The 576,716-nt window shown below is 44.9% G+C and overlaps 5 protein-coding genes across 8 annotated transcripts; 2 read left to right on the forward strand and 3 right to left on the reverse strand.

Moving 5' to 3' along the window:
• Positions 1-107,385: 107,385 nt before the first annotated feature.
• Positions 107,386-411,353, forward strand: CACNA1D (calcium voltage-gated channel subunit alpha1 D). Of its 3 annotated transcripts, XM_047094455.1 has the most exons (49): positions 107,386-107,452; positions 109,381-109,690; positions 113,395-113,500; positions 254,538-254,677; positions 263,463-263,605; positions 267,767-267,919; positions 268,444-268,640; positions 275,576-275,679; positions 306,587-306,756; positions 322,620-322,707; positions 322,986-323,045; positions 324,058-324,084; positions 327,440-327,600; positions 328,382-328,607; positions 328,735-328,942; positions 331,883-332,003; positions 335,503-335,617; positions 335,999-336,068; positions 336,928-336,994; positions 337,735-337,882; positions 340,497-340,626; positions 343,907-343,966; positions 346,594-346,700; positions 348,274-348,361; positions 349,378-349,485; positions 349,572-349,624; positions 351,082-351,228; positions 352,686-352,887; positions 354,957-355,115; positions 356,440-356,550; positions 362,926-363,009; positions 370,779-370,823; positions 371,226-371,354; positions 373,592-373,657; positions 375,372-375,463; positions 376,846-377,005; positions 377,813-377,940; positions 378,079-378,175; positions 380,552-380,654; positions 381,988-382,089; positions 387,024-387,154; positions 400,072-400,188; positions 400,876-401,243; positions 401,936-401,962; positions 403,120-403,269; positions 403,596-403,759; positions 406,406-406,527; positions 408,326-408,646; positions 409,132-411,353. In XM_047094455.1, exons 1-49 carry the CDS (start codon positions 107,386-107,388, stop codon positions 409,423-409,425), a joined length of 6,546 nt encoding a protein of 2,181 aa, XP_046950411.1. In that variant the 3' UTR covers positions 409,426-411,353. The 3 variants fall into 3 exon arrangements, with proteins under 3 accessions (XP_046950411.1, XP_046950414.1, XP_046950415.1); XM_047094458.1 differs by lacking the exons at positions 275,576-275,679; positions 322,986-323,045 and adding an exon at positions 274,927-275,030; XM_047094459.1 differs by lacking the exons at positions 275,576-275,679; positions 322,986-323,045; positions 370,779-370,823; positions 401,936-401,962 and adding an exon at positions 274,927-275,030.
• An 833-nt stretch (positions 411,354-412,186) lies between these two features.
• CHDH (choline dehydrogenase) lies at positions 412,187-448,056 on the reverse strand. Of its 2 annotated transcripts, XM_047096707.1 has the most exons (9): positions 447,975-448,056; positions 420,994-421,752; positions 420,238-420,389; positions 419,245-419,374; positions 418,140-418,274; positions 416,774-416,916; positions 416,178-416,280; positions 415,003-415,461; positions 412,187-414,341 (listed from the first exon to the last, which is right to left on the reverse strand). In XM_047096707.1, the coding sequence occupies exons 2-8, from the start codon at positions 421,694-421,696 to the stop codon at positions 415,043-415,045; spliced, it is 1,785 nt and encodes a 594-aa protein (XP_046952663.1). In that variant the 5' UTR covers positions 421,697-421,752; positions 447,975-448,056; the 3' UTR covers positions 412,187-414,341; positions 415,003-415,042. The 2 variants fall into 2 exon arrangements, with proteins under 2 accessions (XP_046952663.1, XP_046952662.1); XM_047096706.1 differs by having other exon boundaries at positions 412,187-415,461.
• A 4,820-nt stretch (positions 448,057-452,876) lies between these two features.
• Positions 452,877-467,461, forward strand: IL17RB (interleukin 17 receptor B). Its single transcript, XM_047096116.1, has 11 exons — positions 452,877-452,936; positions 454,949-454,973; positions 455,717-455,857; positions 457,732-457,859; positions 458,312-458,438; positions 460,317-460,364; positions 461,979-462,121; positions 462,500-462,568; positions 463,606-463,705; positions 464,363-464,461; positions 465,619-467,461. Exons 1-11 carry the CDS (start codon positions 452,877-452,879, stop codon positions 466,164-466,166), a joined length of 1,488 nt encoding a protein of 495 aa, XP_046952072.1. The 3' UTR covers positions 466,167-467,461.
• Positions 467,462-468,873: 1,412 nt separating this feature from the next.
• ACTR8 (actin related protein 8) lies at positions 468,874-484,595 on the reverse strand. The gene is made up of 13 exons (XM_047096115.1): positions 484,367-484,595; positions 481,241-481,411; positions 479,884-479,994; positions 479,123-479,227; positions 478,396-478,569; positions 476,222-476,315; positions 475,872-476,004; positions 474,273-474,426; positions 473,186-473,281; positions 472,032-472,172; positions 470,830-471,094; positions 469,951-470,114; positions 468,874-469,148 (listed from the first exon to the last, which is right to left on the reverse strand). The coding sequence occupies exons 1-13, from the start codon at positions 484,487-484,489 to the stop codon at positions 469,005-469,007; spliced, it is 1,875 nt and encodes a 624-aa protein (XP_046952071.1). The 5' UTR covers positions 484,490-484,595; the 3' UTR covers positions 468,874-469,004.
• A 3,057-nt stretch (positions 484,596-487,652) lies between these two features.
• Positions 487,653-493,826, reverse strand: SELENOK (selenoprotein K). The gene is made up of 4 exons (XM_047096788.1): positions 493,719-493,826; positions 490,122-490,212; positions 488,312-488,395; positions 487,653-487,743 (listed from the first exon to the last, which is right to left on the reverse strand). Exons 1-4 carry the CDS (start codon positions 493,735-493,737, stop codon positions 487,653-487,655), a joined length of 285 nt encoding a protein of 94 aa, XP_046952744.1. The 5' UTR covers positions 493,738-493,826.
• Positions 493,827-576,716: the final 82,890 nt, after the last annotated feature.

Here is a 576,716-nt window from a genome sequence, read left to right on the forward strand (position 1 = left end):
TTTGGTAAACTTGATTACATTTATCCTGAAGGCACAAATATTAGTTAATCCTATCTTTCCCCACTCAATTGCACTCATAACATAAAATAATGTTAAACATAAAATAATGTACACTAAAAAGCACTCTGAATTATGGAAATGCTTTAATTTAATGGAGATTAGCTGTCACAATATGAAAAACCATTCACTCATTTGTATGTTGCCTGCAGCCTTGAATTTAAGGACTATTCCCTGTTCTGGACCTTGAAGGAGATATCAATATTCATTATCTGAGGAGAAGAGCATAAATTACCCTTAGCTATCCAATAAACATTAACCCAAAAGATAATAGAAAAACCCATTTCTCTTGTGCAATAAAATTGTTGCCACTACTGTGATAAAGGAGGTTGAACTAGGTCAGGAGCAGTCCTTTTTACATTGCTCAAGAACACTAGAAGGATTAAAAATTTATGGATTACCTCCTAGAAACAATGATCTGGTACAGAAATGTAATAAAACACCCACTCTCCTGTGTCTTCCTAAGCTGCTCCGTGCCGTTTCATTTTCTGATTGTATTAGCATGACAACTTTCCAAAGCTCTAGAAACTGTCTTTTGAAAAAGATGAAGATTTTCAAACTAAAAGAATTTTTATTGAAAATCCCGAGGCAGATGGTGTGAAAAGGTAATGTTAAAATGTGAACCAAATAGAATCATTTTGTGTATATTTGGTATATTTGTAATTTTGTTTTACTTAGGTCGCTGATAAGTACAAGCAAAAGAACAAAAGTGAAGTAAAAGGATATGGCATTAAAATATTATACTATATTAATGGTCCTTTGGATAAAATTGTGTGAAAAACACGATATAGTTATTTTTATGTGAAATCTTCCTGTACCAAAAGCTGGCAAAATTATTTCTTTAAAGAGCTATAGTTTTGAAAAATTATTCATTAATGTTTCTTTAATCTTTCAGACTCCTCTAAGTCTTTGTGCTTTTTAAGAGCATTTTTAGAGCACACATATTTGTATATTTAATGCTGGAAAATAATCTAGGTGGGACTATTTGGATATAAATGTACTTAGTTTTAAGGGATTTGGGGAGATGGGGCTTTTTATTTGTAAATGTCTAAAATTCATGCATTTCCTAAGTATTGATGGATGCTTTCATATAGGAGGGTTTTTGTTTTCTTTTCCAGTGACTCCTTTCCTATCTTTGCTTTCCACTCATGGCCTTTTATTCTTCAATAATGAAACATAGGAAAACATACACAGTTCCAAACTTTCCATTTATCTGTTTTTGAGCTAAATTGCCTTGAGGTTAAGTAAAGGTAATGGAAATATGATTACTCAGGTGAAACATTACCATATGGGCATTTTCTGCTCTTTACAGATGCCTGCATTTAAAGTAATCTACTAGAAACTGAGGCTTGGGAGGGAAAAATTCCCACCCATAGCTTATACTAATAGCATATATGCGAATAAAACTCTCGAACTCGTTAGTCCACGAGTCCCTGAGGATTGATGTACATCATCTGTAGGGAAGCAGCCAAGAGATCTGTTGAAAGGCACATCATACCAAAGAAATGAACCGTGTAACTTGCAATTGCTAGAAATACATCAGCTGAACCAAACTGACAGGTAATCTTAATGTCATATTTTGGTGTGTCTTCTCAGAATAAGCCAGGAGTCTTTTCTTGGCCCTACAAAGAAGTTGACTGATCTTTAAAGTTTTAATAGCATAGATCTTTCTGATGTGAGCTAGAAAGTTCTTTTTAAAAAGTAACAGGGGCTGGGGGCGCCTGGGTGGCTCAGTTGGTTAAGCATATGACTTCGGCTCAGGTCATGATCTCTCGGTTTGTGAGTTAGAGCCCCATGTCGGTATCTGTGCTGACAGCTCAGAGCCTGGAGCCTGCTTCAGATTCTGTGTCTCGCTCTCTCTCTGCCCCTCCCCTGCTAACGGTCTGTCTCTCTCTATCAATAATAAATAATAAATGTTAAAAAAAAAGTAATAGGGGCTATAAAAAAGGAGCAGTCTTTGGATTTTGTCCTTCAAACTAGAGACTGGTAGTGCAAAATAGGTTTCAGAGGCAAAGTCAATGAGTTTATGTCATTCTTATTCAGTCTGGCAGAGGGTAAATGCTTTAACATTGTGAAACAAAAAAGAACTGACCTTTTATGAAAATGTAGGTTAGGCCCACATCCACCAGACCCACGCATTTCATAGAACTGAGCTGAGCAAAATGAGCTGCTGATTGCACAATCTCATAGTGTGGCCGTGCCTTAGGGTCACCTGTCCTCCAAGATGCAGATGGGGAGAAAAGGGCATTTTAAAAGCTGAGAGAAAAACACAGACATGGCTTTCTTTTGATCTTCTACCCAGCTTTTGAATCTACTTTTATTTAAAACCATCATCATCACTTATATGTATATTAAATACTTTATTTTTTTAAGTTTGTTTTTGAGAGAGAGAGAGAGAGAGCACCAGCCCATGTGCATGCGTGTGGGGGAGGGGCAGAGAGAGAGGGGGACAGAGGATCCAAAGCAGGCTCTATGCTGACAGCAGTGAGCCCGATGCAGGGCTCAAACTCAAGAACCATGAGATCATGACCTGAGCCGGACACACTCAGGCACCCCAAAATGCTTTACTTTTAACTCTAAACCAAAATCATAGCAACAAACCTTTGAGGATTCAGTAGCATCTTTTTCAATAAATATTAGGCAGTTCAATTTTGCATAGAATTAATTGACCAAACAATCTTGACCTAACAGTTCCAAGATAAGAAAATTGGTCAATTACATCTGAACTCTGCCATGATGACAAAGCACCACTCTTCCGGTACTTTGATCTTTTAATACGCTCCCTGATGTAGGGGAGGAAAAGCTTTCCTCAACCATACTAGGGTCCTTAATAGGCTGAGTCTGAAGTTCAAACTGACAAAGATAGCAGGAGAGGAACATACACATTGATTTAATTCAAGTTTTACGTGACCCAAGACTTCCTTCATCATGAGGAAATGAAAATCCAAAGAAATGGTTAAGCTTGAGTGTTTTTTTTTTAAAGTTTATTTATTTATTTTGAAAGCTACAGAGACAGAGCAAGTGGGGGAGGGGGAGAGAGAGAGAAGGAGAGAGAGAATCCCAAGCAGGCTCTGCACTGCCAGCACAGAGCCCTATGCGGGGCTTGAACTCATGAACCGTGGGATCATGACTTGAGCCAAAACCAAGAGTTGGACACCCAATTGACTAAGCCACCAGGGCACCCCAAGCCTCAGTGTTTTTATGCTGGGTTTGCTAATAACGGGAAGTTGCAGAAAGACATGATAGGGCAAAGAGTATGAGCTAAGTGTAAACTGAGGGGAATTCAGCAAGGTCTGTTTAAATTCCTTTCTGTGTCCCTGTGTCTTCTGAAATAAGAAAGCTTCTTTCCTCTGGGTCTAAGGAGGGCATCTCTCATGTGAGGGTCTTATGACCTGCTTCAGGGGAAGGTCAGAGAGTCCTTACTGCTTTCTCAAGTTCCTGGAGCCTGAAATATTCAATGTGCCAAGATGCCATATTTTGGGGTAATGTGTCCTGAACCCCACCACTGCTGTGGAAATATTTATCGCTTTCATTGAACATGCGTACCTATTACCTCTTTTAATCCTCAGCACAAGACAGGGCAAGGACGTTTATCCTTGTTTTATTTTGGGGAGAATGGGTGTTCCGGTAAACTAAGTGACGGAGCCAGTACCCACAACCACGGGGCCCATCCCACGAGGTTGCTCTGCCTCGCTGTCCATGGACTCATCTGGGTTCTCGGCTCCTTGGCATCCAAGAACATCAGGTAGCAAAACTGATAAACAAATGCTAATGTACCAACGGTGGTCTAGTGGACCACTGCCAGGTAATGTGCATTTCGCCTGAGCTATCCTGCTAGAGCTTTTCTGGTGGCTGTTTCAGAAAGTATTAAAGATGGTTTTATGCTAGAAGGATAATGGAACTGGGCTGTGAAACAAGACAGGAGAAACACATAAAAATTCTAGCGTCCATAAAATCTTGTTAGATAGCACAAAAACTTTGGGAACTATTTTTGGAAGGCACTCATGGTGGACTTAACTCTTAATTTTTCTGTCTTGAAGCAGGGCACAGTCTTGCTTCCTTGTCTGTTGCTCCTTCATTGCTGAACAGCTCAGTACATTCACTCTGACAGGACGGGATGTTGGGGCATCTGTCCCTGGCTTCCCTTCCTTCTCTGCAGGTGGGATACCATGATGTTACGGTGCTCCTGCTGTAATAGAGTCAACTCTGGGTCTCAGGGGCTGATGATCCGACCTGTGGAATGTCCAGGGTATTCACTTTTTAAAACCTTTTTAAAAATTGAGATATAATTGGCATATAGCATCCTATTAGTTGCAGATTACAGCATAAGGATTTGATATTTGTATGCGTTGTGAAATGATTACCACCGTCACCACACAGTTATAAACATTTTTGTCTTGTGGTAAGAGCTCTTCAGATCACGGGCGCCTGGGTAGCTCAGTCGACTGAGTGTCTGACATCAGCTGAGGCCATATCTTGTCGTTCTTGAGTTTGATCTCTGTGTCGGGCTCTGTGCTGACAGCTCAGAGCCTGGAGCCTGCTTTGGATTCTGTGTCTCCCTCTCTCTCTCTGGCCCTCCCCCACTTGTGTTCTGTCTCTTTGTCTCTCAAAAATAAATAAACGTTAAAAAATTAAAAAGAAACAGGGGCACCTGGGTGGCTCAGTCGGTTGAGCGTCCGACTTCGGCTCAGGTCATGATTTCACAGTCCATGAGTTCAAGCCCTGCGTCGGGCTCTGTGCTGACAGTTCGGAGCCTGGAGCCTGCTTTGGATTCTGTGTTTCCCTCTCTCTCTGCCCCTCCCCTGCTCATGCTCTGTCTCTCCCTCTGTCTCAAAAATAAATAAAAACATTACAAAATTTAAAAAAATTAAAATGAAATAAAAAAAAGACCTCTTCAGATCGACTCTCTTAGCAACTTCAAAACACCCAATACAGTATTATTAACTAGAGTCACCATGCTGTACTTTACATCCCCATGACTTATGTATTTATTTTTTTAAAATGTTTGTTTATTTTGAGAGAGAGAGAGAGCAAGCCAAAGCATGAGTTGGGGAGAAGAGAGAGAAAGAGAGAGAGAGAGAGAGAGAGAGAGAGAGAGAATCCCAGGCAGGTTCCATGCTGTCATCTTGGAGCCCGAAATGAGGCCCCGACTCACAATCCATGAGGTCATGACCTGAGACGAAACCAGAGTCAGATGCTTAAGTGAATGAGCCACTCAGGTGCCCCTGACTTATTTATTTTATAATCGGAGATTTGTACCTTTTGACCACCTTCACTCATTTCACTCACCCTTTGTCCCCTGCCTCAGGCAACCAGCAATCTGTTCTCTGTATCTGTGAGGCTTTTTGTTTTGTTTTTTAAGATTTTAAGATTTTGTTTTTAAGATGTAAGAGGTCATAGAGTATTTCTCTTTCTCAGTCTGACTTCCCTCACTTAGCATAATGCCCTTAAGGTCCATCCACGTTGTCACCAATGGCAGGATTTCCTTCTTTTTTTGTGTGGCTGATTAATATTCCATTGTATGTATATACCACATCTTCTTTGTCCATTCATCCATCAATAAATACTTAGGTTGCTTCCTTTTCTCTTTTCTTAGCATTTCTCTGCTTATCAGAATTTCCATCAGGTAATTAGGAGCTAAGAAGGGAAGTTAGGGGAGGGAGGGAAATGAGCAACACAGAGCAGTATATGGTTAAGTGCCAAGAAAATAGTACTGACAGCCAGGGCTGAGTCCCAGATGAAGGACGTGCAGAGAAGCCATCATGTTCCACAGAACTGGAATTGAACCTTGGTGATGGGTAAAATTAGGATAGGCTGAGAGGAGAGAAGACACCAATGTTCTCCCCCCGCCCCCTTTTGTTTTGTTACAGAGAAAACCATATGGATTCTCTTTGGGATTACATTCTTGAGTAATATTTCTTGGAGCATTCTTGGAAAGAATGTTCTCCATGTCTCCTATTTGCTGTGATGTGCTGAAGCAGTATCTCACCAATGGCTTTAAGACACCCGATGTCTGAGCATTCTAAAGCAGAAAGTCAAAAAAGAACCCCAGTCTTGGCTCCGCCACCTGATGGCTGGCTCCTCAGGAGAAGTCATTTGACTTCTCTGGATCTGTTTTCTCATCTAAGAAAAAAAAAAGGGGGGGAGAGGCACCTGGGTGGCTTGGTCAGTTGAACATCAGAGTTCTGCTCAGGTCATGACCTCACAGCCTGTGAGTTTGAGCCCCTCGTGGGGCTCTGTGCTGACAGCTGGGGGCTCTGTGCTGACAGCTCAGAGCCCGGAGCCTACTTTGGATTCTGTGTCTCTGGCTCTCTCTGCCCCTCCCCCGCCCACGCTTTGTCTGTTTCTCTCTCTCTCAAAAATAAAATGAACATTAAAAAAAATTTTAAAAAATAGGGTTAATAATACCTACCTCCTAGGCTTGTAGAAATTTGCCTGTATTGAGAAAACGTGGGCAAATTAACTGACATGGTACTTTCCACATGGTAAGGGCTCAATCAATCACAATGTTCTTTTCTTTTCTCACAGTCCATAAATTAGCTTTGTCATTTTATAAGTAGGGGACAATCAGCATAGCCCCTGGCAGCATGTGAAGAATGTGGTACTTCTGCTGAAATGCGTGTCTCTGGAATGTGGGTCAACCTTCTTGGAAACCCAAGCCTGCCCTCTCACTGGTGGCCACCCAAAGACCCTCATCCCTGTCTGGGAAATGGATGGTGGCACCACGGTTCACACTTCCTGGTACATTGCCATCCACAACTCTAAAGAGTCTTGGAACACACACTAGCTGTCAAGAGGATTGAAGTACAGCAGAGTTTAGGACTGAAAAGTGCTGAGGCCAGGCATATATGTTAAAAAGTGAGGACATTCGTTAGCCAAGGACAAGTGCATACTGCTAGGTAATCAGGAGTTTCTCAGTGAGCCAGTCCGGCACAGAGCTACAGTCATTTTTCTTACATATATTTTCCTGGTGGCCGTCCAAAATCCTATAGTAGTATAATCAGATGGAGCAGACATACTGGTTAAACCTGCTCTTTATCAGCAGAAAGAGAGGGAGAAATAGCCTATGTGCTCTGTTTAATTGATTGAAACTTCTTACTGGAAAAGCAGCCACTGTGAGGGGGAGAATCTGGTTTTGGTGCCTCTTGTAAGACTAGGAATTAAAGAAAGGGGGAGGTTGCATTATCACAGCCCTCGGTCCTCCCGGCAAGCTGAATAATATCCCTTTAAAAGCCAAACATAATTTCAGAATGAATCAGGTACACACCTATGAGTCTTGTGTCCTGATGCTCCAAGGTTTCTGTTGAATTAACAATAGTAAAAGCAACAACACAAACGGCAAAGTTTTCCATTCAGAGAAATGGATCTAAGGCAAAAACTCCCCCGAGCCCCACAAAGTACAATCACCTGTTTTAACCTGTGCTACAACCACAGGGAGGGAGGGGCTTCCGTGGCTCTGTGGGATTGCTTCTGCTGGGCACCCAGTCTGCAGCACAGCAAGATCACCACCTTCTCGTCTGCAGGGGCCTCTGTTCCCTCTTACCTGCTCAGACACCCAGCAAGTCTGTAGAGGAGGGTTGGATTTGTCTTGAAGAAAGTGTTTTTTCTCTGGGAGATGAGGTGTTAGGGACAGGGCATCAGGAGAAGCTCTTAGAGGTAAGAAAATGTTATTTTTTTAAAAAAAGATTTTTATTTTTTTAAAGTACTCTCTACACCCAACATGGGGCTTGAACTCACAACCCCAAGATGGAGCATTCCATGCTCCACCGATTGAACCAGCCAAGTGCCTCGAAAATGATGATATTATTACTACCCTCTTTTCCTCGCCTTATCATTAAACAGTGAAAAAAGGGATCACTTTTAAAAATATTTGAAAATAGGCTTCTAATGTTTTAGGCAGATGACCAAACTCTTGTTCAGAATGGCTTTTGGACCAGAGAGTTGGATAGTCACCTGGTAGAAAAGAGAGATTAAAGGTAGTTTTAACAATGTGAAGAAAAAAATCAATACAATCTTTTATTGTTATTTAATGACAGTGCTATATGCAGACTCCATTTCGATGGGGATCACAGTCAGTGGGGAGCCCAGTGTGGGGCTCGATCCCACGACTCTGGCGATCATGAGCCAAAATCAAGAGTTGGATGCTCAACCGACTGAGCCACCCAGGTGCCCCTGAATAGAGGATTTGAAAGGTCGTAGAAGAAAGAATTTTCTTTAGGGAGCGTTTTTGCCATTCAAAAGACAAATTTCTCTACCCCTGAGCTTCCTTATATTTCTGAAGTTAATAATTAATTGCCGTTATGAGGAATCGTCTATCCCGTGTATCCCTCTGCTCCATATTCAAAGCCTAGAGTTTGATTTGGTTTGGTTTTGTCCTCAGTGTATTTAAAGACCGAACATCAACGCATCACTGTGTAATCTGGACCAAATCTTAATTTGAATATCTTATTAGTTGAAAACCTTTTTCAGTGGTAATTGAAATTTAATTCTGTCCTTTTTAAAACATTTGAAACAAAATATTTCAGTGTTTTCAGGTTGCCTGTGATAGTTGAGTTTGTACTGAGATATCCCTAAACAAGCAGTCAGGCTGAGAAGATGTGCACATATGCTAAACGTTAGAATGAATTAAAAGCACGTAGTGGCATTGATGAAAATGTTATAGATAGACCTGGGTGTAGCAAAACTGGGAGGTGGTTTTTATCCAGGGGCCTGTGGATGGCCCTTCGAAGTTCTGTGAATGTCCTGGGATTAAAAGCAAGATTTTGTGTGTGCTTTTGTCTCAGGAGAGGATTGATGGCTTTCCTGAAATTCTCCAAAAGTGCCATGTCCCCCAACCTCCCCAGAAGGTTAGGAACCACAAACATTTGAAAATGCTCAGTACATTGGACTCAATTTAAAGCACTGATAAAAAGGAACTTCTTTTTCTACTTGAAAGTCTTGGAATGTTAGGCATAGGATCCTACAACTTAACATTTTTTTAAGAATTTCAAACCCCAATGCCATGGTTATAGAAATTATTTCACCAAAAGATAAACCAGATCTTAAAAAGGGACAGCTGTCTTCAGATGTGATACAGTCTTAACAATTCAAATGAAAAATTTCCTGAGAACTGGTGAATCCATCAGGAGGCTGGAAGCCGGGTGCCCTGGGCGGAAAATGTCTCCTGAGCGCCACTGGGGGGCGCTGTGGCACAGGGAGAGAAAGGAACGCCCGGCCTACTAGTGTTCAGCTTCCAACTCCCGTGAGACCTTGGAGAGGTCATTTAATTTCTCTCCGGGTCTGTTTTGTTATCTGAAGAATGCCATCTGGTCTCTATGTTTCAACGAGACTAAGGTATGACAGACAACAAAGCGCTTTTTAAAAAGTGCACTACAGCCATTAAAAGAAATACATTGGTAAAGGTTGCCAAGATATATTACTAAAAAGTTGAGACACAATTCACACGCCATATTATTCATTCTATTAAAAAGTATACAACGCAGTGGTTTTCAGTTTATTCCCAAAGATGTGCGGTCACCAGCACTATTTAATCCCATAACATTTTCATCACCCCGCAAAAGGAAGCTCACATCCGTTAGTGGTTACTCTCCTCCCCCACCTTCTGGTAACTACTAATCTACCTTCTGAATCTATGGATTTGCCTGCTCTGGACATTTTTGGCATTCCATATATAATATCCATATTCTGGACATCCCATAAATGGAATCCTATAATATGTGGCCTTTGGTGACTGGCTTCTTTTACTTACAATGTTTTAAAAGTTTCCTCCATGGTGCGATCCTCATACTGATTTATCAGGAGCACTTGACATGATGACCATTTTTCTTTTTCTTTTGACTTCTGGAGCAACTTCCTTCTTATGTTCCTTCGGCCACATCTTTCAGCCTCCTTAAATGCTTCTTCCTCCTTATCTTTCAGTCTCTCTTAACGTGGGTAAGCCCCAGGGCTCAGGCATCAGACCTCTTCTCTTCTTTATGCCTCCTCCCCAGGGCCTTCATCCAGTCTTGTGGGTTTACATCCCATACATGCCATCAACTGCTAAGCTGGTATCCCAGCCTGGACTTTCCTCTGAATTCCAGCGCTGTATCCTCATCTCTCCCTGGGTCTCTAGTATACATCGCAAAAGCAATGTGTCACCACACCGCCTGCCTTCCAATGTGTTCCTCCCACTGCCTTCGCTCTGGTTGCTCAGACCCAAAATTTGATAGGCCTGTGCTTGACTTTATTTTTCTCACCTCCACACTGCATCTATGAGCAAATCCTGCTGGCCTTTCCTTCAAAACTCATCCAGAATCCAGCTCCTTCTCATGACCTTCATAGCTAAGCTCTCCTGGTCCAAGCCCTCTTGGCCTCCTGTTGGATAATTGCAGTAAACTCCTGACTGGTGTCCCTGCTACCTCCCTCATAGTATATTATTAGAAGCTCAAGGGATCGTTTTATTTTATTTTTTTTAAAACTTTTTTCTTAATGTTTTGTTTATTTTTGTGAGAGCGAGCAAACATGCACGTGTGAGCGGGGGAGGGGCACAGAGAGAGGGAGACACAGAATCCGAAGCAGCTCCAGGCTCTGAGCTGTCAGCACACAGCCTGATGTGGGGCTCGAACTCACCAGCCATGAGATCATGACCTGAGTCAAAGTCGGACGATTAACCGACTGAGTCACCCAGGCGCCCCACCAGGGATCATTTTAAAGCACAAGTCAGATCATATGTCTCTTCTGTTCAAAATTGTTCAGTGGATCTCTATGTTAATTAGAATAAAAGCCAAATGTTTTACAGTGTCTTACAAGCCCTACATGATGAGCCCTCCCCTTACCCCATCACACTAACCACCTGCTATTCTCCACCTTGATTTCTTGGATTCAGCTGCACTGGATTCCTTGCCATTCTTCATATACAACAAAATGTTTTCATCTCAAGGCTTCTGCACTTTCTGTTTTCTGCCTAGAATGCTCTTCCTCCAGATGTCTCAGTTCCTCATCTGTTAGTTCTGTGTTTACATGTCACCTAATGAATGAAGCCCACTCTGACCACACTATTTAAAATAGCAACTTGCACCCAACTCTCTCTCCACATTCCCTATGCCAATTTCTCTGCTTTTCTTTTTTTCTAAAACACTTGCCTACTGGCACATACATATACATGTAAGCATTTGCAGCCACTCATGCACACATTTTCCACCTATGTACATGTATAGCACACACATGCACACATTTTTGCACATGTGCATACGTGTATGCATACACATACACTTAATTGTTTACGTGTTCGTTTGCCTATCTTCCCCATCAGAATGTAAGCTTTGTGGATACAGCAACTTAATTTTCTTCCTTTCTTTTTTTATATTAAATATAATTTATTGTCAAATTGGTTTCCATACAACACCCAGTGCTCATTCCAACAGGTGCCCTCCTCCATGCCCATCACCCACTTTCCCCTCTCCCCCACCCCCTATCAACCCTCAGTTTGTTCTCAGTATTTAAGAGTCTCTTATGGTTTGCCTCCCTCCTTCTCTACCTTTTTTCCCCCTCTTCCCCTCCCCCATGGTCTTCTGTTAAGTTTCTCAGGATCCACATATGAGTGAAAACATATGGTATCTGTCTTTCTCTGCCTGACTTATTTCACTTAGCATAATACCCTCCAGTTCCATCCATGTTGTTACAAAAGGCCATATTTCATTCTTTCTCATTGCCAAGTAGTATTCCATTGTATATACAAACCACAACTTCGTTATCCATTCATCAGTTGATGGACATTTAGGCTCTTTCCATAATTTGGCTACTGTTACAGCAACTTAATTTTATTCCTTGTTGTACTCCCAGTGCCTAGAATAGTGCTTGGCATATTGTAGGCTCTCAAAATATTTTCATTGAGCAGAATGAATAAACTGTCTATATACTTCATCTTCCTCGCAGAGACATGTGGCAAAAACAGAAACTTCAAAGCATGATTTTGGTTGCCTTCTGCTTGATGTGAAGTGGTAGGGGTCCTCTGTTTCTTTGCCAAACTTAGGCTGGTCGGGGATGACAGAGTCCTTCTGAGCTCTGGGCCAACAGTGATTCCTACTGGACCTTCAAGTAGCACATATCCCCCTGTTGATCTCCTGCAGTCCTTGGGGAGTCAATATTTATGCCCATCCATGAGCCTGGCAGAGAGCCTTCCTGCCCTCAAGATGTGCGATGCTTGGCTTTTGGGTAGAGATGCCAAACAAAGACAGGTAGATTAGTTTTTGGGCTAGGGATTTCTTCCAAAAGCCTAATGTGATAGAAGTGCCATCACAAAGGCTAACACACATAAAGAGCTTGAAAACTGGTTTGAACAATTCTGCTGGCTACAAGTAGAGATGATAAGAAATTCTAAATGTAGTCTCAAACAATTAGACTTTCAGAATTAGAAGGGCATTTCTGGTCCTCACTCCTTCACTCCTTTCCCTCCTGTCCCTCCCTCCCTCCCTCCCTTCCTTCCTTCCTTCCTTCCTTCCTTCCTTCCTTCCTTCCTTCCTTCCTCAAATGGAACACCAAGGGCTAAAGAAATGAAGCAAATACCCAGGGTCACACAGTTAATGGCAGAGTCAGAGCCAAATTCAGGTTTCATGATTCTCAATCTTTGGAATACATAATGCTGCCTTCCCAGTAAACAAAGAAATAGTCAGGAAAATGGTCAATTAAATTATCTTGGAGAAGGTGAACCTTAGCTCTCAAGAAGCTCAGTGCCAGTAGACAAGTAGCTGAAGTATCACCCAAGAGATGGAGAAATGAGCATTTCTTGGTCTATAACCACTCTAAGGTTTCCAGCTTATCTCTCTAATTTTGTAAATTTCTTCCCAGGCAATTTAACTTTAGCTCAAATCATTATTTAGTCATTTGCTTGCATAGAGCATATATTTTTCTATGGGCAAGAGGGAACAGAGAGGGTCCCAAGGAAAATGCATTATTTACTACATTATTTACTACACTATTTACTACAAAAAATGTAATGTACATAACACAATAAAAATAATAACAGCCAACATTTGTTAAGCATATTATGTATAACAGATGGTATTATTCCTCTTCATACATTATCACATCTAATCTTCATAACCTATGAGGTAGGTATACCATCATCTCCATATTACAGAGGCAACCGTTGAGTCTAGAAGAGGTTAGGTAACTGGGATTGAGTTTTTCAGTCTTAAAATATACCATTAATATTGTATCAATGGGCAGTTCTTTTGCCATTCACATACCCTTTGCCTCTCTATGGCTTAGAGGTGTGGGAGTATATCAGTCTATACAAAGTTTCTGTTTTGCTTTTTTTCCCCACATTAGTGGTTTCTGGTAGTAGGACAATATATTGTAGTTATGTAGATTTGGACATACAAATAATTATAGATAATACATGGAATATATATATATATATATACACACACATATATAATTTGGAACACTCATTCTCAATCAGGGCACACAGATTCTCCAAAAGAGCTCCTTTGAATCTAGAATTGGACTCTGGTAACTACATTCTAAACTGTTATGCTATAGAAGATAAAACTAGAATATACTTTGTGTGTTTTCTTTATGTTTTTATAACACTTATAGTAGAAGAGCTTTGGCATGACAGTTGTCTTACCTAAATCAAAATCTCATTTAGTTTTATTTATTTTTAAAAATTTATTTGGAGATAAAGGTAGAGAGTGTGAGTGGGGGAAGGGCAGAGAGAGAGGGAGAGAGAGAGAATCCCAACAGGCTCTGCACTGGCATTGTGGAGCCTGACATGGGGCTCAAATCCATGAACTGCGAGATCATGACCAGAGCTGAAGTCAAATGCTTAACTGACTGAGCCACCCAGGTGCCCCAAAATACCATATAATAAAATGATATTTTACAAAGCTATAAAACTCATAGCAGGAAACATAGTTGTAAACCTATGATGGTGGAACAGGCAATGGTTTCTTTTCTTTTTTCTTTCTTAATTTATTTATTGTTTAAATTACATACAAGTTAGTTAGCATATAGTGCAACAATGATTTCAGGACTAGATTGCTTAATGCCCCTTACCCATTTAGACCATCCCTCCTCCCACAACCCCTCCAGCAACCCTCTGTTTGTTCTCTATATTTAAGAGTCTTTTATGTTTTGTCTCCCTCCCTGTTTTTATATTATTTTTGCTTCTCTTCTCTTATATTCATCTGTTTTGTATCTTAAAGTCCTCATATGAGTGAAGTCATATGACACTTCTCTTTCTCTGACTGACTAATTTCACTTAGCATAACACCCTCCAGTTCCATCCACGTAGCTACAAATGGCAAGATTTCCTTCTTTTTGATTGCTGAGTAATACTTCATTGTATATATATCCCACATCTTCTTTATCCATTCATCTGTCAATGGACATTTGGGCTCTTTCCATACTTTGGCTATTATCAATAGTGCTGCTATAAACATTGGGGTGTATGTGCCCCTTTGAAACAGAACACCTTGGATAAATTCCTAGTAGTGAAATTGCTGGGTCATAGGGTCGTTCTATTTTTAATTTTCTGAGGGACGTCCATACTGTTTTCCAGCATGGCTGCACCAGTTTGCATTCCCACCAGCAGTGCAAAAGAGATCTCTTTCCCTGCATCCTTGCCAGCATCTGTTGTTGCCTGAGTTGTTAATGTTAGCCATTCTGACAGGTGTGAGGTGGTATCTCATTGTGGTTTTGATTTATATTTCCCTGATGATGAGTGATGTGGAGCATTTTTTCATGTGTCTGTTGGCCATCTGGATGTCTTCTTTGGAGAAGTGTCTACTAATGTCTTTTGCCCATTTCTTCACTGGATTATTTGTTTTTTGGGTGTTGAGTTTGATAAATTCTTTATAGATTTTGTATCCTAACCTTTTATCTGATATGTCATTTGCAAATATCTTCTCCCATTCTGTCAGTTGCCTTTTAGTTTTGCTGATTGTTTCCTTCACTGTGATGAGGTCCCAATAATTCATTTTTGCTTTCATTTCCCTTGCCTTCCCTTGTGTTGAGTAAGAAGTTGCTGCAGCCAAGCCGCTCTGGAAAACAGTGTGGAGGTTCCTCAAAAAATTAAAAATAGATCTACCCTATGACCCAGCAATAGCACTGTTAAGAATTTACCCAAGGGATACAGGAATGCTGATGCATAGGGGCACTTGGACCCCAATGTTTATAGCAGCACTTTCAACAATAGCCAAATTATGGAAAGAGCCTAAATGTCCATCAACTGATGAATGGATAACAAAGTTGTGGTTTATATATACAATGGAATACTACTTGGCAATGAGAAAGAATGAAATATGGCCTTTTGTAGCAACGTGGATGGAACTGGAGAGTGTGATGCTAAGTGAAATAAGCCATACAGAGAAAGACAGATACCATATGTTTTCACTCTTACGTGGATCCTGAGAAACTTAACAGAAGACCATGGGGGAGGGGAAGGGGAAAAAAAGTTACAGAGAGGGAAGGAGGTAAACCATAAGAGACTCTTAAAAACTGAGAATAAACTGAGGGTTGATGGGGGGGTGGGAGGGAGGGGAAAGTGGGTGATGGGCATTGAGGAGGGCACCTGTTGGGGTGAGCACTGGGTGTTGTATGAAAACCAATGTGACAATAAATTTCATATTAAAAAAAAAAGTTGCTGCAGCCAAGTTCAAAGAGGCTTTTGCCTGCTTTCTCCTCGAGGACTTTAATGGTTTCCTATCTTACATTTCGGTCTTTCATCCATTTTGAGTTTATTTTTCTTGTGGTGTAAGAAAGTGGTCCAGATTCATTCTTCTGCATGTCGCTGTCCAGTTTTCCCAGCACCAGTTGCTGAAGAGGCTGTCCTTATTCCATTGGATATTCTTTCTTGCTTTGTCAAAGATTAGTTGACCATATGTTTGTGGGTCCATTTCTGGGTTTTCTATTCTGTTCCATTGATCTGAGTGTCTGTTTTTGTGCCAGTACCATACTGTCTTGATGATTACAGCTTTGCAACATGTCTTGAAGTCCGGGAGTGTGATGCCTCCGGCTTTGATTGCTTTGGCTATTTGGGGTCTTTTCTGGTTCCATACAAATTTTAGGATTGTTTGTTCTAGCTCTGTGAAGAATGCTGATGTTATTTTGATAAGGGATTGGGACAATGGTTTCTTAAATATGATACCCAAAGCATAAGTAACCAAAGAAAAATAGATTAAATGAATTTAAAATAAAATTTATTTATTTATTTATTTATTTATTTATTTATTTATTTATTTAGAAAGAGAGAGAGAGAGAGAGAGGGGGAGAGAGAGAATCCCAGGCAGACTTGGCACCATCAGCACAGAGTCTATGTGGGGCTCAAAGTCACAGTGAGATCATGACCTGAGCAGAAACCAAGAGTTGGACGCTTAACCAACTGAGCCACTCAGGCGCCCCCAATAAAATGAACTTTTTAAAAATTAAAAACTTCTATGCATCTAAGGACACTACTGATTAAGTAAGAAGACAATCCACAGAATGAGAGAAAACATTTGCAAATCTTGTATCTGATAAGGGTCTAGTATCTAAGATCTTACAACTCAATAATAAAAAATAATCCAATTTATTTATTTATTCATTTTTAAATGTTTATTTATTTTGAGAGAGAGAGAGCATGAGCAGAGGAGGAGCAGAGAGAGAGGGTGAGAGAATCCCAAGCAGGCTTTGCACTGTCAGCACAGAGCCTGAAGCGAGGCTTGATCCCACGAACGTGGCCTGAGCCGAAATCAAAAGTTGGACGCCTAATTGAGTGAGCCATCCGGGTGCCCCCAAATAATCCAATTTGAAAATAAGCATAGGTTCAGGGACGCTTGTTCTGTCCCTGTCAGCACAGAGCCTGCTTGGGATTCCCTCTCCCTCTTTCTCTGTCTCTCCCCTGCCCTCTCTCTCTCTCTCTCTCTCTCAAAATAAATAAACATTAAAAAAATAAGCAAAGGATCAGAATAGACATTTCTCCAAAGTAGATATACAAATAGCTAATGAAAGCAGGAAAAGATGCTCACCATCTTTACCATGAAGAAAATAAGTCAAAAACACAATGAGATACCACTTCATACCCACCAGGATGACTATAGTAGTAACAACAACAGAACAATGGAAAATGACAAGTGCCTGGTGAGGACATGGAGAAATTGGAACCTTTACCCCCTGCTGGTGGGAACGTAAGATCAGGCAGCCACTTTGGGAAACACACACTGGGAGCTTCTCAAAATGAGAGCTACCACTTGACCCAGCAATTCTGTTCCTAGGTGCATGCCAAAGAGAGCTGAAAACACATGTTTTCATACGAAAACAATCACACGAGTGACCTTGTACATGAATGCTCATAGCCGCATTATTAATAGCCAAAGGGAGGAAACAACCCAAATGTCCATCAACTGATCAGTGGATAAACAAAGTGTGGTGAATGCACATGACATATTATTCAGCCAAAGAAGGAATGACACACATGTGGCAAATTGATGAGCCTGGACAACATGATGCTAAATGAGAGAAGCCAGACGCTGAGGGCCACATAGCGTCTGAGTCCACTTACATGAATTGTCCGGAATAGGCAAGTCCGTAGAGACTGGCAGTAGGTTGGTGGTTGCCAGGAGCTGGGAGGAAGGGGGAGTCGGGAATAACTGCTAACAGATAAGGGGTTTCTTTTTTGCGTAACGGAAAAGCTAGCCGGTTGCATCACGATGATGGATGTACAACTTTGTGAGTATATCACTGAAGCACACATTGTAAAATGATTACAATGGTGGATTTTAGGTTGTGTGAATTTTATCTCAATAAGAAATGACATTTTGCAGGCTTTAAGTGATACGTGTATTTGAATCATCTTATTTAAATTAGGTTTCTGTGCTCTTTCTTGCAAGCAAACTTTGCTTTTTAAAATATTCCGTCGGGTTGATTTTGAGGCCCTGCCAAGTTGGGGTGAGGGCATGGGCTTTTTGAGTTGTATCAGGACCTGTATTATGGTTGTTTTGCCTCCACTCCCCCCCAGTTCATTTTACAGTAGCACTTTCAGAAGTGGGGTGGGGGAGACATACTCATCACTCAAGCTGGGTCTACCTAATGGCAAAACATTTGATGAACAGAATCTAAGAATCAAGCTGGAGAAAGCGGAAGTCAGGATTGCAGTAGCCTTTGGTGGGGAGAGGGGATGATTATGACTCGGAAGGAAACATGAGGGAGGTTTCTGCAGTTCTGGGGATGTTCACGTTTTTGATCGGGACGCCGTTTACACGAGTGTGTTCAATCTGTGAAAATTCATCCGGCGGTGTGCTTCTGATGTGAGCACCATTCTGTGTATGTGTTATATTTGAATAACGAGTAAACAATTCAGTTCGACCTCCAGATATGTGTGTATGACATCAACAAACTGGTGTGGTTAAATGGGGACCGCAGCTCACTGAAGTGGCCTGCTGCTTTGGAGATGACTCCCAGCCACGGCCATTTCATAAGGTCTGTTTCCACGGGCTGGATCTGGTAGGTACCTTCTGAGGTCTGCATCAGGGCCCTGTGTCCAAGGCAGTGAGTGTGTCCTCATCATCTCCTAATGATTGCTTTCAAGAGTAAGGTCATGGCTAACCTGTGGCTCCTTGCACTGGGGCCTGCTGGACCAGGTGCTGCTCTGAGTCAGGCAGGCACGGCCCCCTCCCTGCTAGGTCATCCATGTCAGACACCCAGAAGCTACCTACCATGTCCTTGCTCTTCCCATGTGGACCCAGAAATTTCCTTGTGGGTGCCACTACAAACTGATCTGACAGGCCTTCTAGGGGGCTCAGGCCCACAATCCCATATCCAAACTACTTGGTGCCAGACGTCTTTCAGCATCTGGATTTTAAAACGGCGATACGTTGCATGTACCGTATATTATATAATATGGCCAGCACAGCCTGAGGCAGCTCTCTGTAATCAGACAATGATGAATATTTACAATGAAGTATGATAAAGATTACAAATGGTCTCATGTCAGTTCAGGCCAGGGCGTGCCGTCAAATGAGTTTGCATCAAACTTCAAAAAGTTTTTTTGGTTTTCAGAGTTCCGGGATTTGGAATTGCTCAGGAGAGACCATGGATCTGTATCAGTCAATTTTACTTTGGAGTGAATGAGTCTCAGTTCTTTCTTGACAGAGGTTTTCATGGGCTGAGGTGCTATGAGGGAAAGGTAGGGGGGGAAGTGTGATGGGTGGGGAGGAATTTCACGGTGTGCCTGGGCTGTGCCTCTGGGTCAGTAAATGCAGGTGGAAAAGCAACCAGCAGATAACCTTGGTGAGGTGGGGCAGGGACGCATGGCACAATACTGTTTGGGATTCTACTCTCCTCCATGACACCTGCTAAACTGTCAATGCTTGTTAACATTTCATTGATTCCCGCAGCACAGTGGGGCCTTCCTGGGGCGCTCAACCAGAACCACAAGTATAACAAAATTTCTGGAGACTAATATTTATCTAAATGAAGTTAATTATAGGCATGATAAAGCTCACTTAGACATGTGTTTTGAAGAGATTAGAATTGAATTCCCTGAACGAGAAGCAGGGGAAGCCTTTCCGGGAAAATTGATTTGCCATCATTTCTGCTAGTCATTCAACAGGGTATAAGTTCACTGTGGAAATGACTTCTAAATGTCTCTTTTTAGGACTGTTTATGGGGGCAGGAAGGGAAAAACAGACAAATCTCACCTCACATTGGGAAGGTGTCTCCCACAACCCCAGACATGTTAATCTTGGTGTGAACTGTTGAAAAGGAGCATTGAAGAGAGCGATGGTGAGGGATTGTTCATATGTGTCTACAGGCTGGAAGATGGTAGCCAATGGTGAGGGTGGTTTGTAAGCTGATTCTAATTGTGATACATTTCACTAAAATGTAACATTTTTAGGGTTATAGGACAACTTTAGAGATCTCTTCCTGTCACTCTCTTACCACCTCTGTCATCTGCCTATCAGTATATTTCATTTTGATCCATTTAATAGACATTTGTCTAATAAGTGCTTTTTGTGGTCCTGGAGATGCCACAAGTGTGTAGTAGGTGCTAGGAAAATAAAGCTGTTAGGACCTGGTCTTTGCCCTCTAAAGCTTATTGCCTGGCAAGGCAGACAAATACATTCGATAGTCGTGTATGTGCAGTGGGGTAAGTTGAGTCCCGTGAGAAGCATTTGTAGAGTGTCACGTGGCCCTGAGGAGGGGGATCTAAATCAACCTGTGCTAGTGGTGCTCAGAGAAAACTTCTTCTAGGAAAGGAAACTTTGCACGAACCTTTTCCTTGATGCTTACCAGTAGAAAAAGGTTAAGTAAAATGCACAGATTGTGAATAGTTCACTGAATTTTCACAGATGCATGCATCCATGTAACTACCACCCAATTAAGATACAAGTCATTTTCCTCACCATAGAAATTTTCTTTGTGCTTCATTCCAGCCTGTACCCCACCCCCATCCACCTCTGCAGAGGCAATCAGATGAATTGTCTTTGGTCTAGGCATTGACAATAGAAAGGGGAGGAGGAAGGGGAATTCTATGGGGGGGAGGAAACAGTGTGCAAAGGCATGGACATGTGAGGAATTGTGACATATGGAAGGGACCTTCAGTCCTCTGGCATTGTATCAGCTGGGTGAGGGCATGTCGTCTCTGTTGGGTGGAAGTTTGACAGAGATGAAGCTAGGAGCCAGTTCATCAAGGGATGGGGAGCGAAGCAGTGTGATTTTCATCTTATTAAACAAAGGGGCATGGAAGGGTTTGGGGCAGGGTAGTGGTAGTGGTACTAAGACCAGTGTACTTTTTTCCCCCTAATTACAAAAGTAATTTTTTTCCTTTTTTTTTTTTTTTTTTGAGACAGTGCATGAACAGGGGCAGGGGTGGGGCAGAGGGAGAGGGAGAGAAAATCCTAAACAGGCTTCACACTCAGATCAGAGCCCAGCTCGGGGCTCAATCCCACAACTGTGAGATTATGACCTGAGCCAAATCAAGAGTTGGACGCTTAATGGACTGAGCCATCTAGGCGACCCACCAATTTTTTTTATTGTGGTAAAATCAATACAACATAAAATTTACCATCTTAACCATTTTTAAGTGTACCATTCAGTGGTATTAAATACATTTATATTATTGTGCAACTTCACCACCATCCATTTCCAGAACTCTTTTTATATTGTAAAGCTGAAACTCTACCCATTAAAAAATAACTCCCCATTTCTCTCTACCCTCAGTCCCTGGAAACTATCATCCTACTTTCCACCTATGAATTCGATTATTTATTTATTTATTTATTTATTTATTTATTTATTATTAATTATTATTTTTTACTTTATTTTTAAAATATAACTTATTGTCAAATTAGTTTCTATACAATACCCAGTGCTCATCCCACCAAATGTCCTCCTCCATGCCCATCACCCACTTTCCCCTCTCCCCCACCCCCCCATCAGCCCTCAGTTTGTTCTCAGTCCTTAAGAGTCTCTTATGGTTTGCCTCCCTCCCTCTCTGTAGCTTTTGTTTTTTTCCTTCCCCTCCGCCATGGTCTTCTGTTAAGTTTCTCAAGATCCACATGTGAGTGAAAACAGATGGTATCTGTCTTTCTCTGCCTGACTTATTTCACTCAGCATAATACCCTCCAGTTCCATCCATGTTGCTGCAAATGGCCCGATTTCATTTTTTCTCATTGCTAAGTAGTATTCCATTGTATGTATAAACCACATCTTCTTTATCCATTCATCAGTTGATTGATTATTAATTATTATTATTTTTTTAAAATGTTTATTTTTAAGAGAAAGAGAGAGACAGAGCATGAGTGGGGGAGTGGCAGAAAGAGAGAGAGACACACAGAATGCAAAGCAGGCTCCAGGCTCTGAGCTATTAGCACAGAGCCCAATGTGGGGCTCAAACTCACAAACTATGAGGCCATGACCAGAGCTGAAGTTGGATGGTTAACCAAGTGAGCCACCTGGGTGTCCTACTTTATTTATTTTATTTTTTAGTGTTTATTTATTTATTTTGAGAGAGAGAGAGACGGTGAAAGCATGTGAAAGCAGGGGAGGGGCAGAGAGAGTGGGAGAGAGAGAATACCAAGCAGGCTCTGCACTGTCAGCACAGAGCCCCACAACATGGGGCTTGAACTCATGAATCATGAGCTGAAATCAAGAGTTGGACACATAATAGACTGAGCCACCCAGGTGTCCTCCCCCTTTTTTTATGGTAGTCATCCTACTGGGTATGAGGTGATATCTCATTGTAGTTTTGATTTGTATTTCCCTGATAATTGAGACCTTAATTTTATTTTTAATTTTATTTTAATTTTATTTACTTATTTTTGAGAGAGAGAGAGAGAGAGAGCCAGCACAAGTGGGGGAGGGACAGAGAGAAAGAGGGAGAGAGAGAGAATTGCAAGCAGGCTTCGTGCTACCAGCACAGAGCCCGATGCAGGGCTCAAACCCACGAAACCATGAGATCCTGACCTGAGCTGAAACCAAGAGTTGGATGCTTAGCCAACTGAGCCACCTAGGCACCTTAAGACCTTAATTTTAAAGAGATCACTCTGGCAGCAGTGAGGTTGGAAGAATGGATGAAAAATATAGTGGAGGAAGAGAGACCCTGATAAACATGGCTATCCAGAAGTAATGGAGGCCTGAGTCAGGATGGTGGGTGGTGAAAATGGAGAAAAGGAAGTGGGATGGGAGGGGAATTGAGGAGATGAACTCCCCATGACTTGGTGATTAGATGGAGGTTGAAGGAAAGAGAAGGATTTACAAACCAAGGTGCCTACAAAGCAGAACTGGCATGATGTTTTCTTCAGCAACACCAGATTTTGTACCCCTCCCCCAATATTTCAAGATTTTGCATATTCAAAGTTACCAGCTAGCTGGTGGAGAACACCTAGAACTCAGAACCCAGGCTGCCAGATCGGGTGGGGAGGTGTTTTTTCTACCATATTTTGAGGGCCCCTTAAATGTCTCAGAAATGGGCCAATTGTTATGCTTACGCGAATCAGTCTTGGGCTCCTTTCCTCAAGGAGTGACTAGTATTTTCAGTTTATGACTTTTTAAAAACAGCTTTATAAAGGTATGATTCACACGCTCTGTAATTCATCCCTTTTAAGTGTGTAATTCAGTGGTTTTAGTATATTCATAGGTTGTGCAAGTACCACCATAGTCAATATTAGAATATTTTTATCACCCAAAAAAGAAACCCAGTACTCATTAGCATTACTACCCAATACTGCGCTCCCCCCTCCCCCCAACACTAGGCAACCACTAATCTGTTTCTACAGATTTGCCTATTCTGGACCATTTACAGGAGTGGAATTATACAATATGTAGTCTTTTATAATAGGCTTCTTTCTTTTAGTGTGTTTTCAAGGTTTCTCCATGCTGTAGTATGTGTTAGTACCTTACTTCTTTTTATTATTGAATAATATTCCCTCATATGGATATGTCAGATTTTGTTTATCCATTCATCAGTTGATGGACATTGGGGTTGTTTCCACTTTTTGGCTAGTAGGGGCAATGCTGCCACAAACAGCCAGGTACAAATCAATCTATGATTTTAAATGGGAATAGCTACCTCATTGGATTATTGCAAAAATAAAGTGAGACAGGGCATGCCTAGCACCAAGTACAGTGCTTGATATACAAGTGCAAGATAAATGGTGGTTCCATGTGATGAGGATGGTGATAATGAAGACAGATAATGAAGATCTCCTAAATCTCTTTTAGGAGAGAGAGGTGTTTTTTAAAATTGAAATATAATTGGCATATAACATTATATTAGTTTCAGGTGTACAGCATAATGATTTGATATTTGTATACATTATGAAATGGTCACCACAATAAGTTTAATTGGCATCCATCACCACACAGAGTTACGAACCAGTTTTTTCTTGTGATGACAACTTTTAAGACCTACTCTTTTAGCAGGGTTTGACCATGTAATACAGTGTTCTTAACTGTAGTTACCATGCTGGACATTCCTAGAGGTGATTATTGATGGATGCCAAGCACTTCTTTCTTTCCTTTTGTCCTATTCCCCAGCTTATGTCCATCTTTCCCTTTTAAGTTTCTCCTTTAAAAAAATTTTTTTAAATGTTTATTTATTTTTTGAGAGACAGCAAGAGTGAGCAGGGGAGGGGCAGAGAGGAAGGAAGACACAGACTCTGAAGCAGGCTTCAGGCTCTGAGTTGTCAGCACAGAGCTCAATGTGGGGCTTGAACCCGTTAACCGTGAGATCATGGCCTGAGCTGAGGTCGGATGCTTAGCCGACTGAGCCACCCAGGCGCCCCTTAAGTTTCTCCTTCTTTTCTTTTGTTGTTCTTTCTTCTTCCTCTTCAAGTTATAGTTTAACATTACTGACGATTTCCTTATGTATTGCTTAGTACCTGGTAGTCTGAGCACAGGGCTGTGGGCTTTGTAACACTTTGGGAATGACCTTGACCAAGTCTTGGGTGCAAGTAGGGCAATGCATGGGAAATTATTGCTGTGAAAGTCTAAAGGGATTTTTATGGACCTGAGAGGCTCTATTTAGGTGGCCAGACCTACTGCAAGGTTTTCAGAATTATCCAAGTTTTATAATTCCTTTTTTATATGCAAAAGCTTGGAGATTTTTGTCCTCAATTGAAGGAGTGCTTGGGTGTTTCTATACTTCCTATGCCAGGTACTTATTTTTCATAGGAATTTACCTTAATATTAAATAGATTATTTTTATCAATCCAAAGAAAATGGCAAATTACCATGGAAACAACCTGCATTTCAAAGTTCAAGTGGTTGAAACATTTTGAGGGCAAAGTTCTATTTTGTTGATAGATTGTTAAATTCATTCCTCTGTAAAATATAGTACTCTGTCCTTTTATGTGAAGAGAGACAAATATCTAATTAAATAAATATTACTTGGCATCAAACAATTGATCAAATATTTCAGCGAAGACAGTTTTAGGCTCAGCGTTGGTGGTGGACGGTGTCTGCATTTGAAACTCCCTTTCATATTAATGCAATATGTCATTGATCTCTCTCTTTGCTACATACAGAGGAACAGAGATGATTCTTTTCTGTAGGACCTCAAAGGCAGAAGCTGAACTGACATGGCAGAGGAAAGGAACTCGGATTCATTAGGCTTTTTTGAAAGCATGTTATGTGGGTATACTTTTTCTGACTAAATTGATGGTTTATTTGCTTTTGAAGTATGAAAGAGACCAACAGTTACCTGAAAGAAACCCCAACCCCGGGAGCAAGGCTGGCCTGCCTTTGGGAGTTCTTAGTACTTTGTGGACTGCTTGGTTTTGTGAACTGCTTCTCCAAAGAAAACACTGAATGCAAATTTGTTTTAAAAATTAAGTTGTTTTGGGGAGTGTGGGTGGCTCAGTCAGTTAAACGTCTGACTTTGGCTCAGGTTATCAGCTCACAGTTTCTGGGTTTGAGCCCCACATTGGGCTCTGTCAGCTCTCTGTGCTGACAGCTCAGAGCCTAGAGCCTGCTTCAGATTCTATGTCTCCCTCTCTCTCTGCCACTCCCTGGCTTATGCTCTCTCTCTCTCTCTCAGAAGTAAATAAACATTAAAAAAATTAAAAATTAAGTTGTTTTTCATGCTCTAAGAAGTGAACTTGTATGAGTAAACACTCTGGAACTACTGTCATTGTGTCAACATCAGGAATGGAGCAGTAGACGACGAAAGCATGCCTTTCAGGTCCTTCTGACCTTCTGGAAAAGATCTAGATGAGTAATATACTATCTCAGAAGAGCTAAAAGGCAATAAGAAAATGATAAAAGATTAAAACCACAGAATTCAAGAAAGGACTAGAATTCAAAGGAGAAAAATAATTTTAGAAAAGGAGGCCAAACCAGGAGGAATGCTACAGCAGACATAATAGAAGGTTTAACGAATTATAATTTAAAAACCAAAAAGAAAAGAAGAAAGAAAAAAGACTTGAGAGAAGTGACAAATGCAGATGGTAAATAAGGTCTGAAATATGGATAATAGGAGCCACTGGAGAAGAGCCAAGAAATGGAATGGAACATGTGTTAGAACTGAAAATCAAGATAAGTTTCCTGAAATATTTTCTGGAATGTTTTGTACTACAGATTGGAAGAGCACACCATGTGCTGAAGAATACTGACCCAGATCTACCAATAGCAGCACTTACTCTAGAACAATCGCTGGACTTTAAAGAACAATAAAATTCTTCTTGGGGCAGTTAGGCACAAGTAGCATGTGACTCATGAAGGAAAGAAAATCAGATTATTACCAGAGTTTTGACAGCAAAGCTTTATTCCAGAAGAAAATGGAATAATATATTTAAGATACTCGAGGAAAGAAAATGTGAGTGAAGGGGTTCTGAAAATTACATGTTTATTTATTTATTTTGAGAGCGAGAAAGAGAGAGAAAGAGAGAGTCAGAGGGAGAATCCCAAGCAGGATCCTCACTGTCAGCACAGAGCCTGATGCAAGGCTCAATCCCATGAACCGTGAGATCATGACCCGAGCTGAAATCAAGAGCCAGCTGCCTAACTGAGTCACCCAGGACCCCGGAATGAAAGGTTTTATATCCAGTAAGATTGACACAAACTTGATCAATAAGCAGGAACTCGGGGAATACTGTTTTCATGCGCCCTCATTAGAGTATCTGCTGGTGATCAAGTCCACTGCATAGGTTAGGGAGACACTGACACAAGACTGATGGTGAGATACACGTTTACTTGTAGAGCTAAGGCTTAATGAGGGTTAAAAGAGGGAGATTATAATATGTAAAGGTAATATGATCTATCAACATAGATCTAGTAAAACATTGAAAAAGAGGAGAGAATGAGGTCTAAGAAAAATTTTTTAAACTATTTTCTCTAATCATAAGTGGGAGTGACATTATTTTTATGATTCTGAGACTCTACAGTTATTATAGGCTAGAGTAAATAATGGGATATTCTGTTCAATCATCCTCTGGGTCCTTGAGAAGTAGGGTTCTTAGTATGGAAGAAAGGAAATACAATCCCCCAGGAGCAAGGAGCAGCTCTAGTACCCAGGGGATGGTCTTGAAATACTCTGTTTCATTAAAAGAAACTAGGGCTTCTTGGAGAAATGGCTGATTCTAGGTCTGGAGTAGGAAATGTACAGATGAACCGGAGCATCTCGGCCTACCATGTGGCAGAGAGGCTTTCAAAGACTACCGAGTACGACAAAAGGCTCAGCAGCCATTTTGAAAGAGGCTTCCACAGGTCAAGGGTGAAACAATTTGAACCTCAATGAGGATAATGCTTAAATATGTGTAAACCCATTGATTCATAATAATATACAAAAAGAACACTAATTGGCCACCTTCTGAAGATGACAGATTACCAATTTATTGCGGTGAAAACTGTGAATAAAAACAAAGAATTGACCGTTTGTCTGGCCTGTCCTTTATCAACTGTGCAACTAAGTAACCAAATGGTAGATGAGGGGAAACATCTTTTTGTAAAATCATTCCATCCCACCAATGAAAAAAAATGTGATAAAATTAAACTACCACCATCCCATCTATCTCAAATGAATAAGCAAACCTGGGCACTGAGCACAAACAGCTGCCAGCAGTAAAAAGAGAGAAAAGCAGACACTTTGTACCTCCTGCTGAAAGAACACACCACCGCTTCGTCTTGTCAAAAGGATGGACTCTGAGCATCATCCATCCTCTGGGTCCAGAGGCCAATTTGCAGGGAATACAGAGGATAGAGGAACACGCTGAACCGCACCACGAGTACGCGGCCATTGGCGTCCAGATTGGAGGAAACTCCACAGGTGAAACAGTGTAGGTCTTTCAACAGATATGGTGTAAGGAGGAGAATGGGACAGAGTGGGGTATACTGAGTTAAAAAGGGGAGCAGGAGTGCTCGGGTGGCTCAGTCGGTTAAGTGTCCAACTCTTGATTTTGGCTCTGGTCATGATCTTGGCAGTTTGTGAGATAGAGCCCCTGCTTGGGATTCTCTCTTCCTCCTCTCTCTGCCCCTCCCCTGCTCACACACACACACACACACACACTCTCTCTCTCTCTCTCTCACTCAAAGTAAATAAATAAACTTAAAAAAAAACTTAAAAAAATAAAAAAGGGAGCAAACTAAACTACTGTGCACACTTGGGTGATAAAACCATAATGTAGCACAAGAAGGTGATTAGAACTTTAGAGGCAGAGATGGAGGCTGTGATTAGGGGCACATGGAAGGTAGTTCACCAAGGGTTCTATTGTTAATACATTACTACACTGGCTTTATCGCATATGTGGCTGTCTATCCACCCCTCCTTCCATCCATCAGTCCATCTAATTTTCGGATGCATTTCAAAGCACATTTTAGACATTTGTAAACTTCTCTTTCAGTACTTCAGTACTTCAATATCCTTAACTAGAGTTCAATATTTACTTAGTGTTTTTTGATGTAAAATTTACATAAAATGAAATTCACAAATTTGAGTTTTGACAAAGGCACCTACACCCCTGTAACTCAAACTCCCATCAAGATGTACATTTCATGGGGATCAAGATGTACAAAATTCTAGTTATAAAATAAGTAAGTCATGGGGATGCAAAGTACAGCATAAGTAAGATCATCGATGATATTGTAACAATGTTGTATGGTGACAAATGGTAACTGTCCATTTATCACAGTACATTTATCACGGTGAGCACGGCATAATGTATGGAATTATTGAATCACTATATTGTGCACCTGAAACTAATATAACATTGTATGTCAGGTATGCTTCAATAATAAAAAAATTTTAAAGATATACCTTATCATCGTCCCCCAAAATTCCCCTCATGTTCCCTCCAGTTCTCTAAATATGAATGTATTCTCAAGTGATCAAATTCAAGAATGAAATTGATTTTCTTTAGAGGGAAATGAAAAAAAAATGGCATGTTTTACTTCCTCTCTCAATCCCCTGACATTGCCAATTTTTGTAGATCTACTCCAGGAACCTCACTTTGGATGGTTAGTAATCGTAGTACTGAAAGGCAGCATGGAATGGTGGTTAAGGTTCTGGAACCAGACTGCCTGAAATCCCAGCTCTTTCCCTTATAAGTGTGACATTGCTTACTTAACTTTTCTGCCTCAGTTTCCTCCTTTGACAGATGGGGATAGTAATATCTTCATCAAAGTCTGGTAGTGAAGATTAAGTGAGGTAATATACGTAAAGCACTTACAACAGTACCTGGCACATAGTAAACAAGATATAAGTGCTTGCTATTTATGTTATTAAATTACCATTTGCTTTGTGTGTTATTTCTTTCAAGAACTATTTGAGGATTGCTTTCAGATTTAAAATTACATTACCAAAAATTATATTAACGACAACTCTCCAGACTTAACTAGATTTGAAGGTCAATTGGAGACATCCAATGCCTTAACTCTGGGTCATCCATGTAATTTGGAACAATTTGCTCTAGAATCCTCTGGAGACCATCCGTCTTGTATGGATTCTATGTGGTTTTTGGGGAAGCCATGTACCTTCTCTCTTTAGTTTCCTCTTCTATGAGATGTAAGGAATATTATAGATTCACACAGGAGATTCATCAGACTCATCATAGGAACTGCTTGGTTATAAATTAGATTAGTCATGTGAAAACCTGTGGAAGTCTCAAGGAAATCAATACTCTACAAATGCCTCTGGTTGTTGGTATTTATCATTCTCCAAGTGAGCCAGTCCTTTTTATGACACAGGCTTACCACGGGGTCAGTCTGCAGAAGATCCATTATCAGTATCTCCTTTTTCTTTCTTCCTTGAGTCATCCTCTCCCCAAATGCCCCCCCGGCTCCACCACCACCTTCCAGCCACTTTTCCTGTACAACATGGTCAGCAGCCATGACGACAGCTCCAGCCTACCCAAGACTCTTACAGAGGCTGGATCTATCTTTTCTCTGTGAGAGAGTAGGAAGACTTGTATCATTTTTTTCCCCAAAATACTTAGCTTTGCAGCTATGGAATTTAGTGTAGTCATTTGGAATTCTCTTAGATTTTTTACCTTGTGAATTTTTACTCCTATGTGATCAAAACCTCTGAGGTTTACTGACAGAATGTGCAGTAGATACTTCATTCCATCGTGATGGATTTTTTGGATGATGTTAAAAAACTCATTTTCTGCCTTTCAAGGCTCCTTAATTTTTCCTTTCTTTCAGTTAAGAAACACATCACAACTGTCAATATCTATTGTCTTATTAATAAATCAGATTAAATTTTGACTTTTATTTTATATTTCATATGGTCTTTGCTTAGGTCATGTTAAAAATTTCAAAGATTCAGTAGAATCTTATATATCCTATTACATTAAAAAAATTTAAATATCCAATATATGAATTAATGCCTAATAACAAAATATGAATTCATAGTAATTCTAACAAACTGGAAGGGAACATGCCATTAAAGAAGGGACTCTAAAAACACAGCTGGGATGGTCCTGAGTCTACAGAGGTTCAAGTATGTCATTTCTGCAGAACAGTTAGACTTTTCCCTTCCTTTCTGGTGTTCCTCTTCTAATAGTCTGTCTTATGTCTCTACTGTGTTCCTTATTACTATCTCTACCTATGAGTTACTCCAGCCTGTAGTCTCATGGCTGGCCACACTTATATGAGAGAAAAGCAGTTGGATTGTCAATTATGCCTCTTTATCTTCTGCTCACATGGGCTCCCACACCACAGATGCACATGTTTCTTGCAACTGAGAGTACCTTATCCTCAAAGATAGACAGAAAACTCATCTGACCCACACCCACTAGCTCTCATCTGGTCTGTGAATTCCTGGGCACTTATGTTCTCATGGTCACCTCTAGAATAACTTATTGTTCTTTGAAACTAAAGATTTCACTCAGGTCTCACTGTCGTTCAGATGTTCTTCTTTCTCTCCTTGACGCTTGCCTAGACATGGAACACAATGTTTTTCTTTGCGAATCCCAAAAATCCCTTCTGCATAAGGCGCAGATTTATAACTGCATGGCAAAGAATTTAAAAAAGTAGTTATCAGAGACTCCTGTCCTTCATCAATGTATCTCCATGGGTGTCACCTCCCTGCTGTCCCACTGCTCTATCTTGTCTGCCACTTCTCTTTTCTTACATCTCCACTCAGGCTCATCACCAAGTTTCTCTTTATGTCTTGGGCAGAAGAGTTTAGTTATCTCTTGGTCTCCCAGTTTTCTTCTAAGTCATGACCAAGGCCTCACTATGGGGCACCTAAATCAATGTGTACTGGTACATAAAAGTCCAGGGCTCTGGACAGAATTATGCCACTTCCATTGGGTCAGAAGTGATTACAGTCAAAAGTAGTAGTAGTGTTTGTTTTTTCCCTCTATCACTTACTATGTCACCTAGAAGTTGATTAAGATCATGTTGGAATTTTGCTAGGAATTAATCTGTTCTTAGCTGATTCTCTTTCTTCAATTCTAAAGTAAAGCACTACAGAAGGCCTTGATTCTAACTTATGGCAATCAGAATGGGTGAGATGAAAACACTAGATTGACTTCATGTAGTTATTGCTTTTTGTTATACAGTGTGTCTCTGTTGATATTCCTGCATATAACTTAATCACTTCTTTATATAATTGAGAGGTGATAGCTTGACTTGATAATACAAATTTATTAAAGTTGAGTTTGGTTGCTGGTTCTGGAACAAGATGGAGTGGATGCACTTTTCCCTGGTCCTTTTCCTTAAATACAACTACACACACTGTGAATTATTGAACAGACAGTGATAAAGGGACTCTGAAGGCTAGAAAGTAGAAGCACACTGGTAGAAAAATTTAGGATATGAGGAAGAACATGGTGAGTTTTCTGAGTTCTCTTTTTGTCTCTATCATACCCCTGGCCCAGTGCTAGAGAGGCCTGCAATCTGGAACCAGCAATATGGTGAAAGACTTAGACTCACCTATTCAAGAAGTGAGTGAACTCCAAATAAGACAAAAAAAGAAATCCACATCAACTTCTTTTTAAAAAAAAAAATGTTTATTTATTTTTGACAGGGTTGGGGGAGGGGCAGATAGAAGGGGAGACAGAGGATCCAAAGTGGGCTCTGCACTGACAGCACACAGCCTGATGCAGGGCTCAAAGTCATGAACTATGAGATCATGACCTGAGCTGAAGTGGGATGCCCAGCCAACTGACCCACCCAGGCACCCCTCTACACCAGCTTCTGAAATCTACCCACTTTTGAAAACTAGAAGAGAAAAAAGATCTTTATTTTTATTTATTTTTTTGTAGAGAGAGAGAAAGCATAAGTGGGAGAGGGGCAGAGAGAGAGAGAGAGAGAGAGAGAGAGAGAGAGAGAGAATCCTAAAGTAGGCTCCATGCTCAGTGTGGAGCCTGATGGTAGGCTTGATCCTACAACCCTGGGATCATGACCTGAGCTGAAATCAAGAGTTGGACGCTCAACCAACTGAGCCACCCGGGCTCTCCTAGAAAGATCTTTAAAGCAGCCAAAGAGAATTGACATAGTTATCTGTAAAAGAACACCAACTTAAATAACAGCAGATTTCTCCTCTGAAACCAAGGGGTCCAGGGGGAAGTGATGCAGCATTTCTCGAATGCTGAGAGAAAGGAATTGCCAGCCCCAAATCCTGTATTGAGACAGATTACCCTTCAAGAATGAAGGGGAAATAAAGACATTCTCAATCAAAGAAAAAGTAAGAGAATTTGTTGCTAGCAGACCTATCATTAAAGAACGGATAAAGAAAACTCTAGACGGACACACACATACACACACTAACAGAAGAAAGCTGGGACCTTCAGAAAGGATAGAAGAACAACAGAATAAGTAAAAACACATGTGAACATAATAGAATACACTGTAACACCATCTGAAGTGGTGCCCAACATATGTAGAGGAGATAATATTGTAAAATGGGGGTAGCAAAGCAACCTAAATGGAAACAAGTTTTCTACACTTCATTTTTCACTTGGAAATGTCAGCACAAGGAGGCTGTGATAAGTTCCACATATCTGTATGGCAACGCCTACGGTAACCAACACAAAACTATAAAACAGTATATTAGAAAATATCATAAAACAAATAAAAATGGAACTCTAAATAAATGTACCCAAAGAATTAAATATATATCCCAAAGAACTGAAAGCAAGGACTCAGATACTCACACACCAGTGCTCATAGCATCAGTCACAGTAGCCAAAAGGTGGGAACAGCCCAGATGTCCACCAATGGACCAGGTGTCCATTGTGTATACACACAATGGAACATTAATCACCCTTAAAAAGGAAGGAAATTCTGACACGTGCTACCAAATGGATGAACCACGAAGACATTATGCTGAGTGAAATAAGCCAGACACAAAAGAACAAATACTGTATGATTCACCTCCTAGGCGGTACTTAGAATGGTCAGATTCATAGAGAGGAGAACAAGTGCTTCCCAGCGGATGGCAGGCAGGGTCATTAGGAGTTGCAGCTTCATGGTTAGAGAGTTTTTGTTTGGCATGAGGAAAGGGTTTTGGAAGTAGATAGTGGTAGTGGTTGCACAAGATTGTGAACGTACTTAATGGTCCTGAATCCTACACTTAAAATGATTAAAATGGCTAATTCTATGTTGTTTACACATTTTACTACAATGAAAGGAATGTGGTTAAGAACATGCAGCTCCTGGAACCCACCGGCAAGGACTGGTAAGAGGGAAGAGACAGGTGGCTTATCGCTATCCCCTAGGGGCCAGTACTAGAGAAGCTGTGCTCCAGCTAGGTCTGCTGAACAGCCCGTGTTTGGTGGAGTCTTAAGCTATGAAGACAAGGCATGGCAAGAAAAGCTACCTTCTGAATGGTGAGGATCTTTATGAAGAACCTCAGTTCTCAGCCACAAAGTCAGCTAAACTTGGTGTAAGCCGGTGAGTGGGGACAGATTTGCATCATGTATTTTCCCTCTGGTGTTTTTCACAATACACATCTGATGATCAGCTGTGGAATGTTAAAGTAGATGTGCTGATCTGGAGAAGAGAGAGAGAGAGCTCAGGGTTTTCAGCCAGGGTTACTGGAAACCCTCATGGTGACCTTGTCTGATTTCACTCCTTTTGTTCTCATTCATTCATTACATCTACGTCCCTGAGCCACCTGCCATCTCAGGAGAGTGAAATTCTTAGGCTTCACTGCACCGTAGGGTCAGTGTGTCGCAGTCTAAGTGACTGGGGATGCTGGAGAAGTGGGCTAACATGTGGAGCGAAAGTTCCTTCCCAACACCAAGATTCCCAGGGCCCCTTGGGTTGCACAAAGAAGCTTGTTTTGATGGGGTTTTGGCTGAGTTATCTCTGAAGTTTGGCTGTTGAAAGATTCATTTGGCCTTAGCCTAATAAAACAACCAAGAGAACATTAATATATTACAGGAAAGATAAATACCCTGTCTTTAAGAACAAGATCCTACATATAAGCATTTGGGGCACATTTTGCATATGGTTATGCCGACCTATTAAATGTACCAATTAAGTTCATTGACACTACTTTCTGTTTTAATATATTCAGGTGTGTTGAATCCCATGCAATTTATATCTGAGGAATCATCTGATACTGTGCATTGCTAGCTGGCAGATCATTTATTCGTTAAGCATTGAATCAATTAGTATGCATGAGGTCCTTTGCTGTATATATTTTTAAATTTTAATTAATTAATTAAAATTGTTTAGTGGTTATTTATTTTTGAGAGAGAGAGAGAGAGACAGTGTGTGAGTGGGGGAGGGTCAGAGAGAGAGACACACACACACACAGAATACAAAGCAGGCTCTTGGCTCTGAGCTGTCAGCACAGAACCTGACATGGGGCTTCAACTCACAAACCCTGAGATCATGACCTGAGCCAAAGTTGGCCTCTTAACTGACTGAGCCACCCAGGAGCCCCTAATTTTTATTTTTTTAAATTTATTGTTTCCTCTGCTATATTTTGGATCTGGATGTAAAGCCCTCTCCCTATCATCCTCACTGCCATCAGTATGCCAGAAGCAGGGGACTAACTCCCGCAGCCGTGGCAGGATGCCTTACACCGCACAAAGCTGCTGGGGTCTAGCAAAAGCTGGGGTTGCTCTGCTGACTTCTCAGGAATTTAGAGGACAAGGTGACCAAGTGTTGGTATTTGGTGTATGGTGTTCTTTTTCCTATTAATCGTTATCAATAAGGGGTTTGTTAATTTTGCATTTTCTCCTAAACATCCCTTGAGAGAAGATGGGCTTTACCTCCCCCCAGAAAGTGGAACCGGAGATACAGGCATGATTGGCCTGCTCAAATTATGTAGGGAGTCATTGCAGTATTGGGACCCCAGGTGTCAGGAACGGAAAGAGTCTCATCCACCCTCCCTCGTCCTCACTGTCTCCTCTCCTTTGAGAATTTCCTTCACCTCCTGGGTCAGTCCTGATCTCTCCCACCTCTTCCCTACAGAAGCCACTCTCCAGGCTGTTCTCTCTCACACCTTATATTGGGTTCCATTTCTACAATTAGACTGTAGGCTCCTGGAGCCCCTCAAGCAGAGTACAGCATGCAGGGGGCTTCTATGGTGATGCTTTTGCATCTTTCTGTCATCTCTACTAACCCTTCAAAAGGTATCTGTGTTTTCTGTGTCTCATCTTATACCAGAGAGTGACATTCCCAAAACACATTTGTCCATATTACAGTTACAATTGGCTGTTCTTGTGGCAAAGGCTCCTGTTTATGTTTCCTTATCTGAAGAGACAGTTCTCTTTTTGTGGGGTCTTAAAATACCTAAGGGAAAGACACAGAGTTAAGATATAGCTGGAGGGGGTGCCTGGGTGTTTCAGTCAGTTAAGTGTTCAACTTTGGCCCAGGTCATGATCTCATGGTTCATGGGTTAGAGTCCCGCATCGGGTTTTGCACTGACAGTGTGGAGCCTGCTTGGGATTCTCTCTCCCTCTCTCTCCCTCTCTCCCTGCCCCTCCCCCGCTCACTCACTCTCTCTTAAAATAAAGAAATAAACTTAAATATGTTATAAAAAAAGATATAACTGGAAAACACGGTTTCATTTCTTTTAAAATAATTATTACAAAAATTATGATGCATAACTAAGTGTGTGTATATGTACACACACAAACATGTAAGTTATGAAGTTGAATAATAAAATAATACCAACGAGGCTGATACTCAATAAAACAAAACCAATACTTTTGAAACTACCTCTGAATTTCTTCTTAATTTCATTTCTCTGTTTCCCTATCCTCACCTCAGTGAACCACTAGCTGGAATTTGGTGTTTATCATTTTCTTACTTTTCTTTATAATCTTCATACGTGGCTATACACCACAAAACAATATATTGTTTACTTTTACATTTCTGGACTTCAGATAATTTCTATCATGCAGTATATTTTTTGGTATTTGATTTTTTTTTTTTTACGCCTAGCATATTTTTCAGATTTAAATGTTACTGTGTGTAGCTGTAGTTCATTGATTGTCCCTGCAGTGTAACATTCCATTGTGTGAATATTCTGCAGAGTTTTGACCATTCTTCTGTTGGTTGACTCTTTGGTCGTTTCCAGGTTTTTACTGAGAATGCTGCTGGAACATTCTGATCCATGTCTCTTGGTACAGATGTGCAAGAGTTTTTCTAAGATATCTGACAGTTCTGCTTTGATTTACTCTCAGATCTAATTCTTGACCTTCTGCTGTTCTGCTTTATCCTGCAGGAGGCTGACTCCTTATGTTTCAGACTTTGTGTCAGCTGGGTTGGGCAGATGGGAGGCACTGGGTGGTGGGGGAGATTGGAGGGCACAAGGAAGAGAGAAACCGGATATTTCTCTTCTCTTTCTGTCTTGAGTGGTGTTTCTGGTGCAGTGGCTTGAGCTTCTGGACAGGCCACTGTGGTTCTAGCTTCTGTTAGGCAACTGTGGTCCACATGTTTCTATAACATTGCTTCCTCCCTTTGTCCCTCTTGCCTGGGACTCATCAAACTTTCCTATAAAGATAGTAAATATTTTAGCTTTGAAATCCATACAGTCTCTGTTGGAACTACTCAATTCTGTAAACGGGTATGGCTGTGTTCTAATAAACCTTTACTTCCAAAAACCGGACCACACATATACAGACTGATAATTGTTCTGTCAATTCCTGAGGCTCAGTTTACTTTTCTGGAATTTTATTCTTTCTTTTTTTTCTTTTTCTGGTTGTTGCTATGTTTTGTTTTTCTGCATATCCCTTTGAAGGAGTTAATGTTTTCTGTTTATGTTACAAAATTAGCCTTGGGTAAATATCATCCATTCCCTGAATTTCTTTCTTTTTTCCTCATCTATTTTTTAAATTTTAACTCCAGTATATGAACACGCAGTGTTATATTAGTTTCAGGTGTACAATAGAGTGATTCAACAGTTCCGTATATTAGTTAGTGCTCATCAAGGTAATGCACTCTTAATCCCTTTCACTATTTCACCCATCTCCCCCACCCACCTCCCCTCTGGTAGCCATCTGTTTGTTCTCTATAGTTAAGAGTCTGTTTTTTTGGTTTCTCTTTCTCTTTTACTTTCTTTTCCCTTTGTTTATTTGTTTTGTTTCTTAAATTCCACATAAGAGTGAAATCATATGGTATTTTTCTTTCTCTGATTAACTTACTTCATTTAGCATTATACTCTTTAGCTCTATCCATGTTGTTGCTAACGGCAAGATTTCATTCTTTTTTAAGGGCTGAGTAATATTCCATTGTATAGATATACCACATCTTCTTTGTCCATTCATTCATCAATGGACACGGGCTGCTTATGTAATTTGGTTATTGTAAATAATGCTGCAATAAACATAGGGTGCAGGTATCCCTCTGAATTACTGTTTTTGTATTTTTTGGGTGAATACCCAGTAGCACAATTACTGGATCATAGGGTAGTTCTATTTTTTTTTTGAGGAACCTCCATATTTTCCACAGTGGCTGCACCAGTTTTCATTCCCACCAACAGTGCATGAGTGCTCCTTTCTCTCCACATCCTTGTCAATACTTGTTGTTTCTTGAATTTTTGATTTTAGCCATTCTGAGAGATGTGAGGTGAGATCTCATTGTGTTTTTGATCTGCATTTTCCTGATGATCAGTGACATTGAGCATCTCTTATTCTTTTCATTTTTAAGATTAGATAATTTTTATTGATCTGTCTTCAAGTTTGCTAACACTTTCTTCTATCAAGCCCATCTAGTGAAATTCAGTTACTGTTCTCTTCTCAATTCTTGAATTTCCATTTAGTTTTAAAAATTGTTTTCTTGCTGACATTCTCTGTCCGCTCACTCAGTGGGACCATGTGTTCTGTTAACTCCTGGAACATACTTATAGCTGCTTAAAGTTGTCTGCTAAATCCAACATCTATGCTACTTCAGGGTCACATTTTCCTATTCCTTTGCATGTCTAATAGTTTTGAATTGTATACTGGAAATTGTTCCTGATATATTTTAGAGAAGCTGGATTTTGTTATCTTTATCTGAAGGGTAATGATTTTTATTCTAGCAGGCAGTTCAACTACTTGCAGGTCACCTTGAATTTATGCAGAATTAGTTTTATGCTTTGTTAGGATGGATCTGTGCAAAGCCCATATCTGTGGCAAGCCCACCCACACCCCCTCAAACTTGGCATGACTCAAACTCCAAAACTATGTCTCCCCCGCAGACCTTGTCAAGGCTGCTGAGCGATCTTTTTCTTATTACTGTTTACATATTCTGGGTACAAATCCTTTGTTCCTCAGATGTGTTGCAGATACAGCCTCTCAGACTATGGCTTGCCTTTTCATTTCCTTTATGATATCTTGGTGGGTAGATTACCAATTAACTAGTTAAATTAGTTATTAATTTTAATGCAGTAAAAATGTTCAAATTTTTAAAAAATGTTAGCACTTTCCTCCTCTTCTTTAAAAAATCTTTTTCTATCCCAATGTCATAAAGATAATTATTTTCTGAAAATGTGTTTGCCCTTCCCAGTTAAGTCTTCGAGGAATTGATTTTTATACTTGGTGTAAAATAGAAATCCAATTTAATTTTTCTGTGTAGATAACCCATTGTCTTAGCACCATTATATCCCATTTTCCCCCTATGTGATCTACAATGTCACTTTTGAGATATAGTACATTTCTATACATGCATGTCAGGTTGTCCTTATTCTGTTCTACTGCTTACTTTGTCTATCTGTGTACCAATAAACATGACCTTAATTACTATAATTTTCCAAGTCTTGACACCTGGTGAGAAAGTCTTCTCATATTATTTTCTTTCAGGGGTGTTTGGCTATGTTTTGACCTTTGCATTTCTATATATATACTTTAGAATCAGCTTGTCGTATTCCTATTTATTGGGGACCTATCATGTTTTCAACTAAAGAAAAGTGGTTTAAGAATATGTAATATGGCCTTCATTTATAACTAGCTTACATGCAAATTGCAGAGAGGATGAATATACATGAAATTGTGAATAGTGTAAGGCGGTACGGAAAGTGCAGGATTGCATGAAACGTATCAGTAGATAGGAGGAACCTTGAACAGAGTCAGATGACGAAGGTGGAAGAGATTAGAGACATCTCAGACGAAGTGATAGGCCTTGAAAGGAGAGATGAAGAGGAGAAGGAGAGGCATGTTCAGAGGTGATAGAAATAAAACTTACCTGAGTGTTAATGTATCCGTTTACAAAGTACTTTCACATATACATATAGTATCTCACTCGGTCCTCAAAGAATACTATCAGGCAGGACAGGTAATATTCTTATTTTAGGGGACATATGGGGAACGTGATTTGCCTGAGAATTCAGTTTGCAAATGCAAGGCCAGACTTCAAACCAGATCTTCTGCTTCTAGGCCAGTGTTCTCTCCATGTTGTATCCCCTTGTCACTCCATTTATAAGAATGGTTTCTCAAGAAAGCCAGGAGACCTGGAATTGGGGGTCTGTGTTATGCATGTGTCTTCTCCCTTACTTAGAACATGTCAGGAAGCAGGACATGTTTGATCTGAGACCCTGTGTAAGGCTTTTAGCCTACCTGGGGCCCTGCGGAGGAGATTGGGGGGAGGGAACACAGTAAGAGGGGCAGATAAGAATCACAGTCTCAAAAAGATCTTGCATACCTCTTAGGAAATTAAATTTAATATAGGATCAGTTACATTAACACAGTGGCTCTATTATAACAGGCTTGTTGTTTTTCCTTAAAAAGAATGTCACAAAGTAATTACATATTTTTATCAGGCAAAATTTGGGGTTACTATAATTTGCTCTGAGCTTACATCTGGCACCATATCATTTTGAATGCAGAAGTTTCCAATGCAAAATCGCTGAAGCTGGCAAGGTTTCTACAGATGTCCCCCAGTTTTTGAAAGTTCACATTATGTCATTTCACTCTTATGAAAGACATACATCAGTACCTGTTTTCACCAACCAAAGAAACCAAAGAGGATTTTTGCTTTTATGAAAAAAGGCAGAAAGCAAAAATAGCGTTCAGCGTTGGGTTGCAGCAAGCCCTTAGAAAGGCAATGTGCACCCGTGCAGTGAGCGGCCCGCCGAGCTCCTCCTTCTCAGGGAACCACACTCAGCATCTCAGCATCAGGCTACCAGAGCTTTGAACCGTGTCTGTGAGCATCTGTGCTTTATCTTGATTTATTTTGTGCATCTCTTAGCAAGATGTGTCCCAAGGTATCAGAAAAATCGAAGAGAGGTTATATTTTTGGGTCTGGGAATGCTCAAAATTTTTCCATATAAATTAATAATCATTGCTTCTTTTTTTCCCCTGACATGTTGGCTTACAAGAGGTTTCATAAAAATGCTCTACTTTCAGATAGTGGGGGAAACATGTACTCATTTCCAGGAATTTCCCTTCATCTTTCCCCAAACCATCAATTTTCAAGTCCCATCTGGTATTCAGAGCCCTCTTGAAGACCCTCCTTCACTTCTAAGTCACACTAGTGCTCAAGAATGAATGTGAACTGATTCATGCTGGGTAAACTGGTTTATGATAAGTTATTTTGAGATCTTTCAGGAGCACCTTCATCTAGCTGAAGCAAAGCTATAAGCTGAAGAGATAAAGGTGTGCAGTGATGGGCTTTCTAGCAGTCACCACTGTTGGGAGAGCGGTGGGTGGCACAATCAGAGAGAAAATGTTTGTGTTAGTCCATTAGTTGTATCTGAAGTCACACCAAATTAGCAAGTATTTATTGAGTGCCTACGAAATGCAAATCAGCAGACTTTTACTGAATACTACAAAATGTCTCATTATGGGAAATGTGGCTTGATCTCAGGAGATTTAGGGTCTATTGGAGACGATGTAAATTGGGAATTCTTAATTTGGGGTTCAGATATTTCATGAGCTATCTGAAGTTTATGCAGTATTTTGTGCATATGTGTATATGTGTGCACTTATTTTGCACACTCACACACACATGCATTTTTAGGGACCATTCATCAGAATCACAAAAGGGGCCTATAGCTCCCCACAAATGGTTAAAAATAACCAGCATTGTTCTCTATTCTGTCCACATATGGATCCAGGACTATGGTAGGAGTCGACTCATTGCCTTCTCAAACAGGGGTGTCACGGTCAGGATTTGGAATGACAGTCCAAGGGGCCCTCCAGCTTTGCCATTGCTGCAGGTTAGGTCGGGAAGCTGCGGACTCTGTGACTGAGATTACCATTCAGGACATTTAATAGGGGGTGATTTGGGGATTAACATGTGTAAAAGGGAAGGGGAGAAAGCAGGACTGGGTAGAGGGAGAAGCTGAGCTTTGATGGTGGCTCAGAGGACACCGCAGGGGGTACATGGGGAGCTCTGAAGCTGGTGCCCTTCACTGGGGCTTAGCCTTTACCCCTTACTCTGATCAGCCATTGGCTGTGGACTTTGACAATAAGGAAGTATGGCCTGAGCTCATGCATGAGCAGGGGAAGGGGCAGAGAGAGGGAGAGAGAGAGAATCCCAAGCAGGCTCCATGCTGTCAGCAGGAGGCTGTCACGGGGCTTGATCTCACGAACCATGAGATCATGACCTGAGCCGAAATCAAGAGCCGGATGCTTAGCTGACTGAGCCACCCAGGCAACCCTGGAGAGCATGTGTCTTAACAAGTCCTCCAGCAGACTAGCCAATTGTCCCTCTGGTCCGGCTGGCATAATAGTCATCTCTGTAGAGAATCAGCATGGTATTCTGTGGGGTTTGCAGCCAGACCATCAGGTCTTTTCAGAGGGTGGGAGAGTTATGTAGCTCTGGGGCAAGGCTATGAATGTATGCTGTATACAAGTTCATACTTGTATACTATAAGCTCATACTATTGTTTGTTCTAAGTGAGTGTGAGCTGTTTTTGACCTTCTTTTCTGAGACAGCTAGAAAAGAATGCAGTGTCCAAGTTGGACCACATACCCGAGGTCCTTTTCATCTGCTCTACCAAAGATAGCACATCTGGCCCAATAGTGGGGATACTACTTGGTTGAATTTGCAATAGTCTACTTCCATCTTCCAGGATTTGTGTGATTTTTTTGAAGGAGCCAGTCAGGTGGATTAAATGAAGACATGATGGGGACCACCCTTTCTGCATCCTGTAGCCCTTTAAGGGTGGCATCCATTTTTGCCATTTCCCCTGGATATAATTTATTTGGATTTACTATCTTGGCTTGTTTGTAAGCCAAGGGTTGGGAATCAGTTTTGGACGTTTAAATCCCCGCCCCCCCCAACTGTGACAGCTCTTACCCCGCTGATGTGGATCAGAGAACTGATTGCTATGTGGATTGCAGACACAGAGGGCTTTCTGTGAATGGGGCCAGGGCCAGAACTCCAGTTGTTACCTAAGTCCATTAGGACCCCACTGTAATGGGGAGCCTTGGTGTTTTTGGTCTCTGGAAATTAATGTAAAAAATTTGGCCCTTGTGTCCACCAGTCCTTTTGGGTGGTCCCCTTTTCCTCAGTATATGCGTAATGGCTTCCGGACCATTTGGGAAGGAAATGGAGGGAAACATTTCCAGGAATACTTACTGTGGTCTTACAGGATCCTTCCATTTGAGGGTCTGGCTTCTTCTTCAGGGAATTATTCCTGTGTCTAGAAACTGGCTTAGCAGCATCATTTACTATTGTCAAATTATGGAAGCATCCCAAGTGTCCATTGACTCATTAATGGATAAAGAAGAAGTGGTATATATTTACAATGGAATATTACTCAGCCATCAAAAAGAACGAAATCTTGCCATTTGCAATGATGTGGATGGAGCCAGAGAGTATTATGCTAAGTGGAATAAGTCAGGCAGAGAAAGAAAATATCATATAATTTCACTCATATGTGAAATTTAAGAAACAAAACTAATGCACAAAGGGGAAAAAAAGAGAGAGAGAGTGGGAAACCAAGAAACACTCTTAACTGTAGAGAACAAACTGATGGTTACAAGATGAGAGGTGGGTGGGGGGATGGGTTAAGTAGGTGATGGGGATTAAGGAGTGCACTCGTGATGAGCACTGACCAGTGCTTGTATGGAAGTGTTGAATCACTATATTGTACACCAGATATTAATATTACACTGTATGTTAACTAACTGGAATTTAAATAAAAACTTAAATAAAATAACACAAAATTAAAAAAAAAACTGGCTTAGGTTCAGAAACTAGGCAAGGGACCTTAACATTTTTGGGGAACAATGGCCCTCAACCTCCTCATTGTGTAGACTTGATTTCTTTTGATTTTACAGTCTGAGCAATACTCTTGTTGGCATCCCATTTATTTGTCCCCAGGGAATCTTGTGTTCTAGAATCACCTCCACAACTCGGTGTCCTGGGCCTGTGGGCTGCCCTCACAACCCCACCACTCACTGTATGCTTGTGTCCACCTGCCTTCTGGCAGGTAAACATTGCCGCCCAGCCTTTTTTTTGCAGCAGCAAGGTGGGGTTCCAGGGTTGGGTCCCATGATCCTCATCCTCACTGCTATCAGTAAATTCAGTATTGCAATGACATCTCTACTGTGGTCCCTGTGCCAAGAAGGCAGCCACAGTTGAACTTCTTTGCTCTGGTAAGTGGTATGTCCTCTGGTGGGTTTTCTGCCCTTGCATGGTATATCCACTGTGGATATACCCCCCCCCCCCAACCAGCTGTTTCATCCTTATTCTGTTATCTGCCACCGTAGTTCTGGAATTTCTACTTCACTTAGTGTGGCCCTTTGCCCTTTCTATGCTTCTAGGAATCATCCTAGTAAAGCACGTGCACCGTCTCCCGGGATCCTTGCCAGGGTGTTATATCACGTATCCCGGGAGAACACTCCCAAAGCGATAAACCCTCCATTATTGAACCTTATGTTCTGCCTTCCTTGGTGGAGCATTCTCAGGATCCAGGCCATGTGTACCCTCCTCACTCCTGTGGCCACAAATGTCTCGCCTCTCCCTTGTGGTGTGGTCTCCTGTGGCCCCGCCAGCGTGCCTCCACTTAAGGCCATAGCCATCCAATTTCATTATCCTTATTGTCACTATGTTGCCTATATTTCTCCAGTTCCTGGTACATTACACCAGCCAGTGCTGTTCTTTCCACCAGTGTACCACCCCAGTCCACCACAGTTAAGAATTTTAACAATTACGTTGCTACCTTGTGCCACCTAGTGCCACACAGTCCCACCAGTGATGGGATCCTCACTGTCAACTGTGTGATCCAGCTCCCAAATCCTGACCTACTGTCAGCTTTCTCAGACTACATCTGGTGCCAGTTGGAGATTAGCATACTTATTAGGAATTGCTCTTAGGATCCTGTGGACCCTGTGGAAGTGAAGGGAAATTGAGCTGAGATGCAGTCTGGGTAGCAGCCTCAGCTGACCCTGGAGGGAGTTCAGAAGCTGGGGTGGCATGACCCTTTAAGATTGTCCCAAGTTGGGGCAAGAGGGCTGAGTCTTTAAACCCCCATATCAAAGAGTCATTGGATTCAGGATACTTTGGTAAGGGGCCTTGACCTTGGCAATGTGGCTGTGTGAGCTGAGGTGATTTGTGTAGAGGCTGACAGCTGAGGGCTTTTTGCTGGTGGCCCACCTAGGAGCTGGGAGAGACTTTTATCCCAAAAGCAATATCTGTGTGGAGCGTCACAGCTTCCAGTACAGTCAGTAGTTAGGATTTAAAAAATCTTGAATGTGACATCCCCTGATCTCATCTGCCTTTGTTGATGAAATTATCTTAGTAGTGATTTCTTAGTGATTATCTTAGTAGTAAAGAGTAAGCCATAAATTTAAAGACTAAATGCTCTTTAGGGTGAGGCAAGCTCATAGGGAAGTGAGAACAACAGGGTTTGACTTTGTGACCTTGAGCAAACTCCTTCATCTTTGAGCCTCCTTTCTCTGGACTAGAACGCCAATCCCTGCTTACTTTCTGTTGGTTGAGAATCTTATTAGCCATGAGACAGTATATTTGAATGAGGTACCTCTGATTTTAAAGCTTCAGCCAACCGAATACGGTTTCCTGTGCACTGTTACAAGTGATAAGTGAATGGAAGGATCCCTCTTTTCCAAAAGAGTTTCCCTACACAAAAAGCTCATGTCACTGGAAGTCTTTTCAGGGTTCTACAGTCTTGGGAAAGGAGGCATACTAGGTTGTTGTCACTCATTCACACCCTAGGACATGGAGGAGCCTCCAGATGTGAAGAGAGGGGTAGGGGCCCCAGGAGGGAGCAAGGTGTGTGTTGAAAATATGCTGCCCAGCTCTGGCTGTCTACCGATGTTTGCCTCACTGGCTAGGCTAACTAGGCTGGGCTGGCTGCTGCTCACTGGATTGCTCTGCTGGGAGCTTGGAGCTCTCCTACGGCAACATAGGAGCGTGCCTATTTTTCTAGTTAGATTCCAAGTCATCGAGTGTTTCACTCAAGTCCTACTGAGTTGCACAGAAATCCGAGTTCCTCCGTGGTCTCTGGATCCTAAGCGCTGCCAGCCGTGTGAGCAAGGAACCGTGCAGGTACCGGCACCGTCCGCAGTCTACTGAGTAGAAATTGAGTGGCTAAAGAGAACTGATAAAAGGCAATTTCCACATCTACCTCATTCATCATTTCTAGTGTTTTAGATTATAGCGAGTGCCCTCCATTCAATCACTCCTCATCTCCTGGCAGGAGGTAATAATGACACCTATTCTGGGCAGAGTGGATAATGATAAAATCCTCTGTGCCCACAAAGTGCCTTTCACCACGTTGCTCTGTGCTCACAGAGCTCAGCTAAAATGCAGCCTATGTTCGATCCAGTCTGCAGAGAAGCAGGCTCAGAGATGGCACGAGACATGCAAAGAGATGTCTGTGGGGAGGGAGCTGGAGGAGGCAGGCATCCACGTGCAGGTCTGACAACTGAGGAAGGAGGCAGGGAAGGAAGCAGGGCTGCGTGAGGAGTCTTGGAAGGACCTCATCACCATGCTTGGTCATGGACTGGGGCTGAGGGTCAACTGCACTCACATAGCAGGAGATCTGAGCTGTGTGTTTCCATGGCCACTGGCATCCACTCCTTGCCCTGCACAAATCTCTCCTCTTTACAGCTCAGGGAGCAGCTTCTTCATAGTCCCTGCCCATCTCTCTTCCTGAGGGCAGGGGAGGGGGGCTAGGAGAGGTTAATGGGATGAACAACACATTGCGGTTGGTCCCAGGTTCCCGGGGGCTCCCCTCCCCCTCCCCCGCCATGCATTCCAAGTTCCCCTCACCCTCAGCCATCACTTTGGCAGGTCACAGTGACTTATTGGTATTGGGTCCCAAACCTCCGTCTCCAGGGTCTGAGCCCTTGGTAATCATACCCTTCTCAGGCTGGAGTTGCTATGCCTATCTGTTTATCTGTTTACAGTTACAAGGGGATGAGGGAGTACCAGCAGGCAGTGCCCCGGGGCCCCTGAGGAAAGAGCTACCAGCCCCTCCAGATCCTTTGCATATTCTCACCTCAGGCTACTTGCCTGCATGTATGACTGGGACCCTGTGGGGGAAGACCTCTTTGCTGGCATTCAAGGCCAACTCTGAATGTGGCTGCTATGCAGCTGCTGTCCATTTTCAGCTCATATCCACAAACAGCTTATGTCCAACATTGAAAAAAATTGACATGTAATTCACATCCCATGTGGATTTGTAAATTGTTCGTAAGCCACACTTGGGCCTTCTCCTGCTCTTTCTTCTTTCTCTCCTGGGCCATAGGTGCAAGCCTGGAGGGGGTCCCGGCACAGTTGTGGTGGGTGGTCTGGGGTCTAGGCTACCTGCTCATGTGGCTGGCTTGTGCTCTCTGGTCCTGCTCAGGCTCAGTCATGATGTGCCATTTCTGTCTCCTGATGGACTGTTGCTGGGCAAGTCCCACTTCAGGGCTTGGCAGGTCCTGCTAACCAGCTCGTTATGGACAGCTGTATGCTCTCTCGATTACCTCAGGGCCAAGCATTGTGTCTCTATCGGGGCCCCATCAGGGACTGTTTTCTGAAAGGCATAAAAACACTCCATCGCAGATGGCATGGCCTTGTTCCAGAATCCCAGGGGCCTGCGTTGTGATTCTCCTGCTGGGGCTTGCCAGAGGCTCCACAGTGCATCTTGTTTTCTACCGCTAACACCCCCAACTTGACAGGGTCTTACAGAGACTAAGGCCCACGTAGCAGGACAGGTCTGCTATATATGCTGCATAGACCTTTGCTGCTTTGGGCTCCATCCAAAGCTGGCAGCCTTCCATGTTACCTGGTGTGGGCTAGAGCAGGATTCCTGGGTGTGGGATGTGTTGCTTCCAGAACCCAGAGACGTCTACCCGGCACTGTATTTCTTCTTTGTGGTACGGACTGCAAGATACAGCAAGCTGCATGTTTCATTTGGAAGGGATATTCTGGCATGCCCCTGACTGTTGGACCTCTAAAAACTTCAATGAGGTGGCAGGTCCCTGACGCTTCGTAGGGTTTATCTCCCACCCCCTGCCACACATGTGCTTTATCAAGACATCAGCCATACTAGCTAGCTACCTTTTGCTTGTCCTGTCTTTAATGGAATGGATCTGTGTGGTGTTCTGTGCAATGTCCAGGAAGCCGGACTATATCATGACAGAGGGCAGGAGAATTATCATAACCCTAAGGCAATATTGCTAATGAAATTATCATTGGTCCCATGTGAATGCAGAATGAAAAAGAATGCATTTGCAAATCAAGTATATATCCTGTACTTGAGGCCTTATTCATCTACTCTAGCATTAATACTATGCCCAGCACAGCAGCTACAATTGGGACTACTATTCGGCTGAGCTTGTAGTCTGTAGGCATCTCTAGGATCTACTCGGTTTCTGCAGGGGCCAGACTGGTAAATTAAATGGAAACATGGTAAGTCTTATATTCTGTTGGTTTTTAATGATGGCACTAATCTCCATCTCCCCCAAGTAATATTGTTTTTGATTTACTCTCTTGGCTTGTGGGGGTTCAGTTTCAGAGTTTCCCCTTGGTCTTTTCCACTATGATAGCTCTTAGCCCACAGGCCAAGGATCCAATGTGGAGGTTCCTCCAACTGCCAAGTATATCAATTCAAATTATACATTCAGAGACTGGGGAAATGATTACTGGGTGAATCCATGGACCCATTGGACCCACTGTGAGTCAGACTATAACCAGGACTCTATTTATTACCTGGTGCCCCCAGGAGAGGGGTGTTACAATGATGCTTTGGGTCTCTAGGTATCAATATTAACTCAGATTCTGTGTCAAATAGTTCTCAAAAAGTCTGGGAGTTTCCTTATCTCCACTCAGTAATAATATGAGTAACTGGCCATAGGTTCTTTGGAGAACTGGGGAATCATTATAGTATGCACTATAGTGCACATACATATAGCTATGCCATTATGAGTCTGATTGCCCTGTGCACCTCACCTCTTTTAGGCAGTGGGTTCCAGATCTAGAACTTGCCTTGAGTCTTGGAACTGAGAAGGGAAAGTGACTTTTTTTTTAATATTTATTTTTTAGAGAGAGAGAGAGAGAGAGATAAAGAGAGAGAGAGAGAGAGGAAGCGTGAGCTGAGGAGGAGCAGAGAGAGAGGGAGACACAGAATCTGAAGCAGGTTCCAGGCTCTGAGTTGTCAGCACAGAGCCTGATGCGGGGCTCAAACCCACAAACTGTGAGAGCGTGACCTGAGCCAAAGTCAGAGGCTTAACCGACTAAGCCACCCAGGTGCCCCAGGGAAAGTGACTTTTAAAGAGGTAACCACTTTCAGCCTCTTGTTCCTACATTTTTGCTTTTTTTTTTCTTATAGATGTTGAATTAAGTAATACTCTTGCTTATCTATTTTACCCCTATGAACTCTGTGCCCTATTAACCATCTCCAAATGCTATGTGTGCCAGGCCCCCTTGACTGCCTCCCAGGCCTCTGTTACTTTGGGCCCCATCTTCCCATGGGTATTAGTGAAACCAGCTCTGTGATTGCTGTTTCTATCATGAGCTTGGCTGAAGAGGAGAGCTGCCACTCAACTTCTTAGTGATGCCAGGTGGATGGGGACTCCTCAAGCCAAAGATGCCTGATGGAGGAGTCTGCATCTTGCTGGGATGAGCCTGCCTTACTTCCCCTGCTGTGCTCAGTCATCGGTGGGGAGCAGCCAGCAGAAGCCTGGCACAAATGTGGTGGCAAATCTAGAGCAGGAGCAGCTGGGGCCATCAGTTGCTTATGCTCTCTGCAGCAGGGGACATGAGCTGGGTTTTCCAGGGGGCAGTGCAGCCTCACTCAGGGACACATCAGGAGTGGAGAAGGCCTCTATCTAGCTCATAACATGGTAAAAGGAAGGAACAATTGTACAAAGGTTACTAGGCACAGTTTCTGTTTTTTTTTTTTTTTTTTTTTTTTTTAAACAGGGGCAGAGGGGTGGGGACAGAGGATCTGAAGCAGGCTCTGTGCTGACAGCACAGAGCCCAATGCGGGGCTCAAACTCACAAACGTGAGATCATGACCTGAGCCAAAGGTAGACGCTTAACCAACTGAGCCACCCAGGCATCCCCAATTCTGTTTTTTTTCTCCCCCTAAAATACTTCAGGAAACTTCACCTTCAAATACTAATTCTTCTCTGTGCCCAACACTGTCTAACTTCAGAACATCTTCATCACCCCAAAAAGAAACTCTGTACCCATTAGCAGTCACTCCACATTCTTCCCTCTCACCTGGTTCCCAGCAACCACAAATCTACTTTCTGTCTCTATGGATTTGTCCATTCTGAATATTTTATGTAAATGGAATCATACAATATATGGTCTTTTGTGTCTGGCTTCTTTCCCTGAGCATATTTTCAAGATTCATCTATGTCGTTGTATCAGCACTTCATTTCTTTTAATGGTTACATGATAGTCTTTTGTATGGATGTACCAGTTTGGTTTATCCATTTACAGGTTGGTAGACAATGTGGGTTGTTTCCACTTTTTGGCAATCATGAGTAACTCTGTTCTGAATATTTGGGTACATGTTTTTGTGTGAATGGATGTTTCAGTTCTCTTGGGTATAAGTGGATGGCTAGGTTGGAGATAACTCTGTTTAATTTTCTGAAGAACTGCCAAGCTGTTTTCCAAAGTTTTTATAGGCATTTTGGAAGACACAAAAGAGAAGATAATCCCTCATTCCAAAAAGCCTACAATTTACAGTAGATGGGGAGAGGAGATTAACGTTCATACGTTGAAAGTATAATTATAATATAGCTTATGAAAAAGAACCAAACCACATAACTCTAAATTAACAGTGGATCTACGGTCATGTACCCTTAAAGCCGGAAGAAAGGAGAGGGGCAGGGAATGATGAATGTGTGCTAAAATAGTTAGAGCTATGCCCCCAAAGCCTATATTTCTACATCCTCTTCAACAAGACAGGATGGGATTATGGAGATAAAGGAGTGGCAACTGCTTGACCCTCTGGAAAGCCTGCCCTGTGTCAGAGAGGTCCTCTGCTTTCTTTGTTTACAGTATGTTACATTTTTAAGATAAGAATCTGGTATGGTGGACATAGTTTGAAACTATGTTTTAGATATTTTCTCCAAAAGTGAACATAAATTTGAGTAGAACTATTCCCATTCTCTGATCTGGTCTCCCTTGTGACATTTGTTGTCTGTCTTGTTGGGGTTACAGTTACGATCCGTGGCCAGCAGCAGTGGGAAAGCAACCAGTTCCCAGAGGAAATGAACCCTGAACTCTGCACTCAGGGCCACAGAAAGAAGCATCTTGGGGGCATTTTCTATTTCGGGCTAAAACAATATTGCAGCATGAATAATCGTCCACACTTCTTCCTTCAGGCGACTTCTTAATGGATGGAGTCAACTACTTTCCATTTTCCATCCATTTGTCTTGCAGAGACCATATGTGTGATAGGATGGAAGTTATTCCCACTCAATTATTCTGAGATACTTCCTAAGTAAAACTGACATCACCTTTGGTCCGTCTCACTTCGATGTTTGTGGGCAATCTTCTACTCTCTGAACTTGGTAATTCTGCTCTCAGCGACCAGAGCTGGCCACCCTTCTTGGAGAAATCAGCCACCCACACAGCCCTTGAAGACCGCTCACCGCACACTCATCTGAAATTGCTCACCCAGTTTGTCCTTCACAGAGAGATTTGTTTTGAGCTTTAAACACCCTCCTTTCTGAGTTTCCTCACCTTATTACAAGGCTGACATTCATTCTGAATATTAAGTAAGGAAATCTAGGGAGCGGGAGAGAAGGAAGATTTTCTGTTTGTGCGCCACAGAGCATGTTCTGTTTCCCATTTTGAAGGAGTTGAGACTTGATAATGGACCAGTTCCTTCCACTTGTTCAAATTCTCATTTTTTAGTATTACAACTCCCCCCCCCCTCCTGCAATTGCATGGTGAATCTGTCTTTATTTTCTCCATGACTAAACACTGCATTTTCCAGCACTTAACAAGTCATTGTTCTGAAAAATTGGTTTCAGATCAGACCCTGCTTCCTAATGAGGCAATGACTTAGTTGGCAATACATTTTTTTCCCTGGACTATAAACAGCAGCAGACATGAAAAAAAGCACAAAAGATGGATGAGAAATAACATTATGCAATTCCCCCTCTCCTGAAGGGTCTGTGAGTAAGAAAAGATTATGGAAAGCTCAGATGTTTGATTGAAATTCTATTATTCAGCAAATGCTAATTAAACAATTACTGTATGACTAGCCCTGGACATTGTTTGCTGAAGACCCAAGGAAAGGAGAGCTGCTACAATCCAATCTGGGAGGCAAGATTTTAATCTTGTTATTTCTGTGCTTCTTTCCTATTTCCTATCTCATTAACGCTGAACTCTTCTCTTTCTTGGACATCTTCTGTAATCTGTGATTCACCTGCTCTTATAATTTTACCTCCCATTTTCTTTCCCAAAAGGAGCTCCTAATATCTGTCTAGTCTTAAAATTTTTTTAAAAAAATGTTTATTTTTGAGAGAGAGAGAGAGAGACAGACAGACAAGACAGAGTGTGAGCGGGGGAGGGTCAGAGAGAGAGGGAGACACAGAATCCAAAGCAGGCTCCTGGCTCTGAGCTGTCAGCACAGAGCCCGACACAGGGCCCAAACCCACAAACAGCAAGATCATGACCTGAGCCGAAGTTGGATGCTTAACCAACTGAGCCGCCCAGGCGCCCCTGTCTAGTCTTCTGATGGGCCATTTTCATTGGCTTTCGCTCGTTCCTTTCCATCTCCCTTATTCCAAACCCCAAACTTTCCATATTTCAGAGTCTGATTCAGGTTCTACTTCTTTGGAGGCTTCCCCAGTCACTATAGCATTTACTGATCATTTTACTCTATTTTCTCAACACTATAGCATGGATCTATGGGAAATACTTTGGTGCTCGCTTATAAATTATTTTGCATTGTTCAATAGTTCCAAGTGCCCAATGAAAATTTCTTTGAGTTGAGAAATTATCTTATGTTGTTTTCCTCTCTCAGAACACTTAACATTCATCTATCACATCCACAATATTTTTTCTGTATCAGGCCTAGTTCAAGGTACTGAAGATACAGTAAGATGAGACAAAGTTCGTGCCCACATGGATCTTGCACTCTAGTGGGGAAGACAGACAATAAATAGACCAAATAGGTGATCTAACACCAGGTAGTGGTAATTGATGAGCACAGTGTTGAAGACATGTAAGTTCTGAATAAATTACTCATGTGGGGAACAAATGTGGACCCATGGGAGAATAGCATATAAACAATCTGGTGCAAATTCTTTGTATTTGTGAAGGATCTGTGGTATCATCTTGGGCATTTAACTTTGCTCAGTTTCTTCATCTCTAACATATCTATCATATTACTTTCCTCCAAACCTAGCTATTGGGGAGCTGAATCAGGTCATGTCTATAGGTTGTACTGATTCTTGAAGATAGCCACCATGCTCATGTTCTACAACATGTACACACATAACCACACTGAACATAATATTACTATCCCCTTCCACACTCCAGTGATCATACTTAGTCACCTGCATAATTCACTGGTCTACCGGGTGTTGAAAACCCTGCCTCTGATAACTATTGTCCATTTTGATTCATATTGGATTGAAAGGACTTTAGAATCCACCTCGTTCACTCCCGCACATTGTAGGTGGGGAAATTGAGCCCAAAATGTATACGTGTCATGCTCCCAAAACCATCTAGTAATTTAACGACAGAATCAGGACTAAGAAACTGAGCTTCAGCTACTTTCATCCTGCCTCCACCCTACTGTGATTTCATCATCTAATCTGAAACAGATCTTCCTTGACCCATACAGGCTGCAAGGCCAGTGTTAGGGACTATTGTATTTCCTGATGTGAGACTATTTTTCCACCAAATAGTGTGCTCTGAAAGCCCACCATATTCAAGGGTCTATTCCTACTGTGTACTGTACTCCCTAGCACATGGATGTATCCAGCAAATGTTGGATGAATGAAGGTATTAGTGAATAATTTAAGTATGTCTTATTTTTGCGAGAAATACATTTCTAAAAAGTGATATGCAAAATGAACTTCAGCAAATAGAATATGACTTTATTCTTGATTCCTATTTGGAGAAGAAAGATGACTATCCTTATTTTTTTTAAACTGTTTATTTATTTTTGAGAGAGAGAGCATGAGCAGAAGAGGGGTAGAGAGAGAAAGGGGGACACATGGTCCTAAGAGGGCTCCCTGCTGACAGCAGTGAGCTCAGTGAGGGGCTTGAACGCACGAACTGAACTGTGAGATCATAACCTGAGCCAAAGTTGGATGCTCAACTGACTGAGCCACCCAGGCACCCCAATATTGAATTTTCTTAAAGCTAGCTCCACCTTTGGTGTGCACACATATGTGTGCGTGTGTGTGTGTGTGTGTGTGTGTGTGTGTGTTCGCATATTGAAAACTCAAGCTCGGGTTGGAGTGGCCGAGAGTGAGGAAGAGGGAAGAAGTAGAAGCCACATCTCAGAATAGGTGGTGTCAGTGTAAAAGGCTGACAAGGGAGAGAGAGGGCTAGGAGGTAGTCTGAGTCACACTGGAGAGAGCCTTGCGTGCCAGAACGGGGAGAGAGGAGACTGCATTGATTTTGGTAAGTCTTTGAAGATTTTTAACAGCTTATAATAACTTCAATCTGCCCTCCACTGGTCTTTCTGGCCTCATTTTGTGCCCATTCCTACTCACAGGCACATACCCACCAAAATAATGATCTACCTGCAGGTTACCAAACTCTCCCTGTTCTAATGGCACCTGTATCTTCCTTTTCTCTCCCATCCCTTTATTTACAATGAACTCTAACTTGTTCTTGAGGTTTCTCCTATCATTTGTTCTAGAAGTCTTTCCTGTCCCCTACTAATGAAGTTGGGCACAGGTCCTGTGTGTCTCTGGCCCCCATGGTTACCTTGTCATTCCACCTACCACTCTGAACTATAATACTTGCTGAATTTTCTGTGTTCATGTCCAGTATCCATGTCCGTGTCCATGTCCAGTAAGCTCCTTTAAGGGGGACTGTGACATGCTTGCCACTGTATTCCCATTGCCTGGTACATATGGTGTAAGTATTTGATGCATGAATGAAAGAGAATGAGCAAATCAATGCATGGATGGAAACGTATTTGCTGATGACTCTAAGGACATTCCTGGCAAGGCAAATGAAGAAAAGACAAAAGTTAGACAGTTTCTATGGTAATCTGGGTAAAAAAGAATGAGTCATAAACTAGTAGCAGAAAGAGTACAAAATGGGGACATAAATTTCAGAGGAGATCTACCAACTGATTGAGTGTACAAAGTAAGGAACCAGAAATGGTTTAAATGCCCTTGAGGTTTGGAGCTTATAAGAATAGTGGCACCCTGAGTGGAACGATAGAAATCAGAAGAAGAAAGGGCTGGTTTGGGGTGGTAGTGGTGGAAAGATATGAGTTTGGTTGTAGACATGCTACTTGGGATACTACAGAATACCAGAGCCATGCATGTTCGTATTACTTACTAAAGCTAATTTTATAGCTAATTTTCCCGATTCATGAAAATGTATCAGAATTAAGCTACTCATGACTGAATGGCAGATCTGGCCTCTTTATCCTCATCATTAATCCTTGGATTGTTTGAAAGACCCCACCTTTCCTTTTCAGTTTGGATTTCTAGGTTACTTGGGAAAATCACCTGGTTTTCACACTTCCATCCAGGCAAGGTCCTGTACACCCAGGAAATTAATGTCTTGAGCTTGACTCAAAGTAGTTGGAATTAAGCCCATTTACATGAGAGCCCTGTCAAGTTTCATGACAATGGCAACTCTCCTAGGACAGTCCCTATGACTAGTGATAGTTCCTCCCTTCCTGCAACCTGGGTCAGACATGGGCTGAGACTCTGCATAGGTGGAATGCACTAGTCACAGCACTGCCACTGCCAGGTCAGATGGCAAATGAAATGTCCTCTCTGGTAGGATTCCTCTCAGGATTGGCATTTAGCAAAAAAGAATGCCACTGAGGAAGTTTGTCTTTGGCTTTTTTTGTCACTGTTTTTCTCCATGTCCTTTCGTAATAGATCTTTCCTGCTTTGATAGTCTTCCCAGTGTCTGGAAGCTTCTCTAAACTTCGGGTCTCTTGAAAAGAATAAGGTCATACCATTCAAACTTAGGTGTTAACGTTGGACTATAACATTTTATCTCCCTTCTCTGTGACATTCCTATCTTAATAGGGGTCAGATTCTTAGTAATGTCTGATGATGTTGGAAAGTTGGTTGGTCTAATGGTATGGCCCCCGAAGGTACAGAGGGGTCCTGGGTTCTGGTCCTAGTACTGTTATTGACAGTACTCTGTAGCCTGGACCAATTGAATGGATAGAGCCTCAGTTTCTTTATTTACAAAATGAGGCAGTTAAACATCATCAGTGGTTTTCAGCCATAGCAACCGTATCAGTGTTTCCTTTTGTTGGTAGCTCCCCTTTTACTATTCTGAAATGAAATCCAGAGATGAGTTACTTATACACATAATTTAAAAATCAATACAGTGCCTTTACTGTAATAGAGAAAGACATAAAAGGAAAGTATTTCTATAAAACAATATGAATTTCAATATGTAAATGCTCAGGCCCACCCACACCAGAAGACATATTAGTTAGATGTTTGCAGCTATATGTAGAATCATAAATGTGACAGTTGAACATGCTATAGCTAGGAGTGTGTGGTCCTGGCCCTCGTATGTCATTTTTATTGGCTATCAAATACACCTAGTGGTATTGCTGTCAGTGATGTGATTTTCTGAAATGGTGAACATTTCTTGGTAAAGTTCCAAACAAAATAAACTATGATCTTCCCTTCTTGGTTGCTTATGTTAAAAAAAAAAAAAAAATTGGTGTGTATTTAAAAGGGGAAAAATACCATGTACTTATATGTAGAAAGGAATTTTGTTCCAGGCTCAGATAATTAAATACATATTTTTTACTTATGTAATTGACCGGCTGGACGTTGGGAAGTCAAAGGGGGAAGTGAGACAATGCTCTGCGGAGGGAGGGACTTTTCCACATCGCAGGCTGTTGAATGTCCCTCACCACCACCACCCACCAAACGCTAGTGGGTTCCCTCCAAATTATTAGAATAACAAAAACACCCACCACAATTTTCAAAACAAACTCTAGTGGGGAGAGGCATGAGTGGATGCAGTGGGCAGCGCTGCCTCCCCTAAGAATTACTGAACCGGATGATATTCTGTGTCGGGTTGACCAGGGCCGGGCCCAGTTATTGTGGGACACAAAACTTATTCATTACTGGGGAGGGGGAGCCCCTTCTTTAAACAAAGACTCAAAATTCCGAATACAAAATTAGGTAGGAACATGGATTTATTTACAATGAGAAAAAAAAATGATCACAAAGTACAGGCATTTTTCATGCTGGTAAGTACCACAAACATCTCAAACCTCTAGTATTTTTTAAATTAATAACTGCCTGACATGCCTCTATAATACTTTTTTCCCTACGTTTTTGGCACTATACCCTGAATATCATTTGCTGTAGATGCAAGGAAGGATGGTTCAATCTTTCCTTTAACATAATTGATCATATTTTGTTTCTATTAGTGACCATTTAGAAAAGCTTCTTTTGGCTTCACAGATTTTTGTTTGGTTATCATGTAAATTTTTAGGGTTGTTATCAAATTTGGGAAAACTTCTCATTTCTTTTATATCTAAGCTGTAAGAGAAACACATTTTTTTTTGTACAGTACCAATCATAAGCACTGTTTAAATTGACAAATACTCATTAACCAGTTTGTCACTGATATTCTGTTAGTAGCTTAATATTCATTTATATTATCTTCATTAAAGTCAGCATTTCATGTCAAGTCAGCAAGAAATTTAAGGGCAAGGATTCCAATAAATTCTATTTTCTGTGATTCTCTCCAAAAAGGAAAATAGTGGTGTTTTTATATTTGCATTGGTCTTATTATCAAGTATATTTCTTTTAGAAGAGGGCTTCCCTTGGGGCGCCTGGGTGGCGCAGTTGGTTACGCGTCCGACTTCAGCCAGGTCACGATCTCGCGGTCCGTGAGTTCGAGCCCCGCGTCGGGCTCTGGGCTGATGGCTCAGAGCCTGGAGCCTGTTTCCGATTCTGTGTCTCCCTCTCTCTCTGCCCCTCCCCCGTTCATGCTCTGTCTCTCCCTGTCCCAAAAATAAATAAAAAACGTTGAAAAAAAAATTTTTAAAAAAAAGAAGAGGGCTTCCCTTTTGACTTGGCATTGATGAAAACTTTACCCTTCGTTCACAACTTTACATGTTCAGCGATGGGAAGAATTTTCCATAGACAGGCATCTAGTGATGCACATTTATTTATTTTTATTTTTATGTTTAACTTTGTTTATTTGTTTTGAGAGAGAGCAAGGGAGGGGCAGAGAGAGAGAGGGAGAGAGAGAATCCCAAGCAGGCTATGTGCTGCAAGCACAGAGCCTGATGTTGTGGGACTCGAACCTATGAACCGTGAAATGATGACCAGGGCTGAGATCAAGAGTCAGATGCTTAACTGACTGAGCTACCCAGGTGCCCCTAGTGATGTGTATTTTGAACCATGTTTCCCCTCTATCTTTCATATGTTTCTGGTGCTGTAGCACATGCTCATATCATGCCATGCCCTTAGCTCTGCTCCTTCATGCCATGATAGATACCAGGTAAGTCAGCAGAGTGGATGATAACATTCCTAGAAGTCTTTCCTAGCTTGGAGGTGAAAGCAAAAATTTACCTCTCTTCAGAAATTATTCTGAGCCACACAAATATTTCCCAGCAACACAAAACTAAATGTATCTACAATTCAGCTTTCCCCTATCCAGATTCCCAAAATGACTCATTGTCTAATGGTACTCATCTCTGGAAGAAGTGTGATAGAAAGGAAGTCAGAGCATAAAGAGAAAATTCTTAACAACTATGGTTGAAATATTTTACTTCTGCACATGGTCTGTGAAAAAATATATTTTTAATATTAAAAAATTATAATTTTATTAAAAAATTTTTACACGAGAGAGAGAGCACGAGCAGGGGAGGGGCAGAGAGAGGGAGGCACAGAATCCAAAGCAGGCTCCAGGCTCTAAGCTGTCAGTAGACATCCCTGTACAGGGCTCCAATTCAGGAACTGTGAGATCATGATCTGAGCCAAAGTCAGATGCTTAACTGACTGAGCCACCCAGGCACCACTATTTAAATTTTTTTTTTAAGTTTATTTATTTATTTTGAGAGAGACAGAGATAGCACGAGTGGGGGAGGGGCAAAGAGCTAGGGAGAGAGAGAGAGAATATCCCAAGCAGTCTCCACGCTAATAGTGCAGAGCCTGACGTGGGGCTTGACTCATGGAACCATGAGATCATGACCTGAGCTGAAACCAGGAATTGGATGCTTAACTGACTGAGCCACCCAGGTGCCTCCTTTTTTTCTTTTTTCTTTAAAATTAAAAAAAATATTTTAAGTTTTAATATATTTCACATGAATGTATATTTGTGTGTGTTGGAAATGTGCAGGTATATATACCTTGACACATTGCTTATAGCCACTCCCAGGGCTTTGAAAAAGGCCTGTGCAAACAAGCTTCATTAGCTTCTTGACAATCTGACTCTGCCCAACTCCCTCTGATTCTTTGAATTAATCAGTAATTTTGAGGATGAGAGGAGCTGGGCAGTCTCACTTTCTATAACACATAGCATTTCCTCTATTTGTGATTAGACAGGATTTTCTTCTCTAATTACATAGCCTGTTGCATTTTTTTTTTCCTGTGACATTGCCAAATTCTGGGTGATAAACCACTTAAATTTTTTGAAACTAATTCTGACTGCTGGCGAAAGAATAAATTAACATATTTAACAATTCAAGGAAGACAAATAGCAAAAACCAGTGGTCCCACGGCTTCTCCTAGTCCCAGAGGCAACCACCTTTACGTTTTTAAGCCATTTTTTCAAGTTTTCTTTATATTAGAAAAGCAATATTTACATGTCATGATGTCTTGGGTCATCGTTTTTGTCTTGGGTCATTGTTTTAGACATTATTTATTGTCCTCATTCTAACATATGCAAAGTTTAGCTTCGGTTTCACGGTTTCTTTCCTGCAAACATCCCCCCTCCCCCACCCCCAAGCCTTCCACCCTTCCTTCTCAATTAGCATTGTCCTTCCCAGGACTGCAGAGCGGGGTGGTTTTCCTGTACCTTCTTCTTTTTGCCACAATCCTGATGGGTCCTTTTTCCTTATATCATCCTCTGTTCCAGCCCCCAATTCCTGGCTCTCCGATCTTTCTTTTTTCTTGGTATATGCCTTTATTTTGGTGAAATACATTTGCCAGTAGCTTCTTGAAAAAGAGTATAGATGAGACAAAAATCTTTAGAAACTACAAACATTACGAGTGCATATTTTCCACTTCTGTGGAATTCTGGATAAAAAATAATTTCCTTGCACATCAGAATTCTGAAGGCATCGTTCCAGTGCTTTTCAGCTCCAGTGTTGCTACTGATAAGTCTGATACCACTGAATTTCCACTCCTTTGTAGGTAACCAGTTTCTTCTCACTGGATGTTTTAGTATCTTTTGTTTAACCCTACTGCTCTGAAAATATATGATAATTTGCCTTGCCTGTGTCAGTTTTCAGTCATTGTGTTGGACACTTGGTCTATGGGCCCTTTTAGTCTGGAAGATTGTGCCCTTTAGGTCTTGGAAATTTCCCGGCTTTTTTTGTTTCTTTGTTTGTTGATATATATTTTTTTGGTTGATAATTTCCTTCCTACTCCTTTGTTGTTGTTATTATTATTCTCTGTCTGGAGTTATTATTCAGAAATTGGACCTTCTGGGGGTACCTGGCTGGCTCATTTGGATGACCATGTGACTCTTGATCTCAGGATTGTGAGTTAGAGCCCAGCGTTGGATGTGAAGATTACTTAAATAAACAAAACAAAACAAAAAGAAATTGGACCTCTTGGATTGTTCCTACTTTCCTTTTTTTTTTCATTATTACAGTCTATTTCTTGGCCTTTTTTGTTTTACTTCTAATTTTAGGGAGATTTTCCTAGATTTCAAAATTTTTATGTATTTTTAACATAAAAAGGTTTTTTTTCATTCTTTTTTTAAATTTAATTTTTAATTTTTTTAAATTTACATCCAAATTAGTTAGCATATAGCGCAACAATGATTTCAGGGGTGGATTCCTTAGTGCCCCTTACCCATTTAGCCCATACCCCCTCCCACAACCCCTCCAGCAACCCTCAGTTTGTTCTCCATATTTATGAGTCTCTTCTGTTTTGTTCCCCTCCCTGTTTTTACATTATTTTTGTTTCCCTTCCCAATGTTCATCTGTTTTGTCTCTTAAAGTCCTCATATGAGTGAAGTCATATGATTTTTGTCTTTCTCTGACTGACTAATTTCACTTGGCATAATACCCTCCAGTTCCATCCATGTAGTTGCAAATGGCAAGATTTCATTCTTTTTGATTGCCAAGTAATACTCCGTTGTATATATATACCACATCTTCTTTATCCATTCATCCATCGAGGGACATTTGGGCTCTTTCCATACTTTGGCTATTGTTGATAGGGCTGCTATAAACATGGGGGTGCATGTGTCCCTTCAAAACAGCACACCTGTATCCCGTGGATAAATGCCTAATAGTGCCATTGCTGGGTCATAGGGTGTTCTATTTTTAGTTTTTTGAGGAACCTCCATACTATTTTCCAGAGTGGCTGCATCAGCGTGCATTCCCATTTTTCATTCTTGAAGTATGACTTTAAAGCTTTTATATATAGTATTATTATTTCAAGGATGAAATATTTTTTCTTGTTTCTCTGAGATTCTTAATGAGTTTTTTCCTGCTCCCTGGATTGTAGCTGTTTTCTCCGAGTTTTTGTTTGCTTTATTTTCTCCTATCATATTAGAAATATTTCTAATATTTCTCAAATGTCTGATGACCCTAGGCTGTCTATTCATATTTAAGGATGAGGTCTAAAGAGCTGTTTGTGTATCTCAAAATATATCTAGAATCCTACCACTTCTCACCATTGGCACCTGTACCATCTTGTTCCAAACCACCATCATGTCTTGCCTGGATTGTTGCAAGTGTCTCCTAATTGGTCTCCCTGCTTCCATACCAATGCCTTATAGACTATTCCCAACAGAGGGCTGGAGTGATCTTTTAAAAATGTAAGTCATATTATGTCACTTCTTCTCCAAATGCTCTAATTGATGGCTCTCTGTCTTATTTCAGATAAAAATCAAAGTCCTTATGATGATATATTAGTTTTCTATGCTGTGTAACAAGTTGCCATAAATTTAGTGGCTTAAAATAATACACATTTATTATTTCACAGCTTCTGTGGTTCAGAAGTCCAGGCCTGACTTAGCTGGTTCCTCTGCTTTGGGTCTTACCAGGCTGCAGTCAAGGTATTGGCCAGGGTTATGTTCTCATCTAGAGGCTCGACTAGGGAAGCACCTGTTTTCTAACTTGCGCAGTTGTTCCTTGCAGTGGTAGGATTCATAGCAGCTTGCCTCCTCAAGCCGGGAAGGAGAGAGAGAGAGAGACAGAGACAGAAACAGAGAGAGACAGAGACTAAGGTGAGTCTTTTAGCAAGACAGCCTCACATAATGCAACATAACCGTGAGAGAGACATTCTCTCATCTTTGCTGTAATCTTTTGGTTAGAATCAAGTCACAGATCTTGTCCACACTCAGAAGTAGGGAGTTACAAGAGGTGAAGGTGGGGTGCCAACTTGACTCTGTGTTGCAAATGCTCTATATGGCCTGGCTCTCTGTTCCCTCTCTGACCTTATTTCCTACAGTTGTCATTCTTATTTACTCTGTGATAGCCACAGGAATGTTGGGGCTTTTGAATTTTCTCTTCCCTCTGCCTAGAACCTCTCTACTCCCAAGTATCCATCTGTATGACCCACTTTCTCACCTTCATGTCTGTGTTCAGGTGTCACCTTCTCAGTGGATCCTTCTCTGATCACCTTGTTTAGAAGTACTGGCATTTCCAAGTCCCCTTTCCTGCTTTAGTTTTCTCCATACACTATGTCATTTACTTATTTGTTGTGTTTACTATCTGTTTTTCCATACTAGAATGGAGGCTCTATGAAGACAGAGATTTCTGTTTTGTTTACTTTGGAATTCCTTGTACCTAAAACATAGTAGTCACTTCATAAATATTTATTAAATGAATGAATGTGATGTGCAAGTCTGATGGGCTCAACCCATCAGGGACAAATGGATGGGTGGTTGGCTGGCTTTTTTGGGGGGACTCTCAAATATCAGCATCTGTAGGTCTTTGTTCATGGATCACCCAACTTCTCCAAGAAAGGATCACCCAATACCTGCCCAAGAATTGTGAGAATCCTGGCTGCCATTATTTTGTAGCTATGCAGGGGGAGGGGCTGAGGTTCTTATATTCATTTGCAAGTTATTTCTTTACCTCCCAATTTTTAGTTCTGCTCCTTCCAAAAACCCTCTCCTCTTTAAGCCGAATATCCTCTAGACTGTAGGAAGGGGAATCAATTGAATATACAAGGTGGCGGTTAGGATCTTGGGGTTTATCTGCTGCCTGTGGCTCACCTCTGCTTTCTATCTGGTGCTTAACATTTCCTGAATTCTTCTAGAATTCATGTGGGTGAATTAGCTTCTCTTTCACTAGCATCATTTTTTTGTATGCCCTCAGGTTTGACCTTTTTCTGTTCTGTTAAGTCATTCAACCTTCCTCCATCCACTTTCTGACTTTATATGGAGTTTCTCTTTCGTTTCTTTTCTTCCTTGTTTTGGAGAGTTTTGAGAGAAGAAGGCCATCTTGATCCTGAAAAATCCCCGAAAACATTTTCATCCAGATGTTTAACATCTCCTTGGGGATAGGCTTAACATCTAAAAATATTGATGGCAAATGGAAACTCTTATCAGACGCTGCTTGATTTTGTACTAAAGGTGAACACCAGGAAAAGAATCCCAGATAAAACAAGTGTGAAACGGGATTGGAGGAGGAGGTGAGAAGTCCCATCTACAGTCAACACTTCAGGTGACTGATACCTTTTGATCCTGTAATTGTCATTCTAGAACTCTGCCTTAAAGGTATAATCAGAAACTCAAGCAAAAATAGAGGTACCATCATGTTCATCACATGGTAGTCATATGATCAAACTCAGAAAAACCACAACAAAATAAAATATGGCACATTCATTGGAATGCTATGCAGACATTAAAAGAGGTCTTCTTGAAGGTACTTTAAAAAGTAAAAACAATCAGATTTTTAGGACTGTTTAATAACATGAGAAAGAACTCACAATATATTAAAGGATAAAAATAAGATGAGTGTATACTATTTTTATTGTAAGAAATTAAAAAAAATTTTTTTTTCAACGTTTATTTATTTTTGGGACAGAGAGAGAGACAGAGCATGAACGGGGGAGGGCCAGAGAGAGAGGGAGACACAGAATGGGAAACAGGCTCCAGGCTCCGAGCCATCAGCCCAGAGCCCGACGCGGGGCTCGAACTCACGGACCGCGAGATCGTGACCTGGCTGAAGTCGGACGCTTAACCGACTGCGCCACCCAGGCGCCCCTATTGTAAGAAATTTTAAAAGGCACAACTCAATTAGAAGCCATTCAATTTATTTTAAGCCATTTAAAAAGATTCTTAAGGTGCACAAAATGAGTGTTATATGCACCAGAAAGTACCAAGTTATGGTTTATAAATGAGCTCTAAAGAAAGCACCTGTTTCCTTCCGTAGGTACCTATTGTTTCTATTGGTAGATATGAAAGGGAATGAAACAGTTACTCTCTTTCAGTTACCCCCATTACCTTTCCTTCAGACCGTTTGGTAAACTTATAAGCCTCCACTTTCCAGCTTTCCGAAATAATCTTTGTATGTACTTTAAAAGAATGGCCTTTCCCAATAGTCTGCCAAGCTTTTAAAAAAAGAACTATTCTTGACCAAGTTTGGAAAAACGTGTAAGTGCTCACTGCACATAAAATCAGTGCGCTCATTTCATAGGGAAATTCTCCAGGAGGACAAATTTAGGTATGCAGATAACATGTACTCTAATGTTAATTGTTAACACTAGAGGAGTTTAGTGGAGGGAAACATTATTGACTTAATGACGATGCCAGTTCCTGGGCCTAAACGCTACATGAAGTAGATGTTGGGAAATGTCATGGTTTAAGAAATAATCACAATGAACTTCTGGGCTCAGTCAGCATTCATCCATCCAATTCACAGGCATAGTGACTAGGAAAGTTCTAGAAAGGACTTGTAGCCCTTGGGGGAAGCAAGAGCTCGAATGGCAAGCAGAAGTTACATTGGGGTGGGGCGCCTGGATGGCTCAGTTTGTTAAATGACCGACTTTGGCTCAGGTCATGATCTCATGGTTGGTGGGTTTTGGCTCAGGTCATGATCTCATGGTTGGTGGGTTCGAGCCCTCCACCGGGCTCACTGCTGTCAGCATGGAACCCACTTTGGATCCTTTGTCCCCCTCTCTCTGCCCCTCCCAGCTCATGCTCTTTCTCTCTCTCAAAATAAAATAAAACATTAAAAAAAAAGAGAAGTTACATTAGGGTACGTTTTTTGTCCCTGTCTGCTTTCCTTTCTCCCCGCCCCCCTTCCTGCCTCCACCTCCATTAGGAATGGGGAGAAGTGCTATCTGTTTGCTTTGCTGTTCTAGCTGCAGGGGAGCTTTTCAAACACCCACGGGCTGGCACTGACTACACAGTTGTGAACGTCCACCCTCCATCTCTCATATACATTTACAGAGAACTTTACTGTGCAAGGCATTAGGTGAGACATCAAGCTCCAAGGAGCTTATGCTCAGGCTCATGATTCTAGGTAGTTCAGTGGGTATATTCCGTGTACAGTGGAGGTTGGCAGGGAGAGAGATCATTATGGGTAGGTACCTCAAGGAATGGCTTCTGCTCTGTGCATTTGGCTTTTTGGAATAGGGGGATTTCCCTCTTTTGTTAGCTTGAATTGTATTGTTACAGTTGTGCTTTTGCATACGCTTATGGAGCTGTGCCTACTGGACCTACGCCCAGCAAACAGACTTCCCTGCCCAAGGAAAATGCAGGTTGACTCCTGCAAACTTAAAGAGGCAAAACCTCCCTGTGTCTGTCAGAACAGGAAGATTTTGTTTGGTAGAATTGCTAGACACGGGCAGGTGAAAAAATTAGGAAGCTGCACTAATAAACCACAGGTTGAGAGTCTCATTTTTTTTTTTTAGCTATTTCAAACACTTGAAGTGATTTTATTGAGGAGATTTTATTCATCAGAGTAAAATACCTGCCTCAGTCATATTAGAGCTTCCCTATTCCAGACCTTCTCATTCTCTGACTTGCCTTTGGAGGATCTGGCATCTCTCTCACATCCTTGGATCCATGTGGCAGAGGTGGTGGTGTTTCAGGTTACCTGAAAGGGGAGGGTTAGGATGGCCATAGCATTTCCATAGTTCCATGGTTGAATCTTGTTCACTGGTCTCTAAATGTAAAGCTGATCATCCTAGAATGTTACCGCAGTATTCACACTTGTAGAGATGAATTCGGTATTAGCTCGGTCGGTCTTGAAACTTCCCAAGGAGATTTAGTTACTGCAAGGCACTTAAAACAACACTAAGCACACAGTAAGAGGTTAATGTATAGTGATTCCTCAATGGAGAAGTCTTTTGGAAGCAATGCTGTCATGTTTTAAAAGAATTCACATATTTTGGGTAAAGCAGTGGTTTTTTGGAACAACTTGTTTGTGCAGCTTCATGGGACCAAAAAGCTACAGCTGCCAGTAAAGAGAGGCTACCGTACCCTACAAGGAGAAAGAAGGGAAATTTAGATACACTTGAGATTCCAACTTAACCCTGTGAAGTTTATTCTGTCCACCGGAGGCTCATTGCTTTCTCTCGGCTTTTGGATCTTGCAGCCTCTCTATACAATTTATGACTGCATTCATCCGCACAACAGCTATAGCCACGTTTTGGTACCTGCTTTGTGCCAGGCACTATCCTAGGTGCTAGCTGAGCAGAACAGACAGTGATTCCTGTCCTCCTGGATGTTACCAAGGAGGGGGAAAGACAGACAATAGACAAGTAACAAGAATAAACTGTTCATTGAGGATTCTCAATTTATTTGGATATAGACTTGAAACAGCTTTATTTTTTTCCCAGTGACTGCTTTCAACCTTGTTCACCAATTTTCCATTTCTTAGCGAATGTTTGGCATATTCTACAGCTTTCTAGTCAAGTTGAGTGGTTAAAATACGGTCCAGGCCAACTCAGGATTCAACCTGACTTCTGATTCAGAGTAAAGCCTTCCCCCCATGACACGCTGCACTTCTGTTTACCCCAACTGGGAAGAAGTTCTCAGAGATTCTTGGCTTGTCTCTTTTCCTGAGAAAACCTATTAGGGCAAAGTTAGTGGGATGAAATATCTCTCTACTGCAGCTGGTCTCAAGGCTGCAATTGTATCCTTCCTCTGTACCCGTTCTAAATTACCCTCGCACTTGGCTAGCACAGCTGCTAGCTTACCTCATGTGGGGAGGGCCGAACCCTTGGTCATTCCTGAAATATCTGGGATCCAAGTCTGCTGTGTTATTCATGTATCATCAAATTGGGCAGGGGAATATCAAGAGATGTGCAAATGGGCCACCTGGGTGTCAAGCACACTCTTCCCTGTCCCTCTTGTCTACTTGTGGTCCTACCCCCTGCTGAGGAGCAAGATTGATGACCTCTGCTGGTATGGTGACACCTTTCCTTTCCTGCTGGTCTTTTAGACAAGGAGCTCAAAGTGACTAGGTGGCAGCTGCAGCTAAAATGTCCCCTGGTAGAGGTGTTACTTCTATGGGAAACAAGATCTCTAGACCCACAAAGTCTGAAGTTGCAGGCAAAGGAACACAAGTTCCCTCACTGGGGGTGATAGCAAGTGGGGACACTCTTACTTTTACCCCTTGGCTCTAGACCCATGCATTCTTCCTCTTGGGGACACAGCACAATATAATGGTCATTGCTCTAGGTGTAAACCTGTTTATACCCTGTGGGTATCGTTTCTAAGCTGCCACCTCAAATGAACCTTCAACATGCTATTCTACTACACTGCCACAGTGGCAGCTTCTAGAGAGATGAGCAATATGGTAGGACCAGTGGGTACCATGGTTCTGTGCCACACAGCTTTACCAATTTTGTTGTAAAATGAGTCCCTTGGTCTAATGTACTGTTGTACAGGGTCTTGTGTTGGTAGACTGGATGCTCTGCAAGCCCTTGGATAATGGTGCTGGCCAAGGCCTTGAGGGCATGAAAGACAAAGGTAAACTCTCAAATCCCAGCAGATGAAATGGTGCCCCTTCCAGGAAGAAGGAAGGGGCCTAATGCAATCAACTTGCCACCAGGTAGCTGGTTAGTCTCAGGAATGATGCATCATTAGGCACTCAGATATTTGGCAGCAGCAGTGGCAAGATCAGCATGGGTGAACGAGAGCCCAGGCTGTTGGACCCCTGTGTATCCTGCATCCATGAATCATCGCTACTCCATTCATGAGCCCGTGGCATCAGCTGTATGGTAGCTAATGACAAAGGATGGCTGATGTCAACTGGCTCCGTCATTTCCTTCCATGCCCTTGACCAACCAGTCAAGCCATTCACTTCTGCCCATAAGTCTATGTATATTCCTACTTCAGGCTACTTCTCTTTCCACAAAAGTGGATGACCAGGTGCAATGTACATGGCTGCTGTCTTTCACAGTCACCCCAGAGTGCAGCAGTGGCCTATTTTTGGCTTATACTTACATATTGAGTCACTCTGTCTGTGAAACATTCTGACTTTTTGCTCTTCTGTCAGCTGTTCCACCAGGACCTCCCAGGTGGCCATAGGTGGGGGTTAAAGGAGACATACAATAGTAGTGGAGGACATGGGAGTCTGGGTTACCTGCTTCATGCGTTTTTTTTTTTGTGCCTTCTGTCCCTCCTCGTATTCAATCCTCAATGTACTACTTCAGTCTTAAGAGGTATCATTGTTGGGCCCAAACTAGCTTATGACTTGGTGGGACTGACAGAAACAAATTCACGGTGGGCAACCTTGGCCATATAGTCACCTGATGTCCCATCACCAGACATTCCCTGTCTCTCACCTCCCAGCAGCACACCAGAAGTTTAAAAAATGATATATAGTTCTCTGCTGTAGACATCACGGCCTGACTCCAGAACCCTTGGGCTTTATGTTGTGATTCTCCTATGGGAGTTTACCATAAACTCCTCATGGCATTTGCCCCCCATCTTCCTCCCTCAATGTGCCTCTAGAATCACAGGTTCTGCCAGGTTGGATGGTCCAAGTTACAAGCCTGAATGTGTCGCTGCTTGGACTTGCTACAGAGTCTTTTCCTACTCTAGACCACTTAAAACATGCAGTCCTCCAATGCCCCTGAGTACATGAGTCTGGACAGTATTCCCAGATGTGAGATGTGCTGCTTCCAGAGTCCAGGGGCAGATGTGATAAAGGAAGGTGCCCAAATACATCCAGGCAGGAGGTTTTGGCAGGGCAGTACAAGAATAGAAAGGAGAGGCAAGAGTGTCAAGAGGATTTGTAAGGAGGTGATTATAAAGATGTAACAAAGAACATAGGAGGGCAGTGGAGGGAGAGAGAGGTTGATGGATGTGAGAAGGTGTGTTGTGGCTTAAAGTGGTGTTAAGAACTCTTGTGGTTGGGTTACTGGAGCAAGTAGACCAAAAGAATAGGAGGTTGGAGTTTGACTTGGAAAAGCAGAAGGTGTGTGTGTGTGTGTGTGTGTGTGTGCGCGCGCGTGTGCGTGCATGTGCATGTGTGTGTGTGATGACAGTATGACAGTAGGTAGGTGCAATGGAGCGGAGAAAGATTCACTCAAAGCCAGAAGATGCAGAGGCCAAGTCCCTCCTCTGTTTTGGTCATTGTTAATTTCACTGTGGCATGTGTTTTTACAACCACACTTCAAGTTCTTATGTTTGGCACCTGACACAGTGCTGGCCCATCGTAGGGACTCAATACGTACACAACAAGACCAGCTTTAAGACCTCATGTTACACATACAAGGAAAAATGTGAGGTTCCCTCCAGACCAAAGACCTAGGGCTGTTTAAACCAAGCATACACTGCTGAGTTTACCTGTTAGCGGATGTGGGGTTGCGATGATGTTTGATATTGCATTTGGCACAGTGCCTGGTGAACAGGAGATAGGACCAGCACACAGAATCAGTACAGAGGTTCTGTTAGGTATTATTTCCAAACCTATTTCCTTCCTTGTGTACAATTGTCTGGTTCATTATTTAAAATTTTTTTTGTTAATTTATTTTTTATTTGAGAGAGAGAGAGAGAGCGAGCATGAGTGGGGGAGAGGGGCAGAGGGAGGAAGAGAGAGACTCTCAAGCAGGCTCCATGCTCAGCACCAAACCCGATGTGGGGCTTGATCCCACAATCCTGGGACTGTGACCTGAGCCCAAATCAATAGTCAGATGCTCAACCAACTGAGCCACCCAGGCACCCCTGTCTGGTTCATTATTTTTAATGTCAAGGAGAGCCTGCTTAGGTTTTTTTTTCCCTTATGTTACAAACTTGTGTTACTTTTTCTTTTTTCTAAAGAAAATTGAGGATGACTTTAATTCTAGGGACACTAAGAAGCTTCTTCAGCTGTGGTGTGTTTCTGTTGGAGGGGGGCACATTTTCCTTAAAGTGGTTGGCTAATGCTGAAAATTCCTTTCACTAATGTGGTGTCTTTCTTCCATTAAAGAAAAGGCTTAAAATGCAAACTCCTGGGCGAAAGATAACATAATACCTTAAATACATATTCAGGTGCACACGACCTAGGCTAGAGTCTTTTCTGAGCCAAAGGGGAGGAGGGTCAGAAGACAATGATGGTGCAGGAGTGGAGAGAAATTGCTCTCAGGAGACAGAAAGGGGCAGGCGGGGTGCAGGAGGTGAGCTTTTTGTCCCATGCTGGTTCTGCCGCCTGTGAGCCTCTGGGTTGCAGGGTTTAGTGGGGGAATATCTGAAGTCATGCTAGTGTTCTCAGTAACATTTCGAGACTGGCAGAAATATTTATCTCCTTAATGTGGGCTGTGCTCTCTTTCTCTCCCTCTTCTAGGATTTCATCTGGCTCGTCAAACTTACATTTCCTCACAAGTGTGAGAATTCTACGTCCGTCTAGTTTTCCTCTCTGTGTCCCAATCCAGTCTTTCAACTACTTCCTATCGCCCATGTATGCAGAAAGGAATCAGTTTACACAGGGACTAAGCAGTGATCAAATTAAAATGCCCCCAATGTTTAGGGGTGCCTGGGTGGCTCAGTCAGTTGAGCGTCCAACTTCGTCTCAGGTTATGATCTCACAGCTCGTGAGTTTGAGCCCCGCGTCGGGCTCTGTGCTGACAGCTCCGAGCCTGGAGCCTGCTTTGGATTCTGTTCCTCTTTCTCTGCCCCAACCCACTCGCATTCTGTCTCTGTCTCTGTCTCTCTCAAAAATAAGTAAACATTAAAAAAAAGGCCCCGATGTTTAGAAAAGCTGAATTCTGAGCTTTAAAACAAGTAGAATCTTTTTAGAAACTTTCCAGGCTGAAGTCAACTGAGATTCTGAAGATCTGAGTCTTATTTCTAGTTAGACCATTAAATAGCTGTATGACCTTGGATAAGCAATTTTACCTTTTTGGGGGCCTCAGTTTCCTCACCAAACAGGAGAAAGACTCCATGAATGCAACTAATGTATGTAAAAATGCTTGGTGAGCTCTAAAAAAAGCCATAAGGTTGCTAGATGGCATTTCTAATGTTGCCATCTGACTCTTGGTAAATATCTCACGGTTCACAATTGCTGGGGGAATTTGGTCTGGCTTTGGTGTCTTTGTCCACTTGGTTTTTGCACCTGTTTTCGGTGGTTGAAGGCAATATTAGAATCACTGATGAGAGCTGTGTGTGTGTATGTGTGTGTGTGTGTGTATGTGTGTGTGTGTGTGTGTTTCTGGCCAAACTATTCTTCTGAAAGCTAATTCCCAGGCTTGAAAGTTAGGCTGAGTCTGATTTCCACTCCACTTTTCTCTCCCAGAAGTGGTGTTGATGTTTCTGGCTTTTTACTTCTCTTCTCCTTTGAGACCTCTTCAGTTCGAGAACTCATTTAATGCTCCCTTCTCCAGCTGGGAGTGTCCCCGAGTTCCGTTTTTCCTCCAAGATCTGTGAGGAGACTGCTTGCTCATTCCTGAATATTCTTTTCCTTGTATTTTCAGGATCGAGTACACTACTTGACTTCCATTCTGTAGTTGTCTTTTTTTTGGTCTGTTTTCTGAACATCGCTGCTGCATCAAGAATCCCCTCTGCCTTTAGTAAGATCATGAACGTTGGGCACTGTGGTTCTTCCAGTGCATGTTATTTATAACCCAACTCCTCTACTGTAGCTCAGGCACCCTTGATGCTTTGAAGACTTAAGAGTTACCCTTTCCCCTTTCTTTCCATTTTTCACCCAATGGCTCTGGCTTGACCAAGGAGTCTGGCAGCAGGCATAGGATCAGACCAATCTGTGTTTTGGATGGCTTGAATTTATCTACCAACCTTGGAGTCACAGAAGTGAATTTTCATCCCCATCTGCCTTCTATTTTCTGTGGGACTTCAGGGGGTTTGGTTCACATCTCTGAGTCTGCTGATTCCTTATCTGTACAATGGGTATAATAATTTCTTGCCTGCTTCAGTTATGAGGAGGAAATGAAATAAGCTTTGTGATCTGTAAAGTACTCTATACATGTAAGTGACCTTTGTCATGATTATTCTTTTAAAAATTTTATTTATTTATTTTTAGAGAGAGAGAGGGAGACAGAGAGAGCAGGGGAGGAACAGGGAGAGAGGAGAGAGAATCCTAACCAGGCTCTGCACTGTCAGGGAGAGCCCGATGCAGGGCTTGACCTAACAAACTGCGTGATCACGACCTGAGACCAAATCAAGAGTCTGATGCTTAACTGACTGAGCCACCCGGGTGTCCCCTTTGTCATGATCATCATTCTTGTGGCTGATTTTCTAGGAGTTTACCATCCATAGTATCAGTGTTGGGGCTCTGAGACTTGCTGGCTCGCTGGCAGCAGGAAGGGGTATGTGGGAATGGTGGAGAGTGGGCACAGTGACAGAATGGGGCTGCGGTACCTGAGGTTCCAAAGGATGTGAGTGAGTGTGTTCATGAATATGACTCGGACACAAGGTCCCATCTGTAGTCCCAAGATAAGGGCCTCCTTAGCAACACCTTTTCTAATCTTCCTCCTCCTGAGAGGAGCTGGTGGTCAGCTTCTCTTCCTATAGCATTGCCTACCCATGCCACTTAGCTGATTATGTCCTGGTAATCTGTGCTATTTCCTTTTTCAGTTTCTATATTCTTTCTCTCCTACCAAATTACAAGTGTTTCAAAGCCTGGAGCCATGTGTGTGCATGTCTGTCATCCCATAGCGATAGCACATCACAGTGATTTATACACGGTAGGCACCCAAAATGTGTGGTATTTATGTGAAGCTGGGCCATGTTTTTCTTTGTTGAAGATTGGAGGGAAGAAAGTCTTCTGTTATTCTAGAAAATGTTTTATTTTTAACAAAGTCATAAATGAACATACATTAAAAAGTTGAAAAGTGGTACAGGCTTATAAAAACAGTAGTCCCTGCCAACCACACATTCTAATCTGTTCCCCAGAAATAACCACTTCTTAACTGCTTAACTGTTTTCCCTTCTCGGGCATTATCCTCCATATTTATAAGTATTTTATGTGTATACACTATCTCATGGTTTGTCAGTTTTGTACATTATCTACCAACTTTAAAAACTGGTAGCTGAAAACTTTTATCCCTCTTTCACTCCCCTCTCCTCATCCCATAATCCAATAGTTATATCTCAAATTTTGGTTAACTCTATTGTCAGTGTTCCAGTGATCTATTGCTGCGTGACAAATAATCACAAAACTCAGTGGCTTAAAACAACTACAGTAATTTTACTTTCCCCCACAGCTCTGGTCGGGAATTGGGAAGGGTTGACTTGCTGGTTCTTGCTCCATGTGTCTCATACAATCGCGGTCAGCCAGTGGATGGAGGTAGAATAGCAGGAGCTGGCCAAAATGTCCTATCGTTGGAATCATGTGATATGTAACCTTTTTAGATTGGCTTCTGTCACTTAGTAATATGCATGTAAGCTTCCCCCACATCTTTTCATGGCTTGACAGCTCCTTTATTTTTAGTGCTGAATAATATTCCGTTGTGTGGGTGGCCCACGGTTTATCCATTCACCTACTGAAGGGCATCTTGGTTGCTTCCAAGTTTTGGTGATTATAAATAAAGCTGCTATAAATATCTGTGTGCAGGTTTTTGTGTGAACATAAAATTTTCAGTTCTTTTGGGTAAATACAATGGAGTGTGATTGCTGGAATGTATAGTTGGAGTATGTTTCATTTTGAAAGAAGCCGCCAAATGACCTCCCAAAGTGGCCATACTATTTTGCATTCTTAACAGCAACAAATAAATGAAAATTCCTATTGTTCCACATCCTTGCCTGTATTTGGTGTCATCAATGTTCCAGATTTTGGCCATCATAATAGGTATGTAGTGGTATCTTCACTGTTGTTTTTATTTGCATTTCCCTGATGGCATATGAGAGAGAGCATTTTTTAATATGTCTTTGTCATCTGTATATCTCCTTTGATGAGGTGTCTGTTAGGGTCTTTGGCCCACTTTTTAATTTTATTTTTCATTTATTTTTTGGGGTAGAGTTTGGTCTACTTTTTAATCAGGTTCTTTGTTTTCTTGTTTTTGAGTTTTAAGAGTTCTTTCTATATTTTAGATAACAATCTTTCATGAGATGTATCTTTGGCAAATATTTTCTCCCAGGTCGTGGCTTATCTTCTCATTCACCTGATAGTGTCTCTCACAGAGCAGAATTTTAAAATTTTGATGGAGTCCAGTTCATCACTTATTTATTTCATAGCTCATGCATTTGGTGTTGAATCAAAAAATTAATTGCCATGCCCAAGTTAATCTAAGTTTTTCCTATGTTATCTTCTGGGATTTTTATATTTTTTGCATTTTTACATTTAGGTCTCTGATCCACTTTGAGTTACGTTTTGTGAAGGGTGTAAGGTCCGTGTGTAGCTTCATTTTTTTTTACATGGGGATGTCCTGTTGTTCCAGCACCATTTGTTGAAGAAACTATCTTTGTTCCCTTGGATTGCCTTTGTTCCTTTGTCAAAGATCAGTTAACTATATTTATATGGGTCTATTTTTGGGCTCTTTATTTTGTTCCGTTGATCTATTTGCTTGTTCTTTCACCAATACCATACTTTCCTGATTATGTAGCTTTTTAGTAAGTCTTGATTTCAGATAGTGTCGGACTTCTGACTTTGCTTTTCTCCTTCAATATTGTCTGTTCTGGGTCTTTTGGTTTTCTGTATAAATTTTAGAATGTTTTGGCATTCACAAATAGCTTGCAGGAATTTTGATTGAGATTTCACTGAATCTACAGATCAAGTTGGGAAGAATGGACATCTTGACAATATTGAGTCTTCCTATCATGAATATGAAATATTTTTACATTTATTTAGTTCTTTGATTTTATTCATTAGAGTTTTGTAGTTTTTTTCACATAGATCTTGTACATATTTTGTTAGAGTTATAGCATAGCTAACTATTTTATTTTGAAGGGTATGACGTAAATGGTGTTCTATTTTCAAATGCAAATTCCACTTATTTATTGCTGCTTTATAGGAAAGTGATTAAATTTTGTATATTAATTTGTATCTGAAATCTTGCTATAATTGCTTATTCCAGTAGTTTTTTTTTTTCTGATTCTTTTGGATTTTCTACATAGACAGTAATGTCACCTGTGAACAAAGACAGTGTTATTTCTTCCTTCTCAATCTTTATACCTTTTATTTCTTTTTCTTGTCTTATTGTATTAGCTAAGACTTCCAGTACAGTGTTGAAAAGAAATGATAAGAGGAGACATCCTTGCCTTGTTCCTGATCTTAGTGGGAAAGCTTCTAGTTTCTCGCCATTAAGTATGTTAGCTGTCGGTTTTTTTGTAGGAGTTCTTTATCAAGTAGAGGAAGTTCTCCTCTATTTCTAGTTTACTGAGAGCCTTTTAAAAAATCATGAATGGGTGTTGGATTTTGCCAAATGCCTTTTTTTTGGCATTTATTGATATTATCAAGTGATATTTATCTTTTAGTCTGTTAATGTAATGGATTACATTAATTGATTTTCAAACATTGAACCAGGCTTGCATTCATGGGATAAATTCCACTTGGTTATAGAGTATAATTCTCATATATATTGTTGAATTCAGTTTACTAATATTTTGTTTAGGATTTTTGCTTATATTTTCATGAGAGATACTGATCTGTGGTCTTCCTTTCTTCTAATGTCTTTGTCTGGTTTTGGTATTAGGATAATGCTGGCAACGTAGAATACGTTAGGAAGGATTCCCTATGCTTCTATCCTCTGAAAGAGACTGTGGAGAATTGATATAACTTCTTCCTTAAATGTTTGGTGGAATTCATCAGTGAACCCATCTGGGGCTGGTTCTTTCTATTTTTGAAGATTTTTAATTATTGATTCAGTTTTTAAAATAGATATAAGCCTATTCAGACAGCTTACTTCTTCTTTCAAGGGTTTTGGCAGATTGTGTCTTTCAAGAAAGTGGCCTATTTCATCTTGGTTATCAAATCTGTGGGCACAGAGTTGTTCATATTATTCTTTTATTATCTTTTTAATGTTCATGGGATCTGTAGTAATGTCCCTGGTTTCATTCTAATGTTAGCTATTTGTGTCCTCTCTCTTTTTCTTAATTAGCCAGAATAGAGGCTTATCAATTTTACTGATCTTTTCTAAGAAGTAGCTTTTGATTTTGATTTTGTTGATTTTCTTTATTGGCTTCTTCTTTTCCATTTCATTGATTCCTGCTCTTCTTTTTATTGTTTACTTCTGCTTAATTTGAATTTACTTTTGGTTTTTCTTTTTTAAGTAATTCTACACAAGACACAGGACTCAAACTCATGACCCTGAGATCAACAGTCGCATGCTCTACAAACTGAGCCAGCCAGGTGCCCCTAAATTTCTCCCCTCTTTTTCTAGTTTCTTAAGGTGGAAGCTTAGGTGACTGACTTTAGATCTTTCTTCTTTTCTAATATATACATTCAGTGCTATGAATTTCCCTCAACTACTGTTTTCACTTTACCTGACAAATTTGGTAAGTTGTGTTTTTACTTTCATTTAGTTAAAATATTTAAAAATTTAATTCATGTGTAATTTAGAATTATGTTGTTTACTCTTCAAGTGTTTTGGGATATTCCATCTATTTTTCTGCTATTTATTTCTGGTTTAATTCCATTGTGGCTTGAGAGCAGACTTTGTGTAATTTCTTTATGCTTAAATTTGAGATGTGTTTTATGGCCCAGAATGTGGTTTATCTTGGTAAATGGTCCGTGTGGCCTTGAGAAGAATGTGTGTTCTGATGTTGTTGTATGAAGTAGACTGTAGATGTCCATTGTATTAGTTGATTGATGGTGTTGAGTCCAGTTTTGTCCTTACTGATTTTTGACCTGCTGGACCTTTCCATTTCTGAGAGAGGGATGTTGAACTCCAACTATAGTAAGTGGATTTATATATTTATACTTGCAGTTCTACCAATTTTTGCCTCATGTATTTATGCTCTGTTGTTAGGCACATACATATTAAGGCACATATTCATTAAGGCACATACACATTAAGGATTATCATTATATAATGCTCTTCTTTATTTATTTATTAAAAATTTTTTTTTTCAACGTTTATTTATTTTTGGGACAGAGAGAGACAGAGCATGAACAGGGGAGGGGCAGAGAGAGAGGGAGACACAGAATCGGAAACAGGCTCCAGGCTCTGAGCCATCAGCCCAGAGCCCGATGTGGGGCTCGAACTCACGGACCGCGAGATCGTGACCCGACCGCGAGATCGTGACCTGGCTGAAGTCGGACGCTTAACCGACTGCGACACCCAGGCGCCCCTATAATGCTCTTCTTTAACCCTGATATCTTTCCTTGCTCTGAAGTCTTCTCTGTCTGGAATTACTCTAGATTAAAAAAAATTTTTTTTTTTAATGTTTATTTTTTTTCTGAGACAGAGAGAGACAGAGCATGAGTGGGGGAGGGGCAGAGGGAAAGAGAGACACAGAATCCGAAGCGGGCTCCAGGCTCTGAGCTGTCAGTACAGAGCCCGACGCGGGACCCGAACTCACAAACTGTGAGATCATGACCTGAGCTGAAGTCGGTTGCTCAACCGACTGAGCCACCCAGGCGGCCCTAGATTTTTTTTTGATAAGTATAAATGTGGTGTATTTTTTTCCCATACATTTACTTTTTTTTTTTTTTTTTTAATGAAGAAGGTTCTTAAACCCCAGGGGATGTGAGAGCTCCAAGAACTAGGAGTACACCTGGCTCCCTAAATTAATGAATGGAGACAAAGCCTCCTGGTAACCAGAATGTCTGCACTCAACTGTTAGATGAGTGATAAATAAACTTTTTTTTTATATGAAATTTATTGTCACATTGGTTTCCATACAACACCCAGTGCTCATCCCAACAGGTGCCCTCCTCAATACCCATCACCCACCCTCCCCGCCCTGCCACCCCCCCATCAACCCTCAGCTTGTTCTCAGTTTTTAGGAGTCTCTTACGGTTTGGCTCCCTCCCTCTCTAACTTTTTTTTTCTTCCCCTCCCCCATGGTCTTCTGTTAAGTTTCTCAGGATCCACATAAGAGTGAAAACATATGGTATCTGTCTTTCTCTGTATGACTTATTTAACTTAGCATAACACTCTCTAGTTCCATCCATGTTGCCACAAAATGCCATATTTCATTCTTTCTCATTGCCACGTAGTATTCCTTTGTGTATATAAATCACAATTTCTTTACCTATAGAATAGAGATTCTAGAATTGGACCCACAAAAGTATGGCCAACTAATCTTTAACAAAGCAGGAAAGAATATCCAATGGAAAAAAGATAGTCTCTTTAACAAATGGTGCTGGGAGAACTGGACAGCAACATGCAGAAGGATGAAACTAGACCACTTTCTTACACCATTCACAAAAATAAACTCAAAATGGATAAAGGACTTGAATGTGAGACAGGAAACTATCAAAACCCTAGAGGAGAAAGCAGGAAAAGACCTCTCTGACCTCAGCCGCAGCAGTTTCTTACTTGACACATCCCCAAAGGCAAGGGAATTAAAAGCAAAAATGAACTATTGGGACCTCATGAAGATAAAAATCTTCTGCACTCCCAAGGAAACAATCAACACAACTAAAAGGCAACCAACGGAATGGGAAAAGATATTTGCAAATTGACATATCGGACAAAAGGCTAGTGTCCAAAATCTATAAAGAGCTCACCAAACTCCACACCGGAAAAACAAATAATCCAGTGAAGAAATGGGCACAGAACATGAATAGACACTTCTCTAAAGAAGACATCCAGATGGCCAACAAGCACATGAAAAGATGTTCAACGTCGCTCCTCATCAGGGAAATACAAATCAAAACCACACTCAGATATCACCTCACGCCAGTCAGAGTGGCTAAAATGAACAAATCAGGAGACTATAGATGCTGGTGAGGATGTGGAGAAACGGGAACCCTCTTGCACTGTTGGTGGGAATGCAAACTGGTGCAGCTACTCTGGAAAACAGTGTGGAGGTTCCTCAAAAAATTAAAAATAGATCTACCCTATGACCCAGCAATAGCACTGCTAGGAATTTACCCAAGGGATACAGGAGTGCTGATGCATAGGGGCACTTGGACCCCAATGTTTATAGCAGCACTTTCAACAATAGCCAAATTATGGAAAGAGCCTAAATGCCCATCAACTGATGAATGGATAGAGAAATAAACTTTTAATTCATTATGTCACCGACATTTTGAAGTTTATTACTAGTTAGCATTACCTAAATAATGAATTTATCATTCATTGCTAATATTGCTTATTTACCTATTCTCCTTTGTGTGTGTTTGTTGACCAACCATGTCAGAGATTTGTCTATTTTATTAATATTTTTAAAAAAAATCTGTGTTTGGTACTATTCTCTACCATTTCCTTGTTTCCTACTTCATTAATCTCATTAATTAATTACTGCCACCAATATTTCTTTCCGTCCATTTGGGTTTGGTCTTTTGTTCTTTTCATAAGTTCTTGAAGTGCTTGGGAAGATCATAATTCTTAACATTTGTTATATTTTAATATATACATTCAGACCTATAAATCATCCTTTAAGTATTAATTTAGTTGCATTTTATGAGTAATTATAATTATTTAATAATGTTCATTGATTTTTTTTTTTCAACGTTTATTTATTTTTGGGACAGAGAGAGACAGAGCATGAACGGGGGAGGGGCAGAGAGAGAAGGAGACACAGAATCGGAAACAGGCTCCAGGCTCTGAGCCATCAGCCCAGAGCCCGACGCGGGGCTCGAACTCACGGACCGCGAGATCGTGACCTGGCTGAAGTCGGACACTTAACCGACTGCGCCACCCAGGCGCCCCTAATGTTCATTGATTTTTAAAGCCATGAATTAGTCATATATATGTTTTATTATATTCTAATATACGAGCTTTGGAGGCCCAGTTTCATTATTGCTTTATGTTTGTACTATTTTATTTATTTTATTTTATTTTATTTTATTTTATTTTATTTTATTTTATTTTATTTTATTTTTAACGTTTATTTATTTTTGAGACAGAGAGAGACAGAGCATGAATGGGGGAGGGGCAGAGAGAGAGGGAAACACAGAATTGGAAGCAGGCTCCAGGCTCTGAGCCACCAGCCCAGAGCCCGACTCAGGGCTCGAATTCATGGACCGCGAGATCGTGACCTGAGCTGAAGTCGGACGCTTAACCGACTGAGCCACCCAGGCGTCCCATGTTTGTACTATTTTATATTATGAGAAAGTCCATCTGTTTACTTTTTTCCCTCTAGGGCATTCATTGTTTTTTTATTATTTTATTTTATTGAGGTATAATTGACATACAATATTATATTACTTTTAGGTCTACGACATAGTGATTTGATATTTGTATGCATTGCAAATGATCACTGCAGTAAGTCTGGACACCATCTGTCACCATACAAAGTTAATACAATATTAGTGACTCTATTTACCATGATGTAAATTACGTCCCCATGATGGATTTATTTTATAACTGGAAGGTTTTTTTGATCCCCTTCACCCATTTCCCACTCCTCCAACCTCCCTCCGCTCTGTCAACTACCAATCTGTTTTTTGTATCTGTGAATCTGGATTTTGTTTTGTTTTTTATATTTGACATATAAGTGGAATTATGCAGTATTTTTCTTTCTGATTTATTTTACTTAGCATAATACCCTCAAGGTACATCCATGTTGTCACAAATGGCAAGATTTCATTCCTTCTTATGGTCAAGTCATATTTCATTGCATATGTATACTACACATTCTGTATCCATTTCATCCATTGATAGACACTTGGGTTGCTTCTATATCTTGGCTATTGTGAATAATGCAGCAATGAATTTAGGAGTTCATATGCATATTTTCAAATTAGTGTTTTTTCCTTCAAAAAGATAGATACCCAGTAATGGAATTGCTGGATCACATAGTGATTCTGTTTATAATTTTTTGAGGAACTTCCATATTGTTTTCCACAGTGGATGCTCCAATTTACATTCCCACCAACAGTGCACGAAAGGATTGCTTTTTCTCCACATCCTTGTCAACACTTGTTATTTATTGTCTTTTTGATAGTCATCATTCTAACATGTGAGATTTGATGTCTCAGTGTGGTTTTGATTTGCATTTCCATGATGAGTAATGATGTTGAACATCTTTTCATGTGTCTGTTGGCCATCTGTATGTCTTTTTTGCAAAAAGGTCTATTCAGATTCTCTGCCCATTTTTTTAAATTGGATTATTTATTTGCCTTTTTTGTTATTGACTTGTATGAGTTCTTTATTTTGAATATTAACCTTTTGTCAGATAAGTGATTTGCAAATATCTTCTATTCAGTAGGTTGCCTTTCATTTTATTGCTGGCTTCCTTTGCTGTGCAGAAGCTTTTTAGTTCGATGTAGTCTCATTTATTTATTTTTGCTCTTTTGCCCTTGCCTTTGGAGTCAGATAAAAAAAAAACATTGCTAAGACAGATGCCAAGGAGCTTAACTACCTATGTTTTCTTCTAGGAGTTTTATGATTTGGGGTCTTACATTCAAGTCTTTAATCCATTTCAAATTAATTTTTGTATATGGTGAAATAGTGGCCCAGTTTCATTCTTTCCAGTTTTCTCAGTAGCTTTCCAGTTTTCTCAGTACCATTTATTGGTAGCTTTCCAGTTTTCTCAGTACCATTTATTGAGGAGATTGTTTATTTCTCTGTTGTATATTCTTGCCTCCATTGTTATAAATTAATTGATCATATACGTGTGGGTTTTTTCTGGGCTCTCTATTCTGTTCCATTGATTCTGTTTTTATGCTAATACCATAATGTTTTGATTACTACAGTTTTGTAACATAGTTTGAGACCAGGGAGCATGATAGCTCTAGCTTTGTTGTTCTTTCTCAAGATTCTTTGGCTATTCAGAGTCTTTTGTGGTTCCAAACAGATTTTAGAATTATTTGTTCTAGTTATGTGAGAAGTGCAATTGGAACTTTGATAGGGATTGCAGTGAATCTGTAGGTTACTTTTGGGTAGTATGGACATTTAAACAATATATTAAGTCTTCCAATTCTTGAGCATGGAATATATTCCTATTTGTGTTTTCTTTAATTTCTCTCATCAATGTCTTCCAGTTTTCAGTGTACAAGTGTTTCATCTCCTTGGCTATATTTATCCCCAAATATTTTATTCTTTTTGATGTGATTGTAAATTGGATTGTTTTTTTTTAATTTCTCTTTCTGATAGTTCATTATTAACAAATAGAAATGCAACAGATTTTTGTATATTAATTTTGTATCCTGTAACTTTATTTTATTTATTTATTTATCTACTACCTTTACTACATATTTGCCTTTTCCATTGAGATTTTTACTTTTGTATGTTTTCTTGTTATTAATTAGTGCCATTTCTTTTCAGTCTGAAGAAGTCTCTTTAACATTTCTTATAAGGCTGGTTTAGTGGTGGTGTATTCCTTTAGCTGTTGTTTGTCTAGAAAACTCTTTATCTGTCTTTCAATTCTGAATGATTACCTTGTTGGGCAGAATATTCTTGGCTGGACTTTTTTTTCCTTTCAAAACTTTGAATATGTCATGCTACTCCCTTCTGGCCTGCAGAGTCTCTGTTGAAAAATCTGCTGATAGCTTTATGGGGTTTCCCTTGTACATAACACTTTGCTTTCTCTTGCTCCTTTTAAGATTCTCTCTTGATCCTTAACTTTGACATTTTAATTATAATTGTGTCTTGATATGGATCTCTTTGGTTTCATCTTACTTGGAACTCTCTGAGCTTTCTAGACCTGGATGTCTTTTTCTTTCCTGTGGTAAGGACATTTTCAGCCATTATTTCTTCTTTATTTGTGTCTTTATTTCTTCTTCACTCCTGATGGGTAACTTCATAGAGTATGGAATTCTAGGTTGGTGGTTTTTCTCTCTCAACACTTTAAATATTTCACACCACTCTTTTCTTGTTTGCATGATTTCTGAGAAGCCAGATGTAATTAAATGTAATTCTTTTCTTCTCTGTAGGTGAGGTATTTTTTTCATTTGGCTTTTTTCAGGATTTTTTCTTTAGCTTTGATTTTTTGTAGTTTGAATATGATATGCTTTCATATAAGTTGTTTGTTTGTTTTTGAACTTAACATGCTTGTTATTCTCTGAACTTCCTGGATTTGTGGGTTGACAACTGACATTAATTTGGGGGTAATTCTCAGGCATTATTGTTTCTAATATTTTTTCTGTTCCTTTATCACTTCTCCTTCTGGTATTACCCCTACGTGTACATTTTACATTTTGTAGTTAATTCACAATTCTTGGATACTCTGTTTTCTTTTTTTAATTTTTTTTCCCTTTGCTTTTCAGTTTTGGCAGTTTCTCAAGCTCAGAAATTCTTTCCTTAGCTGTTTCTACTCTACTAATAAGCCCATCAAAGGCATTCTTCATTTCTGTTAAAGTGTTTTTTTTTCCGTCTAGTATTTCTTTTTGCTTTTTTCTTAGAACTTATATCTCTCTGCTTACATTGCCCATCTGTTCTTGCATGCTGCCTATTTTATTCATTAGAGCCCTTAGCATATTAATAATAGTGGTTTTACTATGATAATTCCAATATCCCTGCCATACCCAAGTCTGGTTTGATGCTTGCTCTATCTCTTGAAACTGTTCTTTTTGCCTTTTAGTATGTCTTATAATTTTTTCTTGATAGCTGGACATGATGAACTATGTAAAAGGAACTTCAGTAAATAGACCTTTAGTAATGTGGTGGTGAGATGTGGGGAAGGGAAGTATTTTATACTCTTATGATTAGGTCTCAGTCTTTTAGTGAGACTGTGCCTCTAGACTGTGAACTTCCTAAGTGCTTCTCTCTTCACTCCCTTAGGTGGGACAGGATGGCTGTCCTGTGAGCCACAGTTGGATATTTTTCTTATCCCAGGTAGTTAGGTTTTTATAAAATTCCAGAAGGTTAGGCTTTTGGTAGAAATGTTTCTCTTCTGGGAAGACCTTTTTTTTTTTTTTTTTTTTTTTTTTAAATTTTTTTTTTTCAACGTTTATTTATTTTTGGGACAGAGAGAGACAGAGCATGAACGGGCGAGGGGCAGAGAGAGAGGGAGACACAGAATCGGAAACAGGCTCCAGGCTCTGAGCCATCAGCCCAGAGCCCGACGCGGGGCTCGAACTCACAGACCGCAAGATCGTGACCTGGCTGAAGCCGGACGCTCAACCGACTGCGCCACCCAGGCGCCCCTGGGAAGACCTTTTTAAGAGCAGAATTCTGTGGTCTATTTCAGAATGGTTCCCTTTTCTCTCCCACTTCCAGAAGCAAAAGGGGATTTTTCTCTGATATTCACTGGAGGACCTGGTAGAGCTCCTGGAGATAAAGTTTACGTAAGTGTGGAGTTCCTAGGATGCCTGTGTTGCCCTGGAGTTCTTATATCTTAGATTTGTCCACACTGAGACTCCAGCAACCTGTCAGTACAGTTCAGAGTTTCCTACCACAGTACCTGCTTCCCAAGGAGGTTTCTTTTTTTTTTTTTTTTAATTTTTTTTTTCAACGTTTATTTATTTTTGGGACAGAGAGAGACAGAGCATGAACGGGCGAGGGGCAGAGAGAGAGGGAGACACAGAATCGGAAACAGGCTCCAGGCTCTGAGCCATCAGCCCAGAGCCTGACGCAGGGCTCGAACTCACGGAACGTGAGATCGTGACCTGGCTGATGTCAGACGCTTAACCAACTGCGCCACCCAGGCGCCCCCAAGGAGGTTTCTTTTTGTGGATTTCTGCTCCATAAAAACAGCATTGCATGAAAGTTGTGGTTAATTCATATCTTTGCCAACACTTGTTGTTGACAGTCTTTTTAACCTTTGTTGAATTGTAGGAATTCTTCATTTTGGATACAAGCTCTTTTTCAGTTATGCTTTGTCAGTATTTTTTCCTAATTCATGGCTTGCCTATTCATTTTCTTAATGACGTTTTTTTTTTGTGAACAAAAGTTTTTAATTTAATTAAGCCTAATCTGTCACTTTTTTCTTTTTATGAATATTGCTTTCTATGTCCTAAGAAATCTCTGCCTAACTCCAGTTTGCAAAGATATAATCTTTTTTTTTATTTCTAAAATATTTACAGTTTTATATAAACTTTTTATATTTTGGTTTCTTATCCATATTGAATCATTCTTTTTTTTTTTTTTTTTGTATAGTATGAGGTTGGGGATTAAGGTTCTTTTAAAAATCTTACATAGATATATAGTTCTAGTACCATGTGTTGAAAAGAACTTTCCTTTCCAATTGAATTGCTTTGGCAATTTTGTTTTGAGAGAGAGACAGAGACAGAAAGAGAGAGAACATGAGCAGGGGAGGGGCAGGGAGAGATAGAGAGAGAGAGAGAATCCCAAGCAGGCCTCATGCTGAGCATGAAGCCTGACACTCAGTGTGCAGCCAGATGTGGGGCTCGAGCTCATGACTGTGAGGTCATGACCTGAGCTGAAATCAAGAGTCAGACATTTAACCAACTGAACCACCCAGGCACCCAACTTTGGCAAATTTATCAAAAGTCAGTTGACTATATAAGCATGGGTCAGTTTCTGCACTTTCTTCCCCCTTTACCATGGACCTATTTATCTATTCTTATGTCAATATCTCATTGTCTTGATTTCTCTAGCTTTATGATAGGTCTTGAAGTCAGGTAGAGTAAGTCCTCCAAATTGTGAGTTTTTAAAAACTATTTTTGTTTTGAGCAATCCGCAGCCCTGACACTTCCATATAAATTTTGGAATCAGCTTGTCAATTTCAAAATAATAACAATAATAATTATTATTCGGATTGTATTGCACTGAATAGGTAGATCAATCTGGGGAGAATTGACATAATTCAGTTTATCTTGGTAATGTTTTTTTAGCCTCTTATAGACAACATATAGTTGAATCATGCTTTCTTATCTAGTCTAAAAAACCTATTTCTTTTAATCATTATATTTACTTAATCCACATTTAAAATAATTATTGATATGTTTGGATATACATCTCTTATTTCATTTGTTTTCTATTTGTCTGATATGATTTTTGTCCCTCAGTTTCTACTTTCTTTCCATTTTTAAGAGTTGACTTAATAGCTTTTAATATGCCATTTTAATTCCTTTAAGTTATATGTCTGTATATTTTTAGCAGTTGCTCTAGGGATTATGATGCACAATTTAAATTTATCTCAGTCAGCTTACAATTAATACTGTACTACTTTACTTCACAAAATATAGGAAACTTGTGGGGCATCTGGGTAGCTCAGTCAGTTAAGCTTCCGACTTCAGCTCAGGTCATGATCTCATGGTTTGTGAGCCTGAGCCCCACGTCGGGCTCTGCATTGATAGTGCGGAGTGTGCTTGTGATTCTTTCTCTCTCTCTCTCTCTCTCTCTCTCTGCCCTCCCCTGCTTGCATGTGCTCTCTCTCTCTCTCAAAATAAAGAAATAAACTTTAAAAAATATAGGAAACCTGTGAGAGTATAGACCACTTATCTCTCTCTCTCTCTTTTTTTTTTTTTGCTATTAGTTTCATGTATTTTCACTTATGTGTACTATAAGCCCTACAATATAGTTTTATAATATAGATTTTAAATACTTCTGTATCTTTAAAACAAATAAAGTAAAGAAGAGAGAAAGTATAGTAATCTGCCTTTACCTGCATATTTGCAGTTTCTGAAAACTGGTAATTTAGGGTCCATCTAGTGTCTGAGAAACTCCTCCTTAGCCCAAATAACTTTATTTTGCATTTCTTCTAGTGAAGTTGCAATTCTCTGTTTTCATTTATCTGAAAATGACTTAATTTCACCTTCCTTTTTGAAGTAAATAGAAATCTGACTTGAATGGGTTTTTTTCTTTTAACACCTTAAAGACACTCTTTCATGGTTTCTGTACCTAATTTTTCTTTTTTTTTTTAATGTTTACTTTTGAAACAGAGAGAGAGAGAGACAGAGAGAGAGAGAGAGAGAGAGAGAGAGAGAGAGAGAGAGAGAGAGAGAATGAGCTGGGGAGAGGTAGAGAGAGAGGGAGACACAGAATCCGAAGTAGGTTCCAGGCTCTGAGCTGTCAGCACAGAGCCCGATGTGGGGCTCAAACCCATGAACCATGAGATCATGACCTGAGATGAAGTCAAAAGTTTAACCGACTGAGCCATCCAGGCGCCCTCTTAATTTTTCTGATCAGAGGTCTTCTGTCACTTATTTTGTTGTTCTTCAGTCTATATGTAATATGTTGTTTTTCTTTGGCAGCTTTTGAGGTTTTATTTTTGGCTCTCTACAGTTTGATCAAAATGTACATAGGTGTGGTTTTTCTTGGTATTTATCTTGCTTGCAACTTTCTGAGCTTCAGCCATTGTTTCTTCAAACATTATTATTTAAAAAAATTTTTTTTAAGTGTTTATTAATTTTGAGAGAGAGAGAAAGAGAGAACATGAGCTGGGGAGGAGCAGAGAGGGAGAGAGGGAGAGAGAGAATCCCAAGCAGGCTCCATGCTGTCAGCACAGAGCCTGACACAGGGTTTAGTCTCACAAGCCATCAGATCATGACCTGAGCCAAAACCAAGAGCCAGACACTTAACTGACTGAACCACCAGGCACCCCTTCAAATGTTATTTATGTCCTATTCTTGCTTCAGTGTTTGGCAGTTATGTTAGATTATTTCATGTGCAACCATGAGACTCTGAGCTTCTGTTTTTCTTTAATCTTTTATGTCTCTCTATTTTGGATTGAATGAGTTACTGGCAATCAGTCTTACAGTTCATGGACTCTTTCTTCTGCATCTCCAATTTTTTTCTTAAGCCCATCTAGTGAATTTTAAAATTTTTCATATTTTAGTTCTAGACTTTTTATTTTTTACAGTTTCAATTTCTTTGCTGAGAGCCTGCTTCATTTCATTCATTATATCTATGTTTTTATGTAAGTCACTGGATATATTTATAATGAAATATACTAATTCCAACATCTGTGTTTTGAATTAGTTTCTATGAATTCCTTTTTCATCCCCTTGATTATGCATCACATAGTTTTGTTTGTTTTTTTTTTTAATTTAATACCTTTTCTTTTTAAAATTTTTTTTAACGTTTATTTATTTTTGAGACAGAGAGAGACAGAGCATGAACGGGGGAGGGGCAGAGAGAGAGGGAGACACAGAATCGGAAACAGGCTCCAGGCTCTGAGCCATCAGCCCAGAGCCTGACGCGGGGCTCGAACTCACGGACCGCGAGATCGTGACCTGGCTGAAGTCGGACGCTCAACCGACTGCGCCACCCAGGCACCCCTAATACCTTTTGATTGTATGTAGGACATTGTGAACGGTAATTTTTTCAGACTCTGGGTTCAGTTTTGTCATCCAAAAAGTGTCGATTTTGTTCTTGAAATAAGTTAACTTACTGGGACTTGGGCTCCAAAACTCTGTCTCCCCTGAGGTGGGCAATGGCTGAAATTTCCCCTTCTTATCGCTCAGACTTTTCTTTGGTCTCCCAGAGTCTCCCTCATGAAACGATAGTACAGTAGTCAACAGAGGATTTGTGTAGAATGTAGACTCAGATTTTGGGGATCCCACCCTCTGTGGAGCCCTCTTTTCTGGGATTTCCCTTATATCTTTCCAACCTCTCTGGTAGCCTGAAGTCTGTCTCTAACATGTCAAGGCAGCAAGACCACAGCTTTGTGCCAGCCCACGCTGCACAGATAAGGGACTGCCCTCAGGCAAAAAGCCACAAACATGAAGTCTCACCCAGTGCAGCTCCCATCTTTCAAGGGTTAACTTCCCTCCAGTTTCTGTCTCCTTTAGGTCAATATCCAATCCTTTCAGAGTTAAAATTTTTTTGTCTTGATTTTATAATTGTCATTTGTAAGCGGGACATTTTGATCAAGCTGCTCTACTGGACCCAGACTGGAATCAGCCATAGCTCCCTACAGTACCTGGTACCCTGATTCCTATGACTTTCTGTGTTTTGAGGGGTGTTGAATTAGTTTGCTTCCTGTTGGAATCTCTCCCTGGAGGTATTCAATTTTTACCTTATTCTTCTCTAAGTCATTAACCTTTCTTCATGTGTTTACTCTTCTCATGTACTGTGATTCAGGATTACAAACGTCTTTACATTTCATCCATGATGGATTTTTTTCCTTATTATTTTTAGAATTAATTTCTGGAAAGGAAATGGGGGTGGAAGTGACTTTATTCTGTGCTCTTGAAACCTAAAGTCTCTTGAGTTATTCTTAAGCATATTTAGGTTGTAAATTTTGGGGCTAGGATAGTGTCTCTTGCATTTTCTCGACACCATGGACTTATAAGAGATACATTCACAAAATGCATGTTGAAATCCAGGTGCTTTGCGCACACAAAGCTCTCTGAAAAGTGTCCGTGTTTCTGGCTGTTTTGGCTCAGTTGCTGTCTAAGAAACAAACTTCAATATTCCTGTCTTCTCTGAACCACTGCTCTTGGCCTCCACTTACCCAGTTTTCTTCCAGGGCTATAGCTATACCCTGTGCCTTCTCAGTGATGTGTAGATCATATTGATAAAAAAGTGAAAATCTTTTCACAGGCAAAGCCAACAGGATGAATGCTGTCCATGGTTTCAGGAAAAGTATTGTCCCCCAAGCCTTTAAAAATGGTGTGTGTGTGTGTGTGTGTGTGTGTGTGTGTGTGTGTATGTTGGAGGGGGGGCAGTCTAAAGTTCAGTGTTAGAAAAATGTTTATTCCCATGGTTTTCTCCTAAGGTCTTCCTGAGAAAAATAATGTAAAAGAATCACTTCACATTTCCAGTGGCAGATCCGATCTGCCAGAGCCCTATTCATCTTGAAGATGAATCTAGGAATCTGGGTTCATGGCCACGCTATGCATTCTGTCTCAGAGTAACATCGGTGGGTCCTCCTCCTTAGCCACTAGCTTTCTCATGGACTGATAAACTCCTCGGTGCCTAGAAACAGTGCAGCACACAGACATGCTCGGCCGCCCTGGAAATGTCTGTGTTTCTGTATCAAATCTCTGTCAATCCAAGGATGAAGGGTGTATGTGGGAACCTCCATTTTTAATTAGCCTTTAGGGCACAGCCTGCTCTCCCTGCACTGTCACAACAAAGGCAGATTTGTTTCTTTGGGAAATAGTATTAAGATGCAGAATTGAAATTGTATACATGTCATGTATGAAATGGCTTTTATCTACTTTTTCATCAGTGACAACTGATCTCCGGTTCTGGCTCAGCCATTTACCAGTTGTATAACCTTGGGAAAACTCAGGTCTCAGCTGAATTAATCTAGTATCCTCCTTTATAAACTGTGGTGATCATGTTTTCCCTGACCACCTACCTCAGACACTTTGTGAGGCTTACAGGATAGCTTGAGCATGGAAAAATGTTATTAAAAATATAAAAATAAATTATTGAGGGGCACCTGGATGGCTCAGTCAGTTGTGTCCAACTTCAGCTCAGGTCATGTTCTCACAGTTCGTGGGTTCGAGCCCCATGTTGGGCTCTATGCTGATAGCTGGGAGCCTGGATCCTGCTTTGGATTCTGTGTCTCCCTCTCTCTCTGCCCCTCGCCTGCTTGTGCTCTCTCTTTCTCAAAAATGAATAAATAAACATTAAAAAATAAGTTATTGATATGACAGCTTAGAGAAGTTTTTCTTATGAGGAGGGATAAGTTAAAATTTTTTTTTTAACATTTATTCACCTTTGAGAGACAAAGAGAGACAGAACGTGAGTGGAGGAGGGGCAGAGAGAGGGAGACACAGAATCCGAAACAGGCTCCAGGCTCCGAGCTGTCAGCACAGAGCCTGACACGGGGGTTGAACCATGAACCATGTGATCATGACCTGAGCCAAAGTCGGATGCTTAACCAACGGAGTCACCCAGGCACCCAGAGGAGGGATAAGTTAAAAAGGGAAACCTTGGTTGCCTTCTGAGAGAGTCAAATTCTGGAAGTAAAACCAGAATAGGACAATGGGGCACTGAGCCTGCAGAAGGCAGGCTGCCACTGTCACTGCCACACATCCCCTCCTTTCCTCAGCCCTCCCTGCCCCCAGGTGGAGACAGCAATCGACACTGGGCAGGACACCCCTCCTCCGTGCTGCTAGGCCGCCTCTGCTGCTGGGCCTTGTCAGAGGGCTGACAATCAGCTCCCTGCTGCTTTCTCATCTTTTAAAATCCAATTAAACATCTCTGGCCACAGCGTGACAATTGTCTGGGCTCCACACAGGAGAACTTCACCTGAGGTGGCATTAGGAAGCCAACAGAGAAAAGAAAAACTTCTTTATCCTGGAAAGATCAGGCCCACAGTTCCTGAAAGGGTAGAACTATCGTGAGGTCTGGACCCATGTTCAGACTGAGAAGTTGCCTGGCTCAATTCCGAACTTCAAGATGTCAAAGGTCAGGGGCACCTGGGTGGCTCAGTCGGTTAAGTGTCTGGCTCTTGGTTTCCACTCAGGTCGTGATCTCCCAGTTCATGGGTTCAAGCCCTGCGTCGGGCTCTGTGCTGCTAGCACAGAGCCTACTTGGGATCCTCTCTCCCTCTCTCTCTACCCCTCCCCATCTGTCTCTCTCAAAATAAATAAATAAACTTAAAAAAAGATATCAAAGGTCAAGTAGCAGAGTTAATCTCATCCACATGGGTCCCTGTACCCAGAAGCGATCTGCTGCTTTCAGCATCAGCCATGGCATAAGGTATGTGTGAGAAATAGGCTTGAGCAGGATGTCCCAGTAGGGAGGGCTGCTGGAACCTTCAGATAGGCCAGGTCACAGGAGACTGTGAAGCTAGGAGTCAGTCGTACTGGACTGTAGGGCCTGACCTCTAACAGGGTGGGAGGATTCTGCAATGGGCAAAGGTGTCCTACCCTGTGGAGTGCCATCTTATAACATCTTGCCATTACCGATGCTTCCTGACTTTATCCAGCCCAGCTACTCAGTGTATTGGCACGGTTTTTGCTGAATACCATGGTGGCTTCCCCCAGACACATAGGAGGGTGGATGCTGTATCTGGAAGGGTCAAAGCTTCTTGTTCCTGGGGCGCCTGGGTGGCTCAGTCCATTAAGCATCCGACTTTGGCTCAGGTCATGATCTCACGGTTTGTGGGTTCAAGCCCCGCGTCGGGCTCTGTGCTGACAGCTCGGAGCCTGGAGCCTGGAGCCTGGAGCCTGCTTCAGATTCTGTGTCTCCCTCTCTCTCTCTGTTTCTCCCCCACTTGTGCTCTGTCTCAGTCTCTCTCTAAAGGCCTGGAGCCTGCTTCAAAAGCTTCTTGTTCTGAAAGATGTGCTTTGTGGTCACCAGCCCAACCAAACTGGGAATCCGGACTCCGGTCCTCAATCTGCTACTAACCAACTGGACATGGGAGGAAGCTGTTCTTTTCTTGCGGCCTCGGCTTCCTTATTAATAAAATGACAGGGAAAGGGGGAGCTGGACCAGTGATCTCTAAATCTCCTCTGGGCTTCGCTGTCATGAGGAATAGTTTCAGCCGATGCCATGTTGCATGTCCGGAGAACTATTCTGTGGGGCCGAGTTTCTGAGGAGGTTTTAAAGATAAAGTAAGTGATTTTCATAGAACGAGAGCACTGATGTAATGTAGCCACCTTTAGCAGATGGGCATTCACCTGGTGGGGCATTTTTCAGAAAGGGAAAGTGATTTGCCAGCAGCTACAATGCGTCAACAACGCTGCCCGGGTTCCATATCTCCCCCCATCCATGTCCCTCCCCGCTCTCGGCTGCGGAGCTCATGATGCGATGGGAGGGTCACCACACTTGCCCTAGTTGTGGAGACGGAGGGTAAAGGATGAATAAACCGTGGAGCGGTTGGGGAAGACTAAATGGCAGAAGAGAGCCTAGGCTGGAAATTGGCAGAGGAGAGAGATTTAACAAGGCAGGGAGAAGGGAGTGAGGCTTTCTGAGGAAACCAGAAGGCGAGGCTGGCCGGTGTGCCTGGGGCCGGGTGGGGGGCAGTCGGGAGCAGGCCTGGTGAGAGCAGGAAGCCCAGGAAATGAGGAAGGGCTTGCGCCCCCCATTGCCCCCAGGCAATGCCAATGCTCCTACGCCTGCTGGGCCTTGAGACCCAAAGTGTGGCCTGGGACCTAGGAGCTTGCTCGTTGCCTGGGGGCTTGTTTGAAGCATAGCATCTGAGGCCCATCCCAGCCCTACTGAACCCAAATATTCATTTTAACACGACCCTAGGGAGATTCCTATGTACCTTAACATTTGATACTTTATTATTTTTTAATTTTTCTTTTTAAATTATATTTTAATTATAAATATAATTTAAAATAATATAAAATAATTATATATTTTAATTATAAATTAATTATAATTTAATTTTTGAGAGAGAGAGAGAAAGAATGCAAATGGGGGAGGGGCAGAGAGGCTCTGAGCTGTCAGCACAGAGCCCGATGTGGGGATTGAACCCACGAACCATGAGATCATGACCTGAGCCGAAGTCGGACACTTAACCGATTGAGCCACCCAGGCACCCTATGCACCTTAATGTTTGAAAAGTACTGTCACTTAGGACAATGGTTGTCAGTCATATTGATGACTGGGCCCCACCTCAGACCCCCCCAAGCCAGAATTTTCTGAGGACGGGGCTTGGACATTGGGGATTTTAAGAAGCTCTAATCTGTAGCCAGGGCTGAGAAATGCTGTTTCCATGGCTGTAAGGCAAGAAAGAAATGTTGGATTGGAGAATAGCACATTGAAGGATTTAAGAAGGATCAGTTAGGCAGCAGTGTGAAGAATGAACTCAGGAAGCAGGCATCAGTGACGGCGAACCAAACACGCAAAACGAAGGGGAAGACAACTTCACCAGGTTGAGTCTTGGTGATCGAGAAAATGGTTCTGCTCGAAGTTGCTGTGGGGAGTTGGTTTGGAGAGGATAATGAGCGCTTAGTTTGGTTTAAGACATTTCTGCTTAGATTGGATGCTGACTACGCCTGGCAGCATTAGGTGGTGTGGCATTGGAGCGTAGGGTTAAAGGGCAGGACTGGACAGCATGGATTTGTAACCCACGATCACAGAGAGGGGAGCCTGAGTCACACAAATGGTCCAAGGTGACCGGATAACAAAATAAAGCCTTTGTTGTGCACATGTTGGGATGGTAGGCTTGGGAGGAATTTTAGAAAATTTTAGGCCAGATTTCTTTTTTTTTTTTTAATTTTTTAATGTTTATTTATTTTTGAAAGAGAGACAGACAGAGAGAGAGAGAGAGAGAGCGAGAGAGAGAGCACGAGCGGGGGAGGGACAGAGAAAGAGGGAGACACAGAATCTGAAGCAGGCTCCAGACTCTGAGCTATCAGCACAGAGCCCAACATGGGGCTCGAACCCACAAACCACGAGATCATGACCTGAGCTGAAGTCCAATGCTTAACTGACTAAGCCACCCAGGTGCCCTGAGGCCAGACTTCTATGTGTGAACCAAGTGTCCTGACCTCAGTGATAGGGCAAGGAATATCCTTCCAGCTTGACCTCAGCAACCCCCCTGCTAGGCTCAGGGAGGGACACTGCCTGGGGCCACCTTGCAGGGCCCATGGAGTTAGAGCCTAGCCTGTGTGAAGTTCCCCTGCCAACTCTGTGACTCAGCTACACACTTCCACAGTGATATTTTCAGAGTACAATTATGTGTAGCAGAACCTCTTTTCCATGGCTGACAGAGTTGCCCATCTGTGGAGTCGTTAAGCTCTGTGCTCTGAAAGCAGGGAGGAGGTACACAGCGGGAGCATATCGGGACATGCTCAGATGCTGGAGGCCTGGGATTCGCGCCCTGCACCGGGGCTCCGGGGCCCTGGCCTCCCTCTCCCGGAGGGACTACGGGGAGCTGAGCAGGAGCACACGGGTCGTCTTGGCAGTAGGGTGCGAACCAGACTGCAAACACACACCGAGACAAAAGAAGCAGGCTCGGAGCCTGGAGATTGGGGCTCGACTCTAGGTCAGCTCTGCTCCCGTACCTCCATACCACCGGTAGGTAGGCTTGCCCATTTCTTCCTCAGTAAAATGAGGAGTTTTCTGTTCCTCACTGGGCTGCAGTGAGCAGACACAACGGTGCAGGCGAGCAATATAACAAACACACTGGCAGAGAAGGAGGACGAGGACCAAAGGCAATGGGGCTGCCCATTTCCATGATCGTTTGGGAGGTTTTCTATCTTTCCAAGGGCACCAAAAAGTAAGAACCAGCCCAGTGTGGTTCTGGCCCTGTGCTGGTCTACTCATTCTTCCTCCTTCAGCCCGAGACTCCCCAAGTTAGCCCTTAAAGTGGTCTCCACACCTCCACTCCATACCTGGTTCTGTGAGCACACTTGGCCTTTGCTAACTGTGAAGCTAGCAAACTTGCCTGTAGTGACCCGATCACCGTCTTTAGGGTATGCTTCCCCAAGTGGGGTGGGCATCCCACTTCCTGAGAACGAGACACTCAACTTCTCCTCCTTCTCTCTCCCTTACCTGAGCGGTAAAGGGCTCCCTGTGATGTTTCCAGCGATAGTGGCTTCTCGGTGTTGGACTAAAGCTTCAGGCTGTAATGATGGGATTTCTGGCACCAGTGCGGTGGGTGGAAATGTGCAGGATTAGATTCTTCTGGTATCCTTGAAACTGTAGTGCACTGGCTTCTATCAAGCTGTTGGGCTGGCCTGGTGGTAGAATATTTCCCAGCCCTCAAAGACATCATAAATTGTACGATCCACATCATCAGGGCTCTGGGATTCCCTGAAATGGGCCCAACTGCGTGAGTTTGCCAGGATTTTGTGGGAACCCAGAGGAGCACAGAGGAGAATGAGCTGGTGTGCTCCTCACATGAGAAGTACCACTGCGACACAGGGGTATTCGCATTTATCACACTGGCAGAATCTCCCCGGAACCAGAGAAAGCTTCAGCCAGAAGAAATCTCACGAAAGCCAGTTCATCTGTATGGCGCGGTGTTTTTTCAAGCATCAGTGTGAATCAGAATCACTTGGAGGACTTGTTAAAACACGGAGCGCCGGGCCCCACGTCAGACTCTGTGATTCAGTAGGTCTGGGGTGGGCTGAAGAGTTTGCATTTCTAACAAGTTCTTGGGCGCAGCCACCGAGGCGCAGGCTGCTGCTGCTGTTTCGGGAAGTGCATCGGGGAAGCCGTGGGTCCCATGCTTTGTATTTCCCACACCAGTCTCCCGTGGCCCTCTGCCACCTTGTGTGAGGTAGGTCCTTCCCAGATGGAGAAGCAAGTTCAGGAGGTCTGTGGTTGCTGAAGGTCACCCCACTGGCGCCGAGCAGAGCTGGGATTCCGAGCCTGTCACTCTTCTTGCCCTTTCTCTGGTTCTAACGCGTACCATTGCCAAGTTGTAGGAGGTCAGCGAAGTGTGGTCCGAACGAGAACCTCAACCTTCCAACTCCTTCTGTAGGATTCTTTTCATTCCCTTTGCCTTCAGCAGTCTACAGCGAGCTATAATAATTGGGGTATTCTGGAGATTTAGGGAGAAATATTTGGAGAGGGAAAGTGAAAGGGCTGGGGGTGGGGTGAGGAGGGGAAGAACCTTCCAAGAAGGAAGGTCTCTAAGGGATGAGAGGAGCCCAGTCAGGCAGGGTCTGGGAAAGGAAGCCAAGGAGAAGCCTTGGGAAGGGAAGGGAGGGGAGGGGAGGGGAGGGGACGGGACGGGACAGGACGGGACGGGACTGGACGGGACGGGACGGGATGGGAAGGGAAGGGAAGGGAAGGGGAGCAAGCTGTGGGTAGAAAGTTAAGAAACCGAAAGGCCTTTCATACCACTTACACATTGAGCTTCATGGGAAAAGATGTCCAATGTTCTGTCTGTTAGCTCCTTGGTTTTACTCTGCCACATCAAAGGTCTGGTCTGTTTCTGATGTGGTGTGTTTGCAAAAACCCTCCCATCTGCCCTGGCATTCTTTGTTATTTACCATTAGCCTAGTGTCAGTATTTGAAAAAGTATGGAGCGCTTGCTATGTTTCCCTTTCAGCCCCATGTGTTTCTTGTATTTATCAAAATGGAACACTAACAAATATTTATTTGGTTTTATAAGACATGTTGACAATAAAGACTACCATGTGTGACTCCCTGCCGTGGTGGTTATTTTGCTCAATACGTGATTGACTAAGATGTCTTCAGTGTATTATAAACACACATTAAAAATAGCAACCTAAAAAAAAAAGATAAAACTGGCAAAGGGGAAGGTCCATATTTTTGGATGTGATACAGTGCCAACCTGGTTATTAGAACACGAAGCAGATAATCCTTAGTGAGTTATCTAAGTTTGTATAATGAGTCTTCTTCAAATAAGTATTTTTGGCTCCTGCAATGTTCCTCTTCATTTATAAAAGTTTCTCAAATTGGAACCTTTTAAAAAGGGGCATATTTTTTTCCTGTGCGTATGTTCTAATAACCTAGGATATTTAAAGATCTGGCCAAATTTTTAAAAAATGTTTATTTATTTCTTTTGAGAGAGAGAGAGAGAGAGAGCACGCACAGGAGCAGGGGAGGGGCAGAGAAAGAGAATCCCAAGCAGGCTCTGTACTGTCAGTGGGGCTCGAGCCCACGGACCATGAGATCATGACCTGAGCTGAAATCAAGAGTCGGACACTTAACCTACTGAGCCACCCAGGCACCCATAAAAGATCTGGCTATTTTATCAAATTTTCAAAAGCAAGGTCCAATTTCAATTTTTAAAGGAATTAAAAGTTTTAAAAATTTATTTATTTTTGAGAGAGCACAAGCAGGGGAGGGACAGAGAGAGAGGGAGAGACAGAATCTGAAGCAGGCTCCAGGCTCAGAGATGTCAGCACAGAGCCTGATGCGGGGCTGGAAATCACAAACTGCGAGATCAAGACCTGAGCTGAAGTCAGATGCTTAACCGACTGAGCCACCCAGGTGCCCCTTAAAGAAATTAAAAAAAAAATTATTTTAGAGAGAGGGAGGGAGAGTGTGCATGGGCAGGGGAGAGGGAGAAAATCCCAAGCAGGCTCCATGTTGCCAGCACAGAGCCTGACAGGGGACTGCGTCCCACAACCCTGGGATCACGACGTCAGCTGAAATCAAGAGTCGGTTTCTCAACCGACTGAGTCACCCAGGCACCCCCAATTCCAAATTTTAGCAACTGTTTATGACTGTGATCATGAAACTAAGCAGAGGTTACTGCGTTTTTATATTGCCTTTTTGTCAAACAAAAAGAAATTATTCCTAAATTGGCCGAGTATTCTCCACTTTGTTAATTGTAGGGGACTTAAGGGGGTGCAAATCACTCAAGATTTGTGCTGCTTGTTTCTAAAGGTTTTACGGGTAAAATTGATAACCCGAAGATTCTTAATATTTTTATTATTTGATACTCAAGATTCACCAAAAACATTGATTTGAAAGTTGAAGAGACTTGTCAGTACCAAGGATTCATGACTTAGATTTTTTTCTTAAAGTAAGGAACGAAATAGGTCAACTGTATACATCTTGCCAGGTCTGACAGTTGCTGGTGCCATTTAAATTTCAGTTTTTGTTTTGTGAATGGAATACTTAAACAACTGCTCTGAAGAAACAGAAAGGAAACTATAATGTTCGAACTATAAAATTTCTGACGTTTATTGACTCTGAATCTCCCGACTTCCTGTCCTCATAAATTTGCTCTTGTGGTTGATTAGATGCAGACTTGTGTTATTTTTCCATCACAGTGTGTGAACAGACCAGTTTTATTTCCAGTGGTTAGCTAATGCTTTTAACCGGGAGGTGGCTGTGCAGTGCTGTTGACTAAACCCAATGTTGTGTGTGTGTGTGTGTGTGTGTGTGTGTGTGTGTGTGTGCGCGCGCATTCACTTCCACATTCAGCACGGGCCATGGGGCTGCACTTCAGTGTGTGTATGTAAATACGTATTTTACTATTATCTCCATCCTTCTACTTTATCTGGTTTGGGGTTATGAATAGGGACTGTTAAATCTTACATACTAAAGCATGTATGAGTAATTAAAATTTAGCAAAAATACATAGATTATTAAAAAAAACCCAATTGTGTTCTGTTATTTTGGGACTATATTGAATGACAGGATGCTGTTAAGGAAAAGGACAGCCACTATGGTGGATTGATAGTAATGGGGTAAGTCAAGGCATAAAGGTAAGAACTAAGACCAAGTAGAGGAACGGTGGACTCCTGATAGTATACTTAAATGGTGTCCTCCCTCCCTCCCTTCCTTTCTCTCTCTGTAACTGCATGTACTTGAATTCATATAAGGCATATGATTCAACTTGATGGTATGTGTCAGAGGCTCTACAACAGTGTTTTAAATCTTTGCAATAAATCAATAAGACAGGTGATATTACCCCAGGAGGGTAAATGGCTTCCCCAAATAACATAGCTAGTGGTCAGCAAGGCCAGGATTTGAGCCCCTTATCAATCTGACTCCAAAATCTAGGCTGTCCAATACATCATATTAGAATGGCAAGAACCTTTAGAGATCATGTTTTATAACCCAATTTACTTCACAGATGGGAAACTTAAGACTTGCCCCCTTCACTGCTTCCTTCAGTCAGTGTGGATAATGGGGTGTTGACTGTGTACATTAGACTCCTCCAGGATTTCCCAACTGGGGAAATGGAGAGGATTTAGTGCATCAGAGAATCGTAGATAAGATTTAAGAATTGGGTCAAGGGGGATGGGAATGAACCAGTTAGAGGAACAGGAATTACTTAGTTTGATGTGAAATGTAAATCCTGCTCTTCAAGTGAAGAGTTAGTTGATGAAGGATAAAGACCAGCTGGCCTCTACTTTCCATCTGGCGAAAGCAAGAAGTAAGGTCTTTAAATCGTGTGGGGTGGGGGCTAAGTCTGTTGTAATCAAGAAGTCCTGATAGTGGGAGGAGGAGTGGTGTTGGAAGGAGGGTGGCTAGGTAGGCTAGAATGATGAGTTGCTTTTGGTATGGTTTTTCTGTTTTCCTTGCCCAGGCTTAGAATAACATTGCCTCTCTCGATAACTACACTTAAGAAGGAACATCAGAGGGGCGCCTGGGTGGCTCAATCAGTTAAACGTCCGAGTATCGATTTTGGCTCAGGTTATGATCTCGGTTCCTGAGATGGAGCCCCGTGTTGTCAGTGCAGAGCCTGCCTGAGAGTCTCTCTCTCTCTCTCTCTCTCTCTCTCTCTGCCCCTCCCCTGCTCTCTCTCTCTCTCTCTCAAAATAAACTTAAAGAAAAAGAAAAAAAAAGTAACATCAGAGCTTCCTGCACCAAGGAATCTTTCCACCTTCTGATCTATCTTTAGAGCTATTTTCATGAAGCACAACTGATATTCCTTCTCTGCTCCCAAATGGCCCCACAGTAGCTGTTTGTAAGGAGTGGTCTATGGATGCCTAGACGTAAGGTTGTAGGGTTACCTTACAAATATGGGATACCCCATTCAGTTTGAATTTTAAATAAACAAAAAATAATTTCTTGGTATCAATATGTCCTGCAAAACATTTGAGGATCTTGTATCTTGTCTAGTAATTCCAGCTGCGGGAGCTTAAGACCCTTGCAAGGGGTCTTTGAGGTCAGATCTATTTTCATAGTAACGCTAAGACTTATTTGCCTCTTCTGTGTGTTGATATTTGCACCAATGGTACAAATCCAGGAGTAGTTAAAACTGCTGGTGTTTTAATACGAATCAAGGCAGTGACATCAACGTATACCGGTGGACATTGCATTATGCACAGTGTCTATATTTGCCTATTTTACTTAAGAATCTCCTCAACGAAGCAGGTACAAATTATTAGTTTTATTAAATCTTAACCCTTCTGTAGATGTCTTCTTAATATTCTGGGTGACAAATTAGGACAGATGCATAAAACCTACTGCTGCATACAATGGTCGTCTTAGGTTGTGAAGGTTTGAGGTGGGAGCAGAGCGGGTTGCTTTTTCACGGAACACCATTTTTACTGACAAATTTTGGTTATTTATACCTAAGTTTTTGGCAGATATTTTCTTGAAAATGAAGTGAGCCAGTCACCTCAAAGAAAAAACTTGACAGTGTTTGTGCCAATTATAAAATTTGAGCTTTCAAGTGAAAACTAGAACTTTGAAAAACTTCTATCTACCACTGAGAGCTTGACAGCTTCCCAATATTTAAAGACTTTCTGATGAGATTGGTGGTGATAACAATGAATGTGGGGTTTTTTATACTGTATAATGAAATGTGTCAACATTTGGAAAGTCTCTGGGGCTCAGTAGAGCCAATATTTTCCAAATGACCAATGCATGATGTTACCAAATTATGCACGAGTAACAAGATCCATTCAAAGTACAACATAAACTGATAGATTTTAATAGTATGAGAAGTTTCACTGATCTGGTTTCAAATTCCACATTTCAACTAACCTTTAAAAGTCAAGTTTAATGTCATAGCCAAGAGGAATATCTATAATTATCTGAAAGGGCTATTAAAACAGTTCTCCCTTTTCCAACCAGAGACCTGTATGAGGCTGGATATTTTTCATATACTTCAACCCAACATCCTATCCCTACAGATTGAATGTATGAGAATCTAGGTGTCTTTTCAGCCAGACAGGGAAGAGATTTGCAGGAATGTAAAACAATACTATGCTTCCCACTATTTGGTTTTGGGAAATACAGTTACTTTTCTTTTCAAAAATGTTAACATGTTAAAGTGTGAAAAAATGGTAACGTTATTTAAAAGGGAACCATAAGTGATTTTTAAGTGTTCTCCATTTGAATTTTGAATATGGTAAATACCAACAGACAAAATTGACACAGCAAAAGCTCTTTAGGGCCTACCGTAATTTTTAAGAGTGTAAAGTTGTCCCGAGACCAAAGATCTTGAGAACCACTGGGCTACAGGACGACACCTGGACTGGTGAACCAGATATTAGGGACATTCTGCAATCCCACTCTGTCCTGTCTTTGCAACCTCACTTATCATCACCATCTCCGAAGTACCCCCAGGAACCAGCCTAACCACCTTACTGATTTGTGCACATGTTCTGGATTCTTCTGCCTGGCCTTTTTGGTTCCTTTACCGGGAACACACGTCCTGACCTTCATCTGGTGGTTGTTGTGTCCCAGCTCTTATCTTAGCATGAAGGCCTCAGGATGGAGAGACTCATTGAGACCCAACTTCAGTTTGTTTAAAGGTGTATTCTGCATCTAGTCTTTAGAATCTGTTTGTTTATTTTCCTTAATTAGAATTCCTAGAGTGCCAAGGACCCAATTTTCCCCTCCGTTCATATATATATGTATATGTATATGTATATATATATATGAACGGAGGGGAAAATTATATACAATACTATCTATCTGTTATACTATCTAAGGGCCAAGTGTCCTGCCATAAACGTATTGGATTTTTGTAAATATTAGCTGACAATGTCTAGTGCTATCTGTGGGCTTTTATGATCCAGGACAGACGAATCAGTGTATTTAGTGCCTGCTGTGAGCAGAACACTTGGCAGTGGAGGGAGGGGGTTAAGGAGGTGATCCTTGCTTAAGGACCTGCGCCGTGGTTGGAGACACAGGATTTATAGCCAAGAAGTAATTAAACAGGACACGAGAAGGTATGTAACCAAAGGGATAACCGGGTGCTGTTAGGCCTTTAGGGACAGGGAGGTGGAAGCAGAGGTGGGTGCATCTGTGCTTGCAGTGGCTGGAGAAATCAAAGAAGGCTTCTGGGAGGAGGCAGGGACTTCCTGGGGACTTGTTAAGTAGGGAAAGTTTAGCTAGAGGTCAGCAAGGCAGGATTTCAGGTCAGCGAATAAACAGGAGCCAGAGCAGAGAGTCAGAAATGAGCACAGCATGTCCACGGCCTAATGAGACTGCTGACCATGGTGAAGGTGAACGGTGTGAGGTGATAAGGTTGAAAGCTGGTCAGAGGATTTTAGCTTGGCCGTAGAAGGAAGGAGGAACCAGATTTTTTTTTTTTTTTTTTTTTGGTTAAGGAAGTGACATGGCGTTTTTTGAGCACAGGATGGATTATTGTGGAGGTGGGGCATCTAGTTAGGGATCCAGGGGTGTGAGGGGGGGGAGGCTCTGGACTGGGGTACCAGCAAAGTTTTTTGAAAGAAAGCACATGCAGGGAACCACTTCCAGAATGTCCGCTGGGTGCCTTTAAATGGGAGTGTTTTATGTATAAGGGCATGGGGATTAAAGCCCCACAATAGTATGTTTGTGACATAATTGGGTCTTAGCACATGTGGGTGATCTGGAGCTGAAATTTTTTATTCTAGCCTTTCCTGGGGTCTTACTGTCTCAGAGACCAAATAATCGTGTGGTTTTGGGCAAGCGCTTTAACTCCTCAGTGTCTTGGTCCTGTCATCTGTAAAATGAGGGTGTCAGTGGGCCCTGTCTCCTAGGCTTGTTATGAGAATTACATAAATTCATATGTGTAAAATAGCTATACTAGTGTCTGGGATAGGAGGCCTTTCACAAAATACTAGCCACTATTTATTTATTCCGTAATTCACATTAGTATGGGAATATAAATATTTAAATTACCTGTGGGCCAAAGCATTCAGAGCTGTGCTGAATAAAGCCCCCCCCCCCCGCCAAAAAAAACAAAAAACAAAAAACAAAAAACAAAACTCACTGGAGACATTGGCAAGATGGGGCTCAGAAGCTGGGATGGGATAATGTTAAAAATGCAAATTCCATAAACTCCTTAATATCTAAAGTGTAAAACCTGGAGACCCAAGTCACAATATAATCACGTCACTTCTCAGCTTAAACACCACTGGCTCCCACTGCAGAGAAGATAAATCTGGTTTTCTTAACAAGCCAGCAAGCCTTCTTCGACTGGCTTTGCTTCCTCCCAGCCTCCTTCCTCCCCCAGCCTCCGAGGACTGTGCTTCAATCCACTGCACTCCTGCTTATTTTCAAACACATCCCATCCTGGGCTTCAGGCTCCCCTGCCTTCACTCTTCCCCCAAAGCTCATTCCTCTTACCCCACTTATGCCCAATAAAATTAGTCACCTGTTTTTTAATAGGCTTTATTTTTTTTAGAGCAGTTCTAGGTTTACAGAAGAATTGCAGAGAAAGTACAGAGTTCCCATATACTGCCTCCCCCAACTGTTTCTCCTATTAGTAACATCTTGGATGAGTGTGGTACATTTGTTACCATTGAGAGCCAATGTTGACACATTATTATTCACTAAAGTCCATCATTTACATTAGCGTTTTCTCTTTGTGTTGTACATTCTATGGGTTCTGACAAAGGCATAATGTCCTACATTCATTACAGTAGCATACAGAATAGCTTCAATGCCCTAAAATTGCCCTGTGCTCCATCAGCTCACCCCTCCCCCTTCCCCCTCATCAGTTTTTGAGAATCAGAATGCCATCTCTTCAGTGAAAAATGAAAACGTCTCAAATTACTCCATTATAATGAATCTCTTTGATGCTTGGGTAGCATTTTCTTCATACCTGTTACAGCTCCTATGTTCCACGTGGTGTTACAGATGTACACGCACTTTTCTTCCTTCACTAGATTGTATCTCCATGAGGGAGAGGATGTAGTGTGGATTTGTCCCAACAACACCTAGCCTGGACCTTGTTCTTTAAAAAAAAATTTTTTTTAAACATTTATTCATTTTTGAGAGACAGGGACACACTGCAACCAGTGGAGGAGCAGAGAGAGACACAGAATCTGAAGCAGGCTCCGAGCTGTCAGCACAGAGCCGGATGTGCGGCTCGAACCCCCCGAACCATGAGATCATGACCTGAGCCGAAGTTGGAGGCTTAACCAACTGAGCCACCGAGGCGCCCCAGCCTATAGCTTGTTCTTAACAGGTGCCTTGTGAGTGCTGGCTGCACTGAATCGTGAGGAAAGGTCAGGGTGGGATTTTGCAGAGTTAGGTCTCTAGAGGCAAGGCTTTAGGCCTAGAAGTCTCAAAGTGACAGATTAACATGTGAATTTTATATTTGTGTCAGCACTCGGGGGTCTGTGGCTGGAAAGTTCTTTGAAGGCAACTGTCTTCTGTCCCTTCAGATTTGGGCTCAGAAGCAGCCTTCCATGAGGTGACCCAGGCCGGCTTTATCTTACTACTAGGCCACAGGGCTCTTCCCCTGTCTCTATACGTCTCCCAAAAGAAAAACAAAACAAAACAAAACAACAACAGCACAAGAGGAAAAAAGAACAAGGGGCCTGATTGTTTTTATCCTTCCAGTCCCCATGCCTGTCTCAGGAAGGCCTCTGGAAAGCCTTCTGTTTGGTCCCCACTTTCCCTCCCCAGGGGGCCCCAACAATTGAAGATGCCCAGCATGCTTTCTTTGGCCAAGGAGCACCTTCCCATAAACGCTTCTTATTTCTCAAGTCACGCTGAGATTTTTGCTTTATTTTTGCTTTAAAGACACTGTTCTCAAACGTTCTAAAACGCCGTAGGAACATGCAGATCGGAACAAAAGCAAATAAATCGAATCTTGTGAAGTAAAGCAGAAGCCCTTCTTCCAAACAGCCAGCACAACGTTAAATGAGAACTATCAGTCATCCACTAGATACAGTATTTCCCCCTCTAGACAGGAGCTGCCGTTTGCAGAAACCCCCACCCCACACACTAGACAGTGAAGGTACCAGGAAACGAACTACTTTTCTCAGCTACCACACGGGAGTCAGCAGTTTAGCGCACTACCTACTCCTTTAAGCAACACTCGCTGTTCGAAAGACCTTGGCCTTTACTTCCTAGTACCTACCCGCACACACTCGTGGGGGGAGGAGGGAGAGAGAGAAAGAGAAAGCTCTCCCCACCCCCCCCAACCCCCGCCAGCGTCTTTGAGCCAACAGCGGCGCCAGACCCAGCGCCGGGCAGAGGTTGGAGGGGGCACGCTCTGGAAACCCGGTTAGATCTCAAGGTGCCGTTACCTGGGGGCAGTGAATGATCTCCAGACAGCAGGGCTCCACCATCCCCCCGCAACCAGAAAAAGCCAGAGGAAAGGGGGAGGGACGCCTGCCCTGCCGCAGAGCGTGGAGAGAGCCTGGCAGAGCCCCTCCGCACCGAGCAACGACCGCCCGCTTGCACCTGTGCTCCCAGGGGGCGGGGCCTCCTCCAGGTGTGCGGAGGGGAAGGACGCCGGGAGCTAAGGCGGGCGCGGCAGCCTAAGCGTCGCACTCCCCAGCGCCCTCCTCCGTGTCACCCCGAAGAAATGCAGGGGAGGTGCGGTTAATCCGCACCCCGCGTCCGCGGGCTCCGCAGGCCCCGCCCGCCTCGGTCGGGGGAGAGCGGGGAGCACACCGCGGCGCGCAGGGGGTTAAGCGGCAGCCGGCGGCCAGAGCGCGCTTAACCCTTGGGCGCCCGCGGGTCCTCCGAGCCAGGCGGGGTGGCGGCACCCCGAGTCCCACGCGGCGGCCACCCCGGGAGCGCGGGCAGAGCGGGGACAGCCCCGGGCCGGGCCCGGCCCCTGGGGCGCGGCACGGCCCGTGGGAGGCTCGGCGGGCGGGGGGGAGGGAGGGGACGGCGGCGGCGGGCGCGCAGCGTCGCCAGGGCGAAGCCGGCGTGCGGCGCGGCGCGGCGGGCGCGGAGCGAGCGAGCGAGCGAGCGCCTCCGTCCCCGGATGTGAGCTCCGGGCGCCCGCGGTCCCGAGCCAGCGGCGGCGCGGGCGGCGGCGGCGGCGGGCACCGGGCACCGCGGCGGGCGGGCGGGCGGGCATGGGGGGCGCTCCGAGCGGCCCCGGCGGCCGGGCCGGCATCTGCGCGGCGTCCCTCCGCTAGAGGAGGGGACCAAGCCAATTCTCCTTTGCAGCAAAAAAATTACATGTATATATTATTAAGATAATATATACATCTGATCTTATTTTTTAAAAAAAAGTTTATTTTGCTCCATTTTTGAAAAAGAGGGAGCGTGGGTGGCGAGCGGTTTTTACAAATTATTCTTATTTTCTGCTATCTGTCCCCGTCCCTCCCCACCCCCTGCTGAAGCCACAATAAGGGCAGGGACCGCGGCTCCAACCTATTGGTAACCCCTTTACCCGTCCCTCCCCCCCGCCCCGACGCCCAGCACCGTGCCCTGCACACAGTAGGCGCTCAATAAATGTTCGTGGATGATGATGATGATGATGATGAAAAACATGCACCATCAACGGCAGCAGCAAGCGGACCACGCGAACGGTGAGCAGCTAGAGCCTGGGCACCCGCTGCCAAATCTAATCCTTGTCATGGTCCTCCTCTTCCCACCCCCTCTTCCTTCCCACCCCCTCCCGTCTCTGATGCGCTGGGTGGGTTGAGGGGGCTGGAGAGGATGCTTCTAGCTCGGTGTCATCTACATGGAAAGGGGAGATGCGTGACAGCCACTCCGTTCTCCCCTTCAGGCCTTGAATGTCAGAGTTAATTCTGCATTTGTGGGGTGGGGGCGGCCGTGGAGTCCTCGGAGTACTGTGCCGCCGGAGGGGTGGCGAACGAGGTGATTCGGGTTCAGTGTCCTCGGGCTCAACTTTCCTCCAACGCTCCCGAGCGATGGAAGGGGGGGTGGCTGTTAGACCTCAGCCCGAGCCCCCTTTCCAGCCTCTTCTCGCCTTCCGTTCCTTCCCCGCCCCCTGGTCTCCAGTGGCATCCGGAAAATTCTAGGATTGCCCGGTTTCCCTCTTCGCGACGGTGGGTGAAGCACACCCCGCCCCTGGAGAGGGAGGCCGGGTCTCGGAATCTCGGCCAGGGGGTCGGGTGGAGCGTATTCCCGCTCCCAGCGTCTGTGTGCACACGTCGGTAACCTAGCAATGCCCGGGGAGTCGCTGCCGCTGTGGGGCTCCCCTCCCCAGCCCGGCCTGGGCACCACGTGCAGCCAGCCGCCACGCCAGCCCGGCTGGGTCCACGGAGGCTGGACCTGCTTCTGGCCAGCCCTCCTACCTCCTCCTTGGAGGCCAGGGCGCCCCCCACGACTTCAGTGGGCTCACAGCCTTCCCGAGAGAGCGCTTCCCATGGGAAGGCTGGGAACAACTCCTCCCCTGCTCGGGACTGTCTGCCGCACGCCCCCCTCCCCCGCGGTGCCCCCCTTCTCAGGCTGCTGGGCAGGCAGACCTGTGCTTCCTTTGACTCTGTCTTGTTCTTTGATTAGCAAGAATTGGTTTTGCAAACGCCCATCTCTCTACCTTGCCACCACTCTCACTTTGACTTCTGTGTCAGTAAAGAGGTTGTGACTCAAGGTAGGCACGTGCCTGGGAGACCTGCCTGGGTAGTGGTCTGACCCCAAATCAGAGGGGCCCTTGCACATGGGGTCCTCTGGAGGTTCTGCGTGTCCGCGGCTGTCAGCCTGCACTGAGATGATTTCCTGCTTGGGCCTCTAGGGCCCCTGGCATAATCCAGTCTGTCTTTCCTAGGTGTAGGGGTGCAAGCTGCCTGCCTTGACTGTTTCTCTGGATGCTGGCTTGGCTGCTGCGGCTGCAATTTAAAATGCAAAAAAGGCCTAAAGATGTTTTCTGTTTTCGGAAGCCTGTGGAGGAAATGAGTCCCAAGCATCATGAATTTTCATTTGCAGGAAGTGTCAGTGCATAATCTAGATATTTGTTATGGGGCTTTTGGTATTGCCCTGGTGCCAGTGGAGGATTTTTCCCCCCTGTGCTGAAAAAAAAATGCATTTGTGGCTGTGGAAAGATGTTAGAGTAACACCCTGAAAATGATTAAGACTATTGAGTTATTGGGACTGCCCCCCCCTTCTTTTGGTAATGGTGGTAGTTACTTTGGAGAAAAGCTGTTGTACGTATCTGTTAACTCATTAGAGATACATGGGTCTTAAAAGTCAGAAAGGGTGGAATAAGTGTGGGATGACTTCAGTCTGAAGCAAGGCACGAGCGGAGGCCTTGTGAAGACCTGGAGAGAGGCATTCACCCCATTGCAGCAGTGGGTCCTGTGCCACCGATACTCTGCACAGAGCGCGTGGATTTCTCTTCCTGCTCCTGAAAAATAGGACATGAGGTTCAAAATGGAGACATGGGGACGATCCCCCTCCCCTCTTACTGATGAGAGACAACCATTGCTTTTTTCTCACACTAGGTTCTCACCGGTTTTTTTGTTTGTTTAATTTTTCTTTTTCTCTTTCTTCCCAGAGGCAAACTATGCAAGAGGCACCAGACTCCCTCTTTCTGGTGAAGGACCAACTTCTCAGCCGAATAGCTCCAAGCAAACTGTCCTGTCTTGGCAAGCTGCAATCGATGCTGCTAGACAGGCCAAGGCTGCCCAAACTATGAGCACCTCCGCACCCCCACCTGTAGGATCTCTCTCCCAAAGAAAACGTCAGCAATACGCCAAGAGCAAAAAACAGGGTAACTCGTCCAACAGCCGACCTGCCCGTGCCCTTTTCTGTTTATCACTCAATAACCCCATCCGAAGAGCCTGCATTAGTATAGTGGAATGGAAGTATCCTTTTTTTGGGGGAAGTCTTTCTCATTTTCTCTTTTACCATCTGTTCTTCAAAGGGATTTGCGTTCTGAAATGGCACTTACAAAGTTGTAGCAGTCTGGAATGGGAGCAACAGAAAAGCTGTACGGAAAGGGTTTCATCGTGTATACCTTCCTGTCTCCTCAGGGTGCGAGGGGCTGCTCTGAGGGTATATTTAGCTGTGTGTGTGCGTGTGTGTGTGAGTGTTCATTAAATACGAAATGGACCTTTGGTCACTTGACGCGAGATGTTTGGTTTAAACCCACCATTGTTTTTGGGGGCAGTGACATACACTGAACCTATTGCAGATAAGGTATGCTGACTTAAAATGAAAAGACTGCATGAGACTCTGCTGGAAAGAAATACATTTTGGACCTTGAGTGGCACCTTCTCGTTCTGGTGTTTGGGATTTGTTTCTGGCACTCCGGCTAATACTAAGGTTGCTTCTAGCTCTGACATCTGGTGGTTCTGAGTGTTCAGGTAGCTACAAATATGAACGCTTGCTTCATAGGGAGGGAGCAGCGTGCTCATCAATGCTATGACTTCCCGGAATTTCCTTTTGACAGGTTCCAAAAAAGCATGTGAAACGTGAGCACGAGGGAGCGTATGGAGGGAGAGGCTGGGGTGCGCCTCTTCTTCCTGAGCCCTTCTGAGTTAGAGAGCAGTCTGTCAGTGGGGGAATTTGCAGTTGCTGCCTTTATAAAACATTCTGTCTGGGTCCTTGGACTGGAGTTACATTTCTGGGTGTCTCCTTTGTATTTTTAAAACTGAACTCCAGATGCCCCAGGATGGTTGTTACGTCCCAGATCTTGGAAAACCAGGGTTCTCGGCCTGCTCATCCCCTTCCCCAAATCTGGAGGCCAATCCCCAGTTCCTGCCACCCTTCAGAAAAGGTTGACTGAGGCCTCCTTTCTGAGCAAATGGCTTTCTAATTAGTCAGATGATTCATTGGTCTGGGTAAAACAAAGCATTTCCTTTTCCCAGAAGTGTATTTGGGGCTGACAGGAGCCTCAGAGCAGCTCCTGACCATAGGAAAGAGTGTGAATGTGGGGCTTCGCCCACCACGCCCAGAGTGGACGGGCTAAAAAGGGAGGGTGTTGGCCAGCAGCTGGAAGGTGGCGCTGAAACCCCCTTATAATCTGAGTACCTAGCTAGGCAGCGATTTGCATGCCTTCTGTCTTAGCTGGCTATTTTCTGTGCTTACGGCTGCAAGTTAAAATGAGGTAACTTTGTTTAGAAAGGTTTTGGAGAGGGCAGCCAAATGCAAGGGTAGGATTTGAGGGGTTTTCGTGTGTTTTTCCTTTTTAGAACAGATGTCTCTTCTCTAGAGGGAGTTACGGTGTCTCTCGCATAGCTGGGGTTGCGTGGATGTGTTTTCTCTTTAAGTTCTTTTCTGGTCTGAGAATGAACACCAGTGTCAGCTGGGAGCCAGCTAGGTGCATAGGGGGTGCCTCAGTGGCATCGCTGGAGTCGGAGGCATGCTTATACTCTGGCAGAAAGGTCTCCTCCTCCTGAGGTTGGCTTGACATGACTCTGAGTAAGCGGAGACCTGTCTGGGGTCATTAATTTCACGTGGAGTGAAGTAGGAGGCCTGACGCCGTTTCTCTTCGTGCACAGTAATTTGTATATAGGGATTTATGTGTACGGAGTGAATTCCTGGATCATGTTGCTGATTCCCTTTCCCGCATTGCCAGACACATGTGTACAGGAACTAGGGGATGTGGCTGCCAATGCAGGGAGAAGCCTGCCTGCAAACGGGACAGCCTGGAGAACAGATCTTTAAACAACGTGTGATCTGTTTGTCTTTCCAAGTGACGGGTTCCTTCTAGTTCAGGGAGCAGGTTGTAGAAATCCTCCTAAAGCCAGTGAAGCCAGGCCCAGTCAGACAAGATGTGTGACAGCTTTGTTTGTTTTTACACCCAGGCGAGGAAGGGTGTCCTGCATCTTAGGGGAACGAGGAGAGTTTGCCTTATCGGAAGGAATTTTTAGGAGCGGACCCATCTATTCTCTGTTGCTCTGTTCTGCGTGGCTTGTAAAAGTCTTGTGGCAGTGAGATAGTATCCACCAACACCTGGAAACTGAAACCTGACCACCATAAAGAAAAAGCATTACGTCTGGCCTTCCTGAACAGCATTGGTATCTCTCAGATTGCCTGGTCCGTCATTTAAGTGTTGGGAACTAAAACGGAAGGGCGGGGTACGGGGGACGGAGAGGCCATGGGTATGTTTCTATGTAGAATAACAGTGGGGCGGTTGGCTTTTAAAATTTCAGCAGGAACTGCGAAAAGGAAAAACCGAAAAGGAGATTCTGAAGTCTTTTGAAGGGGAACTGTCTCAAAGTTAGATTCCCTAGATAAGAGATTTTGTAATACTAGATGAGTTGAAAGAGTAAATATGAATGAAAGCTAATTGGCTTTAAAAATAAACCCATCAAAATTAGTAAGAGAATAATGTCGTTCATGCCCTTATTTCAGTGAGTGTCGAAGCTCTTCAGAGGGCTGAGTTCTCATGAGACTCAGGGTATCCCCAGAGAGGTAGGTGCCTTTGTTTTCCCGGCAGTTTTGGATTTCCCGGAAGGATATCGGGATGCACGGAGAAGGGCCTGTTCATATCCTCAAAGCTTGAATATTTCAAGGTGTTTAGTTAAACCAGTGGCTTTGCCTTTTGTGGGTGAGGTTATGGGAGAAGCACTGTTATAAAATCAAGCCCCCCGCCCCCCGCCCAGGTTGCAGATTATGTTGGTGTTCAGAAACCTTGTATTCGGAAAGGCTGAAAACCAAAAGAAGATAAATAGTCCTTTTGGCAGAAGTCGAATCTTGCACTGCCAGTTTCGACAATGTCTCTTAATGACACCAGAATGTTTAAGCAAGTGTCTGTTGAAAGCTGATTTCAAAGTGATTCTTCCAGACAGACCCCCGAGATTTAGAGTTGTTCAGTTGTACTTTGCAAGTGTCTGGTGCTGATTTCTTATGGCTTTTTATTTAATTTGTTTATAAATTGAATGCAGTAACAGCTCATTATAAACTGAGCTCCAGTCCAGCTGTAATCTGAAACAGTGATAGGCATTGATTAGTAAAGGAAGCAGAGGGAGAGCTGGAGCCTGGCTTGCCGGTTACAGTGTCTGAGGTATTGGAACATGCCGTGAGACAGTCACAGGTAGAATGTAGAAAGTCCTGGTGACTTGGCCTGCCCCAGTCCAGACAGGAGATCGACCCAGCCAAGAATAGCCCCCGAGAAAATGGCTTTAACACATGGAGGCAAGGATTTGTGGGAGAGATTTGTCTCATGAGGACTACTCTTTGTGTCTACAACAGCCAGGAATTTAGTGTTCTAAGGCCTTTGTCACTCTTAAAACTTTAAGAAGCAGAAACGTGGTTCAGAGCCTGCCCTAATTGGATGTGTGTTTAGGTTTCAATATAAAATGCACGGCAAAGAATGAACGCAATGTGATCCTTGCAGAAGAAGGAAAGGACACGGAAAAGTCATTCGATAGCGAGATTTGCCAGAGGACCACGGATGATTACATCTACTGGGGACCAAGCAGGTCTCGACAGTTCGTCGAGAAGGGATTTGTGTGTATAATTTTCATTTCAAAAGTGATTCAAGAGTGGTATGATCGGGAATGTGATGAGAGAGATGGTTTACGTTTGCATAAGACATATATACCTTAACAAAATTTTTCAGACCATTTGACATATTTATATTATTGGCTATTTTTGCCAATTGTGTGGCCTTAGCTATTTACATCCCATTCCCTGAAGATGATTCTAATTCAACAAATCATAACTTGGTAAGTGTCCTTAGAGTTCCTGCTTGTCCTGATGTGTGGTTATCATTTGCCTCTGTACTTAAACTGGCAGCTAGCTTTCTGGGTGGCTGAAGTTTACAGCTATGCATGGGATGTTTCCTGGAGCTTTCCAACAGGGGGTTTGTTTGTTTGCTTTTCTCTCTGACCTGTATTCTCAAATTTATACTGAATGAAAGTGTACAAAGTCCTGAATCTTGTATGAAGAGATGTGGAACTTTTTCACGGAAGGTTCCGGTTTGTAGCAGATTTTAAAATAACTTTTCTTTCCACATAGACTTTTGCCGTCTACCATTCTTTTTATGATAATAAGAGCTGCTTTTTTTTTTTTTTAAATCAAGTGTTATTGGGGAGTGATGGGCATTTTGTTTGGTCAGTTTTTCTGGTAAGTAGAGAATTACCGTGGACTTTGCCCGTGAACTCTTCATTTTTAGAGCAGCAGCGTACAAGAAAACGAATACAGCTATGTGGAACCTAATTTGGAGAATACAGTGTAGTATTCTACTAGGAGCGGCCTATGAAATGCCCCAAGATAAGATGATTCTTTGGTTAAATAAATCGGGATACTTTCACATAACTTTATTGCCCTCTTAAAGATTTATAGCGCACATTAGCTCTGTAAGAGCTCCGGGAAGGTCTGTAGTTAAAAAACCAGTTTCATTTTGTTTAACTCAGCGAGTCCCTAAAAGTAATTGGTCATGGATTCTTCAAACAGTTTTTTGGCAGAACGTATCACCGAACCAGTGTTTCATGGAACTTCCTTTGGGAAAGGTTGGTATAGTTAAAAAAACAAAAACAAAAAGAAAGAAAGAAGAAAGAAAAAAAGCCCTAAAGAGCACCAGAGTTGGGACTAGGAGCGTGATTGTCCCACGGAGCTGGCAGCTCGCTGTGTTCTGGGGCACTTCCCCAAATCCTCTCTGCGTGGCCAGTCAGCCACTTGTCTAGGGGGTTGGGTGAGAAGATCCCTGGGATCGTGTTTACCTCTGATATTCCGTAATCTTTTCTCGATGATTCAGAAGGCCCGTCAGGATTTTTTTCTCCAGCTGTAGCATCCTCCTTGGCAGAGGCTGCCCAGAGAGGCAGGTGGGGCCGGGGCCAGCACTGGGTCACAGGGAGCTCCCTCTATTGTTTTGCTTTCTCCTCTCTTAAGATTCATTTTGTTCTGATTTTTCTCACGTTGAAGCTGTATCTTAGTAGGGCTGGCTGTTTGTAACCGAGTGTTGTAAAGGCAAAACGAGTGTGGGGAGGGCTCTGCTGGGTTCTGAAGATCCTGAAATTATGCTCTTGTGATTTTTAGCCTCAACGGTCTATATACAGGATTTCACGTCACACGTAACATGTTGTGGCGTATGTCCCATGATAACGTGATGTCTGTTCACGGTCAGGCTTTTATGGTCTGATTTCTAGAGAGTGCAATAAACTTGTGGACACTGCTCCTGAAGTCCTCAACAGGACTGGATGCATGTATACACCCTTACCATCAGTGTGTATTTATACTATGGTGATTTGTGTGCTTTGGGATATTTTAAACAGCTTCTGATTTGGTTGTAGGCATGTGACATTAGATGATCATTTGAAAGGAAAAGAAGTGGCAAAAAGCCCCCATCAATGGGGATGGATCATCATAGTCTAGGCCACAGATGGTGTCAGCCTTGTTACCAAATTTAACAACGTGGATGGTGACCCAGTTTGTTGCTTTTTGTAGCTCAAGAGAACATGATTAAACAAACTTAGAAAATAAATACCTTTCAGAAAGGCAGATTAATTCAGATCAATGGAATAATTAATGTAGCTGCGTGTGTAAGCCAATTAATATTCTGATTTTTCCCAGGGAAATTCAGGGCACTGATACCTGCTGTAAGACCAGTTGGATTTCTCAGCTAATGAGTAAGGGAATAAACTATAAGAAATGGGTAAATCTGTTTTCTTCTCCCTTGCAGTCCCTCCCTAGCGGATCCTTTCTCGACAGTTCTTAAGCAGTGGTATTTTTAGGGGCGGGGGGAGAGGCGGGGTATTAGTTTGGCAGACCTTTCTAAAAACCAACATGTATTCCTTTGACCTCTTACTGCTCTGAAACTCATAGCATTCGAGTTTCTGTCTTGTTTCACTTGGATGGTCACATGGCCAGATGAGTTTATTCTCTGCTTGACTCTTTAAATATTTCCTTTCTCACTGTGGGAAGGGAAGATCTTTGTGGATTTCCCCCTGACTCTTTGCAAGGTCCCATGCCATGTCGTGCTCCTGCCAGGGAGCTGTTTTTTTTTGTTTTTTTTTTGTTTTTTTTTAATACATTTGACCCAATTTGTACCAAAGTGATTGCTCTATTTTTGGGATCGGTTTAGAGGCAGCTGAACGAAGCTTATTTTTCATCTGTAGTAAATACCTTTCAGTTAACGTGAATGGCAAAGCAAAGGGCAGAGACCGATACGGGTTGCAGAACTGCACGTGTCAGGGTGCTGGCGAATTGCTTTGCTTCGTAGCTCTGTGGGAAATGTGTATGTTGAACTCTTAGAGCCAGCTTGGTACAAGCTGTTTCTGCCTGTTACAGGTCATTTGTAGTGACGTGATTACTTCTGTTGGGTAGGAAGTGTGGCCATCCTCACTGGTCTGATAGGTATTTTGTCTGGGTTGCATGCAACTTAGCCAGCTTTGGAGATCTAGAAACTACCTTGGGGGCAGCAAGTTTTCCCAGGGTTAGATTTTTTTTTTTTTTAATATAAACAATCTCAAGTTTCTATGCAGCTTTCATTTGTGGACTTGCAGGGACTGGTGGAGGCTGGAGCCATGGAAACGGTACAACTGAGTTCCCACAGTGAGACCCTTCTTGGCTCAGTGGGTAGCGCGAACTCCTCGCTTCCACTTATTGAAAGTGTATATCATTTGTTTAATTTCTTCTTAGCCCGGGTGGGGGGGTGGAGGGGAGAGCTCTGCTTCATGGGGTGTCAGAGCGAGGCTGCTCACAGTATTGTACTTCAGTGTGTTGAAGGATGCTCTATCTAGTTTCCCAAACTTCAGTTTTTCATATGCAAACTGATGCAGTTGAAGTTTTCTGCCTGTGCAGCGGGGTCCCCAGCCCCAGGTGGTGCCCAGCTCTCTGTAGTGCTGAGCTGCCCCAAATTAGAGCTGTCCCAAATGGGGGTGCTTGTCTGCCAATTAGGACCTTCCCTCATGTCTGCTAATGACGCCACCCACGAAGGGCAGGGCCTCTGGCCCAGGCCTCTCTATCCCTTTATCAGGCACAGCGGCGGATAAAGGGTGTTGAATAAGTTGCTTGTTCTACTCAACAGGCAGTTTTACCAAGGCTTTGCCCCTTTCCCGCCTCCTTTCTCATCTTGTTGTTGAGTTGAGGCCCCTTTGTTTTTCTTTAGCCAGTTGATATTTTGCATCTACAGAACCCCTCGTGTCTTCCTCTCCTCCCCATCCACACCCGGGTTGCTGCGGCCAGGTCCTCCTGGGCCGTCTGAGCTTTTTGAGTTCCTCTTTGTAGCTGAACCCCCCCTCCCCCCTGCATTTGTCCACCTACAGTTCCTAAACACTCCTCTTGTGAGCTTGCCCGCCTCCTGGGCTTTTCTCCATCTGCAGTGCCTCTTCTCCCCTGGCCCCTCCTCCTCCTCCTCCTTCTTCTTCTGCTTCTTCTGCTTCTCCTCCTTCTCCTTCTTCTCCTTCTTCCTTCTCCTTCTTCTTCTTCCTTCTTTTTTAAAAATTTTTGAGAGAGAGAGGGAGAGCACAAGTAGGGGAGGGACAGAGAGAGAGGGAGACACAGAATTGGAAGCAGGCTCCAGGCTCTGAGCTGTCAGCACAGAGCCCGACTCCGGGCTTGAACTCACGAACCGGGAGATCATGACCTGAGCCGAAGTCAGATGCTTAACCAACTGAACCACCCAGGCGCCGTCCCCCCCCCCCCAGGTTTTTTTTAATGTTTATTTATTTTTGAGAGAGAGTACGAGTGGGGGAGGGTCAGAGAGAGAGGGAGACACAGAATCTGAAGCAGGCTTCAGGCTCTGAGCTGTCAGCACAGAGCCTGATGCTGGGCTCGAACCCGTGAATTGTGAGATCATGACCCAAACCAAAGATGCTTAACCAACTGAGCCACCTAGGTGCCCCCCCCCCCCCCGCCAGCCCCTTCTTCACGTGTCACCGCCCTTGTAGCTTTTCAGGAATAATCTCAAACTACTCACTTCCACGAAGGATTTTCTGACCCTGATCCAAAGTAACACTTTTTTTTCATTAACAATTTTTTTAATGTTTATTTATTTATTTATTTTTTTGAGAGAAAGACAGACTGTGAGTGGGAGAGGGGTAAAGAGAGAGGGGGGCACAGAACCTAAAACAGATGCCAGGCTCTGAGCTGTCAGCACAGAGCCTGAGGTGGGGCTTGAACTCATGAGTGGTGAGATCATGACCTGTGCTGAAGTCAGAGGCTTAACCTGCTGAGCCACCCTGGTGTCCCCAAAGTAACACTCTTATTTGAACCTGTCTGGTGGAAACTCACATATAAAATACCCTATATTTTAGCTCTTTATATTCCCATCTTTATGTTATCAAGCATTTTCAGAATATAATTCATAAGGAGTGTAGCTCAGTGGTCAAGGATTTGACTGCAGAACACAACTCATAGTGAATCATTCTGGAATCCCCCACAGTGCCTGGCCCTCTGGTACAAAGTAGCTGTTGAGTAAACACGTGTTGTTGATGTGATTGCCAGGAGAAGCACCAAACCCATTCTTTCCTCTGAGCTTTATTCAGGATTTCCTGTGTGGCAGGTCCCTCTGTGGACTCCTTGGAGGAGGTCCTTGGCTGGGAGTGGGTGGGAAGTTATAAGCGCGTATTCTTAAAAAGGTTAGAGTCTTGTGACTCTGCTTCTCGAGCACCTCTGGCTGATGGAGCCCTGGGAGCTGGGTTTCAGAGCTGAGCCGTCTAGAATGTTTTGTGCTCAGAGTAGCGGAGTGGTGGGTCTCTGAGCAGCAGTGCTGGCTGTGGGCTCTTGGCAGTGGGACCATTGTGAGATGCCTTACAATGGCCAGGAATGTCGTGGGATGGTGTCCTTTGATTGTGTTCTCTCTTCCGTGGCTGAGATCCCAATGCACGGTGTTTCCTGGGCTGAAAAAGTGAGCACATTGGGTCTGTGTGGTCATATAGTTTAGCATCTCACTGTTTTTGCATATAGTGAGAATTTCCAAAACACAGTTTCATAACTTGGTTCCTTGGGGTTAGCCTGTAAGGTGGGTTTTAGTTCAGAATGTTATCCGCACCAGGTCTTTGCTCCGCAAAGAGTTCTGTTTGAACTGTGCGCTCTTATTTCTGCACAGCTAGATTCTGTCTGTTCTGGGACAGCTCCCGTGCTGCCTTCTCAGCTCAGCCTCCTCTGAGCCTCATTCGCTCCTGCCTCCCACCCCACCTGCCAGAGTGTAAGTACTTGCTTTCTCTTTGCCCTCCCATAAGCACAGTAAGTCCTCCTCTTTACAGACATTAGGTCCTTTTTATAACAATCCCTCCTCGCTTTATAACTGTTATGGGGAGTGGTTTGTGTTTCGTGGTTCTGCACATGCGTTGTGGGGTCTGATGGCCTGGTTCTTTGGCTGATTAGCTGAGTTACTTTGGATGAAATCAGCATATGAGTTCCTAGAGACGGAGGCTGGAGTCTGATCGGTCTCTATGGTGTTGCAAACGTAACCCCGTGCCCGGCGCACAGTAGGCGCATCAGGAAATGTATGTGGAATGAGCCAATAAATACACAAATGGCCATACAAGGGCTTCATGGTAAGTCCTTACGGATCAGTCGTTAATTTTCAACAATTGGCTAATGATTAATGTTTGCCCGAGAGGCTGACTTTCGTTGTCCAGTGTTAATGAGAATCCCGGGAAACACCTGTCAGAGTTTGCCTTTAATTTCAGGATGGTGTCTTTCTTGGCAAATTTAACTCTTTACATCTAAGGCAGGAGAGAAGGAAGACAGACACTTGTTGATACTTTTTGAATCGTAAGCTGGCTTCTGTGTTCAGTGTTGTACGTGTGCCCAGTGTGTGCACCGTGTGCACGCGGGTGGAGCATGAGCATCACAGTTCATAGAAAGACGGGTGGAGGGAAAGCAGCAAAATGACCAGAGGAGACAGACTTGTGTGGTAACACTGTACCCAACACTGGTTTCCTAGTCATAAAATGTGAACTGGTTTATGTGCTACACAAATCATCATATGTCTTTTCTAGTCTTACCTTGTGACAAAGAACACGTTACGTGGCCCCATCTTTTACTGAGCGGACTTTGGTTGGGTATTGACAGGTTTTCAGAGACCAAGTCCAGCTCTTTTTTTTTTTTTTTTTTTTATTTTTTTTTTTTATTTTTTTTTAAACTTTTTTTTTTTCAATGTTTATTTATTTTTGGGACAGAGAGAGACAGAGCATGAACGGGGGAGGGGCAGAGAGAGAAGGAGACACAGAATCGGAAACAGGCTCCAGGCTCTGAGCCATCAGCCCAGAGCCTGACGCGGGGCTCGAACTCACGGACTGCGAGATCGTGACCTGGTTGAAGTCGGACGCTTAACCGACTGCGCCACCCAGGCGCCCCCCAAGTCCAGCTCTTAAAGAGTTCAAGTTTGCTACTAGTCAAGTTTCTTAAGAAGGATTCCAAAGGGTCCTCAGTCCTTTGGCTGGTTTGTTACAAAAGCAAATCTCATTGTTTTATAGTCCTACCTTAAGCACCGGAATTTCCTTGCTCAGACCCTTTAAAAATGAGCTTGGCTTAGAGTGAAGATATTTGGATATATTGATGTGTTAGCCAGCACTTGTTGGATTATGGGTTGCAGAGACACAACTCAAATTGGCTTAGTTGGAAAAAAAAAGTGTGTGTGTGTGTGCGCGCCATTTATGAACTTAGCTAACTAAAAAATCCAAGGGGTAGAAGTCCTATCAGAGGCAGCTGGAAGAAGGGGCTTAAAAGAGGGTATCGGGGCACCTGGGTTGGTTGGCTCAGCATCTGACTCTCAACTTCAGCTCAGGTCATGATCTCACGGTCATAAGATTGAACCCTGTATTGGGCTCCATGCTGAGCATGGAGCCTGCTTGGGATTCTCTCTCTCCCTCTCTTTCTGCACCTCCCCTGCTCATGCTCTCTTCTTCTCTCTCTCTCTCTCTCTCTCTCCCTTTCTCTAAATAAATACATATAAAAAAGAGGCTATCAGGATGCCAGCCTGCACCCTGGCCCTCGGGTGTCTGTGGCAGGGTCTGGCTGGCCTGCAGTGGGTCTGTCTCACACACCATCTCAAGTGTGCATCCCTCTTAGCCCATCTGGGGGAGGGTCTGTGGGGAGATGCATTCTTTCCTTAACCTCAGCTCAAGTTCAGTATTTTAAAAATGATTGTGTGAGAAACAAGAGACCCCTGTGGCAGATTTGTGGATAGTTTCTTTTTTTAACCTTCCCCATCAGTATTTAATTTTTAACTATCTGCAAAATGTGAGAAGTTCTGAAATCAGAGGGGACAATTTGCCCAGCAGTAGAGATACTTATGTCTCATTAGATATTGGTGGTGGTGGCGGCGGGGCTCTAGAACAGACCTCCAACAGCTCCTCCCCTAACAAAGTTCCTAAAGAAATTATAGATGTTCTGAAATTCTAGTGGTTGAGCTATAGGGAAGGACATCAGGGGGCATTACTGTTGCTCAGATGATGTGCCAAGGGAAGGGCTGGCGGTGGGTGTCCTTGTCCTGGGGGTGGGAGATTGGCAGGTCACCCAGGAATAGACGGTAGCGTCCCTGCTTCTTCCTCCTACTGTGCTCAGACGCCTGGGGCTCTCTGCCAGCAACAGCACAGGCTATGTCTCCCAAGTCCTGTTCTGCCCATATGATCAGAGTAGGGAAAGAGGCAGAAGGTGTCTTCCCTTTTTAATTCAAGTGGGATTGGAGTTCTTGCTGCTACGGTTCTTGCGGACAGTAAAACGGTGTGGCTGGGGAGCACAGCCAGCCGTGGCTGGTGGGGTGGGGGACACAGTGAGCAAAGCTGAAGATGGGGCTGAAGGGGGAATTGCCTGAGGTGACTAGTCCTGTGTGTGTGTGTGTGTGTGTGTGTGTGTGTGTGTGGTGGGGTGGCGGGCAGAGATGTGGGTGGGTGAAAGGATGGATGGGTGGTTTTGACACACACCTTGAAGGATGAAGCCTTCTGGTGATTTTTGCTAAGCAGGGCCCCAGACATTGCCCAGTGCTGGGGAAAATGACTTTCTTCTCCTGAGCCTCCAAGCAATTCTTTCTGCCAATTTTTTATCCTGCTCCCTATTGGCCGAGTGGTAATTCTAGAAATCAGAGGACATCTGTTGAGATTATTGAAAGAGTGACCTTGAGGGGCAGGCTGGAGGGAAATGGGAGGCTGACCTGAGGGAGGGAAGGCAGGTTGCAGGCTGCTCAGGGGGAACGTGGCTGGCAGGTGGACCCAGCCTGGGAAGGAGGGACACGGCAGCCTGGGGCCTCCAAGCCGGTGAGGTGAGAGGCTCCCACCTTTCCTTGCCTCCTTTTTCTGTGTCCATGGGGAAGTCTAGCACAATGTGCTCACAGATAATTTTGTAGAGCTGGAAGGACTCTTATTTATAAGACAGGGAGTTGAGGCACCATTATTCAAAGGATATTTTATTGAGACTTGCTATGTGGGGCAGACCAGGCTTTCCTGTCCTTGACTTATAGCCCAAGATGCTCTGGCTTGCTGTGCCCAGGAAAACCCACAACCTGGGGTCAGAGAACAACCCTCTTTGTTTTCCACATTTTGTGTTCTCACAACAGATCATCATTTAACATTTGCACGAATGCATTCTTCTGGACAGTGGAAACAATATAAAGTGACAGTCTCTTTTTACCTGTCCAGCTCGTTCTAATCAGTCATCAGTTTGGTGTGGCCCTTTCAGAATTGTTTTTCATTGTGTACGTATATGTGTGTAACCTGTGCATTTTGCACAGCAGGTGTCTATATAGTTTGGGTATTTTATTTTTATTTTTTTAACATTCTTTTTTTAAAAGTTTGTTTATTTATTTTGAGAGAGACAGAGACGGCGCAAGTGGGGGAGGGGTAGAGAGAACTAGAGAGAGAGAGAGAGACAGAATCCCAAGCAGCCTCTGCACTGTCAGCATGGAGCCTGACGTGGGGCTCAAACTTGTGTGCTGTGACATCATGACCTGAGTTGAAACCAAGTCAGACGCTCAACCGACTGAGCCACCCAGGCACCCCCATACATACTCATGTATTTTAAAGTTTACACGAGTGGGAACAGAATGCATGCATCATATAGCTTCTTTTTTTCCGCTTAACATATCATACAGATCTTTCCATATCTGTACACGGAGAGCTAACAACTTGCATTGGGGTAAAATATGCCCTGTACGAATGTGCCGTGGTTTACTTATTCTCTTTCTGATGAGCATTTAGGCTAGTTTCTAAAGTTTTGCTATTTCACACAGTACTGCACTGAATATCCTTGAACGTGCTTCTTTGTTCATACAAGGAAACATCTCTCTGGGATAAGTACTTAGAAATCAACTCTCTGGGTGGGAGGATAGTGCATTTTTAATTTCTGCACTTACTGGCACATCACTGTCCACTAAGCCTGTATCCATTCAGACTCCTACCCCCACATCTCCTGGAAATGATCTGCTGTCACTCACCTCTGATGACTGACCTCCTTTGTTTTCATCTTAGGCTATGGGAAGAGAAATTTTGGGAATAGGGTTCAGCCTTCCTCCTGGATGTTTGGCAGGCATCCAGAGCCTCTGGTTAGAGCAGAAAGTCCACAGACCCCGAGCACTAGATTCCTAATCTCTTTTGAACCGCAGATCCAGATGAAAGGCCCCAATGCTTATCATTCTTCTCCCCACTTTGAGTAGTACTTTGCCATACACTTGATTATTGTAGTTGTTTCTGGTGAAATATTCATTCTAGGTAGCTAATAGGTAACTAAGTTTCTTAGTTTTGGAGTATTTGCTACAGTTTCAAGGTGAACACTGCCTTTACGTTCCTTTCATTTGGGGAGGAAAAATATCTAACCTGGTATATTTCTAATGTCCCATGTTCTTTGATTATTATTTTATTTTCGTGCATAGGACAGTCTCACTGTTATTATGGTATTTATGATAGGGTTTATGCCCCCCTACTTCTAAAAGCTCTGAGATAGCTTAGGAAACAGGAGTGGGTGAAGGAAGGGGCAATGTGGAATGAAAACAAAGTCGACCTGCCCCAGGGGCTCGAGGCGAATGGATTGCTAACACCTGGGCACTGATTTGGCCTTCAGGATTTCCAGCAGTGATGGCCAAAGGAGGCACATCCTAAGTTACAATGCTTTTATCCTCTCAACAATGGGAAGCGGCTGCATTCATTCAGAGATGCACTTTTTAGGAGCCGAACCCAAGGAGGAATCTGCAGCGTGGGTCCTTGTACAAAGTGCATTGTCAGGCGTGGTGAGCCATATCGTCGCTGTGCTTTTGTCAGAGTCAGAAACGCCCTGCGAGCAGATGGTCTCTGGCTTCGTAGTTTCCAAAGGGTTCACGCGCAACCTTGAACTGTGGCATAATGAAGGAACTTCTGTGTTCTGAGAGCTTCGCTTTTTGATTATATAAATCATGATAGAAGTAAAGATGGGAAGATGAAAAAGAGTAGTTTAACACAGCTATCATTAAATCATGCATAAAGTACTTTTTTGAGCGTTTATTATGTGTAACATGGAGTCCATTAAACACATTCGCTTACTGTCCTAACTTGTGTAAGTCAGAATATAAAAGGACGCTATGAATTTATGCAGAGAACCCCTCCAAAACTCTCATTCTTGAAGAGATGTGGTTTTATTATTTCACTCTAATGTGGACTAAGGCAGTGACCAACAGATTTTTTTTTTAATTTTTTTAACTTTTTTTTTTTATTTTTGAGACAGAGAGAGAGCATGAACGGGGGAGGGGCAGAGAGAGAGGGAGACACAGAATCGGAAGCAGGCTCCAGGCTCTGAGCCGTCAGCCCAGAGCCTGACGTGGGGCTCGAACTCACGGACCGCGAGATCGTGACCTGAGCTGAAGTCGGACGCTTAACCGACTGAGCCACCCAGGCGCCCCCCAATAGATTTTTTAAAAAGACATCCTTGAATGTCCTTCTGTAAATAGATAACAATGGAGTATGTTGACTTTATATTTAAATGACTCCTTTTGAATTGTACAAAAACAGCCAGTAATTACCCCCTTTAGAACTTTATCTCACGATATTGCAAAAATGAACTTCTCTTTGGGCTTTCACAAATTCTGAATTATTGAACTATAAATTAATGTTGAATCAATCTTTTTAGAGGCTTTATCGGGAGGGAAAGAAATGAGAACATCTACAGTTCTGAATTCGAATTCGAATTCAAGAAGTAGTGGCACCCGGCAAGAATTTGGTAAAAGAGGGGTGGTGAAGAGGTCTTTCTCTAGAACGACACGTGGAGTGGAACTAGTGTGGTCAGGGACGAGAAGGCGCTGGCCAGCTGCGGAAGCTCACCTCGTCATGGAAACCATGTGGTGCAGCGGGAGGTGAGATGGCCGATTCTCATTTACCCGGAGTGGTGCTGGATGTGAATCACAGACCGGCTGAGCTTGGGACAGAAAGGGCCCTGGAGCCCTTCGGACGGATGTGTTCCTTTTCATACTCAGCAGTTGACTTGCCCAGGGTCCCATAGTAAGGAAGGAACCAACTGAGGACCCAAGCCAGTCTCCTGTCCCCCGGTCTGTTTCTTCCCACGCCTTCCCACAGCTGTGAGTCCGGGTTGAAGCCAGGCACTTCCCCTCTGACAGGGCAGTGTCTGAGAATACCAGGGGCAGTCGGAACAGCTGGGACATCAGATGACCAAAGAATGTCTGTTCGCAGTATGCTGGGGATTCAGTTGACTTTTAATTCTCTCCTCAATTTTTTTCTTTATCTTACCAAAGAGAGTTTTGATCACTCCTCCTTGCCCTGTTTTACTTTAGAAATTATTCTCTTACTTTCTTCATGCATCCCAACATGCGGCAATCATTTGACCATAGATAGCCCCATTATCTTATGGAGTCAGGGCGCTGGCAGGGGGAGGGCAGCAGAGCATCGGCAGAGCTGGAGGATAGATGCAGTGGTCTCTCCGCTGTTACCTTGATCGGGTGCGGGTAGCATACACTGCCTTATTTTTTATTTTTTTTTAATGTTTATTTATTTTTGAGAGACAGAGCATGAGTCAGGGAGGGGCAGAGAGAGAGGGAGATGCAGAATCTGAAGCAGGCTCCAGGCTCTGAGCTGACAGCAGAGAGCCTGACGTGGGGCTCAAACCCACGAACCTCGAGATCATGACCTGAGCTCAAGTCGGACACTTAACCAACTGAGCCACCTAGGCACCCCGCATACACTGCCTTTTGATAGTAACTGGAGGCACGGAGATAATTGTCTTTCTTACTGGCTCATGGTTGACATCTGAGCTAGGTGGACCTTATATCTATAATTGCCCTAATTCTCATTTAATCCTTGCCATAAACTCCCAAGCAATTCTCATTTTACGTGAGGAGAAAAGGCTGAGTGGGTCAATTGTTTACACCAGGCCATAAGGCCTAGGAATGGGCAGGGCCAGGATTCGCACCAGGCTTTCTGACCCCAGGCTCCTCCACTGGGCTGTGAGGGGAAGTTGAGGCTCATGACTGATGTCCTCTTAATGCTGAGCAGGGGAGGGTGAGGCCAAGGGGAGAAGCAGCATCAGAATATCCAGGTGGGTCCTCAGGGAAGTTTTCACATTCATGGTGTTGGTTGGGGTTTGGAGCCTAGGTGTGGGGGCTGGCATAGAAGCTCCCCTGGCATAGAAGTTTCCATGCCTCCTCCTTCCTACCACCCGGAGACATTTCCAGGTGGGGGTTGTGGCTGGAGAGGATCTGGATGGAGGTTTTTACCAACCTACAGCCCTCTGCCAACCTTCTGAATTATCCAGTTAAAGTGGGAATGAGTAGAGAGGTTGAAATTGGGTATTTTTTTTTTAATTTTTTTTTCAACGTTTATTTTATTTTTGGGACAGAGAGAGACAGAGCATAAACGGGGGAGGGGCAGAGAGAGAGGGAGACACAGAATCGGAAACAGGCTCCAGGCTCTGAGCCATCAGCCCAGAGCCCGACGCGGGGCTCGAACTCACGGACCGCGAGATCGTGACCTGGCTGAAGTCGGACGCTTAACCAACTGCGCCACCCAGGCGCCCCTGAAATTGGGTATTAAATAGATTTTATTGCATTTTAATTCTTGAAAAGTTGTTTCCTGCAAGTGGAAAGTGCAGGAACTTTTGTGGTGTGGGTAGGAGGTTTGTGCTGAGCACTGGCCAGTTGTAGGATGAAACAGTTAGGGTTATGGGTCCTGGAGTCAAACTGGGTTCAGTCCCCAGCTTTGCTGTGCACTGTCTGTGATCGATCGGCAAGCTGCTTTTTCTTGCCGAGTCTGTTCCTCTTTTGGAAAAGAGGAAATACAGCAGTTAAGGGGGTTAGCCCAGGCCCTGGCTCCTGGAAAACACGGAGTCATTGGGGGTTGTCACTACTATTGTGAGCCACGGCAACGTGTCCTTAAGCTTCAGCACAGTGGTGTGAGGTAGGGGTGGCTGTCCTCAGCCTTAGAGACCAGGGAAGAAACTGGGGCCTAGGAAGACCGGCCCACTAACTCCCAACCTGATGAGGGAGTGGCAGAATGGGATTGGGCGAGCCACACCAGAGATGCTTCCTGACGATGTACTGTGTTGGGGGTTTGCTCTCCAAAGCCATTCTATGGAAGATGTATTCACCAGACTGACCCAGTCTAAGGTGGTAGTGGGCCTGGCAGGTGTTGGGGTGGCCCTGGTGAGGAAGTGCCTGAAAGTTATCCTCTCCGTTGTAGGAGGAAGAGCTAGACCAGGACCGTAGCCTGCCTTTGCTCAGACAACAGTAGAGGGTTTCTCCTTTCCCTGGGAACACCAAGGAAAGAAAGGATTTAATGGTCAGGATCTGATTCTGCCACAGCTGGGAAGGCTGAAGGCTGCCTCTACACAGTGAGTCATCTTGAGACAGGGTAGAAGAATCCAGAGCTCAACACCCTCCCACGAGGCTTGGGGGTGTCTGCACAGACTACTTTCTTAGCTAACTAGGAATCCGCTTACCAGCTGTGTCTTGTTCCTGCTCGGCCCAGGTGGGACACCCCTGACCATCTCTTGATTAAATGATACTTAGAAGGGGAAAGGAAACAAAAGCTCCAAGGAGCAAAACGGGTGTGGAGAGTTCTGGCCTGACTGCCGTGGCTCCCACAGGAAAAAGGGGTGATGTCTGGAGCTGGAGTATCAACCACCACTAGCGCCCCAGGGGAGCGCCCATCAGGGCGTCTAATTTCATTCTCCGGCTGCCTTGTGTGTATTGCTCGCTGGGGCAGGGAGGGCGGGAGATCCGGCCCTGGAAGTGGCAGAGGTGGGACGCAGACATCTCCAGCCTTTTCCCAAGCCGTGTTCTTGGACCTCAGGAGTCCCTGCTCCTCCCTCCAGTGGGAGACTGAGGCCTACAGATGGGCCGGAACTTGCCAGAACTAAGGCTTCCTAGAACCCAGGCTGTCCCTGGCTTTTTGCCATGTGGTTCCTGGCCTCAGTTTCCTCACCTGTGAGATGGGAGTGGTGAGGCGACACATGCATCACGTTGTTGAGAGGATGAAAAGTGATTTTTGTAAGGGAACCATCTGAAACTCGGGAGCCGCACCATTAACTTCCTTCTACCTCAGGCCTCACTTGTTCAGGTGTTTGGGGCACGTCCTTGTCTGACTGCTCCCCTTCCTGTCTTCAGCCTGTGTTCTGTCTTTAGGAGAGCAGAGACTGGAGGAAACCGAGCTGGATTCGGGCCCCGGGTTTGCTGCTCACTAGCTTTGTGACTGAACACATTCTCTTCCCTTCCTTGGCCTTGGTTTCCTCATCTGTAGGATGAGCATGGAGTCTTTGTGAGGAGTCAAGAAAATAACATGTGGGTGAGCTGCATTTTATCAAAAGACGCTGTTTACTTTGTCAGGAATGCTCTCAAGGATCGTCTCTTCCTTCCCAGGGAATTTTGGGGGTCAGCAATGTCTGAGCGTTGGGGGGACCTTCAAATTCCCCTGCTGGAGTGCTGTGGGGTGTTTTAAATCGCAGTTACAAGCTGGGCCCGCTAAGTCCCTGTGTTCTCTTGTGAGTATTGCATTTCTCGGCCCTAGATTTTTTTCCCCCATGCGGCCCAGGGCAGGAGGGCGGGAGGAGGGGCATGCCCTTGCCTGTTCTTCAGGAAGGGTCTGGTCACTGCTTCTAGCTCCGGGCTTGCTGGCAGCGGAGGGAGAGATGCATGGGGGCCTGCTCGTGGCGGCGGAGCGCGTGGCCGCTGCTGAGCTTGCCCACGTGCTGAGGTCAGCGTTTTCAGCAGCAGGGAGCTCAGCGTTCGGTCTCCAGCAATCAGAAGCTGGGAGAGCAAGTGTGGCTTGTGGGTTCTGGGGTTGGTATTCGTGGCCACACTGACGTTTCAGATGAGACCGTGGGGCCTGTGCCTTGAACCTTGCCCCCTTTGATTTCTGGCACCCAGCCCAGCATTTTACACCTGTTTTGTCTGTCTTCACAACCAGTCAGGCGGCAGCTATCGGCACTTCCGTGGTGCACGTGAGGCAAATGAAGCTCAGAGGGGTTAACCGAATGACTCTCTGATGAGGTAATGAGCCCCCGAGATTATCAACAGGTTGTGTGGCCGCTCTGCACTGTTTCAGGACCGTGCCCTGCCGGGTGTACGAGGCATGTCACGGAAAGGACGCTGGACTTGGAGGCAAGTGACGTGGCCTTGAGTTTATGCTCTGTACCCTCACTTCTGTGTGACTCTGCTTTCCTCCCTAGTCGTGAAGTAGGGACCAGTGGGATGTGTGTGCGAGTGTTTTATAGTCTAGAAAGCAGTGTGCACATGTCAGGCATTATCCTTCTTGTCTGCTGAGTGACTCCAAGGACAGGATCCGGCTTCACCTTTCTTCGGATGCCGTTAGAAAGCGGTGCCAGGCTGAGTCCCAGTGATGCCAGTGCCACATGTGGGCCCCACACAGGAGAAAAGTCACCCCCTCCAGCACAGCCACAGTGAGGGTGCTGGGGTGCTGATGTGCAGGCAGAGACAAAACCAATCAGATCCAAGCTTGAGGCAACCCACCCCCACCCCTCACGATTTCCAGAAACCAGCTGTCATTTGAAGTCCTGACTATTCCTCGAGTTCCTTGAGAGCTGTGGAATTCACCGTGCTTGGGCAATGCAAACTACAAGTGATTTTGCCTATTAAAGGATAGGCTTGTGACCCAGCCAGCCCTGTAGGCAAGCAAATGCTATTTCTTGGTTCTAAGTGTGAACAGAGCATAGTTAGTATCACCTCCTCACTCCGTTCCTAGATCTGTCTTCCTTTTGTCTGTGATGAAAAGCGGAAATGCTGAGTATAGTCCCAGCCTGCAGCTGGGTGGTTATCGAGGCTAGAGGTTCTGCTGCGTGGGCCCTGACTCGTTGCATTTTGCGGGCGGGGGCGCTAAAGCTGCGGCACTGAGATCAGCTGGTGTGTTCCTTGTAGAAGTTCAAGACTACCCCCTGGGCTGGAAGCAACCCGGTCCTCTGAGCCACAAACTTGCTTGTGTTTAATCTTGTGCTGTTCTCTTCTAACAAGAGTGTGAACTTCTTGTGGGCAGGGACCCAGCCTTCCCTTTGTCTTAAATACTCCACCTCCTGGCACGGGCGGTTTGGTAAATGATTGAATATTTAATGAAGCAAAACTGTGTCTACATCAGGCACCCTGAGGTTACTTTAATTGCTTTGACTATTTTCTTAACATAGGCCTGATGGTGTCTCCTTCCAAGCTGGGAGCAGAATGAGGGAACGTGCACGTGTGCCCAATTGACCCCCTTTGGTCTACTGCTTAATGAAAATAGCAGAACTTAAGCATCCAAAACGCAGTGTCCCCTTCAAAGTGGTTATTCTCGGGCCTGCACCCTCTTCCCAGTGATGCTGGGATGCTTGTCTCCAGAACTACTTTCAGAGTCAGTTTCTACTTTTCATTTTGCTTTGCTTCTGGCTAAAATTGGGGTGATCAAGGTTGATCACTGACCTTATTCACGGCCTTTTCTTAAGGGTTGTTTGTAGGAAAATCACATCTACCCTCAAAGAACCACATTTTCTTATCCTCGAGGATCTTGAGAGGAATGTCATGGGCTTCGAAGACGGTCTGACAATGGCATTCTGGGAATGTTCTGAGGAATGGCAATGTTACCAAAATTAGGTGTCCAGCTTCCCAAACTTACTACTCTGAAGGGGGTGGCACTTATTTACACGATTCTGGTGAGCTTATTAAACAGAACGCCCTCAACGCTTCCCAGTCCCACTTCTTAAGTCTGCAGTCTCTCCATCTCCTGGGCTTTCTTTGCATGCCAAGAATTCTTCCACCTAGGCTGTGCTTTTTAGCCCCTGGCCCCAGGAAAATGGTCAAGTGAGATGTTTCATCCCCCCCCCCCAAAATAGCCTGGTTCTGAAAGCCCTCCTCCCGTCCCTGGCAAGGCACATTTTCACGTTCCTCCAGAGTCCAGAGACTCTGTCGTGGGGTTGTGGGGAGTGATGATACATGCCTGACCCTTGCCAGGGCTTCAGGGTCCTTGGGAACAGATGTAATCGTACCGTTCATAGCTGTCATTCGGATGCTTTAGACGGGCAGACAGAATTCTGTCCCCAGGAGGGCTCCTTGGGCTTGACTAAGAAGAATACGTAAGTTTCTGCCTTTCTTTCTTCTTGCCTTTAAAAAAATGTACTTTTGATGCCAGTTAAGTTAAACCTTTTAATCTTAGCAACAGCAAAGAGCTCCACCTTTGCCGCATGTGAAGCTGTGTGAGACAACAAAGCCGGCTTTAAAAATAGTCTCCTTGGGGCGCCTGGGTGGCTCAGTCGGTTGGGCTGCCGACTTCGGCTCAGGTCAAGATCTCGCGGTCCGTGAGTTCAAGCCCCGCGTCGGGCTCTGTGCTGACTGCTCAGAGCCTGGAGCCGTTTCAGATTCTGTGTCTCCCTCTCTCTGACCCTCCCCCGTTCATGCTCTGTCTCTCTCTGTCTCAAAAATAAATAAACGTTAAAAAAAAATTAAAAAAAAAATAGTCTCCTTGTTTGTAAGTGGAGCATCTTTGACTTAAGTCAGTGTTCTGTAGCTGGGTTCCCATGATCACCACTGGTCACTGGCCTGTGGCCCTGGCACCTGGGGGCAATAAATAATAGAACTGGTCTCCAATTCTGGGATGATGGCATGTACATTCTTTATAATTCACATACCATACAATTCACCATTTTAAATTCTGCAATTCAGGGGATTTTACTGTGTCCACGTGGTGTAACCGCCATCAAAATAAATTTTAGAACATTCATCAGCCCATAAAGAAACCCCCTATTCATTAGCTGTCCCTTTCTATTTTCCTCCAACCCTCACTTCCCCGGCCCTAGACAACCACTAATCTACTCTCTGTATGGATTTTCCTAGTCCAGACATTTTATGTGAATTATATAATATGATCTATGAAAATTTAGCATGTTTTCAGGATTCATCCATGCTCTAGTACGTATCAGTACTTCATTCATTTTTATGGCTGAATAATATTCCACTGTAGGGATCAGTTACATTTCATTTATCCCTTCATCACTGGTGGACATTTGGGTTGTTTACATTTTTGGGCTATTATGAAAAATGCTGCTGTGAACATTTGCGTACAGGTGTTTGTGTGAACTTCTTTTAATTCTCTCGGGTATATTCCTAGGAGTGGAATGTTCTGGGTCATACAGTACCTTTAATATCATTTTGAGGGACTGTCAAACTTTTCCAAAGCAGCTGTACCATTTTATACTCCCACCAGCAGTATATGAGGGTTCCTGTTTCTCCTTGCTAATACTTGTTATCGTCTGTCTTTTGGGTTTTAGCCTTTCTAGTGGATGTGAAATAGTAGATCCTTGTGGATTTGCATTTCCCTAATGACTAATGATATTAAGCACCTTTTCATGTGCTTATTAATCATTTGTATACATTCTTCGGATAAATGTCTGTTTAGACCCTTTGCCCCTTAAAAAAATATGGCAATCTTGTTATTGTAGAGAATGCTTATTTTTTAAAATTACATTTGATCTGGAATCTATAACCATTCATTTAATGGTAAAATATCAAAATTCAGATAACCGAAGTCATGCCATTAGGCAAAAACTGGCAAATCTTAGAAGCCTTTAGACAGATCTTCTCTCCCACTTAGGAGAAAGAGCTCATCCTAACAATCTCTGATCTGTGTTCTGTTTTGAATGAAACACATATCTAGGACATACTTTGGTAGGTCGAAACAAAACTTAAAATTCCAGGGTCTTAGGATTTACATGGTATTTGTCCAATTAGAATCTCTTTTAATTGCACACATTCCCAGTTAACCTACATTTATAAAAAGCCACAAAAAATCAGAGAACATAAATTCTGAACGTAAGACTTGAGAAGGAAGTAAGAATTTTTATTATTTTTTAATTCTGAAGACTTACCCTGTAACTCCATGGTGAAGATGAACATCATGGAAAGACTATGACTTTGAAATCGTACTGGACAAGGTTTTAATTCCATTTCCTTCATTTACTAGCAGTGTGATCTTGAGCCTCAGACTCCTTATCTATAAAATGTACTTTGCAATAAAGATAAGTCTTTTAAATAAAGTTTCTGGCACCTAGTAGTTGCTCATTTAATGGTAACTATTAACATGCATGCTTTTTGTTGATGAATTACACTTTTATGGATATATAGGTAGGTTATTAATTTTTTTAGGTTCTTCTATATTTTATCATATTATTTAGAAATAGCATGCACTATTATTCTTGAGTTGTATGAGAGTTCTTTGGATATTCTGGATACCGGTCCCTTATCAGATATAGGATTTGCAAGCATTCATTTCCTTTCTGTGGGTTGTCTCTTCGTTTACTTGATGGTGTCATTTGAGCACAAAAGTTCTTAATTTTGATGAAGTGGCATGCACATTCTTAGAATCTTTGAACTGAGAGCATCTTTGAGGTTGCCTTTTCCAACCCCTTTGTCCTAGTGATGGGAGGCTGTGTGGCTCTGAGAGAAGGGGTCTTCCTCAAGGTCACAGGCCAAGTTTCATCTCCTGATTTTCACCTCTGTGCATCCTCTATTTCTACCCCTACTGTTTCTGAAGGTAGGAAGTTTAGGTCAAGTGTGTTAGATGTGTGAGGTAAGAGAGTGGGTAGTTCTTCTCGCCCTTGAAGCACATGGACTCCAAACTTTGCTTATAGATTGGACTGACCCTAAGGTGCATTTGTGTGCCCCCTCCCACAGCTTTATTGAAATATAATTGACACAGTTCATTTATTTTTGTCCTGTCAGAAATTTGGTCCTGTCTCTCAGACGGTGCGCAGCATGAGAGAATTGCTTAGAGCAGTGGTATCTTGAACATGTCGGTCACGTGTGGCAATAAGAATGTACATTCATTAAAATTAAAATTAAAATTAAGTTCTTCAGTCATGCAAGCTGCATTTTCCGTTGTTCAGAATCCACATACGGCTACCATATTAGATAACGTACACAGGGAGAATTTCTATCATTGCAGCAGGTACTGTAGGGCAGCACTGGTCTGGAGACACCTGTATCCCCTGCCCACTGGCATTCTGTCCAGGCCCCCGACCCAGGTTGGCATCCTGGACTTGCAGCCTTGATATGTCTTCTGTGTGTTCCTCGTCCACCTGCCACTCAGACTTCCTATTTCTGTGGTTGCTTCTGGGCTTCTTGGTGAGCCCCCTGTTCGGATCAGATGGTTGTGGGCCCTGCTGGCAGAGACCCTTCTTTTCTGTAGTTTCTGGACTTGGTTGCCAGGAAAGAGACTGGGGCCTTCCCTCACCTCAGCCAGTAGATGTGACTTGCAGAAACAGAGCTGAAAGGTGTTTAAAGGAGTATGTGCCTCCTTGGAAAGGCTAACTCCTTAAAAATTTTTTTTAATGTTTACTTTTGAGAGAGAGAGGGAGGGAGGGGCAGAGAGAGAGAGAGACACACAGAATCCAAGGTAGGCTCCAGGCTCTGAGCTGTCAGCACAGAGGAAAGGCTAACTCCTAAGAATGAATGAATGAATTGATCTACTCTTGGGCAAGGGGAAGAGGATGAAGAACTTTTGGCTGCATTGGTTGGTGGCCTTTCAGATGCATATGTCTCTGGAGAGGTAGTTGATCTCAAGAATTTTCAAGATTGCAAGGTGATGTGGAGGTGGGAGGCAGGACGGGTTGGAACCCTGGTGTCCTGAGACAGTAACAAGGCAGATTCTGGCTTAGTCCTGCTTAGTGCTCTTGTGGGAGTACGTGTAACCTTGAGGACCATCTGAGCTGCTGATCCCAAGGTCACTAGGGTTGCACAAATAATCTCAAAGGAAGTGCTATCTGTGAAAGCCTGGAACACCTTACAGTTGTACCAAACTGGAATATTAGACCAGAAGTGAGCATAGGAAATACCTCAGAGAAGAAAGGGATTCACCCAGGCTCACAACAAGTTAGTGGTGGCAAAGCAGAGATTAGAATCCAGGTCCTGTGGCACCTTGCCTCATGCATGTTCTATGTGCCTTATTGTATGTCTTCATGGACACAAGTGACAGGTACTTCACATGCAAAGAAACCAAACAACTTTGAGGCATTGCCTGGGCTTAGACAAGAATTCATCTAACCCATTATGCACTAGGTCTTGCCGTAAGCCCTCCTTGGCCACTCTCATCACTAGAAAGTATTTAGAAATTTTTCAGTTAAGGTGGTGTCACCCAGGTTCTTATTCCTTCTCTCCAGCCAGTCTCTAGGGTCTGTTATCTGCAGGAACATCTGTCGTTGATCTTAAAGTGTTGGAAACAGACTTGTTATGGAGATCAGCCTTGTCTCCCAGACTGAAGAGTCTTGAGGGTAAGAGCCACATGGTCCCTGTTACCACTTGGGGACAGGCCCAGCATGTTCATTTAGTGAGTATCTGGGGACTTCTGTCTTTCAGGAAAACTCCCCTTTTGATGGGTTTTGATGGGAGGTATGAGGCCCCTTCTCCTAATGATCCTGAATATTTGTCCACTCTGATTTGGAAATAGTGACCAGAAGAAATGGAATCGTTTTTCTGTCTGTTGCAGGAAGAGTTGCCCATTTTGCCTCTGAACTTTATAAGAGCTGAAGAACTTTTACATTTGTGCTGAGAAAGTAAGGGTTACTTTTTGCTGAATTGGGCAGTGGGTGGACCTATCCCAACAGGACATCCTGGGAAGGAGTCCCAGAGCAATGAGGGGCAGGCAGGGAATTGTGGAAGGAATTCCATGCCATAAACAGAATATCTCACTTAATAGTGGAACTTTTCTGCCTTCTCCTCCAGAGGTGGAAGACCGTTCTTTCCAAAGACAAGCTTAATGACTACTGTGCCAGCATGCACAACTGCAAGATAAATTTATGCACCAGCCTAGCACTAGACGTGCAATTTATAAAAGATCTGACGAAAATCTTAAAAACAGGTTGAGGTGTCTTAGGCTCAGGCTGGTGCCCTTTCAGTTGAGTTATTAGGGACAGGGCTCTAGGGACAAGATCATGGGACAGAGATGTGACCCAGGCTTGAGCACCTGTCTGCCTGGCCTTTGGAGCCCCTTTTTGGGTTCATTGAAATGAATTTCTTTGTGCAGCTTTTACCAGGACCGGAGCTTCTCTGGTTGGAGCAGAGTAAGTTTTCAGGCTGAATTACTTGGACCATTGCCTGTGTTTTCTTTTTCACATAGCCTGCGGGTATTTGGCCTTCTCAGCCAAGGAAAATGGAAATGGTTCTAAACACTCACTTGAGCCATGAATTTCAACCGTGTATTAATTTGCTGCTTATTCCTTGCTTTTTGTGTCTTGTGAGAAGCAATGAGAGGACACGAGGGCAGGCCTCAAGGGTCCTTTGGAGGTGCTGCAGCAACTTGGAGCTGGGGGGAGAGGCCAGGGACAGAGGAACTGTGCTCTCCCTCCGTGTTCCCCACAGAGCAGCACCCCGCCCGCCTGTGTGTGCGTGCACCTGTGTGTGTGTGCGTGTGAGGTTGCGTTTAAGATTTCATTTGGAGAGGAAAGTTTCCAAAACTCCTTATGTAGGCAGTCCAGGGAAGATTGCTCTGTGCCTTACCCTCACTTCAGTCTGCGGGGACCCCGGGCTGAAAACTTAGGGCTCAACTCTTGTTCCTTCCTCTTCCATGAGCTGCGGGATAGATTCTGTACTGAGGTCTCGATTTTTGCCTCTTACTCATGGCTATTGCTTCGCTTTTCAGGGGCCACAGAAGAAGAAACCTGGTATCCTCAGTGAGCACAGGCTCTGTAAGAAGTGATTTCTATGTATTACAGATATCTTAAAGTATTCAGCATTACCCCCATTTTTTTTATACATCTAAAAGGGTGAGATCAGGGTATGAATTCATTCCTGTCTTCTTTTAAAACTGTTTTCCTATGGAGGAGAAGATCCAGGGATGCAGAGTAGGTAGTAGGCCATATAACACATGGTGGTTTGTGGGTGGGGATAGGAACACAGTGGGAATAAACTAGAACTGATGAATAAGTGGTCAGGATAGGGCTTTGCCCTGTATTTGTTTGTTGTTGTTGTTGTTGTTTTCTGGTTTTTGTTATTTTCTGCTTTGACTGTCAGTTTTGCTCTGTAAAGCCTGGAGGTGACCTATTTAATGCCTGTATTTGGAGTCCTCAGAATGTCTGAGGATCAGCCTAACTCGCTGAACGTTAACAAAGGGAGTGAGGTGTCAGTCCCTGACCACAAGGCGCTCACAGTTCTGGAGGGAGTAGATGACCCTTTAGTAAGCCTTAGCATGTGTTAGGACTCCTTTGGTCATTAGTAATAAGCCCAAACCCAGCACAGACTGGGTTAAATCCAGGAGGAATTTATTGGCTCATATAACTGACCAGTCCAGAGATAAATCTGGAGTTAGTTCATGAGCCCAAATGATGTCCTCAGGATCTAGTTCTCTCTCCCCATCCTGCCTCCACTTCCTGTGTGTTGACACCATTCTTTGAGATGCCTCCCCCTATGATTGCAGAATGGCTGTCCGTATTTCCTAGGTCTGCATATGTCCACCTTCCTTCCAGTAAGAGAGAATGTCAGGGTCTTTGTCCCAGCCATATCAGTCTTGTTTCATCCCATTGGCTCAGGCTGCATCATGCGCACATCCTGAATCTGTCACATGGCCAGGGGCATGTGTAGCACTGAATGGCTTGAGCCCTGGTCCTGTGCTTCACCTCTGAACCCAGTGGAGCCAACTCTACCCTAAAACCCTGGGCTAAGAATGGAGAGAGAGTGCTGATTGTTGGGGAAAGGTATCAGGCTTTGAACTCTGGTCTGTGCCATTGACGAGGCAGGACAAACTTGGGGCTATATTCCCACCTGACATACCCTTGAGTCAGAATTGATTCTGTAGTACAGCATCTTGTTACCCTGTGGTTTTAGCTGGGTCATATATTTAGGCACCAAATCTTGTCTCTGCTGAGAACATTGCTCTGGCCCAGGATGGAGTTGGAAACTTATTTCAGGTGAGCATTGGGGCCTTGGCTCCAATATTAGTTAACTTATAATCTTCTAACTTAGATGGTAATGAATATTTGAAATTCTCCAACACATAAGGGTGAATAAGCACAGTTGGTGCAGTGGCATTTCCCCCCACCCCCACCCCCAATTAGCCACATTGTTCAGATAAACATGTTTTAATCTCTCTGGGGTTTATATAGCAGAGTGGGGCTTGGTGCAGACTTTAGATTTTGGAGAAAGATCCCAGTGTACATCTTGACTTCGTAACTGAAGATTCCTCATTTGTAAAATGATAACTCGTAGATGTGTGAGAAGTGAAGTGATGGGAATAAAAACACAGTGCCTGGTGGGGCACCTGGGTGGCTTAGTCAGCTGAGTGTCTGACTTCAGCTCAGGTTGTGATCTCGTGGTTCATGGGTTCAAGCCCTGCGTCAGGCTCTGTGCTGATAGCCCAAAACCTGGAGCCTGCTTTGGATTCTGTGTCTCCCTCTCTCTCTGCCCCTCTCCTGCTCACACTCTCTTTCTCTCTCTCAAAAATAAATAAAAAATAATTAAAAAGCCCCACAGTGCCTGGGACATGGTAAATAGTCCATAAGAAGTGGCTATTATTTCCTAATTTTTCAAATGAGCAGGGGTGTACTGCCAGATAATGTCTTTGAAGTTCAGTGTTTCCATCCTGTAAACCTATGAAAATCTTCCCACCCCCATTCAGAATTTGGGGTGAGATGCTAGGAAGCCCTCAAAGCCCTTACAGAGTATAGCGCTTTACAGTTCACAGCGCACTTCCGTGTTCTTTCTCACTTGATCCTGTGAATAGCCTCTCATGAAACAAAGCAGGAATCACAGTTTCTTTATATCTCGGGAAACTTAGTCCTTTGAGAGGTTGAATGACTTCTCCGAGGGCGTAGTGGCTGCAAAGTTGTGCGGCAAGCCCTGTGGCCAGCATCTTCTCAGACACCCCATATCCATGGCATTCTGCTTCTCCAGGGAGTGTTTGTCTTTCTAATATAATTCATTGAATTTGTTGAATATCTACCATGGTTTCAGATGGATCTCACTGGAGAGCCACATGGTATAGTTCCTTGACATAAACCTTGGGTTCATTTATTGAAAAATGTCTTTTTGTTTTTGTCTTTGTTCATTGGCCTGATTTATCAGGGTTGTATCACAAACCTCTCCTGTCTTTAGAGCAAATTAGCTCAGTTTGTGTTGTATGAAGTAACACAAATCAAGTGTATCACATTTCAAAGTTATAGTTGGAAGATTCCTAATTAGAACCTGAAAAGCTTGCCTTAACTGAGGTCCAAGTCATTTATCTTGGTGAAGGTAAGGATTTCTCAGGGAGGTTGGACTCCTGTGAAAGATAGCTAAACCCTAAATTCTTAATCCATTAACACTTAGCTCATTTCTTCCTAGCCATGCCTCTCAAAGCATTGTGCACTATTACTATTTAAACTATTGGATAATCATTACGATGGCATTAACTATTTGAGAGAAATTGAGTGTGTGCCTAGTAGCCAATAGACTATTGTTAGAGGCTTATCCAAAAGACACAATAGTATTAATAATGTTCTATTTCAAGACCTTTGAAAATGTAGGCCAGATTAGTCAACTGCATTGAGCACAATAAGTGTCTGTTACTGTCTCATTTTGTGAGCAAAATGGTCACAAGAATCAGCAAAAGCAGGATCATCTGAGGCAGGTTTATCTGTTGTTAGGGGGTTTTAGGGTGAGTCATATCTAGTTGACTGAGGGTTGAGACTAAAACCAGATTGATGGTCTCTTGTTACACCAGGAATGAGTGTTCTGTGAAGACCCACAAGGTCTTGACTCACATTGCTAGTCTAAAGTGCATGGATGCCTCTGGGAAGACATCTGCAGTAGAATACACCAGCATCTGAGACCAAAGCACAGATTAATAACAGATGTCTTGAGATATGCCTAAAATGATGATGAGGTGCATAAAATGCACAAATCTGAAGTGCACAATTCATTAAATTTATATATATGTATACACTCATGTAACACCACCCAGATCAAGGTGTAGAACATTTCCATCACTCCAGAGGGTTCCTTCCTGCCCTTGCCGACCCCTTCTTCCCCAATTCCCCCTCCTCCCCTAGGAAATAACTATTTTGACTTCTACCAGCATCAGTTAAGGTTTGACTATTCATGAGCTTCATTCTAAATGGAATCATCCAGTATGTACTGTTGTATGTCTGGCTTCTTTCAATGTCAAAAGGATAGGTATTGGCAGTTAAGTTTGGCTTGAGAACTCACCTAAGTAAAAAGGGTTTGGGAAACCTTTGATTTATACTGGTGGGCAGCACACATTCTGAGATAAGAGATGCCCTGGAAACATGATGAAACGAAATCGTATAAAAGCCAAGGAAAGTCTACATTGCCTGAGAAAGGACTTCCATGAAATTGGAAGCTTCTGGAACTGCGTATTTTTTCTTTACCTGGCGGAGAGGGTGTTCCTTCCCTGCCACCTCCCTACTCCCACATCTTCCACATAGACACTGGACAGTCCTGGTTGCTTATGTATAACATCATGTGTAGTAGATGACGTTTGAATGAATGCATGACGGGGTTAATGAATATGTTAGCTGTATCAACTATCTCTTCCTACCTTGGAATGATTCCCTCATATTAAATGTGAATAGTTGGAAAAAACCTTGTAGAAAGAGACCTTATTTCTTTTTTTTTTTTTAATTTATCACTTGTATTCCTTGTCTTATTAGTCCTGTCTCTTCTTTGATATTTGTCATTTCCTGATTTTTTTCTTTTTGTCTGAGTAAATCCTGAAGAATCAGTGTCTGTAGTCCTTTACCTTGGAGAAGCTAGAGTTTTAGCTATATTTGGAAGTATTTTTCAATAATGCTAGGTGTAATCTAAGCAACAACTGTTTTTCTTTTCCCTTTCCAAATGTCTTAGAACATTCTGGAAGTGTTCTCAAATATACATAGACCATACTAAATAATACTAAAAACTACACAGGAAGACTCAAGTTTGAATTACAGAATATTTGAAGATGGGGCGCCTGGGTGGCTCAGTTGGTTAAGCATCTGACTCTATTTTTTTTAATTTTTTAAAAATGTTTATTTATTTTTGAAGGAGAGAGAGAAAGAGTGTGGGGGGGGCAGAGAGAGAGGGAGACACAGAATCTGAAGCAGGGTTCAGGCTCTGAGCTGTCAGCACAAAGCCCGACGTGGGGCTCGAACCCACGAACCCATGAAACTACGAGATCATGACCTGAGCCGAAGTTGGACGCTCAACCGACTGAGCCACCCGGACATCCCTAGCGTCTGACTCTTAATTTTGACTCAGGTCATGATCTTATGGTTCATGGGATTGAGTGCTGCATTGGGCTCTGCACTGACAGCATGGAGCCTCCTTGGTATTCTCTCTCTCCCTCTCTCTGTCCCTCCCTCACTTGCATATACATGCTCTCTCTCAAACTAAAACAAAAGAATATTTGAAGAAATCTAGTTTTATTACTTTAAAGTTTATTTATTTATATTGCTAAAGTGAAAGCAAGAGAGGTGGGGAGGGACACAGAGAGGGAGAGAAAGTTCCAAGTTGCTGTCAGAATTCTGCACTCTCAGTGCAGACCCCCCTGCGGAGCTTGAGCTTAGAAACTAGGAGATCATGACCTGAGCTGAGATCAAGGGTCGATGAACGGCTTAACCAACTGAGCCACCCAGGTGCCCCTAGTTTTATTACTTTTAATTTTGAAGTTAAAATTTTTGATGTTTTAAAAAAGAATATGGTCCATACTTTCTCATCCTAACAAATGTCACAAAGATATTGTTTTCTTTAGAAGCTTGATAATTTAGTTCGTGCACTTAAAAGGTCTGTGGTCCCATGTAAAATTTTTTTTCCCTATGGTTTGAGGGTAGGGGTCAAAGTTCATTGCCCTTTCCCCCATTGGATATCTAGTTCTTCCAGCAACATCGGTTGGAAACACTTTCCTGTCTCCATTGAATTGCTTTGATATCTTTGTTGAAAATCAATGGACAGTATTAAATACACCCTATTTCTAGACTTTTTCTCTTTCATTGATCTATTTACCTTTTATGTCATTACTACACTGTTTTGATTACCAAAGCTTTGTTGTTGTAAGTCTTAAGATGAGATAGTATAAGTTGTCAGATTTTTGCTTGCCATGCTTCCTCCAAGATTGTATTGGCTATTATAGATACTTTTCATTTTAATATAGATTTTAGAATCAACCTGCCAATTTCTGCAAAACAGCCTTATGGGATTTTGATTAAGAGGACAGTGAATGTATGGGTCAATTTGGGGAGAAGAACATTTTAACAATATTAAGTCTTTTAATCACTGAATATAGTGTATCTCTTTATTTCGATCTCCTCTAATTTCTTTCAGCAATTTATCAGTGTAGAAGCCTCATCATATTTTATTAAATTTATCCCTAAAACTTAATGTTTTTTGATGCTATTGTAAATGGAATTAGGAAAACTCTTCCAGGTATTTACTGCTATTATATTGATTTTTACATATTGGCCTTGTATGTCACCTTGTCCAAGTTACTTATTCCAGTTTTTTTTTTGAAGATTCTTGAGGATTTTATATGAATATAAACATTCTGTGAATAAAGACTTCTTTCTTTCCAATGTTTAAGTTGTATGTATATATGTATTTTCTTACCTTATTGCATTGGCTAGGATCTTCAGCCAATGGAAGTGGTGAAATGGAAGTGGTGAAAGTGGACATTCTTGTCTTATTCTTGAACTCACAGGGAAAGTGTTTAGTTTCTCATCATTGAGTACCATGTTAATTGTAGGTTTTGCATAGATGTCCTTATTGGTTGAGAAAATTTCCTTCTGTTTCTAGTTTGAGAGTTTTTGTTACAAAGGTTGTTGAATTTCATCAAACACTTTTTCTGCATGTATTGAGGCTATCATATGGCTTTTCTTTTATTCCATTAATGTGGTAAATTCTATTGAATTTTGAATGTGAAACCAAATGTTATTCTTAGGATAAACCCCACTTGGTCCTGCTATATTATCCCTTTTATATAATGCTGCGTTTAATTTTCTAATGTTTTCTTAAGGATTTTCGCATGCCTTTTCTTGAGGGGTATTGGGTGTGTAATTTTTTGTAATGCCTCTGGTTTTGGTATCAGGGTTGTGCTGGCCTCACAAAACGAATAGTCTGGAATGAGTTACTTTGTCATGACCAGCAGCAAAGTTCCTGTTTTCTTTTAAGTGCATAAAGTAATAGCTGTTAGGTAAAAGAGGTGAAATTGTTTTCCTGACCAGCTAAGAATTTCTGCTTGTTAACATATGAAACATCTATGGAAGAGTATATTTGTTTGTATGAAGTAATGCATCAAAGATGCTGGAGAATATTTTATCTTGAGTGGGATAAATTCCTACTCTCCCATACTCTAAATTGCATTTGTATTTTATTAGTGAAATATCTTTTATCACTGAAGGAATGAATTATCTGATTGTTATTCCTTTGTAATTTATGGTATATTCAACTAATAAGGTTTTATTGTATGTCAATATTTGGGTCTTCCCCCCCCCCCCCATCCTCTTTTGGTTGTATTTCTCCCAAATAAAAGTTTATATTCATAAGTCAGCTAGTGTTTTTACCTGTTGAGTTATTTTGCATAAAGTTGGTCACATGTGCTCAGATGAAATAAACTTTTCCATCTGTACTGGGGGCATTGTAGGTTGCTACTGCTGCTAAGGTCTCTGTTTTGGGCGTCTTCTGTTCAAAAGGAAGGATTATAAATTCAGTCCAACTCAGTGTAGAATGGAGTTAGATGACATCTTTTTTTTTTTATGAAAATAATTTTGGTAAAGTAGAAATCTTGTGTTAAGTAAGCAGTGAATGAGAGAGAATTGGGAGCAACCATCCTTGTTCCCATAATGATGGTGCATCCAGGAAAAGTACAGGGAAAACAGGAATCATGGAAGAGTTCTGGGCGTCATGATGCTTCAGGAAGCATGCCAACTCTGCACCTCTGTCTTCAGATGATGTGTTTAGACATCCTACATGACATGTTCAGCAGTATTTACTGTGCTTCTCTCTAGCCCCTCAAAGCTAGAGACCAGCACCTCTGGGGGAGTCATGTCCCCATGTGATTTAGAAGGATCTTCTCCCCTATTTCCTTCCCAAGAGTCCAGGGAAGATGAGTTCTAACTCCCCTATCAGCAGGGACCCACAACATTTCCTAGAGCGTCTGGTGACCTCTGATCGACAGATGTCCACTGTCCCTGGTTCCTGGATGGTAGGCTGAGTCGCGTGATGCCTGTGGAGGGGTGCGCACATTCTCGGATGCCACAGGCCTGACCTTGGTACTGTCCCCTGTTGCAGATTCACTTGTTCCTCTGGGGGATCCTTACCCCACAGGGTATTGGGATTGGAGACCATTCCTGTGTTTGCGAAGGATATTTCCCTAGCATGAAATGTCCCTCCTTGCTCTCATTCCTGAAGGCTTATTTCAAGTCCAGCCTCCTTCAGGAAGCCTTCCCCAACTTCTCAAGCCCCCATTTTCCTTCTCTTTAGGATTTATTCTGTGTGTGTGTTTGCTTAACATAGTCTTAAGGATAATTCATGTTGAACTGAATTAAGAAGACAAGGTTTACATCAACAGATACAGACTAGATCTGATTTTTTAAAAAGCAACACAGAGTAGAGGCATTTTATTTTTTTACTTGACGGTCTCAGGTTTTAGTTATTTGGAAATAGTGAAAAAAATTTCTGTACTACATAATGGGAAATGAAATGTTTGCAAGACCCAGAAAATTTAGGTTGTACAGAGTATCATAGCATATAATTTATACTAAAAGAAACAAAGTTAAATTGTCTCAGGTCTTGATGTCTCTGGCTCAATCTCCTGGATCTTGCCTTATTTCCTTTAGTCTCAGACTATATGGTGAGATTTTTCTATAGAGGTCCCTTCTTGTCATTAATGAATCTTTCCACTATACCCACTCCATCTGAATTTTTGTTATTTATCCCTTTTGATTTCTGTACCTTAGGTCTCTTCTTATTGAGGCTCCTCTGCCAGTTGCTTTTAGGGTAGTGGTGTCAGAGACATCCCAGGACCAGATCCCAGGCTGTGTCCTCTTGAGCAAGCCAGTCTCACTGGGTTTTCCTTCTGTCCCTTTTTAAAAGAAGAACTACAAATCTTACCTTGCAAGGTGAGATGAAATGTTTGCAAAACCCAGAAAATTTAAGTTGTACAGAGTATCATAGCATATAGTTTATACTAAAAGAAACAAAGTTAAATTATCTCAGGTCTTGATGTCTCTGGCTGGGTTTAACATGATGGTTTTAACATGAGAGGATGCATGTCCCATGCCTGGTGCCTGACAGGGGCTCTGATGGCAGCTAATTGGGTCTCTGTTTGCTCTATACCAGGGCTCCATTGGTCCTTGCACATCACAGACACTCAGTAAGTGCTCTCCCAATTGACACTACAAGTGGGGTGACCTTAATAGTTGATAGCCAAAGGGAGGTGAGGGTCATTAAGTTCAGATTGGCTAAAATTTTGCAAAGGCATGTTTCATGCTGGTTACCCAACTGCAGGTGTGAAGCTTACAAAATAGTCCGATGGTGACAAAAGCCGTTGGTATAACACCTAGGAAGTAGTTAGGACCACAGGAAGACTGTGGATGCTTTACTCTTTGTCCTGTGTAGTGATGGGGGTGATAAGTAATTAAGGGAGAGAGAGAACAAGGGGAGGACAGAGGATACTTTCTAAGGAGGCAGGATTTCAACTACAAAATTGTCATTTATGGAGTCCCTGCTCCGTTCCAGGCACTGTCCCCAATAATCACAACCATATCATAGGGCGGAGGAGTAAACTGAGGCTTCAAGAGGCTGTATTGAGGTGGGGGAGTACAATTTGGAGATAAATGGAAAGTGGGCATTCAGGGTAAGGGAAAAGAATGAAGAGATAGATAAGGACCAATTTTAAGTGCTTTTTGGTAACACCAGAATTTTATCACCTGTCTTTTCAGGGTAAGCGACACTGGATAGAGTTTGAGATTATGCTATTGTTGAATTGACTTTTGCATGTGTGTTGCTTTTATGGTTTTGATCGCTATTTTTGAAAAGCCTTTACATTTATTGGGTTTTCTTAATTTTGAGGCAGATCACTTTTATAGCCAGGAGGAATTGGAGAGATAGATGGTGGGTGTCCTGAACAGAGGCAGCAAACTTAGCTTCGGGTCCCTTTCCCGCATGACCTGGCTGTGTGACTTTGTGTGTGACATGCCACATCATTGGAGTGGAGGTACTGATGCGCAGTGTCAGGCTCAGGAGTCTGGCCCTGTGGCCTTTTCTCTGGGGCCGTTGAGTGAACTCCTAGCTTTGTGAGGATGGTTTTGTTCAGGGGGCATTGACGACCACCACACAGCTGGTCAGCGAGGACAGCTGAGATGGAGCCTGAGAACTTGGCACTCGGACCCGGACTCTTTACTGGGTCAAACTTCTTTGATGTCTTAGCCATGCCCCTCTTGAGACATCTCTGTATGAGTTGCGAATGTATCTGCACTCCCCATCATGTTTTTCTTTTCGTCTTGGCTTCAAAGAAGCCCAGAGCTAAATTTATTGCTTGATTATAGTTGCTGGGTTGGCCAGGGTTTTAAATATGTATTTTTTTTAACTTTATGTGACTTTTTTTTTATTTTGATCATCTTGTTTCTGTGTCCTTTCTTGCATATCACCTTAAATCATTTTGAGAAGTAGGTCAGTTGTACATTGAAAAATCATTTCTGGGGGAGAAGGGCCATTAGACAAATGGAAAACATATTTGGGTGACTTTGGTCAATGTTTGGGATAGATCTTGTGTTTAAGCTCCTTTTTATGTTATTCACTATCAAATGGTCTAGACAGCACATCTTACTGTCCTCTCATGTGAGGTAAACATCAGAGGGAAGTTGTTCTTCACAAACATTGTTTTCCTGATGAAAGTACTCTGACCTTGTAGGCAGACCTGGGAGACCCTGAGGTTGTGGGGACCACACCCCTGGCTCTTCCTGGTCAGGGCTTGCCGTTGCTCACCTGGGGTCCGAAGGCCACTGCGTGGATGTGGGGTGGGTGTGGGGTGGTATATGGGGGGTGGGGCTTTGGGCTAATCTTTGAATATGGAAGGAAAAGACATTGGGCATAGTTACTAAGTATACTGCCCCTGCCCTTCTTTCTCTAGCTTGGCTTTTAGAAGTAGCTTTTATTTACTCGACAAACAATTATTTGACATCAGCTCTAGGCTGGGTTCTGGGCACTGAAGTGGGTGCTGTATTTTTCAGCACTTAGTGATGACAGCAGAGTCGTTAATAGTCACAAGCATGATGGAATCCTCACAGAGGCCACACATTTTGGAGGAATACTCTTTAAAAATTTTTTTATGTTTATTTATTTTAGAGAGAGAGAGAACACACTAGCACGAGCAGGGGAGAGGCAGAGAGAGAGGGAGACACAGAATCTGAAGCAGGCTCCAGGCTCTGCACTGTCAGCACAGAGCCTGACGTGGGGCTTGAACTCATAAACCTTGAGGTCATGACCTGAGCCAAAGTCAGACGCTTAACTGACTGAGCCATCCAGGTGCCCCAGGGATACTCTTTTTTTTTTTTTTTTTTTTTAAATATAGTTTATTGTCAACTTGGCTAACATACAGTGTGCTCTTGGTTTTGGGGGTAGATTCCCATGATTTCTCACTTACATACAACACCCAGTGCTCATCCCAACAAGTGTCCTCCTCAATGCCCGTCACCCATTTCCCCCTCTTCCCCACCCCTCATCAACCCTCAGTTTGTTCTGTGTATTTAAGAATCTCTTACGGTTTGCCTCCCTCCCTCTCTGTTTGTAACTATTTTTTCCCCTTCCCTTCCCCCATGGCCTTCTGTTAAGTTTCTCAAGATCCGCATATGAGTGAAACCATATGACATCTGTCCTTTTCTGACTGACTTATTTCACTCAGCATAATACCCTCCAGTTCCATCCATGTTGCTGCAAATGGCAGATTTCATTCTTTCTCATTGCCAAGTAGTACTCCATTGTATATATAAACCACATCTTCTTTATCCATTCACCAGTTGATGGACATTTAGGCTCTTTCCATAATGTGGCTATTTTTTTTTTTATTTAAAAAATTTTTTTTTCAACGTTTATTTATTTTTGGGACAGAGAGAGACAGAGCATGAACGGGGGAGGGGCAGAGAGAGAGGGAGACACAGAATCCGAAACAGGCTCCAGGCTCCGAGCCATCAGCCCAGAGCCTGACGCGGGGCTCGAACTCACGCACCGCGAGATCGTGACCTGGCTGAAGTCGGACGCTTAACCGACTGCGCCACCCAGGCGCCCCTCCATAATGTGGCTATTGTTGAAAGCACTGCTATAAATAGTAGTGCTATTGGGGTACATGTGACCCTATGCATCAGCACTCCTGTATCCTTTGGATAAATGCCCCAGGAATACTCTTGAAAAGACTCCTGGTGGCAGATGTGTGCAGCTCTAGTAGAGGAACTGAGGCCGCGGTAGACACTGAGGACATCGGTTACCCTGGGGCAACGGACTGAGGAGAACTCCCCTTTCCAGGCTGTGTTCATTGTGTGTCAGGTTCTATTTGGACACCTCTTCACTGTGATGCCGGGTATCTGGGTTTACCAGGAAAGTGCCTCAGATCCCTCAGCCTTTGGTGTGTGGCCCTCAGAGATGCCAGAGGTATTTCCAGAAATGACATGGGGTGGGAGGGCAGAGTATGTAGGCTGGCTGGGCTTACTGCCCGCTCCCCCCACTCCCCACCCCCCCCACCCCCGCCCCGCAGTGGCTCTTCCTTTCCGTAATTCAACTGATTGCTTTTCTTTCCAAATTGCTGGCTTAAGCTTTATCTTATCTAATTTTATCTCCTCCAGCGTGGCACTTCCAGAGCATCACTGGGGCCTGTGCTCATTCTGTCCCTTGCACTTCTGTGCTCCCTCCTATCCCGAGGGGATAGGGACTGGATTTGCATAATCTCTACATTTTCTGGCACCGGGAGGTGGCTGCAGTTTGGGAGTGCTTTTCAACCTCTGGAACCTCTCCTTTCTGTGTCCCCCTTGTCATTGTGTTTCACTGACATCTTTTGCTTCCTCCAGCACCTGCTTCCTCTTTCCCCATCACTCTCAGCCCCCTTGTTTCTTCTGACCTGTGTCCTTCCCACCACCCGCCCCCCTGTCCTGCCCTTTTGCTTGCTGGCTGCCTTTCCTTACCTTCTGTCACATTTACATGCTCACTATTTCTTTTTACTCCAAGCATCTGTTCATCTAAATCGTGAACTGCAGTTGGTATAATTAAATATGTAATATGTTTATTTTAATATCAATATGTCTCTTCATGCACATATTAGTAAGAGCCTTGGCTGTCAGCAGCGGGCTGGATGGCTGTTTGCAAACGGCTACTGCTGGCAGCTCCCCCTCTGGACGCTTACTACGACCCTCATCGGTTCTGTGTGTGTGTGTGTGTGTGTGTGTGTGTGTGTGTCTGTCTCTTCGCTCTGTGTGCGTCTCTGTGTTTTTGTCTTTCTCTCAGACACACATAACTCAAATAGGCCAGCATATTTCCCTCCCCATACATCTCTGTTTGGAAGCACACACAGACTGGGTGAGTGAGGAGGAACCAAAAGGGTTCAGTCAAGATGCTGCATGCTAGAACCAGGAGAGAACTAGAATTTCATGCCCGTGTCTTTATTACCCTTCTGCGAGGCCCGCTAATACGGCAGCACCGTGATCGAGGAGAACATGGAGCCTGGGCACCATCCCCGGAGTATATTGCTGATGCAAAGGAAGGAGGGCAGGAGCAATCCTAGCCTAGTCTCCCTGGCCTGTGGTCCCAAGTGATCCCCTTCCCCACAAATGGGTGGTAGGGAAACCAGCCCATCTGTGAGGCATCTGAGTGCAGCGACAGAAAATAGCAGATGCTGCGTTAGAATAGATTATGTGGTATTTGATTGTCACTTCTGTTTAAAGGTAAATAAAAATCTATCCTTGGCTTAGAATTCTTGCCTCCCGGCCTGTGGGTGAATACGGACTGACAGGCATTACCTCCCATGTAGAAAAGGCTTGCATGCAGGGCTATAAATTAAGGCTCTGCATTGGCTCTATCTTCTTAATGTTTTCTGCGGAGTGGAATTAGAACATGTTGTTTCTTCTGAGGTTATAAAAAGCAAACAAGGATCCCCTTCCTCCCAGGCTAGCGGAAAGTAAATGAATACTTGAAATCGTGTTTTATCAGCCATAAAAGTTAGATAAAAGCTGGGGCAGATGTACGAGAAGATTGTGATGTATCTGGGACCATGGATTTCTATTCCTTTTCTGGAAGAGAAAAACTGCATTTAGACGTAGATAATTTGGTTAAATTCTGTAGGCCATAGAGCACAAAGAATACTGGATTAAGTCTCTAGGGTTTTAGGTTTTAGTGCAGTGAGAAGCAAGTCGCTTCACCTCCCTGGGCTCTGGTTTCCTTGGCTCTTCAAGGGGAATACAAATTGCTGCCTCACAGGTGGCAGTGACAATTAAGGGAAAAATTTATGCCAAGCAGAGACTATGCATTCAATAAATATTAGTAATTGATAAGCCTTTTGATAAGCCTATGGAAGGCCTGGGGAGTCCTTTTTCTTGCCTTTGTTTTTTGGTTTTATTTTGTTATGATATTTGTAGCACATGCTGTTGGTGCTTCTGTGGACACTGGTGCTTTTAAGGTCTTAACTATACTGTTGTCATGAAACTTTGAAAGGATTCATGGCTTCAAAAGAGGCTGCAAGGTTTTGAATTTCCTTTTTTCTTTGCAAAAGATTTTGAAGCTTAAGTCATGTAATTAATAACAGGGAAGGTTAAGAGTCAAAGATTTTTCTCTTACTCTGGTCATTTTTTTAAGCCAAACTTGGCATGGGTTGAAGCAAATCTGTGTCTTCTTGACCATTCACTTTTTTTTTTTTAACTGAGAAAATAGATTCTATCTCTAATGAAGTAATTGCAAACAGTCCTGTTAACATATGGTACTGATTTTTCACAGAAGCATTGTTGAAATGCATGGGAACTACCAGGTTAAAAGTCATAAAAATAGCCAACACTCCATACAGTCCTGATGGTATCTCCTGACTCGAGGGTCCAAGTGGCATGAGAAATGTCTGGTGAAGGGGTCAGCAAACCATGGCTCTTGGGCCATACCCAGCCTGCTGTCTGTTTTTGCGTGGCCTGTGAACTAAGGATGGTATTTCACATTAAAAAACAGTTAAGGGATTCCTGGGTGGCTCAGTCAGTTGAGCATCTGACTTTGGCCCAGGTCATGATCTCACAGTTTGTGGGTTCAAGCCCGTGTTGGGCTCGCTGCTGTCAGTGCAGAGCCCCCTTCAGATCTCCTGTCCCCTGCTCTCTCTACCCCTCCTCCACTCCTGCCCTCTCTCTCAAAAGTAAATGAAACATCACACAAAAAATTTTTTAAATGGTTAAAAAAGAATCAAAAGAATAATAGTGTTTCGTGACATGTAGAAATTATATAAAATTCACATTTGTGTCCATAAGTAAGCTTTTATTGGAGCACAGCCACACCCATGTGTTTACATATTGTTGAGGGCTGTTTCTGTACTATAATGGCAAAATTGAGTAGTTGCCTAAAAGACTTACTTACTGGCTGGAATTTTACAGAAAGAGATTGCCAATCCTGGGTCTAGATGGTGAGGGATTTTAGTTCTAATACGTACGCACTAATTGATACAGGCTTTTTTTTTTTTTAATTTACCTTCTAACTGTGGGTTTTTTTTTTAACTTTTACTTTTTTTGATAAAGAAAAAGAAGATCAAACATGGCCCATTAATGCCACTACTCAGACTACCTTTTTCAACATTTTTGTTGGTAAAAACAAACTTTTGCTCTTGGCAAATTATTTTTCAAATGGATTAATAAAGGTATAAAATAAAAGTCTTTCTCCACATTTTCCCTACCCCAATTCTTCCACCCAAAGGAAACACTGTTAATAATTTAACATTCCAAGTATTTGGGGGAGGGTGCTATTCCAGAAGATCTATGTATGTTTTCTTTTTAAGAAAGCTTCTCAGGGTGCCTGGGTGGCACAGTCATTTGAGAGTCTGACTCTTGATTTTGGCTCAGGTCATGATCCCAGGGTTGTGGGACTGAGCCCTGCATTGGGCTCTGTGCTGAGTATGGAGCCTGCTTGAGATCCTCTCTCTCTCCCTCCCTCTCTGCCCCTCCTTAACTCACATGCTCTAACTTGCATGCTCTCTCTCTCAAAAAAATAAAATAAAACTCACAGCATGCTTAATTTAGTGTAAAATACTTCCTAGTCAAGTATTTAACCTTTTATTATGAAGTTTCAAATGTTACATCATAGGACAAGAAAGTGCAATGAACCCCATGAACCCATCATTCAGCTCCCCTCTAACATTTCAAACACTGGTCAAATCTTGTTTCATTTATGGAATTCACTTCCCATATTATTTTGAAGTAAATCCCAGGTACCTTATTTCATCTGTAAATATGTATTTCTATACATATCTCTAAGATATAATGACTCTTTTAAAAAATATAACCATTAACATTAACATGAATAAAAACCCCAAAACAAACAGTAATACCTTAATGTAAGTTTGAACACTGGGTATTAGTTTTTTGGGTTTTTTTTTTCACTCTGCTCTCCATTATCTTTTAAATAATTTATTCTTTGTTTGAATCAGGATCTGGATAAGATTCACACAGTGTGATTGATGGCTGTCCTTTATGTAAATTTTAACTTGTACATTCCTTCTAGACCTCTTTTTTTTTTTTTTTTTTTTTTTCCTGCTTGGCACTTACTATCCAAAGAAAGGAAGTTATGTCATAGGTCCTGTGTCTCATCCCCATGGTTTTAACATGTCCCTCTGTCCTCTGATTTGGTAGTTGGATCTAATGGCTCGATCACATTCAAGATTCATCTTGTTTCTTTTTACTTTTAGCTAGGCTACTTCATAGATGGTGTTAAATCCTTCCAATAGGAGGCACTTGATACCTGGTTATCTCTTTCGTGATGTTAGCACTGGTCGGTGTTTACTCTGCACATCCAGTCATTCATTATGGGTCATAAAATGGTGCACTACTCTAATTCTGCCCCTCCTTTGCCATTTATCAGCAGAAATATTTGATTTTTCTTATATTTACCAGTTCTGAAAGTATTTGGTGTCTTAGCATCCTTTAACAATTACTGGTTTGTTTTTTGTTTTTGTTTGCTTATGTAATTAAAAAACACTATGACTTTAAACATTTAATGTGTTCCATTGAAGTTTTTTATGCTCAAAGTATCCCTGTTTTGGCCAGTGTTCGCTTTTTCAAGTTGGTCCCTGAGTCCTTTTGACGTGAGCCCAGGAGTCTCTGAGAGCTTTCTTTGTATGTGGTGTGACAAGATGTTTTGTATTCATCCTGTACATGTCTTGCCCCAGATCTAGAATTGGCCATTTCTCCAAGGAGTCAGTCCTGTTTCTTTTTAGTGGGGAAATTGTATTTCAAGACCACAATTGAGGTTCAAAAGGGACACATCCATGAGCAGGTTTTATAGTAAAAAACACCCATAGAAAGTACATGATGTACAACACTTATGGAACCAACACCTCAGTTGAGAAGTAGAACGTGGCAGAAGCTCAGAAGTACTCTAGTGGGCCCTCAGGGACCATTCTCTCTTTCTTCCCCTCAGTGTAACCACTGTGTTGATTTTTATGCTCTTCTTTTTAATTTATTGTTTATGTGCACATCACTGAGCAAATAAAGCTTGGTTCTGTCTGCTTTTGCATTTTTATACAAATGGATCATGCTGCATGAATTCTTTGATATCTCCTCCCATTCAACAGTATAAGATTTACTTGGTTTTATTTTCTTTGCAGTATGATATTCCGTTGGGTGAACGAATAGACCACACTTTATCCATTCTACTACTGATGTACATTTGAGTTGTCTCCAATTTTGAGCAAATATTTGAAAATGCTAAGACTATCCTCTTTTCCGTTTTCTGGTGTGCATGTGCAATCATTTCTGAAAGGTCTGTACATAGAAGTGCAATTGTGGGGCCCCAAGGTGTGTGTATCTTTTTCCCCCGGAGAGTTGGACTGACTGTTGCTCTCACCGGCAGAGCCTGAGTGTTCCTGTTGCCTCACGTCCTTGCCCACATCTGGAATAGTCAGACTTTTAACATTTTTGCCGGTCTGTTGATTTCACATGGTATCTCATGGTGACTTATGTTCCCTATTTCCCTGATTACCAGTGAGGTTAAACATCTTTTTATATGTTCAGTCGACTATTTGGATTTCTCCCTTTGTGAAGTCTCTGTTCACTGAGTTGTTTTTTCTTATTGATTTATAGGCATTTTATATGTATTGGATACAGATTCTCATTGGCCCATTCTGTGGCTTTTCACTTTATGGCACCTTTTGATTAACACAAGTTCTTGTGCCTTTTAGGTCTTGTTTTAGGGAGTCTCCCTGAGCCCTGAGGTAGGTTAGGACGTATAATACAGATGCCAAATATTCTGTTTCATGGGAGAGTCTGCACTTGTGTTAAGTATGCGTCCCTAAGGGACAGGGAGGCAAGCAAATGCGTAAGTGTGCTATCAGACGAGCACAGAGAAGCCTCTTCTGATGGCTGCAGTGTTCTTTTTGACGACTAACTTGAGTGTGCTTGGGTTCCTGAGTAATCCTCCCCAAAGAAGGAACTCTTACCGGTCTTTCGGATCTTTGATTTTATTCAAATTGAAATGCATTTCCCCCCTCATGTTTTAGTGATTCTTCGAGTATAGCTATTTTTCCTCAGATATCTCCTGAGCACCTGTGTTGCTGGGAATAGTAGATGCTGTGGGGGAAGGTGGAGGGTTGATGATGAGCTTACTCAGACAGATTACCATTACACAGAGGAGTTTAGGTAGTACACTATTTTTGTAATGGGCTTTGACCATGAATTGCGTTTTACTTTCTTCAGGACATCGTTTACATCCAAGCAGCTGGGCCAGTCACAAAATACCACATAGTGCATAATTCCCTTGTAGGAAAGTCCAGAATAGGGAAATGTATAGAGACAGTATATGAGTGGTTGCTTAGGGCTGGGGTGGGAGGCTGGGGAGATGGGGGTTGGAGGTGGGGACGGGGGCGTGACCTCTAAAGGGTACAAGGCTTCTTTTTGAAGTGATGAAACTGACTGTGGCAGGGGTTGCACAGAGCTGTGAATATACTAAAAACCATTGAATTGTACACTTTAAGCGGGTGAATTGTACGGTATATGAATTACCTCAATGAAGTTGGTAAAAAATGTGAAAAATAAACTTAATGCAGCTGTTTTTCCTCACCTGGCTCTGTGAGGTTTTCCGTGTGAGTTCCATGGTTACCTAAAAGAATGGATGGTACAGAATTCCCAGGCCTGAAGGAAGGGTCTTAAAACAGATGCCTGTTTGATGTCCATAAAATAGCCAGCTTCCTTGCCAACAGATAGGAAAGTAACTGTGTGATTCCTTTCTTCACTCCATGAGCCAGTGCTGTTCATATGCTTTTTATTTTTTATCTCATTTTATTTTTTAATTCAAGTATAATGAACATACAGTATTATATTAGTTTCAGGTATGCAATATAATGATTCAACAATTGAATACATTACTCAGGTCTCATCCCAGTAAGTGTACTCTTAATCCCTTCTCTTATTTCACCCATCTGCCCCCCCTCCCCGCCACCTTCCCCTCTGGAAACCACAAGTTCTCCATCGCTAGAGTCTGGTGTTTTTGTTTTTGTCTTTGTCTTTGTTTTTGTTTGTTTGTTCTGTTTGGAGGCCCTTTAAAGAAGGGGTCAACAGTATTCTTGTTGCAGGGCAAAAAACCCAAACCAAACTCTCCCCACAAACCACCTCCCCATCTCAAGCTCATTTAACTCAAAGCTCTGTAACTTCTCTGAATTTATCACTAGTAAGGATTTTAAATGCTACCATCCCTCACCCCCTGTTTCTCAGTAAACCTTTTCTGATGCCCAGGGTGAGGACAGGGGTAAAGGACTTCTGTGCCTATAGTTGAGTTGGCAGTCCTCATTCCCCAAATGTGCAGGATTCAGGGCTCTCTCTTTGGGTAGGTAAAGTGTATACACCCAGGAATCCATGTGTATTTATTGAGTTCCTAATGCCTGTCTGTCCTTATGTAAGAACGCTGCGGTTACCTGGGAAATATAGTGTCTGCCTGAGACAAACCTGTGAATAATAACTATACTAATAATAGCTAACATTTATTGATTGTTTATTATGTGCTACGCTTGCACATTTTCAAGTTGTTATAAAAGCGGGAGAAAAGTCTGATAGGTTCTCCCAACTGAGATGATGGAGGCATGCATCATTTCACAGGTGAGGAGGCGGGGATTTAGAGAGCTTAGGTATCTTGCCCGAGGTCACATGGTTGAGAAGTGGTTGATTCACACCCATATCTGTCAGTACTTTCTCTTCTCAGGAGAGAGGAGGCAAGGGATTGGTAATGTTTTTATTATACAAATAATACAAATTAAAGGACAAGGAAAAGCACAAAGTAGAAAAAAAAAGTCACCCATAACTCTACCACGTGGGCATGCCCATCTTTACCATTTCTGTGTATTTTCCTTCTAATCTGTTTTTATGCTTTCTAATTTATTTTTATATCCACCCAACCTCTGTCAGTCCATCGTCGAAGGCTGTTGCTAATTCATTAAAGGACCTTGGGACGAACAAGTCATAAATCAGTCTGTTTCATGGGCTGGGGACCGGTGGGCAGGGGAAGACCCTGACCTGACAAATTCATATCATGCTGCAGCCAGAAAAGGTCTTACTTGTCCCAGAGTGTCCCCCCCCGCCAGTCTTTCTCTACTCCCCCGACTGTTGGACTGTGTCTCCTGTGAGACATTTGAAGAAAAATGTCTACAAAGGGGCACATTCCGCAGCCTGTACAATTACCTTAGGGAGAAGGGCAGGGCTAACAGTAGCTGCTTTGAGATTGCCGGGGTGCGTGAGGTGGGGGTGCAGGACAGGATCTGTCTGGAGACTTCCTAAGACAGATGGGACTGTGGCTGGCTCTCGGCCAGTTAAAAACCTGCAAATCTGGGAGAGAAAGTTCCATGTACTATGAAAAGGTCGTGAGAACCTCCAGTCCTGGGAGGATCTAGGCGAGGGAAAAAAATCAGATGGGACTTAACCCGATGAGTCACCGGTCATTTGCCTGGTGATTGGTGGGGGTCACCTGCAGCTGTGCCCGTTTCCAGTGCAAGGCGGCAGGGTGGGGGGGGCAGAGAGGGCAGGTTAGAGCTTCCTTTCTGAATTAATAGCTGTGAGGGTTGGAGTAGCTGATGGAGCCGTTTGAGGGTAGCAGGGTGTAATTATGGTGAAAGGCTCAGATGTGCCCACGTAGCACCGTTGTCATCTCAGCAGTTGTGCTTTCGAATGTGTGACCTGGCAGAATGCTTAGCCTCTCATTTGTAGAATGTGGGCCCCGCCCCCAGCACCTGCCTCACGGGCTCCCAGGTTCATGGGAGGGCAAAGTGACATAAGGCACAAAAAGCGGGTAGCCCAGTGCCTGGCACAGTGTAAGAGCTCAATAAAGATGAGCTAATGGTTCATAATTCCAGAGAAGGGGGAGAGATGGATATTAAGGTTGGAAAATGTGGATTTCTCCCCTTTGTATTGATGAAGAAAGCCATGCCATGAGACCGTAGGCAACTCACTTTAGTGTTTTCGGCCTCAGTTTCCTCAACAATAAGATGATGGGTGGTTCTAAATGATCTTAGATTCTACCAATGATTATAACTCCATGAGTCTGTAGTACTTTTTTGCTTTTGTTTTCACCCTTCATAGTTACAAATTATTTTTTTTCTGGTGTTAAGTTTTAAGATCTTCTCTCTTAGCAACTTTCAGATAAGGGATACCATTTTATTAACTTTAGTTGTCATGCTATACATTATATCCCTAGGACTTGTTTTTTTTTTAATAACTGGAAATTTTTGCCTTTTGACCTTCCCTGGATTTGCCCACCCCCACCCCATGTACAACTGTGTAGTTTTAAACTGTATCTTGTTGTAGGGGCGCCTGGGTGGCGCAGTCGGTTAAGCGTCCGACTTCAGCCAGGTCACGATCTCGCAGTCCGTGAGTTCGAGCCCCGCGTCGGGCTCTGGGCTGATGGCTCAGAGCCTGGAGCCTGTTTCCGATTCTGTGTCTCCCTCTCTCTCTGCCCCTCCCCCGTTCATGCTCTGTCTCTCTCTGTCCCAAAAATAAATAAATGTTGAAAAAAAAATTTTTAAACTGTATCTTGTTGAATACAAAGTATTTCTCAGAGTGTTTCCTTGTTTGAGCCTCCCCATGTCATTGATGGGGTGATGGCTGTTCTGGCCATTTTCTTCAGACATTGCTTTCCCAAGAACTCAGAGTTTCTCTCCAACATTTATTTTCTAGAAAGTTAAGGCTGGGTTCCCTTTAAAATGAACATGTGAAATATGGATGCACCTTGACTGGGCTTTTGGCCTCCTCTTGAAACTGAGACGGAGAGGGGTTCTTGGAGAGGCTGGGTGAGGATTTCGGGAGAAGTGATTCCTAGGGGAGCTTCAGGCTAGGATTATCATAGTAGAGCAGTAGTTTGTAGGCTTTTGATGGCTCAGAGGCCATGCTGGTGTGCTTTAGAGATGAAAACAAAGTATCTTGGGGTCCAAGGATAAACATAGAGACTAAGACTGACCTCAAAAATCCTTGGTTATCATCAGGTAAAAATTCAATTTGTTTGGAGCAATTAGCCAAATCTGGACACTTTATTCTTATTCTAAAAGCAGTTGGGGTTCAGGGCACAGGATAAAGCAGCACTGGGGCAAAGGGCAGGGAGGAGGCACCCTGGCAACAGTGGAAAGGCCAGATTGTTTCTATTGTGTGAGGTGATGGAATTCTTTTTTCCGCATGCCCTCTTTGGTTTGTCGCTCTCCATTTCACATGCCCACTTGTAAGGCAATTACAGGAGCAGTGTGAATCAGTGCCTCTAGAGTGGATGCCTGATGTACACAGGCCTTCAGCTTACAAGGGGTGCAGTGTGGAAGGATGGGGAAGAGACAGATTCCTTCTTAGAGGAGTGACCGTGGCCACAAGGGGTCATGACTACTGCATCCTGGGCTGCTTTAGTCGGTCCTGCCAGCTTCTGAATTGGTTGCATTTCCTGTCTGTGCGAAGACAGTGGCTGCAGTGGTGGCCGAGAGCTTGTCATTTAGATGTTACCGCTGCTCAACCATGAAAGGTCAGCTTTGGGCTGCTCCCTCCAGTGCTGTGAGGGAGATGTGGATGCTGGGGGAACTGGCCACTGGACTTGGAGTCTGGCTGATTCGAGGAGCCCCCAGAGGAGTGCTTGGGCCCTCACCTCAATGGGTCGGAATTTGAGGTGAGGGTTCCCCCAAACCAAACTGTATGTACCCTCATGTGTAGGCACTGAGTATGTAGCTATTTAGTGGTCAGGGTGCAGATTAATCTCCATCCTTGGTTTTGTTATTTTAGAAACCCTTTGGCTTAGGCTTCTGGTGACTGACTGCTCACGACCATGATTTAGCCTTTGAAAGGCCACGAGAGCCAGGATTTGGCTGGCAGGCATGAGAAACCAATTCCCAAGTGTTCATGCTGCTCTTAGGATGGGACGTTTCTTCATTTATTTTTGCCCCTTGTCTTCTGCTCCAAGCCAACCCCTCCCCCATGTCTGTAATGTTGGTGGTTTTGCACATAGGGCTCACCTTGCTAGCCCAGCCTCATCAGCATCACCGTTACTAAGTATAGTGCATTGTACAAAGCTGCGGCCAAGGAAATGCATGGAAAACAGCCAGCAAGTAGCTGACTCTTCTGAGTTAAGTTTCTTTATGTTTACGATGCGGATGATAATACTAGTATACAACATGGTTATGAAGAAACATGTGCCAAAGTTATTCAAATGATAAAACATTTACAAACATAAGATGGCATTTGTCCCATATGTAAAGTGGGACTTCTTGTGGAAAAGTTGTTTGTAGTAAAATCACAGTATTACATACTGTACTTATATAGTACTTAAACATTTGCCCAAAGGGCTTCTATTTTGTTATTCCTTTTTAATCCCATCAACAATTTTGTGCAAAGAAGAGGCAGGAATTGTTACTCTTCCCCCACCATTTTTTTTAAAGTTGATTTATTTATTTGAAGAGAGTGAGAGGGCACATGTGAACGGGGGAGGGGCAGAGAGAGAGGGAAAGAGAGAATCCTAAGTAGGCTCCACGCTGTCAGTGCTCAGCCTGATGCGGGGCTCAAACCCACGAACCGTGAGATCATGAGCTGAACCAAAATTAAGAGTCAGACCCTCAACCGACTGAGCCACCCAGGCGCCCCGCCTCCCCCACCATTTTACTAATGAGGGAAGCTGAGACGCCCCAATGTTGAGTACTTGTCCAGGGTCATTTACTGAATAAACACCAAGATCAATAGGACGACTGGGCGTCGTGAGTCCGGCCCAGCCCAGCACTATCTTCATCACTGTGTGCTGAGTACAAAGCACTCGGGCTTCTGGAGCCTGGCCCTGACCGCTTGCCGGCCTCTACCGGCTGGTCCGCATTCTCTGGCTGAGTAGCTCCCGACTGAGGCGGCCCGGCAGCCAGGCGCTCTGCTGGGTGCTAGAAATGCCATCGACAAGGGAGATGTGGCGCTCTCTCTCTTGGAACCTAGTTTAGTAGTAGGGGAGGCAGACTTTGACAGTTACTGGGAGTCGGTCTTCTCTCTTCGTCCTATGAACATGCCAGGGCCAGGGGTGGAGAGAGACCTGGTTCCTTCCACCTTGGGTTTTGTTTCACTTTCTCCTTCTGGGGAGTCCCAAGAGGGCTCCTTAGCTGGGTGCCTCAGTGGGGGTTCTGACTGCCTCTCCTCGAGACTTTGTGTGCTTGGGGGTTGGAGATCATGGAGGTTGTGTTAGTGTGGGCTTGGGAGGGCTTTGAAGATGAAAAGACACAGGGAGGTTCCTGCAAAGAGGCATATCTGGGTGTTTTTTTTTTTATCATAAGTTTTAGGTCTGTAGCTTTATAATTTGATGTCTGTGTTCACTACAGACTGATCACCACTGCAAGTCTAGTTATCATCCATCACCATGCATCTTAAAGATGATGGCAGTGGGGGCACCTGGGGGGCTCAGTCGGTTGGGCGTCCGACTTCGGCTCAGGTCGTGATCTCACTGTTGTGAGTTCGAGCCCCGCGTCGGGCTCTGTGCTGACAGCTCGGAGCCTGGAGCCTGTTTCAGATTCTGTGTCTCCCTCTCTCTGTGCCCCTCCCCCACTCGTGCTGTCTGTCTGTCTGTCTCTCTCAAAAATAAATAAACATTAAAAAAATTTTAAAGATGATGACAGTGGTCCCTAAAGGGGGTAGTGTCTGTCCTTCTGGCTGTCATGACCCATGGTGGGACCTTGGCAGCTTTCACTGAGACCCCTCATCCTACTTGTGAAATTTTCATACTGGTCTGCTTGCTCTGAGTAGAGCTGGAAATGACAATAAAGTTCTGCCTTTGTCTCTCTAACATCCTCTCCTTACCAGAGCTTTCCCCTAAGGGAGTAGTAAAATGGGACCACTTCCTTAGCACTGCTGGGCAGCCTTTCCAGCATGAGTAAGAGGTGGAGTTTCAGAAAAGAGGAGCATCAGGCTGAGGGAAATTATCCCAGGTTTCACAGCTAGGTGGGTGGAAGGGAGGTCTGGGCTCATCAAACACAGAAAGTTTTTTCCCTTCAATCAGAGAATAGAGGTAATTTGCAGATTTCTCTGTGGTTTGGTGTCCTGCTTCCTCTCTAGGTCCTTTGATTCATTCTGCCTCGGGGCTGGTCTTTGCTCTTCCTCCTTGTACGTTCTCTCCTGAAAGGTGGTTTGGCAGAATCGTTAGAAGGAATCATGTTAAATACACTAGCTTTGTGGCTTAGTTGATGATGCACAAAGTAACTGAAGAAGACTCTACACCTTGGCTGTGTTCCTTCACAGATTGTATGTATCCTTCCAGCGAGCTGGATTTGTTCCGGAGTGCTGTAACGGAATTTTCTCCATTGTAAGCAATGAAGCTTTTCTTTATTTTTGAAAATCCATTTTGGAAGGAAATTCTCTGAAATGTATTACATATTACACATACAGTGCCTTCCTAAGCAGACCACTCGGAACCTACCATGATGTTTTGTCTATCACACAGGGTCGCCTGTTAGGAACATCCAAGGTTCTGCTCTGCTGGAGGAAAGATGCCTTCTGCTCATATGCCCCTACAGTAAATGGCTCCACTCTCGTACTTTGCTGAATCTTGTACCTTTCCCCCCCCACCCCCGAGGTGTTAGGTGTTTCCTTTACTTGCAGTTTCTCTCCCCTTCTAATCTGTGTGTTCAGAAACAAGAGAGCAGTTGGGGCGCCTGGGTGGCTCAGTTGGTTAGGCTTCCGACTTTGGCTCAGGTCATGATCTCACTGTCTGTGGGTTCGAGCCCCGCATTGGGCTCTGTGCTGACAGCTCAGAGCCTGGAGCCTGCTTCGGATTCTGTGTCTCCCTCTCTCTCTACCCCTGCCCTACTCCCACTCTGTTCTCTGTCTCTCAAAAATGAATAAACGTTAAAACAAGAGAGCAATTCATTTTGAAATACACAAGCAACATTTGCCATGTAGTGGGTTCTTACTATAGGCACTGCAATTGTGCTTTACATGAATGTTTCCAGCTGTAGGGGATGGATAATACCATCCTCATTTTACAGAAGAAGGAACTGGGCAGCCAAGAAGGCAACCACATATCCTTGCCTGAAATACAGGAAATTAATTCAACAGGCATCCATTGGAGGCCTCTGTTGTACTTGTGGAGCATCATTAATTAAAAATAATTGGTGGTGGGGGGTGTTGAACAGTAACAGTAAAAGAGTTTGAATAATAGAATATTCTTAAATAAATAGTCTGGTTATTTACAGGGCTTCATAAATCTTTGTGCTGTTTGAGAACACTTACAGGGCTTTGAGAATGCTAGAAACAGTCCGTAAATTAAACTAAAATGCAAACACAGGCTCCTTATTGCTGCTTGGAGTTCAGCTCTGCAGACCAGAGGACAGCTGAGTACAGTAGTCATTTTTTTGTTTGTCACATGTACTGATGTCACAATACTTTGTGTTCATTTATGCAGCCCAATTGCCCCAAACTTGGATGTGTTTTCATTTAAATACACTTAACATCGCTTCTGATGGAAATGGCAACTACATATTTGAATATACATGTGCATAGGTCCTTGAAACCCTGTGAACTCAACTGTAGAATGAACTCAACTGTAAGTGATTTGTCAGTGGACTTAGGCTCCAGTTTTACCCCTATTGTCAACTTTTTTGTGGGTCCCTGAGCAGAAATGATTAGTTTCACCAGGCCTCTAGCTCCTTAAATTTAAAATGAGGAGGTAAGGACATCTGACAGAATTTCTAGTCTGGAACATTCTATGGAGATTCTGTATTCTATCTCAAATGATCATGACTGGAGATACAGTCTACAGGTGCTTGATCTAAAGAGGGCTATAATAAGCGGTGGTGTTTAAATGTGAACCACTAGCTTAGAAAATTATTTACAAGTTCTTTTAAGGGTATTCTACTTTCCCTTAGAGTCTTATGTATTTAGAAAAATTTCTTCCTGTTCTCCATTGACTTTTCCAGTGTTTTCTTTGTAGGTAGCACAGAAATGGTTTGTAGATCTCTTTCTGACAAATTTATCATATATTCTAAATTGATAGATTTTCTGTTAATGATGGTTTTATACTGTCTGTTCACGTTGGCCTTTTAACTTAGAGTAAATTAGAATGGGAGAAAAGTCTTCATCCCTTCAACTACTCAAAGGATTGTTTTTTCCCTGAGCAGTTCTGCATGTCTGTATGTGATGGAAATAGAATAAAGGGCATTAGAGTGGAGATGTCAGATGGGTACACCGAAGGGTGACAGCAGCCAGGTCATCATCTGAAACACCTGCCGAGCTGCTGGGAGGAGAGGTGGCAAGTGGTGTTGACCTGGATGGCCCCTCAGGAGAAAGAGTCAGCTCTCCCTGGCCCCAGGGAAGGGCCTCCTGGAGGAGACAGGGTGGAGGGGCAGAGCCTGGGATGGCCTTTCAGGGCTGCTGGTGAGACCAGGTGGCAGCAGCAGAGTGGCTGGCCTTCAAGGTCCCTTTCTGCACCTGGGGCTTTTGTCCTGAGCTGGTGTGCTACAGCACCTGACCAGGCGGCACAGAGAAGTGGGCCAGACCTCCTCTGTGTTTCTAATGTTCCCTGATGACCAAGATGTGCAAGGGCGCCGAGTGATGTGTGATTGACCCTGGAGCCATGGCGCAGGGCTGAGAGCTGATTCCCGTTGCCCCCCGCCCCCAGTCCGGGTCTCCCCCTCAGCAGTCTCCATGACACCAGGGTTGGGTCAGTCCCCTAGTCTGCGTTCCTTGAGTCTCCGTGAGCCATCAGGTTTTCCTCTATAATCGGGTCAGGCAACCATGTGACCTGCTCACTGCCAATTTCTTTTTTGAAAAGATGTTTATTTCATGGATCATTGTGAAGATTCTCCGTGGATAGGCAACATGGTTTTAGAAGGTTGGATAATTTTTCATTGGCTCTCTGAGATTAGTGGTCTTTTGTTTTTCCTTGTGGTCAGTCATTGCAGACTTTTGAAGAGTTGCTCTCTTGTTGTCTTTATTTTATTGCTTCTTGTCTGAGTAGAACCACTGGAGAAGGACCCAGACCCATATGAGTCCAACCTGCCTGAGAGGTGGCGTGAGAGAATGCTCGAGGGGAAAATACAGATTTTTGAGTTAGAGATTTTAGTAAGGGAAGGGGAGAGGGAGAGACCAAGGCCTCAAAGTGTTTTTTACTTAAATGAGCAATTATATCCTTGACTTAGGGATAGAAATTTGTTTGGAAATTTGTTTTGTCAGCTCCCTCTGAAATAAATAAAATTACAGTGATGATATCATTCCTGTTTAAGATGTTTGAATAGGTATTAAGGCAAAGTGATTAGGGCCTAATTGGTTGCCAAAATTTCTTTAAAGCTATGTTGTTTTGGGGGGGATTTCTATGCCAAAAAACATCTTAAACTGATGAACATATAGTTCTCCTTCCTTATTTTGGCCAGTGTTTAATTAGATGACTGTTTCCATAGTTGAGGAATACATTTGCATTGGGTCTAAGCCCCAGGGTGCCAGATTTCCATCCCAGAAACAAATGTTCTCCCTTAGTTTAGTGCTGATGTACACTTAAATAGCACAGGAGCAGTGCTTTTCCTTGGCCAAGGTCGCATGGCGACTTTCCAGGGGGTTGATTGGTTTCAGAATTGGGCAGGTTTAAGGTCAAGTACCCCGAAGGAGCTGTGACTCTGTCAAGCTCCCCATAAATGCAGCCCTCTGAGGAAGGGTCCAGAGTCCCAAGCCTCTGTTACCCCAGGGGGGTAGTGGGCGCAGAAGCGCGTTGCTGCCCAGTACGACCTGACCTCTTCCTCATACCCACTCCACCACGGCCACCGTGCATGAATCGCCAGCTCCCACGTTTATGCACTTGTTCATGCGAGGTGCTTGCAAATGGACCGTGAGGTATTTACTATCTGCCACTTACTGTGGTAGATTCTGGGAAGAATAAACCATAATTTTCCTAAAGCCACACTTTGAGGCTTACGGTGATAACCTTCTGAGGACCTTTGCCGACCCTCGTCAGGTACCTTTGCTGGGTCTCTCCTTACCCACAGCGTGTAGGCTGGGCCCCTTCATGAACATTTCGTTCATTCCCGGCAGGCTGGTCCTCCCCACCCCCCGACCCACCCCTGCATGTTGGCTGGGCTGCTGCTTCTCACTGTGTGGCAGCTGATAGAGCAGCCCTGCACGTGGCTTCCGTGGTGGCTGCGTGAATTCTCCCTGACACCCTGCCTGCCTTATCTGGAATAGTTGTTCTCCTCCAGGGGCTACAGGTGGAGTGCTGGGAATTGTCTTCAGTCATCTCTTCTGCACACCTGAGGGTGTGGAGGCGGGATGTGGGGTCTTGGCTGGCAAGGGGAAGCAAGGACACAGGCAAGGGCTCTTGCCAGGGGTCCGGTTCCCGCTCATTCTTCTGGTATCCCCTTACTGACCTGCCAGAGCCCACTCTTCCGTCCAGGAGTCATCCCACTCCCCAGGGCATCTCAGTACCCTGGAAGATGGCAATTTCTTCTCTTTCGCCCACATCCCTCAGTGTTGTGTGTGAGGTTCTATGCCTGACAGTTTTATTTCACTTTGCACATAGTGGGCTTACCTCTTCCACCTGTGCCTCTCCAGCCTGGAACCCCCACCCAAGAAGCATAGGGGGTTTTGTTGGTTGTCCTTCTTTGCCTCCCCAAGGAGTAGGGTGGGGTCAGGGGCTCTGCCACACTGCTCCTTCCGCCAGATTCTTTTCCTGTTCTTGACAGATAAGTGTAAGGTTTATTTCCTTTTCTTGTTTGGTTGCACCTGGTGTGCGTGTTTATACGTGTATACACACATGGATACGGACGTTTTTCTTAATTGTGTATATTTTGTTTGACTTTGTAGTATAAAGACACCATGTTACCACTTCACTCTCTTCTGAATTTGGAACTGCCATGATACACTTGAAAAGGATTTACTATTCGTATGAATTTTCTTCCTTCCTAAACTATAAACTTCTTCAGGTCAGGTCAGGAACTATATTTTATTCTTCTGTGTGTACCTCTACCTGCTGAGTGCTTAATAAACACAGGGCAGATGATTCCATGCTGAACCTATAGGGGAGCGGCTAATTTCAAGTCCTGTTAACAAGTCCCAGGCACACTAAACAATTACTTGCAGAAACAAATCAAGCCTCCTGCACACACATTAAAACAGGGAGACGAAGGACCAATATAAGGCAACAATTTTCACTTACGAAACAAAAGTTTAATGTTTTATGTTAACGTATTCTAGTTGACATGGTGATTCAGAGTGGTGATTCAGAATGGCCTTGGTACCAATTAGTGGAGCAGGTTAGTAAAGTTTTTAATACATTCCTAGTTTCTGTGACTTGACTAATTAGGCTGGGCTTATGTTCAACACGATCCCTGCCTCTCTGTTATCAAGTTACACAAAAATGTGGTGATGCCGTTGCTACAGCAGCTTGTCTGTGTGCTTCACCGGCTGGCTGCAGAGTCCCCAGGGGTACCACGGCTCTCCTGTTCCCCCTTGCATTTTGAGAACAAGTTCCTCCCGTTCACCAAGGGTGTGCACTGGTAGTGGTTAAGTGGAGATACTACTAACATGGCTGCTGCTGCTACCATTGCCCCACTCCTGCCGCTAATGGGGGCTAGGAGTGATGGATGAGCACTCTTACATTGGGCCCTATTCTGAGGAGTCTGTGCGTATTGTCCCATTCATGCATTATAGAATCCAGTGAGGCAGTTGCCATGATTAGTCCTAGTTTATGGGCGGGTCAGCGAGTTTAAGTGACGTGCTGAGATCACACAGCTTGAAAGAGTGGGGTGAACGAGGGAGATAACAAGACTTTTTTCCTTTAAGGCTACATTCAGCAAACTGAAAAGTAATCAGAGCCTACTCACAGGAGAAAGACCCTCCCCCAGGATGGGGCACAGGCTAAACATTACTGTTTTGTTTGTGAGTATAACCCAGGGGTCTGGGGCTGGGGGGAGCAGTCAAGGAGGATCATCAGCTGAAAGTTACCTATGGTTCAGTTAGAGAGTAGTGCGGGTACCAGAATTATGATCCAAAGTACAGCTCTGAAATGTTACCCACACAGTAATGACAAAACACACACACAGACCAGAGAGGAAGAAACACTACTGAGTCCAAAATTCTTCTATGTGTTCATATGTATGTGTGAGCATCTTCAGACTATTCACAACCTAGAGACCCTAAGGACTTGACCATGTATCTCTAAAACAGAGTAATTCATGAGTGTTTGTGATTTCCAGCATTTCTACAAGGAATACTGTATAATTATAAAAGAATAGTTCTGCTAAAAAATTGTAATGAGAACTGTTCTTAAAGCGATTGAAACAGTGTAACACTAGATTAGGATCTTTTTCCAGCTATATCACAAGTCACTAGAGCACACAACGCACATAAGCTGTATGATTCTCTAATACTTAACTCTGTGCGGTCAACATATTTTATCCCTTGGCACTTAGCCACTGCATTGGAAGAGGAGGTAAAAATTAGGACTCCTAAAATTGTGTTCAAAGTTTCTTCTACAGACCGTGACAAGCCTTTGTGACGCCATACAACTTTTTGTTACCTACAAACTGGTGTCAAAGTTGAAAATTATGGCACAAAACACAGTAGTATAAATACTTTTTCAGAGTGTCTTAAGCTATGTGTGTGTATGTATGTTTTTAAAATTGGAACTTGCAGTATCACAGCATAGAAAAAAAGATACATAATCTAATAAAAACTGTTTACAAAAAAGGACAGAAATTGTGAGCTAGTAAACCACTTTTTACAAGGACTAAATTCACTGCTCTTACCAATCACATGCCATTCCTTTAAGTCCTGCTGTATTTAGCCTCACCCCAGCCTAGCACATGGGGGGATTTTTCCTACTCCCCAGGCACTATGATGTGTATGGGCCTTTCCACCAAACGTCACTTCTCTGTGAACTTGCCCTGACGAGTTCACGAGACTCCTTGCCTGGTTCCACGACCTTTCAGCCCACAACAGAACGGCGATTGGATTGAACGTGCACTTAGAATTCTTTCCTGTTTCCTGGGTCTGTTGCAAATGCATTCATCAGCCCTCCTCAGTTACACTGGAGTGTCCTTAAGGTTAAGATTAGTGCTTCTGTGTTCCTTCTCTCACTGCATGAGGTTCTAACACTTTGGTGGCTGACATTTTCTTCCTTTGTTGCCACTCAGGGTCCAGCTCACAGTCTTACACCTAGGAAGCAATCAAATATGTCATTGATTAGTGATTCCTAAAGTGATGAAGGTTCTAGGACCCTGCATTCTGTTGAGTTAGAGCACTGTTTGCATTCTGGTTCTGAATGGGAAAGCGTTCTGTTGGGATGGGGAGGCAGTAGACTCCCTGTGACTCTCATTGATTTAATCACACACCACGACTCCTCTTTTAAATTTGCATTAATCGTATTGGAAAGTATATAGGATTATGTGAAGTTTTAAAGAACATACATTGAAATGCAATCAAGGTGAAAAATGACAATGGCTCTGGAGCACAATTTGGTTTCCTGTAGCCTGTGACTCGCTGTGTCTGGGGAGTGTATCTGACATACCCAAACGATGGGGTAGAAACTGAGAAAGACTTATCAAGCATTTAGTGTCAGGGACGTGTGAGATGAGTCAATACCGGAATCTCCAGCTATGTTTTTTATGGCCCCATATTTTACAAAACCATGGAAGATATTGAACATTTGGACAAGGATCTCAGTCACAGTGATAGAACAGGATGCAGGGTTGGGGCTCTGCTGATGGAGTTCATTTGGAAAGTGGCGGCAGAGGGTGGATCTCCTGCCCTTTCCCCTACTGCTTTCTGGATGCTTTTTCAATTTTCTGTTGAGGTACTTCCCAGGGAATAGAGAAATAAGTGGACAAAAGGCAAGTATAAAAGAGGGATTTATGACTTTCTGTACCTAAAGCTCAGAGCCCTTTCATTTAATGCTATATTGACTCATCTCTTTTTTCTCTTTAAATCATTCTCAATGATGCCCCATTTCTCACTTCCCCCTCTTTCTTATCAGTTGCAGGTGATCTATTGGGAAGGTAGAATCTTTAAACCGTGTGTGGCTCTTAGCAGTCAGAGTGCCTGCCTGCATTTTATCAAGGGTTCCTTTCTTGCCCGTGGGAATTCTGCCCTACCTGGATGGTCCCTGCCCAGATTCTTCTTTTATTTGTCTTTAAAAATTGCCTACAGTAAATACTTTTTATTTTTGATGTACGGTTCCGTGAGCTTGAACACATACATAAATCCTCACACCCACCAACTGCATCACGACGCAGAACAGCTCGATCACCTCCCCAAACTTTTTCATCCTGCCTTATTGTAGTTCTGTTCTCCCTTCACCCCTAACCCTTGGCAACCACTGATCTGTACTCCATTCCTATAGAATGTCATAAAAATAGATCGCTCAGTATAATGCCTTTGAGATTCGTATGTGTTCAATACTGTGCATCAGTAGTTAGTTCTTTTTTATTGCTGACGAGGATTACGTTGATGGATTGCCACAGTTGACTTATCCATTTAGCTGTAGAAAGAAATTTGGGTTATTTCCATTTTGGGGCGATTATGAATGGAGCTGCTGTAAACATACAGATTTTTATGCAGATGTAAGTGTTCATATATGTAGTGTAAATACCCAGGAGTGGAATGGCTGGATCATCTGGAAGGGTCTGTTTAATGTTATGAGAAACTGTCAAGCTGTTTTCCAGAGTGGCTGTACCATGTTGCGTATGCTCACCAGAAACATATGAAAGTTCTGATTGTTTCACATCCTTGCCAACACTTAATAGTGTCTGTATTTTTTTTTTTTTTACTTCATTCTTTCTAATAGGTGTATAGTGGTCTCCCATTTTGGTTTTAATTTTCCTGTCTCTAATAGGTAAGATACATGTAAATGTATCTGTTGTTCCTGATCATAGGGGAAAACATTCAGTCTTCCAGCACTAAGTATGATGTTAGCTATGGGTTTCTGTGATGACCTTTATCAGGTTGAGAAAGTTCCCTCCTATTCCTCATTTGTTGAGGGTTTTTATCATGAGAGGTGGTATGGATTTTGTCAAATTGCTTGTATGCTTCTATTAAGGTGGTCATGTGGTTTCTGTCCTTTATGTCATTAAGGTGTTGTATTGCATTGACTATTTTTTTCAGTATGGTAAGCCAGCCTTGCATTCTTGGGATAAATCTCACTTGGTTATAGTGTATGATCATTTTTATATATTTATATGCTGAATGCTGTTGCTAGTATTTTGTTAAGGATGTTTATGTATATATTAAGGGATGTTGGTATATTATTTTCTTGTGATGTCTTTGTCTGGTTTGGTATTCGGGTACTGGCCCCATGGTATTCCCATTAATGTGTGTGCGTGTGTGTCTGTGTGTTTCTGTGTAGGGTTGGTGTCAATCCTTCTTTAAACATTTGGTGGAATTTACCAGTTGGGCCAGTTGGTTGAGCCAGATGGGGCTTGGCTTTCCTTTGTGGGAAGTTCTTTGATTACTGATCCCATTTCTTTGCTTATCATAGACCTGTTCAGATTTTCCATTTCTTCTTAAGTTTTAGGAATTTGGTATTTTCCTAAGAACTTGTCCATTTCGTGTAGATCGTCTAATTTGTGGGTAGCATTTCCTTGACAATAAGGGCTCCTGCAAATGAATTCTTAGTTTTTATTCCTCTGAGAATGTCATTTCTCCTTTATTTCTAAGCATGCTTATTGCTGGATATGAAGTTTAGGTTGACAGTTTGTTTTGCTCACCACTTTATAGTCTTTAAAATTTTTTTATATGTTTATTTTTGAGAGAGAGAGAGAGAGCAAGAGTGTGGGAGGGGTGAGAGAGAGGGAGACACAGAATCCAAAGCAGCCTCCAGGCTCTGAGCTGTCAGCACAGTTGTGGGGCTCAAACCCACAAACCGTGAGATCATGACCTGAGCTGAAGTCCAACGCTTAAACAGCTGAGCCACTCAGGCGCCCCTCACTCACCACTTTATAAATGTTGTTCCCCTTCATCCTGACCTCTATGGTTTCTTCTGAGAAATCCATAGTCATTGAAGCAATTATTCCCTATATCTTCGATGTTGTTTTTCTGTGGCTGTTGTAGAGATTTGTTTCTGTGCTGGTATTTTCAGCAATATGTGGATAAATGTGGATTTCTTTGAGATTGTCCAGTTTGGGTTTGTGAGTTTCTTGAAACGGTCGATTAGGTCTTCTGCCAAATATGGGAGTTTCCAGCCAGTATTTCTTCAAATATTTTTCCTACATAACACCCTTCTCTTCTGGGATGCCAACAACATGAATGTTGGATCTTTCGGTATTGTCCTGCAGGTCTCTGAGACTGTATTTACTTTTACAATACCTTTTCTTTGTGTTTTACATTGGATACTCTCTATTGACCCCTCTTCAACTTCACTATTTCCTCTATCACTTCTATTTTGCTACTGAATCTATTCATTGACATTTTAACTTCCGTGTTTTTCAATGCTAAAACTTCCATTTGGTTCTTTGTTTTTTTGTTTTGTTTTGTTTTGTTTGGCTGAAATTTTCTATCCTTTCATTCATTTTAATAGGGTTCAGCCTTACTTCTTGGAGCATGGTTGTAACAGCTATTTTAAATTATTTCTTAGATAATTCTAGTACCTGTGTTATCTCAAGGGTGGTGTCTGTCGATTGTTGTTGTTCTTGCAAATTGAGAGTTTCCTGGATTTTCATATGCTTGAGTAATTTTAGATTGAATTCTGGATATTTTGGATATTGTGTTTCTCTGAGTTTGTTTATATCTTATGCAGTTTGCTTGTTTATTTTTTTTCCTTTAAGCAGATGATTGGCCCGGTTGCAGGTTCTGGCTTGCCTTCTATGTTTCCAACATCAGTTTGGCTTTTAGAAACTTTGCCATGTCATTTGGATCTGGCATGTGTGTGTGTGTGATCCATTGTCCAGTGTGGGACCTGGGCAGTGATCTCTTTCAGAGTGCAAATCTCAAAGCCATTGCCATGCGGTTTTGGATCAGATCTGCAATGAACAGTTTGGAGATGAGCCCAAATGTAATAGACCACTTTGTGGTGCCACTCTCTTCAGCTTCCTTCCCTCTGCAGTCCCTCTGACAATCTCTGATTCACTGAAGTCCTCTTTTGCTGTCCTCCAGCCAGAAATCCAGGACTTTGGTTCCCTTGCTATGCTGGGTACTTCCTGTGACTGTCCAGAGCCAAGCAGTGGAAGACCAGAGAGGAGCAGCGGTGATGAGGATTCACCTTCTTGTTCTTAGAACTACACTCCTCTTCTTAGAATCATTCTTTTTTTCTCAGAGTTTTAGATGCTCACCTCTGCCCTTTGCTCTGTGGCACTGTGTGATTGCCTGGAGTGGAGGTGAAAGGGATCAGAAAAAGCAAAAACAATTCAGGGGATTTCTCTGAACATAAGGAGTTCCTTTTTTTTGCTCCCTAGTCTAGAAAAGTGAGTGTTTCTCTTCCGGTCTTTGTGTCCATACCTAGTGAGCACTTCTGGGCCTTTGAATCCAGGCTGGGTGATACCAGAGGGAAGAAAACAACAATGGAAAACTCACTGCTGGTTTGTGGTGCTGTGAGTCCTAGTTTCCTTCCCCAGCCTATCTGCTACCTTATGCTTTTCAGAGTCTTCAGATACTCCATGTTTCCTGTCCAGCTTTTACATTTGCATTCAGAGAGAGACACAAGGTGAGTGTTCTTACTCCATCTTCCTGGAACCAGAGCCCCCATATTAGACTAAACATCGTTTTTATGAACGAAACCCTGCAGATGGTGGGATTTACTAAGTCTGGTTTTCTGAGACCCGGGGATGTGTTCCTAACGTGTATCTTAGACTTCTCAAATAGTGCTTATGATTAAATAAGTTTGCATTTCCTTTCATTTAAAGGAGAGTTTGGCATACTGTTTCTATGAAGGGCCAAATAGTAAACCTTTGTCCTGTGGCCACATAATCTTTGTCACACCTTCTTAACTTGTTCTGTTGCAGTGCAAAAGCAATCATAAACAATACATAAACTAATGAGGATGGCTGTGTTCCAGTAAAACTTTATTGACTCTGGGGACACTTGGGTGGCCCAGCTCATTGAGTGTCTGACTCTTTTTTTTTTTTATTTTTTTTTCAATGTTTATTTATTTTTTTGGGGACAGAGAGAGACAGAGCATGAACGGGGGAGGGGCAGAGAGAGAGGGAGACACAGAATCGGAAACAGGCTCCAGGCTCTGAGCCATCAGCCCAGAGCCCGACGCGGGGCTCGAACTCACGGACTGCGAGATCGTGACCTGGCTGAAGTCGGACGCTTAACCGACTGTGCCACCCAGGCGCCCCTGAGTGTCTGACTCTTGATCACTGCTCAGGTATTGATCTTGGGGTTGTGAGTTCAAGCCCTGTTTTGGGCTCCGTGCTGATCATGAAGCCTACTTTAAAAAGCCCCAAACTTTATTGACTGTGAAATTTAAATTTCTTATATTTTTCATGTGTCGTGGAATATATTATTATTATTATTATTATTATTATTATTTTAATTTTTAAAATTTTTTTATTTATTTTTGAGAGAGAGTGAGTATGAGCAGGGAAGGGGCAGAGAGAGAGGGAGACACAGAACCTGAAGCCACTCCAGGCTCTGAGCTATCAGCATAGAGTCCACCTCGGGGCTCAAACTCACAAACTGTGAGATCATGACCTGAGCCGAAGTCGGAGGCTTAACCGGCTGAGCCACCCAGGTGCACCATTATTTATTATTTTTTAAAAACCATTTTGTAGTTGGCGGGCCAGTTTTAGCCTGTGGGACTAAGATTGCTGACCCCGGGCTTTTGACGTGGATGGCTGTAGGGCCTTAACCAACAATCTTTCTTTTTTTAAAAAAAAAATTTTTTTTTTCAACGTTTATTTATTTTTGGGACAGAGAGAGACAGAGCATGAACGAGGGAGGGGCAGAGAGAGAGATTGAGACACAGAATCAGAAACAGGCTCCAGGCTCTGAGCCATCAGCCCAGAGCCTGACGCGGGGCTCGAACTCACGGACCGCGAGATCGTGACCTGGCTGAAGTCGGACGCTTAACCGACTGCGCCACCCAGGCGCCCCCCAACAATCTTTCTTGATCATAAGGCTTATTTTCTACTTGTTATGGAGAAACAAAGGCACAAAAGCATCAGAGATTCCAGAAATCCTATGGAGGGTTTGTAGATGAAGGCTGTAAACTTATATTTCTTAGATTGTGTGGAGAGAGAAGGCTGTTTACATGTTTTATCTGAGTTTATCCCCATATTACTTACTCTGTAAACACTTTCATCCTTATTGTATGGATAGAAACACTGAGGCACAGAGACAGCTACTAGCATGTCCCAAATCATGACTAAATGGGAGTTTGTATCCAGGCCTGTCCAGCGCCAGAGCTGTTGCTCTTTGCACTCTTGAACAGTGCAGATCTCTGTTCTCCATTTTGACTTGTCTCTGTGCCAAAAAAGGCCTTGTCGGTAACGTATAGGTCATCGAAAGACCTGGTGTGCAAGACCCCTGTGCTCTGGTCTGGACCCATTCATGAATTATTGCATGAATCAGGGCAAGTCTCTTCATTTCTCTTGGTCCTAGTTTTTCTGCTTCTATAATAGAGGTTGGACTGGCCAGTGTCTATTCCTCTGTCATTGTGGGTTTGTGGGTTTTGGCAGTAGAGGAAGAGACGATGGTGCCCTTCATCTCTGGAGGGGCTGGGGAGACTTGTAGAGAATAAGCCTGGTCTGGGGACTACACTGAGATGACTGTTGATGTAGAGCTCTCTAGCTTCAAAGGGAATCGAGTACACATATCCCTTCTTTTTGACCTTCAGTGTTTCACCAGTGTACTCCTAGATTATGCCTTGACTTATTGTTGGCCACATAAGTTCCATTTTCTTTGACCTCTTATCAGTGAAAGTCCACAATAATGCTAAAGAAACCAGGGCCCTTGGAGCCACACCTACTGAGATTGTTTGTAAGAATCAAGGCAATGTTGGCACATACACCCCTTGACAAGAAGAGCCTTGCATTGTTGTTGGTCTTTTTGCATGATTTCCTAAAATACCTGGCAAAGAATGCTGTGTCTCTGTTTACTGCCAGCGATTACAAAAAGGGGTTTTGACTGAGTACCACCTCAAAGTCCTTCAAGGGTCTACTGACCACTCACTGTTATGTCTACTATCTGTAAGCATTCTTTTTGTTCTTAGTCTTTTTCTTGTATAATTGATGTTCTTTAAAATTGTTAATGTGTAACAGGGCTTATGTTTCAGTTTGTTTTTGGTTCTGTTTTCTGCAAGCTCCTTTTCTTATTTTGGAGTTGCTACCAGTGTGCGCAGTAATTACAAAGAAGAAACATTGAGTGGAACACCCCATTGCCCAGCTGACAACATTGCTTGAATGCTGGTGGTTCTATCCCTATACAATTTTTTACTATGTGTTAATGCTATCTGACAAAATGCCCTGATTCCTAGTGCCAAAGGTTCACTTAATGTATATACCTCAAAACCCATGCATTTGTGCTCCTTTTTTTTTTTTTTTTTTTTTTTTTTTTTTAGTGGTTCTTGAAATAAAATAGCGCATCCTCTGCAAGTCCATCTATATGGTTCCTTGGGCATTCCGTCTTTGCTCAGATTGTTGAAGGATGGTGGTTTGTCTCATGGTTTTTGTATTGGAGTCTAACACATGTTCTAACATGATAGAGGCAATGCATTATTCTGTAGCCATGGTTTTCTCCAGAAAACAATTAGGAATTGTATTTCAGATCTTAAATAAAATTGGTTTCTAAATTAAAAAAAAAAAACAATCCCCCAAAACATGGGCCTTGATGCAATACTGGTTTACCCTGTTTGATATCTGGTCTGCCAGTAAAGCACATTTTGAAGACTTTATGGGGTAGTATGGAAGTGCTCATTGCTTTCTTTGTTCATTCTAGTATTAAAAAAAAATCACTTTGACATTGCATGTCTTAATTGTATAGTTGATTTAATGTTCTTTCGAACCCAGATATGATCTAGCCACTTTGATTTGACCACTGCTTCATTTACCCAAGGCTGAATGGAAGACCATGGGAAACTCTAGTGGGAGTCTGGAAGAGAAAGTCAAGGATATAGCATGACTGCTGAGCCTATTGTAGAATTTGCCTGTTTAGAGATGGAGGAGATCATGTTCTTCTCGTTTTTTATTTGAGTTGATACTAAACAATATCTTAAAAATATTTTGGGAGTTCAACTCAAGATATAGTGAAAAGCCACAGACCTATGCTTCCCATGAAATAAATCACCATCACCTTTCACTCCCGTGTGCCCTTCCTCATCCCCTTCTCTCTATGCAGAGGAGACCATGATCCAGAATTGCTGCCTATCCTTCTTTGCTTTTCTTTATAGTTCTACCGCTTAAGTTTTAATTCCTCAGCAGCATATCTTTAGTTTTGCACATTTTGGAAGGTTAGGTATATGGAATGATATTGAATATATTTTGTAACTGGCAGTTTTCTCTCAATTATATTTCAGAAGCTTATCTGTAATTCACTCGTCTTCCTTGTATATTGGAATATACCACCATCTATTTATACATTTACTGTTGGATGTTTGGAAGGTTTCCATTTTTTTCTAGTTCAAATGATGCTACTGTGAGTGGTCTTCTGGATGTCTCTTGGTGCCCATGTGCAAGGGATAGTATGGGGTTGTGAGGTCATAGGGTGTGTGTATCTTCATCTTCACTGGATGATACCCAGTTGTTTTCCAAGGGGTTGTACAAATTTATATTTCCCTCCGATAATGTCTGAGGGCAGTTTGCTTTCATATCCTTGTGAACACTTGATATCACATTTTTTAATTTTTCCAATCTAATGGTTCCAAAATGATGCATCATTGTGGTTTATCATTGTGCATTTTTCTGAGATTGTCTTTTTATAGAACCATTTAGCTATCTTCTTTCACGAAGTGTCTGTAGACAGTCTCATGACCATTTTCCAATCGGATCATCTTTTCCTTATTCCCACTAGTCCTTTTGTTTTAAAAATTTTTAACATTTGCTCATTTTTAAATATAATTTATTGTCAAATTGGTTTCCATACAACACATCACATTCCATACAATACCACACAACAGTGCTCATCCCAACAAGTACCCTCCTCAATGCCTATCACCCACTTTTCCCCCTCCCCCACCCCCATCATCCTTCAGTTTGTTCTCAGTATTTAAGAATCTCTTATGGTTTGCCTTCATCCCTCTCTGTAACTCTTTTCCCCCTTTCCCCTCCCCCATGATCTTCTGTTAAGTTTATCAAGATCCACGTATGAGTGAAAATATATGGTATCTGTCTTTCTCTGCCTGACTTATTTCACTTAGCATAGTACCCTCCAGTTCCATCCACATTGCTGCAAATAGCCAGATTTATTAATTTTTGAGAGACAGAGAGAGACAGAGCATGAGTGGGGGAGGGGCGAGAGAGCTGTCAGCACAGAGCCCAACGGAGGGTTTGAACTCCTGGACCGCGTGATCATGACCTGAGCTGAAGTCGGACGTTTAATCGACTGAGCCACCCAGGCACCTGTCCCCCACTAGTCCTTTATATGTCCTGGATATTAATTTTTTTTATCCATTACATGTTATACACATATTTTTCCCAGTTTGTGGCTCACCCTTTTGATTTCTTTGTGAGGTCTCTTGATGAACAGAGTTCTTAATATTCATGGAGCTGACTTTATCCATTTTTTCCTTTGTGAATTTCTTTTTTTTTTTTATTTGACAAGTCCTACTGGAGCACTTTCTATGTGCTAGACACTTTTCTAAGCACCTTACACATATTTACTCAATTAACCCTCATGATGATGTTAGAGGTAAGTACTGTTATCTCATTGTATAGGTAGGGAACTGAGGTACAGAATGGTCAAGTGGCTTGCCTGGGTCACCCAGCTAGTAGGTTGTGGAGCCAGGATTTGAATGCAGGCAGTTTGAGAAACTCTTGTTTAAGAAATCCCTTCCAGGGCACCTGGATGGCTTAGTCAGTTAAGTAAGTGTCTGACTTCAGTTCAGGTCATGATCTCAGTTCGTGGCTTCAAGCCCCGCATCAGGCTCTGTGCTGACAGCTCAGAGCCTGCAGCCTGCTTTGGATTCTGTGTCTCCCTCTCTCTTTCTGCCCCTCCCCTGCTTGCACTCTTTTTTTCTCTCAAAAATAAACAAATTAAAAAAAAAAAAAGAAATCCTTTCCTACCACAATCTCCTGCAGACGATTCTCTTACATTGTTCCCTGAAACTTAGGAATACAGTCCATTTTTTTTCCCATGTGGATAATCATTTGTTCCAGCCCAGACCCACTCCTCTACAACACAAGCTCCACCACAAATCACATTTCCTTGTGTGCCCAGATCTGTTCGTGGGTTCTCAGTTTAGCTTCAGTGGTGGATTCGTGCATCCGCGCCACACTGTGTTAATTACCGTGATTTCTCTGAGAAGTCGTCCTTCCACCGTGTTCTAATCCGTCAAGGGTGTCTTGGAAAGTTTCTCACTCTTTGTGCGCAAAACAGCAGGGGAGTTTCTCACTGTAACACTATATTCACATACTGGGCTTTTGGAAATGATTCGTCATTGCTCTTGTGTTCGCTTGTTTGCTGAAAGTTAAGCAGCCCCAATTTCATTTGATTCGCTCAGTCTCCGTTGATCCTCAGGCAGACGTCTCCTCCAGTGCGTATCATGGCGGCCTCTGGAAGGCTTTGAGATCTTGTGAGATGGAGGGGAAGGGGAAGGCAAGCAAGGGCAGTGCGGTGGGTTAACTCTCTCTTCTGTTTAAGTGCACTTACGCTGGCAGTTTCAGAGTGCATGCTGAGGAACTTCAAGAGGCATGTAGAGCCTGCTGTAGTAGGATTCCCGTAGTTGAAAACCGAGATATTACATCTTACGATTAAGCTGCCTTATTTGACAAGAAAGAGGGGATGGCGTCCAACTGGTCTGAAGTGGCCAATGTACAGTTTGGTGCTTATGTTGTCTTGATTCTGTTGAAGGAATTGAGCTCGAATGCCTAGCATCTGCGTGGGGAATGTTTCTGCCCCCCAAGTAGTTTATCAGAGTGCTAGAAATAGAACGTGTGTTACCTATTCAGGCACCCCCTGCTCTTTCCTGGGGCCCTTCTCTCTGCGGGAAGGATTACTGACACTGCAAATGGCAGTCACCCTTCAGGTAACACTGGTGCTCTATGTCCTAGCCCTCCCCAACCTGCCTGGCCAAAGCGAAGCAGGCTCTGTGAAAATGATGATTGCTCTTTCTTTCTGACAGAGGGGCTGAGAATTTCCACTTCTCTAAGGGAAGTCTGACAGTGTGAAGGCTTCCGGGCCTTCAGGTCATAGCAAGGTCTTACCAGGGACCAGAGAAATCAGTCCTCTGCCAGTTTTCCCTTCATGCCTTACTCACGCCCCTTCCACTCTGCTCCGGCCACCGTGGCTTCCCTGCTGCTCAGAGTGCCAGGCACACTTTCACCTCAGGCTTTGACCCTCTCCTTCCTTCTGCCTGGAATGAGCTTCCCCAGATCAGTTCACTCCTACTCGCCCGGGGCTTTGCCCGGATGCCATCTTCTCAGAGAGGGCTTCCCTGACCACTTTTAAAACACCATCTATACCCCCACCCCTGTGTTTTGCCTTCTCTGCCTCATTGCCCATGTGGCCCCTGACATGCTGTATTGGCTGCTCCCCTGGCCCCTGACCACACACTGGGAGGTTAGCTTGTGGAGGACAGGGACTTTTCCGCCGCTGTATCTTCAGTGCCTAGAACAGTGCCCGCCACGCAGAGACCGCTTGATTGCTATTGGCTGTGAACGAAGCTGCTTGCTGGAGAGAGGTGGGCAGAGGGGACTTCCGGAGCAGACTTGTACCCCACCGCCGGCCTTCAGGCCCCTTCCCGAGTTCTCCGGAAGCATCTTGCTTGCCTCCATCAGAAACATGCACCGTTTAGAAACATGCACCTCTTTCCACGGGTGTTGCTTTCAATACATGCTAAGCTCCTTGAGGTCAGAATTGGATATTTTTCCCCTTCCTTTAGGGCTGAGGCCCGAGCCTTGCACGCTACCTTAATCATGGTAGGCTCTCTGTCAATAGGGTCTTCATAGTGGCTGTCTACCCCAGGGAGAAGAGCAGTAAATTAGGCAACACTGTAATTTCTTATGAAAACTTCTGGCTGAAGTAGCATTTCCACTCAATTCCTGGAGGTACTTTCCTTGCGTATTGTGTAAGCAAATCCCATTGACTACAATCTTGATGAGAGAAGGGCCAGTCTGTCTTATTCACTGTGGCATCTGTAGTGCCTCACACAATGCCTGACACATGGTACCCATGCTTGGTAAATGTTTACTAAGAATGCATTGCAGAAGTTACCGTTTGCTGACATGGAATTTATTAACAATGTCAAAACTCCTCTTTAAAATCACCAAAATTATTTACACTCTCCATACAGGATTTATAGGGAACAACAGTTTCTTTATTTTTTTTTTATTTTTATTTATTTTTTTTAAATTTTTTTTTCAACGTTTATTATTTATTTTTGGGACAGAGAGAGACAGAGCATGAACGGGGAAGGGGCAGAGAGAGAGGGAGACACAGAATTGGAAACAGGCTCCAGGCTCTGAGCCATCAGCCCAGAGCCTGATGCGGGGCTCGAACTCACGGACCGTGAGATCGTGACCTGGCTGAAGTCGGACGCTCAACTGACTGCGCCACCCAGGCGCCCCTATTTTTTAAAAAATTAAAAAAAAAAGTTTATGTTTGAGAGAGAGAGAGAACACAGCAGGGGAGGGACAGAGAGAGATAAAGAGATGCAGAATCTGAAGTAGACTCCAGGCTCTGAGCCGTCAGCAGTGGAGCTCGAACTCATGAACCACAAGATTGTGATCTGAGCCAAAGTCATATGCTTAACCGACTGAGCCACCCAGGTGCCCCAGGAACAACAATTTCTTATTGTGAAAGAGCCTCTGTTGCCCCCCTGACCTCCTGTGATGTTGAACAAGAAGGCCTAGACAGACGTGCACCCCCTTCTCTATTCAGGGTGTTCTCAAATGTTCAGAGTCTCCTCTGAGTAATCTGTTGCTTTTACTTCCTTTAATGGTGCCCTTGTGACATTGAACAACTCACCTACCTTCCAAAATAGAGCTATATTCCTGCTTCCTCCTCACCAGAGAGTTTAGGCCTCAAGTGTTTGATTAATGAGGAATGAGAACCTACAGTTTCAGGATTAAAGAACTCAAGGGCAGACAGCACCACCACTGATGGAAAACTATTCATAAGAAACCAATAAAGTCAAATATCTATAGTTCAGAACACCCTCACCTAATAATAGCTGCTTGTGATAAAGAGCAGCCGGTGAGCTAACCTGCATGGAGTCACAGACACATCTTCTGTCCGTTGCCTGGGGTGCGGCTGGACCGTGCTTAGGCAGAAGCAAGTGCCAGAACTTTGGCCAATTTTGCCAGTCAGGGTTGTACCAGGAATTCCTAGAGAACGAGGAGTTGCAGTGTCTGGTTTCTTTCTGACTGGAAGGGGGCTGGCCTGGGCAGAGCACTGGGCTAGGAGTCAGAGGACCTAGCCTTGTGGCCAGTGTAAGTGATTTAACCCACTCAAGCCTCAGTGTCCTCCCTGAACACAGGCAGAAACATCATGGGGTGATGTTTGCATCGAGCGTGGGAATGTGAATCTTTGTCTACATTTGTGGCCAGTGAAGTTCTGTGACAGTAAGGTGGTAGGGTAGTGTCGTATACTTTCGTGCCAAGACCCCAGGCTCGTGCACCCGCCCCAGACAGCTAAGTCTTTTATTTATTGATTTTTGCATTTTTCTCTTTTTGTATTGACACAATGTTACATTCGTTTCAGGTGTACAGGGTAGTGATTCCACCTCCCTATACACTATGCTGTGCTCCCCACAGTGTAGCTGCCATCTGTCATCACACAACACTATGACACTACCACTGACTGTATTCCCCATGCTGTGCCTCTATTTCCATGACTTATTCATTCCATAACTGGAAACCTGTGTCTCCCACTCTCCTTCACCTCCCTCCTCTCTGGCAGCCATCAGTTCTCTGTATTTGTGGGTCTGTTTCTGCTTTTTGTTTGTTTTATATCCATATGTAAGTGGAATTCTATGGCATTTGTCTTTCTCTGTCTGACTTATTTCACTTAGCATGACACCATCCAGGTCCATCCAGTGTTTTCACAAAGGGCAAGACCTAATCATTTTTTATGAATGAGTAATATTCCAGTGTGTGCGTGTGCATGTGTGTGTGTGTGTACACACACACATCTTTATCTGTCCATCTTTATCTGGTGGACACTTAGGTTGCTTCTGTATCTTGGCTGTTGCAAACAATACTGCAGTAAACATAGGGGTGCAAATATCTTTTTGAACTCGTGGTTTCATTTTCTTTGGGTAAGTACCCAGTAGAGCCGTTACTGGATCATATGGTAATTCTATTTCTGAGTTTTTGAGGACCCTCCATCCATACTGTTTTCCACAGTGGCTGCATCTGTTTGCATTCCCACCAGCAGTGCATGGTGGTCTTTAAAAGGACCACTGACCCCAAGTGAGAACTTAATGCCGCTGCTACTGATAGTATGTTTAATCTGGTCCACTGTCTCTCATTTCTTGATGCCAATTCCATATATTCTCCTCTCTCCTTAAACCTCCCATACTTCCTTCTCCTCCTCACTCCGTGCTGAAGGCCTTACCACCCATTTTCTTGAGAAAATTGAAGGTATCAGGAAATGTCTGGTACCTGCAGCCATCTGCCTGCATCGTCCGCAGATGCTGCTGCTTCCCTGTTGCTATGGAGGAACCATCCACGCCCCTGGCCAAGGCCAGGACTGCCGCTCGCACTCTGGATCATGTCCAGCCTTGCCTCCTCAAGTACACGGCACTGCGTCTCTCCTGCTTTGCCACTTTATTCCTCCGTGCGAGACCTTTGCCACCACTGCACAAACATGCGACCTGCCCTCCATGTAGGTGCAAATCCTTTACCGATCCCTTTTCAGTCCTCTGCTGCTACACCATTTTCCTCTTTTCCTCTATAGCTAAACTTTTCAAATTACTTTCCATATTCCCTGTTGAGTATTTCTCTTCTCCTGTTCCTTTTTGGACTACACTTTGGCTACCACTAGTCCACACTGCTCCCCTCAACATCACGACTGCTGTTTTTGTTGCTAAACCCAGGGGCCAGTTTTCAGCCCTCACCATACTCAATTCATTTGCCACCTGTAACACCCTTCCTCCCTGCTGCCCTGCATTCTTATAGCTTCCAGGACACCGCACTCTCTGGGTTTCCCCTGCCTCACCTGTTACTCCCTCTCTGTCTGCTTTCCTGATTGTTCCTGGACCCCTTCATGTTGGAGCGCTCTGGGATGGGACATGGTAGGTGGACCTCCCCTTATTTGTGGCAGCCCTCGCTCCCTCAGGGATCTTCTTTTTTTAAGAGAGGGAGGGGGATGGAGGGAGGGGGAGAGAGAGAGAGAGAGAGAGAGAGAATCTTAAGCAGGCTCAACACTCAGCACAGATCCTGATGGGGGGCTTGATCCCACAACCCTGGGATCATGACCCAAGCTGAAATCAAGTCAGATGTTCAACCAACTGAGCCACCCAGGTGCCCACCCTCCCTCAGGGATCTTACATAGTCTGTGGTTTCAGCAATATCCAGAAGCTGATGTCCTGCATGCCTCCAGCTCAGGCCTGGCTTCTGCATTCCAAGTTTGTCCCCCTGCCTGCCCTTGAAGGGCCATGTCCCATCCTCCTCACCCTTTGTTTTTTCTAAAACACTTGTCACCAACTTGGTGGCTGTCATCTCTGTGCCCACCACTAGAGTGGATGCTCTGCAAGGGAAGATTTTTGATCGACTGCTGTAGTGACAGCACCTAAGACTATTAGGTCTCAACATTCAGTGCAGACTGTGATAAGCCACCATCCTCATGCACAGTCTCCACTCTCCCTGCATCCAGTGAGGCTCTAGCTCCACATTGAGGGTCTGGGTCTTGGAAATATTCATAATAAATCCATCTGGCACGATGATATCATTGTTTCCATATAGCCCTCTTTAACTGAACTCAGACATTTTAGTATGCACTGTTAAGTATATTCCTTACGAGTGATTTAAGGAGGCCATTTAGAGTAGTGGAAAGATCTTTGACTTTACAGCCAGATACTTCTGAGTTTAAATTCTTGTTCTGCCACTAAATAGCAGAGCCTTCGTCAAAACATAGCAACACCAGGCATTAGTTTTCTCATTTGTGAAGTGAAATGATACTCGTTTCATAAGACAGTTGGGAGGAATTGCTGACTGTATGGAATGCGTCTGACATAATTTGGTTAGTGACAGCCATTATGGTTACTGTCCTTAGCTGCATAGATGATAGTTAGGGTTACTTGCAATTCTAAAACTTTTGAAATAAAAGTTTTTCTGTTTTTCTTTTTAAATGTTGGCAGTTGCTCTTTGGTCAAAAAACATAATTATTTAATAAAACATTGTTTCTGTGGTAAAAATTAGGCTTGATTTACATTGCTTCAACTTACAGAGTCTTTTTCAGGAATTTATTCTGCTACAGAGTTCAAGGTCTGCCTTTCAGTAAAATTTACTTAACCAGAGTGCTTAGGAATGGAATGTTCTGGAGGAATTGAATCTCCTAATTAATGAGAAAGGAACTCATTTTGTGGGGGAGGCTCTTCCTAAAATGCCTTTATATGTACACTGAGCATAATTCCAAGTGTACAGAGAATGCTCAATAAATACTTGGTTAATTGTCTTGAACTTAGAGACATTAATTTCTATACTGATTGTCCTTGAGCAGTGAGCTATAGAAAGTATAAGTGATGGTCCTAAAAACAAGCTTAACATAGGCTTAAAAATATCTTAAAGGAGGTCTTTGGTTTTGATCCCTAAATGTCAACAGTAGCCACTTTCAGGATAACTATTTATTGATTGTACGTATTTGGATAAGAAGGGTTGCAGGTGACTCCAGTTCAAAGGGAGCTGAGTGAAGTTGAGGCCATGCACACCAACATACCCCTCCATGGGTATACACGTGCACACATGGACTCTCACACCGTTAAATGGTAACTCGAGAACAAAATATCAAGTGCAAGATACAGTCCAGTGCATGTCACTGAGCAATGTGTGGTAGGTACCAAGTGAACAGGATAGATTTAAGGACCGTGATTTCAAAGAAGGTGTGATTAGCAAAGGCTAACCGTGATCAGAGATGGCTTCCTGGGAAAAGTGAGATTAGAGCTGGGCACTGAATTGCCTCTCCTGCTGCAGTTTGCCGGGGTGGCCCAGACAGGGCCGAGTAGGTGGTGCTCAGCTCAGGCCAGTCCACAGCCACCCCTGGAGGACTGGGGCAAGTCTGGTGATCTCCACACAGCTTTTCATGTGAGCACAGCTTATGATTCGCTAAGTCATAGCCTCGTTTGCCACTTGTGATTTTGGGTACTTTGTGGACTTTGGGTCAAGATGGGGCCTCTCAAGCTGGGAGAGGAGGGGAGGGGAGATTTAGGAACAAGTTTATTGTGGGAAAGTGTTTTGTTTTTTAATGTTTATTCATTTTTGAGAAAGAAAGGCAGAGTGTGAGTGGGGTAGGGGCAGAGAGAGAGAGGGGGACACAGAATCTGAAGCAGGTTCCAGGCTCTGAGCTGTCAGCACAGAGCCCGGCATGGGGCTCAAACTCATGAACCATGAGATCATGACCTGATCCGAAGTCGGATGCTTAACCCACTGAGCCACCCAGGCACCCCTGTGGGAAAGTGTTTGAACCATTAGTTTCCTGTGTGTGTCTGGCTCTTGCTTTGGAGATGGATCCATGAGGGCCACCTTTGGCTGTGGGCTTCTCTCTGGTGATGTGGTGGATGATTCTGGGGAAGAAGGCAAAGGAGATTCAGGCTTTAGACAGAAGCAAACATGTGGAACCTTTCACAGATACTTTCCCCATCCGCTGAAATCCAAGCACATAGTTTATGCCTGTGGCAGGGATGGGAGCAGTGGGGTTGCTGGAGAGAGTTGTATATAAATCGATTCACTTGCTCAGCGCTCTGGATTGTTTACTAGGAAATCATGACTGTGGATAGTTGGTTGTACTGACTAGAGGTGTGTGGCCAAGAGCCCACACTCTTACACAGGCTTCTCTGTGAGTCATGAGGGGCTCTCTGTCAGCAAAGAGGCCAGGATGCAGGTGGGGAGGCTGGAAAAAAGAGGGGCTATGATTGTCATAGGGGGACAGCCACACGTCTCCAGAGGAACCACACTGCAGATGTGTGCTTAGCTTAAACACGAACGCTAAATGAGAAAACAATATTGTCTTTTTAGGACCTCCCCAATTTAAATGTCTCTCTCTATAAGACCATGGGCTTTATGGCACAGGCTTACCTGAGAGCATAACCCGTGTGACAATGATCGTGAATTCCGAGCTGTTTTGCTTTCACTGGGCAGTACGGATCATAGCTGGTCCTGGGTCTGCTTGATAAACACTCTCTAAATAATAGGGGGTGGTGGTTGGGGAACATATGACCCTGGATGACTGCGGCTAATAAAATTCCCTGGAAATGCCTCAGGCATCACCCTGGCTTTACAAATGAGAAAGCTACTTCTCAGCCTGTGGACTGATGTGTTTCATATCTGTTTGCTATCGAGACCTAAATTTATATAGCGACCCCTGACCTATCAGTAACCTTGACTTGAATGTTTCAAAGGCACCTCAAGCTCAACACATCCAGTGGAATTCAGATCACCTCCATTCAGCCTGGCCGCCCTCAGCCTTCCCTGTCCCAGCAGATGGGATCCTCTTGCCCCAGGTGCTGAGCCCACAAGTCTGAGGGTCTCTCGGACCCTTCTCATCCCTGATCCTACCATCACATCACCAGCCGTCTTGTCCTCTCTGCCTCTGGGTTTATTCTGACCCTCTCCATGTCTCTCCCGCCACCTCCCTAACCTAAACTGCCATCATCTTCTGCATTTCCGTTCCCTTCCGCACACAATGGCCAGGTGGCCTTTTCAAAACAAGCCTGAGCATATTCTCCTTTACCCAGGCACCCGTTCATAGACCCTTCTGCTGTGAATTGAGCATGGGTTTCACATCGGGGTTTGTGAGACTCTGTGTGATCTCTGCCTTCCTCCCACATGCCTGTCTCCTCCCTCCTTTGCCTGTGATGTTTCAGCCACATGAGCATCACTTGGGGGTCTTTCAGATAATAAGCTCTGAGGGCCACAGAGCTTTCAAACCTGTTCCTTTCACCTGGAAACTCCTTTGTATCTACTAGTTCCTACCTTACATGTCCCTTCCTTTTGTCCTTCACTAATTCTTCTACCTACAAAGTCCTGCCATAGTTTTCTCTATCATTGTACCCAGTTTCTTTTCTTGATAGCATATCTATAATTGTTTATTTGTTAATTTGGTTATTTCCTAGACCAATAGGGAAGGCCTATGTTTGTTTTGCTCACCATATAAATCCCCCTCTGTCTCCAGCTCATCTCCTATTACTCTGTCTTTCCTTCATCCCACGCCAGCCACACTTGTCTCCTTGCCATTCCTCAAACATACCTGGTTTGCTTATGCCCCAGGGCCTTTGTACTTGCTGGGCTGTCTGTCCAGAAAGTTTTGTTTTGTTTTGTTTGCTTGTTTTTTACTCCGTTATCTGCATGGCTGACTCTTGTTTTCTTTAGATCTTAACTCACAGTCACCTGTTTGGTGAAGACTTCTCTGGCCCCTATGTCTAAAATTGCACCTGCCCCCTAACACTTCACACTGCCTTTCTCTGCTTTATTTTTCTCCCTTGTACTTAACACCAACTACCATATGGCACATCTTTCTTATTTATCTTACTTTTTGTGTGTGTCTCCCCCACTGGAGCGAATACCCCATGAGTTTCTGTTCTTTCTGTTCTGTTTTCTCTTCTTCCAGTGCTGTATGCCCAGTATCTTGAATGTTGGTTGAATGAATGAACACTTGCATGAATAATGTATGCTTAGTGAATGGCACAGAGTGGGCACTCGACACACTTTTTTATTGTGGTGAAATATACATAACATGTACCATTTTAACCATTTTTGAGTGTACAGTTCAGTGGCATTAAATATGTTCACATTGTTGTGCAACCATCCCCACCATCTGCTCTTTATTTTCTGAACTGAACGTATCCAAGAATAAGTGAGTAACTGAATGAATGAATAGCAGGTTTACAATAAAGGTCTCTTGACTTGGGGCCCAGTGTTCTTCCCACTGCATCGTGCTAGGAGGAGGGAGGGTGAGAAGAGGCATCTGAGTGGCCTCTCAGATGGCCTGGCAGCTGCAGCAAAGATGCTCAAGGATGTGGCACATGTTTTGTGTGGTCTTGGTTGTAAACGATGAGGGTCCCCTCTCTCCACCATGCATACCCATGTGCCTTCTCTTCTGCATCTGAGGATTTGACTCTAATGTTTTGAGCTTTGTGGGATGGTGTGAAAAGAGATGTTCATTTGCCTTTGAACCTTTCTTACTGGACCCACGCGATGGGGTGACCCCTACCTGTCCCCCTTGGTGCTGTTCTCACTAACCCGTTAGGAGATTATTCCACTGATGGCAAGGCAGTGTTGATTTTAAATTCTAAAGGAAACCAGATTACAGGGAACACAAAATGTTAAGTGTGGGTCAAAATCATCGAGTATGAGAATCTCCCTGATGGATAGAAAGGGAGGGGTTATTTCGAGCCCATAATAGTTTCTTCCCACAACCTTGTTGAATTCTATAGAACCCACATTTTTGTGCACTTTGCCATTTTAAGCACTTCCTGCTGAAATCCACATGACAGGTTCCTGTTCCTCTCTGTTACACATCCTGCCCTGGATCTCTCAGTAATGTTGCAGTGGTGTCGTTTCTTCATGTCCCCGCTCAGGTCTTAAGACAGAAACATGGGGCAGGCACATCTGAGGGTGTGGGGTCTTCTCTGTTGAATTGCCCACTGCACCTACCATGTGCCAGATGCTGTGTTGGCTTGGGGGAGCTCAGGGAGCACCTGAGCATAGGCTAGGCCCCCAAGGAACTTATAGCACCATCCTGCAGGTACAGCTGTCCCTACCCGACTACTTGATGGTGTTACAAATGCCAACCTGTTCCGTGCACGAGAAGGCTGTGAAAGCTCTGAGGAGAGAAGTTTGCTGTGTGGGATTGGGGTGCAGGTGGAGGTCAGGGGAGAGTTCACAAAGGTATCTGTGTAGGCATGAGGTCTGTAATGTGGCAGAGGGGGGAGCAGGAGGCAGAAGAGTCAGAATGTGGGGTAGGATTATGGTTTGGGTCAGCTTCCTGTTTTGTCTTGTCAGTGACAGACAGGAAATGGATCTAGTTGGATTATCTTCATTTCTGTTTTCAAGCTCTCATCATTTGTGGTTTGACCTGTTTCCTACCTTCACTAGACATACTCGTACCTGTCAGGGAATTCCTGAATTTCCACAGTCTTGCAGGGCCCAGGGTCAGTCATCATTTTGCTGGCACCGGATGGCATTCAGTGTTACCTAAGCTCATGGGACTACCCAACCGGTAGAAATATAGTGGTGTCCTTTTAGGTTATTACATGTTACTTCATGAGAGAAAGATGCCTACCAATTGGTTTAATCTACTTTCATAGATTTAAAAAAATTTTTTAATATTTTTATTTTATTTTTGAGAGAGAGAGAGAGAGAGAGCGAGCAGGGGAGAGGCGGAGAGAGGGAGATACAGAATCCAAAGCAGGCTCCAGGCTCTGAGCTGTCAGCACAGAGCCCGATGCGGGGCTCAAACTCATAGACCGTGAGATCATGACCTGAGCCAAAGTTGGAAGCTTAACCAACTGAGCTACCCAGGCACCCCTACTTTGATAGATTTTTAACTAGTTATGTCCATGAATATCACCAGTCCATTCTCTTCATTTGTGTTAAAGGGTGCTAGGCACTTCTAGTCACTCATGTGACAAGACCTGGTGTTAGATTTTTAATCGCGGTATTGATACTACTTTACCTCCACAGCAGAGTGCACACCTTTATCTCCTGATCAGCAGAAGTCCTTAAGAGAACCTTCAAATGTTGCTGGAAAGGGGAAGAATATGCTTTATCTGGCAATGTTTTTCTTGTTCTCAAAATTAAGTGTATAAATAGCTAAATGGATGAAAAAGTTTGTTGTTTTTCCAAAGCTATCTGTCAGGTTTTAGTTGAGAGGACATTTTTGTGTCTCATGGGCAACTTCCTTGCCACCCACTGAAACATAATGAAGCTGATTGATGGTCCTTATGGAACCTTTCCTTTATTCTGCTGGATGTCTTGGTTTTGGGCCAGATACATGCCGGTGGAGAGATATGCTACTGTCTTTCAGATGGAAAATATTATGTTTTGTTTCCATCATTGTGGCCCAAGGAGTTGGATGCCACTGACACTTGTTACACTGTAAGAATGACCAGAGGGTCCTAAATTTTGACCTGTAGGTCCCTCTGCTTTCTTAAAATGGTGACCAATGAGCATTTTCCGGTGAGTGTATTCTCTTAAATGTTAAATGGATTCAAATAAAACGTGGTCTGTGGATGTGATGATTCTTAGTGAACTCTTCAGTGTGCAGAAATACTAAAGGCAACATCGTGCTCAGAGAATCCTTGCTTTCTGTAATGATTTCCTATAAGAATGTAAGGATCTCCATTCTCCATCAGACTAATGGTTTTCCCCGTCCAGCACTCTGATGCCAAGAGTGGGATTATGGGGGGGGAGGGTCGTTCCAGTGGGAGGGCTTGGTGCCCCTTCTTGCCATCACTTTAACAGCCTGGCTGTGTGGTTCAAATATGGAGAACTTCCATTAATAACCTATCATGGAGCCATTACTCCTATTATTCTTGGATTTGCCTAAATTGCATTCACAGCAGTTTTTATTTTTGGCCTGTACCATCTGGTGGAACATGGCAGCCAGTCCGAGCACAAGCCAATGGGAATGTACTTGTGTCACCAGTGAAGGAGGAAAGTCTGTCTTCCATTCAGTGTTCATGCTTCTTCATGTGATTCAGTCAGTAGAACTGACAGACGCACTGTTTGCCTGTGTGTGTGGGATCTTTTTCAGGGCACGTTACTTCAACTCATGTGGCCAGTGTAGTTCTTATGGCCAGTTCCTCTGCTTCCTCTTGCCGTGGGGCTCTCAGAGCTGCATGGCCTCTACTTGGTAACCCCAGTCTCTGGTGGGACACAGACATCAGAGGGCCCACCATTTCCTGGCTGTGAGGCCTGTGTGCTTTACCGGACCTGAGGCTCAACCTCTGCCTCTGTAAGATGGGATTGATGCGTACCTTCTTGTGGACTTGGACTCCATTGAGACTCCCTCAGTTGCAAGTGACAGAAACCCAGTTCAAAGTATGCAGAATGGAGGGGTTGCAAGCTCATGTAGCCAGAAAGCCAGGCGTGCGGCTGGATCCCAGCTCTGGTGGATGGTGCCGGTGAGGGGCTGTTTCTTTATCTCTCAGCAGTGTTAGTCTCTGCTTGGCTTTCTCTTCTCCTGTGATGGCAAGATGGCCATTGGTAGCCTCCAATTCATATCTTACCAACCTGGCAACACAGCCAAAGGGGCATTTTTTTTCCACTAGAAAAATTAGAGAAATTCCCTGGTGGTCTCTGAGTTCTTGGCTTGGAGCACCGTCTGTTCCTGTCCTTTTCACCGTGGCCAGGGGCACAGAGTTTCCTGGCCCTGCAGTGGCCAGAGGATGGAGCCCCTGGTCCCCAACCACGGGAGGAAGAGGTTCCCCATAGAGAAGGAGGTTCCCACCAGGAGAGTTGGGGTGGGAGTTGGGGGAGTGGACGGCCACAGCAGTGGCTACCCCAGTGGCGGGAGGTCTGAGGCAATGCAGACACAGAAGCTTGTGCAGTGCCCAGGAGACCGAATCCCCCATGGATGCAACCCTTCTCCCCTGTTCTTCCTTTTACTTCTGAGGAAATGCAGCTGCTTTCTATTGGTTCTAAAGCACATTTTTAAACATAGTAAGGTGCTCCTATCTTTAAGAGTTTTATAAACCTTGAATTTTACTTATGCTGAACCTTGAAATGTTTTGAGGAGATCTATTTTGAAGATGGGGGCATGGCAGAGGGAAATGTTATTTAATCTGTTTTTGTTATTCAGTAAAAAATTACTCATGGAGAATCTGCCATAGTAATCTCAGACACTTAGAAGTTCTGAGAGGATGGAAAAGAACAAGGAAAAGTCCCTTTCTTGGGGTGTCTGCAGCCCAGCCGATGTGGGCAGTCGGTCAAGTGTTCAGATAGCATGTGGTAGAAGGTAGAATACAGGTGAGGCTGTTAGGGAGGAGAGGAAGCCCTGAGGAGCACAGAATGGAGCAGGACCCCATCTAGCCGGAAGAACACAGGAGAGCTGATGGGGCGATGGTGTCTGAGCCGAGCCTTGAACGTGGGGTGTAGCTTTGTAGGCATGGGCTGTAAGGAGCAAGAGGGGGTGGCCCAGAAGGAGAGGTAAGGGAGAGGGAGACAACCCATTCATTCTTGGGGCTCACTTTACACCAGGCTCTGTGCTTGGCACTGGGCATTCAAAGACCAATCATCGATCTTTGCTCTAGTAGTGGGAGAATATCACAAAGAGTCACAGATGCCCAGGTAGAAGTCTGTATGGGGTCTGGCGAGGGCATGGGGGAGGGGATTGTCCACTCTCATTCCTGATGGGGAAGAGCATACTCAAAGGCATAGAGGTGGGATGGTGAAAGATGACTCCATGAAATGACCAGCTCTGTGTTTCTGGAGCTGGAGGTTCACCAGGAGGAGATAAGGTGGAGCCAGGCAGTAGAGGGCCCTGAATGCCCGATTCACAAGTTTGGTCGTGATTCTTGAGACACTAGCTCTCCAGGGTAGGTTTCAGGGACATGTGACCTACGCAGCTGCATCAGGCCCCACGCTTTGCTGATGTTCTGCTGTAGTCTTGAAATCCTTAGTGCTTTTCAAACAAAGAGCCATGCATTTTCATTTTTGCACTGGGCTCTGCAAATTACATAGCCTGCAGGGGGTGATGTGATAGCAGTCTGAGCTGTGCTTTAGGACACGTCCAGCTGGAGTGAGGGAGAGCCAGAGCAGAGGAGAAGTAGTAATTGGGAAGCTGTTTGCATAGCTTTGAGAAAGGGATATTAATGGCCCAGGTGAGGGCAGGTAAAGGGAGGATGGAGAGGGAAAGGGCGCATCTGACACCTGTCACCAGGCCTGAGAAGCAGACTGAATGTGAAGGCAGGGGGAGGGAGGAGCCAGAGTTAGCCTCGGCTCTGGACTTGGGGTCTTCTTGTGCAAAGCGCTACCTTCTGAGCCAGGGGACTTTTGGTGGATAAGGCTGGTTTTCCAAACCAAAATTTAGAAGACTGTCCTAATATTTTTACTCTCGACAGTAAGCGAAAGCTGACATTGGCAGCCTCCTTCAATGAATGTAAAATAACCAGAAAAGACATTCTGAGGCATTCTGGAATCCAACAGATGGACCAAGCAATCATGTTAAAAACAGTAAATCACAACTTGAACTTCAGTTAATCATAATCACATTTCTCTTTCCTTATTTAATTTTGAAGCATTTTCCTAAGTAGTTTCCTTTTTTGGTTTCTTTTACTTAAAAGACCTTGTTATTATAGGGCACCCCAGTTAAGGATGCCTGATACATGACATCCAAACCGAAAAACCTTATTTGGGAAATGACATCCTTTCTGAGGTTTCGGAAGTGGTTATTTTGTCTCCTGCAAAGATTCATGGAGGAATTTATTTCCTCTGGTTAACTTAGCACAGAAATTAAAAAAAACACAACTGTGTATTTACCTAGTGATCTTTAAAAGACACCCTTTAGGGAAATCAAGGTTGCCCTGAACTTAGGGTGACAGCATGCAGGGCTTTGAGAATCCGGGTGGGAAGGGCATGTGGTTTTGACCTGTTGGGTCTGGTCTTTTGGCTCCGGACCGTTTCCTGTCTGGTGCAGACACAGACAAGGCACTTCTGTTGCAAGGACATGAGGTCAAGGCATTGCCGTCCAGGCCCCAGATGCTGTGCTAGGGCGTCTTGGAATCGAGGAGGCAGCTCAGGGCCAGAGGCACCCAGGAGAGACTTGTGAAAAGATGGAGGGGCATCACTGCGGTCGTGTGGACAGGTGGGCATGCCGTCTATGTTTTTATCAAAAATGGGCTCCAGCGAGTACAAAGACCCTCCCCCCACCCCACCCTACATCTCTTCCTGCCCTCGTGGTGTTGCACTACACCTGGCCATCCACAATGGCTTTCTCTGACTTGTGCATCTTTTCTACAGAAGGAGTAATTTGGGGCCATCCAGATGTGTCATTCTCTAAAACTGGAGATTATGTCTGCTGCTCTTTTTTAAGGGGATTGTGGAAGAACACCTGATGTCTTGAGGGAGACCCATGAAGTTGTCGAGGTGAAAACAAAGTGTTCCCTTGCTTTTCCCTTTTGCAATGATTGTGATGTATTTGATTTCATTTGGATACTCCTGTTGCACTGATGGTGAGTGTTGCTCCATCGGGGCTCAGCCCTTGTTAGTTATTAGGAGCATCTCCTGGAACAGTGAATAGAGAAAGTGCTTGTAGACACTTGGTCAGCTCCTTGGAGCTCCTTGCTCTCTGCACAGTAGGCACTGGTGGTTGGCTGAATCAATAAATGTGCTGTTGAATTAATCCTATTTTCCCTGTCTGAAGAAAGGGACATTCACCATCTGTAGAGTGTGAATTTTGAATTCTAGGTGCAGGGACAGCTTTGTGCTAAAGCATCCTTGGAGACTCACTTGGCTCTTTTTGGCACCAAGAGCTGTGAAGGCAGAGGACGTTTCTATTTTGCTCAGCATTTATTCCCCAGTGCCTAGCGCAAGGCTTGACACATAGCAGATACTTAATAAATATTTGAGTGAATCGGTAAATAAATAGATATGCCTGTTTTTCTTACATATTAGAAGCTCATCTCTAAGAGTCATGTGCCAATGTCTCCAAGTTCCTTGGGACCTGAAGACCTCCCCTACCCCTGTCCCCTCCCTGCAGCACTCAACACAGTGAATGGCACATAGTGGTCATTTGGTATTTGTTGAGGGAATGAAATAAGTGGCAGTAGGCAAAGAAAAATGCCCTGACTGGGAGTTAGAATGTCTGGACTCCGGGCTGCCTAGTCTGGAGACCTTGCTTAAGTAGGCTGGTATCCTGCTCTGTAAAATGGGGTTCAGCTACCAGTTGCTGCTCTGCTTATCTCGGGGCTATTTTGCAGTTCAGAAGAACTAATGGTTGCCCTGGTCATCCACAATGGCTTTCTCCAACTTGTGCAAAAGTTAAGTCTGTTAGCCTGGGGAACTTGTCACCAAAACACGATGGAATCCAATTATAGTGGATGTGTGGCTGATGCGGTTACACCTGCTTCTCAGGCCTTTCTGAGAACTGGTGGCTTTATGTTATGTCAATAAATAGATAAATAAGTGAGATATGCTATCAGTGTAGAAAATTTGGAAATCATAGAAAAGCAGAAATATGAAAACAATAATTACCCTAAAGAAGTAGGCCAAAGATAATCACTATTAACCTTGTGGAATATTTCACAGCCTTTCCTCGGCAGGTATACACACACATCATACACACACACGACATGATTCCGGTCATCTAACAGATCTAACAGTTATCTTTGTATCACCTTGTTTTCTGAAGTAAATGCTGTCTTAGTTCGGGCTGATAGGACATATATCGGAGCCAGGGTGGCTTAAACAACATTTATTTCTCCTAGTTCTGGAGGCTGTGAAGTCCAAGATCAAGATGCCAGCAGATTGGGTGTCTGGTGAGAGCCTGCATCCTGCTGTGTAGGCAGATGCCTTCTTGATGTGTTTCATCTGGTGGGGGAGGGGGAGAGGGAGGGGGAGAGAGAGAGAGAGAGAGAGACAGATTGAGATTGAGATTGAGATCATCTCTTCGTATTTTCTTGTAAGGGCACTAACCCCATTCACAAGAGCCTCACCCTCATGACCAACTCACCTCCCAAAGGCCCATCTGTAAATACTATTGCAGTGGGTATCAGGGCTTCAACATTGGAATTTCTGGAGGACACAAACATTCAGTCCATAGCAGCTGCCAATAGCAAGAAAAGGAAGAGCCTTGTCTTACCATTTCTTCAGTAACTTGCTCAGGGCCCAGTCTGGTGCAAGACAGAGTCGGAACTTGCTAAATACTTAATGGACTTCTAAAACTTCAGGGCTGGGAAGATTCCTTGCTATAATCGAACATCCTCATTTTAAATACAGGGAGAAACTAAGGTTCAGGAAGAAAAACAGGCCCAGGGCCCCAGGGCTGGACGGTAGCAGAGCTGAGCCTCCAGACCTTGCCTGCTTTCTTCTGGCCCGCTCACCTCCACTCCCTGCTAATGATTCTGGCCCGCTCACCTCCACTCCCTGCTAATGATTCTGGCCCGCTCACCTCCACTCCCTGCTAATGATTCTGACCTGCTCACCTCCACTCCCTGCTAATGAGTTGAAGTGCAGATGCCAGGAAGTCTATTGGGCATAGAAGTCAGTGCTTGGCTAGTTTCACCTACGTCTCCAGGTTTGTGGGTCCTACTCTGTCTCAGGGTAGCTCTGGGTGTCTCAGAGCAGCTGTCTCCAGTAGAGCCTTCTGACTGTTCTCACAACATTATGCTGACTTGTGTGTCGGTCAACATCTGGAGCTCCCTCTTGGTTATCACTGTCTGTGTTGTGTGCAGACTCCCCATGCTTGACTTAACATGTGAGTCTTGGTGGGAATACGTTCTCTTGTGCTTTTCCCTTAAATATCCTAACATTTTTCTTGCCTTGTCTTGTCTCTCAAGCCCAGTGGGAAGGGTCCTGCTTTCTATAGGCATCCCTTCCCTCATTCTCTCACAGGCATGCGATTCTGTCCCCTCCCTTTCTGGAGCTGTATGACTGAGCCATCTTTCATTCACCAGCCAACCTTTCATGTTTGAGGTCCCCAGTGAGGGCAGCCTGTGGAAGATTCTGCATCTGGGAGCCCCCTAGCTTTCAGGACCTGAGTCTGAAAAGAGAGGGGACATGCATACGGGAAAATTATAGTTCAATTTATAAAGTGGCCAGGGAGCCAAGAGAAGGGTAGAGAAAGTGCTCTGGGTCCTCAGTGGCAGGAGACCTTCCTCATGTTTACCAGAGGTAGGGAGATGGGCAGGCAAGGCTTTTACTTTTTCATTTTTATTTTTTTTAAGTTTATTTTTGAGAGAGAGTGCAAGCAGGGAAGGGGCAGAGAACGAAAGAGAGAGAAGGCATCCCAGGTAGGCTCTGTGCTGTCGGCACAGAGCCGGCTGTGGGGCTCAGACTTAAGGACTGAGATCACGACCTGAGCTGAAATCAAGAGCTGGATGTTTAACTAACTGAGTCACCTAGGTGTCCGAGGCAGGCAAGGCTTTTAAAGAAGGGACATTTGAGCTTGACTTGGAAAGGATGGTCAGGGCTTGAGCACTTGGAGGCTGCAGGGGAAGAATTCCAGCCAGAGAAAAGAGTATGAGGTGGGTAGTATCAGGGGTGAGTCCCCAGCTGGGGGCAGCCAAGAGGGAACTCCAGGAATCCTAGGCTCTGGTACTCAGTAGAAGCAAGTTGAGTCCTTCCCTTTGCAGTCTGTGGCTTGGGGATGCCTGGTCTCTCACTCTGTTCCTGTTCCAATGCTGTTGGTGCAAATACCCTGGCAAGTTAGTGCAACTAGTTTTCCTTTGGGACAGAGCTCTTGCCCCGAAGGTCCGTGGACTCCTAAGGAGCCTTCCAGTGGGTGTCAGCATCTGGGAACTGACCGAAATTACATGCATAATTTTGTATCTGTACTTTTTACCCCTCCAGTTGTTAGAGGTCTCTGTTATCCTTGAAAGGACATGCACCTTATGGTCTAGGAGGAAGGTTGGTGTATGAATGGATGTTGACAACTTAAACACTCAAATCCTGTAAAGTCAATTGGGGAAAGTTTGCATGCCTTCACCCATCTCATGCACGGTCCACCCATCTCTTTAGACTGCATCCCGACAAGCAGGTCTGGGTCTTGTTCTTCTGTCTACCCCCACCCTGCTACCTGGCCTGGAACATGGCCTTGGACACGTATTTGTGATATTTGTTCAGGAAATAAAAAACATCGATGTGGATACCAGTGCACATGTGTGCTGACCTACAATAGAGTAGACTTTTTAGGCCAGTTGGCCACCTGTAGGATCCTGAGGCTGGCCCTGTGGGGAGCAGACATTTCCAGTGCCAGTCTCCCTGTCTGGTCCCTCCCTCGTCAGCTCAGGGACAGGCCTTGGCACATCCTGCTGGTCAGCCGAGGGCTGGGTCCGTCTGCCCAGCACTTGACAAATGCAGTTTGAGCTCTCTTCTCCCAGAAGGGCTCTTAAGCCCCATGATCCACAGGTGTATGGCTAGACCCAAAGGTACCTCCTCACCTGTTGCAGGGTGAGGGCCATGCTTGGGAACCTCATCTCCCCCTCCTTGACTTGAGAATGGCTGGTGCCAGCGCCAGTCCAAGCTTGTCTTTGGCAGTGTGAGGAATCCCATGGCTGCATACCACCAGTTGGGACTCTCCTCAGGGGCTTTCTGCTTGGTGACTGCACGGTTTCTAATCAGGAGCTCTGCCAGGTGGATGGTAGGGCCGCTGGCAGCTGCCTTGGCATTCTGTTAAGTAGGTGTGCAAGTTGTAGCCCATTGGGGAGCTCCAGGGAGTGGGATCGGCAGGGTCATTTGCCCATCTGGCTTAGACTGTGTTACAGCACCGTGGGGGAGATGGAAGCAGAAGAGTGGCCTCCTTCGTGGTTTGTCAGAGTCCTCTTTTTCCTGTTTAGGAAAGCACAAGGAGAGCATTTGATTTCTACCGTGAAGGGTCTTGGCTTCACCTAGAAAGACCACGACTGTGGTGTGTAGTGCTTCAGACTGTGGCGTGTAGAGTGACAAGCCAAGTCTGACCAGTCCCAATCCGAGAGGGATCTGGAAACCCGTGCTGCCCCTCCCGTGCACCCTCCTCTTTCTGCCCCATTCTCATCCATTCAGCAGCTCACTGATTGTCTACCACGTGCTGAGAGGGAGACTGCGAACAGATCCACACCGATCCTGCCTTCAGGGAGCTTTTTATAATGCAAGGTAGCGCCTAAGGTTCTAAGAAATTTTGGGATGAGTGCTGGGGTGGGATGGGGAGGTGGTTGGATTGATGGTCCTGCTTCTTCACAGATGCTCGTGTTTTCTTTCTCTTATCCAAAACCTGCAGAATCTTTACCACTAAAGAATGTTTCCATCTGTAACATCTGATTGCATTTATAGTACTTTTGTTGTGTCCATCATCTGCCTGTTCTTCCATCTGTCCGCCACCCTCGGACAGGCCCTTGGACAGGAATGCAGAAAGAAAGAAGGCTTGGCCCCAGCTGTCAGGGAGCTCATCTCTGATTGCCTTCTCATTGTTCAAATTGCACCGTGGGTTTTGTTCCCCAGCTTAACTGTAAACTCCTTGAAGGTCAAAGACGATCTCTTCTTAGATATTCTTGGCAGAGGGGAAGGTTTGTTGGTCAGTGGATTGCTGGAACTGTAGTCCTGTTGTATTTGCTTAATGAAAGGGTGAACATAATGTCTACAAAGCCTGCCTGCCTTCCTGCTTGCCAGGCTGCATGGATGTCTCCATGAGAGGCTCTTCGTTCTGATTTGGGAATCCAGTGTGGTGGGAGGGACTTGGGGAAAAAATATAATGTCTTAATAGGCAAAGATCCCCAAGGTGTATTTGTGCTCGAGGCTCTCCTGAAGAATGAAAAGCTTCATTCATGCCTTTTCTTTATGCTTCCGCTTCTTAAAAAAAACAACAACAACAACAACAACAAAAAAAAAAAACACAGAAGAAAAAACACAGAAGAAAAAGAAGGGGATGTGTCAATTTAAGCTGCCTAATTCATTTTTAATGTGGGTCAGAATTGTCATCTTCACACGCCTTTGTCTCTTCACACCTAGGCTGCTGCTGACATGCTTGCCTCATCAACAAAGCTTAATTAACAGAGCCGGGAAGGTGACACACAGGGCTGACAATGCCGAGCACGGCTTTCTGCCTGCCCAGAGAGCATTTGGGGTGGCGTCCCTCCCGAGCCAGTCGTCTGCCGTCTGAGGCGGATTTGCACTTGGGGAGCCAGGGTTCTGGGAGTCAGGCTGGGGCATGCATCAACAGTGTGGAGCATAGATTTGCTTCTTAGCAGATGTGGCTGGCCCACTTATGGTCCTAATGCCAGAAGAGTTGTCATTGTCTTAAAAAAAAAAAAAAAAAAAAAAAAGGATTTGACTTAAAAAAAAAATCAGACTCCGGGATAAGGCCAGGTTTGAATCTTAAAGCAGGTTGACCTATTTTCATCACAGCATTATCAAAGCCTGCTTTGTGATTCTACCTTTGAATGTGCTTTTATTGGTGTCACATGAACTGAACACCTGATTCGAGGAGGAGAGCATGCGAAGACCTTGTCTGGGGGAACTCTGTTTCCTGTGGGTCTGGGGGCTGAGCCTTAGCCTGCTCGAGCAGGTCCCCACCTAGGGGAGGGCTGCCCAGGCAAGGACAGCAGATGTCTAGGCTAGCCTGCAGGGTGGCACCTTCCACAGAGGGCGTCTATACTTTCCTGTGTGACCTTGACAGCTGCCTGGGGAGGGAAGCCTGGCAGGCCATATTCTCCTTGCTCCACAGAAGAGGAAACAAGCTTACACAGGCAGGTGGTCGGAGAGCCTAGGTGAGAACATTCAAAGTCACTGAGACCTGTCCTCGCGCTGACCCAGAGGCCCTGCGCTGACCCAGAGGCCCCGCCTCTGAGAGCTTCCTCTTCTTTCCAGATCCTTTGTTCTCTTTCTCATTTGGTTTAAGTAGTTCCAGCTGTGGTTTGGGAACAAAGGAACCCCCAGACTGCATGTAGGATCTGTGTGTAATAGGCCAGAAAGCTCACTCTTCCGGAAAACTTTGGAAAGTGAACTCCCCTGAGCTACCTTGTCACATGGTGAACCCCTTGGTGAGATGAGGGAAAGGTCTCAGTTCCTGGCAGAACAGGAACAACGCTGTGGCCAGTGCATTAGCCAGAGGAATTCATGCGGAGGAAAGAGAGAGGAGGGTTTTCCCACTGACTTTTTCCTGGCCTCTGTTCTGAGTTTCCTTCCCCCTTGGAGGACAAGATGGCTCCTCGTCCCAAGGGTCATACCCTGTGGTTTTATCAGTAGCCTCCTTTTCCACTACTTTGCTTTTCTTGATTGCCTCAGAGACGATTCCTCACTCAATTTATGTGACATGCTACAGTGTCTCCAGTGTTAAGAATGGGTGTCATAAAAAAATACCAAAGCAAACTTAATCCACTTAAGTTTTTTTTTCCAGTCATTGTACTCAACAAAAAATATTCACAAGGACCAGAGACTATTAGTAATATAAAAAGCAACAGTAATAAACCCTTCATGTTTTTGTAAAGAGCTTAAAAATTTTAGACCGTCTTTACTTCTGTTGTCTTACTTGTCATTTCTGGAAACCATTTGGATTAGATAAGCGGATATTTAAATGTTTCCATCTTACAGATGAGAGAATTAAGATCTGGATCAGGAACTTGCCCAAAGTTACTGGCCAGTTTAGTGAACACCTGAACTGAACACCTGAACCCAGATCCTTTAGTTCAGAATAAGACGGGCGTTGTCTTTAACTTCACAAAGCTAATAATGTACTTGGGAAAGACAGTAAACAAATACAGAGACAAGTATTAAGACAGGTATAAGGGGAATATGTTGAGGGACCTACACTGGTCTAGGGAGTCAGGGTGAGCTTTCCTGAGATAGCAGTGGGTAAACGAGACTTGGATGGTGAGTTGACTTTCATTAGATGAAGAGGTAGGAAGACTGTTCAGGGCATGGCATGTTCAGGGAAGCAGCTAGAGCTTCACGTGGCTGGGCAAACAGGAGCAAGGGGTTGAGGACTATAGGATCACATCATGGGGGGGCCTTACAAGCCAGGCCAAGAGATTTGATTTGGTCCTGAGGACTGTGAGGAGCTACTGAAGGGTTTTAAGCAGAGGAGTGCCATGTGTCACAGAAAGACTGACCTGGTGACCGGGGGGATATGTGTTGATGGTGGGGCAAGAATGCACTGGGCAGTCTGGTCATGCAGCTGCTGGAATTGCTCAGGGAGAAATAAGGTTATATGGACTGTGGTGGGCATAGCATGGGTGGACAGAAGGGGACAGTTTGAGGAACGACTGGGGAGTGGACTGAACAGAGTTTGAAACTGTTTGTGGCAGAAGAGGAGGAGAAGTAAAGATGTATTCTGAGGATTTTGGCTTGGATATGGGTAGGGCTGTTTTCTGGGTTTGGGAACCCTGGGGAAAAGGCCAGCTTGGGGAATCAAGAGGTAGGGATCGTGGACTCTGTCTGGGCCATGCTGAATTTGAGATGCCTGAAAATATCCAAGAGGAGACACCCATAGGAACTTAGACAAGTTGGCTGGGGCTTGGAAGAGAAAACTAGACTGGTAGTGTGAATTTTGGATCCACTGACACAAAGTAAGTAGTTGAAATGGATTAGGCCACCAAATGCTGTGTCTTCTCATCTTTACCACACTTGTTGAGAGGATGTTTCACTTAGGGCCTGGGCTAGGATCCAGAGCTTTAAGGGCATTGTTACCACGTCTGGAGTCAGTTTAATAAAGGCTGCTCCTCAGGTCCCAGTAAAGGCCCTCTAACGCCAAAAGAAAATCCAGTAGGCAAGCGGAACCAATGAATGAACTTGGTATTCTGAGTGTTGTTAATTTCATAACTTATGGGTGGTTGAAGGGAAGGCTGGTACATGGTTTCTGGTGACACTTTTTCATGGCTGTGTGTATTCCACCAATTTTAAATCAGTAGGTCCTGTGGTGTACTACACAATTAAATAATTCTGAAAGACCTTCATAGTGTTTGCAAATTGTGGATTCTTTGGATAAGTACCAAGAGGCTGCCTTCTTCGGCAACAGAGTACACACATTTTTATGACTCTTGTTATCGAGGCACTCTATTGTGGGTGTCAACAAGAACTCCGGACTTGCTGGGGCAAGAGCTTCATGGCCTGTCCTTTAACAACTCCCAAAATGTTGCCCTCCCTATGTTCCAAGGGACCCCCTCTGGGGGCCACTCTGAAGACTAGAGGAAGAAGCACTCATTCACTGACTCATTCATCAGTGCTGGCTGTGCACCGTGCACCGTCTGTTGGGAACGTAAACATGACTCAGACCTCGCCCTGCTTACAGCCTGGGGCTGGTAGCCTAATAGCTGGGTAGATGTTACACCGATAATTGCAGCCAAGGATGAGCTCTGCTTTATTTGAGTTCTGTATGAGGTGGGGGGTGGTTTAGAGGAGGGAGATGCTCCTTCTGCACAGAGAAAGGGCTTCACCGAGGTTGTGACAAGAACTTGAATTCGCGGAGATGACTAACAGCCCTGTTCCACTGTCTCTTTGGCAGTCAGAGAACTCTCGCCCAGAGGGCACACAGAGGTCAGCCCCTAGAGCCCCAGTTTACCCACAAACAGGAAAAGGCCCATGTGAGGACCAGAGCCACATGCCTGGCCAGCATTTTTTTTTTTTTTACCATTTAGTTTTTGAGGTTTGAATTCTTAACCAGATTTCTTCTGACCGTAAAGTTATTTAATGCTCCTGAGAAATCATTCGTAAAATTGGAAGTTTTAAGTTACTTATGATTTGAGTAACTAGATACAGTTAGATGTACATACTATATATAAAAAACTAAACCAAATTCTGATATCCTTTGTTGGTGTGGGAATATCTCTTCTAGTAGAGAATGACAGAAAAGATCTTGATTAATATTTTGTTGTGTTCACAGTTTTTGGAGAGCATCTTTCATTTCTCAGCCACTTCATGTACATTTCCATTTTGCATGGTGTCACTGCTAGAATTACCGAAGCTTCTGAATGGTGACAGATGTGTGATTCTTCAGTTCTACAGATCTGTAGGGTTTTCCCTTATGCCGAAATCAGAGTCTTTTTTTTTTTTCAATTTAATTACACCTTTAATGAATACTTTATCAAACGAACTCCATGTCTTGTATTTCATTATTAATGTCGTTTATGAGGCTCTGTCCTCATTAGCATAATTTAGAAGCAAAAAGATTACCGAAGGAGGGATGATACTTTAGGGACGATGGGTGGGAGTTGGGGAAAGACCATCCGTGCGCCTTTCTCAGTGTCAACAAACATGGGTATTTACAGGTGCTGTGGGAGGAGCTGGCTTGGTTGCATGTGCCTTTCACCTGGGGGGACAAATTGAGTGTGTGTGTTCTGTGAGATGAAGTTGTCCTAAATGCGTACTGTTCCTGCAGCATTTTGGCTGCAGCACAGCTGTGAGGTGGCAGAGACAGAGCAGGGCAGTGGAGGCAGGACAGATGTGTGTGTGGGTCAAGGTCGGTCTCATCCTTACTGGGTCACTTGAGTCAAGTGCCCTTCCCCTGACTCACAGTCATTTTGACCTGCCCACTGTCCAGAGAGTCCCCTGGTTCACTGATGACCCTGGCAGCTGGCTTCTCATTTTCCTTTCTGTCTGTCTGGACTAAATTATATGGATGCCCATTCAGCCCACTCTGGTCTCTCGTTTCCAGGGACCTTCTTCTTCTCCCCTTAGTTGGTCGCCCCCTCCCCCACCCCCCTGTACCTTGGGTCTGTAGTCACAGGTAAGTTCCAGCCCCTAAGCCTCTCCCTCGGCACCTACCTTGCCCCTCCTCCCAGCTTGCCTGCCCAGCAGTGCCCTGGGACCTGTTCTCCATCCTCCCTAATCTTTACAGAACTTTGCTTTCTTCCTTGGCTCAGATCCAGACATTTCAAATCATTGTCCTAAATGCCCTTCCTGTTTGTCCCTTCCCGGGAAGTTCCCAGCCCTGGATGAATCCAGCCAGCTCTTCTGGCTTTGGCTGCCTGACCACCACCCCCTTGTTCATGATTGCTGGGCCACACTAGCCTGAGTTGACCTCCTTCCCACTTCAGAGCATCCTCACACACTGTTCCAGCTCCCCGAGTTGTTCTTCCCTGTCTTCATCCACTTCTTCTGGTCCCAACTCTTCATTTGCATCACAGGGGGCCTTCTCTGGCTGCCTGGCTGAGATAGGTTCTCTCCTACCAGGTGCTCACTCAGCACACTGTGCTGGGCTGTTCTGCACTCAGGGTCATCACTTGTTTGTGTGTTCGAGACCTGGCCCAGGCTTCCCAGGGAAGTCCTAACTTCAGATCTTTGTTCTTTCATGCCCATGAAAGATCCCAGAAATCCTATTACTGTGGCATCTGAATGCCATCTCTCAGACTATCTCTGTGACTCCGAAGCAGCTCAGATCTCTTGGCAGCATGAGAGTCCTGATTTTTGGTTTCTCAAATCCCTGTGGTCTTCAGCGATAATCCCTATTGTCTGGAGGTGTGGTAGGTTATTAGTGAGGGGTGTAGGCTCTGGACCAAAGTGCTTGAGCTAAATCCTGACCTCACCACTTCTAGCTAGAGGGCCTTGGGTCAAGTACCTGCCTGGAACCTGAATTTCCGCATGTGGGAAATAACAGTACCCACCCCCTGGTAGTGAGAAGATTAAAATGCACTGATTCAGGTGTGGGGCACATAGAGGGTGTCAGGGTGCAGGTGAGCATCCAGGAAGTGCTGGCTTTGTGAGCTGTTCTTTGCCATGGTGGGGGATGTAAGGCTCTACTGCCTTGTGCTCCACGTGCTTCTCTTACACATAGGCCTCGATAAACATTTGTAGGTAGAGACCAGCACCTGGAGAAGGCACTGGATGCTGGCTTTTGAGCCCACAGTGTAAACAGCTCATTTCCCACATCCCTGGCCCCCACCACTCCGGGTGGCACCTCGCTCTCGACGCTTGCCTCCCTCTCCCACACACGGAACAAGTTCCTCTTCGTGCATTTCCTCCTCTCATTCTGTCCACCTGGGATACTCTCTCTAGGTCTTTTCTTGAACCCAACATCGTGTCCTACCATCCCCTTTATTACCAACTTCACAAACCCTGAGTGTGTGTCTGCTGACCGTTGACCTTGTCGCTTTCTAATTCTCAACTTAGAAACTACCGAAGGCAGGAGTGATGTTTCCTCTTTCCTGGGAACTGCACTAAGCATAGAAAGAACTCTACTCTTCTCAGGCATTCAGGCAAAGCTCACTGACTGAAGGCAGTAACCGGCTGACCTAGTGCTGGTGTTCATGTATGGTATCTGCATATCAGGTGTACCCTGGGATGCTGGTTAAATCCCTTGTCGCTCAGCATATTTTGTCATCAACTTTTGTCATCAACCGGCTGACAGGACCTTGTCCTCCCCGCCTTTTCTTTCCCTGCCTTTCCGGGAACATGTGATCCCTCTCTACACTACGGTGTCCTTGTTCTCATTCAGCAGTTCAGTAGGACTGAGTGCATGCCTACTGTGTGACAGGCAGGGACTCATTTGGGCACCGAGGAGCAGCAGCGAACCAAACAGGCAGGGCTCCCGTTCTTGTGGAGCTATGTTCTGGTGGGAAGAGACAGACGATAGACACCCCCACCCCAACCCCTCCCTAGATGGTGCTTACATTCTGGCCAGGGAGATGAAAGAAGGGGGTAAGGATACTACTGCAGGTTTTGGTGGCCAGGAGAGGCTTCTGTGATGAAGTGATATGTGAGCAGGGATTGAATGGGGTGAGGAAGCAAACTTTACAAATATCCTTACAGATATCCAGGAAACAGTATTTGAGACAGAAGGGACAGCACGTACCAAGGCCCTGAGGAGAGGGGTGTGCAAGTGCTGTCTTGGGAGGATCACGAGGAGGTACCTTCAGGGAGAGTGGAAAGGCTGAACTGGGGAGAGTGGAAGGGGCTGAGACACAGCAAGGGGAGACTAGACAGCACAGGCTCCCAAAGGGCCTTGGATTTTATTCTCAACTAGATGGGGAGCCATTCGAGGGTTTTGAGGAGCAGAGAGACACAATTTATGTAGTGTCACCTTCAATTCTCAAGAGCTTGAGGAAATCGAACTAACAAAGTCATAGGAGGAGGGAAGTTACTTGCATTTTAGCAGAAGGGCACCTTCCTAATTACGGGGAAGGCCCAAAGCAAAAAGGCTATAGTGTAGGTGGGATTAAGTGACTCTAATGCCTCCTGCTTGCTCTCTCCCAGCATGTATAGAAGTGGTAAACACTTTGGAGGAAATATACCCCAAGCCCAGTGTGGTTTCTTCTTGGTTTGTTTTTGGCACCACAAAACTTGTCTTTTACTGGTGAAACCAGAGAACCTTAAATACTTCTCGCGGACATCAACTTTTTTCTTTCAAATTTTAAAATGGTATTGTGGATGTGCAGATTTTAAAAGTTATACACAGTTTGGAAGACACAAACATATGCAAGAATTCAATGGGAGATGTTCTGAGATGTGAATTCAAACCCAGAGAACCATCAAGCAGGCTTCTGTAAAACCCCTTGGCCACTGCACCTGTTGTGGCAATGACAGGGGGCTGCTTGTAGCTCTGCCCAAAGGCTTTGTTCCCCTCTCTCTGCGGATTGTAAAAGTCCCAGGGCCATCCTGTTGGTGTTGAAGTCATGAGCTAGTGAGGGAAGAGAGAGGGAGGGATGGGTGGGGCCCGGAGTGGTGTCTGTCCTTCACCCTTGAGGTGGGACAAGGGCCGTGTGCCAAGGCTATACCAAGCAGCTGGGATTTCTTTCTTCTCAGCCCAGTCTCCCTGCCCCCACCCTCCACAACATGGCAGGTGGACAGAAGGTGGTGCCTCACCTGCCCCTGGACTGAGAAGTGGCCTTGCGTCCTGCCTGCACAGTTGGGTCACCAGCAGAGACGGCTGAAGTCCCAGGCACCTTTGTAAGAGCTTCAGTCAGAAATGATGATGTTTGAATCCATTCTTCAGGGAGCTGCTGCTTTTCTTAGATGGTGTAAAAAAGGAAAGATGGAAGGTAGAATCTTTGAAGTCAAAGGAACGGGAATTAAGTTCAGCGATAGAACCCACCAGGCCATCAGGCACAGTCTGTGTGACTAAGGAGGGTGTGAGGGAGGGAGCAGTCCCCTGCATGCACGTGTGTGTGTGTGTGTGTGTGTGTGTGTGCGTGCTCACACACATGCATGTTTAAAGGCAGAAGAAATGGGATTCCCATGGACAGAAAGGCCCTCACTTCCGAGTATGCAGTCTGGTTCATATTAGTAACCAAACTTAGAGAACAGCTTTAGGCTGTGTGTTGAAAGCATTTGAAATAATCTAGCTGGTCTAGAAGGCAGCTGTCTCAGTCTTACTTGAGGATGGGGACAAAGTCACTGGAATGCTCTTGGCTTCCTGATACTCCAGACAAGAAGCTAGAGCCCAGCTTCCTCAGGCCATGTACTTTCATTAGTTAATTCAACCGCTTCAGCAAGTATTTCTTGAGCACCTACAGGTGGCAGCCACTGTTCCTGGTCCTGGGGCCGTTGGGTGAACAGGCTCCACGTGGAGCTTACGCTCTCTTGGGCGGGGAACAGCCACGCAACAGGTGAGCAGAGAAGGTGACCTCACAGAGCACCCACCTTATGAAGGAGAGAAAGTGAGGCGGTGTGGTAGGCCTGCTGGATGGCTCTGGGGCAGAGTTTCCAAGGCAGGAGGGAAATACAGACCTTGATGCAGAAAGAAGTGTTTTTAAGGAGCAAAAAGGAGGCCAGTTGATGCCTCCTGGTGCAGAGGAGAACAGTGGTTTCCGTGAATCCATCCTTCTCTCATGTTCCTGGGCAACTCCACAGATCTGCATGTAAATGGCAGGCACAGTCATGGGCACCAGGATCCTCTTTTTCTGAGCTGTCTTTCTTCCCTTTTGCCCAAGATGTAAAGATTTCTGAGCAGAGCATGAGTGTCTCGAGACTTGGCCATTCTGCCATTTTCCCCCCAATCACCCAAGTAAGAAAATTCCATCTTCCCGAATCCCCCCCGTTGATCTAGAATTGTGCACTGGCGGCAGTGTTCTCCCTTGCAGCTTTATTATTCCGCTGTGGCTTTCCTACTGATTGTCTTTTCACCATGCGGTCTGTCCCCTGGTTGTCTCTCTTTGTGAAGCTAATTGTTGAGCCATTAAAATGGTTCGTTAGTTCAAACACAACCAGTGCACACAGCTGTTTGATGGGGAGTTTCACCTTGGTGTTTCAGTCTATCTTTGAGTTGGTAGTTGTGATGGTCAGCTCCTCCTTGGACAGTGTGCTGCTGCCCACAGAAGAATGCAAAGGTCCAGCCATGTGAGGACACTGGGCATTTGGAGGGAGTTGAGCTGAGTCCTAAGAATACTTGCATTTGGAAGAGAAAGATAACTCCAGAAAGTAAGCCAGGGGTGAAGGCAATAGCACCTTCCCTCCAATCCCACTCTGGGTCCCTCACCCACATAGAAGCCCCAGATCACAGTGGAGGCCCCTAGGGACCAGGAAGGGCCATCCGTCCATTTGTTCTCCATCTCCAGCTGGTCCCTGAAGCTACTGGCATCCAGAGCTACTTCCCTGATGCTCCCTGACCCAGCTCACCAGAGCCCACTGACTGGGGCCAGAGCCATGGTCATCCCGGGCCCTTGCCTGCCTGCCTACCATCACCCATTCTGTACTGGCCCCAGCTCCTAGTGACATCTGCCTGACTGGACTGTGCTTGTCTAGAATGCAGCTGAACCTATAGAAGGTGCCAGTTGAGAATTCATGGAAAAAAATGTTTTCATGGTTCTTGCCTTCAAGGAGTTTACAGTCTAGTGTGCACAACAACATGAGTAATAAAGGCACATTGTGACTGTGCCCAGAGGGTCGTTCGGACAGAGGGGTCGAGCATGAGGGGATGCAGGTCTGTGTGGTGGAATGGGTTACGAGGTGGTGGCTTCTGTTGTCTCAAAGAACCCAGGCTGGTGTCAGGGTGGACATTCTTGACCTCCTGGGGTTTATTTTCAGTTGTAGAATTCTGGCTTCATTGAAGACACCAGGCTTAGCCACTTGCAGCTTTAAGTGCCACAAGGAGAAGGAGAAAGAGGTGGAGAGCAAAGGCCCATGCACTGCAGAAACGCTCCTTCTGGCCAGTGCCCAGGCAGGCCTCACGACTCTGGGGAAGGCGAGCTGGACCAGGGTCCTGGGTTCCAGTCCCAGATGCCCACAAGCTTGCTCTGTGACCTGGACCTCTGCCCTCAGTGACCCCTGCTCTGTCACTTTACAGTAATATATTCGCATGCACGTGGCAGAGGTTATGGGCATGTGTGCACCTCTGCACGTGGGCCATTGAGTTTGAGGACCAGTAACTCCAGAGTCGGGAGATAATCCACTGGGAGGCAGGAACCCTGAGGGGAGTGGTCTTTGTCATTTACTGTGTCATTTTGGGGAAAATCGAGCAGAATGATGCTCACCTGTGAATAAGCACCAGGGAGTGGTAGAAGGCGCTTAAACCCAGATCCATTGGAATCCAGAGGCCTGATTTGGTCCTTGTCTCAGGCTGGTGGAAGGCTCCGCTCCACTTGGATTATTTGGACTCCCCCCACATTTTCAAGGAGAGTCCTCGCTACTGGCTTTTGCCAAAAAAGTTGCTGTCATTCTGGGTTTCTTTTTTTTTTTTTTTTTTAACTCCTTCCCATCTCTCCAGTAAAAACACCAGAAATCTAGGACCTGTTCTGATGCTGGTGATGAGCCAAGGAAGCAGGTAACCCAGCGGGCTCGTGTAGAAGGTTCTCGGGCCCCCGTTTCTGCCCCCTGCATGGGAGCAGGGAGATGGGACACCAGCATCTTCCCACGGAGGCCTGAGAGTAAGACCATAACTCTGGGGAAAATACTCCATGATTATTTTCCTTCTGCAGCATGGCCTTTTCCAGGCAATTTGATTTTCATCATCGCCCACCATTTAGGAATACATTTTTCTAGGGACCTGTCGTGTCTTCAGAGGGAAACTCTGAAACTGGTCCTCAGAGCTCCGTCCCCCTTTGCTTCACTCCCTGGTCCAATTCTGACTGGAAAGTGGAAGACTAGTGGAAATAGAATGTTTTCATATTAAACATTCACAAGTCATAATCCATAAGTAATTAGTAAGCTTTATTAAGAAGTCTTCACAGGCTTAGACAGTAGATTTCAGAGATTGTTTTTGGAGAGCCTTCTGTGGAAGGGAGTTTGAGGAAAAGCTGGTGGTCCTGTTGTACACAGCTTGGGACTATTTCCCTTTGATTTCTTCTTACAGCTACTTCTACACAAAGCAGAAAGAAAGGCTTCCTTCAGAAGAATTACAGAGGCGACCCCTGGGGCCAGCCGCGGTGAGAGGAATTGAACTTCTAGTTAATTAGCGAAGGCCCAGCATCCCCAGTGGAGAGGGACGTGCCCGGCCTGGGTGCTGAGAGACCGGTCTCCGCACACAAAGCCCTGCAGCTGACAGCCATGTCATCTTGGGGGACCTTTCTGGGCCCCAGGACAGCTGAGAAACCTGATGCCATTTGAAAATGTTCTCGAGGGCTCTAGCAGATTAGCCAGTCATGGAAGTACATACATTTTAGCTGGCCAAATTTGGATGTGGTATCAGTGTGCCTTTAAAAAAAAATACCACAGTTCCTGCTAAACAGGAACGTGTACGTAAATTGGATTTTAAGTAGTTTTCCAATGAAAAGGATCTTCTACTTTTTTCAAATATTTAGGTTCTCCTGAAGGGGCAGCTCTGTCTGCATTTTCTGTCTGCATGCTAGCTTTACATGTGTTAAGGTAAAAAGCATATTCATTGCAGAACGTATAGGAAATGTAAACAAAGGCATGGTAAAAAATAGTATCTTTAAAAAATATGGGCTCATTTAAAACAGACTCTTGAAACGGAACACTGTACTGTGAATGCCTTTTGGCATGTCGTGTGATCTAGATCTGTCCTTGCTGGCTGCTTAATTTCATTAAAATGGTTGTTCCATTTAACACATGTTCTGTTTTGGACATCAAGGTGGGCTTCCTCTTTTCGCTACCATAAACCACATTGCAGCAAATATGTCTGTGGCAAAGTCACCATGTACCTCCACGATTATTTCCTTTAAATCAAATTTTAGATAGGAAACTGCTGTAACAAAGAATATACAGATTACATAATTCTTCGGTCTTTGGTAGGAGTTGCAAAGCATTTGCTTTGTTGTTGATTTCTAAAAGGGAGTAAAAACAGAGAAATTTTGATGTTAAAGTAATTGAGTGTTCAAGAGCCTGGACTCTCAGGTCAGATACAAGTTGCTTCACATCACCAAGCCTGTTTCCTCACTTATATTTAAAAACAATTTTTTTAATGTTTGTTTATTCCTGAGAGAGTGAGAGAGGCAGAGCACAAGCAGGGGAGGGGCATGACCTGAGCCGAAGTCAGATGCTTAACCCACTGAGCCACCCAGTGCCCTCTGTTTCATCGCTTATAAAATGGGCATCCTAATATCCTTCAACCGCATGCAAGCATTAATTAAGTCATGGAAGTAAAACACTAGGCTGCAGATGAACTCTCTGTGTGGAAGTTCTGGTTTGTTCCTGAACCTCCTCTCGATCACCAGAACGGCCTGGACTGCTAGCCAGCCTCCTCTCCAGCCCACCCTGGCTTCCCGGCCGCTACTGTAGACACAGGCAAGCCCACTGCCATCTTGCTGCTCTGTGTCTGTCCTGATTCTGAAAGCCTGCCTTCAGACATTTATATGTTCAGACAAACTAATCAGGCTGAAATTTCTCATGCTTATTTGCAGCTAGATGAAGCAATCCATTTAGCTGCTTTGGAATTACCCAGGCATGGCAGAAATTGGTTTCTCAGCCTTGAGAAATTCTGCAGATACTGAGGTACTGACAGGCACCAGGGCCAGCTTGATGAAATCAGAAACTAAGGGGCCTGTGGTGGCTTTTGGTCAGGACCTCTGTCCTTAGCGACACGGGACAATCCACCTGAGACGTAGCATACTTATCAGCGTTCTTTTGGTTCTCTTGTATCTGAACGTTATTCCTTCTCTCCTCGTCTGAGGAGCTCTGAGCTTCTCCCTGAGAAAGCCTTTGCTTCCAGGTTCATCATTGGTTGATAGAGAGGAGACATTTGCTGGTTCTTTTTCTCCTTTTGCTGACTGAGGGCCCCAGAGCCCCTTAAATAGTTGCTTTGTGTTAAAACCACTATTTGGGCCAACAGGAGAGCTTGAGCTGAGTTTGGGATTCCAGAGTGTGTAACACCCCCTTTTGTCAGTCTTCACAGTCCATGGGATAAGAATACTGCAGGGATACTGGCTTACCAAAAGGACTGGGCCCAGAGATGTGCAGCTAGTAAATGGAAGACCTGGGATTTGAATCCTTGCAGAATATAGTTTTATTGTGGGTGCTTTGTTAAAAACGTTTTTAATGTTTGTTTATTTTTTGAGAGACAGAGTGTGAGCAGGAGAGAGGCAGAGAGAGAGAGAGACATTGAATCCGAAACAGGCTCTGGGCTCTAGGCTTTGCACTGTCAGCACAGAGCCCGACACGGGGCTTGAACTCACAAACTGTGAGATCATGACCTGAGCCGAAGTTGGACACCTAACTGGCAGGCGCTTTTAACCGCTGCACAGTACCACCTTTCATCAGACACCTATTTATCAGAATGTGTTTTGTATCTGTCTACACCGTGGGATTTATCACTCATTCACCATTTACACAACTGTTGCATGGGAGCATTCAAAAAAAAAAAAAAAAAAAAAGGATGCGGTCCCTGTTCTCACAGTAGAAGCAACAAAATGGCTATAAATTAGTACATGAAAATACCTCACCGGTTTGATATATAACTCTAAACCCCAAAATCCCTGAAGAATTTTGTTCTCAGTGATCAAAATCGATGACCCTTCCTTACTACACACATGATTTATGCCCCACCCCCACTCCAGCCATCACTTAGAATCTGTTGATTCTTTTGTTTCTTGGTGGTCCCAGCACGTGGATTGATCTGCTCTGTGATTCCACAGTACCCTGTAAGTTCGTAAGGAGGGAAACCATCTCTGGCTTACATCGCAGAGTGTTCTTCTGTCTCCCCTTTTAAAGGTCACACCCTCTTGTCATGAATATAAAAACTCCGGCCCGGCTGCAGAGATCCGGATACAGCCTTCCAGGGTTTGTGCATGCTCACTGCCACTGCCCTATCCTCCATGAGGATCATTAATGTGCAAAGAGGGCTGTGCTCCTTCTTCGTACATCCCGTCAGCAAAGGTTTGATCAAGCTTTGCTTCCTGTCCTATGCATTAGGGTTTTAAATCTTAGACTATGAAATTCCATTCTAATACTAAATATGCTCCTTTCATCTACACTCACTGCTGTGAGCCTGTCCACTTTACCAAGATGTGGCCCTCTCTGGGGTGCGCCCCCTGGTTAAGAACCACGGGGTTAGTAGCAGGGGAGAAGGCAGAAGACTGATTAAAACAAATGCCAGGATTCTAAAAGTCCTGGGATTTTGGAAATCCTGGGATTCTAAAAATAGCTGGTATGATTTTGAAGAAGGGAATAGAGCCCTGCAAACTTACAGTCACCCCTGCGAATACTGTTCTGTTTCTAGCTCAATCACTGATTTTCCTGACTTCACACAGAAAGCATGAAATTATGTGGCTAATAATAATGAGGACGATGAAGATGAGGGTAGCTACTGTGCAGTGTGTGCTAAGAATTGTGGGAGGAGCTTCTCGCACTCATTTAATCCCTATAGTGACCCCCTGTTATAGGTAATTCACCCTTGTTTAAGATCAGAGGGCCCTGGCTCTATCCCAGCCCTCACCTCCCACAGCTGGTAATAGGGGTTTTACCCCATATTACCTGAGCTCAAAGCCCTGCCCTCCCAACCATGACACCCTGCTGCAGCTTTCAAAGCGCATGCATAGAGTACTGCTACCATTCCCTACCCCTGCTGGATCGCAAAGGTTTTACCAGCTGATTTGTACTGTATTGTTTTGGCTGTTGCAAACCCTTCTGGAATGAGGGTTGGGTGTAGTCTCATTCACTAGCTGAGCAGTTTTGTGGTCAGAGTGGATGACTTTTATTGTCAAAGTAGCAGTTAATAGAAGGTAATACCAGCCTAGAGTTCCTGTTTAGGTGGGTGATGCTTGGAGCCTGGTGCAAGAGCTGAGGCGGAATTCTGAGTCTTACCTGTCATTAAGGGGCTTTGTGACTTGGAGAAGCCCCCTTGCCATCCGTCACTAATTGGTCATGGTTCCCTTTCCTTCCCTTTTCCTTCTTTCCTCTCTTGCTTTTTTTTGGAGCTAAGCCTCACAACGTTACCAGTTAATCAGAGCTGAAATGTAAGCCAGAGCCTGTTTTCTGTTTCTTGACTTTGATGGTCCCTATAGTTCCTTCCATTCCTGGAACTCATCTGATGTCAGACTGGTGCAGCTTTCACAAGCTTTTTCTCCCTAGCTGACCCACTTGTCCCTCTCAGACAGTGAGGTGCAGCTGAGGCACGGGTGAGATCCTAGAGCCCTGAAGGTGGGGAGGACTGAAGGGGAGGCACAGACTTACACACAATGGAACTGTGCTCCGTACCATGATTTTGCACCTGGGGTTTTCTGAGAGGCCATAGCTGCCATGTGGAGCAGACGTACTCTCACCTGAAAACTTGTTCCAGTGCCCCCTCCTTACAGTGGAACTAAAGCTTATGCGGTGGTTGTAACACTGCTGGGGTTTGAATTCCAGCTCTGATATTAACCATAAGACCTTGGATGGCTTTCTTAGCCTCTCTGTGCCTCCGGTTCCTCATCTGTAAAACCAGAGGCAATAACAGACCCACCCCACGGGGCTCCCAGGAGCCTTGGATGACTTTCTCCATTTAAAGTTCTCAGAACAGCCCCTGGGGCGTAGTATGTGCTAGTTGACATGTTGTTGCATCATTTAATTCTCTAAATCAAATGAAAATGCTCCATAAATTGCAAAATACCATTCAAATCCTCTTAGCGACAAAAGGTGAAGAAATGGGACGGTGTCGCCTAAGCTATAGCTGGTAATCCCAACTCATGCAGTAGCAATAAAATTGGCCAGTCGGAGATGATGGAGAGCCCACAGACATGAACGAGCTCCTCAGAGCAGTGATGCCCTAACTTAGCCATGTATTAACATCCCCGGGGAACTCAAAATACACAGCCCATGGTTTTTTCCAGACCAGTGGAATCAGGACTATGCAGGGCATGGGGAAAGGTGGACCCAGGAAGTTGTGATTTTACAAAAAGCTCTCCAGGTGCATTCTGGTGCAGCTGGTCTATGGACCAGTGTTTAGGAACTCCTGGCATGGATGGTCTAATGGAATTCGTTGGTTATATTTAACAGGTTACAGGATTTAGCAGAGGGTCTGACAGCAGGTGTCTACCATTAAATACGTTTTCATTAGGTAACATGGGAGAGGCGACACAGGTTTGTCTGAAAGAAATTCTCGACCTCTAAAGACACCTGAAGCCTGGGGCTGAGAGTCTGGCTCTGTTTCTTTTCAAGGTCAGTTTTTACTGGCTGACTGGTCCCCTTGCCATGGGGTAAAGTGACAGGGGAGACTGCTAACTGGGTGAGGAGTGGGGATGAGTGTAATGAAAAGGGATTTGGAGGCAGGCAGTTTTTGATCCTGGTATGTAGTAGGGACACCAGACTCCCGCGTCTGAATGCGAACATGGAATCACTGTGGGATTTTGCAAAAGTGGAAGCTGCAGGTGAAGGGAGTGGTGCAGGAGATTTAGTGAGCAGGCACTTGGGCAACTGGCCGGCAGATGGGGAACAGAGCTTAAAAAGAGTCATGGCAGACTCCTTAGTCCAGAAGCAGGGAACAAACTGGGGGACATGTGCTAAATAGAAAGAGGGACCAGCATACTATTGAAGAGGAAGAAGAAGATTACACATGGAGGGCTTTTTGAAAGTCACTGAACACTTCATCACCCCCCCCCCACACACACACACCCACACACATACTCTGTACTTATTGTAGCTAAAAAGTCTTTAAAAGCCTTTTAGGAAATCATAAAAGTTAAGTGAGATGCCTGGATGGGCCAGTGATAGTCTTTGGACCAATGTCTGGCAGCCAGTCTGGTTATGTTGGTCTTGGCTACAAGTAGGGATAAATAGCCTTGCTTTGCAGAGCTGCTACAGAGATGGATGGAATGGTAGCTATGAATGGTGGCTTCATCATTGTAAAGTACCATTCACCCATACGGAAACATCATCTATGATATGTACATAGCATGGCCCTTGGTATTGGCAGGAGAGAGCAAGCTCTACTTCTGGATGGAGATGGGGATATTCGCTACCAGGAGGTAGAGCCTCAGATCTAAAGATCTAGAAACATTCACCATCATGTACTTCATGGTCTAAAACATAGGAGTTTGGACTTTCCTAAGATCTCTTGCAGGGCAAAGTATGGAGCTCACTCCTGGTGGTTACAGCTGTAATGGTATGTCTACTGGTTTCTCACTGTGGGCTATAGCTGTTAGATTGCTGGTTATGCCCAGTTGCCAAGCTCTGCTGTGACTCCGTTCCTTTCTCTCCTATGCTATTGCTATACATAAGCAAGGTTGACATCGTTGAAGAGGTAACTCTGAATCCACCTGATTGAAAGAGAACCCAAAACATAATAGATAATTTGGATTTTGATACTATGTTGTTAGCAATAAATGTCATATGATACCCCACATAGTGGTTGTCAAGGTAAGAACCACAACTCCAGGTAGGGAGTTCCTTCCAGACATCAACAGCTACCATGTACTTGAGACCACCATGGAGGGCTCCCATGTATCTGGCACTGTGGGAGTTCTTGGGGAGACAGAGTGGGTAGCACTTTCTGATCCTCAAAGTGCTTCAGTCTTTCCAGGAACACAGTAAATGATCTTGTTCCCAAATGAATGGTGGGCTCCTAGGTTCTATAGAATTTGTTCAGAGAGAGAAGGGATTCAAATTAATTTAAGTCATCTAATTGATCAAGACACTAAAGGATAGGGAGCTAGCTAGCTGGCTGTTGATAATGCAAATTAGAATAATAACTTCCATGTAGAGCATCTGGCATTTTTAACATTTTCTACATGGATCATGAACTCAGATGCCTTCAGGGGCCAGGCAGGTAACAAAATTTGGGGAAGCAAACAAAATTTGGGGGAGGACTGTGACACCTTGAAACATGACAGCCCAGAGTTTAGGACAGAAGCATAGCACGCTGCTTCTGATTTTCAAAGAAAGTTTACAAATATCCTATTTAATGTTCACGGCATCTTATGAGGCAGGACTATTCTCATTTTTCAAAGATAAGAAAAACGTTGATGACAATGAAAGGCAGAGATAGGTGTGGTATGGAGTCTGCAGTGTCTATCTCCAGAGCTGTGTGGTATTTCCCCTGGAGGCTTACCCCCCCCTCCCCCCGCCGGGACCAAGCCATTGTAGAAGAAGGTATTGTACTCTTCTAAACGGTCCCCCTCTCCCCAGAGCTGCCCCAATCATTCTCTGAGCATGGCTCTGGGGAGATGGCTCCTGGGCCTGTTTGTTTCTACTCTTTCCCTGTTTCTTAAATGGACCCAGGAGGAAAAGGCTGGGAGACAGCAGCAAGGCTACACAGAAGTCAGAGAAAGCCATCAACCAAGTCAGTGTTCAGGTCCTTTTGGACCTAATAACAGGCCCCTAGTGCTGAAATCAGCTTTGCTACCACATCTAATTGGCTGATTTGAGATTTCCCAACTGTCTCTTTTTATCTTTTACCCATCTTTGTTATTTTTCACTAAAAGAAAAAGTAAAAGAAATAGAGAGGTCGATCTGGGGTTATTTGAACCCAAAGTGAAGAATCCCCTGCACCAGGGCTAGGATCCCCTGAAAGAGGGAAGAGCTGTCAGTTACAATTATTGTGAGCAGTCTCTCTGGCTCCCGAGACCTTTGGTTACAGCTACCGTGACAGCATGAATTACCTTCAGTTGTGAAGTACATTTAACAGCATTATTGCCCGCACACTCTGGTGGCAGACAGGAGGGAAGACTCGGGAATGACAGATGCCTGGAGTCTGGGTGTGGGGCACAGCATCAGGCCAGGGACCATGGACTTTCTGTGCCATCACCAGAGCTTACGTATGGTTTGGGGTTTGGTTTCCACAAGTGCTTGAGGAAGGAACAGTCACCTACTTTATTTAGGTCTCATTTACATACAATAAAATGTATACCTTAAAGTATACAGATTGAGTCTTGATAAAATGTCTACACTTCTCTAACCACCACCCCAGTGAAGATGTAAACCATTTCTGTTACTGCACAAAGATCCCTATACCCTCTCTTGTCATCAGTCCCCACCCCTAATTCTTGACCCAAGGCAGACACTGATCTGCTTTTTACTATTATAGATTAGATTTGTCTTTCCTAGAGTTTCATAGAAATTACTCTTGTATGTGTATCAAAGTTTTGTCCTTTTCATTGTTGGGTGACTGACATTCCATTGTGAGGATACACCACAATTTGTTTATCCACTTACCTGCTGTTGGACATTTGGGTCCAAACATTGGAAACATTGTTTTGGCTATTACAAATAAATAGCCAACTTTTGGCTATTACAAATAAAGCTGCTGTGACTATTTTTATACTAGCCTTTGTGTGGACATAAATTTGTATTACTCTCAGGAAAAATAGCAAAGACTGGCATTGCTGGATCATATGGTATGGCAGGCAGGAATTTGGCCCCCATAATTTTTCCCCCCTGGTGGTGCACCTGTGAATGCTACCTTATGTGGCAGAAGGGACTTTGCAGATAAAATTAAAGGGGCTCATCAGTGGACTTTAAGATAGGGAGATTATCCTGGGCCAAATGGATGGACCCAGTATGATCCCATGGAAGCATCAGAATAGGAGGGCAGAGAGGCAAGTAGAGCTCTTTAGGAGGAGAGGTCAAAGAGTGGGAACCACCCAGCTGCCATTGCTGACATTGAATGTGGAGAAAGGAGGCCATGAGCCAGATGATGCAGACAGCTTTTAGGAGATGGGAGTGACCCCTGACTGACAGCCATCAAGGAAAGGGGAACCTCCATCTTGTAGCTGTGTATAGCTGAATGCCATCAACAATCCAAATTGAATGAGTCTGGAAGCAAATCCTCGATAAGAACCCAGGCTGGCTTACACTCTGATTTTTGGCATTAAGGGACCCAGAGCAGAGAAACCAGCCATACTTACGGACTTTCTGACATGGCAGAAGTGAGATAATCTGTGTTGTTTTAAGCCACTAAGTTTGTGGTAATTTCTTACATCAGCAACAGAAAACTAGTGTATATGCTAAGTGTATGTTTATAAGAAACTGTCAAACCCTTCCAAATGGGTTATACAATTTTATATCCCCATCAGCAATAACTGTGAGTTGTAGCTGCTCCATATCCTTGACAACACTTGTTATTGTCAGGCTGTCTTTCATTGTAGCCTTTCAGGTGGGAGTGTAGTCATACATCATTATGGCTTTAATTTCTATTTCATTTGTAGATTATCTGTTGTGATATTCATGTCTTCTGTGCATTCTTTATCCAGCTGTCATCTTACTGAGTTGTGAGAGCTTTTCATATATTCTGTATTTAAGTTCTTAAAAAAAAAAAGTTCCTAGATATGTCTTGTGACTATTGGTTCATAGTTTGTGGCTTGCTTTTTCATGTCCTTAATGGTGTCTCTGGAAGGACATTTTTTATTTTGTTGAGGTCAATTGCATTTTTTCTTTGGTTCATTCCTTCTAAGTCCTAAGAAAAATTTTACTTACCCATGATGTAAACATTTTTCTCCCACTTCTTCTTCTAGAAGTTTTTAGTTTTAACTTTTACAAATGTCTATGATCTGTTTTGAGGTAAGAGTTGAAGTTCACTTTTTTACATGAAGATTGAGCTCAGTGCCATTTGTTGAGAAAGGTGTTCTTTCCCTGTTTAATTCCCTTGGCCCCTTTGTCAAATCAGTTAACTGTATATATGTGGGCTTATGTCCAGACTTCTAATTTTCCACCGATAGGTCTATCCTTCTGCAAATACTGCTCTGTCCTGATTACTGTAGCTTTGTATCAGGTCTGGAAAACAGGTAGTGTCAATTATCCAGCTTTCTACCAGGTCTTGTGTATTTCTATCCAGATTTAGTAATCAGCTCATTAACTTCTACAAAAAGCCTTGTTGGGATTTTGATCAGGATTGCATTGAATCTGTATATCAATGTAGGGAGAATTGAGGTGGGAACAGAAAAAGATTAAAGAAACTAATGGTTGAAAACTTTGGAAATTTGACAATAACCCACATATCCAAGAAGCTCTGTGAATCCAAAGGTAGGAAAAGCTCACATTATAATCAATGCCCAAAACTTTACATAAAGAGAAAATCTTAAAAAGACCTATTATGTAAACAAATTCAGAGGAAATTTCTTATCAGAAACAATGCAAGCCAAAGATAATGCAGTAACATCTTTAAAGTGTTACAAACTGTCAATCTAGAATTCTGTATCCAGTGAAAATATCTTCCCAAGTGATGGTAAAAGAGATTATCAGACAAACAAAAAGGGAAGTCTTCATATGGGAGGAAAATGACATCAAGTGGAAACTTGGATCCACACAAAGGAATGAAGAGTCCTGGAAATGGTAAATATGTATTAAATATAAAAGACCTTTTACCTAGGAAAGATCTATAAAGTAAGTGTAGCTGATATGGCAGGAGTAGGGATAAAGTAGAATGATAGAGAATATTCAGTTGTACCAAAAAAGGGAAGAAAATAAAAGGGAGAAGGAATAGATAATATATAGAAAAACAGAAAATAGTAAGAAGACTTCAAATGAAAACCAGAACATATAAATGGTCCACACCCTTCAGTTAAAGGACAGCTGGATCGGAAGTGCATTTGGACTTGAGAGGCTGTCCGTCTGTCACTGGCACAGCCCACTCTTTTGGCTACTCACCTTCTGACCAGTGTGCAGCCTTATCACACTTGAACTCCTGCACAATATAAGGATTGCTTCTATGGAGGAAGATAACTTTGCTCCAGGTGAAGAAATTCTCCCCCATTTGCCTAAATGAGGAAACACAGTCCCAGGAGGCATAGCATTCTTCTCTGGCTATGTTAACTACTCCCTACAGTCCTACAAAATATTGTCACACAAAGACTCAATTGTACTACAGGTTAACTTGCAAAAACTTATACGTAAAGTCCAAATAGGAAGGAGAAAGAAGAAAATGATTGACATAATACAAATAAAAATACACATATGACAGGCAAATAGAAAATATGCAAAACTGCTATAGTCCACATTTCATTTCTAAAATTAGTCGTGTGACCACAATTGCCCTGTTTGCAGCCACAATTTCAGCTGGTTGGGATTTTTTTTTACCTGGTGGAGTGACCTTAACCTACCTTCCTGAAGGTCTGAGTCCTCATTTTCCTGCCCGGTTTTGATTACTGGAGTTTCCTATTAATCTTTATTGTAGAGCATGGAAGAACTAAGAAGTGCCCCAGAAAACCATCTGGTTTCCAGACTGCTTCCTTGGCATCCATTGTATAAAAGCAACCTAGTTTCCCCTTGCTAACCAGAATCAGCTTCTACAGTCAATAGATTAACATCCTCCCCCACTTTGTTCTCCTTGTTGGTCCAGTGGCATGAGGGGACTAAACTGTCCAGGTGGTTATCTCATGTTCAGATCCTGTGAAACCATGGATGCGTACCTTGTGGAACCAGTCCTCTCTTGGGGGACTAGGGTCTCCACACCAGCAGATCCAAGTTGCTGAGATGAGAATCAGACACTCTGCGAGTTGGTTATTAGATGTAATGGTAAGGGGAGCCTCCTTCACTTCCACCCCTTAAATTCCAGATCCCTGCATTCTGGCTATTGGAGAGATTGTGCCATGTGTCAGGTTCTGATTCTGAGCACATGATGCGTCCTGTAAAAGAGAATCCCAGCCTTTCAGGGTATTCTGTTCCACCTGGTACCATAACTGAGTCTTTAGGAAGCCATCCCATCTTTCAGTTGGCCAGCCATCTCCAGGCGACAGGCCACTCATGGACTACTCTTCTTGACCCTGGACTGACACCAGGGTTCCTACAGTTTCTAGATTTCTATTACAGCTGGCTTATTGATGCTCACATTTGCGTAAGTAGTTTGCTTTCTTCCATGAGTGGATGTGCAGCCTTAGGTAAATCCTTCCCTCTCTCTGGATCTTTGAATCTCCATCCGAAGAGCGGGAGGTTTGGACATGATCCTCCTTTTCAAACCTTGCACTTCTAATGTGTTTTTCTCTGCTGACCTTGCAGGGTTGCTGTGAGGTCAGTAGGGACAGTGTGGGTAAGAGTGAACTGTTAACATGCATCCACCACCAAGGCATGATGCATTCTCATTGTTGTCAGTATCCACGTCCAGACCTTGACTTCCATCTGTCTGGAGCTGAAGAAAGGGCATTGCCTTCCACTATCATGTCCTATCTCTACCTGAGGACTCTAGGATCAGTGCTCATATTTGTGGACATGGACTGGGACCTATTGGTGGCACTGAGGGAGGGGCAACCTTGTGGAGAGAAGGTCAGAACAGGAAGGGGTGGAGTCTGAGGGCAATCTCATGGGGAGAAGGTCAGAACAGGAAGGGGCGGAATTTGAGGTTTCCAGTCCATGTCTTCCTGCCTCCCTCTCCTTGTTATCCCTGCACAGAGGTGCATGCCCACCGATGCACATCCCCTCTGTCTCTCTCGCCCCACCCCCCCTTTTCCAAACAGGTACATATGCTCTGGAGTCAACCACACTTAGTGAGGAGACAGCCACTCCAGGCTCTTCCTCCTGCCTGCTCCCTGGCCTGATGCTGCATTTGGCAGTGGCAGCAGGCCTACGAGGAAATACACTATGTTGTCCCTGGTTTTTTTTTTTTTTTTGAGATGAACACCTAAAAATAATCTACTCTATAATTGGTTATCCAATCAACCATGCAAATAAGCACTGTGCCCGAGCCTATAGGAAACGAGGCAGGAGGCCCTGAACTCCAAATCATGCCAGCTCTGCCTTTCCTGGTTTTATTTTATTATTTTTTTTTTTAATTTTTTTTTTTCAACGTTTATTTATTTTTGGGACAGAGAGAGACAGAGCATGAACGGGGGAGGGGCAGAGAGAGAGGGAGACACAGAATCAGAAACAGGCTCCAGGCTCCGAGCCATCAGCCCAGAGCCTGACGCGGGGCTCGAACTCACGGACCGCGAGATCGTGACCTGGCTGAAGTCGGACGCTTAACCGACTGCGCCACCCAGGCGCCCCTGCCTTTCCTGGTTTTAAAAACGTGCTTGGGATCTGAGCCTTGAGGGTCTAGAGCCGAGGATATGCTGGGTGGGTTTCTATGGAGGCAGGCACGTGGCACTGATTTTGTGTCTACCTGGCAGGTTGATGGCAAACGGGGAAGGATTTGGTGTCCTGGGGAGTTTTGGATGTGGTATTACTGAATATAGTTGGGACTATTTGACTTCCTGTGTCTTAAGCGTCTATCCCCGCCTCAGCCCTTGCTTCTGTGTGATGTCTACCCCCCGCACCACTTCCTGCACAGCTGGACTGGCCCATCCTCCCTTCTGCATATCTAAATCCTGACTGGCCCCCCAGGCCCCACACTTAGTGGTGCTGTCAGGACTAGCCCTGCGTTGCCTCCCGGCACTCTGTCCGTAGCAGAAACAGTCCCCTCCCCAGAAACAGTCCCCTCCCCATCCCTGTATGCAGTGCGCATGTGGGCCAAGCTCTCTGGGTGCTCTGTTGTCTCCCCCGATTCTCCCTGAGGCCCTCTGGTCTCAGTGGGGGTGGTGGTGAGTGGGGGGGGGCAGGGAGAGCTAGATCAGAGTTTGGGCTAAGAGCACAGGCTTTGGAGCAACATACCTGCTGCTGCTGTGACCTTGGCTAAGCTACTCTGCCCTTCGAAGCCTCAGTTTCTTCACATACAAAACACTGAGAGGAATATTTCTAGTTTCAGAGTGAGGGCTACTAAACTGATAACTGAGAGTACTTAGCATGTGGCTGGCTCAGAGTCCAGGCTCAATAAATGCTAGGTGGTGGTGGTGGTATAATTTCCTGGTGGAGGGAAGGGATGTGTGGGGAGTCGGCAGCTTAGCCCAAGGGCACAGTCAGTCGTGACTACCTAGCAAGGACTGCAGATGGTTAGCTAACTGGACTGTTCTATGCCAGGTCCATCTGCTAGGTGGTGCTGGAATATTGGCACGGCAGAAGCAAAGGGGGTACTTGCACAAGAGCCCCCTGTGTGCTGGGAGAGGCAGGATGGAGGCTGTCTGCACGTGGCTGGGGAGCACTTGACCCAGAAATGGAACAGAAGCATCGTAAGGAGAGTGCTTTCTGTCATTTTCCCCTTTTGCCCCAGTACCCAGGACAGGGCCAGGTGCAGAGAAGGTGCTTGGTCCTTCTCCGAAGAAGGAACCACCTCAGGCTCTAAGCCACAGCTCTGGCGGTGCCTCTGACCTGGGTAACCCTGAGCGGCTCCTGTGGCCTCCCAGTCCCCCGAGGTCCCCCAGTGCAGGAGGGATTGGGCCTTGTGGCTGCCCGGGCTGCATTTCGGAGTCATCCTGCGGCTGCCCTCCACACAGTGTCTTACCTCAGCTGTGCTTTTGGAGAACTGGATGGAGAGGTGAGAGCGTGAAAGGTCCCACGGGCTGACTGGCAGTGAGGGCGCCAGGTCCTGGCAGTGCTGCAGGGAGTGTGTTGGCTGTCCTTAGATGGCCTGGCCGGCAGCAGCACTCAGCTTGTGGACAGCCTTGATTTGTGCTGACGCTGAAGGACTTCCCTGGCAGCCAGATTTGCTGCTGTTGCTACTCTACAGAGTCAAGAGCGAGTTCTGACAACAGGAGCCACACCTTGCTGTTTCTCTGCTGGTCAGAAGCCTCTAGCGTCTGGTTGGCCACAGGAGAAAACTTCTGAGCAGGGCGGTCAAGGCCCTTGGGGTGCTTTGGCCCCATCAGCGTTTCTTGTGTTACCTTTTTCCCACCCCTAGTGCCAAGGCCCCCCAAACCATGCTGCGGTCACCTCTTCTGTTTGCTGGTCCCCAAACACACCCAGACCCTGATTTTTTCACATAGGCATTCACTGCACCTGTCTCGCCACTGTGCACACCATTGCACTATGGGCTTTTGCCCTTCCCTGCTCAGATGCCTTCTTCCATAAGGGAGCCTCTTCCCCTTGCTCAGAATGAATTCTTTCCTCCCACCAGAGTACCTAGAGTATAACCCGGAGCACCTAGAGTGTACCTGGGTCCGTCTCGCACCTTTCACGTCTGTGAGGTACTGTGCTCTAGTGGTTCAAATGTTGGCCTTGCTGTTGAACAGGCTGGGATTTGAATTCTACCTCCGCCATTCACTAGCCATGTGACCTTGGGTAAGTCATTGAACTGTTTGGCCCATGGTATCATTATTGGTGAGGTGGGGCGAGCAACTGTGAAGTTACAGGGGTTTGTCACATAATGTATTTGTAGCTCTTTGCAGGTAGTGAATAATAGGCCCTCATAAGTCAGCTGCTACCACATCTCTCCTGTTTCACTGGCCAACTCCACCTCCTTCTGTGTGGAAACAGGACGTGTGAAGTATTAGCACGACAGCAGGTCCAGCCAGGATGCAGAAGGCCTGCTCTGTGGCTCCAGTTTCCACTACCTTCCCACCCCCACAGCCCCTGCACCTTGTACAGGGCTGTTTGTGACCCAGTCTTGATAGAAGGAGGGTGAATTGGATTTTGAATTTGCTCATGCTTTATCTCCCTTGGCCCTCAGAAAATTAATGTGCAGAATTGGAATTAACTGTGGGAAATTCTCCATTCTCTCCCTCATTGTTTCTCAGTGAAGATCATAGTGTCAGGTCATTCCCTTGACTCAATTAACTTGGCAAACCTTTTGAAGCATTGGTAATGTGCCTGGACATGAGGTGCTGGAAATGATAACCAGCGTTCTTAGATGGGTGTGCATTTTCCAAGTACCTTCAGTGGTGCTGACTGACTTGGCCCTCTCAGTGCTGGATGTGGCTAAGGGGCCATTGTTTCTGCTACCGTCCTCATTTTACAGAGGATTTGGGGCTCAAGACTTCATCTTCTGGCTCTAATTTGGTATCCTTTCCCTGCTCCACTGGACCTTCTCCTTGTTCGTTGGAGGGTCCTCCAGAGCTTACCTGGCCCACCAGTCTACAACGGAGGGCTCCTTTTGATCCATCTCTCTTCTAAAAATTTTTTACAATGCTTATTTATTTTTGAGGTAGAGTGAGAGACAGAGTGCAGGTGGGGGAGGGGCAGACAGGAGACACAGAATCTGAAGTGGGCTCCAGGCTCTGAGCTGTCAGCACAGAGCCCGATGCGGGGCTCAAACTCACGGACCGTGAGATCATGATCTGAGCTGAAGTCAGACGCTTAACCGACTGAGCCACCCAGGCACCCCTGATCCATCTGTCTTTCAAGTGTGACGAACACTGGGCAGGTGCAGAGGAGGGAGAAGTGGTCCTTCTCTACCAGAAATTTATAAACTCCCTGAAGGGATAGAGCACATGTATCTTTACTGACAAATAGTTGTTGTGTGCTTTATGCCTGGCACTGTGCTAAGAGTTGGTAATATGGTGGCAAACTGGACAGAAAAAATGTATCTTAGACTTCTGGCTGTACAAACAGGCAATTTAACAGGGAAAGAGATAAATAATCAAAATTGTTATAAGTGCTATCAAGAAAATTTATGAAAAATTAAATAGCAGTAGAAATAGAACACAATAAAATGAGAACACACCAAGCAGATTATAGGACCATCATGTATCCATTCTGGAAAGGCCCTGATCCTGCCTCTCTCTCTTTAAAGCAGAGAAATCCAATGGGGGGGGGGCAGGCTCCTCGTGAGCAGGCTTTCCATGGGCAGTGGATACATAGGGGTCTGGGGAAGGGGAGTACCTTTTTTGAAAAGGGTATTGAGATCTTTAATTTCTACCATTTGAACCTGGTTCTGATCCCTCTTTAAAGCAGAAGAAAGCACAAAGGAACAACATTTGTACTTTTGTGGTATGGGAACATTTCTTCCAACTGAGATCTCCCCCTGAGCATTTGTGGTCATACATTTGTGTAAGAACTTGGTTTGCATCCTGCATTTTTGGGATAAGCAGATATACGAGGACTTGCGCAGCAGAGAGGACTAATTCAGGGTGGCTTCTGAAAGATTCCACTGCTGCTGAAACTTTAACATCAGGTGGGGATTGGGAGCAGCAGGAAAGAGGGAGGCGGGCGCAGGTGCAGGCTCTGAGGCCCAAGAAAGAAGGAATGCTCCATCCCACAGGGCTAGCTGTGACTCTGCCATGGGAGGAAGTCCCCAGGACACCAAGGAAGGATCAAGAAGGGTGCTTTGATCCTTTGAGGAAGAGAATATACAGTTGCACACACAGCCTCGGCCTCCAGTTTGAAACTCCATTTTGTCTTCTGCACCGAACCCTCCCTTGGCCCAATAAGTATGTGACAGCTTGGAGGATATACTTTTATTACAAATGAAAACAGTCTTACCTTCAACACCGAGATAGAAGCCTGTGAGTGCAAGCGAAGGAAAAGAACAAAAGACGTCAAGGATGGGAATTTACAGAAGTCAGTATGCACGGGGCTGGGGTGTGGCTCCTGGGACTTCTCTCTTCACGGCCCCTCCTTGAGGCTGAATGTCGGTGGCCCTGTGTTTTGACTACATATCTCCTTCATGTTGTCTTTTCAACATTTCTGTCTCAGGACTAAGCCAGAGAGAGCTCCCAAAGGGATGACAAGTGTGTCCAGAGCCAGCCTTGCTTCTTTTTCCAGCTCTGGCCATACCGGGGACCGGGGGGAGGACTGGGTGCGGGGAGAGCTGGCGGAGATCAGGAAAGCCAAGTGTGCACTGTTCACAAGCTGCCTCAGAAGAGGAGCTAGGGTGAACACAACAGGGTGATAGCACAGTTCAGTGTACTTATGTGGCAAAAATAAAGGAGTGGACATAAGCAAAGGTTTTCCAGGTAGGGCACAGACAGCAATAACTATAAAAGGAAAAAAACATATATAGTAGGACTTCATCAAAATGGAAAACTTGTGCTCATCAAAAGATTGCTATAAAGAAAATAAATAAGCAAAACAAGCCACCATTTGGGAGAAGATAAGTGCAAAACACATACCTGATGAAGGACTTGTATTCAGGATATATAGTGCCTTCATATAACTTAATGATAATAAAAAAGTTCAATTTGGAAAATGGGCAGGAGATATAACAATTCTTTTTTTTTTAATTGTTCAATGTTTATTTATTTTTGAGACATAGAGACAGATTGTGAGCAGAGGAGGGACAGAGAGAGAGGGAGACACAATCCCGAGCAGGCTCCAGGCTCTGAGCTGTCAACACAGAGCCTGACCCAAGGCTCAAACCCATGAACAGCAAGACCATGACCTGAGCCAAAGTTGGATGCTTAATTGACTGAGCCATCCAGGCGCCCCTAACAGTTATTTTTAATACAAATGGTCAAGGGCTAAAGAAAAGAACTTCAACACCATAGTCATGAGTCAGATATGAGTTAAAAGCATAGTGGTGTGCCACTGCACACCCAGCAGAGCAACTAAAATGAAAAAAAAGATGATAACACCAAATGTTGGTGAGGCTGTACAACAACCAGGAACTCTGACACATTGTTGGAAGGACTCTACCATGGAACAAACTCTTTGGAAAAGCCTTGGGTGGTTCTTTAGAAGGCTTCTGACACAGCAATTTTATTCCTGGATATTTACCCAGGAGAACTGAAAACATGTCTCCAAAAAGATTTAAACACAAATGGTTATGGAAGCTTTATCTGTAACAGAAGAGAATCCCAGCAAATCAGTGGGAGAATGACTGGGCTGTGGTGTGTTCATACGATAGAATACTACGCGGCAATAAAAAGGCACAAACGAGCTAGTGATACGTGTAGCATCACTATACGTGAAAGAAACCTTTCATCAAAGAGCAAATGCTGTACGGTCCATTTATACAAGTCCTTGGACAGGCAAAACTAATCCATGGTGAGAGTCAGAATAGTGGTTGCCTCTGGAGAATGTAGGGCGTGGTGTGGGTACAAGGGGATCAGCAGTTTTCGACGAGATGGTAATATTCTGTATCTTGATGGAGAGGCATACATTCGTCAAAACTCACAAATAACACACTTACGATTAATGCATTTCTCCATGTGTAAATTTTACTTGAAAAGACCTGTAAATATCAGTTGGTTAAGTGTCTGACTCTGGATTTCAGCTCAGGTCATGATCTCATGGTTTGTGAGTTTGTGCCCCACATCTGGCTCTGTGCCGATGGCAGGGAGCCTGCTTGGGATTCTCTCTCTTTCCTTCTCTGCCCCTCCCCTGCTCGTACTCTCTCTCTCTCAAAATAAATAATTAAACTTAAAAAAAAATTTTTTCTAAAAAAAAAATAAAAACTCGGTAAATATCAAATTCGGTAATAGTACGGGTGGGTGCTCAAGGGTTTAGGGATGCAGTAGAGGTCAGCACCCTGTTCTGAAGTGTATCTGAAACTGAGGTGCACTGATGGGTGGATCGAGGGGTGACTAGACAAAGCACACATAGCAAAATCTTAATTGTAGAGTTTAGGTAGTGGATATGTGGGTATTCACTGTAAAATTCTTCCAGCTTTTCTGTGTGTTTGAAAATGTTTTTAATGTTAGGATAAATATGCTCGAGTGCAGTAATAGGAGTGAAAAATAATTGTGATTTATTGCTCTTGTTACACAGACTCTTTTGCTGATCTTCTTCAGAATTCCATTAAAATCCACCACAGGAGCCTCTGCAATGTAGCTGATTTATCAGATGCGAAAGAGTCCTTCCGTCCTCTTAGACTCATTTGTATCACCTGGATACCTTTGAGCCACTTTTCCCCCTGCCGCTCTGATTCTCCCCCTACTACCAATGTCATCATCCCAAAGGTGTGTTTCCCTAAGTGCTGAGTGGCTGGAGTAGCTTTGGAAATGTTGCTTTCACTGTTCATTTGGAGAACAAAAAACCCAAACAACTAGAAGAAGATTGGGACATAGCGATGGGGAAAGACTAAATAATTCACTAAATAATAATTCACTAAAGGGGCGCCTGGGTGGTTCAGTTGGTTAAGAGTCCAGCTTCGGCTCAGGTCATGATCCCGCGGTCTGTGGGTTCGAGCCCTACGTTGGGCTTTGTGCTGACAGCTCCGAGCCTGGAGCCTGCTTCGGATTCTGTGTCTCCTTCTCTCTTTGCCCCTCCCACACTCACGCTCTGTCTCTGTCTCTCAATAATAAACATTGAAAAAAAGTTTTTTTAAATAATTCACTAAATAATTGAAAATTGAATTGAAATCTACACAGTGACCAAAACAAAGTTGTAGCTTTTTTGTAAAGATTTAAAGAAAGGATCAACTAGGACATGTCTTTCCCTCTGATGTCTGTCACCCATCTACCATGCAATGGCAGATGTTGGGTACAAGAGCTGAAGTGGCTGTTCTCTCTAGCTTTCAGGGCATTAGGCAACAATACCAGAGATGTTCAAGTTAGCCATATCAGTCAGGCCTTTTTGTGGGAAGGGGAAGTTTTTAAACCACCGTAGATAATCAGAGAGTGAACTGAGGACAGAGATTAGATCAACATTCATTTCTTTTTTGTTTTTCTGGAATGAAGTCAGAGCAACATTGTTCTCATTTTTATTTGCAATGAACCTGATTTTTGAACTGATCTATGTCATAGTAAGCACAAGAAAGGCAAACCAGAAGGAAGGAGATTCAGGACATTGGCTGGTTAGTTCTTGCACAATAAAAGAGAACAACAGAAAGTAAACTGATGGCTGGTCAAGTCAACTCTGGCCCCTTCCTTCCCTAGCCCCTTCCCCTTCTTTCATGCTGAGATTTTCCCACCCAGGTTTCTCGGGGGGTTGAGGTGGGGGCGCGTTACTAGCCCTCTCCCTGCCAGCCCAAGCCACCTGCAGTTACCATCTGCATGGTGTGTTCTCCAGGCCTTTATCTCTCATTACGTGGCACTTCGCTCGGGAAGGACTCCAGTGGAGGCACTCTGCTGTATCCCACAAGCCCTTGAGTGGTATTCCAGTTACTTCGATTATACAACACAGCCCTCAATCCTGGAGCTGAGGCCTTGATGGGAGCAGTCGTTGGAAACAGAATTTCTATGAGGGACAGTGAGTTCCCCAGGTAATAGGCCTGAGACTGGATTTGTCTAGTGGTGCCAGCGAGAATGTGTGGTGCATGCTAGCAGTGGATGATGCCCTGTGGATACATTGAGAACCTCTAAGAAACCCAGAGCATTTTGGTGACAGTGAAAATCATGTCGTGGTATCGGGGCATAAGAAAGCTGATTAATTGCTGTGTGTTTATAAAGGAATGGAGAAGGAAGGGAGGAAAGAGGCTGTCGGTCTGCAAAAGCATGTCACAGGGGCTCGTGTGTTCCTTCCATTGTTTGCAGCCCTGGGTAAGGAGGGCTCAACTTGTCCCTGAGTCCCTGGCCGCCAACAGAACTGAGTACTGTGGACCGCAGTGAGTACAGAGTATGAAGAGGCAAAGACCACATTTCATTCATGTCTGGGTCTGGACATCTTGGCATTCAGAGCGTGCCCTGGAAGGAACCCCGAAGGGCAGTGAGGCCAGCTGGGTCCAAGCATTGATACTGATGTTGGGGAGACAGACCTCAAGGTCTACCCTCCCTTACAGGGCTACCCGGTAATAAATGAGATGATGGCCAGGTCCCTGCTGTGTCTCCTGCGCTTTCCTCTTAGAGGTTTAGGTGTGCTGCTTTGCCAGTTTCTAGCACCCCCACATACACCTCTTATCTCTGGCACTTGTCCTGAAGCCCAATGTTTTATTTTCCTCGTTGCTCTTTAGCTCTAGCCTTCAGCTGCATGAGGGCCATGGCAGCTCTGTTCACCTTCTGGGAAGGTGATTTGGGAGCTCTCTCCTGTATTCCCTGTCTCAGCCAGGTTTGTGCCCTGTTTTCTAACACAGTCCATTTTAGGAGGGCGGGGTGCATTTATTCATTGTGCAGCAAGTGTTAAGTGCCATGTTGAGTCCAGTGTAGACAAAAGGAATTTGCTAAAACTATAGATAATTTTAAACCACCTGCATTGCTATTTGACCTTCAAATCTGTTTATGAGTTTCTTCATATCTATTGAATCTATGAGATTCTTCAAATCTATTATGAGTAATAAGTCATATGGTGGGGCAGCTGATTCGCTAGCAACATGTTGTTGGGGGAGGGGTGGGCTAGTTGTGTATGCAAGGGTTCAGGACACCTGAGGCAGAGAACTTGGGGTCACATGGAGTCACCTGCTCTAGCCCCTGCCTTCAGAGTAGGTGGGGGAGCCAAGTGAGAAAATTCACAGCATGGGTGGGGAGTGAAGGGAAAGGAAGTTTTGTTTCTAGTCCTGCTGCTTTGGGTTTTTCTAGGTTATTGTTATTATTTTTTATATACAATTTATTGTCAAGTTGGCTAACATACAGTATATACAGTGTGTTCTTGGTTTTGGGGGTAGATTCCTGTGATTTATCACTTATATACAACACCCAGTGCTCATTCCTCCTCAATGCCCATCACCTCTTAGAAGTTGGAAACTGACCAATGAGATACCCAGAATTAGTGGGATTCTAGAGCAGAAGGGTCTGGCGCCCACTGTATTCTTCCTTATTAAAAGTGGGGCTTGCCAGAGATGTTTCCAAGTCTGGACTCTCGCTGCTTGGAGTGGTGGGCTTGGGTTGGTCAGTAGTGCCCCATGCCTGCTCCCTCATGGTCAGACGAGTGCAGAGAAGGTGGTGGCTGATGGCCAAGTTCTAGAAATGCCATCCCTAAAAAGTCATTTCCTGGTCTGGAAATAGCTTAGAACTGTGACCTGAGTATTTAGGGACAATGTAAAGTAAGGTCTCGATTGATTTTGACAATCAGACAGAGGGGAGAAGAGGGGCAGCGTGGCAGATGATAGAGGCAATCTGCCTGGAAGGTGGAGAAAGAGATGAGAGGGAAAAGGCTGAATGGTGAGCCAGAGGGCCTGAAGGAGGCTCTTGGGAAAAGTCTTCAAGGAGGGAGGGCCTGAAACCTGACCTGAGGGCCTGAGCCAGTTCCTCTAATTTTTTTTTTTTTCCCTCAAACATGGATGAAGTGACTAGCAGGTGTCGTCATGCAGGGGAAAGTTTCATTGTAGCTACTGTCTGGGTTGGTGACCTTGGAGAAGTCTGTTCCCTGCACTCCTCAGTTTACCCATGTCTATTTCATTGGTTGAAGAATCGCGCATCCCGCAGGAGACGGTTTGATGTTTGCAATCACTGCTTTACCTGGGCTCGTGCATCGCTCCCCTTCCCCCAACCACTGTCCCTCTCCCGTTTCTTCACATGGTCCTGGGCAGACTTAACTTCCCGGTCACTTTCAGTTGTTACCCTTTGGTGTCTTAACCTCAGGGCTCCCCCAGCCCACGGCTGCCTCCCCCGCCAGCCTCCCTACCTCCCCTGCCCCACATCCACTCCAAGTCCTCCATTTATGAGGAAGGGGAGAAGGACAAGCACCTTTTCCCTTAACTGGGCATGATGGAGGGTTTCTTCCCGCTCAGACCTGCGGCCTCTGTAGCTACAATGGGCTGGGTGGCAGACCCTCCCTCTGGCCGGTCTCCAGGTGCAGGTGCTCCCATGGAGTTGGTATGGCATTCCGTTCGTTGTTCTGCGGAAGGTCTGCTGAGGCTTCCCCACCTCAGGGGCGCTGACCTAGGGTGTGTGGCTCTCGCTCCTCCCTCACCCCTGCTGCACAGCCTCTGTCACTGTGGTGACTGACCTCTCGTGGTGACCAGCCCCCTTGGGTGAGGCCCCAGAGCTGGCTCATGCCTAGTAAGAACCCAGTGGGGTTTGCTTGGCTTATGGGAGGCTCACGGGTCCTTGCCAGGCCAGGAGCTGGCGTGATGACTGCCCTGCCACTTTGCTTTTTCCTGTTCAGGGAAGGGGGGGAGGCAGCAGTTTAGGACTGTGGCTGAGGCCGAGGGTCCCCTGGGGGGATAAGATGCTAATTTTTCCTTCTTGCAGGCATGACCATCTTTATGATTCTTCTGAGTCCACATCACATGGGTTTAGGAAGGGGAGGCATCCCCGACACTGTAATCCCCACAAGGCTGACAGCCTGATGCCTCTGTGTCCCCCTCATCGAGCCTCTTCACACGGTAGCCATGGGGGTGGCAGGTGGGTGGAGGGCTGGCTCGGTAAGCCCTGGGAGGGGAACATCCAGTCCTATTTGTTGGTTACTTAGAAAATGAGCCACTTTGTACTTCTTTTTAGTGGGGAGCCCTGTCCCCTAACACCTGAGTAATAAGAAATCTCTCACCCAGCTTTAAAAAAGTACAAAGTGAAGAATTTTATCCTTACCTCCACTTCCTGTTATACTTTATCTGTACACATGTGCAAGTATCAAATGCAGAACCCATGCCCTTTATTTATTTCTTTATTTTTTTAAGTTTATTTATTTTGAGAGACCATGGAGGAGGGGCAGAGAGAGAGGGAGAGAGAGAACCTCAGGCAGGCTCTGTGCTGTCAGCTCAGAGACTGATGCGAGGCTCAAACTCACGAACTGTGAGATCATGACCTGAGCTGAAACCAGGAGTCAGATCTTTAACCAGCTGAGCCACCCAGGTGCCCCACACCCGTGCCCTTTATTTAGGACATTTATCTTTTGGTGGCTTTGGTGTTCTCTCTGTGATGCTGTTATTTGTCAAGTCTGAGGATAATTTCTTGTAGAAGGAAGGATGTTGAGTCTTATTTAAGGCTATTACAATCTCCCCAAACCTTAGAGAGTTAACGTGCTCTGTTCCGGGTCTGCTGTATGCTTAACATCGGTGCTGACAGACCAAATTATAGTGCTCCTTAACCCGATTCTAAAGGATGAATGCCATGGCACTTAAAGTATTTTGCAGAAACTATTATTTTAACTAATTTTCACAGTGGCTATGGTTTTTTTATAGTCTCGTAGGAACTTTGGTTAAATACAGAGTAAAAACTGAAAGCTTCTTTGGGAATAATGGGGAATCAAGTCCTTCAAGGCCTTTCAAAAAGTAATCCCTAAGTAGCGGTTTCTTTAGTGCTTGGGATTCTGAATTGTAGTGTGTACCTCTAAACAAAGCTGAGCACCGTATGTGACTGTGCATGTGTGTGTTTTGAAAAGCCTCAGTGGTCACTGTAATTTTAGTGCCTGTATATTTTCACAGGAAGCAGCAAGGAGGGACTATCAGAACCTGTTTTTAAAAACGTTTGTGTGCGTAGATTTTTGCTAGTATCCCACACCTGCCTTAGCTAGTAAGCAGAATATGTTACACTATTCATCTTAGAAGAAGGATCAGAGCTGGATAATCACTAGTGGCTTCTTTTTCTATCTCTGGCAGAGAAGTGAAAGCTAAGAGCATTCTATCTCATGGGCACTAAGGGTCCAGCATGGGTCACCAAACTTTTTCTGTAATGAGCCAGACAGTGAATATTTTAGGCTATATGGCCCATGCAAAAGCGGCCACAGACAGTACACAAACAAACAAACATGCTGTGCTGTGCTAGAACTATAGTTTCGAGTTGGTCTGTGGGCTGGGATTTGCCAACCGCTAGTCTAGTGAGAGGTACAAGTTTTGAGGTGTCACTGATAGTCTAATGTGGCTCCAAAAGGTGGCACTCCCTGCCTGGTTGCCTTCATGTGGACACAAGTCCACTTCAGTGATCACTGACTAGGATGGAAGGTCAGGCTGTTCTGTTCTTCAGTCTCCCCCAACGCAAGTGAGCCCATCTGCGGAAATGTATGTAGACTCTTGAGAGAAAACCTTATTTCTTTTCTTTACCTCACACGCAGCAGATGCTCAGGAACTAGGTATCGAACTTAGAACAAAATCTAGAATGCAAGAATTCTTGACAATTTAATGGAAGTCACAGTGAAGGTCAGGAGGCAGCAGTCGGCACTGGGGTGATTTGGGGAAATTCTAACCCATCGTGAATTTGCACCAGCGGCTGCCACCCTCCTCTGCCACGTAGGACGCGTAGGTCTTGCTCAAGTGCGTACGTGTTCTTTCTCATGCTGGTTCACAGTGCATCAATCCTGTCCTTTGTCTCACGCCAGCAAGTAATGCTGACACTACCACCACAGGTGCACGCGAGCACTTCCCCCTACTTGAGCAAGAGGTGGTGACCTAGCACTCAACCTTGGGAGGTTGGCAAACCGAAGCCTAGCTACACGGGTGGTGGCGGTGCTCTGCCTGGGCATCACAGGTTATCATAAGAGCAATGTATTTGTTTCATGTATTTGTTTCATTATATATACTTCAATATGACATATTTATTTCTGGTGACTGACAACACGTCTGTACTCTGTGATGCCGTTTCTATTTTTTTTTTTTTTTCAACGTTTTATTTTATTTTTGGGACAGAGAGAGACAGAGCATGAACGGGGGAGGGGCAGAGAGAGAGGGAGACACAGAATCGGAAACAGGCTCCAGGCTCTGAGCCATCAGCCCAGAGCCCGACGCGGGGCTCGAACTCACGGACTGCGAGATCGTGACCTGGCTGAAGTCGGACGCTTAACCGACTGCGCCACCCAGGCGCCCCTGTGATGCCGTTTCTAGAGACCAACTCATGGTGAGCATAGTCACATGCCAGACCTCAGATGGGAGCTGAGGACAAAGTGAACCCTGGCCTCCTCCTGCACCCGCTCTTATATCTGACCTCGAAGTTGGTTATTCTAAGGAGTCCGTTATAAGGAGGAGCCTGGGTGGCTCAGTTGGTTAAGACTGTCTTGATTTCGGCTCAGGTCATGATCTCGCGGTTGGTGGGATCAAGCCCTGTGTCAGGCTCTGCCCTGACAGTGTAGAGTGAGCCCACCTGGGATTCTCTCTCTCTCCCTCTCCCTCTCTCTGCCCCTCCCCTGCTTGCATGCTCTGTCTCTCTCTCAAAATAAATAAACTGAAAAAAAATAAAAGCGTATAAATACATCTTAAAGATTGTTATAACTTAGAATATACAATGGATGTTTACTTGTCAATCTTTCAGAGTATGGCAAAGGCTTTTATTGAGTATTATGCATGTACTGGTAAGAGTGTCCATCTTCTTTCTTGCATAAACTACACCTATAATGTGCCTACAATTTCTAGCCTTATTTAAAAATAGAGTAAGAACTTAGATCTTTGAGAAGACAGCTAGAGCAATGCTAAAAGCTTATGCTTTCCCTTATCTTGTCTGCCATGTTACTCTTGCCCGATTCAACAACAGACCATCAGCAGCATCCTTTCCCAGTACTTCTGGAGGACTTAGCCTGGTTTTTCATAGAAGGAGCAACTCTGTTTACACTCCTGTATCATCACTCTGAGCTGTATTCACTTAAGTTAGGTAGTCCACCTGATATAAACTTGAGAGCAAACATAACAAATTCTTGGTAAGCATGCAATGCAATGGTTGGGAACAAAAACATATACGCTGTCTAGAAATTGACCTAGGAGCCAAGTGAGTTCAGTATGGCATGGGCATTCAGTGTTATTTTACCCAGAAGGGTCAAAGAATGTCTGTTCACCAGTTGCACTGGTTAAAAGGAAATCAATCCAGAGAGCTTTTATTGTAGGAGAAAAGAGGTCACCACCTGCACTGCTAGCCTCCATTTCCAGTCTCCTAATAACAACCATTTCTTGTGTGCCTACTGTGTGCTGGACACTGCACAGGATCTCGGTTAATCCTTTGACAATGCATTCGCTGGCCAGGAAACCAAGGCTCAGGGGGGTGAAGTGCTCGCACCAGGTTAGATAGCTGAACCAAATGGGAACTTTCAACCCCAGCGGTCTGACTCCAAATTCACTGTGCCGCCCTGCTGAGGACTGGGACCCAGGAGTCATCCACGTAGATTTTGCTTTCCTTGTCCTGGCTTATGGATGTCTGGTTGTAAAAGTCAGTAGCAGACTTATGGTGTGCAGGTGATAGAGCCACTCAGCTTTCAGACCCCATCTATTTACCTTTTCTTGGCCGTCATGGGGGCTCATCTTATCTCGTATCTCTCTCTCTCTCTCTCTCTCTCTCTCTCCCTCTCTCCCTCCCTCTCTCTCTCTCTCTCTCTCTCTCTCTCTCTCTGGACTCTTCTCTGTCTGGGCTATTTAAAAAAAAAAGGCAAGACTGGATGTTACAGTTGAACTCTTTGTTCTGGATTTGGATTTTTTTTTTTTAAAGTTTGGCATTTGAGCAGAATCACAAGCTGTAGAAAGTAGCAATTTCCAGACATTTGAGATCTGATTCACCAGCATTACTGTAATTAAAGGAAAACCTGTATTTGTTTGCTCCATTTTACCCTAACTCTCTAGGATGTTTTATAAATAATGGACCTAGATATTTAGAAAATAGCATCCATTTAGCTGTTTAAGCTCTTGTGGTTCTCTATGTTCAGATGTCTCAAAGTGATCCTAGTGATTTGAATTTGCCCGGACTCGAACTTCATCCAGCAGTGACTCTGGGTGGTGAACTATACTGACCTGTCGAGGCACCTTTAAAATAGAGTACAGAAATTAAGCAGTGTGGTAGTTCTCTTAGGAGACATGTTTATGAGGTACAGGGCTCGGTGTAACGATTTCAGCTGGTCACAGAGTGTTAACGAATTTTGAATTGAGGCAGTTATGATTAAGCCTGTTGCCTTTTCTAACACTAATCATTATTAAAATGATGATTGATCTTAGTGATTATGAAACCATTAAAAAGGCCTCTGCCTATGCCCGAATTAACAGGATAGATACAGTTTTCAGCTTTCAGAAAGCCAAACCGAACTTCAGTGGCTGTGATTTCAAGGTGCTTTGTTTATTTATGATCTTTCCTGTGTTTTCTGAGACTCCAATACTATGTTTGATCATAGGGCACGATGGCAGTGGTGGTGGCGGTGGGGTTGGTGCACCTGCTTCAGCCTCAGCATGGTGGCAACATAAGGTGAAGCGACAGCTCAACTTTCCAGAACCCTGCCCTTGATTCCTTGATTGGAAAGAGGTCCTCTGCCCGCCTCATCTCTTTCTATGTGACAGAAATGCTTTGTGAAATTCACAACCACCAGGGTGACAGCAGCTACTTTACTGAGTGCCAACCATGTGCCAGGCACTTCCCACTATCAGTGTTCACCCTGAATTACCTGACATTGCTGGTGTCCCCACTAAGAGGGTGAGGATTCTGCTGCTTGAGAATCTCGGTGCTTTCCCTGGGGCTAAGAACCGGGATTTGAGCGTGCTCTTCATTACCCACAGCCTTGTGCTTCCTTATAAGAGTCTTCTTTGGCGAGGTCACTTCGCCATGTGACTCATCTCATCCAGTGAATGAAGACACAAAAACACACTCTACCCAGCTGCAGAGGGGCTTTGATCTGAGCTGGTCCCCTTTTCTGTACAGCATCTGGATAAGAGGAGCCTCTTCTCTCTGGTGTTTCCTCATAAGTCAAATGTCCCTTGCCTTAACAGCTTTGTTCCAAAGCAGCCCCATGACTGCCTGAGGACACAGGTGACACCCAGCTTCTGTTGACCCTCCTTGACCTACAGACTCCACTCTAGGGCGGGGACCTATGGCCGGGTCTTCAGATGCCCCATGCTTCCTGTCCTGCTTCTTTCTGACCTGTTCCCCCAGGCTTAGGGCCTAGGGGGCTGTCATCCTCCTCCTGTCCCACTCAGGTCTCTTTTATGAGCCATTCCCCAGGTGGGTCTTTATCCCTATTGGTGTCCACTCGTGGGTCCAGATTATTGGCCTCTAGAGCTGGTATTTTTCAGCTTTTTTTTTTAACCTTGGCCAACAGCAATAGATACATTTTACATTGTAGCTCCCAAACACATATGTGTCTCTCATCTGAAACATCAAGTTTGATGAAAACATACTTACTCTTAGTAAATTCTGCTATTTTCTATGCATTCTGTTTTTTTCATTCTATTTTCATTTTTCAAAAATTGCTGGTTGTAAATCCCAAAATTAATTTCCTATACATTTCATTTAAAAAGTCTTCTCTCTATTACAGTACAAATCCCACGAAGACAGGCAAATGTTATTTTACTTCCCTTAATTGGTGCTCAATTTGTATTGTCAGTGGATTCTTCTCTCTGTGCAAATCCTCTGGTGAAATATTTTTCTGTGCTGAGAAACAATTCATTCAAAGGAGAAGGTGACTTGTGTCACTGGTCTGATTTCCTCCTTTCGCATTAACATTTAGAAATCTCAGAGACATACTAATAAAGCTGTCTTCACAGTGTACATCTGTGTAATGGTCTTACTCCTGCTGCTTTTTTTTTTTTAAACGTTTATTTATTTTTTTGAGACAGAGAGAGGCAGAGCATGAACAGGGGAGGGGCAGAGAGAGAGGGAGACACAGAATCCGAAACAGGCTCCAGGCTCTGAGCTGTCAGCACAGAGCCCGACGCGGGGCTCGAACTCACGGACCGTGAGATCATGACCTGAGCCGAAGTCGGACGCTTAACCGACCAAGCCACCCAGGTGCCCCACTCCTGCTTCTTTTCGTTTTCTTTGTTAATTTTTCTTTCTCAGCTTACTCTTTTATCTTAAATATTTAGAATTTCAGCTGATTTTAAAGTAAAAGATCTTGGCATGCCTGGGTGACTCAGTCAGTTAAGCATCCAACTTCGGCTCAGGTCATGATCTCATGGTTTGTGGGTTCAAGCCCCGTGTTGGGCTCTGTGCTGACAGCTCAGAGCCTGGAGCCTGCTTCAGATCCTCTGTCTCCCTCTCTGTCTGCCCCTCTCCTACTTGTGCTCTCTCTCTCTGTGTCTCTCTTTCTCTCTTAAAAATAAATAAACATTAAAAAATTAAAAAAAATAAAGTAGAAAGATCTTCAGCGAGAAAGACTGACGAATCAGGGATACCTCATAGTAGAGAGGAAGTCCCCCGTGATCTCACTCTCAGAGCCTCTTCACTCTTGGCTATCTACACTGTAGACCAGCTTATTAAGAGATTTTTTTTCAGACATCAAGGGGATCCTATTCGTGTTATTCCTGTGCTAATGTATTGTGGACATCCTCCCTTGCCTTGCCATATAGATTTGCTGCCTTTCAAAAAAAAATAGCCACATAGCATTCCTTTCTTACCTGCTTCAAATTTTCATATTCTTGCTGCTTAGAGTTCTTTTTTTGGAGTTTGGCAGGTATTAAACAAAAATTTACTTTTAAAAGAACAGCGGAGTTGTGAGCTAGGTCTGGAGAACTAGCTCTCACCACCTGACCAAATAGACTCCTCTAGTATCTGCTTCTGGAGTCACCCATCTTCCTGGGGATGGACTTGCTTGTAGAAAGCCCAACTGGGTCGTGAGCTTGGTGGGGTGGTGCAGAGCCTTTCCTCCAGCCTCTGGGAGGTGTGAGGTGATGAGGGAGACATTTGACTGGCGGGACCAGATCAATGCCAGTGACACTTCCAGCGTGGAGTGGGTCTGCAGAAAATCCGTTCTGCTTAGTCATTGACTGTGTATTGATTTCCACTTCAAGGCCATGGTTGGGTGGTGCCTGGTTTTTAAGCCACCCATGTCTTTTAAATTAACTTAATTTTACTCTTTAATTCTAAAATAATGGTGAATTATAGGCATGGGGTTATTAATCTTCTGGGTGAATGGGTTACGTACTTTATCTCAATTATAGACTCCATGCTTTATGTATTTTTAAACTTTGATTCATAAATTTATTCTGAAAGAAATGATCTATGTTCTCTGCACATTCACTGGGAAACAGCTGACTGTGAATTAGGGTTGTTCATCGCCAAATGTGGTTTTTATGGCGGAAGGTAACAGCTGAAGAGCTGAGTGCTGCCTGTTCCCCACTGCCCCACAGACATCTGCTGTTTTGCCTTCACAGTTAAGGGAGGGGGGTAACATGGGTGTAGGAAGGTGTAGGAGCAGGTGTAGATGAGGCAGCTTTCTCCCTCAAGGTGGAGCCCGTGCTAACCAGAGCAGGCCCACCTGGAAGAGATGTCTACACTGTGCATGTGTGGACCTGCAAGGTTCTCTGGGAGTTAGACCACTGTCCCAGGGCTAACTTAGTAAGTAGTTAGCACTTGCTCTATGCCAAGCCCTGTGCCTTTCCTGGGTGGCGGCCAGGGCTGTGCAGGGGCACGTTACATAGACACAACAATGAAAGGAGCCAACGTCCATGCAGTGTGCTACATGCAGACCCTGGTTCTTGTGTTTTACACGTGTTGCCTCATGTACACTCAATGAGCATCCTGGGCAGTGTCTGCCCTCACTCCATTTTATGATGAAGAAGCTGTGTTGAGGAGGAAGGTAAAGTCACTTTATAATGTGTAAGTGGCAGAGCCAGAACTTGCACCGGGGCTCTTTGCCTCCCCTGTAGGAGATGAAAGTACTTCCGGGGTGACCGTACACTTCTTATGTGGGAGCAGCCTCACCCCAGGTACCAACACCAACCAATTAGCAGCCGGGACCTCCAAGGCACATTCTTATGATGTCTTGGTTGCCTGGGTGCCCCTAAGATGAGAACGTCCTCTTGTGACTTAGGCAGAACAGCACAGAAGAGCAGGGAAGATTGGGCAGGTTCAGGATGGCGTGAAGGTGGGCGTGGTCAGAACTCCTCACACCAGAGGGCACGATTGCTGCTGCTGTGGCCCATGGCCAGAAGTAACTCGGTGTCTTTGACCCTTGCATGTGGATGGGAGTGGTGATCGCTTCTCTGCTTGTCTTACCCCATAGCTTGGAGGGTCAGCTGAGGTAAGACACTGGAAGGTGTTTCCTCAGTTCCAGGCGTGGCATCACATGTGCATGTTGACAGGGACGCGAGCGAGCATCAGGGGAACAAGACAAGATTCTGTCTGTAACTCAGATGTCAGGGAATTTAACCACATGCAGAATTGAAAAGCTTGTCCTTAGCTGTGTTAATGGAGAAAAGAAATGACTGTCTTCTTGTCAAATGAAAATGTTTGGTTTTAAGCTTATTCAGTTCCTGCCATTTTGAAATGTTTGCTCATTTCTTTGTTCATAGCCAAGGAGATGGACGTGTTGGAGCACTGGCTCATGCCATGCAAACTAACCAATGCTAAGAATGTGGCTTTTCTAGAATGATGGGAGTTTGGCAGCTATGACATGACCCAGTCCCCTTACATCCCAGGGAGGCAGCGGGTTGCTTTGATGAGCCCTACACAGGGCACATATTCTTCCTGCTATCCTCCTTGACCCAAGCTGTCAGAATGGATATAAAGGCCAACACAGGTTGGAAAGAAAGCAAAACTATATCTCCAAGTAGGAGAGGGTGAAAGGGATTCTAGCCTGGGTGGTAGAGCTGCTGTCACTGCACCCTGATGGTGAGACAGGGTGTTGGCCCAGGGACTCAACAATGCAGCCTTGGGATTATGATGACTCTTCTCTTTCTTCTTTGTGGTGGATGCCATCACAGTGTCTGTTGAGGCTCAGTCTTCTTCTTGGGATGGTGGGAGAACCTGCAGAGGTAAATACAGTGGTTCTTGCCCATAGGTACTGACAATCTACAAATAGTACAAGATAACACATCAATGGGTTCTCCTTCCCAACTAGACCAGGACCTGGAAACAGGGCAGTGCCCTGCCCTTCTCTGTTCTATTTCATGGCCTCAAGAGTATATGAAGCTTCCTAGCCTTCCCTGACATGGTGAGCAGGATTGAGGTAAACAGAAGTGCTTTGGGTCACAGAGAAGAGCAGTCACAAAGACCAGAGGTTCTAGTGAGTATGACGTATGTGCAGGATGTTATGGGAACCGATGGATTGGAGCAGAGGAGGAGGAAGGGGATGGGGTAGAGTGGGGGCCCTGTACCCTGTGGGGTAACAGATACCAGATGGTTGTTGGTAGGTAGACCACAGACAGATTGTAGAGGTCCTTGAGGATGCCATATGGAGGAATTTAGGTGTGACACACTCCTATACTTAAAAAAATTTTAATGTTTATTTTTGAGAGAGTGATGGAGCACAAGCAGGGGAGGGGCAGAGAGAGAGGGAGACAGAGGATCTGAAGCAGACTCCAGACTCTGAGCTATCAGCAGAGAGCCAGATTTAGGGCTTGAACTCATGAACTGTGAGATCATGACCTGAGCCAAAGTTAGCCACTTAACTGATGGAGCCAGTCAGGCACTCCTGGATGTGACATAGTCCTATACTTGTAAAGAAGCTTTCCCAAATGCTCTAGACACAATTAGTGGCTCCATGCCCTCTGTTTCTACACAGGAGATCCCCAGTACTCTACTTTGGCTTTGACTGTCATGTGCTATGTCTTGAAATTAAAAAAAAAAAATTTTAATGTTTGTTTATTTTTGAGAGAGAGAGCAAGGGAGGGAGGGACAGAGAGAGAGGGAGACACAGAATCTGAAGCAGGCTCCAGGCTCTGAGCTGTCAGCACAGAGCCCAATGCGGGGCTTGAACTCACGAACCATGAGATCATGACCTGAGCTGAAGTTGGATGCTTAACCGACTGAGCCACCCAGGTGCCCCTGTCTTGAAATTTTTATACATGCCTATGATGTCCTTCTTTAGGACACAAACGTCTTAGCCATCTTTGACTCTGCAGTGCTCAAGAATGTGCCTGGTATAGAGTAGATACCCTATGAATGTTGAATTGAATTGAAATAGGGTGCTAGAACTGCCAAGCATGGTAGGGTGGAGGTGGGCAGAACCTTGGCGTTGGAGCTGGGTGAGGAAACGCATGCCTGCCAACTACAGAATGCACCCACTACCAAGGGGACTCACAGTTCAGGTCCCAGCATGGGCGGGATGGGAAGCAAGGCAAGTCTGAGGCATCAAATTTATAGGAAGGAATGTGTGGAGTGCAGGAAACCAGTTGGAATTGAAGACAGCAACAGAGAATGGATGGGTTTAAAGGAGTAAATTTGGAAGACCCAACCTAGATGAAGTTCCAGAGGCAACGGCTTGCAGGGCTTATGGGTCCTATATATAGAAAATCATCCCTAAGCCTGTGGGTCAAAGGGACTCCTCAAAGGAGTTAAATCTCTTGAGAAATGAGTGCCTGAAGTTTCTCTTAGATGCTTTAACTTTTAGGGAAGCAAAGTGACCCTGTAGGATCACTATGTAGTTAGCTAGGGTATTTTTGTTTGTAATTGACCAAAAACCCAACCCAAACTTGCTCAGTGAATTGGCTTTTATAACTGTGAAAAGCCCAAGGCTGGAGAGGAGAATTTTGGCTTCAGGTTCAACTTGATTCAGGGGCTCTCACAAAGGCATCAGAGCCAGATGCTTGGCCTCTGAGATTCTCTTTCTGTTTGACTCTCTCCCCATTTTTTTGGCTTGGCTTTTCTTGTTGCTTGTGGTTCATCCTGTGTCCTGGTAACTCCAGGCCTCCCGCCTCTCAGAGCCAAGTCTGTGCCAATGACAGAACGTTTTGCCTGGCTGCTGAAGTGAAAATCCCAGGTGTTGCTCTCATTGGACCTGGTTGGTGTGTGCGGTCACATGCCTGTCCCTGAATCAGTAGCCTGGGCCACATGCCAACTGCTGTAGCTCCTGGACTGAGAGTAGAAAAGGAGCACTTCTCAGAGGAAGGACAGGGTGCTGTTATTACCCCAGCAGTTTCCTGGGTGGTAGGAGCCACGTGTAGCTAGGTGTGGCCTCAAAGCAGCAACTGGCACTGCTCTGCCAGTGAGTGAGGAAGCCGCTTCCAGAGAGAATGCCCGGTCAGCCTCCTCCACCCCAGGTGTGATGCTGCTCTCCTCCCACAAACAAGATTTTTTGATGCTGGTCTCTATGGCGGGGTCAGCTAGGCCATCCAGCTGGCTTCCTCCATTTGTTCTCACTGGGCAAGGGTCCTCCCTGTCTGGCTGCTCATGGGTTCACTGGATCTTCAGAGAGTTTCTAGAGCCTTCTGTGAGGATGGCACCTCCCAGCCACTGAGAGAGCTGCCTCGTGTCTGTCTTCATTTCGGAGGGCCTTTGATTGTGGGGTGCGGGGCAATTTGCGGAACTTTTTCCCACCTTCCACTTAATCTGATTGTCACCATAGCCTGGGTGGGTGGAGTGAGGACAGTTGCTCCTGTCTACAGATGAGGAAGCAGAGAAGCCCAGGGGTAGATGACTCAACCAGGGTGACTCAGCTGTAGAGACTGGCATTGGACTCAGGGGACACAAACGTCATCTAAAATTTGTACTTTTAAACCAAAGGTGAAGAAAAATGAAGGCAACCGGTCTATTGCAGCCAGTTTCTTCTTGTAAACGGGGCATTCAACTACCTCCGTTGGAGGCTAGAGGTACATACTTCATTAATACCTGCAGAGGAGAACATTACCTCTGTTTACATCTAAGGGGCCCCGAGCCGAGGCCTGCCTGCTGACCGCTGTCCTGCGGCTCACCCACTGCCCTTTTACTAGAGGTGGAATTGCTTACGGAAACTGTAACCACCTTCCCACAGGCTCCCCACTGTCCTATCCTGCCATGTTCATGGCAGCTTGCGGGAGCGTCCCTTGGCAAGCCTGGCCTGGATGTGCTGCAGTGACCTCAGTGACCCAGCCCCTGGACAGCACAGATGCTGCCTTTGGTTGGCCAATTTCCCTGGGGATATCTGGGCCTTGCAGAACCTTGCTGTGAAGCCAAGGTCCAGATTTTGCTCCTTAGGTGGTAGAGAACTGTAGTTTTAGAGCTGGAAGAGACCGTCTGGTTCAGTCTGCTGGTTCTCCAGGTGAGAGAGAGCCCTGTAGCCTGGCCCACGAGGCCTCGTGTCCCCACCCTCGCCTGTCCCTCATCCCTGTGCTCTCGTCACCCTTGAATGATTAGCCTTTGCATGTGCTCCTTACTCTGACTGGAAGAGCCCGGCCTGGCCTATTAGAGCAGGAAAAACTGCGGTTATGGAGAAGAGCTTTTCCCTAACTTTTAGTTACTGACGTTTCTCCTGGAATAGGGCAAAGCCAAGGGGGCCCTGAGATTATTGCTATGGACTGGATGTTGCTGCCCCCTTCCCTCTGCCCCTCCTCCAAATTCATATGTTGAAATTCTAACTCCCAATGTGATGGTATTAGGAGGTGGGGCCTTTGCGGGGGGGGTGGTTAGGTCGTGAGGGCAGAGCCCCCATGAATGGGATTAGTGCCCTTATAAGAAGAGGTAGAGGGGCACCTGAGTGGTTCAGTTGGTTAAGCATCCAACTTCGGCTCAGGTCATGATTTCACCATTCATGAGTTCTAGCCCTGCACTGGGCTCTGTGCTGATAGCTCAGAGCCTGGAGCCTGCTTCAGATTCTGTGTCTCCCTCTCTCTCTGCCCTCCCCTGTTCACACTCTGTCTCTCTCCTAAAAATAAATAAACATTTTAAAAAAATAAAGAAGGGGTAGAGAGAGATCTCTTTCCACATACACACACAGAGGAAAGGCCAGATGAGGACATAACAGAAAGTCAGCCTTCTGCAAGGTAGGGAGAGAGCTCTCATCAGGCACCAGATTAGCTGGCGCCTTGGTCCCTGACTTCCAGTCTCCAGAACTATGAGGGATCTCTGCTGCTTTTTTAATGTTTGTTTATTTTTGAGAGAGACCAAGACAGCGCGCGAGTCAGGAAAGAACAGAGAGAGAGGGAGATACAGAATCCAAAGCAGGCTCCAGGCTCCGAGTTGTTGATAAACCCAGAGCCCAACGAGGGTCTCGAGCTGCGAGATCATGACCTGAGCTGAAGTTGGTCACTTATCTGACTGATGGACACCCCATGAGGGACCTCTGCTGTTTAAAGCCCCCTGGTATATGATATGTTGTTATGGTAGCCTGAGCAGACTAAAACAATTATGGAACTTCTTAGGGAGGGATGGTGAATAATGTTGGGTCAAAACCTCTCGTTTTGCTCATTTATTCATTTATAAATATTGAGTATTTTTATGACAAGCCTTGGGAATACAATGATGCATGAAATAGAAATAGTCTCTGATCTTATAGAGATTCATTTATTGGAGGGACAAACATTAAAGAGATAACATTAATATTTTGGTTGTGAATAGGGCCATGAAGATGTATAATGGGCCATGACGACATCTAACAGTGGGCCCTCAGTTTGGGGAGGTCAGCAAAGGTTTCTCTGAGAGAGGGTTATTTCAGCCGAGGCTTGGAGTACAAGTAGAGCTTAGCCTGATGAAAAAGTGAGATGGGGGAACCATTCTAGAAAGAGGGAACAGGGCATGGGCCTGAAGTGGTGGCTGAGCCAGGGCTGGCAGAAAACAGATGCTGTGGCTGCGAGCCCTGTGTTCTTTCTGCTGCCCCAGGCTGGGTTTGTTCTAGTCCTGTATTGGTTGTGTACTCACTCTGGAGAGGGGAGTTTCCATACGTGAGGGTGCGCATCCCAGAAGGGGAAGCAGGGTGGCCCCTCGCATGGAGGGCTGGGTTCTCGTGGAAGAGAAGAAAGCTGGAAGAGGAAGCTAGGGAAGGAAGGTTGAGGAATTTACCTGGGGGTGCAGGTCAGGATTGAAAGGGAGGGCCAGATGAGACATCAGGATCAGTTGTTGATTCAGCAGTGTGACCATTTCTTCCAAGCTTGTTCTAGAAAGGGTTAATGGCAACTTAGAGACATAGCTTCATTATTTCCCTTTTTGGTACATATGCTAGGATCACAAAACCTCATGTTTTCCTAGCCCCCTTTAAGTCTGGTTTTCTTGCTCTATTCCTTCTCTTCTTTTTCTTCTCTACTTCCTGTTGAGTACCTTATGTATGATACTCTAGTATGGTGCTGGGTGCTGAGATTACAAAGTCAGTAAGAGATGACCCCTGCCAATAGAGAGCCTGGGACCCACAGAGTGAGAGGAGTGGTGTGCAAAGGAGCAGCAGCTACTATCAGGGTGTCAGCCAAGAGAGCCTTGCCAAAGATTTGGGACCATGTGGATGGATGACCCAAGCAAGGAGTTGACCCTTACCTGCCTCATCAAGCCCTTGTTATCTTCAGATAGCAGGTTGGGAACTCTGTGAAGATACACATCAGGCTTTCTGAGGAGGACCCAGGTGCCCAGGGATGGGTGGGTGAGTGGATGGATGGATGGGCGGGTGGATGTTCATACTACAGTACTAGTGAAAGGGTCCCTGAGAACAGGAAAGGAGAGACCCAGGTGTAATTAAGGATCCTGGCATCTCCCACCCATTGCTAGTTGACAGTTTCAGTTTCTCAAAGTCCTGTGTATGGTTTACTGGTGTAGAGACCCTTCTGCAGGGTGAAGCTTCAGTGTTCAAAGAAGATCTATCAGTTTTCTGAATTAGATTTGGAACCTTTACTTCTGGTGGCTTGTGGTCTCATGGGTGACTTTCATCCATACATAGGGTGGTGTCTGGTTAAGAGGAATTGGTGGTGCTTAGTTTTTTTTTAATTTTTTAAATGTTTGTTTATTTTTGAGAGAGACAGAGTGCGAGTAGGGGAAGGGCAGAGAGAGAGGGAGACACAGAATCCGAAGCAGGCTCTAGGCTCTGAGCTGTCAGCACAGAGCTGGACGTGGGGCTCAAACTCACAAACTGTGAGATCATGACCTGAGCTGAAGTTGGACACTTAACCTACTGAGCCACCCAGGCACCCCTAAATTTTTTTAATTAAAATTTTTTTTTTAATTTTAGAGAGAAAGAGGCACAAACAGGAGAGAGGGTCAGAGAGAAAGTGAGAGAGAGAGAATCTTAAGCAGGCTCCACGCTCAGTGCAGAGCCTGATGTGGGGCTTGATCCCAAGACCCTGGGATCATGACCTGAGCTGAAATGAAAAGTCCAACACTCAACTGACTGAGCCACCCATGCACCCCACTGGTGGTTTTTTAAAAGGAGATTGGGCTGCTTTTGCCCACCCAGGATCCCATGCCAGTGAGAAGAATCCTGCTGGTGGCTGGGTGGCATGTGGCCCTGCCTGGCAAATGAGGAGAGACTGGGATGCAGAAATCATTTTATCTTTCTGTTTAGCCTGAGGCTGTTAGCTTTTATGAAGGAGCCCTGCCCCCAGGATACCTCCTTTCATGTCTAGTTCTGGAGGGTTCCTGCTTGCCTCTTCCTCAGTCATCCCATTCCTCTGTGCTTCCCTCTGTCTGGGCCACAGACTCCGTATCTTCTCTATGCAACATCTGATTGGGTCCCTTCCACTGAGTGTATATTCCCACCTTGCCCAGTTAGGAACCTGATCTTCCTGGTGGACTTGCTTTTCAAATTACCAGCTCAACCTTCTTTTCTCAAATGAACAATTCTTTTGTGATGTAAATAATTACCTCTCCTTCCCATGATTGCTGTTTTGCAAAAGTTTTTTTTTATATTGCATTTGCTTACTGTGGAGGTGTATTTGTTTTATAGGAGTCCTTTTAAATGGCTGGGGATGAGAACGACACTGGCTTCTAACAAACTGGTCTAGTATGCTCTCCAGGCTGTGATGGTTCAGTTGGCATCATGGTAGAGTCTCTGTAATAAAGAATCACATTAAAGCAAAGTTATATTTCCTACAATCAATTCCATCAAGTAATGCACTAAGGATTTTTGGAAAGAGAAACCTAATTCTTTAAAAGGAGAGAGAGGAGGACAAGAGAAGAGGATATAAAAGAACCCTAAACAATTCAGTTATACTAATGACCCTTGTATTATTATAGCAATATTACTTACAAATAAAAGCCAAAGAGGAAAAACAAGCTGTGTTTGCTCGATGTACTCTCTGTTCCCTGCCTTGTTTTTCTGCTCTAAAGTATAGCACTGTGTTGACGTAGGGATGTAACTGCTATGAATATTGATGGCAGCAAAAGCCTTTTTTCTCTGTCTGGCCTAGTAAATAAAGCAGAAGGGATAAAAAGGGAAGAGGAATTGTAAAACCAGCGTGCTGTTTTTAGCTTATCTTGTTCGCGTAGAATTCTAAGTCTTGAAAACATATTGACAATCTACATTTGGTGGTCAGGGTCTAATTTGAGTACAGTGAATTGGTATTTTCAGGGATTTTTGCTTCTGGTTCAAGTAACAGAATTGCTTTCTCCTTTTAGCTCTCATAGCTGTCACTGCCCCCATTGAAGCCTTCCGGGATCTCTCCTCCCTAGCCAGGAGCAAAGTTGGTCCTGGTGTGAGCTCACAGGGAATATGGAGAGTAAAGAAGGGAGTTGCTGGAGGTTTGGAGGCTCACGTGTGTCTGGAGGGCACGACTGTGTGGAAGGAGAAGGGTCCTGGTCAAGGAGGGTTCTGGCGGTCTGGTGAAGGGTATTGGGTACGTGGGATGAGCTAGGCTGAGGATGGGACCAGTTGAGAGTTCTGGGGGCAGCATGGGTATGGAGGTTGGGGTGAGTGAGGTTCTATACATTGAAAACACACTGACTCTGACTAACTCACATCACAAAAGAGTTTATTAGACCTCTCTGATGGTGTTCAAGGATAAAAGGGAGCTCTGGAGGACAGGTTAAGGACAACAGAGACCCGGGAGGGAAGAACTGATGAACTGGCTTTTTGCAAGACCAGTGGGAAGTCAGGAATGAGGGTGAAGGCTGGAGTCCAGCAGTGGTTGGACGGGGGCTCTGGTGGTAAAGAGGGAGGATGTGGGGCGAAACGTGGGGAAGGTCAGGCCAGGTGACAGAGGGGTAGCACTTTGGTAGCAGGGCGGCTTAGCCCACCTAGTAGTGGTCACATACAGCAAAGCAAAGTCCTGGTGAAGGAGGAATGAACTAGTTAGTCCCTTGGCCTTGTCAGAGTGCTCAAGATGTACAACTGCTCTTTCAGTTAGCTGTCTTGGGACATTCTCAGTGTTTATGTTTGAAACCTTCCCTTCCCCACCAGACTAAACCTCTAGGGGACCGTGGTGGAGCCATTTTTCTAATCCTGGCTCCTGGTATGGGGTCTGTTATGTAGAATAGGTGCTCACTGAGTGTTTCCTGAGCCAAATTTATTTGACCTCTTGCACTGGGCATCTTAATAAGTGAATTCCATGACTTCCATTTTCCTAAGGTATTGCTTACTTTCCTCAGGTCCCACAGGGTAGAATTAATATTTGTGGAGGACTTTATGGCCCACGTGGAAGAGTTTTAATTGCTGATGGTTTTTCATTGAGTTATTAAGTAGCCTCTTGCCAGGGAATGCCTCTTATAAAATTAATTGCACACATCCCAGTGGGTTGGTATTTCTATTAAAGCTGAAGCTGCATAAAGAAAACCTTTATAAAAGAGGAAAGGAGTCAACATTTTTAGACCTGCTGATGGATGTGTTCTCTGGACTCACAGAGTTGCATGAATTGGAATGGGAAGGATTCTAAGAGTCACCTAGCCTGAGGGCTGAATCTCAGAGATCTGGGCAGCCAGATGGGAATGGCTGCCGGGGCTGGTAGGAGGGAAGGACACAGAGGCTGAACCCAGGCTCCCTGGGACGGTGTATGGCGACCACTTGGCAGTGTCAGCTGGGAGAGGCCACATGCCAGTATGCAGGCAGGGGATTTGCCATCCTGAATATGCTCCCCTTCTGTGCTGGTGAGGAAGCTTAGGTCCAGAGGAGAGGAGGCACTTGCCAAGGTCACCTTGCTGCTCTGAGACAAAGAGGACCCTGGATTAGAAATTAGGTGTAAACCCAAGAGGAAGAGAGAGGGTCAAAGCAGATGCACCTTCCTTTCGTCCAAAGGACATTCTGTTCAAAGCCACTGTTGAGATCTTTGTTGTACCCTTGTGCTTTTCTGGGCCTAATTTGGCAATCTCAGGAGGAAAACATGCTGCATTTTGCAAATGTGTGCAAATAACAAACATGCCCGTTATGTCCTAGGCAGACTCATTGCACACGCATCAGGGCAGGTGGCAAAATGCAGTCATGCAGCCTGGAATGAAAAGTGTTTTACACTTAGCTGCTTATGAGAAATTCAGTGTTAGAATTAAAACGCTTTCCTGGCACAGGTGCTGTGTTAATGGTGCCATTTCTCATAATAAAACTTTGCTTGGAGAAAATGCTTATGTCTCAGAGATATTGAATCTAATTCCTGTCTCTTTTTCTTCTTCTCTCCACGCCCCACCCTTTTTGTTTCTCTTTACAGGAAAAAGTAGAATATGCCTTCCTGATTATTTTTACAGTCGAGACATTTTTGAAGATTATAGCATATGGATTATTGCTACATCCTAATGCTTATGTTAGGAATGGATGGAATTTACTGGATTTTGTTATAGTAATAGTAGGGTAAGTCCCTTTTATTTTGGGGAAATGTTTGGAAGATGGGAGGCATGGAGCAATGAAAAACACAGTCTTTTGAGGGAACATGGTTGCTCCTCTCTGCCAGCAATTGTGGCCGGAACCTGCCGGGAGTGTTTTGGAGTGATGCTGGTGATGGGTGATGCTGCTATCTGCCTCTGGGAAGAGACCAGTTTGAATCCCCTCATTGTTTTTACTTCCCTTCCAGTAATGTATTAAAGAAGGAAGTTGAAGCTCTTGATTTAAGAGGGTTTCATTTTACAAGGCCTTGGGTCTTCACAAACAGGCCAGCCATGCTAGTGGTTAGACTCAAATGAGTAGAACTCTTATACTTAGCACTCTGTTAGTTAAAAAAAAAACACAAAACACTAAAACAGTAATAAATCCTTCATAGAAGTGAGATACTCTGCTCTTTAACATCCCTTGAGCAAAGCTATTAATTTTTTTTTGCTGACTGGTGGGAAAAACTTTGGCATGCTACCATCCATTTGAAATAACAAAACAAGTGTCTGAATAATATCAGGTATCTGACATGAAATGAAATAAGCTGGAAAATGCAGAGAAAGTAGGCATTATTCTGAAATCCTGTCACAGGAAGAGACACACCAACAGTTTTAGTTAAAGGAGGGTATTAAAAAAACAGTGGCCTGTGTTGTGTTATTCTGATCCTTCCACACCTGGAAATTTTGCCAGCAAGAGGAAAAACTGAATCTGTGTCAGAGGAGTGCTAGGCCTTTGGACCAAATACCCAGATAGGAAAAGAAGATATATCCCTTCATAGAGTCTTCATTATCTAGCAGTAAAGTGGGTTGCTCCTAAAATTATATTTGGTCCTACAGAGAGATCGTTAAATGACCTCTCTGTTTTCATCTCCATAACTTTGTTCAACTGCCTTTTGAAATTGAGCAAAGTAATTTTTCTTATGGGTTGTTTTTTTAAATCATGAATACTTTGGCTTTCCATGGGAGACAGCTGGATATTAGGAGAGTGGGATAAATTTTAAGCCTGCTCTTTCAAACCTAGGAAGTTCAAATGGGATCCAAAATGGTGGCCCAGTGAGATAATTAGACTTAAGGGAAAAAAAATTCAGCTTTTGCAAAAACCACCACAGTACATGGTGCCTACAGTATTACCACAAAGGTAGTGCAGCTAAAGTGAACAAGTAGTAGGTATGTCCGTACCTTCCTGTATTTGGTGAACTCTAATAAGGAATGGCAAGCAGGAGCCTTGCAAGTCTCTTGGTTCTGGAACAATCTCACTGTGCCTCTTCTGACCCAGGACTTTCTGTTCAGCTACAGGATGGAGATGCTTAGCTCCGTTTATTTTATCCCTACCCTACAGTTACCTCAGCTTTCTACCTGGAGATATTTTTCAGACTATAGAAGAGCACAAAGACATGGAACTGAACAGAGGATGGTGGTCTCATTGCATTGAGGAGACAGAGACAAGAATCCAGTAAGGCCAGTGGGGCTGAAATTTGACAGGTGTAGCATGGGAGGAGAAGGGAAAGGGCTTTTCAGGGAAAGAGCTCCATAAATATGCTTTGGAGTCCTCTTGAGCTTTGCCTGAAGTGTAATCTACACTTACAGGGAGTGAGAATCCATGAGGCCAGTCAAATAATGCTATTAGGGAGAAAAAGAAAAGCTGGAGACTATAAGCTGAATAATAACTAGAGCTCACACAGGTCTGGGAGATGTTCAAGTTATGACCAGCAAGAATGGAAGGACCTCAATAGACACCCTGGACTGTCATTAGAGAGCCCAGAATGGCCATTAGTAGCAGGGGTTGGGAAAATATGGCCAACAGGACAAATTCAGCCTGCCACAAATTTTTGTAAATAAAGTTTTATTGTAACATAGTCACACGTGTTTGTTTACACAGTTGAATTGCGTAGTTTAGGTCCACAAAGCCTGAACTATTTACTCTCTGGCCCCTTACAGAACAGTTTTGCCAACCCCTGCTATACAGTAATGGCCACCTGAATTCCTTTCTAATAATGGTTGAGAAGAAGCCTGAAAAGGAGCCAACTGAGGTGCAAAACAAACTGCCTGCGAAAACAAAACTCAAAGCTCTTTAAAAGAAGATGACAAAATATAGATACTTAGCTATTGTCCAGCATTCAGTCAAATATTATAGCCGTATTAAGACATATGACCCATAACGAGGAAATTCCATCTGTAGAAACAGACCTAGAAATGACAAAGATGGTGGAATTAATAGAGAATTGCTTTGCAAGACTTTAAAAATAGCTATTATGAATATGTACATGGACCTAAAGGAATACATGGCCACAATGCGAAATGATGGGACAATATTAGAAAGAAACACATGGGACTTTGAGAGCTGAAAATTTCCCCTGGATTGGCTTAATAGCAAATTAGATACAATAGAAGAAAAACATCAAGGAGCTTGAAGACCTAGCAATAACACAAAGAATGTTGACAGAGAAAAACTGAGCATGCCCTGGATGACCTGTGGGGCAATATCAGGTGGTCTAACATATGTATATTTGGGGTCTCAAAGGAGAGGAGATAGAGGAGAGACAGAAAAAATTTTTAAATGACTCCAAATTTTCTAAATGTGATGAAAAACATAAACTCACAAATTCAAGAAGCTCAACAAAGCTCGAGCAAAGTAAACATGAAGAAAGCTACATCAAAGTATGTCATAATCATAATGAAATTGCTCAAAACCAAGGATAAAGAGAAAATCTGAAAAAGTAATCAGAGAAAAAGACATCCCTAGACTTCTCATCAGCACCATACAAACTGGAAGACAATAGAGAGAGATCTTCAAAGTGCTGGGGAAAATGTCAACCTAGAATTCTTATTCAGTAAAGATATCTTTCCAAATTGAAGTAAAAACAGACTTTTTCAGACAAACCAAAGCTGAGAATTCACCACCAATAAACCCTCATCTCAACAATTACTAAAGGAATTTCTTCACACTGAAGGAAAATGAAACCAGGTAGAAATTATGGATCTATTAAAAAGAAATGAAGAATGCCAGAAAGGGTAAATTCATGGGTAAATAAAAAAAATTTTTTTTCTCATTTTAAAATCTCTTTAAAAGTACTTGATTATTTACGGCACAAGTAGTAACAATGTATTGAGGAGTTTGCAGCATCTATGAAAGTAAAATATGTAACAACAATAGCACAAAGGACAGAAAGAAGGAAAAAGCCATGTACGTTTGAAAAGAGCTTATACAGTTGGTGGTAAATATGATAAAATATTATCTGAACGTAGACTGCATTAAGTTCAAGATGTATATTGTAAACCCTAGAGCACAGGCTGGCAAAATTTAGCCTGTAAGCCAAATATGGTTTATTGCCTTTTTTATTTTTCACATTGACAAAGTATTTTCCTGTGTGCTTTGGAAGATTGTTTTATTGGAAGACAGTCAGACTCACTCATATCTATTTGGCTATTTGGTGTTAGGATGGCAAAGTTGAATAGTTGTGACAGGGACCCTGTGGCCTGAAAATCCTAAAATAGTTGCTATCTGACACTCTACAGATTTTTGCAGACACTTGCCCTAGTGCAGCCACTAGAAAAATAAAAATATATAGTTAATAAGCCTGTGTTGGATATTAAATGGAATTTTTAAAAGTTCAATTAATTAAAAAAAGTCAGGTATGAATTAAATAAGAACAATGGGCAGGGCAAACAGAAAACAAACAGCAAGATAGTAGATTTAAATCCAGCTAAATCCTTATAAGAGTCCAGAGTTTATCAGATTTTATATGTAAAAAACCAGACCCAACTCTATAGTGTCTACAAGAACCCTAACTTATAAAGACACAAATAGTTTGAAATTCAAAGGCCAGAAAAATATATGCCATGTGAAAATTAATCAGAATAAAGGTAGAGTAGCAATATTAGTCCAACAAAGTAGACTTGAGAACAAGGAATATTATCCAGGAAAAAGACATTTCATAGTGATGAAAGAAGATGTAATAACCCTAAGTGTGTGTGTGTGTGTGTATGCCTAATAACAAGGCTTCAAAATACACTAAACAAAAACTGAAAAGAACTTAAGGTGGAATGGACAAATCTGTACATTTTAATACTTCTCTCTTGAAGGGTGCTGATAGAACATCTAGACAGAAAATCACTAGGTATATAGGGATATATGAACAGTACCATCAACAAACTTGACTTAATTGGCATTTTTAGAACATACTACTCAAGACCGGAATGCACATTCTTTTCACATGCATGTACATGGAACATTGACCAAGAAATATTATGGGCCATAAAATAAGTCTTAGTGAATTTAAGAACAGCAAAATCATACAAAATTATGTGCTCTAAATGAATTTAGCAGTGTTTCTGGGTAGAAGTTAGTATTTAAAAACCTATATGCTAGTCATGAACCAATAGAAAATGAAATTTTAAAGACATTATTTACCATAGCATCAAAAAGCATGAAATATTTAGGGGAAAATAGCACATTGCAAATGACTAAACTTTGCTGAGAGAAATGAAAGAATACCTAAATAAATGGAATGTTGTACGGTGTTCATGGATTGGAAGACTCAATTATTGTTAGGATATCAGTTCTTCTCAAACTTTGCTATAGACTGAATCTAAATCCCAGCAAGATTTCTGTAGATTGACAGATTTATTCTAAAACTGATACAGTAATTAGAGAGGCCCTAAACTAGACAAAGAAATGTTTAAGAACTAAGCTGGAACCTGATCTTTAGGCTTGCTATAAAACTCCGGTAGCCAAGACTGATGTTGGCATAAGAAGTAGATATAAAGATCAATGGAATAGACTAGGGAATCTAGAAATAGACCCATATGTATGTGAGCAATTGATTTTAGACAAAGCTGCCTTGATAATTCAATGAGTTGAATTATAAATTGTAGTTAGTTTTCAACAAATGGCAATGGAACAACTATTTATCCACATGAAAAAAAGAAGAATATTTATTCCTACCTAATAACCTACACAAATATTACCTTAAGATGGATCATAAGCCTATATGTGAAAGTTAAAAATATAGAATGTAAAAATATAAAATATAAAATGTAAAAATATAGATTTTTATGACTTAGGGCGGGCAAATTTCTTAGGAACCAAAAAGTACTAGCCAAAAAAGAAATAATTAAAATTTTGGAGTTTATCAAAATTTATAATTTTTCTTGAAAAGATTGTGTGAGGAAAATTAAAAATTAAGCACAGACTGGGAAAAAATATTCACAATACAGATATATGACAAAGGACTTGCATTCAGAATATATAAAGATCTCTTATAACCCATTAGTAGGAAGACAACCCAGTATATAAATGGGCAAAAGATTTGAATAGATCTCCACAAAAGATGTGCAAATGGTCAACAAGCACCTGAAAAGATGTTCTACATCATTAGAATTAGAGAAGTACAAATTAAAACCACAATGACGCACTACGTACCTACCAGCATTACTAAATATAAAAAGACTGACAATACCAAATGTTAGCCAAGATATGGAGCAACTGGAACTCTCATACACTGCTTGTAGAAATGGAAAATGGCGCAGTCACTTTGGAAAATTTTGCCAGTTTCCTCTAATGTTAATCATACACTAACCACACGACCATATTACCAGTATTACTCTTAGGTACTTACCCAAATAAATGAAAACACATGTTCCCAAAGACTTTATTCATAATGGAGAAAAACTGGAAACAAGACAAATATCTCTTAACAGGTGAATGGATACATTCGTTGTAGTACATTTATGTACTACATATGTACCCCATTATGTACATTTATGTACTACATTATGTACATTTATGTACTACATTATGTACATTTATGTACTACAATGGAATATCACCGAACAATGAAAAGAAATGAACTGTGGATAAATGTAACAACTTGGATAAATCTCAAAAATATGGTGAGCAAAAGAAGTTAAAAGAAAAACATATACTATATGATTTCATTTGTAAAAGGTTCTAGAAAAGGGAAAAGACAACCCAAGGTGATAAGCAGCCAATCAGTGGATATCTAAGTTTGAGCTGAGAGGGAGGTGATTGCACAGAGGCATCAAAGAACTGTTGGGGATGGTGGAATTGTCCTGTATCTTGACTGTGGTGTTTGTACTTGGACCTCTGTGTTTGTCAAGAATCCTCTCACTGTGTACTTTAAACAAGTGCATTTTATATATAAATTGATCTGCAATAAAATTAAAAAGTAAAAACTCATCTGGGAAATTAAAGTAGGAATGGACTCATTGGTCTTTCTTAATAAATGCAAAGAACTTTAGAACATCAGATTATTTTTCGTCTAAAATATGCACTAAATTGTAGTCAAAGAGCAGAAGAAAAGTTAAAAAAAGAGAACTTACTATGTCTTCATGCGCATCAAATTTCTACTCCCTAAAGTTTCCAACTACAGGATGTATCTCAATCCAGTGGATTTTCCATTCCAAGCCAACTGTGACCTATTGCTTTTGTCAAGATTCCCACTAAGAGACATTAAGAAAGTAATTGATACTTCTAAAATGTTAACTGTAATGATGTGACCACAAGAGTACTCAATGGGTCTACCAGAGCTGATAGTGTTCCCTGTATAGAAAAGTTTATTCCACCCACCTAAAGCTTCGGTCAACATATATTTCAAGCATTCAGGCTCCTCACTTAAGCTTTGTGAAGAAGGACGTGGGGGCTCATTCTGTTGCTTCTGGGTCAGTTTAGGTATCTCCTTGCCTTTTTCTCCTGTGTTGGGATAAACTTAATAACAGTCTAGGATCAAATACTTTGTCTTCATGTCCTGAGCTCTCTAGGCATGCAGTACTTTTTTTGTTGGGGGTGGAGGGCGTAAGTGGTAAAGGGAGTAGAATCACAGAGTATTAGAATGGGAAAGGCAGGGCTCTGGTTCATTTAATTCCAGTTTTTTCATTTTACAGAGGGGGAAACTGAGGCCCAGAGAAGGAGAGGAGCTTTCCTAGTGCCTGCTAACTCTTAGGAATGGAAGCCAGCCCCAACCCCTTATACTCTTGGCTGTCAGGAAAAGGCAGCCAGCTTCCCTCTCTGACTCAGGTTCCTCTGTAATGGGAGAGAGACACCATTCACCTGTTATGAAGGGCATTGCTGAAGAACGAGGGGTAAAAGGACCATGATGTATGTCCTGTAAAACACTGATATTTGAAAGTGATCTTCAGTCACCACCTGCATAAATTACTTTCCTAACCCTTTGGGATGAAAATTCCTGCGGCTGACACATTTCAGAAGAGTTTGAGGTTTTCTTTCTTCTGTTTTGTTTTTGCAAAGCTATGAACTTGTTTTGGAGGGGAGACTTTTAACTTGAGCCTTGCTGCAGGGGTTTAGAGTAATAAAAAAAAAAACCCTATACTAATGAGAGAAACCAGTTATAAGTTTGGTCTATTTCCCTAGTCATAACTAGGGAGAGCCCATCTGAAGGTTTGAAAAGGTAGAGACTTGATTTATTCCCCCCTAGCGCCACCTCCCTCTCCCCCTGCCTGGGTCACTGCTAATTGCCATAGTGTTGTTAAAACAAATGGCTGGTCTTTAAATGCCCCAGAGTGATATGAGTGTGCCCAATCAGGACTGTAATCGGACCACCCTGTATTTTATGGACTTAGTGTCTTGGCAATCGAGAGGCATGCCAGTGAGGGCAGAGTTTCTACTTTGGCTGCTAATTAAACTTTAGAAACCTTTTCTCTGTTGTTGGGCCAATCATCCCCACAATCTGATTGGCCAGAGTTGATTCTATTTGAAATGGGCAAATTTATATTTATTCTGAAAAACAAGCAATAATTCCAAAGAATAAATGTTTATTTGAAAGAGCAAAAGTAACTGTCAAGTGAGCAGATTGTCTGAAAATAGCTTTATCCTAAAAACCTTTGGAGAGTAGGAAAAAATGTGTTGTGGCTGCCAGATACAATATTATGCACATTTCAAAAGAGAAGATGACGATATTAATACCTTACCTTGGTTTACTGCTTCTGGCCTTTGCACATCTCCTCAGCATCTGCGATTTACATCATTCCTTGAACATCCCTCCCTGGGAGGGTGGAGGTGGGTGTGGGTGTGTCGGTGGCTGTACCAGAAATGGTATAACACATTGATTAAGATTCAGTACTTTGAAGTCAATATTCACCCATTGATTTACTCATCAGATAAGTTTTGAGTGGCTTCTGTGTTAAGAACCGTTCTAGGCACTAGGCTTGAACAGACTAAATGAGCAAATGAACAACACAGATTAAAAGTCCCTGCCCTCATGGGACCCACATCCTAGTGGGGCTGACACACCTGGATTTCATACAATAGTTCTACCCTAGTAGTGTGACCTTGGGCAAGTTACTTGTTCTCATCAAGTTTGTTTCCTCACTTGTGAAATAATAAGAATTACTACTGCATAGCACTTTGTGAAGATTGAGATAATGATGTATAAAGTGCTTGCACCTAGTGAATGTGTATAAATGGTAGCCGCCATGTTTGTTTCCTTGTTACTTCTGTTTGGGCAATTCCACTTGTCATCATTGGATCCATGGTGAGCCCCTCTTCTGTGGGGTCTGACTTGGTCAGGGATGCTCTGTTGGCAGGAAAACAGATGACTCAGTCCTTGTTGCCAGTCTTGTTACATGTAGGGGTTGCTTTCGGGATTCAAATGCTTGCCTTTGCCTTGCTTCCCCTTTATTTAGGCAGCAGCCCCACAGAATTAGCCCTTGTTCAGAAATAACTGCTATTATCATCCTGTTTTGCTTCCCTGGGTGACAGACTCTAACAATTCTTCCTTTCTTCCTTTTTTCAGATTGTTTAGTGTAATTCTGGAACAATTAACCAAAGAAACAGAAGGCGGTAACCACTCCAGTGGCAAGTCAGGAGGCTTCGATGTCAAAGCCCTCCGAGCCTTTCGAGTGTTACGACCACTTCGACTAGTGTCAGGAGTACCCAGTAAGCACGTCTTGTTTCCTAAAGCCAGGCGTTTGTTGACTTGTTTTTCTTCTGGGTGGGGCTCAGGATTCTGGAGCTGAGTGTTGCAAGGTGAGTTGCTGTGTGCCAGCCAGGGGGTCCGCAGATGACCACGGAGGCCTTCACAGTTCACAACACACTTTTGCTTGTGTGGCCATTTTGGACCCCAGTGATAGCCCCAAGAAAGGGCCAGTGGCAACTGTTGTCTTCCTGATATTGCAGGAGAATCTTCTCTCGCACAGACATGGAGTGAGTGGTGACACGGGGCCTTGAGTTCAGGCTTCCTGCTTCCAGTCTGGTTTTCCTCTTCGGACACCTTGCTGCTGCAGCCTCCTCCTGCTCCCAGGCCTGCCCCCTCTGAAAATGGTGGTTTGTGCAGAGGAGGGTGACAGAAGGCTCACAACCAACTGCCTTTCTTCAAAGCGAGCAGCAGCAGGAGGCTGGACTCCCAAAGGGTCTACTCTGCTCTCCACTATTAAGAGTTGTGCCCATCTGGCTCTTGGGAGGGGAGAGGTGGATGCTTCTGGGTCTTCCCTGGGGTTCTGTAGGACTGGCTTGCAGGTTGTTGTGAGGACTGAAAGGGATAATATGGGGAGAGTCCCCAGTTCAAGGTCTGGAGCACAGAGGTGGCCCTCCATGGTGAGAGATGCTGTTTTCTCCACTAGGGTGTGTACCCCTCCATGCCAAGTCCTAGTCTGCTTTTTGCTCTGGACGTCTAGGCCAGGTTGAATGCCACCTGAGTTGGAACGGATGTCTGGTCGGTGCTCTGTCCAGGAGCTGCAGGCTGCTTCTGCTGCTCTGAGAAACACGGAGCGTGCCGCTTCGCTGGGCTCTGCCCCTGCACGGATGCCCCTGCTGGGGACGTGAGGGTAGATGTCCTAGCACCTCTCCAGCGACTGTGGTGGTGAGGTGGCTGCCTGCTCCGACTGGAGGAAGGATCTGAGATGACAGGGTGTGTCTGTTTTTCACGACTCATAAAGCCATCAAAAGAGCACAGATCATGTTTTTGCCTTTCCAGAAGTTCTTCATGAAATTTTTATTAAACCTGTTGGCACTCAGGACACACCAAAAATTCTCTGGAAAAAAAAAAGATTTCCAAATTTAACATTTGAAAATGTAGGAAGTGGTGTTTTATGTGTACTTGTTTTTCCAGATGGTTCATTTATTTTCATTGAAAAAGATCAGCACAAGTCAAAACCACAGAACTGTCTGGAAGCAATTGAGAAAAATAGAAATACCTTGGAAATGACTGGTTCTCTTATGTGTAACACGATGAAATGAAAAGTTCAGTGAGCAAACATGTTCTTTCAGATTTAGTCGTTATAGCTTAATCTGATCTCAGAGTAACCACGACAACCTTTTCCCCCTCAAAGAGCACATGACAGGGCAGCTTGCTTACAGTGTGTGTTGTAAGGATAAGCAGGTGCTGTGGCTTTGCACGTGCACGACTGGCCAGTGAAGCTCTCCGAACTCCTACATCATTGTTGTGGCTTCCTTGCCTAATGAGGTTTTCACTAAATGACTTGTGTTCCCAGATGCTCTTGAGAACAGTTTTAAACTATATTTCTTTCTTTTCTTCTTTGTAATGTGATGGAGTTCTGCATCACACTGTCCCAGAGGTGGACAGGGAGAAATGGGGACCTAAGTCTTGTGTGAGGACTTTTCAGCCCATATTTATTCACTGTGCTAGTGGAGGACATCCATGTCTCTCATCAGCCCCCACTGGGCTTTGGGGAGATGGGTCAGAGGCTCTGGGTCCTGATGTTTCCCATGCTGGTTGGCAACTGGGGCCTCGTGATTTTTTAAGAACTCTGAATTTTTTAGAAATGCCAGGGAAGGTATGACAGTTTACACTTACCTGGGAATTGTCTCATCCCTTCTATAGAGAATTCAGACTGTTCTATAAGACATGATTTTGTGTTTGTTCGTGAATATATATTTATTTGTTGGGAGGTAAATGTGTATTTCAAAAGGGAGTGCCTCAGGCATTCATGGAGTTCTTAACCATCCATGCTCTGATAATATTTGTCAGAATCCTGGACCATCAAGTGGGAAAGAACCCTACAGATCATTTGATCTCTGTGCATCATCTTTTAGACAAAGAAGCCGAGGGCTATGGAGGGGTAGCAACTCGTGCAGATTCTCATAGCCAGTGGGTGGCCAAAAGGGAGCAGACACACTTTCTTCCTGTTCCTGGCTTAGTGTTCTTCCCATTCCATCCCACTCTCTCCTTAACTGGAGTCCCATGAGCTCTACTGTACACACTGATTATGTACAAAGGAGTCCAATGTCAGGAAAGTCTACATGTTCACATGAAGATAAACCTCATTATCTCATAAATTTGGCCAATCTGAAATACAGTAGTTACAATGAACAAACACGTTCATGAAACATACAGCTCACTACCATGGAATTCAGAAGCACTAACTGCCAGATGATTTCGAATGGACCATCCATGTCTTAAAAAAAAAAAAAAAATCCCTCCAAACCCCTGTCCAAGTAGATAAGAGCAGATACTTCTTTTTATCTATTTCTGATAGAAGGTGAAAACATTAAAAATTTATTAATCATTTGTTTTTCTAAAACCATTTGAACATTTAACTATCTGAAGATAATACCTAGGATTTAGGTTGTAATATGGGTCTTGGAAAGATAGGCTCTTCTTGAGTGAAATCTTCTCGGTTTACCCTCCCCATCTCATCCCTCCTGTCTCTCCGTGGACTTCCAATCATGGTTAACTTTTGTTATTATCGCTAATGAATATTTTTCTCTTCACTTGGTGTGTTCTGATTTCTGTCTTACTTGCTTCTAGCGTCTTGGCATCTTACACTCTTTTGTTCTTTGAATATGTGTAGGGAGCTGTGCTCCTGGGCAGGGGTTGGGGGTGGGGTGGGGGGGGAGAACCCAGATGCTAAACACAGTAATTAGGAAGCCTGGCTGCAGTGTGGGTTCTGGTTTCCTGCCCAGCACCCACCCTCAGTCTCCAGCTTCTGCCCACCCCTCCTGACCTGAGTACTGCTCCACAAACCCTCCTTCCACAGCCTGTCTTGTCGTGTGTTGTGGCTCTGAGCATTGCTGTATACAGGGCTTCCTGGTACTCCTGTCGCCCCATCTCTCAGGTCCATGTAGCAGTGGCAGCACACTTCCCTCTTAAGGTTAGGCCCGCCATCAAACATCCTGGGTCTAAGGGGGCTCTTGCCCCTCTCCCTCCCTCCTTCAATCCAGGAGAGCCTCCTTTTTGACATTCTTGTTTTTGTTCAGGCGCACAGGTCTGCCTCAAGACCCTGCCTCCACGGGCACCTTCTCCTCCTCTCAAACTCAGCTGCTAGATTCATCATGATCCTCAGGCTGTCCTGCCTGGAGAGCCCAGCACTCCCCAACAACTAGAGAAGTTGGCCTCACCTCCCGCTGCCTTGTTCCTCTTTCTCAAGAGTCTGCCTTTGCTGATGGAGAAAAGTCTGACCCTGTAACCCAAGTTTAAAACCCAGAGCTACCTAGCTGCAATCTGCTTTTTCTTTCCTGATCTTCTCTCCACTGTTTGACCACCAACCAAGACTCACTGGCCTGGCCCACGTTGCCTGGCTCACCTGCCATGCTTCTGATGCTCTTCCCTCTGTCTGGAGCAGCCCCTCTCCCAGGCCCACCTGTGGAAATCCATCCTCTTCCACCCTTGGGCCCTAGCAAGAGAAGTGCTGCTACCCAGTCCTCTGTCTTATCCCCATTCAGAAGTGATGTCTTTCTTTTTTTTTTCTTAAGTTTATTTATTTACTTTAAAAGAGAGAGAGTGTGAGCAGGGGAGGAGCAGAGAGAGAGGGAGAGAGAAAGTCCCAAGCAGGGTCCATGCTGTCTGTGCAGAGCCCTATGCAGGGCTCAATCTCATGAACTGTGGGGCCAAGACCTGAGCAGAAATCAAGAGGTGGATACTTAACCAACTGAGCCACCCAGGAGCCCCTAATATTAATTTAATGTTAAATATCTCTTTGAATTTTATTACTGTGTGTCATATATGGAGCAGGCACCATTAGGAATTATATATATATATATATATATATATATATATATATATATATATATAAAACCATCCATCCATCCATCTCCTTAAAGAATCTCCCTGGCTCACAAACTTCTTTCTCTCTCTTGCAGGTTTACAAGTTGTCCTGAACTCCATTATAAAAGCCATGGTTCCCCTCCTTCACATAGCCCTTTTGGTATTATTTGTAATCATAATCTATGCTATTATAGGATTGGAACTTTTTATTGGAAAAATGCACAAAACATGTTTTTTTGCTGACTCAGGTGAGTAATGAAAAATGGTAGCTAGCCTAGCTTTAAAAAATTTAATTTTCCTCCCAATAGCTTACATGGTTTGGGGAAAATCTAAAACAAAATGGCGGGGGGGGGGAGCCAAATATACCAGTAAATGTACTGAGCCAGTTCTTAGTGTGAATTGTGTTCAGAATAAATGAGGATTTAATCTCCTTTTCTATCCTGATTTCTTATGTAATGTGTCCTGGCAAACCAGATGAGGTACCCCCAAAACTAGAACATGAGAGGCATCACTAGCATTGTTCTCTGTAGGCTTAAGAAAGGTTCTATAGAGTCAGGACAGAGGAGGGAGCAATGGATTCTGAGTACCTAAGTGTCATATGCCACAGAAGAGGGAGTCTTTGAAGTGGACCTTGAGGGTCAAGTGGGAGTCTGAGACAGCACCGGTGGGAGGCAGGTGTTCTAGGCTCTGACAAGGGCACTCAGCTTCCACCAACTCTGGGCTTCCGGGTGTTGGTGTCTTGAGTGGTGAAGCCTGTGTGCTCTGTTTGCAGATGTCATAGCTGAAGAGGACCCAGCGCCATGTGCGTTCTCAGGGAATGGACGCCAGTGTGCCGCCAATGGCACGGAGTGTAGGAGTGGCTGGGTTGGCCCAAATGGGGGCATCACCAACTTCGATAACTTTGCCTTCGCCATGCTCACCGTGTTTCAGTGCATCACCATGGAGGGCTGGACAGATGTGCTCTACTGGGTAAGTGGCTGGAGGATAGTGTGTGGAGTGTTCTTTCTTTGGATAAGAGTGCTTCATTTGTTAGCACCATTGGAGACTTAGCTGAAAAAGAACCCTGGAAGTCAGTTCTTTGGGAAGGGAAGCAGACCCTCTCCTCACTCAGCGAGACTCATTCTCTTTCCTCCTCAGGTCTTTCATTTCCATTCCAGAAAGCTGCTGTGTAGTATTGGCTGCCTCACTCCCCAGTGCTGTTTGGTGTGCCTGCGAGTCCTTGTTTTGAGGTCACTCCCTAGATCAAGGCTATTGTGATTTAAACTCTTAGAGAGCCAGGGGCTATTGTCCAAGAGGCCCCTGGACTTCCACAGGCTTGGTCTTTTTTTACGTAAAGGTGGGCTGCTCTACCAGATCCTAACAAAAGATAGGGAGTATAACTTGGATCCCTTTCATGCTTCCCATGAACTTAGTGCAGCCTTAAGGCCAAAATGGATTTTCCTTATTTTATACTGTTTCCCTCTTGCCTTTTCAGCATTACCATAAATTAGCCCAGCACAGCCCCTACCTCTCTCTTCCTTTCTCTTTGGAGCTATAGAACTCTGGCAGAGAGGGTTGGAAAGGCACGTCAAACTTCCAGGGCTGGTGGACCCATCCAACCTGCCATGAAAACAGACTGATGCCCTTTCTCTGGCTAAGGTCTTGCTCTCTGTTCCTGACAGAGCCAGAAGGCTTTGCTATAAATGAAGAGCAATAGTATTTTAACTGCTATTTCTCAGAGCTGAGTTTGTTTATTTATTTAGTAGAATTTGAAAAAGCTCACAGAAGTTTAGAAATTATTTTCCATGGCACAGATTGCTGGGAAAAACCAGCTGATGTGCAGATTTTGAGCCTAAACCCAAGTTCAAATGAGATTAATCAGGATTCCAATAATTATTGGTTAAAAGGCAGTTAGTAATAAAGTACTTTCTTGAATGGGCAGTCTTTAGTTAGAAGGCCTACAGATTGAGAATTAGCTTTGGCAGTATCTACATTGTAGATACTCTATAGGGCTTCATATTCCTTTATAACTTCAGAGAACACAACACACAATGGTTTTAAATAGGTTTTGCTTCCCTTCACCAATGAACACCATTCTTACAGGGTTGTAGAAATCTCTATATATTCAATGTTATGCAAAGAAGGTATACTTTTATCTTCTTCTCCAAAGCGTGAGTCTAGTTTAGTAAAAAGTTTTAAGCATCACTAACATGTTGTATCTTCTCTTTTCCCTTCCTTTTTCTTATTGTCCTAGGAAAGAGAGAATGTGCATGTGTGTGTGTGTGCACGTGTGTGTGTGGGCATGCATGTCTATATATTCATAAGATAATGTCTTTCATGAAGAGGAAGAAGGAGGGAAATTATATTGGATGAGCCAAGATCATGGCCAAGGCAAGGGGACCTTCAAATTAGGTAAAGGGTTCATTGTCAGTGTTAACTTCTGAGTTGCAAATCCTAGTTAGATTAGTTGAGATCTCAATCCTGGTTTTGCCTTGAAGTTTCTGATAAATAGAAAACGCTTCATCCAAATAGCCCGAACTCTGATCCTCCCCATCCCTGCAAATGGTACAGGAAACAACATCTTGATTTAAAAAAAAAAATCTGTGACTGTTCTCAGCTCTGTTGTCCTCTCTGTTGTCAGAGTGAATTGTCCAATGTGCCTGATCCAATGTGCCTTGACTAATGCACAATTTCATACCGTATTTTACATTTTTGCACATGGACTCTTGACAGTTTTCCTGTCGTCTAGCAAGTGAAAACTCTTTAAAGTGTGATTAAAGGAGAGAAAACTCCATACACCCCAAAACAAAAGTATCCATTGCTTTTGGAGCGCCTAGGATTGCATAATTATTATCTCTATCATTAATATGACAGAGTTAATAATTTGACAATATAATAATTATATTCTCTGTGAATTACAGGGCATCTTTATTCTGATGGAGGAGCTCAAGTAATTTACCAACATTATCCCAGTCTGTATCCCTTTGTAGAAAGTCTGGATTTTGAAGACCAAGCAGTGGTATACAGAGAGGCCACTGAACATACAGGACCCAGGGTCCTATAGCAAGTGGTTGTTGTTCTTGATCCAGGGGTTTGTAGATCCAGGGGTCTGTAAGGGGCCAGATAGTAAGTATATTTGGCCTTGTGGACCATTATATCCCTGTCACAACCACTCAATTCTGCCTTCTGCCTATGCCACGCAGAAGCAGCTGTAGATAACATGTAAATGAATGGGTGTGGCTCTGTTCCATTAAAATTTTATTTGTGGACACTGAACTTTGAGTTTTATATAACATTCATGAGTCATGAGACAGTCTTTTGATTTTTATCCCCCAACTATTTAAAAATGAAAAATCTATTTTTAGCTCAAGCGTTGTGCAAAAGCACGTGGTGGGCTGGGTTTGGCCCACACGTCATAGTTTGGTGACCCTGCTCTAGACTGGAACCCAGCACTCTTTCCTTGGTATTCCCTACTGTCAGAGGTTTGTGAACCATTGTAGAACACTAGGGGGCAGCTAAGTCATCTCCCATACAGTTCACTAAGGTCTCTGAAACACATCAGGTTTAATTATTCATTGATTATATTAACTCATCAGAGAGATAAGCAAGAGCCAAGGCACTAAGCCTTCTTAATATTGAATGGACCACGGTCAGGTGGAAAATACACAGCTGTGTTCCAGCACAGAACATCCTTGACCAGCACGGTGCCTGGCACAGAGCAGGTGCTCAACAAATGCTAGTTCCTCTTGCCTCTCATTGTACACTCCCATCACCTCCGTGTGGAAAGGCCATGTTTAAATATCGGTTTTTATGAACAACTAGGGTGGAAAGGGAACATCTCGAGAGATAACTAGGGAGATTAGATTATAAATATTGATTGCAAGAAAATTTCTCAATCCTTCAGGTGTTTGTATATAGTGGGCACAATCTTTGCCAGGGATTATTTTGCATCTTGTCAAGTTTATATTCAGGCAGTGTTCTCAAGCTCATTGATGCCTTAATTCTCAAGAATTTCTGGAAAAGGGCTGGCAGGGTCTTGAGAAATTTACAGGTGGGTCCAATATACAGGAAAACATACTTAGAGAACTGTTTGGATGTGTGGGAGTGGGATCATCAATTTCTGGTGGAAAAAAAGTTCTTGTAGAGCTCTTTTATAAAGTGAGTTCCATAAGCATAATTAAGCTGCCATCTGATCCACACGTATTTGTTGTCTACGGAGGCAGCAGGGTGTAGGTCAAGGGAAGAGCATGAAGGCTGGGTAGGGCTGGGTGTATGGCCTTGGGTAGGTCACCAGAACTCTCTGGGCTTTAGTTTTCTTATCTGCAAGATGCACAGTTAGAATACATTCTTTAAAGACATGTCTTTAAAGGTAGGAAATTGAAATAGTGTTTGTTTCAGGAGAGAGCTACTCATGTATTAATCATTTACAGCCTCCTGCCTTAGTGCCAGGCTCTTTCCTCAATGAACACACCTCTGGAGGTGCTGGCTGCCAGACTCGAATGGGAAGTCCACATGGTCACGCTGACAGTCTACTTCCTTCAAGACGCCTGGGAAATTCATCCCTCATTGGCCAAGGGCTTGCCTTTCTGTGCCTCTCTCTTATTCCCTACTCAGAGGAGCCCCAACCAGTATACCAAGTTCCCAGTAGTGTTTTCAACAGTTAGAAAAAAACCAAAAAGCCTTAGGTTGGTCTTTAATTGAAGACATGAATGTACATTTCAGGCTTTGAAATGAGGGGGAAAAAGGAAACTAAATAGAATGTTATTTTCTAGGGGCGCCTGGGTGGCGCAGTCGGTTAAGCGTCCGACTTCAGCCAGGTCACGATCTCCCGGTCCGGGAGTTCGAGCCCCACATCGGGCTCTGGGCTGATGGCTCAGAGCCTGGAGCCTGTTTCTGATTCTGTGTCTCCCTCTCTCTCTGCCCCTCCCCCATTCATGCTCTGTCTCTCTCTGTCCCAAAAATAAATAAACATTGAAAAAAAAAAAAAGAATGTTATTTTCTAGGCACCAGGTGATACTACCTGATGGCTTTGATACAAATCTTTCAAAAATGAATCTAAATTGAAATGCTTCAGCTCATGCTGAGTTTTTCATTGTTGATAAAGACCACACAGACAAAATCCCAAGCAGAGTCTTTATTTTCATTTGGGTATTTTTCAGAATAGCTTACCAGTTCTGACTTGTCCCATGTATATGATAGGGTCTGAGGAATACTAGCCTCTGAAAAGAGACTTGGGTTGAGAAGGTTTTGTTTGGAGAAAGACTGGCCTTTAGATACTCAGTTTCATTTCTCTTCCCACCTTCTGGAGATTTAGACAGTTTTCTGTGGCCTTTGCTGTGGCCTTCTCCCCAGCCCACAGCTGTCACTCCAGATGATATTTCTGATCCAAGCAAATGTGACTCTGTCCAACACCTACACCTAAGAAATTAAAAGCTTCCTTAATTAAAAAAAAAAAAGTGCCCTCCCAAGTGGAGCAGACTGCCGTTCCTAGCATTCCCTGGAACAGCAGACTGGGGCCTGAACGAGGACTGGTAGAGCATTTGACTTGGCCACTGACTTTGCCAGCGCTATGCGGGACTGAGGTCTCCTGTTGGGAGTCCTGGACTTTGCACATCCTTCCCTCACCCCATGGGCATGCCCTCCCCTGTCATCTGCACTGCTCCTGCAGAGAGGAAACAGGCCCAGGGAGGTCTCCATGGAAGGCCCTGACTCCAGGCTGGGCTCTGGCCACTACACTGGACAGCTTGGTTCTTCTCTTCCACACACCAAGTTTTTAAATAAGTTTAGTGGTGGTGTTGCTTTGGAAGAAATACCCTGTGCCTTCCTGCTGAAATTAGTTTATCCAGCTTAATTAGATCAACAATTGCAGCCACGGCCCTGGTTCATTCATTACTCTAATTGCCAGTGTAAGATGTGCAGAGTGATACGAGTTCTATTAAGCACATCAATTTTCATGTGGCCAAACAGGTGTTTCATAAGGGATTTAATGTCCTCTCCCTAGACTTCGGCAACAGATGTTAGGTCATTTTTTTTTTTTTATGTTCTCTTTTCCTGTTTGGCTTCTGCATGAGGCAAACATAGTGAAATACATGCGCCTCATTCTGTAAAGCTAAAATCTGGAGCCAAATAATGTGGAAGAAAGCACATGCTTAAAAGCCTAAGGGGCTTTCACCTGTGAGGCAAGAACGGTCACTCTTCCCAACTACATATAGTTCTACTGGCCAAAGATTCTGGGTGTTCCAGTAAAGTCAGGCAGAGGGGTCATTCATTCTGTCCCTGGACTGGTCCTTAACACCTCCTTCCTCGGAGAAGTGTTTGCCTAATGTAACACTGACCTGTGCTGCTGGCAAGTTCCATCTAGCCGTGAACCTTGAAGCACCTCTTTGCTCCTGCATGAAGGCTGCTCATGACCAAACCTCCCCTGTGACAGTCTGCCCCGGAGGCCAAGACTGACTGTGATGCTTGAGCTTGTTCCAGTAGTAGCAGCACAGGGTTCCTTTGGACCAGCTTTCTCTCACCTGGTGTCAGTCAGCTCACAGCTGGAGCCAGCTCTCCCAGGTGGCTCATCTAGGTCAAGGCTAGATGGGGGGGGGGGGGAGATAAGGGCTTCTTTCCTTCTCCTGGGTCTGTCCTCAGGTGCAGTTGGGAAACATCTCATTCCCAAAAGCACTCTTGAATGTGTGTCAGCTAGTTGACTTCTGAGCACTTTGCATTAATTTGGCCCTGCTTGCACTCACTGATGGCAGATAATCTAGATTTCAGATGGGTTAGGTTTCTTTGGATTGGTTAGCTTCCAATGGAAATGTATTATTTTAGGTGTTTTTTTTTAAAGAACTTACCGAGTTAAATGTTGCAAGTTTGTCTCTATTAAGACTTTTCCACCATTACAAAATGTAAAAGCAAGACGTTCTAACAACTTGGGTAGGGTAGAAAATACTTCCAGATAAGCACGAGCTTTGTCCTCTACCAAGATCTATTTGGAAAGTCCATGATCAAGGCTGTTTCCAGTGAGAAAGAGCCAGATTCTAGCTGATTTCCCTGCCTGTGTCAAAGTGTGCTGTTATTTGCCCCCAAACTTTGATGACTCTTTGTGTGTGTGCGCATGTGTGTGCGTGTGTGTGGGGAATATATAGTGAATGTGACTTGGCTACTGTTGTCTCTTATTCAAATCTAAATGTTTAATTCAATGCATAAAATGCTGTCTCTAATGTGACCCTCGCTCTTTATTAGATTCTCTTATTAACCTGCTCCTATGAGACTATCTTATTTCTTGCAGATGAATGATGCTATGGGATTTGAATTGCCCTGGGTGTATTTTGTCAGTCTCGTCATCTTTGGGTCATTTTTCGTACTAAATCTTGTACTTGGTGTATTGAGCGGGTAAGCTACACCTCTTTCATCTTGAAAGCAGAGTCCTAAGGATGGTTGCCAAGACCACACAGGTTTTGCTAGATGGGGGCGGCCGGGTAGGTGCCAAACACATTCTGTGTCCTCTGGGATGCTTTCTCTTCTGCTGAGGCTTCCCAAACCAGGATGCTTCCTGGAACCTCACCAGCCTTTATGAAAGAAAGCTATGGAATGGTTATTGACCAGAAATTAATCAGCATTGTTGCTTGGGATTTAAATAGATTCCATTGCCTGCCCTTTGTCTGTCCTAAAATGAGATACACTTATAATTGCTTTATTGGTCTGGATCCAAATATGCAGATTAATTGGTACAAAACAGTAGCTAAATGCACTGGTCCTGGCTGACTTTTGGTGGGCCATATTTGTAGATTTCAGCAGCACAACTTGTCCTTACCTGAAAACACAAGATAGAGTGAGTCTTCACTCAAAGCCCTGAGTGGTCTGGTCTGGCAGCTCTTCCTGGGGCTCCGCTCTTTAGTAAATGGATAACTGATAACTGATCTCCTTACATTTTACAGGTAAATGATGCAATAGGATGGGAATGGCCATGGGTGTATTTTGTTAGTCTGATCATCCTTGGCTCATTTTTCGTCCTTAACCTGGTTCTTGGTGTCCTTAGTGGGTAAGCAGTCAGATCCATGTTGCACACTCTGCTGGTGCCACGTGTGGGGCAGCTCTACATGTCCCCCCAGCTGCTCCCCGCAGCTTCTCTGCATGTGTGTGGACTCTGACGTGCCTTCTGTGTGTTGCTTTTGGATTGAACTGTGATTCTCTCTGCCTGTATCTTGTCTGTGAGGTTCTGTGTTTCTGATGCTTGCCAAACATTATTAATTTAATGAAAACAGTTCCCTGAAGCCAGGTGCATTAGTACGTCCATGTGCAGACGTGGATTGCAAGTGAGTAAAAGGAGTCCCAGCCTTGGTCTCCCCCAGGAAAGGCCCTTTGTCTTTCGTGGCTTTATTCCCATTTAATACATAACCTGGCATTTTTGAGTCACCCATGGTGTGGCTTGAATATTTCCAGGGTGTTTCAGATTTTATTGAGTAGGAGGAATAAACCTAGATTCGCACATAAACCCTGAACAATTTCAAAAATCTTACATCCTTCAAGTCATTTATTTGCTTGGTTGTCTGCTACTGTCACTATGAGAACTATCCCTCTAATTCATGATTGGTCTTAACTTGTGAAATCTTTAATGCAGAGTAATGACCAGCTTTTACAAATACACTTCCTATGGGGCTTATAGTCCCTACCACTCGTTCACCATTTTTGAAATTTCAGTTTGCTGCCCCCACTTAGTGGATGACTTCCCATGGAGAGGAGTCTCTGTAGAGAGTGGAGGCTGGCTCTGGAAGGGGATCCTGGTATTCCTGGGCTCTGCCCTGCCCATACTTGGAGATGCTGTCCGAAGCCCCTCGGGTGACTCTGTATCCTCCCCACCCGCAGACACACAGAAAGGGGAGCACCCCTAGAAGGGAGAAGGGGCTCTCTGGGCTCTCCCAGAAGCTGCTTCTGAACATAACCGCTGCTGGGGGCCAGGGGTGCCCATCTCCCCCCGGAAGAGCCTTTGTTACCCACTGCACTCACACATCCTCAGGAAATACTTGAGGTGGTACACTTGATCCCACGTGAGTGTATCCTCACCTGTTTTATCTTCTTCTTCCCAAGCCTGTGTCTCGGGTGGGGGGCAGGGGGTGCGATGCCTTTGTGGAATGCTGAGTCCCTGAGGAATCCTGTGTTGCATCTCTCTGAACACTGCCTTTTCCAGAGCAGGGCTCACAGCTTGTCCTTCACCTCTGCTTCCTTTCCTCGTCTACCCTCTAAACTGCCCTGCCTGTCTTCAGGGGATAATATATGTGGTCAGTTTTACACCATGGATGCACGCTGTGGCGGGAAGACCCCCTCAAGAGATGGCCCGGTGAGGGGAGTGGGGACTGGGTCGGGTTGAGGGTATGACAGCATCATCCACTCCCAGCAAAGCTTCCTTCTGTCTACCGATGAATGGCCCTGCAAGCCCTTGTTTTAAAGTTTGAACACTTTAAAAGTGCTTTCATCCTGATGAGTCTCTGTGGACTCAGGTTAGCATTGGGCTTAGAAGCGTGGAATTTATCCCTGGAGAAACAGCACAGCTCTGGTTTTGCATCAGGAGCAGTCCACACAGGGTTAACAGCAACTCCGTGCTGCAGTCCTTGGCTCCCCACGTCTCCCAAGTTCAACCAAACTGACTGAGGCCATGGAAACGACTAATTTTAACAGTGCCAGTGACATGCCTTATCTCTGAGCTTCCCGGAGCAGGAGCCATCGCCCAGCTGTGATGAAGCAGCTCAAAACGGGGCGGGGGGGGGGGGAAGGAAAAGATGGGAGGAGGGGCTCCTTATTATAATGGTGGGCATTAAATGTTGACCCCTATGGAGGATAAAAACAGTACATGCTCATGGAACAACCAGGTTACTGGGATATATTCTAGGGAAAACAATAAGTAATTTTAAAACATTTTTGTATCGAAGCAAAACTACATCCCTTCTGAAGGAGAATGCAATGACATGTGAATTTTTAAAATCCAAAACTTTCCAGTGATTTCCACAGTCCCTTCATGCTGTTCCCCAGCTCCTAAGGGCCGCACGCTGAGGGGTCTCCAGCATGAGGCCACTCTGGAAGGTAGTGTGGAGAGGTACTCAGTGTAAAGTGAGAACCGAGGCTGCAGGGCAGAGCCTTTAGCCATGCTCGCGAGTTTGCCTAGCATTTCCTGCTGAGCCAGAGGCTAGGCAAGCCAGGTGTCTAAGACACAGAGGCTCTGGGCTCAGGCTTCCGTTGTCTGGTGGGCAGACTGTCGTCAAGCAGCGCAGGATGGCAGAGCTGGAGCAGGGGTGTAGACCAAGGGGCTGTGAAGACTGCATGTCTGTGAACTGGCTCTTGAAAGGCGATAAGGCGTCTGCGGGGGAAGACCGATGATGACGGACATGCTCCCACCTCCCCAACAATTCCCCACTCCTCTGCCCAGCGACTCCCCCTTGACTGGTCCCCAAAGCAACAAAAAATCAAAAGAAGTCATTCGTATGCATTTTCTTGTGAAATTTTTAAAAATTTGCTTCAACCTTAGAGTTCTTCACAATTTTTTTTTTAGGAAACGCTAATGGGATCACAAAACCAGAGGGATGTAAATATTAAAAGCAAGATGACTTTCATTGCATAGCCCCTTAGGGACCACCAGACCAGCACACATGTAATCCTTAAAGCACTGAATTAAAAGCCTCCCATTTTAGAAACTTAAGACCATGCTATTGCCTTCTGGTGAAGGATCGCTAAATGATGCTTGTGTGTCTTTAAGTCTGTTAACTACTTGGAAATACTTGTTTCTGCTACTTGGCTTTTTCTTTTTTCATGTGGCCATGCCATCCTATTGTGTTCGTGAACTGATTTTAATCTGCACACCCGATCTGGTGTTGGTACATTTGTAAAGCGTTCTAAGCTTTGGAAAAATCTTTGGTTTTACAACAGCTCCTTTTCTCAAGGTGAGTATGAAGTTTATGAACTGTACACCCTGTGTCACCAAGCGTGAACACAGATGAAGACTTTGCTCTCTGACGATAGTGTTCTATGGGGGGTTGGGGCAGGGGAGCCAGGAATGTCTCTAGCTCATGTTGCAATTTTACATGAAGTTGTCACTGCGGAGATGGTCCATTATGACCAGGGATTGGAAAGAATGTCTCATGTAAGTCTGTAAGTCAGGCAGATTATGTCTCTTCTCATGATGGTTTTTTTGTTTGTTTGTTTGTTTGTTTGTTTTAGAAGATTGGTGATTTTTTTTTTACTTTTAAAATTGTTCATTTAACTTCTTGTCCTTTTTGAGGTTTTTGTCAGTAAACAGGCAAAATAAGAGGACTATTGGTGTTCCAGTGCTTTGTTTCTTTAGAATCCCTGCCAGATTCTCAGGGGGAGGAATGGTGGTCCCGGGCTGTGGGTTCACCTCTTCCCCTGCAAGACCCACCTGATGCCAGGCATACCTGTGGTACGGCCCCCAAGGTGTGGTTCAGGCCCCCAAGAGGAGATTGGTAGATGAGAAGACCTGGGTTCTGGTCCTGGCATTGTCACACACCAACTCTGGGGACTTTACTTGTAATCCTGAGCTTCCATCTCTTCGTCCCTCAAATATGGATGGTCCCATCCTGCAGCTTTCCCTATAGGGTGACTGGTTTTATATCTGGTAATGAATGTGGAAGTTAAGGATTTTACTCATTGAATGTGTCTTCATCCTAAATCCATGGATCTAAATCCTAGTCCCCTTTCTGGGTGAAGCGGGAATAGACACGGGGGCTCTTTGGAAATTAAAGTGTACCATTTTCTGGATTTCCCATAAAGTGACCAAGAGAAATGAGCTTTGTATACACATTAATTCTGTACTCTGCGCCCCCTCGAACGGAAGCCTTGGAGGTTCTTTGTCAGCTAATTTTGCAGTTCCACATGGTTGTGACTCAAGTTCTCTCTGACAGTGATTTTTTTTTTTCCACAAATTTGGGGGCATGGTATTTCTGTAGCATCGTAGTTAATCAGACTGGCTTTAGAGTTAGATAGCCAAGACTTGATTCTTTGCTCTACCTTTTACCAACTGTGAGATTTGGGGCAAATTACTTATCTATTTGAGCCTCACTTTCCTGGTCTGTGCAATGGAGTTAATAATACCAACCACATTTTGTTGCTTGAGGATTCAGTGAGCTAGAGCATAGCATACTTGCTCTTTGTTACTGTGGTGGCTTGAGTGAGAGTATATAAAATGTGATTTGATGCAAGAAAAATCTAATCAACCCAGCCCTTTTAAACTAATAATAATTGACCAAGATTGGCTTGCTTCAGTGGAAAGTCAAAGTTCTAGAATATTTTTAAGTGTTTTATTGCATACACACGTGTATATATAATGACATAAGCCAATGATTACTGAAGGATATTATTACATAAACCACCTCCTGGGTCTGCTTTAAGGAACAGATTAAAATCATTTTTAACTCGTCTATGAATTCAAAGCTTTGGTTTTGTCAACATCTTAGGGAAAATATTTGAAACACTTTCTTAAACAGGCTTTGTCTGTTAGAATATTCTTTGTAAATTAGGTTTTGTGACCTAAGATTGAATGTAAACCCAGCCCACATCTGTACATTCAAAGTCCTTTATCTCTAAATTAATCTGTGTTCTTTGTGTCCCAATAAGTTTCAGTTTACCAGATCACAGGTATCTTTTTAAATCACTGATCCAATTTTATATTACTAGAGGCCTGTTTATCTTAACTTCAGAAGTTTTGAGGGAATATGGATGAGGATGAGGTGAAACATTGTAGAAAAGCAAGGGCCATTTTCTTTCTTATATATTAAATATAATATATTGTCAAATTGGTTTCCATACAACACCCAGTGCTCATCCCAATAGGTTCCCTCTTCACTGCCCATCACCCACTTTCCCCTCTCCGTTTTCTTTTTTTTTTTTAATATATGATATTTATTGTCAAATTGGTTTCCATACAACACCCAGTGCTCATCCCAACAGGTGCCCTCCTCAATATCCATCACCCACCCTCCCCTCCCTCCCACCCCCCATCAGCCCTCAGTTTGTTCTCAGTTTTTAAGAGTCTCTTATGCTTTGGCTCTCTCCCACTCTAACCTCTTTTTTTTTTTCCTTCCCCTCCCCCATGGTCTTCTGTTAAGTTTCTCAGGATCCACATAAGAGAACACATATGGTATCTGTCTTTCTCTGTATGGCTTATTTCACTTAGCATCACACTCTCCAGTTCCATCCACGTTGCAACAAAGGGCCATATTTCATTCTTTCTCATTGCCACATAGTACTCCATTGTGTATATAAACCACAATTTCTTTATCCATTCATCAGTTGATGGACATTTAGGCTCTTTCCATAATTTGGCTATTGTTGAGAGTGCTGCTATAAACATTTCCCCTCTCCATTTTCAAACCAATGGATCATTCTGAGTTTTACCATTGAGGTCTTTCCATCCCATTCTAGTTCCATCGAATTGCAGGGTCTACACAAAGACTCAGGCATGGCTATTTTACTAAGAAATAGCAGTATAAAGAGACTGGGGAGGGAGAGGTAGTGGTAGTGGTGAAGTATGAACTGTGTTATATCAAGATTTTGCGGAATAGGATCAGGTTTGGGGCACCATCATTTGCACCCTAGTCCATTTGAATTCATACTGTCATGAGCCATGGTAGGTCAGAGATTGCCTCTGATTTCCTCCCCTTGAATGTTGGCTCAGGAGACAAAACATAGCAGGGAGATGATAGTTGTATCACTTGTGAATATTTTCTAAGTGGAGACATAACCTCTTGGAATAGGCATAAATATATAAATTATTCATGACTGGGATTAGATTTTGCTCTCATTCAACACTTCACCAGCATCTGCTGATTGAAAATGAACACTAGAATTTCTTCTATACATACTCCTCTGGTATATCTCATCTTAGAAGAGTAGTTGGGTTGCTTATAGCCTTGAAGGGGTGTTGTTAGGTAATGGGATAACTGGGCTGCCAGTATGATTGGGTGCCACTATATCACAGACCCAAGTTGTACTGAGTTCAAGGATTAATTTCATATCTTGACTGGCAGACTGAGAAGGCACATAGAAGTCTAATCTAGAAATGAAAAATAGGGTACAGGGTTTTTGGTAGATCATACGATTTAAAAAAATAGATTTTTTTGTGTGTAATTAGTGATGATGAGGATCATGCTGCCAGAACTCCAGACAGAGGCATCTTTAATGATCACTTGTAGCAAAATAATGCTCACATAATTTAGCTGGGTTTGTCTTTGGTTTGAGTAGGCTAATATGTGAAAGATGTGTCCACACAGTTGGAGGATGTTTCTTTTCTTGAACATGGAAGTAACCTGAGTGAGGTCAAAGGTTGAGGGAAAGATCCATGGCTCTTTAGTAACTTCACCTGGTTTGGCTTTGGTAGAACAAGGGATTAAACCCCACTTTGGCTTTGAATGGAAGAATGCTAAATTTCCTTTTACTGATGAAGAACCAAGCTCAACACTAATATATACGTTTCAACACTGAACTTTCTTGTTGCAGAGTTAAAAGGCTGTCGGGGGTAGCTGGCAGCAGCATCCTGGTGCTGTTGGTACCATGGTACCTGAAGTGCACAGGCTGGTAGCCACACCTGACATTAACAAGTGAGTGGTAACCTCTCTGGCGCTGGCTCGCAGCTACTGTTTCCATAGAAATGGCTGTTGGGATCGGTGGAAACGAGGTAAGTGAAAGTTTTCGCTGATCCTTGTTTCCATCAAGCTGACGTCTGTTTCCCTGGCAACAGCGGTGGACAGCAGCCAGGCACTAGCAACAGATTCAGTAGAGCTCTCTCGCTTGTCAGCTGTGGCTATCATCTGTTCCTGAGTTCCTTTTTTCATAAGGCATAGCAAAGGCCTCTGAGGACCAGGGGGGCACCTCTGGCCACGTGTGCCCTCCTGGGCACCCATTTTGCCGTTGGAGAGCTCTGTGTGAAGCAGCAGCTGCTCCCGCCACTGTCTTCCCTCCACCACCCTCTGGGTGGTTGATGTACAGCCCAGGAGAAGGGGAGACGTAGTTGCAGGCATCGGTGTTGCAGGGCAGGGCTATTTAGTCTGTTGATTCCAAGTCCTGGGGGGAGAGAATTCATTACAGTACTTTCGTACACAGACCCAGCTCTTCATAAACTTGCTGGTAACTTAATGGTCAAAATTAAAGCCATAATTTTCCTGTGCTCCCCTTTCGATTGGAGGTATTAATAATTGCTATCCCTTTTACAATGAGAGGGATGTTTATGAATTTAATCATTTGACTTCTTGGGAGAAACATATTGATGATTGCTCCTAAGAAGCTACCGTCAACCTTATGTCTTTTTTTTTTTTTTTTTTCATTCCGTGTCATATTCTTGGGCAGGCTGGTAAAACTGCTTACAGAGATCAAGTGTTGGTAGAGCTGGGCAGCTCAGCATGCAAAAACCAGTATGTTCATAGTACAGGGAGCTCTTCTTTATTAAAGTTCAGCCGTTGTTCCTTTCTTGGAGTTTCATTTTAATATTTCAGCAGATGTATCCTGCCTCACGAGTCCGCTTTCCCAGGTCCCACAAAGTGGAGGGGAGCAGTGATTATTGCCCTGGCGTGGGAGATGAGAGCACGTGGGTAGAGGGATGGAGCGAGTTATTGAGCAGTGTCTGGTTTTAAACCCTTAAAGGTGTCATTAAAAAGTTTTCCCTCTGAAACAAAACAAGACTGATATTCAGAGCTGTATCTCTGAGAATCAAATGAAGATATGGGTCCACAGTGTTATAAGAATTTAGACTGTCTAGAAGAGCACAGAAAAATTGTGGGTTTCCTGTCTCTGGAGGGCTTTCTGAATGACTGTGTGCCTCACCAGTCTGGACTAGGAAAATATGCCTGGAGGCAGTATTGAGGGCTGACCCTGTACTGCTTGGTTGGGTTCAACATAACAGACTAATAAGAAGCAGAAAATCCTGCTAGATACTTTTCTTCTCTTTCTGAGATTTGTTAAGAAAAAAAAATGACTTATTTCATGCATACCTCTGGTAGGAGATATATTTGCCAAGCACCTACTAGGCACTGGGTTTCTAACAATGAGACAAAGCAGAGTTTTTGTCTTTATGAAGCTTCTTTTATCTAATGGAGGAGACAAAGATTATAGTTATAAACTTCTGTAAATTCTTTGAAAGAAAGGTAGGTAGTGCTGTGAGTATTGAAAGGGTAGAGCTGACATCTAGGGGCTGAGGCAGAGAAGAATGAATGAGTCGCCATCATATCCGGGCAAGATGGGGAAGGAGGCTGAGGGAGGGCATTCCAGACAAAGGAAAAGTTATGCAAGGCCCTGCAGTAGGAAGGAGCAGAGGATGTTGGAGTAACTGAGCAAACCAGGTGGCAGGCACCCAGGGAACAGGGAGAGGAGGGTGGAAAAAAGAAGACTGATCAGCAAGACCCAGATCAGTAAACGTCGTTCTAGGTCATGTCACAGATTTTGGTCGTTAGCTGAAGGGTAAAGGAACCACTGATGAATTTTAAGCAGGATGTATGTGACTATATGGGTTTTATGAAAATTATTCTGTGTTATGATGTCTTCACCTTACCTTCAAATGCGTCAAAAAAATAAGATGACTTTGTGAATGGGTAGAAGGATGATAAAGTGATAGGTGATAGAGAAAATGTAGGAAATGTTAATTGTGAAATTTAGGTGGTAGGCATACGGATGTTCCCTGCATAATTCTTTCTACTTCTATGAAAATTTGAAAATTTTCGTGACAAAATGGAAAAATTTGCATAGAGAAATCACTCTGGCTGCCACAGTATGAATGGATATGAGGAGACCAATTTCAGACTGTTAAAATCTGCTTCCAGCCACAACATAGTAACAGTTCCAGAGTGGACCTTTTACCATAAACGGCTGTAAAACTGGCCAAGATATATGAAGCAGTTTTTTTTTTCCCCAGACAATAGAAATAGGCAGCACAGGCTTAGGATCCCTAAGAGAAGGGAAACACATGAAGTAAAGCCCCACAATTGTCCTGGCCTTCTGCCTGGAGACACTTTCAGAATTGTGGCACGGAGAGGCAGAGCCCAGCAGAGAACAGCAGTCTATTTGCTAAAGAGGCAAAGAGCAGAGTGCAGGCTGCCGAGACAGCTGGAGTTTTCAGGGCAGAGTACTGGAGAGGGGTGCAGAGAAGGGGCTCCAGAAATCTAACCAGGGATTCTCTTAAATCCTTGATTATAAACTAAGCTGCTGTGTGCCAGGCGAGACTATCGAGGCATGGTGGAGAACAGCTGTTTAGAAAGCTGTGAGCTGCTGGAAACCTCCGATGCTGGGAAACAGAGTTCTGACCAGTTGGACGGGACTGACCTTGATGAATACATTGGACATTCAGTTGAGACTTCAGATAAGCTAGGCCTTGAAAGGGGGGCTACTTTACTACTACAGTAAGAGCTACTCTAGACCTGCCTTAACAGAGCTTAAAAACAAACCTCAAAAGGTTCAGGTTAAGTGGCCAATTAATTAAATGCCTGCCAAAACAAAAGTCAACACCTATTACAGGAAGACACCAAAATCCAGATGTTCTCCCAAATGTTTCTCCACATCATTAACGATCACAGGATATGAAAAGATGCAGGAAAACATCCATAATCAAGGGGGGCGGGGAGTCAGTGGAAACAAATTGAGAGATGACAGCAGTGCTGCAGTTAGGAGTCAAAGACTTCGAAATTGCTACTATAAACCTGTGTAAAGAATGGAAGGAAAGGATGGATATATTAAAGAAACAGATGGCAAATCTTAGCAGAGAAATCGAGGCAATACAATATCTGGAGTAAATAGCAGATGGAACACTGGAAGAGAAAAAAGATCAATGAAGTCTTAGGACAATAATAATCTGATATATGTGGAACTTGAGTCCCAGAAGTAAAGGAGAGATTGGAGAGGAAAACAATTTTTAAAGAAACAATGGCTGAAATGTTGCAATTTTTTTTGAAAACTATAAATTCGAAGTCCAGGATGCTTTATTAACCCTAGGCAGTAGAAACATGAGGAGAAGCACATCTAGACACATCAAATTCAAATTGCTGAGAATAAAAACTAGAGTATTTGAAAAGAAGCCAGAAAGGAAAGGCAATTGTATGCAAGGGGATAGTAAGATCATACACTGATTTATTTTCAAAATAATGTAAGCCATAGAACAATGGAATGGCATCTTGCAAGAGCTGAAAGAAAAAAAAAACAGAATTCTGTATTCAGCAAAACATTCTTCAAAAAGGTTAAGATGAATTAAAGAAATCTTCAGAGAGGATTGGTCACTAGCAAATCTGTACTACAGGAAGTGTTAAAGGAAGTTCCTCAGGCTAAAGAAAATAATACCAGATTAAAAATATATATACATAAAAAAAAGGAATACCAAAAATGGTAAACATGAATAGAGAATTTTCCTCATTTCTAAATTTCTTTAAAAGATGATGAAAATAATAACAGTTCTATGGGGGCTGTAATTGTAAAAAAAAAAAACAAAACCCTATATGACAACAATAGCACAAAAGATAGAATTAAATGGAACTTTACTATTGTAATGTTCTTACATTATATGTGAAGCAATATACTATAAATTCATGCTGGACTGTAGTAAGTTAAGGATGCATATGTGAATCTCTAGAGCAATGGTTTAAAAAATAAAGTGTTATCTTAAAAGCCAGAAGAAGAGATAAAATGGAATCATAAAAAGTAGTCATATTTAGGTATTCAAAATAAGGCAGGAAAGGAACAAAGAACACATGGGATGAACAAAAAACCAATAGCAAGATGGTAGGCATAAATCCAGCCACATCAGCAATTGCATTGAATGCAAATGGACACATTTTAATTAAAAGACAAATTGTTAGACTGCATAAAAATGCAAGATGCTATAAATTTAAAGACACAGATTAAAAACAAAAAAAAATGTGGTAACTATATTAATACCACATAAAAGGAATGTCAATAAAAGGAGTAGTTCCAGAGATAGAGGTGTCTCATAAAGGGATCAATTCATCAAGAAGACATGATGATTCCAAATGTGTTGCCACCTAATAAGCCTTAAAATACATGAAGGAAAAGCTGTAAAAATTAAGTGGAGAAACTGATAAAACTACAAACATTGATGAAAGTTCTTATAATCCCTTTTTGATAATTGATAGAGCAAGGAGATCAAAAACACTAAAAATAGATAATATCTAAACACTATCAACCAAATTGAGATAATTGATAATTATAGAACACTATATCCAGTAACTACAGAATACACACTCTGTTCAAAAGCACAGGGGACATTAACCAAGGTAGACCACATATGGGCAGTAAAAGTATCACTCAATCTCACAAGATTGAAATCTTAGAAGTGTGTTTTTTTCTAACAGCAATAAATGTGAAGTAGAAGTCAATCACAAGCTGTCTAGACGGTTCTCCAAATATTTGGAAATTAAATAACTCTAACTTACAATTCAAGGAGAAGTATTACAATGAATATTATAAAATATTTTAACCTAAATAACGAAAATACAACATGCCAGAATTTACCTTGTCCACCTAAAGAAGTGCTAGGAGGGAAAGTTATAGCTTCAAACCTTATATTACTAAAGAAGAAAGGTTTAAATTCAATGAGCTACATTATTATCTAGAAAAAGAAGAGCAAAAATTTGTCCAACTTAAGTGGAAAATAAATAATAACAGAAGTCAATAAAATAGGAAACACGATACACAATGGAATACTACTTGGCAATGAGAAAGAATGAAATATGGCCTTTTGTAACCATGGAACTGGAGAGTGTTATGCTAAGTGAAATAAGTCATACAGAGAAAGACAGATACCATATGTTTTCACTCTTATGTGGATCCTAAGAAACTTAACAGAAGACCATGGGGGAGGGGAAGGGAAAAACAAAAAAAGAGAGGGAGGGAGCCAAACCATAAGAGACTCTTAAAAACTGAGAATAAACTGAGGGTTCATGGGGGGGTGGGAGGGAGGGGAAAGTGGGTGGTGGGCATTGAGGAGGGCACCTGTTGGGATGAGCACTGGGTGTTGTATGGAAACCATTTGACAATAAATTTCATATTAAAACATTAATTAAAAAAAACAAAGACAGGGACGCCTGGGTGGCTCAGTCGGTTAAGCGTCCGACTTCGGCTCAGGTCATGATCTCGCGGTTTGTGAGTTCGAGCCCCGCGTCGGGCTCTGTGCTGACGGCTCGGAGCCTGGAGCCTGCTTCCGATTCTGTGTCTCCCTCTCTCTCTTCCCCTCCCCTGCTCACACTCTATCTCTCTCTCTCTCTCCTTCAAAAATAAATAAACATTAAAAAATAAAAAAAAAAAAAGACAAAAGTGGACTCTCTGAAAAGCTTACTAAAATCAATAAATCCCTAGCAAGGCTAATCAAAACAGAAAAAGCAAATTATAAATTATCAGTATAAGAAATAAAAGAGGGACATCAACACAGACATTAAAACAATAGCAAGAGAATAGGGTAAAACATAGGAGAAATGGGCACATTCTTTGAAAAACATAGCTTATCAGAACTGATTTGAAATAAAAAGCCAAGGAGCCCTATATTTGCTTTTTAAATGGAATTCAAAATCACAAACCTTCTCTCTCAAAGATAACTAGAGGACTTGATCCCAAAAGTGAATTTTGTTAAACAACTTACAAAGAAATAATGCTACTCCTAGGAAAAACTTTTGTAGATAACTGATTGAGTGAACATTTTCCAAATCATTTTATGAGGCCAGAATAACCTCAATACCAAAACTAAAGAGACCTAATAATAACATCTTTCACTAATAGGACATAAAAATTCTCAAATATAATATTAGCGAATTTAATCTAGCAATAGGAAAGGAACAATACTTCAAGACCAAGTGGGGTTTATACGAAAAATACAAAGTTGGTTCACTGTTGGAAACAATGTAATTTAACATATGAACCAAATGAAGGAGAAAAATTACATGATAATCTCAGTAAATATAGAAAATGACACTGACAGTGTTCTATAACCATAATAAAAACTGGGCAAACTGGGAATATATGTTAACTTCCTCAATCTGAAAAAGAAGGTCATCTACAAAAAAACAAAAAAACTAAAACTAAAACCTCACAAAACTATAACTATCTTTAATGGTGAAAGACCGAATGCTTTTTTCCCTAAGATTAGAAACAAGGTAATCATTCCTCTCTTACTGCTTTTATTCAACATTGTACTGGAAGTACTGGCTAGTGCATTAAGGCAAGAAAAAGAAAAGGCAGAATGATTAGAAAGCAAAAACTCATTTCTATTCACAAAGTGACCAAAGACCTGTTAGAATTAATAAGTGAATGTAGCAAGGTCACAGGATACAAGGTCAGTATACAAAAATTAATTTTATTCCTGTATAGAAGCTGCAAGCATGTGGAAACTGAAATTTGAGAACATATTTATAATAGCATCAACAAATTAGAATACTTAGGAATAAAAATAAAGAAAGATATGGAAGATCCATACACTGAAGATTACAAAACACTGATTAATAAAATTAAAACTGGTCTAAATAAATGACGATGTCTTATCATTGATTGGAAGACACAATATTGTTAATATGTCCATTTTCCTCCAATTTTCTGTGTATTCAATGGCATCTCATTCATAAAAATTAATAGTTTTCTTTTTAGAAACTGACAAGCTGATTCCAAAATTCACATATAATTGCAGATTACCAAATAATAACCAAAACAATCTTGACAAAGAACAAAGTTGAAGGACTTCCACTGCCTGGTTTTAAGACTTACCAAAATGCAAAGTAAATATAGTGTCGTTTTGGTATAAAGATAGATATGTAAAATAATTGAATGGAATAGAAAATCCAGAAATATATAGGGTCAATTGGTTTTTTACAAAGGTGCTAAATAATGCAGTGGAGAAAAGATGATTTTTTAAGTTAAAAAAAAAAAAAAGACACCATGACCCTTAGGTCACACCAGACACAAACACTGACTTGAAATGGACCATAGATCTAATTAAACAGCTAAAAATATAAATTTTCAGATGACTTTTTGTCTTAAGAAACAAGAAATTGAGAGAGTTTCCACACACTGGGGGAAATATTTTCTCTCTGGATGGGTAGATAGATAGATAGATAGATAATCTGAAAGAGCTGTAGCTAGAATATACAAAGAACTCTTAACAGCTACAAATATAACCCAATTAAAGATTGGCAAGAGACTTGAACAAATACTTTGTAAAAGAATATACGAAAACAGCCAATGTGCGTGTAAAGATTTCAGTATCATCAGCCACCTGGGAAGTGCAGGCTAAACTGCAATGAAATACCACTACATATGTAGTAGAATAGCTAAAATAAAAAAGACAATACCAAGTGTTGACAAGAGTATAGAGCATCGTATGTACTCATACATTGTTCATAGAAACATAAAATGGTACAACTACTTTGGAAAAGTTTGTCAGTTTCTCATAAAGTTAAAACAAAAACTTAACTGCATTGACCCAGCAGTCCCATCTGTACAGGTAAAGACCCAAAAGAAATGAAAACCTCTGCCCACAAAATGACTTGTCTGTGAACATTCTTAGAGCTTGGCTCCTTGGAGTTCCAAACTGGAAAAACCCAACTCAACAGGCAAATACACAAATTATGGTGTAATCAGAAATTGGCATACTATTCAGTGGGACAAAGGAGTGGAAATACTAATACGATGTTATTGATGAAGCTCAAAAACATTTTGCTGAGGGAAGAAAGCCAGATGCAAAAGAGAGCATATGGTGCGATTCTATTTATATGAAGTTCTAGAATAAGCAAAATTAATCCATAATACAGAAATTAGATCACTGGTTTTCTGGAGTAGGAGGAAGGATGGTTGGCAAGGAGTGGGAATGAGATAACTGGGTGGTGGTATACACGTTCTGTGTCTTGATTGGAGTGCTTGTACAGTAGGTGTTAATGTTAGCTAAACCACAAACTTAAAACACGTGGATTTTTATTCATAGCTTGTATTTTTATAAAATTGATTTAAAAATACCTTAGAGTAGAATTAAGAGATACTTTGTTTCTGAGGAAGATGCAGTAGCGAGCACCGGATTAACCCTCCTACCTGAAACAACAACAAAACTAAAAACAGAAAGTATGTGAACACTGGACATCAGGCAGTGAAGGACAGGGACTGATCCCTGAGAAACAGGAAGGAAAGTGAATGAGCACAATGACTGCCCCAGCTCACTGGCTTGAAAGAGTTTTGGGACCATGGCATGAGGAGGAGGGACCCGGGTGGAGCCCTGTGATTTCTCGCAGTTGAGAAGACAAAGCTAAGAGTCTGCAGAAACCACGGTGGCTGGAGTATGCAGGACAGAGAATTGGAGAGGAGGACCTGCATAGAATGAGAACCCTGGAGATGAGCAGAAGGCCCCCCTCCACATGCAGCAGAGTTTACTTTTTAGTACCTGTCTGCGAGGAAACTACCTAAGACTAAAGGAAGAACACTGGATTGGATTACAAAGGATGATGTTCAGTGCTAACAGGGCCTGGAACACAGCCTGTTCCCACCAGCCAAACTGGAATAACTCATAATTCATGGGACATTGGGCAGAGTACTCAAAGGATTTGCCCAGTTAGTGAGGAGTAACTAGACCTAGATGGGGAAGGGCTCCAGACTAATCTAGCGAAACAGTAAAGCAAGACATGAAGGATCAGTGTGATCCAAGTAACTGTATCTCAGAACAAAGCACTAGAATATATATAGGAATACAGAATATCTAACACCCAACAAGATAGAACTTACAATGGCTGGTGTTCAATCAAAGGTTACTAGGCATGCAAAGAAGCAGGAAAACATGACCCATAATAAGATTTAATCAATCAGTTGAAACCAACCCAGAACTCACACAGATGCTAGAATTAGCAAAAAGAACATTAAAAAGTCATTATAACTGTACTCCATATGTTCAAAATGTTAAATAGAGACATGGAAGGTACAAAAATGTATAACAATAAAAAAAATCAAGATCCTAAGAATAAGTCTAATGAAAGATGTACAACACCTCTTCTACACAAAACTTTACTGAAGGAAATAAAAGAAGACCTCAATAAATGGAGGGATATATGATCATGGGTGGAAAAGCTCAAATTTATTAAGATGGCAAAAGACAGGTAGTATTAAGAGAAGTTTCTTTCCTTCATAAAGAGAAGAAAGGAAGAGAGGATGGGTCAGATGTAAGTTTGGTTTGATGGTGGGAAGCTGGGAATATTCTTGTGTAATTTCTAGTTTCTCTGAAGCAGAAAGCAGGTTCAACTGCTGATGGTAAGGGGATAGCTGGTAGAGTTGGATGCTTGAAGAGCATGGAGAAGACTCAAATGAGTCATTGCGGGGAACTGAGAGAGAGTGATAGGTTGTGTTGAGGTCTTATGTGAAGCTGGTGATGAGGGACCTGCATTGATGTCAGCCTGTCCTAACCATCCCTTCTCCAGCTAGGGAAGAAAGAGGCATTCGAGCTCATCTAGAGAGAGTTTGCTATCTGTGTATAGTAAAGAGATGGCAGAAAGTTTAGGTTACTGTCAAGAACTTCACCGAATGGATCACTGATGGATCATGAAATCTAAGTTAGATTAGGAGGAAAGGAGAGGCGTAACAGACGGGGAGAAAATGGAAAGGTCAATGGATTGGGCATTTCAGAGAGGTAAAAAAAAAAAAAAGTGCCTATCATGGGAGCAAGGAAGTCAGCTGTTAGGAGAGGAGGTTATGGGCAGAAAGCAGAAAGCAGGAACTTATGATGAAGTTAGGGATGATAAACATTTGAGGTGTGGCAGGGATTGGGTAGCTGAAGCAGCATGGAGGAGATGGCCTTTGGAGATTAATATGTCAAGGAATTGCAAAGCTAGGGGTTGACAGGGTCAACCAAGGGCTACCGGAGTCCCCCAGGAGGATGGTAGAATGGAGAGGAAGGCTGGCAGCCAGGAGCCAAAGTCTTCAGTTCAGGAGGTTGGCCAAAGACAACCCTAAGGAAGGGGAGAAGGCCACGTGCCCACCGGTACTGTCCCTGAAGAGATGGGATTTTTTGTGTAATTGACTTTTACAGCAGAATGAAGAAGTATTGGTCTAAATGTTAAGAGGAACAGAAAAGCAAGCGACTCCACCTTGAGGAGGGATCTGGAAGGACTGCAAGGGAAGCAAAACAGAAAGCTCAAGGGTGACCCAGGTTTCTATCTAAACAAGGAGGACAGTGTCCCTTTGAAAAGGTGGGGGGCATAAGAGCAGGAATTCCAGAGGGCACAGGGAAGGCTTGAAGAGGGAGGGAAGGCCAAGTTAGTGGCAAGGAGGTTCAGAGGAATGTGGGAACAACTGTGCACTGGGTGATAGGGGTAGGGTGTTGGACATGTGCTTTCCTCTTTGGGCAGGCATTTGCTGGTCATCAGCAGAGGGAGCAGAGGCTTGGTGGTGAGGTCTCCTGATGGGGGAGGGTTCTCAGTCTGGGGCAATATCAGCCCTTGTGGTTTGGGCTCACCCAGCCTGAGGTGTGCGCCAGAAGCTTCGGTCTCTCCAGAGAGCAAACGGGGTGCTGGTCATTCCAGTGGTGTGGACAGTCCAGCTGAGGGTCAAGGTCTCAGTGCTGCCCAGCTGCAGTGGCTCCTTGGCCAAGGAGATGACCAGTCACTGTGGTTACTGCTTCCCACAGGTCATCATAGTGGGCAGAGCACAGGTGCATGGACCTGGCTGTCATCCTGGTTACATGCTTCTTGTAGATGTGATGTTCACCAGTGGGCTTCTCTTCTCCATGTTGGGGTTTTCTCACTCCTGAATCTGGATGGCCCCATCCATCTGTCACTTCTCTTGCAGAGCTGTCCTAAGAGCCAAGGAGAGAAATGGATGGGAAGAGACCTGTAAACTGAACACACCTTCCCAAACACGAGGTGTGCTCAGCATCAGTCAGATTGCAGCCTCCTTGAAGGAGACTGTTTCTGTGTGTTTGAAAAGCCTTCTTATTTGCACTCCGGATGCCTACTTGCCGGCTCCTCTCTCCAGGGCGCCGTAGCTTTTCAGGACCCGAGTGGCACTTGAAGTGCTAACCTAATTTCTCTAAGTCTGATTATCAGAAGAGTCGGGTTTGGATTCAGGGATAAAATATTAATCTGTTCAGAACTAGATCATTCCCTTTAAATTCTGCTTTAAAATAAATCTTGGTCTAAGTTAAGTTCTCTGCTTGCACCTTTGGAGCCTCCAAGCGTTTGCAGATTTTTGGCTTCTAAGTCTGGGAGGCTTTTGCTGTATCTGAAGGAGTCTTAATTCAGTGGGTGATGGCACTGTGCCTGCCAGGAGGTGTGCTGTTCCCAGAGCCCCACCTGACCTTGAATCCTATGCCATTCCTGATGAGCCGGCTTACAGAGACGTAACTGAGGAACTCCAGGGTCCAGCATGGAGGCCAACTGTATGCTTTTCCTGTCCCGCCATCGGTCATATGCACGTTAGCATCTGCTCTGTACCTAGCAGCGTGCCCTAGGCATATAATGGAGGGCTGGAACGTCAGAGAGGGCTCTCCCGGGGAAGCCAGGCTCAAGGTGGTCATTTGTAAGGAAAGACATTGAAGGAAGGACATTTGTAAGGATGCAAAGAAAGAAGGGCATGTTCCAGATCCCGGCAAGTGGCGAGGAGAGCAGGGCCTGGTGCACACGTGTGTCCAGAGCCAGGGAGGCTGCCGGGGTGCTCTGTGCTGGCTCGCGTGCAGTGGGGCAGAAAATGGGTACGGAACTGGGAAAGCCCGACGGGAGAGGCAGGGTTTTCTCTTTAACTGACGGGAGCTGTTGAGGTGTTTGAGAACAAGATGATGGAGTGGAGCCAGACCTGAAAGGCAAAGCTGGGGCCCTGCAAGGTGGCATGGAGTGAGGAGAGTCCTGGCTGGGGGGCTCTGACCGTGAGGTAGGTGTGAGGTGATGGGTGGGTGTGGTGGTGGAGATAAACAGGAAGGGCTTGATCAGAAGGCGGTTGTGGGGCCTCTGAGATGAGGAGGAGAGGTCTGTGGATTTGGTCGTCAACTCTGGGGTATGGATTGTGGGAGAGGGTTTTTCTTTATTCCTTGTAATTGTTCACTGAGCCACTAAAACAGGTGCCAAGCACTGTGGCTAGGTGCTTTATATAGTTTATTTCTTTTTTTAATGTTTATTTATTCTGAGAGAGAGAGAGTGAGCATGAGCAGGGGAGGGGATAGAGAGAGGGAGAGAAAGAATCCCAAGCAGGCTCTGCACTGTTAGCACAGAGCCTGACACAGGGCTCAGACTCATGAACCGTGAGATTATGACCTAAGCCGAAATCAAAAGCTGGACACTCAACTGACTGAGCCGCCCAGGCACCCGTATATAGTTAATTTCATTTAATCTTCTCTAGTACTTTAGTGACGTGCTCTTGCTTCAGGTTTACAGATGAAGAAAGCAGGGCTCAGAGAGGTCTTACCTTTCTGAAAGTCACACAGCTAGTAAGTAAGGAATTCCTGGTAAGCCAGGAATTAAGTCTCAAGCTTCTTGTCTCCAGAGCCCAAGCTGCTTTTCTCATCAGGTGGACCCTCTTTCTGTGCCAGGTGAGGAGGCACCGTGGGACCCTGTCTACCCAGGCTGGGTCTGTGCTGATATTTCCTGACTGGCTGTATTCTTTTTGTTCCGTCAGCATCTTTCTCCCCCCAAATTTATCACCCGAAGCAAAGTGGAAGAGTGGAAGACAGAGGCTTCAGAGACATTGGTTTCTTTTTCTTCTTAAAAGTGCTCGTGAACAAGTCTCATTGTAGCTCAAGTGGTCCTTTTGGATCCTTTACCAGGGATGGATCTCTCTGAATCCCCGAGTGTCCCTTGTAATATGCTGCTCATTCCCTGCTCTCAACTAAGTGTGATGGTCCACAGAGGGCGCCTCCCGCCCATGCTGCCCTCCAGCAAGGAACCCCTCCTGGGAGGGAGAGGCTCGCTCTCCTTTGTGTGCTGCTCACCAGCCGGTTTGCCTTGGAGGTGGCCATGGGTGGGATGGGGCAGAAATTCCCACAGGCATTGCTTTGAGGACATCCCAACAGATGGGTTTGGTTCCAGCTTCTTCTCTGGGCCAGCGTTGCTTACCTGTGGTCAGACCCCACTGGCAGCAGGTGGGAACACAATGGCACTTCAGGCGGTAAAGCCAGGCCCGTAACACAGCAAACTGTGTTGGTGCCTAAGTAGGACATGCCCTGGGGTCGCTGCTACCTGCAAACGTGTTTATGTTTTAATGGTTCTGCCACCCTCCTGAGTCAGACTTCAGGAACACATTTTCCTTATTTTTCTTTAAAAACTGGAATCTGACAAGTCTAGCAAGAAGTTTCTCAAGTGACTTGTTAAGTGGCAGTATTTGAAGCCTGTCATGGAAGATAGGACGTCGGCTTGGCTCATCTGATTGGGAATGATGTATTTCATTCAGAGAAAGTGATAAGACACGAGAGAACCCATGTTTTTGAAGAATGCCTCTTAAAACACGTTTTCTGCAAAACAGATTGAAACAAGAAATCTGTAACTTTCAGCATGCAACCTGCATGGGAAATTTTCTGCCGGAAGCACTAGAATGTCTTTGGTAGCCATGGAAACTAACTCTTCAAAGAGAAAGCAGTTCTTCTGTCCTCCGACAAGGAGATGCAGTGAAAAAAAGAAAGTGTATTTCATTCTAAGATGCCAGATACACTTTATTTCCCTGGAGGACTTTTTAAGACTTTACAGGACTCTGACTGTCTTCATTTCTATTTGTTTTTTAACGGGTACAATTTTAGGTGATAGAATGTTATATGGGCATTTGTGATCAGATACATCCAATGCAGAGCCCACAATCCATGTCTTGGACGTGATGGTTATTAATGTAAGACCTGAGTCTATAAAACTGTTTATTAAAATTTAGCCTCTTCATACTGAGCAGTGGCCAACGATTTTGACAAGGAATTGATATACAAGGATAAGAAAGACACGGCCCCTCCTTCACAGAGCTTATGGTCTAATGTGTAAAAGAAAATATTAAATAATAACTGCAGTGCTGCGAAATAAATTCTACACAAGTGAGCCTCTTATCCAGGAGACTCTAAGGACGTAAGAGAAATGTCCTTCCAGGCTGATCCAGCAAGTGGGTGAGCATCGGGAAGAGCAGTCAAGGTTAACACAGGGAACAGCACACACACAGCTGTAAGATCTCTGTGCCTCGGAGGAAAGGAGTGAATTTCAGGATGGCTGGAGCACAGAGTTTAAGGAACAGAGTTTAGAGAGGGCCAGGAGAGAGAAAAAGCCAGACAGATCATGCATTAGTTCATTCCCTCCCTGTCCCTGTCCCTCGTTCAGTGCCATACGTACCCAGTCCCCGAGGTTTGGTATGTGTAGGTCTGCTCAGCTGCTCTTCACAGCAGATAACCTTGTCATTAAAAGCTAAGGGGAAAAAAAAGTTAGGAAACGCCTGCTTTGAAAATGGTTCATCTTCTCAAACGATGGACATTTTCTATTTAAAGCATTTTCATAGACTTTTATGTCAATAAAAGCAGTCAAGGACATGAAAAGGGGAGCATTGGTTTGAGGAAAAATCTCTTAAGACACCCAAACCTTTGTGAACAGAAAAATTAGGAGGTACTGACACCCTTTACAGAGAGTCGTCGTGGGGATTATTTTCAGGAACGAGTTCCCAAAGAATGGTCATAATGTGGTTTGATGGAAAAGCGATTGTTAAATTACTTTCCTCCAACATATTCTCTGTGTAAACAAAATTCCTCCATTTTCTCTTGTCCCTCTTACCAGCCTGTGGGTCCCCCGCTTCTTGGAGGCCTATGCCTCACTTGCCATTGAAGGACATGGTTGCAGGTTACATTCCCCCCGCCCCGGCCTTGCCCTGTGTCCTCTGCAAAGGAACAGGTCTTAAGGATGGCATCCCAAAGCCCACCTCTGGCATTCTGGCCACTCCTCTCATGCAAAGAGAGCCTCCTTGGGCTAATGCCGGGCCTTTTGTGGTTGAGGGAAACTGGAACAAGGCCAATGATTTTGATGAACTTTGAGCTGGAACCCCTGCCGCTCATTTAAATTTTTTTATGGTGAGGCTCCATAGCTTAGGGGTTAGAGCACTAGTCTTGTAAATTTTTTTATGGTGAAACACCACACATTGTTGATTCTTTTTTTTTTTTTTTTTTACATAACACCTCAATTCCTTGAACAGAAACTGAGTTTACATGCTTTCCAAAGAATTAGATTTAAACATAAAAATATTTTTTGAACCAAACTACTTTTTCATTCTGTTCCATTTCCTTTATGTCTATGTAGGGGAAATGATTTAGGTCTAAGGAAGACTGGCCTCCACTGATAAAAACTTGGTTGCTTCTTCAGCTCCCCCCTACTCTGCCTTTTTAAGAATGCTGCTTGTGCGTATGTGTGAATTTCCGAGTCCTCTCTTTTCACTGGAAATCTGAGTCCCAGTGGCTCTGTTGGCTTTGCTCACCGGAGGTTTTTACACTTGTTTGTGCTGGTTCTCTCTCTGTGCACAAATTTCAAAGCGTTTGTCTAAATTTTATTTGTGTTGGTCTGGTTAAACAAATAGCGTTACAACCCAAGAAAAAACCCTATCTCTAAATCAACATGATTTCCAGTGGCCCATTTATTTTATGGGGCATTTGAGAAATAACAAATTCCAGAACAAATTGTGCAGTGGCTGTCACGTGTGACCTGAGCTGCCATACGAATGCAATGGCTTGCTTCAGGCTAAGTGCTGTCTCTCCAGTGGTGTTGACCAAGCCAGGGCTCCCAGAGCACAGGTTGTCAGGGCCTGTAAATCCTGGCAATGTCAGGGTTTGGGAGCTCTCTGCAGTGTGGGGCATGTGCATAGGGACTCTTGGGGTGGGGGTGACTGGCTGGCAGATTGTCTCCCTGAGCAGAGAAGGACAACATGTGGGGGGAAGTGTACTATCATCTTTGCTAAGCCTGAGTTGGGGCTCTGGAGGAAAATCAGAATGCCAGGGGTAAGTGGTGCATTCTGTCTTGACCCACCCCTCCTGATCCTAACCAATGAATGTCCAGTCTACACAACTCCTATGCCAGGAGGCAGTGGGATCAGGATGCCTGTGGAAAGAGCACTTACTTTGGAGCCTGGTTATCCTGTTTACTGAGCGTATGATCCAGGGGCAGTAACGCTACCTTGTTGAACTGCAACTTTGGCTTTTGTGAGTTGGGAGTGGTAATCCTTGTCCCACACCGAGGTAGTGAGGAGCCCATGGGACAGCATGTAAAGACACTTTAAAGACCCCAAATAGAATTCCAAATACACAAGAGGTTTGTTTCTGTTATTACTACAAAGGGGCCATGACCCGAACAGGCTGTCCTACAGGAAACTGAGGCAGCACCCCCAGCTGTGCGGGCTCAGATTGTTGGTTGACAGGTGGGACCCTGGGCCGGTGCAGTTACAGGTACAGGACCGTGGATTCGAATTGTGCCTGTCTCAGAGCCTTCTACTTGTTCTTTTCCTTCTCTTCCCCACCTGCAGGGCTTTGCTGGAGCCCCATGTGAGTGTCCCGGGGGGTGTGGCTGTACCATCCCTCTGCAGCCAGAACCCCACTCACCCCTTGCTCTGACTCCCTCAGCCCTCAGGCTTCTTGGTAATGATGCCAACAGACTTCTTGGCTGCCAGGACTAAGAGAGAGCACCAGGCTGCTGCCATGGGAGGAGAGCAGAAAATGAGGAAGGGGTCACTTCTCAGCAGTGAAGGGTCCTGCTTTCCCTTTGAGCCACAGAGGAGGCCAGGAGGGTCTAGCCTCAGCCATGGTTGGACACAGTACGGGGCGGTGTGTTGCAAGTGCTGGCCTGGGTGAGAAGAGGGGATGTCGTGTGGGGTTGGGGAAACACAGCGGCAGGATCTGTACCACACCTGGGGACTCCAGCTTTCCTGCTTTGGTGCTGGTCCTCGACCAAAGTCTCCATCTCCATGCACCCCCTCCAGAAGTTGCTGCTTTCCATGCTGCACATTTCGTCTTTGGTGCACTTCGACTATTAGAGGTTTCTGCCTTATATTGCACTGAAATCACTCTTCTTCCACTTCGACCCACTCACTGGAGCACACAGGGGGCCTGCTTCCTCTATTCCATGGCAGCCTTCTGGAAATCGAGGACCAGGAATGGGGCTCTTCTGTGGTGTCTCATCTCTATCTACCTTCCTGTTCATCTTTCCTCTGCCCCCTGCCCACCTGCCTACCTGCCTTTGTTTCCTGAATGCATTGGTGTGGAATGTTCCCATGGCAGGAAGTGGGGGCATCACCTGGCCCTGGAGGAAGGTTCATGTTAGCAAAGAAGATGACACTGGGTGGGGCAGACCCAGGGGACCAGCATGAGGGAGGAGAGGTAAAGATGACCACAGTGTGGGGATGGCTGGGGGTTAGCAATGACAGCCCTCACAGGTGCTTTTCCAAATAGTCCATGAAAGTTGGGAATTTTATCAGAACATGTTACTTTTGATTCACATTGTTATTGCTGTCGAACCTACCCCATCACTCAGTGTTTACTGATTACCTCTGGCCTCAGCACCATTTTCTTATTTTGATCTCATCTTTACATAGAACTCCTATAAAACAAAGCTGATAAGGACTCTTCTCCTATCAGATTTCTGTTGGTTCCCCATTGCTTTCAGGAAGGTAATCCTAATCCTCCCAAAATAGTTTGGGATTTAAGCCCCCCGCCCCAGACTGACCCAAAGCTGTTACTTTGTCCTTATCCATTCATACTGCTACCCTCTTCTTTCTCTGCCTCCCATGTGGCCCACGTGGAGGTCCTTGGAAGGGCCGATTCAGGAGCTAGGTGAGCTTGTCTGACCAACCTGAGCCTCTGTTACCTCGGTTTCTGTGTAATGAGGGTAATAACAGCCCCACCGTCACCACTGGCTGTCTGCCATGAGGATGGGCTTAAGGCATTGGCCTGGGCTCTGTCAGGGATACCTCGCTGAGGAGGCCGGCTGTGATTGGACACATACACACCTCCGTGTCTTGGTGTTCACTGAGTAGAGTGCTCTGATGATTCAGAGGGCAGAACTCTTTGAATGGGTAGCCAGGTAAATCTGGGTCTTGATAGGTAAGCTGGAATTCAAAGATGGGAAAAGGCCTCTTAGGTGGATGGAGTTCTGTGGACAGAGGCTCAGAGGGTTAAGGAATTGAGAAGAGTGTAGGCAAAATACAGAGGTATGTTTATAAGGTGGGGAAATGGAGCTGAAATAGTCTATGGGAAAAGGCTGAAAGGCGCCAAGTGCCAGGCTAAGGCACTTGACCTTGGAATGTTGAGGGCAGTGCTGAGGAACCCTGAGGCTTCCTGAGCAGGACACCATCAGGATGAAGCCAGGGTCTGCAGTGGTATCCTGAAGTCAAGGGGAAGGTGAACCCCCGTGAAACGCTCTGGCTACAGCTTGTTCCAGCTGCCTTGGTCGGTGAGGTGTGGTAGACTGGCCAGCGTAAGATGCTTGGTGGTCATGATGTCCAGCTGGCAGGGAGATTCCTCACCGAGAAATTGCTCCTTACAAAGGACATAGACCTGGAGGGAAGATTCTCCAGCAGCGTGGAGACAGAAATTCCACCCCATGAGGCCTGTAAATGGGAAGGAAAAATGACAGGCTGATGGTGAAAGCTGCTCCAGATGGTATGTCTGAGCGTGGACACACTCATTTCATGCTTCTGGGAGATTCCAGGAATCATGGGCTTTCTATCCTGATGCATTCTGGCCTCTTCAGGAGTAGGGCTCATTTCATATGCTTTGTACCTGCATGACTACTGGAAGGGGGACATCATGAAAGAGACAGAGATGCGGAATGGAAAACATAAGAAATGTACAACATTGTCCATTCCCGAAGGACCCTACAATCTAGCTGGTGAGCGAAAATGAAAATATAACATAAATTTGCATTTGGTTACTATGGTTACATTTTTCCAAACACTTGAAAATTTTTTCTCTTTGGAAATAATTTCAAACTACAGAAAAGTTACAAGAATAACATAGTGAACAGTCCATGTACCCTTCACTTGATGCTTATTAATATTATATCTCATTTGCTTTTGCCTTTTTTTTTGCACTTTGAAGAAAAATTTGAGCATAGTTGACATACAATGTTACGTTAGTTTCAAGTGTACAGCGTAGTGATTTGACAAGTTTATACATTATGCTGTACTCGCCCCAAGTGTAGCTACCATCTGTCACCATACATGCTAGTACGGTATCATTGACTATATTCCCTGTGCTGTACCTTATATTTCCGCAACGTATTCATTCCATAACTAGAAGCCTGTATCTCCAGCTGCCCTTCACCCATGTTGGCCATCCCCCTTTGTCCTCTCCTCTGGCAACCATCTTGTTTTTTCATTTATCTGTCTATAAGACATGTGGACTGATTTATTTTTCTTAAAGTATAATACTTTATTCCTATTTCATCATTTTCTATCCTAGATTTAGCCAGTGAGAGATACTTCTCTGGCTCCTGTGCCCTTATCGTGTTTTTGTTTTGCTTTTAATTTAAAAAAAATTTTTTTTTAGCATGTCCTTATTTGTTTCATCCTGTACCTACTCTACCCTAGCCCTGGAATCAGCCATTTTACCAAGACTCTTGGTTTCTTTTTTTTTTTTTTTTTTAACGTTTATTTATTTTTGAGAAACAGAGAGAGACAGAGAATGAGCAAGGGAGGAACAGAGAGAGAGGGGGAGACACAGAATCTGAAGCAGGCTCCAGGCTCTGAGCTGTCAGCACAGAGCCTGACGCAGGGCTCGAACCCACGAACCATGAGATCATGGCCTGAGCCGAAGTCAGTTGCTTAACCTACTGAGCCACCCAGGCGCCCCGACTCTTGGTTTCTTTTAATAGACATGTATTAGAGACCAAAGTCTGGGGGCCACGTGTGCTCATAACAACTGGTCTGCCTTTGTTTCCATATTCTTTCAACAGAGCTGGGAAACGTATGCATTTACATGCACATACACATACTTACATTCATACATATACATCTTGTAGAAATCACGAATTCACATCAACACCTCTAATTCCAGTCCATCCCCAGAGGGTTCTTTCTAGTCTTCCTTTCTTCCATGTTTCTGTGTCCCTCCTTCCACAGTGAAGACCCTGGCTCCCAGGAACACAGACACATTTACTCAGTTGTTAAGTCCTGTAATAAATCCGAAATGATTCCAGCATTGTTTTGTCCATAGCACTACAAAACACAAAACTCCTGCAAAGAGTTTAGCATTTACTTGCGGTTCTTCCCTCACTCAATCCTGCCCAAGGCTGAGAGCATATAGTCAAGGGATCCTAAGCTATCCGAGCTAGTTTTGTCTTTCTCTTCTTTATAGTTGTGGTATTTGTTTGAAATACAACCAGATTCATTCGTCTCAATTCACTTCCACTTTAGGGTTATTTCCCCACCACCCCATCCTTTTTGATTTAATTGAAAAATTGTGATGTGTAGAACATTAATGTGGTTCCAAATGTGAAAACTATAGAGAAAGGTATACTTAACAGTATCCCTCCTACTTTGTCCCCTCCCTTCTATTTGTCCCCATTCTGCAGTTTCTGCTTTATCCTTTGGATACACCCTGAGGTAATATGCATGTTTCCTTATTTCCCCCTTTTTCATACATAAAGGGTAGAATGCCAGGTGCCTTTTTGTTGAAGCCTTTCTTATATCTTTTTTTTCCTTTTGATCGAATGCACCATAAATAGAATTCTGATTTGGAACAAGTAGGCTTCTGTCACATGTTGAGTTGTTAGATTTCTAGGCACTTGTAAAAAGTCCGATGGTTTTGGGGCACCAGGGTGACTTAGACAGTTAAGCGTCCAACTTTGGCTCAGGTCATGATCTCACAGTTCATTTCTGACTTTGAGCCCCCTGTCAGGCTCTGCACTGACCGCTCAAAGCCTGGAGCCTGCTTTGGATTCTGTCTCTGTCTCTGTCTCTCTCTCTCTTTCTCAAAAATAGTAAACATTAAAAAAAAGTCAGATTGTTTCTACCAATAACTTTGTTAAATCAACTTTTGTAGTAGTGATTATTACTTAGTCCCTTAGTAATGGCTTCTAAAATGATGAATTCTCATGCAAAATGGAAAACTTTTTTTCTTCATCTACTGAGGCTGATACAAAATTCGGTGGACTTGGGTGGGAATTTTCTAGAATGGAAGGATTGTTGAGATGGGAATGGGTTATTTTCAACTGAGCAGAGAGGGGTACAGGATTGATGAGGTACTGGCTGGCCCATTGGGGTCACTCTGAGCCTAGGATTTCATGCATTGTTCTCTGCTTCTCTTAGTTCCTCTGGGATCATGTAGTTTAGAGCCCACTCAGAGATGTTTGCAGTTTTCCTCCCTTTGGTATTTGAGAAAGCTCCTCTGATTGCCTTTTTAATGCCCAGATTCAGCAGCTAAATATTATATCTTTGAACTTCACATTTGCCCAACGCTTTGTGATTTCCACAGTATTGTCTTAATCTCCGTGAAACAGTAGAACAAGTATTGTGTCTATATTGCAGCTGAGAAAACCCAAGCTCCGAAGAGACAAGTGATAGAGCTGGGACTAGAACCCAGGTCTTCAGACTGAGAGCCCAGTGTGGTCTAGGTCCATCACAAAGACCCCTCCTCCCACCCCCCTTCCTTCAGCCTGTCTTAGAGCCCACAGGAGGAGATTTATGCTTGCAAATCTCAGTTCTGTCCAAATCAGCAAATGTTACATGTCTGTTGAGTATTAGACCATTCAGAACTGTCTAAAAGCAGTTCAGAGGGTTTACATCAACAACTTTATTACCTGAACTTGTGTAATAGCGACTATTACTTAAAATAAATGGGCCATAAGCCTGGCAATGGTTTTTATTCTCAGAAATTTTACTCATAGTAGGATTTTATCTATGCATGTGTTCCTGTGTCTCAACAACCGAGAATGTACAACAGCGATAGAGCTTGTTAGAGAGTTATTTTTTTGTATTTCTAATGCAAAAAAACACTTTATAAAATATGATATTAAAGCAAAATCCTCTTTTATAAAGCCCTTAAATTTTTCTGGTAACTCTTTTGCTATCTTTGTAATCTTTTTCAAGAACTCAGATAGGATATGACTCTAGGAATAAGAATACCCTGTTTGTATTATAACCGTGTAAATTTCACACTTCAAGTTCAGAATCAAAACACAAAGATTTGTGCTTACTTTTGGCAGACTATACAAATGAGGCCCACCCGGTTGTTCTTTACAATGTATTTAAGAAAAGGGACATGTTGACATGTAAGCCTCCAGGGCCCCCACTTCATTCTCCAGGGATGGACATTATGGATTGGGTGTGACTTCTTCAAAATTCATATTGACTTGGTGAACCTCCCCAAAACTGAGTTGCATAACTGAGTTGCATATGTCTTGTGTCTCAGGAGGCCTGGGAGGCCTAGAAGCCCCAAATCATTCTGAGGGTCTGGTTTGCATGAACAGCAAGACGCCGCCTGTGATGGCCCTTCCTACGTGAGACAGGAAGGGATTCTCCCTTGCAGGAAAGGCCCCTGGGTGGAGTGCAGAAAGCATCTGAGTCTTAATCAGCTTTGGCTCACCCTGCGAACCCTCTGAGGTCAGCTCCCCTGCGGGATGGGCCCAGCATGCCCCATAGTCCTGCCCTCTCCTCATTTTTTAGAGGGAGAAGGTGGGGATGGATCAGCCGTGACAGAGCCAAGGACAGGTTCTGGGGCATTCGGGAGGTGAGTGACTGGGGAGCAATGAGGGTCATCCTTTTTTACTAGGCAGAGGGTAGCGCCTTGGTAAGGACTCCAGTTTTTAACTTGAAGCATCAGTGTCGCTGAGCGTTCAAGTACCTGTTAGTCCCTTTTATAGCCCAGGGTGGAGGGCAAGAGGGAAGAGAGACAAGAGGGGTTGGCTTTATGAAGGCAGGTCATTTCCCTCTTTGTCGGTTGTCTGGGTTTGGGTGAAGAGGTCCCTGACAGGGAGACGTGGGGGCTTCGGGCTGGCAGGACGGCAGACGGAAGGCGGAGGTAACCTCCATCAGAATCCAGGGCCGTGTGCGCAGAAGCTGTGCTGAATCTCATCCGCTTTTTTAGCAGCTTTTTAATCGTGCTTACGAAATCCATAACTCGTGTAACTTGGCTCCTGTAAGCATTCGCGGTTGGAAATGCAGATGGTTCCTTGTACATGAAAATTGGGTAATCATCCACCTGACTCCCAGGCTTGCCTGAACACATGTGGGATTCTATGTGTATGTGTGGATGTAGGACTGCAGACGCGAAAGGTGGAGTAAACAACGAGCAGTTGGGAACATTTACACGTCTGCCAAAGCCTTTCCAGGGCAGGTGTTCCCATAAATGGGCAACAAATTGTACTGCCTCTTCATCTCCTGCAGGGAAGACTTTTGGGGAAAGATCATGGCAAGAAGTGAGGGTTATGAACAACAATAGCATTTCACCAGTGCTCTGTTTCCTGCGTGGGAAGGGAGAACTGGGCCATGAGGGTGAGCCCCCTCCTGGCTCTTAGTTTGGACACAAGGGTCAGGAATGCTACCTTTGGCTGAAAATACTGAAGAAACCCTAAACTTGGTGCGTACCCTCTTTGACCACAGCTTAGCCCTCCTGGGTCCTTTCTCTTTGAAGTGTGATGCCAGCTTCCACCGGCATCTGGGGACATTCTGGGGGAGCTGGGGGACCTCTGAGTTCAAGCTAATGGCGGGGGGTGTCAGGAGACCCGCCATGACAGCACATGATGATTTTGGCCTGGGCTCCTTGGGATTGTTCATTTTCTGAGACAGCGCATGTGTGTTGATGTGGTCTCTGCAGCTCTGACACCCACAGTCTTGCTTAGGAAGACACCGTCCTGTGTCCTGTCCACATGTGTGGCCTCTGTTGCTGTGCTTGTGTGGCTGTTACTCAGTGCTGTGTGTCCTGCCACAAGACTGTTGTGCAGCAGGACAGATGGCTCACGGTGCAGGTCCCTAGGGACGTCCTGACATGTGCTTGTTCTCTCCGCCTCCCTCAGAGAATTCTCAAAGGAAAGAGAGAAGGCTAAAGCCCGGGGAGATTTCCAGAAGCTCCGGGAGAAGCAGCAGCTAGAGGAGGATCTAAAGGGCTACTTGGATTGGATCACCCAAGCAGAGGACATCGATCCTGAGAACGAGGAAGAAGGAGGAGAGGAAAGCAAACGCAACAGTATGTAGCACCTTCCTACTCCTGACCAGAGAGAGCTTGTGTGTGACTCACACCCCCGCCAGGCAGAGAGACGTCTCTCCCCCTGGCCCGGCCTGCGGTCACGTACCCTGTCGGCTGCCCATCAGAGAGGACGGTGTGCTCGTACTGCCTCTAAGATTCTGCCGGAGGCTCGGGTGTTAGAGTTGTACCTGGTCACGCGGTTTTAAGGCAGAGGAGGGTCAGCCACACTCACCCACGGGGAATTCGGGAAGCCCCTTCTGTGTGGGCAGCAGCCGTGGGAAGACACACATTGACCCTGCGGCACAGGATACAAAGTCACGGCTCCTTCCTTCCCTTCAGAGGGAGCTGTGTTACTGGACAAGAACTTGAAGAGCAGGGTCCCTCTCCAGCCTCGTGTGGCCTGAAGTGGCCCTCACCTGAGCTCTACATGGGGGTGGGGTGGGGTCGCAGATGCTTAGCCCATCAGGGGCTGGGAAGAAAGCAGCTGACCCATCTGGGCAGTGTTAGGTGGCGTGGGAGTCAGCATAGCCGCTTGGAGCCCACTCGCCTGGTCGTCCACCCTGGTACCAGGCACTGCGGGCACTTTCTGCAGCAGGAAGGCCCGACGCCCAGCAAAGCCTGGCGTTAATTGCCATTGTCACCCAAGGTGTCTCTTTCACCACCTGCTTTCCTCACGGATGTGCCCTTATGCTTCCTGGGCCATCTGTGCCTCAGGTAAAAGCAGAGATTGACATTCAGCAGTGGATTTGACTGAGACGCTTGGATTTTGCTTGAAGTCTAGAATAGTTGATGGTAAAGACCAAGAACATGTCTCAAAGGTGTGCGTCCCTCGAGAGGCCTGGGAACCAAGGCAGAAGGAGATGGCTGAGTGAGCCCCCTTGGGCAGGGGCCCTGAGATGGCGTGTAGTCACGCCTTCACTCAGCAAGGTGGGTGCTGGGTGTGCGGTCATCAGCAGTTTTCTTCTTCTGGGGGAGGGCAGGCCTGTGCTCGCCGAGGTGCAGCACCAGGGGACAGAGGTGTGGATTGCGAGGGGTGGCAAGCTGGGTGCGGGGTGCCGAGGGGGACGATGGCTGGCTGCAGGGCTCCAGCACGGAGCTGTGAGGCATTGGCCCTGAGCCTGAAAGGATGGACGGGTCTGAGGTCTGCCAGTGTCAGGAGAAACATCCTGAGCCACGGCAGAGGTATGAGGAGGACACTGAGGTTGTTTGTTCCTTTGGCCGGAGCACAGAGGGTATGCAGGGTAGGCAAGGGGAGGCTGGGTGAGGGAGGGCTTGTGCTGCCTCTGTGCCTATGGAGGCTAAGTGGCCCACGGCTGACTGAGGTGGCCTTCGGCTGCTTCCAGCTGGGGACTCTGGGTCCCTGCTTCCATGGGGAGTGAGGCCTTCCTGCTGTCACAGTTGCAGATGATTGACTTCGTCCTGTGTGCTCCTGGGGGGCCGGCGGGGTGCAGGCCGCTCCTCTCCCCTCCCTGCTGCTTCCCAGCGTCATTGGTGCCGCTCCCTCGAGGAGGAGGCTAGGGACTCAGTGGCTGAGCATCAGGAGGCTGCCGGAGGATTTCTAGAGCTGACTTTGTGTGCTGACTCTGAGATGGGAGTTCACAAGGGGACTTTCGTCCCAGTTCCAAACTTGGTGCTGTCCTTTAGGTGACCGGGTATAAGAAGGGTGTCTGTGTGTCTTCAAGGCATTTGAGCCTGAACTCGTGGTCTCCTTGCAGCCTCCGCACCTCCCGTGTGGCCGGCAATGAGTCACACTTGCAGCCTGGGGGATGCCTGCCTCGCTTTTCCCCTCTTCCTTTCCATACTCCATCTTTGGTGCTGACCTGGGAAGGTCTGCCAGCCCTTCCCTCCCTGTCCTGATGTGACATGTCAGTGTGAGCCGACACAAGTATTGTGCCTTCTCCTGAGTGAGAGCCTTCCTCGGCCAGTTTAGCTGTGCCCGATGGGGGGTGGGGGGCCGCGTGAGCTTGTCATCTCTTCGTTGCCCCAGCTTCCTCACCCCTGTTAGCACTGCCAGCAGCAGCTGTGGTGGGACCGCGCTTGTGGCCCGTGGCTGGAGGAGTGGGTGTTTTCACCGGACTCAAGGCGATGGCTTCTGCTAGTCCTGAGAGCCCACTCTGTCTTAGCCCAGTCCTTCCTGTGTCCTGCCAGTGTGTGTAAAGGACCTGGCCACGTGATGACAAAATCAGTTCCTCTGCCTTTGGAAACCTAGCTGAGGAGGGAAGACAGAGGGGGCGGTGCCTCAGCTTAAAACAGAACGGGCAAGCTAGCAATGTGATCAGGGGCCAGCAGTCTTCTGTGGGAGCCCCGTAAGGCACAGTGAAGCAGCCCTGGGAGGAATGCAAGGGAGGCTCCCGAGAAGAGGTGGTGTTCCTGCTGAGCTCAAGGGAGGAACAGCCTGTGGCTTCGAAAAGTGGCAGAGAGGAGGGTACCTCTTAGGCTAGGGAAATCACACAAACAAGGTACAGACGGTTATAAATGTTCCAAACCCTTAAGTGCATTGCTTAGTAGTATAATCAAGGAAAGAAATAACCCACCTTTAAAAGTGGTAGATCTTCAGAGTTCACTCTGTAACCAGGACTCCCAACCCCACAAAGCTGAGCCGTATCTCTGGAATGTCAGCTCTGTGGTTTCTGCCGTGCACAGTGCCGTGTGACTCAGCCTGGGTAACCAGCTTGACCTTGGATACTGAAGAGCACACCCTTCTGTGGGAGTACTCCACCAGGTGCTGGGGTTTCCTGTGGAGTGAGGCTCTGATTTCCCGAGTCACCAGATGCCCGGAGCCTTGATGATTAGGGTCTGAAATAAATACAGGGGCGCCTGGGTGACTCAGTCGGTTAAGTGTCTGACTTCAGCTCAGGTCATGATCTCATGAGTTCAAGCCCCGCATCAGGCTCTGTGCTGATAACTCAGATCCTGGAGCCTGCTTCAGATTCTGTGTCTCCCTCCCTCTCTGCCCTCCCCTGCTTGCGCTCTCGAGCTCTCTCTCTGTCTCTCTCAAAAATAAACATACATTAAAGAAAAAAAAGACATAAATCCCAGGCTTTGGGAGCCATGTAGAGATTTAACTGACTTAAGACAAGAGCCCCAAGTCTCCTCCCAGCAAGGAAGTGGGCCTCCCTGAATACATTCCCAGCAGCCCAGAACTTTTGGAGAAGGAAAGCTTCTGAGGTTTCTCAGGGACACCCCGTGGTGGCCATCCATTTTCTTCTTGTCACAGCCAGAAACCACAGGGGAAGGGGGTTTCCATGAGGCCTGCATCATCCCCCTCGTCAGCCGACGATGGTTGATTTACCACCTGCACACGCCAGGTCTGGTCTCTGTCACCTGTTGGCAGGCAGTGCAGGTGGGCATTGCCGGTGCCAGCGTGCTCCCTGGGTGTGTAAGATCCATGCCCGCATAGTTAGCACCCCAGCCCTGCTCCTGCATTTTCTTTGGGAAAGGGGGTGGGAGATTCCCTAGGGATCCTTGCCTTATTCACACTGCCTTGGGACGTGTATGCCACTGACTGCCCTTTTTCAGCTGGGCCCTGGATGGGATCGGGACAGATTCCTTGCAGACATGGGGGATTAAGTGACAGTGTGACAGGAAACCCTTGCTAAGCCTCACCCTGTACAAGCAAAGGGGGTATCAGAAGCCATTAATAAGAGGTCATGAGACTTTGGAGGCAGAGGCTAGACAGCATGTAGATGCCCCTTCTCTGGAATGGGCTATGACTGAGAATTTGGACTTGAGTGCTAGGCATACTACCCAGTGTCTCCAAGCCCCCATTTTCCTGTCTGCGAGAAGGGGGTAAAGATATTTGCCCATGGAATCCTCTTGCACCATTGGTAGGAATGCAAATTGGTGCAGCTGCTCTGGAAAACAGCGTGGAGGTTCCTCAAAAAATTAAAAATAGATCTATCCTATGACCCAGCAATAGCACTGCTAGGAATTTACCCAAGGGATACAGGAGTGCTGATGCATAGGGGCACTTGTACCCCAGTGTTTATAGCAGCGCTTTCAACAATAGCCAAATTATGGAAAGAGCCTAAATGTCCATCCACTGATGAATGGATAAAGAACCTGTGGTTTATATTTACAATGGAATACTACTTGGCAATGAGAAAGAATGAAATCCTGCCACTTGCAGCAATGTGGATAGAACTGGAGGGTACTATGCTGAATGAAATAAGTCAGTCAGAGAAAGACATATCATGTTTTCACTCATATGTGGAACTTGAGAAACCTAACAGAAGACTATGGGGGAAGGTAAGGGGGAAAAATAGTTACAAACAGAGAGGGAAGGAGGCAAACCATAAGAGATTCTTAAATACAGAGAACAAACGGGGGATTGATGGGGGTTGGGGGAGAGAGGAAAGTGGGTGATGGGCATGGGGGAGGGCACTTGTTGGAATGAGCACTGGGTGTTGTATGTAAGACAATTGGACAATATATTACATTTAAAAAAAGGTGTTTGCCCATGGGATTGTCATGAGGATTAGATGGTCAGTAACTAGTAAGGGTCACTATTGCCATAAGCGTACTTACTACTACTGTTGTCATCAGACTGCAGTAAAACTTGACCTACACAGAATTATTCTTGCAGATTCTACAGGACCTCTGAACAACCTCAGGCTAAGGACCCCTTTTAGGAACACATCCCTGTACTTTCCTAAACCTGTACTTTCCTAACCCTGTACTTTCCTAGAACCTTGTACGGTTCTAAAGTATTGGTGGGAGGCAAACCTATTGACTCAGTCACGTTTGAGATACGGAAGCACGGCTTTCTGGTTCAACGTCCATTTGTGGTTGGTTGATGCTTGCTGTTGGAGAGCAGATGTCAAATCAAGTGCTTAGAGCCGCGTACACATTATCTTTTCTCTCTAATCTAAATGTCACTGTCTGCGTCTGTGGTACCCAACTCTGGCTGTACATGACAGTCACCTGGGGAGTGCAGACACATCCTGATGCCATCACTCCACGCCCACAAAGACTAGTTTGTCTGCGGCGGGACCCAGGCATGATTTTATCTGCTGGTCCCTGGAGGTTCCCATGTGAAGCCAGGGTTGGGAGCTCTGGAATGCTATCACACTGAATGTCACACTGTTCTAGGCTTTCACTTGAAAGAAGACAGGAGAAGCAGTCGGTCCGTAACTGGACTCTCTGGTGGCTGTGGTGACTGGTAATTCTAGCTTTGTGCATTCATGGAATATCTAAAACGTCCATTCTATAAATTTGCTATTAGGAAGCTGGTGTTACATGGTTAATTGAATAGACAAAATTCCCTTGGAAGTTAGTTCCTAAGCATTTGGGATATTTTCAAGGATAATTTATTTAACTTTTTGCTGAGCTTCAAGTTTCTTAAGAAACCCTGCCAAATCTCAAAGTGATTTTTTAGACGTATGCAGCTGCTTCTGAGTTAACAATGGCGTTTTTCTAGGGCCATTAAAATCTGGAAGCCTGAATTCTATTTTAAACTCTTCTCATTGTCCGTGATTAGTCTTTTTTTTTAAAAGAAGAAAACAAAAAGGCATTAAAAATAATGAAATCATTTTAAAGGGAGCTCATTCTAAAATTCTGGCCAGAAAAGCAGGGCAGTTTCACTGTGGGAACTATTAATGATCAATAGTCTCTGTAAGTGGGAGTGCATGATGCCCACAAGGAGCTCTCTTCTTCCTCAGAGGTCCCAGAGGCTGCCCCTGCCCCTCCCATCGGGACTCTGCCCCTGCCCAGCAGGTGTCTGCATGGAAGGTTGCCACAGCAGTTGCCTCCCCTGTGCCACTTGGATGTCTTTTGCTCTCATGTTTGATTTGGGGGTTGGGCAGGAAACCAGGAAGGGCATAGCTGTTTGCAAGCACACAGCATGGAAATGTGTGGGTCCTGTTTCAAAGCCTGTGTCTTCAAAATATGACTTAGGAAACTGCTTTCGTCACAATTAAACTACTTCAGGGCGCGAGTTCAAAATGGAAAATGTTCATTTAAAAGCTTTGTAAAGCAAACAGCTGCAGTTAGAGGTACGTATGATAAACCTGCTTCGGGAGGGTTGCCCTCTCCAGAGAGGTTGTTGAAAGTGCTTTTGACCAGGAGAGCCGACTGGGGTGGGCCCAGCGCTGGGGTCTTCTGGAAGACCCCCCTCCACTTAGGGTACTGCGGGGGGCAGATGGCTGCCCCGGGTAGGTCTCACAGGAGTTGGCGGGAGACAGACACAGGGATGGTCGCCCCAGTGTGGACATGAGGAATAGCCAAGTGTAGAGTCCAAGTCAGGGTTGTGTTTGTTTTTAATATGTTTTAATTACAAAAGTAATATATGCTCATTGCCAAGAATCAACGTGTAGAAAGTATGAGGGAACCAGGCTGGGCAGTTGGGGGCCTGTGCTTCCCTCACCTGGGCCTGTAAGAACGTACAGGTTTTCACAGACAGCCCACACTCAGGTCCCCATCAGCTCACGTGGCTCAGCTCGCCTTTTGTACTGAACCATGAGTCATAAACATCTTTCTGTGTTTTTTAAAACCACATTTTAGCTGTTTTCAATAAATTGTCATTATAAAGCTGCTACAATGAACTGTATACTCTCTAGCACCTGGACCTCTATAGCAGGTGTCAGAGGCATGTCTTTATGCATCCTTTGTGTGATTGTCTGGTAAATGTCTTCCTCTAACATGAGGAGACTGTGAGCTCCTTGGGGGTAGGTACAGGGTCTGTTCCTGTTCTCCACCGTGTGGCTGGAACCTGGCGTGGTCCTTGTCACACATATGAGCTCCCAATGATTGTTTGTTCGATGAAAGAACACAGAATAATAACACCTCACATTTATCAAGTGCTTCCTAAATGTCAGACACTGTTCTCAGGCCATGGGTGTACTCGTCCATTATTCCTCACAGCACCGTGGGAGGCAAGAACTTGACAGGTGAGGAAGTTGAAGCACAAAGAGGTTAAGTAGCTTCCCAGGGTCGCATGCTTGTCAAGTGGACAAGCTGGGATTTGAACTCAGGTTCTGCTCGTTTTCACATGAGCCACCGTGAATCCGCACAAATGCATGCACATGGATGTTCACGTTCTTGTGGGAGAGAATACCAGAAAGGGATTTGCTGGGTCCCAGACGATGCCCATTTTAGAAATGTGTCATGCCCGGTGGTCCTTATGCACATCACCGTGTTATGGGTGCCCATTTCTCCATGTCCTTACCCACTCAGGATTCCTTCTGCTTCCCCCCGCTGCCCCTGCAGCCCTCTTCCTTGAGCGTGTGGCCTCTACCCTGAAGACTAGCCTACCTGCAGTCATAGCATATCTCAGAGCCCAAAGGAGCTGGAGACCCTACATTCATTTTTCTTGTGACCTAGTGGCCACAGGGGAGTTATACTCATAATGGCTGACCACGCCTTGCCAACACTTATATTTACTGCGTTTACTGTTTACCGTTTACTAACATAAGCAAAGACTTACCAAATCAGGTAACCTGTCCTTGGTCTTCCAGCCAGGAAGTGGTGGGGCTGAGGGTAGACCTGGCCTAAGTCCAGAGCCCACTATCAAACCCCCATGTGTCCTGACCCACAGGGCGATACGGGCTGGACCTGCCCACCCAGGACCCCTAACTGCTGCCAAGTGCCCTCTCCTAGCGCCCTTCTTAGCAGGGAGGCCAAACCCTAGGAAGCTTCGTCTCTGATGGGCTAGTTGGTTGTTTATTTAGGACAGGTTCCTAGGGTCAGGCATTTGGTATCCTAGCTATGGAAAACGCACTTCCCCTCTACTAGTCAGACCCCGAACGATAGATGTCCAGGTGAGGAAGACAGTTTGGGATTCGCGGATGTGGCCGCCTCTCGGGTCCTCTGGGCCCCGTTTCCCTTGCTCCTGCTGCTCTCTGCTGCCCTCTACTGAATCGTAATGACATTGCCTGTGTTCCACCTGAAGGAGTCACGGTGGCCGACCTGCTAAAAGAGGATAAGAAGAAAAGGAAGTTTTGCGGCTTTCGTCAACGCAGGGCTAAAGATCATGGTAAATGGCTGAGGTTGAACTTCCCCTCAGGAGACTCCTGTCCTGAGGCTTCTGGTGCTTTCTCCTTGCACATAGGCCTGGTGTGAAGTGCATGTGCCCGTGTGGTGTGTTTATAAGATGCCTATGTTTGAACTGCTTGATTTCTTTGAACCTCGGTCATGTTGTTTTCTTCTTGCCTTTACCCCAAATGTGTGGTTTGGCCAAGACAGCATTGCAGTTTCCTTTCTGTTTGAACTATACCTTTTAAAGAAGCAGTCAAACCCCCTTGGAACATTTAATTCACCACGAATGTTCTTACACTGGAAGACAGACTTCTTAAACACGTTTCCCCAGTGAGGCTTTTTCATCTAAACTGTTTAGAAATTCCAATGATGTTATTTGATTGATTTTTATTTTCCAGGTTACATTTTTCAAACGGCCTGCTGGTTTTCCACCCTCTGGTTGGTTTGCCCAGGACATGCTAAAACTAGTAGTTCCAGTTTCCAGAATGAAGTTAAAAATCTATTCCTAGGATGCAAAGATTTGGGGGCACTTGCCTTTGCCAGTTGGAATGAGGAAAGGGCTTGTGTGGGGTACAGTTAACTTCCAAGCTATGCTTTAAAAAAGGAATGCTAGGCTGGGTGTTGTATGTAAGTGATGAACCACGGGAATCTACCCCCAAAACCGAGAGCACACCTTACATACCGTATGTAAGCCAATTTGACAATAAATTACATTTTAAAAATAATAAATTTTAAAAATCTTAAAAAAAAAGTAAAAAAAAAAAAAGAATGCTAGGGGTGCCTGGGTGGTGCTCGACTCTTGGTTTCGGCTCACGTCGTGATCTCGCGGTTTGTGGGTTCAAGCCCCACATCGGGCTCTGTGCTGATGGTGCAGAGCCTGCCTGGGATTCTCTCTCTCTCTCTGCCCCTCCCCTGCTCGTGCTGTCTTTCTCTCTCAAAATAAATTAATTAATTTAAAAAAAAAGAATGCTAAACATAGACCCTTATCAGAAACCCTGGGGTCAGAGGCAGGGCCGTCCGCATGTAGGGCAGTTAGGCAGACAACTCATGTCGTGTCCTGCCTGCCAGGTCACCACTATAGTCTTAAAGTGTCGTGAAGCTTTGCCTGTGCATATCACACAGTCCAGCTAGTTACTGCCACTGAGATGGGCCTTGGTCAGACTCTGGAGGAAGAGTCTATTTGACTGTAAATAGGGACACAAAGCCAACTGCCAAGGCAGCAGAGGGGACACATTACATTGTATGTTTGGCTGTAGCCTTTCCCATCATGGGAATGCTGAGCTTGTAGATTGTAGGACCCAGACTTGAACAAGACACGGGCGGACTGACTAAAGGCTTTTAGCATCTACGGTCATCAGAAGACTTGAAAGTGGACAGGAGTAGAGAGTGTCAGACATAAGATCCTTGCGCTCCGGAGAGCACACTGTGGCCCCGAGAGGAGAAAGAGCCTTGTGTGGGGGTAGGCCAGTTAGGGACAGAGCTGGGGCTGGCTCACATTCGGTTAGTGTTTGCAGAGGTTTGCAAAGAAGACCCGGCCTTGATGCAGCTCCTGGAGGCCTCTGCAGAAGAGTGGGCTTCAATTAAGTGGGAAATATTGTCACTGACATAAGAAAACTGAGGACCACAGCCCTGGGCACATCACCGTGAGAAGATGAGTGTTCTGTCCCCAGAAGAGAAGAGACCTCTCGTGGGGTATGCAGGTACCCAGCCTCCTGACGGGGGCTCAGGTCTTGGGATTTTTCCAGGATGTTTTGTTAGCTTTCTGAGGTATACAGGGAGAGGAAGAAGCCTCGTATTTTTAGGAAACATTGTATTTGAGTGGGGGAGGTCTTTTATTGACCAAAACACCCCATGATCCTAAAAAAGACCCCTGATGATGCTGTTGGGGTGAGGGCCCTTGTGTGGATGCCGTGCTCCCCCTGTCATCAGTCATACAGAAATAATTATTGTCAGGGCATCATTCCTGCTTTAGACACAGAAACCTTGGTCTGGCCTTGACCCACATTCCCCAAGAAGAGTCTGGCTTCTTTACAGCAATCAGAGTCTGTTACCCTGTGACAGCTAAGCGTGTCCCTACTAGCAAGCACAGGCAAATTCCTTCAGGGGACGTCATGGCACTGCTCGTGCTTGTCATGAAAATAAGATAAAAAAACCACAAGATCTTGACTTCGGATCCCCTATCCCTGAAGAAGGCAGCCATGACTGCCACCACTCCGTTGTCCAACCTCATGCTTCCACCCTTTGAAAGGAAAGAGTGAGAAGCTTTAGGTTGCTTAGGCTTGGAGGCCAATGCTGAAAGGCATCTGTGAGTGTACAAGAGAGCCTGTCCTGTGGAGAACAGAGGACCATGGCTCCAAGAAGCCCAGGACATCTGTGAAGGACACGTGGTGTGCCAGGCTTGTGGAGAAGGCTGGGGAGCTCTGGGCTCAGCTGGCATGGGTCCTGGGTCTCCTGTGGCTGGCTGAGGCCTCTCGGGGGCTGCTCCCTGCCCCAGGGGCTCTGCCTGGAGGTGGCTTGCGATCACTTCTCCCGGGCAGGCTGCCGGACTCCTGGTGGCCCTTCTGAGAAGTGGTGGGCAGGTGCTTCACAATACTGCTCATTCCCTGCTGTCCTCACCAAGCTGGGGGAGTGCAAAGGAAACTCCCTCAGTGCTGGCAGTAAAACCAGACAGCCTGTGGGTGTTTCGTCTCTTCAGCAGTTCAAGCAGGTCAGAGGTAAATGGGTCTTAGAGATGATATCACTCAACAACTCATTTTATAGATTAGCTGACTAAGCCCAGGGAGGAAAAGGGAAGGGACTTGTCCCCATGTTACCAGTGACAAAGACCCAGCTTCTCTGACATTTTTGTGTGTGCATCTTTTGGCCTAAGTAGGCTCCATCACTGAAGGAAGTATGTTGGAGATTTTGCTATACCTGCTAATGGGGAACATAGCTGTGGGGCTGCCTGCTTGAACCCACACACAGCCTCATTCACCGTGTGTGTGTGTGTGTGTGTGTGTGTGTGTGTGTGTGTGTGTGTGTTGGATTCTCTCTGAATTCACAAGTCAGGCAGATTTGGTTGAGAACTATGTTCTTGGCAGTGAGTGTAAACAGAGGAGTGTTTACATGTTGGTGGAAATGCTAGTTAGTTGTGCTGGGCTGAACAGCGGTGTACTTCCCTGGCTTATTTTGTGCAGCATTGCCCATAGTGGCATCTAGATCTTAGAAGCAGGGCGGGTTCACAGAGAGTACTCCTAGCAGGGCCCCGCCTGGGAAGGTCAGGCCAGCTTTCGTCCGCAGAGCCGGGCCCACTGGGCTGCTGTCTGGCGTCGCCTCCTCACCAGCAGCGGTCCTCGGGGCCTTTTCTCAGTCCACCCATGTGTAAGCCTCAGCGCCTGCCCTGGAGGTCTCCTCCTGATCCTGCAGCCCGGAGTAGCTTACGGAGCATTGGCCCTGAGCTCCCTTAGATCTCCAGCGGGCAGACTGCAGTGCAAGTCAGCATCCTGTTCTAGACGGGCTCACCCGGATGCCTGGTTTCACCCGGATTCTGGAAATAGCTTAAAAAAATTTTTTTTAATGTTTGTTTATTTTTGGGAGTGGTGGAGGGGCAGAGAGAGAGGGAGACACAGAATCTGAAGCAAGCTCCAGGCTCCGAGCTGTCAGCACGGAGCCCGACACAGGGCCCGAACTCAGGAACCGCGAGATCATGACCTGAGCCGAAGTCGGACGCTTAATCGACAGAACCACCCAGGCGCCCCGGGAAATAGTTTTAAAACTTATATTTAAAAAAGTGAAAACTTGCTCAACAGAGCTCTCAAATTCCCTGGAATGTGTGAGGGGAAAGGATTTACAGCTTCTCTGCGTGCAGATGGCCCCCTTGGCCTACTTCTTCCGGCAGATCACATGGTGGGATCTGAGGGGTGTCTCCGCCTGCATCCCTAACGAGGCCGAGCCACTTGTCAGCAATGACTGTTAAATCTGTACTGAAGGGGACAGCGTGGTCACCCTGAATGGGGCAGCCATTTAGGGTAAAGGCATGTCTTCCAGTGGTTTTCCCATGGATTTGCTTACGTGGATTTTCGTTAAGTCCCAGTAGTCACCATAGCCGCTTGATCCTTGTTCTCTCTCTCCTTGCTGGGGTGGTCTCCTGGAGGTGGCCTGGCTGTAGGCCAGGTTTCTAGGGGTTAACTGAGGTCATCGGGAAAACAAACCAAGGCTGCTGGATAATAGGCTTACTTGGCTTTTGGAACTTTTAGTGTGTGGCATTTTAAGGATAAACCAACATATACCAGTATGTTTAAGTATATGAAATGTAATTTTAAGGATATACCAGCATACATATCAACATACATCAATAACGCACACGTGTCCCGGCATATTGAAGCCCATACCGTGAGCACAGGGGGTGTGGCCGGGTGGGAAGCAGGACGGCTTTCTCACGCAGGCCTGTGTGTCCCAAGGCAGATTGGTCAGGTCTCTTATCTGTGAAACTACAGAGCTGCTTCATGTAATCTCTGAGGCCCCTTCCAGTTCTAACAGCCTGTGATCCTCCTGTCTTGATTTTAAAAACATAGATAAAGTCCCACGGGGGCTGAGTGAAGTAAAACTCGGACCAATTTTTTAACATGAAAAACAATGAGTGCCTCATACAAGTGGAGGGTGAAATGCTTTTGCCCACTGGGCCTGCGGTCTCTGTACTTTGGGGAAAGGAAATGCTACCCTGTGATAGGGAGGGAGGGGCTGGGGCACGTAGAAAGGCTGCCGGGCCCCATCAGAGCCCTCAGATGCAGGGACTGGATCACAGTCCGTTTCTGGGATCAAACGAGTCACTGATTATAGCGTAGTCACCGTCCTCTTCCTTTGCCTCCCCTTTGCCGCCTCCTCAGCCCTGGTTGATGTCATTCTGGCTTAAGTTATTTATTATGGGTCTGTGGCTCTCTAGATGTCAAACAATAATGATAGAAAAGTTGCTATGTCTACATCAGGCTAAGCTAGGCAGAAAAGCTGCAAACCAAGAGTGATAGCCAAAACTGACTGAGGAGCCTGGAAGATTGTTCAGACTGGATGTCTCTGTGCCATACTGGAAGTGGTCAGGGCAAAGGGACCCTGGATTTGGGCCATGAGGGGAGTGTCGCTTTGCTTCCAGGGGACTCCGGGAGAGCCTTCCTGAGATGATAGTTACCATGTGTGAGCCTCACCGATTGCCCAACACTCTGGACCCACATAGGATGACCCAGGACTGTGAGAAAAACACACAGTGTGTTTTATCTCACTTAATTCTGCCAACAGCCTTGTGAGGTGGGTACTTTCCATTTCACAGATGGGAACATAGAGCCTTGGAGACTTCGACCACATTGGTGCGGTTAAATTTAGATCTGGTTGACAGGAGAGCCTGCTCTTAGCCACCATCCCACCCCACCTGAAGGATGGAGTCTGCCTGGAGGGCAGGGAAACTTCTCTCCATCTGTGCAGCCAGCCCTGACACTGTGCCACATAATTAACCTCTCTTCGTTTCTGTCTAGGGAGTTTGCCTGTATTTCTTATCTTTCTCCCCACTTGGTTCCCACATCCAGAGAGTAACTAGTACATTTAATTCACTGGTAACTGGCACAGAGCCAGAAATGCAAAGTGCCCCCCTGCATTTACCAAAGCCAATACGTAATTTATCTGTTTCCATCAGAGTGTTTAAAAAACGAAGCTCCAGGAATGCAACGCAGCAACTGTATTGACAGCATCATGGGACGTGGCCCTAGAAGAGTGAGAAGCCACAAAGATTTAGCCTGTTCAGAAGTTTGCTCTTTTGGAAATAGTAATAACAGTTACAGTATGATTAATAGTAGAACCGTGAAGTGTTAACCTGTTAGAGATGGAAGTCACCCTCAAGAGTGTGGAGAGTTAGTAACACCACTTCCCAGATGGGACATTAAAGCCTGCAGAGAGGTGGGACTCTGTCCAGCTAACTGGGGCCTGTGGACGACGCCCCGCCCCGTGCCCCGTGTCATCCTGCTCTCAACTTCTGTCCCCTTAGTTAGTAGTGACAGTAACTACCAAGAAAAAGCATTGCACAGAGACGACTCATGGTCACGTTTGTAGGAGTCTCCCACTGTGATGTTCTTTGTCACTGAAGACAAGGGTGACCTATGGGAGGAACACATTAACAATGAACTTCATTGCACTTTACAGTGTTTTCGTCTTTCTCCTCAAGTCAGAGCACAGATCAGTCATGGAGAAGAAAATTGCAGGAACAGCTCGTGTGTGTGTGTTTATGGAGCTTTTGTTAAAGGCTTATCTGCGGTTGGATTATGTGGGGTTTTTTATTTTTGTCTTTTTTTTTTTTTGAGTGGAGTAGTAAAAAAGTGAATGAAAGCTTGTAGTTGGTTTCTTTTGACTTAATTGAGGAAGAAAAAAGGTTTATTCTGAGAGAATATCTGTAGTGCGATGTCGGTCTGTAATTTTTGCTCATTTTGCTTTCGATACTTTTGCCTAAATGCTCCTGGACACGGCTATGGGACTTAGGTGCCCACAGAGGGAAAAGGATTCCCTTCGGCAGGAAAGATGTGTCTCGGCTCTCTGGGAGCCCAGCCTTTGTCCGAGCAGGGCCCACAGACACGCGGCCACACCATGGCACTTGCTGACCCGGCTCCTTTGCCCTCTGCGCCTGGGCCGGCCTAAGAGCCTCCACCAGGGCCCTGCAGCACCACTGCCCATTTTTGCAGATCAAACCGGAGGCATCCTTGCTAAGAAAAGCCATGTTGGCAGAGCCCACAGGGGGAAGGCCTTCCCGTTGCTACCATCAGGTCTATAAAAGACGGTCACTACAGTTCAAAATTAGGCATCAGGGTAAAGAAGCGCACGTGGTTGGGCGGTTCTCCCACATTTCCATCTTCAGTGAACCCCTCTCCTAACCCAGGGCAGAATTCATCATTCCTTCCTATGTGTTTCCAGGACTCCTTGCACGGAACCCTGAGGCGGCTCTCTTCTGAGTTAATTGGCATCCATTGGTTTTCCAAGGCAGGTGCAGCGCTGTGTCCCTCTTTATGCCCTGCATCTCCTTCCTGGCCCGGCTCCAACACATGCCTGTGATGCTATAGGGTTGAGTCAGGTGGTTGAGAAATAATGCCCGTGTGCCAGATGGTGGGTCCCGGGACCTCCCAGCATCCCTCGGTGCCTTTCTACCTCCCCTCTACTTCCTCTGCTCAGGATCCAGCTGTAGAGGAGTGACACGTGTCCAGAGACCCCGGTGACCCTGAGACCATGGTCAGCTTTGCCCTCTGGTCACTGGTTTGGAGCAAACCTTCTACCTGTCAGACTATATGCTTTCTGTGTGCTCTGGTTCTGGCCGCTTTGGTGAGAGCCTTCTGCGTATTGGCCGCACTGGTTCGGTGGAATGTAGACATCAGATAAATTAGTCAATAATGAGTAGCGTTCTGAAATTTTTAAAAAGATTTTGTGCTTGGTACCTTCATGTACTCCTGCATCCGATACGTCTGCTCCTTCAGTATATTTAAAATAAGAATTCACGTATGAAGTGTTGGTCTAGATTTTCTAGAGAGCGGCAGTTGAGGCAAACAGAGATGTCACTGTAACTGAGTTGTTTTGGTGGCCTCACGCAGTGCATTCCTGGAAGTCAAGAGAATACGCTGGTGTGAGGCCCAGAGTTCCTCCCCTAGGCTGAATTTCCTCCCGATGGGGAGGAGGGGTGCCCTATGGGCTTTCTTTGCAGAACAGCAGATCAGGTCCTGGGAGCAAAGGGTCCCTGCCATGGAGGTGCCTGACCTCTCACCCTCCCCCACCCTCCTCCCAGGCTCCCAGAGGGCCTGCCTGGTGGTGGCGGCGATCTGCATCCAGCCAACTCCGGGGCACGTAGAGCCACCAACGTGCCCGTCTAAAGCGTTGTCTTCTCCCCGCAGCCAGCATGCCGACCAGTGAGACAGAGTCTGTGAACACGGAGAACGTAAGTGGTGGAGGCGAGAACCAAGGCGGCTGTGGGAGTCTCTGGTGAGTGTGGAGGCCGCTGGCCCTCCTGCCCCTCCTGTCTTCTTGGAGGGACACGTGTGGGGGAAGGCACCCCAGATTTCAGTGGAGCCCCGGGGCCATAGCCTCAGGTGCACGAGGGGTGGGTGGGCTCACCCTGGACCCCTTGGTCCCCCCTCCCATCCCAGGCCCCCAGGCCCCCGGCGTTTCACATGCCTCTTCCCCCAGAGCAGCCCGTCCTGCTGAGGCAGAGCCTGCTGCGGGGCGTGCCAGGTAACCCGGCAATTCCACTGTTCCACTAGGTGCTGGTGGAAGCGAAGAGGCACGGCCAAGGCTGGGCCCTCTGGGTGTCGGCGGTGGGGGTAACAGGCCTGATTCTCCTCCCTGTCTGCTGTTGGCATCCGTGCCTTGACGAAGCGCTTGTATGGCAGAGCGGCTGACAGAATGCGCTGCATATTTAAGTTTTCCTTCACTGGCAGGTTCTCTGCGGCCTCGTACACGGGGCTGGACACTGAGAGCCCACTATCCTTTGCTCACGGCACCTGTTTTTGGAGCCCTGCACCACCCTCTCCTAATAGTGGAGGGCGCCACCACAATCACCCCTGTTGGCTTCTGTCTGGATAACCTGGGCCCTGGTGGGGACCAGCAGTGTGCAATGTGCAGAGTGCTGCCTACTCTGGGGAGCCCATGCGATTTTATTTCATTTGCTTTCTGCTGGTACCCTTCAGGTCTTATCTCTGTAAAGTAGAGGCGGTGTTTTTAAGAAAATTTGATCTTCTTGCAGAGATTCGTAAAAATAATGTGTTTTGGGCAGAATGCTCAGCAATTTAAGAAGTGCGTTTGCCTCCGTTGTCTTGCTCCACCCTCTCTACAACATTGTAAAGTAGGCGGGGGGATGGGTTCGTTATCCTCATTTTACAGATGAGAACACTGAGGCTCAAAAAGTTGTGCTGCTTGCCCGAACCCATGCAGTTAGTGGATAGCAGAGCCAGGACTCCTAATCCAGTGCTTCTCTTGCTGTAGTAGCAGCACAGTGTGGCTGAGTTGCAAGCAGGGGAGTGGGTGGGCTGACTTCAGTCTGGGGAAGTGGGGTCAGGGGAGAAGGACCTCCACCGGCATCAATGGCCTGTGACAGGGCTGCACAGGGCAGCCGGCTAAGAGTCTTCTGCCTGGGCCCTGGTGGGTGTCAGCCTGGCCTGCATGGCCCCGGCAGACCTCGCCTCCTGCTCTGCTCTCACCCCTGCTGGCTCACTGGGGAAGCTGGGGATGCTGAGCCCAGGCTTCTGTGCATGGCTTTTCCATCTCTTAGCTGAAGTGATGGGGAGAAAATGCTCAAACCTTCCTAATCGAAATCGTATTCTTTCTTTCTTTCAGCCAAGCCATCTCAAAATCCAAGCTCAGGTCAGTATCTTCTGTTTTGTCTTAAGCCTGTGTGCTGGTGTTTTACTTTCTAACTTCTCAACTATACATGGAGTTGCTCTAGACTTGGTTTTTACTCTGTGGGCTAGAACGTTCATATGGAAGATCGGTCTGTCCAGTAAGTATCAAACACCTGCCCTGGAGAGCAGCAGAGTAGGTGCTGAAGATCTTGCCCCAAGACAAACTGACAGGACGTAACAACGAACAATTTCTTGTCACCAATCAACCCTTCATACTCCTGCCCAGAGTCTGTCCTTAAAGAGGGATTCTTCTTGTCTCTTTTCTGCTTACAAGTTTTTTATGGAGGGGGATTCAAGAGGTCTTCTGAGGTGCTAGTGATGTTGTATTCCTTGCTCTGGATGCAGGTTACATGTTTTGTTGGTAATAACACATTGAACCATATACCTATGATTTGTATACTTTTCCATATAAATGCTATTTTTCAATTAAAAACAACATTTTACTACAAAAATTGACTTGAAGTGGACATATGAATGTAAAACCTAAAACTGTAAACATTCTAAAAGAAAACACAGAAGAAAAATCTTTGTGACCCTGGGTCAGGCACAGGTTTCTTAGAGACGAAACCCAAAACACTGGCCATATGAGAAGATAAGCTCCAGACCGGAAGAAAAAACATTTGCAAAACATTTGATAAAGGACTAGTATCCAGTATATGAGAAGAATAATACATAAATATGGTGTGAATAATTGGAAAACTATAAAAAAGAGTTAGTATATTTTAACAGGTATGTCACCAAAGAGAGGTGGATGACAAAGAGGCACATGAAATGACCATTGGTCACGAGGAAAATGCAAATTAAAATCACGGTGAGACATCACTATACACCTATTAGAAAATTTTTTACACCTACAGATCAAATTTTAAAATCTGACAATACCAAGTGCTGACAAGGATGCAGATCGGTGGGGATTCCCATATATTCCTACAGGTTGAAAGACACGGTCCTTTTGAAAACAAGTTGACAGCTGCTTGGAAAGTTAAACATCTATTTACTGTATGACCCAGCAATTCCACTTCCGAGGTATTTATATAAAATGAAGATCAATGCCTGCATGAAAAATGTTTACATAAGAGTTTACAGCAACTTTATATGTAATCGCTATAAACTGTAAATAACTCCAGCGTCCGTCAGATGGCGAATGGGTAGACAAATTGTAGTTCGCGCATATGACAGAATAACGCTCAGCAATAAGAAGGAAAAAACTGCCAATAGATACAACACAAACGAATCCGGAACGTATTTTTGCTACGTGAAAGAAGCAAGTCTCAAAAAGCTCTATATTGTGTGATTCTATTTATTGGACATTCTGGATGAGACAAAACAATAGGGGCTGAGGTGAGGAGGGGCTGAGGTGAGGAGGGTGGGTTAACTGTCACAAAGGGCCGTGAGGGAAGTTCTTTGGGTGATGGAAATCTTCTACCTCTTGACTGTGGTGGTGGTTACAAACCCTCTTCCTAAATGTTAATAGTTACCACATATCTATCGTATCTCAATAAACTGGACTTAAAAAAGAACAATTAAAGGCCCCTCCCTGACTCCCTGTTGCCATAGGGCATATTCATTCCTTCATAATTTGGCCCCCAGCTCGCTCTCTGGCCTGATCCTCGGACACCGCCCCCTTACTCCCCACTCTGTGGCGGTAACTGGACTGCTCTCAGTTTTCAACATGCGGTTTCTTCCCATCTCAGTCCCCTTGGCCATGTGGTCGCCTGGGGTGGAGTGCCCTCCCGTCTGCCCCCTGGTGAACCCTTACTCTGTTATCCAGATCCCGCCCAAATCTCAGCTTTTCAGAGAAGCCTTTCCTGCCTCACGCAGAGAGCATTTGCTGCTCCTGTCTCTCCGCCTGTACTCGGGACCCTGAGAGAAGCGCTTAGTGGGGATTTATAATTGTTATTTGCCCCAACCTTGCGTGCTTTTCAAGGTCAGAGGCCGCAGGACGAGGCACCTTCTTCACCTCCATATACCCAGTGTCTGGAGCCCCATGAGGGGCAAATTGAGAAATGCTGCAGGACTTCAGGGGATGGGAGAGTGAAGCCTCCAAGACCTCATGATGAGATGCTTGTGACTTGTCACTACAGCATAAATAGAACCACCAACTCTGGTTCTTTTTCGGATCACCTTGCTTGTGTGTACTGAATTATGTATCTCAGGAGAAACCCAGCCTCAAGGGGACAGTCTTTAGTGGGATTTTTCTACACTGGTCATCATGTTTCCAGCCACCGTTACCATGGAAACCGCATAGCAGGAGCAAGAACAAAATGCACTTTGCTTGTGCCAGGCCCTGTTGAAGAGTCAGCGTGGTTCTTTCTTTGCTCGGTCCCTGGGTTACGGTGTTTTTAGCATAGCAACGCCGCTGAGTCAGCCAGCGCTGCAGCTTGGACCCAGCCTGGAGATTCCTCTGACTCAGGCCCCCAGAGGAGGTGCCCACAGCCCCCGTCAGTGAACACAGCCTGCACAGGACTGACATCGCCACTTGGCTGGCCTTTTATCTGGGACCCACCTCACCAATCCATCCTGTGGCAGGGAATGTTTTCCACGGGGAGAAGAGGCTAAGGGAGGGGATCCTTTCCCTAACGACACACTAGAACTGAAAGTCGGTAGAGGACATGCTACTTGTCTGTCTGGCTCAGCTCATCTTATTTGTATGAAAACATGATTCAATATTGGCTCTTCTCCTAAAGGTATATTTTGAGCATCGCTAGTTAGCAAGGGCACCTGATGACTCAGGATGAAGACTCATGTCCTACTCAGCTTCGACAAGTCTGCCAGCCTCCGGAGGAACCTCCCGGATTTAAGAAAGGACCTAAAGTTTCCCTAAAAGGAAAACTGGGTTTGGAGCACTTTGCTGCCTGAGAAATTCTGTACGACGGTTAAGATGCTGCAAGAGATGTGTATGATCAGCCAGACGGCTCTCTGCACCCATAGTGTGAACAGACCCGTGTACCATATGGTGGGAACTGCATATATGTGTGCGGGCTCGGTTTTGCATCTGCATATGAATCTATGAATATCTACATTCTTCTCACTAGTTTGAGGGTTGCTTAGGGCAGATTACGGAGTTCTCTAAAACCATAGGAAGGAAACTGATAGCGTGATCAGGTCAAGATACTATTTTAAAAGTTGTATTTTAAGACCAACACAATTAGTATGATGACTTCTGTTAATTTCTGTGTCCTTTGTTCTCATCTTTCCTTCCTGCACCCCGTGACCTGGGTCTCCAGAGTTAAAGACAGCTTATGTCTCCATAACGTCTGTTGGACGTTCAGATGCTTTGTCTGCCATTCGGGGAGTAACTTTTGCTTCTCTTGCAGCCGCCGCTGGCGCCGCTGGAACCGATTCAATCGCAGGAGATGTAGGGCTGCTGTGAAGTCTGTCACATTTTACTGGCTGGTTATTGTCCTGGTGTTTCTCAACACCTTAACCATTTCCTCCGAGCACTACAACCAGCCTGATTGGTTGACGCAGATTCAAGGTACGAGCAGAGGCTGTTCTCTTTTTATTCTGACTCTGAATTAGGGACTCCTGAGGCTGTCCTCGTAGTCTTATCAATGTGCAATGTCGGGACATTCCTGGAGGGCACTAGCTTGGAAGACAGTGGAACCATCCAAAGAGAGGCTGCACCCAGAGCGGCGGGGGCGTAGTCCTTGTCATGTGGTCAGTGAAGCACCTTGGGGCTGACTGACGCCCGAGCCTCTCATTGTCTTAACCCTGTGGCAACCTAAGATCAAGGAATCTTGCAGTTGAGAGGGACCTCGTCTCCCTTCTCCCTGACCCTACCGGAAGCTTTATTTTCCTGTATGGTATTCTTGGCAAGTGGTTGTTGCCACTTGATAGACAACTGCTTCTTCTATAATTGGCACCTAAGCAAGGCCAGATTGCCCCTCCATGACTGATGGAGACGAGAAATATAATATGCTGGTCTAAATGCAGAATCATAGGCTTTTAGGGCTAGAAAGCATCAGAGATTGTGTGGGAAACTGCTCCTCCCCATTTTATAGTCTGGGAAACTGAGCCCAGAGAAGTCAAGGGGCTGCTCCAGAGTCCCATGTCTAGGTGGTAGCAGAAGCAGGACTTGAACCCAGGAGACAGACCGTAAATATTGACGCTACATTTCTGTAACAGGCGCCACAGCAAAGACAGGGCAAAGTGCTGGGGCATTTCCAGCAGAGACTGGTGGGGTGGGAGGAGGGAAAACGAGTCTGAGCCAGTCCCACGATGAGACCCCGAGCACGTGCGCCCCTCTGTCTTTCCAGATATCGCTAACAAAGTCCTCCTGGCTCTGTTCACCTGCGAGATGCTGGTAAAAATGTACAGCTTGGGTCTCCAGGCGTATTTCGTCTCTCTTTTTAATCGGTTTGACTGCTTCGTGGTATGTGGTGGAATTACTGAAACCATCCTGGTGGAGCTGGAAATCATGTCTCCCCTGGGGATCTCTGTGTTTCGGTGTGTGCGCCTCTTAAGGATTTTCAAGGTGACCAGGTAAGGATGCGTGTATGTCGCTGCAGGTGTTTTCTGGCCGGGGGCTGGCGACCAGCCACATCCCGGTCCAGCGATGTCTGCAGTTCCTGCGGGCGTTCTGGGCTCACACCCCCATCTTGACTTCTAGGCACTGGACTTCCCTGAGCAACTTGGTGGCCTCCTTGTTAAACTCCATGAAGTCCATTGCTTCGCTGTTGCTTCTGCTTTTTCTCTTCATCATCATCTTTTCCTTGCTTGGGATGCAGCTGTTTGGTGGCAAGTTTAATTTTGACGAAACGCAGACCAAGCGGAGCACCTTTGACAATTTCCCTCAAGCCCTCCTGACGGTATTCCAGGTGAGCCCTCGCGAGGAGCCCGTGTGAGCCGCCAGCTTGTCAGTTCACAACTCAGGAAGACGGGATGATTCTGCCGTGGTTAGCGACCTCTGCCCCAGTAATGCTCTGACAAATCTGGCACCATGAAAGCCATTTGTTTCGCACTTGACTCCGGCTGTCTGTGTGGTGTGATTCAGTGTTTTTTGTAGGACCACTGGATATGGTACAGGACAACAAACCAAAAACTTCTGTTTGATTTTGTGAGGTTTGCGAGGTTTCTGTGATATAGGCTCTAAAATCCTCTTCCTGTTCTGCGCTAATTTTTGCCGGCAGGCCAGCTTTGGGACCCTGGCTCTAACGGATTTGTGCAGAGAGGTGAATTCTGAAGTCCTAATGCTCTGGTGTGCAGTCAGAGGAATCGGGGTGATAAAAGAGTTGTGACAGCCTTCAGCCCCTTTTGCTCTCCCGCCCGTGATGTAATGAGGACACGCAGGCCCTGAGCATGTCTGTGCCGTTGGGTCCTGGGCAGGCACCGCGGCTGAGAAGGAGGGACGGTGTCAGAGGTGCTCAGGTGGCTAGGCACTCAAAGCAGCAGTGTCTGCTCCCACCTGGCTTTAAGCTGGGTGTTCTAAACCTCCCCCCTCCCGCCTCCGCATGTGGTGACCTGAAGCCCTTCCTCGAACAACGAGTGGCATATAAATTTAAAAGACCCCTCTGCCCCTGTTGCTTTCACACACGATGCCAGTGAGCTCCAGCTTTGGGGGAGTCCATCTGGGGAGGCTGGAAGGCATGGTGGGAGGGGCCTAGACACTGAGGCCGCCCTGCTGGCTCTTTCAGTGCTCAGCTCTGTGACCTTGGGAAGTCACTATCCGTTCTGAAAAAAACAAGAGACTAGAGGGAATGATCTGTAGGATTCATTCCCACTTGGTCATTTTGAGGTGGATGGAATTCTTGTCGTCGCCATAGGCCATACTTTTTTTGAACTATACTTTAATTACTTGAATTATCCTTAATTCTTAGCCGCTGGTTAGTTATTCTTTATTCTGTTTTTATTTCAGAGAAACAGAGAAACCCTATGGTGGTGGTGGGTTTTGGTAGTACCTGTGTATAGCACAAAATTCAAATGTTTACAAAAGGGTTTAAAGTAACAAATGAGTCTCCTTCCCACGCAGCCCGCAATTTCTCCTTGTAGGAGCAACCACCACTGGATGGTGTCTGTGTATTCTTTGAGATATATTTGCTCATAGATGTGAGTCAGTGAACCTAGCGACCCACCTACCTGCCCATGAATACAGTATGATGTAAACAGTGGCTCATGTTACCTGCCATTTTCCATTTTCTTACCATTTAAAGTGTCCCTAAGAACCTTCCTTATTGGTCCATAAGAGTTGGCCTCCTTTCTGATTCCGCGTCAGTCCTGTGGTGTGGTGTTCCTGTCCCCTAATTCATGTAACCAATCCCTAGCTTGGTGACTATTTCAAGTCAACCAGTCCCTAGCTTGGTGACTGTCTGTGTCTGGCCTCGGCTCAGTGGGTGACGTCGAACTCACACCCTGGGCACATGTGTGAGCATAGATGTGGATAAATTTCCCAGAAATGGAATTGCTGGTTTGAAGGGTGTGAATCCATTTTCAACTCTGATATCTTGCCTACCGTGCTCCTCACAGTACTGTCGGTCTGTCCTCCAGGGATGGGGGCTGGAGACTGCCCGACGCCTCAGTACTTTTTAGCATGGTGGGTGTTCAAACTTTTTGATGGTTGTCTGACAGGTGAAAATAGTGTCTTCCTACTTCTCTTATCAGGAGTGAAACTGAATGCCTTTTCATGGGACACAGAGCCATTTATAGTTCCTTTTCTGGGAATTGCTTTATCTTTTGAAATCATTTGCCCATGTTTCTGTTGGGTTGTCAGCCATGACAATTCTATTTTTTAAAGTATCTGGTGCAGCTAGATGATACAAGAGCACATGTGCTCCCTCCCTCTTTCTTTCTCTTGCTGGAAGATAGTATGTTTTTATTAATTTGTTAAATATTTATTTATTTTTGAAGGAGAGAGAGACAGAGAGTGAGCAGGGGAGGGGCAGAGAGAGAGGGAGACACAGAATCTGAAGCAGGCTCCAGGCTCTGAGCTGTCAGCACAGAGCCTGATGCAGGGCTCGGGCTCGTGAGCTGTGAGATCATGACCTGAGCCGAAGTCAGATGCTTAACTGCCGGAACCTCCCAGGCACCCCTGGAAGATAGTATGTTCTTAAAATGCTATTTAGGTTTATCCGATTCTACCTCGTGATAGATTGAGTTATCAAATATCATCAGTAGAGAAGGTTAAATTGGAAATTTATGGCAGCTCTTAGTACCTACTCATGAGGTAGTTTGTAAACTTACATGAGATATTTGTAGTTCACTGCTTCTTACAAGTTCAGGGATCCAACTCTCCATTTCCACAGTACGTTAACTACGTGGAATAGTAGGCAGCCGTTAAAAGGACTGAAGGGCACTGACTGACACAGAGGGTCTCCAGAGTATATTGCTGAATAAAAAAAAAAAAAAAGCAAATGCAGAAAATTCATATAGTATGACAGACACCCTTTATGTTTAATATATCTGAGGACACACCAACTACCTCTTTCCTCTGGACGTGTATCTATATGTTACATGCAAAAAGGTTCTAGAGAGAGATGCACCGTGTTCTCGGGGGGTGGGGGCAAAACTAGGGTGTCACCAAAGAGTACATAAGTCTTATATGTGGTGTTACTTTATTTCCATGTGAAGAATTAACGTATGTGTTTGTGTAATTGAAAACAATGTTTTGAAAACTCTACGGGGAAACCGATGGCTTTGCTGAGCGCAAACTGGACAGTGAAAGGCAGCTGAAACCAGAATCGGGTGGCCCCCAGGGAGCTCTGGCGGACCATCGGGAGTTGCGGTCCAGCGCATGCAGGCTGACCACAGTTTGGTTCTCTTAGATTCTGACAGGTGAAGATTGGAACGCTGTGATGTATGATGGCATCATGGCCTATGGCGGCCCGTCGTCCTCGGGAATGATCGTCTGCATCTACTTCATCATCCTCTTCATTTGTGGTAACTGTATCCTTCAAGCTGAGCAGGGCTTTGTCGTCATCATCTCCTTTTGTTTCTCCCTGTCTGAGTTTTCCTGAGGCGGTCGTGGTGGCGGGTGGCGGGTGGCGGTGGCAGTTGGGCTGGGGAGATGCACGCCCTTACCTTGTTAGCTCGACACCTGCTCTCCTTCAGGGCTGCTGGGACAGTGTAGTGGGGTCAGAGGTCCAGTGAGGCTTTGAGGACTGAGCAAGCTGGGGAAGGGAGCATGGGCCAGTGTGTGGCCTGTACCAGTTGTCACCCAGCTTGGTGACACAGCTCTGTACAGGTCCCAAGGGAAGGCTCAGGGCAGAGCCGGTTGTCCTCTGGGACACACCTGGGAAGTTAGGGGTAAATCTGTGTCTCTTAAAAACGCTTCCTAACCAGGGGGCACCCATAAGCAGTGGCTTGACCTAAGCTCCCCGGACCCAATCTGGCTTTGGTGATCTGTACCTCTCTGGGGATCAGGTGTCCATTGGCTAGTGGCTGTATTAGGCTGTGAGCTCTTTTCTAACTCCTTTTATTCCTTTTTCCTGCCAAGAGGCACTCTCTAATTCTAGACTTCTGAAGGTTTGGATCTCTCTTTCCCTCCATCAGAGCCTTTAGGACCCTGTAACTTTCGGCAGTGTCTTCTTTCTCTCTCTGACCTCCCTGACCGGCACAAGACCTGGCGTATGGAGTCCTCAATAAGGGCTTGGTGGGAGAGTGGCTGTAACATGAATACCACCTCTTGGTCTTCACCTTTTTTCAAAAAAATTTTTTAATGTTTATTTATTTTTGAGAGAGAGACAGAGACAGAGCATGAGTAGGAGGAGGGGCAGAGAGAGAGGAGACACAGAATCGGAAGCAGGCTCCAGGCTCTGAGCTTTCAGCACAGAGCGCGATGTGGGGCTTGAACTCATGAATTATGAGATCATGACCTGAGCTGAAGTCAGATGCTTAACTGATGTAGCCACTCAGGCGCCCCGGTCTTCACCTTTTTATTTTAAAGAATCCTAAAGGGATTCTTCTCGTAAGAAGTCCCAAGCTGTTTTCCCCTTAATCTCCTCTGGTTCATTAGTGAGTTTTCTTCCATGCAGTAGCCCTGGTGCAAACTTTTCAGGACAATACTTCGTGCTTCAAGTTATTCTATGGAAATCCCCACCTTCAGTACATAGAAGTCCATAGAATCCTTCAGGCAGCTAGAACACCCCTCCTACCCAGAGTTGAGCTCTCCTGCCAGATGTTATCTTTGTTGTTCCTGCTGCACGTGGGTGCCAGCATCTACTGGTTTGGGGTGGGGGCTTCTCCATCCCCCCAACTCAACAATGAACTTCTTTTTTAAACACATTTGTTTATTCATTTTGAGAGAGAGAATGAGAGCACAAGCGGAGGAGGGGCAGAGAGAGAGGGAGAGAGAGAGAATCCCTGTAGGCTCCGCCCTATTAACGCAGAACCTGATGCAGGGTTCGATCTCATGATCTGAACTGTGAGATCAAGACCTGAGCCGGAATCAAGAGTTGGACGCTTAACCGACTGACCCGCTCAGGCTCCCCGGCAATAAACTTCTTGGTTCAGGCATCTTTTCTTCTTTGTATTCACATCTCTCGTGGCTTATAGCAGAGGGCCTTACACATAGTCAGCCCTTGGTAAATGCTTGTTAAATGAATCAGTGTTTTCTTATTGTGCTCTCCTTGCAATGAACTCTTGGGCCAGAGCAATATACCCACTTTGGGTCTGCAGAGAAGTATTGCCTGGCCACACTCATTCCGGTTACATGCTGTGTTTTCTTTGTAATACCTGTATCACTATCTGAAACACTTAAGTAGTTTATGTTCTGTCTCCCCCAACTAGAATAGATGCTATGTGGCAGTAGGGACCCTGGTTTGTCATGCCCCCAACACCCGGCACAGTCGTCAGTGTGAGAGAGGTGCTGGGTGGATCTTTTTGAATGAATTCCAGAGCATACCACTGTTTAGAAGTGTCTGGGTAATGCTTCTAAATACAGATGATAGGTGTGAGCTCTTAGAAACCATCTGTTGTGAACTTGTAAAATTTTCCTATGGTTTATTACTCTGGATGTGCTTTCTGCTACCCAAAAGAGTTTGGTGTCACTGCAAGCTTTACAGTAATGTAAAGATACATTACTTCTTCATTGAGATCATTGCTAGGAATCCTCAACCCAGTTAGTCCTACACTGATCCCTGCCAGAGCCACAATTACCCCTCATCTATCAGAGGAGTGCTCATGTTACCAAGCCATCGCCCATTCCAGGACAGATTGCTTCCCCAGGCTCATTACACTCTGCTTAAAAAATAGTCTAACATATCAAACGTGTTTTTGAAAGTTTTAATGTAATTCATTCATGTATCTATCCTCTTTAAAGACTTGAATAGATTAGTGCAGCGTGATATCCCCAGAAGGTATCTCCTTGTCAGCCCCTTGCTAGGTTACTTTTGTGTTACGCACCTGAGATTGCAGATTGCATAGGCCCTGTGGGACATGGGTGTCCCTCTCCTGTCTCTGAGTTCCTGGGCTCCCACAGTCTTCTACCCAGATGACCATGCATCAGCCAGGGAGAAGCATGGTCAGAGAAGGAGCTGTCTTGGCTTATTTCCCTCTGATCCCTGTGCTTCTCAAAAAAGTATTGAACTGCTAGTGAATAAGAAATAGGCATCTTCTAGGAAATTTGGGAACCTTATTCAGAATTTTTTTTCACTATCATCCAAGGAAAACACACATACAACATTAGAGTAAGAGCCCAAAACCTGATAATGTGTTCACTCACTTCACTTTTTAGTATTTTAAAAAATACAATTCACCCACAATAGTCAAAGATATAGCTACGGTGGGACTATTCAAAAGAATAGCCTGGCACCATCTGACAATACATCAGCGTTTGCGGAATGAATGAATGAATGAATGAATGAATGAGATATCTGCAAACTCTGAAGATCATCTCAAAAGAGAAAGACTCAAGACTGTGTTGTGCAGTCATCATCTTGTGGAATCATTATTTGATTCACAAGTAGCCTTTAGAAGGGTCTATTTTGGAAAGCATGCCCTGGATATAGGTTATAGGTGTGTGTGTTTTAAAAGAAACAATATGCATAAAGCAAAATGCATAAAAAGACCGTGTTTATGTTATGGATTGTTTTATGCAGTATGTGTTATAGCTACAGATACCTGGTGTACAGAGGCATACACATATGTGCCACATATGCACACGGATGAAAGGAAATGTTGAAATTTGTAGGTTTTCATGGGTTTTATTGAACCTTAATTTTGCTTCTTTCCAGACTGTCTTCTACAAGTTTCTAGGTCTTGTTTTTGTTGTTTTTGTGTTTTAAACAGGGTTCTGGTCCTCTGGTCTTACCATGTAAATACAGCAACTAGGGGACAGTCACCTGTTACCAACCTCCCAGAACACAGAGGGATGTGAGGTTGCCATTATCGGTGACACGTAGCTGCCTTTAGAAATTACGTTGTTCCCTTAAAATGTTCACACTAGATATCCTACTGAATGTCTTCTTGGCCATCGCTGTAGACAATCTGGCTGATGCTGAAAGTTTGAATACTGCCCAGAAAGAGGAAGCTGAAGAGAAGGAAAGGAAGAAGATTGCCAGGTAACTCCATTTTCACCCAAGGATAGAATCTTGGGCAGAACCCAGGCCCTCAGCTCTCATTTCCTCAGAGCTGAGAGTAGGAGTCACACGTCCCCATGCTTAAAGAATCTCTGTGGTTAATTTTGGTGGCATAAAATAAATGATGCGTTCAATGCTGATGAGCTCTTGGATGAGAATTTTAATAAGATGATCCATGTAATAAACCCAGTGCACTGAGGTGAACGGGGAGCTCTGAGGATGGGTTGTGCTGTGGTCTCACTGTTAGGGTTGTTTCCAATTAAATTCTGTCCTTCATCAGGCCACTGTTGATTCAGAATCTGGATTAGCATTTTTATACATAGCAATATGGTTACTTGGGTTCTCATGTTTTCTTCTGTGTAGAAAGGAGAGCCTGGAGAATAAAAAGAACAACAAACCAGAGGTCAACCAGATAGCCAACAGTGACAATAAGGTATATGTCCTAAAACAGTTCTCCCCTTTTTGTTTCACTATGGATCTGTTGATATCGTCATAAGTGTACCATTTACACTGGGAAGGTATCATGCATGATATTTTGGTGTGAGGGTATGACACACATTATAGATGCTGGCTTCCCAGGGGGATTCTCAGTGAATTTAGGCAGCTAGCTGGTTATTAATCAATATTTCACCAAATAACTGGTATGGTAAATATTTGACTGGTGAGACTACTTATTTTTTCTTTTTTGGAATTGTGTCACCAGACCTGACCTGTTATATCTTCTCAGTGGGGATTAAAATCAAGGATGTTAACAGATGTCTAACTCCAGAAGGGATCTTAGGATCCGGTTCTGGGTACTCAGGGCTGTAGTGTCAAACTTCATCCCACTGATGACAGCTCTGGATTTTTTATTCCTTTGTTCCGCGAGTCAATAAATACTTACTGAGTGGTTAATGTGTGGCAGATACTGGAAATCAGCAATGAACAAGACCAGTGAGGTCCCTCTGTGCATGGAGCTCACATTCTAGCAGGGAGACAGGACCTCGCAGTTACCATACAGTGTGTAGGACAGTGTTGAGTGGGGAGGCGCGTGGATGGTGGTGCTGGCTAACCATGGCTGGATGGAGGTTATACCCGTTTTCTCCTCATTTGCCCTCAGAGCTGTGTCTTAAGCAGAATCATCAACGGGGACACTTGCTGTCCCTATGCACGCACGCACTTCTGTGCAATGTGCACTTTGGAGAGAGTTTCTCTCCCTGCACTGAATGGCAGGGTCGAGTCTGTACTTTGGTCCTCTGCGGTGCATTGAAGTCAGAGTCTCCCCTCCTCCCAAGCCCTCTCTGTCATCGTAGGTTACAATTGATGACTATCGAGAAGAGGATGAAGACAAGGACCCCTACCCACCTTGTGATGTGCCAGGTATGGTGGCAGAGGCCGGTGACAGGCTCTCGGTTCAGGGGTGATACGGCTTTGCTACCCCTCAGTGATCAGAGGCTCAGTCTCTGGCTGGCTAGCCCAGCTGAGGTGCATGGTGAGCAGTGAGGCTGCCGAGGCTGTGGGCCTCATCCTTGTGGCTGTGGAGCAGTCAACCCCGCTGCTTTCTTCGGTCACCCAGGTAGCTTGCATAACTCAAATTCCAGGTGGGGGGGAGAGAAAGTGTGAGTGGATCAGGGCAAGCCCCACCTCTGGTGGGAAACCTCTCTAGGAGGCAACCAGCCATTACTACGGTTATTATTACTGCCCACCTGTCCCTTTCACATTTGCTGGTGCCTTACCTTTATTGGCTGATGTAGCAGGGACTCTGGGGGCAGGGGTGCCAGTGGGGTGGAGGACACTGATCGTGTGTGGCTTGAAGCCCCACACACAGTTTTCCAGGCAGAAGCTGAGCAAAGCTACTGGGGAAACAGCCGGATGCTGGGAGTACTGCACTGATACCTTTCACCTTTGCTCAGACCTGGACTTGCTGGGCCCTCCTTCCCAGAACTGCATGCACTCACAGACGGGCACACTTCTCGGCCCCCCACAGGCACTCAGGCCACATTCTGAAGGGTTTTGACCAATGTAAGGCGAAAGTTGACTCTTCACGTGAAATTGAGAATAATTCAAATCCAATGCAACCATTATTTCATGCCTACAAAAAAAAAGTGTCTCATTTAAAGTAGGGGAAGAGGAAGAGGAGGAGGAAGAGGATGAACCCGAGGTTCCAGCTGGCCCCCGTCCTCGTAGAATCTCAGAGTTGAACATGAAGGAGAAAATCGCCCCCATCCCTGAAGGGAGTGCATTCTTCATTCTGAGCAAGACCAACCCGTAAATACCTGCTTTCTGATTTCATTGTTGCCGTGTCTCACCTGTCCCCCTACAGATTGCTTGAGGGGGGCTGGAGGTGGGGAGAAGGAGGGTGGGTCACAGCCCCTTTCTGTGCCTGTGCCTCCGAGCCCCTGAGTCCTCGCTGACCCCTCTCTTGTTCCAGCTTGCCTTTGCCCTCTGCCCATCTCTCCCTGGCCGCCTCGTTCCTGGATGAAGGTGCTATTATAGGTATATGGCCAGGTCCTGGGAGGATGCCATCCCAGATTCTCCTCCTCCTTAGTCCCTGTACTGGTCAGAGCCCACAGCTCAGGTGTCCACGGGTTGCTACCTGTGAGGCGTTTCCCATCCAGAGGACCCTTTCTTCATGAGTGGGTCTTCTGTTAAGATGCGTTGGGGATGAGAATTTTGCGACCAAGTTCTCCACAGCGTCTTCATCCTGAGATCCAGATTAGTTGATCACTTTTCCCTATTGAGTTTGATGGCAACAAAGTGATATCGCTCGATGATATTTTATAGGTGGTAGCTATTCAGCTCCATGCTATCCTGCTTAAAGTAGCATTTCTCGTGGTAAAACGATAAGGTGCTCACTGGGAGCCCGGCACTGCAAGTGCGGTAAGAAGACAATGTTTATTAGTAGCCAGTTTCTAGGTTTTCAATCATCTGAGATAGATGGCATCCCTGGGGGAATGAATGGCTCCTGGAAGGGTTTCTAGAATTGCAGAAGCAGTCCTTGGCTGTCAGAGAAGAACCCTATGGAATTCACAGTCCCCAGGGAGACACAGGTGGGAAGAGAGGCTGCTGTCCTTAGTGACTTGAGGATCTGATGGTAGTTTTTACAGTGTGTCACTGTAGAGAATTCGGGTGTCTCTTTTTAAAAAAAGGTATTCACCTGACGTTACTGATGCCTACAGCTCACTGGGTCTACATATATTAAAGGAATGGATTGATTTCCCTCCCCAGAGCTGTGAACACTCCTGCCCTCCCTGCCTTGGAAGGTTCTCCCCAGACTCACCTGCTAACAGCTTGCAAGCCCTCCAAGGGCACATCCCAGCATGAAGCAGCCCCACAAGGGAGGATTTGAAGAAAGGGGTCAGTTTCTCATAAAGTTGACTCCAGTTTTGAAAGTGAAAAAGGACAGGGCACCTGGGTGGCTCAGTCAGTTAAGTATCCGACTTTGGTTCAGGTCATGATCTCACGGCTCGTGAGTTCAAGCCCCACGTTGGACTCTGTGCTGACAGTTCAGAGCCTGGAGCCTGCTTCCGATTCTGTGTCTCCCTTCTCTCTGCCCCTCCCCTGCTCACGCTCTGTTTCTCTCTCAAAAATAAATATTAAAAAAAATTACAAAGGAAAATAATTTCAAGGGGAAGATATATGTATTCTATAGGCCAAAAATAAAGTCTTTTAAATTCTAAAGTCAGGTGTTGAGGTTAAATTCTAAAGTCAGGTGTTGAGTCTGGCGCTAACTAGCCTGTGGGACATCAGACAACGGCAGGACGCTGAGGACCATGACATGGTATGTAAGATCCCCGCACGATTCTTGCACGGTGCAGCTTTCTCTTCACTTTCTTGGGAGTGCTTGTGGGTCAACTCCAGAGTTTAAAAACAAAAACCCACTTAGGACAGAATCTCCACATAACAGGAGATTTTACCAAACCCATGACTACTGTAGTCATTTTCATACAGCCAGGTGACAGCATTAGAAAGGGGTTGCTCTCCTTCCTTCTTAATTTGTATTTATTTTTTCATTTTTAAGCTTATTTATTTTGAAAGAGAGAGAGAGAGTGGGAAGGGGCAGAGGGAGAGAGGGAGAGAGAGAATTCCAAGCAGGCTCCACATGGACAGCATAGAGCCCGACGTGGGGCTTAAACTTATGACTTGAGCTGAAACCAAGAGTCGGATGCTCAACTGACTGAGCCACCCAAGGGCCCCTTAATTTTTATTTTTAACTGAAGTACAGTTGACGTACAGCATCATATTGGTTTCAGGCACACAACATAGCAATCTGACCGGTCTGTGTGTTACACAGCATTCGCCACAAAAAGCGTGGTCGCCATACAACGTCATTGCAATAGTATTGATGATATTCCCTATGCTGTACTTTTCATCCCTGTGACTTGTTTCTTTTATAACTGGAAGTCTGTACCTCTGGACCCCCTTTAACCATTGCTCTCATTCTTGTGAGCTGCGGCAGTGAGCTCTGAGCTCAGATTCCTTCCAAAGGTAGGCAAAGGAAGCCACTGGGCTTCATGTCATGGTGGGAAAGCGTCACAGTCGACCTGGATTGGAAATCTCCCTCAGTCTTTACTAGCCTTAAGACCTCCACATGCTTAAGCCTCAGTTTCCCCACTTGTAGCAGGATGATAATCCCCACTTTTAAGGACGTGATGAATGCTGTGTATGGAGCCCCTCCTCCCCCCACAGAGCTGTGGCACTGTGGGTCCTCAGGGTCTGCCTTCCACGACTTTTGAAGGGCTGAGGGTCAGGTGGCTCTGGTTGGCCGGGTTGGGGCACGGACAGCTGTCCTCTGCCTGACTTGTCACCTCAGAGCAGCGCCAGCATGCAGGAGGCACTGGCCGTGCCGAGGGCTGTGTCCATGCAGTGGTTTCCCCCACAGGATCCGCGTGGGCTGCCACAAGCTCATCAACCATCACATCTTCACCAACCTCATCCTCGTCTTCATCATGCTGAGTAGCGCCGCCCTTGCCGCCGAGGACCCCATCCGCAGCCACTCCTTCCGGAACACTGTAAGCCGCTGAGCAGGGCCAGGCGGGCGGGTCTCCCTCTGGGATCAGCACCCGTCTCTCTAGCAGGGACTGTCAGGCAGGCAGGGCTAAACGTTAGAGGAGGCCTCTCGTTCCCCCAGAGGTATTTCAGGTTTGTGAGTGCCAGAGAGTTTTGTCTTATCAGGACAGACCTTTTCTGAATCCTGTCCTCTAAACTTCATCTTAAACACTCTGCAGCAACTTATAGTGTATTCAGGAGCCCTGCTTCTCCTCCTGTTCGTCCTTTACTGCCAACATTTTGGTCCCTGTTTTCCCCTCCCTGGTCACATTCACATCCGTGCCTGTTTTGAGATGTCTGCCCAGGTGGAAGCATCCAGCAGGAAGGAAAAGTAAAAATGGAGCCAGGTACGTCATGTGCCCAGAAGCTCTTCCTTAGGGCTGGCGGGAAGGCGTGGAGCCCGCCTGGGCTGAAATTCACGAAGCTACTTGGTTTCGCTACTCAGCGGAGGGGTTGGGTGGAGTGGGGGGGATGCAAGTGAGGGAGTCGACGGCGTGTGGAGCCAAGTGGTTCAGTGGAGAGGAAGGCTGGCGTTTTGATAGGGCAGGAGGTGGTTTTACAAAGAAAACAAGGAGACAGCTAAGTTGTCTGTTATCGGTCTGTTTCGTGCTTTAGGGAGAGCACATCTGTGCTGCGCAGAGACCGGTACCTCAGGAAGTTCTTGCCCAGGTGGGTCCCCTCTTAGCAGTCAGCTCATTCGGCACCGAGAACAATCCCGAGGCGACACAGCTTCAGAAGACCAGTAGACTGTTGTCTGCTCTGGCCTGGAGACTGTAGTGCAGTCTCAGGTGGTTGTCAAGAAGCCCAGGAGAGGGAGGCCCACGAGTGTGTGAAGACGTCCGGCATTGCTGCCCCTTGTGGTTCGTGCTCTCTGTGTCCATCCGATTTTTAGAAATTTGAGGAGTAAGGCAAATTACCAGTACCCCAGGATTTTGGTTGTGACAGTCAGGCCTTGTGCTGTATCTTTTCGTTTCCAGTCCCGTTGGTTTCCAGTCCTGACTGGTTCATTTCCAGTCCCAATGTATCAGGCTGATAAAACACGGGCGCTCTGATATGCAGATTTTAAAAAGACTTTCCTCCCAAGGCACATGTTGGTGTTGATGTAAAGACGAAGGCTGTGCATCTGTCTGAATCTGCACTCACAGATCAGGGCTCTTGTTAGAGATTCTGACACTGTCTCTACATAAGCGTTCAAATGGAACAAAGACCTCGGTGTCCTCAGGCCCCATCATAGAAATGAGGCACAGCGGGTAGAAGCTGTTTGGGAAAAAAATACTGTTATTGAGAGACGAGGTCAGGAGCTAGTCTCGAACACAGATTGGCAGAATTAATTTACACGTGGCCCCGTATTCTTATTTTTATTGTAATTGCTTCCCCATGAGTTTATGTCCCTGCTGCTTTTTCCAAGAATGTTATTATTGTTTTTAAACAGATGTACATATTTGTATGTGTATTGCTTTTAAAATACTACAGTGTTTATTTTATTGTGGTAAGAATGCTTAATGTGAGATCTACTCTCTTGATAAATTAAGTGTATGAGACGGCCTTCTTAACGGTAGGGACTATATTGTACGGCAGGTCTCCAGAACTTACTCATCTTGCATGACTGAAACTCTATCTCCGTTGGCCATCTCCCCATTTCTCCCTCCCCCAGCCCCTGACAACCTCCATTCTACCTTCTGTCTAAGGGGTTGACTACTTTAGATACCCCATGTAAGTGGACTCATGTGGTGGCTTTTCCGTGGTTGTTGTGTTAACTTAGCTAAGTTATTAGTGGAAGAGGAGTGAATGGAGAAAGAATAACCTGAATCTAAGAGCTTTGACCTCTGGCACTGGGTTGAGTTGCTGACGTGTGGGCAGCGGTGTCTGTCTTGGCTACACACGTGCTTTTGACATGAACAGTCCTGCCGTGACCTCGGATTGAGGAAGGGGCAGAGGCTGGCCGTGTACTGGAAATACCTTTCGTTGCCTGGCTAGAATCACAAATACACAACAGGCTTCCAGCAAAATCTGTAAATCTCAGAACGGAAGTGGTTTGAATAATGAATGCCCTCTGGAGAACTTCTGTGGAGAAGAGCTGGCCTTTGCTGTAGGTCCGTCTCCTTACTGTGATGGAGAGTAAAGGACTCCCCTGGGCTGGATCCCACACTCAAGTAACAGGGTCCGGGGCTCACTCCCTGCCCAGCCACACCGTGACTGGCTGTGCGACCTGAGCAGCCTGCCCGCTGACACTCCCACAGTATCCTCTTCTGTTACATGAAGAGAGTTGGTCTGGGGGCCTCTCCAAGGTCCCTTCAGCTCTGATCTTGGCCTCTGCAACTGGCAGAGTCTTGGCTGCCATCTTTGTGGCTGAGGGTTCCCCGTGAGCAACCTCCGTTGAGCGGTCAGACTCTTGGTTGCTGGCCCCCCTGCCCCACCCACCTACCCGCCCCCATGGCTCTGAGAAGCAGCAGGGACCCCCAAAGGGTTCCCTGAGCAGGACTCAGTTGGAGGGTAGATGATATTTTCAGGAATACTGATAAAAGCAGCCTGGACCGATTATTCAAAGGCCAGGTCAGTCTGTTCTTTGAGTGGGCCCAGCTAGGTAAAAAACAAAAACCCAGTGTTTGGAGAGAGCAGTGTTAGATGCAGAGCAGGACCATAAGTAGAACTCTTCTCTGAGGACTTATTCAGCCCTGCACACAGGTGACGGAGGGGCATTTCCACCCTGTTTTCACGGGCTGGAATCGGAAGGGGCATGTGGAAACTTCTGGCCCTGTTGGATGCCACTTAACATCTTTATTTACATTTTTCCACCAAACTGAAGCTCAGCTATATGCTGAAATATGACACCATATTTCATTCTTCTAAGAATTCCCTTTAAAAATCTGAAACATGTATAAGGCTCCGGTTTATCTGGTGTCACAAGTTTGTCCATGTTGTGCTCTGATGAGCAGAGGTTATTAACAAAACGCTTTTAGAAATGAGCTTCTGTCTGTCCATGACACGAGACAGGGAGGAGAGTCCGCATGAGTGGTGAAAGGAGGTAAGTGTCCCCAGATGCTCTTTCTCGGTCACAAAGAAGAGCTGTCACTGGGCCGGGTGGGGCATTTATAAGCGTCTCTGCACCTGCCTCCAGAGCGGCAGGCTTATCTCAGGGGAGCGGGTGTCTGACTGCAGGTGGGGGTTCTGCCCATGGGCGCGCACGCTGTTGGAGTTCATCCCGATGCCTTTTTCTCATTTCCAACGTGTTGTACCTTGCAGATACTGGGTTACTTTGACTATGCTTTCACAGCCATCTTTACTGTTGAAATCCTGTTAAAGGTAACGGCTTTTTCATTGATCCTCACGTACTCTAAAGCAGCTGTAGCAATAATAGTTGCAATTCTTTGTTTACTTTCCAGATGCTAGGTTACGCAGATTATGTCTTCACTGGTACTTTTGCATTTGAGATCGTTTTGAAGGTAACAGGTCCCACAGCAGTGTGTCGAAGGGGCCTGCTCCTGTGTGACACACGGCAAAGAAGCGTGAAGTGCTTTTGACTATTTTTTTTATTTTTTGCCTTCTGTGATCAAGCTACACTTTTTTTTGTAAACCAAAGGATTTTTTTTGTTCCTGTAACCATTCAACATGTTTTTGCTGTTTCTTTTTAACCTTTAAATGCATGTAGGAACTTCTTTGGCTTCATAATAATGACTGGAAATTATTTTGCTCCTTTTAAAATATATCCTCTGAAATGTGTCATCTGACAACAGACACATCACTATGTGTGAACCTTCTTCCACCTTTCCTGACCTCAAAGAGGAAAAGCATTTATCCTATGAAGGGAATGTATCTCCTTTCATTTCTTTGATGGAATGGTTTTCAGTGGCCTAAAATAGTAACACACTATTTTCTTGCAATGGGATTTGCAAGATAACCTATTTGTGTTAAGATATTTGATACGCTTTAATGGATGGGCTTACATTTACACAGACAAAAGGAGCACCCTTTGGACAGGGCGCCCTAAATGTACTGCCCATGCATGAGCTCACAGTTGCCATTGCTGCATGGTTTGTGTACAGATTGCGAAGGCCACCCGGGCCCGGCTCGTTCCCCGCGCGTGCCGAGGTCTGGAGACCCGCAGCAGAGAGCCAGGAACACCCCTGATGTGCTAAGTGGCATGGGTCACTGCAGGACCGGGACAGTGTGGCCCGTGACAACTGTCAGAGCAACTGTGTCCCAACGGGGAGACAAGATGAGGAATTTTCACCACAATTTCCTTTAAACCAATTTTGGGTTTTTACGTGTGCATCTCAGGATAAAGAAATGTATTTCATGTTCGACTACTGTAGAACTTGGGCTCTTTACAAAATATTTTATGAAATGAAACCTCGATGAGCTTTGCCAGGGAATGGGGTACTTAGAGTTCCTTTTATTTTCAATTAATAAAAACATTAGCACAAAACCAGCCAGTCTCTGTTTAAACCTTTGTTAAAAAATCTAAAAATTCACATTCACTTTCCTGCCTTTAAGCCGGTGAATGTGGCCGACAGTTGTCTCCTAAGTGGGTGCGGGGGTTAGCTGAATCTAACAGGGCCTCCGTCATAAGGAGTACGCACGTAATGCACAGGGGGTGGGGTCAAGCATACTCACCCTGCCTCTACTTCATCCTGAGCTGTCTTTTTTTTTTTTCCTTATAATTTGCCGCCTTCTCTTCAAACTGAATGGGGAACATGATCCACTTAATCTGTTAGCTCAGCTCATCGAGGTTTTATTCTACTTCCCACAGGTCTAAGTTGTTAAATGATTATCATCATTCGTGGGCTTTGGGGCCAATGAGATACAGGGTTATTTAAAAGAAACAAAAAAAACCATTGTTGCTTTTAAATTTCTGCATATTTGCCTCAGTGACTTAAGTATTCTGGGTTTTCTTCATTTAAAACCTGTGTGAGAGGGTGGGAAACAAGCTTAGAAACCGGAAGGATTCAGACAATGGAGGCTCGCCGAGAAGCATCTAGCATCTGAAGCGGTGGTTCCTGCTGGCCGTGGGAACACTGGCAAGGCTATATGGCTATTCGGATGAACCACAGCAAACTGCCATTTGTGTAGGTCAAGAATGGTGGTGTGTTGGCGATTTTATATGGTTCAGTGTAACTGTTTCATGACTCTGGCCCTCCTGTTCTATACTCCCCTGAGCCTCCTTCATCTTTTTTTTTTTAATGTTTATTTATTTTTGAGAGAGAGAGAGAGAGAGAGAGAGAGAGAGAGAGTGGGGGAGGGGAAGAAGAGAGAGAGGGAGACACAGAATCCGAAGCAAGCTCCAGGCTCTGATCTGTCAGCATAGAGCCCGACACAGGGCTCGAACCCACGAACCCTGAGATCGTGACCTGAGCTAAAGTCAAATGCTTAACCGACTGAGCTCCCCCCACCCCAGGTGCCCCAGAAGCACCGTGTAAACTGGATGTCTTGCTGGAGGACCATTAGCAGCAGGCAGGGGCCTAAACAGTGTGAGTCTCTGTGAACAGAGCCTATGAGCTTTGGGCTCCAGCACTTTCGCTAGCCGCACTGTGAAGGCACGCTGGGGTCAGTGATGTAGGCTCTCCTGGGGCCTCAGGGGCCAGAGCCGGCATTTTGTGGGGCAGCCAAGTTACCTGATGAGCAGGGCCATGCGGACACTCCAGGGACAGGCTCTTTGGACCTGCCCATGTTGGATTCCTACTTGCAGTTTACCATCACTGATATGAAGTCTAGACTGGTCTCCTCTGAAATGTGTCTGAAATCTGCTGCCCCATTTCCATTATTGAACCAATATCTGGTTGCTCAGCCCTGCTGGTTTATATGTCTGGCTTCCTAATGCATGCTTGTTAATAAAGTACTTTCCTGGAGGTTTTGTAAAGAGCCCAGGTTTCTTTTCTTCTGGAGAGAAAGAAAAAAAAACCACAGTAAATCACTCATGATTCTGTTAATAGATGGCGACTTTTGGAGCTTTCCTCCACAAAGGGGCTTTCTGCAGGAACTACTTCAATCTGCTGGATATGCTGGTTGTCGGGGTATCCCTGGTATCATTCGGGATCCAGTAAGTATTCTGGGGTAGGCGTGAGTGTGTGAGCACAGGACTCTTGGGCAGGATGGTTTCTGTGAGGGATTTTAACATAATTCATAAAGGCTAGGCATCACTTTAACAAGTGCATTCAGTTACCCCGGAGCCCGATTTGTGTGCATGCCAGAGGGCATTGGCACTGTTCGTGTTTCTTGTGTTTCTCCTTCTCTCCATGCCCCCTGCCAGGTTGGGCATATTACTGTCTGTGATATTTGCTTTCAACAGAGAAGTCTGAACTGGGAGAGAGGGAAGCCCGGTTCTAGTTCAGCTTCCTCCCGGGCATCATGTAGTCCTCTCAAAGGACTACAGTTCTCATACAAGAGGGGGCCTCTGGGGGAACTTTCAGATTGGATATTGAAGGCTTCCTCCCTTGATCTCCAGGATATAGCAGCTGCCATGACCCCTTTCTTTTGTCTTCTACAAGTTTCAGCTAGAAGGGGGCCGAGGCTACAACTCAGGGCCCCAGGGCCTTTCCATGGCCTTTACCAATGTCTGGTGGGGAATAGCCCCAGCTGCAAGCTGCCTGCCTGCTGTACCTCAGGGGTCTGGGGCAGAAGTTCCCGTAGGAATGTCCCGCCGTGGCCTTGCTTTCCTGCTGACTTACAAGTACCTGTGCTCAGGTGCTGGCCATCAGTACCCCCTATGAGGAAACATGCTCACCTACTACCTCCGAGCTCAAGTTAAATGGGGAGGCTGCATCCCCCTCAGAAGACCGAGGACCCCTGCCTGAGATGGCCCTCTGTGCTGGTCCTCACCTCCCACCACTGCCCAGGGGGAGGGAGGCAGCAGTCGCAGCTAGAGAGAGGGTGTTCTCACAGCATCTTTGCAGGCCCCATAAATGCCAGGCTGTGTCTGCCCTCTGCCTCCCGAGCATGTGCTCCAGCCACCTGTGGGGCTGCGTGAGCCGTGTTCTCCCGTCTGCCCTGGAGCACCCCCCGCCTTTGTCCAGCTGACCCCTGGACTCACATGGCTACCATGTCCCCAGCTCCCGGAGGATGTGCTCTCCTGGCAGCCTGTCCTGCATCCCATCCGTTGTCAGCCCCACCACACAGGTGGTGATTGCGTCCCACCCAACAGCGAACTCCGCAGAGGCCAGAGAAGCCCCGCACAGGGCACCACAGCAGCTCTCCCACCTCCGAGAGCAAACCCAACCAAACAAACCTGCAGCCTGAAAGCCAAGGACTGCCTAGCATTTACATTGAGCAAAACGGACAAAGGAAATTGCTAAATTGTGCCTCTGCTGCCTTAGCTCCGTGCCCCAGTCAGGGCCTCTGTGAGTCCCATGGGCCTGGCCCAGGAGGGGACGTGAGTGTGGGCTGGATGGAGAAAGACCTATGTGTGTGTGAGTGTGAGTGTGTGTGTGTGTGTGTGTGTGAGAGAGAGAGAGAGAGAGAGAGAGAGAGAGGGCGCTAGGGGGAGGGGCACTGGGGGGAGGTGAGCTCAGCCCCACACGGGCCATGGTCCTGCAGTGAAGGCCACGTGAAATAATTCCAAAGTATTTTATCTGACTGTAATACACTCTGCCTTCCTTCTTTGCTCTTTTCCTTAGATCCAGTGCCATCTCCGTTGTGAAGATTCTGAGGGTCTTAAGGGTCCTGAGGCCGCTCAGGGCGATCAACAGAGCGAAAGGACTCAAGGTTTGGATTTCTGCCCTCCGGCCCAGGCTGCTTTGGTTGGGGCCAGAGCTGGGCTGAGGCTTGATGAGTTTTACACGGCTGTACCTTTGGAAAGGACATTTCTTTTTTTTTTTTTTTCTGAACATTTTATTATTATTTTTTAATGTTTTTATTTTTGGGAGAGAGAGCATACATGTGCACGCACACGGGGTGGGGGGGGGGCAGAGAGAGAGAAGGAGACAGAGGATCTGATGCTGACCACAGACGGCCCGATGTGGAGCTTGAACACAAGAACCACAAGCTTATGACCTGAGCCGAAGTTGGTCGCTTAACCGACTGAGCCACCCAGGTGCCCCTGGAAAGGCCATTTCTAACCAGTGACACTACCTCTGACAAGTGCTGAAAGCATTTTACAAATATTTTCTTTCTCTTTGCTAATTTATTTTTCTTTATGAGATTACTGTTCTATTACTTTTTAAAAATTATTAGTATTTTCTTGGGTTGGGGTGCCTGGCTGGCTCAATCAGAGGAGCACGCAATGCTTGATCTCAGGGTCGTGCGCTTGAGTGCCATGTTGGGGTACAGATTGCTAAAAGAAATAAACCGAAAAAATTAAATTAAACAAATAATATGTTCTTGGGTTTATTTTGGTCTTTAAATCTATTCTCATGCAGGTCATATAAAAGGCCAGAGGTTTTGCATTTTCCTGAGTCCTTTTATGGGGGACAGGGGTCCCTGTGGACCTGTGTGCCAGGCAGTGCCGCACCTGGTAGTGTTTCTTCTGACTAAACCACTTTGGAGGAAACCAGGGAGGGGCTGGTCTGTAGGGTGCTCCTCCCAGGTGGCCCCACTGCACCGGGGGTAACTCCCCACAGATAACTACCTGAAAAACAAGCGCAAGGGAGGCACAAAGTTGGAAAATCATATAAAAATGCACATAAACGTAGAAAATCCTGGCCGGTATTAGCTCGCCCTGTGGCTGAAACAACAAAAGCAGATGACGTCCCTCTGCCTTCCCCGGGTTCCTCTCTCCCCAGCACGTGGTCCAGTGCGTCTTCGTGGCCATCCGGACCATCGGCAACATCATGATTGTCACCACCCTTCTCCAGTTCATGTTCGCCTGCATCGGGGTCCAGTTGTTCAAGGTACGCGGATGTGCCTTCTGGCCTGAAGCCCAGCTGATCTCTTTGTGGGGAGCCTGCATTTGACTGCCTGTCTCTTCTGTACGCAGGGGAAGTTCTATCGCTGCACGGATGAAGCCAAAAGTAACCCCGAAGAGTGCAGGTGAGTGTCCTGAACGTGAGAGTGGGGAACGAGGAAGCACAAATAAGACACTTGGAGGGTCTGCTTGTGCTCACTTTTCAGAAGTTTTCATCATGGATTGTGAGAGGCTTGTATGCTCAGCTCACGGCTGGAGAGAGGGTGGGTGGGGGGTGGTGGTGGTAGTTTTGAGGTGACATTCACATATCATAAAAGTAATCATTTTAAACTGTGCAATTCAGTGACATTTAGTACAGTCACACTGTGGGACAAGCATGGCCTACTCGTTCTAGTTCCAAACCTTTATCACCCCGAAAAGAATGGATAGAGGCTTTTGATGTTTGGTATAGAATCTCTAAAATCAGGGGGAGGGCATGCACTGAAACCTAAAATAACAATTCCAAAATTCCCCAGAGAGCCCCCCCACCTTCCAGCCACATGGATAAATCCCCCCACCCCCCAAACTGGAACTCGAAGCTCAACTCCCTGGCATTCAGGAGCTGGCTAGCCTCTACCGACACGTTTTCCAGGCTGCCTTTCTCCCCTTGCTCTTGGCACCCACATTCGGGGCATATTTTTATTCACAAGAACAGGCAGAGGAGAGACAAAGTGAGAAACACTCATGCCTCTTATCCCAACATATCCGGAAGAATACGAAGGCAGACACGAAACCATTGCCTCAGGTTGTAAGACCGCGTAAAGTTCTGTGTGTCCCCATCCCTTTGGGACGGCACCAACTGAGGACTTGCTTGCACTGCTTATATTCCATTTGGGGTTTCTTTTCAGCAGAAGGTGCGGTCAGAGTATATCAGCCTCAGTGTGACTGATTGTGCACCTCGGGGGGCATCATCCATGCAGGCTGCGGGGGGGGGGGGCGCCCCCCCCTGGAGTTTATGCGGCAAAGCAGCAGGGTGAAGACCCCTTCTCTTCTCTCACTAAGCCTCTGCTTCCCCATCTGTGGAATAAAGACATTGGCCCCTTTCCAGAAATGAAATTCGATGACAAATATTGTGTATCAGAAATTATAGAATTATTTTAGAAAGAAAACTGGGAATATCGTTAATACAAAGAGAAAGAGTATGATTACAGCCAAAAGGCCGAGAGGAGGGTGTACCCAGGCTTGCTTCCCAGAGCTTGCAGAATTCTCCAGGCCAAAGCCTCTGAGTCTTCAGTGTATGCGTTGAGCCCATCGTATATGAGAGGCGTTTACTGTTTGGTAGTTACCATTTGTTATCAGGCATATGCTGGATATCTGCCTAGTTGCTCTAGAGAATACTCATTAAACTAGTAGGTCCTCAGTGATTATTGGAACTGTAGACTAGAGTAAACACAGGACAAGAAGAGGAAAAACTCAGGCTGTGCTCGGCTCAGAGGTGGGGCCTGGCTGGCAGACAGCGCAGTGGTGCCTGGACGTGGCCTTGGAGCAGCTGTGACTGATCTTGGGTCAAGCCAGGATGACCCACACTTCTTTTCCTCCTTAGGGGGCTTTTCATCCTCTACAAGGATGGGGACGTTGACAACCCTGTGGTCCGTGAGAGGATCTGGCAAAATAGTGATTTCAACTTTGACAACGTCCTTTCTGCTATGATGGCGCTGTTCACGGTCTCCACGTTTGAGGGCTGGCCTGCGTAAGTATAGAGAACACCTTAATAATGTCCCAAGCCATCCATTCAGTCGTTCAGTCATTCGTTCCCAGTTCTAATGTGTGCCAGACACGGGTGGCTGCCAAAGTGCCATGTCTTTCACTGACCCGCTCACTCGCTCATTCATAAAATGTGCTTTTGGTACCAGCTCCGTGCAGCGTGCTGTGTTAAGCCCTGTGGGAGAAACAGTGGTCTCAACATGTTCCTCTCTTCAAGGCCCAAAGCTAGTCAGAGTATCAGGCAGTCAAACCAGGCAGGAGCTTCTGCCGTGTCAGAGATGTGCAGAATAGGGTTCTGAAGGATGGCTAGGATTTTGATGAGTAAAGTTAAAAAAAAAAAAAAAAGTCCAGAAGCAGGGAAGAAGGTAGAATACAAAAGGGAAGTCTCTTACACCTTTGTTCCCTGTGCTCTGATACCCACCCCAGCCCCAGCTCCTGCCACCTAGATGTATGTACATACACAGAGTCCCGAATGTCAAGTTCTCACGCCCAGAGAAACTGCAGAAGGTGGACAAATTCACTCTGTCAGGCTGGCAGAACTCTCTGGATGCATGGGAGAGTCAGAAGTTTTATGGGAGAGCCTGTGGAGGAAGAGGGCAGTTGGGTGGGGTTTGTTCATTAGGGAACTGGTCCTGGGGAGAAAAGAGGCAGGAGTGAGCCCCTTTACTCTGTGGAGTCACTGGCTGCACTCTTGGGTTTTCAGCAGTGTGTTTTAGCAAATCAGGATGGCAGGTGAGGGAAAGTGAGCAGATTTGGGACCTGGGGCTCAGAGGAGCTGGGCTCATCTCCTGGCTTTGCCCCCAAGGAGTATGACTTTGGTCACCTAGATCGCTCTGTGAGCTTCCGTACGATGGGGATGACTGTAATGTCTGCCTTTGCAGATGGCTGTGAAAGTGTATAGCACAGCCCAGCATGGGGTGGGCGCCCTGGCAGTGCTGAATCTGCATCAGAGTGGGGGTAATTTTAACTTGGGGATCTTACGGTAATTTCCTTTCTTCCTACTGAGAGTTCTGCTTAGCATATATTTAATTTCTGTGTATATTTCAGTTTGGGGAACTTCTCAGTTCTTTGGAAATCCCGGGTTGCTCGCTTGTTGTCCTTGTTGGCGTGTGTACAGTTTTCAGTTCTGCCAGTGTCTTCCACGTGGTGTCCTTCCTCTCTCCCATCTGTCAGTAAAAAGGAGCATTGTTGAATATCCATGAAATCTTTTCTCATGTCCTCAAAACATCAGTCAACAAATGTATCTCAGGTGTACCCTCCTCTGGGCGCTGGGCCGGCTGGGCCTAATGCCAAGGAGGGTGCCTCGGGGACCTGTGTGTCCAGGGGCTATGGGTGGGCTCCAAGGGAGGGGGCTGACAGGCAGGGGGCGGGCCCACAGAGGCCGTCAGAAGAGGTGCACATCTGGGCAGGCGGAGGGGCTCACCCAGTCCTTCTGTTCTCCAGGTTGCTGTATAAAGCCATCGACTCCAACGGAGAGAATGTTGGCCCCATCTACAACTACCGCGTGGAGATCTCCATCTTCTTCATCATCTACATCATCATTGTGGCTTTCTTCATGATGAACATCTTTGTGGGCTTCGTCATCGTCACATTTCAGGAGCAGGGAGAGAAAGAGTATAAGAACTGTGAGCTGGACAAAAATCAGGTTAAAGTCACACACTGTTTGGGCTTCTGTCCCTTGAGCAGGAGAGGAGTGGCTTGTGTGTTGCCAGCTTCTTCCGTGCACACAGAAGGCGCGCGTCCGCTGGTTGTCCCAGGGACTCGGGCCCTGTTCACAGCACCCTCTCAGCCAATTTGAGTCCTTGCTGGGGAGAGCGCGCTTCTCAGATACAGATCAGACCTTGTAATTGTGAAATCAACCCCACCCTATGGAGAAGTCAAAGAATGTTTAGGCCACCTTCTGCAGGCATGACCCACGAGTGGTGGCTCACAATCTTGGTGGGGGATGTGGCCAGGGGCCGGAAAGCACCCACTGCTCCTCCCACAGTCCTTATGGGGGGGGGGCGTGGATTGTGTCTTATCTCCTCAACCTCGGCACTATTGATATTTTGGGCTAGATAATTTTCAGTTGAGCATTGTGTGCTTTGTAGGATGTTTAACAGAATCCCTGGACTATACCCACTCGATTCCAGTAGCAACCCACTGCCCTGAGTTTTGACAACCAGAAGACCTCTCCAGACATTGCCAGATGTCCCCTGGTTGAGAACCAGGGTTGAGAACCAGAGTCAACCAGGTTGACTTAGGAGGAAGTAACCTATCACACTGCAGGAAAAGTCACTAACTTTAAACCTGGGTCTAATATTGCGCTGGTGTCATTCTCCCGTTATCCACTGCCTTGTTTGAACAAATCTGATAGCAGCAGGAGACTTTGGCTCTGATTGAGTGATGATGTGAGAGAGCCAGGAGACCTGCTCCTCTCTGGGCTTGCTGTAGATTGAGGGCACCCAGGAGTTGCTTTTAGAGGTCCCTTCCAGAGCTAGAAGATGGTGAGGTGGAGATTCTGCTCTGGGAGTTTCCCCTGGGCCCTGGTTTGCTAGCACCCCCATTTGATGATGACATAGGAGCAGGGATCATCTGCCAGCCTGGCTTCCTGAGGGAAGTGGCTGTGGTAAGGCTGGCTGTCTCTGGCCGCAGCTGTGCCCTCTGGGGCAAAGAGGACAGGGCTGGCTTGGTTTGTAGGAAGATGTTGCTTTGAGTTGTCAGGGCGTCCCTTCAGATCCCATAAGGGGTGATCAGAAGGAAGCCTGGTCCTGCTCCTCATCATCCCCCACTCCTCGTACCTCCCAGCCCCTGGAAGGAGAATGTCAGGGCGAGGCCCAGGCTGGCTGGGGTGGCAGGACCAGAAGCTACAATCGTGTCAGCACTTGAGGTCCAGAAGAGGTTCGAATTGGGGGTCCCTGGAGTCAGTGTGAGGGGTCACAGCAGGGCCAGATTCTGGACAGAGGGAGCCTATCTGAAGTCAGAACCCAGGGTCAAAGCAGGAGAATGGAGTTGGTCTGGGTCTAAGAGCAAGTGGGGCCTTACATTGAGCCTACGGGGCTGGAGGTCCCTCTGGGCTGCAAAGGGTGGACCAGTCTCAGCCCCAGAGTGAGAAGGACAGTGCTCTGGCCATCATTGCTGACCATGTCCTGGGGGCTCTGAGATGAACATGACAAGCTCCCGAGTGTCAGAAGGTCCCAGGCAGACACACACCATTAGACACGTGTGGTTAATACGGTCTGGCTCCCAAGAGGTGTCTCATGTGGATCCTGTCTTGGGGAGTGAGTCCAGCCTCTCTGGCTCCGCAGGATTTCTGTGCCTCTTGTTACCTGGCTTCCTTTCCTAGAGGTGCCAGAACCGCAGACATAATGCACCAGCAGAGAGGAAAGGTAGGGATGAGGCCTGGGTTAGGCCCTGCTCCTCTGCTTGTGCACCACAGGATCTCCAGCAAGGCATTTCACAGCTCTGGACTTCCATCTTAATAAGGAAAATGGAAGCAGACTCAGTGCTCTGCTAACCCACCCCCCAGGTTGCTGTGAGGTGTTGATAAGGTGACGGAGCTAGAGGCCCTTGGCCAGTGACCAAGGCATCCGTGGGAGTGGCTATCGTGGTTTCCCCCTAGTCCACAGTCCCCCGTGGTGGGTGCCTGTCCGTCCTTTCAAAGCGGGCAGAAGTATGTCCGCCTCCCATGGGTGTGCTCAGGACCCCTCCTTGCTCTTTTTTTTGCCGTTGCAGCGTCAGTGTGTCGAATACGCCTTGAAAGCACGTCCCTTGCGGAGATACATCCCCAAAAACCCCTACCAGTACAAGTTCTGGTACGTGGTGAACTCCTCGCCTTTCGAATACATGATGTTTGTCCTCATCATGCTCAACACACTCTGCTTGGCCATGCAGGTAAAAATGGAGACAGCCGTGGGGGTCACGTCTGGGCCTTCTGCACAGCCCCCTGCCCCAAATTCTCAGGGGGGAATGCCACCCCGTCACAAGAGAATGGGTTTGATTTTCTGATGAATCTAGGCTGTAGTTTGGCCAGAGTCCCATTCTGGCTAACAGCTGTCACGGCAGGCATCTAGGATGGCCCTCTTGTTTAAGAGACCACCTCTACAGCATGACCATAGGTAACATTTCCCTGGAGCCTGGACCTGGCATTCAATTCTGTAAACATTTACTATGGGCCTCCTGCAGCCAGGGAGCATCTGAGGACTAAAGCTTGGTCTGTGTGGAGTTGGACAGACAGGCATTCCAGTCCTGCCTTACTCCTTACCAGATGGGCAATCTTGGCAAGGTTATTTAAATCCTCTGAGCCTTGCTTTCTTCATTGGCAAAATAGGAAATCTATCATATCTATGCCAGAGGTAAGGTTTGCACTGGAAAATTCATATCAGGCACTGGCACTGGGCCCGTCACAAAGTAAACACCCAGTGTTGAAAAATAAAACATAAGTCACATTGCTGTCCTCAAGGAGCTCTCACTATGAGAGTGGGGAATCTTCCAGTTCATGGGGAAGAGCTTGACCTACATTATAGCCACTTCTTGCTATACTGGGGGCAAGGCATGTAACTCCCTTCAGTTGGCCAAGTTGGTATTAACAGTGAGCAGGTCTGGCATTTATACTGTTGAGTAGATAATGCCCTAGCACAGAAGCCAAGGTCTAGATCCAGTTTCCACACAACTTGAGCAAATCAAACCAACTCCCAGTGCTGTTTAGAAAATGGGTCTAAAAGCCACCAGAGGGACATTTTCTGGCATGTTTTTGTAAATTTAAGAAGTCTTTATGAATGAGAAGGACCACATGCCAATGTAGGGAAGAAGTGTGAGGTCAAGATAATATGGACTTTTGTTGAACGTGGACCTAATAATGGCATCAAAATGATCTCCAACCAAATCCTACCTTTAGTCATAGACATTTGGGTGGGTTCTGCCTTGTGCCTGGGTCAAGGCCCTGAACATAAACCCAGCCAGGAGGAAGGGTGGGTTCCCTTCATCCTGAGCAGAGGAAATGGATGTATTTCCCCTTCATCTTCCAATCATCCTCATTCTGTCAAGGCGCCCCTGTGCTTTGTGGTGAGTTAATCACGTGCGCTAGAACCAGTGAAGGTTGCCTCCATGTCCAAGCAGAGGGTGGATGCCTACAGGGACCAGGGGGCTGGGGAGCCTCCTTTCGTGAGGCTGGCTGGGCTGGGTCTTCTGAGAACCGTGCCTCTGTCATCGTCCACAGCACCACGAGCAGTCCAAGATATTTAATGATGCCATGGACATTCTGAACATGGTCTTCACTGGGGTTTTCACCGTCGAGATGGTTTTGAAAGTCATTGCATTTAAACCTAAGGTGAGTAGCTGGACCCACCTTTCGAAGACTGTTGTTGAATCACCCCAGAGAAGCACACGCTTCCTGTTCATTGTGTGTTACTGAGTTACGCTGAATTGCTCTGGCCGATAACTGGGTTATCACCTGAGAACGTTAGAATCTGATTAGGGCATCTGGGTACATATTGGAAAACAAAACTACAAAACAAAACCTCATAAAAACAATTCTGAGAAAAAGAAGAGAGGGGTACGGAATTGGGAATTTGAAGAATGGAAATTGTTTGAAACTAGGTTTTCAGTCTGTAGAATAACACGTCATGCTTTCTCAGGGAAACTTGCCTCATCGCTTGAGCACTGGAGACACTGTTTTAAACAGAACCCGTTAGAAAGAATTCAGCCTTGATTTTACTCTTAGGTTTCCAGGAGAAAGACTTTGGTTTTATTTGTTCTTGGTCTACAGCTTCTTTTTCACCTTTTATGGAAAGGTCTACCAGTTGGGGATCTCCTCCTGCCGTGCCACCTTTCGTTTATTTGACTTGGAAAAATGTCACTTGACTTTAGGACCAAACAAGACATGAAGTTTGTTAAACTCTGTTGGGCTAGTCAGCATATCCTCTCGCCTTCGGGGAGGGCGTGAATCCAGTCCCCTAGTTGTCAGTGTCTGTGGTTGAAGAGACTGATGGAACAGTGTCAAAGTGCACACACGACTTTGGGTCCAAACCCATACTCCCGTTTGCTAACGCGAGTGAGTTCCTTCACTGCTCTGCGCTTCAGTTTCCTCACCTGAAAAATGAGGGCACTGCTGGTTCTGTGTCACAAGGCAGCTGTGAGGGATAAAGAATCACTATCTGTGCCATGCTTAGAGAAGTACCTGGCATGTGGTAACATGCTGTGGACGTGCCGGTACTGTTACTCTGACCACCACCACCATCATCGTCAAGTAACGATGCCCCCTTGTTCTAAAACTGTAGACAGAGGAGCAGACCCCGGCGGGCCCGGGGGACATTTGACCCTCAGCTTCTTTGCTAGAAAAGCCCCAAACCATTAGAATGAAATGGTGACAGAATTCAGTGACCCGGTTATTTGTTCATCTGTGTGTAAGGTATCCGATGACACTGATTTTACTGAGACTTCGATTACAAAGTGATGGTTTTCACATACTCCATATTTACATGGAATTCTAATCCAAAACTGTTCCTTTCTTTAATTTGAATTAATTTCTATGCAATCTTTATCAGATCTTTGTGGACCAAAAAGAAAGGACACTTGTAAGTGATCACTTGGGGTGATTGCAGTGGGGTCAAATTTGGCACTTTATGCATGGCCAGATGTTATTTACTGTGACTTGTCCATATCTACATACATAAGCATTTCCTCCTTTTCCAAATTCATCTTAATTTCCTTTGAGATTTTTGGTTTGCTTCCCTGTCACCTTTACTTCTTTGAACAATATTTGTCTGGACTGTTGAAAAAGGTTGCCAAATAAGAACATCAAAAGGACTTGAGAAGATGCAACACGGAACATATCTCTGGAACATTCTAGATGCCCTTACCGTATCTTCCCCTGCCTGGTGATTAAGCTCTGAAGTTTTTGAGAGCTTATTCTGGGCTGAAGAGAAGGCACACTCACCCATGGCATGTATGTGTGAGAGAGCGCACGCGTGCGTGCGCGTGTGTGTGTGTGTGTGTGCGTGCGTGTGTGCGTGTGTGCATGCGAACATGCGCCTGCTAGCCGGCCGGCACACCAAGGGGCTCGTACACCCCTCTGCCCAGTAACCTGCTGAGACCAGACCTGGGAGGAGGGTTTGGTGGCATGTGATAAGAGTGGTTGATATCAAGAGGGAAATGAGTAGCTAATTTTTAATCAGTGCTGATTAATCAGAGTTTTAAAATGAGTGATTTCCGCTAGAAATTGTGCTGCTTTGTTGTTTTGCCCAGCAAGATATTTCCATAGCATAAAATAGCAATAGGAGCATCTCTTTGCTTGCAGAGCACAGCGTCTGCATTCACCGAAGCCAGGAGAGACAGATTTTATGTTGAGGAGCAGGAAAGAATCAATTCACCAGGAAACAAAGCTCTTCTTAAAATGCTCCCGGACTTTTCCTTGTTTTTCTCTTCTGGGTTGACAAAGCAAACCCAGGTGAGGAGGCTTTCACCAAGAAGTCAGTGAGGCCCCTCCTCCCTCTCGGAGGAGCAGTAGGGCTGAGGAACCCAGTTGTAGAGGCTGCTGAGGAAGAATCTTCCAGGAGATGGACACGTGGGACAAAGGGTTGGGAACCCTAGCCCCTGGGTCTCGTCTCAGGAAAGCCCTTGTCTCTGTTTGGAATTTGTTGCAGGGCCCCTCAGGGCAGCATTCTCCGTAGTGAGGGGAACACCTTCTAGGAAAACTTGTCAGCATCTGTCAGGAGAGATGGGCTTGCAGCCCTTCTGGGATACAAATCCAGAGAGTGAAGTTGGACAAAATCCTCCCTGATGGATGGACGAGGAAGCACTGTCAGGAGGATCGGTTAAAAGGAGCTGGGAAACCTGACCATGGGGACTTCTGTATTCAAGAGGCTAATGGAGAGGTGGGGCCTCCCAGGAGCACACATTTAGGGAGAAGTCCGGGATCTGCACATCAGGTCACCCCACCTCCACAAGCGGGGAGGGCCGAGGTAGGGAACCCAGAGCTGGGAGCTGCCCTGGCCGGCGAGGCAGGCTCACTGCATGGAAAGAGGTATTCTGAGTGTTGGTTAGGCCAGAGTGGAGGGTGGTAAGGAGCCGAAGAGCCCAAGAATTAGGGAAAAGCAAGCAAGCTGTTGAGTGTATTGTCTGCTCCCGAAGGGAAAACCCACCATCGGTGTTGATCTTGCACGCTCTAGACTGCGCTTTTGACTTGGAGGTGACTGTGCCATCCTCAGGTTGTAAATGGAAGAGAGGTCATGACTTAAGTAAGAGATAAGCCACTTCCCTGGCCTTTCCCTCCAGTACTCTGAGGGGAAGCCACTGGAATTCTCTGATGAATTCTCTTGCTCCAGGGAGGGAGATTGAAAAGAAGGGCCTTTTCCAAAGTACTGGTCCCTGCAGGAAGTAAGGAGCACTTCCATTTTCCTGAGGCCCCTCTTTGTGCTTCCTCATGTCACCTGTCTTTGTTCAGCATGTGCCCGAGGCCAGGTTAGCTGCCTTGGCTGTGGGCTTTTCTCCAAACAGCCACACTTTGTTCCCAGGTCTGCATTTTGATCTTGGTTCTACCTCGAAAATGTCTAATTTATACTCCTGGCCACTTGGGCTTGGGAAAAGTAAAGGGTAGTTGGGTTTGGGGGAAGAATAGAGTGTTTTGGTGCCATTCTCATACGTCCATGCAGAGCTGCAACACCATGGAGGCTGGTATCTTCTGCCACTAGCCCCCCGGGATGGCATTCCCTGACCCAGGGTCCCTGACAGGAATAAGGGCTCCTATCAAAGCCTTAGCAATCTTTTTCAAGGACATCCTCCACCTCCTGGAAAGAAAATTTGATACTGTTGTTACAGCTCTTCAGTGACCACATCTACTCTAGGTGATTTATTCTAATGCCAAATAACACTTGAGACCGAATATCCCTCTCCCTAGCCAGGACTTTGGGCCAGACTTCATGGGCTCAGACTGTGCCTGTTGCCTGGGTCAGGGGTGTGTACCATCTGCCCAGGAGTCCTCTAGGACGTGGGCACAATTTTGTGAGTGTAAGGGATCTTCTGAAGAGGGTTGACAAGATTGCCAAAACGTTCCAGGACCCCCAACGTTAAGCCCCTATTGCACTGGTTTAAGGTGATTTTCAGAATGGGCCAGTTGGTGAATAGTGTGTAGGCCAATGGGAATGATCCAAAGTACTGATAATTCTAGAAAAGCAAGGGAGGAGCTGTTTAGGAATAAAGTCCAAAGTAGGTACGCAGGTGGTGGCCTTGGCCTCAGGCAAACAGCCTGCTGTAACAGGGGTCGAGGGGGAGCAGTGTGCAGGATGCAGAAGTGAGCAGGGGCTGGTTGTGTGCCCAGACAGGAGAGGAGGAGGAACTCGGGATTTTCAGCTGCTCTCTGAACCCTGGAGGCCTGAGTGTTACGGTGCCCTGCTGTCTCAGTGAGGCATCAGCCCCTCTCTAGAGGAGATGGGAATGACCAGCATCCTCTCCTTAACTTTGGAGTTGCTGTTAAATCCAGGAAGGGAAGGACGGGCTCTGGCCCTCAGAGTAGAATCTGTGGCAAGGCTGCCAGTCAGATGCCTGTTGCCCGTGAATAAGGGAACCCGGCACTTGGACGATCAGGGCACCCGCACAGCAGCAACTCAGCACCCCGACCCAGCTGCCTTGTGTGTTAGGAGGCCTTCCCCCCTGAAGGAAGCCATGTGCTCATTTGGGTCCAGGTGCGAGCTGTCTCCTGGCCAGCCAGCAGGACTGGCGTGCTCAGCGGGCCTAGTCTGGTCCTCACGGGGGCTGGCCTTGGCCCCATCTGGCAGCCAAGAATCATGGATCATTGGGAAGAAAAGCCAGAAGGCGCTAAATGTGGCATTCGTGAAGACTTGTCTCATTTAGACATGTGCACACAGGTCATCAGAATTGGTGCAGGCAGAATCCCTTTGTTTACCTGTCAGAGGCCAGAGAAGGGGGTCTGGGAGGATGGCAGCCAACGAGGTAACATGTGACAGAGGACGGGAGGAGAGAGGGGAGCAGTGGGTGAGAAGTCATGGCAGTTGGGTGGGAAAATCTTACATTATTCAAGATGAAACTTTTAAAAGCCCAAACCATCAGTCAGTATCATAGCTTCCCCGTAAATGCACTTAGAGTGATCAACGGTAACCAGAATAAGCATCCCTACTCCAGTTATCAGGATGGCCAACATGTCCACATTTTCTAGCGTGTCACCAAAGGCTGGGCTCTGCAGTGGCTTCCTTGGGGCCTGTATTGATCATGAGTTCATGGAACCTGACACTTCAAAGTACCTTCTGTTCTGGTTTTCTTCATCTGCACTAAGTGTACCCAGTTGTAAGCATGCTTGACTGCTTTTTATGTAATTCAGACCTGAAATTTTTTATTTCCAAAACATGTTCTGATTTCTTGAAAAGACATCGTTGATTTGCAGACAGAATGTCAGGAGACAGCAGGCATAAAATGTGTGAGCCCACAAGAGGGAATATGTCAAATGTATGCTGTAGATAGGGAGATAGATAGATGGATTGATAAGTCACAGTCCTAGGGACATTGTGCCGTCATGATTGCTGTAGGATATGAAGATATGAAGGATGATAGGATGCTAGGTCAGTGGAAGAAAGACCCTGCAGTATGTTGAGCAGCAGGCTCAAGGTTCCAGGGTAGATAGTGGGGTCAGTAGAGGAGGGGATGGAAGAGTCAGCACAGAGGGTTTTCAGTGGGTTAAACCTGAAAAGACCCAAAATTCAGTGATGAGAACGTGAGAGAGAGAGGCAGAAGTGGACGTCAGGAGGATCTGAAAAGGTCCCTTCGAGGGGCTGGCATTTGGTCCGACCTTGAAGGAGGAAGTGGGTTTGGGTAGACAGAGTTAGGGCTGGGATTGTAGAGCCATCAGGAGCAGGGGAAGAACCTGTTGGTGGTTCTGAGGGCTGGCAAGGAGTCCTCCTGGCCTGGAGGGTGGAGAGGGAAAGGAGGAGAGCTGGGGACCAAGGTGGATTCTCTCAAAGTCAATGGGACGCTTAGCACATCATAACCCTTGATGGTCCGTTTCCTTTGTGAGACCTCCAGTGGGCTCCCTAGACGGTCTCCTGCCCTCCAGCCCAGAGTGAGTTCCCCTGGCACAGCTCTGTGCCCTGGACTGTGTGCATTGCTGTGCCTCTGTCCTCGTGTGCCCAAGAGCCCTGGGAGGACAGAGCACACCTTCTGTAACTCTTGCATGCATGAGGAACAGAAGCGGTTGCTGCTTTAAGGGCACAGAATGGAGAACGTGTGAAATGCCTGGTCACAGTGCTCTTTCACTGGGAAAGAGAAGGACGTGGTGTGGCTGGGGACCCCATGGAAGGAGCAGGGGGAGGGCCTGCTGACTCCTCTGTGTAAGGGCTGAAATCCGAGAAAGTGTGAAGTCGTGATCCCAGGCACAAGGGCAGGATTTCCGGGTGCTGCCCCTCTGCCCCTGCCCTGCAGATGCTCTGCTTGGCCTGGTGCTGCTCAGGGCCATGGGTCTGCACCGTGAGTGTGTGCACGTGTTTGAGTGTGTGTGTGTGCCCTCTCTCACACATGCAGGTGCCCCCTATCCTGTGTCCCTTTCTACCAGTGGATGGTATTGTTGCCTCCCTCCGGCTCTCCCACCCCACCTGGTTGCCATGGGTGCTGCGGGGCCTCGGATATATCCCCGTATGATCCGTGTGGCGTTTCATTCCTACGTGCTCATAAACGTCTGCCCCCTGCCTGCTCTGTCCAGGGGTATTTTAGTGACGCCTGGAACACGTTTGACTCCCTCATCGTAATCGGCAGCATTATAGACGTGGCCCTCAGCGAAGCCGACGTGAGTATGGGCCCGCCGTGGCCGCCTGCCTCGTGTTCTCTCTCTGTCTGTGCACATTCCGCTCCCTGTCCCGCACTGGCATCACCTGGACAAGTCACAGGTCCCAACTTCACTTGATCTAAAACCAGGCATTTCTAATGAGAGCCGTGGACAAGAGGCTTGTGAGGGTAGAGCTTTATCCCAGGCCTTTCCAGACACAGATCACCTTTTGGAGGGCTGACTCCTGCAGCATTTCCCAAGTCACTGGTAGGCAGGGCGAGATGGGCGTCTCTAATTGTTTTTATTCGCTGTGTCAGCAGCAACACCCAAAGTGATGTACCTGTAACGTGTGTTTGTTTTAGGGTGATTTTTCAAGTAGCCGGGTGGCATAATGCTAGAATGTTCCCCTTTTATAACACTGTCCTTTTCTTCTTTTTTCCTGTTGTGCTTCCTCTCTGTGGCTTCTGAATGCTTGCCCTAACAGCACTATTTCACTGATGCATGGAACACTTTTGATGCCTTAATTGTTGTTGGTAGCGTCGTTGATATTGCTATAACTGAAGTGAATGTAAGTAGCAAATTTTGTGTCCTGTAACGTGATTGTTTTTGTTAAGTCTAACACTTGGGTGCCTAGAAACGCTATCCGTGGGCCTTCCTACACTTTAGAAATTCGGACGTATGCTTGTTTTAAAAGACGAACATTTTGTAGTCGCCCCCTTCCCTCACCCCACCCCTCTCCCCCAAAAGAGAGTAGAGAAGTAAATTGTAGAATTGCCATTTTGGAACTAAAGCATTATTTTTTTTTTAAAAAAGTTCTTGTTAAGTTCTTAAGGGCTTGGAGTTAATGTATGTGAGTATGTGAACATTATCACTCACTGGCTGTGTGACCTTGGCTGGTCACCTGACTGCTTTGAGCCTCAGTTTTTCTAGCTGCAAAACGGAGTTCATAACGTGTGCCCTGGTACCCACAGCAGTTCTGTGAAGGCACAGGAGGGAAACTTCACAGCCACACCATGAACCCGTGGCAGCTGCTGCTGTGTCCTCACCTGTACCTTGTGTACCTGCTGAGTCTGGCTGGTGGCACTGGGGAATACCCGCTGTCCTAGCTCCCTAAATGATGATGTAGGTCGAAGGCTGCCCTGGACCAAGGGAAGGGGGGCCTCGTGTGTATTGGGAGAGGGTGTCCATTCTCCATTGTTGCACTTGATCAAACCCTTTAGTAAGGAAACAAGTGCAGTAGCAGTGTGGTAGGTGGAGTGACCCCCACCCTTCAGGAAGCATCCTAAGAACCCTCCTTCACGGGGAGCACTGCCTCCTGCCAGCTCCTCTTGCATCTAGCCCGTGCCTAAACCAGAAAGATGTGAAGCAGAAACGGCCCTGCTCGCCTGGTCTGTCCCCAGTTCGTCAGCGAGTCTGAGTGGGTGTCCGACGTGTGTACCCCTGTTGTGTAGAGCCCGTTGTGGGGATGAGTGGAGCATGGGGCAGGACTGCTGTGTGGTGTTGGCTTTCTGCTCCGTGTGGCCAGCCCAGCCCTCCTCCCCAACCCCTGGCCGGGAAGAGGCCTCCTCGCTCTGCCTGGCTGACATTTGCAGGGTTGTACAGCCCATCCTGGTGTCCAGACAGCCTGTATCAAACAGGGACGGTGCAGTCCCTTTTAATGCCACTGCTTCGGGGCCAAGCTAATCCTGGAGCACAGAACAGTGGGACAGCTGCTGGTCTGGCACTCCTCAGGCCTGACAGTCAGTCCTGGTCCTGGTTCAAAACTGACTCGTTGGACCCGGGGCCTCAGTTCCCCCCATGGATCGACTGGGGTGAGTGCTATGTGCCCTTCCAACTTCATAGGTATGTTGGGGTGAAATTTTGTGAAAATATCTGCTATAAAACCTAACATATATTAGGGAGATACAAAGCTATTATTCCAAGTGTAGATTTTCCGTGGACAGATAGGTAAAATGGACTATAAGACAGGTCCATGAGGGTGTGATTTAAGCCTCATGACACCCAAATCCATGCCACGACAAGGCAGCAAAGTGGTATTTTACTAGACTTAGGAAGATACACCCTCCCTAACCTCCATAAGCCCAGACTTACGTAAATTCCACTTTATGTGAAATATTCCATAACTCAGCTATAAAGTTGTCATTCATAACGTGTAAGTTATGCTCGGTTATAAAATAATCTAATGCTAATGGCAGAACAGCAGGACCCTAACTGGGCTGCCAGGGGCTCTCTCCTGAATTTATGACCAGACATATGCCTGCTTAACCGTCTCCCGATGTAAACCGCTTACAGCCTTCATCAAAGTATGCTTACGTGGAAGTTCTGGAACAGACCCTTACGTAAGTCAGAGATGGCCTATAATGGGGATGAAAATTGAATAAGCTACAGTTTCAGCAGGTCTCCCTGGAGTGCTCTGTGCTCAAAGTGATGTGCAGGCAGTGGGCATAACTACTTAGTTTCTGGGTACCAGGATGTGGCCAAGGTTTGTTGGCCGAGCCAACAAGCCAGCTCTCCAGTGCCTCAACCACCCGCTGGCTGGCAGGGTGTGGCGCTGGTGGCCTCGGTCAACAGCACGTGCCCAGCTTCCTGGCTGCCCTTCCGTATGCTGGGGGCAGGCGTGCACCACGCCCATCCCCTCTAGCCCAGCCTTGCTCATTGGTGTCTCACACGTGTCCTCCCTCGTGTTGTATCGGACAGTCAGGAAAGCTGCAGGGGTACAAGAACCCACACTGGATTTCCTAGTTAGCACTTGACTTTGGGGTGTCTGCACAAAGCAACCTTTCACTGGGCCCATTTCTGGCACTCAGTTGGACTTTCAAAATCACACTGGTGAACAGTCTCCTACTGTTTTCTAGTCGGTGACTTTCCCTGCGGTCAGATCTAGCCTGAGACAAAACCTCCCTCAGCTGGTGGCCAAGCCGGTTGTCCACTCTGGTAGAAGTAGAACCCCTAGGGGAGATTGGCAGCTCTGTGCTGGGCTGCATTGCACAGCGATTGCTCAAGGCCACCTTCTCATTCACTCAGTCTCTCCCCGCACATGTCCTGGGCACGTAGAATTCGCGGGTCATGGACACAAAGATAAAAGAGACCAGATGTCCTCAACCCCTGATGGTATAACTGGGTGGAGCTGGGAATTCCTACATCGCCCTCTCCTGCGCATGCCTAGTTCCCTGGTAGAGCAACTCACATCATACCCCTTGCTGGCCGTATCCCCCAAGACCCTGGGCCAGATCAGCTTGAACGCCCTTGGTCCACGTTGGCTGTTTTTAGCTGCAATAAGTCATCATTTTTTGCGATATTTAACCTGCTGTGCTCTCTCCCCCAATCTCTGTCGATCTTCCTTTTCTGTTACCTAATTGATTTTCATGTTGGTTTTATTTTTAGAAAATTGTAGCGGCAAGTATATATAAACATATATACGGTGATGTCGTTAAAGCAAAAGCACTCTAAAGACTGTATACTTGTTTTTGGCTTCCCCCACCTGTGGTTTTCACTGAGTTTCACGGGGTGTGCTATGTATGGCTCAGGGTCATCTAAATTGTTTCCTTTCCTCTGTGTCCAGTCTCCAGCTGGGGTCTGGGCCAGGGCCGTCTTGGTCAGTCACACTTGGCTCTGTGACTTGCCAACGTAGTCCTCGAGAATGATTGATCTGGCCCGCAAATGAGAAACCTAGCTTGTGCTTACACTGTTTGCAAAAACATTTTGGATGGCCCTTTCTGTTGTCCTGCTTGGTGCTTACCCAGCCCTCTCCTGCTGCCCCCGCCCCACATACCCTACCCTGCTCTGACCATGGTCTGATGGCTCTCGAAGACTTGTCTTTATCACATCTGGTCGTAACATCACCAAGCTGCTAAAATGTCAGATGGCGACTGGTAGGCTCGCTTTTGCTCCCCCTCAGATGCCTGTTGGTGCCTTGAATGGGGAAATGACAGAGCACCCCATTCTCCTTAACCCGGGCAGTGGCTGTTGCCAGCACGGAGTCTTTTCCCACTGTTGTTATTGCTGGAGAGGCAAAATGTTTGTGCAGAAACTGTGACTGCCTTGTTCTCACTTACTGAAGAGCATGTGAAAAGTCAGTAGGGAGCATACTCCCAGGGACCCAACAGTTGTCCCTGACCTGTCAGGTACCCAGTTTGGACCAGGTGACCAACAGCTGTGCTCAGCTTCTGGTTGTTCAGCTCTCCATTCCAGAAGCCAGCCCTTTTCCAGGGGCCAGGTCACTGATTTCACAGACTCAGCATTCCCATATACAGAAGCTGCCTCTCCCAGCAGTGTTATGTGCCCAGTCAGAAGTAGCCAGAGGGAAGTTCCCCATCCCATCCCCTGCAAAGAGTGGGATGCCTTGAGTTAACTGGTTCTGGGATGCCGGTTTGCTTCCTGTCTGAATTGGAAAACCACATCATCTCAGCCTTACCAGGAAAAGATGGGAATTAATACAGCAAGTGCAGACTGATCTCTGGTTGCACTTGGGAAACTCAGGGCTTGTTTGGTTCCTATAGTTGCTGGGGGCTGGCCCTGGCCCTGCATCTCAAGAGCCTTTCACTGGTCTTCCTGTGTGAAGAGGCTGGAGGGAATGTCAGGAGAGCTCCCAGGGATATACAGAGATTTCTGGGCCCCTGCATATGGTTTGGCCACCTGGGGCTGAGGGCAGTCTCTCTGTGGGGCTCCCAGATGAAGACACTGGCACCTCATGGTTAGAAGGAGCTGCCCAGGCCCACTAGCCCAAGGCCAGGGGTGGCACCGCAGTCCCCTCTGTGAGGACCGGCCATGCAGCCCCGGCGAATGGTTTTGGAAAATTCCCCAGGGAGTGAGCTCTTTTCCAGTTTCAGCCTCTGAGAGCATCCTGTCATTGATTCTGGAATCGCATAGAGAGTCAGCTCACCCACGTTCCCACCGCACACTTCACAGCCTGCTGTTTCCGAGCCCCCCCCCCACCCCCAGGGGAAAGATGGGGATGCATTCTAACCTGTTTACATTGTTAGAGTACTGAACCCTCATCAACTCCAGTAGAACCCACTGCTCAGCTGTAATGGCCTAAGTGGGCTTTTCTAGGGGCCCCACTCGGTATGGCCAATCCACACCTTAAAGGAATTTGCTGGTGTGAGTGACCATCTGAAGAGTGCCCAGCTTTACCCCGGCCTAGGACTGCCATTCCCCTCTAGCAGGGCCTTAGAATCACCTGGCAGCTTTTCTTTCTTTATTTTTTTAGTGTATTTATTTATTTTTGAGACAGAGAGAGACAGAGCATGAGTAGGGGAGGGGCAGAGAGAGAGGGAGACACAGAATCCAAAGCAGACTCCAGGCCCTGAGCTGTCAGCACAAAGCCTGACGTGGGGCTCGAACTCACGGAGTGTGAGATCATGACCTGAGCTGAAGTCGGATGCCCAACCGACTGAGCCACCCAGGCGCCCACCTGGGAGCTTTTAAAACTCCTAAAGCCCCGGCACACCCCAGCCCAATTAGAGAAGAATCTTTGGAGTGGAACCCAGGCAGTAGATTCTGTCAAAGACCCCCAGGCAGTTGGAATGTGCAGCCCAGGGTGAGAGCTGGCCCGCCCTTTGCATCTGGCTGGCATTTGTAGTTTGGGCAAAGCCATCTTTAGGGCCCTTCCAATCCGTAAGATATTTTGGCAACTTGCACCGTCCCCCGGTGCGGCCAGCAGCGTCCTCCCCTGCACCTGTGCCCTCTGGCCGGCGTGGCGCTGAGCGCAGGAGAAGGTGTCGCAGGCTGCGCTGGGGGTGCACGTGGATTGCTGTGCTGTTTGTTGTCTCTGCCCTTGCTGCATGTTGTGCTGACCTGTCCCTCCACAAATGCTGTCTTGTCCTCCTCTTTGTTTTCCTTTTTTTAAAAGGATATCCAGGGTTTCAAGTTCCTAGTCTAAGATTCGCCATACTTCAAAGATATCAGTTGGAAAAGAGATGTCCCCCTCAAAAGTCAGTTTGGCTGCTGACTTCCCACATTGTGAGGGGGAGGGGGCGGTGAGAGGTCCATCCGACTTGGAACGGGATGTGGAGGACAGGCAGAATGGGCTGTGGCCAGGTCATAGCCAGAGAGTGTCTTCCCCGACCAACAGACCTCTTATTCTTGCAGGTCGGACATCTCCAAAGTATAACTGTAGAGTGCTCTCTCTTGTGCACCCTCTGGCCCCCTTGAGCACAGGCAGGCAGGGGTGTGCATGCTCACACACACCCTTATACTCATGCCCTTGCACTCTGGCTGCATGGGTGCGACCCAAGCCTCGTGCTGACAACCCTGAGGGAGATGGGGTTGGGAGACAGAGGTTTGGAAAACTAATTCCTTCATTTGTTAAAGTCAGAAGTTAGAAACCATCATCTGTCCCTTTAAGGGGATGTTCTTTGTCTTGAGGTGAGAGAAAAGAGGAAAATAGGAACGGTGACAGGGGCTTGGACTGTGCCATTGGAGAGTTTGCATTCTGAGCATCCCGGGTGAACCAGGAACCCCCTTTCCACCCTTTCAGAACCTGTCAGTCCTGGGCTTGTTGTCACACTGCTGAATTTCAGTAGTGATGTGACATGCCCAACTCTTGTTTTCTGTGATTTTTGTATTTGGTCTCAGGAGGCAGCTGTTAATAAGAGTGAGATTCCAGAACGGAGCCCTTACTTTCCCTGTATCCCCAGGGAGGAGAACCCCTCCCTCAGATTTGTGTGCACATCCATGTGTGTGCATATGTACCTTAGCTGTGCAGACACACCATGCAGAAGGCTCCCTAGAAACCCTGGTAAATACTCAGCAGCCCGGGCCCCCAACCAGAAGAGGCTCATTCCTTTGCCAGTTACCAGGTAGACCAGCTGCTTCCGTGGAGCTGGCCCTCCTAAAGGGAACAGAGAGGCTGTTCCTATCTCTTGCTCAGTCTTCTGTTTAATTTCATGGTGCCTCCCGACGTCCGGAAGAGCTTGCTTACGACCTCTTTCCACTCTCCTAAACACTTACTGAACATCTAATGAGTAAGTGCCTCATGCAGGGCACCAAGTGGAGTGAAGCAAGGTCCCACCCTCAGGGGGCCCCCAACCTGAAGAAGAGGCAGGTGTCCACTGGGTGGCGAGCCCTGTGGTTGAGCCCCCTGGGGCCCGAGTGAGAGGCACCCAGCCAGACCTCGGATGAGGTGGAAGTATGGAAGCTCAGGACGGGCTGGTCCCATGCTGCTGCTTCCCAGGAGTCACACGGTGCTGAGCGCCATCCTCTCTGCCAGCAGTCTGGGCTGTAGGCTGGGCATTAAAGCCCCTCTCCCACCCACACTGACTTGGTTTGCTCACCTCCACCACAAGGGCTGTAGGACACCTTGCCCAGGCACGTGGCCCAGGAGGTGTGTGGGCCACAGGCAGGTGCCAGTCTCCCTGCCCCGTTCAGTAGCCTCATTCTGTTCCTCGGGGCTAGGGGTGGCCTGAAGAGCAGTTCGTTCCCTGGACCCACAACCCAGCCTCGGCCAAGAGAACTAGCCTGCCCGTGAGATGCAGGGTCCCACCGCGCATTTCTGTCTTTGGGAGCAACTGAGGTCCTGTAGTGTTCTCTTTCACTGGATGCCCGCCCACCTTGGCACATTGTGTCCCAGGATGTGAATTAGAAAGTAGCGTGTCTGAGCCTGTGTCCGAGGCTGCCCACCCTCAAGTCCGGGTCCAGGCAGAGCCCCTGGCATCTTCTCAGGGAGGGAGCAGCTGCATTGTCCTGGGACATTAACCACACATTGTTATAAAGGGGGGAGGGGCCCATCCTTCTGAACCACTGCTTCCTTTCCATTCATTAATACATTTTCAATCTTTGATTTCTTAAAGCCAACTGAAAGTGACAATGTCCCTGTCCCCACCGCTACACCCGGGGTAAGATCAGTGATGAGTCCCCCCGGGGCTGGGCCTTTTCCTTGACCATGCTGAGTTTTCCACTAGTGTTTCTGTATTCTCCATGATTGTCCTTCCAGAACAGTGTCTGCAGTGGTTTGCATTCATCATCAGTGTCCAGTACTCTTGGCCAGCCCGGCGTTCTCCTCTTAACACACTAGACCACGTGGGCATGCATGTGCTGTGTGGACGCGGTTTTCCAAGCCCTGTGTTGTTAGCATGTAACTCTTCCTTTCATATCATGCTTTTTAAGGTGAAAAGGCCCTAGAAACACATCTTCAACTCTTACCTCTGTCACCTTTGTTTGCCTCTGTTGCTGTTTTTCTGAAAGTGTTGCATGTTCTACTTTGCATTGGGTTTGACCTCTCCATGATAACCCTTCAGAACTCTGAAGAGAGCAATAGAATCTCCATCACCTTTTTCCGTCTTTTCCGAGTGATGCGGTTGGTGAAGCTTCTCAGCAGGGGGGAAGGCATCCGGACACTGCTGTGGACTTTTATAAAGTCCTTTCAGGTAAGAGCCCCACAAGGGGCTTATCTGTTGCTCCTGAAGACCACATGTGAACCAGTGAGCATCCTCTGTCATGGAGGACCGGGACTCCCTTCAGCATGGCCACTGGGATCCCCTGAGTCGATAGAGGGAGTGGAATGTGGAAGGCACCTGACCCAGCCGGACTCAGTGAATCAAACAGGATCATTTGCTAAGAGGAAACCAAAGGCAGTAAGGACCCACAGCTGAGGACAGGTGTAACCTTTCTAAGACTAGCAGAGATGGGGAGCCTCGAAGCCCCTCAGTCCTCCCTGGGATACCCAGTGGTGAATGGTGACATCTGAGAGAGGGCAGGTCCCAGGTGACCCCTGCAAACCTAACAGCCTCCTGCCAGGACAGCTTCTTGGGCTGCCATGGTCCTATCTGTTGGCCGGTCTACACACGAATCAGAGACCCCTTCACCCAGGCCGGCACACCATCACGGAGCAGTGTGTTACCCAGTGCCTGGAAGGATCAGAGCGTTGAGGACATTTGGGCATAAGCCAAGCCTCCCTTGTCATCTGTGACTCTCCAGGCTGGTGCAGGCTGGTTCTAGTCTATTCCTCAACCAGGACCCGGCTTCTCCGGTACTGTCTAGTACTCCATCCCAGACGTTCTAGTCTTCTAGATGGAATTAACTGAGGACAGGGTACAGATTCTCATCAAAAAGATTCACCTATGTAGGGGATTTGTAGCTATGTGCAAATCATGAATCTTTCTTTGTTTGACTATCTTTAATTTGAAAGTAATAAACATTCACATTGAGAAGTAACACCGGTTAACATCCCACATAGCATTTTTCTGCAGTGGGTGGGATTTTAACACATAAAGGGAAGGGATGGCATCTGGGGAAGGGGGTAGATCTAAAAACTTAAAGAAGGAAAATTCCAAATCCTGGCAGGGGAAATGAGGTTGTAGGAAGAACCAGGCACGAAGCTCTGAGAGAGAGCAAGTGGGGCCTCACGGGAGCCTTGGTCTCAGTAAGAGACAAAATCCCAGATGTTTGTTATTAATATAAAGTACCAAAGTCTGAGAACGAACTGCTGTAAAAAATGGAATAGTTTTACGTAATCGTGTCATCCTCGCTTTTCAAGAAATTATTAAAGTTTTCCTTTTTAAAGATTTGGTTGCTGTAGATAAATTCATTTCACAGGGTGGTAGTTCACAAAAACTGAGAAACGGTGCCAAAGGAATTCTGAAAGACTCCGTCATCTAGGAAGAAAATGCGTGTAGGTGTGGTGAGGAAAGCCTGGAACTAACTCTGCGGGGCTCTGATCAGCAGTTGGCAGTCACAGATCCAGAGCTGGCACAGGTCAGGGAGCTTATAGCCGCTGGCTTTCTGGTGGCCTTTTTTGAGTAAAAGGGAAAGTGGATGCTTTAAGCATGTGCGCTTGGCATTGAGTTCAACAACCCGGCCTCTGCCTGGAGGCGTGCCACGTGCACAGACATCTCCTGTCACACAACATGATGTAGAAAAGCAGGTGAAGATTATGGATTGAAGGACCCGACACATATATGTGTATTTAATGTTCAGTCCTAAGGAGAACCCAGGTTTGGCCACCACCCGGCTAGCTCCTTTTCTTCCCTGACCCAACCCCCAACTCTGGTTCCTTCAGGAGGTGTTCATTTTAAGAAAGCTATCTTGCTTTCTATAGCAGCATCTGGAAAGGGGTTCTTCTCCTCTGCCCCAGCAGTGTCATTCCTAAGACCTCCCCTTAAAGAAATACTTCAGCAGACACGGGAGATTTTGCATAAAGATGTTCCTCTGCAACGTGATCTACAGTAGCCCCTCGCCCCCACCCCAAACATGCCCACAAAAGAAAGTGGAAACAATCCAAACATCCAGTGTTCTGGAATGGTTTGATCACTTATGGTAATTTCACAAAGGAATCTAATGACGGATGTAAACGTTGTTGTGAGGGTGATGTGTCTGCATTGACACTGTTTCGGATCAGGGCACACTGTTAATGATGGTGGAAAGCACTTCTGCCTGTAGCTTCATAACACTAGGCGTACAGATGGATGGTGCCCTCAGGACTGAAATCATTGTGCTGGGCTGTGGTTTAAAAAGTCCTTGTTCACTGTTGGCGTCCTTTCAACACAACCTGGAAAAGACAAGCGTGTGACCCTGTGTTGGGTCTTCATTCTGCACCTGAGCAGTCACAGGGGGTGGAGGGGGACACAAGAAGCTGGTACTGAGCCAAAGGCTTCCTCTCTTCCAGGCACTGCCCTATGTCGCCCTCCTCATAGCCATGCTATTCTTCATCTACGCGGTTATTGGCATGCAGGTAAGCACCAGCCACTTTCCCCCACCTTCCCCTTCTCTGGGTAGCCCCAGATCTGTGGCAAGATTGCCTTGGCCAGGCAGAATGGAAAGACAGGGTTGTGATTTTCCAGCCAAACGCCTTGGCTACTGAAGACATATGGAGATGAGAAGGACGTGGCTCTGTAGGAGAGCACTCCACAGGAAAGCACCTGTGCCAGGGAGAGCCAGGCTCAGGAGCCAGCAGAGGTAGGGATATGCCAAGGAAGGCTGGGTTTAGTGGTACTCCTCACCCCCCAATCTGAGTCCTGGGAGACTCAACTGATTGAGAAAACCCACAGTTGGTTTAGCAACAGGAAATGCAGCACTTAAAAAAAGCTGTAGTTGTTCTAGTTTCTGTACTGATGTAACTAAGGAGATATTAGTGATACAGAAGGCTGTTTATAGTCCGGAAAGTTAGGTTTTATCGCAACCAAGTGAGATTTTTACTTGAGACCGGCGGCTCCCAGATGCTGGGGCTGGGGCTGGGGCTGAACTGGAACCATTAGTTGGCATCGGTAGCACCCCCTTTAAAAAAGAGGCATGAAACCAGGCCTTTCTGTGACCATGACTGAGGTGCCACAGGATTGTTCCCTGCTTCTCCTGGAGTGGAGGAAAGGGATTGGGGCTTCATTCCCTGCTGAGCCCCAGTGGAGTAGGTGCAGCCTCCAGGAGGAGAGGGGGATGGAGCACAGCCTGCTGGACCCCCTGGGGGGTTTCTCTGCCACATTCTCTGCTGGCTTGGATGCTGTCTTTCAGATAAGAGGGATGTGAGTGTCAAAGAGGTGGGGGACTCCAGAGCAGAGAGGTGGCTGTGCTTACTTATCTGAAGGCATAGGAACATTGGCAGTTCGCTAGGGATCTTATTGGGAGTTATGAACATAGAGTCGACACAGTTGAGCACCTGCAGCTCAGCATGGGATGCTGTGTGCCCTGAAGGGTCTTCGATGACCTGGTGTCCTCCCACAGAACGAGAGCGGTCTCAGGAAACTGCACACTGCATATTGCACGTTCCGTCACCGGTTCACTTGGGAGGCTTTGCCGGGCATCACACTCTTCTAAACTGGCCTGCTCCTCCAAGTTCCACAGCTGACTTCCCCTGGCCCTTCAAGTAGAGGCCGCCCTCCTTTCTGCAGCTCACCGGCCCCACGCTTGTCTGCAGCCCGATCTTTTGTCTGTGTACACTCATGTTCTTTTCATTTCCTGGAGCTCCGGGGCCGTGTTGCCTCTGCTCCTTCACAGGCCGTGCTTCCTCTGCCTGAACACTGAGTCCTCCTCGTCACCTGACCAGCCTCTACTTTTCCTTCAGTTCTGGGCCTAAATGTCACTGCTCCAGAGGCCTCAGATACATTATGTGCTTCCTTGTCCATCTGGATCATCCCAGCTGTCCTCGGGGTGGGGGCTGTCTGTCTGATTTCCTGGTAGTTACTCCCTGATGTGAGGGTGTGCGTGACTTCAGCACCGCGCCACCCGTGGTTAGCACCCTGCCTGGCATGTTTGTTGAGTGAATGAAGTGCCCAAGCACCATGAGAAAGCCCTAGTGGGTGTTGATCAAACTCGTGTTAGTTCTAAATTCACATGTGGAATCTGCTTTTTGGGTAGTTTTTTGCGGGGGAGGGATAATTGTGGGGGTTTTTTGTTTGTTTGTTTGTTTGTTTGTTTGACAAAATCTTTATTTCCCTAAAAATTTTTCCACCTAGATGTTTGGGAAGGTTGCTATGAGAGATAACAACCAGATCAACAGGAACAACAATTTCCAGACCTTTCCCCAGGCAGTGCTGCTGCTCTTCAGGTGACTTCATCCCACGAGGCACATCTCTCTCCAGGCTCCAGGCTCCAGGCTCCAGTGTGACACGGGACATGTGTTTTGCGGGGCCTTTCCTGGTTGATCATGGTGGCTTTTTGTATTTGTTTTGAATTCTTGAACAGAGACGCTGGCATGTCAGTCACAGAGGAACTTTTCTGGATGGTGAAAATTGCTGTGGTCATTCAGACCATGGCTGGCTTAAGAGTTATCCCTTTGTAAGTTAGTAGGTCTTCTACTGCCACCGGGAAAATGGTAGGTTATATGCTGACACATGGGAGCATGTGTCTAAATACAACCATGAAATTTAGCAGGAACAGAGAGACCTTTACACAGCCAGCGGGGAACATACACAATTTCAGATTTTATAGGATTGTTTTTAACCCCAGTGAACTTTGTGAACAAGGTGCTTTGAGGTGAGAGAACTTTCTAGAAGTTATACACATACTTTCTAATGATTCTAGTGATTGAATAGCAAGTCATTTGCCAGTTGGGTGGTTTCCAGTTCTTTGTTTCCAACAAAATTGAATGGGTATCTACTCAAGTCAGGTGTTAAGTCATTAAAACATAATTAATAATTATTTAAAGATTGGAACATGAGCATTTAAAGAAGAGAAGACACAAAAACAAACATCTGTTTATGCAAAGAGAATTGATGTGCATGTATCCAATGATTTTTTTACTTTTTAATGTTTATTTTTGAGAAAGAGACAGACAGAGCCCAAGCGGGAGAGGGGCAGACACAGAATCTGAAGCAGGCTCCAGGCTCTGAGCTGTCAGCACAGAGCCTGACAGGGGGCTCGAACCCAGGAACCATGAGGTCATGACCTGAGCCAAAATCAGATGCTTAACCAACTGAGCCACCCAGGCACCCTTCAAATGATTGTTTTAAACCAAAGGGAGCTGTAGTAGGGCCTCTGTGGACTCAGAGACGTTGCATTTGAAAATAAGTAGGAATTTCAATTTAAGAATTTTCACTCATCTGAAGTGCCCTCTCCCCCAAATTACTTAGATTTTGCTCTACTTAAAACTTTTGTTTTTTGTTTTTTGTTTTTTTTTTTTTCAACGTTTATTTATTTTTGGGATAGAGAGAGACAGAGCATGAACGGGGGAGGGGCAGAGAGAGAGGGAGACACAGAATCGGAAACAGGCTCCAGGCTCTGAGCCATCAGCCCAGAGCCCGACGTGGGGCTCGAACTCACGGACCGCAAGATCGTGACCTGGCTGAAGTCGGACGCTTAACCGACTGCGCCACCCAGGCGCCCCAAAACTTTTGTTTTTAAAAAAAATTCTTAAAAATTTCAGAAAGGTCTAAGCTTCAAATCCCTTCTTCTTCTGCTAAAGCCCTTTCTCTTGTTAATCTAAACAAGGTGTGCCACAGGGGAAGCCTGGCAGGAGATCATGCTGGCCTGCCTCCCGGGGAAGCTCTGTGACCCCGAGTCGGATTACAGCCCCGGGGAGGAGTACACGTGTGGAAGCAACTTCGCCATTGTTTATTTCATCAGTTTTTACATGCTCTGCGCATTTCTGGTGGGTGATCATGAGAGCTCCCTTTCTCAATTGACAGGTGCTTGTATAGCATTTGGGATTCAGATCATGAATATTGTCCCCATCGAATTGCTGTGGGGTATTTTTTTTAAATTTTTTTAATGTTATATTTATTTTTGAAAGAGTGAGAGTACGAGTGGGGGAGGGACGGGGGGGGGGGGCGATGAGGGGAGACACAGAATCTGAAGCAGGCTGCAGGCTCCGAGCTGTCAGCTCAAAGCCCAACATGGGACATGAACCCATGGGCCTCCGAGATTACGACCTGAGCCGAAGTCGGCCGTTTAACCAACAGAGCCACCCAGGCACCCCTGCTATGGGCATTGTATGTTGATGAGCACTCTAGGCTTCATTTGGCAGTTGGAGGTTTTGCTTCGCCAGGTGCATAACCATCACCTTGGTTGTAAACAGGGGCTTGAGGCTCACTAACAGGCTTGGGACACTCACCAAGCTTCTTAGGGCTGCTGGTGTCTTTATAAAAAGTTTCAAAGCCACCGCAGGTAGCAGTGACCTAACAGTGCGAGTTATTTGGCGGCAATGAATGTGCTTCAAAAAGGCAGGATAATACAGCCACCTGCCTCCCCCTGGGACTATACCAAAGTCATTTTGGAAAGCTGGAAGCCTGCCTTTTTCTTAAACATTTTCCAGAAAGAAAGTTTTTACTGCCTCTCGTAGAAAAATGGGTTCCAGACGTTTCATGACCCTTATAATTAGGAGGCCCTTACTAAGGTCTAACCCTAGCCATTCCACTATGACAGCTGCAGCTTCTTTGCCTCTGATTTGCTTTTTCAGATCATCAACCTGTTTGTAGCTGTCATCATGGACAACTTTGATTATCTGACCCGGGACTGGTCTATTCTGGGGCCTCACCATTTGGATGAATTCAAAAGAATATGGTCAGAATATGACCCTGAGGCAAAGTAAGTTGAAAAGGGTTCCGTGTGATTTGTATGGGCTGTTTCTGGAACGTTGGCCATGATGTCTGTGGAAGGCAGGATGGGCTGAGAGCTCAGGCCAGCCAACGCTTCCCTGGACCTCCTGCTGTACTTTGTCTCCAGGGGAAGGATCAAGCACCTTGATGTGGTCACTCTGCTCCGCAGAATCCAGCCTCCCCTGGGGTTTGGGAAATTATGCCCACACAGAGTAGCCTGTAAGGTAAGTGTCCTGTCTGCGTGTCTGATGGCCTCTCTGCAGGGACTCCCTGCTTCATTCAACAAACGTTAAGTAACATTCTGCCAGCCTTACATCAGGCGGGCTGGGGCTGCAGAGATAAATAATATGTGGTTCCTGTCCTGAGGAGCTATCACATTTGTAACTCTTAAGACACCCTGTCAGCGACAGGAAGAATAGGAAGGGAGTTAAGTAATTTGTCACCGGGTGGGTGGAGGGGAAGGTGACATTTGTGTCAGGTCCAGAAGGAGAGAAGTGGGAGTTTGTGGGAGCAGGAAGGGCATTGCAGAAAGGGAACACAGAGAGCTCAGATGCAGAGGCAGGGGAACGGTCACCATGTTGGCAAACGGAGAGTCACTGGTGTGCCTAGAACATAAAGAGGAAATGGCAGAGGACTGCAGGCACAAGCCGAGCACAGCTCCAAGGAGCCTCCCATGCCACGCCGAGTCCCGTGAAAGAAGCACGGGTGGACTTTCACGGTAGAAAGTGGCCTCTTGGCGACGGGAGAGTGAACCGAGGCAGGGGACCTCCCTGAGAGCTGCTGGAGTCTCCATGCAAAGTGACAGGAGCCAGAGTGAGGGCAGTGGAGGTGGGGTAGAGGAGGGTACGGCCGACTGAAGCTCTCCTTGGGAAGTAGAATGGAGAAGACTTGGTGCCCTGAACATTTACTCACTTGAGTGACCATGAACGTGGTGGCGTGCCCCTCTGCTGCCAGAGCACCTGTCCCCATGGGCCGTGCATCAGCAGTGGCCTCTCGGGGATAGGTCCAGATCCCCACCCCATCCCTGTAGTTTTCACACCATACCAAGCTGTCTGTGAGCCCCAACTGAGATTTGTTCTCCTTCCTTAGAGCTCACAGGGAACCGCTTTGAGTCAGTGTAGCAGTAGCAACAGAAGAGAATTCTCCTTCCTGAAGGAGATGGAAACTGCGACTCTGTCCCTAGAAATCCAGCCAGTCCACACGACAGCTGGGCCCTCTCCCTGAAGGTCTGAGGTGCTTCTGGGATCGGGGGTATTACTGCTCCAGGGTTGTGGGGCCAGCTCTAGACAGAACCCACTGTAACAGAGTGGGGTCTACACTGCATCTTAGGCTTTCAAAAAATCTTTGGAGAAAAACTCTTTGTTCCCTGCCCTGAAAGTCCAGAAACCCTCGTTGGCAAGTCCTTGGGATCTTTGCCACTGTCTTTGCTTCTCTGTAGCCTGGACTCCGGATGTAGGTACAGAGAATAAGCCACCAAAGTTGACTTTTTTTTCTTAAATTTTCCAGTACCAGCCTCTTTTCTGCTTTCCAAGAACAAGATGGGTTCCAGCTCATGGCTGTCGTTTTGTGTTTACGTTTCCAGACCTTTTTACATAAAGGATCTAAGTATCCTTGAGGCACAAAGTGGTCCATTTTGCCGATTCAGGAACTTTCTGGGAAAAGCAAATGTACATGCTAGCCATCCTGGCTGCCAGTGCTAGTTTTGGAGACAGACATGGTTGGTCTCAGGGCTAGAAATTTAGGTGGGATGAGTCACGTGAACACAAGATTCCAGGCTGCTAATAGGGAAGAGAAAAAGTGTTACAAATCTCTTAGGATGGCTTGCCAGCCAAAAATAAGAAGTTTGGAACTATTAACAATTACAAGTAGCACTTAACTCAGCTCTGACCACGTGCCAGGCGTCCCCCGAAATCTTAGCGTCCATGATCTCCCTTAATCCCAGCTAGGCGTGCCACCTGCATTTGCAGGGGAGGTAACTGGGGCCCAGAGAGGGTGTCACTCACTCAAGTCCCCTCCCCAGCTCTCAGGGCTGGTGTTCGAGGGACCAGGAGCGGGAAGAGGAGCAGGAGGTGGGGGTCCTGCCCTGGAAGACCAGACAGAGCCACTGCGCAGACTCACAGGAAGCACTACATGACAGCCCCACGGGGCAGGGTTCCCTGAAGGACACTCCCTGTGCTAGGAACAGTGAGGACCCAAGTCCCAAGCCCTGTGCCTGGCTGGTTGTACCTGGTGTATTATTTCACCCCTCATGACAGCCTTAAGGACGTGCCCTGAAGGGAGGCCCGACCCCAGGACGCAGGGATGGCCGCTTAGCAGAAGGGGAGAGAAGAAGACTTGAACAGTGAGGTGATTAAACAGTGGGGCTTAAAAACAAGCAAAGCACACCATTTAGTGCCAGCATTTGTGTTTCATGATAAAGCTTTGATCTGTGTCAGCTCCAGGGTCCCCACAGATGGTGGGTACTCCCCCAGCGAGTTGTTGAATTGAACTGCGTGTCGACTGGAAAGAAGGTGAGGGATAAACTGAGAATAAACACCGTCAAGGGACGTGGTCATCCTCCATCATTTGCCTTCTGTTGAGAAACTTCTTTCTGTTTACAGAGACTAGTTGCCATGAACATGCCTCTCAACAGTGATGGGACAGTCATGTTTAATGCAACTCTGTTTGCTTTGGTTCGGACGGCTCTTAAAATCAAGACGGAAGGTGAGCATCTCCGGGACGGGACAGGTGGTACATGAGGGAGGGACGCCATACCCCACATTGGGTTCTCCCATCTAGGCCTTTCCTTGTCCTGTCTGGGCCTTCCCCTGGGGAAGGGGTGGTGAGCGCTGAGCCAGCTGGCTGTCCCTGCCTTCCCCATCCCTTCCCGCCTGACTTTATGCTTCACTTTGTCCCCGAGAGTTTTGAGGTGACCCCTGCCTCTGCCACTGCTTGCTACAGAGCAGAAGAAACGGGAGGTTAGGGCAGAGACAGGACCGTCACAAATACATTCACTCCAGCTGTCCCTTCCTACTGTGTGATCTTCAGAGAGGGACTCCACCGTGCTGAGCTGTAGCTCGTTTCTCTATTGAAAAGAAATACACCTCCATCAGAAGTCCTGAGGATGAGATGAGAGGAGGCCTGCGGGAGCCCCTCTGCGGGGCGGGCACATAGCTGGCACCTGGGGACTGTTCAAAGGAGCCTCTCCCTAGCTGAGACCAAACCAGAGTGGTCTTCATGGCCACACCCAGCCCTGGAGCATGGCCATTGGGGTCGGCTCGGTGATGACTCCAGAGATGGGACAGAAAGCAGGTTGAGGAGTGACCAGGAGGTGGGAGGCTGGAGGCTGTGAAGGACCCAGTTGTTGACACCCTGGACCAGAAGGAAGAGTGGCCAGCAAGGCACGCCTACAGTCTGCAGACGGCTGTTTTCTGGCAGCCCCAGAGTGCTAGGCGAACCTCTCCACAAAGCCAGTCTCTCCAAGCTCCCAGGTACCCCTTGCAGGGTGCACACCCATAGCTGGCCCCAGCCAGTGTCTCCGAGTGATGCGGAAGGCAGGGTGGTCTTAGGTACTGACAGGTTAGTGGAGGAGACAGGCATCAGCCCATATAATGAAAGACCAGGATTCTGTGGTGCTGACGAGTACATGCAGTAGGGATTGCAAGAGTCTCATTTGGGGGAAATTTAGTCTGATCTTTAAGGATGGAGGCAGGGTTTAGAACAGGCAGCTGAGAAGGAGAAGACATTGTAGCTGGAGGCGGTGGGAAGGAAGGGGTGGGTCTTGGCTGTGGGAGGGTAGGACAGATCAGACTGCATAGACCTTGAATTCCGATATAAAACGTGGTTGTTCCCACTGTGGAGTGCCTGCCCGGTGCAAGGCTTGCCCACCATTTGCCTGTGACCCCCACTTGGAGAGCCATGGGGAGAGGAGAGCCCCGCCCCATCCGAGGGCTGTGCCCCAGGCCAGGCTGGGAGGGAGGCAGCCTCAGTGGGATCAGACAGGAGAGCTGGCTAAGAGACACAAGGCTTGTTTTCCCCTCTTGCTTTCTGGATTCAGGGAACCTGGAACAAGCTAATGAAGAGCTCCGAGCTGTGATAAAGAAAATCTGGAAGAAAACCAGCATGAAACTGCTTGACCAAGTTGTCCCTCCAGCTGGTGGTCAGTGCAATCTCTTTCCTAAGTAGTTCTTGGCCAACGCATTGGTTTTAATGAAAGTATCTCCAGCAAGCCCACAGGGTGTTTGCAGAATGCTTTATGTATCCGCTAGAGCATTCAGGCCCACAGCTAAAGAAGGCTCTTTGGCCTTTTGGTGTCATGGTTTGGGGTAACAGGAGGACCATTCCAGAAAAGGAGAGGCTTCAGTGGGAAGGAAACCCAAGACTCAGATGGCTGGAGCAGGGGTTTTCTCATTGGTGGAGGGATTACCGTTGGGGAATGAGATTACAGTTGCAAAACGGAAAGCTTATATTTTCTCAACCAAAATGAAATATTTAAAACTAGTTTCCACTTATCTTTCAACATACTGTTGAAAAGGTTTCAGAAGAAATAGATAGCTTTCAGAAAATGATATTTTTGAAATGTTCTTCTCCAGACTGAATTTACCATCGTAATTACCCAGAATGTCCCTTCAACTGGAGTTTAGAGACAGAACTAACAGGCATGCTTATTTCCTTTTGTTATTTGTCATAAAATAACTGACTAAACTTTTTCAGATGTATATATATATATGATACACATATATATAATATATATGCTGTTTTTCCATTTTTTGTTTAAGTACACCGGACTTAGACGTGGAGGTGGTTGTTTTGTGACTATTTTATTTTCAGTTTTAAAGGTGCAGCATCCGTGGGCTTAGTGCCACCACGCCCACATTCTAGCCGTCCCCAGCCCTGGGCCCATTGTGAGCACCATTGTGCTTTACGACCAACTGAACTTTTCTAGCGTCACCTCTCCTGCAGCTTTCCAGGTTGGTCCTGGCTCAGGCCTAGAAGCCGACCCAGGACCCTGGGCCAGGACATGGCCAAGGCCTCTCTCTCTGACGTGACAATTCTGGCTCTTGGGTGGCAGAGAGAGAGAGACAGCAGCATGGTGGCCTGCTCTGGCCCTCTGCATGAAGCGAGAGCAGTGTGAGCTTTTGCCACCGGACGGAGTCCCCCGTAGCTGGTGGAGCCACCTGCTCAGAGCAGGGGATGATGGCCCCAAAGAAATGAGAAAGGCAAAAAAACCAACAAGAAAAACCCCCCAAACACCAAAGAACAACAACAACAACAACAACCCCCCACACTCCCACGTAGAGAACGCTGGCTCCCCACAGGAGAACGGATACTGCACATTTAAAACGACTCTTTGGTTTTCGTTCTTTTCCTCGCAGCTGCTGCACCCAGTGCTCGCATGGCTTAGATAAATTGCTTTCTTAAAATTGTTGTAACGATGTGCTTGAGCTTTTTCTGCAGCCTCCATTCCTTTCAAGTCTCAGTCTTTCAGAATATTCTGAAGCAATTCTGTTTTAGGGTGGTGGCATGGAATCAGGGTTATCTCTTGGCAGCCGTATTCCCCTACGATGTTTCTGAAACACAGATGCATGCTTCAGAATAGCGGCTGCGCCCCTCCGAGTAAACCCTCCTCCCAGGGCCGGCAGGCCCTCCCCGCCTCACCTCACCTCTGTTCACACACCGCCTTCTTCACAAACCAGTCTCACCCCGACATCTTGGCGAGCGTGTTCACATCACTGTGAAGCTTTATTTCTCTTAATTATACCAGAAAGAGAAGGTCTAGAGTTTGGCTCACCCTGTAAGCGCCCTTCCTCCGAAAAACAGTTCAGCTTTTAGCCCTGCTAGACTGCCAACAGAGGCTAAATATCCCTCTGCTTTCTTGGCTCAATAACTGGGCCTGGCCTTTTCTCTCTATTTCTTAGAAAAGATCGGGGTTCAGGATGACAGGTGTTACCCTCTTCCAGAATGGCAGCAGGGGGCTTGGTGGAACCCAAGAAGAAGGCAGTGGGGCCTTGGCAGGAGGGAGAATGCCGTGGGAGCTCCCATCATTGATATGCTCCTGGGGTGGTGCTCACCCAGGCCCAATCTCAGATAAGTGCTACTGCGCTGAAGAGGTTCACGAGGCAGTGCCTCTCAGGCATCGGGGGACAAACTCTGAATGAAGTCAGGGCAGGGTTTAGTGCCTGCGTTCGCCACTTGGCTCTTTGTTTTTTCTTTTCTCTTCCAGTAGACCAGGGGTTCCCAGACTCGCCCACATCATGGCACCCTTGGAAAATGGGAATATTGGGCCAGCCCTCTAGGCCAGCAGACGGGTAGATCCCCAGGGCCAAGGGGCTCAGGCTGTAACCCGGTCGGAGCAGCAGACCCCACCAGGCTGGCTGCTCCCGGCGCCTGGGACCGGCCCATGTGAGGTGCTCAGGGAGCCCCTTACAGGACTGGTGACAGCAGGGCTTTGTAGCCCAGGGGGTGTGAGGTGGCCCCCAGGCCATCACAAGCTTGAGAAGGAGGTGACATCCAGGGGCCAGCCTCGGAGGAACAGTGCAGGGGCCTGTGGCTGCAGGCACAGCCCATCTGTTCTCTCTACCATCTGGGCTAAGTGGTCTCCTTGCCCATCTCTGCATCTTGCTCATGTTCTCTCTCTGCTCCGCTCTTTAGTCTTCTGCCATTTCATGGCTTTTTGCCCTTTCTTTAGAAGTCCCCTCTCCTCCCAGAGGCTGTCCTTGCCTTTGGGCCTCTACTCCTTGACCTGGATCTCCGGCTCCTTTGCCCCGAAGAGTGCAAAAAGCTGACCCCATCTCTTTTTCTCCAGGCCTGAGCCCGGATGGCCTCACTGCATCCGTTCCTTCTGTCCCTTCCTTTTCTAACCTGCTGTAGCTTTGACTTTTTCTGTTCTTGAGAGCTCATCCTCAGCCCAGCCTCAATTAGCTTAGCATCTCAGTGGAGAAGGCCAAGTGGTGGGCCTGCCTGTGCTCTGGAGCGGCCGCTCGGGCAGAACCATGGTCTGCGCTGAGCCCCCTGTTGCCCCTGGTTCTGGGCCGGGAGAGCCAAGACCTTCCCTCAGGAGCCCCCTGGGCCATTTCAGCTCAAGGGAGAAGAGGGTTAGGCCTGTATTTTCGGGAAACGTCCCAGTATGGAATGAGGTGGGCCTTCTGCAGACCCAGTGTATTTTTTCTGGGAGCCCACGGAGAAGACGTGACACCATGGGCTGCAGGGGACAGCTGTAGTACGGCAGGCAGAGTCTTCCTGGGCTCCCGGGGTTGTCTGCTGGCAGCCGTGAGCCGCCCACGGCATGCAGCTCGGTACAGAGACTTCTACTCTGGGGGAGGCAGCCCCAAAGAAGCCCCTCTATGTGGCCAGAGCTGGGCTGTCCCTGAGGGGGTAACGAGGAGGAGAACTCAGGGTTGGGAGGCCTGCTGCCCTGGGCTCACATCCCAGCTGCACTGGCCAAGACAAGTCCTTCAGCCCCACCCCGCCTGTCGGAGGGACCAACAGGTCCCCCATCTCAGAGCTGTCGTGAAGAGGCCATGAGACCCACGTGGAGTTCCTCTGGGAGCGTGGGTGCCCCAGAGTAACAGCAGCTAGAACCAGTATTCCAGATGCATCCTGGGCAAAATGCAGAGTGGCTTAGGAGCAAAGCAGGGCTGAAGTCCTGAGACCTGGACGGTCTATTCACCTCTTGGCCTCCTTGCCCATGGACAGTACATCATTAGGCCATTTGGACCAGCCTGAGACTGATTTAGGACATGTTTTTACAAGCTACCCAAAGCCTTGGTCACTTTGGTGACCCCTGCACCAGTCCAGGACTTCTTGGCTGAGGTTTGGGAGGAAGGCAGCACACTTCTCAAGGCCGGCCTCCCCAAGGCATCTTCTTACTCAGTAACGCTGAGTGGCTTCTGGCAGGACACTAGTGGTGTCCAGACGGGGACACGTCCCACATGGGCACAAATGAACCCCACCCAGATGCATTAGTGAATACAGAGGGTCCCAGTGGCCCCTAACCCATCATGTTCCACCATCATTGCAGTGGATGCCATTGTCAGCAGGCTGCCAGCTCACTGTCCTCCAGCCCAGGCAGGAGGCCGAGTGCTTCGGGGCTTCATCTCCTGTGGTGTTCACAGCTCCACAAGCCCCTTGCCCCAGATCAACACGCGACTCTTGTGAGGGGAAGGTGGCCTGGGTGCAAGTTCAGCTGTCCTAAAGCCTGAGGGCCGGCAGCCCATCCTCCTCTCGGCCTCTACAAGCGCTGGGGCCCTAAGCTTCTTGCCTAGGAGCCACTGCAGATCTGGGGGCGTGCACCCCAGGGAGAGCGAGGCTGGCCGACACCCCCGAGCACACCTGCACCACCGACGTGGTTTACCGTGAGACAGCCAGCGCCTCTATTCTGCCTCATGCATCACCTTTAAAATGCTCAGCAGAGTTCCAGCCCCCAGCGGTATGTGCTGGAGTTGTTTCCCATTAAAGCAGAAATAAGCCAACTCCAAGGTTAGTTGGAGCTGTCGCTCGCTGTGCCGAAAACAAGCAGCTCTGGGTTACAAATGCAGAAATGGCATATGGAGGCTATTGGAACAGAGTCACGGGGGCACGTGAAAATCTGGGTTTGCAGCCACTTTCCTGAACCTTCCTCCTCTTCCAAGCTTGTCTGTCACTTTCTGAGGTCTCTGTCTTTATCTCCAAGCATCGGGATTTGGGTGCTTAATTGCCCTCGGTGTTCATGGTAATTACACATGCAAATCCCTATGCACAGGGGTGAAAATAGGACCCAGGAAGCCTCTTTTTGTTTTGTAATTTTTATTTTAAGTAAATAACCAAGACAGCACTTCATAGTGTTACTAATACGCTGCTCTAATAAACTCATGACAAACATATTGTTTTCTGCAACTTTTGAGTATCAGTTCGTGTGACTGACTCTAATTTTGAGCCTTAACTGCTTTGCAAAACCTTGCTTTTTGCTAGATTTAGTCTCCCGTGTCTAAGCCCAGAGCTCAGTGCCTTGCGCACAGTCCCACCCCACCCCAGCCCCGGCCCCGAGCGAGAGAGTTTAGGCTCCTGGTGCAAATGTGCTGATTCGGGAGAGCTCTGTCTGGTCTCTCCGTTTAGATGATGAGGTAACCGTGGGGAAGTTCTATGCCACTTTCCTGATACAGGACTACTTTAGGAAATTCAAGAAACGGAAAGAACAAGGCCTGGTGGGAAAATACCCTGCGAAGAACACCACCATTGCCCTACAGGTGAATTGTCCTTTTGTTACCTTTTCTTTTCACTAACGATTTTACAAGCTTATTTGAAATACTAGAGAGCTGACTATTCATGGTTGAGCAGTGCCACAAGGATTTTGTTTAAACTGAGATACCGCACACCCCCCAAAATGTGGACTAGTCATTTCTGGGCTCCGAGGTAAGTGCCTCCCTCTCCTTGCTTCTTCTCTGTTGTGCCCGCACCTGCTGTGGCCCTTGTGGCAGGGCCCCCAGGACAGCGGCAGAGGCACAGCCCTGGCGGGCGGGGGGCCGGCGCTCGCCTTGCACCCTGTCTCCTCCAGGCTTCTCCAAAGGCATTAACCTTAGGCAGGCACCCACCTCCCCACCCCTGGCCCTGGGCTCAGGCCCTAGCTGCCCCGGAAACAGCTCTCCATCTGAACGCAAGTGCTTTGTTTTGTTTCTGTTTGTTTCTTACCCCACTGCTTGTTGGTTTTCGGTCCATTTCAGTAACATCCATCACCTCCTGATGTGTGTGTACGTGCATATGTGTGTGCGCGCACGTGTGTTGCGGTGTGTCTGTCTCTCTGCGCTGTGCAAACACTGCTCTGTGCCCAGGCCAGCCTCTGGTCCCTCCCCCTATGCCAGCCCCGGCCTGCCCCAGGCTCCCGGAGTGTAGAACCTCTGGTTCCGGCCAGGGTCCATGCATTTGAGGATGTAGAGTCCTGGGTAATCCCAGAGCTCTGGCATGGGAAGCAGGTATGTGGAGGAAGGGGGTCACCGTGAAGCCTGCAGGAAGAGGGGCGAGGCAGGAAAGCTTGTGAGTGAGTGCTGGCGATGGAGAAAGGCAGGGGAAAGAGGGAATGACAAGGCATGAAGAACCGGCACGAGGGAACTGTTGGCAAGCTGTCAGAAACACCTGTCCAAACTAATCAAAAGCCCCATCATCTCTGCTCCCCGAGTGCTTGAAGTCCATCATGAATAAGATCAAGGATGTTTTTCTCCTGCTAATTTGTTTACTCTAAAATTACCTTTATGTCCCTCTTATCACATGTCTCAGGTTGGGCCGTGTAGTTATTAACAGGGTTCAGTGTGGAACAGTCCTTCTATCAGTCCCTTCCGAGGAGAAGGTCCCAGCGTTGTTTGGTGTCCAGAGTGCCGGTGAGGTGCGGTGAGGGCTGGTCTGTGGCCTCGCTGAGAGAGAGAATGGGAGCATGGAAGGCCGTGAGTGAAGAAATGTGGTGCACATGCAGATGCTGGGTTAGCAGATGACCTTGTGTGACAGTGACCTGAGGATTCATGAGGAAGCCTCTGTTCTGCCCAGACAGCCGCAGAGCTAGGGGAAGCAACTAAAGACAGTTTCTGGTCTTTTGTTTCTCTCATCGCCTGTCCTAAAGGTGGCTCAGTCAATCAGAGGCCTGGTCCAATGGCCCACTGCCATCTCAGGCTGTGGAGTTTGCGAGTAAAACTCTCTCTTCTGGCCCTGCCAGTCCTCAAAAGTGATCACAGTTCACAAGTAGCCTTAGAGAGACGAAGCAAATGGAAAAGACGTGTTTACAGATTTGAACGGGCCTCTGGTCCATCCGTGGGCTCTTGAGAGCAGCGTGGCCAGGTTGGGTGCAAGGAGGAGGTGTGATGAACGAGTTTCTGAAGGAGCTTCCTTGAACAGCCTTGGGCCTGGAGACCTAGACTGGCCAGATTTCAGAGTGTCATGGTTCCCTCCGCCTGTAGGAAACTGCTTGCTATTCTCAGATTCTAGTTGGTGGGGTTGGTAGGACCTGATGACTTCTCTGGAGGGGGAAACATACTCTTTCATGGATGGTTATGCCATAATTTCCAGTAACCGTAATGTCCATGTTATGAGATGCTTCTGTTTTCTGGGGAAGGCATGTATGATGGTCACCTGGATACAGAGTTATCCCTTTCCTGAATCCCCAAGACTTTGCAACCAGATGGCTTCAGTTCCTGCTCTAGTGGCTGGATATAGTGTCTTGATGTTTTAAAACCTGAAAAACAACACATGGCTGAGTAATTAATTATCACATTTCATGGATGGGCTTCCCTGAGTCTTTTAAGTTGCAGGTTCAAATGATGCTAAAACTACGTTTGTAAGTCGTGGGTAAAAGACAATTACGTTATGTGTTGTGATAATGTTTTTCTCCCAAACATTTTTCATTTTGTTGTTTGTAGAAAGTGTTTCATTTCCTTGGCGAAATCCAAACGTTTCCTGTTAGATGATAATACCAGCACATCTACACCTGGTTGGAGTTGAGGCTATGACTGTAATTTACGTTGAGTACACAGCCTGGAAAATTAAATTGTGTTCGTGATCTTGACAGATAAATTCTCAAAGTGCTTTGGATTCTGAAGCAAACATGAAAAATAGAAAATTTGTGTCTCCTTGAAGGATAATTCTAATTACATCTTTGGCCTCCTCTGCCCTAGAAGTGGCTTTAAATGTGATTTGTCACTCTACATTTAGTAAGCGCAAGGAGGCTCTTCCTCTCTGTGTGATGAAATATTATGTGATGCCGTGGAGCTAGGGCCACAGGGTCGAATGACAGCGGCACCCACAGTGTCACTAGGTCCAGCACACGGAAGTGGGCATGGTCTGATGAGAAGCGGGATGAGCTGCTTCTCGCTGCGCCCGGGCGTCACACGCTGACGGACGGATTGCTCATGGCAAGTGGAGTGTGAGCGCGGGAGGAGGACGTAGGCATGTGCGTGCTTGTGCTGCGTAGAGTGCAGTCTGTCTGAGCGGGATCACCACTGGTCCACACACTCTGCTCCCCGTGGAATGGTTCTCAAGGGCACACAGATGCACTGTGGTTTTCAATCCCATGGGCTCCGTCTGGTCTCCCTCTGTCCAGACCCGCTGCGGTGTCCCCTTCTACATGAGGGAGAATGGCTTGAGCTCCTGGATCCGTGTGTGGGGAGGAGCTCGGCACCCGGTGTCCTCTGGCCTCTGTGGTCTGAATGAGTGTGCAGTTTCCATCTGTCCATCCATCTTCATTAAAGCCAGCCTTCTCTCCCACCCTCTGTGGGAAGAGAGCGGGTGGGAGAGAAGCTGCATCAGGCTGCCTTTTTGTTTCCCCCCACACACCTCCACCCCCCATGTGCCATATTCACTTGAGTTTGACCCCACATCTGCTGTTCATCCATTATTGCTGCATCCGACTGACCCGCAAGTTTCCGCCAAGAGCAAGTAAACAAAGGAACGCAGCTCTGCAGCCTTGAAAGCGCTCAGTCCCCTCCCCTCAAATAGTAAAGCCCCACCAGACCTTCCAGATGAAGACTTCCATGCAAGATACAGACATGAATTAGTCCAGTGTCTCATGGATAAGAAAAAAAAAAAAATCCCAAAGTGGGAAAAGTTTTGTTCATTTCTTTTTCTTTCAACATTCAAGGATTTCCTTTGTGCAAAAGACACTCTGGTGAGATCCAAGGAGACTTATCCCCCAGGCATCCCAGATGGGAGCCTGCCCTTTGTTAATGACAGGGAGACTTAAGCGGGATGGTCTCTTCCTCACCTGGTTGGAAGTTGGGTTGAGGGAGGACACCATTATTCCCAGCTTGTAAAGAACGAAGTCGTTAGGGTTTATGTGAAAGCCCGTGGCCCAGCTGACAGATGGGGATGCAGGTGGTCGAGCGGACGCGGGGGTGGCACACGGGAACCCAGTGACTCCTAGTCCCTGGTGTGCCCTGACGTGGTCACCTTGGGGAGGCTCGGTGCAGAAAGAGAGGGGAACTCACGCCACAGACACTTAACCTGTGCAGTGTCAGACTCCTGTTACCTAGGCACCTTAGTTGAAAACATAGTGAGGTATTTTTCTTTTTTTAAAAGCATGAGTCCATTTAAAGCCATAAAAAAAGGCGCTTTTTTTTTTTCTTTTTTAATCTAAGAAGAGAACAGATGCTAACAGATGAGATTTCACTGGCTGATTCGTTTGTTTCAGATGCTTGAACGGATGCTTTAGAATTTTCTGCCTGAGCTACAGCACCAAGCTCGTTAGTCGGAAGGCGTTTGTGGCTAAGGCCTTGAAAGGGAAAAGTCTCAAGTGGGCTTATTTCTACTGAAACAGCATTTCGGGAGAAATGCAGAAAAAAAGCAAACCCAAGGCCCCAGGGAGACCCCTTCCAAGCAAAGCACTCCTCCAGAAGGCAGAAGCGGGGCCGTGGCTCATCCGCAGAGCCATGGCCTCCTGTCGCGGACGCTGCTCACGGTGGCTCTTTTTCATGAAAGGGAACGTGCAAGGCATAACAGTTTTCCCCTCCAAGCAGAGACTCAGAGAAAGGGAAAGAGAGAGAGAGAGAGAGAGAGAGAGAGCAAAGGAGGGGGGCAGCCGCCCCACAGAGAATGAAATGAACACAACTTCCTGATGCTGGCCAGTAAAAAATAACACGATAAAAAGATTAAGCAGACCTGCCTAAGGTGGGCAGCTGACTTTGTTCCAAAGTTCTGCGTCCCTAGTTTGTCCGAACTCCCAAAGACTGGCAGGCCCCTTGGCGCCGAGCTGACAGAGTTCCTTTTATATGCCAGTCCGCCATGACCTACTGACCCTCCGGCCCCCACTCTCTGCAGTGACCCCATCCAGAATGCGTGAGAAGTGGGCAGGCCAGGAAGCTCAGACACACCATTTAAACTAACACATACACCCGCATGCCCAAACCAGTCCAGGTAACACCTCAGGTTCCATCTTAACGTGTCCACGGGAAACACCACCACACCCAAACCTCATCCAACATTGTCCGTCTTTAATTCGTGCTCAAAGCCAGTCTGGGGATGCCTCTTTGGAAGCAGTGTGGTCTAGTTTCAAGGACACTGGGAGTCAGGGAACCTGGGTTCTAGTCCCAGCTCCAGCGTTCACTTGCTGCGTGACCTTGGGCAAGACACTTAACCTCTCTGTGCCTCAGTTTCCCCATCTGTAAAATGGGGGTAATAATGTCGACCTACCTCACAGGGCTGTTGTGAGGAATAGCTAAGTGATTGTAAAGCACTTTGAACGTATAATTGCTTATTATTAAGACTACAACAATAATAATATCCTATGCCTGTTTACTACCAGAACTTTAAGAAATTCTTGTTTTTCTTTGATCTCTTTTCTGTTCTGTACTGTAGTTATCCACTGAGAAAGAGAGTTCTCCCCTTTCAAAGATCTCTGGGAAGTATATACAGATGTACACAGAGATACCTGTACAGGTCGTGTTTTCACATCTTACAAATGGTAGACTTTTGCTGAGAAGTTGCTTCATGAGGGAGTCCCGTGTGAAATTCTCAGCCGATCACAAGCAGTGCTTAAGGAGGTCTGTACATCCAGTGCTGAGCCCAAGACCCCCAGAGGAGCCAACCTGAGTTTTGAAATCAATATTCAAAAGTAACTGTAGTGTGAAAACTAGAAGTTTCTGAAGCACCTGAAGAAAAGAAGGCTTAGAAGCCCCTTTTGCCTGCCCTGGTCAGTGCAGACGAGGCTGTGTGCGTGTGTGCGCGTGCATGAGGGGGCATGGGGAAGGTGGTGGACAGGGCCGGCAGAACATGGGGAAGCCCAGTTCCTGGCTGCACTCGTGCAGGAGCAGCTCAAGTGGGCAAGTGGTGTCACCGACAGGAAGAACAGTGTCAGTGGAAGGCCTACAGGCCCATCCTGGGCACAGCTGTCAGGGTCCCTCCCAGCCCTGAGGGCTGTTCCAGTGTTGTCTTCTGTACTGTGACCTTTGCCCTTTGGTCACAGTGGCTTATGTTACCAGTGGTCTGGCCTGCTTGCACTTAAGTGGATTCCCTGGCCTCACTCATGGAAACAGGTCCGGCCCCTGATTCTGCTCCCGTTGTGTAGACTGCTGTAAGTCTGGGAGCTCATGGTGGGCTTTATGGATTCTCACAGCAGAGTCTGCGGGGCCAAAGAGCAGGTCTGACTTCACGCAGTGCCCAGGGCAGTGATGTGGGGTGGGGTTGAAAGCTAGCCAGCACACCGCGGGATGGTTGCACCTCTTGCGAAAATGTTGAAGCCTGTCTGTACATGCCACTTCACAGCGGTGGCCCCCCTGCCAACATCTAGCCCCTCTCCACATCCCTCTGTGGTCTAGGCGGTAAAAGGCTAATGCCTGCTGTAGCAGGGATTTCTGGGATTGTGCTCTGGTCTGAAGGTCTCCTCTGCACCAATCAGGGAGTGCTTGGGATGTACCGTTTATTAAGAATTTGGTGTATCGTCCCTGAAAAGGAGGCTAGTCAGCCCTGGGAGCACAGGTGTGGGGCTAATTCCCCATCAGATAAATGACCCCCTGTTTCTGATCCACCAGAACGTCAAGCTTATTAAACAATCAAGGGGCCCTGTCTCAGAGGTCCAGTGTGACCAGCCAACTGCTAAATGGAGTCTCCGTAGGGTAAAGTCTCAGCAGGACAGCCCCCAAGCAGTGTGCATGGCAGGCATTTCCACACGCCTCTCTGCAGTCTTTCCAAATAAGGAAAAACTAGAAAGCAGTGAACTTTCTAGATGGGATTAGGGAATGGTTTAAATGAAACAAGAGTCTCTGGCCCCACATGGGCCTGGCTGTGTTGCTCAGTGACGGCACTGACTGTGGCTGCTAGCCAAGGGCAGTTCATGGAAACAGCCAGAAGTCAGGAGGTATACCTCCGACTTCAACTCAAAAGGGAAACAAGGTTTCCCTAAAACTTGGCGTCCAGCCAGACTGCAGACGCCTCTGTCCTTCCTCCTTAAACCTTGCCAGAAGAGTGTAGCTTTGAGTGTAGAAACGTTGCAGGAGACAACTCAAGTTATCTGAGAATCTTCCCCCACTCAGCAAACATGGTACCCAACACCAGAATCCATGGTGCTAAACTCTTAAGCTCCTGGATGGAAGACAGGATACAGGCCAGTATCCATCACAACCTGCGAGACTGGGCACCAGGCTGGCTGTTCATAAATAGATTACACTATGGCGGGACCCAACTATAAATTCGTAGGATTATTGGGTACTGCCTTCTATTCTCTTTCTGAAAGGCAGGAGTTCTTTTCCCTCTGACAATAATAGTAATTATTTTCGAAAGAGTTTGAGAAGATAGAATTACTGAACAGAAGTTACAGCAGGTGCTACTATGTAGTAGCAAAAGGTCTTAATTATCATGGTGTGCTATTGAATAATACCAATCTGACACCCTTCATTAGCCCTCGTATGTCATGATTCAATTTTTCATGGGAAGGAGCTTACTGTCAACTACTAACAGTTCCTAGGTTGGGAACTGTGCAAATTCGTTCTCTGTGGCATACCTCACATCTAAGAGAGGTGACTCTTTGGGGTAACAGAAGGGTACGTCATTCTAAGGCCATGGTGAAGGCAATCCCCATTAAGAAGTGCCAAAGGCTAGCTCAAGAGAAGCCATGGTAAGGACATTTCTTCCAAAAGCAGAGAAAGGTCAGCAGAACCACAGGAATCGTAGGTGAGGTGAGGGGCCAGGGCCTGGAAGAAAGGTTTGTGTCGCCTGTCTGGGGATGAGCTGTCAGCCGTTCTCAAACTTCCGGGTCTCTTTTATATTCTTAAAAATTATTGAGGGCCCTTGTATGCCAGTACTTACATTAAAAAATAAAACAGAAAATTTCAAAATACAGAATATACATGCACAAAGGTACCAGAAAGGTGACATCCTCACATGTCGTATAGCCTTTGAATAACCCCATTGTGCTCTGAGGGAATGCGTGTATAAGGCAAAGAATGTCCTGGTAGTGTGGACATTACAGTCACCTCGTCAGTCCCTGGAGATGTCCCCAGGCCACACTTTGAGAACTGCTGCTCTAGGGAAATGATCCCACATACCCCTCCCCGCAAAGGGAAAGGGTACTAGAGCCTTTTTAGGATCTCCCTAGTGAGAGAGCCTCCTGCATATTGCACTGCCCCTACCTTGAACTTTTTTGTCCCTCCCAGGTGCCACCCTAGGCCCAACCCACTGACTAGACATAAAGCTACCTGTGAGCCCTGTGTCCAGCTAAGTTCAGAAGGAGCGTTGTAGGTCATATCCCCGTGCCTGTGTTGATCTGGAGGAATGGGGGTCTGTGTGATAGACAGTGTTTTCAAAGATCGGTACTCCTCAGAGCGGCACAGCTGAGACCAGGACGTGTGCTAAGTACAGGGTCAGTTTTCTTGACACCTTATGATCACTGGTCCACTTCCCTGTTGACCTTAGTGATACAAGAGTTCTGCCAAGTTAGATGGAAGAAGGTTAACCTTGACTGAGGTCATGTGTGGGGTCACAGGGCTAAGTGAGCACACAACTGAGACTCCATCCCAGCCCTTGCTCCTGGAGACTCAATGGCTTTGTCTTGATGGTGGTCGGGGTGGGGCAGGCCTGGGGACCAGAGTCCCAGCTGAGCCTTCGTCAGTCAGGCAGGCCACTCAACCAAATGGGGATAATCCTGGCTTCCCGGGATATAGTGGGATAAAGTATGTGAGATCATTATGGCAGGTACAAAGATGCTAACAGAATAGAAATCATGATTTGAGGCTTCTGCTGAACTTTAAGTAATACTCCGTTATCAAGAAACTGGCAGGAATTGCTCTGAGTCTGGTGTCAGACTACAACCAAGAATCAAGGTTGCTCAGATAGGTCTGTCAGATCGCTTGCAGGGAGACGTCATAGATCTCTTTAGATAATTTTTTTTTAAAAAAAGATTCCTTTATCTTTCAAAGTGGTGGTAACAAACTTGACGTGTACTGCTGAGTGCGATGCCAGGAGTCACTTAGGCAGTGACATTACAGTTGACCTTTCAGCCAGGATCAGAATCCCTGTGGGTGGCCCATGGAGTGCCGTGCTCCTGATTCTAGCCCTTTACATATGACTCAAGGACAGTGCATAATGGACGCAAAGGCCCCACTGTCACATTTTCCCTGGAGGAAAAGGATGACAAAAGAAAGGGTGTGCCCGTGTGTGCTATGTGTGCCTGTGTGTTTGCGGGGGCAGTGGAGGACAGCTTGTAGATGAGCTGGTTTATTCTATAAGAATTCAGTCTCCAGTTCTTTCTTCTGATGGAGCTAGTCTGAAACAATGCCCTCTGATGCGACAGGGGCTGAATCCTGCTAAAGGGTTAATCAGAACTTGCCTTTAATGAGACGGGTGTGTAGGGCCGGCCCTGGCCAAGCGAAGCCTGTGATGGAGAACAGGCTATAGCAGACAGGGGGGGTCTTTGGCTGGAGTCTGAAAGCCTGGCACTGGCGTCCGAAGATGAATGGCCCGGCCCGGTCCCGACTGGAGACGCACATCTCTTATCTCCACTGTTACAGTGTATGTTCGGGGGAGCGTTCTGGCGTCTGTCTCTGCTTTCTCTGGTGCTGAGAGCCGGCGGCTCCTGGTGTGTCTGACAGAGCTAGCTTAGGAAGGCAGCCAGCACGGCATCTCATGCACCCAGGTAGGGAGAACTCACCCTAACAGTGGGTGAGAGAAAGGAAGGTAAATGAATATTCATATCTGATGTTAAAATACCATAGTTTTATGCTATTGCTTCAGAAATATTTAGAGAGATTTTATAGTTTGTTTTTGTTTGTTTGTTTGTTTGGGTGACCTAATCATTCTATAGAGTAAATATCTATAAAATTCCAATTAAATGGTGTCTAAAATTTAAAGCAGCAGTCTACGGGCAAAGCGCCAACGTTTCTTTTTTTAAAAGATATTTATGATACCATCTAGCATTTAAAAATCAACCAGAAACTAGGCTTGATTCTGTTTAATATTTTATATGATTGGACATCTTAAATCAAAAATGTTTCTATTTTATAGCAATTCTGTGTTTATTCAAAACCATAATTCTACTGTGATGTTAATGGAATGACTATACAGCTTTCATTGTGTTGGTTTAAGTGCTAAATGACCACGTTTCAAATTAAAGTAGTATTTTGCTGATTGAGGTAGACACCGATATGAAAAATGAAAGAACAGATCATTTTACTGGTTGTAAAGTGTTTATTTAAAAAAAAATGTTTTGTTTTTTTTTTTTTTTAGTGGTATGAAAAAAAGTAATTTTTTCAAGAGTTTAAGATAGTTTTCTGGGATTGGAATTTGTGCCTATGGAAACTTTGGAGCAGCCTAAGCTACCTGTTAGCTTGATATGTGTGCTAGAAAAATTTCATTACCATGTTTTGTGATATGTAATAAATTCAGGGTGCTGTGCTTAAGCTTCATTTCAGTTCAAGTTTGGGAACATCTGTTTCCTTCATTCCCAGACCTAGCAGACACCCCACCTCCCATAGCCCCCCGCCCCGTCCTTCCCCAGATCCCGTGTGAAAGAGTCAAGTCAGGCCCTGACTCGCAGAAGATGTGTTTCTTCCTGCGTGGAGCAAGCAAAACATAACCATGATCTCTAAACCTCTGCTTTTGTGTCGAGGAAGGGTGATGCTTTCTATCCTCCTTTGATGTCTCTTTAATAAATATGTTGTCATTATTTGTCCTTGGAAGTGGCCTCTTGAGCCACCTCTCAGTTTTCTCCATGATTTATGTTGCAAACAAATTCTCTGTCCTGTGTCTGTTCACCACTCTCCTGATCTTGTGTACCATTGAAGACATGCTGGAGACCGTTTTTGTTTTTATGATGCAATTATGTTATATGTGTATTTCAGTGAAATGTCAACCCGTCAACAGAGGATGATGTTAAAAATTATCCAAATAAATAGTTTTCTATTTCTTTTAATCAGACCCAGTCCAATCAGTTGAATGACAGTGAATAGGATTATCTGTTGTTTCTCAACCTCAGCAGTGTTCCTAGCCCGTGGTGCCTCGTGACATGCGTTCATATACATAATTTACCTGGGGCTACTGACTTAGTGCTTTGTCACCTATGTTTATTTTGTGGACAAGGCAGTGGGTGTCTCAAACCTGGTCTTTGACTTGGGAGCCTCAGATCTGTGATCGCCCTTTCCTCTCAGTGATTGAAAACCAGACGACGAAACCCTGACTTAGCTCACCTTCCCTTGATGACCGTGCTCTGGAAGACACTGAACGATTGAGCCGCAGGCTGTTCGATAGTGCTAGGCTTGACCTTCCTGCACATGCCTGCAGCTCCGTGTGAAAGAGCTTTCCCCCACTTGACATTAGAGTTGCCTTCTTGATGTTTCCAAGAGAATGGCAAGTGGGTCTACCTCCAAGCCAGATGATTCCCCTGGCTCAGATGTGCTGGACCTGGGGATCTGAGAGAGGGAAAGCGTGTGTGTGTGCATATATGTGAGTGTGTTCATGTCTGCGTATGTGCGTGCATCTCATGCCTGTGGTCGGAGGGACAGGAGAGTGAGAGGCAGCCTCACTGACCATGCCGCAGACTGTTCCAGGTTTGGCCCCACGACATGTGTGTCTTTCCCCTACAAGACCACAGCATTCCTAGCCAAGAACCTGAGAGCTCTGAACCTGGCAGCTCTTTCATGCCCACAATTCACGAAATGGAAAGACCCCCTCCTCCTCTATCCAAGGAATGGATCAAACCAGACCTAGCCTGGTATACCGTTTTGAACAGCATCAACTCACGTGGATGAGGCTGTTTTCACAGGAGCCTCTTAGGAAGTTCCTGTAGGACTTTACATCCTAAATTACTGTCACCACCGGCATCTGGAGAAGACCAGTTCTGAGCGTTCCCACACCAGGGGGGTCAGCCCTGTGGGATCTGGCCAGACGTGGCCACCACCCCCTCCACCCCCTCCCCTCCCCACTCACACTGCTGGGGCTCATGAAGGAAGGGCCGGGAGGTAGGCCCCTCCCCCCGATGACCTACCTCTAGGCCCAGGGCTCCCCTGCTGACCACCCTGATGTGGAGTTTTAACTACAGATGCGGCCCCATACAGCTGGGGTTCGTGCTCCAGTGTGGCTGCTGAGTTGCAGAAGGACTGCCAGCAAATGAGGGGGTCCTGCCCAGGTATAGGACAGGTGGGCTTAGGCCTGCTGGCAGGCAGGAAGTAAGTCTTTCTTTGAAAAGGGATAAAGTAGCTGTACTGTCCCTATTAGTCTTTAAAGTCAGCATACAATTTTTCTTCAAATTGATGGTCAAAATATAATTTTCTCAGAGCCAGCAACTCCACTTTCTCCATGTATAGCGTAAGCACCTGTAATGTTCTCCTAACAAAGTGGAGAACAACAGAAGGGCTCCTCCCAGGGCCTGTCCCCGTGGAACCCAGTGGAACCGGGGCCCAATATAAGGTAGGCCAACTGCAAGAGTCTCAGGAAAAGGAGTATGTCTGCGAGGGCCTAGGAGGGGTCACCTGGCGGGTCCTGCACAGCCTCCAGAGGCTGGTGAGCCCCTTTCAATGTGTTGTGGTCTTCAAGAGGATGATCCAACTGTTGGCAAGTTCTTGGCCTGACCCCAGGCTACAGGCCAGGGCACCACGGATGGCCATGGAGGCTGGCACTGCACAGCGGCCCAGGTCTGTGTGCGTGTCGACCCATCTCGTCATGGTCCTGAGTGTGCTGGTGATTGTAGTGTGTGGTGTCACTCCCTTGTTCCCATGGCTTTCTAGCAGAACCGGTGGCCCTGATGGCTACTTGGTTGGCTTGCCCCCTTGTACTTGGACTTAGATCTCCTTATTCTGGACACAGCCAGTGAGTCCTTGTAGAATGGCCTGATTGTGTTCCTTGCCCCCTCTGGGGCTCTGGGAGAGAACTCTGCAGGCCATCCTTCTGTCATTTAGACGTGAACATGTGCTCTTGACCACGGCAGACATTGCTCCCTACAAGTGCAGGTAATTGAGAAGGAGGTTACTGGGCTGAAGACCTCAAGCATCCCAGCCTAGGACCGTCTTGAATTCCTGACCACATCCTTCGACCCTGGGGCTTCAGGGACCCTTCAGTCACATTCACACGAGCAGTCAGTTCCCCAGGTTGCCTTTGGAGAAACTTCCCTTCCCACCGCTGAATCAGGCAGGAGCAGAGCCAGGATCCAGGCCGGGCCCAGCGCATCCATGTTGTCTAATCCGTTTTGCCATTTGTGTTGATCTAGGCAGGATTAAGGACACTGCATGACATTGGGCCAGAAATCCGGCGTGCTATATCATGTGATTTGCAAGATGACGAGCCGGAGGAAACAAAACGAGAAGAAGAAGAAGATGTATTCAAAGTAATTATTCCACGCCTAGCTACACACTGGCCACTTGGAAATAGTGGGGCAGGACTCCAGTTTGGGCAGTCGGTGATCCACAAAAGAGCCTGGAGAATGCAAAGCAGCCCCTGGGCCTAGAGGGGCTTATGGACTGTGCTCTCCCCACAGCAGACCTTCGGCACCTCCTCTAGGGCCAGGCCTGCTCCATTCCTGAGCTCACCCCTCTGTCCCACACTAGCAGCTTCAGAGGAGCCTGGCCACGGCTGCTTGGCCAGTGTGGCTGAGCGTCCTGAGTCCCACTAGCAGCTACCTACCTGCACCACCCCCTTCTTCCCTGGGCCAGTTCTTTGACCTGCCAGCCGGCCCCCAGCCCCTCAGCCCGAGAGTATGCCTTCTGCCCAACCTCAGCCAGCCAGCCGTGCTGGGTGTAAGTCACCTCAACTTGGAGCGACTGCAAGAGCGCACTCGTGTGATAGCCAAGAGCTTGCTCCCCAGCTCAGGAATCGGTAACCTTCCTCATTTCAGGGGGGACCAGCTGCCACGCAGACACATTCACCCTGATCTGTGAGAAACTCAGATTGTTTTACAGGGATCCTACGGAGCTTACCTAGAATTTGTTTTTCGTGTAGAAAAAGTTACCTAACATAGCTAGCCTGCATCAAATACTTGTTAAATTACCTGGTGTTGTCTCCCATTATTTTGCAGAGAAATGGTGCCCTGCTTGGAAACCATGTCAATCATGTTAATAGTGATAGGAGAGATTCCCTTCAGCAGACCAATACCACCCACCGTCCCCTGCATGTCCAAAGGCCTTCAATTCCACCTGCAAGTGATACTGAGAAACCGCTGTTTCCTCCAGCAGGAAATTCGGTGTGTCATAACCATCATAACCATAATTCCATAGGAAAGCAAGCTCCCAGCTCAACAAATGCCAATCTCAATAATGCCAATATGTCCAAAGCTGCCCCTGGAAAGCGGCCCAGCATTGGGAACCTTGAGCATATGTCTGAAAATGGGCATCACTCCTCCCACAAGCGTGACCGTGAGGCTCAAAGAAGGTCCAGTATTAAAAGGTAACCTTTAAAATGTGTTTGCACTTGGTAATGTAGTGTCTGCCCAAGGCAATTTTTTCTCCCCTGTGCTCTGGCACACACGGGAGATTCCCGGGAGGCATTTGCACTAGAACCTGGGAGTACTGTGAGCTCACAGCCTCGTCAGGCACTAGCCAGTGATGCACCCGGAAGATAAAGGGCCACCAGCCATCCAAGTGGGATGCCCCCTGAAACAGCAGCAGTTACAGGCTCTACCTTCCCCAGTGATGCCAACATACTTTGGGGCAGGGGTTGGCAAGCTTTGTCTGTAAAGGGCTACATAGTAAGCATTTTAGGTTTGGGGCACCATACAATCTCCATCGCAGCCACTGAGCTCTGTTGTTGTAGACAGAAAGCAGTCATAGACCATGTGTAAACGCATGGGTGCAGCCATAGCCCGATAAAACTTTATTTACAGACACTGCAATGTGAACTTCATATAGTCACATGTGATGAAATATTTTTATTCCTTTGGGTTTTTTTTTGTTTGTTTTTTGCAATCCTCTGAAAGTAAGAACCGTTCGTAGCTCATGGACAGTATATGGCCTATAAACCATAGTTTGCTGACCTCTGTGCTAGGAACTAGCCTGATATCTGCATTTTAAATTTTGTTGGAAGGATTTAACTTTTATCTTCTCCCTCCCTCCCTCCCATGTTATGCTTGTCCTGGATAGAACCCGCTATTATGAAACTTACATTAGGTATGTGCTCATTGCGTTTGTGTGTTAAATACTCTGTGTCGTAAGTGTGACCTACCAGCCTCTCAACACTGAGGGATGAAACTTCCCTAGAGGCAACTGCTTGGGCCTGTGGACTCCAGGAGCAGAGGTAGCTGCTGCTTTCTAAGCAAATGAGCTTTGAGGTCCATATGTGTGTAGACTACACAATCTGTTACAGCCAAGGATGTGCTGGTATTGAGGCGCCAGTGTGCCCACGGGCCTCATGATAGCATAGGGAGAGCCCACTGTGCACTTCCGGCTGCCTGGCCCCGGGAGGCCGGCCAATGCCTGCTGCTCTCTGAGTTCAAGCCTCTTGTGGGGACTTGATAAGATAGTGACCCCAACCTCCTGAAGACCAGGGACCAGATCTTCTCTGTCTGTCCTGGAGCCCCCAACGTCTGTGCTGTGTACCCTGCTACGCATTTGCTAAAGCGGGTTGATTTGTGAGTGGGATGATCATTTTCCTGGGAACGGGGGGCTTGGTCTCTTGCTTTCATTGTATCAAGAGAAACCAGCTGCTCAGGAGCAACTTGAGAGCATAAACTTGGAGGGAGCACAGTCCTCTCTTTGGAGGGAGTTGATGTAACAGAGCCTGGCTGGTTTTCCTGAGGACCGAGGCCAGGACGGTGGCTTTCAGGGAGACAGTATGACAGTCTTGCCATGTGGGCAAGGCAGGCTTTGAAAACATGCCAGGTGTCACACGTGTGAGTCCCCCTGGGACACTGAGTTGCAAACCCCTGCGACTTTTCCTGGGGTGGACGCAGTGGGAAATTGGTTAGGGGTCCTCTTTGTTCCAGACCCTGAAGTCACACAGGCCAGGGCAGGAAGGATCAGAGCCTTTTCCCTGGGACTGCGGATCCCTGCAGGCCTCTATGTCCATTTCCTTGTTCTCTTCCCCCAAATTACACCGACTCCTTTGGCGCTGTGGCCCCTGGGCATAGTGGTTTGGCGCCGGCATCGTGCAGGGTACCGAGAGAGAGATGTGCTCACACGCGGAGTCTGAGCAGTCCAGTCCCGGGTGCACCGGGGAGAAGTCAGGGGCATGTGGGGGGCGGGGGGAGCTGGCCTCCCACCGCGGCCTGGCTACGGGAGGTGTCTGCCGCCTGCCTGGGCGCTCAGACCCTGTCTCGCAACCGCAGGTCTGACTCAGGAGATGAGCAGTTCCCAACTATTTGCCGGGAAGATCCAGAGGTACACGGCTACTTCAGCGACCCCCGCTGCTTGGAGGAGCAGGAGTATTTCAGTGGTGAGGAGGGCTCTGAGGATGCCGGCTCACCGGCCGGGAGCAGGTGAGTGGCTCTGCGGCTCCGGCTGACGGTAGGAGGCCTGGCTGTCTCCCGCCCCTCGTGCCCTGAAGCCAGGGCCCATGTGCACTACACCTGGCCTGCTCTGGGAAGTGAGGCAGAGCACAGACTCTGGGCCAGAGGGAAAGCGGGAGCAGGAGAAATAGGGCCAGAAAGGCAGGGAGGAGTCTTCCGTGAGGCCGAGGACTGCCTTGCTCTCAGCCAGTCCAGGGTGTTCAAGAAAGGTGGGTCTGTCCGAGCTGACAGGCAGGACTTGTTAACTAGAATCTCGGGCGCCCCTTACCGTCTCTTTTGGCCTTTTTGACCACCAGGCAGAACTACAGCTACTACAATAGATACCCAGGCAGCAACTGGGACTTCGAGCGGCCTCGAGGCTACCATCACCCCCAAGGCTTCTTGGAAGATGACGACTCACCCATTTGCTATGACTCTCGGAGATCTCCAAGGAGACGCCTACTACCTCCCACCCCAACATGTGAGGCCAGATTTTTTGTTTTGGGTGAAGCCTTCCAAGGAACAGTGTGCCCCTCCCCCAACCCCAGCCCCCCCGGGGGAGTGTGACAAATGTGGTCCTGCTTTGTTGGGGACTGTCAGCCCTCCAGCCTCCCCTGGTTGGAGATCCTACCAACTTTCCTTTCTGTCTCATCTGTATCTCACGTGATAGAGCTCGGACAACTTTAGTGCTGTTCTTGACTCTCTGAGAACAGAGGAAGGCAGTATGTGGCCTAAATGTCCATAGTATGTGGCATCTGATAAGGGGCTTTTTGTGCATGTTATTATTGCCTTTGAGCCCGAGGCCCATCCTGTGAGGTAGGTAAGATGTGTGCCATGTCGTTGTTAGGCCCTCTCCTGACAGAGGAGGGTGGAAGGGATCAGCCCTGTGCAGAGCTGGACCTGAGCCCAGGCCTATCCCACCCAGCCCCACGCCTCTGAAGGCCACCTGGGGACTCTTGATGTCCATCTCTTCTCAGTCCCCACCAGGGAGTGCCCCCCTCACCTCCCCGTCCCCCCGTCTTTCATCTTTGCCATGGGTCAGCCAATGCCATTGTTCACGGGGCAGGTTTTGGCCTTGGTGTTGACTTCTAGGGTCAGCACCCCCATCCTGGGGCCGGAGGAATCCCATCCTGCTGAGAAGACGTGGGGGCTGGCTGCTCCCCACCTGTTTTGCCTATGCAGGTGGCCTAAGCAGTGCTGCAGGAGATCTGGGTCACCCCAAGTGAGGAACGTGGGCTGGGGTAAGAAATGTAGCAGTGGCCCCTGCTGCTCCCGGCCGGGGAGTTTGATTTTGCACATGTGGGCATTTTGGTGATTGGTTAAAAAATATCTATTCCTGGTGTTTCTGAGGAATGAAGCATATTTGTGAGTAGGACTCTAATCAGGAACCAAAAATAGCCAAGACATGTTGGCTCCAAGTCTGCTAACTCCGCATGCAATACCAAGTGTGGCTGGGTGGCGCCTGGGGCCCTCTGCCTCTCTCCAGCTGTCACTGACCTGCTGGGGAGTGTAATCAGACCCATTTCCATGGTTAATATTTAATTCTGCAGCCCCAAACACATGCTGCTAAACAGAGCAATCCTGAGCTCCATAAATACTGGATGACACATGCAGGTGAGGCCAGGTAGAGCCCCTGGCCCACCAGAGGACCATTGCCCTCCCTGGACCTCCCTGTGTCCCCTGTGGTGGCCACATTAATGCCCACCATTCAGAGGCTCTGCCCTGGTGAAGCTGAGTGGGCTAGAGCAGATGCCCTTTGTATTCGTAAGGGCAAATAAATAAAATGTATTTTATTTGCTTTACTGCCCATCAGTTCAGACGTTGGGCAGGGAGGAGAACATGGAAGTCTTCAACCTATGTTCTCAGCCGCAGTGGGATTGCTTCCTCTGTCAGAGGTGGTTGTGCACAGCAGATGAGATGACAGGTGTACGTGGACCGATTTTCAAAACTGAAAGGCACTCCCCAAATGAGAGGGATGGTGGCTTCCTCTCCTGGCTCCGAGCCTCTGGCCCTTGCCATCTGATCCTAGGACGGTCCTAGAGGGTGTGCAGCCAGGGGAGGCCCATCCCCCGTGTGGTGCATGGAGGACAGCAGCTGTCATGCAACTCAGCGAGGAGGAGGGGGCCCGGCATGCCCACAGGGCAGAGCCAGCCAAGGGCTCAGCCCAGTCTTCATGCACTTTTAGATTAGAGCTCACAGAACCTGGTTTCTGCAGCTCCACGTGTGGTCCCAGGAGGCCTGGGAGGCTCGCCTCTGCAGTTTTCCAGTACAGGAATTAGGGGTGTGCAGCGTTTTGCTGGGGCATGACAAATGCCCTGGGATCTTAGCAGAGGTTAAAGAGACCTCGCTCCTGCCTTGCAAACTATCAGGCCCCCAAGCAGTGAGCCAGCACCTTTGGAGGATGGAGCTGTTTCCAGAGTCAGCCTCTGGCCTGTGCTTGGGGGCCCAGGATTCAGACTGACCTCCTGGATCCGTTGTCATCGCTCAACCCCATGCAGGAGCTTTTCTTTAAAGTGGGCGTTAATAGGACAACCATGTTCTTTATCCTTAGAGGTGTTCTTTTCTGTTTTTGTCTTCAGTGCTAGAGAAGCTGGGTCTTTCCCAACAAAAGAATTTGCTTCGTATCTGGCTGAGCTGGTAGCAGGTCATCCCCCCACCCCTTAAAGCAGGTAGAAGCACGGGAGCACCAGCGAGAGGCCACGTCCCCCAGAGACACTTAGGATGTCTGCAGGGTGAGAAGGGGGTCAGTCAGCAAGCAGCCGTAGGATTCTAGAATGACCTTGTTGTTCTTGGCCTGAAACGCTGTGCTCCCACAACGTATCCACAGGGCCGGGGCTTCGAATCAGAACAGCCGCACTCCGGAGCCTTTAGCTCTGCCCCGTGAGAACAGGCACTGCATTCACAAGAAACCAGCTTGAACTTGTTAAAAACGTCCCTCGGCTGGGCAGCTTCTTCATCCTCCCTCCCAAAGTTCTGAGGCCTTCCTACCTGATGCTTTTCCTCGGACCTGTCGCGTGCTTCCTCTTGGGCTCTCTGCTGAATGTCCAGCGGGCCACCCTCAACCCCAGGGCCCCGGGGTCCTGACAGAGCGCTCGGTTCACAAGTGCTGCTGTGCTTCACTTCTCAGCCCGCCGGAGATCCTCCTTCAACTTCGAGTGTCTGCGCCGGCAGAGCAGCCAGGAAGAGGCCCCGCCGCCCCCTGCCTTCCCCCACCGCACAGCCCTGCCCCTGCACCTGATGCAGCAGCAGGTGAGCTGGTCCACCTGGCCTGGACATCACGGGCCCAATGGGCACCCTGCATGGGACCCACCCTCAGGACACCCCCTTCTCTCTGACTGCCGGCAGCAGGAGGGTCAGAGAGAACCTTCATGTTGCACTCGGGTTCAATCCTGTAGCAACCCTATCAAATAGATATGATCGTGAACCCATTTCACAGATGGGCAAATGTCAGGGACAGGGTAGGTGGCTTGCCTGAGCTCACACAGGGGGTGTGTAACCAAGTTGGCATTTGAATCCAAGGCTGCCAGCTTCCAAAGCTGGGCACTCAGCCTTGGTGCACGCTGCCTTCTGTCCTGGGTGCAGGAGATGGGATCTGGTACAACCCCTGACCCAGGGAGTGGCGACCGTTTGCCTGATCCTGAACAATTAGTGCGGCCCTTTATTTGTTCTGAGACATTGTTCTTTCATTAAAACACGTCTCTAGAGCCCTCTGCGGGCAGGGTCCTGTGGCCCCAAGGGGGCGGGGTGAGCCCCCAGCCCAGACCGCGAGGGGCATGTGGTTCAGGGAGGAGGACTGTCCACAGTTAGGTGGTTGGACAGGAGGGGGCCCAAGGTCTGAAGGGAGGGTGGGGGCGCTGCCCACTCACCAGGGCTTTGCCTCAAGGACAAGAATATGGTACTTTTTCTTCCTGAAAAGAGCACATCGGAGATGCCGTCAACCATGTATGTGTGTCGGTGGGGGAGGCGTGCAGGGAGCACCCAGTCCGTACATGTGCAGAGAGCCAGCTCGCCCTACATGAGCACACGAACACTAGCTTCCACTACGGGTCTCTGCCAACTTTTTACTCTTCTGCCTTCGGTTTTTATATTAATTTTTAATCATGTCCTACTTTATTGTGAAAGGACAAAGTTTGGGCAGGCCCAGCCGTCAAATGCCATGAACCAAGTAGGCACATAAGTCTACACGAGCACATGTGTGAAAATGCCCTTCCCTCTGCCGTCCCGTCCCAATGAGGGCCTGATTTGTGTCTGCCCTGCCTCCCTCGGGTGGCCACGGCTTCCAGTGGGCCACAGGACTGTGCTGTTCACAAGACCGGGCGTCCGGGGCCCTCTGTGCAGAGGGAGCATCAGGACGCATCTGCTGTGGTGCAGCTGTAGGTGGGAGGAGCAGACCCTGTGCCAGCTGCTGTGAGGACTTGCATTAGAGAAAGGGATCTGTGCTCCTTCCCAGGGCTGGGAACTGCTCGTTTGCCCCGAATGGACTTCATATTTAAACGTAGAGTGAGGGGCGCCTGGGTGGCGCAGTCGGTTAAGTGTCTGACTTCAGCCAGGTCACGATCTCACGGTCCGTGGGTTCGAGCCCCGCGTCGGGCTCTGGGCTGATGGCTCAGAGCCTGGAGCCTGTTTCTGATTCTGTGTCTCCCTCTCTCTCTGCCCCTCCCCCGTTCATGCTCTGTCTCTCTCTGTCCCAAAAATAAATAAACGTTGAAAAAAAAAATTAAAAAAATAAAAAATAAAAAAAATAAACGTAGAGTGATCTGGCTGGTATGTTCACATGCCACAGGGCCAGTGTCTTCCCTAATTCTCCACTGCTCAGCAGCAATTTCGTGAATTAGTGGCTGATTCCTACTTGGGAACAGTCATAGGCAGCGCATTTGGGGAAACACAAAACGGTCCGCTAGAAAGCCGGCTTTTACTGCCCATGTCCTTTTAAAGTCATTGTCCGAGGCTGCCTTTGTCCAGCTTTTGTGCCTCCTGCTTGGTCTGCGTGAGGCCTGCGGCCTGCACCTGAGGACCTCTGGCCTTCCCACCTCCTCTCTCCCCTCAGATCATGGCAGTTGCGGGCCTGGATTCCAGTAAAGCCCAGAAGTACTCACCGAGCCACTCAACCCGGTCATGGGCCACCCCTCCGGCGACTCCTCCGTACCGGGACTGGACACCGTGCTATGCACCCCTGATCCAGGTGGAGCGGCCAGAGGCCCTGGACCAGGTCAACGGCAGCCTGCCGTCCCTGCACCGAAGCTCCTGGTACACGGACGAGCCGGGCATCTCGTACCGAACTTTCACACCAGCCAGCCTGACTGTCCCCAGCAGCTTCCGCAACAAAAACAGTGACAAGCAGAGGAGCGCAGACAGCTTGGTGGAAGCAGTGAGTATGGCCCCCCCAGAGCGTGCCACAGATGGGCAGGCTCTGCCCGGCGGAGGGGGACCCGCTGGAGCAGCGGTGGTTGTGAGGGTGGGAGGCCCCAGAGCCCAGCTGTGTCGCTTTTTGTCCGATATTGCCCACTGCTCCAAAGCAAAGAGGGGACGGACAGCACCAATATACAAATACCACCACTGCCAGTTCTCATGAAGGAGCTGTACCTAGGATTGCACGTGCTGTACCTGCAAATATTGCCAGCTTCTCCTGGAATCTTTTTCCCCAATGGGGCTTGTTCTTGTTGGGCCATATGTAGTGTTTGAAGTCTGTGATGTTTTCAAAGCCATTGACATTGAGCTATCACGTGTGAGGTCTAATGAACATAAAATCATGTCCTGCAGTTAGGGCTCGAGGTGGCTCCTTTGTCATTCCCCGCCCCACCCCCACCCCCAAAGCCTTGTAACACATTCACGCGATGCATTTGTCCCATACAGGTCCTGATATCCGAAGGTTTAGGACGGTATGCAAGGGACCCAAAATTTGTATCGGCCACAAAACACGAAATCGCCGATGCCTGTGACCTAACCATCGACGAGATGGAGAGTGCAGCCAGCAACCTGCTCAACGGGACTGTACATCCCCGGGCCAACGGGGGTGTGGGCCCCGTGTCACACCGGCAGGACTATGAGCTCCAGGACTTCGGGCCAGGCTACAGCGATGAAGAGCCTGACCCTGGAAGGGATGAGGAGGACCTGGCAGATGAAATGATATGCATCACCACCCTGTAGCCCCCAGGGAGGGGCAGACTGGCTCTGGCCTCAGGTGGGGCGCCAGAGGGCCAGGGAAAAAGTGCCTCGTAGTTAGGAAAGTTTAGGCACTAGTGTGGAGTCCATATTCAATTAGACTTTTGTACAAGTGATGTCATGCCTCAAGGAAGCCATAAACCTGGTAGGGAACAGCCGCACACGTGTGCCCGGCTCCAGCTGTCGGAAGCAGCAGGTCCAGCCCTCTTGGGGAGGACCGGCGAGGAGGTCGGACAAGCCCAGCCCACTTGTCCAGAGTGCCCCTCCCAGGCGCTCACCCGCGCCCACCCACCTGCTGGCATGGTGGGGAAGGTTAAAGGTGATGACGATCACCACACCTGTGTCATTACCTCAGCCATCGGTCTAGCATATCAGACATTCACTGGGCCCAGCATATCCATTTTTAAACCCTCTTCCCCCCAGATACACTGCTTCCTGGTTTCTGTTTAGCTGTTCTGAAATACAGTGTGTAAATCAGGACCTACCTACCAGCCGTCATCCTGAGAGGGGAGCAGGACCTTATCCACGAGGTTTTCTGTTATGTGACCCCAGTTTACAAGAGAGAGCATCACTCAGTTGGTTTCTGACTGTCAGGTTAAGGGCAACTGTAAACTGGAATAATCATGCACTCGCAACCAGGTAAACTTAGATACGCTAGTTTGTTTAAAAATTATAGATTTACTGTACATGACTTGTAATATACTATAATTTGTATTTGTAAAGAGATGGTCTATATTTTGTAATTATTGTACCGTATTTGAACTGCAGCAATATCTATGGGTCCTAATAATGGTAGTTCCCCACCGAAATCTAGAAATTATTAGCATTTTTACTTGGGCTGTACAGAAGTAGAAGAAATAGAGCCAATTCTCCTTTATTCAGTGAAAAATCTTTTGGGGATGACATTTTAAGTTCGAAAGAACTTGACACTACAGAGATTTTTCTAAAATATTTTGAGTTACTATAAATCTACCTTAACCCAAGATACACCAGATGACGATTTACAGTCTTGGCTTTGGGCAAGAGTGCTAGGATTTGATAGTGGACCTCTGGTCCACTGTGGGTTGCAACTTTTATTCTACTGACCCTTCAACAAGTTCATTACAGTAGGTCGAGCTGGTTACTCTGACCCTGTGGCGTTCACAGTGGTGGTTTCCTCAGCTGCCCCCACAAGGCATTTTTGAAGTTCCTCTGCCCTTCCTTGCTCCCTGGGGATGGCTACTGTGCTTGTCTTAAATAAGGAGTTGGGGCGGGGGAGGGGGAACGGGGAGGGGGGGAGGCAAAGTGATGATCTGTGGGATGAGAACGTCAGAGGTGTCCACAAATCGTATTGTTGCCTTTTTACAAAACATTGCTGTACTGTGTGTTCTCTCCGAGGGCTTTTATATGCAACTGAATGAGGGCTGAAGTTTTCATTAGAACGTACTCACACCCCGATTGTACTTCCTGATGAAAACCCACTTTTGGACCATTAGACCCACCCAGGCTTCCTTTTCTTTTCAAAGAATTACGCCGTTTGTCAACTTTCCTTGGCAGGGATTCCCTGCAGTCAAAAATACAGGTAGCAGTTTTTGGTTCAAAATTTTTAAATATCACCTACATGACCTGTTAATGTTTTGGGTTTTTGTTTCGTTTTGTTTTATAAATAACAACACTTTGTTATGAAGACCTTACAAACCTCTTAAGACATTCTTACTCCAGATCCAGGCAAAAACACTTCCAGGTTTGTAAATGACTATTTCCTGACATAATTTTTTTTTTTATTAAAACGCAAAATGTTCTTCAGAACAAAACTGTGTAAGAATTTTGTGTTAGGGAGCTCTCCTTGCAAAGACCTGGAGCAGGGCAGGGAGAGCTTCAGAAGGGGCACTCTGCCGAGGGCGGTTCTCTAACTGCATAACTTTGTGTTACCCTCACGGCTCCCTCCTTAATGCAGAAGGTAACACCAGCTGCCGAGAGCAGTTTCTCCTAAAGGGCTAACCCACTGTCCCCATCGTCTCCGCTGGGCATTACTACGACTTAGCAGCAGCCCAAACTGCCCTCCCAGGATGGGGTTTTTTTGGTGCAGGCCACAATCTTTTCCAGTCAGTACTTAAAAACTAGCATTTTTATAAGCTGTACTGCTCTTAACAGGTCTGCTTTAAGCCTGGTTCAATCTCCTATCAACCATTAAGTTGTTCTTTGTAAAAAAAAAAAAAACAAACAAAAAAAAAAAACAAAAAACTGAAGTTGTAGAGGATGTGTTATTTTTTTCCTTTGCTTTAGAAAGTTTTAAGATTAAATGTCTCTCCTTTTTGGGCCCCCTCCCACCCCCTAAAAAATAGTACATTTGGTTTCTCATGTTTTTCTTAATATCACAAATAGATATGTCAGCTTGGATTTAACTACCAATGAGCAGGATCCTCATTAAGCATTCTCTCTGGTTTCTATCCTGGCAGCCTGGCCAGACGGGGCTTTCTAGCTCTGTCTGGGAGTCTGCCCAAGCCTGGGAAGCTTCTTGGTACACAGGGCACACAGCATGGGCTTTACCTACCTTACTGCTGACCCCACGCTTATGAAAGGAACCAGGGCAGTTTATTTCACATTTTTTATGGTCTTTAGTGTCTTTGCCAACTGCCTGTTCTCCTACAAAGGTTTCCGCTGTTATGGGCGTTGGTTTGTTCTGAACACTGGTCAGCGACAGAGCTATCGTCTGGCACAGAGCTCCAGCTCCTACCAGACTCAAAAACAGACACCAGCTGGGCTCTCATTGTTGACAAAGTTTTTATTTCTCCAAAATAATATTCTTTCCTTCCTGGGGGCTTCAGAGGGCAGGCGAGAATAGGAGAATGGGGAGCAGGCCTGGGGCCCTTGCCTCCAACATGGGAGCACCAGCGAGAGTGGCCTTGCATCTCCTGTGGGGATGGTGGCAGGAGAGAGGGAATGGGAGACGGCCTGGGTCTCAGAACAGAGCTGGTGGAGAAGGCATGTGTTTCCCTCTAGGTTTTAAGGGAAAAGGATGTAGATATTAGATCTGATGTTAAGTTGGCAGAAACAGGAAACGGCCTTTGTGGGGAGGAAAAGGGTTTGGCTGGAGAGAAGCTATCTGATTTTATGGAAATGAGGATTCCTACAGTTGGCCCGGAAGCAGAGAGGCTGCATGTCTGGAAGCCAGGATCCGGCTTCCAGGACCTGCCATTCCTGGTCATGCTGCTGGCGAGCTGCTCGGTTTCCGTGCCGTCCTCCGTTCTACCAGGAAGAACCTTCTGTTGATGCAGCAGCTTGAACGCAGTCTTCTTCAAAGGGGTCCGTGCCCGGAGCCCATTCAGGTATATACACAGCTTCCTGTTACACTTTTTCAACCGTTTTTTGAAAAGTACATTCTTCTGTTTAGGTATCATGGGTGCTTTGCCAAGGGGCTTCAAGAAGATTCTCTCAGGGCTGAGTGCTGGCCTGGTCTCTGGGGGCCCCAAGGGACGTCTGACTGTGGCTCAGCCTCCCTAACCCAATAGGCACTTTTCTCCCCTCTCTGGCTTCCCCAGCCAACAGCCCTCTTTCTGAGGCCGAAGGTTCCCTCATGGCAATGGAACCTTGAGATGGCCTATTATGACACGGGCCACTATTCTGGCTGGAGCGAGGAGTCACTTCAAAGCACACTATTCCATCTTGTGGCTGAACCCCGACAACACAGTGTTTCGCCTTGACTTCTGTGGGGCCTGGATACAGAACACTCGCGGTCCACTCTATTTCTGCATCTGGCTACACTGTATGATCGTATGGGATGAGGCTCGGTGACCGAGAGTGGGAGAGGGGCCTAAATGTAATGCAGCCGTGCAAGATCACGTACCTCCTCTCACTTCTGCTTATCTTACAATACAGACACAGGAGGCAAAGCAGCCACTGCCCCAGAGACTGAGACCACCACCGAATAGAATGGCTGTGTCACCTGGCTTACCCGCACTAGACAAGGTCAGCACAGTCACAGGCAGGCCTGGACCCCTCCACCTACCCAACTTGTCACTCATTGGCCCTCAGAGCAGTGAGATTGGCAGCTGCCCTCCTCTGATCTTCCTTCACCCCTGCAGGCAGCTCCCAGGCCCTGAGGCTGACAGTTGTGGACCATGGCTGCGGGGGCACATGGGGACTTCCCTAGAAGAAATCAATCTCTTGGCAGATTTAGAACCTCCCTTGGGACAGAAAATGCAGCAAGATACAGGTAAGAGTAAACCAGAGCCACTTAAAATTTTTAAAGGAAGGAGAGGTGTCATGGTTTTCTTCTCTCTATCTTTCTGGAAGGTCTGTCTCACAAACACAAGTTGTGGCTGTCTGGCCTCCATGACACCTCGATCCACTCTGACCCCGGGGGGAAGCCTGGAACGCCCCCATTTTCTTTCCCTCCCTGTTCTGTGTCTAGCACAGCAGCTTTCCATGGAACAATCCTTTTCTCCCCTGTTGTGGGAAGTGGCCTTGGAGATCTTTAGAAAGATCCATCCAAAACACATTTATTTCCATTACCCTGTGAGAGCAGTCTGGCTAAGGCATCTCCATTCAAAAAGAAGTTACTGGATTACATTATTGGATTATAGGAAGTTTAAAGATCAAAGAACTATTTTAAATGCTTCTTGTATCTGCTCTCCGCCCCCCTCCCCACCCCCCAACTCAAATCTTTGCCAACTTATTTTTTCTTTCACTCAGTTGTACTTTTACAGGATCGGGTACCTAGTTTGACTTGACAACTTTTTCCATCAGCCTCAGCTCCATCCCAGTCGGGTCCTGTGGATGTCCGCGGAATACGAATTAGCCGGCTTTGTCCGCCGTGAGTCGCTTCCCCAGGCTGATGGGAAAGGGTCCTCTTGGGCTAGCTGCTTTGGCATGGAGCAGTGGTCTGGTCTGTGGGGTCTGCTCTGGATTTCTAGGTTTCCCTGGTAACAGGAAAATCTTTTAAAATGCTAAATCATGAAACCTATGGGAGTGAAGAGACTCTCCAGAAGCTTCTTTAGATCAAGGTCCAGAAATCTTCCCATTGGGCTGTGTTTAGTAAGAACCAGAGCACTGGCGAGGTGGGCCCTCAGAGTGGCCCGAATGGGATCGGGAAGCACGGGGGAAGACTGTGTTTCTCCCAGCAGGCAGCTTGCCCTCCAAACAGGGACACCGGAGGCTTACGCACAGGCCTCAGCTACAGTGTGCAGCCTGAGGTGGGGGATGCCCCCACCCTGAGAACCCAGTGTGGTCTAGCCACCACCTAGCCTCTGGGCACAGCACCCTGCTCTTAGAGCGGCTCGCCTTAAGAGGGAGGCCTGAGAGGGAACCACTTCCCTCAAGTCTGACCAGAACCTGGACTATTAAGACAAGGCCATGGCAGAAGTTAACCATCATCCTCCTTTGGCCTGTCCCTTGGTCCCCTCTGCTGCCCCTTCAGGAGGCAGGGGGAGGGGCCCGCAGGAAAATGCTGGGGAAAAGAAACCTGCTTTGCTGCCCTGATACTGGTCTCCCATCCTAAGAGATTAACCCATTCTCAGCCACTGAATCCTAACATTCTAGACAGTTTCAGGAAAGGGCACTGAGGGCAGGGACTCTGCTGACCCTCTTGGCTTGTCAGGAGGCTTCTCAGGCAGTGACTGCCTCAGCGCTGGGTGGCCAGACTTCCGGGCTTGTAGACAGGGACGTCCTTGTCCTGGAGTGCAGGCTGCCCCTTGATGATGTCAGCTGCTTTCTCTGCGATCATGATGGTGGGGGCGTTAAGGTTGCCGCTGACCACACTGGGCATGATGGAGGCATCAACCACCCTGAGGTTTTCCACTCCAAGCACCCTGGTCTGTGGGTCCACCACGGCAGTGGGGTCAGAGGGCTGGCCCATCTTACAGGTGCACGAGGGGTGGTAGGCGCTGTCCGCTTTCGCCCGCACAAAGGCATCTATCTCTTTATCTGACTGCACGTGGCTTCCTGGCTGGAGCTCTTTCCCCCGGAACGGTTCTAGGGCTTTCTGAGCAAAAATTTCTCTGGTCAGCTTCACACACTGTCGGAAGTCCTTAACGTCGGCTTCTGTTGACGAGAAGAAATAGGTGAGGTGATTCCTTTTACCATGCTGGCTCTGCCAACGGATTCTGAGCACAGAGAGTCTCAGTAAGCTGCCCCAGGGGACACAGTTCAGGGACATGGAGCCACCAGATTGCCTGTCACCTACTCAGAGCCAGTTAGACTGCAACCAAGCAGCATCCCATGAAGGCAAACAGCACCCTAGGTGGACACAGCCTGCCCCGGGGGCCCTAGGTTTAACTTGGAGGTGAGACCGTACACCCTGCCTCCGCCAGTGTGGCTGTGAGCATGCTACGGGTCATTATCGAGCAAGACCTGCCCAGTGGGGAGTGCTCGGTTTTGCTGCATGCAAAGAGGCAGGCCCAGGAATGTAATCTGCTTCTGGATGAAACTCAGAGTAACGAGCAACAGTCTCCGTGAGCCCCAGTGTACACAGCCAGATCTCCTTGCACCTTCTGGCAGATTGTTCGGAAAGCAACAAATCTCTCCTGCTGTGTAAAAGGACATCCCAGGGTTACTTTAAGGGCCCCAGGGCACTACCTAGCAGCATGTGCCCAGTTTATAGCCTAGAATTGGGGCGGGGGTGATGTGTCTCAAAGTGTGGTCCAGGAGTAGGATTCAGAGATTAATGTAAACCCCATGAAGGCATTCATTCATTCATTCATTGAACAAATGACTCGGCAAGCCCAGGCCCAGGGGAGACAGAGGGGTTGGAGAATTACCTGTTGACAAGTAGTTGGGTTGAATCACCGGGTGATCCCGGGGGTTGGCACTTCTCAGTTTGAGCCAGCCCACACTCGTGCCCCGCATGGTCCCCACATGCACCTAGAAGAACCAGAGGAAGCTGTGACCTCCTTCAACTTTCTGAGTCAGTAGCTTAGGCCCTGGGGTTTCCTGTGGGCTGAGACTCCACATCCAAAGGCAATTAAGAGCAGACACATTTTAGTATTTGTTTGCATCTTACCCCCTTCCCCGCTTCCACAAGTGATCACCTTGCTGAATCACTGCTGCTTCCTGGCTTTATACATGATGTCTTAAACTTCCAGGGGCTGGAAATCCCAGGGCCGTTGGCCTCATTTGTCTATTTCTGGCAGTCTAGATCCCTAGAGCATCTGCCCTCAGCTGGGCGCAGGTCTCCGCTTTCCACGTACCACACACACTGCCTCATGATGACTCCAGACTCCTCCTCTCCCCTCCGACCCACTGAGCAGCTGGGGGACAGGGCACAGGCTCCTGGGCCTCACCCCACCCCCACCCGAGGGCCCTGCTGCAGTGAGCAGAGCGCTGCTTGATGACAAAGATGAAGCTGTCTGCTCACCTGGTAAGCTTCCTGCTGGGTGGGGACCCGTCCGTGGTCGATCACTTGGGATGGCAGGAAATGGAACTGGATGTCCGGGTGAGGGACCCCAGGCTGGCTCCGGATGAATCCGCCTGTTTCCAGATGGGCTGTGGCTCCATCCCCTGAGGATCAGAAGAGTGGATCAGGGCATGGCAGGCTACCCCCCACTCTCACCCCTCCTGGCCTCTGTTCTGGTGCCTGGACCCATGTGTTCAACTCTGGCATCTCTCCCTCAGGTGGGCTCACCCAACACCACAGGTTTTAACATCAGCTACATGCCAAGGGCCTTTCGGCTTTGCCACGCCTCCCCCCCCCCCCCCCCCCCCCCGGTGTCCTCCACCACAGACCCAACTGTGAGGCCTGATGTGGCCCGGTATCCTGAACTTTCCCACCCCAGGCTCTACCCCTGACAGGTTGTTCTTTCATACAAGGCCTAAGTCAGACATTCGAGCTGTCCCTGCCTCCTCCTCTTCTTCGTCGCCCACCATCTGACCCTCAGAAAGCCTCACTGACTTCAGCTCCAAAATCTACTGGGATTCATCTACTTGGCAATACCCCCCCACCCCCTCCCTCAGCCCAGGCTGAGACCCCCTCCTCACTGGCAGCTCCAGTGGACTCCTTGCTGGTGTCCCGGCCTACCCTCATGATGGAGTCTCTTCCATCGCACCCCTGCTTTCTCCTCAACATGCTGCAGTCTCCTTGGCCCAACAGATTTGTTTTTTGAACACCAGATGCCTAGACCTGGGGCCTTTGTACATACCCTCCCTAGCTCTCAGATATACTCTGTCACCATTCTCTACTTTATTAACACCCTGATCTTAAAACTTAAGCATGTTTATGTGGTTTCTTTCCACTGACCCCACCAAAGTGTAAGCTCCCCAAGGGAACCTGCCTTATTGGCACAGCACACAGTACCTGGCAGGTGTGGGAGAAACACATGCTGAATACGATTTCAAAGCACCACTTCCTACCCGGGGGACTGCTCTGGGACTCCGAAAACAAACAAACTGCTGAGAAATGGATGCTGAGTGTGCTTTTTCTCCAGGCTCCTTGGAGCCCAGAGGGTGTCCAGCATGAGGCCATCCCTGGCTATCTGTAAGGAAGAGTGGCACCCAGGTTCGGGAGTCTCACCCTGGACAGGCCCTGGGCCACCTCATCTGGTCCTCACAACAGCCTTCCAGGCAGGACTATGTATCCCCATCATGCAGATAGGGAAGCTGAGGCAGATGGTATAGCTAAGTTCTGAACAAGTGACTTGAAGCCAGAGCCCTTGCTCAGCACCTTAGGAAGGAGGCTGTGCTGACCACAGACCAGTTCTACTATGGTCCCAGACCAGCACACCCACCTGTGAACTTCCAGAGCCACTCTAGACCAATCCGGACTTTCCTCAAGGGCTTCTGTGCTGAATGGAGAGTGATGGGGAGGGTACATGCCTGCTGGACGTATATCTCCAGGTGGTCTTGCAGGTTCTGGCCAACTCCTGAAATGGGAGGGAATGGTTAGGAAAGATGGCTTCCAAGAGGGGCTTATTAGCTGTACCTGGCCTCTTGACTTCCCCTGGTTTTGAAAACTTCCCCTAAACCTATCCACATACCTGCTGAGCCAGCTCCTGCTTATTCCTCAGGTTTCTGCTTAAAGGTTGCCTCCTGGGACGCCATCCCTACGCTCATTGCCAAGTCTAGTCCTCTCATGCTGCCCAAGCCACCTGCCCTTATCACTCACTCCCGGGGCAGTCCCTGTAACCATCCCGATGCCTTCCTGCCATGCAGCACCCTCCCTGAGGGTAGGGCCCAGGCATTCAGCAGGCACCACTCAGTAAGCTGTTGTCAGATGGACCGACGGCCCCACCTGCACCTCCAGGGAAGGAGGGAATCAGGGCTTGTCATGCTGGGCAGACACTGTCACAGGCCAGCACTTCCACAAACCTCTTCTGATAAAGCCTCAATACCCAAAGGGTCATTTTGGGGGCAGTTTGGGTTATAAGAGAGATAAGAAGCCCTGATGGGCATTACAGACAGTTTGTAAGATAAATTTTAGGCTTGGAATAATTGTCTTAACATGAAAAGCATGCTCTGAAACACCGGGTTGGCTTCTTTAATGTCAGGGCTGCTGCTGAGTCCTGAGGACAGAAAACACATAGGCCTGGACCCCTCTCACCCTTGGGCTGCCCTGGTGACATATCCGAGCCTGGCCCAGTGGGCTTTTCGGGTGGAAGCTCGCTGCTGGAGGGGCATCACTTCTCAGTGGGACAGTAGGGCCAGGAAAGGGGAAAAACAACACAAAGACTGGGGTCCCTGGGATAGGGCTGTCCAGTGAGGCTCACGGGAAGAATGTGGCCGTTCTGAGGAAAGCTGACTGCTGCCCCCTCCCCAGCTCCACGCTAATGCACTTCAATAAGCTGTTTTATTAGCAGAGGCCCCCTCTGAGGAGCAGCAGCAAAGGGAGCTCACCGGGAAGGTGGCACACCACCGGGATACCCAGTTTCCTGAGGTCGTCTGCGTTGCCGACACCGGAGAGCATGAGCAGCTGTGGAGAGTTGATGGCGCCCCCGCTCAGAATCACCTCCTTGCTGGCATAAGCCTGGAAGAGGCAGAGGCACGCAGGTCACGCTTCCTGAAAAGCGAGACAGAACACCGAGAGTGTGGCCTTGGTGTGACGTCCCCGAGTGGTGGGTGGGGATCCCGTTCCCAGGCCCCAGAGTAAGGAAGGGGATGCTCAGCGGGCCGCTCTATGAAGGGCGCTCCACACATGCAGCTCCCGAGTGCGGGTGCAACACTGAAGCGCGCTTCACATGCTGATACGTTCTGCAACAGTCACACTGTAACGATGGTCTTAAAAACGGGACTGTAGAGCCCCAGACACTCCAACAAGCAGCTTCAATAAAGCAAGCAGTGAGTCAGATCTTCACATAGAGGCAGAATGATCCTGACACACTGCTAAGTGGAGAACAGCATAGTGCTGGGGGCACTGGGTGGCTCAGCCAGTTAGGCATCTGGCTCTTGATTTTGGCTCAGTTCATGGGATCAAGCCCTGCATTAGGTTCTGTGCTGACATAATGGAGCCTTCTTGGGATTCTCTCTCTCTCTGCCCCTTCCCCTGCTTGCACATTTTCTCTCAAAAATAAATGAATACATATTTTTAAAAAGTGTAGTGTTGAAATATGGATTATGATCACATTTGTGGTTTTTAAAGCCTTAGTACAAACCTATCAATTTCTCAAAAGGTATGGAAGGTTCTAGGAGCCTGCTCTGAGGTGGGGAGGGGCAGAGAGAGGCTCACAGGAGCCACCATGGGTTCTCTGCAGGTGGCTGGACTGAGGGCTTCCTCACCTCTGAGACCCTGGGGACAAGAGCCCAACTGCTACCCACACTAAGCATGACCACTAGGGTGACTGCTCATTCCCTTCCATCTCGACTGCGCCAGCCTGGAAGTAACTCACTCACCCGGTGACTCTGGCCATTCTTGACGTACTCCACACCCACTGCACGCGTGCCTTCAAACAGTACCCTGTTCACAAACGTCTGGGCCTCGGCAGTGAGGTTGGGGCGGCTCAGTGCTGGATGCAGGTACGCACAGGCTGTGCTCCAGCGCTTGCCTGGCAGACAGAGCAAGGCGATCAGGCACAGCCCCTGCCCCTTTGCCTGATGTGGGGGTGGGAGGGTGGGGCTGGGGCTGAAGAAAGATGGAATGTGCCCTTCCCCTGGCAGGACAAGCTCTGCCTGCAAAGTAGGGCTAAAACCAAGTCTCTGCAGGACTGAAATCCACATCCATCTGGGGTGGAAAAACACCCTCCACTCCCAACAGGATGACCAGGAGCACCTAATACAAGGGGGTAAGAACTCTATAGAGGCAGGCAAGGGCCCTGGGTCAACCCGGGCCCTGCCTCTGTCCTGCTGTGTGCAAGGCACTTCAGTGCTCTTTGCCTCAGTTTCCTTATCTGTAAGTCTCTTTGGTCAAAGAGCTGACTCTCCACAACAGAGGCCAGAGGCCTAAAGGATGCCGGAGAGTCTGTCTCCAAGTCATTTCTCACTGGCTACGAATTGTATTCTGTGGCCTGTAGGGGGCGTGAGACCTCCGTCATCTCGGCCTCATACTAGTCCGTTTATCCTCACTTACTGACCACGATGGGGGCAGGGGGATGGGGCTGTGATGGGCAAAAGAAGGAACCAGGGAGATGGGGGACGGGAGCCTTGTGCTACCTTGGTGGATGGTCATGTCCATCCATCCGAAGCCTTCTTGCTGGAAGCCATTCATGTCCTCAGTGAGGGGGTAGCCAGCCTGCTGCGCCGCCTCCAGGAAGGCGCGGTGCAGCGCGTGGTTGGTCTTGCCCCGGGACACGTGTAGTGGCCCGTCGCCGCCGCGGTACCTGTTAGCACCCAGTTCGTGGCTCTGCGCCTTGCGGAAGTAGGGCAGGCAGTGCTCGTAGTCCCAGCCGGCCGCGCCTTCCCGCTGCCAGCGGTTGTAGTCCTCTGCGTGCCCGCGGATGTAGACCATGGCGTTGAGCGACGACGAGCCTCCCCAGACCCGGCCGCGCGGCCAGTACAGCACGCGGCCGTCGAGGCCTGGCTGCGGTTCCGTGTGGTAGCACCAGTTGTACCTGTCATCGCACAGGTTGGCCACGAGGGCCGCGGGCATGTGGATCTTCCACGAGAGCCGCTTGCTCCCGGCGAGCATGTCCTTGGGCCCGGCCTCCAGCAGCAGCACACGCCTGTCCGCGTCCTCGGTGAGCCGCCCGGCCAGCACGCAGCCCGCCGAGCCCGCACCCACCACCACGTGACTGTACTCGTCCCCAGTCCCGGGGCCCGCGCTGGCCAGAGCACGGACACTGGGGGGCCACTGCCGCCCCAGGGCTCCCCATGCGCTCAGATGCCTTCTCCTCCAGCCTCGCAGGACACTCCACATGCTTCCAGCCCAAGTCCTCGTGCATCCACCAAAAGGAGTGTGATGACTCACTGTTCCTAAAACAGGAAAAGAAGCTTTAAAATTTTTAACTTGACATGCACTTGCAGAATCAGCCCAAAGCTGGGGCAGCTGCATCAGTGCCGCAAAGGTCCCCCACAGGCTCACCAAGTGCCCACCTCAGGCTGGGTGAGGCAGGCCTGGCAGGCAAGTCCCTGTGCTGGGGAACTAGAAGGAGGGAGCAGAGGTAGACACAGGAGATCAGTACTGTGAGATCCCTGCCAGGGCTGACAAACACAGGGCTGGGGGCACAGGAGAGAGGCTCCTCTCTAAACTTGAGAAGTAGGGTGGTCCCCAGAAAGGCCTCTCTGTGACATGTGTGCCTGAACCTGGACCTGGCAGGTGTCTGTCTATCTGCTGGAATGCAGGGGAGGTAAGGGCTTTCTAGGCTTGCACTCATTGTTCGCCCACCTAAGGCAGTTGCTGAGACCCTACCAGGCACCATTTCATCTCTAGCAGTACACAGAGAACAAGAATCTGCCCTCAAGACTGATGGGCTGGCCTAGGGAGACAGACAAGACTTCAGTAACTGAAGGAAGGGCAGAGTGAGGGGCTGGAGGCTGCAAAGCTCAAAGCCTCTGACCTGAGGGCCATGGGTGTCCTAGACGGCTTTTCAGCAGATGATGGGGTCAGAGCTACAATCTTCAAAGTTCACTCTGTGGAGTGCTGGAGTTCAAATAACCAAATGCCAATAGCTTCTGAAGGGGCCTTTCCCAACAATGTGCAAATTAATCCCAACACACTTAGTGCACAGAGGTGAAAAAGAACCAGGATATCCCACTCTACTGACACAAGAACATCTGAGAGAGCCCCACCCGAGACCTGCCCAAGACTGATGCCACAAGAGAGCTAAAGAGCCTCAAAAAAACCCTCTTCCCCCCCCCCCCCCGCTCCGCCCATGAGCCTGCCCCAAGTAACAACAGCAGCCTACCACTGGAGGTGGGCTAACAGGTAAGAGTGTAGAGAAACAGCCAGACCCCCATTTACTCAGGCACAGGAGAAAGAAGCCCCAGGGCCTCCTGAAAGCCAGAACACCGAAGAGACTTCTAGCACTCCAGGCCCCATACTAGTAGGGGGTAGCAGTGCCCACCATTCAACTTCCAGCCGTGGCTCAACACTCCACACTGATGACCTGGTAGAATGAAGGCATGTTCTTTTCTAGGCATTAATACTATTTACCTAGGTCACTACTGTCCTGTTACACATAAGGTCCAGCATTTAACACAAATTTGAGAGACACAGATTAGGAGCAGGGGAAGACCGTGAAGGAGGAGGACCCTGAGCTCACCTCCTCCCACAGACACAGGAGGGCAACAAGTACACAGAATGCAGCTCACTCTGAAAACCACCTGAAGACTGGCAGACCAGCTATTCCACAGCTAATGACGTAAAGAGAAGGTCCTATCAAGAAGGGTGGGAGGGTCAGAGACATGGTCGGGAACCAAACCCCAGACACACAGGCCACAAGTGGGGAGAATACCATCCCAGAGGAGGTCTGCTCCCTCCCTGAGGAGGTCCTCCCTGAGGAGCAAGGGGATCAAACCCCACACTGGGCATCCCCACCCTGGGGATGTGCCCCGGAAAGATGAGCCCCTATAATGTCTGGCTTTAAAAATCAATAGGCTTAACTGTGGGAGAGCTGGAGGGCTATAGGAAACCAAGAGTCTGCTCTTAAAGGGCCAGTGCGCTACATCACTCAGTCTGAGACCCAACAGGAGAGCAGCAGTTTGAAAAGCACCTGGCTTAAATGTGAAGAAGATTTATTGACTAATTTTACCACGTTTGCTGAAAGGGCAGGGATCTGTAGGAGATTTCTCCAGAGATGGAAGTGCTTGCCCCCCTTCAGCCTAGGTGGCTGGCTGCTTACAGGAGCCAGTTCTGATACTTCATCCACCTTGCTGGCATCGCTCGTCCCCCACCAGCATTCCCCTGTGGACCCACACCACCCAACCCACGTGCCCCAGCAGGTGTCCCTCCAAAGTGGCTCCTGCCCCAGCACACCTGGAAGGCAGCCTTGGCCAGGACTGGCACCATTCCAAAGTAACACCTGCCCTGGGGAAGCAGACAGCCGGCACCACACACCAGCATGCCTGCAGCGGCTACAGCCGAGCCATTCAGCCAGCCACACCAGGGGCCAGTCCTGCCCATCATTACACCACACAAGTTGTGGCCCAGTCACAACAGGAGGGTGCAAGCAGCCCACACAGGGACACTCCTTGAGTGCCTGGTTCTGGTGACCAGGGGAGACTGCACTTCCACACAAGGCCGTTACTTTTAAGACCGGGAGACATACCTACCCTACCTAATGCACAGAAACAAACACAGAGTCATACAGAATGAGGACACAGAGGAATATGTTCCAAACAGAAGATGATGACAGGGCCTCAGAAAAAGAACTAAGCAAAGTGGAGATTGGCAATCTACCTGCTGAAGAATCCAAAGTAATGGTGATAAGGATGTTCATTTGACTTGTGAGAAGAGGAGAGGAGGAGCTCAGAGAGAACATCAACAAGGAGACAGAAAATATAAAAAGGAACAAATCAGAGTGGACTAAAAGTAACTGAATAGAGGAAATCAACAGCAGATTAGAGGATGCAGAGGAACAGCTTGGCAATCTGGAACACAGGGTAGGGGAAAGCACCCAAGGTGAACAGCAAAAAGAAAAAGATTTTTTAATGAGGACAGATGAAGGGACCTCTGAGACAACATCAAGTGTACTAACACTAACCTCTTCACATTAAAGAGATCCCAGAAAGATAAGAGAAAAGAGAGACAGAGAGACAGAGAGAGAGAGAGAGAGAATGGGGCAGAAAACTTATTTTAAGGAATAATAGCTGAAAATTTTCTTAACTTGGGGATGAAAACAGACATCCAGGTTCAGGAAGCACAAAAAGCCCCTAACACAATGGACCCAGGAGGTCTACACCAAGGCACATGATAATTAAAATGGCAGAAATTACAGAGAATCTTAAAAGCAGGAAGAGAAAAGCAAATAGCTACATAGAAGGAAAACCCTAATAGGGCTACCACCAGATTTTCAGCAGAAACTTTGCAAGAAGAAGAGAGGGATATGATACATCCAAAGTGCTGAAAGGAAAAAGCCTATAACCAAGAATACTTTATCTGGCAAAGTTATTGCTTAGAATTAAAGGGGAGATAGTTTTTCAGACAAACAAAAGTTTAAAATGTTCATCACCACTAAACCAACCTTACAAGAAATGTTAAAGGGATCTCTTTAAGAGGAAAATAAAAGATCATAATTAGAAGAAAATTATGAAAGGAAACATAAAAAGTAAAGTAAATTTCACTGGTAAATTCACCAGTAAATTTCACTGGCAAAAGCAAACATACTAATAATATAATCACTTAAAAAGCTAGTATGAAGGTAAAAGACAAAAGTAGTAAAATCAATTATACCTACAAAAATTAGTTAAGGGATACACAAAATAAAAAGATATAAAAATATGATGTCATATACATTAAAACATGGAGGAGGAGAGTAAAAATGTAGTACTTTCAGAATATGTTCAAACTTAAATGACTGACTTAATATAGAGTGTTACATACAGAGGATGTCATATATGAGTCTTATAGTAACCACAAACCAAAAATGTGTAATAAGTACACAAAAATAAAGACAAAGGAACCAAAGCACAACACTAGAAAAAGTCACCAAATCAGAATGGAAGAGAGCAAGAAGAAAGGAGTATAGAACAACTACAAAAAACAACCAGAAAACAATTTACAAAATGGTAATAAGTATATACCTATCAATAATTACTTTAAATGTAAATGGATAAATGCTTCAATCAAAAGACACAGGATGACTGAATGAATACAAAAATAAGACCCATCTATATGCTGTCTATAAAAGACTCGCTTCAGACCTAAAGACACATAGACACAAGCAGATTCAAAGTGAAGAAGTAGAAAAAGATATTGGAAGCAAAAACAAACAAACAAAAAAACTCAGGTCATGATCTCACAGTCTGTGGGTTCAAGCCCTGCATCGGGCTCTGTGCCAAAAGTACAGAGCCTGCTTGGGATTCTGTCTCCCTCTCTCTCTTTGCCCCTTGCCCCCTCACACCCTCTCTCTTTCTAAAATAAATAAACATTAAAATAAAGACTGTAACAAGAGATACATAATGATAAAGTGATCAATACAAGAGAATATAACAATTGTAAATATCTGTGCACCCAACATAGGAGGACCTAAACATATGAAACAAATATGAGCAGACTTACAGGGAGAAATTGATAGTAATACAATATTAGTAGAGGAGTTTAAAATCCCACTTCAAGACTAGATAGATCATCCATGCAAAAAAATCAATAAGGAAACAGTAGTTTAGAATGGAAATTAAGACCAGATAGACTTAACAGATATATACAGAACATTCCATCCCAAAACAACAGAATATACATTCTTTTAAAGTGCACACATGTAATGTTCTCCAAAATAGCTCTCATGTTAGGCCAAAATACAAGTTTCAATAAATTTTAAAAGCATGAAATTGTATCAAGCATCTTTTCCAACCACAATGGTATGAAACTAGAAATCAATTACTAGAAAAAAACGCAAACACACAGAAACTAAACAACCAATAGGTCAATGAAGAAATAAAGGAGGAAATTTAAAAATACCTAGAGACAAATGAAAATGGAAACACAATGGTTCAAAATCTTTGGGACTTAGCAAAAGTAGTTCTAAGAGAGAAATTTATAATGATACAGTCCTACCTTAAGAAACAAACAAACAAAAATATCAATCTAACTAGAAAAAGAAGAAAGCCCAAAGTCAGCAGAAGGAAGGAATTAATATCAGAGCAGAAATACATAGACTAAAAAAACACTATAGAAAAGATCAATGAAACTAAGAGCTGGTTCTTTGAAAAGATAAGCAAAATTGATAAACCTCTAGCCAGATTCATCAAGGAAAAAAAAGAAAACTCATGAAAAAGAGAAATTACAACCAACACCACAAAAATACAAAGGATTATGAAACAACTATGAAAAATTATACATCAACAAACTGAAAAACCTAGAAGTGGATAAATTTCTAGAAACATACAATTTTCCAAGACTGAATCAGGAATAAATAAAAAAATTGGAACAGCCCAGCGGCACCTGGGTGGCTCAGTTGGTTAAGCATCCTACTTCGGCTCAGGTCGTGATCTCTCAGTTTCTGAGTTCAAGCCCCGTGTTGGGCTCTGTGCTGACAGCTCAGAGCCTGGAGCTTGCTTCAGATTCTGTGTCTCCCAGTCTCTTGGCCCCTCCCATGCTCATGCTCTGTCTCTCTCTGTCTCTCATTAATAAATGTTAAAAAATTTTTTAATAAAAAAAAATTGGAACAGACCTACTAGTAGTAATGAAATTGAATCAATAATGACAAAGATCTCAACAAACAAAAGTCCAGGACCAGATAGCTTCACAGGTGAACTGTATCAAACATTTGAATTAGCATTAATACCTATCCTTCTCAAACTATTCCAAAATATAGAAGAGACAGGAATGCTTCCAAATTCATTCTATGAGGCCAGCATTACCCTGATACCAAAACCACACAAAGATACTACAAGAAAATTATAGACCAATATCCCTGATAAACAATGATGCAAAATTTCTCAACAAAATATTAGCAAACCCAATTATAAAACAATATATTAAAAGGATCATTCACAATCAAGTGGGATTTATTTCAGGGATGCAAGGGTGATTCAATATTTGCAAATCAATCAACCTGATACACCATATTAACAAAATGAAGAATAAAAATCATGCAATCCTCTCAATAAATACAGAAAAAAAATCACAAAATTCAACATCTATTCATGATAAAAACTATCAACAAAACGGGCAGAGAAGAAACATGTCTCAAAATAATAATGGCCATATATGACACACCCACAGCTAATTTCATAGTCAATGGTGAAAAGCTAAAAGCTTTCCCTCTAACATCAGTAATAAGACAAGGATGTCCACTCTCACCACGTTCATTCAACATAGTACCAGAAGCCCTAGCCACAGCAATCAGACAAGAAAAAGAAATAAAAGGCATCCAAATTAGTAAAGAAAAAGTAAAACTGTCACTCTTGGCAGATGGCATGATACTATAGATTAAAAAACAAAAACAAAAACACCTAAAGATTAAAAAAAAAACTACTGGAACTAATAAATGAATTCAGTAAAGTTGCAGGATACAAAATTAATATACAGAACTCTGTTGAGTTTCTATACACTAATAATCAACTGGCAGAAAGAGAAATAAAGAAAATAATCCCATTTACAATTGTATCAAAAAGAATAAAATACCTAAGAATAAATTTAACCAAGGAGATCAAAGACCTGTATTCTGAACTATAAGATATCAATGAATGAAATTGGAGATGACACAAATAAATGGAAAGATAGGTCTGAAGAATTAATATCATTAAAATGTCCATACTTGGGGCACCTGGGTGGCTCAGTAGGTTAAGCATCCGACTTCAGCTCAGGTCACGATCTCACGGTCCATGGGTTCGAGCCCCGCGTCGGGCTCTGGGCTGATGGCTCAGAGCCTGGAGCCTGTTTCCGATTCTGTGTCTCCCTCTCTCTCTGCCCCTCCCCCGTTCATGCTCTGTCTCTCTCTCAAAAATAAATAAACGTTAAAAAAAAAAAGTTAAAAAAAAAATGTCCATACTTCACCAAACAATCTACAGATTCAATGCAATCCCTATCAAAGTAACAATTGATTTTTCACAGAACTAGAACAAGTAGTCCTCAGATTTGTATGGAACCACAAAAGACCCTGAATAGCCAAAACATTCTTCAGAAAGAAGAACAAGGCTGGAGATATAATGCTCCCAGATTTCAAACTACACTACAAAGCCATAGTAATCAAAACAGTATGATACTGGCACAAAACAGACACATAGATCAATGGAACAGAACAGAGAGCCCAGAAATAAACCTGTACTTACATGGTCAAATAATCTATCACAAAGGAGGCAAGAATACACAATAGGAAAAAGTCTCTTTTTGTTGGGCAAATGGGACAGCTATGTGCAGAAGAATGAAATTGGGCCACTTTCTTACACCATACACAAAAATAAACTCAAAATGGATTAAGGACCTAAATGTAACATCTAAAACCATAAGAATCAGAGAAGTAAACATAGATAGTAAATTCTGACATCTGCTTTAGCATTATTTTTCTGGATTGGTCTCTCCAGGCAAAGCAAACAAAAGAGAAAAGAAAAAAGAAAAAACTGGGATTACATCAAGTTAAAAAACTTTTGCACAGCAAAGGAAACCATCAACGAAATGAAAACACAAGATGTTTGAGAGAAGAATGAATGGATGGGAGAAAATATCTGCAAAATGGTTTATCTGATAAGGGGTAAATATCCAAAAAAGATAAAGAACTTGCACAACTCAACACCAGAAAAACAAATAATCTAATTTAAAAATGGGCAGAGGACCTGAATAGACCTATTTTTCCAAAGAAGACATACAGATGGTCAACAGACACATGAAAAGATGTTCAGCATTACAAATCATTACAGAAATATAAATCAAAACCACAATGAGAAATCGCCTCACACCAGCCAGAATGGCTAGTATCAAAAGGACAAGAAAAAACAAGTGTTGGCAAGGATGTGGAGAAAAGGGAACTCTCCTGTATTATTGGTAGGAATGTAAATTGGTGCAGCCACTATGGAAAATGTAGTTTCCTCAAATTATTAAAAACAGAAATACTATATGATCCAGTAATTCCCCTTCTGGGTATTTACCCAGAGAAAACAAAAACACTAATTTAAAAAGATATATGCATCTCTGTTTATTGAGCATTATTCACAATAGTCAAGATATGAAAGCAACGTATGTGTCCTTGGATAGATGAATGAATAAAGAAAATGCGGTGTATTACACAATGGAATATTACTCAGCTATAAAAATAATGAAATATTGCCATTGGCAACAACATGGAGGGATCTAGACGGTATAATGCTAAGTGAAATAAGTCACAGAAAGATAGATACCATATAATTTCATTAATATGTGTAATTTAAGAAACAAATGAACAAAGAAAAAATGAGACAAAAAACCAAACTCCCCTTATTTTTTTATCTTTTCAGAATATAATTGTCAAAAGCAAAGGTAGTAAAATATATAATAGGGTTTATAATATATGTAGAATTAAAATATATATAACAATAAAAGCACAAAGTATGGGATGGGGGAAATAGAAGTATACTTTTGTAAGGTTTTTATACCCTACATGAAGTGGTACAATATTATTTGAAGGTATACTGTGATAAGTGAAAGGTATGTATCATAAACCCTATCATAATCACTAAAAAGTAAATAAGAATTGCAGCTAATAAATCAATAGTGGAGATAAAATAATATAAAATAATCAAGAGGTAAAAGAAACTTAAAAGAGATAGGACAAATAAAGAGCAAATAGTAAAGTGTTAGATTTAAATCAAACCATATCAATAATTACATTAACTGTAAATAGTATAAACACTCTAATAAAAATGCAGAAATTGCCAGGTGGAATTTTTAAAAAGACTCAAGTATGTGCTGCCTACAGAAAAAAAAACACACCACTTTAAATACAAGGACACAGGTAATAAAAAAATGGAAAAATAGATGCACCACATAAACTGTATATAAAAACAGTCTACAAAAAAACAATTAGACTGAATATATTAATTTTAGACAATGTAGACTTCAGTACAAAGAATATTACCAAGGTTAGGAAGACATTTCAAGATGATAAAAGGGCTAATTTATCAAAGACAAAACAATTCTAAATGTGTATGTGCCTAATAGAGCTTCAAAATCATGAAGCAAAAATGACAGAACTGAAAGGAGAAATGAATAAATAAATACACAGTTACACCTGGAGACTTCAACATTCCCCCTCTCAGTAACAGATAAAACAACTAGGCAAAAAATCAGAATATAGAAAACTTGAACAACATTATGAACTACATTGACCTAATTAACACTTATTATTAAACACCCAAACAACAGCAGAATACATATTCTTTGCAAATATACCTCACTAAGAGAGACCTTGTTCTGGGCTATAATAAGAATCTCAACAAATGCAAACGGACTGAAATGACACAAAGTATGTTGTCTGTCCACAAAATGATTTAGAAATTATATATAGATATCTATATGTATATCACCATAAGAAATTAAGCAACACTCTTCTATAAAACCCATGAGTCAAAAAAGAGATCACAAGAGAAATTAGCACATGTTTGAACTGAATGAAAATGAAAACACAAGAGACCAAAATGTGTGGAATTCAGGTAAAGCAGTGCTTTGAGGAAATATATGGCATTATAATGCTTATATTAGAAAAGCCAGATCTCAAATTGATGGTCTATACTTTTTTACCTCTAAAAAAAGAAAAAAATCAGAAAAAACAATCCCAGAGTCATCATAAATAATAAACATTAACAGTAGAAATAAATGAAATTGAAAACAAATTTTAAAAAAGTTTTCAGTTTACTTATTTAGAGAGAAAGAGAGAGAGACAAGAGACAGAGAAAGAGCAAGCAGAGGATGGGAGAGAGAGAATCCAAAGCAGGCTCCACGCTGTCAGCACAGAGCCTAATGCAGGGCTCAAACTCAGGGACTGTGAGATCATGACCTGAGCTGAAACCAAGAGTCAGATGCTTAACTGATTGACCCACCCAAGTGCCCCATTTTAAAAAATTTTTTTAAGTTCATTTATTTAGAAAACAAATTTAAAAGTAGAAAAAATAAAACCAAAATTTGGTTCTTTAAAACAATAAAATTAATAAACCTCTACCCAAAAAAAGAGAGGTAACACAAATTACCAACACCAGCAAATGACAGAGGGGGTATCGCTACATATTCTACAGACAATAAAAAACAGTATTCTGAAATTTTTATGCCAACAAATGTGATCATTAAGACAGTATGGATAAATTTCTTGAAAGATTATCCAAGCTCACTCAAGAACTATATAACCTAAATAGCTCTATATACCTATTAAAGAGATCGAATTCATTATTTAAATTTTTCCCACAAAGAAAACTGTAGACTTCATTGGTAAAATCTAACAAACATCAAAGATATAATAATACTGATTCTACAGAAAACAGAAGAGTAGAGAACACTCTCCGATTCATTTTATAAAGCCAGCAGAATCCTGTTACTGAAGACATCACAAGAAGACTACACACCAATATCCTTCATGAACAAAGATGCAAAAATCTTTAACAAATTTTTAGCAAATCAAATCCAGCAACATACATTATAACCAATTACAGTTTATTCCAGGAATGCAAAGTTGGTTCAACAGCAGAAAAATCAACATGTTTCATCATATTAAGAAACTAAAAAAGAAAAACCATATGATTGTCTTAATGCAGAAAGCATTTAGCAATATTCCACATTCCATCCATAAAATCTGTGTACCCAAGGAATTAAAGAGAACTTCCCAGTAAAGAGCATCTATGAAATACCTACACCTAACTATATATTCAATAGTGAAAGGCTAAAAACTTTCCCCCTGAGGTCAGGAACAAAGCAAGGATATTCACCCTCACCACATTTATTCAATACTGTGCAAAGGTTCTAACCAGAATTTTAAGGCTAATTAATTCATTAATATAAAAGTGGAAGACAGGAGTACCTGGGTGGCTCAGTCAGGGTTAAGCGTTTGACTTCGGCTCAGGTCATGATCTCACGGTCGTGGTTTCAGGCCCCGCATCAGGCTCTGTGCTGACGGCTCAGAGCCTGGAGCCTGCTTTGGATTCTGTGTCCCCTTCTCTCTCTGACCCTCCCCTGCCTACACTCTGTCTCTGTCTCTCAAAAAAATAAAATATTTAAAAACAGTTTTTTAAAAGTGTTTTTTAAAAGTGGAAGGCACACAGATTAGAGAGAAAGAATTATAAACGTCTTTATTTGCAGATAACATGAGCATCTACATAGAAATTCCCAAGGAATTTATGAAGGGTACTGAGAATAAGCGAATTTAACAAGGACATAGGATACAAGGTCAACATACAAAAGTCAATTGTATTTTTATATATTATAAACAATTGGAAATTTAAATGTAAACATAAGTAAAAAAAAATGAATTTATTTTTGATGTTTGACTGCTGGCAGGTTTAAGCTCCATTCCCTCCTTCTTGCCATATATCTGGGCAAGTCAATAAGATAGCCCTGGCATTTCTGCCCTCACTGTCAGTTGGGGCAGGGGGACAGGGGAGTTCAAATCATAAAACTCCAACCTATACACAGGTATCTTCACCTTGCTCCTGTTCCCCAACCATAATAAAAACCGGAGCCACTCACCCTTCCCTTCACTCAAGCTACCCCAGAACAACTCGTGTGCCTGCACTGCTCTCCCCAGAAAACCCCATTCTGTGAAAAACAAGCCCTGTCGTAGCCTCTTGGTATATGTGTGGTGTCATCAGTCTCAACATTCAAACAAATTTTGGGTGGTGGTAGGGCTGATCCCATCTTCTGTGGGGCAACCACAAAACAAAACAGTATCATTTACAAGAGCATCAGGAAATGTGAAATGCTTAGGAGTACATTTAACAAAATATGTGCAAGACTTATACAATGAAAACTACAAAAACCCACTGATAGAAATTAAAGAAAACCTAAATAAATAGAAAGAGATACCATGAACAGGAAGACATAACACTGTTATGATGTCAATACTCTCTAAATTGATTTATAGATATAATGCAATGGCAATCAGATCTCAGCAGGATGTTTTTTTATAGAAATTGACATGCTGACTTCAAAATGTATATGGAAATACAAAGAACATAGAAAGTTGTAGTAGAGTCGTACAAAGAAACTCTTCACAATAGTGAAAATGAAGGAACACAGAACTTCACATCAACACAAATGAATCCTAGAAATATATTCAAATATAAAAGCAAACTTATGGATGGTATGACCTAAATAAGACCTTTATATAAATAGTTTCAAAACATGTAATCCATGTATGTACCTAACATCAGAGCCCCAAAATATATGAAGCAAGCATTAACAGATTTGAAGGGATTATCATATAATTCAACAGTAATTAGTGGAGACTTCTATACTCAAATTTCAATAATGGATAGAATAACCATTATAGATCAACAGGAAATAGATGATTTAACACTACAAACCAACTGGACCCAGTAGACATATACAGAATACTCCATCCAACAGCAGAATATACATTTTTCTCAAGTGCACATGGAACATTCTTCCAGGACAGACATATGTTAGCCTATAAATCTTAATAAATTTTAAAAGATTGAAATCATACAAAGTATCTTTTCTAATCATAATGAAATGAAAGTAGAGATCAATATCAAAAGGAAAACTAGAAAATTCACAAAAATGTGGAAATTAAACAACACACTCTTAAACAGCCAACTTGTCAAAGAAGAAATCACAAGGAAAATTAGAGACAAATGAAAACGAAAACAACATAACAAAACTTAGCAGATGGAGCAAAAGCAGTGCTAAGTGGGAAATTTTTAGTTGCAAATGCATACATTTAAAAAGAAGAAACATCTCAAAAAAAAAAATAACCTAACTTTAAATCTTAAGATACTACAAAAGAAGAGCAAACTAAGCCCAAAGCTAGCAGAAGGAAGGAAATAATAGATTAGAACAGAGATTAATGAAATAAAGACCAGAAAAATAGAGAAAATCAAGCCAAAAGTTATTCTTCAAAAAAAAAAAATGATGAACCTTTGAGTAGAATGGCTAAGAAAAAAGAGAGAAGACTCAAATTAGTAAAATCAGAAATGAAAGTGGGGACATCACTACTGATTTTACAGAAATAAAAAGGATTATAAGCACTATGAATAACTGTATATCAACAAATTAGATATCCTAGATGAAATTCCCAAAAAATTCCCAGAAATAGACCATCCATCAAAACTGAATTATGAAGAAATAGAAAATATGAATAAACCTGTAACTAGTAAGGAGATAGAATCAGTAATCAAAACCCTCCAAACAAAGAAAAGCCCTGGACAAGATGGCTTCACTCATGAATTCTACCAAATGTTTAAAAAAGTTAACATCAGGCGCCTGGGTGGCGCAGTCGGTTGAGCGTCCGACTTCAGCCAGGTCACGATTTCGCGGTCCGTGAGTTCGAGCCCCGCGTCGGGCTCTGGGCTGATGGCTCAGAGCCTGGAGCCTGTTTCCGACTCTGTGTCTCCCTCTCTCTCTGCCCCTCCCCCGTTCATGCTCTGTCTCTCTCTGTCCCAAAAATAAATAAACGTTGAAAAAAAAAAATTAAAAAAAAAAAAAGTTAACATCAATACTTCTCAAATTATTCCAAAAAATGAAGGGGAGAGAAAATTTCCTAATTCCTTGTATGAGGCTGGCATTACCTAGAAACCAAAGTCAGACAGACACTAACGAGAAAACTACCGACTAATATATCTTATGAATATCAATGCAAAAATTATCAACAAAATATAAGCAAACTCAATTCATTATATTAAAGAAGATTATGCACCAAGTGGAATTTGTTCCAGGAATTCAAGGATGGTTCAACATACAAAAATCAATCAATATAATACACCACACTAACAGAATGAAGGAATAAAAACTATATAATCATCTCAACTGATGCAGAAAAAAAACATTTTAGAAAATTAAACATTTTCATGATAGAAACCATTCCATTTATAATAGCATCAAAAAGAATAAAACACTTAGAAATAAACTTATCCACAGAGTTTAAACACACTACAAAACATGGCTGAACAAAATTAAAGAAGACATAAAGAAAAGGAAAAAACCCCACGTTCATGGACTTAATATTGTTAGTGATAATACTACTCAATGTAATAGATACAATGTAATATATAGATTCAATGTAATCTCTATCAAAAGCCCAACAGTGGTTTTTTTTTGCAAAAACAGAGAAACTTAACCTAAAATTCATATGGCATCTCAAGAGACCCCAAATATCCAAAATAGTCTTAGAAAAGAAAGTTGGAAGAATCACACTTTCCTGATTTCAATACTTACTACAAAGCTACAGTAATCAAAACAGTGTGGTGGTGGCATAAGAATAGACATGTACACCAACAGAACAGAGAGCCTAGAAATAAACCCTTGCATAAGTGGTTAACTGGGGGTGTCTGGGTCTGTTAAGCATCTGACTTTGGCTCAGGTCATGATCTCATGATTCGTGAGTGTGAGCCCTGTGTTGGGTTCTGTGATGACAGCTCAGAGCCTAGAGCCTGCTTCAGATTCTGTGTCTCCCTCTCTCTGTCCCTCATCCGCTCACACTGTCTCTCTCTCAAAAGTAAACAAACATTAAAAAAAAAAAAAATGGTTGGGAATGCAAGCTGGTGCAGCCACTCTGGAAAACAGTATGGAGGTTCCTCAAAAAACTAAAAATAGAACTACCCTACGACCCAGCAATGGCACTACTAGGCATTTATCCAAGGGATACAGTTGTGCTGTTTCGAAGGGACATATGCACCCCCATGTTTATAGCAGTACTATCAACAATAGCCAAAGTATGGAAAGAGCCCAAATGTCCATCGATGGGTGAATGGATAAGGAAGATGTGGTATATATATACAATGGAGTATTACTCGGCAATCAAAAAGAATGAAATCTTGCCATTTGCAACTACGTGGATGGAACTGGACAGCATTATGCTAAGTGAAGTTAGTCAGAGAAAGACAAAAATCATATGATTTCACTCATATGAGGACTTTAAGAGACAAAACAGACGAACATAAGGGAAGGGAAACAAAAATAATATAAAAACAGGGAGGGGGACAAAACAGAAGAGACTCATAAATATGGAGAACAAACTGAGGGTTACTGGAGGGGTTGTGGGAGGGGGGATGGGCTAAATGGGTAAGGGGCACTAAGGAATCTACTCCTGAAATCATTGTTGCACTATATGCTAACTAATTTGGATGTAAATTTAAAAAAATAAATAATAAAATTTAAAAAATAAATAAGTACATTTTCCACATTCATACCTAGTTAATAAAATAAATTAGATAATTACAGCTAATTCAGTTTCTCTCGCACTATTTTACTCAAATGAAATTAGATACCAAATTTAAAATAAATCAGACAATTTTTGACTGTTTAATATTCAAACATATCACTTAAATAAGTAACATGGTTTTTAGAGCTAACTTAGAATTTTTAAAATCTGTCTATAGTTTAATCATTTTCTATTTTTTTCATTGATTTATGTCATTCTGGTTGTGTCATAATAAGAAACAATAAAAGGAAATGATAGAAAATTACTATTTTAAAATATTACAATTCTACATAAAATATGAGCCTAGAGATTATTGAAAGTAATATATGTAGTTTTGTCATTTATCTTCAGAAATGTAATATGTGCTATTTAATATCCGGATAATAATATCTTCCTTCATAGATTAAAAAAAAATGTGGTTGGGGCGCCTGGGTGGCTCAGTCGGTTAAGCGTCCGACTTCAGCCAGGTCACGATCTCGCGGTCCGTGAGTTCGAGCCCCACGTCGGGCTCTGGGCTGATGGCTCAGAGCCTGGAGCCTGTTTCCGATTCTGTGTCTCCCTCTCTCTCTGCCCCTCCCCCGTTCATGCTCTGTCTCTCTCTGTCCCAAAAATAAATAAACGTTGAAAAAAAAATTAAAAAAAAAATGTGGTTAACTGATTTTTGACAGTGTGCCAAGACTACTCCATGCAGAAAGTTTGGTCTTGCATTAAGTTGGACCCTTACCTTATGCCACGTATTAAAATTAAAATAGATAAAAAACCTAAATATAAGAACTAAAATTACAAAACCCTTAGATTAAAACATAGGGGAACATCTTCATGACACTGGATTTGGTAATGATTTCTTGTATAAACACCAAAAGCACAGGCAACAACAACACAATAGATACATTGGACTTCATCAACATTAAAAACTCTGTGCACCAAAGGACTCCATCAAGAGAGTAGAATGATAACCCACAGAATGGGAGAAAATATTTGCCAATGATATATCTGAAAAGGGATTAACATCTAGAATATATTTTTTAAAAACTCCTACTATTCAATTACAGGAAAAAACAACCCAATAAAAAAAGATTGAGCAAACGACTGAAATAGAAATTTCTCCAAAAATATACAAATGGCCAATAACCATATGAAAGATGCTCAACATCACTAAAACAACTTAAAGCCACAATAGGATACCACCTCACACACATTAGGATGTCTAAAACAAAATTTTTTTTAAAAAAGGAAGCAACAAGTGTTGACAAGGATGTGGAGAAATTGGAGCCCTCGTGCACCATCAGCTGGAATGTAAAATGGCACGGTTACTGCAAAAAAAACAAAACAAAACAAAAAAAACACACAAAAAGATAGTTTGGTGGTTCCTCAAAAAGTTAAACATAGAATTACCTTATGATCTGGCAATTCCACTCCTAGGTATATACCCAAAACAACTGAAAGCAAGGTCTCAGATATTTGTACCCCAATGCTTTTAGCAGAATTATTCAAAATAGCAAAACGGTAAAAACAACATAAATGTCTATCGATAGATGACTGAATGAGCAAGATGTGGTATATACATACAATGGAATATTATTCAGCCACAAAAAGGAACATTCTAATACATGCTACAACAAGGATGAATCTTTTTTTTTTTTTAATTTTTTTTTCAACGTTTTATTTTATTTTTGGGACAGAGAGAGACAGAGCATGAACGGGGGAGGGGCAGAGAGAGAGGGAGACACAGAGTCGGAAACAGGCTCCAGGCTCTGAGCCATCAGCCCAGAGCCCGACGCGGGGCTCGAACTCACGGACCGCGAGATCGTGACCTGGCTGAAGTCAGACGCTTAACCGACTGCGCCACCCAGGCGCCCCAAGGATGAATCTTAAAAACTATGTGAAGTGAAGTAATTCTGCCACAAAAGGACAACTGTTGCATGGTTCCACTTATATGAGATCAATTCATAGAGACAGAAAGTAGATTCGAGGTGACCAGGGGCTAGGGAGAGAGGAAATGGGGAGTTACAGGCACACCTCCAGGACACTGCAGGTGTGGTTCCAGATCATTGGAAGATCATCCAGATCATAAAGCAAGTATCACAATAAAGTGAGTCAAATGAAGTTTTTAGGTTCCCAGTGCATATAAAAGTTATGTTTACACTATAGTGCAGTCTATTAAGTATGCAATAGTATTATGCCAAAAAAAATGTATATACCTTAATTTAAGAATATCTTACTACTGAAAAATGCTAACCATGGGGTGCGTGGGCGGCTCAGCCGATGATGCGTCCAACCCTTGATTTCAGCTCAGGTCATGATTTCACAGTTCAGTTCGTGAACTGTGGATTGAGCCCCATGATATGGGGACTGAGCCCCATATCAGGCTCTGTGCTGACAGCATGAAGCCTGTTTGGGATTCTTCTCTCCCTCTCTCTCTGCCAGTCTCCTGCTTGTGCTCTCTCAAAATAAATAAATATTAAAAAAAAATAGAATAAAAAATGCTAACCATCATCTGAGCTTTCAGCAAGTCAATCTTTTTGCTGATGGAGGATCCTGCTGTGTTGACAGCAGCTGACTGATCACGGCAGTGGCTGCAGATGGCTGGGGCTCCTGTGGCAATTTCTTTAAGACAACGGTGAAGTTTGCTGCATTGAGTGATTCTTGCTTTCACAAATGATTTCTCTGTAGGATGTGATGCATAGAACTTCTTTCAAAATTGGAGTCAATCTTCTCAAATCCTGCTGCTACTTTTATCACCTAAATTCATGTGATATTATAATGTGTTTTCATTTCAAAAATCTTCACAGCATCTTCACCTGGAATGATTCCAACCCAAGAAACTACGCTCTTGGTTTATCCCTGAGAAGCAATCCCTCATCCGTTCAAGTGTTTTCATGGGATAGCAGCAATCCGGTCCTATCTTCAGGCTCTACTTCTGATTCCAGTTCTCTTGCTGTTTCCACTACATCTGCAGTAACTTCCTCCACTGAAGTCTTAAACCTCTCAAAGACCTTCATGAGGGCTGGAATCAACTTCTTCCAAATTCCTGTTCATGTTGATATTTTGACCCTTCCATTAAGTCATGAATGTTCTTAATGGCATCTAGATAGTGAATCCTTTCCAGAAGGTTTTCAATTGACTTTGCCCAGATCCATCAGAGGAATCACTGTCTACAGCAGCTATAGCCTTATGAAATGTGTTTCTTAAATAATAAAACTTGATGGGGCGCCTGGGTGGCACAGTCGGTTAAGCGTCCGACTTCAGCCAGGTCACGATCTCGTGGTCTGTGGGTTCGAGCCCCGCGTCGGGCTCTGGGCTGATGGCTCGGAGCCTGGAGCCTGTTTCCGATTCTGTGTCTCCCTCTCTCTCTGCCCCTCCCCCGTTCATGCTCTGTCTCTCTCTGTTCCAAAAATAAATTAAAAAAAAAAAACGTTGAAAAAAAAATAATAAAACTTGACATTTGAAATTACTCCTTGACCCATGGATTGAAGAATGGATGTTATGTTAGCAGACAGGAAAATAACACTGATCTTGTTGTACATCTCCATTAGAACTCTCGGGTGACCAGGTGCTTTGTCAATGAGCAGTAATATTTTGAATCTTTTTTCCTGAGCAATAGGTCTCAATAGTGGGCTTAAAATATTTAGTAAACCATGTTATAAACTGATGTGCTGTCATCCAGGCTTTGTTGTTCATTTATAGAGTACAGACAGAATAGGTTTAGCATAATTCTTTTTTTCTTTTTTATTTACTTTGAGAGAGACAGTGCGAGTAGGGGAGGGGCACAGAGAGAGGAGAGAGAGAATCCCAAGTAGGCTGTAGGCTGCCTGCCAGTGCAGAGCCCAATGTGGGGCTTGAACACACAAAATTGTGAGCTCATGACCTGAGCCAAAACTAAGAGTTGGACGCTTAACCACGGGAGCCGCTCAGATGGCCCAGATTTAGCGTAATTCTTCAGGGTCCTAGTACTTTTGGAATGGTAAATGAACATTAGCTTCGCCTTAAAGTCACCAGCTACATTCACCCTAAAAAGAGGCAACTTGTCCTTTGAAGCTTAGAAGCCAGGCATTGACTTCTCCTCTCCAGCTATGAAAGTCCCAGACGGCGTCTTCTTTCAGTGTAAGACCATTATATCTACACTGAAAATCTGGTTAGCATAGCCACCTTCATCAATTAGCTTAGCTAGACCTTCCAAAGAATTTGCTGCAGCTTCTACATCAGCACTTGCTGCTTCACCTTGTATTTTTATGTTAGGGAGACAGCTTCCTTCCTTAAACCTCGTGACCAAATCTCTGCTAGCTTCCAACTGTTCTGCAGCTTCCTCACCTCTCTCAGCCTTCACAGCATTGAAGACAGTTACAGCCTTACTCGGATTAGGCTTCAGTTTAAGGGAATGTTGTGGCTGGTTCGATCTTCTTTTAAAAAAAAAAAAAATTTTTTTTCTTACATTTATTTTTGAGAGAGAAAAAGAGAGAGAGACAGAGCACAAGTGGGGGAGGGCAGAGACAAAGGAGACACAGAATTCAAAGCAGGCTCCAGGCTCTGAGCTGTCAGCACAGAGCCCAATGCGGGGCTCAAACTCACAAACCGCGAGATCATGACCTGAGCCGAAGTCGGACACTTAACCGACTGAGCCACCCAGGCGCCCCATGGTTCGGTCTTCTATCCAGACCACTCAAACTTTCTCCATATCAGCAATAAGGCTGTTCTGCTTTCTTATCTTTGGTGTGTTCACTGAAGTACCACTTTAAAAAAAAAAAAAGAAAGTTTTAATTTATTTTAGAGAGAGAGGGCACACATGAGAAGGGGAGAGGGGCAGAGGGAGGAAGAGAGAGAAAGAGAGAGAATCCCAAGCAGTCTCTGTGCTGTGAGTGTGGAGCCCAAAGAAGGGCTCGATGCCACGACCCTGGGATCATGACCTGAGTCAAAATCAAGAGTCAGATGCTCAACGAACCGAGTCACCCAGGTGCCCCTAAAGTAGCACTTTTAATTTCCTTCAAGGACTTTCTTTGCATTTACAGCTTGGCTAACTGTTTAACTCAAGAGGCCTACCTTTGGGCCTGTCTCAGCTTTCAACATGCCTCCTTCACTAAGCTTAATCATTTCTAGCTTCTGATTTAAATTGAGAGATGAGACTCTTCCTTTCATTTGAACACTTGGAGGCCATTGTAGGCTTGTTAATTGGCCTTGGTTCAATATTGTTTCGTCTCAGGGAATAGGAAGAAGCAAGAAGAGGGAGAGAGACAGGGAAGGGCAGATCGGTGGAGCAGACAGGACACGTAAGATTTACAAATCAAGTTCACCATCTTCTGCAGGGATGGTTCGTGGCACTCCGGAACAATTACAACAGCAACATCAAAGATCACTGATCACACATCACCATAGCATGACAATAAAGTTTGAAATAGTGCAAGAATTACCAAAATGTGACAGAGACATGAGGTGGGCAAATTCTGTTGAAAAAATGGTGCCAACAGACTTGCTTGATGCAGGGTTGTCACAAACTTGCATTTGTGAAAAACCCAGATCTACACAGCACCTTAAAGCAAAGTGCAATAAATCAAGGCATGCCCGTACTCTTTAGCGGGTACAGAACTTCTGTGTGGGGTGAGGAATGTTTTGGAAATGGATAGCAGTGATAGTTGTACAACATTGTGAACGTACTTAATGCCACTGAATTGTACACTTAAAAATGGTTAAAGTGGTGATTTTTATGTTATGTATATTTTGCCATAATAAAAAAAAACTGCAAAAAACTCTCCCCTATCACATGCAATACAATTCTGGAGGTTGAGTGACTCAAACCTAGGACTGAGGAAAGTATAAAGAAATCCAGGATACTGTCTCTGAGTAGGGTATACCCAGGTGTTTCCACTTGCACCCGCCATGTTTTGATCTTTAATCTCGGTGACAGACACAGTATGTTGGTGTAGCTCCATTGAACGTCTGAAATAATTAATAGTCAAAGTCGACGGGATTAGGAAGCAACGTGGCAGCTTTACCAGGAGGCACCAAGCTTATTGTGGAGAAGTGAAGACAGATCCCTTATTCTTGGGGTGATGCCCGGTCACTGACTCTCCTTGACCCCAGTCACTCCAAACCCCACTTCCTACCACAGCTCTGGCTCCAACACCCCCCTCCACATGCTCCACCATGGAGGGACCTTTAATTGCTCTCAAAGTTCTGGGCCTGGCCTTCAACTAGGCACACATCTCTCCAGCCTCTGGGCAGGGTAGACTAAACTGGGGCTTATCTGTCTGGTCCCCACCTCTGCTGAAGTTGGGAAAGTCCCTCCGGCGCCTCTGCCTCCCTCCCCCACCGCAACCCAGGATCTGCTGAATAATGGAGACAGGAGAGCTCAGGGCACTTGCCCCTCTCACTTCCCCTTCTCAGGATGCATGTGGTTCAGCTCTCCACCTCATACCATGGCCAGGGGTGGGGCTGGGCTTTCCTCTTCTCTCCAGGCAGGCTTAGTGCCCTTTGCCCCAGGCAGGCTCCTACCTCAGAGCAACATTTCCCTGCTCCTGAGATGCATCCAACAGGGGCTGGCTCCCCGCTCCCCTCAGGAGGCAGGCCTTGGGCTGGGGGAAGCAGTGGAGTCAATCAGGCTCCTGGCTCACAGTGTTGGAAGGTGACTGGCCCTACAACATGCTCACCGTGCGCAAGGGAGTAAGGGGGTGGAGGGAGTGGGGTTGAAGAGGGAGGGCCCACTACCAAAAGGGAACTCCTTGAGGCCGGGGACCCCCTAACCCCTAGTGCAGTGTCCTCTCAGGCTTCCAGACTGGGTGGGTGGACAGACCAACAGGAGCTCCCTGGCATGGACGGTGTGGGAAGTGAGGGCTGGAGTGGGGGTGGAGGTAAGGAGCCAGAGAAAGCCAGGATAGCGTGTGATCATTTGAGGGTGTGTGTGTGTTTGGGGGGTGGGTGGGGAGTCCTATCATGGGTGGGGTAGCATCCAAGGCTTCCTTCTGAGTCTGGATGCCTCTACCCCTGACCTGCTCTGTTTCATGGGACCGACCTTGGCTCTGTCTAGGGCCCTGTCTGGCCACTCCTGTGACTCTGAGCAGCAGAGGAAGGGGCAAGCAGAGACTTCTACCCTTCTTGGCTCCCGGTCCAGGGGAGAAGACCCTCATGCCACACTCGTCTTCCTGGGGCAGTCGCACCAAGCCACCCCTTCCATCCATCTTGGAGCTGGGCACCTGGTCCCTGAGGCACTTCTGTCTGGGAAGCAAGGCTTTGGTCAGTTCAGGCCCCAACCCCCAATGCCAGCAATGGACACAGCGGATGGGTCAGGCACAGAGATGACATTCAATGAGGGCCAACAAATGTAGGGGCCACCTCACCCTATTAAGTATCACTATCCAATGAGGTTCTCAACCTTCTAGGCTGGGCTTTGTGTGGGTAAAATGAATAGTGCTCTGAATCTGCCTTTGTCTGACCATGAGGCTCCATTAAGCCATGGAACCAGAGTTATAATTATACTAGTAATAATAGGGGTGCTTCACATGGGTCACCATGCACATTGAATCCCCCAGAGACATGGATGGGGATGGAGCATGGGGAGGGGGTCTTCTCCTTCTCCATCATCATCATCATCATTATCATCAAGTCACATTACAGAAATGGACAGAAGCCTGAGGGATGGAGCCCCTGGCCTGTTTCAAGCTGGAGGCCAGGACCCATCCCACCACAGGCCTGAGCAACAAAACCACATCACAGGAGCCAAAAAGTCATGGTCAGCACATGGAAAGGGTGCAAGGCACCATGTGTCCACACCAGGGCTCTGGAGGCCAAGAAGTGGTGAAGGATCAGCTTTCCTGCAGCTTGACAAAGCCTTCCCAATGGCACAACCATCTAACTGCCCAGCCCTGTGGCAGGCTGAGGTAAGTGCAGGGTCATGGCCTAGGGTAGGAATCTTGGTCAGAGATGAGACCTGGCTGAGAGGTGAAGGTCTAGTAAATAACCCTGGGGCGCTGTCTCCTCCCACGGGACCCTCACTACCACCTCTAACCCAGGCCATCCATGCTCCCCAAGATGGTGGAATTAGCTTCCTCCGGGCCTCCTGGCTCCTCTTGTCCCAACAGCCCTGCCTAGTCTGCCCCCTGCCCACTCTATCACCTTCCACCCCACCATGAGCCTTGCTGTCTGCGTTCCAGGTGCATGACCACCCTCCCTTCCTCACACCCAGGGCCTCTGCATGTGCTACACCTCTTTCCAAATATGTGGCCCCACATCCTTTCTCCTGGGCCACTCTTTGCCTTCCCTCAGGCCCCACTCAGCCATTAATTCCTCTGGGAAACCTTCCTGGGCCACTGGCCACATCCACGTGGGACTTCTTGTACCACACTTACTGGGATCTCAACAAACTAAGAGTGAGATGAGCTGTCCAAGGCCCATCCCCTGAGACAAGGGCTCTGCAGCCTCACCCCCTGCAACACTGGCCTGGGGCTGGCATTCTGGAATGCTGGCTGGCCGGACACCTAAGGAGGATGGGCCTACCTGCAGCCTACAACGCCCTGAGCCTGGGCAGTACGAAACACGGCCACTGAACTCATGCATCTGTGCCAGAGTGGACAGAGGGGGTCACGGAATGTTCTGTGTCCTGACGTGGTGGTGCTCCCCCGGGGGATATACAGATCAAAATTCACCACTGGTACACTTTACTCTATGTATGCTGTAGCTTAATTTTGTAAAAATTATAACAAGAAGACATTTCCTCCAAAAGTCAAGTTCTTCTTCCTAGAAATCTCATCTGCCACATATTGGTGCACAATCAACAAATAAATCAGAAATCCTCTTCTCACTTCTTCAAATGGCTCATCATTTGCTGCTTTAGACAGGACCCCAGGCTGCCTGGACAGAACCCACCTGCCCCGGGAACCCCCTGGTACAGCAGCTGTGGCAGGACATAGAGCAGGACAGAGGCTGGTTGGGATGTGCCTCAAGCTGCCAGGAAAGCCCCCCGATGGGAGCCTCCGTGCCTGAGGCCACACCAAAGGCCGGGCTTTTGTCCCCAGCTCTGCCAGGACCTGCTACATGACCTAGGCCCAGGGTTTCCTGCTGTTCCTTAGTAAACACTTGCTGTGTGACTAGTATATAAAAATATATTCACGGGGCACCTGGGTGGCTCAGTCGGTTGGGTGTCTGAATTCTGCTCAGGTCATGATCTCATGGTTCATGAGTTCAAGCCCTGCATCGGGCTCTGTGCTGACAGCTCTGTGCTTCGGATTCTGTGTCTCCCTCTCTCTCTGCTCCTCCCCTGCTCACTCTCTGTCTCTTTCTCTCTCTCTCTCTCTCTCTCTCTCTCTCAAAAATAAATTTAGAAAAAAAAAATATAATTCACTTCATGGGGCGCCTGGGTGGCTCAGTCAGTTGAACGTCCAACTTTGGCTCAGGTCATAATCTCACAGTTCGTGGGTGCGAGCCCAACACCCGGCTCTGTACTGGCAGCTCGGAGCCTGGAGCCTGCTTCGGATTCTGTGTCTCCTTTTCTCTCTCTGCCCCTCCCCAGCTCGTGCTCTCTCTTTCTCTCTCTCAAAAATAAATAAACTCAAAAACGATTTTTTTTTTTAATAAATAAAAATACGTTCACTTCAGGAGAGGAGACAGACGTGGAAACAGGCACAGAGGGACAGTGACTTCTCTTACAAGAGCTGGGGCCAGTATTGCTGAATCTGTCCACCCCACAGACACCTGCCTGGATCAGGCTCCATCATCTCCCCCTGGGACCCTCCTAATGGTTCCTAGCGGCGTCTGTGCTACCAGGACCCCCACTCCACACCACCTTACAATCTGCTCCCCACACGGTGGCTGAAGGTCAGCTTGGGCCTCACCAAAGTAACTCCACACAAAGGAAACAAGACGACGAACAACTCCTTTGGGTCCAGAGAGGGGTCTGAAGGGAAGAACACAACACTGCTTACCGTAGAGGCCGCTTTGAGGCAATTGAGGCGTGGAATGTGGAAAGGGCCACAGTAACCCCCTGGCTGAATACTGACAGACTCATAAGGTGACCCACCTCGAGATATCTATAGGCCCTAATTAACCAATGGGCTATTTACAACCAGGAAGTTACCAAAAAGGAGAATTCCATATGTCGCCATACCTCCTCTCTTCCCCCTTTAAAAAGAGCCCCCACCCACCGCCTCCTGGCAGACAGTCTCTCCTCTGCTGTCCTGCCCTGCCGCTCCCTTGTGGTGTATTCAATAAACTTCTATCTCCTTTGTTCTGCCTCAGGTGAAGGCCAAGCCACCAGCTTCTGATCATCACCCCAGATTTGGGGGGCCCTCAACCAATCAGGAGAGACACCGCACCCACAAAATACCCTTGCCAAAAAATTCAAATGCAAATCTGCTCAGACCCACCAATTCGGAGGAAAGTCACAGGAGCATAGGAAAGGACACCCAGAGGGCCCATCAACAGAACCCAGGTTAAGGGAAGCTCCATAGATTTCTTTGACAAGAGATTCAAGTGAAAAATAAGACAGAAAGTGACGGAAGGAAATCTATGGAATAACGTGTGGATCTTCCTTAGACCCTGGAAATGTGAACACTGGCTGGATTTTTGAGGAGGTTAAGAAGGGCGTCACTGCTTGTCAGATGTGACAATGGCCCTGTGGTTATGTTGTTTAAAATGACTCTCTCAGAAATACATACTAAGAAATAGAAGAAATAGGATTTGGGATTTGCTTTAAAACAACCCAGGGTGTCATGAGGGGGTGGACAAAATAGGATCACAGCTGCTTTGTGATGGACACGTGGGGCTCAGCAAAGGCTCCTGGCTAATTTTGCTGCAAATTTTCCATAAAGAAAAGGGTGTTGTTGTTGTTGTTGTCTGTTTTAAATCTCAAATATCGCCACCAAAGGAGTGAGAGAAAGAAAGTAGGGTAGGCCGGAGAACCCCTCCAGGCAGGGGGCCAGGTCTAGGCTGGAGGGTCCCCAACCATTCCACTGCAAATGCGTTCACATTCTGTGCTCTGTGCAGTTTTCAAGTCTCAGTTAAAAAACACCCACCTCGGGCACCTGGGACTTCAGCACAAGTCATGATCTCACTGTGAGTTCAAGCCTCGGGTGGGTGGGCTCTGCGATGACAGCCAGAACCCATTTGGATCCTGTGTCCCCCCCTGTCTCTCCGCCCCTCCCCCTGCTCACTTGCACGCATGCTCTCTCTCTCTCTCTCTCAAAAATAAATAAACATTAAAAAAAAACAACCCACCTCACACCCAGATATGGCAGGATTCAGGGCCACCAGTGCCAGCATACACACTGTTGTGGATTGTCCTGGAAAGAGAAGAAAGTCAAAGCTGAGAAACTTCTACAGCAATGTCACACAGTTACTATGTCTGCTGGGTGTCGTCCTTAAGATAATGGCTTTAAAAAGTGAAGGGGGGCGTGGCTCAGTCCGCTCAGGTCATGATCCCACCCTTTGTGAGTTTGAGCCCCGCGTCCAGCTCTGTGCTGACAGCTCGGAGCCTGGAACCTGCTTTGGATTCTGTGTCCCCCTCTCTCTCTGCCCCTCCCCTGCTGGCACTCTGTCCCTCTGTCTCTCAAAACTGAATAAAAGTTAAAAATTTTTTTAAGAAAATAAAATAAAAAGTAAAGGGAGCTGGTTGTCAAGATCCTTGGGTTGCAGCCCCAATGCCGTCACCACTCATGGTTTATTTAGCACCTCTGGGCCTCAGTTTCCTCATCCATAAAATGGGAACAGAGCCACCTCTTCTGTAGGTTTGATAGGAGAACAAAAGGAACTCAGAGCCAAAAACACCCTTCAAAGAATGAGAAGTGTTAAGCCAAACCACGTGGAGATTTTGTCACACTCCCAGTGTGGCCTTGGGCCTGTCCCTGCCCTACTCCCTGCATAGCCTCACTCACTCTGTTTCCACCTCCATCAAGTGCAACCACGGCCAAACACAGTATTACTGATAATAGATTAACTAAAGTATCATTGATCAAAAAAATAGATCACCAACCCTCCTGTGTGTGCCTGATACCTCCAGGAACCCTCCCTCCAGTCCTTTGGGGCCCACTTCATCACCCTATGTACAGCTGGGGCTCTGGGAGAACAGCGGTCCCTGCCCCCTTTGTGTTCAGACTTGCTTTCAGGTCCCAGCATGGCAACACACGCAAACACTAATGCAAGTACATGTGGGCTGCAACTTCACAGGGTTTTGTCCCAGAACAGGCAGAAGTCATATTAACGTGGAGTTCACCGCCTGGCCCCATCTGCGTTCTTTCCTGGGCTGGCCCCTCCACGCCACGGCAGCAGAGCAGACAACAGCAGTCCTGTGGCCCTGCTGGGAAGAGTGGGTGCGGGCCTCAGTGAGGCTTCACGTCCCTGGCTCAAAGCAGGCATTACCCTTGACCCTGCAAAGCCCAACGAGCTGGAGGAGAACACGGGTGGGAGGAGTACCGAGGACACAGGCGCTCCCACTAGACCCAAGCCCCAGCTGGGGTGGGCCGCTGAGGCCCTGAGAAGCAGCCAGAACCGGCTTGCTCTGCATGAGACAATGAGTCCACTGTTACTGGCCGGGACCTTGATTAATATTTGCAAAAGGAGCAAAGTGGAAAATTCCACCTGGGCGGAGGCAGGGCCCAGGGGAAGTGTCAACAACCTCAATGGCCTTGTTCTCCCCGGGATGGACCAGGCAGAGAAACAAAGGCCCGATAAAGGATACAGAACCTGAGAGTGTCAATGCACTTGGATCCAAAGGAATTTCCTTATTTGGGTCAGGGAGGCATTAATTTTTTTGTCATCCTGACTTTCCTGCCCCTAAACTGACACAACACCTTGAAATCCTTCAACTCTCTTTCTCTCTCTGTAGTCTCCCAATAGCCCTGCCAGACTAGCAGAGCTGATGCTGGCCCCATGTTACAGATAGGGAAACTGAGACTCCAACACAATGAGAGCTTCGCCCAAGCCAGCAGCTGGTGAGTAGCACATCCAGGCAAACCCTGGTGTCTCAACTGCCAGCGGTGGCACAGAGCCTGTTCCAGGGAGTCTGGGGTCAGGTGTCACAGGGACTAGACAGGGTGGACTTCTGGGCTCCAGCAGAGGCCCCGACCTTCACTCCACCAGAGGAGGAAGAGGAGAAAGAGGAAGAAGCCCAAAACAGCTCTCCCGGGTAGGCAGGTGTGAGCACCACCATGGGGGGAAGGTGCGCATAATTGATTCATTCAAGCATTTAACAGTGCCTCCTAAATACCGGGAGGCCAAGGCCACTGTGGATGCGAAGGTGCACTGCGTGGTGGCCCTTTGAGAAACCCAGACCTGGCAGAATTCAGGACTGAAGGGGGAAGGTCCAAGTATCTCCAAAGGCTGCTTCCCTCACAGGCTCAAGTCACCTCACTGAGCCACTTCACGGTCTCATCTGCCCCATTTTACAGAAAAGGAAACTGAGGCCTTGAGAAGGGCAGCGACATGCCACAGGTCACAGAGAGAGAGGAAGCTAAGACACCTGGATACTTAGTGGCCCTGCCTCCAGTTTATAAAGCTACAATGTTATTGGGCTTAGGTATTCAAACCAATGGTGTCCCTTCCAATGGGCCCCTCGAAGGCTGTATGCTTACCAACAAGGACCTCTCATGAAGAACACTTTTTGGAATGACCTTCCGAGCCAGCATGGACCCCCCCCCCCCCCGTTCACCCCCCAAGCAGGCACAGCTTGCTTGCCTACAGAGAACACCAGCGGTGGCTACAAGTCCTTCCCCTCCACGCCCATCCCGCAGTCCTGTCTACAGAGCTGGTCATGGGCATCATCACCATCCCAGAGCCCCAGAGGGCCAGGGCGCTGTCAGCGCTGTGCCCACACTCCACGCTGCTCAGCGTCCCTCCTTCCACCCCTGCTACCACATGCTCAGTGACGTCCACACCACACTCACCTCCCCCTTCACTCATCAGCTCCTGCCCCTGGAGAAAAAACCTTCGACCCTCCTTTTCTTAAAACCACCCCCACCCCACTCCCATCTCTGAATGCATTTCCTCCCATGTCCATTTCATCCCCTCTTGTCAAAGCCACCCCTGACTGCGAGTGACGCACCCTGACCTCTCCGCCCCATTTGATCCCCCGGGGCTGCTCCCTCATCCCGGGTTTTTTTCACCCCCTATAAATGTCCTACTCATAAATCCTATCTCCAGGCCTCAGCTCTGCATCCCTGCTCGTTCCCACACCTCTCGCACTCATGGTCCCAACACACAGCTGTAAAGCCAGCATAGCTCGGAGCCTGGCCCACAACGGGGACTCACCTGTTCATTGAGGGAATGCATATTGGTTAGCAGCCACCTTCTCGCTGGTCTCAGAGGGGCTGGCCCCCCATTGCCCTGCACAGTCACCCAAGTGGCCTTTCTAAAGCTTAAACTGACCACTGCCTAAACCTCGGCTGTTGTTGTTCCTTGGCACCCGGGGACAAAGTTCACGATCTCCACCGGGCCTAGGGGCCTGTCTCCAACTGCAATTTCACAGCAGGGCAGGCACACATGCCCTTGAACATGCACTCACCACATTCATCCCCAGAGAGCGCCCATCAGCCAGTACCTGTGTGTCATTCACCTTTGCACCCCAGGACTGGCACCCTGCAGGTGTTTGCTGAGAAGACAGACAACTATCAGAGCTGTAAAAGGTCTCAAGGACCACATAGGTCAAAGAAACTCAGAGAGGTTGAGTAAGGGGCCCAGAGTGACCCAGCCCCAGGCAGTGATGAGGCAACAATCTCCCGTCAGTCAATTCTCCAGGGTCAGGAACCAGACCAATCCTCTGGAAACGTCACATGGAGCCCCACATGTACGCATGCCAGAGCTCTAGCTGACCTTGAGACTGAGCTCCAGTCCATGTAGCCCAAAATCTGTACCCAGCAAGTGAGCCAGGCCTGGCACATAGTAGGACCTCAGCAAAACCAGCTGCTTGATAAAGTCAACCTCTCACCAGCTGACAATTCCCTCCATAAGTTTCAGGGCCGTCTCTAGGCCTTCATCTCTTCATCTGTAGGAAGGCCGCTAACATGGCCTGCAAGTTTCAGTGGCCTGGAGTTGGTCAACCTAACTTGGTCCTTTGCAAACAGGGGACTGCAGCAGCCCAGATCTAAGCTCTGAGATCCACTGTTAGCCCAACTAATTTTTTGTTAACCTGTTCCCAAATCACTGTGTCTCAAAGGATGGTTCCAGCCAGCCGCAGGCGGCAGAATTACCAAAAGAGGGCTTGTAAAAGCAGAGCCCAGTGGGTGCCCAGGGGTCAGAACAAGTGTCTGAGGGCCGGCCGGGGATTTGCATTTAAGGCGGCGCGTGATTCTTGCGAACAGCGAAATCCTGACAGCGTCCAACGCTTCCGCCTTCGGACACCCAAGTGTTACTTTCAGACCTCGTTTTGTTTGGCAGTAAACACACCAGGTTTCCATTACTCTAACAACACACAACTTAGTTCCTCAGAAGTACTAGCTGCCGCGAAGAACTCAGCGAGGTTCGGCTGCCCGCGTCCCACCCTTTTGTCTCGGGGAGGGGGGGAGGAAGGGGCGCCGGTGCGGAAGGTGGGGCTCCTGCCTCGGCGTCCAGCCCGGGTCCCCCCGACTCACCCACTCCCGGCCCGAGGCCGCCCGGGGCTCCGGTCTGCGGCCAGGGCCGTGCGGGTCGGGGCGCGCCCCATGCTACTCACCCTCGGCAGCTGGGGCCCGGGGCGGGGCGGGGGGGGGGGGCTGCGGCGGAGCGGCGGCGGCGGCGTCAGGGCCCTCGCCCCGCTACCCTGTAACTGGCGGCGCCGGCGCACCGCGCGCTCTCCGCGGCCTGGAGGGGAACGACGGGCGGGCGGTTCGGACCGGGTCTGCGGGCTGGCCCGAGCGCGCGTGTGCAATCCTGCACTTGGCTCACTGCTCCCACGTGTGCACGGGGTCCGGAGCGCGCCGGGACCGCCGGTGCTCTGCCCACCAGGCGCCCCGAGGCTCTGGGACGCGGCCCATCCCCGCGAGCCCCGGCAGGCGGGCCCCGGCGCTCCTACGTTGCCACCCAGAGAGGGGTCCGCCCTCGGCGCGGGCGGCGGGGCCGGGGCGGCGCTGCGGGAGGCGGGGCCCCGAGGGATGGCCCCGGGCGCCGAGATAAGAGTGCGGCCGGCCGGGGGCTGACGGGGGTTCCGCGATGTCGCTAGCGCTGCTGAGTCTGGCCGCGCTGTGCTGGGGATTGGTGTCCACGGAGCCGGTAAGCCTCCGCCCGCGCCCCTTTCCCGCGTTCCCTCCCTGGAGCCCCGACCCTGACGGCGTCCGACGCCCCATCTCATGCTTGTTCTCCGAGGGCCCCCTGGAAGGGGCACACATGCGCCCTCTGGGTCAGCCCGACACGCCGTCCTGGGCTTCAGGCTCGAGTCAGGGGCGTCGGAATCAGAGGGCCCCGGGCTCAAATGCCAGCCGGTGTTCTGGATTCGGTCATTTATGCTCACTGAGGCTCGGTGTCTTCATCTGTAGAAGGAAGATTCACTTGGGTCTAGTGAGGAACAGCGACAGGGCTTGCAAGGCAGCAGCAAAGAGCCTGGCACATGGTAGGCACTCAATATTGTTAATTGTTACGCTTGCAGTTGAGGTCTGCCCACTTTTGGGTACAAGAACTGCTTCTCGGGGCGCCTGGGTGGCTCAGTCGGTGAAGCATCCGGCTTCGGCTCAGGTCATGGTCTCGGGATTCGTGGGTTCGAGCCCCGCGTCCTGCTCTGTGATGCTAGCTAGCTCAGAGCCTGGAGCCTGCTTCAGATTCTGTCAGTCTGTCTGTCTGTCTGTCTGTCTCTCTCTCTCTCTCTCTCTCTGCCCCTCCCATACTTATAGAGAATATTCTCTCTCTTTCTCTCACTCTCTCAAAAATAAATAAATAAACGTTAAAAAACAAAACAAAACAAAAAAACCCTGCTTCTCCATTACTGCTTGCCCTTTTTTGCCATGTTGATTGATGCTGTGCTAGGGTACCATGACCCGGAGCTAGTAATCTGTTGAACTCTGGCTGGTTTCCTTTTCTCCCCAGTGCCTCGAAGGATTGAGGGAATCTTTTGGGTCACTAGTGAAGAAAAATCTTATGAAACAGCATTTGAAACTATATCCCTGCTCTCTTAGCATAGAGCGTAAAACATGGTGGTTACTTGTTCATGATTATGGAAAGATGAACCCCGATCATGTGCCCTGGTGCCTCCAGCTACTCTCCTTGTTGCTTTGCTTCTTCCTAAAATTTGTCTCACCAGCCCTTTGACAAGAACTCAGCTCCCACTATGGTGTCTTATTTGTTTAAAAAAATGTCTGATATTACTTGGAGTTCAGCTTTAAAAAGACAAAGATGAGGGACTAACAATTTCACCCAAACCCATATTACTCAAACCATCGAAAGTCTTACCTTCTGTGTTACAAGATGTTTGGAAATGTACAGGCTGAGAGGGATCAGACTCTAGAGCTGGTCGACTTTTATTCTATAGGGTCTTGTCACTGGAACTTGCTGCTGCCTGAAAGTTAAATATTTTAGATCCAGTATTTTCTTCCAAAACAAAAGTATTGATTATTTGTTTCTTAAAATGACATGAGCCATTAACCCTAAAGGATTTAGTACTGGCCTTTTTGGGCACTAATGATCAAGAGTTTTTAAAAACTCTTTTCAAAAGATAACATGATGAAATCACAACTGCTTTTTGATTTTATGAATAGCTAGCTCAGGTGAGTCTTTTTGTATTTTAAAGGAATATTTTAAAGGAGGAGGAATATTTTAAAGACACTGGGACAGCACCTTGGATTGCATTCATAACTTTCTTCCATTTATCTTCTTGACACAGCTAGTCCTTAACCTGGAGAGAATCAATAGATTCTCTGGATGGTCCTCAAAATCTACACTTGAACATTAGAGTGGGAAGGGGTCTTCATGATGGTCCAGATCACCCCTGCTTATAGCAGGGAAAGGGGGTGAGGCGCAGAGAGGAGTGGAGACCCAACTCTAGTTTTTAAGTGTGGCGATGAGCAGGCTTGAGGCTCTAAGTATATTGATAGCTAATCTAAGGTCTATCGTAGCCTACGATGGGCCAGCTTAGTCTCCCCTAAACTGAAGTGGAACCAGCCCAACTTTTCTCTGAAAGTTTGCCACTCGTATATACATTTTAAGAAAAATATGGTGTTTTGTCTAATTTGGCAAATGAAGGCTTATGGTTTGCTGACATTCAACACAATACTTTGTTTCTTTCTCTCTTGCAGACCATTCAGTGTGGCTCTGAACCTGGTAGGTGTGCTAGGGAATGGGTATTTGGGGCTTTATACTGACAGAACAGTGGACTTTTAGAGGGCCCAAATCCAGACAGTGGGTCACTGGAGACCAGGGAGAGGGTGAAACATTGCTTTGTTAGCCAACGTGGATGAAGCCTCTACCCAGCAAGGCAGAGCTCCCAGTGTTTCAGATGGGCTGGCTTCCTGGCCAGTAAGAGGGGCACAGGCAGGGCCGGAATCCCCGTTCATGGTGGAAAGTGAAGCCTGCCGCTCTGGGAGATCAAGTGCTGTGATAAGGAGGTCACTTACAGTGGAGAACAGGAAGCAGCTGTCTTAGAAAAGGAGGAGTGTTTGAGATGGTAGCCTTTGAAGAATGAGTGGGCTCCCGCCCAAGAATTGTGGATGGAAAAAGGTGAGCTGGAGGAGGGTTGGGGCCACCAGTGATTAGGAAGTGGGAGTTGTGTGGGCCAGCTGGCTGGAGTCCAGGCTGATACATGAGGGACAAGCATGTCAAATTTGCTAAATACATCCTTAAGTGCACAGGCGCATGGGGTGGTCCCAAGTGCCCTGTGGGGTGGGGCCAGAAGGTTACCAATCTCCTTGGCCATAAATCAGCCAGCACTAAGAGATGTGTGCTGCCTTAGCAGGAAGAAGAGATGAATAGGGAGTGAAGGATGGATCGGGGTGGGCCACTCAGAGGAGATGGCGTTGGGTAGGGCCAGGGAGGAGAGCCTCTTAGGCAGTTTTGCCTCTTCCCAGGACCGTCTCCAGAGTGGATGGTCCAACACACTCTGACCCCAGGAGACTTGAGGGACCTCCGAGTGGAACCTGTTAGAAGCAGAGTTGCAATGGAGGACTATTCAATTTTGATGAATGTGAGCTGGGTACTCCGGGCAGATGGTAAGTCTGCATCAAGCAATAAAATATCTACTAAAGCAGAAAAGTGCAGATTGTGTGACCCATTAATTCCACCGCTGGCAGGAACCAAACAGAATACTGTAAATACATAAGTGCACCAAAAGCCACATACTGTGGTCCCCCCTTATCTGTGGGTTTACTTTCCATGGTTTCAGTTACTCACGGTCAACCAGAGGCTGGAAGCAGACGGTCCTCCTTCTGACGTATCTTCAGAAGGTCCATAATAGCTTAATGCTATGTCAGCACCAACCACATTCACCTTGCTTCACCTCATCACATAGAAGATGGACGAGCACAGCACAATATTTTCAGATAGAGATCACATTCACATACTTTTATTACAGTCTGTTGTTATAATTGTTCTATTTTATTATCAACTATTGTTAATCTCTTGCTGTGCCTGATTTATAAATTAAACTTTATCATAGGTATGTGTGTATAAGAAAAAAAATGTAGATAGGGTTCAGTACTCTCCACAGTTGTAGGCATCCACTGGGGGTCTTGGAACATATCCCCTGTGAGTAAGGGGGTGGGGTGCTGCTGTACTAGATTATTCTTGGTAGCATTATTCATAACAGCCAAAAAATGGAATGCATCAAATGCCTGACAGTAGAATTGGAATCACAGAACCAACCCGATGCAGCAATGAGTATGATGATCTGTCACTAAACACAGTATGGATGAATGAATCTCACAAACATAAGACACCAGATTCCAGAGTCCACATCCACATCTGAATGCAAAACTAAGTGGTTGGAAGCCACAGTAGTGGTTCTTCTTGGGTAGGGAGCAACTGACAGCACGAAGGGCATTCCTGGTGTGTTTCTCAGCCTGGGTACTGGCTACGTGAGTGTGACAACCCATCATGTGGTCTACTTACGATCTGTGTACTCTTTGGTTTGTTATATCTTGTGGAAGAAAACAGAGTAAGTGCAGAGATGATTTCCCTCCCCCCCCCCCCCGCCCCAGCCCCCAACCACCACCAAGTTTAGGAAAAGTGCTGGCTCAGGTACATTTCTGTTTCCCAAATGGCACCATGAAAGTCCTGGCATTTCCCCCAAGGCAGCTTGCAAGTTCTTTCAATGAACCAATCCTGGGGGCCTAAAGCCCATGTCTCTGCTTTCCACCCGCTCAATTCAGTTCAATTCCATCAAGTCAGGAATTCAGGAGTGCCAGGCACAGAGAGGTGAGGCGGCCACAGTTCCCACCCAGTAGGGCTCTCAGAGGATGGGGGGAGGCAAGCAGAGGGGCACAGGCTCAGTGTCAGGGGGTCCCAGAAGGAGCTGTGCTCCATCTGAATGGGGTGGAGGCAGCGGGGAGCTGGCGAGGGTCTTCAGGGAGCACTGTAACTAGGTGGTGCAGTGAGGCAGTGGCCCTACACCAAGTACAGAGTGAGCATTTGCATTTGTTAGCTGTTATTACAGGAGAGCTTGGCCTTGAAGGAGTGGTCAGCCTTCCAGGCAGGGAATAGGGTGAGGGAGGGGCAGTCAGAACAGCCTGGTTTGATGGTGACACTCTGAGGGGCCTGTTCCTCTTAAAAGACACCCACGGTAGTGCAGAGCCAGAGTCCCCTTTGCAGGATCCTGTGAAATTGAGGCTTACTGGTGAGGAGGAAAGAGCTTGGGTTTTGGAGTTAAATCCATATCTGCCACTGATGAGCTTTGTAAGCTTAGGCAGTGCTCCCTGAAATCCCCCAAGCCTCACTCACCCTATCTGTAAACAGAGGACAGCAAAGGTGCCTACCTTACAGGACTGTTGTGAATATGAACTGGGATAAGGCATGTAAACCCTCCAGCACCAAGCTGGCCGCATAGTAGGTGCTAAATCAACAGCTGCCTTCTTGCCTGTCTCTGCAGCCAGCATCCGCTTGTTGAAGGCCACCAAGATCTGCGTGACAGGCAAGAGTAACCTCCAGTCCTACAGCTGCGTGAGGTGCAATTACACAGAAGCCTTCCAGACTCAGACCAGACCCTCTGGCGGCAGAGTGAGCGCGCTGAGGCACTTCGGCTAATTGTCGTTAAAGCTCGCCCCTTTGCTTGGGGGGCAGACGTGATGTGCAGTACACACAGGCTGCTGAGCGGCCACAGCTTGGAGCCTGGAGTAGGATGCCTGGGTTCAAATCCTATTTTTGGCCACTTCTGGGCTGTGTGCTGTGGGCAAGTCAGCATCTCTGGGCCTCAGTTTCCCCATCCACAAAGTGAGGGGAGCTGAACTTAAATTATATCCTGGCTCTAAAAGTTTACACTTCTCTGATTCTGTGACTTACACTGGCAAATGGTGTGAGCTCTGTTCCCGTAGTAGACATCAGCTGGAGACAGAAGTTTCAGCAGTAGGTAGAAGAATGCAATTATAAATGGAAAGGGCAGCACACAAAGGCACTACATTTCTGCGTTGCAGTGCTTTGGGAATTCAGGGGTTCTTTGCTTTGCCTTGCAGTGGACGTTTTCCTACGTAGGTTTTCCTGTGGAGCTGAACACAGTCTACTTCATTGGGGCCCACAATATCCCCAATGCAAATATGAATGAAGACAGCCCCTCCATGTCTGTGAATTTCACCTCACCAGGTAACTCCCTCACTCCTCTGTCATCCTCTGTCTTGCAGGGATGCTTGCTGTCTGGTGTGTGGTTTGGCACAGAGAGGCTGGGGTGCCTCGACAAGGCATTTGGCTTCGCCGAGTCTGGTTTCCTCGTGAGACACAGTAGTGACTATGCCTCACTCACAGAGTGGGGGAGAGGAGGAAGTCAGATAAAAAGTAGGGAAAAGCCTGTTCCTGTGTGTCAGGCACCAGCTGAGCACCTGACGTGCATCCTGTCACCAAAGCTTCCAACAGCCCTGAGGTTGTTGGATAGATGAAGACATTGAGAGCTTAAGTGACTTGCCCTGGGTTACACACACAGGAAGAGTGAAGCTGACGTCCCAACCCTGGGCCTTCTTGATCAGTGACTTTAACCATCTGCCACTAATGCAGAATGTTGTGTGTATAATGTGGGCTCCAGTGTCGGCTGGCTTCCTCACTGGCTGTGGTGTTTGAGGAGTGGCTGGGTCTCTGAGGACACATGGACCCCAGTTGGCCCCCGGGGCTGTCAGTGAAATGCAGGTGGCACTGGGTTGAACGCTGGGTTATTTCCCCTATGTTACAGCACACAACCAGCCCTCCAGTATCATACCTTCAGGGTCACACACGGGGCTGCCGCGCGGATGAGACAGGATCATGTGTCATGTGTAGAGGGGTCAGCATGGTACCCGGCTACAGCGGTTCCCATGCCACCCTCACCTAGGATGGGTCACCTGTTCTGTACTCCACTCCTGTCCTCTGCCCCTGGCAAGGTGTCCAAGCCAAATGGGGTAATTTCTGATTCCTTGCTGTTCTTTGAGAGTGTGGTCCAGGGTGTTCTTTTTGCCCCACAACTTACTACATAGTAGTTTCCAGCTTTCTTGATGCGATCAAAACCCATTTTAAAAAACATAAATGTCTTATTTTGGAGTAATTTTAGCTTTACAGAAAAGTTGCAAAGATAATACAAAGAACTGTGTGGATGTCCAAAGGATCCCCATATAGCTCTCAGGCAGTTTCCCCGATCATTCATTCACCTTTGATGTCACCGTGGTACGTTTATCAAAGCTAAGAAACCAACATGGGTACATCCCTATTAACTAAACTCCAGACTTTATTTGGATGTCACGTGCTTTTCCATGAATGCCCTCTTTCTGTGCCAGTCCCATTTAGTCCTCGTGTCCCTCGGTCTCCTCTGGTAACAGGTTTGAGTCTTCCTTTGTTCTTCAGGACCTTGACAATCTAGGGTGCCGGCCAGGCATCCTGCAGAACGTCCCCTGGTCTGGGTTTGTCTGATATTTGTCTCCTGATTAGATTGGGGGTGTGAGTTTTTGGAGAGACAATGCAGAGGTCAAGTGTCCTTGTCCTCGCTTCCTATCAGGGGCGGGTGACATACACACCACGTCACTGGTCATGTTCACCATCATCACTTGGTTAAGTGGTACCTGCCAGGCATCTCCCTTGTAAATCTACTGATTTTCCATTTCTCTACTATGACTTTTTTAAAAAAGCAAATGACTAAATGTCCCCCTATTCTGGGGTGGGGGTGTGGGGTGGATTGAGTTCCACTTCCTGGAAGAGGCGGTATTTACATATATTATCAAACCTTTTCAAAGGTTCAAGTCTTCTCCCGGGGATCATAGATACTATTCTGATAAAGGTTGTATTTAAATTAGACTCTGGTTATCACTTCGTGGGTAGTCTTCTGTTTAACCACCAAATGCCAAATGTTAGCACCCCATTTAAATTTGCTATCTTACCTCACATCTTGAGTATTCTGGCAGTTTGTTACAAGTGTGGTAAGCATGTGTGCATGTGTGCTTGCTGGCGAGGGAGTGGAGCAGAGATCCCTTTTTCTAACGTAAAAACTTCCATTCAAATCTCCAGGCTGCCTAGACCACATAATGAAATACCAAAAAAAGTGCATCAAGGCAGGTAAGTAAATACATGTTTGCTTTTGTCATTAGAGGAACCTGGAGCCAGCACAACCCAATCCATCTTCCATGAAGAAACTGAGGCCCAGAGCAGGGGAGTTCTGTGTCCAAGTTGCACGGAGAGGGCTGATCCCTGGCCAACACTCCTGGCCAGCACTGTACCGACTCAGTCAAGCAGCCTGTCCAGAGAAGGACCCATTCTGAGCAGGTTTAGGTAGTGAGCCAACAGTCACAGAAAAACACCCGCTGTACAAACTGCACTTACAGTGGTGCTGATTGGAGGCCCTTCCTGACTGGAGGGGAATCTGTAAGTCCTTCCACTGACCTCTGGCCCTGGGGGCCCAATGAACCTTCCATTTGGATTAGCAAGCATTCGAGGTGGGAGTGTTAGCTAAAGTAATGACCTCAAAGCATATTCTCAACTTGTGTCTTCACTGGAGTTCACCTCTCACAGGCTAGACTATTAGAACCTGCCTCTACCCTTGGAGTTTTTTTTTTTTTTTTTTTTTCAACGTTTATTTATTTTTGGGACAGAGAGAGACAGAGCATGAACGGGGGAGGGGCAGAGAGAGAGGGAGACACAGAATCGGAAACAGGCTCCAGGCTCCGAGCCATCAGCCCAGAGCCTGACGCGGGGCTCGAACTCACGGACCGCGAGATCGTGACCTGGCTGAAGTCGGACGCTTAACCGACTGCGCCACCCAGGCGCCCCTACCCTTGGAGTTTTGAAATAAGTATCTTGAGGATAATCAGTCCTAAGTGTCCGATTTCCAAGGATTTTACAAGGGTGCTTGTAAATTTCTGGGTAATACAGTCTTATGATGCTAATGAGGCTAGTGGCACATGAGGGAACCAATCCCCATCTTTTAGGCACCCCCAACCCAGCGGGCATCCCTGTGCACCCCATCAGACTGAACTGCACACAGACTCCTTCGTGGAAGGCAGACTTGGAGCTTTATGCTTCCTTTCTTGCCTCCCACCAAAAGAGATCTGGACTGTGGAGGGCACAGTGGGTGTGGGGAGCTCTGAGGGCCTTCCATCAGTCCTAGACCCCCCCCCCCCTCCAAAGACGGTTCTGAGCTAGCGCCTGACATGCTCTCCCCCGTGGGGAAAACACCACACACTCCCATCTCTTCTGTTCCTGGAAATTAACCTGGTACTGATTTGCAAGTCCCCAAAATCAAACAACTGACTTTGTCTCACTGAGTAGGCCTGTCAGGGTATCCACTCGCTCTATAACCTTAAACATGTCTTCTGGCCTGGGGCTCCTCCTCCCCATCCTGGAAAGGAAAAAATGCTGACCTCAACCCTTAACTCAAAATGGATGTTGAGAATTGAAGGGAGTAGTAGAACCCCATCTGTGCCTCCAACACCACCCCCCGCCCCCAGCCCAGGGAAGCTATCTCAGCAAAGTGGTGACATGGGGCCCCTAAACTTTCTTGGGCAGCAGGTACTTTGCGATGCTGGGAGCAAGGACTAGTAAAAGGTACACTGTGCAGAGAGCCCTTGGATGCACGCATGCCAGAGAACTTAGATTTGTTTTGGCCAAGCCCTTTGGGAGACTTAAATGAGGAGCAGTTTGCAACACCGTCCATGTGATTCTCTCTGGACTCAGGAAGTCTGTGGGATCCCAACGTCACTGCCTGTAAGAAGAACACGACGGTGGTGGAAGTGAATTTTACAACCAGCCCCCTTGGAAACAAATACATGGCTCTCATCCAAAATCGCATTGTAATCGGGTTTTCTAACGTGCTGGAGGTACCTCTTCCCTTCGTTTCCTAACACCACCCCCAGCCTTGCTCACCTTGCTGACGAGGAAAATGCAGGTCCCCTAGGATTCCCTGGACAGGCTCTCCATTATAACGGCACAGGCGGGTGGGTCCCTGATCTAGGTGTGCGGGGCTGTTTTGACTCATTTAACAAATGAACACAAGTCCCTGGGAACATCCCTGCAACTGTCCCTGGGAATCTAAAACCAACCAGAGGTAGACGTATCCGAAGTAGGAAATGAATGCTTATTCACGCAGAGTCTGAGGAGTTGAGTCAGTTTGGGAAGAGCAGTCTTTTCACTGGCAATCTTGGTTCTCACTCCCCTGGCTCATGATTCTCCATGCTGTCTCATTCAATCTGCCCCAGAACAAACCCCCAACGCGAACTTCTGTGGTGATCCCGGTGACTGGGGAGAGTGAAGGTGCTATGGTCCAGGTAAGGCTCACCGAGCCGCCTGCGAGGGCAGGGGCGCTGGGGGACTGGCTGCTGCTGCACAGGCCACCGGTCACGGGCGCTGATGAGCTCCCACCCCCGGTTCGCTTCTGCCGGCTGCCTGCACTAAGCGACAAGTGGGGAACCCTTGCCTCATTCGTTATGGAGGCAAAGGTGGAAGCAAACCTTCGGGCCATGATCCCTTTTGCTTTTATTAGTGGCTATTGACTTTCCGTTTTAGTCACAGAGCCTCAGAGAACTTCCGAGACAGGAGTACCATTTAATTTTCCCAAGTTTCGGTTTTAACTGCAAAATGAAGCAACAAAGGATTTAAAATCAGAAGGTTTGGGTTTCGAGCAGCGTATGAACTTTGAAGGGCAGCTGCCTGTCCTCTCGGCGTGAGTCTAGTTAGCTGGAAAACAGGAAGCTGGCCCGGGCAGATGCTCTCAGGTCTCTTTCAGCTCCGAGTTTATGATGTGGGGACATGGAGGGTCATAGAGGGACACAGCCACACCCAAGGCATAAGGAGCTTTTGTTTTTCATTCCCTGGAACACAAAGGTAGCACTCAGGCACGCCAGAGGGAGCAGATACCTGTCTGCATATTGTGACTGCATCCCTTTTCCAGGGAACCAGACTTTCCTAGTCCCGGAGGATATATCTGTCAATAGGAGCTCTACTGCTCCGGGTTGTTTTCTTTTTTTTAGAGGAAATATTTGTATATGTATTAGGCTGTGACCTAACCCTTTTAGATAAGGAAGCCAACATGTTAGCAACATGTACAAAGTTTACATTCACAATTCAGGAGTCAGGTGTTTGGTCTCAGGTTGCTGGTTTGGATTTTAGGGCTTTGTTATGGAAGTGTGACCAAGGCAAAAAATGTGTTTTGGTTTTTTTTTTCACCCTATTACAATGCTGGGGTGGGGGTGTGGTTCAAACCAGGAGAGAAAGGGGGGAGACATTTTGGTGGGAGTAGGCATTATGCTGAGCTTCTGCTCTGAAGCATGATGCAAGCTTCCCAAGCCTCTTGTTTTTCCCTCAGCTGACTCCGTATTTCCATACTTGTGGCAATGACTGCATCCGACGCAAAGGAACAGTTGTGCTTTGCCCACAGACTGGCATCTCCTTCCCGCTGGATGGTCGTAAGTGCCCAGCCATTTGTGCAGGGTGATCAGAGAGGTGCAGGGTGATCAGAGAGGTTCAGGGCCTGAGAGGCCCAGCAGCACTACCCCATTCAATATGGGCCAGGGTGGGCATGCACCTGCAGGAGGGTGCAGGAGCCCCTGCTGTGTACATGGTGAGGGGCTGGGGTGCAGGGGAAGATGTCCACGCCGCCGTGCCAGAGGCCCTGACAGCTGATCGGGAATGGAGGCTTCATTTGCGAATCTACCACGAGATCCTTTATGAAACAGGATGCACACAAGAAGGGGGAAAAATAAACAGCGCAGAATGGATAGGAACGCAGCGTTAATAGGAACCTAAACTTCGGGGCGCCTGGGTGGCTCAGTCGGTTAAGTGTCCGACTTCGGCTCAGGTCATGATCTCGTGGTTCATGAGTTCGAGCCCCGCGTCGGGCTCTGTGCTGACAGCTCGGAGCCTGGAGCCTGCTTCCGATTCTGTGTCTCCCTCTCTCTCTGACCCTCCCCCCATTCATGCTCTGTCTCTGTCTCAAAAATAAATAAATGTTAAAAAAAAAAAAATCTAAACTTCTACAGAGTATAGAGTAAAAATCTTGTTTACAAATAGGAGATAAATTTGGCTTTGTTTTGCTGAAAGTGAATCAACTTTGTTTTCTCCAGGAAGAAGCATGATGGGTGGCTGGCAGCCTTTCCTCCTCCCAGCCCTGCTGGGGGCCACAGCATTGCTGGCGGCTGGGATCTACGTAATATGGAGGCACAGTAAGTGTTATGATTAGTTCTTTAAAGAAACCTGAATGAGGAAATAACAGTGAATTTTTTAAAAGATTCCTCCAGAAGCAGTTACATTTTGGCATCAAGGCAAGAGCACTGATGTAATGCCCTAGAACTCTCCAAAAATACTGATAATGATGACTTAGTCACAACCACCAAGGCAAAGCAGGGATGGGGACCTCTCGATCCGGTGACTACCACCGGTTTCATTTTTACCATTGGGGCACCTATAAGCACTGCAATGGGCACAAGACAGCGAATAGCGAATTGCATTTTTGCCTGTAACAGGTACTCCAAGCTAGTTCCTACTTTTTAAAAATAATTGTCCCATAGCATAAGAACAATACTCACTTGAATTCGTGTACCTCAGGGTCCTTGCCAACTCTTTAAACATCAAGAACTTAAATACAGAAGTCAGAGTATTTATACAGATACACGTGAGAAGGAAGCCCACTGCTTCTCCTTTTACCGTATGAGTCCTTTGTGATGTTGTGGACAGAACAAGATTAATCTCATAACCTAAGTAAGAAAGCCATGTGGAACCCTGACCTTGGGAATACTTCTATTCAGGGGATATGATCTGGCCTGTATTAGTTATAGTACTTTCATATGTAGTTTCTGTTCTGTAGCACGTACAGAATTCCAGTCAAGTTCCAGCTGAAATGGGGTACCAGTTAACCTAACACAACCAGACAAAGACTACCATTTGCAGGCATCAGATGGATCAATTACTGAGTTGACTTAATTCAAAATGTGATGTGAAAGGCACAGGTCAGGTAGCCCTGCTTATATAGGACACTATGTAATACTGGTTAGAACCACCCACCTAAAACAAAGTACCTCCAACCTAAACAGTTTCTGTGACTTCATTTGAAAAGATATGGGTTAAGAAGACTGACGTAGTGATGGGGACTTGAAAATACATCATTTAGAGCATCTTTAAGGTTGTGTTGAGCATCAGTGTGTTTCAGGTGGTATGTTCAAAAGGAACATTGAGGGGGTATTTTCCTTGCTGGCAGTAACAACGTCCCTGGTGCTCAGCCAATATTCCCTCGCTGGGGTTCATTTACTAGTGGTGGTTCAGATTAGAGTGACGGCCTGCTGTGTGCCGTTCCTAGCTAATAAACGCTCTCTTCCCCCCACAGAAAGGATCAAGAAGGCCTCCTTCCCTACTGCCACCCTCCTGGCCCCCATTAAGGTTCTTGTGGTTTACCCATCTGAAATATGCTTCCATCACACAGTCTGTCACTTCACTGAATTTCTTCAAAACCACTGCAGAAGCGAGGTTATTCTTGAAGAGTGGCAGAAAAAGAAAATAGCGGAGATGGGTCCAGTGCAGTGGCTTACCACTCAGAAGAAAGCAGTGGATAAAATCATTTTCCTACTTTCCAATGACGTCAACACCATGTGTGATAGTACCTGTGACAAAAGTGAGGGCAGCCCCCATGAGAACTCCCAAGACCTGTTCCCCCTTGCCTTCAACCTCTTCTGCAGCGATCTGAGAAACCAGACTCCCCTTCGCAAATACATGGTGGTCTATTTTAGAGAGGCAGATACCAAAGACGAGTACAGTGCGCTCAGTGTCTGCCCCAAGTACCGCCTCATGAAGGATGCTCCTGCTTTCTGTACAGAACTTCTCCGTGCCGAGCAGCACATGTCAGCAGGAAAGAGGCTGACAGCCTGTTCCATGTAGGCCACCCAGGAGAAGTGAGGGGCCCTGAAGCCTTCCTACTCCTCCACATTATAGGGGGAAAGCATCTCAGGATTCTAAAGTTTCTGTATGGACTACGTGCAGGGAGGATTTTACATACACCTGCTTTATTTAGCAATAGGAATATAGGGAGGATTCATAACTAAATACATATGCCTTAGCTTAATCAAAACTTTCATGCCAATAAAACTGTTATAAATACTAAGTACTGTAGCATTAACTAAAGGACAGAAACTAAATTTATAATTATAAAGCTAAATCAAAATCAAGGAGAGTAATAATGCAAAATTATAACCATTTTGATAATGCAGTGATAAAGCATCTTCCAGCCAAACATCCAATCTTGAACAGTCCATGCACTGCACTGTAGGTAAAACTTTACTTCTGTAACCTTCTAAACTTAATGAGTTATCAAATTTAAGAAGCCTTCACTAATTCACTCAAGCAACTTCATAGGTGAAAAACCCTCTATTACATACAAAAACTATTTTAAAAAAACAGAATAGGGAATAACGAGCTGAACTCATCTCTGCTGGCCAGATAACATAGCATACAGGTAACTGCTCATACTATTTGGCACTTGTATAGGACCTCTCTGAACTAATTCATGACCCGTCTGATTCTTGTTCAGGTGACTTTTAACATGGACACCAATATACATTACTTGCAGAACTCCTATCAACTTTTGCCCAAAGTTACCTATTAGAGGTCACGTCAAGAGTTCAGTTTCTTGGTTATTATGTTAACTTTTCATGTTCAAAACACAAATTGTTCCTGCTCTTTAGAAAGTTAGCCCTCTTGAAGTAGTCTTTTATAAATCAGTTATAATGGTTTAAATTACCATAGAGCTCCATGACATAGAAATGTATGGTATTTTAAGTCTTCCAACTTCTTTCTCTAAAAGCATCTTTTTAATGCAGAGGTTACCAAGGGGCTATATATATTATTTATATTTATATTATGCCCATTTTTCTAAGATTGCTGGTCTTTCACACATCCAATCCTGTATCTGCTCTAGAACGTGGCTCAGTTTCAGGTGGATGACTGTTAAAATATATTCGTGAAGTGTCAAAACTATCCTTAAAGGGCCATGCCACCCCTTCTAATACATGTCTTATGGATAAAATAGAAACCAAAATAAGGAAGCACAGAGTGAAAACTCACCATGTTCAGCTCCCCAAGCAGATACTTAGTAATGGCTGAGACAATATGTTTAATGTGGTTAAGCTCACTTGTCATGATCTGTTTTCATGGTGCTTAATAAAGTGCTGGTAAAAGAAGACGGACATGGCTTATGTCTAAACTTGGATCAGAAACCAACTTCCTCTGAATCAACATCTACCAGTTATAACAACAATATGTTATTATGTAAAAAAAAGATTATGAACAAAACTAACATTTTACTTTTGGAATTAAGTAGCCACTAATAAATTGTGTTGAAACAGCCCAGATACATAAATAAGATCAATATTGTATATTTTGTTAAAAAAATAAAGAACACATAATTTTCAAATTGAAGGCACACATCTTCAATAGTACCAACATGTTAAAGTTGTTTTCTTATACTGGTGGGCTCTTCCCTATTCCTGACCTACTGAGCAGGTATGTAAGATGCTTCCATTTATGCAAATGACTGGTACCAGCATTTCTCCACATCCTAAGACTTCTAACCACCCTTATTCTCTTTTTCTATATTCCACTCTTCCTTCCATCTCTTATCCATCCCTACTTCTGTCTCTCTGTCCCCCTCTATCTCCAGTTCTGGATGAGCAGATGGTGGGAGCAGGTACCCAGCAGGGGGTGGCAGGGATCCGGGACTCTCCCAGGCCCCCAGGTCTCTGAGCCTCTAGTGCTGTGCTTGCTGACTGACTCCCATCTCCAGACAATGCCTTCTCTTCCTGGGGCCAGGAAGGCTTCACCAAGGCCTGGACCACTGGTGCTACTAGCTGTCTGTACTGAGATTTTGCTTCAGATTGCTCACAGATTAAGGTCAAATAATCGTACTGGGCACAAAGAGCTCCAAGACCTTTCTCTTCGTTCCTCAGGTATAGGAAAACTGGGGGGCTCAATGACTAAGTTAGTAGTAATTACAACAGAAGTTAACAACTCGAAATTATACCTGAATTATTTCTATTTGGCTTTAGGAAGGAAATGAATTTTCCTTCTCAGTTTTTGTTGTTTTGGTCAGATAATGACGATTTTCTTTCCCCAAGCCCACCTGGAAGCATGTCAGGTAACAAAAGCCGGCCCACCCAGCTTTAAATCTTTGCCTCTGGAAATCCAAACCTCTATGGTCACTATCTTTTTTGTAATCCAACAGAAAAAAAGAAAAAAACTTTTTTTCTTCTTATTTGGAATTCCAAGAGCACAGAGGAGTCACAACATGTGTGCCTGCTATAACACATGAGAGAAATGGCATGACTGGACAGTTCTCAGGATTCAGGTACATGAGTCATATACCCACCCCTATGGCTGCATGTGATTGTCTGAGGACACCGAGGTCAACTTAAACCAAGGCATACATATGAGAGCCATACAACAGCAACATTTCCTGTCATCAGGGAGCTCCTGCCACCCTGAGAAAGGGGCAGGAGAGTTCGCCACTGAAGACTAAGTTCGCATTTATCCTTAAATGTCCTGACTACAAAAACTGCTTATAATTTCACACCAAAGTCCTGCTGTCAACATAAAAGTTAAAATTCATTTATTTTCCATGAAACTTAAGCATCTGAGTCAATAAATTAAAATACATATATTCTTTAAGAGTCTTTATACCAGGATGCTTATTTTTGGTCTTCAACACTGACTTCCTGCCCACTTTCACCACACAAAAGCAGCTCGCTCTCGTAACATGCGGACACCAAAGCGCTGCCATTCTCTCTGATAGATCCACAGCTCCTGTGTCGTGTCCAAACAAGCCAGCACGGCCCCTCCTTTCCATGCAATCAGCCGGGGATCCATGTCCTAGAGCAGTGACACAGCAAAAGCAGACAAGACGTATACTTAATAATTTCCTTGTATTTGGGAGTAGAAAAAAACCCTGCTGAATCAATACTTAAAACAGCCAGATTTTCAACCTGCATTAAAGACTCATTCATGCAGGACCCATGAACTACAGACATCTCTCTGTTCCAACTGACAGGAAAACTTTTTAGTGTTTATTATTGAAGATGCTACTACTATTATTCCACCAATAGGCCCCATACGCAGAAACAGACATAAGGAAATTACTTATTCTGAAGTTAGAGGGGAGTAAATGTATCCCGTAATCCCTCCCTCAGGATTAAAATTAAATAAGAACATTTCCAGGAACTGTTTGTGAGATATAATGAAATACAGATACAATCTCTTTCTAAATTCCTGGGCTTATGTTTCTTTCCAAGATAGTTCAGGCCAAAAGGATCCTTAATGATGCCCTGGTCTGGGGACCAGCAGCAGATCTTTAACATGAAAGCTAAAACTGAAGTTTTTCTGGCCAAGACCCGCCAGTCTTCTCCTTGCCCACCCAGTCCTTTTCCAAAGGCATGGCTTCTGGAAGCCAGCCGTGCTGGTCTGGAGAGCACAGCGAGGTCTAACACCCAGGAATCCAGGTGCCCACCCAGAGCTCCTTGCACCAAATCTGTGACCTACTGAAAGAAATCTTTCCACTTGCCCACACCCTCAAGAGCTGCCCAGATGCAAGCTCATGCCTTCCAGGATTTTATTACAATTAGAATCAGTGCTGGTTTCATTCACATACAATCCAACTGCACCATGGACAACAGACCTTGGGCCTTGTGATCACGTCCACATTCTCAATAATTCGCCTGAATGAAGGTGGCATTTTGTTGAGAATTCTGTGCTGCAGAAATTCTTGAGCTTTATGAAACATCAAACCACCTCCTACCACCAGGATGGAACTGTACATCTTCTTTTTGGTATCATCAGATGCTGAAAAGACAATGATATTCCTTCCACTCTTTCTTCCATATCCACCACTGGGCCAAGCCACCACCATCTCGTTTGGACAACTGAGGCTCCTCAAAGCTCTCTCTCCAACCCACCCTCAACAATGCAGCCAGAACCTTGCAAAACACCAAAGTGAACATGCTGCTGCACCCCCCACACTGCGACTTGCAGGATTAGGACCAAAGTTTCTATGGGGGCCTACAAAGTCTACTGTGGCGTGACTCACTGCTTCTCCAGCCCTATCCTGGCATCTCACCTCCCAGCCACGCTGGCCTCCACACAGGCCTCTTCCTTTGCCTGGAATGCCACCTGGTGACCTTCTCACCTCCTAGACTGTTCTCAAATGGCTCTTCCCTAAGAAAAGATTCCCTGCCTCCCACCATCTATACCTCCTCCTACCAGTAAAAATCCCTTATTAAGTCCCTCAATCAGAAGCTCTCAGAGTCAGCTCAATTTTCTCTTTTGTTCAACTTTGCAGCACCAGTCAGAGTTGTAATTTCACACTTGTGTGACAATTTAACTTCTTTGGTTTCCTCCACTAGACTATATGCTCAACAAGGCTGGGAACCACTTCCTAACACCGGACAACGCAGGCACAAAGCATGTGCCCAACAGCTTTTCAATGCATATGCTACGCAGCACAACCACACCCTAGCCTGAACCAATTCACCTAACTGCTATCTTACAACGTGCTTACAACAGCAGTCTATGCTGTGAAGAATGGCTTTATCCAGGCCCAGGGCCTTCCCTTCAAACAGCGAGATGGCAGTCTTCCTGGACATCAGTGCTGTGAGAGCCTCCTCAGATTCATTGCCGGCCATCAAACAGTCTCCCTGGGAGGATCCCAAATCCACCTCCTGGGCATGGAGTCTTTCTGGAAGATCAGAGGACTGGCCACGAAGATCCCCTTCAAATCCAATGGGTTTGGATGCAGACTTTCGGTCAGCAGTAGCTTTTGCAGACTTTAAATCAAACAAAAGGACAAATGGATGGTATGAATGTAACAGAATAGTGCTGATGTTCTCCAGCTAGACCCCACCCCTCCCTACTACACTACTTTATACTACTATAAAACAAAGGTCCACCACTGTGGTGCAGAGGGAATACACACTAGCAGGTGACCAAGCACCTGCACCCACTCCCAGATCACCTGGGAGTGAGACGTGGTGTACAAAAGATGAGGGTGTGCTGACAATTCCAAAGCAGCCATTGGCAAGAAGGGAAAGTCTCACAACTATTACTGGTTGGATTTGCAAATTGAAATGACAGTGTACACGGACATTTCCCCCTTGAACTGAGTTTTTAAGTGGAGAATTTCAGTAGAATTCTTGTGCCTGTGCCTCCTACCTAATCCTCATTTTCAGACCTTATCCAACCACCTCATGCTCACCATTGGGACAGGGACAAAGACTAGAAAAGGTTTATAAACCCTCCTCTCTCCATCCTGAGCTGCTGTTTCACTGGGAGAGAAGACCTTTCATTTGTGCCCCTGTATCAGACATCCTATTACTTGGATCATCAGCTCTGGACAAAACAATTCAGCTTTTTGCCTAGGCCACATACCTTTTACATTATAATTTTAAAATAGGTGAGATTTTACTAAAAATACTCACTACTGGATAAACATTCAAAAGTAGATAGCTTTCACACCAAAAATAAATATCTTTATTAAATTAACTTTTAAATTTGTGGACTGGTATTCTGAAAATTGGCTTCATGTCTGCTGAATGAAGAAATCTGTCATCTGACTTGAAATTTAGACTTCATCACATCTCCAGTTCTAAAAACAGCATTGGCTTCAGTATGTAGTAGACTGCAGTGACTGCGCCGACCCACTAATCACGGACAAACTTCCACAGGGACCAAGCTGTCTCCTCTCACACCAGAATTTCTGCAGACCTGTTCTTGCTTGCTCTGCGTGGCCAGCAGATAATGCTCATCATGAGGATCCTCAGGGTCACCCTGGGATCTGTGCTGCAAGGTTGTCATCTTCTGTCCAACAATTCCAAAAGTTGCTGGGTAAAACAAAGCCATTGGAGCCTGTGCAAGTAAGGAAAAGAATGATCAACCAAGGACACGTGGCTTTCTGAAAAAAACTGATCTATTAAATTCTGTCCTTCCCAAAACAAAATTGGCAGATCAGATCCTAGAAGGCAGACTCAATAAACATTCTCTTTTGGGAGTAGCATTATTTCTTTATTGCACAAGAGGCCAGAAAACTTAACAGAAATCATCCAACTGAATGAGTGATGTGACACCACAAAGAGAAATGTCAAAACGTGTAATGCAAGTGGCAAATAAGCTACTTTATAATTTCCCAATAAGAACAGTCCTTCTCTCTCTAAATAGTAACAAATCACATAGCAGCTAATTAAAAAGATGGCCCTCATCATCTATTCTAATCTGTACTCTATCAGTGGCTTAAAAGCTGGTTTAGCAGGGGCACCTGGGTGGCTCAGTCGGTTGAGTGTCTGACTTTGGCCCAGGTCATGATCTCACCGTTGGTGGGTTCAAGCCCCACACCAGGCTTTGCATTCACAGCGTGTAGCCTGCTTTGGATTCTCTGTCTCCCTCTCTCTCTCTCTGCTCCTCTCCCCCCCTCTCTCTCTCTGCCCCTCCCTCCCTCACCCTCTCTCTCTCAAAAATAAACACTAAACAGGGGCGTCTGGGTGGCTCAGTCAGTTGGGCATCAGACTTCGGCTCAGGTCATGATCTCACAGTTTGTGAGTTTGAGCCCCGTGTCAGGCTCTGTGCTGACAGCTCAGAGCCTGGAGCCTGCTTCAAATTCTGTGTCTCCTTCTCTCTCTGCTCCTCCCTTGCTCATGTTCTCTCTCCCTCTCAAAAATAAAGACTAAAAAAAAAAAAATTTTTTTTTAAAAAATAAACACTAAACATAATATTTAAAAAAAAAAAAAAAAAAGCTGGATTAGCAGCTAATCTATACCAGTTGACATTCTAACCTCACGAGGTTTCACACAAGTGCATATTCTCTCAGTGTGAGTGAACCAGGTCAGCTTTCTTTCTACCCACAGAAATATACACCCATATGTTACCTGGAGTTTTTCATCTCCTAATCGAAACTGGTAAAGTAGGGCAGGGGAATCCGGATGTCGAATCTGAAACTCATGATCCTGAAGCCCAGAGATGTCCTGATTCCAGGAAAAGATGCTGTCAGTGAGCCAGTAAAAGTGCATGTAAACTCCTCAAATTATAGTTAAGCCTCTCCACAATCCAAATCTCACTTATAACAAGACTGCCCTGCAACTTTGTACCATTCCACCTGGAACTTAGTAAAATAAGAGTCAAAATGTACCTTGCTTCCCTTTTAACAATTCCAAAATTTCTACCATCTGCATTTTTTTTTCATTATTGAGACATACGAATACAATTACCCAAATCAATAAGCAAATTTTCTCAATAACTGCGAAATGCTACCAGTCTTAGGTTCCTCAAAATTCCATTATTCAGAATTAGATAGTCTGAAAAATGTTAGGGAAAAAAAGTCTGACACAGAATGCATAAAAAGGTAGGAATCCACATACAACAATGTTGGCAATATTAAGTGCTTCAAATGATGCCATTTTATTAAATGTCTGCACCTATATATTTATTACATGTAAAGGTGTATCTTCAACCTTTATCGGAATGATCAAAGATCCTAAAAAGAAAGGAATTTCTTACACACTCTTTCTTAAAAAAGACAGCTGTATTTTCTAGAGCCTGAGACACATCCTGATGGCTCTGACCTTACCAAAACACCCTCACTCCTTAAGAGCTTCCACTTCAAGGCTCTGTCAACTTGGGTTGAAAGGGTGGCATAACATTGTTACATTTTTTTTTAATGTTTATTTTTGAGAGAGAGAGAGAAAGAGAGACAGAGAGAGCACAAGCAGGGGAGTGGCAGAGACAGAGAGGGAGACACAGAATCTGAAACAGGCTCCAGGCTCTGAGGTGGCAGCACAGAGCCCAACGCAGGGCTCGAACTCAGGAACGGTGAGATCATGACCTAGGCTGAAGTCAGATGCTCAACTGACTGAGCCACCCAGGCGCCCCAACATGGTTACATTTTTAACTGCCTTTTAAATGTGTTAAATTTTTCCTGGAAATAAAAATAATCAGCAATTTTGATTTTGCTCCCACCTGATCTAAATGACAAAAAGTTTCTTTAAGGTGCTGTAGAAGAAGACAATCCATTTTATTTGTTAGCTGGCATTCTCGGTAAGGGAACCCAGCTCGCTGCATCAGCCAGTAGAAACACCTTGACACGTCAGAGCCCCCATACGCCAGACAGAGCCTAGAGTTAAAAGAAAAGGCAGGTGGGTAATCTGTCAGTCAAGAAGGTGCAAAGGGCGTTTCAAAAAATCCACCATGCAGAGAAACATGACAAGTCTCAAAAGATGTCTAATGCATGAATAGACTGAAAGGACAGGATGGACGGATGGGATGGAGAAATGGACTCCAGCACACAACCAGGGGCAGGCACCTAGGAGCAGTCATGCTATTTGCAAAAAGTCCAAGAAACAGAATACACATGACTAAATGCAGCTCATTCCTAAGTCACTATGTTTATCATACACTAGCTGTTTGCCTGTCTTGTATTCACCAGCATATCAAGTTCACAGGCAGTGACATCATAGGACAAACTCATGGGAAGAAAGTTTAGAGTGTACTACCCACTAACTGAATGGTTTACAATTCGGAAAGAACACTGCTATGTTATTTTAGCAGTAGGAGACCTAGGTCCAGTATTTTCTCCACACTTTAAGAACCAACGGCATCAGCCAATACAGTGGATGAGCCACAATAACTCACACTGGGTTTTCGAATGCACCATAACTTGGGGTGGGAAGCAATAGAGATTAACCTTCCTCATGGACTGGTTAGGCCCGCTTTCCAATGTTTCTCTACCCTCTAACTCAAACTACCTATGTGAGGGATAAGAACTACAGCATCCTGAAGAAGCCATCCTGGGAGCACAAGATGTTGCAGAGAACCTGTATGTGCACTGCCTGTGTTGGGCTTGTCTAGGGAAGGACAAGCAGCAAACTTGTGCCTGATATCTCTCATATCAGTGATGACATCACAAAGGGAACAGACAAGGAAGCTACTCATCACTCACTGAACAATTACGACAAAAGCAAATACTCAAATGCTAGCTAGTTAGAGAATTCAGACCTGAAAACCTATTTTCCCCTACACGTCTTGTCTAAATAAAACTTTGCTATGAGCATAATTGGTATTTTCACTCCAGACCACAGCAAGACACAGAGCTAACACTACGCCAAGCAGGGATCTTCAGGAGCTGCTGATGTGAACTCACAGCAGAGAATTCCAACAGCAAAGGTAAAATCAGTGCTCTGTAGCCTTGCTAGAATTTGTATTTCCACAACTGTGAATATAATTCCTTATAAAAATTTCATTTCTAAGGGGCCCCTGGGTGGCTCAGTCTGTTAAGCATTCGACTTCCGCTCAGATCGTGATCTCGCGGTTTGTGAGTTCGAGCCCCGCATCAGGCTCTGTGCTGACAGCTCAGAGCCTGGAGCCTGCTTCCCATTCTGTGTCTCCCTCTCTCTCTGCCCCTCCCCCACTTGTGCTCTGTCTCTCTCTGTCTATCAAAAATGAATAAATGTAAAAAAAAAAAATTAAAAAAAAAATTTCATTTCTAACTTGTGACGCTTTATAGCTGAACAGGCTGTGAGGGGAGAAGGAGCAGAAAAAGCCACCTTCCAAGGTCCTTACCGAGTATTCCGATGAGAGACCCCATCCTCCACACAACACACACTTGTCTTCTGATCTCCAACATCTACGATACAAGTGCTGCTTAAACCACTTCCAAAGGTGGCACACACAGACTCCTGATGGACCACAATCCCTGAGACACAAAGGCAGAGGAGCCATCAGCTAGGCAGCAGTAAAGATCGTAAGACAGACATTCAGTTAAAGTCTGGAAACCCCTGAGCAATCATCCAAGCACAGCAGATCCTCTCAGAATAAACATTTCAAGAAAGCAGTGAATTAGATTAACTTTGTCAATAAAAACAGAAAACCAATCTCATTTCAGGTAGATTTCTCTGGAATATAGGACATACCTGAAAAACCCATCTTCATTAAGATCATATTCACTAGTTCTTTCACATGCTGTTTATTGTAGATATCAGGAATCAGCAAGATACATCTATAATACTAAAAAGAAAAACAAAGGGGAAAAAAAAAAGATAAAACAGTTAATGCTAAAGTCTGGTCAAAATAAATGTCACTACATTTGTCTTCAGAGAGGATTCTCTCTAAAGGATGGCAACAATGATTAGGGGCACGAAACAAAACCTCAACCCCCCTGCTATCTTTGGGGTTTAATGAAAACACTAATGTTGAAATTGTGTGAGGATTTTTTTTTCCCTTTAAATTATTAAAAACTTGTCAAATGGTATCACAACCCCAGATTTCAAAATATACTACAAAGCTATAATAATCAAGACCATATGATACCGGCACAAAAATACACATATAGATCAATGAACAGAATAGAACCCAGAAATAAACCCACACATATATGGTCAATTTGACACAGAAGGCAAGGATATACAATGGGAAAATATCTCTTCAACAAATGGTGCTGGAAAAACTGGACAGTTACATGCAAAAGAACGAAACTGGACCACTTTCTTAAACCATTCACAAAAATACATTAGAAATGAATTAAAAATGGAGATGTGAGACCTGAAATGATAAAACTCCTAGAAGAAAACACAGGCAGCAAATTCTTTGACATCAGCCTTAGCAACATTTTTCTGGTTTCCTGAGGCAAGAGAAGCAGAAGTAAAACTAAACTATTGGAGCTATAGTAAAATAAGTTTGCACAATGAAGAAAGCCATCAACAAAATGAAAAGGCAACCTTACCTGATTGGAGAAGGTATTTGCAAATGATATATCTGGTAAGTGATTAACAGCCAAAATATATAAAGAACTTCTACAACCCAATACCAGAAGAACAAATAATCCAATTAGAAAATGGGCCTTGGACCTCAATAGACACATTTTTCCAAAGACATAGAGATGGCCAACAGACACATGAAAGGATGCTCAACATCACTAATCATTAGGCAAATGCAAATCAAAACCACAATGAGGTATCACCTCACAACTGTCAGAATGGCTAGTATCAAACAGACAAGAAATAACGGGTGTTGGCAAGGATGTGAAGAAAAAGGAAACTATTGGTAGGAATGTAAATTGGTACAGCTGCTACGGACAACAGAATGGAGATTCCAAAAAAATTAGAAATAGAAATAACGCACAATCCACAGTAGTAGTAACTCCACTACTATTACCCAAAGAAAATGAAAACAGTAATTTTAAAAAATATATGCATTCCTAATTTCAGTGAAGCATTATTTACTACAGCCAAGATATGGAAGCAACCTAAGTGTCCACTAATAGATAAATGGATAAAGAAGATTGGTATATACATATAATAGAATATTATTCAGCTATATAAAAGAATGAGATCTTGCTATCTGCAATAACATGGATGGACCTAGAGGGTATTATGCTAAGTACAGTAAGTCAAAGAAAGATAAATACCATACGATTTCACTTACATGTGGAATCTAAAATACAAAACAAATGAAAAACCAAAAAAAGCAGAAACAGACCCATAAATACAGAGAACAAATTAGTAGTTGCCAGATGCAAGGAAGGTGGGGGATGGGAAAAATGCGTGAAAGAAAGTGGGAGATAGAGGTTTCCAGTTATTATAGAATGAATAAATCATGGGGATGAAAAATACAGCATAGGGAATACAGTCCTCGGTATTGTAACAGCACAGTATGGGGACAGACAGTAGCTACACTTGGGGTAAGCGCAGCATTATGTATAGTGTTGCCAAATCACTGTGCTGTACCTGAAACTAATGTGTCATTGTATGTCAACTATACTTCGATTAAAAAAGAAAACCAAAACCAAAAACAAATTTTGTGAAATTAAAAATAAGACAAACATATGTCCCAAAAAAGGCCCAGAGAGAAGGCATAAACATGAGCAAGTTTGCTGGTTGCAGAGCAGTAGAGACAGACACCAAAGAAACAGTAAGAAAAAGAGAAGGCACCAGAACTGAAGTCAGCCAAGAAGGAAGATACCCTCCACACCTTAAGGCTGAGAATGCTTCAAGGACACTAGATTACAAACAACTCAGGAATACGTACTTAAACACAAGTAAGACAAGACTCTTAAAGGCAATCCAAGTAACTGGGAATTTTAGCTCACCTTTAAATCTTTGAGTGGAATTTCCAAGTATTTTTGTATTGCGTGAGACCATATTACTTCAATATCTGCCAGAACAGCCGTAAGGGAGCCCCCAGGTCCTGGGTGAATATTTAACTGACCTCTTCTGATAGGCCAGTGAATATTATAACAGTCCAATGGATTAACATACAAGGCCTAGAAAAGACAGGGAGATGAATACATTGTTAAACTTTTCTTGGGCGTTTTCTGAATTCACATTTAAACATCTAAGATCATGGGCATTGAAGAGGGCATCTTTTGGGATGAGCACTGGGTGTTGTATGGAAACCAATTTGACAATGAATTTCATTAAAAAAAAAAAAAATCTAAGACCAGAGTTACGATTAACATTTGCTCACTATTCTAATTAATTTTTTTTAATGTTTTTTTGTTGTTGTTGTTGTTGAGAGAGAGACAAGAATGAGCGGGGGAGGGAAAGAGAGAGAAGGAGACACGGAATCCGAAGCAGGCTCTGGGCTCCAAGCTGTCAGCACAGAGGCCAACGCGGGGTTTGAACTCACGAACCTGAGCTGAAGTCAGATGCTTAACCGACTACCCAGGCGCCCCCATTTGCTCACTATTCTAAATGTTGAGAGTGGAGTACCTAACATCACAGGAGCCTGTGTGAGTATCTGGGCCTGCAAGGAAGATGGAAGATGGTGAATTCTAGGAAACAACTAGAACTGGATGGTGCTGCAAAGTTCCCTACCTCTTCTCCCACCAAAAACTCAGGGTGATGAGACGTGTTTGTCCACTTATTTCCAGAACAGTGATCTAAAATTGCAGGTCGCATCTGCTTGTTGTAGGAGCGTGCCTGAAATAAAAGAACATCAGAAAACTCTCTGAATTTTTGCAAGAAAAAAGGAGAGGGGGAAGGAGAAATGTAGCATGAGTCCTCTTTTCTCCTCTCTCACATACCAGATATAGTAGATTACAAAATGTAATCACAAGCCCTAAATATCTGGCAAAATACTGACTGGTCACAGGAAGATTCTCTTGGCCTTTTCTACAATTGTGATTTTTTACCCATGGTTTTAAAACCTAGACTGTGATTCATAACCAGTCCAAAATCACTACTATACTCTGCTTAAAACTGAATACACATTTGTGTATCATACCAACTCACGTCCACTCCTAACAGTATTTTTTATCATATTAAAATGACAAATGTAGGAAGAACATAGCTTCCCATGTTCTTACAGATCCTGGAATTATACACTTAAGACCATCAGATAAACTATAAATGTTTATGAACTTGCCATAAGAAACACCATCTTTTCAATTATTCAGCATGCCCAAGCATTTGTGACACTGATTTGGATATTCTGTAGGTGGTTATGAATGGTTTTTTCTTCCTCTTTTAAGGAAATCCTATCTTTAATTTGCATAATGAAACTGAGAGAGCACACGATTGGCATTATGACACAATAGCAGTTACAGAATAAATCTGAAGAAAGAGTTAAGGTGAACCTGTTCAGGGGACACGGGAATCCGTCTTGTACCATTTGACATCTTTTTAGACCATATTGCTTGATCCACCATTTTAAGGCCATTTTGTCTTTGTTCATTACTTTCTGGTTTCTGGGGGGAAAAGTGAGAGATGAGCAGTACAAAGGATTCAGTGAAAAGAGAAAGCAATTTGGCAAACTACTAAATTAATCCACCAAGAAGAAATGCTCCCTCATCAACAAGTAGCAGTATTTCCTTAATCTTTGTCATACGTATCAATCTTAAGAACTCAAAGTAATCATTTCACTATTTATAAATTAAAAAGTCAGAAAGGAACCCTCACCCATAAACCCAACTATCTGCAAAAATCTATAACCTCAAGGAAGTATGAATGACAAAATTTTTCACAGCACTGATCAGGATAGCTACTTTGTATTTATAAAGTATTTCAGAGACTTTTCCGTACATGTACATAATTCTCATTATTCTCGATTTTGTAACAATGCTACATTCACTCATGTGTTATTTTGTTTAATCAGCAGGTATTCAAGTTGCTGTGACATTATTTGGAATAGATCTGTAAACATCTCTGTGAAAAAGTTATTGTTTCCTATCAACTTTTACTCCTGACATTTATGCCCTACAAAAGAATTGTAAGATCCAAAAATATAAATGAATTTAGACTCTTATACTCTCAAGTTACATTTAGGCTTAGAAATGGGACTTACACAGTCTTCCAGTCATGCTAAAAAAAAAAAAAAAAAATCCTAAAGTTTACTATTTGAAGTATAGAAACTACAAATTCCTAAAACTACCTTCGATCTAAAACTTAAACGTGGATTATGATGCAAAATATATATTTTAACATCTACCATGAAATACTTTCTCATAATTACTATCTGCAAGATAAGATCAAGTAAATGCTACCTACAAGGATATATGTAGTTTTGCCTTCAGATTACAATTTGACCTAAGATTGTAGTAACTGATTATAACAATTCAATTTACTTATAGATTGAAAATACAAGCTCAATATACACTGTAAGTATCTGGAAGAGAAAAATTTGGCAGTCAGTTAATAGAGACCTTAAGGCATTATTTTAAGTGAGTGACATCACCTTCATCAATACCCAATTCATATTGATGGGTGAAAAAATTTTTAATTTACTTTTGTTGTAATTATTTCTGTACAATCTAACACCGCTAGCTCAGATGAAAAATACTACTTGTAACCCTGAATGATGTTATTATTTTAAAACGCATTAAAGCTATGAAGATGGAGATGTTTATTCAAGTATACTGTGTATACCTGAATGTGTAAGCTCTCCCAAAGAAACCACCTTGGGCTTTCTCTCCAGATCCTCCATTTCTGACTTACATTTAGTCCTTCCCTTAGGAGCCAGTTGTCCTTGTATAGTGGCTGCCCTTGTTGTTTGTGCCTTCGTGCAATTACATGAGGAATGCTAGCAGGAAGTGTGTCTGTAGCTCGCCCAATCCTTAGGGTTGTTGAACCTGGGTGTATGACAACAATGAAGTTGCTCTGGATTTGCTGCAAATACAAAACACAGGAGTGTGACCTTGGTAAATAATATGCAGGTAACAAGTTAAATAACATGTAGGTAACAGGCAAGACTAAGAAGTTAAGTTTCCTATGACTATCAGACTCAAAGGTATCAAAATAATTCACTGAAGGTAGCTCTTTGAGAGGCATCCAATTATTGCTCTCTGCCTGAATGCAAACTCTTTTAGTATTTCTGTGCTCCCAGGATCTGACCACAGTACACAGGTCAGTATTTGTTTAAATGAACAAAACCATAATTATCTAATGCAAGTTAACCTATAATTACTGGGCATTTCTGTGCTAGGTACTGGGGGTACAATGGTGACCAAGACAAAATCCTGACCACCAGAGAACTTTCAGATTACTAGGGGTCACAGGCAAGGAATACACGTGGGAAATACCATGACTAATGAAGTACTACTAGCTAAAGCTGAATCACTTAAAGATGCTTAGATTCTAAGCCTCCACTACACATTTTCTGATTCAGAATTTCCAGGGAGAGCCACCATTCCTGCACGACTCCTTAGCTAGTAAGGAGCTGCCCTTGAGCTACAGATGTGTCTTCTTGTATGTATCCATTTAAAACATTTCCATAGTTTGCCCGTAAGATACAGTCAGGAACCTCTGAGATCAAGACCCTGTCTACTTCTCTAACCTTACTTGAGGACAACTTCCTTTCTGTTTAATCTTCCTAATCTAGATCTCTCTTGATTTCTTGGGGCACCTGGGTGGTTCATCTGGTTAAGCATCGGACTTCGGCTCAGGTCATGATCTCACAGCTCATGAGTTTAAGTCCCTCGTCGGCTTTGTGCTGATAGCATACAGCCTGGAGCCTGCTTCAGATTCTGTGTCTCCCTCTCTCTCTACCCCTCCCTCCACTCATATCATCTCCCTCTGTCAAAAGTAAATAAACATTAAAAAATTTTTTTTTTAATTTTAGCTATCTCTTGATTTAACTCACCACTCTGACTTCCAGATCTTCACACAGGCAGCTCCCTTTGCCTGCCACGTCCTTTCTCCCTGGTAAATCCTACTTTCCCCTTCAGTTTTGAAGTTAAATGTCATCAGATTAGGTTTGCTTGTCCCCTTACAATATAACCTTATGGTACCCTTTTTCTTGACACTTGTCATTCTTGTAATTTTTTACTGTCTGCCCTCCCAACAGACAAAAACCTTCATGTAAAAAGGGATCACTTCTGTCTTGTTCACTATCTATGCCCAGTGCACAGCGCACAGGATCCTAGGAGATATTGAAAGCAGCACTTTCACATGGCTGGCGTGATGTTAAACAGTACTTCCCAAGCTTTTTTGTGCTATGGCAGACATTTGTCCAGCAGACTGGAGTGAAAAGATGAAACTGCTTGCCACTGGAGATACCTGTACCTCATTAATGGCACACAGGCTGCAGCACATTGATCAGAAAGCTCTGGGGTAGTAACGGCAGTTTTCCAAAGCATGGACAAATATTTTTTAACAACTACATATTTAACATTTCAGGAAAAAACTAGACAGTACATCCCATACATCACTTCCTGATTATTATTACTTAAATAAGACCAAGTAAAAGAAGTTATTAAGCAAATAATGGATATGAAAAAACCATAGAGAACACGGAAAAACTAAAGGGTGTTCTACAACTGACTGGATTAAGGAAATGTTGCTATAGTGGTTAAGGGCCCAGGATCTGGATTCACAGATTTGTCTTCAAATTCATACTGCACCACTTCCTTGCTCTGGATGAGGTTCCTACCTCACAGAGCTATTGTGAGGCTTAAGCGAATTAATCCTGCAGCCCAGGGTCCGTCTAACCTTCCAAAGTTCTGCACTGCCTTCAGAAGAGACCAGACTTTTTCTTTATTCCTCTCATGATAGGCCCCGCTACAATCTCCTGTCCCACCTCTCGCTCCCTCTTCTTCCTCACTTCCAGACACCCTGATCACCAACACCTGATCTCCTCTCCTGACCCAGGTCTCTTCCACACTGTTCTCCTTCCGAGATTTCCCCCAACTCCTAATCACTCTTTGGGTCTTAGTCCAAATGTCATTTCCTTTAAAACCTTCTCAGACCATCAGGGCCAGAGGAGACACCTGCTGTGTGTGCCCAACACTTCCCTATGGCCTTCTGTACTAGCCCATCTGACACCATATGCCCTGATACCTGCTGCCCAACTGTGAGCTCTACCCTCCTGCCTCCCAGTCACAGAATGCTAAAGAATCATACATGGTGGGAATGTGCAAGGCCCATACAGACCATCCAGCCTGCCCCCTCAACTAGAAGGGCGGAGAAACAGGCCAGGGCAACAGTAACTATCACCCTGGGGGATTCCCATGAGCCAGCACGGTGCTATACATCCTACAGCTGCCTGAACAGTTGGGTGTTATCCTTAACCCAGCCACCAGTTAGGAAGCTGCCTCACAGATGTCCAACATGAAATTCTGACCACGTAAATGCCTTATTTTTGCTGTGAATTTATCCATTTTCCTATGGGAATGTTGGTATTTTTTCATTCATCAGTAGGAATACACACACACAGGTCCTTTGCCGGCCATGCTACGACAAATAATTTTTTTCTGGTTGGTATGACTTCATCTTGTTCTGATTTTGACACACAAACTCTTCTTGTCCATTCAGACGATCGTCTGCCTTTTCCTTGCTTTAAATGCTGGAATCGGCCTCCACTCCCAAAGATAGCCTTCACACAGGTAAACGCCTGCACCGCCAAGTGTCCCTGCCCGGCGCTAAACTCCACCTGCGCTGACACTCCACAGCTGCTTGGAAGGCAGGCAAGGGCCCGGGGCCCATACCGCGGCCGACCGGAGAGACAACCACCACCCGCGCCAGCCACGAGGGTGGGGGCCGGAAACCTTGCCTCACCGCCTGCCTTTTCACCCCCGCCCAACCGGAAGGCCTTCTTCGAGACCCGCCCCCTGCGCCGCGCCGCACCTCCTGCAGCGACTCCGGCACCAGCGCTGGCACGATGGGTCGTTTCACGCCGCGCTGCTCCTTCTCCTTCTCTCCGCCCTTCTCTTTCCCGTTCTCAGCGTCCCCCTTCTCCGCCTGGGTCATCGCGGCCGCTGACAAACCCCGACCTCCAGCCTCAGGGACGCACCGCGCCCGCCGGAGCCGGCTGGGCCCCCGCGCACGCGCAGCCTCCCAGCCTGGTGCCCGGCAACCAAGATGGCCGACGGACAGCCGCCCCAGAGGCTTCCGGGAAAGCGGAGGGGCGGCGCTGTCCAGAGGAGGACGGGGCGGGAGTGGGGCGTGGATGGGTGGGTGTTGCTGTGATTTGTCCTGGCGGTGGGATGCCCAAAGCCTCCTTGTTTTTCCTTTCGAGCGCTACACCCGGCATCGCGTTTTGCTCTCACAATAGGAAGCCTCTATTCTTGGTTTCCTAGACCCTAACTGCTCCTAGTTTTCCTCATACTGCGCTGGTTAGGTTCAGAACAGCTTCTGATGTTAAGGTTTTGAGTTAGGGCGCCTCTCTCCGCACCCCTTGGATGACTTTATCCGGTTTCATGGCTTTGCATATGAATATAACTCCCAGGTTCATGATTCCAGTCTGGAATCCATGAGTCTGAATCATGAGATCCAGACTGATAACCAACAGCCTGTTTGGTGTCTCCACGTGTATGTCCACAAGGCATAGCAAACTTACATGCGCCCAAACTGGAACTCTTGATACCCGCGCCATCCCCTCCGCCCCCAGCCTACTCCCATTTTCACCATCTCAGTAAACATCACTTTGATTCTGCAGTTGTCCAATCTATCAGTAAATCCTGCAGTCTCTAAAATATATCTTGAATGAATCCACTTCTCCATCCCTACGGTTACCTAGTCCAAACTACTATCCTCTCATCTGGACTGCAACAGCTTCTTAACCCAACTCCCTGCTTCCATCTTGTCCTCCTGCAATGTGTTCTTAATGCACTTGCCCAAATGTCAACTTCTAAATTATGAAGTAATCAATACCATGTATGCAGCATTCCACTTAATACCACCTGTGAGTTATCTTGGACAAAAATTAAACCCACGCTTTACTCTCATGGTTTCCCCTTGTTCATGGAACGGAATCTAAACAAACTCACCATAGCCTAGAAGGCCATTCTTAACCCAGTTTCTGCTACCTCTAAGTTCACCTCATCTCTTTCCTTCTGTTGGCATTTCCGGTTACCCTTGCTTTCTTTCAGCTTCTCACACGTGCCAAGCCCTTCCCTTCATTGGACCATTGCTCTTGTTGTTCCCTTTGCCTTGGGTGCTCTTCCTCAGCTGGCTCATTCTCATCCTGTCTCAACTCAAATGTCACCTCAGAGAAGACTCCCCCAGTTACCTTGTTATCTTATTTCCTTCGAAGCAGAATTAAATCTGTACTTAGCTTGCTTGAGATCTGATGAAGTCAGGACTATAGGATAACCCTAAAGAAGAGTACTGCAGAGCAGTGCTGGGCAGGGGCAGGGCGGCAGGGATTACCAATCACATGCACAGAGAAGCCTGTCACTTCCTGAGACTCTGCCCTGGTCTCCTCCCCACTACAGCCTTAGGTGGAGATTTGACAGAATGACCCTGCCGTTCACCAGCCATACAATCTGGACATCATAAAACTTTGCTGACCCTTTGCATGTTATTTGTATAATGCAATGTCATCTACCTAACCCAGTGCATCAGAATTAACAATACGTAAAAGATAAAATGTCTCACGGGCTTGAGTGGTCAATAAACTTTATTATTCTTCTCCTTAAAATTGTGTTATAATTGTCCCTTTCCTTATGTTTGAAGACCAGTGTCTCATGCCACTACATCCTCATTTCCTGACAAACAGGGTTAAATAAATGCTTCTAAATAAATATAAAAATGCTTTTACCTGAAACTTTGTTTCAAAGACTGCTGGGGGCACCTGGGTGGCTCAGTCGGTTAAGCGGCCGACTTCAGCTCAGGTCATGCATGATCTTGCGGTCTGTGAGTTCTAGCCCCACATCGGGCTCTGTGCTGACAGTTCAGAGCCTGGAGCCTGCTTCAGATTGTGTGTCTCCCTCTCTCTGACCCTCCCCTGTTCATGCTCTGTCCCTCCCTGTCTCAAAAATAAATAAACATTAAAAAAAAAAAATTCAAAGACTGCTGAACACAAAGCAGAATTATCTGTATTACTCGTTTTTCCAACAAATATTGCAGTGCCTATCACACTTAATCACTATTCAAAGCACTGAGGTAAAAAAGACAAAAATCCCTAACCTTATAGAGCTTCCATTCTAGTGAAAGAATATGAGAGTTACTAGCATTCATGGGGGTGAAAGCCAACAGGCAGTATCTTAAGCAATGGTTTAGAATTCAAGTTTGTGAAGACAGCACAGAAGCCTAGGATATTAAACCCACCTAGCCAATCTTCATTTTGTATGTAGCTCAGGTTTGTTGGTTATGGCTTTATAAATACCCTAATTATATTCGGTAGCAAATCCGATATTTTGTATTAAAGATTCACAGGACAAATATGTTTTGAGATAAAATTGTATGCATACTATTGAAATAAATACAATGTGATTTATTTATAAATGAGAACAAATTAACAGTGAATAGTATTTCAGAAGTTAAAAAGGTGACACTAGTTGTACTGAATACACAACCTTTTATTTTTCTTCAAATTTGGAGTTTTTTAATTATACAAAGATGACAAGTCAAGTTTTGTAACCTAAAAATATTTACTTATTAAAACTATATTAATACTTTCATAAACTATACAAAAAAGAATGAGACAAACATGTGCATTTATAGAACTGCATGTCAGTCATGCCAGATCCCTGGGGAGGGAATTCCCAGCACGACCTCATCTGTCTGTGAGGACACAGAGCAATTCTCGTTTAGACATACACATTCATTTGCTTGTCCAGCACGGTCAGTCCTCTACCTCTTGATGGTTTCCTTCTGCTATGAATGTGCATGTCCAGTTGTCTGCTTCTTAGAGCAGACATTTACCTAAAAGAAAGCATTATAATAAGTTAATAGTTATTAATTTGGATCTGCACAAAAAAGTCCAACTATCTTTTTTTTTTTTTTTACCTGTTTTCAAAAGACACTTTGATAATAAAATTCAACAAATTTTTCAAGGGTTGAGATATTTTTCCATACAAGATGTCTGAATAATTACAAAATGTTGGGCAACTTCTGTTTTCCTAAAGAAAACTTCCCTAGGAAGGTATTTTCAAAACGAAATCTCTGCACAGTAATTTCAGATTTCACGTTACCTTCCTCATCCACCAGCCATTGGAGGAGGACTAGGGCCACGCAGATGATTAATTCGACCCATTCTTCTGGGAGGGTTTCCTGGTGGCCTAAAAGAAAAATTTCTACTGTTTAGTAGACATCAAGTGGTTCTTTTCAAACACTCAAACAGACCCTCTTCTCTATTTAAAATAGGAATTACCAACTAGGTCAGGAGTTGAGAAAATTCAAACCCCTACAGGGACCAGACACTTAATGCACATGAGGAAGTGGGTCAAGCAAGGACTGCGATGGCCTGAACAGTGTCTCCTGTAAATAAATGCCCAACTGAAACTCCGCTCCATGGAAGTGCTGCTTGATCTTCTCTGGTGTTTCTTAGCAGTGGAAATCCAGATTCTACAGTGAAAATCTCTAGATTTAATGTTGGTCATCAGTTTCAGCCTCTAATTTAGACTTTGCCCAGAGGATATTTGATATACATTTTAGCTTTATCAAATTGACTCTGGTTATGAAATCAGAAGCAACTTGATTTAATTTACGGTAATGCATTAATCTTGTGAAATAGAATTTAAACCTTTTATTTCCATGAGCCAAACTATATCTATCTATCCATAATATCTAATTTAATTAAAATTACAGACTGGTAAAAATATCTATTATCAACTTAGAAAGCTCTACCCTCTTCCATCATCATATCTGGAATCAGAGGAGTTTCCGTAGCCTCTTCTCTTTTTCACATCTTGCTGAAGCAGAGTCTTGAAACTGAAACAAGGGGAAGAGAACAACAGAAATACCGCTTTCAACATAAAATGTATTTCCATGGTTTCAATTATATCTGTGAGAAGATAACTAAAACCAACTTAGTTCCAACCCCACATTTTTCAAAGCCACCTGGACAGCACCATCTAGCACGAGCATATGTCTGCATTTGTGCCATGTTCCGGGCAAAAGCTACCATTCCTGTCCTTCATATGTGCTAATAACTCTCCTTGACGGAGTCTAGGAGTGACTCTGAAACGAGAGCCATGCCCAGCTTCCTCCCTCCACTCTACGTCAGCTGTCAAGTCCCAGAGTCTGTTTTCACAGCATTGCACATTCATTTCCCCTGCACTTCTCCAGCCAACAGCCTACTTGATGGTACCTTGCTAAGGGAGGAGCCCAAGGTAGTATGCTAGAGACACAGGGCTTCTGGGAATCCATTTGGATGGAATTTTATTGGTAGAGGGAGACGAATTTAAGGTAAAACAATGTTTTTTTTTTTTTAAGTTGGTTTATTTATTTGCTTCCTTATTGATTGATTGATTGATTGATTCATTCATTCATTCATTTAGAGAGACCATGAGCAGGGGAAGGGCAGAGAGGAAGGCGAAAGAATCTCAAGCAACCTCTGTGCTGTTAGCATAGAGCCCAGTGCAGGGCTCGAAATCACGAACCATGAGGTCATGACCTGAGCCGAAACCAAGAGACAGCCACTTAAGGGGCGGAGCCACCCAGGAGCCCCTAAACCAATACTTTAAATAAACAACAGAGAGTAGGCGAAGCTTGTAAGAGACTTTAGTGAAGTTTTGCAGTAGGCAAATTAAGGACCCTCTGTCCCATTGTATTTTTCTATGGAACCATCTCTTCCATTTTTTCTTTAACCCCTTTAAACTTATGCTACATGCAGCCATCAGATTATTTTTCTACACCACAGCTACAATCCAATTAAGTGTAAAGATCGCAGTCTGCTATTCAAACTTCTTTGCCGTCTTTCCTGTGTTTTTTCCACCTTCCACAATCACATCCAACCCAATACCCATTGTAATATGAATTAGAGTCAATAAAGGAAGGGGCGATCTCTCATATCTCTGCATCCCTGCAGTTCTCTGCTATGTGACATTCAAACGTATATTCAAACTTAGCATGAGTAAGACTTGTTGGTAATTGATGAATAATTTTTACAAAACAGCATGGGAAAGACCAGAAAAATGCATTTAACTAAGAATTGCTTGGACTTATAGTAAAGTTTAAGTTTTTGTCTCCTGTATTGATTTTAACAATTGAAAAAACAACTTTACTCCTTGGGATATTTTTTTATCAAGATCTAATTCCCCTTGTTTGTTTATTGTACAATATGGAATAAAAGCTGCACACATCCATTACAGCTGGAATAGTAGAGAGAAAGTGAGGCACTGTCATTTGGCATTAGAATACAGAGGCCTGGCTCCAGAACTGCGGACTGAAATCGTTACCACTAAGGCTAAGACACAGTCAAGCTTTACTAACTCCACTATCAGATTCATACTCGTAAGATGTTTGGGGGCAGCTTCATCACCAAAGAAGTCTTCATTTCCCTTAGAAGAGCTAATGATAATAATAAAAAATTTACAATTAAAAACTGCTTCAGGAAAGCTCAGCTTGTTTAAGATACTCCACATAATGTATCCAATGTATTTCTGTTAACTGAAATATCAGGGCTATTAAGAACATTATTAATTATTACACTTACAACAAAACCACGAACTCGGCTATTCCCCAAAAGAAATCTGTTATCAAAGATAATCTCCATGGGGACTGACTCCGGCTGTCCAACACTTGTCCTACAGACAAGAATAAAGAAACTTCAGTTAGTGCTACAAATCCCTGACACAAGATATATTACAATTAATCACTTAGGAAACATGAGACTCAGTTTTCGACTTGTTCACTGTTCAGATGGTCAGCACAAGGAAAGGTCTGTTCTATGTGCATCCTTCTAAGGAAGGGTTCAGGGAAGTAAAGCTCAATGATCTAGGTGTCATACTTTTAATACGTCCAATGCCTTCCTATGTTCTTAATTTTGGTGAGTGACACTTCAAGTATTTTTTCTCTTTTTCAATTGCGGTAAAATAGGCTTTAAAATTTTCCATTTTAACCATTTTTAAGTGTACAGCTCTATGGCATTAAGTACATTCACACTGTTGTACAACGTTCACCATCATGCATCTCCAGAACTTTTTTACCTTCCCCAACTGAAACTCTGTACCCATTCAACACTAACTCCCCTTTTCTCCCTTCTCCTAGTCCCTGGCAACCACCATTCTACTTTGTCTCTATGAATTTGACTGCTCTAGGAACCTCATTATGAGGAATCATACGGTATTCTGACTTTGGTGGTAGGCTTTGGTCTTCAAGTTTCATCCATGTTGTAAATGTGTCAAAATCTCCTTCTTTTTTAAGGCTGATTCATATCGCATCATATGTATGTACCACATTTCGCTCATGCGTGCGTACATCCTTGGGTTGCTTCCACCTACTGGCTGTTGTGACTATGCTAGCATGAATGAATACTGGTGCATGAATCTCTTTATTCAAGTATTTTGAAGAAACAAATGGAATGAATATAAAAAATGTTTACACTACTTCCATCTTCCTAAATGTGTTCAAAATATTTCTTTTCACCTGCAAAGTCTCTTTCCTGAATTAAAAAAAAAAATTATACACACTCTTACAATTGTTTAGAATCAGTTATGTTAAAATTTTCAGACATCAAAGAATTTGTGTGCTCTAAGTATGAAAGAGAATTTGCCTTGTTCATTAAAATAACCACATTTTTCTGTAACGGGATGCTGTTGATTCTAATTATAGACTCCAGTTTTATCTTAAGCACAAACAAACCTATTTTTCAAACCACTTTAAATAATGGAAGCTACAACATGAAAAGTTAGTTCTCTAAGGTTTTTAGCCTTGCAAATCAAGAGGTCAGAATATTTTGGGAGAAGAACTACCTGCCAACCTCTCCTCTCCATTTGCTCAAGGGCTTCCCCATACTCACTTTCACCCCCTCAATCAGGGTCTACAATTCCTCTTTCTTTGACAGTCTTTCAGGGATTCACTTGGACCTGAGCTCTCAAGGGAGCTATTGAGAAAAAAGGGATACACTTCAAGACAGAGCGTGGCTGCCTCTTACTAGCTCTGCTTCGTTGGCTGGTGGGACATTTTCCTTCTCTGAGAAGAAGTATTCCCAGGCTAGTAATATAGGATTATTGAAAAAGAAGTCATTTGACAGTAAGAAAAATGTTTTGCTGACTGTAAAGTGCTGATAAATTCAGTCCTTCTAAAAGAGATCTAACTAGAACACACCAATTCTCTTTGCGATTCTAAGGAACGCTTTGCAATGTTCTACCTCACGTTTGGTACTTTCTCTCCTAGTTTCTGAAGGCAGAAACCTCCCCTCCCAACATATGCAGAAGGAAATAACTTGCTTGGATGCAGCTGGCATTTCTCAACTATAAAAGTGAGATAAAAGAACTTAAAGGGAACTTTGTGTTATTTATGTGGATCCAATAGGACAATGCATACACAGAAAGACCCACTACAAAGAATTACTCAATAATGCATAAATAGAAGCTGCCAGCCTTACCCACAAAGGATATAACACAAAGTCTGCAAGTGCCCAAAATAAGATGAAACTTTAATGCTTTTGTTTAGTGTCCATAAACCTACTTGTTTCAAAGATTAAAAAAGAAAAAAAATTAAGTTTATTTATTTTAGAGGGGTGCCTGGGTGGCTCAGTCGGTTAAATGTCCGGCATCCGACTTGGGCTCAGGTCATGGTCTCCCGATTTGTGAGTTCGAGCCCCGCATCGGGCACTGTCTGACAGCTGGGAGCCTGGAGCCTGCTTCAGATTCTGTGTCTCCCTCTCTCTCTGCTCCTCTCCTGCTCTCACTCTGTCTCTCTCTCCTTCAAAAGTAAATAAACACTAAAGCTTATTTATTTTGAGGGAGGGAGAGAGAGAGAGAGAGAGAGAGAGAGAGAGAGAGAGAGAGAGAGAGAGAGAGGATCCCAAGCAGGTGCTGCGCTTGGGGGGGGGGGAGGCCTAGGGGGTGGGGGGGTTTTAACTCAGGAACTGTGAGATCATGCCCAGAGCCCAAATCAAGAGTGGGATGCTCAAAAGACTGAGCCATCCAGGTGCCCCTCAAAGATTTTTAATTGGGAGAAGAGGAGGCAGAGATTTTGAAGAGCAAAGAAATGCAAAGTGCACCCAGCCAGACTTCTCCCCATCACACCTTAATCATCTCTGAAGACGGATGATTCAAATAGAACAAGGACCTCCCTAGCTCCAGTGATCCTACTGGTTAAGATTGCACTAAGGCATTGATTCCACCTGAGTCAAACAGGTGGGCGGGCACTTTTGGCAGCGGTCTGACCCAGTGATCTTGTGTCCTTCCTTTCCAGACACTTTCTTCGTGGAGTCTCTGAATTAAGCCTCTTCTCTGATTCTCTACTCCAGGAACAGTTACCTTTGTTCCTACAGGGGGCGGGGCTTCTCCCTGTGCCCCTTGGAATTAGGGCAAAACAACTGCGTGTGTGACTAGCCACCTACTCCTGGCGGGTGGAGGCGGGGGGGGGGGGGAGCCTATCCAATTTTTAAGTTTATCTATTTATTTTGAGAAAGAGAGAGCAAGCAGGGGAGGTGCAGAGAGAGAGAGTCCTAAGCTGGCTCTGCGCTGTCAGCCTAGAGCTCGAGATGGGGCTCGATCTCTCAGTTCGTGAGCAGTGAGATGGAAATCAAGAATCGGACCTTAAACGACTGTGCCACCCAGGTGCCCCCTTATCCTATATATCTAGTTCTCTTTACAGGTTTTAGAGAAAGACCAGCTAGTAGATACCAGCAAGGACCCTGACGACAGTCGCCTCCCTTCGTCTGTGATGCTGAGCAACCTAGTGGACCTAGCTGCGCGTCAGTCCTCACCCCTAAACGGGACAATAAACTATGTGAATAGGGCTGCCACAGAGGCTGAATGGGTTGATCGGGAAGAGCGCTATCACTGCGCCCCAAACACAGGCACTGCGCAGACGGTGTCGACCCTGTTGTCATGCCTCGTTAAACACGCGAAAGCCCACGTTCGCGAGACCCACAGTCAGAAGCTGGGCGAGGGCGCCGGGCAGCCGGCACCGTCGTCACCACCGGGACCTCGGCCCCCGCCCGCGGGCTCAGGGACGCTCGGCTGGCACGGCGCAGGCCCGGGCGACTCCGGGAAAGCCGGGCCGGCGGGCGAGGATGGAAGAAACCCGGGTCGGCCCTCGCAGGCCAGCGGCCGCCCTCGCGGACCCTGCGACTCACCATTCGAGATGTAAACCATCTTTGCCCCTTGTTCCCCGCCTCCGTAGCGACTGAGGGGCTTGGCCCCTCTCGGCCCCGGTATCTCCCTCCGCGACCCGCCCTCGGACGTCACAGCCCACGGGTGCACACAACGGCGACGGAGGAAGGAGGTGGACGGAGCCCATTGGCTGCTGGAAGGGGGACGCGCATGACTGGCGGCTTTTTTTTTTTTTGCTTCGTCACGCCGGCAACTTCCGGTAGAGCGAGGGCTGCCGGTCAGGTAAGCGGAAATGATGTTTGGGATTTTAACCCGTAAACGCGCGCTTTCCTGTCTCCTTTTGGGTTTGAGCTCGCGGAGCTCGTTTGCCCCGCACGGTGAAGAAAAGCTATATTCTAGTTGCTTGATGGGCCCGTGGGTCCAGGTTCGGGAATGCGAAGCTGCTCTATGTGCGATGGCTTGAAGAAACTGCTGGCAGGAGTTCAGAATATTCCAGAAGTGTTGGTATTTGAGGGTGTGGAGGGAAGTGCCTTCGGGCTGAGGCGGTGATCAAACCGTAGGGAGCTCTATTGTCGTGTTTTCGGAATGCACAGACAGGCACCCTCTAGATGTATTCATTCTTTTTAAAACCAGTGTTTCTGCTCTTGGTTCGCCAGAAGTGAATGGAATTGTTAGCTCTTTTTAAGGCAACCGTGAAAAAAGAAATCGTGTAGCGCGAGACCTTTCTGTTCTTGTTTCTTATTGATGGCGACTGCACGCAAGCATTGTGAACGCGACAGATGTGTAAGAAGTTATTAGGTGGTCACTGATTAAATGTGGACCATGTACTATGTGCCTTGATGGTGGTTTTACTCTGCGCCGGCCAGTGGGCGACTTTCTGTTCCTTGAACGTGGCAATCGCATTCCTGTCTCAAGGACTTTGGTACTTCGCTGGCTTTCTAGATGGAGTCCTGATGGCTGTGCCGACCTTCCCCCCGCCCCGAGCCCGCAGTGCTGAAGCCATGTGTCATCTGGAAAAAGGTTATCATCTCATTTAAAATGAAGCAGAAAATTACATTTTGGAGAAAATCGTATCTTGCATTTAGTAGTTTGGGTTAAGATTATAAGTATGTTCTAATATTTAGAACAAATATTTAATGTTGAATTTTTTGGGAGCATCCCCCCCAAAGTGCATAACAGAACAAGACAACATCCTTTACTTATTTTGTGATTTTTGCAGCACAATCATGGATTATTTTTGCAAAAAATACTGGAAAGGGTCATTAATTGTACCAAGGACTTTTTTAACCCGCTATTATCATCTCACACCCTCTACTCTCCTTGCGCCTTACCTGAAATCCCAGCTTCCACCTTTGTCAGTCTTAAGCAGTTTTTCCACACTGCAGCAAGAATGATTTTGAAATGAAAATCCTTGGGGCGCCTGGGTGGCGCAGTCGGTTGAGCGTCCGACTTCAGCCAGGTCACGATCTCGCGGTCCGTGAGTTCGAGCCCCGCGTCGGGCTCTGGGCTGATGGCTCAGAGCCTGGAGCCTGTTTCCCATTCTGTGTCTCCCTCTCTCTCTGCCCCTCCCCCGTTCATGCTCTGTCTCTCTCTGTCCCAAAAGTAAATAAACGTTAAAAAAAAAAAAAAAATTAAAATGAAAATCCTCATTCCTAGTGATTTCCTATTGCTCTTAAAATGAAATCCAGTTCCTTTTCATGGTCCTCAGGCCCATCAGGACCTGTTCACTTGATTCTGTCTTTCAAACTGTTATCTTCTACAATCCCCACCGATGTTATCGCTACCAACATTGTACTTTTAGTTTCTTGAGCACCCCAAGTTCTCTTATGCCTCCAAGGCTCTGCACATGCTTTCCCTTCTACCTGGAGCGGTCTTCTGGTGCCTTGCACATCAGCTGCCTTTATCCCTTAGATCTCAGTTTGTATCACCACTTCTGAGTGCCTTTCCCTGGCCCCTCATCTCCATGATTGTTCATAGTGCTTAACACAATGCAAAATTATTTTATTACCTGAAAATTGATCTTTGTCTCTCTCAAGAAAACATAAGCTCTAAGGTCACGAGCCCTACCTGCCTTGTTCCCTTTCATCTCTTCAAGGTCTGTCGTAGTCCTTGGTGGATAGTAGGTACACAGATATTTGTTAGTTGGCTGGGGGGGGGGGGATATCTTTCTGAAAACTTCCCCAGTCACCAAAGGAGGAAGGGAACTAACATGGGGATCCCCTGAGTACCGGACTCTGCTGAGTTATCTCTTCCTTTCTCTTTTTCTGTCTTGGTCATTTCTAAATGAGATATAATGCAGTGATTTCCTAATGAACTATCTCTAGCCTGTCACTCCATTTCATGGTATACATAGCTGCCAGTTTAATCCAACCTAGCTTCTTTCCTGCTCACTACTTTCACTTTCTCCCCTCCCTACCACCTAACAAATAATACCCAGCCTCCCTGGTCTGGCACTGAGGGATTCCCTGATATATCTCACATTTATCTCCCTGACTTCTAATTCCCTGACAGACCCCTTGTTTTCCTGTCCTGTTGCTTCTACTCATCTGTTTCCTCTGAATGGAAATGTTTCCCACCTCTTAAAATCTATCCTTCAAAGCCAGGTATGTTGCTATCAAGTGAAATAATGAATGTGAAAGGACTTTGCAAATTGGAAAAAAGAGTGTAATTAGTAGCATGGTGGTTGGGGGACAAAGAAAACATTCCCTTTGTTTCCCTAACCTTCAGTGTCTAGAACTGCATGTTAACTACTAGCCACATGTGACTGTTGAGCAGTTGAAGTGTGGTTAGTTTGAATTGATACGTGCTCTGTGTACAAAATACACACTAGGTTACAAGGACTTAAAAAAACAAAAGGATGTGAAGTATCTCAATTTTTTATATTGATTACACATTGAAATTATAATATTTTGAATATTGGACTACATAAAATATTTTATTAAAAATACGTTTAACAGTTTCTTTTTACTTTTTTAATGTGACTGCCAGAAAATTTTAAATTATATACTTGGCTTATATTTATAGTTCATGTTACATTTCTGTTGGATACTGCTGGTCCAGAATGAAGACATTGGCCTGGCACAGAAAAGGCACTGAGTAAATATTTGTTGAATGGATGAATGAATGAATGGTCTTAATAATGACTAATATTTTAGTATATGTGCTGCCAACATCAGCACAATAGTGAATAGTGACATATAGTAAACTACACAGAGTTTACTATATGTCAGGCACTGTTCTAAACACTTTCTATTTCTTAGTTTATTTAATCCTTACAACAAAAAGAAAAATAGCTAACATTTATATAGCACTCACCCTGTGCCACGCAATATCCTAAGTGCTTTTCATGTATTAGTTCATTTAAACTTCAACCTTACTAAGTGGGTTCTACTATTATTCCCATTTATAGATGGGGAAACTGAGTCATAAATAGCTCAAATGACACAGCTAGTTATGAAGCAGAGCAGAGATTAAGACCAAGTCTGGCTCTATAGTTTGTGCTTTTGACTCCTGTACTATACTGCCTCTCCACACAATAACAGTTATTAAAACAGTAGTCCTCAGCATAGAATGGGAAGTGGTTTCTGAAGATTGTATCTCAGTTTTCTCAGTTGCAAAATAGCTTCCCCCAGTTTTTTCTTTTCTAGACATCCTGTGCATTAAATTCCCCTAAGCAGCAAAGTTAATTACCTTCCCGTCTCTACATCAATCCCTTGGCCAGAGGGATGGGCTATTCTGAAAGACAGCTACCTCGAGCTGGAGTCAATCTCACCTAAACCTCATGGTTTGAGAGCTGAAGAGGGGTAGTGTTTACCACAAGATAGTGAAGGGATATGGGTTACATCAAAACAATAATGTGCCCTCAATTCTGCCTTTAGGGAATGTGGAAAACACTTGGCATTTATATTCTTTATTAACCTTTTCTGTGTTTGTTCTTACAGTTACTGCCTTGTATTCTTTATTGCATTCGGGCTCAGAAATCTTAGCCCTTTAATTATCTCATTTTTTTGACTCATCATTAAAAGCAGATTTTTAATATTTTTAGACTTGTATTCTCTGGTACAAAAAGATTATTGCTTTCCAAGCCTTATCTCTAGATCCCTGAAAATGGAGTGAAGAAATAGAAATGTAAATTCTATTTCTATGTTTATAAGTCTTAACACCGATTTTTATATTTGGAAAAATTAGAAGTATAGATATGTACCCACTGATTTTAAGGAACATATGATTTATTATTTTTTTAAAGTTTATTTGAGAGAGAGAAAAAGAAAGCATGCATGCATGCAAGTGAAGAGGAAGGGACAGAGAGAAAGGAAGAGAGAGAATCCCAAGCAGGCTCTGCACTGTCAGTGTAGAGCCCAATGTGGGGCTCAAACTCACAAATTGTGAGATTGTGACCTGAGCCGAAATCAAGAGTCTGACGCTCAACTGACTGAGCCACCCGTCACCCCATGATTTATTATTCTTATTCACTAAATGGTTCAGAGCAGAGGATTTAATAGTCTTTAGATATATTTTTGTTTTAATGTGATACCTGAGCATAATATAAGAAATCAAAAGATACATATGGATATGCCATGAAGAATAAGTCTCCTTTCTTCCCCCATAACTCAAGATGCTAAATTTTGATCCTCTAACTTCGTGAGGCTGTCGTAAGCACTGCTTGGCAAATTCCTCTTGGGCAATAGTAACCTTCATGACAGACTCACCTCTCTTTAAGTTCTATCTTCTCTTGGATCTTTATCAAGCAATTTCTCACTCGTTAGCTCTCTGATATTTTGAAAAAAAATTATTTCTCATTGTTTTGGTCAAATTCTTTTTAGTTGTCCTCTGAAGGAAAGTTAGTACAAACTACTTAATCCTCCATAGCAGAAGTGGAAGTTGATGCATTTATTTAACAAAATCAGAGTGAGGAGTTAGGTTAAGTCTCTGCCTTTGACTTTAAAAATTCTGTTATGTATGTATAAATAAATTTTCTACAGCTGCTTTCCTAATAAAGTCAAAACACATTATTACTTGTGAGCAGAAAGAATCATTTTACGCAGCAAATTAAAATGTGTGGGTGATTAAAAAATTATTTTGCCAATAAACATTCTGCTTTTAATCTTTCTACTACCAAAGAGATGAATAAAACCTTACTTGGGCTTGACATTCTTGGTTCCTTCAATGATGGGTTCATTGAAAATGGGTTTATAGTCTCTTAGGGGCAAGTTCTTTATGACCCAGTGATGGGTGTTCCTTTGAAAGACTGCTAACCAGGTTCAAAAGGATACCATGAAGGAGATCACTGTCACCTCAACTCGCTGGCTAAACAGGCTATTGCTGATGCCTCCCCAATCACTTCATTTTTCCTTACTAATTGTATAACACGGCAGCTTGGTTAACATCACCCAAAGTCAAATATGGTTCTTAACTTCACGAAATCATCTTTCACAATTATCAGTCATTCCTCTCTTTTGCTTTGAAACCCTAACTTGTTTTTGATGGGAAGTATGAAACAGAGACTCTGAAAATGGAATCTGGCAACTGAAGAAGTGTTGCTTGATATTATTTTCTCGTTTCATCTTGAACGCATTTAGCTACTCCTTAGTGGCACCCAGTCTTTCACGTTCAGACTGAGACATTTCACAAGTGCGTTGGAGACCATATGCCCAGAAAAGTGGAGAAGCAAGTGGAAATGGATGGAGTCACCTTGGGTTGCTGACCTGTTTGATCTCTCTGGTTCCTGTGCTGGCTGGCATGAGGATGGAGCAGATGTAGAGGCTGCCAACGGGGCTGGCACACAAGACAGAAGGGCTGGTGCTCAGGCTTACCGCTGCAGCAGAGAGGGCAGCATCAACACATCACACGGGGACTTAGTAGGCTGAGCAGGTACAGGTGAGTTCAACCTTGGGACTGTTGCTGCTGAAGAAAACCACCCAGAGGACTCTAGTCATTTCATTGGAGTCACTATTTTTAGAAATGTAAAATTCCAAAGGAAGCATGCTAAATTACCCTTCCCATCGTAAGCTTTGAAAATGTTCATATCCGTGACCCAGTGTTTCCATTTCTAGAATTCCTAAAGAAACAATGAGAGTTCGAACGAATTTATGTGCGAGGATATTTACCCCATGTTATTTGGAATGAAGAAAATGGTCACCATATAACTGGCTAAATTTTAGAATATAATAGCATATTATACTTGAATGGGAAACCATAAGTGGAAAAAAACAAAGCAGTATGTATAGTATATCAGTGCAAAAAAAAGATGCATGTATATGGAAATACACTAAGCGTGGATTATAAGAGCTATAATTTTTCCTTTTTGCTTTTCTATAGTTCTTGAATTTTCTATGATAAATTTGTGTTCCTTTTGTTATTAGAAATATAAATATCAAACAGCAATAAAAATCAGTCAAGATATCTATAATTTTTAAAAGTTACATTTGTTAGAAACTGAGGGTTCATCTTTAGTTTCATGTAATGGTTTGAGCAATTGTTAAAAAATTGCCCCAAAATATTTCTTTCTAGCAGAAGTGATAGAAAATTAAAAACTAAAGGATTTGCACAGGTAGTTGTTAACATTTGGATACAACTTAAAGGCCATTGTATCTAATAAAGTTATGTTTGCTGTGCCCATTTGCTCTAATACACAAAGCTATTGTATAATAACACATGATACATATGAAAGTATACACATGCAATAGATCCCCAGCAATTAATTTCCAAAGGACCACAAAGGACCAAAGAATTTTCAAAGGGCCCATAAGAGCTGGGTTCAGAGAGCACCAACTGCGATTACAGGGGACCATAGATAAGAAGTTTCCTGGTCCTCTTTGCATCCCCTCCCATCCCTGGAGGAGTCTGAAACCACAGTAAGCCAGCTCCAGAAGGTGAAGGAGAAAGTTGGGCTGGAAGCAAGAAGAGGGAACCACCTAGTCATAGACACTTCCTGCCTTCAGCAGGCCTCACGAGTTAGTCAATGTTTTTTGGTATTCCCTAAGTAGGAATAGAGTCTGGTAAGAATCAAGTAAACATAGTTTAAAATTCCTTGCTAGTCAGCTCAGAATACTCCCAAAAGCTGATCAAAATGCAGACTCATGTTCATATTTTGTGAATGATCCATTGGCAACGTTACCGAACAAAAACATTCATTTTAAACATGACTTTTCAGAGTCCTGTCATACAATTCAATTAAAAAAAAAATTGTTTGAAGCATTAAAATAGGGCTATGGACCTTAATAGATCTTTAGCCCTTCTTTGGGGTAGCTGATTGTTGACAGTAAAATCATCTTACCAGTGTTTGGACCATGATGAAAAGAAATAAACCGTGAATCAAGAAAATTTATGGAATTTGATATGAAGGCAAGTAACTTTGAAGCAAGAAAATAAATCCTCAAAAACAAAAGAACAAAAACTCAAAAGGTTGTATGGGTGTTCGATCTAACATCCTTTCCTTTAATAGAATTTAGATGCTACAAAAAATACACTGCAGCAACTTTCTTACTTTTGGGGGAATAAATTAGAATCCAACTCAATGATTTTTGCCTCCTAACTTGAAGGCACTCTCTGGAAATAGCATGCAGGAGTTGACCCTGAAAATAAGTTCTTTTCAATATGTATACAGTAAAATGCAAGATTTAAGCTGCCTTCTAAAACAGAGTGGAGATGAACTGCAGAGACCCGGGGTTATGCCTGTGTTCCACAAAGGCCGGAGAAATCCTGGAATATCTGTCCGCATAGTGCCCACCAAATGTGCCCTGGCACATCCTCTATGGGCAATTTGTTTTCTTTAGTTCTCTCTCAAGCAGTATTTCAGCTTTCGGGATAAAGAAATTGCTTTTGAAATTTAAGACTCGTCATGATGGAAATGGTTTTCTTCGATCCTCCGCACGATGTGAGGCCTATTTCAGAGCTTGTCTGGTTTTATGCTCTAAAGCAGGAAGAAAAAAAAAGACCTTTGGATGCTCTATGGTATTCTCTTTTCTATCCGTTTTAATGAGCTATAGATTTCCAGAAAGATCCTCCCCCAAAATTCTGGACACTACTTTTTGCTGTAGATCTTAAAGATTTACTAAATTGTTCAATCACCTGTAGTATGAATTCAGTTTAACTTGATAAAACATTTATTAAGCTCTTATAAGTCGTCATGCTAAGCAATGATGATAATAGCAAGGTAATAATAATAGATAGTAATAATAGCTAATAGCTAATTATTTACTTAGTGCTTATTACATGCCAGGTACTGTTCTAAGCACTTTGCATACGTAAATATCATATTTAGTAAGCTAGAACTATGGGTTCTGATAATGATTTTATTTTTGTCTCCACTACTCCTTTACATTTTGTTCGGGGGGGGGGGGTTGCTAAATGAAAATTTGGGCAAGTCCCATGACTTCTCTGGTCTCTCATAGGTCAGACTATCTAATAAGAAAAATGTCCATTCTTTTTTTTTTTTTTGTTATTCACATTTTTATTTATTTATTTATTTTTTTGAAATTAGAAATTGCTTTTATTAGAAATTATTTTCTTTTTTTTTTATATATATATGAAATTTATTGACAAATTGGTTTCCATACAACACCCAGTGCTCATCCCAAAAGGCGCCCTCCTCAATACCCATCCCCCACCTTCCCCTCCCTCCCACCCCCCATCAACCCTCAGTTTGTTCTCAGTTTTTAACAGTCTCTTATGCTTTGGCTCTCTCCCACTCTAACCTCTTTTCTTTTTTTTTTTTTTTTTCTTCCCCTCCCCCATGGGTTCCTGTTAAGTTTCTCAGGATCCACATAAGAGTGAAACCATATGGTATCTGTCTTTCTCTGTATGGCTTATTTCACTTAGCATCACACTCTCCAGTTCCATCCACGTTGCTACAAAAGGCCATATTTCATTTTTTCTCATTGCCACGTAGTATTCCATTGTGTATATATACCACAATTTCTTTATCCATTCATCAGTTGATGGACATTTAGGCTCTTTCCATAATTTGGCTATTGTTGAGAGTGCTGCTATGAACATTGGGGTACAAGTGCCCCTACGCATCAGTACTCCTGTATCCCTTGGATAAATTCCTAGCAGTGCTATTGCTGGGTCATAGGGTAGGTCAATTTTTAATTTTCTGAGGAACCTCCACACTGCTTTCCAGAGTGGCTGCACCAATTTGCATTCCCACCAACAGTGCAGGAGGGTTCCCGTTTCTCCACATCCTCTCCAGCATCTATGGTCTCCTGATTTGTTCATTTTGGCCACTCTGACTGGCGTGAGGTGATACCTGAGTGTGGTTTTGATTTGTATTTCCCTGATAAGGAGTGATGCTGAACATCTTTTCATGTGCCTGTTGGCCATCTGGATGTCTTCTTTAGAGAAGTGTCTATTCATGTTTTCTGCCCATTTCTTCACTGGGTTATTTGTTTTTCGGGTGTGGAGTTTGGTGAGCTCTTTATAGATTTTAGATACTAGCCCTTTGTCTGATATGTCATTTGCAAATATCTTTTCCCATTCCGTTGGTTGCCTTTTAGTTTTGTTGGTTGTTTCTTTTGCTGTGCAGAAGCTTTTTATCTTCATAAGGTCCCAGTAATTCACTTTTGCTTTTAATTCCCTTGCCTTTGGGGATGTGTCGAGTAAGAGATTGCTACGGCTGAGGTCAGAGAGGTCTTTTCCTGCTTTCTCCTCTAAGGTTTTGATGGTTTCCTGTCTCACATTTAGGTCCTTTATCCATTTTGAGTTTATTTTTGTAAATGGTGTGAGAAAGTGGTCTAGTTTCAACCTTCTGCATGTTGCTGTCCAGTTCTCCCAGCACCATTTGTTAAAGAGGCTGTCTTTTTTCCATTGGATGTTCTTTCCTGCTTTGTCAAAGATGAGTTGGCCATACGTTTGTGGGTCTAGTTCTGGGGTTTCTATTCTATTCCATTGGTCTGTGTGTCTGTTTTTGTGCCAATACCATGCTGTCTTGATGATTACAGCTTTGTAGTAGAGGCTAAAGTCTGGGATTGTGATGCCTCCTGTTTTGGTCTTCTTCAAAATTCCTTTGGCTATTCGGGGCCTTTTGTGGTTCCATATGAATTTTAGGATTGCTTGTTCTAGTTTCGAGAAGAATGCTGGTGCAATTTTGATTGGGATTGCATTGAATGTGTAGATAGCTTTGGGTAGTATTGACATTTTGACAATATTTATTTTTCCAATCCATGAGCAGGGAATGTCTTTCCATTTCTTCAAATCTTCTTCAATTACCTTCATAAGCTTTCTGTAGTTTTCAGCATACAGATCCTTTACATCTTTGGTTAGATTTATTCCTAGGTATTTTATGCTTCTTGGTGCAATTGTGAATGGGATCAGTTTCTTTATTTGTCTTTCTGTTGCTTCATTGTTAGTGTATAAGAATGCAACTGATTTCTGTACATTGATTTTGTATCCTGCAACTTTGCTGAATTCATGTATCAGTTCTAGCAGACTTTTGGTGGAGTCTATCGGATTTTCCATGTATAATATCATGTCATCTGCAAAAAGCGAAAGCTTGACTTCATCTTTGCCAATTTTGATGCCTTTGATTTCCTTTTGTTGTCTGATTGCTGATGCTAGAACTTCCAGCACTATGTTAAACAACAGCGGTGAGAGTGGGCATCCCTGTCGTGTTCCTGATCTCAGGGAAAAAGCTCTCAGTTTTTCCCCGTTGAGGATGATGTTAGCTGTGGGCTTTTCATAAATGGCTTTTATGATCTTTAAGTATGTTCCTTCTATCCCGGAAAAATGTCCATTCTTAAGTAATGGTAAAACTCCTGATCTTGATTGAAAATTGAAAATTAAGGCTTTTCCCTTCCCCAGGTGAGGCTTGCTATGGGCAGGAGGTATCTATGACTAGATGGTTCCCTCTTCTTGGCCACTAGCCCAGGTTTTCCCTCCACCTCCTAGAGCTGGCTTACTGTGGTTTCAGACTCCTCCAGACATGGGAGGGGAGGGAAAGAGAACCAGAAAACTTCTTACCTTTGGCCCTTCATAATCTTGACTTGGTGCTCTCTGAACCCAACTTTTGTGGGTCCTTTGGAAGTTCTCTCAATTTATATGGAATGTATCACGAACAGCTCCCTTGATAGACCAGAAGCATCTCTACTGTTCTTGGATTGCTCACAGATCATTCTTCTGTTTCTGGTCATCCACATTTTACCTTCAGCCTTTACTGCTGATGTCCCTGTACCTGCCAGGCTGCCGGGTCAACACAATCCCAGGTCCCTCCCACATCCTTTGCCTGACAAATTTTGGGAGAGCCCACCAAGTCCAACATAATAGCAGCAGTGTCTTCAGTCTTGCCTTTAAGTCAGTGATGCAGACCATTCCTCACCTTTTAGGTTTTCCAGGCAGGAAGCAGACACCAGCCTTGTGTGTCTTTGTCATATGGGATATTACTTTGATGCAGCAGTAACTTCTAGTACATTACCTGGCAAGCTATCCCAGAGGTTACAGAATAGAATCACTCATAGACAAAAATAGGATGCTCAAATGGCATGATTCATTCAATCAATTTAAAACACACAATGAGGAGCAAAGAGAAACAGATGGGTAGGTTTACCACACCTTAGGGTAGCATACAAGCAGAGTTGAAGGGCTACACTATCTGAATCCTTTGTTTGCCATTGTTTGTATGTCCCCTGTCATCCCTGACCCCTTGCCACATCAGTTTCCCCATTGACGGTGTGGTTATAAGAACCAGATCTGAAAATGAGCAAAGGGGCTCAGCATATAGAAGATGTTTAGAGCCAACATGCTTACTCTGTCAGAGACCCAGTTAGCCTGTTGAGCAGCAATGGTTTGTTTTGTTTTGCTTTGCTTTGCCCTGGTTTGTGTCAGGAATGGGTTTTATGTGCCTATCTTGGGAAGAGCACAGTGGGACCATAAAGGGTATCACAGGTAGATGAGTGATTTAGAGATAAAGTAGTTGTCAGTCTGGAGGTGGCACGGTCCATTACCTACCTTATGACTTTGTCTTTCCATCCTTTTCTATCCATAAGACACACTCTCATTTATTCCATTTGAAAAATGGTATGATCTATTATTCTCGTTATCTTTAACACATCTTAGATGTTACTAACAGACTATCTTTTAACATCCACACTATTTGTTCTTCTTATCTTCTATCACAGAGTTGCATAGTTTAAATGTAATAAGCACACATAAAATTCCTTCTAAAACTTAGGAGTACATATTCCTCTTTATAGTGGTTTCCTTAAAGCCTCCCTCTCATGACTAAGATGAAAGTAGTGAAGCTCTCTACCCATTCTCCTTGGGATGGGAATCACACAATAATTATCTCCAGAGAAATTTACTTAAAAAATTTTTCTTCAGTCTCTGCCCTTGAACCCTTTCATATTCCATGTGGAGAGGGCTTAGGAGTTCAGAAACTAGTTTTCAGACACATTCAGGGTGGTATGGCTGGCGGCTGGCTGTAGACAAGGAGCTGGTTTTCAAATGACTACCTTGAAAAGATTCGTCTCAGGGTGCCTGGTGGCTCAGTTGGTTAAGAGACTGGATCTTGATTTTGGCTCAGTCATGACCTCATTGTTCATGAGTTTAAGCCCCGTATTGGGCTCTGCACTGACAGAGGAGCCTGCTTGGGATTCTCTCTCTCTGCCCCTCCCCTGCTCTCTCCCCTCCCCTCGCTCTCTCTCTCTCTCTCAAAAAAAAAAAAAAAAAAAAAAAAAAAAGCACCTTTAATAAAAAAGAAAAGATACGAGGTGCCTGGGTGGTGCAGTCAGTTAAGAGTCTGGCTATTGCTTTCAGCTCAGGTTATGATGTCATTATTTGCGAGATAGATCCCCACATCAGGCTCCGTGCTGACGGTGCAAAGCATGCTTGGGATTCTCTCTCTCCCTTTCTCTGACCCTCCCCTGCTCACTAGCTCTCTCTCTCAAAATAAATAAACATTAAAAAAAATTTTTTTTTAAAGATACATCTTGCTCTGGTTCTTTTTTCAAAATGTTGTATCTATTTTATCCAGACCCTGCAGTCAAGATTTCCATTTTAACATCCTGTTACACGTGTATGACTTCAGTGAATCCTCCCAATGACTCTATAAAGTTGGAATGATTGCCATCCCCATTTCATAGAAGAGGAAACTGAGGCCTAGAGAGATTTAGTAATCTGTGCACAGCTAGTAAGTGGTAGAGCTGAGATTGGAACTCGGGCAGTCTGGCTGCAGAGTCTGTGACTAAGGAACTTCCCTTCTCCTCAAGGAAAAGGGGGATTGATGAAAGTACAACTCACTAATGTAAGACTGAGGAAGGTCGAGCGCCATAAGAGAATCACACACTAAGTGCCCCTGGGATGTGGAAGAGGGAGAGTACGTGTTACCTGGTGGGAAGCAGAAAAGGATTCCTGAGGGTCACCTGGGGGACTCAGTCGGTTGAGTGTGGAACTCTTGATTTCAGCTCAGATCATGAGCCCAGGGTTGTGGGATCAAACCCCGTGTTGGGTTCCACGCTGGGTGTGGAGTTTGCTTAGGATTCTTTCTCTTTTTCTGTCTGCCCCTCTCCCTTGCTCTCTCTCCCTCTCTAAAGTATAACAAAGTAAAAAAGAAAAGGATTCCTGAGAAGTGACGGTTGAAGTGTAACAGAGAGAGTATCGTGGGGCGCCCGGGTGGTCAGTTGGTTGAGCCTCAGACTTCAGCTCAGGTCATGATCTCGCAGTCTGTGAGTTCGAGCCTCACATCGGCCTCTGCTGATGGCTAGGAGCCTGGAGCCTGCTTCGGATTCTGTGTTTCCCTCTCTCTCTGCCACTCCCCTGCTCATGCTCTGTCTCTTTCTGTCTCTCAAAAATAAATAAAAATATTTTAACAGATTGAAAAAAAAAAAAAAAAGAGGATCCTGAGAGGAGCAGTAGGAGCTAGAAATGAAATGAAGGATGCATGAAATTGCATCTACCACTCAGAAGTCCTTCCACTTTAACCAGATCTCCAGGTGATCACATGTCTTAAACCTAGTAAGACTTATATGATGAGATTAATTTGAATTGACTGTTTTTTCAAAGTTTTTATTTAAACTCCAGTTAACCTACAATGTAATATTAGTTTCAGGCGTACAATACAGCGATCCAGAACTTCCATACAACACCCAGTGCTCATCACAAGTGCCCTCCTTAGTTGAATTGGCTTTTTTTAAGCATCTGATTTCCAAGTTTTCTCTTATGAAAGACAAGTACTTTGTCATTGACGTAGCTTTGCCGGCTACCTGCTGAAGCCTAGCTGGTAGACTGTCACATTACAAATGTTCTAATTGGCATCCAATCTTACATAAGGTATTCTCCTGTCTCTTTTGAACGCTTTGTAGATGGGAGAAATGTTATATGTTAAACCATTTTTCTTCTTCAGAACCAACTGTCTAGCTGCACTGTACATTGATTAAACTCAAGTTTATTGATTATTGTTCATTGTCATCTCCCATTGTCAACAAGGTTTTGAAGCAGACTAAGGCAGGAATGACACATGTGGGTGACTGTGAAAGCCAGGAAAATGGGCACTGCGGCAAATGGAGAGTCACTTTCCTCTCTTAAGGGTACAGAAGCTTTTCCACTCCAGTCAGCTGACACCATGGGGGTGCAGGTCCAGTGTAGCCAGGGCTTCTGATGGTTTCAAGAAAAGCTTGAAATATGGATAGTTGCCTAAAATTTCCCTGTTTTAAAGTGTTAAAATGTTGGTAACTAATTCATGTTAAAAAAGAAAAAAATCAGTGCTGGCTAAACAAAACATGCCTGTGGGCCAAATACAACCCAAGGATCACCTGTTTACAGTATTTGCTTTAAGATATACCCACTAGAAATTGCTAAAATTCCTCACAGGCCCAGGCCTGAAGAAACATAACATTACAAACAACAACTATGCACCAAGCCTTTTATTGTGGAAAATTTCAAACTCTGAAAAGCAGAATAATATAATGACCCCTTTGTACCCATTATCCAGTTTGGACAATTATCAGCTCATAGTTAGTCTTGCTTCATCCATACTTCCATCTACTTTCCCTATTTTCCTCAGATTATTTTGAAGCAATTCCTAGACATCATTCATATAGCTTTATTTGTAAATATTTTGGCATGCATCTGTAAAAGACAAGGACTCTTTTTTTTTTAATTTTTTTTTTTTCAAAGTTTATTTATTTTTGGGACAGAGAGAGACAGAGCATGAACGGGGGAGGGGCAGAGAGAGAGGCAGACACAGACTCGGAAACAGGCTCCAGGCTCCGAGCCATCAGCCCAGAGCCTGACGCGGGGCTCGAACTCACGGACCGCGAGATCGTGACCTGGCTGAAGTCGGACGCTTAACCGACTGCGCCACCCAGGCGCCCCGAGGACTCTTAAAAATATATATGACTGCAATGTCATTTTCCCACCAACCAAATATTAACAATAATTTCTCAACATCATGAAATATCCAATGTTCCAAAATCCCCTAATTGTCACTTTTTTTTTTGTTTTGTTTTCATTTTTCAAATCAGGATTGAAATATACTGGGGGGGGGTTGGTTGATATCTCTTGATAAATCTCTTTTAATGTATACATGAACACAACATTTTAATTAAAAAAACTTAATAAAGAAGAGAAAACAACAAAACTTATACCCATGGGAGAAAAATCTGTTCTGGTGATTTGATGAATGATGATGTGGTAAGTTTTCTGGGAACTAGTAAAGTACCAAATACAATGGAGACCCCCACCATCACTTTATTACCACAGTACTTTTTAAGAAGTATTTTTAACTTAAAAAAAATCATAAAAATAGTACACGAGAAAGACATCAGCAAAAATAGTGGAGTAAGAATCTCCAAAGATTATCTTCTCCATAAAAGCAGTGAGAAAACTGGTAAAAATGGACAGAATCACCTTTTCAGAACTGTGTAAATGAACCAAAAGCTTGCAACAGTTGGGAGAACATTTTTTCATTTTTTGTTTGGAGAGCATTTGATCAAGAAAAATGGCTGAATCTTGGTAATAGCAATCTTTCTGGCATGTTAACTTGTCCTATCCCCATTCCCCTCTCCAGGGCTGCAGTAGTCTTGAGAGCCGTCAGCCTGACCACCACCAGAGGGGCAGAATGGGCTTGGTGCATCACTAAAACCTCATTAATAGGAAATTGTCATTATTTGACCTGTCTGGAGATTCCCTTTCAGACACCAATTGCAAGGCTGCCAGAACTCACAAAGTGTACAAAAGACTTTTCCCAGGGACATTTGTTTGAAAACAATTAAAAGCAATGGATTAACTTTGTGACCACCTGAGGCAGCAAGTAACGGTTGGGACAAACAATAGGCTACCCAAAAACTTAAAAGGAAAAACTGGGTAATGAGATGACCATAGGGACTTTGAAAAGCTCTAACATGTTCTTGGGAATCTAAAAAGGTCACCTGTACGAATAGGATCGTGCTCATGCCTAGGGATAACTGCATGCTCAAGAAAGACCCCAGAAGGCCCTAAGTGCTCAACCCTGGCTGGCCTTGAGACTCCACACAAGCAGGAAGTAAAGGGCAAGGTAGAATCGCCAATTGCCAGACTGAACATTGAAGGCGTGCTCGAACAGAGTCCTTCAGCACGGTGGGAAACCTATTGGTTCCAAACATTGAAAGAAATCTCTAACCGCTAAGCCAACTGAGCAGGGACTTCAATGACTACACGTGACAAAGAATACAGCCTTTATAGAATTTCTTCTGAAAATTTACTAAACAAACTACAAACAGCAACAACATATGAGAGGAGGGAGAAGAGCCTTATTTGTGGGGTTGGCACTTTATGTTATTTGAAATGTCTAGTTTTCAACAAAAAAATTGGTGACTTATGGCCATGTTTAACCTGCAAGCTCTACAGAATAAAAATTCACAGGCCAACACATCCAGACAATTTATTTTATATCTGAACAATTAGAGATACAAAGTATTTTATGGGCAGTTGGAATCTGCTTAATGCCATGGGATCCGATGACTATTTGGCAGATTCATTATTAGGGTTACGATAAAATCAAATTCAAATCAGCACATTTATTGTACATCTATTATGTGTGAGACAGTATGTTCTAGTTCAAAACTGATTTTGCTGAGGCTAAAAAGGAAAGAGAGTAAAAGAAAAATTAAGAATGTCATATCTTGAAATGTATCACAAATGATAGGTTTAGAAGCTTTATTTTTATTTATTAATTTATTTATTTAAAATAGGTTTCATGCCCAGCCCAGAGCCCAACATGGGCCTTAAACTCATGACACTGAGATCAAGAGTCAGGTGCTTAAAGGACTGAGCCACCCAGGTGCCCCAAAATTCATGTTTAAGTCCTAACCCCCAGTACCTCAGAATGTGACCCTATTTGGAGATATGGTCTTTACAGAGTGAATCAAGTTACAGAGTGAATCAATGATAGGTCATTAGAGTAGGGTCTAATTTAATATGACTGGTGCCCATACATAAAGGGGGGATCTGGGCACAGAGATATACATAGAAGGAAGATGATATGGAGATATATATGAAGAACATGGCCATCACAAGCTAATGAGGAAGGCATAGAACAGATCCTTCTCTCAAAAGAAACCAGCCCCGCTGATGCTCTAATTTTGGACTTTTTGCTTCCAGAACTGTGAGACAGTAAATTTCTGTTGTTTAAGACACCCTTCCCCCTGTTCCCCCCCCCCCCCCCCCCCGCCATTCGTGATACTTTGTTGTGGCACCGCTGGCAGACTAACTCATTACTTACCAGATATTTTTTGAAGCCACCCAACTCTTCAACAAAAGCTCTAGAAGACTATAGAAATGGGAGTATTTTGGGTTCCTGGGTGGCTCAGTAAGTTAAGCATCTGACTGGTTCAGGTCATGATCTCACGGTTTATGAGTTTGTGCCCCACATCGTGTGAGTTCAAGCCCCATTTTGGGTGAAAACGAGCCCTGCTTTGGGTGATCCCTGCTTCTCTGTCTCTGTCTCTCTGTCTCTCTCTCCCTCTCCCTCCCTCGCTCATTTGCGCCCCCTCTCTCTCAAAAACAAAATAGGAATATTTTGTGACAATTTTCGTTTTGCTGTTTTTAAAGTTGACAAGAGAGGCGCCTGGGTGGCTCAGTCGGTTGAGCGTCCGACTTCGGCTCAGGTCATGATCTCATGATTTGTGAGTTCGAGCCCCATGTCGATGTCAAAGGAGCTTCCTTTGAATTGTGTCTCCCTCTCTCTTGGCCCCTCCCTCACTCACACTCTGTCTCTCAAAAATGAATAAACGTAAGAAAAAATAAAGTTCACAAGAATTTGCAGATTATTTCTATGTCATGCATCTTTTCTTAACGGAGATCTACTTTGATTCAAAGAGAAAATAAATACTGCACTTGCCTCATTTCTTTCTGTTATTTAAAAACAGCCCTATGACGTAATGCTGTCAGCTAAGTTTTCACTTGCATGTGTCTTGCTCAAAGGGAAACTCACTTTTGATGTTGTTCTACTTACGGCTCATCAAAGGTTTCAGGGCATCTGTGTATCATGGTTCTCGGCAGAATTCACCTGCAATGTAGCTGAGGTCTGAAAGCCATCTTCCTCATAGTGCCTTGCAGACTGATTTGTAGGTTGCTGAATGTAGCTAAATTGAAAACTGCTCTATTTGAAAGGAAATGGGTGTCGTCAATCCTTCCAGAATACCAAAAGCTACAGAACAGATTGTCACAAAATATAATGACTGCCTAGACAACCACCTGTAAGAATGACAGCAAGTATAGCCTGCTGAATTTTAATCATTCACTTGGCGTATTTGCTATGGAATCATTTAATTTTGATAGCCACTTTTTTCATTTCACAGCCTAATAACTTGCATAGAGAAAGAGAGGCCTTCCAGCCTTATGGAATCTCTCCATGATACTTTTATTAAATTGTGGCCCATTTTGTACTGTATTCTTCAGAGAACAGACAGACAGACAGGAAGAAATTAGCCAGTTCCAGATGGTTATATGACTCACTTGGTTGGCTGTAGCAGTGAGCTTTTGAGTCTCCCATTTCCAGGTTCTGAATTGGGTCTCCAAAACTTTTTTGGTGTACCTGTCTCCTGAATTCCTAAATTAGCCCAGTGGCACATGCATTTGGGAAGAATGGGGGTGGGTGGGTTTGTCACATCCTTTCAAATGTTATCAAGATTATTATCAAAGCTACAGAGGTAACTTCACTTGTAGGATGACATGACATTTTTATGCAGTGACTAAGAGTATCCAATCTTAGGTTGAAATGCCCAGGCTGAGGCCATGGAATGTGAATGCTGTTTGCTGTGCGGATGAGTGACGTGGGGGTACAGATACACGTTGACATCTCTTGGGAAGACTGGGGACAGGACTAGGAGGCAGATAGGGGAGTTTTCCCATATTATCCTATATGTTTCAATTTGTTTTGATTTTTTTTTTGAAAATGAGAGTATTTGTGTTATTTGAAAATGAATATTTGAAAATGAGAGTTTTATCAATGGAGATAAAAATATAAATCATGGGGGCGCCTGGGTGGCGCAGTCGGTTAAGCGTCCGACTTCAGCCAGGTCACGATCTCGTGGTCCGTGAGTTCGAGCCCCGCGTCAGGCTCTGGGCTGATGGCTCAGAGCCTGGAGCCTGTTTCCCATTCTGTGTCTCCCTCTCTCTCTGCCCCTCCCCCGTTCATGCTCTGTTTCCCTCTGTCCCAAAAATAAATAAACGTTGAAAAAAAAATTAAAAAAAAATATATATATAAATCATGAACTAAAATGAAAACAAAACCAAACTACTTGGGTAATTAACACCAAACATTTTAAAGATGCTTTTGGGAAAATTAGTGGGTGTGGACTAATGAACAGAAACAAAATTTTCTCATTTTCTCTTTCATGATTCTCATGTGATGCTTAAAAAGGTTTTTTTTTTAATACTTATGTATATTTGAGAGAGAGAGAAAGAGAGAGAGAGAGAGAGAGAGAGAGAGAGAGAGAGAAAATAAGAAGGGAGGGGCAGAGAGAGCCGGAGACAGAATCTGAAGCAGGCTCCAGGCTCTGGGCTGTCAGCACAGAGCCCAAAATGGGGCTCGAACTCACGAACGGTGAGATCATGACCTGAGCCAAAGTTGGATGCTTAACCAACTGAGCCACCCAGGCGCCCCTCATGTTACACTTTTTGAAATGCTGTCCCCACAATCCATAAAAAAAAATAACAGTAGTCTGCACTAACTGAACACTGAATATGTTGGACATGGTGATGTCTTCACCTTCAGTCCACCAGAATCCTAAGGAGGAGAAAGGGTGAATGTCAGAGAGTTAACCACACAGGTATTATTGTTAGGAATATGCCATAAATACCAAACTCCACAAAACATCATTTGGATGTAGTGTCCTTTCATTGGATTCACTATCCATTTGATGGACTGTTTAAACAGAAGTAGACATAATTTTTTACCCCCTTTTAGTCATTCTGTTGCTGCTAGAACATAAATCTCTGATGGTCACGTTGTGATATCTTTCAATACACCTGTAGAAATAGCTGATATTTTGGAGTCTTGGCTTGAAGATCATGCCAGGCTAGAAGAAAAAAAATGTCAAGATGTATTCAGAAGTGAATTTAGTAATATATGATATTCTGAAATAGACTGAGCTATCCCACATAGTAAATTCTTCAGATAACTGATAGTCAAGCATCAGAGCCTTTAAAGATTTATTCTTTCTATTATAAGTCTTTTGAAATTATTTATAATGCCTTGTGGCAAACAGTATACTACTTGTAATTTAATCTTGATAACACAAGCTTATCATTACGAACACCCATTATTGTTCTGTGCCAGAATGTGAAATAATGTAATTATTTTAGAAAGCTCTTTTAATGAATACCTATAATTGGATTTGGTCCTTTTCAAAATAGTTATCTTGTGAGCTTTTATACTATTCTGATAATGCTGTTACTGTGTGCAACATGTTTGAAACTCTTCCTTCCGAATGTCCTACTTAGCTTTAGTCATATTGCTTCTGATTTCCTTAGTGAGGGAATGATCTCATCTGTTGAAGATAAATTTGATTTGGGAAGTACATTGTAGTCACTTGGAATCAAGTCTAAGTTACCATCTGAGGTCAGAAACACTGTGATTATAAGGAATGCAGTTGGTTACTTGCCTTAGGTATTTGTATTTTTACTTGCTTCTACCTTTGATATCTTCATTTGAGATCTCTCTTTTTATTAAAAAAAAAGTAGATGCATTTCTTCACATTCTGGAACAGAAGAATGATGCGTGACTATAATGATAAACTAGGGGTGAGCCTTTAGGAAATAAATGAATAGAGGGTTTTTAGGAGGTTTTTCTGTGTGTTGGGACTTAAACTGCCCCTCCCAAAAGACCTCCAATAAAGACTCATACAAGTTTTCCCCAACATTTTATGATGAACATTTTTAAATGTATAGAAAAGCCTAAAGACCGTTTGGTGAACACTCGTATATCTACTCCCTAGTTTCAACTGTTCACATTTTATTATACTTACTTTATCTCTCCATCAATCCATGCCTGTACCCATCCATCAGTATTTCATTTTTTTTTTATTCATTTCAAACTTCCAACTTTGTTCTTCCTTTTCAAGGTTTCTTTGGATATTCTAGGCCCTTTCCATTTCTATGTACATTTTAGATTCAGTTTTTCAATTTCTACAAAAAAAAATTTGCTGGAAGTATAATTGAAATCGTGTTAAATCTATAGATCAATGTGGGGAGAATTCACATGCTAATAATACTGAATCATCTAATCTGTTGAACATGGTATCATTTTCATTAAATTCTCTCAGAATATGTCATGGTTTTCAGTATGGAGATCTTACACATCTTTTGTTAAATTGATCACTATGCATCTATTTCTTTAAAAATAGCATTGGTAATGGAATTGTTTTAAAGTTTTATTTTTCAGTTACAAAGAAAAATGTGATTAATTTTTGTACATTAATTTTGGATGCTGCAATCTTGCTAAATTCACTTATTCATTGTAGTTGTTTGGTAGATTCCTTAGAATTTCCTAATTTACATATAGGGGAAGAAACCTTCCTTCTACTCTCTTAGGTTTCATGCTGGACCTAAGAATTGAACTACATAAGACAGATTAATAGGGAAAAAATGCACATTTTGTTTGATACGTTGACATGTTTACAAGTGTCTTTGGAAGGAAAATGAAGACCTGAGGAAGCCATTAGGACCCAAAGCTTATATACCTTTTTAAACAAAAAGAATAAATTGTGGGGATGTGAAAAAACAGAGGGACTTGGTCAAGGGACAGTAAGTTGTGGGACAGTGACTAAAGAATATTTAGGGGAAGCTATTGGGAGATAAGGTTTATTTTAGTAGGTTTTTAGTACTGACCCATCCCAGTGTCTGGTGATAGGAATGTTTTCTTTCTGATGCAGTGAGGTCTCACCGGAAATTTTATAACCTGCTTTTAGGTAGAAAGGGGGAGGTCAAAGAACCCTTCCTGCATCTGTTGTTTCTCAAATGCCTTCGGCTCAAAATAGTCAAGATGCCAAAGTGGCACATTCTGGGGTGGCACATTCTGAACTCCTTCATAAACAAGCCTGTTCTGTAGAGATAATTTTCCTTTTCAATCTGTGCCTTTTCATTTCTTTTTCCCTGCCTTATTGCACTGGCTATGACCGCAGGTACATTGGTGAATAGTTGTGGTGAGAGGCGGCATCCTTACTTTGTTCACAATCTTAGCATTCAATATTTCACCATTAAGAATGATCTTTGCTGTAGTTTTTTCTTACATATACCTTATTAGATTGAGAAAGTGAACTTCTGTTCCCAATTTTCTGAGCTGTTAAAAAAATCATGAATTTTGTCGAGTGCTTTTTCTACATACGTTGAAATGATTATATGGATTTTCTCTCTTATTATCTTAATATTCTGAATTACATTGATTAATTTTTGTATGTTAAGACAACCTTGCATCTTGAACCAAACTCCGTATTCAAATATTTCATACAATTCACAAGTCTATTATGAAAAGAGACTTCAAAATAGAGCAAGCAAACCTAGCTAATTGTCTCTTAAGATAGGGTCAGGAGGCCATAGGGGAGGAGGGATTTTGCCCATCCTCCGCAGAGGAACCATGAACTTCTTGCCAGCTGCAAGCCCTCAGCCTGGACTTACCTCCCTCCTCACCATGACCCCTGAATCTTAGGCATTCTGTTGGGCTGGCTTCTTTCACACTTAACTTGGAAAAGAGCTAATGTGATTCCACAACTTTCAGTCCTTCATTTGCATATTAACCCAACCAATCCCAGTTAACTGAGTTTCAATCCCTATTTCCCATAGGCGACTTCTTAACCTCTATAACTCTACTTCTTCTTTGTCTTCCTTGGAGCAGGAGTCAGGTTTCTACCTGAATCCCTGTCTCCTGAATTGCAATTCTAATTGCCCAAATAAATGCCTGTTTGCTTAAATTTTCAGTGAATTCTTTCTCAGTTGACACAGTCTTCAACTTCCGAGCACAGATTTGTCTGTTTTTATAAGTAATTAAAAGTTCGGTTGAGTAGCCTGTACTTGACAAAATTTACTGAGGAAGGTTTTTATTTTTAATTTTAAAAATTTTTCTTTTTTAATGTTTGTTTATGTTTGAAAGAGAGAGACAGACCGAGCACAAGTGGGGGAGGGGCAGAGAGAGAGGAAGACACAGAATCCGAAGGAAGCTCCAGGCTCTGAGCTGTCAGCACAAAGCCTGACATGGGGGCTCAAATCCAGGAACCTGAGATAGTGACCTGAGCCAAAGTCGATTTTTTAACTGGCTGAACCTCCCAGGCACCTTACTGAAGAAGGTTTTTAAAAAAACTATCCCGGAGTACTTAAAGGTGGAACCTGAGGAGGACCGTGAGGGAGTGTGATATAATAACAAATAAATACTTGATCAAAATGCTCAGTTGCTGGCACACAGCTCCTAAAACTTATAGAATCTCAGGAATGAGAAGAGTGTCTTTTGTATGCTAATGAAATGATTGGTGACTGGGGGCTCTTAGATCCTACTGGGATTAGGGCTGGTCATCACCCCCAGAAATACTAGGCATGATGTGAAGATTGGAGCTTTTAGTCCCATTCCCTGCTCTCTGGGGAGATGACAGGGGCTAAATAATTGAGCACAATTACTGATGGCCAATGATAGCCAACAATTGATTAATTAGTTGTGCCTATGTATTAGAACCTCCATAAACTCCCTAAAAGATGGGGTTCAGTGAATCCACCTGCGTGCTGGGAGGGTGGCATGCCCCAACTCCATGGGACAGGAGCTCCTGTGCTCCAGACCCTTCTAGACCTGGTCATATGTACCCCTTTATCTGGCTGTTCATTAAAAGGCTGTATCCTTTATAATATCCTTTATAATGAACTGGTAATAGTAAGAAAAGTGTTTCCTGAGTTCTGTGAGACGTTCTGGTGAGTTACCGAAACTGAGAAGAGGTTGTGGGAACCCCTGAATGTGTTGCCAGTTGGTTGGAAGTGAAAACACAGGACTTGTGACTGGCATCTGAAGTGGGGGCAGTCTTGCAGGACTGAGCCCTTTACCTGTGGGGTCTGATGCTGTCTCCAGGTAGATAGTGTTAGAATTGAATTGGATGCAGAGAGCTGGAGAAGTGTTGAAAAGACACCATGCATTTGGTGTTAGAACTGCTGTGAATAACCACAGTCTGGAGGTGACAAAGGGTCTTGGGTTCCAACTACCTTTCCCCTCATTTTATAAATAAGTAAATAAACAAACAAATAGAGTGTGTGCCCTTGAGCAGGGGAGGGTGAAAGGGAGAGAGACAGAGAGAGAGAGAATATCTTTTTTCTTTTTTTTTTTTAATGAGAGAGAGAATCTTAAGCAGGCATGGAGCCTGATGTGGGGCTCGATCTCATGACCATGAGATAATGACCTGAGCTGGGATGCTTAACTGAGCCACGCAGGGGTTCCCCTTTCTTCTCATTTTAATTCTCATCCCCCAAGGCTTTATTCTTTTCCCCACAACTGTGTTTGTGTTTCATCAGGATCTAGACCTCAGCTAGTTTCTGTAACCATACAAAGAACTCTTGAAGTCATCCAATTTGACTCAATGTATAAATGCCCCTTCTAGCTTCTTTATAAGTCATTTGGTCTCAGCTTTAATTTCCCTTCCTTCCTCAGAATGTTAGCAAGCTATTACCCATGTCAGGGTCATTTGCACTTAGCATGTTATGAAGCATTGCAGAAAGTTTTCCAGTGTCAATGGAATGAGCTACAAAGAGATGGAAATCCGGGTAGTGATATGGGTGAAGAAGTAAACATTTGGGAGACAGAGAAGCCTTTCCAGCTTCCCTAGTATGAGACTAAATAGGCTGTTTCCTAGCCCGCCTATTCTTAAAGCACCCTGGCCAGCTGTGAGGCTGCTTGATTTAACTGCTTTAGGCATTCCAGTCCTTGAATGGCTGTATTTGGGCTTCTCCTGGGCCTCAAACAAATGTCATTTCTGTGGGAGAAGTATTTTGGACAGAACAGGGCTTACTAATGTCTTCCCTCTCTGCCTTATTTAGGTCACAAAGATTTTAAAACTTTTTTTTTTTTAATGTTTATTTCTGAGACAGAGCATGAGTGTGGGTGGGGCAGAGAGAGAGGAGACACAGAATCAGAAGCAGGCTCTAGACTCTGAGCTGTCAGCACAGAGCCCGACGTGGGACTTGAACTCACAAACCGTGAAATCATGACCTGAGCCGCAGTCAGACTCTTAACCAACTGAGCCACCCAGGCGCCCCAGGTCACAAAGATTTTAAAAGGAGATAAGGCTACATTTGTTATAGGCAGTGGAGGGAACAAACAAGAACTTTTAAATTGGACCTGGTGGCCCCGCCCACCCCAAGGTGCAGTGTCTATAACCTTCATGGAAATAGTTACCCAAAATACAAATTTTGTCAGGTCCCTGCTTGGGTGCTGCCCCTCTTTCTCCCACTAGGTGTCACCACACTACACAACAAATGAGAGGAAATGACTGGTAGACTGTGACTGGCTTCCAGACTTTATAGAGAAATGTCTGCATTTAGGTTAGCAGCACAGTAAGCGTAATTTGTTTATTTAATAAACTGTATCTTTAAGATATGAAAATCACATAAAATCAGGCCAGAGTAAGTTACCTCATTCATTCACTCTCTTAAAATGCCATCAGTCCTGGAAACCCAAGCAGAGGGGAGTTTACAGTCACTTACTCTATCTGTAAAAAACCTGGCTGGCTTAAATCAGCCGATGACTCTTCGAGGCTAGGTGGATCTCACCCCTCAGGATATTAAGCCTCTTTGTTGAGAGGTTGGATTACTGCTAGATCTTTTTATCACCAGAGCTGAGCTCTTGCGGCTGCTGGGGATTAGACACGATCCTTCTCCATCCACAGTGCTTTAACATCCTTCCTCCTCCTGGCACCTCCTTTGTGGTCACTCTTCTGTGAAGGCAAAGATAAGATGCCAGAGATAAGGGAGGAGTGAACATGGCAGCCTCCGCAGCATTTCATTTCCAACACCCCAGTTGCCAAGCCATCCTGCTGGTGGTATAAAAGATCCTTCCTATTCCCTGAACATCCAGCCTCCGCAGGCCAGGCCCGTGAATATCAGTTTGATCTCAAATCTAATTTAGGATATTGGGATGCTCAATGGAAAGCAAAACACAGCTAATTCTGTGTATCTCACAGGATGAGTGATAAACACTTGTAAATGTATCTAAATCGAATGAAGCTTAGCTCCACTAGGCTGACCCCTTCCATCTCCAAGACAGGGCTCCCTGGGTACCATTATCCAACTTCCCATGGGTGATAATTTGACATCCAGGGGTCAAAAGCTGGTAGGCCGGTGATTACTCTGTGTTCTGCTCTTGGACAAGGACAAGATGCTGCTGACATATCTGGCCTTCCTTTCGGTGCAAAGTTTAAAGTGTCATTTCAGCTGGGTCATCCGAGATTGCTGTAAAAATGTCCTGAAAGTATGCAAGCTCTTAGAAGGAGTACTGGGATTCAGCCACCATTATTAGCACCCAGCAGCATTCATAAGGTAACTCTCTGTATCTAACGTGGGACGGGGGGGGGGGGGGGGGAGGGGGTCTCAAACACGTTTTACACTAAGTGGAACACCTCCTCCTCTGTACCTCTAAATGAAATCTCAGGCAGAGCCCAGGTTGCATGTACACTTGTGCACAACTCCAGGGGGTGCTGTGTGCATTGTTGTCTGCATAACCGTAGCTGGTGCCTGAGCAGTACCCCCAACACGTGAAGCAGATAAAAGCAGTATATTGTTGATATAAAAATTGTACGTTTCACTTTTGAACCTTCATTTTGTAGCCCATCAGTGGGAAATGGCCTTTTGATGAACATAAAAATTTGAAATCATGAGCTATGGTTGAAAATTTTATCAGCATCAGCATCTCAGGTCATGCAGATGAGCAGGTGAATTTTTAAAGACGCTTGAATCAAACAGATTCACATGCTCATAAATAAGAATGACAGGGATCACATATTTTGAAATTTGGGTGATCTTTGTCGAGGGGAAGACGAGAATATCTATCCAAAACACGTAGTGTTTAACCCAGCAATTCCACTTCTAGGATGTTATCAGATGTACTCGCAAACATGAAAAATGGTCTATAGACAGAATTATTCATGGCTGCATTATAGGTAACAGCAAAAGATTGGAAGCAACCTAAATATCCAATAAAGGATGTATCACACAATGGAAAATTTGGCAGCCCTCACAGGCAACGAGGAAGCTGTATGTATGGGGTGGTCTCCCAGGGTCCCAGGAGAGGAGCAAGGTGCAGAAATGTGTGGGTAATATGTTACCTCGAATATCTGTGTGTGTGTGTGTGTGTATTTATCTGCTTGTATATGCATGAGAAATTTCTGGAAAGATAGCCAAGAAACTAATAGCATTGTTTTTTTCCAGGGAAAAATGCTCACTGCATGGACAGAGATAGAAGACACTTATTGCGTACCTTTTGTGCCTTCTGAATTTTGAACTACATGAATGTATTCCCTAATTCAATAATAGTAATATTTAAATGGCGAGATCTCCCTTGCACCACCCCCCTTCCCAAAAGAGAAAACCTCACCCAAGATGTATGATAATCACTGTAGCAGTCTAACATACAGTATTCTCACAGAGTGGTCAACCCATTGCTGATTCGCTTGGGTGGCACAGCTTTATGATTAACATGACAGTATAATTTAGTGCTGGGGTTAAATTTTGCCTCTGTTACTTATTAGTTGTGTGACCTAGGGCAGATCTATGTAACTTCTCTGTGCCTCAGTTCTCTGTTTAATAGATGATGATAAATCCTACTTTGAAGGGTTATTGAGAGGAATTGATGAGTTAGGCTCTGTTAAGTGTTGAAAGAAATGTTTAAAAAGAACAAAAGAGAACAAAGAACCCCACTGTGCCCGGCATTAGTTGTGATGTGGCTGGATGTGGCAATATGATTGATAAGGCAGAGGATAGAAGGGTAGCCCTTGACACCTAACAGCTACTTAACAAACATTCATTCCCTCCTCACCACACTTAATTGGGCTGCCAGGGGCTTTATAGACTCTCTGAGCAGACTGAGTAGTAATTTTCTACTGGACATATTTGTGATCTCTTCATTTTAGTCTGCAGATGGACCCTTTGAGCTGTCTTAGACTGGGTCAGGTGCTTTTAAAGTGGAGAAACTATTTTGCTCTATTATTTTCATGTCAGTTTCTCAGGTTTATCTAAGTAAACATTTCCATATTTTTTTTTGTCCAAGTTGTATATGGATTAAATTGTTGCAGTGGAAATGTGCCATGCTGTGAAATGGAAAATCTGTGGCTATGAATTTAGGCATACGTTGAAAGAAAGGTACAAGGCAATTATATGAATAATTCTTAGGGAGATGAAAACAAACCCAAAAATAAATAGCCAACATTTTTAGAATGTTAGGGGTCATGCCAAATCTTTACATGCTTTATCCTCAACCCCTTTGAGTTACTATGATGGGTCCCAGTGTACGCTTGAGGAAACCGAGGCAACTTGTCCAAGGTTACAAGGAAGTGAATGGCAGAGATAGGATTTAAATCCTGTCTGGATAGTTTCAGCTTCCAAGTTTTGCATATATTCCTTTCCCTCAGAGCTAAATCCTCATGAAATAAAATTCATAAGCCTTAAACAAATTGCTGATAGATTTTAGGATGTAGTTTTCTAAGTAAGGAAGGGACTCTCATATATATATTATTTTTTATAATTTTTTTAAATGTTTATTTATTTTTGAGAGAGAGAGAGAGAGAGAGACAGAGCATGAGCAGGGGGAAGGCAGAGAGGGAGACACAGAATCCGAAGCAGGCTCCAGGCTCTGAGCTGTCAGCACAGAGCCCGACATGGGGCTCAAACTCACAAACCTTGAGGTCATGACCTGAGCTGAAGTCAGACTCTCAACCGACTGAGCCACCCAGGTGCCCCATTTTTTATAATTCTTACATTCACTCTGTGAGTTAGGGATTGTTCTCATCGTTCAGATAAGGAAACCAAGACTCAGAGAGGTTGTTACTTGCCCTTGGTTACACAGCAAGTAGAGAAGAAGGTGTTTAAACCAAAGTCTGTCTACTTCCATAGCCCTCAGACTTCTGTTCTTAAGAACTTCAAGTCATCTTCAGTCTTGTCCTGTTTTCTCTCAACCCCTCTGCTGGGGCGCACGTTCAAAGAATGTTTTATACAAGATCCCTGAAATTGGTCTCACAGAGTTCTGTTTCTCTGTCTAACAGCCATGTGACTCAAAGTAAAAAAACTTCACATTGAGATAAGTTTCTGTCTTGCTGTATCTAGATTCCATTTATTCTCTATCTGATATAATATTTCTGTTTAGAATATACATTTGTGGCATGATTCTTAAAACAATGCAATAGTTTCTGTAGTTCTTCATAGTCTACGTTGTCAACGCTCTGAATTAGGCGGAACACAGAATTCCTTTAAGATTAGGAGTATCTGACAGGGTTTGTTTGGATTTCCTTGACATAGCTGTTTACAGCCAGATTCTCCTTGTCTGAACACAGAACCTGAGAGGACTGACAAGCGACAAGGGAGACACTCTGAGGCACAGAAGATGCTCCGGGGAGAGAAGTCCCTGAAGGGCTGGAGGGAGGAGGGAATGGTGGCTGGCGCCCTGGGCTCTGGTCTGAGCTTTGCCACCTCAGCCCTGGGACTCCAGATCCGTAGGAGGTTAGGTCAGGTGGTCTGTAAGGTAGATATGAAACCAGGAAGCTGGGTTATCACCTCTGGCAGAAGGGGGAGGAATTCTTCCCATATGATAACACGTTTGCCATGTGCCAAACAATTCGCTGAGCACAGTTCAGGGACAACTGATAGAATCCTCATAACAGCCCCATGAGGGGAGTGCCGCTAGTCCCCTTATTTCACAGATGAACAACCTGAGACTCTGAGAGTTTCGGTCACTTCACCCAATGTCCCACGGCCAGTAAGAGGCAGAGTGAGGATTCAGACCCAGTCCAGCTGGCACAGGGACTTGTACCTTAACCACCTAGCACTAGGGCCCTGAAGCTAATGGAATGATCTAGCATTCTACTGCCCAGAGAGAACCCATTCTCCACGCAAACGCATTCACACACATACAGTAGACAAAACTGGATCCTACTATATGTGCTATTTGTAATTGTTCTTTCTCTTTGCAGTGTACTCAAAAATGACCATCTTTAAGGTAAATCCCTCCCTCCCCTCCTGCAGGGTTCTTCCTGTACAAATAGGCAGATTGTGGGGTGGGACGCTGAGAAGGGCACCAGGCCAGCGTGGGGCTCACTGCTAACGATACATCCCAGAGCCTTCCAATGACCCCCAAACAGCCAGATCCTATTCAGCAAATGGAGAAAAAAAGAATTTTCTTGGCTTTGTTTTGTAGCTTCCATTAGCTTAACTGTCATCAAGAACAATGCTGAGTCAGGGCCTGAATTATCTTTTTCTCTGCTGAGGTTCTTGCCTTTGGCTTGCTGCCATTCTCTGCGTGCTACAAGGGATGAAGACAGGTCTCCACCTCATCCATCTCTCAAGAAAGCTGATAGGTATTATATATAATTTAATGGAGAGCAACATAACATGTGAGTTAGAAGGATGCATTCCAGTCCTCGTTCCAACGCTGCCTGCCGAGCTGTGTGTCCTTGAGCATGTCATTTAATTCAGAGCCTTGGTTTCTTCAAGTATCCAGTACAGATCCCAAGACTGCCTCCCTCCTAGGGCCATCCGTCATCAGGGTGGGATGAGATAGGGTGGAGGATGCTCGGCACAGGGCCAGTACTCCAGCCTCGCGCTTGCCTGGGGAGATTCCACTTCTGTGCCCTTCAGGGTCACCTGGGATCATGTTGCCGTTCCCAAGCCACTTGGTAAGGATCGCGCTGTCCAGACAAATCTCACCACACAAGCCCTGGGGACATCTGGGTCTTGCGACCTATTGGGCTCCCTGAGGACAAGGGCATTGTTCTCCCTTTCTCAAATGTTCGAAGTTATCTGGGAGAAACCTGTCCTCTTCTTCACAGGAATTTGGCCAGAGAAACAGGGTGTAGGGACCCTTCTCAAGGGATGTATCAGTATCTTTTTTTTTTTTTCTTCCCCTCTTTCCCACTTGCTCTGTCCCTCCAAGTCTGGGGAATTTTGATCTAACCTGGAGCAGGGGAGAGGGAGCGCTGTTGGACAGGATAAGCCATTCCCTACCGTATATTCTTGCAAGTCTTTTGACTAACTTAAGGAGATGCTCTTGAAACTCAAAAGCCAAACATTGATCCCTATATTTGGTGTGTTCTACTGTATCAAAAGGGTACCCTGCTGTAGCAGCAGGGCTTTATTTTATGGAGAATGCTAAGCAACTCACTACTTTTCGTTGCCTGGCTAATACCTGTACAGGTAGGCTTTACAATCTTCGTGTGAGCACTGCCCTGAAGAGTCTGTGAGCTCCTCAGTCTCTGGCACCCAGCATAGTGTCTGGTACACAGTAGGCACTTCATACATGCCTGTTGAATGACAGCATATCTAAAACAAGAGATATACTGCTTCTGTTTGTGAAATGTGATTTTTAAGGTCCTCAATGGTAGTTTTTGTGCGCAAAAGAGATTATTCGTAAGTAACGTTGATTTTTAAATTAATCTTTCGTATAGTGAAGTTAGAATTAAAAAAAAAACTTCGTATTTCATAGGCTTTTAAGTTTATATTATAAATCTTATTATTTTGCTTGTAAACCCAGAAAGTCACTTTTAAGGGGTCTTTGATTAATGCTTGGTCCTATTTACAACTTGGTTAATTTCCTTTTAAACTCCTTTTATAAATTTAATATATTAAATTTCCTTTTAAGTACTGTAACTGTCTGACTTAACAAAACCTTCCTGAATACTCACATAACTCTCATAAATCTAATACATCAAACTTATAAATATGGTAAGCCTTCAGTTCTATTATTCAGTTCCATAATAAACTTACTATGATTTGAACTTAAAACCACAAGTCTAAATCAAGTCCACATTTAAAATTAGAATCACAAGGATGACCTCTTGCCTCATTAGACCAAATTCTTTTAAACATTGTAAACACATAAAAGGCCAAAAATGCACAGGTTTCTTAATCTGAAAATGTTAATACATTTGAAATTTTTAAATATTTCTATAGTTATTTTTAAGTCATCACAGAGTTGAAAGATATTGTTGATGCACCAAGAAAATCACCATGCCATCCTGAACAACTTTCCTTGTTTTTTATTTTTCTCCTCTATACCTCTGTTCTTCAACCAACCTGACCACATCTCAATGAAGACCTCAATGAAGACAATCAATTGTCATCCAGTACCTCGGTGACCCTGGCCAAAGCTACTTAGAGTTCCTGTTCTCTTTACCTAGGAAGAATGGAGTTAGCTTAGATTACCACTGAGGTCTTAACCATAAAATTCTGGAATTCATATTTTTCTATTTATTCACAAGTATGGTTTTCCATTTAGGCTAATAGGAATGCACAAAACTACTAAAAATTGGATCATGGGGTGCCTGGGTGGCACAGTCGGTTGAATGTCCACTTTAGCTCAGGTCATGATCTCAAGGTTCGTGAGTTTGAGCCCCACGTCAGGCTCTGTGCTGACAGCTCAGAGCCTAGAGCCTGCTTCAGATTCTGTGTCTCCCTCTCTCTCTGCCCCTCCCCCGCTCACACTCTGTCTGTATCTCTCTCAAAAATAAATAAACATTAGAAAATTTTTTTAATTGGATCGTAGACTGCCCATGAAAAGCCCCCATCGCAGAGAATGCTCTCTATTGTACACATTATGTTTGTAGTCTGCTCCTGTTCAATGCCACTCATTGGTTGTATGGACCCGAAGGATTTGGGGGCCTTTTGACCCCGGAGCACAAATCGTCAAGAAGTCACATCTGGGAACACCCAGGAAGAGTTTTAAAATCAGGAGGACGCATTTGTAAAATATATGTTCCAATTTATTTTGAAAATCATGTCCCTGGTAGATGGGTCATGTCATTGCTACAACTTCTGGGGACTGGACTGAATTAGCATCATTGTGCCTGCCATTTGATGCCTGGTTTCTGCAACAGCATACTGAATAATAAATGAGTGGGAGGCAGTATGCATAACAGTAAAGGTTGGGGTGTGAATTACAAGACCAGTGCTCTAACCCCTGAGCTATAGGGCCTTGCATGGGGGGTGTGAATTAGACCTCCTTTTGTTTAAATCTGAGATCCAGTCCTTAAAATCATGTGAGTTTGAGGGTCAATTTTATACAAATAAATTTGATAACTTGCATGAAATGGACAAGTTCTTAGATAGACACAAACTACTGAAACTGACTGAAGAAGACATTTTAAAAATTAAATAGACCTTTAATAAGTAAGAAATTGAATTAGTAATTAAAAATCTTTACACACACAAAAAAGTCCTGGGCCAGATGGTTTCACTGGTGAATTTTATTAAATGTTATTGTTTACAGAAGAAATAATCCCAATATCGCACAAATTCTTCCAAAAAATTCTCCCAACTCACTCTGTGAGACCAGTATCATACAGATGCAGTGGCTAGAAAAAGACATCGTAAGAAAGGAAAACTAAAGATCAATACCCCACATAAATACAGACATGAAAGTCCTCAACAAAATATTAGCAGAATCCAACAATATACCAAAAAGATTATACAGCATGATCAAGTAGGATTTATCCAGAAACGCGAGGTTGGTTTAACAACTAAAAATCAACCAAGATATGGGAATGCAGGCTGGCGCAGCCACTCTGGAAAACAGTATGGAGGTTCTTCAAAAAACTAGAACTACCCTACAACCCAGCAATTGCACTACTAGGCATTTATCCATGGGATACAACTGTGCTGTTTCAAAGGGACACATGCACCCCCATGTTTATAGCAGCACTATCAACGATAGCCAAAGTATGGAAAGAGCCCAAATATCCATCGATGGATGAATAGATAAAGAAGATGTGATACACACACACACACACACAATGGAGTATTACTCGGCAATCAAAAAGAATGAAATCTTGCCATTTGCAACTACGTGGATGGAACTGGAGGGTATTATGCTAAGTGAAATTAGTCAGTCAGAGAAAGACAAAAATCAAATGACTCCACTTATATGAGGACTTTAAGAGACAAAACATGAGCATAAGGGAAGGGAAACAAAAATAACAAAAATAGGGAGGGGGACAAAACAGAAGAGACTCATAAATTCGGAGAACAAACTGAGGGTTACTGGAGGGGTTGTGAGAGGGGGGATGGGGTAAATGGGTAGGGGCACTAAGGAATCTACTCCTGAAATCATTGTTGCACTATATGCTAACTAATTTGGATGTAAATTTTAAAAAATAAAATTAAAAATAAAATAAAAATCAACCAAGATAATACACCAAAAACCACATGATCATCTCAGTAGACACAGAAAAAGCATTTGCCAATATTCAGTACACATTTGTGATTTAAAAACAAAAACTTGGAATATAAGGGAACTTCTTCAAGCTGGTAAAGGGCATCTGTGAAAAATCTCACTTAATGGTGAAAGACTGAATACTTTCCTCCTAACATGAGGACCAAAGCACTGTTATCTATTGTCACCTTTTTTTATTCAACAATATATTGGAGATTCTAGCCAGTGAAATCAGGCAAGAAAAATAAAAGGCATACAGATTAGAAAGGAAGAAGTAAAACTGTTTTGATTTACAGATGTTATGACCCTATGTATAGAATATTCTGAAGCACCTACACATATACGACACACACACACACACACACACACACTCACACACAGAACTAATAAACAAGTTCAGAAGATTGTAGGATACAGGATCAATATACAGAAATCAGTTGTATTTGTGTATATAAGCAATGTGCAATCCAAAAATGAAATTAAGAATATAATTCCAGGGGTGCATGTGTGGATCATTCAGTTGAATGGGCTACTCTTAATTTGGGCTCAGGTCATGATCCTAGGATCGTGGGATCAAGTGTCATGTTGGGCTCCAGGCTGAGCGTGGAGACTGCTTAAGATTCTCTCTGCCCCTGTCTCCCACTGTCTCACGTGCTCTTTTTCTAAAAAAATTATACACACACACACACACACACACATCCATATATGTAATCCATTCACAATAGCATCAAAAATAGTAAAATACATAGGAACAAATTTTTAAAAAGAAATCCAAGAGTTGTATGCTGAAAATAATAAAATTTTGCTGAGGAAAAATTAAAGAAGATTTAAGTAAATAGATATTTCATGTCCATGGATTGGAAGACACAGTACTGTTAAGATGTTGGTTATCTCCAAATTGATTTGTAGATTCAGTGCAATTCTTGTCAAAATTCCAGCATACTTTTTTGGGGTAAAATTGACAAAGGGATCCTAAACTTTATATGGAAATACTTAGACTAGCCAAAGGAATTTTGGAAAAGAAGAATAAAATTGAAGGATTTTCATCTCCCAGTTTCAAAACTTACTACTAAGCTGCACTTATATACACTCTGATATTGTCACAAGGATAGATCTATAAATCAAAGGAATAGAATTAAGAGCCCAGAAATATATTTCTATATCTATAGTCAACTGATTTTGTTTTTAACAAATGCCAAGGTAATTTATTGGGGAATGGAGAGTCTGTTCAACAAAAGGTGCTGGGATAAGTAGATAAGCTTAGACTTTCACCTCATACCATACACAAAAATTAATTTAAAATGGGTTACAGACTTAAATGGAAGAGTTAAAATAATAAAATTCTTAGGGAAAAAAAGCCGACAAGAGGATCTTCAAGACCATGAATTAGGCAAAGATTTCTTAGGTACAATACAAGGAAAGCATAGTCAGTAAAATGAAAAGTTGATAACTTAGATCTCATCAAAATTCAAAACTTTTGCCCTTCAGAAGACACCATTAAGAAAATGAAAAGACAGGACTCAGACTGGGAGAAAATATTGGCAAAACACATATCCAGTTAAGGACTTGTATTAAGAATTTACAAACATATAAACACAATTGAATTATAAGATAAATAACCAAATCAAAAAAGAAAGGGCAAAAGATATAAGCATGGAAATTACACTCCCCACCCCCCCAAATGAATGGTCAAGAGGTACATGAAAAGATGCTCGGTGTGCCTGGGTGGCTCAGTCAGTGAAGCATCTGACTCTTGATTTCAGCTCAGGGCATGATCTTACAGTTAGTGAATTCAAGCCCAGTGCACCTCTCTCTCTCTCTCTCTCAGGATAGATAAATAAACTTAAACAAACAAACAAACAGATGCCCAACGTGATTAGGCAATAGGGAAATGCAAATCAAAACCACAATGGGATCCCATTTCACACTCACTAGAATGGCTGTAAGAAGTAAGACAGATGGTAACAAATGTTAGTGAAGATGTGGAGAAACAGGAACTCTCACACACTGCGGATGGGAATGTAAAATGGTACAGCTACTTTGGAAGCAATTTGGAAGTGTTTTTTTGTTTTTGTTTTTTTAGTTTATTTCTTTATTTTGAGAGAGAGAGCACGAGCAGGGTAGGGGCAGAGAGAGAGGGAGAGAGAATCCCAAGCAGGCTCCATGCTGTCAGCTCAAAGCCTAGATCTCACCAACCTTGAGATCATGACCTGAGCCAAAATCCAGAATTGGACACTTAAGTGACTGAGCCACCTGGAGCCCTGTAGCAGTTTCGAAAAGGTAAACATAAAACCATTATGCAATTCCGCTCGTAGGTAGAGAGAAATAAAAGAAAAAATGAAAACATAAGTCCACATAAAGACTTACACACAATTGTTCATAACTGTTATTCATAATAGCCCCAAACTGGGGAAACCAAAATGTCCATTAGCTGGAGAGTGGATAGACAAAATATGGTATATATTCAATGTATTGCACACACACACACACACACACACACACAATGGAATATCATGAACTACTTACACGTGCTAATTGTGAGTGAACCTCAAAAAACATTATGCTAAGTGAAAGAAGCCAGAAACACATATGGTATGATTTCATTTGTATGGAATGCTCAGAAATACAGAAACAGAAAGTAGATTAGCAGATGCCTGTGGCTTAGGATATGAACAAGGATTAACTACCAATGGGCAGGAGGGATCTTACTGGGGAGATGAAAATGACCTGGAGCATTATGGTCATGTTTGTGCTATTTAGTAAAGTTAACTAAAAAGTATAGAATTGTACACTTGAATGGAGAGAATTTTATGACATGTGAAATATACCTCAATAAAGCTGTTTAAGAAAAAGCATGTGACTGGACAGGTGACTAACTTCTCTATGCTTTAGCTTGTCATCTGTAAAATGAAGATAATGAGAGTATTTACTTCATAGGTCATTGGACAGACCCAGTGAGAAAATATATATGTAATGTTTAAAGTCAGAGTGCCTGGCATATAGTAAACATTCATTTAAATACCAGTTTCTATGATTTTTTTAAAGATTAGAACAAAGGTATGAAAGATAAGAAGTTTGTTTCTTTTATAGATGATACTGGTATGTTAATAACCACTTGAGGGGTGCCTGGATGGCTCAGTTGGTTAAGTGTCTGACTTTGGTTCAGGTCATGATCTCACCGTTTGAGTTTGAGCCCTGCGTTGGGCTCTGTGCTGACAGAGCCCAGATCTGTGGATATCTCTCTCTCTTTCTCTCTCTCTCTCTCTCTCTCTCTCTCCGTCCCCCCTTTCTCTCTGCCCCTCCCCGCCACACACACACTCTTTCTGTCTCAAAATAAATAAACTTAAAAAAATAAACTGCTAAAAACCACTTAAAAAGACATGTAGGACCTTAAATGCCTAAGTGAAAGAAGCCGATCTGGAAAGACTACATATTGTATAATTCCAACCAAATGACTCTCTGGAAAAGGCAGAACTATGGAGACAGTAGAAAGATCAGTGGTTGCCGGGGGTGGAGGGTGGAGAAAAGGGGATAAATCAGTGGACCACAGAGGATTGTTTAGGGCACTGAAAATACTCTGTATGAGATCATAATGATGGATACATGTCATACATTTATCCAAATCTATGGAATATATAACACCAAGAGTGAACCATATGTGAACTATGGATTTGGGGTGAGAATGATGTCAGTGTAGGTTCATCACTTGTAACAAATGTACCACCCTGCTGGGGGATGCTGATAGTAGGGAGGCTGAGCATTTGTAGGGCAAGGGTATGTGGGAACTCTATACCTGACCCTCAATTCACCCTGCTGTGAATCTAAAACTATTCTTAAAGAGTGAAGTCTTATTATTAATAAAAAAACAACCCCCCAAAACCTACTTACCTTTTTTCCAACACTATCTGTAGCACAGAAAAACTGATAGGTGAGGAAAAAACACTTGTGGGAAGCAAAATTTGGTTTAACAGATCAAATAGGCAAAAAATTCACTTTAAGGAATAATGAAATTAGAAGGCTTCATCATTTCCATTGATGAAATTCCAACTTAGGTAAAGTGAAAGATTTTGGTACCTAGAGTAAACTTCAGTCAAGACACAGTAAGTGTTTTTGTGTTTGTCTAAAACATTTAGGTATGCAAAATATTCATACAGTTCCTGAGTCAGAAACCACACAGTAAAGTCATTCTAGAAGTCTAGCTTCTGTCCCCCTTTCCTGTACCTTGTCCCCTTCTTCCCTCTCTAGGTAATCACTTTTTAGTTTGTTTTTTTTTTTTATCCTTCAATTGTTTCATTTTTTGAAAATATAAGCACACATGTATGTTTTATTTTTTTCTTCCTCCTTTCTCACCAAAAGATACCATGCTGTAAACCTTGTCCCCTGCTCCTTCTCCCCCTTAACAATATATATCCTAGTGATTATGCCATGGCAGGGACATGGCACCCATTCCTTTGCCATGGTAATCCATGCTGTAGATGTCCCATGGTTTATTCAGCCAGTTTCTTTTTTCTTTTTTTTTTTTTAAATTTTTTTTTTCAACGTTTTTTTTTTTTTATTTATTTTTGGGACAGAGAGAGACAGAGCATGAACAGGGGAGGGGCAGAGAGAGAGGGAGACACAGAATCGGAAACAGGCTCCAGGCTCCGAGCCATCAGCCCAGAGCCTGACGCGGGGCTCGAACTCACGGACCGCAAGATCGTGACCTGGCTAAAGTCGGACGCTTAACCGACTGCGCCACCCAGGCGCCCCTCAGCCAGTTTCTTGGTTGTGACCATTGGGATTGTTTCCAGTCTTTGCTATAATACATAATGCTGCAATGCATAGCCTTGAAGTTGCAGTAAAGTTGAGGTGTAAACTATGCACATCCCTTGGCATCTGAATAAGTTTGTCCTTTGGCAGACCAAACCAGCTATGGCTTATGTAACGGATCCAGTACTGTTTGTGAAGAAGTTCCGCTTGGGGTAAATGTTGGTTTGAATCACTTTGATATTATTCATTTTTCTAAGCTCCTAAACTATTTTGGGAAAGAGTCCTTGATAGCAAATATCATTTCTTATTAACTGTCATAAGCAAATATTGACTTGTTTAATACCTACAACCAAATTGCTTGACCATCTTTAATTAATATTTCCGGGAATTTCCATTTTATTGTACTAGTTATCAACTCTGTGAACCATCTTTCACTTGTTAAAGTGTGGAAATCTGGAATCTAACAAAATTGATAAGTCAAATATCAGGTATTTGGAGTTGGACAGAGCCTTAGATATATTTTGCAAAGACTTTTAAATATCTTGAGTCTTTTACAAATATTTATATATTTTCAAAAATTGTTTTTAAAGTTTATTTATTTATTTTGAGAGAGAGAGAGAGAGAGAGAGGGAGAGAGAGATTCCCAAGCAGGCTCTGCGTTGTCAGCACAGAACCTGATGCGGGGCTCGATCTCATGAACCATGAGATTGTGACTTGGGCCGAAATCAAGAGTTGGATGCTTAACTGACTGGGCCACCCAGGTGCCCCACGAACATTTATATTTTTAAGTTTTATTGATTATTTAAAAAATAAGTTATCTGTAATCATCAGAGAAACATTACGAAGTTCAGACAAACAAAATGAAAAAAAAAAAAACCTACCTATAATCCCAACCTCTGAGATACCAATATTAGCATTTGGATATCCTCATAGACTTTTTCAGTGAGATAAACAGCCTCCCCCCCCCCCAGTATACATGCATATGTATTTTCTTCATTTCTTATTCTATATATAGTCCAAGGAAATTTCAGCTTTTCTACTTAATGGGTTTATTCCATGAACTTTGCTGTTTGCTTTGCATAACATATAGATGTTTTTTTCTGTTTGTCCATCAGAGTTAGCCATTTACATCTCTCTGCAGAGTTTACCTTAGAAACAGAAAATCAGGTTTTCTTTTTTTTAATTGATAAATAAGTTAAAAGTCTGCAAGATTTGTTTCCGTGGTGTTCCAAGTCCTTGAACTACCCTCTGTGTGTTTGCCCAGGGCAGTTTACCAAGTCCTAGAGGGACGTAGTATATGAGACTAGGTGGAGACTTGTCCTTGGAGAAATTGGTTATGCAGAAATGAAAGTCAGGCAGATTCTCCCTGATTATTATTCTGCTATTCAAAATATTTGTTGGAAAAAAAATAATCCTCGCAAGTGCTTTCTGTGATCATGATAACTTATATCTTATTCTATCTACTGACATTGCATATCTAAAACCTTAACTATCTTGATGTTTCAGCACCATGTACCCAAAATAATTTCTGATAATGAACTGAATTTAAAATTTTCTATGTGGATGTATTTTGACATTTTGTTGTGTATCTGGGGTAAAGGTGGAGCATTTTTCCCTGCCAGGGTCATTGAAATCAAAGGTCACTTGGAAATAACTTAATATTGTGTTTGTGGGTTCAAGTCCCATGTCGGGCTCTGCTCTGACAGTGCAGAGATCAGACTGCTTGGGATTCTCTCTGTTTTCCTCTCTGCCCCCTCATCCCTTCACAATCTCTCTCTCTCTCTCTCTCTCAAAAATAAAAAAATAAACATTAAAAAAGAAGAAGAAGTGGAGATTAGACAAGGAAAGAGGGAAGAAGAATCAAACAGAGGAAGGAAACATCAAAAGACAGATAGGAGGGGCAGAGGGTAGGGGCACACAACCTAAACACCATGCCCAAAGCAAAAGAGAAACACACCTGCAGAGCAGAAGAAATTGTGAAAGTCGGTTAGAGAGCTGTTTGACAGTACTTACCAAATATTTGCGTTTCTAACTTTTCGACCCAGCAGTAGTACTTCTGGGTATCCATACTCCAGAAAGACTCACGCATACAAGGATGTTTATTAGAGCGTATTTACAATAGCAAAAAACTGTAACAACAAAAAACGATAGACAACATGTGGCACAGTGGGAAGACGTTTAATAGACAAAAGAACATTTATTCAGTGAAATTCTAGGCAGTCTTTGAAAAGAATAAGGGAGAGTTATGTATAATGATGTGAAAAGATAGGCACGTCAATCAAGCAAAAATCATGTGTTGCAAAACATCATGTGCTGTGGGATTCCAATTTTGTAAAAACAAAAAAATGTGTGTGTGAGAGTATACATTGAAACACAGTCTAGATGCATACGTGCTGAACTGTTGATAGTTTGAGATTGGAAAGTTTGGATGTTGCAATGGTATTTATTAGTCTCCAGAGGATGAAAATGAGAGAGTAAGTCAGGTGTCTGTGTGTATTGCGAAGAAATTTTGCAGCTGGGATAGAGTTGTTCTCTGACTTCCAGCAGGAGTCCAGATAGACTCAGCTGACGGCTGAGCCAAACCTGTGGCTCTCTGTTTCCCATTTCAGATAGCCCAGACCTATGTAATTCTGATTTGGGGTATTAACAGACGATTTTCATTACAGCTGTGGGGTTTGGGGGTGAGGCTCTCTGAAGGAAAGGAGATTTCCTCATCTATCACTTGAGGATAATAATAATCCTTACCTTAAAGGATTATGTTGAGTGTTAAATGTAGTGATATATTTTAAAAAATGCCTAGCTCAGTGCCCAAGACATGGTCAGGAGTCAGTCATAAATGGAAGCCACTACTGCTGTTAATATTTTAGGAAGATTCAGGATCAAACCCCCATTTTTCTAGGCCTTCATTTTCTTTATTTATGCTTCCCACTCTTGTAGCACTGAAAGAAATTTGATAAATGGAATTGGAAGTAGACAAAATAAACTAAGATTTCATGCTAAGCCATCACAGCTTATGTTCTATGTCTGTATGAAGAAGAATCTTTTGTTCATTTTGACTTCTCTCTCATCAGGGCTCAATCACTTATCTGATAATTTGTATTAGTCATTAAGGCAGCCCCCCAAAAGTATTTGTTCTTTTCCTGAGTATAGACTTTTAATTTTAAAATGTCTTTTATAATTCTTGGACATTTTTTATTATTTTTAAATGAAGCAACTTTCGACACATTAAATGTGTTCCAAGAGATGACCTCAGACCATGTTCTTGTGTCTGCTCTCTTGGGTAGAATTAATGCACTTACACCTTCTTAAAATGTTTCTTTAATGGCTTCGTAATTACAAGTGATGTGTTTGCAATGTATTGCCGTACCAAAGCAGAGTAACTCTGACTTGCAGTTGTTATGAATTTTGCTCGTTCCTTAATGCTGCCTTCCCCAGCACGTAGGAAGAAAAAGGTCAGGTCACACCAACAGCCAATTCAGCTGTAGAAGTTATGAAAGCCAGGCAGTATCTATACATGGTTATTGTGCATCTCAGGAAAGAGGATGTTGTGTTCTCGGCCATATTTATTTAATAATTTAATGTGATAATTGAGAAAACTATGTACTTAGAAAAAAAATTTAAAAATGTAAATAAGTATATTTGTACTTTTGATTTGTTTTCAACAAAGGACCAAGGAGTCCCGTTAAGTATGACAATTATTCAGTACCATTTCTCCAATATTATGAACATCAGATGCATTATCATTGGGTCAATACCTTTAACAGGTACTGGTTCTCCCCCCGTTAAATCCTACTCCCACCCCCTACTTACCCCACACCCCCCCATCCTCTCCCATCACCCCCAGCCCCTGCCACACATCCGTGGTGGGCATCACTAATCATTTAGTAATTGTTTTCCCACTGAGCTGAGCATGACCTCAGAATCCCTGTAAATACAGAGCTCCTAGGAACCACTTCTAGTCAACTGCTACAAAGGAGGAAACCCGTCAAACTTCCAAGATTTATCATCTAGTCACAACATATTTAGCTAGTTTAGTTCATTCAGCCCCCAAAGCAGTTAGTTCATTTTTAAAAATATAGCCAAATTACTTTGGACGTAATGTAAGTAAAAATAGTTAATTTGGGGCAAAGACATTAACTTTTCAAACCAGTGTTTCATGAAATACAACACTGGTAAAGTTTGAACAACTAACTCTATAATTAAACACAATGTATGGGTGGCATTACATGAAATAAAGTTAATTGTGAAATAGCTTATGTTTAGGCAGGATCTTATCAGCAAGTGCAAATGTGTCCAGAACTTCTCCTGCTTTGAAACAGATTTCTCCCTGACCTTCGTTTTTTGCTGTCCTCTTGGTATATAGTATAGTTGTTCTTTTCCACCCCATGAAAATTCATCACCATGTCTCAGCCTGGTGGCAGATGGGAGATCTGTGGCCCAGCATCTTTTTTGGAGATCTTCCCTGTCTATTCACTACTGCTGAGTAGTTTTACAATGTGGGTTCATTTAGTATGGAAGGGGGAATAAATCCGACCCACATGCCATGCACCAATCACAGGCATAAAAATACCTTACATCCATCTCTAGAGTGTGGTGGATGGTACACGCTGGATAGCTAGTTTGTGCAAGCACACCCTGAATGCTCCTGTTAATGACTGTCTTGAGAATGTAGAGATCATGTCCTCCTTCTATATTCCCATCAAGTGGAATGTGCAGAAGAATGTGCTGTTCGGTGTTCAATGTCAGGGGCTCTGGGGTGGCGGAGCGTCTCCTTTGTAACAGAGTGTCCTGATGGCAGGCAGTGATCTCCTTGGAACACTGGCTGTACCCTGGGAAGGGCTACAGATAGTTGCTAGGCTAGTTGCTATGATATAAGAACTTGCTGCACGTAGATTCCAGCAATGGATGCTTTGTCCAGTTGGCTGCTCCTGGACTCCCTGTACGGTAGTAAGTTCCCCCAACAAACCTATGTCTCAGTCACTGTCTCTGGGTCTCTTATTTGGCCTCACCGTCATCCACCTAAGCTTCAGAGTCTGCTGGGGTGCAACTGCACATGTGGTCAAGGTAAATGGCACTTGGGAGCTATGGAATGTGTTTCTTTCAGCACTCTGTTGACTTTGTACTAGAATTTACAGTCTCCTAGACTGGACACCCAGGGATTAAGAATCCCTTCTGTCCCCTTTTTGCTATGCCCTCTCAGTTTCCTTTGATAGGGACAGAAACAGAATTGGGGAGGGCGGGGGTGCAGCTGTTCACACCCCCAAGCACAGTCTCGAAGATTTTAGACTATGGGGAAAAGACACACAAAAGAATAGTATGAAATAAACACAATGCAGAGAGATGTTCAAAAGAGGGGTTCCATTTTTAGGTACTTGCTTCTTTACCAACAACCAGGGCTTGTCCCAGTCCCTGTGGGACCCCACAGGGGTGTAGCACCTTAGTCTGATCCCCCAGCTATGCATGCCTCTGATTGACCTCTGTGTGTGACGGTGCATGACCTGCCTATTCATGAACTTGAGACCTGCTGCGGGTGTCCATGTGGCCCAGCACATCAGGGTCCAAGTGCACCCAGCATGCTGTCTCTGCCTTCTGCAAGATCTGCCAATTCCTCTCTTCTTTCCTGCCCCCTAAGGTGCCTTGGCAGCCTGAGGCTTAAAGCAGGCACCCCCACTTGCAGGTTCCAGGACAGCTCAATTCCTCAGGAAATGAAGGTCATGTGTGACTAATTCATTCTCTTTTATTTGGAAAATTAGAGAAGTTTTTAGTAAATTCCACACAACAGGACTAAACTGGTAAATAAGTAATGGTTCATGATTCACACTAGTCAATGATTACTAATGCCTCATTTGCATGTGGAACTAATATTCCATATGATTGGTCCAATCATTTAAGCCTGAGCCAACAGGAGGAAGCATGTTGATTTAATCAGAAGTTTGGGTTGCAGTGGGAAAAACTACTGGGTTGGTATTCGTATTTTGATGCTCTCATGACCAGTGCTAGAGGCATGGAACAAGGGAAAAGTTTTCCTTTTTGGGAGTAAAAAAATGCAGTAACAGACTTGTTCTGAATATCAGGTGCCATGAGGATTATACTACCATTCAACAAGTATTTATTAGAATCCTGCCGTGTATATACCACTGTGCCCAAAACATCTGTGCCCAAAGCACCGGCTATTCTAGTGATTGTTAGGAATGCAGGAAAGAAAACAAAAGTTTAACTCCACTTTAATATGGAGTTGGTTTCTAAATCCCAACCACAGACTATGATCAGTGCTCTGAAATCCCCTGGTTGCTGAGCATTTGTCAGCATTTGTCAGTGACCCCCTTTAACCAAAAGGTTTTCCCTCTGAGCCTTCAGTGCATCATCAATAAGGATTAACAATTATTATTAAGTTCATCGTCAATATTATGTTAACAAGCAAAATATTTTGTTACATAATATATCAGGATTCTAAAGCTCATTTTTTTTGTCAATATAAGAATATCTAGATTAATATTCGTTCCTTACTGTATTGTGGTGGACTTTCATAAATATCACGAAAGTAGAATCTGACAGCTTAGGAAGTGCGTCAGATAAACTCCAGCTTGAGTGGGATGCCAGTAATGTCCTTAATGATAATGTTATCATTTCCCTTCTTTTGGTGGTAGTATTGAAGAAGGTACTTTTAGTTCATAGATAGACCATATACCCATCAAGGTAGGCAACATTATGTTACAGTAACTGTAGGAATAATTTCCTACTTCTGAGTTCTTGGCTGAGACCCCTGTAATAAAAGACAAATTCAAAAGAGAAAAATGAACAAGTTTATTGGCATATATATGTCATGCATGCATGGGAGATACCCAGGGGAAATGAGTAACTCTCTGAGGTGGCTTAGAATTTGAGATTAAATACCATCTTAATAGGGAAAGGGGAAGGGGGTATGTGGGCCTCTTAGGGGAGAGTAAATGATTTTTAGGAAAGATGAATGGACCCTTAAAAGAGTAAATGAGAGATATGATAGTTTGTGACTAAGTTTGTCAGGTTGTGGCATTGACCCCTAGTCTCCTCTCCTCTGGTAAGTCAATCTTTCCTGGTTGATGAAACTCCCAGGGAGGGGATTTGTGATAATTGGGTTCCTTTTGCAAGATCTGCCTTTAAGCAGGTAAGGGGAGATCACAGAAAGCCTCTCCTTGCACATACTGTTTTCAGATGCCTACAGTTTAAAATAATCAATATGCAAAACAGGAATATTCTGTGGTGGGATGTCCTCAGTTCTACGGTCATGTATTGGGGTGACATGTTCTGCCACTCTTCATAGCAAGTAACCCCGAATATCCCTGGCTTAGCATAATGAAAGAGTATTCCTCACTCATGCAAGTCTACTGTAAATCAGAGCAGCTCTCCAAAGCAGCTGCCCTCAGTGTGTTGATTCATCAATCATCATTCCAGGAAGTGTCAGTCTCCTGCCACATCTATGCTAACATGCTCTGTGGCAATCATTGTGGTAGGGGAAGAAAGGCCTGGAGAACGGGGCAATGCCAATTAAATACTCTCACACTGAAATGAATGTGCCACTTCCAGGCTTATGGAAGGATTGAGGGTCACTTGGCCATGTTCAACTTCAGAGGAGTAACAACCTGAAAGCAGCAGATATCCAGACATTGATGGAAAGGATGCTTGTCAGTTAGAAAATCCAGGAGAGGGGGCGCTGGGTGGCTCGGTCGGTTAAGCGTCCAACTTTGGCTCAGGATATGATTTCATGGCTCGTGAGTTCAAGCCCCGCGTTGGGCTCTGTGCTCACAGCTGGGAGCCTGGAGCCTGCTTCAGATTCTGTCTCCGTCTCTCTGCCCCTCCCCTGCTCATGCACAGTCTCTCTCTCAAATATAAAGAAACATTAAATTTGTTAAAAAGAAAAACAAAATCCAGGAGAACTTTTGTCTCTCCTTTGATTAGTGAACTGGAAAAGCAAATAAATGTTCCTGAATGAAATTTTCTTTGGTGTGATTTTGATGGAATAAATGTGGGAGATGCTTCTCGATTATTGAAATGACTGTGCCACAGAAATCAAAAGTAACTACTGAGAATCTGCGTATGTTGGTGTCTTCAGAAATATGAACTTATTAAATGCCTTAAGGGAGACTATGTGTGGACTTCCTCTTAGAGGACTCATGTGCTGTGGTTGGCAGAGTGATGCCCCCTCAAAAATGTCCAGGCCCTAATCTCTGGAACCTGTGAATCTGTTGTGTGTATAACAGGGCAAGGAGGGCTTCAGACTGCTGATAGAAGTCATCAGCTGACTTTCAGATAAAGAGATTATCCTGGGGGACCCTGGGTGGCTCAGTTGGTTAAGCCGTTAAGCATCTGACTCTTGATTTCAGCTCAAGTCATGAATCTCATGGTTTGTGGGATCAAGCCCCATATTGGGCTCTGCACTGACAGTGTGGAGCCTACTTGGGATTCTCTCTTTCTCCCTCTGCCTCTGTCCTTGCCTTGCTCATGCATGTGCTTTCTCTGTCTCTCAAATATAAATATAAACTTAAAGAAAAGAGATTATCCTGGATTACTTGAATGGACCCAATATAATCACAAGGGTCATTTAAAGTGGAAGAGGGAGATCAGCACCAGAGAGATGGCAGCATGAAAAGACTTAGGCTGATGTGGCTGGTTTTGAAGATGGAGGAAGGGGGCCACAAGCCAAGGAATGTGGGTAGGCTCTAGAAGCCGGCAAAAGGCAAGGAAGTGGATTTTCCCCTACAGCCTCCAGAAGGAATGCAGCCCTTCTGACATCTTGATTTAGCCCAATGAGACCCCACCTTCAGACTTCTGACCTCTAGAACTATCAGATAATACACCTGTGTTGTTTTAAGCCACTGAATCTGTGATAGTTTGTGGTAGCAGCAGTAGGAAACTAATATGTGTCCCAACTTCTCCAGAAGAAGGATTGAGGCAGAGAGCTGGCATTTCCTGGAAAGCAATGCATGAAAATGAAGGAATTTTATTCTCTTCTTGTCAATATCCCTCCAAGCAGCCTCAAACATTCCTGGAGGAAGGAGAGAAAGCCGGAAAAGCACATTTTCTGGGAAAATTGTAAAGATAAATCTTTTTTTTTTAAATTTTTTAAAATGTTTATTTATTTTTGAGAGAGAGAGAGAGCGTGAGCAGGGGAGGGGCAGAGAGAGAGGGGGACACAGAATCCAAAGCAGGCTCCAGGCTCTGAGCTGTCAGCACAGAGCCCAACACAGGGCTCAAACTCAGGAACAGCGAGATCATGACCTGAGCTGAAGTTGGACACCCAACTGACTGAGCCACCCAGGCACCTCAAAATTAATCTTTTCTGTTCTACTCTGAGCAGGTTCATTGATCTGTTGAGAAATGAATGCAGAGTGACAGGAGAAGGGGAAAATGAAAGCACCAATTTTGTAAGAATTCCACGTGGCATTGGAAGAACTAAGCTTGGGGCTAAAATTCAACAGGTGTTCGAGAGAGTGACTGATAAGCAGCTTTGAGGGCTGGGGTCGACGTGCTAGGAAATGACTTTGTGTGTGATGCCTTATGTGGTGAGGCAAATAAATGATTAGGGTTTAGGATAATGTGCACAACCCATGTATCTTGAATCTAAGGTGCAGCCAAGGGGGAAAGGAGAGTTCGTAGTTTCCAAAGAAGACTGTGTGCCCAAAATATCCCACGAACCATCTTTGCATTAATGCATGACATATAGTTTATATATGTGAATATATATACATGACTGCCCATAACTATATAAAATAATATACACAATAATTAATATATTACCCTCCCTTGAAAGGATTTCCCTCTCTTGAAAGGATCCCCAAAAATAGAATGTAAAAGTCCAGCAAAGTTGTTACTTAGAATATGCATATATAGTGAGACAAGAATTTGGCTCTGAATAAAGAACTGTTGAAGTCTATTTATCGAGTGGCCCCAAAGATCACCGATGCTAGACACCCAGCTAGTTGGTTGTAACATTTATCTTTTACCAAGTCCTGATATATAAGCCTCCTTTTCTATTCTGTTTGCTAAAACAGAACAGAATTCTGCACTGAAGAGAATTACGAAGTACTTCTAGTTTGTATCCTAATTAACAGGAGCCATATAACTCAGGAAAGTTATATTTTGGTCATTAGTAACTGCTTTCCAATAATGATGGCAAAAGATAGCTAATAGTTCTATTATTTATTTATTTTCACTCCTACTTTGTTCCAAAAAGGATTTAAGGTGGGTTGCAAATATACATGCACTACACAAGATGAAACAAAGATTAGCAAAGTGAGGAAGTTAGGGCAAAGGTGGGAAAAATAAGAAAATGGGAATACAAAATGTGCTCCATGAGACTCTGAGTCTTTGCCAGGGAAATTTGGGCCCCCAATTTGGCTTCCTAGCAACCACCTCAAAAAGCGGGAAACAATCAGTCCCATGAGTCACACGTCAGTTGGTCAGAAGCAGCTCAATAATTCCTGGAACTTAGACCAGAGAGAAATTTCTCCCACCAGGCTGCACAGACAGGACCCCTGTGGAATTCAGTGAGCAGAATCCTCAGCAACACCCTCCCAGAAGAAATGACAAATTCTTCCGCCTGTGTTTTATCACTTGTATCTGCCTGCGACATCATACCCTAGAAGAATTCAGCAAAAACTCCCTACAGGGATCAAAGGGAGGTATTTCACATTCTCTGTGCATTGCTGGTTTAACCAAGGCATAGATTAAGAGTATCTAGAGGAGTATATGGGCAAGCAGTCCTCCATAAACACTGTCTCTTCTCAGCTGAGCCCCTTCAGAAGTTTAATGTGTGTGTGTGCACGTTCTTTCCTGTGCTTTAGTGCAAGGGTAAGCAGTCATAGGCATTTGGAGAGAGCGTCAAGGTTTGGGAAAGGGCTTCAATCTCCCTTTTTGTGTTTGGGAGCTTTAAAAGGAGAAGCACCCAGGAGGAAGGGTGCATGGGCATGTGTGATGGGCAAAGGGTTGGAGGTGGAATGGTGGTAGTTGGGTCTCATGCTTCCCCAGGTGGGGACAGTCATCTTCCAACAGCAAGAACATCTGGCTCTTCGCAGTGGCCTCGAAGGGTGCCTGGGTCCATGAGTCTGCAGGCAGAGCAAGTTCCCAAGGTGTGCCACAGATCGTGATGGGTGCCTCACGAGCCCAGCTGGCTGGTGCCCCTCAGCCATCGGTGAGGGGCTGGAGGTCCTCATCTCAGCCTCCCTCCTACATGCAGGCCTCCTTCAAGGCCCTGGGTGTTCACCTGGAGCCCTGGCATGTGCTCCACAAGGACCACTAAAGCTGTCCTCCAGTGGCCCAGCACCAGCTCCTTAAAACCTCCTGAGGCCTTTATGGGGTTTGGGATCTCCTCCAGGCTCCAGCAGTAGGCCACTCACATCCTTCCAGCGGCATTGTCCTTGTGCATGTTTGGCAGGAAGAGGAAATAACTGACATGCGTTCTTCCAAGAACTCTCCAATTCCCTCTCCACGCCTCAGGCACCGCCGTCCTTCTAAAACATAAATCTCACCCTGTCGCCTCCCTGATGAAAAGCCATGCCCCTCAGGAGCAAGCTGCAGGTCTGAGTGTGCTGATCCGACCCTCGGCTGCTCTCCAGCCTCAACCCTCCTCAAGCTTCACCACTGCTGCTCTGCAGCTGCCCACGCTTTTCAGCTCCTTGAGCTTCTCATATTCTCCTTCTTCCTCCAGGCCCAGGTGTGTGCTATTCCTTCCTCCTGGAAAACTGTTTTTTAGTCTTGCATCCATTAGAATGCCTCTACCTGCTTCTATTGCAGGTTACAGCTCAGAAATTCATCTCTCTGGGGAGTGGTCCTGGAGGTGCTGGATGTTCCATAACATCCTTTGCTTTGTCCGACTATAGTGTTGTATTAACTAGGAAAATGCCAGCTGCAGAGACAAACCTCCAAATCTCAGTGGCTTCATGCAATAGAATTTTCTGTCTCCCGCATCTAGCCATCCAGGGCAGGTGTTCCTGGCTGTTAGGCAGTTCTCTCCCGGGTGATTCAAGGCCCCAAGCTCTTTCCATCTTATGGCTCTGCCATCTTCCGGAGGCTCTGAGTCCTCAGCGTCCAGCCGGGGCAGAAGGAGAAAGGGGGGCTCGAGAGCACATCTTCCCCTTAATGCCTTGATGCGAAGGCTCCCCAAGTCCTGTCCGCCCCATTCCGTTGGCATGAACATGGTGCTGCCTGGTTCCTGGGGGCAGCTGCTGTTCAGTGACGGTTGTAATACAGAGGGAGGGGCATGGCTTTTGGTGGGCACACAAGCTCCTGAGGCACTTGTTTTATGGCCCACGGCTCCACTAGACTCTGAGCTCAGTGAGGAGAAAGAAGGTGATAGGCTTGCCCGCCATTACGCCCTTGGCCGGCACCGTGCCTGCCACTTGGGTGCGGGGAGTGTCTGAGGGGTAGGAACAGTGAGTCAGTGCTCGGCTGGAGGAGGGACTGGGTCACGTCGACCAGCGTCCTCTCGACGCTTCTCCCCCACACTGTGCGAGGGCCGGGGGCTCGAGGAGAGCCAGCAAGCAGTCAGGCCTCCCTTGCTGCCACTGCCAGGCCAGCCCCTCCGAAGGCACCGCTTCCTTTCACAGAAAGGCGCTCATTGTGAGCAGAGAGGTTCCTAATCACAGGTGCCGGTAAAGGCACGAGCCTCCGCTCGAATGATGAAGCTTTCTGATTAAAGACTTGTTATTGCTACTTTATGGGGCAGAGAGAAAATGTGCTGCCGTTCGTACTGGCGCTGCAGCTCCGCGGCACATCTGGCACCTGCCTCCGAGTCCAAGGAGAGGGGTGGTGAATGCATTTCTGTCCTCTTTCTAAGCCATCCATGTCTTTAGAGTGTCTCTTCAGTAGTCATTTTTTGTGTGTATGTTGGTGTGAGTGCATGATGGTAAGACGGCAATCACCTATCAGATTGTCTGGATAGAAAAGAAGGAATGAATAGACATGATGTCTAATTGATTTGTGAAATTGGGGAAATAGAATTCACTATCTCAAGCAGTGTGGTTCTACTTCTGAAAATCCTCAGGTGGGAGACTAATGCCTTGGCTCGTGAAGCTGGGGCCTTCTGCTTTACGATTCGTGGCCCTAAAAAGTGACCTGAGGTAACGACCAGTGGAAACTCTGGATGCCCCATCCCCACAGTCCCATATGGGGAGGAAGTCTGCCTGCTCTCCCTGAGGCTCCCTTCTTCTAGTAAGTCTGGGAATCCCAGGGCTGACTCAGTTCAGGGGGATCAGTGTTCATTGCCTTTGGTGTCACTGCATTCAACTGAAAGTCCACGGTCCCGATGATAGAGTCCAGGACCTGTTACCCAATTGGCATATTGAATACTTCAAGCAGGAGAGCCACTCGGAGCTCTTCCCCTTTGCCCTTCATCCCGGAACCTTCATGTGAGAGGGGTACCCGGGGAAAAGGAGTGTCCTTGTCTCCGAAGGCCAAGGGATGCCAAGACAAATCCGAACAAACCCCCGGTTTACTGCACTTTATACTCCTTAAGCTATCATATTCCTTCACAACTGTCCACTTTTCATAAACCTGACATAAAAATACAGTCTCACTGATGCTTAGGGGTTTCATTTCCTTGTGAAGGCGTTTGTGTCATGTAAAACTTACACCAGATACATTTGTGTGCTTTTCTCCTGCTAACTGCCTTTGCCAGTTTACTTTTCAGACCCAGCAGGGGGCCCTCAGAGGGTCAAGGGAAACCTCTTCCCCCTGCACCGGGCAGCTCTTATCCATTGCAGGGGGTCTGGGGGGAGCGGGAGGGGGGTGGGCGAGCCTCATGGTGCTGTGTCTGGTCTTGCCAGTTTTCTCAGGGTTTGGGAAAGGAGGAAGCCTCTCCTCTCCTGGCCGGTGGTCCACTCAGCAGTGGGCGCTGCAGGCCAAGGAGCCGGGAGTGAGGTTCCAACTCTCCAGGGAGACTCATGAGGGAGCGTAAGGCAAGCCCACAGCTGCAAACACCGCCTCCCTCCAGGGGGATATGGATGACATTCCTCAGGCACTCCTGGCTGCCCAAGAACAAAGGAAAACACAGAAAACAAATGGTTAACCTGCTGGAGTCCCCATCAGTTTACAAGATACCTGGGTAATATTATAAGAAAAAGGCAGTCTTATCAATAGCCTCATCTCCGGGAACTCCCCACTATCTTCATGATCATGCTTTGCTAGAGGGAAAAAAGACCCTAGCTGGGCAATAACTAAGCCTCCAGTAATCTGTAAATCGTCTTTAGCATATGGAAATCCTTTTAAGAAACTTCCTCTTGACTGTACCTCCCCCAACTCCACAGTATATAACCAGACACCCTTCACAGCCTCAGTGTAGCTCTTTCTGCCCACTGCCCGAAACCCCATCAAGGCCATCCTGTTCGGTACAGTGAGGTCTCTGTCTCCAGGAGGGTCAGGGCAGTGCAGAACAGCCTTGCTTGAGGCCCACTCTGCTCAAGCCCCCTGGACCTGGTTCTGTGGACCCTGAGGTCAGGTTGATGGTAATCTCCCTGTCCCTGCCTGGCCCTCAGGCCAGTGCTTACTATGTGCTAACTGCTAAGTGCAGGCATTGTTTTAAGTCTTTTATATGGATTAGTTCACTTAATCACACATATGCTATAAAGCAGGCCTAATGTCATCTTCATTTTATGTAGGAGGAAATTAAGGCACAGAGAAAGTAATCGCCCCAAATTATGCAGTGTCTGGTTCGAACCTGTAGCACACACCCTGGTATCTTAGATGCTCTGTGGTGCTTCATTTACAACAAAAGTTGATTCTTAGAACACGAATGGACTCCAAAGCCACTGGACCTGCTGCTGTTGATGAGGGAGCATGGGGCATGTTGATGACAACATACAGGCTAACAGCAACCCTCATCCCTCACCACCACCCCCCCCCCCCCCCCCCGCCACCCAGGTGGGACTTGTATGATATTCCTTGGACACTCCCAGCTACCTGGAAACAGGAAGGGACAAAAAACACATGAGGGTCTTCACCAGTCTACCAGAAAAAGGGAATCCCATCAGGTCCAGGAACTCCCTACAGTCTTAATGTTAATGCTTTGGTAGAGGGAAAAACACCCTTAGTTTGACAATAGCTAGGCCTCCAGTAAGTCTTTAGCATGGGAAAGTCTCTTTGGAAACTCCCTCTTGACTTTATCTCCCCGGAGTCCATTAAAGTCACCACCATCCCCCACTTACGGTGCAGCTCTTCCTGCCCATGGGCCCTGTCCCAGTGCTTTAATAAAATCACCTTTTTGCACCAAAGACGTCTTCAAGAATTCTTTCTTGGCCGTTGGCTCTGGACCCCAAGAACCCCCCATCACCCCAAAACTTCATCACTATCATTATGAAAAATGTAAACGATGAAGAAGTTGAAAAAATAAGGAGTAAATCCCCCCAACCGCTACTTAATCATCCCTCACCAGACGTGACCACTGACAACAGCTTGCTGTGTATCTTTCCAAACCTTTTCCCAGCCTTTGACAAACACTCCCATAGGTTTCTACAAAACTGGAATCATTTCTCAAAACAAAGAGTGGAAACTGGTGGTGTGTTTTGCAGACAAGTTTTTTGCAAGTAAATTCAATCTACCGCACCTCTCTGTGTTTGTAATTTCACTTTAGTGAAAGTAGCAATCCTGGTGTGGACTGGAAGTTTGTGTACTGCCCCCAAGTCTATATATTGAAACCCTAATCCCCAAAGTGATGGTGTTAGGAGGTGGGGCCTTTGGGAGGTGATTAGGTCGCGAAGGCGGGTCCTCATGAATGAGATTAGTGCCTTTATGAAAGAGACCCCAGAGAGATTCCTCACCCCTTCCACTATGCGAAAACACAGTGAGATGAACCAGGAAGCAGACTCTCACCAGACACTAGTTGGCTGGCATCTTGATCTTGGGACTTCCAAACTTTCCTGAACTATGGGAGTAAAAGTGTACTGTTTAACCCACCCAGGCGGTGGTATTTTTGTTACAGAAGCCTGAAGGACCTGAAACAATCTCCCTCCATCTCTACAGCCTCTCAAGGCCCTGTGTGTTTCCTTTGTTATATTGGATTGGCTGGTGTTTGGCTTTGAAATGAATGTACCAACAAATTGATTCCATCCGACACCCTGGGGATGGCTCATTAGCATATGAAAAGCCCTAATCTGAATCAACCCCTTAGGCCTGGTTAATAAGTGTAGGAAGATTAGAAGTAATGTTTGGTGAAATTAATGGTGGTTAGGGTCTGCTGGATGGGCTACACAATTGGGGGAGTTCAGTGCAAAACAAAAATACAGGGCCCCTTGTTCAAAAAACAGGAAAAAGTGCCATTAAAGATACTGAGACATAATGCTTTTTCTTTCTTCCAGGGTTTCTTTCTTGACCTGTAATGTAGTTTTAAAAATTTCTTATTTAGCTCCATATTCCCTCAACAACAGGGCAACAGGGATACATGTGGAGGAGTGCAGACCCACACAGGCACCCAGGTGGGGGTGAGGAGTCTTCCTCTGGGATCCTGTTTGCTCACAGGGCCCACTGATTTCCAGTTTCCTGCCAATCTCTGTCTCTGGACATTGTGCCTAGCTGGGAGCCAGGCATGTGCTCTTTCCGTGGGCCCACTGCCTAGCTCACCCTGGGTAGGTGGCACCCAAAAGTATTGCAACTTCTGGCCAGCCAGGACATGCTAATTATCTGATTGAGCTGGACACGGAGCTTGTGTCTGTGGCGCTGTCAACTTGGGGTTTGGACAGTCATGCCATGTTTCAACCAGAAACACTGCAGGCCACCTAAGCCGACCCCAACAATCTCCACACTCAAGTCCTGGTCCCCAGTGGGGGCAAAGTGTGGCAACAGTCATGGAGTGGGACAAGGCCTGGAGGAGGAGGCCGTGTCAGGAGGAGGACAGAGAACCTGTCCTTGGGAGGCAGCAGGAGGCCAGACAGTGGTTCGGAGCCTCGGCATCTGCTGCATTGTCCCTGTACACTTCGCTTACAAAACACAAATTCAAAGATAAAAGTATTGGGAATTCAATAGGTGACTGTAGACCGTTAAGCCCAAGTGTGAGCTCTCCTCTGTGCCTGCCCTGTTGGCTTGCCTGTGAAGCTGGTCCTGAGGGCACACAATGGCTCAGGAGTGAGGGCCAGATTCCTGGCCTCGGCAGGATAAGATGTGGGAAGTGGGAGGCCCAACCCCGGCAGCAGCACAGGGCTTCTGGGGTCCTGTTGCAAAGCCTGTAGATCTTTTCCTAAGTGTACTGGGTGTCTGTCTCTTCCAGCAAGGTGCTAGCCCCCATACCAGAGCAGAGAGGGGGCCCTCCTTGCCTGCCAACAGGCTGAGGACTTTTCCTGCTCCGTAATAAAATGTCTGCTCATGCGCAGAATTTGGTCTAGCTCTCACAGAAAGTTGGTAGCAGTGGGGTATACAGCACACCGACCTTCTTTAAGCACCCAAGTCTGCTGATATTCCCAAAAGGAACAGAGGCCAGTTTGCTGCATCGTTCTAGTCCTTCTCCCAGTTGATGGTTACTTTATGTACTTTCTCGCTTACTTAAGTGTTGTCAGTCTGTCCTTTGTATTGTGAATGTCCTGAAGGCAGTGGCTTTGGTTCTTCCTCATTGTCTGCTTGGGGTTCAGCAAAATGTCTGGCCCTGACTATGTCTGTGTACAGTGTTGAGGATCCTCTAGTGTGAAGCCAGGTAGTCAGATGCTCCATTTGTCATGGAAAGAAAGGAGGGGAAGCAGGTTTCACAGATGTCCTTAAAGACCATCCAACCTGCCAGTTGTCTGTTTGGTTGTGTCTGTGAGTTCACAGCTAGTGTTGTCTTTAAGTTGTACTAAACTTTTAATATTCCAGGCAGAGATCAAAAGAACTGCTGCTTCAATGTATAGAATTCTAATCCTTTCATTCTTTTTTCGGACTTGAATTTGTCTGAGATGGAACAACAAGGCTGACAAAGTTCTCTGTGCAATGATGGGGTGCAGTTGCAGAATCTGAGATACAATGTCAAATAGACATCATATTGTGTCCTTTCCATTAAAAACAGCAACAACAACGTATTGGGCACATAGTTAGCTTTTTTGAATTCAGAACCCTTCCATAAAGTAGGAATAATGACATTCTTTTTGTGGGGAGATTAAATAAGGTCATGTACATTAAGCTATCGGTCCAGGTCCTGGCACAGAATAGGCAATCTGTATGCAGAGCAGCTAATACCATCTTTGGCCCAAGAAAAACTGTAATGTGGCATTTGACTTGTATTTTCCATTAGTTACTCTCTTGCTCGCATTACTGATATTAACACCACAGATGTAGAGCAGGAAAATAAGCTATAATGTTAGCAGCCTAAGACGAGATGTTTTTCTCCCTTATCCTACAAGTCTGGATTAGGTGGACTGAGTACTCTGCTCCACATCACCATCATCCTTACTCTGAGACCCAGGCTGGTAGAACTTGGCTGGTTGCTATGGCAGAGGGAGCTCCGGAGGGTCTCAAATCAGCACCCAGTGCCGATGACATGCCTCATTTCTGCTCACAGCTCATTGGCCAAAACTGGTCGTGTGTTTCTACTCAATTGCAGGAGACCAAGAAGTATAATCTCACCATGTGCTCAGAAAGGGGAGAACCAGAATATTCAGTGAGCAGTGTTAATGACAAGTGTGTAATAAAAACCACCGTTTATCAAGTGCTTCTGCCGAGGATTGAATGTTTGTGTCCCACCCCCAACACCTGATTCATGTGTAGAAACCTAATCTAATAATGGTATTAAGAGGTGGGGACTTTGGGGAGGCAATTAAGTCCTTAGGTATTAGGGTAGAGCCCTCATGAATGGGATTAATGTGCTTATCAAAGAGACTCCAGAGAGCTCTCTTGGCCCTTCTGCCATGTGAGGTCACAGTGAGAAGATGGCCATCTAAGGAGCACAAAGCAGGTTCTCATTAGACATTGGATCTGCTGGTACCTTTGTCTTGAACTTACCAGGCTCCAGGACTGTGAGGGATAAAAATGTTTGTCCCTTAAGCCAACCAGTTGGTGTTCTGTTACAGCAGCCAGAACTAAGACAACCTCCTCTGTGCCAGGCACTGTACTATGTACTTTACACATACAGAACCACAGATTCCCCAAGAGCCCCCAGGTTTATTGCCTGTTAGAGGAGAGTTTTGCTTTTGCTTCATTTCTTTTTTTTTAATTAAAATTTTTTTTCCCTAATATGTATTTATTTTTGAGAGAGAGGCAGAGCACGAGCAGGGGAGAGACACAGAGAGAGGGAGACACAGAATCTGAAGCAGGCTCCAGGCTCTGCACTGTCAGGACAGAGCCTGATGTGGGGCTCGAACTCACACTGTGGGATCATGACTTGAGCTGAAGCCAGACACACAACCAACTGAGCCCCCCAGGTACCCCGCTTCATTTCTCGTGCTCTGTATCAATCCGGGGTACCTGAGGGAGCAAAGCTCCCTTTGCCCAGCGGTCTCCGCTGACATAGGGTGGAGCTTCCTTGCTGTGTCTGGCTCAGGGAGCTTACATCTCAAGGGTAACTTGTCTCCAGTAATGTCCTTTCCCTGTGAGATGTTCCACCGAGAACTAAAATACTAGAAGGCTGGAAACTGAGACCATTTGCTTCCTGCTCACTGGAACTTAAGACCCTAGAAGGGTTACCCTCTGCCCTTGAGAGCAGCTTTTCGGATTTTAATTCTCACTTGTGCTTTTGGAACACTTCATGGTTGACAGAGCTTTCTCGCTAGCATCCAGGAGTTGAGAGAAGGAGGCAATTTCAGGAGTGGCACAAGCTTTGTTCAGGCGACTGAATAAGTCAGCCAGGCCCTAAGAGGCAGGCACTAGTGACCGGATGGTGTTCCGCCCCTCCCTCCTTGCACACGTAACACCCGAAGGCCTCTTCTGGTGGGGTATTTTAAATGCAGCTAAGGAAGCTTCCAAGGGAAAATTCCTCCTCTTAAGGTTTACTGTGTTCCCTCATCTATGGTCATTCTGGCTCCTTAGGATGTAATACAATTGTGATCTGCTTTGCAGAAAAAAGATTATTCTATTTAAGTGTCAAATTTACAAAAGAATTAAATTAGGAATTGATTTTAAGAAGACTCACCACAAGCTTTCTTTAAACAGAAAGGTACCTTGGAGGCATTTCAAATGATTTAATTTGCACACAACCCTTCAGGAAGATCTAAGGTGTAGAGAGGAAGGTAGACAAGTGTGATTTGTGTGGGCATAAATGCGTGTGCTGCTTCTAAACCCTGTACATATTTCTGTGATTCCATCTATCGTACTCTGTACGTCGTGAGCATTTGTTTTCGTGTCTGTTATTACCATTATAATGTGAGTCTGTTGCTGGCAGGGAGCACACCTTAATCATCTGTATATCTCCAATACCCCGTAGGGTGGTTGACAGTGGGATTCATGTCTTATTTTCTTTCTATCCTTGGCACCTGGCTTAGGGACTAGCATTTGGGGGCATTGAGAAAATATTTGTTGAATTGAAATAGCTAACTATACGTTTCCTTCTTTGGAAATAGCACAGATTGTTTGCACTTATCAAAATCCTCTTGTTAGTATGGCCCATTACAACCATTACTGTATTTAATGTTCCCAGCCATTGGCCACCTGTAGGAACTCTGGCTTCCCACTGATGAGTTCATTTTTTGAATGCCTCTCATATGCCAGGCACCGAGCTAGTAGCTGGAGATACAGTGAGCAAGTCAGATGGGGGTTTCTGAACTTGTGGTGCTCATGATCAAGGCCAGGCAGAGGAAAAAGAAGTGACAACAGTGTGGTGAGTACCTCTAGGGTGGAACATAGGACAAAAGAGCAGAAGTGGTGTCTAAGCTAAGATTTGAAGGGCAAGGAGGCATGAGTCAGACGATACGGATGGGAAAGAGGTTCCAGGCACAAGGAACCAAAATGAGGTAGAGCCAGAGCCTAGGGAGAAAGGCACAGAGAGGGGAGAGGCAGCAACGGAGGTTGGCCAGGGCAGGTTGGGAGAAGCCATGTTTCCTGGGTGGTAGAGTTTGGAATGGATACTGAGGAGGGGAGGGGAAGGATGAAAGGTGGCTCTGACCACAGCATGGAGGATGATTTGGGGAGACCAACACCTAGGTCAGTTTGGACTTTTAATGTCCAAGGGAGTATTTTCTTGTGGAAAGAAATGAAGACCAACCAAATGAGAAGGAGCAAAGGCTATTTATTCAGAGCTTGCTATACAAGGGAGTCAGACACTGTCACTTGCTTTTGGGCAGAGACTCAATGGCAGGCAGAGTGGGAAAAAGGGGAAGGCTTTAGATGTGTCCTGAGCAGCCATAATTGGCCTGGGGAGCTGTAGGCAGACCAACCAGAAGTGGGGCATTCTATGTGTTTAGTTAGGGGTACATATTTGGTTTATTCCAGTTGGTCCCATGTTGGAAGCAGGGGCAACAATTAGGAAAGCTGTCAGTGATTCATCAATTCCTGACCATTTTGGGTTGACTGTTATAAAAGTTATTGTTTGGCTTCTTGGATTATTACTAGAGATAGCAGTCGGACCTCCTAAAAGTCTCGCAGGCTGGTCTCCTGGACTGGTTATTTCAGAGAAGGGGTTCATTTTGTGGGCAGCTTGCTGCAGGTTGTGGGTCACCGTTCTATTTTTATGAAAACATATGTATTTTTATAGAGTCTGAACATCAGCCGTATGTAGAGTGTCTTGTTATCTTCAGGGAGAACTATTTACAGTTGCAGGTATTTAAATTAGAGCTGCAAACAAGAGCAATCACTTTCTTTAATGTGTATTAAATTCCCCTAAACATTTATCCCTAATTATACCATTAGCCAATTAAATGGTCTTAAACACATTATAGCACATGTATAGATTTGTTTAATATATCTGACTTCTTTCAAGCTCTGCAAATGCCTGGTTGGGAAGATTGATAACCCTCACAGGCAACAGGCTTCTTAAGCATTGAAGCATTTCTTGCAAATATGATAAATCAAAATTCTTAAGTATCACAAACCATATTATTTTAAATATTCTAAAAACTTATACCAACCTGGTCAAATTTGAGTACATCTTTTGAAAGTTTTTTTAAAAGTCCCACATCTCCAATAAATCACATAGGTTCACCAATATGCTCTATCAACCGTTGCTTGTTTTAAAAAAAGCAAAGGTACACAGATTGTCCTGAGAATTACAGATCTTAGTCCTCTTAGTTAACAGTATTAAATTATAAGTTTAAGGTACTTCTTTTGAAACCACCTCAGTTTGTAAAGTCACTTACCCAAGTTAGTTAAGAGGAGCAACTTTACCACCCACCGTAGGCAGGCTGGGGGTGCTAGGTCAAAAAAATTAGGATCAAAATGTTGTTGCTTCTCAATCACCAGGACCTGGTGCTACCTACCGTCTACCATGGCACTGGGGAACACACTGGGCCCTTTCTTACAGTCAGTTTCTGACTTCCCTTGGTGGAGGCCTTCCATGACCGTACCTTGCACTGGGATTTATTGCAACCCACTGCATTCCATTTCCTTTGGGAGGCTTTCACCATTGTTCGTTATTCCCCTTCGCTTCCTTTAACTCATTACCTGTATAGTGGCTACTTGGTCACCACGTGACTGGATTAAATTATACTCTCAACCGTCCCATTGGATTCTGAATTCCTTGTATGTTTTCCTCAGCAGCCTCTCCGGGGAGTCAGGTTAGGAGGCTGTCCTGGTCAGAGGTAGGTGGGTGACCTGGATGTGAGGATGGAGGCAATCTCAGAAGTACTTAGGCTGAGAAAAAGTAAGATTTAATGACAGATTAGATATTGGGGAAGAGGGTATTGAGGGGAAGGGAAGGAACCAGAGATGCTACACAGATTTCTGGTTTGAGCAACTTGGTAGAAATATGTTTTACATAAAAATCTCTGACCACTTATTAAAAATTAATTCCTGGGGGCGCCTGGGTGGCGCAGTCGGTTAAGCGTCCGACTTCAGCCAGGTCGCGATCTCGCGGTCCGTGAGTTCGAGCCCCGCGTCGGGCTCTGGGCTGATGGCTCAGAGCCTGGAGCCTGTTTCCGATTCTGTGTCTCCCTCTCTCTCTGCCCCTCCCCCGTTCATGCTCTGTCTCTCTCTGTCCCAAAAATAAATAAATGTTGAAAAAAAAAATTTTTAAAAATTAATTCCTTATGTTAAGACTGATATAATTACCTAAACATGTGGTGATTTGTAAACAGGCAGAAGCTAGAGGCAGTGAGATGGGCAGAGACACCCACACTGGAAGTCAGGAAACCAGATTCTTTTCCCAGCGTGGCCACTGGCTTTCTGGTTGCCTGCTGGACAGATCCTGTCTCCTCCCCAGGCCTCCCTTCTCTTGAATAAACACATACATTACAAGTCTGAGTCCTATTAGCTTCAAAACACATACATTTGCCAAATGAAAGAGTTGGATTAGGCAAAGTTTCATAAGCTTCTTTGATAATTTGATGAACACTGAGGATCCTCTCCCTAGGAAAATGCATGAAGCGTTCACACACCCTTTCATGGAGTTTACCCCTTCTTCTTATGCTCAACACTCATGGATTAAATGGTCTCCAAAGCTCTTTTTCACGCTCTTAAATTCTCTGATTTTATGATTCTGCGAACAAAGGCATGCCTCTTCAGCATTTTAAATCACCTTATCTCTTCCAAAGAAACAAGGATAAAAATGGTGCTGCCTTTCTTAGCTGCTGTGTTCTTTCTTTCCCCCTTTGAATTACCCGATCATCTATTTAGAGTGGAGTCCCTGGGGCAAAGGCTGTCTCTGTCTTTGTTCCAGCAGATAGAATGCAGTTGGATGCTCAACAATGCCTAATTATAATAATATGGTTTGTGGTATAATGTCATCTTTAAGCCTTGATAAATTTAGCACAGATTCTTAATATCTTAAAAACCTGTACAAAATAGATTGACAACATGTAAGGGAATTTATAAGCCAACTTGTGTTTCCATGTTACAATGTAGGGTTAATGAAATATCCCCAGGAGTTTATCTCTAAGAACCCATGTCTCACAGAGTATCAGAATATATGAGAATATATATACACACACAGAGAGAGAATATATATACATGAATTATATATTGAATATATTTTCATGAATTATTTGAAGTTATCAAGATTGATCATTAGACTTACTATTCTTTAAGACTCTTTGATAGTCAAGGTTAGCTTTCTATATACTACCTGGAACCCTAATGGAAAGATTTGGCTTCGATAGTGATATTTTCTTTCTTTTCTTTTCTTTTCTTTTTTTTTTTTTTTGTTTTTAAAAATGTTTATTTATTTTTGAGAGAGAGAGAGAGAGAGAGACAGCATGAGCGGGGGAGGGGCAGAGAGAGAGAGAGGGAGACACAGAATCTGAAGCAGGCTCCAGGCTCTGAGCTGTCAGCACAGAGCTCAATGTGGGGCTTGAACTCAGAAGCGGTGAGATCATGTCCTGAGCTGAAGTTGGATGCTTAACTGAATGAGCCACCTAGGTGCCCCAGATAATGATATTTTCTAATTGGCTGAGGATTTACCCCTTGAAATACTAAATCTTTTCTTTTCCTCTAGCCATTTTACAGAGATGTCTTTGTGAAATGTGCTATATACTTAAGTGCCTTCTTAAACATATTATCTGGAACATAGCCCCCCAGTAGCATTGATTATTATATCATGTGACAGTCTTTAATAATCTGTTGGTTTAGGTAATCTTATTACCTGTTGAAATATATGCAGAATTGTTTGCCCTGGACTACATATTTTTAGTTATTTTTTTTTAATGTATATTTGTTTATTTTTGAGAGAGAGTGTGTGAGCAGGGAAGGGGCAGAGAGAGGAAGAGAGAGAAAATCCCAAGCAGGCTCTGCACCGTTAGCACAGAGCCTGAGGCTGGATCTCAGGAACTGTGAGATCACGACCTGAGCCAAAACCGAGGGTCAGACGCTTAACCTACTGACCACCTGGGCACTGCCAGATTTTTAGTTTTGTTAGTTACACGGGCACTACTTCAGAGAAACAAGTTCTGTAAGGTTTGTTAAGAAAAGTGCTGGTCCCCAGCCTGCCTTGCCCCCATCAGCCCTCTGCCACAGGGAAGCATTTTTAAATGTTTTAGCCGACTTAAAAATTTCCTTCCATATCTGTAAATAACATGGTGTGTGCTACTTGTTTATTTTTCTCTTTTCAGCTCTATTGATTTTCCACTATGGAAGATGAGGACTTAACTCTTGCTTTTTCTCCCATCCCTACCACACATGCTCACTTTCCATCCTCCAAAGATAATTCATCATAATTTCAGCTAAATCAACATTCAGTGTTTACATTATTTTGACTCTATATGCTATTCACAGCTCAACCATGGAGAAAACAATAATTACTTTTCCTTTCCTGCACAATTTTGTTTTCTTTCAAGTCAATAATTGTCTTTTTTAAAAATTTGCTTCAGTTTTCTGTGTATTTATTTCTGATTCAACCCATTGTCTAAATTAGTGCTTCTCAAACTATCTGTGTTGAAGGACTAGCTTTTTTTTTTTCCCACTTTCTAATCTGTTACAGATAGATACTTTTATGATATTAAAAAAAGTACATTTCTGGGACAGTTTGTGTATAGCACCAGTCCATCAACAGTACTTTAACACTGAAAGATCTCCTATTATTATATATAAACACATTGAGCATTCTGTCAGTTTTGTCTTTTTTTTAATGTTTGTTTTTTTTATTTTGAGAACGAGAGAGAGCACAAGCATTCTGTCAGTTTTGTCTTTTTTTTTTTAAGTTTTTTTTTTTTTATTTTGAGAAAGAGAGCACAAGCAGGGGAGGGGCAGAGAGAGGGGGTGAGAGAAAAATCCCAAACAGGCTCCACGCTGTTAGTGCAGAGCCTGACACAGGGCTCAACCCCATGAAACATGAGATCATGACCTGAGTAGAAATCAAGAGTTGAATGCTCAACCGACTGAGCCACCCAGGTGCCCCAGTTCTGTCTTCTTGAAGAAGCCTCTTCAGAGCCTTCCGACTTGCCCGTCTGGACTGATTGACTGCCTTCTGTTTACCAGGTATTCAGCTGTTCCAAGGGTCCGAGTTCTCCTCCTTAAGCTTCAGGCTTCCCTTTGCCTCTCTTTTATTCTGGTTCCCATGTCTTCCTCATACTTGATTTACTCCTTCATTTTTATGGAGCATATCCTCCAATAGCTTCCTGGAAAAGGGTGTGTGAAAAATAAAATTTTCTGAGAGTTCAAATGTCAAAAACTGGGGAAGTTTTCATTTTACTCTCCAGACCACTTATTTGGCTGAGTATGGAATTCTCGGTTGGATCTCATTTTTCCTCAGCTTTCTTGTCTTCCAGCTCCCAGTGTTGTTGTAGAGAGGCCTAAAACCATGCTGCTTGCAGAACCCTTTTAGACGCCCTGTTTTGATTTGTGGAAGCTTGGAAGATGCTTCACATGACCTGGGTTTACTTGTGTTCATTATGGCGGGCACTTGGTGAAGTGTTTTAGTTCTAGGAAATGTTCTTGCATGATTCCTTCATTTTCTCTTCCTGGAAATTCTATTATTTGGATGGTGGACCTGCTAGAAAGCTCTGTCATGTGGGGATTCTGCATGTAAACAGACTTCGTTCTCTCCTTTCCCCACTGCTGACTTAGGAATCAGCATTCTCCTGGCTGCTGATGACCTGGCCTCCTCTGGCTTCCCAAATGACGTGTGATTGCCTCCTCTTCCGTTCTCCAAATCCCGTAGTAATTTTTTTTTTTTAATGATAATTTTAGTAGGGTCTCAGATGGAAGCAAAATTAGACAGGTGTGTTCACTTGGCCATCTTTAACCCAGTACCCGGTGTCTGCTTTCTAAATACCGGTATCTGTTCTGCATTGTGCTCCGGCTCCCCACTGTGCTTTCCCTTCAGCCCAGGAATGTATTTGTTGAGGATGTAGCTGTTGGCTTTCAAAGGCCTCGGAACCAGCCCCACTCACATTACTTACCAGCTGTGTGACTTTGGCCAAATCACTTCACCTTCAGAAATTCACTTTCTTCATCTGTCTGATGGGATGAATAATACGATCTACCCCCATGTGATTGTAGTGAGAACTGGAGATCTGGACACAGCACCCAGAACAAGGTCGCCACTCCATAAATGGCAGCCGGTATTGCGACTGCCGCTAAGGCTTGACCCTTCTCCCTTCCTCCTCTCTATTACAAATAGTCTGTGAACTAGAAAATTGAACTGCCATTCATGTTAGACTGAAATAAGACTCCCAAGGGGGGCTCTCCTAAGGTATAAGGGAAAATGTGATTTCATGGACTTGGTGGCATCTAGTTTGGCTGCCTAGAGACTCAGATATTGGCTTGAACTATTCTCCCCAGATCAGCCAGGATCCTCTCTCCCAAATGCAAATCTCCTGAGCCTTCATGATGTATGGCAACTCTGTGCAAGGCGGCCGGATGTCTTCCCCCTCCCCAACTTGTGGTTCACAGGTGCTACATCCTTATCCCCCAAGTTCCACTTGTCAGCCCTGTAGCCCGCACAGCCAATCCTGCCCTTCCTGCAAGAATTAGATCAGCTTTCACCCTTTTCTTGGAGGTTTTCCTGGCCACCCCCCTGTTTGCTGTTTCTCCGACCCCACTTGGGGTCAGTGAGTTTTCTGTGCCTCATCATATCCGTCACACCTCCATCACTTTTGTGACTCTCACTTACAAAATTGTAAGTGCCATGTGGATAGACAATGTGACTTTCTTATTATCTCATTCTTGACATCCAACATGGTGCTGGTGCATCTTAAGTGTGTACAATTTTTGAAGTAAAATAATATTTGTTGAGCGAATGAAGGAGTGAAAAGATCTCATATAATAGTTGGGCTTGCATCTACTTAAAAGAATGAAATCCTTGAATCAAGGAACTTAAAAATGTAATTCTCTTTGCAAGGCTTCAGAGTTTAAAACCTCCCCCCAAATAACAGTCTTCACTTGGCATTGCCCTTAAAAGCCCTGAGTCGTGAAATCTTTGGGGTAGTGAACTTGTGATTCAGGTGCTCTGAATGCTCTGATCCTCCTCTTCATGCTCAGTAGCTGCCCGATGCAGCCAGCACGAGAGCAATCACCCTGTTACAATTGTCCAAAGCAGACACAGGCAGCTTTGTAACCTCCCTAATCGGCCCAGCAGTAATATTTCAGTCACATTTCTGGGTGCTCATTGCCCTTCCTAAAATACAAATGATCTGCATGCTGCTTCTAGCCAAATTAAGACGGGGCAAGCTTTACATGTCTAATGAAGGAACAGCTCAAAAGATTAGGAACAAAGCATTTCGGTCACACCAACATGCACCACAGACATGTGAGGGCAGGGAGTTCTCTGTTCATCCACCAATAGGTTCTGTCAGCCCCGGCTTTTATCCTGGTTGCTCCTGAAGGAATCTGGATTAACATAATGAGGGTGCTTATGAACTGGCTCATTATCATTTTAGAAAACTTCGGGGCCGAATAAAATACCAGACTTTATGTTCAAGCTGTACTACCGACAGACATTTATTTAATGAACTATTTTCCGCTTACAGATGGAGGTTGAAGAAGTACTCACATGTTCTAAATGTCAGCCTACATCTTTAGACTTGGAGGGCGGAAGAAAAGATAAAACATGGCGCTCTGAACTTCGTTATGTTATCCCAAACACGGGCATCCAGCTTCTGGTAGCATATCATTATTTCTCTCTTGGCCTCTCTGATGGAGAAGTAGCCAAGACAGGGATTCTGCATATGGAGGCAGCTCCTGAAGCAATTCACCAATCAGAGTGTCTGGTTAGGACTGTAATTTCAGATGTAAATAATAACAAGTAAGTCTCTGGATTTCAGGTGAGAACTGCACTCTTCGAAGATGGCTTCTGTCTGTGGCTGTAGTTAGGAAGTTGGACACTTTTTTTTTTTTTTTCAACGTTTATTTATTTTTGGGACAGAGAGAGACAGAGCATGAACGGGGGAGGGGCAGAGAGAGAGGGAGACACAGAATCGGAAACAGGCTCCAGGCTCTGAGCCATCAGCCCAGAGCCCGACGCGGGGCTCGAACTCACGGACCGCGAGATCGTGACCTGGCTGAAGTCGGAGGAAGTTGGACACTTTTGAATTGCATCAATTTTATATCCTTGGTAAAATTTTCATCTCTCAACATGCGTTCCTGTTTTAGCAGAAGAAAGCGAAGACCCATCCATAGCAGTCTTTTAGGAAGGTCAGAGGAAATCGGCACAGCAAGATGAAAATTGCAAAATTGACATTGAGGAACAAGTGATCGTGTTAAACAGCCTTATCATTATTAAATGGAATAAAAAGTCATTAAATGCATATGAACCCAAAGCAAAATTGATCAGAAGAGTTAATCACCCTCATCAAGTTACATTTCTGGAAGTGCCCTCTGGGTGTAAGTTATCACTGCTTTTGGACACTAGCTGTTCATCTCTTCAAGGGCAGTGCACTCAGAGCTTGGGAGCAGCCCTGGTCTTCGGTTGGGGCTCAGGAGGAGGACAGGGAGAAGGATCCTTGGCCATATGGATTCCATTTTTGCTGCGCAAGACGTCAGTGGTTCCACTGACTCCAACCAATTTGGACCCATAGATATGTTAAAAAATAATCTGTATTTAAAGGGCATTTATTCTCATCTGCGGAGATGTGACATGTCTTTGTATTCCAGGTAAATTAGATTTAGTTGTTTAGTGCTTTGAGCCACGTGCAGTCAGGGAGCTTTATTGAATAACGACGTTGATTGATTCACAATCCCTTGGCCGCAGGAAAGGCACAAGAGAGAGCTAATGATGGCCAGCCAAGTGTGTCCATCCCACTCACTGCCGCCCCGGGCAAGAACCAGCGGACTGTGGATCCTACTGTCCTCGAGCCATCCAAAGTCCCCAGACTTGTCCTGATGTTGCTTTGCTTTTGCTCGTCACATAAACTGGACCTACAGAGAAGCATTATGTCTTATATGTTTAAAATACAGTCCTCTACTGTTGCAGAAAACTGAGGAAATAGTTACTGTTTATCCATTGCCCATTCTGTCCAGGCACGTCCTAGTCATTTTGTCCAATTGAAACCAAATTTTCACATCCTCAAGATAGATTTTATTATTCTCATTTTACAGATGAGGAAGCTTGTGCTCAAAGAGGTGAAGTGACTTGCCCACAATCTAGTAAGTGGTGCAGCAAGGGTTTAAGCCCAGATCTGTGTGATTTCAAGGACATTCTCTTTCTACACTGAATCAACAAAAGATTGTGTGGGTGTGAGTGTGCAGTGTGTCTGTATTTATGTCTACATAAAATTGGGGCCATACTTTATGTATGGAGAAAGTCTAGATTTCTCAAAAAGTCAAGCATAGAATTAGGATATGACCCAGCAATTCCACTCCTGGGTATAGACCTCAAAGAACTAAAAATAGGAACTCAGATACTTGTATACCAATGTTCATTGTAACATTATTCACAGAGGCCAAAAGGTAGAAACAACCCAAATGGTCACTGATGGATGAATGGATAAACAAAATATGGTTATACATGCAATGTAATACTTCCAGCTTTTAAAAAGGGGTGAAGTTCTGGCACATACTACTACCGGATGAAGCTTAAAGACATTATGCTAAGTGCAAGAAGCCAGTCACAAAAGGAAAATACTGTATGATTCCACTTTTATGAGTTATCCAGAACAGACAAATTCATAGAGACAGAAAGTAGAATGAGGTTACCAGGAGAGGGAGACTAGGGATTGGACTACTGGATTGGGTTCTAGTATTTACATTCTGAGTCATGAAAAAGTTTTAGAAATAGCGGTGGTAGTTATTGTACTTAACATTGTAAATGTACTTAATGACACTGAATTGTTTACTTAAAAATGGTTACAATGGTAAACGTCACATTGTGTATATGTTTATTACAATTAAAAAAAGGGGGGCTTGGGTGGCTCAGTCGGTTGAGCATCCGACTTCAGCTCAGGTCATGATCTTTCAGTCAGTGAGTTCAAGCCCTGCCTCAGGCTCTGTGCTGACAGCTCAGAGCCTGGAGCCTGCTTCAGATTCTGTGCCTCCCTCTCTCTCTGCTCCTCCCCCGCTCATGCTCTCTCTCTGTCTCTCAAAAATGAATAAACGTTAAAAAAATAATAAAAAATAAAAAAGCCTGGCATGATGGAAGAGTCAAGCAGGTGTTGGTGTGAATCTCAGAAAGGCCTCTTACCTGTGTGAATTGGGCAAGTGACTTGGTGCCTCTGCATCTGTTTTCTCATTTTTTTTAAGTTTATTTATTTATTTTGAGAGAGAGGGGAGAGAAAGAGAGAGAGAGAGAGCACACAAGCTGGGGAGGGGCAGAGAGAGAGGGAGAAAGAGAGTCTCAAGCAAGCTCCACACCCAGCTAGGAGCTTGAGCCCATGTGGGGCTCAATCTCACCACTGTGAGACCGTGACCTGAGCAGAAATCAAGAATCAGCCGCTTAACCAACTAAGCCACCCAGGCGCCCATTTTCTTATTTTAACAGTAGAGATAATAATGCCTAGTTTAGTAGGCAGGTAGAATTATCTAGCCCGCGCTTAGCACAAAGTGTGAGATTCGAATGGTGTGGAGGTGCCAGTTGAGGTAGTGAATTACCATCACTGTTAACTCTGGAGTTCCACACCTGAAGCCAAAGCACACGGATGGTGAACATTTCCCAGCACCCACACCGAGGAATGGGTAAATGAGAACTGAGGTTTTGTTCTTGTTTTAGAAGGACTTTTAAAGACAGAATGCCAATAAAGAACCAGGTGTTTGAGAAATGTGGCTGTGTTAAGTTAAATGAGTCTTTTTTGGGACGCCAGATGGGAACATAAAGCTGTTTGAAACCCCAACGGTCTTTCCTGGTTGATTTTCACATGCCTGAGAAATGGCTGACCACAGCACAGAGGGGCTGCCCGCGAGTTCTTGCTGCCAACTCCACTGTTGCTGTTCAGGAAAGGAAGAGATGTTAGAGCAAAAACTCATCACCCTTGAAAAGAGGAGGCTTGTGGCAAAAGCCTCTGAGGAGGCCCTTAATTACGGCATTGCTGAGGTGCCATGCTAATTACAGGGCTCTGGGACAATGCCCTTCTGTGGAGTAGAGTCCCCCGTGGCCTCTTGCATCAGGAAATTGAGCTCCGTAGTGACAGAAGAGAAGATACCTACCAAGACCCACAGAGAGCTTTTAAATACATCTAGTAGACTGTTTAATTTCTGTGTTCCATGAAGTGGATGATCAATCCCCCCCCCCTTTCTATACATATGAAATGTGCTTTCAATGCACGTTAACATTTTCTCGAATAAGTTCACGCCAAATTCTTACGGATATTGACTGTAGCTCCTTAATAAAGCACAGCTGTAGACCTGGAAGGTTGTCCTTTGAACATTTGGAAACCACTCTGCAGGCTCCTTCCTTTGCTTGAGACACATATGGCCCCTGGAAAATAATACGCCTTTGTATTTAACCCTTCAAGTCTTAAAGGAACTGTTTTGTGGAGTTGAGCTTTGATTTATTTAGCGGCTCCCTAATCATCTGCAAGAGTGAATACACCCTCCTAAAAGTCCCCTTACTTCCCTCCATGTTCCCATGTGCCTTGTGGTAGCACTGCTTTCAGGGAGGCTACATATCCGTCTCTGTTTCTTTCTGTTCAGCTAGAAGTGAATAGGTGTTTAGATGGTACTAAGCATCTCACACAGGTCAGATACATAATACCTACTCGTGATATGAAATTAACTAGATATTCTGCATAAAAACACAGGCTAATCAGTGTAGTACAACTTCCCTTTGATAACTATTGTCACATTTTGGTGTATAACCGTCTAGACTTTTTTCAATACATGAAGATCAATTTTCATCTTTTACAGAAATGAGATTATACTGTACGCACAGTGCTTTAAAAACATTTTTTTTAATGTTTATTTATTTTTGAAGGAGAGAAAGAGTATGAGCAGGGGAAGGGCAGAGAGAAAAGGAGACACAGAATCTGAAGCAGACTCCAGGCTCTGAGTTGTCAGCCCAGAGCCAGACTCAGGGCTCAAGCTCCTGAGCCATGAGATCATGACCTGAGCCGAAATTGGACGCTTAACTGACTGAGCCACCCAGGTGCCCCAGTGCTTTTAAACCTGCCTTTATCAAATGCCAATATATTATGAACATCCATCCATATAGTATCATCCTAAATGGCTACTTAGGTATAGCACAAATTGTATTTAACTAGTTTTCGATTGTTGGATGTGTAGGTTGTTAATCCCCTGTACAAGCTAGAATTCAGCTCAGCTTCATTTACAGAAAACTCCAAATGGTAGAGGCTTAACCAAGATGGATGTTTATTTCTTCTTAATGTAAAATAGTACAGAGATGGGCTGGCATGGCAGACATCCAGAGACTCACACTTCTTTCACGTTTTCACCTCTTATCATTTTTCTGGATAGCTTCCATCCTCACGGTCACTCCTTGGCCCAAAATGATTGCAGGAGCTCTGGACATCACCCCCAAGTCCTAGGTAGTGCAGCGGAGAAAGGAAGGAAGGCTCCAAAGGGCTCCTCCCCGGCCTTTAAATAGCCTCCCCAGAAGTCCCACCTAACACTTCCACTTTCTTGTCATTGGGCAGATTCAGCTGCTGGAGAGACTGTGAAGGGGAGTCAAAAGAGTTCCGTGAAAAGACAAAAAAAAGGAAGAAAAGAAAGGGAAGAATGGCTATCGTGTATCTAGTGGCTTCTGCAACACCAGTTTTTGCCCTTACTATCAATGGTGTTACGTATGCACTCTAGCTAATGTTTTTACACATCCATGAGTAGTTCCTTAGAATTTATGCTGAGGAAATAATTGTGCCAGGGTAAGGGGCACATTAAAAATATTTTCTAATTTTTTGTTGTTGCAAAAGCGGTGGATGCTTGTTGAAGAAAAAGAACACCGAAATGGTAGAAACATCACCTGTTTTAATACACGTCGCCATTCTGAAATGTTGTGCCAATCCAATTTAATTAGCTTACAAAGGGATCGATTTCCCTATATTCTTACCGCTTTCCTCTTGCCCTGTTGTCTTATCAACCAATCTAATAAGTAAAAAAAAAGTATTAATCTGTACTTTTTGATTACTCACCAATTGCCTGTTGAGATCCTTTGCCCATTTTCACTTGTGATACTCATTTAAAAAATAACATAAAGTGGTCCCTTATATATTTAATATTTACTTGATGGTTATCATGTGTTCTAATATTTTTTCCAAATTGTCGCTTTTCTTTAACTTCATTTACGGTGTTCTTGCCGTGTAAAAAAAATGTAAACTTTATACTCAAATCTGTTTATCTTTTCTTATAAAGTTTTTCCTTTGATGTAGGTGCTAACACTCAAATAAAATGTTTTTTATTTTCTTGGGGAAAATTAAAAAGTTCTGTGTTGGATTTGGAATTAAGGTCTAAGTGCTGAGAGCCAGGCGTGATAAGATAGGCAGTTGGTGAAGAGGTCATCTTCCTCCGTTTCCTAGCACAGAGCCTTGTATCGATTACTCAGGGGACAAAAACCGAGGGTGTCTCAACAATAAAGCAATATAGATGAGCCTCACATTCTGCAGCGGTTAGATTTCTGAGGCCTGAAATGGAAGGGACATACTTGTTTTACTAGAATGCTATTTTTCCTTTAACCTACATTATGCCTCCTTTTAGGGAACTCTTCCACAAACTAGACACCTAATTATTTATTATTTTAAGTTGAGCCTCCTTGTGCCTGGGAAGGGTATGGGATGGTGGGAAAGACATGAGTCTTGAAGTCAAACAACCTGAGTTGAAATCTCACCAACATTTATTACTTGTGGACCCTCAGGCAGGTCACCTGACCTGCATGGGCCTCAGGTTAGCAGGAGGACGAGAGGGAATAATTAACATGAAAGCACCACCATCATTAGCTCATAGTGATGGAGACCATCAGCCGAGGTTTCCCCATTCTGCCCAGAAACAAGAACTTAGATGTATTGGTGCTTGATATTCTCTTTGGTACTAAGAATTCCTTTACAATGCAGATAATAACCTCTTACTTTTTCTGCTTAGTGGTTCACATTTTTAAATATTAGGGTAGCCGAAATATAATAGGGCCTCCCTGGCCTTCCTTGCTCTGTGAGGCCCCTCCTGTATGTCCTAGAATACCCTCTCTCCTCTCTCTGCCCCCCAATCAACACCAGTTAATGGCAGATGATGGTGGGGTAGGAGAGATCGCTATAGGTGTCACCTGAGGCCACAAAGCTAGCAAGTCTTTTGAGCCAGAGATCAGCCCCACATCTGATCCCTCCTTTGGCTTTTAAGAATTCAAGTGGTTTGCATCTCTTAGACCCAGTAGGATCTTGATATCCTGAGGGAGGGGACAGCTAGGAGTTCTTGTTTATGCTCTGGACCTGGGGAAACTGAGGCACAGGGACAGAAAGGACTAGCATAAAATGCGCAGTGCTTGGCGGATCTGGAGGCAGGGCTGCAGCTTCGTGCCCTCTCCCCGCTCCTTGCCCCTTGCTGCTTGCTGATGACCTGACTGCGTGCGGCTCCCGGATTTGCAAGTCAGAGGTCAAGACGTCCATTAGATGCAACCTTGAGAAGAGCCATTTCACATCCAAGGGGAATAATGTGCCTGATGAATAGGAACATTAGTGATTTTCACTTGCTATGCGCTAATTTCTCTTGAGAAAGGTGAGCGGATTTTTTAAAGCCACAAGCTGGCAGATTTCACTCTGTGCTATTTCTGAGGTCTTGGCAGCAGAACTGACTCCTCATCCCGGATCTCTGAGAACTCCAGAGAATCTGGTGCAGGGTGTTCCCGTGAAGTAAGATGTTGATGAGCATCAACAGAATCTGGGTGAGTGGAGTGGCACGGGGACACGTGGTCAGCTGCTCAGGCCCCAGAGTCCACACAGGCTTCCAGCAAATGTGCGACAGCCAAAGGAGTCAGGAAAACCATCTGTGGGGCTCTTACTGCCGAGATGGGCATGGGGGGATGGGGGGTGGAAGTGAGGCCTGCTGGGAGTGGGTGACCCGCCACGAGCCAGCCAGGTTCCCCCAGCTGTGGAGAGTATTGTTCATAAATATCAATTACCAATTTCCCATCTGGGCCTGGCAGGTTCCATGAATTTACAAGCAAAATAGCTTTAATAATTTCGTGTCTGGAATTCACTCCTCTGGAGCTTTTGTTTACTCCCTAGGAAGTTCATATAATGCACATTTGTGTGATAAGTGGGTGGGTTGACCCAAAAATTTATTGGTAAATTTAGAATTGCAAAAAATGACTCTGGCACTAACACAGTTTGCTCTGGCTCTTGCATCTTTTTGGAATGCCCAGGCAGTGTAGTTGTTTCAAGCTGTCCTGACCCTAAGCCCCTCATCTCTAGCCTCTGCTGCCTGGGGGCATAGAGGGTAAAAAGCTCTTGGAAACAGTCCAGAGGTCGTATTCGCTCTCTGTGTTTCAGAGAGGGGCCTTCTGAACCCCTCTCCCCTTGCACCCCTCTGCCTCATATCTTACCGACAGTGCCAGCCTCCCAGCGATGGTGGCTAACTGAGGAGCAGCAGTCCTGGCCGGCCCGTGCTTGCAGTTCTGACAGTTCAAGGGTGTGTCTGATGAATTAGTGCAACCAGGTTGGCCTGCTCAGAGAGGAAGCCTTACAGCCGAGAAGAGACGGGGGTGGGGGGAGGACAGGAGAATGGCATGTTGTATGTTTCAAGCATGGGTCCTCCTACTGGGCCCCTGGGCCTCATCCGAGTCCTTTGGAGAGGGCTGCAGGCACATGCTCAGCAGCGGTTTTCATTAGGGTAGTGGCTTGTGGCAGTATGAGCCCCTTCAGGGCCCAGGAGACTCAGGAAAGCACAGAGTGGGACAGAGGCTGCCAGAGAGAGCTGCTTTGCTGTGGTGAAAACTCCAGTGAACCTGGCTCTGCCTTGGCACCTGCAGGAATATCACTCTGGGACGGTCTCAATGAGCACTCAGGGCCTGGACACTTTCCCACGGGCGGTGGGCAGCGGCAACAACAGGGATGAATCTTTCCGGAGAGTTGACGTCACCTGGGGGCTCAAGTAGAACCCCAAAGGGCTGTTTGTGATTCAGACAAGACACCTTAGGATGTCTCAGAAGTCACTGGGTAAGACTTTGTGTGGGACAAGAGCCAGTGAATTTGGGGCCCTTTTAATATGACTTGCACGGTGCCTGGGGAAGCCCAGGCTATTTTGAAGTCTCTTCCTTCCTCAAGAAGGAGAGCAACCAGTGAGCGTGGGGTGTGATGTCAATCAATGGTAACAGTCTCTGGCTCTGAATCCCCATCCACAGTCCTCTTTGGAACTCAGTACCCTCAAGCCCTTCCTTCCCTTCCTTTCCCAGGTTTCTGGAGCTTTCTTCAAGTTGTCATTAAAGTTTTCTGCCTGCCCGTTCTGCCGCTCCCTCTTTCTCACTGCTGTTCCCCTGTCCTTCTACACTGGCTTCTTTTATTTTTTAAATTAAAAATATATTTTTTTAAATTTTTGTTTATTTTTGAGAGAGAGAGAGAGCGCGTGCGAGTGAGCGGTGGGAGGAGCAGAGAGGGAGGGAGACTCAGAATCCGAAGCAGGCTCCAGGCTCCAAGCTGTCAGCACAGAGTCCCATACGTGGTTCAAACCCACGAACCGCGAGATCATGACCTGAGCTGAAGTCGGACGCTTAAGCGACTGAGCCATGCAGGCACCCCTACACTGGCTTCTTGATGTTGCCATTGAGGCTTTACCTAATTGCTTTTTCCTGTTGCACTGACCAGTTTCTCGCATCCATGTTGGTGCTTCTTCCACCACCGTAGACCTTGACGCTAAACCCATCCCTGCCAAAGCAGGGGGCCCTCTAGTGCCATCAGAGTTAAACTTATCCTCGGTTCTTCAAAATAGCATCTTTTGCTCCCCAATCTTCTGACAGCCTCCCCATGCAACGGACGTAAGAGAAAGTGACTGCCAAGGGTGGTTGAGTGGCACGTGCACGGCTTTGCAGGGTGCCTCATGGGAAAGTTCTCTGCCTGCTTATAGTAAGAGAGGGTCATCTCGCATTCCCTCTGCTGCTGGAGAATTCTCTACTCAGGCCCCTCTGCTTATTGTTCATTTTTCACATGCATTTTTAACTTTCGCAATCCTAAGCCTTTGGCATTTCTCCTTCCAGACTGGAATTACATGAAACAATCTAGTACTCCGCTTCAAAAGATTTTCCTTATGAAATCTCTGGCAGTTGCTTCTGTTTGTTTAAACTTAGAAAAAATCAATGATTTCAAATTGCAAATTCGGTTAAAATCTACTTTGCGATAATGTTGTAGGATAATATTGCCAGAGTTTGGAAGCAGAAAGCAAATGAGGCAGGAAAACAAGCTAATCGAGAGGATGATAGAACAGGATCTCTGATTAGTGAAGCACAATTACACGGAATAAATACGATATCGATTTTTGTGTAAAAATCACCCACAGAAGGCAAGAAAAAGGAGGCTGTTTGTCATCTTTCCTTTTTTTATTTCCACTCTTTGAGACATTTTCAAGTTCTGTATTAGTTGGGTTTTTCTTTTTTAAATACAATTCTGATTTTGATGATTGATACTGCTTTAAGTGCCTCTAGTATTCCCTCTTTGGAAATATGTTTCATCTGAACCCCCATCACTCTGTGTCAGTTCTATTCTTTAGCCATTCCTCACTACATGATGTTATTGGTATTTGTGTCTATGACTTCACTCCCTTGCTAGATTGTGAATTTATTGAGAGTAGACATATACTTGCATGTGCTTTAGCAACAGTGAATTCTCTAGTGGCATGAGTAGGTGGGGTTCTTATTTTAAGAATATGATTTTTAAAATTGAGTTATAAAATAATTTTATAATGAGAATTTTTCTCATGGAATGCATGTTTTGGTGACTCTGAGATGGAGAATTCATACTCCATTTATATCTTTAATAATTTGTAGGAGGAAAAGATAGGTGTTTCATCTGCAAACCAATTTTTTTTAGTTATATGTGTTTATGATTCCCAGGGATTATGTAAAATTTAAAGAGATACAGAAACACACACACACACACACACACACACACACACACATACACACACACACACAGACCTTTGAAAGGAGTGGGGATCCTACCCTGCCCCTGTGGGAGGAGAACAGATGTGTCTCCAATTACAACACTGAGTAGAAGGTCTGCTATTCCCAGAGGGCTGGGGAATCTCAGCTCTCAGGGGATGAGTTTGGTTACAGGGGCCTGCTGGTGCTTACAGGCAGGAACCGCCTGGGAAAAGGGAGGGCTGTCTGTGGCCTGGGTTGACCAGCAAGCCCTCCCAGCTGACCTCCACATAAGAGCCCAAGGGGATGCGAAGCTGGTTCCTACTTCCTTTTTCTACTTATTTTTTGGTATGTGATGAATTTGAATTTGTCCGAGGACTCTTCACCTGGGTTTTAGCTTAGCCCTTTTGAACTCAAGGCTTCCTTGGAAATTGTATTCTGTATGTGACCTTACAGAAAGCATCTTGGATATTCTTTTTTTTTTTTTAATGTTTCTATTTTTTTTTTTTTTTTGAGACAGAGAGAGACAGAGCATGAGCAGGGGAGGGGCAGAGAGAGGGGGAGACACAGAATCTGAAGCGGGCTCCAGACTCTGAGCTGTCAGCACAGAGCCTGACACGGGGCTCGAACTCACAGAGTGTGAGATCATGACATGAGCTGAAGTCAGACGCTCAACCGACTGAGCCACCAAGGCGCCCCGCATCTTGGATATTCTTTCGGCAACTTCATGGAAGACTATTGCTAGAGGAGAATGCCTAACGTAATTGCAGTTGTACATTCCCTTTTGTTAATTTCTTACATAGGCAAATGTGTAGAGGTCAGGTGCTCAGGGCCTGGAGCCAATCAGTTTTGGATTAGCTCTTCACCACACAATAGCTATGCAAAGGCCAGTTTACCATGAAGCTAAAAATTCAAGTCTGGAATGCTTCCCTTTCCAGAGGAGCCCTAGCTATGTGGCCAACATAGTCAGTTCAGACTACTGTCTCTTTCCACTCTGACTGCCCCTGGTCTCCCTTTAGCTCTGTAGGATGGTGCTAGAATGGCCAAGGGCATTTTGGGGATCTGGTTAAGGGGAAGTTGAGTGGGGAATACACCATCTTAACTGCAGTTTGGAGAGTCCTTTTGGAATGTGTCAATAAAACAAGTGAGAAATCACAGACTTCTGACTTGAGCATACGTGAATGGTACTTTTTTGGTGGCCATCTTAAAACTTACGGAGGAACTGAAAGAAAATTCATACAAATATAAAAATGTGAAAAAGAAGTGACAAAGATGAACAATAAAATCAACAGACACTGAGAAGAAAATTATAACAAAAAATTTCAAATCCTGTCAAATGAACTCATACACAGAAAGGTAAATCCTATTCCATTCATTTAGGAAAAAAGAAATACGGACTAGAAATAATGAAGAAGGACTTGGAATTTTGATAATTCAGTTAATGAAGAGGAGTGAATCAGAGAAGCATATTGGGAAAATATGTAAATCATTTGCTGATTTAACACAGAACAAAGAGAACATAAAATTCATTCATGCATTATTATAGTGAGGACATCTGTCAACAGCAAACAGGTTAATGAGTGTTGTTAACTCAGTGGTGTTGATTCAGGATTGGTCATTGAAAAGGAAACTTGAAGTGCCCTGAAATCTTTATGGCTCAGATATGAAAGAGACTTGAAAGAGCTTTTACCTAAATTTGACGACAACCCTAAGGAATTACCTGCTATCATCTATAATGAGTCATGAAGCTGAAAGGTATTTCCTCAACTATCAATAATAAAAGCAAACTTTGATCAACCACAATACAGGAAAGATATATTATCTTTGTTTTCTTTTTATAGAAAAAATATACGGTCAAGAAATTTAGGAAAAAATATAGAGGTATGGCGGGCAGATGATAAAAATTACTGCTATTTTCCCAGATTTCATGATATTTGTAATACTTTTGCACTTGTAATTTGTTGCAATTTCTTTCCTCATCCTAAATAAATATCCTCTTACATGCCTAAATTTATTTTGGAGTTTTGTGTTCCTTTCCTTAAAGCAGGAATCCTCACACTGTGTAAGTTTCAGGTTCTATAAAATCTGTGTATTTAGCACAGAATCTGAGATGTGGCAAACATCAGTCCTTATTAGTATCATCCATCCATCCATTCAGTGGACTTGGTTAGGCACCTGAGTATTCAGGCACCATGGATTCAACAGGGAATAAGATAGACAAAGTCTCTGCTCTTAAAAAACCAAGGTTCTCGTTTATTCTAATTCTTACTATTTACTCCACTCATTATTGGGTCTCTTTGTTCTCCTCCTGAAAGGATTGTTGGCTCCTTACCTTTTTCACATGAGATGGATTAAACGTAATTTGTTTTGAAAATTATGTGCCACCCTTTAGATATGTGGTCCTTCCAGCGATGTTGCAAAACCAGAGTTGGAGACTGGCAGTTCAATGTCCTGTCTAATCCTATGGTAGGGTGGGGTGGGCATTCACAGTTTGTGACTTGGTGTTCTGAGTGGCTCGTGATAGAGACGGAGCAGCTCAGCAGGGAGCTCATCAGAGCATCTTGAAAGAGGCCTATCCAGTGGCTCTCACTCCCAGCTTCCCTCAGAACCTCAGGGTAGAAGAGACTTCTTGGAACTAGGACATAGTGCTCAGTCGCTTCTCTATGGGGCTACCTATTTTTTGCAGGGTTTTCTGGGGTAACTCATCATTTTGGAACTACTGTTTTCTGCACTAATAGCTTTCTAAAGCTGGAGAGAGGTCAGGAAAGGAGGCAGCATGCAAATTCTGAGGACCAGAGGGTTGGTTTTCCACTTGGACTCTTTGAGTCCAAGCATCTGCTGAAATTTATTTATAGGTTTACAGAAAGGGTCTTAGTTATTCTATAGCAGAAGCCCAGTGTACTGGCTTTGGTCCAGTTTTGGAAAGCTGAAATGTTTGACTCTTTTTGTTTTATTTTAGGCGTGTACTATACTGGTGGAATCAAATGAGGAAGCAGCGAGTTGTGAGCATAATGTGGGGATTCTTTTTTTTTTTTTTTTTTGCTTTTTTTTTTTTTTTAAATATGGATGACGGTCAGAGGTCTGATAATCATTTGGTCATTTAGTGTCAGTTGCAGTGAATTCTTAAGATCCGAGATCAAGAGAATCTATTTATTCTCTTCTTGTGCTGAGATTCTGTTTTTCACACCTAAACTCCCACTAATAGACTGAATTTTGGATATCTCATCTTGAACAACTCTGATACAGACTGAGTCCCTTCAGGGTAGGAACTTCATCTGCTAAGTCCTAGGAACCGGCAGGGTGCCTGGTACTTAATAGGTCCTCAATAAATATTTCTAAGTGGAGGAATGAAGGATGAATGAACAAAGGGCCATACATATAAGTTAACAGCATTTCTATGATGGGGGAAGGAGGCCTCCTCTACCCAAATAAGCTCATGTGGTATTCATTTAAAGCATGCTAAGAAAGACTCTGTTAAATACAAAGTTTACTTCACAAATAAATGTTGTGTTTTGAGAATAAACCACTTCCTGTATTGATAGGGAATAAACTGCTTTGCAGCTCTTGCTACATTTCTCCAAATGGGAAACATTCAAATATGTGTCAAGATAACGGAGCTGTTTGCTTTGAGTCGGTTATAGGTCCATGACTTGGCTCATGGAATTTAAGTCAGAGAACTTGGGCTCTAAACCCAGCTCTGATGCACACCAGCTCCCTGGTCTTGGCTAAGCTACCTAAGCTCTCTGAGAGTTTTCTCATCTATATAATGGGAATAATAAGAATGACTTCATAGGGTTGTCAGAAAGATTGAATAAGATAATGCTTGGCACAAAATAAGCACCCAGTAAAAATTTCTCCCCTTCCACCTCCTTCCTATTCCTTCCTCTTCCTCATCCTTTCTCTTCTGCTAACTAAGCTGGGCATTGGCAATTTGTCCCGCTCACTTTCTCGGCTGGTCTCCCCTGGAAGCAAGTTACAGCATGGGGAAGCTTTCCAGGGGCCACTGTGCAGCCCCATCTGGCAGTAACATTTTTGTGTAGCTTTTGAATGTTCAGAGAGGAAGCACATAGAGATTTTGTATCCCTAGATTTTACAAAAGAGTTCAGCACTTACATTTTTGCTCATTTACTTAGTGACCATCCCCCTCCTACACCCACCCTACCCGCCAAGTTGGATCTCACCAGCTTTCCAAATCCTCTGGGATTGCTCTCAGCTCCTTTTTCTTCTCAGAAGGCAAGCCTGCTTTTATTTTCCTTTTCAGGGATTTTACTGGGTGAGAAATTTACATTGAAGGCCGTTTCCTTAGGGCTTGGGCCTTGAAGATGACTGACTTTTTAAAAAAAGCTATCAGTGACATAGAGAAGCCAAGCCAAACCTGCCCTTCTGGAGAGAGCCCACAACTCTCTAAGGCTGCCCTTTCTCCTGGGTCCACCCACCATGACAAGCCAAGGTCAAGCTCAGCCATGGCGGCGGCTGGATTTTGCT

Source organism: Lynx rufus, unplaced genomic scaffold, assembly GCF_022079265.1.
Source record: "Lynx rufus isolate CCGP_SWC_20201006 ecotype Redwood Valley unplaced genomic scaffold, mLynRuf1.p SCAF_4, whole genome shotgun sequence".
Classification (NCBI taxonomy): domain Eukaryota; kingdom Metazoa; phylum Chordata; class Mammalia; order Carnivora; family Felidae; genus Lynx; species Lynx rufus.

What these genes read in the sequence shown, in the direction of transcription:
- CACNA1D (XM_047094455.1), top strand. Translation starts at nt 107,386, where the DNA reads ATGATGATGATGATGATGATGAAAAACATGCACCATCAACGGCAGCAG. An exon ending in ACACCACCATTGCCCTACAG is followed by an intron (nt 387,155 to 400,071) that starts GTGAATTGTCCT and finishes GTGTTGATCTAG; the next exon opens with GCAGGATTAAGGACACTGCA. An exon ending in ACTACCTCCCACCCCAACAT is followed by an intron (nt 403,760 to 406,405) that starts GTGAGGCCAGAT and finishes TTCACTTCTCAG; the next exon opens with CCCGCCGGAGATCCTCCTTC.
- CHDH (XM_047096707.1), bottom strand. Translation starts at nt 421,696, where the DNA reads ATGTGGAGTGTCCTGCGAGGCTGGAGGAGAAGGCATCTGAGCGCATGG. An exon ending in GGTGGTGTGCCACCTTCCCG is followed by an intron (nt 418,275 to 419,244) that starts GTGAGCTCCCTT and finishes CTCCCATTTCAG; the next exon opens with GAGTTGGCCAGAACCTGCAA. An exon ending in GTGGCTCTGGAAGTTCACAG is followed by an intron (nt 416,917 to 418,139) that starts GTGGGTGTGCTG and finishes TCTGATCCTCAG; the next exon opens with GGGATGGAGCCACAGCCCAT.
- IL17RB (XM_047096116.1), top strand. Translation starts at nt 452,877, where the DNA reads ATGTCGCTAGCGCTGCTGAGTCTGGCCGCGCTGTGCTGGGGATTGGTG. An exon ending in TCAGTGTGGCTCTGAACCTG is followed by an intron (nt 454,974 to 455,716) that starts GTAGGTGTGCTA and finishes GCCTCTTCCCAG; the next exon opens with GACCGTCTCCAGAGTGGATG. An exon ending in GTGAAGGTGCTATGGTCCAG is followed by an intron (nt 462,569 to 463,605) that starts GTAAGGCTCACC and finishes TTTTTCCCTCAG; the next exon opens with CTGACTCCGTATTTCCATAC.
- ACTR8 (XM_047096115.1), bottom strand. Translation starts at nt 484,489, where the DNA reads ATGACCCAGGCGGAGAAGGGGGACGCTGAGAACGGGAAAGAGAAGGGC. An exon ending in AGTTTTTGGTGGGAGAAGAG is followed by an intron (nt 478,570 to 479,122) that starts GTAGGGAACTTT and finishes TGTCTTTTCTAG; the next exon opens with GCCTTGTATGTTAATCCATT. An exon ending in AATGAAGATGGGTTTTTCAG is followed by an intron (nt 476,005 to 476,221) that starts GTATGTCCTATA and finishes TTTGTGTCTCAG; the next exon opens with GGATTGTGGTCCATCAGGAG.